This window comes from Canis lupus, chromosome 28 (assembly GCF_003254725.2).
Source record: "Canis lupus dingo isolate Sandy chromosome 28, ASM325472v2, whole genome shotgun sequence".
In the NCBI taxonomy this organism is placed as follows: domain Eukaryota; kingdom Metazoa; phylum Chordata; class Mammalia; order Carnivora; family Canidae; genus Canis; species Canis lupus.
In genome coordinates this window covers 40,448,606-40,874,621 of record NC_064270.1, presented here as the reverse complement: position 1 = coordinate 40,874,621, position 426,016 = coordinate 40,448,606, and the positions used below count along the sequence as shown (strand labels likewise).

General features: G+C 61.9%; 5 protein-coding genes and 2 long non-coding RNA genes across 27 annotated transcripts; 3 read left to right on the top strand and 4 right to left on the bottom strand.

Moving 5' to 3' along the window:
- The first annotated feature begins 1,858 nt into the window (after window positions 1-1,858).
- On the top strand, window positions 1,859-98,580 carry CFAP46 (cilia and flagella associated protein 46). Of its 8 annotated transcripts, none has more exons than XM_025467717.3 (59): window positions 1,859-1,993; window positions 2,417-2,541; window positions 2,675-2,806; window positions 3,301-3,365; window positions 4,564-4,728; window positions 5,548-5,671; window positions 6,297-6,391; window positions 7,527-7,637; window positions 11,729-11,828; window positions 21,158-21,256; window positions 22,774-22,964; window positions 27,888-28,116; window positions 28,210-28,330; window positions 29,471-29,594; window positions 29,768-29,898; window positions 30,707-30,831; window positions 31,750-31,883; window positions 32,313-32,525; window positions 34,007-34,172; window positions 34,551-34,700; window positions 35,317-35,424; window positions 35,656-35,822; window positions 43,051-43,182; window positions 43,488-43,650; window positions 49,438-49,522; window positions 51,680-51,818; window positions 52,014-52,197; window positions 53,156-53,315; window positions 53,590-53,795; window positions 54,633-54,863; window positions 55,450-55,599; window positions 60,559-60,707; window positions 61,530-61,628; window positions 61,921-62,053; window positions 62,649-62,795; window positions 64,599-64,796; window positions 64,886-64,992; window positions 66,215-66,391; window positions 67,472-67,607; window positions 74,022-74,210; window positions 74,879-75,067; window positions 76,572-76,706; window positions 76,781-76,960; window positions 77,396-77,566; window positions 83,210-83,307; window positions 83,721-83,797; window positions 84,285-84,415; window positions 84,795-84,916; window positions 85,844-85,923; window positions 86,939-87,100; window positions 91,109-91,173; window positions 91,251-91,311; window positions 91,381-91,416; window positions 91,850-91,952; window positions 93,344-93,456; window positions 94,600-94,681; window positions 95,274-95,410; window positions 95,509-95,589; window positions 96,307-98,580. In XM_025467717.3, the coding sequence occupies exons 1-59, from the start codon at window positions 1,945-1,947 to the stop codon at window positions 96,429-96,431; spliced, it is 7,857 nt and encodes a 2,618-aa protein (XP_025323502.3). In that variant the 5' UTR covers window positions 1,859-1,944; the 3' UTR covers window positions 96,432-98,580. The 8 variants fall into 8 exon arrangements, with proteins under 8 accessions (XP_025323502.3, XP_025323506.3, XP_025323503.3 ...); XM_025467721.3 differs by having other exon boundaries at window positions 64,599-64,799; window positions 84,285-84,379; window positions 84,840-84,916; XM_025467718.3 differs by having other exon boundaries at window positions 64,599-64,799; window positions 84,285-84,379.
- LOC112672534 (uncharacterized) lies at window positions 59,445-61,700 on the bottom strand. Of its 2 annotated transcripts, XR_003144343.3 has the most exons (4): window positions 61,552-61,700; window positions 60,918-61,054; window positions 60,577-60,664; window positions 59,445-59,867 (listed from the first exon to the last, which is right to left on the bottom strand). It is a non-coding gene; the product is annotated as an uncharacterized LOC112672534 (long non-coding RNA). The 2 variants fall into 2 exon arrangements; XR_004810073.2 differs by lacking the exon at window positions 60,918-61,054.
- Window positions 98,581-108,417: 9,837 nt separating the features above from the next.
- On the top strand, window positions 108,418-111,820 carry NKX6-2 (NK6 homeobox 2). Of its 2 annotated transcripts, XM_049103182.1 has the most exons (4): window positions 108,418-108,872; window positions 108,971-109,143; window positions 109,328-109,543; window positions 111,534-111,820. In XM_049103182.1, the coding sequence occupies exons 1-4, from the start codon at window positions 108,470-108,472 to the stop codon at window positions 111,750-111,752; spliced, it is 1,011 nt and encodes a 336-aa protein (XP_048959139.1). In that variant the 5' UTR covers window positions 108,418-108,469; the 3' UTR covers window positions 111,753-111,820. The 2 variants fall into 2 exon arrangements, with proteins under 2 accessions (XP_048959139.1, XP_025323500.1); XM_025467715.3 differs by lacking the exon at window positions 111,534-111,820 and having other exon boundaries at window positions 108,420-108,872; window positions 109,328-109,724.
- Window positions 111,503-270,527, bottom strand: INPP5A (inositol polyphosphate-5-phosphatase A). Of its 3 annotated transcripts, XM_035707959.2 has the most exons (17): window positions 270,175-270,310; window positions 226,886-226,927; window positions 214,588-214,701; window positions 209,601-209,701; window positions 205,880-205,967; window positions 171,328-171,391; window positions 162,689-162,792; window positions 157,162-157,214; window positions 156,207-156,326; window positions 146,014-146,098; window positions 132,860-132,955; window positions 132,665-132,739; window positions 125,549-125,622; window positions 116,056-116,167; window positions 113,883-113,951; window positions 113,013-113,099; window positions 111,503-112,930 (listed from the first exon to the last, which is right to left on the bottom strand). In XM_035707959.2, exons 1-16 carry the CDS (start codon window positions 270,247-270,249, stop codon window positions 113,019-113,021), a joined length of 1,353 nt encoding a protein of 450 aa, XP_035563852.1. In that variant the 5' UTR covers window positions 270,250-270,310; the 3' UTR covers window positions 111,503-112,930; window positions 113,013-113,018. The 3 variants fall into 3 exon arrangements, with proteins under 3 accessions (XP_035563852.1, XP_025323497.1, XP_025323498.1); XM_025467712.3 differs by lacking the exon at window positions 214,588-214,701 and having other exon boundaries at window positions 270,175-270,527; XM_025467713.1 differs by lacking the exons at window positions 214,588-214,701; window positions 270,175-270,310 and adding an exon at window positions 269,368-269,457.
- Window positions 270,528-338,504: 67,977 nt separating this feature from the next.
- Window positions 338,505-360,329, bottom strand: PWWP2B (PWWP domain containing 2B). 4 transcript variants are annotated; one of them, XM_025467709.3, is made up of 4 exons: window positions 360,169-360,329; window positions 350,469-352,061; window positions 347,255-347,369; window positions 338,505-338,999 (listed from the first exon to the last, which is right to left on the bottom strand). In XM_025467709.3, exons 1-2 carry the CDS (start codon window positions 360,291-360,293, stop codon window positions 350,480-350,482), a joined length of 1,707 nt encoding a protein of 568 aa, XP_025323494.3. In that variant the 5' UTR covers window positions 360,294-360,329; the 3' UTR covers window positions 338,505-338,999; window positions 347,255-347,369; window positions 350,469-350,479. The 4 variants fall into 4 exon arrangements, with proteins under 4 accessions (XP_025323494.3, XP_048959133.1, XP_048959135.1 ...); XM_049103176.1 differs by lacking the exon at window positions 360,169-360,329 and adding an exon at window positions 353,050-359,944; XM_049103178.1 differs by lacking the exon at window positions 360,169-360,329 and adding an exon at window positions 353,004-353,246.
- A 692-nt stretch (window positions 360,330-361,021) lies between these two features.
- On the top strand, window positions 361,022-363,453 carry LOC112672527 (uncharacterized). The gene is made up of 2 exons (XR_003144342.3): window positions 361,022-362,357; window positions 362,418-363,453. It is a non-coding gene; the product is annotated as an uncharacterized LOC112672527 (long non-coding RNA).
- Window positions 363,454-366,723: 3,270 nt separating this feature from the next.
- Window positions 366,724-402,185, bottom strand: LRRC27 (leucine rich repeat containing 27). Of its 7 annotated transcripts, none has more exons than XM_025467699.3 (11): window positions 402,071-402,176; window positions 400,135-400,394; window positions 397,319-397,449; window positions 393,353-393,411; window positions 387,824-387,976; window positions 384,841-385,213; window positions 383,648-383,842; window positions 380,960-381,056; window positions 374,436-374,554; window positions 372,802-372,931; window positions 366,724-367,354 (listed from the first exon to the last, which is right to left on the bottom strand). In XM_025467699.3, the coding sequence occupies exons 2-11, from the start codon at window positions 400,330-400,332 to the stop codon at window positions 367,208-367,210; spliced, it is 1,602 nt and encodes a 533-aa protein (XP_025323484.3). In that variant the 5' UTR covers window positions 400,333-400,394; window positions 402,071-402,176; the 3' UTR covers window positions 366,724-367,207. The 7 variants fall into 7 exon arrangements, 6 of the variants coding, with proteins under 6 accessions (XP_025323484.3, XP_025323485.3, XP_025323488.3 ...); XM_025467700.3 differs by having other exon boundaries at window positions 400,243-400,394; window positions 402,071-402,175; XM_025467703.3 differs by lacking the exon at window positions 402,071-402,176 and adding an exon at window positions 398,610-398,724 and having other exon boundaries at window positions 400,135-400,276.
- Window positions 402,186-426,016: the final 23,831 nt, after the last annotated feature.

The following is a 426,016-nucleotide window of genomic DNA, read 5'->3' as shown; positions in this document are numbered from 1 at the left end:
TGTGGATATTTTAGGGTCACCTGCAGGTTTCCAGAGAAAGGTCTGCTGGGATCGTGACTGGGATTGCCCGGAGCAAGAAGCGCCCCTCCGAAGGAAAGGGCATCTCCCGAACCCCAAATCCCAGACTTGCGACCTCTCAGCCACATTTTGTAGCCTTACTGCTGCGGTTTTACGCATCTTTTGTTAAATTTATTCCAAAGTGCTCTGTTTTGGTGCTGTTCTAGACGGCGTGTTTCTGTCCTTTTCTGCTTGTTGCTGGTATTTACAGACACGATCCACACTCACTGTTGGCATCGTACCCTGTTCCTGGCTAAAGTCACTTCCTAGTAGCTGTTTGTCTCCGTGGAGGCTGCAGGATTCTCCACATTCGCCGCCACGTGAGGCAATAAAAGCCCATCAGCTTTACAAGCTCGCCTGTCTCATTCCTTTAGAAATATCCCTCCCAGATGACTAAGTCCCTGCCTCGTCTCCTCCACTCCGTGAGAAGTCAAATTTCTTGAAAAAGCTGTGCAACTCGCTCTGTCTCTGCTCCAGGGCCCACTCACTCTTGCACCCCCCCCAACGCCCCCTTCAGAGAAATGGCTGTCCTGGGGTTGCTCACAGCCTCCACGCTGCTAACCCCGACCACTGCTTCTAAGCGCTCGCCTCACGACACCTTGGCCACATTTCACGTAGCTGACGCCCTCCCCCAACCCCTGCCCTTGCTGCGGGGGCTCTGCACGGCTTCCCTTCCACCTCTGCAGCTCTTCCTGCAGCTCTTCCCGCTGCTCCTGGCCGAGGGCTCTCCAAGGCCGGTCTCCAGCCCCCCTGGCCCCGGGGCTCTCACCCGCACACCAAGGCCGGGGCAGGTGTGTGCACGCCTGCATCTCCAGCCCAGAGCCTTCCTGCGAACATGAGCTCTGAATACTCAGCATCCCACATGCCCCCACAGAACACCCAGGACCCGCTCCTGAGCTGCCCCTGGCCAGCCCTCTCCTGGAGCTCCCCGGCCTGGTGCCTGCCCTGTGCACCCCCGGGGTGGACGGCCCTCTTGGTCCTCTTTGGTCCCACACCTGTCACCCATACACCTGTCACCCAGACCCGCTCTCCCTTCCTGCCCTGGGCATGAGCCTGTGGCCTTGTCACCACCTCCAAACCAGTCTCCACCTGGTACCAGTCAGAAAACGCTGAGACCCGGGGCCGCTGGGTCCAATATCCTGGTGTGGGGGGCACCTGCCCTGGCGGGTTCCCTCCCCCCCACGCCTCCTGGGCACCCAGTCCTGCTCCCCGCCGGCGCAGGTGCTGCTCATCCCGCACTTGTGGGGAGCCTCCTCTCCTCTGGCGGATCTCAGCTCGGCCCCCAGCCCTCGCCTGCGCCACCCCCTCGGGATCCGACCCCTGGCAGGCATTCGCTGTGCCTGACATCCCCTCCGCAGGCGCAGGCAGCGGCAGGTGCACCTGCTGCGCTCCCAGGCGCGCTCAGCCCCGCCCCGCAGGGTCAGCAGCTGTAGGATCCTCCTTCTGCAGCGGGCACGAATGAATGAACGAAGGAACGAGTGAATGAGCGCACGCGTGCATGCCCGAGTGAAGGAGTTAAGGCCGGCAGGACACTTCCGGGGCCGGGACCAGGCCGGGGCATCCTTGGGCTGGGGGGATGCGGGCGAGGGGGCGGGGCTCCCCGGAGCATCAGCCGGGGCGGGGGGAGCGGGGCGGGTGCGGTGAGGGCGCCCGGGCAGCGCGACCCCGACCCGACCCGACCCGACCCGACCGACCCCGACGCGAGCGCGCCCCGCCCTGGCTCCGCTGCCCTCGCCCGCCCCCGTAGGGAAGGCGGCCCCGGCGGCCGTTCGCCTCCGCACTAGTGTGGCCCCGGCGCCGACCCGTAGGGCCCGCGGCGTCCCCCGTCGCTAGGCAACCGCGCTCCGGCCGCGAGCGGGAGGAAACCCAGGGCCCGGGGCCGCCGCCATGGACCTGGTCATCACGCAGGAGCTGGCCCGAGCCCAGAGCCAGCAGGGTGCGCCGGCCCGACCCCGACCCCGACCAGACCCCGACCCCGACCCCGCCCCGGGAGGCGACACGCCCGCCCCAGCAGACCCCTGACTCGGGGCGCCCCCGAACCCCCGTCCGCCGCTCCCCCCGCGGGGCCTCCGCGACCCCGTGTCGTGTCATCCTCCACTGCTGCGGGGGCTCGGCCTGGGGGAGGCTGCGGAGGGGGCGCGGGGCGGGGGGGGGACGCCGGGCAGCAGGGGGGAGGGGGAGGGGAGAGCCCCGCGGGGGGATGGGGGAGGGGGAGGGGAGGGTGCAGACGCCGGGCAGCAGGGGGGAGGGGAGGAGGCCCACGGGGGGGGGGATGGGGGAGGGGAGGCCGCGCGGGGAGGGTGTGGACCCGGGCTGCAGCCCCTCCTCACGGCCTCCGCCGGACCTTGGCCTACGGTAGATGCCGCCTCCCTAAGGAGGGCCTATGAGCTCATTAAGTCGGCCAACCTGGGCAAGTCAGAGTTTGACCCCACGGAGAGCTTCAGCCCCGACCTGTTTGTTCTGTGTGCGGAGCAGGCCCTGAAGGTACCGAGTCCAGGGGTCCAGGGGTCGCGGGGCGGATAGGGCAGGAGCACCCAGGGGGGTCCCTGGGGATCTGCTGGACCTGCGCCCTCAGGCTGCCGTCAGAGCAACTTGGGGGGGCACCCCTGTCCTGCAGATGGGGCAGCCCGAGATGAGCGACGACTGCATCCAGATGTACTTCAAGGTGAAGGGGCCGGTCACCCAGTTCCTGGGCAGAGCGCACCTGTGCCGGGCCCAGCTCTGTGCCCCCAAGTCGTCGGAAAACCTGGTGAGAGATGCCCCAGGGGGCAGGCAGGGGCTTGAGGGTGCAGCCCTGGTGGGCACAGCCCCAAGGCTTCCGGGGGACCCAGCACCCCTGCCAGTGGGCCGTTCCGGGGTGGCTAGTGGTTTGTCCCACTCTGGGTTTTCCCCGAGGCTGCCTTGATCCTCAGCACTCTGTGTCTCGTGTGGAAACGCAGTCCCACTCTGCTTCCGGAACTGTGGGGCCAGATGTGTCCTCACGTGCCCTTTACGGATACGGTGAGCAGCGTGTGGGCTGCGTGTGGGCTGCTCCAGGACTCAGCTCCTGCTTGACGTTTGGCGGCTGTGCCCTGCCCTGCTGGTGCCAGGGCCCCGGCCTGTGAGCGGGCGTGTCTGACACCTGACCGTGGCCGCTCCTGCTGCTTACCGTGGGCTCCTTACTGTCCGCAGAAGCGACCACGAGCCACGATTGAGGTTTCAGGGGCAAATTCATGTAATTGTGCGTTCTTTACATTGTTTTAGGAGGAATTTGAAAACTGTGTGACCCAGTATATGAAGGCAATAAACTTCGCAAAAGGAGAACCCAGGTGGGCGTAATGCACGCGGCGTTTCTACGAGGATTGTGGAAGGGGTTCGGGACCACGGCTCCCATGTGCTGACACCTGTTCACACTGCAGGGTTTTGTGCGTGCTGTAGGCTCTGTCTCTGACGTGGAGGGCCAGGCACGGCGCACGCCTTTGTCCTTCTGTCTGTCCTGCAGTCTGTGGTCTGCGATGACTTTTGTGTGCTTTCTCCACGGGAACCTCCTCTGGGGTCTCCCCACAGCCCCTCACTCCCTGGGCCTCCCTGAGGGTTCAGCATCGGGGTCCTCTCCCCCAGGCAGATTGCCAGGCCTCGTGTCCGCGTCCCTAGTGATTTAGCTGGAAGTAGCCGGGTTTTCTACTTACCGTCTCCTTCATCAGAAAGCAAGGTTCCCGAAACCGTTGGGCTCGCAGACGAGCCCGTGTGAACACCGCTAATCGAGCAGGCTGCCCCGTGGAAGGAGCCCGGGGTGCACGGCCGCACGGCCTCCTCCCGGCACCTGGGGCGTCCCAGGCCGAGCTGGCCTCTCCCGAGAGGGGGCTCCTCACTCAGATGCGCCCAGTGGGAGGCCCGCCCTCCGGGGGGCCCCTGCCCCCCCACCTTACTTTGCACTCCGAGTGCAGGCTTGGGGACTTCGTTCCCCAAAGGCTCTGCTCCCCCACCTCTGCCTGTCGGCCCCTCCTGTGCGCTGTCTCCGGGCTGATTGCTCGTCACGGTGCAGGTCTCAGAAGATGTTACTCCCTCCGGGAAGACTTCCTGGGTTCCTGCTGTGCCTGCCTGTTCTCGTCTGTCCCTTGGGAGCCAAAGACCTTGGGGTGCTGTGTTTTTACAGGGAGCCGATCACTTTGGGAATGAGTGAATGAGTGAATGGGTGAATGAGTGAACGGACCTCTGGTCTGGACTCAGGAGCCCCGTGGCTGGGTCCTCATGGCCCGGGCTGACCTGCAGCCTCAAGCCCCTTCTGCCAGGACGCCCTGGGAGGGCTCTCCCCTCCCGTGACCACCTCCCCCACGACGTTCCCTCCTGTGATGTCCCCTCCCGCAACCACCTCCCCTGCGACCACCTCCCCCACGACATCCCCTCCTGCGACGTCCTCCCCCCCTCCACGACGTTCCCCCCCCCCGCGACGTCCCCTCCCACAACCACCTCCCCCACAATGTCCCCTCCCGTGACGACCTCCTGGGTGACTGTCCCCCGCCGCAGGTATTACTTCCTGGTGTATAACGCGTCGGTGCTGTACTGGCACATGGTGAGGCCCTTCCTGAAGCCCGGGTTCCACCACCACCTGATCTCCAGCCTGTCGCAGATCGTCGCCGTGTTAAATCAGACGGAGGAGGAGGACAAGGAGTGGCGCGCAGAGCTGATGCTGTGAGTTGAAGCCGCCTCCCCTGCGGCGAGGCCTGAGCAGGACCCGCGGCCCCGTGACCTTCCCGGCCCGGTGGCCCACAGGGGACGTCAGTGCTCTCTGCCGCGTGGTTAGAGTCGTGTCGTCGTCTTGTTCGCTGGGGTCTGTGGCTGGACTCGGGGCCGATCATGTGGATGGCACAACATGATGGCCGTTGACACTTAGAGCGCAGGAAACCGAGCTTCTGTCACATCCTGGCTCGGGGGTTAGAAGTCGGCCCTGTGCATGGGTGACATGGTGGCTGCGGCAGCAGATGACCCCAGGCGGTGGGGCCTGCTCAGGGCAGCGCGCACAAGCGTGTCTGCACGCAGACAGCCCAATGGGCCTCAGTGACACGGGCAGCGTGCGGTCCCCGAGCTGGGTGCACCCGAAGGCAGTGGCCGGGCTGCCCCTCGAGGGGAGCGCCGCTGCAGGCCAGCGACTGTGTGAGTGTCCGCAGGGACCCGCCATCCGCCCGACGTGGGAACCCAGAATCCCCGGGCTGTCCCACCTGCGGCCTGGTGACGTGGGGAGCCTTCAACAGACCACAAGCGCCGAGACAGCCTCTCTTCGAAGTGCGACTCTAAGCACTGGGGGGAGTCGCGGCGCGTACACGTCCTCCCGCCCCGCCAGCCCCGCGCCAGTCCCGGGCCCCGCGCTGCAGGAGTGTGGCCCACGCGGCCGTGGGCGGCTTCCCGAACCTCGTGAACCGGGACAGGAGTAAATGCGTGATAACCCGGCGGCTCGACGTTTGCAGCAGGAGGCGATTTCGTCAGTGGTAACAGTGTTTTTGTATCATCCAGGGAGCTTCTGGACTGTTACCTACAGGCTGGAAGGAAGGAGGAGGCCGCGAAGTTTTGTGTCACTGCAGCGCCGTTTATAAAGGCCCACGTGCCACACAGATATCGACAGATGTTTTCTGTCCTGGTAGGTTGGCGCGTTGAGGACGCCAGGAGGAGGGAACGGGCTTCGATGTCGTTTTTGCAAAACTATAAAAACAGCCAAGTCCATCCCCCGAGAGACACCAAAGCACGTGTACGTCGTGCGTACCTGAGGAGACAAACAGAATCTTTTCCCTTCACCGTGATCTTTGAATAGGTCACTCATGACAGCCTTGAATTAAAAAAGGCCAGGAGAGGGCAGCCCGGGCGCTCAGCGGTTTAGGGCCACCTTCGGTCCCGGGATCGAGTCCACGTCGGGCTCCCTGCATGGAGCCTGCGTCTCCCCCCGCCTGTGTCTCCGCCTCTCTCTCTCCCTCTGTGTCTTTCATGAATAGATAAATAAAATCTTAAAATAAAAAAAGAGCAGCAGAAAGCTCGTTACTGAAGTAACCAGCCCCCCAAGGTACGAGGACCGTCGCCCTTTGCTAACTTCCGTGTGTAGGAAACCAGCTGAGGTTCTTTGTGAAAACTAAACGGGAAACCTAACTAACGAGGAGATGTTGTTCGTTACAATATTAATTTTAAAGGAGAAATAAATGTAAAGGAACTAATTCCTGCGTCTCTGCCTAATTATTTAAGCCGGTTAGTAATTCGGTTCCATTTTGTTGCAGGTACAACACGAATTAGTGGATGAGCTTCAGCTAAAGCAGGAAAAGAGAACCTCCGTGGGCCTGTCTGTCACTTACGACATCAACGTGCTCAAAGCGTAAGTGCTCAGGGGGTCGGTGCCGGCCGCTGCGCACTCGGGGTCCGCCCCAGACGGGCTACGGCTGTGCGCGGGAGGGGGCCGGAGGGGCGCCGCGCACAGGACGCACTCGGCCTCCCTGCCTTTACCGCGAGGAGCCGAGAGGCTGCCAGGAGGTGAGCGGCTGCTACGCCAGTGAGGAGGGTGGGGGAGGAGGACTGGCGGGCGGCCTGAGATCTGGCGACGGCCCCCCCAGGAGGCTGGACGTTGCACCCCGACGTCGAGGAAAACAACAGTAGCTAACTCGACAGTAGTGGGTGAGGTGAGGGAGGAGGGGAACGGCACAGAGAGAGCTGCTACCGTGGCGGAGGCAGTGACGAGGGGGGTGCGCTGTGTGAGGGGAAAGGCACTGAGGAGACCGGTGCCCTGGGAGGAGGGCGGCCAGGAGACGAGCGCGGTGAGGACAGGGCCGTGAGGAGATGAGGGCGGCGAGGAGACGAGCGCGTGTGAGGAGACGAGCGCATGTGAGGACAGGGCGGTGAGGAGATGAATGCTTCTGAGGGGACGGTGGTGAGGAAACGAATGTGTGTATGGGAAGGGTGGTGAGGAGACGAGCCTGTGTGAGGGGAGGGCGGTGAGGAGACGAGCCTGTGTGAGGGGAGAGGGTGGTGAGACCAGTGCGTGTGGGAGGAGGGTGGTGAGGAGACCGTTGCGTGTGAGGAGACAAGTGTGCGTAAGGGGAGGGCGGTGAGCAGATGAGCATGTGTGATGGGCGGCCTCTAAGGGGAGGGCGGTGAGGAGACGAGCCTGTGTGAGGGGAGAGGGCGGGGGGACGAGTGCGTGTGAAGATCAGCGTGCGGGTGACGAGAGGCAGGTTCCGGCGGGAGGCGCGCCCGCCCCAGTACTACGGGTCAGGCCCGTCCACGTAGTTGCCCTCCTGTGAGTCCGGGTTGGCCGCCGGGCTGCGCGGGGAGGACGCGCCTGCTCTGGCAGGAGGAGCGTGAGGAGGCGGGAGGAGTTCTGGGAGTGAAGAACGCGGGAGGGGGTTGTCGTTAGGCCTTCTGTTCAGTGGGAAACACAGGTCCTTAGACTCGGAGTCTCCCTTAGGATGGTTTGAACGAATGTGACATGATGTTTTGGTTCTTATAAATTCTAGGAAATTGGATAAAAATGATTTACCTGAAGATGTCGGTCCGATTCTGAAGAAGACCTATAAGCACTTGAGCTATTTCAATCACCAGCACCTCCCTTCAGTCAGAGAGGAAAAGTAAGTGTCCCCCTCGCCCCCCGGGCGTCTGCGCCGTCGCTGCGTGAGACCCGAAGTACAGGAAACGGGGCGCGGTGGACGAAGCGGCCTCGGCAGCCACCGTGGAGGCTCTGGCGGTTTGTGCGGTCTGGGGGGCGCTCGGGATACGTGACTTCACATCACGCTTCTGAAATCCAGGCTGACCTGTAAGCGCAGGTGGTTTCCAAGTTACTGAAGCGTCTCCCACCTGTCGGAGTCGCAGCGTAACGTCCGTCCGGCAGCTGGAGTCCTCAGCCTCGGGGCTGAGCGAGTGGGGGGGCCTCCCGGACCGGAGCCCAGCGGCCGCCGCGGCGTCAGGCTGACGGGAGGAGCGGGGAGCAGCCCGTAGCGGAGCCCCGGAAATGGCGGATGCGCTTCCCGCGGGTGCAGACTCAGAGGACCGACGCCCCGGCCCACCCCGTGCACGCGGCGGCTGGAGTCACCCCCCGCCTTGGCTTCCCCCGCGCCCCGGTCACCAGTGCGGTCACCAGTGCGGCGTCCCACTCAGCACGTGCGGAGGCCTCCGAACCACCCCTTGGGAGAATTTCTCTTTTGGCTTCTCTGACTTTCTCGTCAGCGCCTCTGCGCTCCTAACATGTGAAACATTTGGGCCGTCGTCTGTGGTAATTACTGATGTATTTTTTCCGTCTGTCATTCATTCATTGATTTTGGGGTGTTATGGGCAGAACCGTGTTCCCCAAAAAGGTAGAGTCACGTGCCCACCCTTGGGACTTGCTGCCTGTGAACACGATCTGGTTTGGATATAGGATCTTTGCAGAGTCATCGAGTTGAGATGGGGTCATGCTGGACGAGGATGGGCCCTAACCAGTGACTTCTGTCCTTATAAGACGAGGGAAATTTGGGATGTGGATGCTCGCGGGGACGAAGGCCGGGTGACAATAGAGGCAGGGTCGGGGTGTTGCAGCTGCGGGCCGGGGAGCACCCGGGCTGGCCGGCAAACTCCGGAAGCTGGGGGAGCAAGGCAGCCCTGAGCCCGCCAGGGAGCGCGGTCCTGCGCGCCTGCTCCCAGTCTCCGGGCCCCGAGAACCGGGGAAGACGGGATTTCTGGTGTTTGGGCCAGTCAGTCGAGCAGAGGCCCGTGGAGGGGGTGTTAGCGACGCGGCGTCACCATCACCCCAGAGCCGCAGCTGCTGACCCTGCACGTGGGTCCTCTTGCCGTGTCTGTGGGGCAGTCAGGCGCGGCCGCCGCCCGGGTGACGGCGGGGCTGCGGTCTCTCGCGAAGCCCGACCAAGCAGGTGCTTTATCAGAGCCAGCAGGGGGAACACGCACGAGGAGGTCCGAGCTGCCTGGGGTCTGAGCAGGCCCAACGTCGAGGCCTCCTTGGTTAGACGGGAGTCACCCGGGGGAAGGGGTCACGCAGGCCGCCAACAGCAGGGCTCAGGGTCGCCGGGTGTCTCCAGGCGGCCTGGGGCAGATCGGACGAAAGGGCCGGCCGGCTGTCTGGTGTTCATGCTGTCGCTGCCCGCGTGAGCTGCGCCGCGGCTCCTCTGAGTGCACGGGCCAGGGGTGCTGCGTACACAGAACTGCCCGTGATTCCCCCCAGCAGGGGCCGGCGTGGCCGGTCGGAGGAGCATCTGCCTCCTGGCTTCCGCTCAGGCCGACCTCGGGCCTGTGAGACCGACCCCACATCAGGCTCCGCGCTCAGTGCAAAGTCAGCTTGCGGTTCTCCCTCCCCTGCCGCTACCCACCTCTCCCTCTCCCTCTCCCTGTCCCCCCCCCCCAAATAATCTTCAAATGATTTTCATCATCTTTTAAATTTCAAATGTAATATGCGATAATTGCAGAAAGTCTGAAATGGATCAACGTATATTTTCAACATTATCGTAAGATAGGTTTTTAACCCGCTTTTCCCATGTGAATTGTGAACGTGTTTCTGCATCACAGAATATTCTACAACTAGGTTCTCCCCCTGGGTTTTCAAGCGCTCTAGGAGGTCAGCCCGAGCGCTCTGGGTCCCGTGAACCCGGGCACACGTTTTTGAATGCATAGGCACGTGCAGGCACGAATGTGCAGGGTCCCCTCTGGCACCCCCTGGCACAGTGGCCCTCCCTTGGACGCATCACTATTGATAAGAGCAGCCCTGGGGGAAGTTTCTAGAAATGGGCCTCTGGGGCACTTGAGACATGCTGCAGGAGCCCTACGGAGCGCGCACGTGAAGACCCGGGCCTCCGAGTCCTCCGGTCGCCTTGGAGCAAGTCGGAGGGGAGGGGACGCACCCTTGCTCTCACCCTGAGTCCTCTGGCTGCTGCCGTTTTGTCATGTTCCCTGGCATTTTGTCCCTTTATTAGTTTCCTATACGTTTCTTTTGCCTGTTTTTTGTAAGTGGAGTAGAAATTGTTTCATTATTGATGTGCAGAAGCTTTTTCTATTTTAAAATTTGAGCCCTCCAGCTCCAGTATATGTATCAATTTTCCCGTTTGTGTATCTCTTAGGTTTATAAAATTAATTTTTTATGTACAGAAATGTTTTATTTAACGTGAGAATGATTTGAACCCCCGTCCACTCCCGCCAGTCCCGGGCCTGTCGCGGATTCCCTGCCCAACAGCCCTGTGGGGCGAGGCTGACCCGGGTCCCCCCGAAGTCCAGGCCATGCGGCTCCAACTCAGAGCCGCTGCACACTCTGCCCCCCGTCGTGTGCCCCCAACTCTGCGTATGTGCCCGGCACGGCCCTTCCCCTGCCGCGTCTCTGCGCCTTGACTTTTGTAAGAACTTGTGCCATCGCTATGCGTGGCCACAGAGGGCGACCCAGCAGCTTCGACGTGGATAGTCGGGTTTCCGTGTGGCTTCGCCTGCCGCCGGCACGTGGTCGGTGCTCCTCGGCCTGGGGGAGCGGCCGTGCCGTCTGCCGGCCGCAGCTGCCTCTGTGTGTTTGCTGTCAGGTCCTCCCCGACTCTGTGAGGGACCCTGCTGACACCCCTCCACCCTGGCTTCTGTGCCAAGAATTCTGGGTGGGAAAAATGTTCTGTTTAAAACTAAAAAAAAAAACAAAAAAGGACTAAAACCCAGTGATATTTATATTTATGGGTTTTCTCTTTGGACCTGTGTGGTGGGTGCGTGTGGCCAGAGCTCGGGGAGCACTGAGGGGCCAATGTCAGGAGGCCAGGCCTGCCAGGGCCCCGCGGCTCCAGGGGTGAGCAGGTGGCAGAGGACATGGGCCGGCACGGTGGGGGTGCAGGGACCCATGTCACTCCGAGTGCAGGGAGGGGAGGGTGGTGACCCCAAGTTCGGCTCTTATAGCAGACAAGCCATTTAGGGCCTGGGTAAGACTGATGGTTGGCTGGCAAGGGGCAGGGGGGCACTGGCTCATCGAGGGGCCAGTGGGCATGTCTGGAGACACCGCCGGTGGCCGCCGCTGGGGCTGCTACTGGCATCCCGTGCCTGGCCGCCAGGGATGCTGCGACACGTACTGCGCCTGGTGCACACAACGGGTGTCCCATGCCCAGCGAGGAGGCCTGGTCCGGAATGTCAGGGTTGAGGCGGAGGACTCGGGCCTGTCCTGCGTCAGGCCTGGACTCCTACGATTTTATACCAAGTCTCACGGTCAGGTGGCTGGTCCTCCAGCCTTGGGCTTTTTCCAAGTTCGCTTAGGCTGTCGGTGTTTTGCGTTTCCTTGTAGATGTCAGAGTCCCCCTGCCACTTCGTACAAAGATGCCCACTGGTGACGTCCTTGGGTGTTTGTCCCGTGGTTGGAGGAAGAGGCTTTGAGTCAGGAAATTCCTGCCTGTTCCCCATGTTGCCCCCACTGCCCTGGTGATTCGGACTGTGACACCCGTGGCGCCGAGTCAGTGTGCAGGGCTGTTTGTTCCTGCCTCCTTCACCGCACTTGTACCCACGTGAGGGCGGCGGCGGCGGAGGAGCAGCTCGCCCAGCGGACGCAGCTCTGCCAAATTCTGTGTCAGGGCCTGGCGGGGGCTGGGCAGGGTATTTATTTTATTTTTACTTCCTGCCTCTGGTTGAATACTGACTGCTTTCTCTCCCCGACAGCGACCTGCAGGTACATGCTCCCCGACGCCTCTATTGATGCCTTGCTTTTTTGTTTTTTCATTTCCAGAATTCTTTTGCTTTTTGAATTGGCTCGTCTTTCTTTGACCTTGAAATGTGAGGAGATCTCCTCTGGCTGCCTCTCAGACTTGAAGAACATGGACAGCAAAGTAAGTGACGGGTGACTGTGGATGTGCGGCACCTGCCCGTTGTCTTCTGGACATAAAAGGCTAAAGGAAGGGAAAGGAATTACAAAACCCTCCGGCAGGAGGGCCTCGCAGCGTGTGGTCGGTAAACCGCTTCCAGTTTTCCACATGTGCCCTTGACACAGTGGAGACGATGTGACACTTGCATCACGCGCTCTCGCTGCCATCACAGCAGCGGCCCGTGTTGCCACCAGGTGTTTACACGATTCACTTGAAGGCTGCACAGCATTTCATGGTATTCATGATCCAAAGCAGATTCTTCAGCCCCGTGATTGGACGTTTAAAGCCTGTTACTTTTTGCTTCTACCTAAAGGGCTGCAATCAATATTTTACACTCAAAGCTTTTATTTGCACGTAGTTTTTTTTTTTTTTTTTTCCCGCTAAGGTAAGCTCATCGACATGAAATTACTTGGGAATTTTCACTTTGAGGATTTTAAAACACATATTACAACACTGCCCTCCAAAGAAAAATTTACACTGCCGTCAGAAGTTTCTAAGAGCACATGCTTCAGTTCAGGTGTATGTGTTTTAACATAAGAAGCTGCAAGGACTCTTGCTCAGAGCAGAGGTTCATTTAGCCACTGGCACAGGCGGTGTGGACGTAGTGCCTGGTGACCAGCAGGTGTTGCTGGGGGCACTGCTGCCCGTGAGGGTGACAGAGGCAGAGGGAGGAGGATTCACTCGGGCAGTGGGACCATTTGCAGGGGCATCAGTGTCTGCCCTTTCCAGGGAACACCTGCTGGGCTCAAAGTACCTGGAGTCCTAGATATCAGCTGACCCTCAGGAGTTTCCTCCAAATAAAGCTCTAGGGTAGTGCCCCTTCCACGGTGCAGATAATAAGACCTACAGTTTTTTTTTTTTTTAATACTTATGTATTCATGAGAAACAGAGAGGTAGAGACACAGGCAGAGGGAGAAGCAGGCTCCATGCAGGGAGCCTGATGTAGGACTTGATCCCGGGACTTGGGGTCATGACCTGAGCTGACGGCAGATGCTCGACCGCTGAGCCACCCAGGTGCCCAAGACCTATGGTTTAGCAGAAGGGAAATCAGTCGTCATATCATGGTCATGTTGATCTGGAAATTGTTCTAAAGCAGGAAATTTGCACCTTGGTGGCCTGGTAGGACTTGGATAGGACTGCTGGTGGGAGAGGTAGGATGGCGTGCAAGCATGGGTGCAGCTTGGGCTGGGAACACCTAGACCAGAAAGCACAGGATGAAAACAGCAGAGGTGCCTATTTTCAGAGGGTTTCAGAGTTCTTTTATGGCCCCATTCCCATAGTCTGTTTCCACACACAGTGGCCCTAACTTAGCATTGGGGTCTCACCGTGCTTGCATCACTCACCAGCCGAGTGACACCCTCGGAGTGTGGGTTTTTATCTCTGTAAAATGTCAGCAGGGCTAAGCCCCTTTTCCTGGTGCTGCTACGGAAGTCACGCAGATGCTCTGCCTATGGTGAGGTGAGTCGCCCTCGTTGCCGCCAGCAGGTTCCTGTAAAGGAGGATCACATGTAGGTGGTGGGGCCCTCACCACTCTGGTGCTTCCAGAGCACGTCCCCCAGGGGACTCTCCCTGCCCGGCCTCAGCTCGGACGTCGCCTCCCTCAGACCATCTGCACAGAGCACCCTCTGTGTACGAGAGGGACGTTCCCCCCGGGCTGTGTTATCCTTCCTGGTGTTGCCGTGTGGTATCTGTGGAAATGACTAGTACTGGTTCTTTTTTTTAACTTAAATGTATAACTCAAACGCAGAGCGTTCATTTGGTGAACTGCACCTCTGAGATGAAGGCACCCTCTCCTTGCTGGCACTTTGCAACATACTCAGTATTTATTGCTCTTAGTTTTTGTAAACATTCTGTGCATACTCAAAAAGGATTTCTTCATTTTTTAAGTAAAGGATTCTGTACGTATCCATTAAACAGCACTGCAGTGTTCATTGTTTCAGGGTTTCACTCATTTTTATCTGTTTGCTCTATTGAGTTCTATGAGAAATGTGTTAAAAGTCTCCCTACAGGGATCCCTGGGTGGCGCAGCGGTTTGGCGCCTGCCTTTGGCCCAGGGCGCGATCCTGGAGACCCAGGATCGAATCCCACATCAGGCTCCCGGTGCATGGAGCCTGCTTCTCCCTCTGCCTATGTCTCTGCCTCTCTCTCTCTCTCTCTGTGACTATCATAAATAAATAAAAATTAAAAAAAAAAAAAAAGTCTCCCTACAAACACGAGTTTCTCAGTTTTACACTGTACATTTGTTGTTTCTTATGTGTATTTGTTCATATAGGTTTGGAATTGTTAGATTTTCCTGGCAAGTGGTTACATTATTACATCTCGCCCGTCTTTATGCCTAATAATGATGTTCATGTGTTACTTGGTGATTTGCCCATTTTCCCAATGGGAACGAGACCTCCTGGAGGACGGGGACCTGACCTGTTTGCTTCCTAGCCTAATGCCTGGCACTTAAGAGGTGTGCGGCAAATTTTGTTGGTGATAGGCCAACATGGTTGGGAAGTGTAGGAGTTGGGTCACTCCGAGGAGCTCAGTGTGGAGTGACATCAATCGAGGGGGAAGAGGCAATCGAGGAAAGCAGAAATGACTGTGAGGCTGGGTTAGATCTCCAACACTGAATTGCAATGCCTGATATTTTACTACCTTCTTGAGAGGAACAATAAACAAATACAAAGCAAAAACAAATACGTAATCATATATGATTGTTCAGAAATAAATGAGACTTTTCTTAAAAGGGGGAAAGAATATGAAAATGATATAGTGAAAGAAATGAACGTTTCTGGCCAAATTGGAGTCAAAGGCCTTCAAGCCTGAAACAACTGAAAAAAGCCAAACAATATTTGTAACAATATGTTTGAAGACACTGAACAGTAGATAACGAAAGAAGGCAAAACTGGAGAGGTGGGGAACACATGGGGGTGAGTCTCGTTGTCATCACCCAGCTTACTGCCTGGAGACTTTGCAGACTCGGCGAGGGAAGAGCACACTGGTGAAGCCTGGGCCTGTCTACCCGAGTTGAGGAGGAGTTGGCAGTGAGGAGGACAGAGCAGCTGTGGTTGATAGGATGGAGGAGTGAACTGCACAGAGTGAGAGCTCTGGAGACCTACAGAGGCTACCCCTCAAATCTTCAACTGAGTTCTGATTAGTGCATGTTTATAAGGGAACCACACAAGCTGGAGAGAGAGCCACCTAAAAGGAGACCAGGGAACAACCTTCAGAAGTTACATAGGGCTGAGAATAGTTCCTGGAATGGAATTTAAAGCAGTTAGATGTAGATCCTGGTCTCATGGCCACTTGTCACGCCCGTGTCACACTCCATATCACTGCTGTCAGCTAGCCAGTACCTAGGACCCCAGAACTGCTGTGACTCTGAAAGTGCCCTCCAATGCAGTCTTCAGCTCTAAGTGGCTCTGTGGGTGCCTGTGCATCAGAAATCAGTGCCACCACTGCTAGGGTGCTTGCAACCCAGACCTAGTGCCACAAGAGATCCCCCATGGCCACAACATCCCCTGAGGGAGAAAAAGTGATCAGGGGGGTCCTAGCAGGCTTTACCACCAAAGACCCCAACAGACCTTGAAACTAGAGACTAGCAGTCTTGACTTTTGAGGAATCCTAGTGTTTGCTGTGGCTGACCTCAGCTGTGGAGCTGCATGGAGTTCTAGGCCTTCCCTACAACTATAGCTGCCACATCCTTCTTAGCTTGCATTCTCACCCCACCCACAGGTGACGGTCTCTCCCCACCAAAACTGGACTGTAAGGTATGAAAAAAATGATTACATCAAATGCACAGATGTCAACACTAGGCTACAAGAAACAGCAAAAAATCAAGGAAACATGACACCACCAAGAGAACAGTTTTCCAGTAACCTACTCCATAGAAATGGAGATATATGAATTTCCAGACGAAGAAATCAAAATAATTGTTTTAAGGAAGCTCAGCAAGCTGCAAGAGAACACAGGTACACAATGAAATCAGGAAAAACATATGTGACGAAAATGAGTTTAATAGTAAAAAAAATAAAAAAATAAATAAAATAAAATAGAAATCCTGGAGCTGAAGAATAAATACAGTGAATGAAGTCAGTGGAGAGCATCAGTAGGAGGCTTGATCAAGCAGAAAAAAGAATTTGTAACCTAAAACATCACTTGAAATTATCCAGAGAAAAAAATGAAAAAGAGCGTAGAGAAAAAAAAAAAAAAAAAGAACGTAGAAAGCCTATGTGAATTATGGGACACTAGTAAGCAAAACAATATTTGTATTATGGGAGTTCCAGAAGGCAAAAGAAGATAAAGGGGAAAGAAAAATGATTTTTAAAAATAATGGTTGAAAACTTCCCAAAACTGCAGAGAGGTATGGTCATCCAAGTACATAAAGCTCATAGGTCCCATGGAGATTCAGCCCAGTGAAGACTTCACCAAGACATGTTATAATAAAACTGTTAAAAGTTTTATAAAAATTATTGTTATAAAGGAGAGAATTTTGAAAGTAACAGGAGAAACAAACTGATCTGATGAAAGAAAACTGCCATAAGGCTATCAATGGATTTACCAGCAGAGACCTTGCAGGCCAGGAGGGAATCAGATGATATATTCAAAGTGCTAAAAGAAAAAAAACTGTGAGACAATATTTTATCCAGCAAAGCTGTCCTTCAGAAACGAAGGACAGAGAAAGACAGTTCCAGAGAAACAAAAGTTGGGTGAGTTACCAGACCTGCCTTAGAAGAAATGCTAAAGAGAGTTCTTCAAGGTGAAATGGAAGGACATTAATTAGTAACATAAAAATATATGAAAGTATAAAACTAACTGGTAAAGGTAAGTATATAGTTATGTCAGAATACTTCTATTGTAATGGTGGCGTGTAAATCACTAGTTTAAAAGACAAAATTAGTAAAAATAACTTGCTACAATAATCTGTTAATGGTTACAAAACACTAAAAGATGTAAATTGTGACAAAAAACCAATGGGGGGATAGTAAGAAGAGTTTTTGTATGTGATTGGAGTAAAGCTGTTTCAACTTAAAATAGATTGTCATTTAACATAAATGTTTTTAAGTGTTTTATGTAGTCTTCATGGTAACCACAAAGCACAATGTGCAGAAGATTAAAAGAATTAAAGGATACCACAATGGAGAATCATCAAATCACAAAAGAAGAAAGCAGGAGAAAGAAACAAAGAAACTGTAAAACAGCCAGAAAAGAAGATGGCGATAAGTCTTTACCTATTAACAATTACTTTAAATATGAAGGACTAAGTTCTCCTATCAAAAGACACAGAATACTGAATGTATTAAAAAAAAATACACATATGCTGCCCACAAGAGACTCACTTCAACTTTAAGGATACATGTAGGCTGAAAGTGAAGGAATGGGAAAAAAACATTCCATGCTGATGGTAACCAAAAGAGCAGGAGTAGCTATATTTATACAAAAGTAAAAAAAAAATGTAATGAGACAAAGATGATCATTCTATAATGACATGCAATTGATTAATCAAGAGAATATAACAGATTATAATGTGATCCCAGAATAAATAAAATCTTAAAAAAGAGAATATAGCAATTGTGCAGACATATGTACCTTGCATTGGAACTCCTAAGTGTATGAGGTGAGAGTATTAGCAGATCTGAAAGCAGAAATATACAGCAACACAATAATAGTAGGGATCTACAATACTTCACTTTTTTCTTTTTTAGGATTTTACTTATTTATTCATGGAGACACAGAGAGAGAGAGAGAGAGAGAGAGAGAGAGAGAGAGAGGCAGAGACACAGGCAGAGGGAGAAGCAGGCTCCATGCAGGGAGCCCGACGTGGGACTTGATCCTGGGACCCCGGGATCCCGCCCCGGGCCTAAGGCAGAAGCTCAACCACTGAGCCACCGGGGCGTCCCAGCACTTCACTTTCAACATGGGTATATCATCCAGACAGAAACTCATTAGGGATATATCGGGCTTGAGCTACGCTTTAGACCAAATGGGCTTGATAGACATATGTAGAGCTTATCACCCAACAGCAGCAAAATACATCTAAGCACACACAAAGCATTCTCCGTGATAGATCATACATTAAGTCACAAAACACATCTTGATGCATTAAGAAGACTGAAATCATATCAAGTATCCTTTCTGAACACAGTGATAGGAAACCAGAAGTTAGTAATGGGAAGAAAGCTAGGAAATTCACAAACATGGAAATTAAAACAATATGTTCCTGAACCACCAATCGGTCAAGGAAGAAATCAAGAGGGAAATCTAAAGTATCTTGGAACGTATGACAAGGGAAACACAACATATCAAGACTTACGGGATGCAGCCAAAGCAGTCCTAACAGGGCAGTAAAAACGCCCAACGTAGGGAAAAAAGAAAGCTCTACAGTAAACAACCTATCCTTATACCTCAAGGAACTAGAAAAAGAAGAAACAAGCCCAGTTAGCAGAAGGAAGGAAGATCAGAGCAAAAATAAATGAAATAGACATCAAAAAGCCAATAAAAAAGATTAATGTAACTAATAGCTATTTTTTACAAAAAAACCTAATGGCTATTTTTTAAAAAAGGTAAAATTGACAACATCTGTAAAATATGAAAAGAAAAAAGTATTCACCTAAAAATCTATACTCAGAAAGTGTCTTTAAAAACCAGAGGTAAGGGGATCCCTGGGTGGCTCAGCGGTTTCGCGCCTGCCTTTGGCCCAAGGTGTGATCCTGGAGACCCGGGATCGAGTCCCACGTCGGGCTCCCGGTGCATGGAGCCTGCTTCTCCCTCTGCCTGTGTCTCTGCCTCTCTCTCTCTCTCTCTGTATCATAAATAAAAATAAATCTTAAAAAAAACCCGGAGGTAAAATATACAAAATATACAAAATTTGAAGGAGTCTGACTCAGGCTACAGGAAACTTGGGAGGCAGCCGTTCAGGTAGAAGAAAGCGGTGCCCGGTGCAGATCCCAAGTCTGCAGAAAATAGAGAGGAGCCCCAGAGAGGGCGACAACGTGAGCAAATGTGAAAGACTTTTTAAGATATTTGAATCTCTTCAAGAGATCATTGGCTGTTCAGAGAGACGAGACCGGTGGGAATCACAAGACTTCCCGTTGAGATGCCAGCTCCCTCCGGGTTGGGACGGTGGCTTCAGGGCACTCGCAACCAGAGTCCCAGCGGGAGTGCTTCGGAGAGGGACACCCTCATGGTAAAACGTGGATGGAAATGCAAAGGAACCAAAATACCTAAAAGCCACTTTGGAAGAGCAGTGCAAAAAATAAAAATAAAAAAATAAAATTTAAAAAAAGGAAAAGCAGTGCGGTGTCAGAAGGTGGACGCTGCGTCACCTGAGGACGGTAGTTCAGCCAGTGTGGTGCTGCTCGGAAGGAGGTGACGCAGATGAACGGGATGAAAGGAGCCCAGCGTCAGAGCCGCAGACGTGAGGCCAGCTGACTTGACACAGGTGTAGTGTTCCTGGAGCAGGTGACGAGCCACATGGTAGAACAAAGGAAAACCGTGGCCCCCTACTTCACTCTATATACAGAAATTAGCTCAAAATGCACCGTAGACCTAAATGTGAGAGTCAAAATGATACAGCTTTTAGGGGAAAAAAAAAAAAAAAGTCTTTGTGACTTTGAGTTAGGCAAAGAATTCTCAGAAGTGATGTCAAAGTGTAATCCATACAAGAAATTAATACATTTTGTTAAAACGAAGAACTTTTGTTCTTTGATATCGTTCAGAAAATGGAAATACGAATGAGATCCCGAGTGCAAATGTCTGCAAATCACATATCTGATAAAGGGCTTCGTATCCAGAGTATGCAGAGAACTCTCAATACTCAAGAAAGCCAACAACGGGGGAAAAAAAGGCGGGGCGAGGGGGGGGGGACGCTCTGGATAGACACTTGCCCCGGTGAGGATGCGTGGATGGAGGGAGGAGGCGCTGAGCATCACGCCTTGTGACGCCACTAACTACTCTGTCTGGGAAGAGCTGCTTTTCCAAGTCCTGACGACTTCGGCTTTGCTTTTACACAGAACAGTGCACTTCTGGCACTTCCAGCACCAAAAGGGGTGGGTGTTCCCCACCTCGAGCAGTTCTCTGGGACTCCGGCTGGGTGTCCTACAATTTTATGCAACCCTGACGCTCTTAACGGGGGGCAGCGTCAGATCCCACGGGTGAAGGACTCAATCCCACAAAACTGCCCCCCGACTTTGGTGCCAACAGCGAGGAGAAAGGTCCCCAAGTTACCCGCAGCTTCTGTCATCTTTGCCTACAAGTGAGGGGCTCCCACAACCGCCTCCTCGGGTTTGATTAATTTTCCAGAGCAGCTTACAGAACTCAGGGACACACGTTTGCCGACTTCTTGTGTAATAAGTGACGTGATAAAGGATGCAGATGAAGGCACAGATGAAGAGACACAGAGGGAGGGTCTGGGAGAGGCCCAGGCGAGGCGGGAGCTTCTGTCCCTGCGGAGTTGGTGGGTCACGCTCCCCGCGTGTGGACGGGTTACCCACCTGGAGGCTCCTCGAACCCGGTACTATTGGGATTTCATGGGCCTTCCTCACGTAGGCGTGATCCAATTATCGGTCTGTTTCCAGCCCCTCCCCACTCTGGAGGATGGGGCAGGCTCAGAGTCCCAAGCTTGCAATCACGGGTGAGCAGCCCCCACCTGGGAGCCCACGGGAGTCTCACCCTTGGAAGGAAAGATGCCCCCAGGGCACCCCAAGGGTGTCGGGAGTGCTCCGCCGGGAACCAGGCAGAGATGGCCACGCAGCCTGCACAGCAGCAGACCCATGACCGTAGCCGGGCCCTACTCCCCGGGGGGAGGGCCGGAGGCCTCCGCTCTCCTCAGCCCCGGCTTGCAGCCCCGCAGCCCCGCAGAGCCGCACGCGGTTTGCTGGAGGCCAAGGGTGCCCCTGAAGGCCCCCGAGCCTGCTGCCCACCGCCTCTCCTCCGCCTCTCCTAGCCCTGTCGGGGACCAAGTAAAACACATTTGCCACATTTTATGAGTTCATCTGAAGTTGACGTGATTATGTAAAAATTCAATGTCCAGTGAAATCATCTCCCCCCCCCCACCCCCGGCCTCCGCCCGGCGCACGGTTAAAAAAGTCTTTTAAAAAACTGTTTTTCACTTAACATCTTTGCATTTGGGGGAAACATCTTAAGCTTTCGTTGTATGTCTTTGTATTCTCTGATTTTTTGTTGTTGTTGTTGAATCTCTACCTAGCACATTAGTTATATTTTAAAATGGTCTTTGAAGCCGAGGAATGTGCGTGATTGCGTCGTTCGTGAAGCATCTGCCCCGCTGACAAAAGCCGTGTGTCCTGCAGGATCCCGGGAAGCTGATTGAAATCGAATGCCTGGAGTACGAACTAGAAGCTTTAAGACTCGAGAGTAAAGTTAAAATGTACGTCCGAGCAGCTGTTGAGGTAAGTCCCTGAGCAGGAGTCAGCGACTCGGAGCGGTTTCCACGTGTCCTGGAAGCTGCTGGCTCCCGGGAGGCGGGGACACGAGGCCAGCGCCCCAGTCTGCGGGTTCGCACCTGTGACACGGCCTCTCTGGTGGGAGCCGCACCAGGACTAGCTGCCGCCCCCCACGGCGTCCCAGGCCCGTCAGGGTCCTGCAGCCTGTGTGCGGGGCTGGAAGGGGGGCGGGGGAGCCCCTGGGGAGCCCTCCTGCCGCCCGTGTGCAGCTGCTCTTCCCCTCGCCAACGTGCACGCTGACGGCACTTGCCGTTGGTCAGGGCCTCCGTGTCCCCGTCGTGGCTCTTTGCCCCCGTGACTCTTGTCCAGGAAGGCAGGAGTGGCCTGCCCGGCGTGGGGCCATCCGCCTCGCTGGGCCTGGGGGCGGGGTAAGGTCACTGCCAGGGACGGGGGCCAGGGGGTTCCCGGGGCGAGCAGAGGAGGGTCGCCAGAGGGGGTTGGGCATACAGGCACCCCGGGGGTCCATGGGGAGGGGCGAGGAGCCCGGGGAGGCCAGGTCCCGAGGGCTCACACTGGGTCGTGAGCACAGGGCCCGGAGCAGGGGGTTGTGTGAGCTCAGGGTCCGGAAGCAGGGGTGCGAGCTCGGCCCACTGCCCCTCCCGTCTGCTTACTTCACGCGGTAGGATTTGGCCCAGCAGCCCTGGCCAGAGAAGGAATCCAGAGAGTATTTTAGACGAGTCTTGAATGAGGATTTTGCAGCTTAAAAAAAAAATCTGTTGAAACAGTCACGGTGGCCCCTGTGGATTTGGAGGCCGGTGCGGTAGGATGAGCTCAGGCGCCTCCGGGTTCCAGGGATCTGCCGTCCAGGCTCCGTCCCCACACCCGTGGCTTCCCGTGCCCCCTTGCACTGGCGCGTGTGGCTGCCGGCATGGACCTGTCTGGCTCCTGGCAGAGCCTGTCCAGGGGCGTAGGCAGCGGTTGGCGGAGCCCACCGGGCCACGTTCGAGCAGAGGAGGCAGGGGTGCACGGGGCCCCTGTGCTGCTGCCCCCGGGGCCCATTCACCAGCAGCACAACAGATGCCCTGGGGGTGGCGGCAGCCAGAGGCCGCGGGATGTGGGCGAGCTCAGGCCCGCTGGCAGCCCCGGTGGGCTCTGAGGAAGCGTGGGGCTGGTAACAGGGTCCACGGATCCTCAGATGTGGGGCCGGAGCCTGTCCGGTGGGAGGCGCGCATAGCACAGAGCAGAGGTGTTCCAGGGGTGCTCCCCGGCCCCAGGGCGCAGTGAGCAGATAAGCCGGAGAAATGCTGGTGGAGTCAATTCATGGAAGAGAAGCGTGTCCCTGGGTGTGCAGAGCCCGTTCTAGGCCCTTTACGGAGGCGTCGAATACACAGCAGGGCCTTCCGGAGACGCTGCCCCGGCCAGACCCGCCCTGGCGCACCGGCTGCCTCCTGACCCTCCAGCCCCAGGGCGGTGCGTGCTCCTCACCTCCCGTCCTCACGGACCGGCCCGTGTGTTTTGTGCAGACGCAGCTGAATCTAGTGCAGAGGCTTGACGTCGCGCTACAGCGAGCCGTGCGCCTCGGCGACCCCAGGCTCATCCACGTGGTGTGCACCACGCAGTGGAACACGTGTCTCCCTTTGCTCCAGCACAACCTGCGCTACCACCTGCGGAAGCCGCTGACCAACATCGCGGACATCCTGGAGAAGGTGGACAGGTAGCTGCCCTCCAGGGGGCCGCTCGGGCGGGAGCGGCCTGGCGCGGAACCCTCCAGCACCGGGGACACGAGGCCATCTGACTCGGGCCCCAAGCAGCCGTGCCAGCAGGAAAGTCCCCCTGCGTCAGAGGCCGGGAGTGTGCCCGGGGCGGGGCCGGGTGGGCCTCCTCAGCCGCTGACAGGCTCTCAGGGCAGCCCGGCCCCGCCGAGCCGCGAGCCTGCAGGCGCACCCCCAGCAGCGGGAACCCCTTCGGGTCGCCTGACGGCCGGCGCCTGCACACGGGGTCTGTGCTCCACCAGCCACCGTGGGGGGCCCGCAGGCCGGGAAGCCAGCGCCCATCACCTGGTGCCTGGAACACTCCGGGGTCAGTGCTGAGGCGACACCCGCCTTCTGTGCTCACTGCGTCGGAGGCATACATCACGCACTTGTGAGCGCCTACCCGGGGCCAGGAGCCACGCCGGCCTGGACACACACAGCAAGGGTGTGCAGCCAAGTGCCTGCACCCACGCCTGCCCCTGCGCCCCAGTCTCCACCTGCACCCACACCTGCTCCTGTGCCCCCGTCTCTACCCGCACTCCCATCTCCACCTGCACCCATGACTGCCCCTGTGCCCATCTCCACCTGCACCCCCATCTCCACCTGCACCCATGCCTGCCCCTGCACCCCCGTCTCCACCCGCACTCCCGTCTCCACCTGCCCCCCCCCGTCTCCGCCTGCACCCACACCTACATCTGCACTCTGCACAGTAGGCTGGTCGTGTTAAGTGCTAAGAAGGCAGTGAAGCAGGGAGGGAGGGGCAGAGGATGCTGTTTAGGCAGAGTGGTCCTGGTTGGTCCCTGAGAAGCCCACTTCCTGTTGGAGTCCAGGCAGAGGGGACGGCCTGGGGGCTAGGGGGTGGCGCCCCAGGAGCAGAGCCCTGTGTCCACCCTGAAGGGGGCTTGTGAAGGCCCCTCCCTTCAGGACAGGGGTTCTGCTAGGGGGTCATCAGAGGACCTGGCATGGAGGAGGGGTGTTCGGTGGTCAGATGGCTGCTCTGCGGCTGTTGAGAACAGCCTGAGACAGAGCTGGCACGGCGTGCAGGTGACACGGTGGCCTGGAAGCCAGCGGGGCCCAGAGGACGGATCCGAAGGAGGCAGGCGGCACACAACCCTGGCTTGAGAGGCTGTGGGAATTGTGTCTGGAGCTCGCAGGGATCTTCAGGGAGGTCACCTGGGCTCCGGACAGGGCGCCAGGCAACCGGGAGGGTGGGGCGGGGTTCCAGTGCTGGGGGGAGCGGGCTGTGCGGGGAGGACGGTCGGCAGCGGGTGCGGGTGGGCGGCCGGCGGCTGGAGGTTGTGCGGGCCGCCTCCCCGGGCCTCCTCATTTCCTTTTTTTTTTTAAATTGGAGTTCGATTTGCCAACATAGATTATCACACCCGTGCTCATCCCGTCACGTGCCCCCTCAGTGCCCGTCACCCAGTCACCCCAACCCCCGCCTCATTTCCATCAGTTCTTTGTGTTGCAGATTGTCTATAATTCTTTCTTGTCTTTGGCCTGTTTTTAACCTTAAGGACTTTATTTCCCATTTCCCAATCTGTCCTATTAGTTTGTATCCACCTTTGCCAGAGCTTTGAAGACTACTTGCCGCTCCCCTTTCTCTCCCGTAATTCTGTCCTGATGACGTTGAGGCGTGGAACACAGACCACGTGTGTGAACACCTGGTCTGCCGACGGGTCCTCGAACCCAGACGGCGTCGTGCTGTGTCTCTGGAGACGGTCACGTGCCTTGTCTCCTTTGTTCTTTGCCGCAAACTATGCGGAGTTTCGGGGGTCAAGCCAGCCTTGCCCTGTGCACACGGCCTGGGGTAGCCACGTTGCAGCGTGCTGCCCGCTTAGGGCCTGGGGTCGTGTCGCAGCGTTCTGTGTGTCTGGTGACGGGGACGCTGGCCTGCCAGGGTCGGACGGCACATCAGGCTGACTTTATAAATGCTTTGGGAGCTGGGCAGCCTCTTTCTCCCTTGCTTTCTGAAGGACTCTGCAGATATTGGTGTTTTTCCGTACATGGTTGATAGAACCCGGTGGAATGCTCTGGGCCTGGGGACTATTCCCATGGGGAGGCCCAGGCGGCCACAGCCCCATGGTATGTTGACGGGAGGGAGTCCTGGTGGCGGCCGGGGCATCGCCCGCCTGTGCCGAAGGGGTCTGGCCTTCCGTCCCCAGTGGGCCACGCTCATCCCGGCAAGCGCCCGAGGGGACGGCCTCCGGCTCGAGCAGGCTGGCCTCTCACGCCCCGTGGATAATCAGCCTCGCTCTGTGTGGTTCCAGACGCCGTGCCTGCATGTTTGGGGTCGTGTCTGCCCCCTTAGCCTCCTGCCCCCCCCGCCCGGAGGCCCCATGTGTGGCAGCTGCACAGCCTCTCCGCTCCCTACTTTTACTCTCCGCCCCCCACCGTGCATCTTCAAGTTAAAGCCTGGAGCGTGGCTTGACGCGGGCGTCTGGTGGGCATCCGCCGTCCTCCTTTCATCTACTGGGACCATCTGTGCGGTGGCTGGAGCTCCAGCCCCTCCGCCGCCGCGTTGCGCTTGTCTTCAACCTCATTTCTTTCTGCTCGTCCCTTCTGCTTCCTGCTGCTCCTTCCCTGCCTTCCTTGAGGTTAATTTTTAGAATCCTGCTCCATTTCCTCCACTGGCTTCTTTGTTTCTCGGCTGCACCTCCTGGGGCGGGCAGGGGGGTGTCGATCGAGGGCCAGTAGCACGGGTCGTCAGGCGGCGGGGTGCGCGGGGTCAGCTGCACGCCCCCCCCACGCCCCAGGGTAGAGCCTTGCCCGCTTCCCCCCTCACCGCGCCCACGCCTTCCCGCGCTTGTGCTCGTGGGTTTCACGTCCAGGCAGACGCATCCTCCACGTACGTGGATCCACCTCCCCTCCAGGGCTGTCATCTGCTCTGAGCAGCCAGCGGTTTGATTGTTGTCTTTAAGAAAATCACAGAGGAAAACAGTAGTTCTACCTCGTTTGCTGATCCCGCAGGCTCTTTCCTTCCCACACGTCCCAGTTCTCTCTCACCTGCTTTATTTCAACCCCAAACCTTCCTGCTGGAGATGAACTCTTCCTGTTGTCCTGGAAAGGCCTTTCCCTCACCCTCATCCTTGAAGCCTGTTGCCACCGGCTACTGGGTTCTGGGTTCCTAGACGTTGTTCTGCAGACGTGGGTAAGAGGCCGCTGTGCTCGGCGAGGCTGCGCCCCATGCCGGGGGGTCCCCACGCAGGCTGCGGTCCTGCCGCTCCTTCTGTTTTCAGAGTCCCGACTGGGGTTTTCCCTGGAGCCTTTAGAAACTCCTCCACGGGTCTGCTGGGACGCTCAGACGCGGACGGGGCCTCTCATGAGCCATTCCGCCGGGCGGCCGCCTCCTGGGACTCGAGCTGCGCACACGCCCTGAGTCCTGCCCGCAGGTCCCGAGCCTCTGCGCGTGTCTACCGTCTTGCTCGTGCAACCTGCGCTCCGGCGGGCGATCTCTGGGCTCGCTGGCTCCCCGTCCCCGGCCTGCTGTGAGCCGTGAGCCCCGAGCAGCAGCTTCCCAACGCCGCATATTCTGATTCCGAGCCCTGGCCTCCTGAGAGTCCACACCTGTTCTGTCCTTACTGTTGTCTTCCGCAGGTTTGTGAACACGTTTTGTGTTGCAGCATCCGTGTTGAAGGACTTCTCTGGTAAACCCAACATCTGTTCCTTCCCATATCCTGATGCTGGGTCGCATTCTTCTCTTCCCTTGCACGTCTAGTGTTACCGTGGTGTGCGGGGCGTCGTGGGAGATGCGCCAAGAGTGCTTGGCCCCCGCCCTCTTCATTCGTGTTGTAGTAGCTGTTGAGTTAACTACGTCTGGTGATGAGCAGGCTCTTGCCCATGCGGTCTCCGTCCCAGGCTGTGCTCCCGTCTCGCCCCCCTGGCTCAGCAGCCCCTGCTCTGTCCCCGGTGGGGGCCACAATCACGGGCTCCCCCCTCCCGACCCTCCAGGGGCTGCAGCCTCGTGCTGCCCAGAGCCCCGTGCTGGTAAAGCTGGTGTATCTGGCTCAGGTGGATGGTGGTTACGTGTGGCAGAGTCACTTCCCACGGCTGGAAGTAGAAGTTAAGCCCGAGATTTTCTCACTTCTATGTCCTTGTCGGCTGGTTCCGTTCCTCTGCTCCGGGAGGTCTGGGTCTGCTCACGGGAGTCACTGCCTCCTCGAGTGAGCTGTCTGCCGGGCTGCTCCTGACATGGGCTCTCCTCCCCCGGCGTGTGCTGCTGGCTTGCCTCGGCCGGTTCTTCAGCTCGGCCAGCCCTGGGCGGGTCTCCCGCGGTGGGGTCTCCTCCGGGCCTGTGACTCAGTGCAGGGCCTGTCCCAGAAACGTGGCGCATTCTGGGCAGAGTCTGTGGGAGCTGGTTCCCTGGCAAGTGTGGACCTCCCCCGGCACTAACCAGGGACGGCTCACGGGTGCGGGTGAAGCCACAGGCACTCCCCTGTCCCTGAGGTCACAGGCACGGACACCTCCATCTGCACTCAGTTGGTTCACGGGTCCTGCAGAACTTGGATTCGGCCAAATTGGTCGGGTTTGCTAATGCTGGTTCCCAGGACGGTGGCCATGACGTGGGGTCTCCCTCAGCCAGGCAGGGGCGAGCGCCTGTGGGGCGGTGGGTGGGACGGCACTGATGGACAGAGATGGCGGCGGCAGCATTGCAAGCTTCCATGTCCGCTGGGCCCTCCACCAGCAGGTCTCACTGGCACGTCCCCAGTCTGCTGACCTGCTGCTCCTCAGCCCCGGAGCCCCGGTCCTAGCCGCTCTGCAGGGACCTCCCTGCTCCTCCTCGCTGGGAGTCCCCCAGGCCAGACCGGGGGAGCTGAGGATGCCGGGAAGCCCAGGCGGCAAGAGGGTCTCGCCCGGGGCCTGTGTAGCAGCACGCTGTCCCTCCGCAGCCTCATGGTCCTGCTCCGCTGCCAAGTGCACATGGAGATGGCTCACATCGACGAGGACGAGGACCGGCTGGAGCCGGCCATGCAGCACTTGCAGAAGGCCATGCTCCTGGACAGCCTCGGCCTCTACCAGGACAAGCTCACAATGGCCTTCAACCGGCTGCACCTGTGCACCATGCAGTACCAGTCCCCCGAGCGCGCGGAGGACCAGGCCATCATGGCCATCGAGCAGGTGCCGTCATGGCCTCTGTGTGGGACAGCCCGGGGCGGTGTCGCCTCAGACGGCGTAACAGCCTACTCTCCATACCTTCTCTTCCTGTTGCAGGCAAAAAAAGCCATCCCGAAGGATAGCGTCAGGAAGAAGCGGGCTCTCCTGGTGAACGCGGGCCTGGCGCTAGCCCCCGACACCTTCCAGATCGTGCTCGACAGCGAGAACGAGGCCAAAGGTACAGAGCGCCCTCACTCCCGGAGCCCAGAAGGTTCTGCTCACGAACCGCCCCGAGCCTCACGTCCTCGGGAAGCAGACCCCCCGCCCGACATGTGGGGACCGTGCTGCGCCCCGCCTGAGGTCTGCACCCGCTGTGCAGCCCTTGTGCAGGCCTTGATGTATGGTCTGGGTCTCCGCGCGGCCGCCGTCACCCGGGACCCCGTCACCGCAGGACGGACCATCACGGTCTGGAGGCCCGGGGCCCAGATGAGGTGTCGGCGGGGCGGGGAGCAACCCCTGAGCCCGGGCAGAGCGCGGCCCTGCCCCTTTGGCTTACAGCCGGTGGTCTTCTCCGGGTCTTCACAGCATCTTCCCTCTGTACCTGTTTCTCTGGGTCCAGAGTTGCCCCTTTTAAGGACGTCTATCGTAATGGATCAGGATCCACCCTAATGATCTCACTGTAACTGGATTGTCCCAGTAGAGACCCAAGTAAGGTTGCATCGTGAGGTTCTGGGCTTAGGGCTCCATCAGACCTTTCCGGGGACACTGATCCGCCGAGCGCATCACGTCCTTGTGGACGGCCAGTCTGTGCCCAGCTGGGGCCCCACCACGGCCACCCCAGGGCTCTGCATCCCCAGGTGTCACGCCCTAGCGGTGGGGGCGGATGGCCTGGGACGTGGCCCTCCGTCGGCCTTCGGGCTCATCTGAGGTGTGGTGGTGCCACCGCGGGTTTCCACGTTGCCCAGCCGGTGTCGGGCTGTGGCGGCAGTGCTGACGTGCTCCCACCAGCAAGCTGGCTGCCCGCCTGCAGTAGCCCAGCTGGAGACGGCCTCGTGGCCCCGCATGGTGAGGGTCTTCCGGGGGCTCTGAGGGCCGGCTCCTGGAGGGGCTGGCATGTTGGCTGAGGGGAGCTGCTTGTGTCGCACGCCCTGCACGACTGTGCTGGGCAGCCGGTGCCTGGAGCGGCCGGGCTCTCGTAGTCTGTGCTTTCCTCGCCAGCAGGAGCCTCTGGCACCAGGCAGACCAAGGGGCTGGGCCACGGGGTGGGGGGGCGTCGAGCAGGGCCCGCCAGGCGCACTGCCCCATGGAGACGCAGCTCCGCCCGGCCTGGGGTCCCTCACCGTCAGCCTCAGCCTTGCGTTTCCATTTCCACCCTCAGTTTCCACGGGGAAAATCAGGGGCCGGTTCACCTACCTGTTCGCGAAGGCGCGGCACCACATCATCAGCGTGGACAAAGCCGCTGGGCATTTGCGGCGTCTGGGGAACAAGAACGACAAGGAGAGGTGGGTGGGTGGCGCCTGACCCGGGGACAAGACGGGTGCGGGGCAGACGGCGGGGGGAGCGCGGGTGCCTGCCACGACCCGGGAGCACCGTGGCCCGCGCAGCAGCAGCAGGGCTCTGGGCCGCTCCCGCCTCACCCACTCCTCGCGTCCGCGCTTCCCTGTCCCGTGAGCAGGATCCAGATCTGGGCGGAGCTCGCCAAAGTGGCGCGGAAGCAGGGAGTGTGGGATGTTTGCCGGGCCGCCAGCCGCTTCTGCCTCCTGTACGACGACGTCAAGGTGAAGAAGCCCACGTGGCTGAAGAAAGGTACGGGGTGTGGCCGCGCGTGTGCAGCTCGGGGCTTTGGCCTCCCCGGAACCGGAGCCGAGGGGCCGTGGGGCCGTCAGCTCAGGGTGGCCGGGGGCGGGCGCCTGTGCCCGAGCCCAGCTCAGCGGGGCCCATCGGGCCCTCCGTGCAGCGGCCGCTCTCGCCGTGTCTGCTGGCCCTCCGGTCCCCTGAGGTCGTCAGGGGCTCAGCGCAGGCACCTGCCGTGAGCAGGGAAATGGGCCTGGGCCGCTGCGTGGGAGCCTGGGGGCAGAGGGTGGAGCGCAGGGCTGACTGTGAAGGCGGGCCCCTCAGGAGTCGGGGGCAGCCAGTTCCCCGCGTTGGCACAGGGTCTGGGACGGCTCGGGGCAGCTCTGGAGGGGCCGCGGTCTAGTGGACTGTGAGGACACGGGGACGCGCAGGGGCCCCACGGCCGGGCATGGGGCTGTCGGGCCGCTGGGCGCAGGGGGGCTGGGGCCGCTGGGCACAGGGGTGTTGGGGCTACTGGGCACCGGGGGGGGGCTGGGGCCGGGGCCTCTGGGCATGAGGTTGCTACAGGCTGGGCAGGGCCAGGGCTTCTCGGGTGCAGAAGTGCAGGAGGAAAAGCCACGACTGTGTCAGGAACGTCCTCAGCTGACCTGGGGCCGCCTTAGCCGTCCTCCCCCGGGGCCCAGCCCACCGTCCTGGGCAGAAGGCCCACCTCCAAGACCAGCACGACCCCACAGCTGGGGTGGGCCAGGACCCCTGTGCTTTGTTTGCCGGGAAAGCCGAGCATGTCTGGCCGAGGCTGCACCGTGGCTCTTTCCCTCAGGGAGGAAGAAGGGCGGAGACAGCTCGGCCCAGGACTCCCGGGGCCCGTCGGAGGTCCCCCTGCAGAAGCAGGTGTCGTCCAGCCTGCTCCGGAAGTTCGCGGAGGTGGGGTTCATCAGTGCAGAGGTGCGCCCCTGTCTGCAGCGTGCGCCCAGCGGGCACCCCGACACGGTCTCCGGGAACGGCAGTGCGGGGGGGGGGGTGGCGCTTTCCTGGGCTCACGAATGTGTCGCGATGATCTCATATTCCTTAGAAGTCATTTCTGAATCCCGAACCCTAAGTCTGGAGGTACCACAAGGTGACCGTTGCTGCGTGTGGGGGTGTTTGCGTCGGTGTGGGCTTCGACGGCACCTTTAGCGAGGTGTAGTAGGGAGGAGGGCTGGGAGTTCCAGGGACCGGCCCCCGGGGCCTTCCCGGGCATCACGGCTGCCGCCGGAGTGAGCACAGGGGACCCCAAGCTCCATCTCAGCCACGCACCTGCACCCGCACCCAGGGAGGGGATACGTGGTGACGTTTGTCACTTCATGGTTCCTGGAGCCGCTTCCCATGGTTTCTCTTGGGGTCAGTGGGGAAACCCGAATGATTCGGTCAGGGTCTGCCGAGTGCCTCCCGAGGGCGGGCCCGGTGCTGTGAGCTGGGGACACGGTGGTGACGGCGCGGAGCCCTGTGCTGGGGAGCAGGCAGCCAGGAGCGGCAGGGCCGTGGGCCCCGCTGTGAGCAGCCCTGCCCGCCCACGCCGGCGCGCCCAAGAGCAGTCAGTGTCTCCACACACTGGCGGAGTGACCGGGGGCGGGGGTGGCGCTGGCCAGGCACTTGGTGCCGTCGAGAAGTGAGCGTGTCTGAGCCAGGGGCCGACCAGGCTGGTGCTCCTGGCAGGGCCTTCTCTCCCCGAGACACAGCCTTTATGGGTGAGACGCGAGCAGGGGGCGGCGGGGAGGATGCTCGAGGCTGGGGAGACCGTGGCTTCCTCCCGGGGCCCGCCACCTCCCGCCTGGCGCCCGGGCCCTCTCCTGCGACCGCTCCTGCCGCGCCCTTCCTTCCCAGGCCACCGTGCACCTGCTGCGGTCGGAAGGTGTGGAGCTAAATGACCGTCCGCAGCCCCCCGAGGACCTGAGCCAGCACTCGGCTGGCTACACACTCGAGTCCCCGGAGGACAACACGCAGTGGATCACATACCAGTAGGTGGCCTGCCGGGGCCCGGGCGACCCCGCAGCTGTGGGGGCAGCAGGGTGCAGGCTCAGGGTGGCCGTGCGCAGCCCAGGGCCGCGGTTGGCGCCGTGTGCCTGGAAGCACAGATGTGTCTGGTGTGTTTGACTTCGAACTGCCTCCTTCCGGTGGGTCTGTTATTAGTGCAAATGGGAGACGAGGAGGTGGTGTTAGTGGCGGGCGTGTGCGGGGGGCGCGCTCTGTGTGCTCCGAGGACGGCTCCTCACGGGACCTGCCGCGGGGCCAGGAGGCAGCCGCGGTCGCAGGGACAGCCCCGTGCAGGGGCCTCTTCCTGGCCCCAGACGCCGCAGGCCGCTGGCAGAGGTCACGTTTGTGCCTTTGATGCCCGTTTGGGGGGGGGCGTCCCTTCAGGGGAAGCCTGAGGGGGCGTTGCTCCGCAGGACCTGGATCGAGGGACTGTCGCAGAGCGCCATGAGCTGCTGGCTGCGGTCCGCCGAGATCGGACGAGAGATCCAGGAGAGCTGGATCGTGCAGAATGCAGTGGTCTACGTCCTGAACCACAACCACCACCTCATCGTGGCCGGGAGGCAGAAGGAGCTCGTGAACACCTTGGACCACCTCCTGAGCATCGTCAAGGCCACGGGCCACAGCGGGTAGGTGCGCCCAGCCCCACGGAGGCTCCATCCGCTGCCCCGAGACCGCTCCCTGCGGGGAGGGCTGGGACTGCCGTTGGCCGGTGTCTGGCGGTGGCGGGGACGTGGGGGGCTGCTCAGGCCGTCCCTGGCTCTTTGCTGCCCTGCACCCCCAGCGGTGCTCACCCTCCCGCACACAGCCCCGCCCCTGCCCCGCAGCGGCCCTGCGTGGATCCCGCCAACCTCACTGTTCCAGACAGAAGGATTTTGAGGAAGGTTTGCTGAGACTTGGGAAATGGGAGGGGACAGGACCCTCTATACGAACCTCACTCGGGTTCCGCGTGGGGTTGAGACGCTTCATCTGTGATTTCTTATCCGGTGGGTGTGAGTCTGTGAGAGACGACGCTCTCGTGAGCTGAGGCAGACCTTGGAAACATCCGGTCGGCCGAAGCTTCCCTGACGAGGATGACGTTTTAGAGCTCTCCTTTTTGTTGTTGTTGGTTTGGGTTTTAGTCTGAATGATAAGATTTTATTTTTATTTATTTTTATTTTTTATTTATTTTTATTTTTATTTATTTATTTATTTATTTTTATTTATGATAGTCACAGAGAGAGAGAGAGAGAGGCAGAGACACAGGCAGAGGGAGAAGCAGGCTCCATGCACCGGGAGCCCGACGTGGGATTCGATCCCGGGTCTCCAGGATCGCGCCCTGGGCCAAAGGCAGGCGCCAAACCGCTGCGCCACCCAGGGATCCCAAGATTTTATTTTTAAAAAATAATTTATTTATTCACGAGAGAGAGAGGCAGAGACCCAGGCAGAGGGAGAAGCAGACTCCCTGCGGGGAGCCCGATGCAGGACTCGATCCCGGGACCTCGGGGTCCCGCCCTGAGCTGAAGGCAGGTGCTCAACTGCTGAGCCCCCCCTAGGCATCCCCTGAATGATAAGATTTTAGGTTTTTGCATCAGGTACTGAGGCAGAGACGCCGTGGTGGGTCAGGGCGCAGCAGTGCTTTTGTGGATTTTTGTGACAAATAACAAAAATGGGCCACAAGATCCAGAAGAGCTCAGCAGGCCCCACGGACAGCCCAGAGCTCTGACTCGGGTGCCCGCCGGGACCCCCTGGATACCAGCCTCTCCCTTTTGTCCTGCCAGTTGCCACGTGGATGGGGATCAGACTTTGTGTCCCTGATTCTTGACACGTGGAGACCATTTTTGACAAATTTAACTGACCGTTGGGCATGCCTGGGCTGTGACCGGGGCCGGGTGCACAGACGCCTCGCAGCGGCCGAGGAGGCCAGGTTCTCTCTGTGCAGCACCCCACGGCGCCCGGGGAGCCTGCCCACCTGGCATGGGGCGCCCTCTCGGTGTGAAGGCCGGCGGCGGCGGGGGACCGAGGCGTCACCAGTGTGGACCTCGTCACAGCCAGCGCCCCCCGGAAGGCCTGAGAACCGTGAACCGGTGTGCGTGCGACTGTGCTCTCACCCGCTGGTGCTTGCTTTCAGAGACCCCACCATGCTGGGGATGCTGTGCAATGCTTTGGCTCGGGGCTTGATTATCACCTGGATTCCCACCCAAGTGCCAGAAAAATCTAAAAGACCCGTGCGCCCAAACCTGTTTCATATACCCCTGGACTCGGGAGCCAGCTCTGAAGTCAGAACTGCTGTAGAGGTACGGCCCCCGCCGCACGTGAGGCCGCGGGACCCTGCTCAGTGCGGGCAGGTGACAGAGGGCCGGGCGGTCGGGAGGGGGGCTGGCCACGGCCAGGAAGCAGGGTGCACGGCACAGAGGGGCGGAAAACATGGATTTCTCTAAAATTAAGGCCGCCGCAGAGACCTGGACGTTCTCGGGGAGGCTCAGGGCCCCGGGGCTCGGGCTCCCCCAGGGTATGTGCGGGTCAGGCCGCCCAGCTTCAGGGCCGGTGCCCACTTGAACCACTGCTGCGGTCTGACCGGGAGCCGCGTCCACTTATTTTTAATAATGGGGGCTTTAGCTCAGATTTCCCTGTTCGAAATTCAGGTCCTATGAGCGAGGAGCTGTCTATTCTAGGTCTGTGAGTTTGCCCTGGGCCTGACCGACGGGACTGTGCCCGAGGAGGTGGTGCCCACCAGCACCCGGCAGCAGCTCATCGCCACCTGGGTGAAGGCCAAGCAGCTGCTGCAGCAGCAGATCGGGCCACGACTGGGCATCGATGAGCAGGTGCCGGCACCCTGGGGTGCTAGCCAGCGTCCAGGGGTGCCCGTGGGCTTGGGGAGGCTTGTCCCCACGCACCAGGACCTGTGGGCAGGCGCCTCTGGCCGGAATCTTCCTCTGTTTCCCACCTGAAGGGACAGCGGGGTGGGCACCATGCGGCCTCGCCGACGTGCATGAGAGTGCGTGGCGGGGAGACCCCCTCCTCCCGCTGAGGAGCGCTTGCCCTCCAGGAAGGTCTGTGCCCGCTGAGGTCCCTGCCCCGGCCACAGCGTCCTCTCCTGAGTCCTCTGGCCTTACCTGGTGCGGAACCCAGGCCGGAGGGAACCAGGCTGTGGGGGTGAGGCTGGGCGGGCGAACAGGGGCCCAGGGAGGAGAGGGACAGGGGGCCCACGGCCTCTGCTCCCCCAGACGTGGGCTCTGAGTTGGTGGGCAGTCAGAGGGCACCTGGGCCGCAGGAGGGCAGGCCCCGCTCCACCGGCCAGCCCAGCCACCACCTGTCACAGCCTGGAAAGGGATCTTGGAGAGAAACGGGCACAGCAGTAGCAGGGGTCACGTGTCCTGGGGCCACGGTCCCGGTGTCTGGCGTCCTTGGGCTGATGGACGCTGCTGCTTCCTCCCCCAGAATCCCAACGAGGACGTGAACTCAGTGACACGGGTCCTCGTCGCCCTGGAGATGTACTCCTGCAACGGGCTGGGCCTCATGGACTTCACCGTGCCCCCCTTGGCCCAGGTAGGAGTCCCCGCCCCGAGGCTGCTCCTTGGACATGGAGCTGGGGTCGGGGGCCTCCCCTACGGGGGGAGGAGGGACTCAGCGCCCCATGCAGTGACCCCGTCCTCACCTCGGAGTCGGCGCCGTCCCCGCAGGGCCCCCGAGGTCCCTTCCCCACGGGAGCTCAGTGCAGGGCAAGGGCAGCCCGTGGGGCTCACGCGGCTGCACTAAGACCCCCCCCAACCCTGGAAGTTGGTGAAGATGGCTTCTGAGTGCACCTGGTCGGACCCCCTGGTGGAGCTGCAGACCCTGATGCGACTGACCCACTTTGCCCACGTGGCCCACGACTACGAGGTCACCATGCTGTGCTCACAGAAGGCCGTCCAGATGGGCATCCGGTACCTGCGGATGTGTAGCCCGTAAGTAGCACCTGACGCCCGGTGTCCACACGACGCGGACTGACTCCCCACAGGTCGAGGAGCACACGGGCAGCGGCTGCGTGTGGACGGAGGGGCAGGCAGGCCGAGGTCACGTGCGCACCAGCCCCCCGCAGCCTCCCCGGGTCACCGAGCTGCCCGTGATGGGCAGAGGCGGGGGGGCGCCCGGAGCCACGTGTGCCGTGCCCGAGGCACCCAGAGCTTCGACTGAAGTAGCCATGAACGTGTCCGGTGAGTCTGGAAGTCCCTGGGAGGACTGTCAGCGACGGGAGCACCCCCGCGCCCGCTCGGGGCCATGGTGGCCAGGGCTCCAGGACCTGCTCCGGCCCCCGGCCCCACGCCCGGGAACGCCCGAGCCCAACCTCTCCCGTCTGTTGCTGCTGTGACTGCGTCCGAGGTGAAGACAGCTGTCCCGGACGTTCTTCTGGGGTTATTTACTGAAAATGGCAAAATCACCAACTGAAGAGTCTGAAGACGATCTTGGTGGCCGAACAGCCAGTCTGCTTGTCCGAGGGCAGATCGCAGGCGTGCCCGCCACCCTGTGTCCCCAGCCCTGGCCGCCCCTGCAGCAGCGCGCTTGGTGGTTGAGGGGTGCTCCGTCTCCTACTCTGAACCCCTGGGGATGGGATCCGTCTGCCGTATCTCAGCCGCAGCTCCACGGCCTGCATCAGACACATCCGATGTGTATTTGGGGGCCGGCGAATGGAGGCACCCGAGATGTCCTCCCACCGCTGACCGGCGCGTGGCCAGGGCCTCAGCTCAGGGGCTGGCGGGGGCACCGTGTGGCCGGGGGTTCTCGGGCTGCCTCACACCTTGGAGCAGCTCTCTGGTGGGCACGACGGCTCCCACGTTGATGGGAGAAACTGAGGCAAGTAGAGGTCGAGTCGCTGGCCTGAGGCCACCCCGCTCTGGGCAACAAGCCCACACCCCCAGAGACCACCGGAGGCTGCCTCTCGGATGTGACCGGGGCCCCCGCTCTGTCGGCAGGAGCGTGCTGGAAACTGCCGGAGACGTCAGCCGTGGCCCCTGTGAGTGCGCGTCCCCGAGACGGGAGCCCCGGGCGGGGGCACAGGCGGCAGGAGAGGCCCCTCCACAGAGGGGCTCTGAGGACGCGGCCCGAGGAACGACGTCCGTTCCTGCAAAGTACTGGGAAACCATCCGAACTGAACAGGGGTCCCCCGTGTTTGGTTACTTTACATAACTTCCCGGGAATCAGCCATCACGGTGGCCGCTCGGGCTCTGAGAGCACCAGCTGCCCTCCCGCCTCAGACGGGGTGCAGGAAGCTCGCCCTGGGGGCGGAGGGGGTGGACACGGGGCCGTAAATTCCTGCTGGGGGGCTGTGGTCCCGGCTCAACACGGTGGGTGGCGGGCAGGTGAGGCGTGGCCCTGCAGGGCAAGTCGGGGCGGGCGCCCAGGACGCTGGGCTGCATGACCCGTCAGGACAGGGCAGCGCCCAAGGGAGCCTGGGGCTCGGGGCAGCACCCAGGAGGCCCAGGCGTCGCTGAAGCAGAGGCAGAGATTTCCAGAACGCCCCCGTCGTGGACGCGTGTTGGGATGAGGTGGAGCTGCGGAGCTTGCCCCACGGAGGGGAGGAGAGGTCAGCGGGCGGAGCGTGAGGCCGCTGGAAGGCGGCAGGAGCCCGCAAGTCTGTGAGCACACGGTCGGCTAAGCCCCCGAGGAGCTGAGCATGTGGCACCTGTGCCCGCCAGCCTCGCCCCAGGTGCCCGGGCCCCCTGAGGTGAGGCGGGAGCCGTGGGACGTCAGGAAGGCTCCCTGGGGAAGCAGAGCCAGCCGCCACGGGGCCTGTCATTTCTCACCACAGCACCAGGGGCCTTGCTGTCGGGAGGGACCCTTCCTCCAAACAGCGTGCACTGGTGGTGGTGGTGGTATATTTGACGGCGCTTGGAGGCCAGACATTATTTTTTCTCAACAATCTGTAATAAGAGTTACTTTGCTTCCAAAAGGAAAATCTCCTACTTTTCGACTTCCCACCCCAGGCTTACCATGCAGTGGGTGGGCACCGAGGGGTGGTCCCGGGCCACCCAGCCCGAGGGCTGCGAGGAGACTGCTGCTGCTGGCCTTGACCCACGCAGACAGCCATGCACCGAGGTGGGACGTGCACCTGGCCACCTGCCGGGACATTTGGCCCCAGGTAGGCATTGGGGGTCCCTCGCCCGACCCCGGCTGCCCACCAACCAGCGTGAAGCTATGCCCGTCAGCAGATGGGCCGAAGCCACGTATGAAGAGCTCCCCAGCAGCACCTCAGCCACACTCTTAAGTAGGGAAATCAGTCTGCGGCGCAGATTGCACAGCAATCGGAGGAGAACGTTAAGAGAAACCTCTCAAACATACGAAAAACACAGCATTGAAGAAGCACAGCACTGCGTTGTTGTGGAAAATGAATAACGAAGGACGGAGGATCTCCTGAGCAGAAATTCAGTGCAGATGAAGTGTGGGGAAGTCTCGCAGGAAGTCGATGAAAAGGACAGATGTACAGAAAACGGGACAGAAGCCAGAAGACACGCGGGACGTCTAACTTTCAGACTCCAGAAGGAGCAGGGAATGGTCTTGAGAGCGAAGTCTGAGTGAGGGGTGACGCAGAGGAAGCCCGTCCCGTGAGCAGCCCCGCCACCACGGAGCCGCAGAGAGAGCGAGGAGACCCTCGGGTGCAGGCCACCCCACAGAGTCCCCACAGAGGGACCTACGAGGCCGCAGGAGACAGAAATTCAAGTCGTCTGAACCCATCCCTGGAAGGTAGAGGAAGAATGGAGCTTCCTAAGTGGAAATTCTAGCTCACCCACACTTATTGTCAAATCTATGGGTACGGAGAGCCATTTTTAGACGGACACAGACCTAGAACATATATGTCCCACACACCTGTTTTTAGAAAGCTCGTTGAAGGATATGCTCCAGAAAAACAAGGGAATAAACCAAAAAAAGAGAAGAATGTGGGATGTTGGAAATAATAGATCCAACCCAGAAAGTTGTCAAGCTGTGCTGCTCGCTGCGAGAGCCACCGTGTAAACTGGGGCAGGATGGAGGATGCCCTGGGGAGTGAGGGCAGGGAAGCCAGAGGACCCCGGGTGTTGTGAGGAAGGAAAATAACACAGTGGACAAAAAGCCAACCGGAAGCTCCAGGAGACCCCGGAGTAATACGCAGCTGGACTTCCCGGTGAAAGCCACTTGCGTTATCACGGTGTTTGCTGACATTTTAGTTTAGGATCAACATTTTGTGACTATTTAACAGAAGATCAGTGTTACCGACTTTGACGGTGCCACAGTGAAAGCACAGACGACACACTTTGGGGGGGAGGGGTGTTGCCGTGATAACGTCCTCGCCCAAGGAGGTGACCCATGGTGTCACCCGCTGCGGGTCCACCAGATTGGAAGCTAGTGTGATGTTCTTTTTTCTTTTTTAAGATTTATTTTATTTATTTATTTATTTATTTATTTATTTATTTATTTATTTATTTATTTATGATAGACATAGAGAGAGAGAGAGACACAGGAGGAGGGAGAAGCAGGCTCCATGCCGGGAGCCTGACGCAGGACTCGATCCCAGGTCTCCAGGATGGCGCTCTGGGCCAAAGGCAGGCGCTAAACCGCTGAGCCACCCAGGGATCCCTAGTGTGATGTTCTGAGGCACATGCCGCCATCAGCTGTGCCACAGGCTGGGAAGAGGGCAAAGGAGGGTCTGAGTGATTAAGCTCCGTGGGTCGCTGTGAGAGCTCCGTAGGTAAGGTGTGAGGTGGTCCGATGGGAAGTCAAGTTCGACGCCAGGGCTCTAGAGGCAAGCGCGTGCCTCTTGGAGGACAGCTGTGGATTTAGGGGTCACTTCCTCGGGGGAACAGCGTGGGGGTGGGTAGGAGGTAGTTACTCCTAACCATGTGCAGGTTCCGTTGCGATAAAAATCCAACACCGCAAAGACATTGTCCTACAAGGGGTCGGTCCGTGAGCACCGCTGCGTTAGTCCTGTCGTTGGGCTGAGGCTGACTCTGTTGCTGGTTGAGGGCTGGTCAGGAGGGCGCGGCCAGGGAATGCAGCACAGGTGCCCTGGCTTTGCCATTCTTCGTCAGAGTCTCTTAAATTTACTTTCACTTTAAAATGACAAATCTTGGGATCCCTGGGTGGCGCAGCAGTTTAGCGCCTGCCTTTGGCCCAGGGCACGATCCTGGAGACCCAGGATCAAATCCCACGTCGGGCTCCCAGTGCATGGAGCCTGCTTCTCCCTCTGCCTGTGTCTCTGCCTCTCTCTCTCTCTCTCTCTCTCTCTCTCTCTCTCTCTGTGTGACTATCATAAATAAATAAAAACTTTTAAAAAATAAAATGACGAATCTTATAAAAATACAAATATATACATACAGTAACAGAAATAGAGGTACTGTAAAAATTTAATTTCCACTTTGACTTTTGGAATTCATTTGTAGAACATCACCGTCCTCTGGTGGTAACCAGCGTCACTGCACCCCGTGGGTTGCCGTCTCGCCCGGGTTTGACTGTGGCTCTGACGGTTCATCCCCCACCCTCGGGTGCTAGCTGTGTCCAGGCATGCTGCTCAGTGCTCGGCGGCGGGAGAGACCGACACGAGTGGTCCTTGGTTCTGTAAGCGACGCCACACTTTGCGGTGATCTTGCCGGTCGCTCAGAGCACTGGACCCTGTGCCTGGTCAAGCAGGATACGTAATCACACTCAGCCACATGGCATGCACCGCAGATGATTCTTTTTTTAAAAAACTATACACATTTCAAATTTTTGTGCTAATTTTTCCATTTTGCAGGTTATATGTAAGAACTCTAGTACGGAATTGGTCACAGAGCAAGTTTATAATAGCACTTCACATTCAATAGTAGAAATAAGTTTTAGTTCTTGGTGAAAAATAGGACAGTTGCTAATCAATTAGTATTTTTCACCTCTGAGTGTTTAATTACCAGAATAACTTTCACGTTCACAGTATCAACGTAAAGGAATATTCATTAATAAGAAATTTCATGTGGGTCCCTAAAACAGCACAAAGTAGATTGAAAGGAAGTAGTCTAAGAGTATCTGGGACATTTCTACTTGGTTCACCATTATTATTTTATTATTTAACATAATCATCAGTGTTGGGTCTTTATATAAATTCGAATGTCCCCCTTTCTACCATTTCTGCCCATGATACAGTAATGGATATTACACTCTTGTCCTGTGGAAAAAAAACTGTAAAGATTAACAAAACACATGAAACAATCATTTTCAGGCGTTGGACAACAGACGGTCCAGAGCAGAAATTTTTGCAAGAAGGGGTCTTCAAAGGTGGGCTTCACATTTCACTCTTACCTTCTGCCGTGTGGGGTTGGAGGGCTGTTCAAACACCAGATGGAAGACATCCTGGGATAAAACAGGGTCCCATGCTGGGGGCTGCTGAGGCAGCTGGCATTTACAGGATATGACATGGTGAGAGGGGGGGTTTCTGGACAGAGCATGTGTGCTCACAGGCACGGAGGTGTGGTCTCTAAGCTGAAGACAGATGGTGGAACCTAGAGTTGGCCAACGAGAGTCAGGGACGCGTCACTGAACTTGCCAGGCGCTCTGGAAGACCTCACGTTGGGGATAGGGCGGTAAGGCCTCCTGTAGACTCACCCTAAGAAGCCTCATTCGAATCTTGATAGAACAAGCTGAGCCACCAGTAAATTAACTGCCCGTCAGAAGGAAACCCAACCTTCCTCTAAAGGAAGACGTCAGCCACACTCTCGACAATAGAGCCCTTACAGTGTCCAGCATGAAATAAAAAACCACTAGACACGTGGAAACACAAGGAGATGTGCTCCCCTACCAGGAGAAGACACAGTCATCAGGACAGAAACAGTCGGGCGCCTGGGTGGGTCAGAGGGTTAAGCGGCTGCTTTCGGCTCAGGTTGGGATCCTGTGGCCTGAGGCTCGAGTCCCGTGTCGGGCTCCCTGCTCAGTGGAGTCTGCTGCTCCCTCTCCGTCTGCCTGCCGCTCCCCCTGCGTGTGTGCTATTGCTCCCTCTTGTGAAATGAGATCTTTTTTAAAAGAAGAAAAATCTGTCCATCTAAAATTGTACGTCCAAGAATAGCCTTCAGAAAATGAAGGCAAAATCAAGATGTTTTAAGGTAAACTAAAGGTAAGATCGTCCATTCCTAGAAGAGATGTCAAAAGAAATTCTTCAGGCTAAAGGAAGATGATACAGCTGATGGAAACCTGGCCCAAGCAGCCGTCGAGAGCGCCCAGAGTGGCGAATCTGTGGGTAAACACAAGGGCTTTCCCCCTCAGTTCTTAAATGCTTTAAAAGATATTTGCCTGTTTGAAACAAAAGTACGCTGAATTGTGGGATTGTTAATATAGAAGTAAAATGCACGGCCGCAGGAACACGGGTGACAGGAAGGAGGTGCGTAGGAGTATATTGTTCAGAGTTCTTACATCGCCTTAACCCAAGCTAGACCGTAACTAGTTAAGGACGCATGTTGTAATCTCTAGGGCAAGTCCTAAAAAAATAATAAAAAAGTATAACTAAAAATCCAATAGAGGTGATGAAATACAATGCTAAAAAATAGTGGATTAACTCAAAAGGGGGGAGGAAAGAAACAACATAGAGATTGAAAGGCAAGCAAGGCAAAGGGAGGGGTCGACCCCAACCGCATCCAGCTGTCTAGGTAAATATGCGGGGTGTGTTGCACTGAATACAGTGAGTAAGAGCCGACGAGAAGCTGTTTGCAAGAGACTCTCTTCAAAAACGAAGACTCGAGTGGCCCGTGGAGGGAGTCTGCCCAGGTTCCCCCCGGGGGGAGTTTCGGGGATTTGCTCCCCCTCTAGCGTCGGACGGGGGCGATGGGGCGTCGCGTGTGCACCAGCCACGGCGCGGCCACCATAGACATTTCGGGAGAAGGGCTCGCACATGACGTGGGTTTGCATCGAAACTGTAGGACTGAGCTCTCAGCACGCAGCGGGGCTCGGCCATCCTACGAGGCGGGAGCCAACGGGGGCTTCTGGTGCTCGGCTGTAGCTGCCGCGTGACAAACCACAAACGAGTCCTGTAAAACCCCAGTTCACGATTGTGTGTCGTGGTTCTGGGGGCCGACCGGATTCAGCCAGTTAGTCGTGGTTTGGGGACCTTCCTGAGGTTTCCGCGGACACCCCCAGGGCTCCCGCCCCCTCCTGCCCGTGTCCCCGGAGAGCCGTCCTGCATGTGCGGCCCTTCTCTGTCTCCAGGGCCGAGACGGCGCCGGTGGCGGAGATGCTGAGCACCACAGCCTGCGTCCAGGGCAGGAGCATCATGGAGAACCTGAAGGGGAGAAAGCAGCTGCGCCTGGCGGCCGCGAGGGCCTTCATAGAGGCCGCCAGGTACGCCGCACCGTGCCGAGTGGCCAGGGGTTTGGGGTGCACGCCGCGTAGGGGAGATGAACGGCACCTGCAGTACCACGGCATGAAGGGCCCGGCGCTTGGTGGGGACTGTCAGTAAGGCTGGCCCTTCCTTGGTGACCCTTTGTGGTGACACCCACCCCACCCCCTGGACATGAGTCATCAGAGGGAGGGGGCACGTGCATCGTGGGGTGCCCTGTGGCACCCAGCCCCACCTCCTCCCTGTAAATCCAGGAGCCTCCCATGCACCGTGTCTGCGCCGCTCCCAGCCAGGGATTCCCTTTCAGGTTCGGGGGCATTGCGGGGAGCAGCGCCCTGGTGATGCTGGCCGCGAGGCACTACTGGAACACCTGGCTTCCGTTCCTGTCCTCCGCTGTCAACAGAAGGAAGACCAAGAACGTCATACAGAAGATCATTAGCATCATCAACAAGACCGAAAGGAAAAAGCAGGTGTGCCGCGTGGGGCCGCGGTGGGGTGGGCTCCCTCCAGAAGGGGCGGGGGACATCCCAAGGGAGACAGACCTCGGGGAGCTGTCGAAACCGGAAACACGAAGGCCCGCAGAGTGGGGGGCTCGGAGGACGGCGACCTCTCCCAAATCCCAGCTGGGCGAAATGTCACCCCACCCTCTGTGCCCTCCGGAGGACGCTGGCCCACACCAGAAAGCTCCAGCAGGAGAGAGGAAGGGGACAGAGGAGGGGGGGACAGAAGGGTAGATTCAGATGGCAGAAGTCAAGGTGTGACCACCCCACGCCCACCCCATCACCAGCGCGTGAGGTCTTGGTAGAGGGACTGCCCCCGACTGGCTCCCCGTGTCTGGCTGGCCCCTGAGCGGGCACCGCTGGGCCCAGAGCCAGCGTGAGAGGGTCCGTGGAGGTGCGTGAGGCGGCCCTCCCGCCTGCTGACCACGTGTGTCCCGAGCACATCCTGCGCATTCCCAGCCCCAGCCCTTGGCCCCCGCAGGCCTTCCGGCACCTTTCCCATCTGCCCGGGAAGGCCAGCCTCATGCCTATGAACCCGCGGTGTTCAGCAGGGCCCCGAGGAGGGCAAGGTCTGCAGGTCAAAGGCGTTGGCAGACCGAGGTCCGTGGGCAGACAGTAGGGCAGAGCCTGTGGACGGAGCCGGTTGGGCCCTCGGCCCAGCGCCCCGTGGAGCCTCAGAGGCCAGCAGCCAGACGAGCTGTGGGAGGCGTGGCGGGGACGGGGACGGGGACGAGGATGAGGACGGGCACCACAGGGGAGCTACCCACTGCGCTGACTCCAGCGCTGGGCTCGTGGCAGGAGGGCCCACAGCGGTGTGTGAACGTGTGACCTTCCCAAGGCCGTCCCCGGCTGGGGAGACTGCCGTCCAAGGCACAGCAAGAAGAAAATGGAAAATCGTAGTCTCACATAAGCAATTGGTCGATGCTTCCTATCCCCTTACTGGGGTGTTGAGGAGCTCCGGCGGTCTGAGCAGGTGCGCAGCGCTGCCCATGGGCCGCATCTCACCTGTCTGCTGTTTGTGTAAATAAAGTTTCATCGGGACACGATCGTGCTGTTCGTTTACGTATTGTCTGTGGCTTGGCTACCACAGCAGAGGGGAGTAGTGGTGACGGCGGCCGGGTGACCCGCGACGCCAGAAGTACTTAGTACCTGGCACTTTACGGGAAAGGTTTGCCAAGCCCAGGCGTGAACTTAGCCTCAAGTTCAGTTCTTGCCAATGTGCTTTTTTTTTTTTTTTGCCAATGTGCTTTTTAAAATTATGGTAAAATACACGTAACATAATATTTACTGTTTTAACTGATCGAAAGTATACAATTCAGTGTGACCTTCACCAGTGTCCATACCTGAAGCCTTTTCATCATCCCCGACAGAAACCCTGTCCCCATAAGACAACAGCTCCACTTCCTGTGTCTGTGAATGGGGGGCCCTAGGTTCCTCATATCAGTGGAATCATAAGGGCCCTGTCCTTCTGCGTCTGGCTGATTTCACTCGGCGTAGTGTCCTCAAGCTTCGTCCGTGTCGTAGCAGGCGTCAGCATTTCCTTTTTATGGCTGCGTAGTATTCCACTGTAGGGATGGACCACAGTTGGCTTATCCATCCATCCATCGATGGACGTGATTTCGCTGCTGTGAACGTGGGTGTACAGGTATCTCCGTGTCCCCGCTCTCAGTTCTTTTGGTCGTGTACCTAGGAGTGGAGTTGCTGGGTTATATGGTACTTGTGTGTTTAACCTTTGGGGGAAATGCAAAAGTATTTACCACAGAAGTTGCTCCATTGTACATTCCCACCAGACCTTCTGATTTCTGCACCTCCTTGTCAGCACTTGTTAGTTCCCATGTTAAAAAAAAATCATGCCCATCCCAATAGAGAGGTACAAAGCGGTACCTCATTGTGGTGGGTTTTTTTTTTTTTTTTTAAGATTTTATTTATTTATTTGAGACAGAGAATGCATGTGTGCGCCCAGAAGTGGGAGGAGGGTCAGAGGGCGAGGGAGAAGCAGACTCTGGGCTGAGCAGGGAGCCCGACGTGGGGCCCAGTCCAGGACCTGGGATCATGACCTGGGCCGAAGGCAGACGCTTCACGGACTGAGCCGCCCAGGAGCTCCCACGCCTCACCATGGTTTTGATTCGCATTTTCTGATGACTAATGATATTGAGCTTTACATTTGCCGATTAGCTATCCACAGATTTTCTTTGGGAAACATCTCTTATGTGAGCGACCCCTAACTCTGGGAAATGAACAAGGGGTAGGGGAAGGGGAGGTGGGCAGGGGCCAGGGGGACTGGGTGATGGGCACTGAGGGGGGCACTTGGCGGGATGAGCACTGGGTGTTATTTTATATGTTGGCAAATTGAACACCGATAAAAAAAGTTTTTTTTAAAAAGAAACATCTGTTCAAGTTCCTTGCCCATCTTTGAACTGGTTTGTTTTTTGTTGTTGAGTTGTAAGAGTTCTCTGTGTATCCTGGATATTAATCCCTTATCAGGCAAAAGACTTGGAGATTTTTTTTCTCCATTTGTTTCACTGCCTCTTCACTCCCTTGGTGGAATCTTTTGATGCACAGAAGTTCTTAATTCTGATGAAATTCAACTATGTTTTTCTTTTTGCCTGTGTTTTTGGTGTCACGTCCATAGAGTCATCACCAAATCCAATGTCATGAAGAATTTTTCCAGTGATTTCTTCTAAGAGTGGTACAGCTTTAGCTCTTAGGTTTAGGGTTGTTTTCCCTCACTTTGAGTTAATTTCAGTATATGGTGTAAGATGGGGGGAAAGTTTTATTCCTTTGCATGTAAAAATCCAGTTTCCCCCGCACCAGTTGTTGAAAAGACTGTTCTTGCCCCGTTGAATGATCTTGGCATCCTGGCCAAAGACCATTTCACCATGTATGTGAGAGGTTGTTTCTGGGCTCTGTCTTCTATTCCTCTGGTCTGTGTGTCTGTCTTTATGCCAGGACCGCACTGATCGGATTACTACAGCTTTGTAGTAAACTTTGAAATCAGGAACTACGAGCCTTACAACTTTATTAATCCTTTTTGAGATGGGTTTTGGCCACTTGGGGCCTCCTTGCAATTCCACATGAATTTGAGGATTGACTTTCCTATGTCTCCGGAAAAAAAAAGGTGGAATTTCGAGAGGGATTGTGTTGACTCCGTAGATATCTTTGGGTGGTACAGACAGTTTAACATTTTGAAGACTTTCCGTGAACATGGATGTTTCTCCATTCATGTAGATCTTCCTTAATTTCTTTCAGCAATGTTTCCATAGTTTGCAGCAGATCTGTCTCTCATCTCTTTGGAAGGATTTAGTTCTTTTTTTTTTTTTTTTTTTTTTTTTTGGATTTAGTTCTTTTAAGAGCTAATATAAATGAAACCGCTTTCTGTGTTAGCTCTGGCTGCCGTCACAAAATGCTGGGTGACTGGGTGGCTTAGACAACAGAAATTTGTTTCACGTTCTTCTGGAGTCTGGAAGTCGAAGGCCAGGGAAGCAGCGTGGTCAGGTTCTGATACAGGCCTTCTTCCTGCCTTGCATACATCTGCCTTCTTGCTCCGTCCTCCTCTGGGGCAGTGTGGCGACAGAGCAAGATATCTGCTGTCTCCTCGTCTTAGGAGGACACTAATCCCATCATGCGGACCCTCCCTCCCCTCATGACCTCATCTAATCCTAATTACCCCCAAAGACCTCATCTCCAAATATCAGCACACTGGGGACGAGGGTCGAGGGGGTGGGTGCACAACTAAGTCCACAGCACTTTCTAGTTTCCTTTCTGGATTGTTCATTGCTGCTACGTAGAAAAACAACCGATTGTTGTATTGCTGTGTCCTGCAACTTTGCGAAATTCATTTATTAGTCCCAATTTTGTCTTGGGGATTCTTTGGGATCTTCTGTATATAGGATCATGTCCTCTGCGAATGGAGACAGTTCTACCTCTTCTTTCCAATTTGGATAACGTGTATTCTTTTTCTTGTCTATTACTCTGGCTGGAATTTCCAGTAAAATTTTGAACAGCAGCAGTGAAAGCAGGCATCCTCATCTTGTTCCTGATAGCAGGGGCGAGCGTCAGTCTCTCACCACTGAGCACAGTGTCAGCTGTGGATCTTTCATAAATACCCTTTATGTGTTGAAGAATGTTCCCATTATTCCTAGTTTTCTAGGATCTTACTATGAAAAGTTGTTGGATTTTGTCAAATGCCTTTTCTCCATCAGTTGAGATGATCATGAAGTTTCTCTGCCATTTTATGAATGTGATGGGTTACATTGATTGATCTTCTGTGCAACCACCCTTGTATTCCTGGGATAAACCCCATGTGGTCATGGTGAATAATGTTTTTACCGTGCAGCTGGATTTGATTTGCTAAATCTTGTTGAGGATTTTTGCCTCATCTATATCCATTATGAGTATTTTTCTGTGATTTTCCTTGTGATGCCTTCGTCTGGATTTGCTATTAAGGTAATGCTGGTGTCAGAATCAGTGTGGAAGTATTTCTTCCCCTTCAGTATTTTGAAGACTTGAGGAGGATTAGTGTCAATTGTTTAGATGTTTAGTAGAATCTACCCATGAGCCACTGAGTCCAGGACTTTTCTGTGTTGGGAGCTGATTATTGATTCCGTCTCTGCTTGTGCACGTTTGTTGAGATTTTTCCATTTCTTGGTGAGTCAGCTTAGGCAGCGTGTATGTTTCAAGGTATTTTTCCATTTCTTCTGGTCTTCTAATCTGTTGGTGGTGTACGCTAGCCCCCAGGGTTCTCCTAGAATCCTGTTTATCTCTCCAGGATTGGTGGCAAGTTTCCCACTTGCACTTCTGATTCTAGTTATTTGTGTCTACTTTTTTGTTAGTCTTGCTAAAATTTTGTCAGTTGTCTTGATCTTTTCATTGACTTTCTCAATGATTTTTCCAATCTGTTTTATCTGTGCTCTGGTCTGTTGGCTTTGAGTTTGGTTGCTCTTTTCTAATTCCTTAAGTTGTGAAGTTAGGTTGTTGATTTGAGATCTTTCTTCTATCGATGTAGGCATTTGCAGCTATAAACTCTGAGCACTGCTTTTGCTGTATCTTACAAGTTTTTCCTTATGTATTTATTTAGAGAGAACTTGCACAAGTGGGGAGTGGGGCAGAGAGAGAGAATCTCAAGCAGACGCCCCGCTGAGCAGGAAGCCCAAGGCAGGGCTCCATCCCAGGACCCCGAGATCATGACCTGAGCCTAAATCAACAGTCAGATGCTTAACCAGCTGCATCACCCAGGCACCCCCTTACAAGTATTTTCTAATGTGCTTTTGATCCCATTGATTTCAAGCTCTAAAACGGATTTGGGTGCTTCCTGTCATTAAAAAAGCTGCAGGCTATGCTGGGGGTAGTCCCTATGTGTGTGTCCTCCTGTGCTCCAGGGAGCCTTTTCTCATGGGCAAAACTTGACTTCACTTTTTATGACTTAGTATTTCAGAAATTTATTTATTTTTTTAAAAAAATTGTTAAAGACTTTATTCATAGAGACACAGAGAGAGAGAGAGAGAGAGGCAGAGATACAGGCAGAGGGAGAAGCAGGCTCCATGCAGGGAGCCTGACGTGGGACTCGATCCTGGGTCTCCAGGATCACGCCCTGGGCTGCAGGCAGTGTTAAACCGCTGCCCCACTGGGGCTGCCCAGTATTTCAGAAATTTAGCTGCAGTTTCTGTTATTAGACACTGAGCCAAATAAACACCAAAATGGCGAAAGAATAAATTGCAACTTTCAAATCTATGTATTGTTTCTTTGTTTTTATATCAGAGAGAAGGCAAAGCACTGCTCCTGCACCAGTGGCCTACAGCGGACTTCCACAGTGGAGGGTCGACAGAAGGTCATTTTCTCCCAGGTTTGTAGACACAAGACAGACACAGCCAGAGGCACAAGGAAAGGGAAGTGCTCAGTGCTGTGAATTCCTGTGCGAAGGCTGCTTAACTGGGACGGTGACCACAGGGAGTGTCTGCTCGGCACTTGGCACTTCATGGGTAATGAGCCCTGAGCGCTTCTCGTGAACAACTTCATGGAATCCCCGTTGTGTGCACAGGGACACCAAAGCCTAGAGGCCCCCTGTCCAGGGCCCCCTGGGGTCAGAGCAGGAGCTCTCAACCTAGTGGCCGCTGTGAAACCCGGCCCCTGGCTTACTCAGGCACATAGACCATATTCTTCTAACTTCCATAAAAAAAAATGTGGAGATGGACCCTTGCAAAACCAAATAAGACACAAACTGAACTTAGAACAGCAAAACTATATTTGAGAATTCATGTTTAATTCTGCTAAAAAATAATCATCCCTGTAAGAGTGTCAGTGTCTGTTGGAGAGTGTAAATGCCGGGGATTAGGATGGCAGTCCCCCCTCCCCGAGAACTTTAGGTCTATTTAGAGAGATAAACTTGATTTAAAATAATGAACAAAAGTATACCCATGTGTAATTAAACATTGAATCCTACACCCAAACAGTTGGCAGGAGTCCGCTGGCGCTGCAGAGCGTGCTGTGGCTGGCGGCCCACACAGGGGACACGTAGCCCCGTGCAGCCCACGCTGCCTGCTAGAATGCAGCACCCCTGGGACACTGTGCAGGTCAAGTGTGCGCTGAACTCCCTGCGCCAGAATAAACACGACAGAGGTTAAACAGTTGAGCAGTAGTAAGAATTCAAACTGTAGGGAAAAATGAGAAAGTAGAATTGAGCGTAGCAGGTGTTTTGTGGGAAGATTACCTCTTAAACTTTAAAGTGAGCAGAGAGTCACACCTACAAATACACAAAAACTTAAATAATGAGAACAATAAGAAATACAGAAAATTAAAAAGTAAACACTGGGACAATATTTTCACCAAATTTGGGAGCTAAATGAATAACTCCTGTGATATGTAGTCGTATTAGTCAGGGTGGGCTGTGCTGTGCTGCGGTAACGAAGTAGCCCCAGAGCCCAGGGGCTTAGCTCCACTAGCACTGGTCTCCCCCGCAAGGCCTCGTGGGCTCCCCTCCACCTCACGGCCTCCCCTGGAAGGACCTGTGGGGGAAGGGGTGCAGGAGGGGGGGTCCCAGCGCACAGACGACTGCTGGGCTCTTTGGCGGGCGGGGCCTGGGCCACAGCCCCCCGTGGGTGGACTGGAAAAGCAGGAGGTGGTCCAATGACAGGCCCATGACTGAGGATCAGGGATCAGTCCCCCTGAGCCAGGCAGGACTGAAATGCCCAACAGCAGCCCTATTGGCTGTTTCAGAGGTTGGCCAGCTTATCCGGTCGTGCGCCCGAATCCACCTGCTCCTGGGCGTGGACAGCAGGGACACCTGTAGATCCCAGCACCGGCCGTGCAGAGGCCACAGGGGGCCCACGGGTCCCACACAGCCTGTACTGGCGGAGTCCCCAGGCATGCTCTCCCCTCTGCTCCAACAATTCAAAACAGGGAAAGTTTTGAATGGCTACATGGTCAGAAATGTCAACTAGAGCCACCTGAGTGTCCTGTGCCCACGGCGGGGCCTCTGCTTACGTGGACGGTGGGGCGCTGAAGCTCAGCGGTGGTCGCCGTCCCTCAGCAGGTGCTTCCACCTGCGGGGCCCAGCGAGCAGCCACAGCTGACGGTGCTGGTTACGGCTGTGGGGACTGATTCTGCTCCCCTCATGCTCACACTGCTTATTTTCAGAGCTACGGAAACGTGACAAAGGGCTCAGAGGACGCAGAGTTTGAGCAAGCTTAAGTGGGGGCGGGCGGCCCAGCAGGGGTGCGGGTGCGCTCAGGAAGCACCTGGTGGGGGTGAACCGCGTCAGGGGAGGAAGACCAGGGGGGCAGCTGCAGGGACAGCAGCCCCTGAGGAGCCATGTCACGTGGCTCTGCTCCCCACGGAGCGCCGCGTGTCGGCCTGAGGGCAGTTGTCAGGCCCTGAGGTTGGGCCACAGTTTGGGGCTCTGAGTGTTGCTGAGTGAGCTCCCCGTGGCACCCGAGGGCCCTGCCAGCCTCGCTGCCCACGCACAGGCCCCTTCTCCGGCTCCTGAGCACCTCTCCCGCCACAGGGGCCGAGGACGATCTGACGCTCCGCGCGGCGCTCTACGGCCTGCTCTTCCACTGCCACGCGGACCACGGCGACTGGGAGGGAGGCCTCAAGGTGCTGGACGAGGCCGTGCACGTGCTGCCCCGGACGGCACACCGCCTGTGAGTGCTCCTCCCTCCTGGGGCCCCCTCGGCGCCCACCCCACATTCCCAACACGCGAGAATCCCAAGTAACTCAGGCTCCGTTCTGGTTTGTCTTTGTCAGAAGGAAAAGGGACTCCGACCCCTTAGTTTTAGATGCATCACACATATTTGTTTATCACTCAAGCGTTAATCTCTCTCTTTTCCTCTTTTTAGCTTGATTTTCAAACACATGGTAATCGTGAAGGCCAAACTTGGCCAGAATTTTACAATGGAAATACAGAAATTCAAAGACGAAAGTGAAGATTATTTGGCACACATGTGGCACCGGCTGGCCTTGAACTCAAAGAGCGTCCACGGGGAGCTGGTCTGCTACCACAACGCGATCCAGGCCTTACAGGTGTGCCTGCGGCTGTGACTGGAGCTGCTCGGTATAGACGTGGCCCCTGGAGGGAGGCTGAGCCCCCGGGCGGCTGCTGTGCGGGAGCCTCAGAGGAGGAGGTGCAGCCGCGCGAGGTGATGGGCCCTTCTGATGAGTCAAGGGCAATGGACCGACGACCCGTGTCTTCTCTGACACCTTCCCAGCGTGGAGGGCCGAGGTCCTCGTGTGGGTGGGGCGCCCGTGTTGCTGCAGGGGAGATGGTTGTGGGGGGCAGCGGGTGAAGCCTACCCAAGGAGGGGACGCCCGAGGCCAGACTGGGCTGAGGAGGGAGCAGCACTCTGCAGCCTTCGGAGATTCGGGGGTCTTGGGGCGCTCCCCACCCCAACAAGAGCTGTGACGTGGGAGTGGATTCGGGGGGTGCCTCGGTGTAGGGCCCAGCAGGTGGAAGGCGGAGGCGCCATCGGCAGGGCTGGCTCTGCTCTCTGAGGGTCAGGGATTCGTGACCTCATTTGAGCATGGGCCAGGGCCTTGGGCTGGACGCTGGGGCTGCCTGCTGCTCGGAGCAGCACCTTCCCTGACCCTCAGCTCCCCCTGGAGCTCTGGTTAACCACAGAACCATCCAGAGAAAGCCTCACCTGCACATCCGAACGATTGCCCGAGGAATCAAAGCTGCGCAGAGCAAAGACGGCCTGACTCAGGAGGGGGCAGGTGGGGAGCGGGGCTGGCGGGGCTGGCGGGCACCCGCGGACGGAGTGGAGGGCCCCGGGAGACTGCCAGGCTGTGTTCTGAGGACAACGGAAAGCTTCCAACCAGTGTGGCCGTCAGATAAGTCGGCCAGGGGGTCCCGCTGCAGTGGAGGCGGGGTCAGTGCACACACTTGCTTCCAGAGGATGTAGCAGCGACGCCCTCCATTTCAGTGTTTGGGACACCGAGTGGCAAGCACATGTCTCTTCTGTCCTTGTTTTTCATCCCAAAGAAGCCAGAGAGTGAGTGGCAAAAAGTCGAGTACATCATGGAATTCAGCGAGTGGCTTTATTACAAACAGTTTCCTATGGAAGACGTGACTTTCCACCTAAAGTGGGCGATTGACATCCTGCTGATGATGACATCTGCCAGGGACACGCCTGAGCCGGCAGGTGACGTGGGGTTGCTCTGGTTCACAGCCAGCGTTCAGTGTGTCCAGGGCTGCGCCCTCCTGGGGTGCCGGGGGAGCTCAGGTGGGGAAGCTCCGTCCCACGCGGGCCTGGGACGGATGTGTCCTCTCGGCCCCGCTGGCACCTGCAGCCAGGGGAGGAGCCCTGGGATGGCCGTCCCTCAGGTCAGCCTGGCCCCTGACGGTGGGCGCCCCTCCCAGAAGGGCCCAGGACCCCCAATCGGGTGCTCATGGCTGCGGGCACCCCTGTCTTGCAGAGGAGCACCTGCCCGCTCAGGCGGCCCCTGAGAGTCCAGGGCCCGAGGACACGGGGATGGCCCCCTTGGAGAGGCTTTGGAACGTGAGACAGCTGGAGGTGCTGGCCCGCGCCTACACCCTGCTGGCCCTGGTGGTGTCCCCGAGCGCTGCCGACTACGAGGACTACTGCCTCATGGCCTACACGTTTCTCAAGCGCATCTGGCAGGTGAGGCGTGAGGCTGCTCCACCCTGGGTCCCCGGGCCTTGGCAGGAATCCGTGCCTCCTCCTTGTACCCACAGGCCTCACCGGCTTGTGCAGCCCCTCGGAGGGGTGCCTTCCCCCACTGCAGTGGCCAGGGCCACCCTTCTCCGAAGCCCACCCACCACCCTTGTCCATCCACCCAGAAGTGCCCGGGGCAAGGGTGCCCAAGCCCCTGCATGTGGAGGGGATGGCCAGCCTATGCTTGCATCTGCCTGTCCCTCGCACCCTGGCACTCGGCTTCCAGAACCTTCTTCCGTGTGTCCCCCGTCCCCACCATCTCTTTACTCCCTTGGAGCTCTTGGAGCCTCTGGTCCTTGAGAACCTCCTGAGGGCAGCGCCCCTGACCCTCCCAGCAACGTGCTGGGGGACAGTGGGGCTGTCACCTGTCGGCAGCGGGAAGAATGGGAGGGACTGGGAGGCATCCCTGGGCTTCGGGATGCCCCGCCCACTCTCCCACCACCCACAAAACAGGGATTCTTTACACGTCTTCCAGGAGAACTGCTAAAAGTCGTATGTGCTCTTAATTAGAGACAGGAGCTCACGTCATGGAGCTGACAAGTGCTCCTTGGAGGGCAGCCCTGTGTGCCCGCTGGCCCAGCGTCCTGGAGGCCGAGTGTCCCACCACCGAGGGGCGCTGCAGCCACCTGTGCAGGGGGCGGGCTCACTGGTGTGGCCCCGGCGCCTGAGCGGACACGAGGTTCCCACTCGGAGCCTTAGGACCACAGATCCCAGATGGCGCAGGTGCAGGGGGGTGGGCGCAGCTGCTCTTAATGTGGCAAATCTGGATTTTACTTTTCACAGGTTTCTTTATTAACAGCAGGAAAAACAATTTCAGAAAGTAAAATTCTAGAAGCAGCACCTAGTTCACATTTGTTATTGCCTAAAAAAGAGAAGGAGAAGAAGAAGGAGAAAGAGAAGGAGAAAGAGAAGGAGAAGAAGGAGAAGGAGAAGAAGGAGAAGGAGAAAGAGGAGAAGAAGGAGAAGGAGAGAGATAAAGAGAAGGAGAAGGAGAAAGGCCGAGACCCCAAGCAGGTGCCGCGCACGACCGAGTGTGCAGACTGTGCCCGGGCGGCCCTGGCAGTGGGAGGGCAGGGCCGCGGGCTGGGGCCACGCAGCGAGTGGAGGCCCACACCCAGGCTGCAAGGCCTGGAGACCCTCTCTGTGCCTCAGTTTGTTCTTCCGTAAAGTGGAGGCAGCGACTTCACCCCCAGCCCGGGCTGGTAGGAGGGTGACCCGGGCCGTGTGCGTGCCCGGGCAGGTGTGTGCGCAGGAGGGCGGCTCTCGGGAGCCGCGGGGAGACAGTCCCGTGGGCGCGGCCCCCGGAGCAGGTGCCCACACTGGGCTGCGGCACCGAGTCCTCCGGGCGCTCGTGCACGCGGCACTGACCGGGCCCAGGTGTGCGGGTTCCGGGGAGACACTGGCTGCGCCCGCGGCCAGGAGCTTTGGCTTCGCGGCCTGCGAGTGACATCGGAGCGCGTTGCCCGTGGCCTCGAATGCGGCTGTGGTGTGGTCCGCCCGGGCCGGGACAGCGGGGCGCCCTCGGGGCAGGGGCGGGCGCGCCGTCACCCCCTCTGCTCAAGCTGTGCTGGGTGCTAAGCCCCGGGGTCCTGCTTTGCAGAACCAGACGGCACTTCCTGGCAAACAACCGGAAGACTTACCGGGGAGCATAGAAGAATGGGCGTCCTACTCCTGCCCCGAAGACGTGGTGTCTGTGTTTAAACAGGACAGAAGCGACTTGACCATGAACCCATCAAGCATCCAGAAGCCGGTGAGGTGATTGCACAGCGGCGTGGGCCGCCTGTGGTCCGAGCCCGTGTCCCTCCCGCTAGCCTTTCCGTCGCGAGGTCCACCCAGAAAGAGGGGGACAAAGCAAGGGGCCGGCTTAGACACTTATCGAGCAGGCCCAGGCCCCGGGCCCCTCCCAGGTGCCCCCAGACAACCACCAGTGTCCTCGGAAGCTCATGCAGGCCCCCCAACACCCTGGAACGCGGGGACCCCGTGCCTACTGTCGGGCTGGGGCGGTAGCAGGGCTGGGGGCTGCAGCAGCAGACAGCTCCTCCCTGCGCTGCGGAGGCCGGAGGCCACGGCTGGCACGCTGGGCCCAAGTCGGGGTGTCAGCGGGGCCACCTTCCCTCTGGGTCTCCCAGGAAGAGCTCCAGGGGTCCCCAGGCTGTGCACCCCCATCTCTGGTTCCCACCTCGGGGTCCCACCCCTCTCCACCTCCCCCTTACAGTGAGCCCTGTGATGACATTGGGGCCTCCGGGGAACCCACAAAGGTCTCTCCCTGTCTGGATCATAACATTCACTGCACTGGCGACGAGGCCCCTTGCCGTGTGGGGTTCCAGGGCTTTGACCCAGTGACTTCCGGGACCTTAATCACCCACTGCCTTCCGCCTGTCTTTTGGGTGTAAAAACGTGGAAATATTCATCGTAAAGCTTTCGCGTTTGGGTTCGTTCATCCAGTATGTTGTGGGACTCCTCCACGGTCGTGGGTCTCCGTCATCGGTGGCTTTCACTGCTGTGGAGCGGTCCCGCGGCCCATGACGAGACCACACTCTGTCCATTGGGCTCACGATGACGTTTGGGTCATGTGCTGTGAGCACCCGTGGCAGGGCTTGAGCGTCTTGGGGTACGTGTGTGGTCGCTGCATCGCCTGTGGCCAGGCCGCCCCACAAGTGGCCGTGCAGGTTCCATCCCCACCCGGGGCGGGCAGGAGCTCCCGCCACGCCCTTGCCAGCCCCCTGTGGCTCACCCTCCCGCATCGGCCACCCCGACGGGGCCTGGCAGCACGTCCCCGTGGCCTCGCTGGGCGCTCCCTGGGCACCGTGAGGCTGTGCCCCTTGCCGTGCCCACTGGCCACTTGCATGTCCTCTTCTGTGGCCTTTCCAGTCTGTTGCCCACATTTTATTAAGGTTTCTGTCTCTTTGTTGTTGATTTGAAGGAATTCTTTAGCCTGGAAGTGATGCTGACAGTTTATGAACGCCCGGTCTCCTTCCACTCTGTGCTTTGGCTCTTGAGGTCGTCTTGTGACTGTCCTAGTGTTAATGGGACAAAACTAGTGATCTTTTCCTGTGTCGCTGGTATTTTTTATGTCCTATTTAAAAAGGTGGTTTCCTTTTCCAAGGGTCATGAAGATGTTCTCTTACAGTATTTTCCCAAGTGTTAATGGTTGATGTGTCCGATCCAGACCCACGGCCCACGGAGACGGTGTTGTGGCCGTGGCGCGGGTGGAGGGTCGCCTCAGGTTCTAAGGTTTCTGACTGTTCCAACCCCGTGTATGGGGAAAGCGTTCGCCTGCCTTCTTCGCAGCACCACGTCTGTCCTGAATCCAGTGTCCGCACCTCACTGTCGTGATTACTGGGCGTCGTGACCCTGCGTGTTTGCTGCCCGCGCACCCTCACCCTGTTCTCTGAGAAGTCATGGACTTCCCCTCACATTTCTCGTCCGTACAAGCGCCCTTGGCAGGATTTGGTAAAAAGTAACACGGACCCTGAGCCGTTTGCGGCCCCCAGCCGGCCCCTCTGCCTGTGGGCACTGGCCTCCGTTCCCTGAGCCCGGGGCCCGTCCCACGGATGCTCTCCTCCACTGCTCACCTCTAGAACCGGTCCCGCTGACAGTGACCCAGGCGTGTGGCTTCTCCCCCCAGCGTCCAGCTCCCGCCCGTCGTCTGTGGGATCCACAGGCCCGACACCCACCCCCCAGGCGTGGTTGGCAGGGGCCCCGCAGGTTCAGGGCGGCGGCCCCAGGTCAACAAGTGCCGAGCCCCTGGGCCACCCGCACCTGTGTGACGTGGCTGCGGATCGGCGGTTCCCGCGAGACCCTGGGGTTGGAGGACTCGCTAGGACGGCTCCCAGAACGCAGGGACACACCACTCTCCGGGTGGCCGGGCTGTTAGGGAGACACGCGAGCGGCCGGGTGAAGAGGTCCCGGGGGCAAGGCCTGGGCGGGGGTCAGGCGCAAGAGTCCTGTGCGCGTGGCCTCGGGTGCGCCCCCCGCGTGGACGTGTCCACCACCCCAGAAACTCCCCACAGCCCTTCACTTAGTGTCAGGGAGCGTCCGTGGCGCAGGCCCCACTGATGAAATCCTTGGCCGTGGGCGATCTGCCCGCCTCCTGCCTCTCCCGTCCCCGGCATCGGGGTGGGACCGGACCCTCCAGGCCTCCGGTCACAGGGCTGGTCCCGAGCTGTCTGGGGGCTCCCACAGTCACCCCACGGGCGTGAACTCAGGTGTGCGTGGGAGGGGCTCGGGAGTAAGGAGATGGCAGGGGCTTCAGGAGCTCCGTGCCGGCAGCCAGGGACAAGGGCCAGAGATGCACGTCCTGCGGATGCACGCTGACCTTTTCATCAATTAGGAAGTATTCCCTCCCCCTCCCCATTTTTTTTTTTTTTTTTTTTTTTGGAGGGACTTCTTGCTTTTACCGATACTTATTTCTTTTAGAAGTCTGGTATATGACAAGGCGATGTTGTGTTTATTTTGTCTTTAGTAACTAATATTTGAGAACATTTCAATATTAATGGAATGTAATCGAAGAAGTTCAGTTTTTTACATTGCAATATCAGAGTATTAATAGGAGATAATAAAAATAATTATGGTCAAAATTACTGTGCCAAAACATAATAAATGCTTGGTTTGAGTCCACAAACCATTTCGTTTCTGGCATAAAGGTCTTCGACTACGAGGGAGAACATTTGCTTGACCTCAGGAAGGGACTGTCGCTCCATGCTGGGCTGGCCTCGCTCGCCTGGGGTTTCTTCTGCCGTGGCCCTTAGCCTCGCGGTCTGGCCGTGTGAGTGGGGTTGGGTGGAGAGGCGCTCCTCACGGGCATCCCAGCTCGAGAGCCTAAGCCACTAACCGGAACGAGGAGGCAGCCCAGCGGGACGAGCGCCCGGCACGTTTGAGGCCAGGAGGTTGAGCCTAAGGAATGGCGTCAGGATTCAGGAAAAAAGCTCACACCTCACATAGCACGAAGGCCAGTTGGGAGCTTGAGAAAAGAACAAAGTCCTAAATCGCTCTTTCTGGGAATGGTGACAGCGAACCTTCCACCGTTTTCCCTGTGGCCGCAGACCACAGGTCTTTGCTGGCCCGGTGGGCACGAGGGCGGGGCCGGCCAGGACACTCCGCTCACCGCCGCGGAAGGCTGCCCCCCCCCTTATTTTATTTATTTATTTATTTTACTATTCTTGGGGAGAATTTGTATGAGATTATTTGTTCTTTCTTCCCTAAATTTGGTGGAATTCCCTGGTGGAAACTTCTGCCAAGTTCTTCTACATGGGAAGGTCACAGGTTATGATTCAGTTCACTTTGCAGTTCTGGAGCTCTTCAGATTTCCTGTTTCTTCTGGTAATCTGGCGGATTGTGTTTTTCTAGGGTATTTCCACTTAATATAAAATTTCAAGTTTGTAATATAATGTTGTTCTTTTATATATATATAATTATATATAAAAAGCACAGAGTGGAAGGTGACCGGGCGTTCATAAACTGTCAGCGTCACTTCCAGGCTAAAGAATTCCTTCAAAAAAAAAAAAAAAAAAGAATTCCTTCAATTATATATATATATAATTGTTCTTTTTTTTTTTTTTTTAAAGATTTTATTTATTTATTCATGATAGACACAGAGAGAGAGAGGCAGAGACACAGGCAGAGAGAGAAGCAGGCTCCATGCACCGGGAGCCCGACGTGGGATTCGATCCCAGGTCTCCAGGATCGCGCCCTGGGTCAAAGGCAGGCGCTAAACCGCTGCGCCACCCAGGGATCCCCTAATTGTTCTTAATATCCTTTTATTATCCTCAGTGTCTGTAGGGTCTGTAGGATTTGTGTCTTCCCACCCCTCTTTCCTGACCGGCCTCACCAGGAGTTCTCAGTGACTAGTCTCTCAAAGAACAAGATGTTTTCCAGGCCACCCAAAGCTTTTGAGGACATCCCGGAGACGGCTGCTTTACTTCTAGATCACCCTTAATCCTAAAATGCAGCCCTTGGGGCATCCAGTCTGGGCATGTAGCTTTCAGTGGGGCCTCAACACCGGTTTTTGTCTCTGCCCTACAAAAAAAAAAAAAATCAAAAACACCCAGAGGTACCGTGACATGCAGCCTCCCAGCTGCAGAATCCACAGAAACTCCCAGGACAACTGTACCCCACTATGGCAGGCTCATTTCTCTGGACGCCCATTGTCTTCCGGCTCTCAGCCTGGTAACTTCTCCCAGCATCACCCAGGCTTCAGAGCCTTTGGCATGTTTCTAAAATACTTCATCCAACTTTTCTAATTTTCCGCTACAGAATAATGATTTTATCAAACCCACTCTGTCTTTGTAAATATTAGTTCTTCTCTACCTGTATTAAATTTTAAGGCAGTTATATGTGTTCATAAATATTCTGTTTTTAGTGGACCAGCAGTTTTTTTTTTTTTTTTTAGTGGAAGAAATCCAACAAAAACATTAATTTGAGTAAATACATAAAAGGATTATTTCTTATGAGGACCTTTAGCTGCACTTGGGCATTGAAGATTCTGGATGCTCCCACGTGACCTGATGAAAGCTGTGAATGAAGGAGAGCAGGGGGAGGGCACGTCGTCCATTCATTCACAAACAGTGCCGGGCACCTGCTGTGTGCCAGGAGCCGTGCTTGGCAGGGGGAAGGAGAGAAGTTTTTGAAGAAAGACCCTATAAACTAGTGGCCTAGAACTAGACTTCTCCCCTCTTTGACCTTACATGTTTGTTGTGTGTTTATGTAGACATACACTTTATATTACCTGGACCATTTGGTCAAAGCCTTGCAGAAGATGTCCCTTTATGAGCTCACCATCCCAGTCCTGCAGCTGGGCGTAGTAATCGCAGCCTCTGTGGTAGAAAGCAAGAGCCTCAAAGATCTCTACCACCTTCGGTCAGTATAACTGTTTTATTTTCAGGGAAACTGGGGACTATTTAGGTGGCTAAAGCGAACATTTCCCCCAAAGCAATATAAAAACGGTATTTTCAAATAATTAATTCTGTGGTTGACTGTTTCTATACATATTATTCCTTGTGGTTTGTTAAACCCAATAAACCAATATACTTGAACATAAAAATAGTAATTATATTTTAAAATTCCTACCTGGTCCTTAAGAGAAGGTCATTCTTCTAAGGAAACATTCACTGAAGTATTAGAAAAAAGGGCCGCTGTGTCTGTCGCCTACTCTCAAATCATCCAGAAAAAAAAATACAAGGGGGTGTGCGTGGGTGGGGGCGGCCCTGGAGGGAAAACGATAAAGCGAACGTGGTGAAGCGCATGTGCTACGGGAGTCTGGGCGAGGGACGGACCAGCCATCCTTTGCCGTGTTTGTGCGGCCTTCAAGCAGGCTTGAAATCATTTCAAAATAAAACCGTTTCACACCAGAATCAAAGCAGAGCCTGTCTGCTTGCAGTTGTGACGGGTGGTCAGAGCCCCACCCACGTGCCTTATTTTTACCTCTAAAGGCGACCCTAAGAGCGCAGGTGTGCACGGAGTCAGGTACAGGAATGAATATTAAACTTTTTCTACCTGAAATGTGGCAGAGGCACCTGTGTAATTCTGCGAAGGTCTAAGACTTATTGAAAACATCACCAAAGTGGACGTTTCTTTTTCGTTTACCACTCTTTATGAGGCACACAGGGCCCGGGACAGCCCGGGGCGGATCTGCCGCGTCCGTGTAGCCTGTCCCCTCTCCCCGCCGCCCCCGTCCCCTAGGCTTGCTGTTGTTTGTTCCGACCTGAAGCTGCGCGAGGCGGCCGCTCACCACGAGGCGCTGGCCGGGCAAACACACATCTACGAAGCGGAGCAGGCAAGGTGGGCAGGCAGGGTGGGCCCCGCGGGACGCCAGCTCGCCTGCCCCACCGCAGGCTCCGCCCCTCGTCCGCCTGCGGGGCTGTGCCCGGCGGGGGTGGGGGGGCAGCTGTGCCCGGGGGCGGTCGAGGGAGCTTTTCGTTATCTTTGTAAACATGTGGGTGGGCAGTGGCGTGTGGCTTCCTGCAGCTGTTTCCATTTGCACTTCTTGATGACTAATAACACTGAAGATTTTCAGGTATTTCTCGGCTGTTGAATTTCTTCTTTGGCATTTTGCCCATGTTCCTTATATTAGCTGCAGAAAAGAGATCGCCTTGAGGAAGGAGAAGAATAAGGAACCGTTCTCGGAAGACAGCGTGGCGACACTGGCTGAGCCCGTCGCTGCGGTCCAGCCCGCAGAGGTGAAGCCGCTGGTGGCCAAGGATAAGGTACCTCTCTCTGCCGGCCGCCTGCGTTCCTGGCCCGGCAGGGCAGCGCCGAGGCCGTGCTCGGGCCACTAGCCAGGACGTGTCTTAGCCACGAGCTGTGTCCTAAACCCTCACGCAGGGTCCCCGGGAAACCCCGGGACTGGCCGGGTGTGTCCCCTCCCCACGGGCCCCGGCTGTCTCAGGAAGATGGGGCCACAGATCACCTCGGGGCGGGCCTGCCCGGGCCCTGGGCAGCATTCAGAGAAGACGGGGTGGGGGCTGCCCAGGGGGCTCCCCAGGAAGGGCAGACCGGCCTGGACCGCAGAGAGTGGAGGCTCTCCCCTCCACACAGCGGCTCCCCCTGTGTGGGCTCGCCCACGAAGGAAAGTAGCCATGCCAGCCACTTGTCCCAGATGGGAGCACCACATCTGGGACTCCATTTGTGAGCCCCCAGCGTCCACCACTTGGGAGATGCGGTGGGAACAGGCCAAGGGGCCCAGGGACACCTCCCGGGCTGGGCCGGGTGCCACCCGGTACCTGAGAACACGGGGCACGGGCGGGAGCTGGGGCGGCAAGGACCGGCCGCCAGTGTGGACACGCCTGCCCTGCCTCACAGATCCTGCAGATCAACGGAGAGACTGGGAAGGGCCTGGAAGGGACCTCCTTTCCCGAGCTGTGGACCCTCAAAGCAGAGGTGCTGCTGGAGATGGACCTGTACCAGCCCGCGAGGCTGCTGCTGGCAGAGGCCTACCTGGCCTTCCAGGTGAGGGGCCGCCCCCGGCCGCCCAAAGCAGCATCCCCGGCTGCTCTCTGGGGCTCGGGCTGTCTGCTCCGAAGCTGGCCAGCCTCTTGCCATTCTGGAACATCCGTGTTAGACTTGGATCCAAGTCTCTGCCCTTTGCCCAGCATTTCTCTGGTTTTTGTTCACTCTTTATTGAGAGTTTGCTGAAGTCTCTACTTCCTACGGCTGCTGTGGGCCTGATTCCACGGCCTCTTTCTCTTGGACGGTGGGGCTCCCAGTGGGCGGCTGCGCTGTTTCCTGATGTCGTGTGTGGAGGCTGAGAGCCTGGAGGGCCCGGGGGCAGCTTCATCCTTAGCGCCTCCCTGGGGCCTCGTGGAAGCCCGGGCTTCTTTGACCCCTCAGGCCTGCATTGCAGCCTGGCTCTTGGGATCCTAGCTCACTCCTTAGCCCCCTGCGACTCCCGTCTGCTGAGCGTCTTGGGCCCGCTCCACCCTGAGCACAGCTCTTCGGCCCTCCTGCGCCCCCGGTGACTGGCCCTCTGATGCCAGCTCCTCCCCAGCTGCTGTTGCTTTTCTCCTGGGCTCTGTCCCCCCGGGCATGGATGCCCACGTGCGCATCCCTCCTCGCAGAGGTTGTGATTCTCTGGCGCCTGCAGACAAGTGATTCTAACTGTGTCCACCTCCAAGAACTGCATTCCCTGGTGGGCGAGGCAAAGTTAAACGGGCCCAGACAGGCTGTCACTTGTTTTGAAGGACTCCAGAGAGTGAGACGTTCCTAATAAAAACAGAAATCAAGGCCGTGGGAGGTAGAGGTGGTGGGCTGGGTGCTCAGGCGTGTGGGTCTTGGCCAGCCAGCCAGCCGTGTGCAGGCCTGGCAGTGAGACAGGCGGGCAGACTGCGGAGGGAGCGAGGCTGGGGAGGAAGAGTCTCAGAGGCCGCACGCTGCCCTGCCGGACGTCAGACAGGTCCTGGGGCAGAGTCAGTCCCCACAGGGTGGCTGGGCCACCTTTGCTTCCTCCAGACAGCACACTGCCCCTCCTGGCCTTCTAGCATGTGTCCCACACACATGGATGGTGCTTGGCCCACGCCCTGGACCACCCACACCATGGCCACATCTCCATGGGGGACATGGAGCCAGAGCCTGGTGGACAAGCGCCTGCTTCCACCCACAGTAGCCCGCAGTCTGCCTCTTTGCTGCAGAGGTGTCCACCTGCCAGCCCGCCCACCTACCATGTGCACTTTGCTCTCCTCGTCTCCAGCCTGCATTTGCCTTCCAGGGCCCTGGCTCCAGGCCCCTGGGGCCTCCACTTGGGTCTCTTTGGGCTGCATACTAGCTGCTGTGTCTGGAGCCGGCCGCCTTGGACTCTTGCTCTTCCCGCCTGAGCACCCTGTGTCCTCCTGCTGGGGTGTGGTTCAGAGGCCAACAGCACCCCCACCCCACGCCCAGGCCACCTGCAACTGTATGCAACGGATGGGGGATGAGACAGCCCTGGCTGGCTAGGGTGCGAGTCTGTTTGCCGGCCCCGGAACCCTGCTGCCTTCAGCCAGCATCTGGACAGGGGCTCCTGGGAGGGCGCTGGGGACTGCCACTAAGGGGAGGGGGCTTTCCAGGGCCCTGAGCACCGTTGAGAACCCTGAGGAGGTTTCAGCACATGCACAGGCCTCAAGCCCACCCACTCTGTGCCCTGAGGGCACGTAGGGGGCCTCCTTCAGAGGTGAGGGAGCAGCCCAGTGGACACCGTGGGGGCAGGCCTGGTGCCCGGAGCTGCCTCGCTCTGTTTCTTCCCGCTTCCCCATCCCCTCTCTGTATACAAATATTTTTTAGGAGCTTGATGATCCTTGTGCAGAAGCAAAATGCCTGCACCTTCTAGCACAGCTAGCAAACAAGGAAAAAAACTATGGACAAGCGAAGGAGATGGTGGAGCAGGCCCAGCGCCTGGGGGGCAGTGAGGACTTCTGGTACAGCTCAGCCCTGACTCTGGCAGACGCGCTCCTGTCCATGGAGGGTGAAGGCCGAGAGGCGGTAGTACGGACGCCCTGGGGCCCTGGGGGGCGGTGGCTGGGCCCCACGGCCAGAGCAACACGCAGATGTCAGCGCTGCGTCACCCTCAGGTCTGCCAGTTGTTTCAAAGACTCATGGATGCCTTCAGGGCCCTGCAGAGGGAAAGACCCAACCGAACACCCGTCTTGGAATTTATGATCACAGACCTAGAAGCCAGGTAGTTCTTTGTAAGAAAAACTGTTAATTCACATGAAAAGTCACGGTCGGCTTTATTCTTTATGCCGTGTTTCAAACCTGTGAGGCGCCGAGAATCATACCCGGAGAGCCATCGGCCCGCGCCCCAACCCCGCTGAGCCGCTCCGAAGCGGGGCCTTCCACCCGGGGACCCCCTGCCTGCCACACGCGGCTCCGGGCGGGGAGCCTGGGGAGGTTTCCAGAGCCTGACCTTCGGCCTTCTGGCTCCTGGGGGACGTGTCTCTTCCTTTCCAGGGATGCAGGTGGCTTGTGTTGTTCCTAAATTCGTGTCCCCAGGTGTGCGTAGGTGTCCTGCAGACACGGGGGCGCAGGCGCAGGCGTGGGGTGGTCTGGCCGCGGGGTGCCCTCCGGCCCCCCTGCCAGCGTGGAGCTCTGAGGGGGAAGACCCTGGGGTCTGTCCTGCTCCTTCTTCACCTCTGCTCCGGCTGCTGGGGGCCTGCGGCCTGTCTGGGCAGGCGGGCGGCAGGTGCCCGGGGGCAGAGCTGAAGGGCAGCGCTCTGGTCTCTCAGATTTGCAGCTTATTTCTGAGCCATCTTTCTGGTAATTTGTATTCTTCTAGAAAACTGTTTCCTCTGGGTTTTGGGTTGTGTTGCTGTGTGTGTCTGGGCTCTTGTCCCGGAACTTCACAGAGTCTTTGTCATAAGGCCGTCCCCTGCCTCGTACCCCGTGCCCTGGCTCTCCTCCTACCTCAGAGCTGGACCCCACCCTTCAACGACTGTAACAGAGAGGCAGCCTGTCCTATCTCGACCAGAGCAACGGAGGCTTGTCTGACTTTGGTTTTCCTCATTTTTGGTTGTCTTTGCTAAGTTCTTGGCTCTGTATCTGGGAGGGGCTGCCCGTGACTCTCCGTGGCCGTCCATGCCTGTTCCCCTTCCCCTCTTCCCGCTCCTACTGCAGACGCTGGGACACCCCCGGCAGCACCCCACCGTTGCATGTGTGAAGCCTGTCCCTTCCGCGTGGGTTTCCTTTTCTGCCCCTGAGTCATAGGACAGAGGTTTTGAATTTCCCGAAGCAGGTGATGCCGGGGTGGGGGCTGCTACTTTCCAACTCAATCACGTTGCGGGGGAAGCATGTGGCCTGGGTGGTTTCTGGCCTGTGGGGGGTGTGCTCAGGTGTTTCCTCTGGCGTCGGGTGATGCTGCCCAGACTGCAGTCACTGCACGGGATGGTCCGTGTCCCCTGCAGGTGCGTGAGCCTCCAGATCAGGGCTGCTCAGGAGCTAGTCAGTGGAGAACCTCCCGAAGGCTTGTTTCGACTGAGCGAAATGGATGATCGCTTGATGGAGATTGAGAAAAAGTTGATCACCTGGGGCTGCCCACAGAATTGTGTGAATATAAAACTAGAGCGCGCAAAGATAAAGAGGTGAGCAGCCCTGCTGTGGGCCCTCCCAGGCGACGGAGGGGCTGGCCCTCTGAGCACAGTCAGGGCCAGCCTGTCACTCGTTCAGTGACCGTCACCGTGCCCAAGCCCTGCATGCGGCTCCCCCAGGCTGCACCAGCCCTTCCCCCTCTTGCCCCTCTTTGCCCCCACCTCCTGCCCCATGTCCTGACCCCATGCCCAGCTCTCCTAGGTCAAGCCCCCATTGGGCCCCATTGTCGTGCAACAGAACCTCCTCCTCCTGGCCCTGACCCTGTGGCCGCCCGCACTTCCCTCCAGGGCAGCAGCACAGGGGGGTGTCCTCACTCTCGTGCCGTCTACTCAGCATCCCATGGGCTCCGTCTCTGCAAACACACGGACATACCCCCACAGCGCTCACACAGTGGTCACATTTGTGCCAACACAGGCCACGCCCACATGTGCACATTACCCATGAGCACTCACAGGTGTTCACATACATGCACCTGCTCACACTGGCTCCAGGTCTGTCAGCCTCCCTTGTGCTACCTCTCAGAGTCCCCACTGTCATCGAGGGCAAGGGCTGGCCCAGAGGCAGAGGAACGAGGCCAGGCCTCAGGAACCGCCCTCCCTCTCTCACCTGCCCTCCATCCCTCTGGCCCCAGGCCACCCATGTGCTTGGTGGACACGCAGACATTTCGAAGCAAAGCAGGCCAATCCTGTGTAAGGTCTTAAAAACAGCCTTTGGGAGGGAAAAGAAACCTGGACACTTGGGGAATATAACCTTGATCCTATTACAGTGAAATTGATATATGACATCATAGAACTTTTAGAAATGCAGAAAAGCACAAATAGGAAAACAAGGTGGTTAAATCAGCACAGTTAATGTTGTGGTATTGGTTCACTGGTTCTGTCAGGCATAGATTTAATTTTACTGTGCTAAGATATAGTAACAATATCTTTACATATAAAACATCAGAAAGCTTGAAGTACAAATAAAAATACCATATGATTATTTAAAAATTACATATACTCTGCGTTTTGTTAATACTGTTGGCATAATGCTTGAAATTTTTATTCTAAATTCCACTCTTCCGTCTTACAAAGATTATGTGCCCAAAATGAGAAAGATGAAGAGCAAAAAATGGCGTACCACCTGGAAGCCCATGACTTGGTCCAGACAGCCGTGGCTGAGGCTGAGGAGCTGTTCCGCCACGTGCGGGGCTTACTGTCCGTGCAGGAGGTGAGTCTGTCCTGGGTCCCTCCCTGCAGCCCAGAGCACCCCCGTGGCACACACAGACATGCCCCGCACTTGCCCTAAACAAGCTGCCGGCTCCCACTTCTGGCTGAGGTGCAGTAACAGTGACAAGATTTGCTCTCCCTTCCAAAATAACCAAAAAGTAGACAAAAATGTGGCACAGATTTTCAACACACTATATGTCAGCATGGGCACCGTCAACCCCGAGCAGACGGCCCCACCCATGTCCACACTCACCACAGCTGCAGGGGCCCAATGGGTCAGTGCAGTGCCACTTGGAGCAGCACCTGCTCCCACTGGCCAGACTGGACAACCTCATGACCCAGAGCACGGCACAGAGCAGAGGGAAGGTCTTGTCTCGATCCGGGATAAGCTGCCCTGATGAGACCTGCCCCAGAACTGCCTGAAGAGTCATAGACCTGAGAGGACTACAGTGTCTGCATATGGTGGTCCCAGAGCAAAAGTGAAAGTAGGAGCATGAATGTCCATCTGCCAAAAAAACAAGTTGCATGATGTCTGGCAACCAATGAAAAATCATCACGCCGAAATCCCAATCGAAAATTGCATCCAAAATTACCATGCCAAAAAGAGGGGAAAACATAGCTTATAACATGTGGAATAATCCATGAAGACCAGCTGAGAATCGGCACAGATACCAGAATACAACAACAGGGGTGTTAAAAGCTACTACTGACCGCATTCTGTATGCTCAGAAAGCTAAGTAGAGACATTGAAGGTGTAAAAAGAGCAAGAATGAACTTTTAGGGGCAAAAACCACAATGTGTGTGATGAAGCGTGCATGGCGTAGATACACGGCAGAGACTGCAGCTGGTCAGAGGACCTGAAAATGGGGGAGAAACCAGTAGTGGTGGACGAGGAGGAAAGAGAACGGAAGCTGACATCACCAGAACACCAGTTAGCATGTCCCGAGCACGGGTACGTGTGCAATAACTGGAATCTTGCAAGAAGAGGAGGAATAAGAGTGGACATTAAATATTTGAGGAAATAATGGCTGAAACTTCCAAATTTAATAAAAAGAACCATAAACCCACAGATCCAAGAAGCTCAATAACTATGAAGAGCACTGAAGTGATGCTAAGGCATGTCATAACCCAACTGCTTACAACTGGTGATTAGAAGATTTCCTTAAGATCAGGCAGGTGGAAGAGCATATTTTATGTACAGAGCAGCAGAGATCAGGTGACAGCAGAAACCAGAAGCAGTAGGATTCAGGAGACAGCGAAGCACAGATTCAGATACAGCAAAGTATCTGTAAGGTACTAGGAGAAAGAACTGCTGATCTGTACCCAGCACGAACATCTTTCCAAAATTAAGGTGAAATAAAGATTTTCCCCCCAACATTCAAGAGCTAAGAGAACACATCAGCAGCAGACACACAACAGGAACAAGCAAAGTGGTCTTGGAGGCAGAAGGAAAATGATACCAAATGGAAATATGACCTGTACAAGTGAATGAAGGGCGTTGACAGGGTGAGCTACCTGGCAAAACCTACAAAGATTTTCTCTTATTATTTAAATCTCTCTAAAAGATAGCTGGCTTTTCAAGCAAAAATAATAACAACGTAGCATCAGGTTTATAACGCTTGTAAAAGATGAGGTGTATGACAACAATAGTGTGAAGGATTTTTGTGCTCTATGTGAAGTGTTAAAATACACCACAAACCGTGAAGCAATTATGAAAATTGCAGAACAAAGAGGTATACCTCATAAGCCAAGAAGGGAGAGGAAAGGAAATCCAAAAAAAAAATCATTCACTTGTTCCTCAAGAAAGCAGAAAAGGGGAAAAGAGAATAAAGAACCAGTGGAACATAGAGAAAACAAACAGCAGGATGATGCCCTCAAACCAAGTCATATCAGCAATCACGGTAAATCAGAATGGTCTGAACGGCCAAGTAAATGACAGACTTGTCAGACCGTATGAAGAAGCAAAACCCAACTATGTGCTACAACTGTGTGCCTGCAGGACAGCCACTTTAAATATAAAGACATGAATAAACTCAAAAAGGTGGGGAAAGATAAACATGCTGACCTTCATCAAAAGAAAGCTGGGGTGGCTACGTTCATTCACATCGGGCAAAGCAGGCTTCAGAGAAGGAGCATCACCAGGGACAGAGGAGTTCATTTCACAATGTAATGGGATCGACTAACCAAGAAGACATAATGTTCTCAATGTCTAACGGCCCAACAGCAGATTTTCAAAATGAAGTAAAAGCTTGTCACATCCAATGGAATAAACAAATCTACAATTACAGCCAGAGATTTCAATATTAATATTAATAGAACAAGGAGGCATAAAGCAAGCAAAGAACTAGAAGATTTGAACACTACCACCAACCAATCTATACAGCACTCCACCCAGCAATAGCAGAATCACATTCTTTTTGTTTTGTGTGCACACAAGACATTCTCCACAATAGACCGTACTCTGGATCATAAACATAAAACGATTCTCAATAAATACAAGCAGATTTAAGGGAAAAAATATATTTGTAAACCAAGACCACAATGCAATTAAAGTAGAAATCAAAAAGCAGCATAAAAGATAGAACAGTTAAGTCCATAGACAGAAAGCTGGTTAGTGGTTGTGGGGGAGGGGGCCGGAGAGGGACATAAGACATGGGGGATGGGGTTTCCCATTGCAATGATGAGACATCTTGGAGGTAGGTGGGGTGGTGCTGCACAAAGTTGTGAATGCACTAAGTACCACTGAATTGTACACTTTAAAACGGTTAATTTTATGTTATATGAGTTTTACCTCAATTAAAAAACAAAACAAAACCAGAAAGCTATGGGTGAAATACCCAAATATGTGGAAAGTAAATAGCATCCATCAAAATAACTATGAGCCAGAGAACAAATCAAAAGGGAAAGTATTTCTGAACTGAAGGGAGAAAAAAATACATGTCACTTTTTAAGATGTCTCTAATTGTAATGCTCAGGGGGAAACTTATAACACTAAATAACCATATGACAAAAGAAAAAAGATCCCAAACTAGTGAACTTAGCCTTCACTCTAATAAAGTAGAAGAAGAGCAAACTCCAAATAAGCAGAAGAAAGGAAATTAAAGATCAGAGTAGAAATCAGTGAAATAGGAAACATAAAAATAAAAGGTAAAATCAGTAAAACCACAAGTTGTTATTTGAGATGAATAAATGCATACACTTTGTCCAGACTGATCAGAAAAAAAAAGAGAGGACCTAAATAATCAATATCTGAAACAAGAGATGTAACATCACCACTGAACCTACGTGTATTTAAAAAGATACTAAGGGAATATTCTGAACAGTTTTATGATGATATAGAACAATTCCCTGAAAGACACAAACAACCAAAACTCACTCAAAAAGAAATAAATCACCTGAGTAGCCCTCCATCTGTTAAAGAAATGGAATTTATAAAGTCTTTCCACAAAGAAAACATCAGATCGAGGTAGTTTTACTGGTGAGTCCTAGCAAGCATTTAAGGGAAGCATAATATCAATTCAACACAAAGTCTTCTAGAAAATTGAGAAGGAGGGAACACATCCCTACTCTGTAAGGCTAGTATGACCCTGATACCAAAACAAAAATTACAGATCATTATTCTTCAAGAGCACAGATGCAAAAGTTGTAAACAAAATTTTAGCAAATTAATATACGTAATATGTAAGAAGGATAATACATCATTGCCAAGTTGGGGCTATCCTGGGTTTGTTTAACGTTCAAAAGTCAATTTGGTTCACCGTATTTTTTTAAAGATTTTATTTATTTATTCATGATAGAGAGAGAGAGAGAGAGAGAGAGAGACAGGCAGAGGGACAAGCAGGCTCCATGCCAGGAGCCCAACATGGGACTCAATCCCGGGACTCCAGGATCGTGCCCTGGGCCAAAGGCAGGTGCCAAACCACTGAGCCACCCAGGGATCCCATGGTTCACTGTATTTTTTAAAAAATTAAAAAACCCATACCATAACCTCAGTTGACAAAACCCAACACTCATCCCTGATGGAAAAAAAAGACTCTTAGCAAACTATTAATAGAAGGGATGTTCCTCAAGCTGATACAGGGCATCTGTGAAAACACTAGGGCTCATGTCACACTTAGTCATGAAAGCAAAGCACTAAGGTGGCAGCGTGCCTTCTCCCCACCTTCATTCAGAATTATACTTGAGTTGTAGCCAGCTCAATAGGTAAGAGAAAGAAATTAAAAGGAAGTAAAATTAAAAAAAAAAATAAAAAAAAAATAAAAGGAAGTAAAATTATCTTTGTTTACAGATGACATGATCATCTGTATAGAAAATGTCATGCAGGGGCACCTGGATGGCACCTTGGTTAAGTGTCTAACTCTTGATTTCAGCTCAGGTCATGATCTCAGGGTGCTGAGATTGAGTCCCATGCCGGGCTCCACACTGGATGAGGAGGCTACTCAAGGTTCTCTCTACCTCTTCCATTGCCCCTCCCCTGCCTGCTTGCATGCTTGAGCGCTCTCTCTCTCTTAAAAAAAAAAAAAAAAAAGAATCTCCTGCAACCTACAAAAATGGTAATAAATGTACTAAGACTAACAAGTGATTACAGTAAGGCTTCAGGACATGAGAACAATAGGCAAGTATTAATTTTTTATTTCTGTATACTTGCAACAATTGATCAAGTATTAAAAATTCAAAAACAATAGCATTTGACAGCATAAAAATGAAATTTGTCAAAAAAAGTGAAAGCTTACCCCTGAGAACAAGAAAACATCATTGAGAGAAATTGAAGAAAACCTAAATAGATGGAGAGATATACCATGTTCGCGGACCAGAAGACTTGATATTACTAAGATCTCAATACATTTTCTGCAATCCTGACCAAGAAGCTACAGGCTTTTTAATAGAAATTGAAAAAAAAAATATTTTAGAATTCATTTGGAATTGCAAAAGATGTAACATAGCAAACCCAACTTTAAAAAAGAAAAGCTGGGATCCCTGGGTGGTGCAGCGGTTTGGCGCCTGCCTTTGGCCCAGGGCGTGATCCTGGAGACCCGGGATCGAATCCCACGTCGGGCTCCCTGCATGGAGCCTGCTTTTCCCTCTGCCTGTGTCTCTGCCTCTCTCTCTGTGTGTGACTATCATGAATAAATAAATAAAATCTTTAAAAAAAAAAAAAAGAAAAGCTAAAAAAATAAAATAAATTTAAAAAAAAAAAAGAAAAACTGAGTTGGAGATCAAACACTATCTGATTTTTTAAAAGACTTATTATAAAATGACAGGAATCAAAACTGTGGTTTTAGTGTAAAAATAAGCTGAGCAGATCTTGGAACGTAACAGAGAATCCAGAAATAGACACACAGACCGGCAGAAGATTGCTTTTCTACCAAAGAGCAAAGGTAATTCAGTGAAGAAAGGCTACTCTTCAAAACTGATGCTGGAGCAACTGACATCCACACCCAAACCACAGACTGCAGTTCATCCCTCACACCAGACGGAAGATTGACCCCAAGTGGATCATAGACCTGAAGGTAAGAGCTGAAACTGTATTTCTAGAGGAAAACACCTTTGGGACCTTGGATTCAGTGAAGACTCCTTACATACGACAACAAAAACACGATCCACGAGAGAATAATAAATGGATAAACTGGAGTCTGCTCTTCAAAAGACACTATTCAGGGGATGAAAAGACAAGGCGCACGCTGCGGGGGGGAACATATTTGCAAACCATGTAACTGACAAGGTCTTGTATTCAGAATATAGAACACTCTTAAAATTAAAAAAAAAACATAAAAAGTAGGCAAACAGTTGAGCAGACATTTCTCTAAGAAAATAGGTGGATGGTAAATAATTACACGAAGGGATGAGTCAGGGAAACCACCAGACATCTATTCAAGTGGCTACAATTGAAAAGACCAAGCAAGCAAGCAAACGTTAGCAAGGACGTGGGGGGGACCGAGCTCTCTTTGTCGTCGTGCGAGGTGTAGCACGGACCACAGCTTGGCAGTTAAACACAGGCCACTGGAGGAGCCAGCTCCCCACTCCTGGGAATTTGCACGGCCACACGGAAGCTCGTGCATGCGTGTTCATGGCCGTTGTGTTTGCAGTAGCCCCCAGCGTTGAGTGGATAAGTGCACTGGGGCCCACCTGTACGACAGGTACTCCTGGTCAGTGGAAGGGTGTGAGCACAGGCAGCACCACGGATGGGTCTGGAGTAATTAATTATGCGAGTGGCAGAGGCCAGAGTGTGCACGTGCCGTGTGACCCCCTGGTACAAAACCCTGGAAACTGCAAACCAGCTCGTGGTGCAGGAGTGTGGCCCCGGGCTGCTCGGGAGGGAGGGGCTGGTTAGAAAGGGCCGTGAGGGCTTGGGGGTGCGGGACACAGGCGTTGTGCTCATCGTGGCGCTCTGACCGTGTGTGTCTGGCACGCCCAGTTGCAGAACATTAACACGCCTCTGATGAGGAAGCTGGCACACCTGCGGCTGCACCTCGCAGAAGTGTCGCTGGACATGCTGCAGCTCATGTGGGCCGAGGCCCTGGCTCGGCAGCTGGAGCAGAGCTCTGTGGACAAGCTGCTGGCCGACTACCTGCAGAGCACGAGGGACTACACCTCCGTAGGCCTGGTAACCGTCCCCAAGACGACGTGGGCCCGTTGCTCCGGTCCGCGGGGCACCGTGCTGGGACGCAGGAGTGGCCAGGAGGATGCGCGGCGCCCAGCTCCTGGGCCGCCAGTGTGTGCTCGCCCCAGCGGCTCCCAGGGCCCTGGGGGCCTTTCCTCAGTCTGACGGCTGCGGAGGGGGGGCTCTCCTGGGGGACGTTCCTCGGTGCATTGCACTCTCTTACCCAGGGTATGCATTTGCTTTGACTTAATTATGTCAGCATGTTAAAGAGCTCTACAAAGGTGAATTCATTTTGTTTTTTAAAAAATTGAATTTGCAAAATATTGGAAGGAAACATCCTGCTATTTCAGACATCTTCTTGGATTCCATGTGCCACGAATCAAATTACCTTGATGTAACTATAAATACATCAAAGATAGCCCCAAAATCGAACTCGATACAAGCTAATGTATTTCCCACGAGCCCCGAATAAGATTATCTAAGCAGACTGTTGTGACCTCCCCCAATGCCAAAGGTGCCAAAGGTCAGAGTGCTTGGATGTTGCCACCCCGGGGTGTTAGACCGGGGATCTCAGGGACTGGATGGGTGGGGGGAGGTCCAGAGGGGACAGAGGGTGGGCCTCTGTACTTCCCAAGGCGAGGTGAAGGTGACTAGGCGGTTTGTGTTTGCAGGAATGGTTCACGCTGAAGCGGACCCTGGCGCACGTGGTGCTGGCGCAGCTGGGGAGTCTGCACTCCCTGTGCAGCGGCTGCGTGGAGATCCGCGCTCAGGTCCTGGGCCTGGCCGGGAAGGCCCTCCGCCTGCTGGCCACGCAGGCAGACCCCATGCGCCCCGCCCACTACTGGGAGGAGGGCCCCTTGGTATGTGCCCCTGCTTCTAGCTCACCCACGAGCCCTCCCACTAATCTCGTAAGAGCTGGGACATGAAATAGGCCTCGAATTGTCCCTGCTTAAGAAGGGTGCTGTGACCCGAGAAAGGGAGAAAAGGCTGGAAGTTGTCTGTCCGGTGGGACCAGTGGGTGGGAGAGACACAGACTTCTGGGGACGGGCCCTGGAGAGAGGGGAGTGAGCAAGGGCAGGATGTCCCAGCCCAGATGTGTCCAGCACGTCGTGGCTCCTGGCGTCCCCCCTGCACCTCGGCTGCTCTCCTCCAGGGAGCCTGGGGTCCGCCTGAGTGCTGAGTGCTGAGCCCCCCTCCTCACGTGCAGCAGGGAACCCCGAGCCCTCTTAACGCTCCTCCTCCACCCGCACTGTCTGGTGAAGCCCAGGCACTGGCCGTGTCACACACTCAGGCTTGCTCCCTTCTGCAGAGCCCCCTGCAAGGCTGCCCAGGAGGACTGGTGCTCCCAGGGAGCACCCCCCAGGGAGCACCCCACCCCTCCTAAGGAGCGTGGGTGACAGCCACCACCACCGAGGGCTGTAGGAGCTCCAGGCCGCCATCCGAGATGCCTCTGCAGGTGCCGCTTCTGCCACTGGAAGGCACCCGCCCAAAGGCAAAGTCAGGCCTTTAGGAAGACCCCCAGCCCAAGCGGCTGGGCTCTGTACCCCTGTGTGATTGGCCATCCTGCTGGATTAACTGGATCCCAGGACCCAGGGCTGGACTCACATTTGGGGGAAATGGTGGAGTTTTGGCCTCTCGCTCAGTCTGTTTGTTGAGCACCTGCCCGTGGCTCTGAGTCAGGTGGGCGTGGACCAGAGATGTGGCCTGGGCAGCGCCTCCCCTTGGGGTTGGGTCCTTGTTTATGGAGCCGCACCAAGGATGCTCCCTCGCAGAGGCGCCACCTGGGAAACACGTGCTACATCCTTTGTGACTGGGTGCAGGTGGCTTTCAAGAAGCACGTCCATCAGCCCCGTTCCCCAGCCGGGCTTTGCCTGCTGCTCCCTGTCATGACCCCACAGACCCCGGGGCTCCCCCTTACCCCGAGTTCTTACCTGCTGCCACACACCCCCTGGAGATCCCCCGGCACCCCTAGGTCCTCCTCAGGGTGGCTTGTCCTGCAGTCAGGGAGGCCCAGGTCCCCATGAGGGCTTGTCTGAACATTCGTCCCTGGCACCCGGGGGCGGTGGGCACCTGACTCCTCCTGGTGGCACAATGCTGGCTGGTGCCAGTGCCTGAAGGACTGCTGAGCAAGCACAGAACTGCACTGCTCTGCTTCTCCAGAGCTGCTTCCCCACACAGGCTCACCCGCCAGCCGCCAGCGCTCCTGGGCCAGGCCCCTGCGGGTCAGCCCCATCGGCGACAGGCCTGACCACTGCCCGTAGCACGCCGCACTGAGGGGTCCACAGGGATGCCCCAAGGGCGACCAGCACCCCCGGGCGTGGCCGTGTGGCAGATGCCGGCTGATAAGAGGCTTCTTCTCCATAGGCGGGCACTGAGCTGAGCAGCCTTAGGCGTCTGGAAACCATCACAGAGGACGGGGTGGGCGAGGATCACTGCCGGGACCCGCGGGCCATGAGGGCCAGCCCCGAGGAGCACACCAGGAAGGGCTCGGACCTGCAGGTACGGCCGCGCTCACCTGCCCCGCGATGCCCTGCCCACAGAGCCCACCTGAGCCTGAGCCTTGGCCCCTGCAGAGGAGACTGGTGCTGGCCCAGCGCTACCTGGCCCAGGCCTCCGAGGTGCTGCTGCAGTGCATGCAGGTCGCCCTGGGCAGCTGCCTCCTGGACGTTGCCGCGGCCGCCAGCCTGGAAATGGTGGAGTGCACCGGCACCCTGGACCCCGCCACCACCTGCCAGTTCCTGGCGCTCTCTCAGGTATGGCTCTGCTCTGTGCCCCTGCCTCGAGGCCCAGCTGGGCCTACCTGGGAAGGGGAGTTCCCTGAGCACCCGGCACTCCTCCTGCTGGTGGGCTGGCCAGCCAGGCTATAGGGCAGGTCTCTGCCTTGAGAAAGTGGTGCTCAGCTGGGGAGGGAGCTTCCGCCCTGGAAGAAGTAGGGAAGGCTGTCCCATCCCTCTGAGCCCCCGCCCCTATTACTCACTTCCCGTTGGTTCACCAGGCCTCATGCTCTAGAGCCCAGAAGTGGGCAGGTGCCGGGGGCACAGTGGTGAAGGGCCTGGGGACTGCCGGTGGCCAGGAGAAGCACAGCATCCCAAGTAGCAGCCCCTGCCACCCTCCCGCATGGGCATCCCCCACCCCGCCCAGGCCCAGGGCTGAGCTCAGCCCCGTGGCGCCCTCCTGTGTCTGTTCAGAGCTGCTCGGCTTCAGAGATGATGCGGGATGTCCTGTTCACGGCCACAGCCAACACCAGCAGCTCGCAGCTGGCGGCCCTGATGCAGCTCCAGCACCAGCTGAAGCAGAAGGGGAGGATGTCCACCAGCTTGTTTGCGAGTGTGAAGCAGAGGCTGGCTGTCATTTCCAAGGTGAGCAAGCCCGCGCAGCCTGCCCTGGCCATGCAGCTCTGCAGTGCCACCCCGCTGCCGCCAGCTGATGGCAGCATGCTCCAGCTCGGCCTCTTGCCAGCTGTGTGGTTCTGGGGGTGCCTCTCACCCTCCTGGCCTCCGCTTCCCCGAGGGCCTTGTGGGCTAGCAGCTCACCTGGTTGGTGGCGGGTGGGGCCCGGGCCTGCAGCAGACTGCGGGAGGGGACAGGGCCCCTGAGGGTGTCCTGGGGGGCGCACTTGTTTCAGCCGCAGGAGACCACTGCAGATACCAGCACATCCTCTTTTGCTTGGATGAGCAGGTGTGAATTGGGGGGTTAAAGAAATGGAACTTGATGAACTGCAACAAATCGGGATGACGGGCTAGGGGCACTCGATGCCATTCGTCTGCCTCCCCTGTTGTTTCCGTGCCCACTTGTGTGGGTCTGACCTCGGCCCTTCAGCCGAGGCTTCCCTTCTCCCTCTGATGCTTGGGGCCGCACCGTCGTTTGTGGAGGGGCGTCCAGTGCGCCGTGGGACGTTGAGCCCCATCCATGGCCTCCTCGCAGCAGGTGCTGGCAGCCCCTCCCTAGCTGCGGCAGCCACAAGGTCCCCAGAATCACCCCGGCTGAGAGCCAGCACCTTAACCCCACTGCTGGAAAGTCTGCTCTCCTCCTGAAGAGCAGCACGGCCGTCAGAGGCACAGGGACCAGCAGGCCAGTCCCCCAGGAGAAGCAGCACAGCCAGGCACCGCCCTTGGAGGACACATCCATGTGTGTCCACTGAGGCCGGGGTGGGGGTAACCTACCGCTCACCTCAGAGGACAGTTGAGGGACCAGACACATCAATGCACGTGCAGTGCTGAGGACGGGGCCGGTTGCGGGGAGGGCAGGGGCTCTGTCTGGGGCAGGACGGGATCGGGACGAGGTTGGGCGGGACGGGGTCGGGGCGGAAGGGGGGTCGGGATGAGTGCCGGGCGGCCAACTCCATCATGGGTGCTGTGACGTCTCCTCCTGCTGCTGTTCCAAGGGTCCTTGTGGAGCCCTGCATTGGCCTGGTCAGGGGCACAGAGCAGTCGCAGGCTTGGGTCGGCTGCAGGTGGGGGTGCGGCTGCGGACCACAGCCAGGCCGCCGCGGCAGCCACAGCAGGAGCCGCTGTCCTCGCAAGCCCTGTGACAGCTCCCGGGACGGGAAGCTGTCGGCAGCAGCCTGCCCGCGTCAGTGCCGCCTGCTGGGGCATGCGGCCGCCTGTGGTGACCTGCCTGGGGACTGCAGCGGCGCCCGGGCCCTGGGGAGCTTGCCTGCAGCTGTGGACAGCGGTGAACTCCCTCGTGGTTCTCACAGCACCTGGGAAGTAAGGGCCGTCCTGGGAGGAGGTGGCCTCCAGGACACCGGTTCCGGGAGATGCCACGTGAGGTCTCCCCGGGGGGCACGACACGGCGCAGGGAGCAAGGGTTGGCAGGAGGCGCCCGGCTGCGAAGGGAGGGTGTGGGAGAGGCGGAGCAGAGGCAAACGCCCCGGGAGAGACCCTCCGAAGGCCGTGCACACTGGGCCCGTGTCCAGAGGCCAGGGGAACGTGGCCCGGGGCTGAGGCAGCAGTGACCTGACAGTGGCTTACCGTGTCCCCAAACTCACGAGTCACAGGCTCAGGAACGCCAGCTCCTGCACGCGGGAGGAACACAAGAGCCACGGGCACGTGCGCCCAGCTGCCGCCGCCCAGGATGGGCGCTCCGAGGGCACCTGCGAGCAGCCAGGGGAGACCGCTGCCCACTGTGGCGGCGCAGAGCCCGGGCGAAGGTGCCACCAGGTGGCCGCAGCACCCGACACTAGGAGGAGGGGCAAGACAGAAACACCGGAAGGTAGGAGAGAACCGAGAATACTACAGGGCAAACGCTTAGGTACAAGGAAATAAACTTTGAACGTACAAAATAGTAATTTTAACATCCTGTGGAGTTTAACTTATTTTGTAGAAGTAAAGTGAAAGACGGTGATACAAAAAGCAGGAAGGGTCAGAGCGTACAGCGTGCAGGCTCTGTCCCTGCTAGGGAAGGGTAAAGCTACATTTCTGTGAGATCACAGTAGGCCAAAGTCCCTAGGGTAACCAGTAAAACAACGTGTAACTAAGTTAATAAAAAGGGGGGGAAAAGTAATAGTATTTTATTATCCCAAAGATAGGCAAAAAGAGTGAGGGGAGAGAAATATAAAAACATTATGGTCCCAGTAGGAAAAAAAAAAAGCAGGGTAATAAGAGATAAAAACCCAAATATCTATGTAAGTAAAATAAATGTAAATCGGCCAAATCGTACAAGTCACAGACTAAGATTGTCGGACTGGCTGAAAAGAAAAACAAAATCTAATCATGTGCTGTTTAAAAGAGACCTGCTGCACATACAAGGTCACAGAAATGTTGGGTGGAAAAGATGAGAAATAGTATCCAAGTCATGGAGCTACTCGTCAGATGAAAGCCAGGGGCCCCGCGGGTCGGTCACAGGGATCCCCACCCGAACTCTGTATGTTCAGTGATGTAGCCTCATAGGCACGAAACAGGAGTCACAGGGATAAAAGGGGCCCCGGACAGGCCGGCGTCCAGAGACCCAGTCGGCACGCGGGGCCGTGGGGGAAAGCCCGTCGTGTGCAGACCCGCCGCCGCCGTTCCCGACCGGGACCCGAAGACTCCCAGAGGAGTAGAGTCTGATTCCCTCTGTGTCCTAACCACAAGGCAATTAAATTAGAAGAAGGCCCATAACTGAGAGCTATAATTAATTTGAAATTAAACAGTACCCTTATCATCAGCAATTAGTTAAAGGAGAAATCGGGATGATATTTAGAAAATATTTTAAAGTGACTTACGGAATGAAAATACCACGTGTCAAAACCGACGAGACTTGTCTACAGCAGGCCTTAGAGGAAAAATACAGCCCTGAACACAAGGAGGAAACCTTAAAAACTGTAATCGAGGTTTTGGCCTCTAGAAGCTAGAATAAAAACACCTCTAAGAAAAATAGAAGGTAACAAATAAATACAACAGAATCAAAGGAAAGGAGACAAAATATGGAAGAAGAAACCGACAGTGGTAAAGGGTTCCAAGGGGACTAATAAAGTTGATGAGCATTTAGGAAGGCCCAAAAAGGAAAAAAAAAAGAAAGAAAGAAAGAAGAAGAAAGAAAGAAAGAAAGAAAGAAAGAAAGAAAGAAAGAAAGAAAGAAAGAAAGAAAACCCCAAATTCCACCATCAGTCATACAAAGACATCATGGAGATCATTCAGACTCCAAAAAAACTAAGAAAGGAGTACTGGACGCAGCCACACTGTGGTGGAGTCTGGCCATCTGGGCCTCGCTGCCCTGACCTCCCCGGTGGCCTTGGGAGTCACAGGAAGCCCTCCCGTGGGCCGTCAACCCACAGGTGCAGCAGAAGCCAAATCAGCCTCCCGGCACGCATTTATTTATTTGTTTGTTTTCACCAATTGGCAATCGGAGTCTAAAATTTGTGCAGAAATGCCAACTTGCTATCCGGAACCTGAGGACCCATTTAAAGCAACAGAAGGTAAGGCAGCGTGCTGCTGACACACAGAGAATATACCACCCACAGAAGGGGGCCAACAGCACGGAAGAAATCTCGAACCAGCTGCATCCACACAGCGCCCGCTGCGTGAAGGGTGGCACTGAGGGCCGCGGGGCAGGGTGGTGCAGGGTCCGCCGGGCCTCCCTCCACATCGCAGACCTTACACACGAAGGGGGAAACCGTAACAGCGTTAGGGGAAAACGAGACGGCCCCCTCGTGACCTCGGGTGTGGAGAAAGGGGAGCCCTGGTGAGCTGCTGGCGGCGGGCACACAAGCTGGCGCAGCCACTCTGGAAGACAGCGTGGAGGCTCCTCATAAAGTTAAAAATAGAGCTGCCCTAGGACCCAGCAAACGCAGTCCTGGGTATTTACCCAAGAAATACAAACACACCGATTCAGAGGGATACAGGCCCCCCGATGTTTGTGGCCGCGTTACTACACAATAGCCAAGGTCTGGAAGCTGCCCAAGTGTCCATCAAGTGAGGAATGGACAAAGAAGATGTGGTCCGTGTACACAATGGGATATTACTCATCAAGAAGAATGAGATCTTGCCATTTGCGATGATGTGGATACAGCCAGAGACTATTATGCTAAGTGAAGTCAGTCAGAGAAGGGCAAACACCATACGGTTTCACTCATATGTGGAATTTAAGAAGCAAAATGAGCAAAGGGAAAAAGAGAGAGAGAAACCGAGAAATAGACTGTTAGCCCTAGAGAAGCCGCTGACGGTCAGCAGAGGGGAGGCGGGGGGGTGAAGGTGTGCACTTGAGCTGGGGTGATGCGTGCACGTATTGAATCACGACACTGTGCACCCCAAACGGATATAATGCAGTGTTAACTATTTTGAAATTAAAATAACTTTAAACAGGGCTGCCCGGGTGGCTCAGCGGTTGAGCGTCTGCCTTCAGCCCAGGGTGTGACCCTGGAGACCCGGGATCGAGTCCCACGTCGGGCTCCCTGCATGGAGCCTGCTTCTCCCTCCACCTGTGTCTCTGCCTCTCTCTCTCTATGTCTCTCATGAATAAATAAATAAAATCTTAAAAAAAATAACTTTAAACAAAAAGCAAGCCCCAGAGGAGAGCCTCAGAGCCCACATTCTGTGTATACGAGGGACGAGCTCCCTTCCACAAGAAAAAGACAGGCGCTCCCACAGAGAAAAACAACTACAAGACTGGAATTTTACAGAAGATACCCAGATGGTCCATAAACGTTTTTAATGGCCCTCACCTTCAGCGGTTACCAGGGAAATGCAAAACTTAAAGCTGCGTTCAGCTGCCAGTAGCCCCGCGCCAGAGCGGCGGGACCCGAGCAGGTGCCGCGGGCAGAGTGAGGGCACGAGGGCGGGGCGGGCCTCCCACCTGCGCCCCGGGCCTGCGCCCGCAGAGCTGCTCGCGCGCCTCCAGCAGCTTCCCGGGCAGGGTAGCCAAGGTGGGGCCTGCCCGCGGGGCACAGGCTGGGGCACTCAGGCGCAGGACTCTCCGGGAAGCCTGCCCGGTGCCCTGGGGGCGGGGGGGCTCCGGGCCTGCGGCTCCCCGTGGCAGGCGGTGCGGCCCACTGAGGATTTTCCGCTTTCCGTGTGTCTGCTCCACCCGCACACATGACGCCAGTGCAGCCCCGGTGGGTGCTTGCAAATGTGAAACTGGTTCCTCAGCGACTGGGGGTCTGTGCTGAGGGCCGCGGAGCACCCCCCGGTGGGGTGCGGGCCACGCGCAGCACAGGGGAGGGCGGGGGCGTGAGTGTGTCCACACCCGTGGCGTTCAGGGGACCAGGCAGAGGATGGAGGATGCCATCCTCCAGGGGACCAGGCAGAGGATGGACCAGGCTGGGTGGCTGGAGGACGCTCTGTCTCTTACCTGTTGGGTTCTCAGGCAGGTCAGGTTTGTGTCGCCCGAGGGGCAGCTCCGTGGGTCCGGGTGGACTCCGCATGCGCCCTCTGCCTCCTTGTGGCCTCCACGAGTCCTGGGGGGCCTGGCCCCAGCCCTGCGGTGTAGACGGCCCCCCAGCCCACGCCCTCAGAGCCTCCCGGACTTCTCAGGGGCTGGGCCTGCATCGTGCCCGGTCGGTTGATTCCTGCCTGTCCCACGCAGGCTTGGCAAAATCTCTCGGTCACCGAGCAGCATTTTAACCTCCTGAATGAAATCCCGCCTAACCTTCGGATCCTCATCCTGCACCACTCCCGGGACAGGTAAAGCCCTCCTGCTCCTGCTCTGGGGCCGTTCACCGCCCTGTTAAGAGTGTAGCAGGGTAGCGGGGACGCAGCCTCTATGGGGGGCATGTTGTGCGTGGACCGAAGGCTGGACAGACAGGGGCTGGCAGGGGCTCCCACTGAGATGGGCTGGGGCCAGGCTGTACGGCGGGGGCCTGTGCCTCTGCTGAAGGCCACCTTTACCGTGGCCCGGATGCGCTGGCCTGGCTCGGGAGCTCGCCGCTGATGACTCCCAGATGGGCCCATTTCAACGCTGCGTCTTGACTTGGCCAAGCCATTTATGGGGAGGGGACTCCTGCCGGGTGTATCTGGTTCCCCGAATCATGCATCTCGGGGGCTCCTCTAGGACCCCACGAGCCGGGCTTTGACCCTGCCCTTTGTCCTGCCAACAGGGCCCATCTGTACTGTGCTGCTTATGAGAGACCCAAGTCCATCCCGGCGGCCAAAGGGAAGGTGCTCCAAGTGGGGGGTGAGTCCTGCGAGGTGCTTATCCTGAGCCTGGGGCACGCACCCCGTGGGGCTGCTACAGGCAGGTCCACCCTCCACGCACTTGCTGGGTGGGGTCATTGAGCCTGGGAAGGAGGCAGAGGCATGTGCTTCCGGACCCCTGGCAGCCCCCGGGGCCCCCACTCCCCCTCCTGGAAACACCACCTTCCTGCTCTCCTCAGGCCTCAGGCACATGATTCCACTTAGCATTTCATTTAAAACGAAGGAAGGCTGTAGCACGCACGGGAAGCTCCCATCCGTGTCCCCACTTCTGACGGCCATCGTGAGCGCCCACGGGCGAGCTGTGTCCGTGGCCAGCACCTTCTCACGTGGAGGAGCCCCGTGCCGGTGGCTTGCTCATGCTGTCCCACACTCCCAGCGTTCACGCACGGCCCCACTCTGTCCTCAGCCCCAAAGGGCGGGTCTGTGAGGCCATGGGGCGGGCACAGCAGGGGTGTCGGTCTCCACAGGCTCCTGCAAGGTGGCTCGGGTGGCCGTGAATCCAGCCACCTTCTCCCGCCTGTTGGCCAGCACCCAGCGGTTCCGGGAGCTGACCCAGGCCGAGGTGAACAATGAGGACCTGCTCCCGAGCTCAGGCCCGGTGAGCCCCTGAGCCCAACTTCCGGACTGCTCCCACCGCCAGGCAGGTGGGGTCGGGAGGGACAAGTGTGTCCTCAGCCATGCAGGCCCCAGGCAGTGCTGGACACCTGGACTGGGGGCCCCACAGGGTGGCCAATCGTTGACATCCCTGAGTGAGTCTGGTGCCGATGCCTCCCTGATGCCAGCAGAGAAGCCGATAGGGCAGGGGGTGCCAGGGTGGCCTCTCGGGTGGGGGGCAGGCAACCCCGGCAGGAGCACCGTGTGCGGGCGGGTGGGTGGGCCCCTGGCCCCCAGGCTTTTCTCCCGAAGGGCAGGTTCGAGGGCCCTGCAGGGTCCTTCCACTCTGCTCTGACCGCGGGCTGATGCCTGGGTTGAGCCAGGAGCTGGAAAACGTGCAGCCTGAAAGGGAAGGACACTCTGTGCAGAGCTTCAGTGACGTCCTGGCGTCCATGGAGGAGTACCTGAGGCCGCTGTTCCCCGTGCTCGGCGGCCCCGAGGCCAGGTGCCTGCGGGGGCTGGGGGCGGGGCCACGGAGGGGTGGGCGGGGCCATGGGGCGGGGCCACGGAGGGGTGGGCGGGGCCGCGGGGCGGGGCGGGGTCACGGAGGGGTGGGCACGGAGGGGTGGGCGGGGCCACAGGGAGTGGGGCGGGGCCACTGGGGTGGGCGGGGCCAGGGAGGGGCCAGCGACATCTGCAAGACCCCGTGGGGTGGGTTTCGGGCCCAGAGTCGGCGCTGTCCCGGGGACAGACAGGAGGGTCCCCGTGTCTCCATCCCCAGCAGTGCCCCGAAATGCCGGGGGTAGGCAGGAATATGGGGCCCCGCCTGGGGCCGACGGGGTGGGAGCTCAGCCTGCAGGCCAGCGCTGCGGGACCCCGAATCCCAGGGTGAGCCGGGTGGCTGGCTGTGGGGTGGGGGACACTGTTCCCACCTGGAGGTTCAAGTCTCTGATGCTTCCGTCTGTGCCGAATCAGACGGTGCTGAATTCAAACGGCAAGTGCACAAAGGGCCCTTCACATCCAGAATGCCCGACTCGGGGCGTCTGTCATAGGGGAGAAGCCCTGCTCTGCTGGAAATCCTTTCTGGGGGCTCGTCCCCACCACTCAGGTCCCCTGTGCCCCCAGCCCTTGCAGCACCTGGTGCAGGTACAGGGGAGGAGTGGGGGGCACGGCCCCTGTGATTTGTTCTCAGTAGAGGAAGGCAGAGGGCTTGGCAGTGGGTCAGAGATAATCCAGAGTCCTGGCTGTGCCTGGCTGTGCCCAGTCGTCCCTGGGCCCTGGTACGGGGAGGCGGCCCCAAACCTGAGCTGTGGGAAGTGCCTCGTGGCACTCACCGCCCTGATGTGGAGGCGTCCAGAGCTGTTCTTTCCATTCTTCGTGCACATGATTTTCACTTGTTTTTAAAAACCCGAGGACGTGCTTTGGCTTCCAGGATGCAGGTCCCCACGGCTGTCGCGGATTCTGGGAAGGCAAAGGGCAAAGACAAGGAGAGGAAGGTGTCGCAGGCCCAGGGTGAGTGGGGGCTGGACGGGGCTCTGCTGGGGGGCAGCTGGGCGGGGTGGGGGCCAGGCCTCCCCAGAGGGGTCTGTGCCTGCCCGGCCGCCAGCACAGGGGGACCCAGCGCGCTTGCCCTTCCCCAGAGAGCTGGTGGCCCATGTGCGCGCTGGGGCAGCGGAGACGTGTGGCCCGTCACCCTCCTGGGCACCCCAGATGACCCACGGCCGATGAGCGCAGGATGAAGTGTGCCTGGCTCAGCCGCCCCGGGGAGAGGGCCCGGCTTGGGCCTGGGCGGCCTCGGCACCTCTGCGCTGCCAGGACAGACCCGCCGGCCTCACTGACCTGCCTGCGCCACCTGCCACGGCCCAGACGGGAGGTGCTGTGGCGCACCCGGGGGCTCCACCGCTCACCCGGCACTGCGGGTTGATAAATCGCTCTTCAAAGGCATTTTTATGGGTCGGCTTTCCGTGGCCCCCGCAGAATCCATGAGCAGAGGGAAGGGTGATGAGGCCAGGGCCGGAGGCTGTGGGCATGGAGGGAAGCAGGCCCGCCCCGTGGTTCGGAGGCCGCCTCTGCCCGCCTGAGGTCAGCTCTGCCCTAGAACTTCCCCAGATTAAGGTCTTTGCTCACTTTTAAGCGATTTGGTTTTGCTTTGAACATACGGCGCGTTCAATCCAAGTGTCTTGTGGCCTTGCCCTCTGCGTGCTTTGGGCCTGGCGGAAGGAGCGGGTCGTCCAACAGGCCAGGCAGGTCCCCCGGCCTTGAGGGCTCCACGGCCGCCGGGCGGGCTGCCACGTGACAAGTGTGCAGACCTTCATCCTTCGAGAGGGGCTCCGTGGTGAGAGGGGTCCTGGCCTGGAGCTGCCCCGGAGCTGGCCACGTGGAGGCTGGACCGCGGAGGCCTGGGGAACCTGGCGGGAACTCTGCGGGCCTGCATCTCCGCACAGCGAGTGCAGCCCATCCTGGGCTTCGTAGGTCCGGGGGAGCCCATCCCCCGCCGCCTTCGTAGCTGCTGCCTCCCTGCCCACAGTTCAGCTCGAGGCTGCAGACGACACCGTCCTCATCGTGGACAGGCATCTTCTGGAGCTGCCCCTGGAGGGCCTCTCTGTGTTTGAGGCAGGGATGGTGTCCTCCGTGTCCCGAGAATTCTCCCTGCAGATGCTGTGCAATCGCCTCCGGAAGGAGGAGACAGGTAAGGGGCACCCTCGGCCGCGCCCCAACTGCCTTCACTGCGGGCCCACCCGGGTCACCTCCAGGCGCTCCCGCCACATGCTCTAATCAGTGGCTGCCACCTGCTTCGGGGGCCTCAATGGCGTGTGAGGTGCCGTGGCTCCCTGGAGGAGAGGTTAAACACTGATCTCGGCCTCACGAGCCTGTTTGAAAGGTGTGGGTGGGTGGTGACCAACGACATGGCCACCTGCTTCCTGGGTGGTGAGCAGAGGCGAGGAGGGAGGGACCAGGAGCAGGGACAGGACTCAGGCCATTGGCAACCATGGGCCCAGAGCCTGAAACCATCCAGGCTGTAGCTTGTGCTCTGTGCTGTTTTACGCACTTCAACAAATATGAAGTTAAATTAAAAACAAATAGTTTGGGCTTTGGCTTCCATCCCAGAGGAGGTAACAAGGACCGAATTTGCCCTTCCAACAGAAACAGGTGAAAACTGGAAAGAGAGGCAACGGTGGGTTTTGGACTCTGGAGGGTGGGGCTGACCCCACATAAGACGGATCCGAGCCTAGAGGAGCGATGACCTGTGCTCAGAGCCCTCGGAAGGGGAGTACGGCAATTAATAATGGCCAGTGTCTCCCACCAAATCGAATGCAAAACAACGGGTCCAGAAGTTTCCATAAGCCCCAGCCACAGGAGGCGGAGAGGAGACTCCAGGGGGGGTGGTCAGAGCGACAGGCCCCCGGGCGGCGTTTCAGGAGCAGCCACAGAACACAGGCGCTGCGCTCGCAGAAGCAAGGCCAAGAGTGACCCCGACTTCCCGACGGAGCCAGCGCAGCCGGCGAGCGACAGACATCCCTACGTTAGTGCCGAGGGTCGGAGCCGCAGCCCACACGCCGTGAGGACAGCGAAGTGGAACACAGAAGCACCCAGGAATGCGCAAAGGGCAGGAAAAGGGAAAGAGCCGCTGGGGCCGGTAGAAACAAACAGCAGGTGTGTCCACACCAACCAGCAGGCGCCCCCTCCTCCGTGGAGGGTCCCAGCCCCCGACGAAGAGGGAGGGCTCTTTGTGGGCAAGTCCGCATCCAGGGCCAAGTTTTGGCAGGTTGTCTGGTTTTCATTCTTTTTTTTTGGTTGGCAGGGTTTCCATAGGTTTGTGTGTGCACTTTCTTATTTTTGTGACCACAGATGCCGCCTCCCACCCTGTAGTTTGTTCACTCTCTTAAATGGTGTCTTTTGAACAAAATATATTTTAAAAGGTTTTATTTATTTATGCATGAGGGATACACAGAGAGAGAGAGGCAGAGACACAGGCAGAGGGAGGAGCAGGCTCCATGCAGGGAGCCCGACGTGGGACTCGATCCAGGACCCCAGGATCACGCCCTGGAGTCGAAGGCAGGCGCTAAACTGTTGAGCCACCCAGGGATCCCCGCTCTGGGGTCTTTTTAAAAACTTGTTGACTCACAATCATGAAGCTCTTCTCCCATGGTATCTCGTAAATACATCTGGTTTTCTTTTCTGCCTTTAACATTTTATCCACCCTCCTGACCTACAGCGCAAGGTACGGTTTCCATTTCTTTCCCGACATGAGCACCCAGTGGTCTGTGCGTCGTTTACAGGAAGGTCCTTGTTTCTCCTCTGCTCTGGGTGGCCCGTGTTGCTGTGGCAGCAGCAGAGAGTAGAGCACCCCCGGGGTGGTGGGAGGACTCCCCAGAATCTGAGTGTGACCTGACCCCTGTGCAGATGTGACCCAGGGACCGCCCTGAGACAGCAGAGTGACCCAGATGACCCAGGAGGCCCGATGGCAGCACCAGGGTCCTTTTAAGATGGAGGCAGGAGGGTGGCAGAGGGATGGGAAGAGCCGCGCTGCGGCCTCTGAAGATGGGGAGGCAGCGAGGCCGCCAGGAGGCAGGTTGTAAGGAAAAGGCGGGGAACAGATTCTCTCCAGAGCCCCCAGGAGGAAACAGCCTGGCCACACCTGGATTCCAGCCCAGGGGGACCCTTTTCGACTTCTGACCTCCAGACGGTGAGACAGTAAATGTGTATTTTAAGATCCCACGTTTGGGGCAGTTTGTTAGGGCAGCAACGAGACATGCACACAGGCTCTGAGCGTGAAGTACCAGTAATACCGACTAAGCGTGAGTTCAGGCTCTCCAAACGCATTAGTGGGTGCTGACCGCCAGGACCCCGCACACCCAGAGCGGGGCGAGCTCAGGGCCGCGGGCCGCGCCGGCTGCAGGAATGCCGCGTGCGTGGGAAGAGCTCAGGGTTCTTCAGGGAGAACGACCAAAAGAAGAGAATTGGCAGATGAGCCCCAGACCAACAGTCGGAGAACGAGTAAGAAAAACAAACGAACGGAACGCGTGAGCCGAGCCCCCGGGAGCCAGGGACCGGGAAGCACACACAGGCCAGGGAGAGGAGAGGCAAAGCCCCAAGGACGCCCGGAGGGATGAGCAACACTGGCCGACACCACAGTGATTGGGACAGAAGCCGCTACCAGGACGTGGATTTCTTAAATCCCCCTGCATTTGGAAATTTAGAAACACACTTGTGCACATCTCATGGGACGGGACGGTCCACGCCTGGCGGAGTGAGGGCAGCGGGGCTGGAAGGGCCTCACAGCTTGAACATTTGTATTGGGAAAGGAAAAGGTTGGATGTTCATAAGCCTTAAAGCATCGAATTTATGAAGTTAGAGCAAGAACAGCAAAAAAAAAATCTCTTAAGAAAGCAGAGGAAAAAAAAAAAGAAAAAGAAAAAGAAAAAAAAAAAGAAAGCAGAGGAAGTGTCCAATAAACGCATGAGCAGACATCAACAAAAATAGAAAACAAAATCTTTTTAAAAAAACTCATTAAATAGACACATTCTGGTAAGAATGATCAAGAAAGAAGTGGATGGTGCACAAATACGCGTCAGGAATGAAAAGAGACTCAAACTCTAAAGATGCCGCAGAGATTTGGAAGATCGTCAGAGACTGGACGACCGCGTATCCAAACCCTTAGGCCAAGCGGACCGCGTCCTGGGGAAGCACAGCTCCCGGACCCCGAAGGAAAACCCTGAGGGCCTCCGAGCCAGCAAGGAGGGGAGATGGACGACTTACCCCGCTGGGATCGACCAGACTTTCCAGAAACCGTCCACGCCAGTCTCTACGGGTCTCCTCGAGAGTAGAGCGGAGGGCCCACCTGGCCTAGACTTCCGTTGCCCCGGGCACCCAAACTGCCAAGAACAGCACAAGAAAGAAAAATAGAACTCTCACCACCCAGCCCGAACCCACAATTTACAAGTGTCATTAGATTAGATTAAACGAAAACAAACTTACAAGCATCTCAATTGCTGCAGAAAAACAGCATTTGATAAAATGCTTGCGTTCGTAGTAGAAATTCTTAGCAAAGGGGACAGAGTGAAATACCTCACGCCGGTGGAGGCGCCACCTGGACCTGGGGCCCGCTGCCTTCCTGAGGGCACCCCCGGGGAGCCTGCCGTCCCCGCCCTGCTGGAGCCTCGATGCGGGGGGGGGGGGGTGCAGAAACGGGACGCACGAGGGAGAGGGAGGAAGGCGAGGCAGTAAACTGCCATCCTTTGGGCCCCTCTGATAGAACCAGGAGCCACCAGAACGCTGCGGTGTAAATCCTCGTGCGGGGGGCAGAACCGCCCAGTGGGTGCTGGGCCCACTGTGTGAACGGTCAGCCAGGTGGGCTGGGGCCTCCGGGACTCGCCTCTGGTGGGGTCCCTTGCGCCGCCTTCCCCGGCCCTGCAACCTTAACAATTCAAAGGCGACTGCTCTCTCGGCTTCACAAGAATTAAAGTAAAAAAAAAATAAATAAAAAATAAAAAAAAAAGAATTAAAGTCAATTGTTCACTACTTTTGGGTTTGTTTTTTTGTTTTTGTTTTTTTTTAATTGAGGTGAAAGTCACAGAATGTAAACTTAACCCTTTTAAAGTATGAACAGTTCAGGGACAGTTAGTGTGTTCATTCATGATGCCGTGTGCCACCAACTCTACTAGCCCCGAACACCACCTTCTCGTGTCGTCTGCAGCCGAAGGGGCCATGAAGAAGGAAGGCAGAGTCAAGAAGAGGAGTCCAGGGAAGAAGGGATGGAAGGTGGGCACGTGGGCCTGGGGGGCCTGGGGTCCCAGCTGCGGGACACAGGACCCCAACGACCCTTGTCCGTGGCGCAGGACACTCCACCCCGGCTCATCCCGCCCGACTGCATCATCGTGGATGCCGACAAGTTCAAGTGTATCCTTTACCGGCCCCGCTGCCCGGGTGGCCCAAGCCGAGCGCTGTTGCTCCTTAACCGAGACCTAGTCGTGGTGGACCCCTACGAGGAGGCCCAGGGCACAGGTGAGTGCCTCCCCGGGCCACGCTGGGCTCCCTCACAGGGCAGTGTGGCCGTGGTGCTGTGGCCTCGGAGCCGGCCTCCTGGGCACGGCCTCTGTCCCCCGGCTGCCCCGGTTACACCGACCACGCGAGGGGAGTAGGCCCTTCGCCCTCACAGCCACGTCAGGACAGTGGTCGTGGGAAAGATGAACCCCTAAACGGAGTCCGGTGCAGAAACGGGACTTGGTGCTGCCCACTGCAGCGCTGAGTAGTCAGCTCCTGGGGGTTGCTTTGGCTAAACTGGTTTTTAGACTCTTTACAAAGGAGGGAAGGCGCCCTGACGTGCCCACCAGCAGCAAACGTGGAGTCGGCCGGGCCCTGGGTCAGGCCTGCTGCTGCCCACGCCCGCGGCCTCGCAGCTCCGCCCTGCTTGCTCACCGCTCCATTCCTGTCGCAGAAATGCTGACTCCTGTCTTCGTCACCCGGGAAATTCTGGAGAGATTCCGAGACACGTTCACCGCCCTGTGGGTGGGCCATCTGGGCAATAAGCACCTGCCCAGGTTGGTGTTGGGGTGTCCTGCAGGGGGCAGGTCTGTGTGGGCAGCTGGAGGGGTGCTCTGCACGTGCTGGGAGGGGCCGTCCTCCGTCTCCCCTTGTCTCCCAGGCGCCCCCGGCCTGGACCTCCCATTCTGCCCCGTGCACCCCCACCTCTGCTGCCCCCCCAGGGGCTCCTGGGGTCTGGCCTTTCTCCATCACACTGCGGGCTCCCCCGTCCTCATGGTGCCTGTGTGGGGGAGTCACTGTCCTCATACCCACTGCACAAGTGAGGACCTGGCACCCAGGGGTGGGCTCCTGCCCGGGAACCCCAGGCAGTCCAGTGCCCGCCGGCCCCTGGCTCTGACAGCTGGGGGGAGTGTTGGGGAGAACCTGGAGAGGGGCGGGGCCTGCTGGGGGCGGGGCTGTGGGAGAGGAGGGCGGGGCCTGCTGGGGCGGGGCTGTGGGAGAGGAGGGCGGGGCCTGCTGGGGGCGGGGCTGTGGGAGGAGGCGGGGCCTGCTGGGGGCGGGGCTGTGGGAGAGGAGGGCGGGGCCTGCTGGGGGCGGGGCTGTGGGAGGAGGCGGGGCCTGCTGGGGGCGGGGCTGTGGGAAAGGAGGGCGGGGCCTGCTGGGGGCGGGGCTGCGGGAGAGGAGGGCGGGGCCTGCTGGGGGCGGGGCTGCGGGAGAGGAGGTGGGGCCTGCTGGGGGCGGGGCTGTGGGAGGAGGTGGGGCCTGATGGGGGCGGGGCTGCGGGAGAAGAGGGAGGGGCCTGCTGGGGGCGGGGCTGTGGGAGAGGAGGTGGGGCCTGCTGGGGCGGGGCTGTGGGAGGAGGGCGGGGCCTGCTGGGGGCGGGGCTGTGGAGGAGGCGGGGCCTGCTGGGGCGGGGCTGCGGGAGAAGTGGGCGGGGCCTGCTGGGGGCGGGGCTGTGTGAGAGGAGGGCGGGGCCTGCTGGGGGCGGGGCTGTGGGAGGGGGCGGGGCCTGCTGGGGGCGGGGCTGCGGGAGAGCAGGGCGGGGCCTGCTGGGGGCGGGGCCGAGTGCTGGGGGCAGGGACACTTCCCTGTGGGTGCTCTGAGACCTGGGTGCGGTTGGCCGTCAGGGACGCATCCTTCTAGCACTTTCCAGACTCCCTGCTCAGTGAGATGAGGACTCATTCCTGGGAGTCGAGGGCCATTGTCAGGAGAGCCACGTGGATAGAAGGAGCCCAGGAGGGAGCTGACCCTGGGCACCAGGAGAGTGGCCGTTAGCTCTGTCCCAGCCGAGGGGGTCGGGGAGTGAAGAGCACAGACCCATCCCGAGAGTGTGCAGCCCTGAAGGCCCCCGTCCAGGGGTGGTCCTGGCTGCAGCACCTGGGGACACCGGGACACCTGCTGCCTGCCTCTGGCTCCGCCCACGGGGCCACCCTCCTTTGCGTTGCAGCCAGGCCGAGTGGGAGCAGCTCCTGGGCAGTTGTGGCGGCTTCTTCTTCTATGGGATGGAGAGCTTCCTGTCTCACATACTGGTGGAAAGGTTGGCTGCCATGAACCTTCAAGGTGAGCCCGTCCCTCAGCGCCGCCCAAAGCCCCACGCTCTGCCGGGCCCCAGTGCGCCGGATGAATCCACGCAGGGACAGAGCAAGGCCCCTGAGTCCCCACTGGTCACCCTCTGATAAAGGGCTTGTGGGGGGGCCCTTGGGGGCCCCTCCGGCTCTGCCCCTCCTCCACTCCCAGAGACCCTCCGCCAGAGTCGGGAGCTGGCCGGGCGCTTCCAGGGCACACTGGCCGCAGCCCCCACCGCTCCTGCTGTACACGCGGCTCCTCTCGGCCTGGCACGCTGTGGCTGTCCCCTGAGGACTCCCGAGTACGAGGCCTCACTTGCCCTTGGTGCCCTCGTCCTGAGGCAGTGGCTGACTGGCCGCACTGCAGGGTCGCTGGGAGCCTTTCAGGGACCCTAGAGGGTGCCCTCAAGAGGCACGCGGCCCCCTGCTGGCAGCACAAGCAGCACAGGGACATCTGTCCTGTGGTCAGGGCAGCTGAACCCCTGGCCCATCACCTGGTACCTGTCTCCTTTCCAGCCCCCGAGAGATGGGCCATCCACAGCCCACCCACCCCAGAGCCGGTCACCTGGGGATTCCTTGCCCCAAGGGGAGGTAGGAACCGGCCCTCTCAGGGGCCGTCTCGGAGGCACGAAGCTGAGTTCTCAGGCTCACCAGGCTCGGGGGAGGGTGACGGCACCGCTGGCGCCCCGTGCTGCCCCCATCGAGGCTCGTCCTCACGCGCTGGAGGTGCCGCCTGCCCCTGCCCACAGCCAGGCCACTGCAGGAAGTGGGGCTCTCGGCGTGCCCACAGCCAGGGGTCGCACTCGGATCCTGGCACCCATCTCGGGGCACACGAGCCAGGGTGACCAGCCTTCACCCCATGCCTGAGACCACCTCCCGCAGGCTGGGGTGCTTGTGCATGGCATGCTGGGAGCAGAGCCGCCTGCACGAGGAGACGGCGAAGGGCGGGGAGTTCCTGAAGCAGATTATGTCCCCGAGAGCTCGTGCAGCCAGTGGGTCTTGGGAAAGGGTCTGTGGACGTCAGGTCCGAGTATGGGGCTGCGTTTCCCCGATCCTCGCACCCCTGGTGCCGCCCCCAGCCTGCACTGGCCTGCCCGTCCTGGGCGTGCAGCTGCTGAGGCCCCTCCGTGCCCCGCAGAGTGCCAGATGATGGTCCTGCTGGACCTGACGCGGTCCTACGAGAGCATGCGGCGGCAGGCGGAGCGCTCGGAGAACAAGAGGTGCCTGGGCCCCTGCACCGGCCTGGGCCGGCCGCCTGCCTCCACTCCCAGGGTGCCGGGGGGTCAGGACTGATGGGTGTGCTCCGGGGGCTGTGGGGGCCAGAGTGTCCCTGCACCCCCGGGCAGAGCCCTGGAATCCGCCCCCGACCCCTTCCCTGGAAGAGCCGGGGGCGGGGGTGCAGTGGGAGGGGAGGGCAGCTCCAGCAGCAGAGCACAGGCCGGCCTGTCCTCCCGAGGCCCGCTGGGACTGGGCCAGGGGACAGAGGGCCGGCCGCCGGGGGGGTGCCCTGGCTTCAGAGCGCCCCACGTCTCGTGCACCCCAGGCCTGTGTGGGCTCCCAAGGTGGCAGAGCAGGGGCCTGTCTCATGACGGATGCTTTGCGTCCCGGCTCCCCTGCAAGGCTGGGAGTGGCCCCGAGGGATTGGGCGGCACCCCGGGTCGCCCTCTTATTGGACGACATGGGGGAGGGCGGGGGGCGGGAGGGTGTTCTGATTCCTTCGCGAACCCCAAGAGCTTCCATCCACTACCCGGTGCTATCTGGTCTGAGGGCTGGGCGGCTCGGGCCGTCCCACTGGAGCTCCATCCCCCGCAGCGTGGCCCAGCTGTGCTTGGAGGACCCCATCGAGACCGCCGTGCTCCTGAGTCTGGCGGGGGTCAGGAGCATCCTGGCAAACCAGTGGCCGACGCTCCTGCGGGACAACGCGCTGCGGGCCAGCGTCCTGTGGGAAAGTGAGTGGCGGGCATCCCGGGCGCGGCCCCAGCCTGCGGGCCCCCCAGAAGCCCGCAGGCCGCGCCCCTGGCCAGTCTGAGAGGTGTCGCCTTCCTAGATCTGTTGGCGCTTGGCAAGCCGATCGGGAGAGCAGCGCGCGTCCTTCAGAAGATGGGAGCTGGTGACGTGAGTAGCCACGGTACGCGGCTGTCCCTCAGCCCCGCCGGCGTCCCCGCGGCCTGCAGGGCGGGTGCCCACTGTGTCTGCGCCCCTCCCCGGGCCAGCAGCGCCGACGGACAGCACAGCCCCCCGTGGGAGCTGGCACCGCAGACCCTTGGGGCAAAACGTGGGCGTTAGGAGTGCGCGGGCGCCGGAGGCCTGGAGCCCAGGAGCCCTTGGGGCGGGCGCACGAGCCTTCTAGGTGCGCAGCGCAGAAGGAGCTTAGGGTTTAGGAGCGACAGGGTCCAGGGGCCCGCATACGGCTGTGAATGCGTTGGGGGTGGAACCTGCCACAGGTGCATGAGGGCGGAGGCCCCGGGAGAGCCGGCCGTGCAGCCGCTGCTGACAAGTTGCTCTGTGGACGGAGGAAGGGGAAGCCGCGGCGCCCCCCCCCCCGCCCCCGTGCTCGCTGCCGTCCCGTGCTGATGTGCCCTGGAAGCAGGGACAAAACCGTGATTGTCGCGCAGGCCTCCCCACAGTCAGCGGTGGCAGCAGGAGGTCGGAGCTGGCGGGGGCCCGGCTGCCCGGCCCTCCGTGCTGCGAGTGGGCCCCTCGGCTCAGTGTCCCTCAGCGTCCCCGGGAGCCGATGGCGGCAGTGTCCACGTTCAGGGCTGCGTCCGCAGGCAGTCGGGCCCCCTCGTCCTCCGGGTGCCCCCGTGAGCCGGGCCGCCGCCAGCGCTGTCCCACTCTCCCTCAGATGAGTCTGCGTGGACCTCCAGGGACAAGCCTCCGTACCTCTGGCCGCAGCTCGGCGACTCCGCTTGGCTCCCTGTCACCCTCAACTCCGTCCTGTATGGGCTGCCCCACCTGGCCGTCGGGTGACCCCGGGGCCAGGGCCTGCAGACCCTGCCGCTGAGGAGCCACCGCCCAGCCCTCCCCAGACGTCGGCTCCCCTCCTCCAGTGGCCCCGCCCTGAGCCCCAGTTCTGCTCAGGGGTCAGGCCAGGGCCCTCCGAGTCTGGCCGGCTCAGGGGCTTCCTCCTCGGGACCCCCTCCCCCAGGCTTGTCTGGGGACCCTGGTGGAGGAGGAGAGTCGGAGGGGTGCATCGCTGACCCCATGGCTGCCAGGACCCCAGAACCCTCCCCGGCACTGTGCCTTCCCTCGGGCCCCAGTGGTGGGGGGCGGCTGTATTTGGGGTAGGGCTGGTCCTGGGCTGCGGCTCTCCCTGGGGGTCCCCCGGGTCCCGGACAAGGAACACCATGGATTTGGCGTGAGCCTCTTAGTAAACGACAAGTGTCTGCATCCCCGTGTGCGGTGTGGCCTAGGGCCCCGGGTGCAGCACCGTCCTGCGTGGGGCTCAGCCGACGTCGCCGGATGAGCGCGTGAGCGAAGGGAGTCCAGCCCCGGGGCCTCGGATGTGCCCGTGAGGCCAGGTCCCCAGAGGCAGCCAGAGCTCCCCGGGAGTCACGGGCGTCTGCTGGAGGCAGAGGTGGCTGAGACGTGCAGCCCTGGTGTCCCAGGCCCACGGGGGGGACGTGCAGCAGCAACACCTCCCCCACGGTCGTGGGCACCACAGTGGACCAGGGCAGCCCCGGGAGAGGCCGCCGACCCAGGGCTGGACAGGCCGCCAGAGCCGAGGTGGCCGTGGGAAGAGCAGAGGCCCCGGTGCCCAGCAAGTGCCCTGCGCAGGCCCCCAGCCACCCTGGCCCATGTGGAGGCTGGGGACGGAGCGGCTAGGACCCCGTGTCCCCAGAATCCCCCGGGCTGGTGGCCGTGGACGAGGAGAGCCGGCTCCAGGTCTCTCTGGGTGGAGCTGAGCCCGTCAGAGTCCACGGGCGGTGGGGGTCCTGGTCCCCAGGGGCGCAGCAGCCAGGACGGGGAGCCCGGCCCGGGGGCCACTGGCACTGCCCCTTCCAGGCCCCAGCACAGATCGCAGCCTTCTGCCTGCCTCACCTGGACACGCGTGGCCTCCGAGCACCAGCTCTGGGGACACCTGGGAGCCGGGGGCAGCCCCCCTTAGGCCAAGGCACCACGGTCACTCTGGGCTGGGAGGCCTGGAGCTAAGCAGTCGGGAGACCTGCTCGCCCGGGTTCCTCCCTCTGGTGCGGTGAGGAGCGTGGACGCGCGTGTCCTGGCCTCGTGTCCTGACGCGGGTGGCAAGCCCACACTCAGCCCCTGCCCGGGGCCAGACAGGCCGCACGGGGGCCTCCTGGGTGGCGCGGAGGCCCGGCCCCATAGTGAGGCAGAGAGTGTGACACTGGACGGCGGGAGCATCCCATGGACCTGCTGACCCTGCTGCGGGGAAGAGGCGGCCCGGGCCCTGACGTCACCCACGGGGCGGAGACGAGGCAGCCTCTGGGCGGCCGTTGGGCTGCGTCCTCTGACCTCGGCGTGTGCCCAGCTCGCGCCCGGCCCCGCGCCCCAGGCCGCACCCAGAGAAGCGGGGCTCTGGGCTCCGTTGGCGCGCGGTCCGTCCCACCAGCGTGAGCCCTAGACACAGGCCAGTGTCCTTCCCTGGGAGTGGCCGAGCGGGGCCTGGCGCGTGTGCCCGCAGGGTCCCCAAGGACAGGCAGCGAGCCGCCGACCCCTGACGGCCTCCGGGGCGCTACCGGCCGGGTCACACACCGCATGGGTCGCGTCATGGGTCGCGACCGACGCATTCTCAGGATGACGAGAGCACAGGGAGGGAGAACATGGCGGCGTCGCGGGGGCGCGGGGGGCGCAGGGGGCGCGGGGCCCGGGCAGGCAGGGGTCCGTGCGCAGGTGCACGCGCTCTGGGCACCGGGCGGAACGGAGCTCGGCGGCGGTCGGGCTCCAGGTCCAGGCGCCCCGCTGGGAAGCCACGCGAGGGCCGCGCCGCCCCGACTGTCTCCGCGACTCCTTGCAAATCTACGGTCAGTTCAACGTAAGAACTTTCAAAACAGCTCATGTCTGAGAACATCGAAAGGTGGTGATTCCCTTCTTTTTGTTTAATTTTTTCCCTTTTGTCAAACATACACATACTTCTTCCAGTTAAAAAAAAAAAATAAAAGAGCTAACTAATGATCAAGGAATAAATTCAAATCAGAGCAGCCGTGGATATATGAGCTTCCTTCTAGAAAGATGTTGGCACCCACCCAAACAACAAGAATAAAAGCCTCTGGAGATATTTCATCTGTGCAGCCTCACATTTTTTACCTTATGCTGTGTCTACGCGTGTGAGAAATATGAAACGTGAGTGCTCGTCCGCGTATCGGAGGCTTTGAAATAACTTTCTGAGTTATGCCCCAGCAACATGACAAATCACATTATCAATTAGCTCCTGTAACAGAAGTGGCATCCCGTAATATATTCACGCATGAAAAAATTGCATGGGTGGAATTTATGTAACCCTAAAAACTGTAAGGAGAGAAAGGATCACTTGGAATTTATTGGTGATCATAGACGGAAGGTAATTGGAATGGCGGGCCGGCCTCGGAGGGAGGTGGCGGGATCCCCGCGATGCCCGTGCCCGGGGCCCTGGGGCTGCAGGGGGCCAGGCGGCCCTGAGCCCGTCACTCGGGAGCCTGTCCTGTCCTAGGGGAAGGGCAGCCCTGGCCTCGGGGCCCGGAAGGGCCTGACCTCACCCCGCTCCCAGGCCGCGTGTCCAGGCCCAGGCCGGCGGGGCCCCTCCCTTGCAACGACTGGAAGCACCAACGTGCTCCGGCTTGCTTGGCAGTCACCATTTTAAAAGTCACATCTGTTTTAATTTTTTTTAAAGATTTTATTTCATGAGAGACACAGAGAGAGGCAGAGACACAGGCAGAGGGAGAAGCAGGCTCCATGCAGGGAGCCCGACCTGGGACTCGATCTCGGGACCCTGGGGTCACGCCCTACGCCGGAGGCAGGTGCTCAACCGCTGAGCCCCCCAGGCGTCCTTCATCTGTTTTAATTCATATCTTGAAAATTGTGATTTCCATTTTTTTAAAAAGACGTATTTATGTATTTTACAGAGGCGGGGGTGGGTGCAGAGGGAGAGAGAGTCCCCCGCAGAAGTCCCCACCGAGCCTGGGGCCACTGCGGGGCTCGATCTCACAACCCCAAGATAATGACCTGAGCCGAAACCGAGTCCCACGCTCAACCCACCGAGCCACCCAGGCGCCCCGAGACTTCCGCATTTTTACAACAAGGACTGTTTTTTAGACAATATATTTTATTGTAGGAAAGTTGGAGAATTAAAAAAGGAGAAAAATGTACTCAAAAGCCACGCCCTGGGTCAGCGTTTGGGTGGCCCCGTGCCTGCGGCCCTCCCTGCGCGGCGGCCTCTCCCGCGGGGCCACCCAGCGCCCCCCGCGCTCCCGCTGCCACACCTTGAATCACAATTCTCGTGGGCAGCATCTCCGGCGCGCGGCGGACGCTGGCCGAGGGGCCTCCGGGCGGGCGGATCAGCGGGGCCGGGGCCTGCGGGCTCGAGCAGGCCAGCGGGGTCGCCCCCCGTGGGACCTGCGGGCGGTTTCCCCAGCTCAGTACGTCACGGTGGGGCCTCAGTCGATCCCCGTGGAAGAGCGTCGCCCACCACCCCGGGGTCCGTGCCCGCATCGCCGCCGCCGCAGGTGCGCCCGGGGAGTGAGTGCGGGTCGGGCGGGCGCCGGGCCCTCCTCCAGGGAGTTCGGCGTCGGCTGCAGTCGGCCTCCCCGGTGGATCCGGATGAAGAAACCAGGCGCCTTCATACAGCTAAAGCGTTCACAGGTGCTTGTGTGTAGATTTCTATTCAGCCCCTCCATCCAGCCCCGGTCTCCAATAGTTTAATTTCTATATTAAATAATTAAAACTCTATTTTCAATTGCTGTGAACAATTGTTTTCCTTAATGATCTTCCCAGAGGAGCCAGTAATTTTATATCTTGTAAAGATGATGAAGTGGCATCATTATCCCATATCTCTGAAATATAACCGAGCGACTTCAGGGAAGGCCATTCGTATTCAATTAACGCTCCCTCGCATTAGGGCGGACAGTATTACTCCGCGCCGCGCACCCCCGCTGTCCTCTCATTTTATTATGACGATGATGGAGACAGAAACAACCAGTTTAATTATCCCATTTCCAACAGAAATCAATTTCAACACGTCCTCGCCCTTAAGCGGGAGGAAGCCAGCGGCGCGGCTCGGGGGCCGGGCAGGCCCACCCCGCTCGCGGCCAGAGCGGGGTGCACAGGGCCCGCACCCCACCCCCCCCACACCCAGCCACCCACACCTGCACCCCGCCCCTGGCACCCTGCACCCCGCCCCCAGCCCCACCCCCGACCCCCGCTCCCCGGGGTGGCCTCCCAGGTGAAGCAGCCTGTGGGGACAGGCAGGCCCTGGGAGCACCTCTGACCTGCCTCCTGGCGTCCGGGCCCCGGGGACTGCGGGCTCCGCCTCCCTCCCTCGTCCCTCCCGCCGCCACGGACCCGCAGGCCGGGCCTCAGTTTCCCGCCCGGTGCTGCCGAGACCTGCTGCCCGCGCACAGGTGGGGGCGGGGGATTTACCGGCGGCGTCAGGGTGATTCAGGGGACGCGCCCTGCCTCGCCACTCAATCACGCCGCGCTCCTGGCCGCGTAATCTAATTGTTTGACATTTTTATCACAATTCATTGAGGCCGGAGGGAGATGACGAGACGGATGCCCCGGCGCTTGGCTGAGGGCCGGGAAGGCGCTGATGGGCCAAATGACAGGGGCGCTGCGAGCTTTTCTTATTATAGATTTTAATTCTTTGTGACAAGAGGCAGGAGATGGTGTCGGCTAATCAGGCCGAGCGGCTGCCCTGGCTGGGGCCCGGGGTGGGGCGCCCCCCGCGCTGGCCCCGTTCTCCGGGCTGGGGACACGGCGGGTGGCTGGGGACGCTCGCACGGCGGCACAGCGTTCACCGGCCCCCCAGCCCCGGCGCGGCCCACGCAGCCACGTGTGCCCGGGACGCTGGGCGACTGGCCCTGAGGGTCCCGCAAGCCCACGTGGGGCCCCCCAGGCCAGGTCCCGTCCAGGGGTGAGGGGGGGGCAGGAGGGGCCGCGGATCCCCGACCTGGCCCTGCTCGCTCCGGGCTGCAGGACCAGGCGCCACCGGCTCCTTCCCCGGCCCGGCCTCCCGGGCAGCAGGGGACCAGCAGGGGCTCCGGGCGCCCCCACCTGCCCTCCTCCCCGAGCCTGGGGCAGGGGCCTGGGGCTCCGCTGCCAAACCACAGGCTCAGGGGCCGGGGGGCCCTGTTCCCGCTGGAGAGCCTGGGTCCCTCGCTGACCCCGACGTGCCGTGTGGGCGCCCTGGGAACGTGGGCGGAGGGGAGCTCCCGTCTCCGGGGACGGGGCTGTGATCCCCACACCTTGGCGCAGTCTGTGGGGCAGTGAGGGCGGCTCTCAACGTCGCCAGGCGACAGGGACGTGGCCCAGCTGGGGGCCCTGGGTGTGCCAGGCAGGGGCGCGTGTCCGGGCGGTGGGGCTGCTCCCTGGGCTGGTGCCGGGACGCGCCCCACGCTGCCCTCGGGCCGGGGACAGTGGATCCAGGCGAAGGCATGACCCGAGGGTCTCCTGGCTCCAGCTCGTGGCAGTGACCCCCGTCCGCGGCTCGCTGACCACACGTGGCTGCCCCGTCGGGTGCGCTGACCGTGACCCACCGGCCTCGGCCTCCGAGGGGAGCACAGCGCCCGGCCTGCCCGCCTCCCCCCAGAGGCCCCCCCCGGGCTGGCTCTGGGGGCCTTGCCCCGGCCCTTCTCACCCACGGGCTGACCCGCCGAGCACCCTCCGCGCCGGCCGACCACGGGCGCCGCCCCACGCTGACCCCCGGCCCCACTCACAGGCCTCGTCCCCCTTGGGGCGTCCCCCCTGGAATCGCGAGAATAACGGCGGCCCTCGCAGAGAGTGCCCCCCGCCCCCCGTGTCCCCAGGAGCACGGCCCCCCGGCCTCGGTCGGACTCGGAGGGTGTAGAGGGCACCGCACGAGGAGGCCGCTAGGGAGTGAAGGACGCTGGGGGCGGCCGAGCCTCGTGGGGGGGACGCTCCGGGTGCGGGGGGGCGACGCCAGCGCGTGGGGGCTTGTCAGGACGCGGCCAGGACACTCCCCGCGAGCGCACCCACGTCAGGAAGGCGGCTGCGCCTTCTGTCCTCGAGCACCCACTGCCCCAAACCTCGGGGCGGATCCCCGAGGTGCAGACTGAGGCAGGAGACGTGACCCCGGGCAACGCGCCGCCCGAGGAGCCCGTTGCTGCTCTGTGGGTCGTGTTACTCTCCAGGATCGTGAAGGACCTGATCCTCCGCTCGGTCCCCGGGGGCAGATGGGACCGGGGCCCCTTCTCTGCTCCTCGTTCATGGGCTTAAAGATGAAACAATTTGTTTCGTGAAATGAGGCGCGCAGTTTCCCAGGTGGCGCCACGTGGGGGCCCCCGGCCCGGCCCCGCGGGCGTCCTCCCTCCTGAGCGGGCGCGTCACCTGCCCCAAGCCTGTCTCTGTTCCCCGGAAGTCCCCGTTTATCCCGCTCCCATTCCTCGCACCCCACGCGGGAGAGTGACCGGGAGTTCACGGCCACCCGGGGATTCGCTTTGCTGCAGCCCCCAGGCCGCAAACCCCACAGGTCTGACTCCCGTGTCCGTGTGTCCCGTGCAAACCACACGGCGGGCAGGGACACGCCGGCCCTGCACCCGCACCTCCGGGTCTTTCGGGGAGACGGTCCGGCCCGTCCTTCACGCACCCAGGGGAGGAGGAGGCGGCGCAGGGATGACAAGCAGAAAGAACCTCGGGGGCCGCGGGCAGAGAGGACGTGGGGCCACGGGGGTGGCTGCTGCGATGGCAGGTGACACCGCCACCAAGGCCCCTCCGCTGGGCCCGCGGCCCCAGCTGCTCACCCTGGCGACGCCCCGGGCGGTCTCCCTGGCGGGCGGGCTCGGCCCACTGTCATTTCACGGGAGGTCAGGGATGCTGCGTGGAGCCCCGGACGGGCAGCTGTGTCCCTGGCCGCGTCCCCGTCCAGCCCAGGAGGCTGGTGCTCCCGTCCTGCCCCTCGGGGAGGCCCCACCCCAGCACCTCCTCCCCATGTGGCCTCCTGGCACGGGCGCCTGTGTCCCCTGACGGCACCGTCCGCCCTGCACAGCGGGACCCGCCCACCCTTCCCTGCCCTGCGCTCGGCCCTCCCGTCTGGGTTCTGCTGGCCTCACCTGTTCCCAAGGACCGCCGTGGGCAGCACCTGCCCCACGGCCCGCCAGGCCCGCCGTGGAGGGCAGGTGTGTCACACACAGAGCCTGGCAGGGACCTGCCACCCAGGGGCACCGCGCTCTCTGTGAGGCGAGGAGGCCAAGCCTCCTCTGGTGACGTCTTCATGTCGTGCTCCCTGCCCGGGTCTGGCAGCTGAGAGTCCCCAGACCCCTGCCTGCTCCCCCCGGGATGTCCCAGAGTCTCCCGCAGCGATGGGTGTACCAGGGTGCCCGGCACGGGCTGCAGAGTGGGCCCCAGAGACCCCGAGGGCCGGGGAGGGGCCCCCAACACCAGGCCATTCTCAGACCCAGGCCCACGCGCCCCTCGCTGGGAGAGCGCGACGGGGCCCAGCACTCTGGCCTGAGACCACCCCCAGACCTTAGGACACGTCACAGACCTTCCTTCCGACTCCCTGGGCTGGACCCTGAGCTCCTGCCCCCCTCCCCAGCCCCGGGCCTCCAGCTGTCTCCAGGCCGGGTTCCGGGAAGCAGCCCCCCAGCCCCCCAGGCGCGTCGGCGGGCCAGCCCTTAGCAAGAGGGCCCCGGCCACCCTGTGACCCACGAGGGGACGATCCGCCTCCCATGACGGGCGACAGGCACCTCGTAAGAGCCCAGGATGGGGTGGACAAGGCAGCCCAGGCCAGAGCCCAGGGGGGCAGGGGCAGCCCCTCCCCGCGGCCGAGGCCTGCTGGCCCCGAGCGGCCCGTGGAAGGTGCCCGGCCCCCGTCCTGGCACAGCCAGACCCTCGCCCGCCACGATGCCCGCGCAGAGGGGGGCTGGGACCCGGCCTGGAGTGCGGCCAAGAGCCCTTCCGGAAGCCTCCGCCAGGCCAGGCCAGTCCCGTCCCATCCTGGGAGCACGGCGACGGCGGCCGCGGAGCGAGGCCCTAACACAAATCTTTTACTCGGTGCTCAATTAGCGCGTTTGGCACGCAGTCAGGACCCCCCAGCAGCCCCCGGGAGAGAGCTCATTACCCGCGATTGCACATCTGGGGCCCGCGCAGCCCCGGGGGAATGAGTCTGAGCCGTGATTTACGGCCACTTCCCTTTGTCCTTTCCTGAAGGAGACACGGTTCTCGGGACCCCAGAGGATGGCTTCCGAGCCGTCCTGTGTGACGATCCCCGAGGACTGGCCTCTGCTGTCCCGTTGTGCGGCCGCCCTCCTGGGGGCCCTCCTGCGACTCTGAGCCAGGCGGCCCTGCAGGGCTCCCCTCCAGGGATGGTCATCCCCCAGGGATGGTCCACGGGGCCCTGGGGGGTGACTCCCAGCACAGACCATCCCTGGGGGCTCGGGTCCCGCCTGCCGGGCTGGGCTGGGGCCGCCGCCTTGGATGTGGCTGCAGGGGACGGGTAGCCACAGGTCTCCGCGGAGCCTCTCAGAAGTGGGAGGGACAGCAAGGCGGTGCCAGGGCTCAGGTTCCCATGGGGTCCCCCTGCCCCCGGGGCCCCGGGCTCCGAGCTACCTCTTTGGGGTCTGTCTGTGGCTCAAGTGCTTATGGCCGCATGCCTGGCGGGTTGGTGCCCATGGGGTGTCTTGCAGAGAGCGTGGGTCCCGGGAAGCAGAGAAGGAAGACAGGCACCTGCAGCAGCCACCCCTGCAGCCACCCGAGCGGCAGAGATCAGGGAGCCGAGTGTGGGCAGGGGCAGCTGGCCGAGGGGGTGCCGCCCTCCGGAGAGGCTTTCATGAGGCGGAGGGAGGGAGTGTGAGTGGCCGTGTGTCAGCAGGGGGGACGTGGGCACCCCACAAGCACCCGCGGGCTGTGGACCTGTGTCCCCAGGGCGGAGAACGTGCGGCCAGCTCAAACGTCACAGCCCGGGAGCCCGGGAGCGTGTGGACCCCGCAGCAGGCCCTGACTCCAACGGGGGGCTGCACCTGCCGAGGAGGGAGGTGAAGACGGGGCAGGGCGGGAGCCCGCGGGTCAGCCCAGTACAGAGAGGGGGGAGCTGGGGCGCCGGCAGGGGCGCAGCGGGAGGCCGTGGACCCTGGGCTTCGGGGGAGCTTCAGGCTCTGCCCCGACGGGAGCGCCACCCCTTCCCCGCTGGCCAGGGAGGAGCCGGCCGGGCTTCCCTGCACCCCTGCCTGCGCCCAGCCCCCCTTCCTGAGCACACCTCCGGGCTCCTCCAACGGGGCTCCCGCCTCCCAGGGCCTGGCCGGCCTCTTCCTGCCGCCCCGCAAGATGCCCTTGGCTCAGGCGCCTGGGGCCCTGGGTGGTGCCTACCTGGGGGAGCACAGAGCCCCTCCCCCGCCCGGACACGGGGCTCCCACCCGCGGCTCTCGCCAGCCCCCGGAGCACCTGGGCACCGAGCGTCCCCGCCGGGCCGGGCAGGGTCGTGGGGACACGCTCAGGACGCGCATCCCGAGGTGCGGCGCGCAGGGCCTTGGGTGTTCCCGGGGCTGCACAGCAGGGCAGGGGGCAGGGGGCAGGGGGCGAAGGGGCGGGGCGGGGCGGGTGGGCGGAGGGGTGGGGGGAGGAGGCCCCTAGCCTCGTCCCCGCCCACCTGAGGGCCTCCAGGACGGCCCTGCTCACTCCCCCGCAGCAGCAGGGGTGCGGTGGGAGGGCGGTGCTCAGGTCCCACCGGGGGCCAGGGGGGCCGTGGAGGGGCGGGGAGCGCAGGGGCCCCTGCGTGTGGCCTCGGGGGTGACGCCACGCGGGCGTGGGCCTTGCCCCAGCCCCGGTCCCCGCCGCGCTCCCCTGCCCGTCGGCCCGGGGCGGCCCCTCCGCGTCCCCGACCTGCTGTGGCTCCGGGGCCCGCGGGCGCAAGATCCCTGGATGGGCCGCGGCGCCTGCTCGGGGAGGGGCGAGGGCTGCACCACGCGGGGCCCCGCGCCCCACCCCCGCCGCCCCGCCCCTGTCCCCCGGGCCGCCCCGCCCGCCCCGCCCCTGCCCCCGTGCCCCGCCCCCCGCCGCCCCCTCCCCCGCGGCACTTGCCGAGGCTCGGGGTTCGGCTCCGCGGCCCAGCGGTCCTTGGCGCCCCCCGCGGCTCCCGGGCGCCGGATGCTCGCAGCTCGGGGCCAAGCGCTCCCGGTCTCCGACGGCGGCGGGTTTGCGCGCAGAAGCCGCCGCCGCCGCCTCCGCCTCCGCCTCCGCAGGACGTTTCCTTCCAGGCCAGGAGGTGGCATCCTCCGACCTCGGCTCCGCTCGCGGGATCCGCCGCTGGGGACCTGCCCCGAGGGGGCGGCGCCTGGGGGCGCTGCAGGGGGCGCGGGGGGCGGGGCTGGGGGCGGGGGGAGCCTGGGGAGAGGGAGGGAGCGGGGGGTGGGATGAGCGGGGGGAGCCCTGGTGGGGGACCCGGGGAGGGGAGGGGAGGGGAGCGAGCGGGGAGGGACCCGGGAGAAGCCGGACGCTCACGCCTCCCCCTCCCCGCGCCCACTGGCTCCCGGGAGACGCGCGGCCCCATCGCGACCCCGGGCGTCCGGGCGGGAGGGGGGGGGGGGGGGCGGGCGACGTCAGAGACCCGGGGGCGCGGGGCGGGGGGCGGGGGCGGCTGGGGCCCCAGGTCTTGCGCAGCCTCCCCCGCGCCCCGCCCGCCCGCCCGGGGAAAGGGGGGCCCCAGGGACGCGCCCCGCCCGCTCCGCTCCGCCCGGGCCCGGGGTCCTGCGGGAGAGCGTCCCCCGCCGGTCCCGGGGCGCACGGGCGCGCGGTGCAGGGAAGCGGGGCAGGTGAAGCGGGAGCCCCGAGGGCGCGGGGGCGTGGGCGCGGGGGAAGCTGCGCACCCGGAGGGGAGCGGGGAGCCCGACCGCCCCCGCGTCGCGAGGCCTCGTCCGGGCGGGAGTGACCGTGCGGCCGCCGGCCCGGGGCTCCGATCTGCCGCGGGGACCTCGCCGTCAACGCCGCACAACGAAAGCGGCGCCGCGAAGCGCCCCGGCGAGCGCGCCCCGGGTCCCCGCGCGGAGCGAGGCCGGGCAGTCGTCGCGGGCGCCCCGCACCGGGCCGGGGGAGGCCGCGTGGGCGCGAGGGTGTGGCCCCGCCGGCGGGGAGCGGCCCCGGAGGCCCAGCCGAGGCCTTCGCGAGGCGCCCCCGGGAGCGCACAGCCCCGCGCGCAGAGCCCGCCGGCCCGGGTGTGCTGCGTCGCGGGTGGGCCCCGGACCCGGCGGGGGCAGGGCGTGCGCGCGGGGCCGTGGGCCGTCGGGGCGGGGAGCGCGGGGGGCGCTCCCGGGGCCGGGGCGAGGAGGGCGCACGGCGCGCGCAGGGCGGGTCTCGGGATCTGCATTCCTGCGGGCGATAGACTATGCCGCCGTATTTTTCCGTGGTTCCCCATTAAAAGCTTCGCCTAACTAAAGTCCCATCCGGCGGGATTTATTTCGTCCCGCGGGAGATAAATCAGGGCCCGAATTTACAGCCGGGGAGGCACCTGCCGCGCTAATGGGCCCTTCATGGAGTGCGGGCCGCGGGGGCGGCGGGCGGGCGGCGGGCGCTGGCCAATGGCCGGGCCGCGGGCGTCCGCAGCCAATCAGCGCGCGCGCCGCGCGGGGGCCCCCGCGGTTATCAGCGCGCCCGGCCCGCGCCCCGCCGCTCGGATCGGCCGGAGCCGGAGCCGCCGCCGCCGCCGCCGCCGCCCCTGCCCGCGCCCCGGCCCCCGGCCCCCGCCCCGCGCCGCGCCCGAGCCGCCGCCCAGCCTCGCGCCTCCCCGGCCGTCGGCGCCCGCGCCCCGAGCGCCCCGGGCCGCGCGCAAAGTTCCCGGGCGGCGGGCGCGGCGCGGGGCGGCGGCGGCGGGGCCCGGATGCGCTCCCGGGCCGGCGGCGGCGGCGCCCATGGACGCTAACCGCCCGGGCGCGTTCGTGCTGAGCAGCGCCCCGCTGGCCGCGCTGCACAACATGGCCGAGATGAAGAGCGCGCTGTTCCCCTACGCGCAGCTGGGCCCCGCCGGCTTCAAGGCGCCCGCGCTCGGCGGCCTGGGCGCGCAGCTGCCCCTCGGCACCCCGCACGGCATCAGCGACATCCTGGGGCGGCCGGTGGGGGCGGCGGGCGGCGGGCTCCTGGGCGGCCTGCCCCGCCTCAACGGGCTCGCCTCGTCGGCCGGCGTGTACTTCGGGCCCGCGGCCGTGGCGCGCGGCTACCCCAAGCCGCTGGCCGAGCTGCCGGGGCGCCCGCCCATCTTCTGGCCCGGCGTGGTGCAGGGCTCGCCCTGGAGGGACCCGCGGCTGGCCGGCCCGGGTAGGCGCGCGGGGGCGCGGGAGGCGGGGGCCGGGCGGGGAGCGGCGGGGAGGGGCGGGGAGGGGCGGGCGGCCGCGCTCACCCGCGCGCCCTTGCAGCCCAGGCCGGCGGCGTCCTGGACAAGGACGGCAAGAAGAAGCACTCGCGGCCCACCTTCTCGGGCCAGCAGATCTTCGCGCTGGAGAAGACCTTCGAGCAGACCAAGTACCTGGCGGGCCCCGAGCGCGCGCGCCTCGCCTACTCGCTGGGCATGACGGAGAGCCAGGTCAAGGTGAGCGGCGGCCCGCGTCGGGCGAACCGGGCGGGCGGCGGGTCGGTGCGCGTCCTGCGGGCCCAAGGCCCCGCGCGTCCCGGAGGCTGCGGGGTCCCCGTGCGTCCCGCGGCCCCGCGGCTCCTGCGCGCCCGCCCGCCCGCCCCCGCCCGGCCCTCGGGCCGCTGACCGCCCGGCCCCGCAGGTGTGGTTCCAGAACCGCCGGACCAAGTGGCGCAAGCGGCACGCGGCGGAGATGGCGTCGGCCAAGAAGAAGCAGGACTCGGACGCCGAGAAGCTGAAGGTGGGCGGCTCGGACGCGGAGGACGACGACGAGTACAACCGGCCCCTGGACCCCAACTCGGACGACGAGAAGATCACGCGGCTGCTCAAGAAACACAAACCCGCGAACTTGGCGCTGGTCAGCCCGTGCGGCGGCGCGGGGGACGCCTTGTGACCCGGTGGGGTCGGGTCGGGGTCGGGGCCCGGCGCCCCTCGCCGCCGCCCGGGTGTAGATATATTTTTACAGGATAAGTTATAAGGCGGCCGGCGCGGGCTCGGGCGGAGCCACTTTGTATGATCAATAAATTATTTAACACGTCCCGGGGAGCCGCGGCTCCGAGGCTGCACCGCGTGTGTTTCCTTCGCGGCCCCCGCCCCCCCCCCAGTCCCGGGCCCCGCGACCCGGACCCCTCGGCCGCCCGGGAGCCGGAGGAGCCGCGACGCCAGCGAGCGCCCAGCGCAGCGGGACGGGGACCGGACGGAGACGCGGCAGGTGGGCAGGTGCGCAGGCGGGCAGGTGCGGCGGCCTCCCGGGCTGCGGGCCGGCTCCGCGGCGGGGGCCTGGCAGGTGAGCAGCGCCGCCGCGTGCTGGGACCCGGGGCGGGCGAGGGGCGAGTCCCAGCTGCGGCTCCGCCCGCGGCCCGCAGCTCCCGGACCCTGCAGCGCCCGCGGCTCAGGCGGCCGCAGCCTCCTCGCTAGAAATGGTCGTTCGACTCATCCGGGCGCCAAAGGCAAACCCGAAGGAACCGCGCGCCCTCCGAGGGTCCGCTCGCACTGCCTCCTCCCCGGTGAGGCCCGGACGGCTCCGCGGGGGACGGGACCCGGGTCGGGGTGCAGGGAGCGCGGTGGGGGCGCAGGGACCGTGGTCGGGGCGCAGGGATCCCGGTCGGGGCGCAGGGACCGTGGTCGGGGCGCAGGGAGCGCGGTGGGGGCGCAGGGACCGTGGTCGGGGCGCAGGGATCCCGGTCGGGGCGCAGGGAGCGCGGTGGGGGCGCAGGGACCGTGGTCGGGGCGCAGGGATCCCGGTCGGGGCGCAGGGACCTCGGTCGGGGCGCAGGGACCGCGGTCGGGGCGCAGGGACCGCGGTCGGGGCGCAGGGAGCGCGGTGCGGACGCAGGGAGCGTGGTGGGGGCGCAGGGACTCCAGTCGGGACGCAGGGAGTGCGGTCGGGGCGCGGGGCCGCGGTGGGGGCGCAGGGATCCCGGTCGGGGCGCAGGGGCCGCGGTCGGGGCGCAGGGACCGCGGTCGGGGCGCAGGGGCCGCGGTCGGGGCGCAGGGAGCGCGGTGGGGGCGCAGGGATCCCGGTCGGGGCGCAGGGGCCGCGGTCGGGGCGCAGGGAGCGCGGTCGGGGCGCAGGGATCGCGGTGGGGACGCAGGGAGCGTGGTGGGGGCGCAGGGACTCCAGTCGGGGCGCAGGGAGTGCGGTCGGGGCGCGGGGCCGCGGTCGGGGCGCAGGGACCGCGGTCGGGGCGCAGGGAGCTCACCGGCAGGCCCCGCCGCAGGTCCGGCTGGGGGAAGACCTCGGGCCGGCGCTCCACGTGGTCGCATCCTACTGAGAACTGTGGAGCTTACAGAAACTGTAAGGTTTCTCCTGGAAGGCATTTTTGAAAATGTTAGAGAAACGGAAAAGGCTGGTGATTGGTTCTATGCCGCGTGGCTGCACCATCAATTTTAAAAAACAGACGTTTCTTTTGAACCACTGGCCGGTCTTTTTAATGCAGCAACATGGAAACCTGTTTTATGTCTGGGTGAACTGCTTTCCCTGCTCACGTTGAGAGCAAAGGAATTTCCAGTTTTAAAGTCTCGAGGACAGCAGAGAGTTTTTATAATCTCGTTTTTAAATGCTGCGGGGTAATTCGTTAGTTACCGGTACGGTAAAAAAAAACAAAACAAAAAACCCGAAAGATGATTTTCCTGCACTTAACTGAGCGCTTGGTTTGGTGTAGCCGAGTCTGAGGACGACCTCCGGGATCGCCCCTCTCTCCTCTCGGCTCACCCCGGTCTCCAGTTAGCAGCCCACAAAGGAGCGCCCGCCCGCCGCTTAGCATCTCAAAGGCGATGGGGCAGGGAAGGCAGAGAAACAAAGCGGACGCAGGACTGTTTTCACCATGATCAATTTTATTGCTTAGGAACCGGAGCGGTCATTTCTAGAGGCCTCCACGGCGACCCACAGCCGATACCCCGTTCCACAGAAGCGCGTGGGGCCGGACTGCCGCGGGGCACGGGGACAGAGCAGCGGCCACAGCACTGACGCCGAACAGACCTCGATGGCACCGTCAGGAACGGATTCGGCAAGCGGACACCCCAGCACTTCAGTGGTAGTGATTTACCTAAAAACGAGCGTCTAAGGCCTTCGCCCAGTCCAGGAATTCTGTAGTGTTCTGAAGCAGATCAATAAAACATACGTTGTGTTTCATCCACAGGCTCTGCAATGACCTTTTAATGCTGTCCTTCGTGCTAGGGGAGACGTCGCGGCGAGGCTACTACTAGGCTGGCTGCGCTGCGCAGCCCGGGAAACTTACAGTTTTGCTCGTCGTAATAGGGTTATGTACAGCCCATGTTAGAAGCAGGTTCTATCTGAAGCGGACTAGGCTAGTTTTGTTTCTCCCATGATATTATTGTTTATGTAGAGTACTTGGCACCATAGAACAGTAACAAAAGACAGACGAAACGGTTTACAAAATTCTTAAAAGGTACACCCGAGCTAGCTACAAACTTCACATTCAGTTCTTAATATTACACAGAAAAAAAAGGCATAGGAGTAAGAATCTGCAAGTGTAGATGTGCTGTGGTCAGCGTCCCCCGGACGGCCCCGCTGGGGCGCGCGGTCGGACAGGTTCACGTGCCTCAACTGCTAGACTCCGTCTCTACCTGCGGACAGGACCCTCTCAAGCATTCATCCTGGAAAGTATATTTAGCATAAGTTTTGGTAAGATTTATAAATTATTTTTAAAAAGTATATATTTATATATATTTATATATATAAAAATGGAAAAGCAGCTGCAGTGTGATTCAAAAACCATGTAACACGGCAGGGGAGTAAATAACACGGCAGGGCAGCCGCCAGAGGCGGAGACGGGCCCCGGCTCTCCTCCAGCGGCCACACCGCCCACCGCCTTGCCCGGGCGCACCTCCAGCTGGCAGAGGGGACGTGGCCTCGGGGGGCTTCCACGCCGGAGAAGCTCTTCCCACGCTGACAATGATTAAAAATTGAAACTCTGAAGTCTCAGGTACAGACTCCCTCTCCTGTCTATAGAGTTTTGGCAACAGGACGGTGACTTATTACAAAAACCCAATATTTCTACTTAATGTCACACGAACAGACAAGACAGTGAGGTATGTGAGGCTTTTCCGGAACGTCCGGAGGCTGAAGCGAAGTGTGGGGCCGGCCGTCTAGCGGGTGGCGCTCGGGCGGGTTGTCGATGCAGCTGTAGGAGGACGTATCTCAATGGACGGGACGTCACCTGCTCCTCGCGCTACAGGGAGGTCTCGCGAAGGGCCCTCTGGTGTCGCTGCCATCGCTTCCCTGCCGTGGAATTGGTCACTCGTTAAAGGAACAAACACACCAGGAAAAGCTGAGAAAAGGTGGAGGAAGGAGTCATATTTACCACACGTCACTGCACGACACAACACTTGTGCACATGGGCGTGAGGTTTACCTGCCCCGGGCGCGATGCGGAACGCCAGGAACACGGGCTGCGGCGGGAGAAGAAGGGCGTCAGGAGCCCGGCCGAGCCCCGACCCAGCCCGACCCCGACCCGACCCCGCTCCGACCCCGCTCCGACCCCGTCACACGGCCTCCCGCTGGGGCCGAGTGGGAAGGGCGCGGCCTCCAGGTACAGGGGGCGCGGCTGCCCGCAAGGCCCTGCGGACGGGGGCACCGGGTGCCCTCCTGGGTCCGCTCCCGCGGCGACGGTGCCCTGAACTCGGGACAGCACAGCGCGGGCGCCCCGTCGGTCCGGCGGAAGGTAAGACGCGAGCAGCACTGCCCGGGCGACAGCGGGGGCCCCGGGGTGGGGGACGCTCAGGCGCAGGGCCACCAGGAGCCACCGCGGGTCCCAAGGGCACACGAGAAAGAGGGCCCTGGAAGCCACTGCTGGAGTCTGTGTCTTGTCATAAGTAGTGAAGTTCTCTACTTTGTTCCACGGGACTAGGCTTTTCTGTGCTTGCCTCCCCCCTCCTGGTATTTCACTGCAACCAAGTGAAAATAGACCAGGCGACCTGTGCCCTGGAGCCCGCCTGGCCCCCCCCACCTCCCACGACCAGCCCCGCCCCCGTCCCACCCCCACCGCAGTCCCTCCACCCCCACCTCCTGGTCCAGCCCCCCCACCTCCCACCTCCCACCCCGAGTCCAGCCCCTCTCACCCCACTGTCGCCCCCCCTCCCCCCCCCCAGTCCAGCCCTCCTCCTCCGGGCAGTCCCCACCCTGGTCCAGGCCCCCCCTCCGCCGCCCACCGGGGCCCAGGGAGGGCACATCACCTTGTGGTCTCCCATGCAGACGTTAGGCCCGATGTGGTCGTAGGTGACAACCTTCTCCTCGCTCTCCGACTGGGGAAGCAAACAGAACCGTGTGGAAGGCGGGGATGGAGGGGCTTCCTGGGGGGGAGGGCACGAGCCCCGCACCCCCCGCCTGCCTCCTGGAGGCCTCTGGCCAGCTGGAAGGCAGAGCCTTCTGGAAGCCCCGTCATCCCCCTAGCCCCTGGCTCTTCCTGCTTCCGGAGCAGGGTCGGGTCGGGGCCCCGCGCCCTCGTCTCGTGCGCCCAGCGGTTCTCTTAGCCCAGATCCGTGTTTGGAGGCGAGCAGACGCCGAGTCCTGCTCCCCGCGTGTTAATTAACACTGTGCACCGGCTGCCCTTCCTCCGGGCGCCTCAGCCACCGGCAGGTGCCCGCGTGTTGGGGCGACCGGGAACCGTCTGTTCCTGGCAGGCGCCCCACTGGGCCGGATTTTCACATCCGCAGCTGAAGCACCGAGACCGTAAAGTTAGAACTGAGTTATCTTTAATGCAGCAGGAAGCTTAAGGTCAGATTCACTTTCCAGCACGGTCGCCTGCCAGAAAGTATAAAAACGTAACCTTCGGCGCCGGCTGCGCCCCTCCCGAGCCCCTCCCACCCTCACGCGCCGCGGCCCGCGAGGGGACATTCATCAGACACGCGCCGTAATTTACAAAGGCAGCAGAAAATTGTGGATTTCCATCCGCATAATCTCGAGACAGATAAACAAATTACAGCCGCGCGCTCATCACCGCGGCTCCCGGGCGCCGCCGCCAGCCCGCCGCCCTCCGTGTTTTCGGGCCGGGGAAGCAGAACGGAACATGACGACGAGGTAACCGAGCGTAGCATGATGGATGAGGCCGCGGAGCCGCTCGCGAGGCGCGTCTGCTCCGACTGTAACGCCCGCCGCCGCCGGGCGGCCCCCGGGGAGGGCCTGGGCCGTCGGGGGGGCTCCCTCCAGCTCTGAAGCATCACAGCTCCGAGATGTGAACGAGCAGGAGACCGTCTACAGGGAACCGCTTCCAGGGAGCCGCCTGCAGCCCCGGGCGCGCAGCGGAGACGCCGCACAGTGGGTTTCCCTGGCTGTGGGTGCTTCCCCTGGTGGACGCCACCCGTGTCTCTGTCCCCCGCACCCTGGAGGCACCGCACGTGCTCGGGGCGGCAGGTGGATGCTGCGAGCCACCGCGAGACTGCGCCCGGTTCTCCCCAGAGCGCCACCAGCAGGCCGGGCAGGGAGGGCGCCGCCACATCCGGGGCCAGGCAGGCTCGGCCGGAGCCGTGGCCCTGTGCCTGCGTGGCCGACATCCCATGGGGCGTCAGTCGAGAGGCCCTGGGGGGAAGCGGTCCTGGGGCAGCCCCCAGCGACCGGCCCTGGGTGCAAGGGTGTCAGACGGGTGCGGGTCCCGGACGGGGCGCCGGGCAGGAGTGCCGAGGCCCCGACACAGCAGGCTTCCTGCAGACCCAGCGAAGCCCCTGCCTCCAGCCCAGGCCCCTGGGGGCTCCCCCTGGGCTCGGGAAGGACACCACGGGCTGCGCCCTCACGGAGCAGGGGGCACCGGGGGTGCGTGCGGCAGGGTGCTGGAGGCCCGGGGCAGCCTGGGGGGGGGGCGCTGCTCTCCTGGCTGTGACCCCGCCTGCCCAAGAAGGGCCCCGGGGGGGGGGCGGGGGGCAGCTGGAGCCTCAAGCAGCAGAGCTCAGGCCCACCCGTTGCTGTGTCTGCTCTGAGCACCGAGCACCTGCCTGCGGCCCTGAGTGGGATGTTTGGGACGCTTCCTCATGGACGGGGTTGAAAATCTAATTCAGATATTGATTCTTTTGAAAACACTCTCTGTATTAAAATGTGGGCACTGGAAATTCTGGAAAATCAGGAGGCTGCCTCCTAAAAGCTGCCTCGAGCCTGGATGTGAATCGGGCTCCTGATTTACAACTTGGGGGAATCAGGACAGATGGGTCCACCGCACTTTACAGCTTACAAGCGCCTGAGTGGACGAGAGCATGCTTGGCTCCCGAGGACACAATAAACTACTGATGTTTAAAGCACCGATGACCGTGCTGCGTGTTTTGGGTTCAGAAAGTCCTGGGGTGTCGCGAGGGCCCTGGGGCCGGGCGCAGGGTCTGAGGGGGCCCGTGTGGCCGGTCCTGGGGCAAGGCGGGCACTCACCTTCAGGATCAGCTCCCTGGCGGACGGGGACATGAGGACGCGGTCACACCACGCGGGGCACCGGGTGTTCATGTACTGCCTGCCCTGGCCGGAGTCCTCGCTGTACGGGTAGCTGCGGGGACAGAGGCACGGGTCAGCCGGTCGGCCACGGCTCTAGCCCCGCCTCCCGCGTCTTCCGGGCCCCCGGGGAGGGCCGGGAGGTTCTTCCCACGCACGCGGAGCGGCCAGTGCTGCGCAGGGAAGGAACCCACCAACAGAAGATTCCAGAGCACAAGGCCAAACCCACGATTTAAGTTCTCGCTTGAATTTTAGTTGTAACAGGCCCCGGGGACAAACCAATGGCATCACCTGTGATGCTGTGCTTTGGGTCTGGGACGCTGTCTGAGGACGGCTTGGCCCGGCCTGGCTCTGAACGCAGGGGTGCCGCTGGGGGACTCCCACCAGGCGCCCGGAGGCGGAGGCGGGGGTTCAACGCGGGCCCAGCCCCGTCCCCGTGCCTGCCCCACCACAGCGTCTGCTCAGTAGGTGTGCGGTGCCCCGGCCGCGGGCTCATCGTGGTGGCCCGGCCCATGGCCGTCCCGGACTCGGGGCTCCGGCCACTGGGCGCCCCTCCCACCCACTGACCTGGCTCAGCCACGGGGCAGGGCCCTGACGGCAAGGGACACAAACGTGGGCGGGGAGCCTGGGGGCGCCGCCAGCTGGGGACCCCAGGGCGGCTTCTTTCCAATTCCAGGACCCACGGAAGCAGTCCCGTCTCCGTCCACGGAAAACCGCCAGCCCCACCCCAAGTGGGCATCCTGACGGGACTGAGGGGTGAAGAGCGCACTCAGGATGAGCTGCCTTCGGGGAGACGGGGGCAGCGTCCCGTGTGCCCGCAGCAGTGAGGCGCATCTGCCCACCGCTGGTGACCTCGTACGGCCGTCACTAGAGTCTAGACTTTTCCTTGTAAAAAAATGTTTTTAAGTTCATTCCAAAGGCCCACGTGGTCTTGGGTGCGAGCTGGCGTCTTCTCTGCTTCACCTTCCTGCACCTGGAAGGGGGGACGGCGCTGGCCTTCGGGCCGCTCTGCGGAGGACCCGGTCCCTCTGCTCTGCGGCCTCCAGACCCGTGTCGGGCCTGCACGCTGACCAAAGGGTTCCCGCCTGCCCGTCCTGCAGGGGGTCCCACACGCCTTCACCAGGAACAGAGGCCGAGGGCCCCAGCCCCTCAGGGAATCAGCGTTTCACTTGACTAAAGACCCAAAGCAGCAAATATGCTTAAAACCCAAACCCACCCAGTCCTGCCTGTAGCAGCAGCGCGTGCAGGGGGCCCGGACGGCAGCGGCTCTACAGACGCCTGAGCAGGAGGGCGGCGAGCCCGTGGCCGATGCTGCTCCGCGCGTGCAGACGCCGGGCCCCCGGCTCCGCGGCGGTGAGGAAACGACAGCACCGGCCGGGCCCTGCCCGCCTTGGACCCGCAGCCTCGCCTGGGCTGGGGACGGGCTCGCTCCAGGAACGTGCTGCCTGGGAGCCGGGGACGGGAGTCCGCACGGATCAACCCCAGCTTCCGGAGGACAACGTGCGGAGTCGCGGGTCGAGAGCGAGAAGCCCCCCGGCTGGGGACGAGGTGGGGATGAGGGCGGCTGCGAGCTGGAAGCCGTGGTGGTGGGCGGGGGCTCTCCGCAGGCGACAGCGAGTCATCGCAGACTAAAGGGTCGTGCGGAGATGCAGTCGGGCAGGGATGAGCTCCCGGCGCTCGGACACCCCCCTCCACGCTCGGGCACGCCCCCGATGCTGCGACAGCAAACCCGTTCGGGGGCCCAGCTGGTCCTGGGGGCTCGTCTAGGGCCGCACACAGCACCCACAGACCACCAGGACCTACCAGGGCCAAAGCTCAGAGTTTGCACCACGGGCCCAGGGTTGTGCCAGGACACAGAAGGCGACTTCTAGATCCATGGGTCAGAGGTGCCTGCGCAGACCGCGGAGCTTCCGTCCTGCCCTGTCCTCGCCGGGACCCAACAGGCGGTCACCACTCACAGGGGCGCTGGGATGAGTCCCAGAGGAGAGCCGGAAAAGCCGCGAGTAGCGGCTTCTGGGTCCGCACCCCGAGGGCAGTCCCGGGATCCCGCATGGCCTGGCCCATCGTGCTTGGGCAGGACCCGGCCGCCACCGTCCACGGTGTCCACAGGGCACTCAGCAGGAGGAAGGACCTGTGCCAAGAAGGGTCCTGCTGGTCGAGGCACTGCCCTCGCTCCCACAGCGCAGGGGCCCCTGACCCGGGAACGGGCCCAGCCACAGCGCGGACGGAACGGTGCCGCTGCCGCTGCAGGGAGGCCCAGGGAGCCGGGGGCGGGGGCAGAGCACCGGGGACCCGGCCCGCGCAGCCCCAGAGCGGATGGGGTCAGGACCAAACCTGCTGCCACGCCTGCGCCTCTGAGGCAAGCCCTGGAGGGCCGGGGGCACAGGCAGGCGGTGCCCGGGCCGGCTGAGGGGGAGCCGTGACCGCCGGTGACAATCGCCCACTTGTCCCCCCCACCCCCGGGGCACCTCCAGCTCCGTCCCTCGGGATGTGGGCAGCGGCCCCTTCGCGGAGGCCGGGAGACGCGAGGACTCCATCGGAGCAGGCGGGCGGGCGGGGCTGCGGGGGCGCACCCTGACATCACGGCCCTGACATCGCGGCCGGGAGGGCACAAAGCCCGGCTGTGTTTCCAGCCCTAACCCACAGGGCGGCCGCGGGTGGGGGACGCCGGGCTCAAGAGGAGACAAGGTAAAGCACAGCCAGACCAGGACGTCCTGCACCTGCTCCCCCAAGCAGGGGGCACCCAGGGAGGCCGCGGGGACCAAGCGCCTCCTCGGAGCCCTGCCCGGTGACAGCAGCCGCAGCCCGGTACCCAATACGCTGGTGTAGACGCGGGCCCTCGGCGGCCTGGCAAACTGCGTGTCCCTAAGTACTCTGTTTCAAAAACCCCCACCGTTACTGATATTCCCAGAAAAGACCGAGAAAGACAAAAAGAGAAGGAAAGGGAGCAGGAGCCGCGGCCACACTGCGCTCTCGGGTGGAGAAGGGGCGGCGGCACCCGGACCGGCCGCGGAGTGCGCACCTGGCTCCCCCGAGCGGCTCAGCTCTGGCCACCCCGACACCGCGGGGGCCTCGCCCAGGGCGCAGGGGACGGCGGGCGGCGGGGCTCCTTCCGGTCCGGACCTCCCAGCGGGACAGGTGACCCCAGACACCAACCTGCGGCCCGAGAGCCTCTATCCCTCATCTAGAAGTAAACGCCCCGGGGCCGACCGCCCGCCTCCTCGAGCCGCCTTTACCTCGCTTTACAGACTTTTGTCCTCAGAAGCCACGGCTTCCCCTCACTCTGTGATCAGCTGTTGAGCAGAAACACCTCCTGCCCACGGGACCGTGATCCTCCCCGCGTGACTTCCCCGGGGATGAGGAAACTGCTTCGAGAAGTTCTGAGTAGACCAGCAGCTCCTGTCGTCACCGTGTCACCCGCGCGGCACGGCCCCCACGTCCAGGGACGGCCCCGCTGGAAAGCCCAGGGTCGTGGCTTCAGCACCACCAGCAAGTCACGCCTGTGCGACCTGCGCGTGAGCACGAGTGCACGGCCTTCTGCCCCGTGCGGCTGCCCTGGGGTCTGCTCGGGACCAGCCTGCCGCATCCTGCCGCGTGGCGCTCCACTGCGGGGGCGAGTCTCCGACCGCCACGGTGCGCCCTCCGGCCCCTTCAGTTCCTGGCTAGTCCCGGGTGTGGTGTGTGGAGCCTCCGGGTCCCGGGGCCCTCCCGGGGGGTCGGGAAGGTGCGCGTGGCCCTCACGCGTCTGCCGCGGCCGTCGTGCTGGTGCTGGTGGCGCCCCTCAGCCCTGCCCCCTGGGCGCTGCACTCACCGTGCAGCCTGGGAGGCGTGCGGTTTCGAGATGCGGTGGGATGAGGAGAACATACGTGACGCGTGCTGCCGGGTGGCTGTTTTGGTTCATTTCATGGAATATCTCTGTTTTGCCAGAAAGGCAGACGCTGCTGTCACTCAGGAGTTTTGTCAAGCAGCGATGAAACGAGCCACTTCTCCAAGAAAACATCCAAGGCTATTTGTAGCCAGTGACAAAATCCAAGCGTTTGAGCCTAGCCCAGAACCCCGGAGAATGTGTGTGGGCCCCGTGCCTGACAGCGGCCCCGGGAAGACCGGCCTCCACTCGGTGATGCCAAGGGAAGCGCCGTCCGACACCTGCCGACACCTGGGGCCTGCGTACAGTCGGGCGACCCGGGGGTTCTGGGGGCCGGCTCGTGAGGTCGCCCCCGTGTGTGCATGGGCGAGAGACCGGGCCCTTCTAACCGCAAGGAGCCAGCGGCTCACAGATTCGGGTTCAGATCCACGCGGTGAGCCGTCGGAGGGCCGTTCGCCTCAGAAGCACAGGGACACACCGCCGGCATCTCGGACCTGCACGTGTCCAGGTGCCACCCCGGCCTGCGGGGCGGAGGGGGGCAGGTGCCACCCTGGAGCGCGGGGCGCGCCCTCCTGCCCGCCGCACACTCTGCCTCTTGATCACCACCCGCGGGCGGCGGCTGCCGTCGTTGCCCTAACGCAGGTGGGAGCCGCGCTGCGCCCTCGATGGGAAGGAGCCGAAGGCGCTCTGGGAATGTCGGAATGTCAGAATGTTAGCCCGTCTTCCAGCAAAGTGACAGCATGAAGTTGCAATCCACTAGGCCTGAGGGGCTGTGAGTCCGTGGGGAACAGCGACCGATGTCTGGAGAACCCTCTCTCCCTTTGAGGCCGGTCCGCAAACGGAGCGTCTGTGGGGGACTCGGCGTGTGGCTGTGCCGACGCTCCGCGCTCCGGCCAGGACGAGCGGCCCCGGGCATGCCCGGCCCCACGCAGTGCTGCGGGAGGCGCCCCCGGGAGGGACCCAGGCCGCGTGACCAGTGTGCAGCGCGCCCCCGGCTTGGAGGTGCAGGAGCAGCAGCCGCGGGAGCAGATGCTCAGGGTCCCTGCGCAGGACAGACAGGCGACGCCCTGGGACGGCGAGCCCCACGTTCCTGGATTCGGAAGAACCGGAGCAAACATAGGCCTTGCTGAGCCCAGAGCCCCGTGAGGACGGGACAGCCTGAGGCGGCCCCGGCCACACGGGCTCAGTCCTCGCAGCCTTCCAGACAGTCCCGGGAGCCCGGCAGCGCGCAGGGAGCTCCAGTAGGTCCTGACACGCACCGAGAGCCGCGCCGGCTGAGAGCACGCGGGGCCGCCCAGGAGCGCAAAGCCAGTCCCACGGGGCGGAAACGTGTGGGGCGCATCTCCCGGGCTGTGGAAGGGGCCTGGCATGCAGGGTACCCCTCGGTCCCTGCAGCATCTCGCTGTGCACAGCCCTGCCTGGGCAGCGTGGACGACGCACCGGGGGCCCCCTCTGGGAGGGTCCCCACAGGGCCCCGCCGACCTTTACAGACGTGAGCCGTGCAGCGCGGCCTCCGACCTCACAAGCCTCTGTCCAAGGGGAGGAGCATCCTCCAGTCCAGGACGCGTGTGCCTCGCCAGGGCACTGGCCTCCGCGGAGCCCCGGGGGAGGGTGGCCCTGCGGGTCGGGGTGCAGCAGCCCGGGGGCACCTCGAGCTCAGCCCCACCCGCAGGCGCCCTGGCCCCGTGCAGAGCCTCGTGGTCCAGCAGTCCAGCCTCAGACCCCAGTGCTGGGGCCCGGCCCTCAGGACACGGACACCCCCGAAGTCGTCCCGGGGTTCCCCGCACTGGCCCGGGGCGCGTGGGGATGGAATTCCTGCCTCCTCTCCCACGGGGGGACCTTGGGCCCGGGGCGGGGGCAGAGGGGCCGCAGGCCTGCCAATCTGGAAGGCTCTGGCCCCGAACAGGGGTTTGTTCACTCACGACTCAGCGGGCAGCGCTGCCCCTCCCCCGGTGGGCGTAGCACGGCGTCCCCAACTCCCGCACACTGCACACTTGGGGCTTCCCGCCCTCTGCTCCAGGGGGGACACGGGAAGCCCCCAGCTGCTTCCCGCCACGAGCTGCTCAGTGCTGCGGGCTGCGCACAGGCCGTGTACACACACCCACACCCAGGCCACACACGAGTACATACCCACACGTACACATGAATGTACACACTCCCTACTCACGTGTGTGCACACCACATGCACAAACTCCGCAATAGGTCTTGCACACGAACACACTCCCACATACACACTCATGCACATGCAAACAGCTACATGCACACGTGCACACATCACGTACACATACACGTACATAGCTTAGGCACACCCACACCCATGCAGTGGTCACTTGCATACACCCAAGTACATGCACACACCACATACAGGCCCTTGTGTGCACACAGCCATGCACACACGCACACACAACCCGTACCCCCACACCTGTATAAGATACGTGCATACACCCCTACACCTAGATATGTGCACATATAACCACACGTGTACCAAGTCTGTATACACACACCTACACACCTCATGTACGCGCGTGCAAACCCATGCACACATGTGTGGACTCTGTACACACATACAAACCCAAACACATATACGCTACACACACACGTACAGTAACCCACACACACCCTGCATGTACGTGCCTTTACCTGTGCACGTACCACATACTTACCCATGTGCACACACATGCACTCATACCTGAGGAAGACCCACATACTTGCTCACAAGCACATGTGCCTACACAGTGCACACAGTCCTCTGCACACATCCCCATGCATACATGGAGGTGCCCATGCGGCACACACGTGCATACGCCTACACACATCTGCACACGAGCTCATATACCATTAGGCACACATAGCCCCCCAGATGTACACACACGCGCACACACACACTGCACGCCCGACCACCTATTTTACGGTACAGTCAGGAGTACCTGGCAGGCACCACACCTTACAGCCGCTACCTCACCATCGCTCATCACCTGTCCTGGACTTTGCTGCAGCTTAAACTCTTCCCACAGCTTGGAGCTCTCGCAGCCCCACGTGGCCACCCTGCGGCTGTGGACCCTGGTCACAGGCATGATCTCAAAAACGCAAAAGAGCTGGGAGGCGTGGGTGGCTCAGAGGTTGAGCATCTGCCTGCAGCCCAGGGCGTGACCCCGGGTCCTGGGATCGAGTCCCGCGTCGGGCTCCCCGCAGGGAGCCTGCTGCTCCCTCTGCCTGTGTCTCTGCTTCTGTGTCTCTCATGAATAAATACAATATTTTAAAAAGTACAGAAGAGCGAAAGGAAGGGGATTGGTGTGACCCAGACATGGGGGAGGGTCTCGCCACGGTCTCTGAGCAGAAGCTGGGCTCGGCGTCTGAGAGCTGTCGGTTTGCTTGGAAACCTTCCACCTTCCCTCCTCCCGTGTCCATCCAGGGAAAGTACCGTCTCATTTCCTAATTAAAGGGAAAGTAGGGGATCCCTGGGTGGCGCAGCGGTTTGGCGCCTGCCTTTGGCCCAGGGCGCGATCCTGGAGTCCCGGGATCGAGTCCCACGTTGGGCTCCTGGCATGGAGCCTGCTTCTCCCTCCTCCTGTGTCTCTGCCTCTCTCTCTCTCTCTCTCTCTCTCTCTCTCTTTGTCTATCATAAATAAATAAATAAATCTTAAAAAAAAAATAAAAAAAGGGAAAGTATCTGATGAGTTGACTGACCAGGCAGGTAGCGCCTGCACCTGTGAAGCCAGTGCTGCTGAGACACCCGTGTCCCCTCCTGTCACAGTTCCTGTCCCCAGTCCGAGTGAGCTCTCTGCTCCTCAGGCTCACGGGGCTCCACAGGCCGACCTGGACGGCTCGGGACACCACCCTGCAGCCCCAGGTCCCCCGACAGCGCAGGGACATCGCTGGGGGCCATCCTCCCACGAGCCAAGCAATCCCCACAGAGATTTATGCTCAGCAGCAGTCGCATGCCTCACGGACCCGGACCTTGCTGAGGGCAGGGTGACCCCAGCCTGGGCCCACAGCCCACCCCAGGTGTCCCGGTGAACGCGGGAGGAGGTACCCCAACAACCAACACACACGCGCAGCTCTCCGAAGCTCCCCCCACGTAGCACGAAGTCACCCACTTCTCCTGTCCAGGGGCAGAAAGGGCCCCACACAGGCAGGCAGGGTACCCCACCCTCCCAGCGAGGCTTGTGCTTCCTCGGCCAGGGACCACCAGCCCAGGACCCCACCACCCACGTGGCCGTCCTGCCAAACTCCCGAAGTGTCGGGCGGGGCCAGGCGGGTTTCTCTCTGCTGCCCGGGCTGGTGGTGGGCTTGCTGCTCGCCCCCACGCACTGGCCACTAGGCCCTGTGGGCTCTGGGCTTGAGAGAAACTTGGAGATGCAGACACCAGTGCAGGGTACATGTGTCCACAGGGTCGTGGCCTCTGCCCGAGGTGGCCCCCAGGCCTCCTTCCTCCTCTCCAGCTCAGCAAAGACCGAGAAAGAGATCCTCGGGTTGTTCAAGTGAGAGGCGCCATTCGGGGCATCCGGCCTACCGCAGCCAGGAAGGGGCGGGCTCACAAATCCTAAGACCCTCTTTAGGTCTCAGGTGTACCTGGAAGTGTCGCGAGTTCAAGGGGGACACTGTGGTCAGTTCCTGGGTGGGAACTGCTGGGGTGGCCCCCTGTCCTGCGGCATTCCTGGCTGTCCCAGACCTCAGCCTGGGCACCGAGTCGCTGCCTCTCTGGTCCCCTGCAACTCACGCGGTGGCCCTCTCGGCCAGAGTCTGGACCCTGAGGTCAGAGGGGCACAGCCCATGTGCACCCGCTGCAGGAAGTCCTGTGCGCAGTGGGCTGCGGGGTCCTCTGCCAGCCTCCGCGCACGGGGCCCAGGGATGGGGCACCTTCACAGCACACGTGAAAGCCCATCTGGTTTCCGGGCATATTCTCGGAGCAGAGCTATTGTGTCTGGTGACAGGGTGTGACGTGGGCCCCGGACGCCCCCACGCCTGTGTTATAAAGTTTCCCTGAACGTGCCCCAGTGACGAGGATTCACACCGGGGTCTGAGAAAGGAGAAGGGCCGGGGAGGAGTCCCGGGAGAGGCCTCCGTGGCCCAAGGTGCCCTCCCCTGAATGCCTGGCACGGCGGGGGAGGCGGGCTGAGCCCCCGTCCAGCCGCAGCTGCCGAGGCCGCCCTCTGCGGCTTCCCTACGCCCCACGCCCTCTAAGGCCTGGGCACCGGTGCGGGCCGCACCCCCAGTGCTCGCGACGGAACGGGCTGTCACTGCTGCGGGTCAAGGTGCTGTGAACAGCAGAGTAAAGCACAACAGAAACTTCGTGTCTAAGAGAAAAACACCCCCAAACCTACCCCAGCACCCACACTGCCGAACGTCCTACGTTCCCAGAAAGACCCAGTGTGCTGGTCTGAGAAGTGGTATTTGGCATATTTCATAAAAATCTTTTTCTTTTTTTAGAGAAGAGAGCAGAATCGCTTATTGCTCTCAGCTGGCTGCGGCCTTCGGGGCTGGGCTAGAGCGGGCAGGAGGAAGGTGTTCACAGGTGCACACGGCCCCGGGGGAAGTTACCTGCTCATCCGGCACGCGGGGGCTCCTTACCTGGGAGGAAACGAGATGTCCAGCTCATACAGCCTGTCCTTAAAAACAGACAGCTCTTTGTCAAATTCTAAGAGCTAAAGAAAAGAAAAGAAACAAGAAAACAAGGTCACTGTGGCTGGCCTCCCGGGGGGCACGGTCGTGTGCGGCAGGGACCCACGCACTCCCAGGAGCCACGCCAGGCCACAGAGGGCCGTACGCAGGCGGAGCCGCCGGGGCTGCCCACGGGGTCCCGGGGGAGGTCTGTGGGCTCCCAGCAGGCCCTCTGCCCCGGGGTCCACACTGGGCTCCAGCCCCCTGCCCAGGGCGGCCCGGCCAGGCAGGGTCACCTCTGCCGGAACCACACGGGGCAGCAGACACGGCAGCGCCCTGACGCCGACGCCCGGCAGCACGGACACGCTCTCAGCTCGGCCCAAATTAAGGTCAACGGTGACCACGCTGGCGCGCAGGTGGGGTCAGCAGGAAGCCTGGGTGGGAAGCACTGGTTTCTGCGCGGGGAAGACAGCAGCCTGCCCGCAGAACCCTTCGGAACCAACCCCGAGGGGCACGGTGTCCCAGCGGGGAACGGGTGCCACCAGCCGTGTCCACCCCAGGCCGAGCTGAGCCTCCGCGATGCACAGCCTCGGACGTGCGCGTGGGTCAGGTCCTCGGCCCCCCAGCTCCTGTCCCGGCACCTCGTGCGTCACACCAGAAGTGTGACATCAGCAGCTCCATGTTTACGCAGTCATGGCCTGTGTGCCAAGCTGCTCCCTGAGCCACCTGCACACAGCGCCCCCCGCCAGGAGGAGCGCGGGGGGTTGTGGGGAGGGAGGGTACACCAGTAGAGCAGTAGAGCCTCACGCACGTTCCTGCAGAATCCCAGACACTCAGACGCGGATCACAAAGCACCTCGGACCCTGCCTGGGCAGGCTCAGATGTCAGGGGTTGGGGGCCTGGACCCCTCGTGCCACCCGTGAGCCCATATCTCCTGAGCGTGAGCCTGCTCAGCTTTCTGATGGGGACGGGCCTGGGGGACCCAGGGTGGTTGCCAAGCAGGGGTGCAGGGACCCACGGGGGGTGGAGCTTCAGGGAGGGGGTACCTGTGGGGTGGGGAAGCATGTGGAGCACACAGGGGCTTGGCTTCTATGGCACCGAGTGGCCTTGATGCCCAGCATCAAGGGGAGACTCTGGCTCCTCCTCCAGGGAGGTCTCCAGGCCAAACAGCTTCTGGAAAGTTCCTAGGTCAGTTCTTCCAGTGGGGCTGGGGATGGAGAGGAAGGGTCTAGGGACAGAGACGCACCCTCCGTGTGTGCGTGGGGCCCGAACAGGTCCTGCAGTTATGTGCACGTTTACTCCTGTGTTTCTACGCGTATTACACGCACACACACACGCCTATAGCGTGTTTCTTATCTAGATCACCCTGCAGCTTGAATTCCCGACTTCCCAGATCAGAGACAGGCCCTGGATGTGGCGGGGTGGACGTGGGGGGCAGCTGCTGGCTCGCACAGGCGCTCTGTGGTTTTGACGGAGGACGGATAAGAGGAACTGGCCTGGCCCGGGTCAGAGGCCGGGTTTCCAGAAGGGCCGGTGTGGAGCCTCTAGGGAAGTCCGGCCAGGCTGACGGGCGGCCTGGGGGTCAGCAGGAAGCATCCAGGGCCCCTTATTACTGCAGGGTCGCGTGTGCAGCCGCAGGGCCCGTGCTCCGCTCTCCAGGCGTCAGCACATCTTCCCATCTCTCCCGCACTGAGCTCAGGCGCTTGGAGAAGTCCATGTTGTGGAGACGGAGGTGTTGAGACCCTCCGGGATGCGCGGCGGTGGCGTCCTGGGACCGCAGCGCTCCCACGCACCCCGCGGAGAGGTCCTGGGCCTCCCCGGCGCGCAGACTCCTCCCTCGGGCCGCCGAGTCGAGTCGTGCCTGGCGCCAGCTCCCCTCCTGCGGGGGCCGGCGGCCTCTTCGCTGCCCTCTGCCCGGTCTCCTCCGTCTGGAGCCCCGCTGCTGGTCGGCGCACCGCCTGCCCCTGAGGATGCGTCTCCCGTGGCCCAGCGTCAGCTCGCCCAGCGTGGCCGCCGGCGCGGCGCTGCCCTCCACCCCCACCCCTGCCGTCCTGCCTGGGGCGCCGCGCCCTACACACCGCCGCCGCCAATTTACCTCGAGGGCTTCTCTGTGGCCACCTTCTAGAAGTTCTGTGTTATTTAATGTTTCTTCCTGGGTGTGGTGTCTGTTTCTGATTCTTTCATGTTTTTAATCATTTTAAATATTCTCATTTTACAGTTTCTGTCGGCTACTGTGCTGTTCACGTGCTGTTCTCAAGCGTGCGCCCGACCTGTGTGGGGCCTGGACTGCAAGCTCGCCTTCGTGGACCTTCGTCTCGGGGGACGTGGGGCTGCCGTCCATCTGACCCCACCCGCTGTGAGAGGCGAGGGGCCAGGTGCTCAGGTACAGGTACTCGGAACGTGACCCATCCGCTGTGCGGTGCCGGGGCTCTACGCTCTTCCTTACACGTCGAAGGAAACCCGGGGAGACCTGGGGTGTCCCCCAGGCTCGTGCCCCCCGGAGCCTCGGCCAGGGCACCCCTTCTCCGCGTGGACGGCCGTGGTCTCTCCTGAGTCTCGTGCGGCGCCGCTTCGGGACTCACTTGCAGCTGACCCTCCTCTGTCGCCAGCAGCCCGCGAGCCCCATGGGGCATCTGTGTCCAGAACGGGGCCCGAGCAGCACCCACTTGGTGGCCCTAGGACTTGATTTTACAGCAATCCACACTCGCTTCCTACTGTTTCCTCAGGAAAGGGCACTGCCTGTGTCCAGATTCCTCCCCTGAAAGGGTTCTTCTCTCCCAGGGAGACGCCACTGCCTCCCGGCTGCAGGCCAAGCCCCCGCGGCCCCCCAAGCTCTGCAGGCGGACAGAGCACGCACCGTCCCTCGCTGGCACACGCACGCACACACGTGTTCCGCTGTTCTGAGAAATTTCTGAGTCAACAGACTATAAAGCAGTGACCACGAGGACGCTGACCAACTTCACTCCACTGTGTGTCTGACCCCAGTGACAACAGTGGGGGTTCCCAGGTCCCCAAGACCAGCCTGGGGGACACCAGGAGGGGCTACGGGGGCTGTGACTGCGCACTGACGCTGGCTCTGCGTGGGAGCCCGTGCACGTGGCTTTCCCTGGTCACCTGCTGAACGTTCCAGTTTTGTGCAGCCTCGGAAAGAGACCCTGGAAGCCTTCCCGGGCCCTGGGCCTCCGCAGTGGCCAGAAGCAGCCTGGAGGGCGTCCACGTGGGTGCCCAGGGCCCGTGGAACCCGATACCCGCACGCTCACACGCGTGTGCTCCAGCAGGCGCGGCCTGGCAGCAGGCCTGAGACAAGCTGGAGACTCGGATGAGCCGTCGGCGTGGCTCCGAGCAGGAGGGCGGCTCTGCCAGCGAGAGAGCACAGCGGGCAGGTGCGCCATGGGGCCGACCGCGGCAGCCCCTGGGAGGGAGCCACGGGGAGCCCGCTGCGTTTCTGTGTTTCTACCTGCTGCGGGTGCGAAGGAAAATTAAAGCAACTCGATAGCCGGTCTGGGACGGGTTTGAGCCTCCCAGCTGCTGAAACCGTAACAGCCCCTCTGGGGGGAGCTGGACCACCGGGGTCTGGCGGGCCAGGCACCTCCTCCTGGGCTGTCCTGCCGTGCGCCCGCACCCCAAGCCCCGCACGGAAACACGCAGCTGCTCCCCGGCGGCTCTGCCCGTAGAGCCCCCGTCTGTTGGCTCATCTGTCCGTCTTCTAACGTGGAGATGTTCTGAGCCGTGAATACTCACGCTAGGTCCACGGGTGCTTACTGAGCCTCTGCCGTGTCAGGCCCTGCTAGACGCTCAGGAAAGGCCGAGGACAAGAGCGGACGACCCTGGCCCTCCTGGGCCTCCCCAACCTGGCCCACGCGTCCCAAGCCGTGCTGGCAGCTCGCCGAACCCCCGGGGGACCAGGGGGACGCGCCCAGGGCTCCGTGACGGCGGGGGGCGCAGGGCTGCCACGGGGCCATCTCCAGCCCTGAGAGCTTCCTGATTAGAAATTATGCTGCATTTCTGTTGAAATGATAATTTGTTTCTCTTTGAGATTTTTCAGAAACATGATAACCAATTTCGCATGTATCTTAAACATTCTTGTTGATTACAAAGTGAAAAACAGCGCAGGGCGTGTGTGGACAGTGATAAAGCGGCGGGGCCGATCATATGTATCTGTCAGCAGCTGTCCCCGCTGTACAAATTCCACTGTTACTGCAGAGACACCACGCTGATAAAGAAAAAAGAGCCCGGAAAATCAATGCGCCTTGAGCTAGAGCAGTTGCTAAACACACAGAAAACATCTCTATCCAACAGGCCAAGCGCTGTGAAGATTCCCAAGCCCTGCCCTGGGACAGCCAAGGAAAATTTAATCTCTCCAAATCCTCACCAGGGCACTCCATCCTGCAGCCCTGACAGCCACACTTATAATTAATTATACAATTTCGATGGGAATATCGACTAAACAAAGCTATAAATCATAGAAAAAGTCAATAGGCATGGACACATTCAATCATGTCCCGGCCAATGATTACTACTCTTAAAATACAATAATTATTTCCAGAAGCCAGCTTGAATTAAATTTCTGTCAGGCGGGTACAAGACCGGTGCTTGATGAAGGGCGCGATGGATTTTGGGGCTGCGTCCGGCGCAGGCACATCCATCCTGCGGATGGCTACTTTGTTCCAGTGGCCGTGGGGCCGCCTCGCCGCGGAGGTGAGATGGCTCATCAGACCATTTATCTTGTCCCCCGTGGCTGGTCTGGACGACCCCGCTTCCTCTGTGTGACTGACGTGGAGGCGCCGTTCAGCGTGCCAGGTCGCGGCCGGGGGCACGGAGTGCGCGTCAGCGTGGCCCCGCGAGGCGTCTCTGGAGGCCACCCAAGGCCGGAGAGCCCTCGGCACACCCTCTGTGCCTCCGGGGAGGCCGCGGCCCGGGCGCCCTGCCCTCCACGAGGGGCCACACCGACCCACCAAAGGGGCACGCGAGTCTTTCCAAAAGAACCCCATGGAAATCGACTCTCCGTAACCCTACGCTGCATTTCTTTCATCTCCGAATGACATTCAAACAGTCTCCTGAATATTCAAACTCATTTTCCTCCATCTTAAAAAACTGTATAGGATAAATACAGAACTAAAAGCTGCCACCTCCAACAGTGACAGCATCGGTCATTTCTAATGGCGGTAACACGCGCTTTGCCCAGACGCAGAGGACAGTGGCGGGGGGTCCGGGTGTGCTGGCTCGTTTCCTGAACGCACGGCTTCTCCCGCCCTGTGCTGCCCTGGCCCCGGGCCCCACCGCACACCCTTCTCACCCATCTCCTGCTTCTTCCCGAACGTCCCAGCCCCTGGCCGCCTTGGTGCCACCCCCCGTCCACTCTTCGCCTCCTGGGCCCCGCATCAGGGGCTGCCTCTGTACCAGGGCCCAGAAAGCCTACGCTGCCTCTAAGCTCAGAAAGTCACACAGCTGCCCAGAGACAGCCTCCTGGGTACTTTCCCTGCACCCGGTCCCCCCAACAGTCCTGTCCCCAAGCCTGTGCCCTGAGTGCTCAGGCCCTAAAATCACCAGGTTGCTGCCCTCTTTGGTGCAGACAGCAGGTAGGGCAGGTCCTTACCCCGGTGCCTCCTGCCTAGGAAGTGGGCTGGGTGTTGCAGGGGACATGACTGCCGCGTGTTGAGCTGGGTGCTGCAGGGGACACAGAAGGAGAGTCGAGGAACCTCGCCAGTGCCTGAGGCCTCCGGAGGAGGTGAGACAGGAAGTGGCCAGGGCCGAAGGGAAGAGAGCCCAGTGGGACAGGCTGGTGGGAAGAGCAGGTAAGGAAACCAGAGCATTTGCTGGAGCAAAAGGAAACCCGGTGCCCTGAATGGTGGGGGGACGTGGGGGGAGAGCCAAGCAGTGAGCCCGGCCTCAGAGACCAGAGCAGGCTCCAGGCTCACCTGAGGTCGTGAGAAGCAGCAAAGAGCTTGGAGCAGAGGCCTGACCGGCTACACACGAGACGAGCCCCAGGTTGGGCCCCAGGGGAGACACAGGGATGTGGAGGGCGTAACGGACGTGGGGGCTGTGGGGATGGAGGCGGGAGGCAGCTCCACACCAGTGGTTTGATGGAGGGATCCATGACGGGCAGAGTCTGCTAGTGGGGCAGTGCCTGTCACCTAACACTGACACCTGCCAGCACTCCTCCCACACACTGATGGGAAACTGAGGCACAGGTGTAGAGCACTCAGCACAGCTGGGCCCCAAGGGCAGGGGTGACAAGACCATGCTGGGGCTCCCAGATGCAGAGAGGTGAGCACAGGGATGGCCAGGCGGGGGTGCAGAGTCCAAGCACCATCTCCAGGCTTTGGAAGAAAGATGTCCTCCAGACAGGTGACCGTGGTCTTGGTGGCATGTAGGCTAGACTGCAGGGTGTGGGGTGACCGGGAGATGAAAATGGGGACAGCTGTGCACAGCCCCTATGGAGCTGGGGTGGAGTGGGGGGAGCAGAAAGGCCGGAGGGCAGGCAGGTGGGTGGCAGGTGTGTTCAGGTGTCCCCACCTGCTGGGGCGCCTTTGGGGAAGCCTCAGCCTTCCAGCATGCACCGCCCCCACCTGGACCAGCCTCTGCACCATGAGCCCCGGGGGCCGTGGGGTCAGGAGCCTGGAACTGGCCATGGAACAGTCACACAGCGACTGTTCATCTACACAAACAGATACCCAGGAACCACATGAAAAACAGGCCCAAATCACATCGCGAGAGACTGGCTGCCCCTCGCTGTGCTGCGTCTCTGGGTTCTGAAGGGTTAGTGGGCAGTGGCTTCAGAGCAGGGGAGCAGTTCCCACACGACCAGGTCTCGACCAACTGGTTTGAGCTGCATGTTTCATTTGCACGCACATCCTCTGCTCACACGCACGCACACACGTGTGCACACAGGCAGGCACAGGGAGGCCTGGTCAGGCGTGTACACGAGCCCAGGCCGCGCTGGCCGCCCCGTGTGCCTGGAGCGTGAGCGTTCCACCTCCCGTGCCACCCGCCAACCAGACCCTGGGGCCCGCAGTGTGGCCCAGAGCCCGTCCCGGGAGAGCCCGGGGCTGCGACAGCTTCGAGGCCATCTGCAGCAGAGCTCACCGCAGTGCCGTTGTTGTCACGGAAAACCTCCTGGTTGAAGTAGTGGAAGAGTTTCTTCTCCAGCTGAAGCATGACCTGCAAAGCAAAAGTGGACGTCAGTGTGGGCAGAGTGGGGGCCAAGCCTCGAGCAGAGTCCAGACGCCCCCCAACTCCTGACGGCCGCGGTGCACGGCCCACCGTTCGGGCTTCACTTACCTTCCGGTCATTGTCCGACTCGCGAAATATCAGCTTCACGACTTCATTGGTGTCGGCGGCGCGGACCGTCTGCATCGTGGCCTTTGTGCAGAGAGTCTGCAAAAGACACAGAAGGGACTCAGTCCCCGGGGAGGGGCCCCAGCCTGTGTCCCCTGAAAGCGATCGGCACACCTGGCCTTGCTGCCCTGAGCCCGTCCTTCCCAGGCTGCTTCCGCCTGGCTTCGCACCAACGTGTCACGGGGCCGACACGCCAAGGGGCCACGGATCCGCCCGCACGGAAGCAGGGGCATCAGCAGGTGGGCGTCCGAGGGCAGGCCCGCCGGCAAGTGCCGCGCGGCTCTAGTGGCCCCGGCCTCCCTGTCCACCTCCCTGCCCTGAGCTGTCCCGGAGCGGGCTCACCTCTGACCCCGGAAAGTCTGCTGGGGGCTTCACTGCCCAGGGAAGTCACAGCCGCCTCATGGGGTCCCCAAGGCGGGCTGGGGATGCCCTGCAATGAGATCTGCCCTGGTGGGGGGGCAATGGGACAGGCCCGGGGGTAACAGAGGCCACGCTGGGTCCCAGGCAGAGACTCTGACTGGCTGAGGGACGGGACAGCTGGACAGGCAGGGAGAGGGCTGAGCGAGCACGATCACCCCCACGGCCGCCGGGCTGGCGCGCTCCACAAGGCACACGCAGCTCACTGCCAGGCCACCGCCTGACTACAAACTACCACCAGCTTTGTTGAGAAAATTCCTCTCTTCTGAACCTGGGTGTGCGGCGGGAAAGGCTTGGGGCGGGTGCCAGCGGGCGGCTTGCTGAACGCAGCTCCAGGACGCTGGAGACCCCCACCGGGCTGCTCACCCGGCTCCAGGGCAGGCAGGCACTTAGGAACGTATCCAGCAAAGCAAGTGCCAGGTGCGCCGACAGGGAAGACAGGGACGGCGTCGTACAGAGAAGGTAGGCCGCGCAGACGGGCGAGGACCCAGCGAGCACGCAGGAAGCAGGGCCCCTCCCCCTGCTGACCAGGGTCCATGCACACAAACGTCCAGGACGGGCACGCGGTGGCGGCCTGGGGCTGAGTGCCAGGGGACAGAGGCCGGTCTCTAAACCACAGTTCAACGGAGCTGCTCTTTAAAAAATGACTAGATGATTTTTATTAAAAAAAAAAGAAAAAAAGATGACTGCGAGGAAACAACTGATTTTGACTTTTAAAAACATCCTCCTCTCAAGGGCCCTTGTGAAGTCGTGGGAAACCCTTCACCCAGGGGAGGGCGGCCTCCGCGCAGGGGCGGGCAGGGCAGGTCCCGGTGCGGCTGGAGACCCTTCCTGGGCAGGCTCCACGGGCAGGGACCCGCTGGGATGAGCCGAAGCCTCTCTGCAGCCCGAGGCAGACCCTTCTGGGTTGGCCGGGACGTGCACACGCTGCGCCCAGCATGGGGCAGGGAGGCAGTGGCTGCTGTCCCCAGAAGGGTGGGACCAGGACAGGCCATTGACATTCAGAGCACAGATGAGTTAAGCAGGTCAAGCCCCCAGAGTGGCTTTTGGACTCATGTGTCACAAATCAGTCTGGCCGCCTTCAAACAGTGCGGATTAGAACAAGCGCAGGAACAATCCGGAGCAGAGCGCGGCCACCCTGCCCACCCCAGCGTCCGAGGAGGTCCGGCTCCATCCAGATGCTAATGTGCTTAAGTGGCTTAAGTGCTTCCGTGAATGGGGGAGGGCTGGGGCAGGCAGACGGCCATTGTCGCCACCCCAGGACGCGATTCAGGAAACTCCTGGTTCTTCTCCCAAAGGCATCTGCTAGAAACTTTTAAAAACATTGCTTTATTTAGCCATTTCGGGCGGGCTCCCAAAGGATAAACATCTGATCAGCCAGGCGCCCTGAGAGGGGCCACCCTGCGCCTCCAGCTCTCGGCCTGCTTTCTCCACACCCTCCCACGGAGGCACCTCATTCACCAGGTTTTAAAGAAGTGATCAGGACCCGGCCAGCCCGGCCTCAGCCTCGTCTCCGCTTTCAATCCGCAGTCATGACCACTCATGCAGAAACCTGCAGGCCGGGGCCTTTCCGCTCGCCTACTTACCGAAGGGATTTTTCTTTTGAAAGGAGGAAAAAAAATACCCAAAATGCTATTTTTTAAGCGCCATCTAAGATTTATTTCATGATCAGCTGCCACACGAAGGGGCACCAGATAGGACGGCCCCGCACTTTGTCTTCTTGGCACTCGGAGTGCCCGGGTTTTGTCTTGGAATTTCCCGGGACCGCTGTCAGCAAGCCTGTCCACCTGTCGTGTGGACAATGAGATTCCTGTGTTTCTTCGCAGTCTGGATAACTGCTGGAGTAGGCGGCCGGGACAGGGCACCCCCGGGCCCCGGGTCAGCCCAGGGGGCTATTTCCAGTGTTTTCTCCCACTCCTGAAGTTTACAGCCCACCTGACACTCAGCCACCAGCGCTCAGAGGGGCACAGAGGGGCACGCGTGCCCTGCCCACCCCAGGAGCTAAATTAGCCTGTCCCAAATGCCCCCATTCAACTGCCACTGATGCTCCCCCACGGCCCCAAACACGAACCCAGGCAACAGCTCTGGACCCATACAGCTGGGCCTTGTGGAGTCCACTCCGTATCCGGTGCTGCAGAGGAAGGACCCCGTGCTCCGCAGCAGCACGGACGGTGAACGTGTGCAGCTCAGGCCCCCCGGAGCGCACACGGGCCGCATGACGGAGCCCCAGGGGTGAGGAGCTCTTGGCTCCCAGGATGCCCGCGGTGCCGCAAGGGGCACCTCAGGAAGGCCCTGACTTACGGAGCCAAGCCTGACGGGGGGCAGCCTCGCAAGGGATGTGTCCGTTACAAGTCTGTCCCGACGTCCCGCAGGGCAGGCTTCAGTCCGTGTAGGCAAGAGGCACACAAGCAGAAACCTCTAAACGTAAATTCCAAAAACTCCACGAGGGACAGGAACGAGGTGAGGCAGCCCGAAGCACAGTCTGAAGGTCTTGTTTAAATCAGTCCCTTGCTAACCTGCGGATGAGAGCCGGACCCCATGCTGCGGATCCACCTGCAGAGGCGGCAGGGGAACCCGGCTCCCCCGCCTTTGCCGTCAGCTGCCGTCGTGGTCTCTGCGCGGCTTTGCGCCCAGCGCCCGCAGCCCGGTGCCTCTGGCAGGGGCTGACGCTCTCCAGGAGTTTCCAAAGCACCAAGCACAGCCCGGGCAGGTGAGAGGGCCGAGAGCCGCTGGTCACGGGGGTGTCGAGTGGGACCACGGCGACCCCGTAACAGAGCGCCCGGAGGAAGAACGGGGCAGCGACAGCGGAGCAGTCATGTGGGGGCTCCAGGGACAGGCAGTAGGAGAGCTGGGGAGGGCCTGGGGGGCCGCCGGGTGTGGGGTCTTCAGCCTGGCGCCTGTGGTGGGAGGCGGTGTCCCAGGAAGCAGCCCGGCCCCGGATGTGGGCAGTGGAGGGGGTGGAGGGGGTGCGTGCCCGCGGGCGTGCCCCCCCGTTCCCCAGGGGTGTAGTGGGTCCTTCCCTCCTCGGGGGCAGGCTCCTTGCTGGCTCTCCACTGTCCTGTTTCCCTCCATTCCAGAAAATGCAGGAAGCAACGCACATATTGCAAGCATATTTTGAATTTAAACCTGTCTGCTGAGCACAAGCGGCTAGTCCTCCTTCTGTCGGCAAGGCCCCGTGTGGCCTGGGAACCCGCGTTTGGTCCCCCCCCAACCGCCCCAGAGTCAGGAGGGGTCCCAGTGGGAGCGGGCAGCGGGCAGCGGTCTAGTCTCCCTCAGGCCAAGAAGTAGCCCACCTCCCCCAGGCTCCCTGTCTGGCTGGGAGTGGAGCTTCCTGGAGGGTGAGCAGGGCCACTGTCCCGGGGTCACTATCCGTCTTCTGTGGCGACACGGGGTGGGGGGGCCCAAGGTGGATCCTGATGCCCGTCAGGGATGGAAACCAGTTGGGGCCAGGTGTCCGCAGACTGCTGAACGTGCAGGAAGCGCACGGCGGCCTCTGCTTTCCTTCCCTCCGCGAGGCCCACGGAAACAACCGGTGGAGCCCCGGAGCCCGCTCGGCCTCGTGTCGTTCACACACGTAGGGCAGCTTTGAAGGAAGCACCGGAGGGGATCCTCGAGGAATCACACACCAGCCACCACACACGCTTTCTTTTGTTTTTAAACTGAGATCCCCGGAGGCGGCACCGGAGGGAGAGCCCCGGAGGGAGAGCCCGCAGCGCCCTGCACGGGTGGGCGCCCTCACCTGTCGCACCAGGCAGCTTGTGGGCGAGGCTCCCGAGGTGAGCGCTCACCCGGCTTTCCTGCTCCCGGCAACAGACAGGAAGGGAAGAACCCCTCTGCAGAGGACATCTGATGGTTAAGAGAAGTGTGCGGCTGGCACTTCTCAGATGTCAACACCCAAGGACAGAAGGAGGAGGAGGGGGGAGGAGGGAGGAGGATGGAGAGAGGAGGAGGGGAGGGAGGAGGAAGGAAGAAGGGGGAGGAGGGGGGAGGAAGAGGAGGGAAGAAGGGGGAGGAAGAGGAGGGAAGAAGGGGGAGGAAGAGGAGGGAAGAAGGGGGAGGAGGGGAGGGAGGAGGGTGAAGGAGAGAGGAGCATGAAGGAGGGGGAGGGAGGAGGGGGAGGGTGAAGGAGAGAGGAGGAGGATGAAGGAGGAGGAGGGAGAAGCCCTGAGCCCTGCCCCTGCCGCGTGCCCAGGGACTCCGGAGGACGCGCCCCTCCTCGCTCGAGGCCTGGCGCCCGTGAACTGGTGGGTGGGCTTGAAGACACATTTCCCCCATCGCTCACGCCTTGCCGGGGAAGCGGGACCCTGCTGCAGGCTTTCATCCCCTGACAGCTCCGCACACGACAAGCAGGCCCTCTGAGAGCGTGAAATCGGAAACAAAGGAATGCTCCAGCCTAATTTCAGCCGCAGATGCTCCAGAAAAGCCGCAGGAAAAGCTTGTGGAAGAAATGGGCCTTAAAGCAACGTCTCCAGAGGGGCCAAGGAAGTGGTGCGCCCGGCCGAGGCCGAGGGCGTCAGTCCCAGGGAGGCGCCTCCTTTGGGCCGAGGGCTCTCCAGCCCGCCTGGGACCCCAGAGCCATCCGACGGGGGCCAGTGCTCCCCGGGACCAGCCGTGGGCCGAGGGGCCACCCTCTGGGACCTTCCTGACAAACAGCTACGACAAAATGGCAGCAAAGCCACCCTGAGGAGCGCACGGTAGACGGAAGCAGCCAGGCCTCAGGCCAGCTGTTGGGGAGCAGGGGGGTGGGTGCCCCGGCCCATACAGAGCGGAGCGTGGGAGGTGGGGCCGCTGTGATGAGCGGGCCTCCGCCACCAAGAGGGGAGCGGGGCCACCGCGGGGCATGACCCCGAGTCCTGAACACACGCAAGGGCTATAATGGAGAGCCACCAGCCCATCACTTCGCTGAAGGTTCCAGAATGGAAACCGGTGGCTGTAAGACGCCTGGGTCCCTGGTAGCCTGAGCATCCGGGGGACAGTGCTGGGAAAGGGCGCCTCAGCCGCCGACCGTCCACTTCTCCGTCCCCCTGGGGGTGGGCTCATGCTGCCCCACAGCCGGGGTGGCCGAGGGGCACCTGCAGCGGAGGGGGCTCAGCCCCGGGGACATGGCTGCCGCACAAGCCCGGGAGGCCTGCTGCCCCGAACAGCAAGGACACACCGTGCACGCCCGGCCTGGGACAGCGGCATGAATTCTGGCGGACGTCTCAGCTCCTTCCCTGTCCCACGTGAGCACAACCGTGTACACGGACAGCAGATGTACACGCGTCTACACGGCGTGGGTTCAGGTCACGTCTGTGCACACACGTGCACACGGGCAGCACGTGTGTTTGATGCACACACAGGTGCATACGCTGCGCACCACTCGTGTACACACACACTGGCACCTGCACGCACGTGCACGCCTCCTCGCACAGGTGCACGGCTCCCGGGGGGCAGCGAGGGCTGTGGTAGCAGGGGAGGGCGGCAGGCCTGGGGCCGTGGACGGCCATGTCCTGGAGCTGACCCCTGGGGTTGTAGGATCAGGTCTGCACGGACACACAGAACAGTCCCGGATGGGGCCGGAAGGCAGCTTCCAGGGGAGAGCAGCTCGGGGCTCGTCCTCCCCCGGGAAAGGAACCATCCCAAACGGTCCCCGTCCCGTGCACACAGACTTCCCGAAGACCCTCCAGCGAGCTCTTTCAAAGGTTTTCCCACCAAACCCCTGCACTCCCAGCAGCAAAGAGGCCCCTTACTGTTGGGGAAACACCGCCTCTGAGGACCCCAATGTGCTGATGCCACGGGAGCGAGGGCCCCGCCACTGCGCCCGGGGACACGGGGAGCTGCTGGCGGGTCCTGAGGAGGCGCCGTTATGGGGCTTATGTCAGCGGCGAAGGCACCTTCCCCCTCTCTGTTTCAGACTGTGCACTGTTCATCCAGAACAACAACACCCCATAAAGACCCTTTCATCTCCTCTCCCAGGACGGCTCGGCCGACTCCCGACCAGCCCGGCCACGAGGGCGGGTGCCAAGGAAGCGGCAGCAGCGCCCACGCGCGGGTGCCCTGGGCCAGCCCCACGGTGCCTGTGAGCCCGCGTGGACCACTCAGCCGGCGTTCTGGAAGGGAGCCGAGTGGGCTCTTCTCAGGCCAGGACGGCTCCCGGCTGGGGACACGGGACGTGCTCCGGGTGTGGTCTCGAGAGCCCCGGGCTTCCACGGACACGCCAGGCTCAACCTGGGAGGAGAGGGGGCCGGGGCACCTCCTCCCACCAGCCCGGCTGGCTGATGTCCCCATGGGCTGTGCTGACCCCGAGCAGGAGCAAAGCAGTGTCAAAGCACCACCGAGCAGGACGCGCAGAACAAGGTGTGAGAGATCCGGGAGCACGGGCCTGACCACAAGTCAGAAAATCAAGTTCCCACAACAGGAGGCCACTGACGGGGAAAGTCTTTTTTGTATGATCACGGGAATAATTATTGTGACATCAATCTACCCGCTGGAAATATGAGCTAATTTGTAAGACGAACCTTCTGGGAGAAAATCCCCTCAACGTGACACCCAGAATGGTCATAAGTTTAACATCGTAGTTTAACGCCACAGGCCCCACAACAAAACAGATCAAACAAAGGTCTTTTTTTCTGAAACACTCATTAAATAAATTTAACGATTTAAATGAGTAAACCTTCTGTTTTAAAACAAGACCTTAGGGCAGCCCGGGTGGCTCAGTGGTTAGCGCCACCTTCAGCCCCGGGCGTGCCCCCTGGGTCCTGGGATGGAGTCCCACGTCGGGCTCCCTGTGTGGAGCCTGCTCCTCCCTCTGCCTGTGTCTCTGCCTCAGTCTCTCTGTGTCTCTAATGAGTAAATAAGTAAAATCTTAAAAAAAAAAAAACAAGACCTTAAAAGGCCACACGAGTAAGCTGAGTGATGCGGCTACCGCCCCCCGCACAGGCTCCCGGCTCAGCCACTGCCGACACAAGTGATGCCCGGAGCCGAGGAGGCCGCGGGCCCCGCAGCCCGGTCTACGCTCCTAACTCAGAGGAGACACCCTCGGGAGCACTAGCGTTTGCCAGCGACCCAGGGAGGGGACGGGGCGGGCGGCACACTGAAGCCCCCACCGTCCCGGAGGCGCCATTCCCAACGAGGCTTTCTCCAGATGTATCCCTGTGGCGTCTCCTGGGCACCGGGCGGCCACAGCCGTGGCAGACACCGACCCGCTCCTGGGGGCTCACGTGGGCACCGTGTCAGCGGCCGAGGCTCTGGGGTGCAGGGGCGCGGCTGGGGCTGAGATCAGCAAGCTAAGCGGAGACCAACTGCAAGCCAAGCCAGCACTCCACCGGCACTCGGGGGCGGGGCACAGCGACTCTCCCGGCGGGCGGCCCTGGAGGGGTCCTGGGGAGCTGGCACCGGCTGTGACAGGGCCCCCCAGGCCGAGCGGGAGTGCCTCCCCGGGACGCCGGAGCACCCACGGGAAGGTCTGCGTCGGGGGACAGGGCTCGGGCCGCCGGCCGCACCACTCTCGTTGGCTGTGGTCCTCGGTGCTGTCGAGGGGCGGGGGGCGCACTGCTGTGCTTCTCTCCCGCCCCTTCCAAGGCCATGCTGTTAGCCTGGGGGTGCCCCTCCCCGAAGGGTCCTCGTGGGGCCCGCGTCCCCACAGGCCCACCTGGCACCTGAGCGCACGCACACGTGTCAGTGACTGGCAACTGGTTTTCAAAACAGCCGCCAGCCTCCAAAAACACATCCATCACCATCACTGTCAGGGATGAAGGACGGCAGGTGGATGCGCGGCCGGGCCTCACAGAGACGGGAGCGCCTGGCACTGCTGTCACTCTTTGTCACTGCGGCCAGCTGAGCGCCCCAGCTGCCAGTTGCCACTGCGCAAGGCATAAAACATACCCTCTGAGCGATGCCGCCAGCAGGGCTGAGCTGGAGGCTGCGTTAATAACCAGCTTCATGACGCACGACCCCTCGGAGGGCACGTGACGGTCGTGTCTGACTCGTGTTTTAACTACGGCTTCGGCAGAGCCCCGTCTCCTCAGTCGTGCCCTGCGAGCTCGCTGCAGGGGTCGCCTCGGAGATGGGAATCTGCTGAGTCCTGGGGGGCGGGGTCCTCTCACGCTGCACTCCGGGGACCCTGTACCCTTCCCACCATGCAAATGGCAAGATTCCGCAGCCCGGAGCTAGGGGCCTGCCCCCCCCCCCCCCCGCCTCCCCCGCGGGAGGGACAATCGCTGCCTGTACTTCACGGGGGCCGCAAGCTGCTCACTGGCCCCTCATTGTTTCGGAGGCAGATTTAATTAACCTCTGATGACTCCGGCCAGTGTATGCGACAGCGGCGCCCAGGAGGACAGCGAGGAGCGCCCTCGTCCCGGGCCCAGGAGGCTGACCTTGCCGCTCCAGGTGCGCGATCGGCTGCGGAGTCCACGCCAAGGCCAGCGTCGGCTTCGAAGGGCACATTCCAGAGGAAGAGCCCTGCCCAGCGGACGGACGGACTCTGCACGCTCTGGCAGGAGGGGCATCCCCACCCCCGACGCCTCCCTAGGCCTCCGGAACACTCACAGCCGTGCACCGTCCAGGGCGCTCCTGCTCCCCAGCCGCGCTGACCTCGGGCCATCTGAAAATATGCATGGGCCCCTGTGCCTGAGCTGAGGGCTCAGACCTCCTCCAGAGCCAGGGCCGAGGCCGCATGGCCTTCTCCCACCCCAGGACCCCGTTCACAAGCACTGAATCTGGGTGTCCACAAATGGCTGTTGTAAGAGGGGTCCCTGCTGACCGTCCGCCTGTCCACCCCGGGAGGAGGAGGAGGGACAGTGCCAGGCTCAGGCCAAGGCCGGTGTGGGCAGCGTGGGTCAAGCCCCTCCGGGCTTCCCTCTGACCCGTGTCCTTCCTGGGCCCTGCTATGGTTTGGAAGGAGAGGCCAGTCCCCCACTCACCTCCGCGGCACAGCAGACGTGCAGAAAGCACTCTGAGCTGGTAGGTGGGCAGAGGACGCCTGTGCTCATCCAGGCCCCTCCTCCTGGGTGCGCACACCCGGCAGCCTGCCTGGGGCCGCACCTCTGCCCTGTCTACACTGCCGATCTCACTGACACCCCTGGAGGACACCTGAGACCCCAACAGGACCCCACAGCTCCCAGCCAGGCCTCGCCTACAGGAGACCCATTCCCAAACATGCCCTGCTGGCCCCGAGCTGGCACGACGGTCCAGACACGGATGCCTCTGGAATAGGGCTCTCCTGCGGAAGGCAGGTGCTTCTGGGACAGGGTGGCGGGAAGCACAGACGCCCTGGCGGACTCTGCTCTCAGGTTGCTTTTCAGACTCTGGGGGTCACAGAATGGACGGAAGCCCAGCAGGAAGGGCAGACAAGGTGCAGGACTCGGCCCACAGGCCGCCCAGGGCCCGGGGCCGTCCCACTCGCTGGGCAGATGCACCCCCACGGCTCTCCCGGCAGCCAGGTCATCGCCACGGGGGGCTGGGCTCTGTGTCCACCCAGGGGTGCAGAGCAGGCCCCACGCAGGAAACACTCGCTGGACAAACGGGGAAGAGACACCAGCTCTGGAGCAGTGGCTGGAAACTGAGCAAGATCAGAGTATCCAACCTGCCCACGGCGTCTGTGAGACGGACCCACCCGTGCAGGCCGCTGAAAACAAAGCACTAGCTCTGACCTCCCGGGGGTGACCCGGGGTCCCTCCTGACACCTGCCGCTGCAAAGACAGGAGACGAACTCGGGAACGTGGCAGGCGGCAGGAAGCGGCGCAGCCAAGACGGGCCGCCCACAGGACCCCGCGGCCCCCAGCCTAGTGACGCAGGCCGGCCTCCCGCGTGTTCTGTAAGGGGGCCGCCCGGCGCAGTCAGCCCGGAGGGATGCCGGCCGCTGTGTCCCCGTCCCGCGTCCCGGGGGAAGCCCCGGCTCAGCAGTGCAGGCCCAGCGGGCGCCTGGGTGTGACCTGCGGGGCCCGCGGCCCGGGGCGTGGTGCTTCACGTGACGCCCGATGCCCGAGGCTCAACGTAAAGTGCTTCTCCCCACGGGGCCCCAGGGATGAGCATTTCTAACAAGCTCCCCGTGACAGGAAGCGGCGGCGGTGCTCACCGGTCCCTCCCGTCACATCCTCACCACACAGTTACTTTGCACGACAATCAGAAGCAGTGAAGTGGGTCAGAGGCCCAGCGAGAGCCGGCCCCTCAGAGCGCGGGGCCCTGAATCTGCATTCGCGGAGGCCGGACTCCTGGACGCCCCTCCTCGACCGACCGCTCGAGGTTGGCTCTGGCGGACTCACACACTCAGGGTTCCCACAAAACTTCTGTTACTTGTTTTTGCAGTTAAAACCCCTTTTAAAAAGCCAGGCCAGGCCATTAGCAGATTCCGATTTTTCCCAAAGAGGTACTTACGCGGTATTTTAAAATTCGGTGACCGAAGACACCTTAACCAGCGCCACTAAATTAACCGCCAAGGAAAGAAGTGTGTTCTTTTTCAGTGCAACTTATTTTTAGGTAAACCTCTCCCAAGAAGCGTGTTTACTACGTTAGTGTTCGGTCCATCAAGTGAGGCGGGCGTGCTGATCTGTTCCGCGCTGTCGGGCCGAGGAGTGTCCCTCAAAATTGGTGTCCACCCAGACCTCAGAACGTGACCTTATTTGGAAGTAGGGTCTTTGTGGGTGTAATTAGTTAAGGACCTCGAGATTAAACCAGGCTGGATTTGGGACGGGCTCCAAGGCCAGTGGCTGGGGTCCCCCCGAGGGGACGGTGAGGACAGAGGTTGGGACAGGCCACATGATGACAATAAGCTAGAGGTGCACTGGGGCCACCAATGAGCCCCATGACCCCTGTGACCTTCTGAGGCCGCCCTGCACCCTCCCTGTCCGTCTCCCCACTGTGAGTCCTGGGTGTCCCTGCTCTCGGCCCCCCTGTGGTTCAGGCCTCAGGTCCCAGGACGTCCAGGCACCTACAGGCCCCTGGTACCTCCCAACACCATCGCCGTGGGGCTTCCCAGCAGAGCAGTCAACAAGGACCTGGGGGCACACGTAAAAACATTCAGCGTTAACCGAGCTCCTTGAAAGGGGGAGCCCCACACGTGCAGGCTGATTCCCCCCAGGACTTTGCACCTGGCGTCACAGGCACACAGGACACGGGACCGGAGCTTCTCCCCATCAGCGCTCCAGAAGTGCAGGCGGCTGACCTCTCTGCGTCTGCTCAGTGCGGCTGCGCCTCAGTCCACTGCCCCAGGGCGGGGGGGGGGGCGGGGGCAGGACCCTGAGCTACTGGGGCCCCAGGGCCAGCCCAGCCGACAGTAGATGAGGACCCCACAGGCCCCACGGGCAGCAGGCATGGGCGGTTCCACTTTTGAAAATCAGCTACTGACGGAGCCCCACCCCGAAAATAGCATTTCAAATAATGCTTCCCTGCGTCAGGCAGTTTTGACGGCAACGTCATCAGAGGGAAGAGCCTCCTTTATTTCCTGCAGGAAGTGGGGGGAGGCTGTCATTAAACCAGGCAGCCTGTCAGATGTTGGTGCTCACTGATCTGGAACGTTCCAGGCCACGTGCAGCCTGAAGATTCATGAAGGTCTGCAGAGATCTCGATGAGAACGTGTCCGCTCTCGGGAGCTGCCCCCAGTTCACAAGACGGCCCCTCCCGCCGGTGACCACCTGTGTGCAGGGGCCCCACGCTGCTGAGGCCACGGGGCAGGGGAAAGGCATCCGTGCGTCCGCCCAGAGCAGTCGAGTCCGGCAGCCGGCGTCCTGCAGCGCCAGGGCCGCACACCCTCCCAGCACTCGGTGATGTCCGGGTGTGTCCACAGGTAGCTCTGTGGGCCCGCCCCGCGGGGTGCCGTCACATTAATCACAAAGAAGAGAATTTCAATACATTCGTCATCTCTGTGGAACGACGGGCAGCCCTGACTTTACAGAACGGCGTCTCAGAGAACGGACGACCACCGTGTGGCTGCGTCTGTGCAGGGGACCTGGAGGGAAGGTGATCGCCTGGAGGCCCCCATGTGTTCACCCGGGGGGCGGGCGCTGCACTCTGGGCAGGCCCCGAAGGCTGGCCTGGGGTGGGCTGTCGGCCTCCTGGGCAGGTGCGGTGGCGGGGGGTGGGTCTCCCCTCTGCTGCAGCGGGTGTGGGGCTGCGGTCACTGCTGCCAGGGCACACGCCGGAACCTTGGCCCCGAGCCAGAGCCACAGCCTCCCCTCCCGACTGCGGAGGTGACACTCGAGGTCACGCAGCTGGGACCAGGCAGGGCTGAGGCTTTCTATCTGCACCTGTCCACCGGGCATCCCGCCAGGGGCCCTGTGGGTGTACCTGGGGACACGGGACACGGCCTCCAAGCCCCCGGATAGAGCGGCACCTGTGAGTTTTTAAGTGGAAGAGAAGGACTGGTTTACAGCGTGGGCAACGGGAAGCGATGGGCCTGCCACTGGCCCCGCCCCGTCCCCAGCGGTGTCTCCAAGGCTCTACAGCTGAGGACAGAACCTCTGCGGCAGGATGCCGTGTCCCGGGGGACAGCAGCTGCGGAGGCCTGCAGGACCCCGTCCATTTCTGTGTCCAGCAACGGCCCCCCTTCAACAGTAAAACATCTTTATTGGGAACGTTTGCTTTATATACTAGCAGTGAGCGCGGCGGGGCTGAGCTTGCCTGCGGGGGGCGCACCCGCCTCGGCAGCTCCCGCGAAGACCCGACCTGGGCCAAGGCCCCCCACGAGGTGGGGAGCAGGTGCCTACCTCCACCACGGACTTGGAGTCCAGCCGGAAGTTGAAATCGCCAAACACAAAGTAGGACACTTTCTCGAATCGCTGGTCGATGATTCTGGGAGGAGAGAAGGACACCACGTTACCGCCACGCCAGGCCAGCCGCTCTCTCGGCCACGCGCCCCTCGCACGCCCTCCCGCGCACTCCCAAATGGCACGGGGACCACGCCGCGTGCCCAGCAGACAAGCGCAGCTCCCTCTGCACCGACACGCGTGTGCTGCCAGCGCATCCTCACACGTGGAAACTGCATCTGGTGGGAAGGGCAGCTGGCGTGGGGAGCAGTGAAGGCCGGGGCCAGGGACTCGGGGGAAGGACGCGGGCCGGGGCCTCCCCCCCGGCACCTCCACGGCTCCTCCCAGGCGGGTCGCACGCTTGTGCTCGCTCTGGAAGTGTTCACACATCATCCCCATTTCCAGGTTTCAAACGTGTAAAGCACAGCAACTGCATCTTTTTAAAAAAAGTGTGGCACTGCTCGCTTGGAAACAATTTTTTCACCTATTTTAAGTCGACCACAGTCCACTTCCTCGCTTTCCAGAAACACACACACAGCAAGTGTGCGACAGCCACGGCGTCAGCCAGGAGGCCCCTCACAGCCGCACGAAGACTGCTCCCTCTGCGCGTCCCCAGCGAGCAGCAGCAGCGATAACGACCACCGACCACCACCACCGACCACCACTGTTCACTCCTGACGCAGAGCAGAGCGTCGCTTACTTCCGGCGGGAAAGCAGAGTGCGCAGCATCGCCAACTGGACGAGCAGCGGAGCGGGGCGCCTGGCTTGGAGGGAGGGACGGGCAGGGAGCAAGGCCCCCGCAACGCTGCCCGGCCGTGGCTCCACTCACGCACTTGCTGGGGCGGGGCTGTGGGCCTGAAAATCCGATGTCGTCAGGCAGGCAGAGGCCAGGGGCACAGTTTCTGCCATGTTAACTCGGAAACTCCCTCTAGCAACGCCTCTCCGCTGCCAGCAGTGCCTGGGCCAGCTGGACGTCATGCTGGGGCTCCGCGTCCCCCTGCCTGGACTGTCCCCCTGCCTCGGGCACCACTTGCCACCGTGACCTCCTCACTCGATGCATTAGCTTGGGAAACAGAAGGGACCAGGCACAGGACCATGTGCCGCCGCCTGGCTCTGCAGCGTTCTCCTGGGTCGCAGGGTCTCCGCAGGCCGTGGCTGCTGCCCTCCTAGCACTGGAGGGCGGCAGGGCATGTGGGGTCCTGGCATCCTGGTGGCTTCCAGACCCCTGATGGTGCACAGTGAATTTGTTGACACCATCGACCCATCCTGTCCCTGGAAACGAGCTGTGCTTGTGCTGGAGTCTGTGCCCTGGTCCCCTGGGCCTCGCAAGGACGCTGCCTGGTCAGGTACCTGTGGAATGTGTGTCTTCTGTTCTTATTTCTGTTTTTCCTTTCAGATTCTCTCCAGTTTCTGTTTGAATCCCAGGAGCCTCCAGGGAATTGGTGAGAACCCACCCTCGGTCCCTGGCTGGTCTCTGGGATGTTCACGGGGCCTCCAGCTGCAACTGAGGGTCTGCCCCCTTGGGGGTGGCGAGCAGGCCCCTGGTTGTGCGTCCTGTCCAGGAGGCCTGCCCACCCCGGGCCGGGCAGGGCTCCCCTTCTTCCCTCTCCAGTTGGCCTTTAATTTGTCTGGAATCACAGTGTGAAGTCGGGATCTCAGGTATCGATTTTCCCGCCCATCGATCGACTGCTGTTTGTTAAACGTTCAATCCTCTTCCGTCACTTCATGGAGCACAGAATTCCCCAAATCATGTGGCCCCAGGCCCTGCCCCGCACGCCTGCAATCAATGCGACTTTCCACACAGACGCCCTTCCCGCTGACGATTCCTCTAAGACCAGCTCAGCTACCTTCGTGTTCTGCTCCCATCTTTTTTTTTTTTTCAAAAGATTTATTCATTTATGATAGACATGGGGGGGGGGTGCAGAGACACAGGCAGAGGGAGAAGCAGGCCCCATGCGGGGAGCCCGATGCGGGACTTGATCCCGGGTCTCCAGGATCAGGCCCTGGGCCGAAGGCAGGCACCGAACCACTGAGCCCCCCAGGGATCCCCCTGCTCCCATCTTAATCGCCGTATCATCTAGTCGTGTTGCACAAAACATCCTGTTTTCCCTTCTAATTGGAGTAACTTTCCGCTTATGCACACATTTGAAGACAAAAGGCCATACTCAAGAGACCCCGAGGGTGCAGCCAGCGGGAGACTGAAGACACCCCGAGGGTGCAGCCAGCGGGCCCCCTTCCTGCCCAGGACGTAGCGCTCCCGGGAGGAGCGGCGGGCGCTGAGGGGCCAGGACCGGCCTCCCCGCCGTCCTCTCCCGCCCTCAGGAGGCCTCGGCTGCTTCTGCCGCTAAACATCCTCAGAAACCAAGCCCGTGGGGGCCCGTGCAGGCGCCTGGGGAGGCCCCTCGAGCGTGGGCAGCAGGACACGCGGGGGTCCAGGCCCGCAGCACGGGCCGGGGAAGGAGGCGGCCGGGAGCCTGCAGGAGGGAGGGCGCCTCGGCCCAGAGGCTGGCACGCGGCGGGCGGTGCGGGCGGTGCGGGCGGTGCGGGCGGTGCAGGCGGTGCAGGTGGTGCAGGTGGTGCAGGTGCTGCGGGCAGGGCGGGTGCGGCGGGGGGGGGGGGGGCGCCGTCCGCAGGCGCAGGTGGGCCGGGGCGTCCCGCGGGCCCGTCCCAGGCTGTGGCGGGGCAGGCGTCCGTGGCGGGCGGGCCCAGCGGCGGCCCGCGGCTCCCCGACCAGCGACCAGCGACCAGCGACCACCGCAGGCAGGTCCCGCCGGCGCAGGAGCAGGTCCCCGGGGTCACGGGCCGGGCCGCCCACATCCTCCGCGCGGCCTCACGCCTCTCGAGTGCGCTTCTCTTCACTCTCTTTTCAGATATTTTTGAGAAAAACTAAACCACGGCGACGCCCCGGCTCGGCTCGCGCCCGCTGGGGGGCACCGCGGGCCGCAGCCGCGACACCTCGAGGTCAAGGAGCCCCGACCCGAGGCCTCGCTTCCGGCGAGGGGGCGGGGCGGGGCTCCAGGGGGCGGGGCTTCGGGGACGGGGCGGGGCGAGGCCCGGGGGCGGGGCGGGGCGAGGCCCGGGGGGCGGGGCTTCGGGGACGGGGCGGGGCGAGGCCCGGGGGGCGGGGCTTCGGGGACGGGGCGGGGCGAGGCCCGGGGGGCGGGGCTTCGGGGACGGGGCGGGGCGAGGCCCGGGGGCGGGGCGGGGCGAGGCTCCGGGGAACGACGCCCGCCGCGCAGGTGCCGGCCGCCGAGGGGAGGGCGTTCGCGCCCGTTCGCGCCCGTTCCCGCCCGTTCCCGCCCCCGGGAGCCACGGGGAGCCCGGCCCGACCCCGAGGCCGCTCGCAGGGCAGCGCTCAGTCCGCCCCCGCGACGCCGACCGCGTCCAGGTCCGACCCCCGACGGGACGGGACGGGTTTCAGGAAGCGCAGGGGCGTCCGGCCTCCAGCGTCCCGCGGCCCGCCCCGCCCCGCCCCGCCCCTGCCCTCCGCCCCGCCCCGGGGACCCGAGGGTCCTCCCAAGCTCTCCTTAGAACCGGAGACCCGACCGGGCTCCCGCCGCTCCCGTGGACGTCAGGGCCCGCGCTCATTCGTAACCCCCTCCCCTCCCCTCCCCTCCCCTCCCCTCCCCTCCCCTCCCCCCCCGCCCTCCCTCCCCTCCCCCCTCCCCCGCCTCCAAAGGTCGCGGCAAGACGGAGGGGCTGTCAGGGCGGAGGCAATCACCTGAGTGCCAGGCCGCTGCCCTCCCGCGCTCACTTTTAATTTCAATAGAGTGCCATTTGGACCAAGAGAAAAAAGTTGTTTTAAAATTAATTACCTTGTCAGACGCTATTATGATTAAAAAGTAGGCCCACATCAATATCATGCGCCTAATTCAAAAAGAGAATTACAAGAAGAGCCATAAAAATCAATTTTTTAGGCCTTGAAAACAGAGTCTCGCCGTGTTTTGACAGGCGATTCCATTACGTGACAAGCCACGCTGACATGTGCCGTGTCCCGGAGGCCGCTCAGGAGGGGCCACGCGAGTCCCCAGGAACAGGCCACGTCCATCCTCCGAGCATGGAGACGACGTCCCAAGGGAGTGGGGCTCCCGCTGCGGACGCTGGTGCCGCGGCTGGTGGCTCTAGGCACGTGGCACCGACAGCGCGGGGGCACACAGACTCGTGTCACCCCGAGAATCTGGCACAGTCTGGAAAGGAAGCAGGCGCCAGTCGGTCCAGGCCGCGGGCTCGCTCCCCTGGCTTTCCCCTTTCATCTATGGCACACGCAGGGATCACACACGGACACGGGGTGACCAGCATCTGCACTCGTTCCCGGATCCACACGGACCACAGCCCCTGCTCACGCGGTTCTAAGCAGCCACAACACCCACCCGGAGGCTCCCACACAGGGTGGAGCTTCTGCGGTTTGCTGCACAGGCGTCTAAGCTGCTCTTACTGAGCAGACCAATCTGTTTTCCCTTCTAGTGACGGACAAAGATTTTCCACAACCTCCATGGGCATGTGGGACGTGTGTGGGGCACGTGTGGGGCACGTACAGGGCACGTACGGGGTGTGTATGGGGTCAGCAGCTCTCAGGAGGACAGTTGCCCAGACAGGACACAGGCCAGCACCAGGGAACCTGCGGAGGTTTGTGTACAAGGCTCTGAGGCAGACAGAGGATCTCACAGATGGATGAGGGGGTGTTTGAAGGGCCCGTGCCACCGTCAGGGCACCCACAGGCCTCAACGGCCCCTTTGGTGTCAGGCAATGCCCCAACAACGCACCTGCCCAAGGGGCACAGTGACGGCTGCTGACCAGCCCTCCCAGGCCAGGGCATCTGGCGGGCCTAGTGGACTGAGGCCATGGCACCCGAGGGCCCCAAGGTGGGGAGCTCCGTGGCTCGGCCCCAGGGAGCCATGGCAGGTACGGCAGGTAGCCCTCAGAGAACCGGCTGTAGGCATCAGCATGTCCCTGGTTTGAGGGCAGCCGCTGGTGCTGGAGGCCCAGGTGGCCCACGATCCCTGTCGCAGGCATGGGATCGGCTGGAGCAGCCACAGCACGACTCGTGCTCTCACTGGCGATACTGGAATCACAAAGTCCGCTCTTTCCTGCTACCTGTCTCCTGCCCCCCACACCCCCCCCCCCGCCGGGAACTATCGCCACATTTCCAAAACCTGCCTCTCATCCTAGCAGCTGGAGCCTGAGCCAGCTGTTAGCAAGAGACCCTGAGGCCCTGCTGAGCCCAGGTCTGTGTCCCTCCCCCAGATTCTCAGGTCGAGGCCCCGACGCCCCTGAGGTTGGCCATGGGCCAGTCACGGCATTGGGGGTGACGAAGGTGAGATGGGGTCTGAAGGGTGGGGCGCCCTGGGGAGCAGACACCAGCATGCTCTCCTCCTCGTGCAGACACAGCAGCCAGGTAGCCGCGTGCCCACCAGGCAGCGGCTCCTCACCAGGACCCAGGCAGCTGGCACAGGCTCTCGAGGCTGCGAGCAGTGAGCGTGTCGTTGCAGCCACGGGTCTGTGGCACTCTGCATAGCAGCCTGAGATGACGAGACAACCTGAGCCCCCTCCCGGGCCTCGGTGTCCTCGCCGCCACTGCGACGGGGCCCCTCACGCCAGGATTTCCCAGTGATCAAGTCCCTGGTCCTCCTGCCCACTGTCCCCCAGCAGCAGCCTCTCCCGGGGGCAGAGCTGCAGGGCGCTCGCTCGCTGTGAGCCTCGGGCGGGGCTCCTGCTCAGGTTCCTGCAGCGATTCTCATTGTCACACCCATTTTCTACGCTGAGAACCACCTCTCGAGCCGCTCAGATACCACCACGAACCAGACCATCGGCACAGGAGATCTTGAGTGTCCGTCGGGACAAACGAGAGCCAGTCTGGGAGAGCCGACTATGCCTCGGAGGCCTTCGCCACCAGCAAGTGCAGCAAGCACGGGGAATTGCGAGCCACGCCAAGGACGCCCGCAGGATGCCCAGCCGCAGCTCGAGACGTCGTCCTGTTGGCAAACACGGAGAACAAGCCAAACGCCAACGTAGTGGTCGAGTGCGTAGGCGGCAAGTGCGTGACGAGTCCCGGAGCGGAAGCTGGATGGAGGCTCCGTGCAGAATGCCCCCGGCGACGCTCGGCACATGCGGCTGAGGTGCTTCCAGAGGCTTCCACGTGTGGAGGGGCACATGGCGCAAACGTGTGTGGCCAAGGCCTGCACGGGTGTGCACAGGACACACAGACAAGGGGCGGCGGCACCCACACGAGTGTCAGGAAAGGAGGGCTGAGGACGCATGAGCCACACGGAGACACCAGAGGTGGCTGAGCCGGGGCAGGGTGCGCGCTGTCCTTGGCGTCTTGTATGCTCTTCTGGACGCTGGGATTTGTTTTCAGTGAAGTAAAATAAAGGACAGATCACAGACCACGGCGACTGAGACGTAAGGGACACTGAGCTCATTCTGCTGGGTCTGCAACTGGACTTCACGCGTCCTCACTGGGCGTGTTCCTACCCGGCACCGTGAGCACGCAGCGGCCCAGGGCCTACGGGCTGGGCGGGGTCGAGGGCGCTGGCCCCTGCAGCTCCACGCTGCGTCACGCCCACGCGACAGCGGCCACCGCGGCCTCCAGGCTCCAGGCCTCCCTGGGCACTCAGAGCAGGGAACCAGGTCGCGGGAGGCAGCTCTGCGCCTGGCCACGCGGAGGGGGTGTCCCGAATGACCCAGGTCTTTAGCCGTGCTCGCCTTTGCCTGCAGACGCAGCGGCTTTTCTTCTGCCCGCTGAACAGCCAAGCGAGTTCTGGGAACGGCCTGAAGAGAAACGTTTAGGTTGGAGGGGTCTTTGAGCAGCTGACAGCTGAGTGATGGCCGCCCGGGAGGCCACAAAGGGAGCGGGGCGGCGGGGCGCATCACGTCGCCTCTCCCTGGGAAACTAATTGCTCCCAATTGTTCCGAGCAACATTATTTTTCTGGCAATCATTTCCTTTGAATGCCCAAAATGAGCATGAAACAGCTCTTTTGCCTGGACATAAAAGTTAAATGTCCCAATGTTGATCAAATTAACTTGAGCGCCGGGACAATGGACTGTATTTCTGAGAAAATAATGGGGGGACAACGGGGCGCTTCATGCCAAGATTTCACAGTTGTAATGTAGAATGTTCTGTTGAACTAGGCCAGGCCACGTTTCAAAGGGGAGACAGAAGAGCCCTGTCACTTGTGGAAAAAAATCTCATTTCACGGCCGAAAGCTTGGGGAGACGTCAGGAAGTTCTGGCGCTGGCAGCTCAGGGAGGACGGTGCTCCGAGGTCTGCTCCTCTTCCACCCCAGGACGCTCCCCAAGTGCTCGCCCGTGTGTGCGGGAGGCGCACCGACCCGTCCCCAGGGCGGCATGGAGGTGAGGCGCTCCGGGGAGGACGGGCCCCAGGGTGCACACAGGCCTCCCAGACCCGCACTCCCTGTTAACCAGGGGTCGCCGCCTCTAACGTCTCTTGAGGTTAAAAGCAAAACATTTGTGAACTGCACAAAAAACACGGAGATGATTATTTGTAATAAAGCCCAGAGGACCCCATGGGCTGCGCTTTGTTAACACAGGGTCACCCTTGGAAGTCTCGACGGGATTCCTTCCCAGGAGTCCCAGGCTGCGGCCAGCGTCGGCCCAAGGGCCATATCCTGCACGAGTGCTCCCTGGCGCCCACGGCTGGCACGGCTCGGGGGTTACACACTTCCGAAGAGTTTGTCTCTTCAGTTTTGTTAAGGTAAGTTTTTAGTTTGGAATAAACTGAGATTTACAGAGAAGTTGCACAGGCAGCACCAGGTGCCTCTCAGTTTCCACCCAGGCTTCCCACCCCCGGCGCTGGGGGCCGGGGCGCCAGGCTGCTGTGCCACCTCTGCCCGGCCGACGCCACGGGGAGACGACGCCGGGAAAGGCAGGCGCCCCTCTCAGGAGCCTCCTTGCCGTCTCCCCGCGTCCCCACAGAGCGCGGCGGACAATGCTCCCAGAGGTTCCCAACGCCGTGAATGGGGCACTGTTGGTGGCAGCGTCCATTCAAAGGGCCAGCGTGGCATTGTCTTCCCAATCGGCAGAGCAGAATGCAGTCTGCTGGTGGCTGCCAAAAGGTTAGCCGCCCCGATGAAAGGAGGGCCCGTTATTCACCGCGGCTACAGAGCTGCCCTTTGTGCCGGGCGGCCCGGCCCTGCACGCCGGAGGTCCGGATCTGCGGCTGGCTGAGCTCCCCACAGAAGCGATTCATGGGAATGCAAAGTCGCAAAAAAGTGCCCCGAAACCCAAAGCCTGCTTTCCCGGAGGCCCTAGAGGAACGGCGGTCTGGGGCAATGACACATTTAACGGCAGAGCCCGGTGACAACCTGACTACAGGCCCCAGGACCAGATTGTTCGGGGATATGTCTCGGCCCCCAGACGCCGCGGGAGGTCCCGGCGCGTGGGTGCAGCCAACACAGAGCCCGTCGGGCCAGGAGGGCCACACATGGCTGTGCCTGGACCAGCCTGGCTCCCGGACCGGGGCTCACTGTTGCACCTACAGCACCGCAGGCAAGCGGTCTGGAGCAGGGAGCGGCCCCCGGCCCCTTCGTGCCGAGCCCCCGCCAGAGCGCTGCTCCCCTGCACCGGACGCACCTGCACGTCCCTGTCGTTTTTGCTTCTGCGACTAGACGGCCAGGCGCCGGCAGGTCAGTGCCCGCCCGAGTATTGGTGCCTGGGTGGTGCCGGCATTCTCACGGCATAGACACAGCACTGCTGAGGCCGGCACGTTGGGGGCCCTCCAGAGTGGGCCCGGGAGAGAGCTAGGGGCGGGGAGCCCCGCCGCGGGCGGTCATGGGCCGGCACGCTGGGATGCGGCTGGGATGCGGCGCCAGGCCCCACCCTGCATGCCCGGACCTCAGGTCGGCATGGGGCCCAGCTCCAAGAGCGCCCAGCCTGGGTCTGGGAGGACCCCCAAAGAGCAGCCAACACAGAACCTGTCCTGGGTTAAAGGCCAGGCCCTCAGCGAGCAGGACCAGCAGCAGCAGCAACCAGACCCCACGTCCCACAGTCGTGGCTCCTCTGTGCAGGCCGGCAGGTGGCAACAGGACCAGGGTGCCCAGACAGGTAAGGTCCCTGGAGGTGAACGGACGGCCACTGTCCCACACCTTCCAGCTCCCTGTCCAGAGCACGTCCCTGCTGGGCCCCGTGAGCCATCCTGAAGGACCATGCATGTGTCAGGTGAGGCCCCATGCAGGCCGGGGCCAGGGCCAGGGCTGAGCTGGGGGCCGGGGGTGGGGGGGTGCTGGGTGCAGGAGGAGGGGTCAGAGGTCAGAGTCTAGTCCTTGGCATGTTTATGCGGATGCGTAACTCCGTGCCCTCGCACAGACACAGAGGTGGGGGTGGCAGGGACCCCAGGAAATTTGAGATTGCCGGGGCAGATGTGGGGAGATCCTGTCAGCAGTGACCGCTCTTGCAAGGTCAAGTGGGTCACTGGCATCATGCAGGCGGGGGAAGCTGGTAGGGGAGGGCGTGGGTCTGAGGTCCGGGGAGGACAGCCCCACAGACGCAGGCTGCCAGGCTGAGCCTAAGCGAGAGGTCCACCTGCAAACCCAGGGGGACGCTGGGCCAGGACCACACGTACCCTGTCAGTCGGGGTGCGAGGGGCGGCCTTTCCTGCCCAGATGCCTGCCAGCCCCGACCCTGCAGAAGGTCACACAGCAGGGTCACAGGCAGCTGGCAGGCCTCCCGGGTCCAGAGTATGAGGCTCTGAAAACCAGCAGGAGGGAGAGTGGGGGCGGGGTGGGCAGGGCCCGGGCCGCAGTGGGCGAAGCCAGGGGAGCCGGAGCCCAGCAGCACCCAGAGCGGCGCGGGTACCGGGGCCACGGGAGGCCCGTCTATGGCCAGCAGAGCGCGGGCCACGGCGTCTCTGAGCCCTCGGCCGACACGTAACGCTTCAGCTGACATCTGAGGACGTCCTCTTACCTTCCCCACGACGTGGGAGAGAAACTAAGACCACCCACCCACCTCCGGGTCCGTCTGGCAGGGTCTGCTCAAGCTGTGACACGGGGGCCAGGATTTGGGGCAACATTTTTGTATTGCACTGTATTTTGGCAAGTTTCGTATTTTGGCAAGTAGAAAAAAAACATGAGGGTAAGTGAGTTAAGAGAGAAAGAGCCAGCGTCCTTGGAGGAGGGGCGGGGGCACGTCCGGCACCTACCTGTCCAGCACGTAGCCCAGGGCCTTGTGTCGGATGCCCGAATACACCGAAGGGCTCGTCTCCCAAGCAACCAAATTGGAAGCATCGTGAAAAAGATGGATGTTGACCAAGTCAAAGGCACTGCGGAGAGAGAAGGAAACGGTGACAAAGGGCTGGGGCTGCAGGGGCGCCTGGCGTGGCCCAGGTCCCTGCGGAGATGTGGGGCCGGGGCCCGGGGGTCGCAGAGGGGAGCACCTCCTGCACCCACTCCCGTCCTCCTCAGCCACCTGGGTCGACCCAGAGCACGTCCCCTGCCGGGTCAGAGGGGGTGCATGCGACCTCAGGGCCAGTCTCTAAATACGTCCCGCCAACTGAGAAGGGGCTGTTTCCTGTCAAGGAAAAGATGTGACATGATTGCAGAAACCTTCCTCGAGCCCCAGGAGGAGGGAGGAAGAAGGAAAAGAGGAGAGAGGAGGGAGGAGGGAGGAGGCAGTGGAGGGAGAGGAGGGGAGGAGGGGAGGAAGGGAGAGCCGCCCCGAGGGCCCCGGGGAAGGCACGGTGCCGACTGCAGGGGTGGCTGAGGGCCCACCCGGGACGGGCCACCCCGCAGGCACCCAGTGCCCCCACCCCGCCCAGGCGTGCGCTCAGCAGGCCACTCCCGGGACCCACTGGCACTAGGACCCTAAGACCCGTGGTCCCTGGCAGCTCGTTAGGAAAGCTGTGGCAGCAGGGGTGGGGCCGCGCTGTCGGAGACCAGGCCCGAGGGTCGGCCTGGGGGGGCTGCCCACCGCCTCAGGGACCCTGCATCACACGGAGCCTCCGTGAACAGCGCGGGCCGAAGCGTGGGGGCGGCTGGGGCGCTGACGTCAGGGCGGCTTCTGGCGGCACGTGTGCCCACGCCACCCGGCGGCACCATAGCCAGGGAAAACATTCCGAGGTTTACGAAGCGGGGATAAACAGCAGCAGGTACACGTACCAGTCCGCCACGCACCATCTTGTCCGGACGAAGCCTTTTCTCGACCATTTGCACTGAAAAACAAGTGGGTCGTACAAGTGAGCGAGCGTAACAGAGGAAGGGGACGGAGCCTCCCTCACACCCGGGGACACCCAAGGCGCCTCCCCAGCCAGGCAAACCGCTCCTCTTAGCGCTACAGGCTCCTGCAGGAAGAAGCGGAGCGAGCGCCCGGGAAGGGCAGAGCGTCCCACGGAAGGCCGGCCGGGCCCCACGCTCAGCCACGCGGGAGGGGAGGCAGCGGCGACTCCAGGCTGGCAGGGGTGAGGCGCCGCCGAGCAGAGGAGCAGAGGATGGCCTGCCCGCGGCCTCCACGAAGGCCCTGCCGCGCGAGCCCGAGAGCCGCCTGTGTCTGGACGCCGGGAGAAGGCTCCTGCTTGCTGGTCCCGGGGCGGAGAGGGGTCCCCACACCCACACCCGTGGGGGCTGCTCGCCGCCAGGCGCTCATGGGCCCCCGAGCAGTGCGGTGACCGCCCCGTCGAGCACGCTCATGACGGCCGGCACGGGGGAGTGTCACACTGCCCCACACGGGAGCCGTGGCCAGCTGGGCCACAACACGGCAACCGTGTCCCTGAGGAGCCGGTGGTTCCTGTGGTGACGCCCTGCTGGGGGTGTCCTCAAGGTCCCTACGGCCTCCAGGTGCCAACCCTGGAGGCCCCTCGTGTGCGGCCCCGCAGCCCTGGAGCCCCCACTGCCGAGTGTCCAGTGCGCAGCACCCTCCCCGCCGCCGCCGCCACCCTCGCCAGGCCGAGCCAAACACCCACTCCCGGCCCTGAGCCATGTTTTCCCTCTTCTCACAGACCCACCGACGCTCTGCAGGTGCCGGCACGCACGCTCCGGAGCCTGGGCCTCTGCTCCCCGACTGTGCCCACGGGACCCAGGCAGGTGTGGGGGGAGACGGGGGCCCACCCCGCGCCCAGAGGAGCAGCACGCCCGGGACGGATGCGCAGCAGGAGAGTCCGCGTCCCCACCGGGCGCCGAGCCCTGCTGCTGAGACCCCAAGCTGAATTTAACACGACCACTGGTTTCACTTCCGTTAAAATTGGAAGGCATTTGTGAATTTAATCTAATTAACCGAAATTTAATTATTGTTCTCAATTTTCAGTTTTGTGGTAACTGAGGTCTCTCCGTATACGTAGACGTGTACGTGTGCCTTCAACACTGCACGTGTGTACCTTTCTAGGTGTTTAAATTGTCCACAATGATGGAGCGTTACCGTCACTAACAGAACACACACGTGAAACAGGACACAACGTGTTACTTGTTTATACAACATCGATTTGTGATCGCTGTAACTTCAGGATCCTTAACCAGGTTTCAGATTTTTAACTACACTGCAAGTAAATCTCAAAAAAAAAAAAAAGTTTAGCAGAATACCTATTTTAACTAAATGCACAAAATATACTATTTTTGAAGTAACTTTGTCATCACAATTACAAACGTGTCTAGGCTGCATTTCTGAGTAACCGCACAGCATGAAAAAGCAGGGCCCCAGCCTGTGACACCCTGACCTGTCCTCGGGCGGCCGGGCTGCAGCAGGTCCTTCCCGAGACCCCCTGCCCCCGAGGGCCGGGCGCGCGGTCACGGCAAGCGCTGCTGCATCGCGGCCCGACCGTCAGCTGCCGAGAGCACCGGCTCCCGGAAGGAAGGGCCAGGCCCGGACTCTCCCTGAGGCCCTTGCCGGGCCCCGAGCGGGGTCGGTCACCTGGGCCACGCCGGGCCAGGCCGCGGCCAGGGACACACCCAATCACCCGAAGGTGTGAGTGCCCGCCCAGAGGGGCCTCCCTCACAGCCCTGTAGTGGAAACACACACGCGTGCTACCCGCACACGCACACAGGCCCACAGCTGTCCTGCACCCGGGAACCTGGTGCCTCGGTCCCAGGCTGTGGGGTCCCTCCAACGTCCGCCGGCCCGTTTCATCCCATCTTCCTGCTGAGACCCGCTGGTGGGCGGGCGCGGGGGCCGTGGCAGGGTCCCGCCCCGCCTGCAGAGAGGCTGTCGCCACGGAATGAAACCACGTCACGCGGGCGGGGGCACCGCCACATCGCTCACCTTGCAATATTAAGTCCCTGCTCAGACCCCCTGTTAATAGGATTCCTTTAGCCAGCAGATGGATGGCAAATGCAGGACGGTTCATCCACTAAAGGACGGCATAAATCAGCGCGGAGAAAGGGAGGCTGTGGGGAGGTTATCGGCACGCAGCCTTGCCCGTGAAAGGCCCGCTTTGGAGCATTAGTGAAATTAATCCATCTTTCATAAGAGCTCGGAGCAGTCCCCGTGATCTATGGTAACAACCAATTTCTCACCACGGGCAAGGGGAAAAAAACGCCTCGGCCCCGATCGACTACACAAATCTGCTTTTTAAAAATGGTCTCACATTATCTGGAGTGCTGCTCCCAGAGGCAGCATTTGAAATTCATGCCGAGCCAAACGCACCCATAAATCAGCAGGGAAAGTTTTGTTAGTTTTATATGCAGTGGGCTGTAATTATTTGGAATTGCATTATGGCTCCATCATGGTAATTACATTTAGATTATCCATAAGTGATGGCAATAAAAGAAGAGAAATCAGGCTTAGAATAATTCCCTCCCCCAAAACGCGTGCAAATCCAGCTCAAGGATTGGCTCGGAGGCACGAGAGCAGGGCTGGCGCCGGGCGGGCACGCGCCCCTGCAGCCCCCGCCACGGGCCCCACTGAGGCACCCGAGAAACACGTCACCGGTGTCTAACTAGGTGTCTCCTTGTCTTAGTTTCGCCACGGCCCCTCGCCACACGCGCACGTGCCCAGGCCGTGGGGACCAGGCGCCATCTCTAACGCAGCAACATCACGTCCAGCCAAACAGGGAGGGTGACCCCGCTGCTCTCCAGCAGAGACTGGGCTCTGCCCCGCGACACCCCGCCTCTCCTTCTAGAAAACCTTCCCTTGCCTGCGGATGGATGGTGGTCGCCCTGCAGCCAGGTCTGCGTGGGTGCTGGGACTCGGACCCCCCACTTCTCCCACAGGAGGGAGGCGGCCACTGGCCGTCACCCCCGCAGAGCCACCAGCACCTCAGAGAGGACGGCGGACTGGCCTCAGACGGAGGCCCCCGGGGGTGGCTGCCCGGACACGTGTGCAGGAGGCAGGACACCACAGCCCAAGCCCTGGACTTTGTGTGGACCCACCCACGCACCAGCCCCCCAGCCCCACGCCTCTCACCCGCACGGCCTGGGAGTGGAGGGAAGAGTCGGGACCTGGGCCAGGCGGCGGGGCCCCCACGCGCTGCGGTATAGGGGCCCAGGAGACAGCCTGAGGGCCGGGGAGCCGGGAGCCCCCAGGAGGCCTGTTGCCCTGCAGGACGGACAGAGCGTCTGTGCCGGGGGCTCAGCAGGCTCCCGGCTCCCCCGCGGGGCATCCTGCGTGGGGCCCTGCCCTGCTCTGTCCTCCTCTGGCACCAGGGGGACGCGGGGCCGTCAGAGGCCTCTTCTCTGGGTGCATCACAGCTCACGGCTGACCGAGCCTGACTCCGGGCACCTCCAAGGACCTGGGCTCCAAGGACGAGGACACAGGTGTGCGTGGGGGCGCAGGAGCGGGAGGAAGAGGGACCTGGGAGGTGAGCAGTGCGGCCAGGTGTCCGCCGTGCACGGGTGATCAGGGCCTGTCCTGTCCTCGGAGCGAGTGTGCACCACGCAGCAGACACCAAGGCCCCGCTGCACCAGGCGTCCCTGGCTCCCCCGTGCACACGGAGGTGCGTGGCTCTCCCACGCGGGGGCCCCTTGCTCCTCAGCAGGCGCCAGTGCACAGCCTGGGCGCAGGCAGATGCCGTCAGCAGATAGCACGGCTGGGGGCGGCCTCAGACCTCCCCCACCTGCCCTCATGTGGTCACCCCCGCAGGCCCCCAGAGTCCTGCCTCTCCCGGGTGCACCCCCACTGTGTCCACTCCTTGCGGGGGCCCACGCCACCGGCTGCCAGGCTCCAGGTGGTGCCCCCCCGACTGGGATGTGCTCTGGGCCAGGGCTCAGGAGCCGGGCAACCCCAGATCTCTGCTGCAGTCGCTCGGGCTGACGGAACAGCGGGAGAGGCAGCTGAGTGGGGCCCGGGGGCTTCTCAGCCACTGGGCGCCATGGGACACCCTCCGTGGAGAAGACGCAGGGAGACCTGCTCCCAAACCTCCCCGAGCACCAGTTAGAGCTCGCTCTCCCGGCTGCCCACGGCCAGAAACCCGTGGCGGCCCTGCCACCGGCTCTGCAGCCCACCGCCTCCACTAGGGCCCACGGTCACTCTCGGTGGCCCCGCTCAGCTCTGAAGCTGACTCTGTGGCCCCCAGCGCCTCCCAGGGGACAGCAGCTGGGGCAGAAGTTCAGGGAACACTGCCAGGGTTCAGTCAGCTGCTTCCAGAGCCTTCCAGCCACGCCGCAAGCTCAGGAGGAGCAGGGGCCAGCGGGGGCTGGGGCAGCCGGGACAGAGGCCGGCCCCGACACCGCGTCCTTGGCTCAGGGACAAGGGATGAGGAAGCTGCGCCCGGCGTGACAAGCGCACCCATCCTTCACCGCGGCGGCCACAATTCCTTCACCCCGGGCTGGCGTCGTAAACTAGTTAATACAGTTGTGGCCTTGCTGGAAATCAGCTCCGACGCGGGTGGGCGTCTCCGCGGAGGTGGGCGGTCCTCTGCAGAAGGGACCTGGTGGGGCGATCCTTCTTGCCCAGGGCCGACCTCCGCTGGCGGGGAGCTGGGCCGTGCAGGCGTGTCGACACCCCGTCCCCACGCTTCGGGCACGCTTCGCCGTGATTTCACAGACCACAGAGGGCACGGTGAGCTGCTCGCTCTGGGTCGACGCGTGAATCACACGGGATTAGCGGTCACGGAGTTTAAGATGATCCGTGCAGCGTAACGACTGCACACCAACAGCAGAACGACACAGAAATGCACGAAACCCCAGTGGAAACAGATCCGCACGTCCTGGTCACTGCGTCTGCGCGGCGGGAGGTTAGGAGCCCCGCTGTCCCTGAGCGCCTGAGCTCTGCGGCGTCAGCACCCCAGGACCCGGGGAGGGCGCCCTCGGCTCCCGTGTGCGGCTGTGCCTCTCGCGGGCTGCCCCCCGAGGCTTTGCCTGCGAGACGGCGAGGGGCCCAGCCAGCACCCCGGCAGAGGGGAGCCCCCGCCCCCGCGCCCCAGCCGCACTGGCCGGGCCCACCCGCGCCCTCTAATGTTTGCTGGGAGGCCACCGGCCTCTCCAGCCCCAGTGAACTGGTATTTTCCTACCTCGTGTGGGGAAGGCTCCTTTGCCTGGAAATGATGGTTAGAGAACTTGGTGGTTCGTGTAACGACAGACACGACAGGTTCTCAGCCCCACCTCGGACCCCCCAGATGGACCCACGGGGGCCTCAGGACCTCCCAGAAAAACCGCCTGCTGGACACGTGGGCAGCTGGGACGCGACCCCCTGCCCCGAAATACGAGGCCTTGAGCTCCTCCATCCCACCGCTGCTGAGGCTGCGGGCGGCCGGGGACCCACCTCGGGGAAGTAGTCCTGCGGGAACTTCTCCTTCTCCAGCATGGGCGTGCTCTCCAGCGTGTCCGAGTAGATCTCCTTGCCGGTGACTTTTTTATACTTCTTGGCTGGAAAAGAGCAAAGGGGGACACGAATGACCTCATGGCTACGCCCCACCCAACCGGAGCAGCCCGTGGGGAGCTCGGGAAGCCCCTGGAGGGGAGGCCGCGCGGCTCCGGGGGCCGCCAGTGGCTCGTAAATTCCCACTCCACGACCCGGAGCCTGACACTCCACTTCATTATCCCGGAGAGCTTCCAGCCTGCAGATTTACAAGGGCTAATTGGCCTCCTCTGTTAAAACTGTGAATATATTTAAGACGGCTGCAGAATAACCATTCACTCATACCTTAATACGAATTTACTTAATAACATCGATTTCCTCCCCACATGCAGCCGACATCACTCATGTCCGGGGAAGAGCAGTTTTTCTGTGAGGCTGAGGCACAGGGAATACGGTGTGGGGCGCTCTGGACTTCGCTGGGCACAGCTCCCTGGACCCCGCATCTGGGCTGACGCCCCTGCGGACAGGGCTCGGCCTCGTCCTTTCACACCCAGGCCCAGGCCCACTTCTTTCCCCCAATGGGTCACCCCACGCCCAGGGTGCGGTCTCACGCGTGGCCCGGTGGCGGGGGCAGCTGGCTTCCCCACAAGATACTGTGCAGGGAGCTCGGGCAGCAGCGGGCCAGACGCCTGCAGGGCCTGCTCCTGGGCCAGGAACACCTGGCACCAGGCGAAGCTCCTGCCAGGGGTGACGCCGAGCCGTGCTGTGTTTCTGTGGGGTCCGTGATCCTTGCCCCACAGCAGCCCCAAGGACCCACAGATGGGAGCGCAGAGCGGGAAGGAGGTTCATGCGCAATGTCTTGGGACGAAGCTCCGGCCACTGTGGGTGTCGGGGACAGTGAACCTCAGGTCAAAGCAAACCACGGCTGGTAAGGCCCGTGATAACCTGCCCCAGCAGCAGGAGACAGGATTTGGTGACTCAGGGAATTCAGGACAGAACAGTGATGTGGAGACATCCCCCAAAGGCAGAGCCGCACGCTCACTGTACCCACTGTCCCTCTGGTCTTGTTCTCAGACACGAGGATGATCACTGAGAGCACAGGTGCATGTGGTTCTGAGGCTAGTCCCCTGGTGTCCCCTCACCAGTCACCATGGCCTCCAGAGACCCCCTGGGGGAAACAGGACAAACCCCGTTAGTCAGGAGGCTGAGCCAGGGGGCAGGTGGGCACAGGTTGAGTAAAGGAACAAGTGGCCACCGCGTGGCCGTGACCCCGTGCCTGACACCCACCACCACTGGAAAGTGGTGCAGAAGTGTGTTAATCACCGGAGGCGGTTCCTGGAGCCACCCATCCACGTCCATGGCAGGACATTTATCAAACAGCAGCCCCGTGCGCCGTCACCACACTGGGGAGGTGCAAGTGCAAGCGCCCATCTGAGAGGGCGGCAGCCACCTGGCCCGACACAGGCTCTCCTCCGCGGGGCACCCATCCACGCCTGGGGAGGGCGGGCCTGAGCACCGCGAACTGCTCCCTGCGTGTCCCACCGGCAATGCGACGCTTCTCCGCGGCCTCGGCCTGTAGTGGCGGCTCCCCGGTCTTGCTCACCCGACTCCCTTTCTGCCACTGAGTCACCAGCAAAGGCCCAGCTCAGATGTCCCTCTGCAGCCTCGACCCTCCTGGGCTCTTCCTCCTGAGGCAGGACACCGGGCTGCCGGAGCACCAGTCCCTGAGCTGCAGGGGTGGACGCCCCCGAGGTACATGCTCCCAGGACCAGTCCTCCCAGGACAGGCGCCCACGGTCCTCCGTGGGCTGGGCGTGAGCAGGTGCACGAGCAGGGGCAGCGGTCGGAAGTGCCCCATGGCACTGAGGAAGGGCACAAGAGGCTGCAGGAGGCAGTTTTGCTTCAGATGCAAACCCTCGTTGCTTAAGAAAGAGGGTGGGACCGGGAGTGGAGAGCAGGCGGCCTTCGTGCTTCGTTAAGGAACAGACTACTTTTTGGAACAGTTTCAGGATAAAATCACTCGGGCGGGAAGCGGGTAAGCGCCCAGACTCCCCAAGTCCATCGGGCTCTCGACCCGCTGCACTGGCGCCCACGGTGTGCGGTTCCTGCGGAGGCCGGGGCTCGCCGCCTGCGCTGTGTCCCACTGTCCAGACGTGTCGGGGCTTTGCCCGCGCACCCGCCTCCCACAGCCCCTCCAGCACCGTGTCCTGCCTGCACCTAGCCGCCACCTTGTCACCAGCACCCACCGCTTTCACTCAGAAATACACCTGAGGTGCCTGTGTTTTCTGTGGCTCAACGGCTCACTTCACTTTACTGGTCATATTCCACTGCAGGATGGACCGCAGGTTGCTGACCCACTCACCTAGAAAGGACATATTCTGGTTCCTTCCAGTTGTTGGTAATTATGAAAAAGAGGCTGTAAATATTTCTGTAGGTTTTTGTGTGGACGTAATTTGTCAACCCCTCTGGGTGACACACCAAGCAGCATATTTGCTGGGCGGCCTAGTAAGCCTCAGTTTACTTTGTAAGAAGCTGCCAAGCTGGCAAAGGGGTCGCACCACGTTGCACCCCAGCAGTCCTGGGTGGGAGCTCCCGCTGCTCCCCGTCCTCCTGGCGCCTGTACCATCAGCAATCTGGGTGTTGGCTGTCCCAACAGGTACGTGGAGGTCTCCTTACCCGTGATGTGGAGCCCACCTTCATAGTTTTATCTGCCACCTATTATACATCATCTTGAGTGAGATGTCTGTCGGAACTTTTGGCTCATTAATTGGGTTTTCTTATTGTTGAGTTTTAAGAGTTCCTTGCATATTTTGGATTATCAGCTAGTTTTTTTTTTTTTTTTTGCAAATATTTTCTCCCAGTCTGTGGCCTCTCTTTCCATTTGTGCAGAGATTTGTAAATTTAATGAAGTCCAATGCATCAGTTTTCCTCACGAAATGTGGCATTGTATTTAAAAAGTCATTGCCAGACCCAAAGTAACCTAGTTTCTGTGTCACCTTCCAGGCATTTTATACTTTCATACTTTATACTTTGGTCTCTGATCCGCTTTCAGTTAACTTCTGTGAAGGTGTGAGGTCGGCTCTAGATTCAGTATTTTGCAAGTGGACGTCCAGTTGCTCCTGCACCACCTGCTGAAGAGATCATGTTTGCTCCACCGTCAAACATCCATCGACTATTTATGTGGGTCTTATTTCTGGGCCCTACTCTGTTCTGTTGATCTTTTTGTCTATTTTTTTCACCAACACCACACTGCCTTAACTACTAGAGCTTTTACAGTGAGTCCTGAAGTCGGGTAGCGTCAGTCCTACAACTCTGTTCTTCTGTCAACACCGGGTTGGCTGTTCTGGGTCTTTTGTCTCTCCACATAAGTGTAGAATCAATTTGCTGAGGTCTACAAAGTAACTCGCTAGAATTTTGGTTAACATTGCACCGAATCAATGGATCAGGAAGGGAAGAACCAACATATGGACAATACTGAGTTTTCCTGTCCATGAACATGGGATACTGCTCCACTTATATCCTCTTTGATTGTTTTCAGCGAGTTTTATAGTTTTCCTTGTATTAATCTTGTACATATTTCACTAGATCTATTTCTGAGTATTTCTTTTGTGTGTCTGCTGTTTTAGAGTATACCCCAGAGCCCCACTCCATGTTTTGGTTTGAATGCTTGGGTTTTGCAAACTGTCTTGTTTGCACAGCAAACTTTTACTAATTATTTACTTGAGTGATTCAGTGGTCTTACTTCTGTTATTTCTGAAATTGTTTTAAGTAATTTTTTTAGAGATTTTATTTATTTGACAGAGTTCTGAGAGAGTGCGTGCGCGCACACACATGCGTGCAGGGGCACATAAGTTGGGGGAGCGTCAGACAGAAGAGGGAGAAGCAGGCTTTCCGTGGAGCAGGGAGCCCGATGTGGGGCTTGATCCCAGGACCCTGGGATCATGACCGGAGCCAAAGGCAGATGCTTAACCCACTGAGCCACCCAGGCGCCCTTTTATTTCTGAAATTTTGACATAAGTATCTTGGGATTTTCTAGCTATCTTTCTGTTATTGATTTTTAGTTAAATTCCACTGTGGTCCAAAAGTATACTTTGTATGATTTCTGTTCTTTTAAATTTGTTGAGGAGTGTTTTATGGCCCAGAATGTGGTCTGCCATGGTAAATGTTCCACATGAACTTGAGAAGAATGTGTGTTCTGCTCTTGTTGGAGAGAATATTCTATAAATGTCAATTAGATCCAGTTGATTGATGGTGCTGTTGAGTTGAACTACGTCCTTCCCAATTCTCTGCCTGCTGGATCTGTCCATCTCTGATAGAGGGGCAACGAAGTCTCCACCTGTGACACTGGATTCATCCATTTCTCCTGGGAGCTCTATCAGCTTTTCCCTCCTGTGTTGGATGCTCTGCTGTTGGGCACACACACGTTAGGAACTGTTAAGTCTTCTAAAGAGAACTGACCCCTTTATCGTTTGTAATAAATAGGCTTCTTTATCCTCGATAACTCTCCTCGCTCTGCAGTCTGCTGTGTCTGAAATGATTTGCTACTCTGGCATTCTTTTGACTGGTGTTAACTGGCGTGGCCTACCTCTCTCCATCCCTTTACTTTCAATTTCACGTGTTAATGTGTTTTTAAGTGGGTTTTTAGTAGACAGCACATAGTTGGGTCTTATTTTGTTAACCATTCTGACGATTTCTGTCTTATAATTGGTGTAGTTGCACCACTGACATCTAAAGTGAACCTGGCTAAAGTTCAAGTAAGACTCCGTATCGCTACCTTGTCCACCTATTGCCTCTGTTTCCTGTGTCTTTTTTGTCTTCTTCTTTTTTTCTGTAGACTTTTCTGGTTTAATTGAGCATTTTGTATAATTCCATGATTTCTTCTCTATTAACATGTCAACTGTATTTCTTTTTAAAAATTTTTAGTGATTGGGGCACCTGGGTGGCTCAGCAGTTGAGCATCTGCCTTTGGCTCAGGTTGTGACCCAGCGTCCTAGGATCGAGTCCCACGTCGGGCTCCCTGCATGGAGCCTGCTTCTCCCTCTGCCTGGGTCTCTGCCTCTCTCTCTCAATCTGTGTCTCTCATGAATAAAATATTTTAAAAAATAAAAATAAAAGTATTTAGTGGTTGCCAGAGCTGCAATATGCATTCACCACTGACCCAAGTCCACTTCCACGTAGCACATATTCCTCTACAGGGAGGACAGGTTCCCTGCCACAGAGCCCCCAGCTCCTCCCTCCCATCCCTCCTAACATCACTGTTACCTATAAGCTATAGCCACATGATACGTTGTTGCTGTTGACACTTGGAGCAAAAGTTATCTGTCAGATTAAGAATAACAAGAAATGAAATATTTTACCTTCGTTTATTCCTTCTCTTAACACTTCTTCTTTCTTAACGTAGATCTAAGTGTGCAATCTATAGCATTTTCCTTTTGTCAAATAAATTTTAATATTTTTTGACAGGTGGGTCTACTGGAAACAAATTCCCCCAATTTTTGTCTGAGAAAGTCTTTATTTCTCTTTAACTTTTGAAGGATAACTTTGCTGGATACAGAATTCTAGGGTTTTTTTCTTCTACCAATATAAATATTTCACACCACTGTCTTTGCTTCCGTGGTTTCCGATGAGAAGTGCGATGTACTTTGTATCCTCATTCCTTTCTAGGTCACCCCAACCACACCCCTGCTTCTTTCAAGGTCTTCTCTTCATCTCTGGCTTTCTGCAGCTTGAGTAGGACATGCTTATGTGCAGGTTATGGGCATCTGTCTGCTTGGTCATCTATGAGCTTTTTGGATCTGTGGCTTGGTGTCTATGATTAATTCTGGAAAAATCTGGGCTATTACTTCAAATATTTCTTGTTCCTGTCTCTCTTACGAGTGCTGCCTCTTAGTGCACATGCCTCACCTTCTGCACGTGTCCCACAGGGCTTGGACATCTTGTTCTGCTTTTGTGTCTTGTTTTCTTTCTCTCTTTACTTTTCAGTTTACAAAGTTTTCAGTGACACTGGCTCTGTCCTCAGCCGTGTCTAGGCTGGTGAGCTCGTCAAGGGCCTGGTGTTCTCTCTCTTTTGAGCTTTACCTTTTGATTCATAGAGTTTCCAACCTGACTCTTGTTACACATCTGCTCTTGCACGCTGTCCATTTTTTCCATTAGCGCCTTCCACATATTAATCAGTTACCTGAAATTCCCTGACAGCTCCAGATGGAGCCCACGTCCTAGTCTGGCTGCAAACGTACCTGTTCTCTTCACACTGTATCTTCTGTCCTTCAGTCTGGCCTGTAACTTTTGGTTGAAAGCAAAACATAAATAATTGGAAAAAGGAACTGAGGCAGATAGGACTTTGACGTGAAGCTTTGTGTTTCTCTCGTGAGGAGCTGGACTGTGGTTCCTGCAGGGGCTCAGAGGCTGAGATATCCTCCCCCGTCCGGTTCTTGTCTCCTCTGCCGTCGCTGTGCTCCTCCTAAGAATCCTTCCTGAGTAGGGGGCGAGCTTTGCGGACTGTCCACCATGACCCCTGGTGCGAGGATGGGCACTGCGGCTGGGTGGAGGGCGCTGTCCCACCATCGCTCGGGCCGCAGGGCCCGGGCGCAGCCTTCTCACGTGCTCTCGGCACCTCGGCCCCCTCAAGCACGGCAGCAAGGCCAGGAGGCTGAAGCTGTCCACCGGCCTCCCCTAGGCCCTGGGCCGCTCTGGTGACATGGTCGTCCTCGAGGGCAGGCCTTCAAGGAGAATGAGCAGCTCCTTCCCTCTCCCCCCACCAGAAGGGCCGGGGGCTCTTCTCTGACCTTCACCACGACAACCTGGTGGGGCTCCTGCAGGCAGAGCTCACCAGAGTGGGGGGGCCGGCCTCGGAGGTGCTCTTCTCTCTCAAGCGCCCCAGAGCCCCCAGCATTCTGCATCCCAGCTGCTCCCACCAGTGCCCCTTGCACAGGCTGTGGCTCCCGGGCTCCGCCCACCGGGCCCTCCAGACTGGGGCAGCTCTAGCTCTGTGGCCTCGCTTCTCGAGGGACCTACCAGGCTCACTCTGCCCTGGTTTGCTCAGCACCATCCATGCTCGTCAGGTGTTGGACCAGAAACTAGTGTCCCTCCCACCCCTTTTCGTCACACCTTCTGGGAGTCCTCAAATTTCTAAGTACTAAATTTAGGCTATTGCTTCTTAAAAACTTAATTCAAAATTTTCACAAATTTGAGACTGTTTCTGCTGTAACTTAAGTCATACGAGTGAGCCTTAAAGAGCGGGGCCCACAGCCTGGGGGCAGGTGTCCCCGCTCCCCTGAGCCCCGTTGTGCCATGCACCTGCGCCCGGCAGTGATGTCATGCTCGGCCACCGTGCACCTCCAGAGGGAGCATGTAGTCCTGCCACAGACGTGCCCAGGCACGGTCACCACCACCGTCTCCACTCATCCCTGGGGAGGTGCTGGAGTGGGGCGTATCGGCTACTGTAGTTAGTTTCAAGCACACCACGGGCCAGCTGGGTGTGTCACGGCTCATCTGATTCAGTGATAAAACGTGTATGGAAATGGTTACTCAAAAAAGGAAGAAGTTCAGTAGACCCGCTACACACCCAAGCCTGACGTACATACAGGCTCATGAGAAGTGCAGCCCCGCTCCGCTTCCAGCTCCACCTGGAGCGTGCTGTGCCTGCACACCTCCCCTCTGCTCACTCTCGCCCACAGCCCTGCTGCTCCGGAGCACCACCCATGGGTGTCCAGCATCTAGTAACATCAGGGCAGTGGCCTCTGGCCTGTCTCTTGCGAGGTTTGCAAGGCTACTTACTCCCAAAAAGTCCCTGGGTGGGAAGTCAGTGCTTGTGTTTAAAACTCGGTAAAGAATCCTGAGGCAACAGGGCCGATGAGAAATCATCCTGCTGGCTGGAATCCTGTTCTTAGTGCTGATGAAATCACTACTCAAGCAATTTAGGGAAGACTGCTTCTCAATTTCATAAGAGGTGATCTGTCTCCTAAGTGAGCAAAGATAATGAATCTGAACAAACTGACATAATTAGTTGCTCTCCACAGTTATTACAACTTCAGTGACATCTCAAATTAATGTGATCTGGCTCAGGAGCCGACACGGAGTCAGAGTCACGTGTGGTGTGAAGGGGGTGTCGCACAGGGTGTGCACACAGACACCCACCGCCGAGCAGGTGGACGCAGGGCCGCTGGGCTCGGGGCCGCTGGCTCAGTGTGCGGAGACACAGAGACAGGAGCTTCTTAGGACGAACCTCCTCCACGAGCACAGGTGCTGGCCTAGAAATGCGGCCGGTTTTGCCCTCCACCGCTACCATCAGCTCTTTTTAAAGACACCACCCTTGCGGGCTGGTCTCCATTCTTGCCCATTTGATACAGACACAGACACGAGACCATTCCTCGTCCTCTGGACTCCACTGCGTGAGAGCCAGTGCCACCTGCCGGCCCTGCTTGGGGAGCTGGCGGTGGGGGGGGGGGGGGGGGCAGGGGCTGGGGTCCGGGGCAGGGTCCGGGGTGGGGTGGGGTCCAGAGCGGGATGGGATCTGGGATGAGGTGGGGTCCAGGGCAGGGTCCGGCAGAGGTGGGGGATCCAGGGCGGGGTGAGGCCAGCTGGGGAGTCCCGGAAGAGTCTTACCTTTAAAGTCAAACTGGTAGATGTTTTTTAAGGATTCGTGAAGAAAATAAAAGCTTCCTAGCGCCTGCAGAGCAAAGAGAGAAACCGAGTGAGACCAGCACTGGGGACGGTTTGAAAGCAGGTTCACGTGACAAACAAAAAGCTCGGTTGAACCAGAAAGGAGTTCAGGCATCAGGCCTTAATCGCGGTCCCTGGGATGGCTGTGAGCCCACCAGCGCCACAGCTCGGGCTCTTCCCCGACAGCGCGCACCCACTAGCGCAGTCCCGCCTCGCCTGTGAGCGCCGCGTCCAGTGGGGAGGGGCTCGCCTCCGGCCTCCATCCTCCTCCATCCTCGCCGCCTGCTGCACTCCACAGCGGCCCCTCTCTGCCCACCCTGCCCCCTGCCTTCCTCCTCCTCCTCCTCCTCCTCCACGAGGGGCGGCAACAGCACTCCCCCCAGAGCCACTGGCCTCGTCCCCTCCGTGGACCCCGGGGTCCAGTCCTGCTCTCACACTCAGGTGAAGGCAAACCTGCAGAGGTCAGGCTGGCAGTGGGGTGACCCCTGGGGAGGGCTGCGTGGGACGCCGGACATAAAGTTATTTGCTGTAGATGTGACATTCAAACTTGGGTGTGTTTTATAGGCTTGTGCGTGTGTATGTATGCACGTGTATACATCTGTGTGAGTCGGTGTAATGTGTGTACGTGTGTGCATGTGTGCACATATATATACCTGTGTACATGTACACATGCAATGTGTGTATGTGCACGTACAGCCGTGTGTATGTAGGAATGCCCATGTGTGTATATGTGTGCACGTGTGTGCATATACATGCACGTACATATATGTGTACACACACTTTAGGAGCATGCAGCCATGTACACACAGATATAGACGTGTGCGTGTCTGTACATATGTATATATATTTTATTCTTCTGCTAAATCTGGCAACCCCAACAAGGGGCCTGGGGAGACCTTTAGGTGATAAAAATACCCCACAACCAGATCGCAGTGGTGGTTACACACTACAGGTTTCTCAAAACCCACTGACCTATACCTTAGAAGGGGTGAATTTTACCTTTTATAACCCTGACTCATGCAACAACCCCCGTCGTCCTGGAGCTCCCACCCCCTGGGACAAGATCCAGCAGGGGACAGAGGACCAGCCAGCAGAGCCAGCAAGGCCTCTGCCTGAGGCTGAACCAGTGAGAGCTGGGGGTATGGACACCAGGCAAAGGGGCAGGTCAGTGCACGGCGTGTGGGGCTGGCCATGCAGGGACGCCGGCCGTGACCAGAAGCGCTCGGGCCACCCCAGGCAGGGCCTCACTGGAAGAGACACCAGGAGCCACTGGTGGGGCCCTAACCCCTACTTTTCATTTTGCAGCTTCATGCGGAAGGCTGAGGAGGTGGAAAAGCTGGGGGCGGACGGGCAGAGAAGGGCCAGTGTGCGAGCCGGACAAGCAGGCCCTTGACACCGGCGCCTCTCCCCCAGTTCCCAGCTGCCAGGACCTGCTGCACACACTCCACCCTCCCGCGTGCAGGCACATGCATACATGCACACATGCATACATGCACACACATGCACACAAGCACACACACACATGCACACATGCACATGCACATACACGTGCACACGCAGGCAGCAGAATCATTTGAAAACAGCTGCCAGCCCCACAACCCTTCAGGCCTGACGCACTGCAGCGGGCTCCCCTGGTTAGAACGTTCCCCTTCGTAACCACACACCAGTATCTCTGCAGCAAACGGGCAGGAGCGCCTCAGATGACCAATATCAAAGCCCAGACTAAAGTTCCCAGCCCCCCTGCCCATCCTCCATCCCTGCCGCTCCCCTGCAGCTGGTTTGGCCGGCTTCCTCACGGAAGGGCTGCCTGGGGGGTGCACGCGGGGGGGGGGGGGGGACGGAGGTGCACAGTGCAGGCTGCCCACGTCCCCTCTAATCTGGGTGACGGCCTGCTGCAGGGCTCTCCACGGCCCCTGAACTCAGGGGTGCTCTGCTGGCTTCCTCGTGCCAGGTGTGGTTGTCTGCATGCCTTCCAGAGGGACCTGCTGGTGGGACCCTGCCCCAGTGCCCAGGACACCAGCCAGTGAGGACGGTGGGTGCAGGGGGTGCTAGTGACCTGGGGCACACATGCAAGCCCCATGCACCCTGACCCCAGCATCCCTCCCGCCATCCCCACAGATCTCCGCAATCTGGGAATTGCAGTTTCCGGCAGGCTCCACGCCCTCGGGGCACCACATTCTCAGCCATCCCACCAATGCTGCTTGTCACCATGACCCTCCCCTGTGGAAGATGCTGCAACTGCGGCCTCTGTCGAGCTGGGCCCCAAATACTGCCAGTCGGTCAAACGGTCAAAGGGCACAGATGCTCCTGGTTCTGGATGCATGTTGCTGATTCCACAAAGGGCACGTGTGTTCAGAGCCACGGCCCGGGCCCACTGGCAGAGGCTGCAGAGCACCCGCTCTCCGCGAGGTGCCGAGGCCCAGGCCAGGCACCGCACCGCGGGTCGGGGCTCTGCCCCATGCGTGGCTCTCCCACGGGCCCGGGCCCAGGCAGCCGGCAGTGTCCTTCACCCAGGAATCCACGGGCAGAGAGAGGACACCTCCTCGAGTCCAAGCACAGTGCCGTCTCACAAGCCTCCCTGATGGGATCCAAAGACAAAGTCCTGACACTTCCTGAGGTGCAGGCGTCCCCGGGGACCTTCAGACCCCTCCAGGTTTTGGGCCTCTCTCGGTGGCCCAGCACTTCACTCGCAGTGGCAGTGTGTATGTGTGTGTGTGTGTGTGTGTGTGTGTGTGTGTACACGGGAAAAGCTGCAAACTCGCAGACCAGACGCCTGCTGACTTGCCAAAGCACAGCACTGAGGCCTCGTCTTGATTCCTCGGGGAGACCTTCCCGTGTCTGTGAGCATATTCAGTGAGGGAGCAGCCGGGGACTCGGTGCCGACAAGTGGAACGGAGGGCTCCCTGCACCCCGCCGCCCCCCGGCGTCAGGCACCTGCCTCGAATCCACTCAGAGGAAGGCACACGTGTGAGGACGGCCAGCAGCGGCCGTCTTTTTTTTTATAACAAGACACAGTTGAGGTCCCTCCAAGTAGGAGGGACGGCAGGACCACCGGCAGCCCGCGGCCCCCAGAGAACGTGCAGGACGACGTCCCTGAGTGAGCTTGGCCTCTGCGGCCCCGCGGACGTCCGCCTCGGGCAGGGCGTGCTTCCGTCTGATTCCGGAAAAGAGGGCGCTCAGACGAAGTGTCAGGAAATAAACGTCGTGGAAACCTGTAACCACTGCCTTGTTGAACCTGTACCCAGTGCGATCAAGCTAATACCACATAATGAAGTTGACAATAAACGGAAAACACACCGCCAGTGCAGGTGTCGCAAGTGTAATTCATGGAGTCAGAAAACCCATAATTAGCTCTAATGAATATTTAAAGTCAAAGTTCAAGCTAACTTTTTCAATGTTTAACCCGCTCTATCAATATGGCTCAGGGCACGCACCTGTCACCGGACCCGGCGACGTCTGCACAAAAGCGCGCCCGGACCTGCGGACGGGAGCCCTGCACTCACGGGGCCCTCCGACCACGGCACCTGTCAGCACTGTGCTCGCCGCGTCTGAGAATATTGACTCCTTGCCTGTTTGGCTAAAAACAATTAAAATACTTTTTACATATTTATAAACCTGACTGTCAAGGGTGGCAATTAATTCCCCATTAGTGAGACGCAATCCAGTCGATGCCGTACTCCTGCCGGAACAGCTCACACGAGGTGGCTCCACCCACCGTGGGCCCGGCCTCAAGGCCTGGCCTGGGGGCGGGGGGCAGAGTTCCGGGGTCCTCCAGCACAGAGCCGAGCCCCCTGCAGCATGGGGCTGGGAGACCCTGGCTCCCGCGTTCGACGGAACACAGCAGGCCGCGGGTCCCCGACGCTCTGGGCCTCCGTCCACCTGGGCATCTGCACGGCCTGCTGCCCACCTCCCCCGGCCCAGCAGCGGACTCGGGGGCAAACGCCATGAAGCCAGTTCTCGGCCCAACTGGAGTCCGCCAACGTGATGCCTGGCCCCACGCGGCCATGGGCTTGCTCTCTGGAGTTGAAGTCTGATGCCAGGCAGCCGACGCGGGGGCGCAGACCACCCCACACATCACGCCCCTCCTCCAGTGGCGCTGCCGCACAGGCCCAGGGGTGACCTGGGCCTGGACAGAAGCCAACCAGGAAACAGCACAAAGCCACTCGTCAGAAAGGCCTCCATCACTTTTTATTTGCAAACAAATCAGAGGCCCAGTGATTAATCATGCCTGCAATTAGGTTAGCAGCCAAAGTACATATCATTGACCTGCAGGCCTCCTGCATCCGGCTCGCTCTTCCTCGCAACATAGAACGTTCCTAATGCTCACGTCAGGGACAGCAGGCAGAGGCTCTCGGGAGCATGTTCTTCTTCTGCAGACACCACGGAGAGCGTGTCGAGAGTGACCCCGAGGGGCGATGGGGGCGCCCCATGTCCTCATCAGTGTCGGCGGCCCCTCCCCACGGCCCCTCTGAGTCCCCAGGACACAGAGCCACGGCGGCCTCTCCCAGGGGCTGGGCTGGGTTGGGGCGGGAGGCGGGGAAGCCAGCTGCGGGGTCGGTACCCGGGCGGGGTCCTGGCACAAATGCCACGCGGCCTTTGGTGAGTGTGTCCTCCTCCGGGACGGCACACGAGCTGCCTCTACAGGTAAAGTGTCTTCAACTTGCTGTTTTTTAAAAATAAGTAAATGGATTTAAGAACAGGAACAGGAACTTCCTGAGACGTTGATAACCGTCAAGTTTACAGCAAATCAGAGAACCTGAGCTGTTCTAAGTGAGAACCAACGGATGAGAATGAATCACGGCTGGAAAAGCCTCCTCGGAGGGGAGGGTGGTGACGGCCCTGGCATGTGGCCCGCTCTGTCCCGGCGCAGGCGGGCAGCTCGGGGACCCCGTGTGACAGCCGTGGCCTCGCCCGTGAGTGTGTGGTGTGCGGTGAGCAGGAGGAGCTCCGGGTGCAGCCCTGAGACCCGCATGGGGACAGGCACTCGGCTGCGGGTCAGCCCCTTCCACACCATCCCCTTGTCCTGATTCGCGGCGACCTGAGCACTGAGGACACACACGACGGGGAGACGGGCGCGTCCCACATTTTTACTCTAGTCCACACTCATGGGGCGCGTGGAGCTCACTCTCAGAAGCGGGAGCCCTCGGGAGGTGTGCACACGAGTGCGGCAGCAGCACCTCCCGACACACGAGCTCACTAACGCTCAGCAGTGCCAAGGTGGGTGAATACAGTCTGCACTCTCCTACGATGGCGTACCACAGGCGAGGAAAGCAAACAAGTCATACCCCAAACCCAGATGGGCTGGGAAAGAGGAAGTCCCTACAACTGAAGTTGTAGTTACCGTATGGCCAAGGTAACAAAGACCTAATCAAAAGGAGCTGAAATTTAAAAAAAAAAAAAAAAAAAAAGGTGATGTTAAGACTCTACCCCAAAAAAGGAATAAAATCATAAACACAAAATTCAGAGCATGAGGGTGGGGGTTCGGGCAGGTGCCTGTGCGCACCCGCAGTTACACCTGAGAGGATGCTGCTGGGCCCCGCGCGGGACACCACGGGCCTCTCCCCGGAGGTGGCCGCCATCCTGGACGGCAGGGACCAGGCTCCGAAGCTCAGCGCGCTCAACCCCATCAATCCCACTTTATCTACTCTCCGCAGGAGCTTGGGGTTTTTCCATTCAGGTATAGTTTACAGACATTCCAGACTGAGACTGTCACCTTAGCTTACTTTTAATGCTCTGTTACAATCCAATCTGTAGAAATACTGCGATTTTTATCCATCCCGTTAGAGGTGGAGACCGTCTCCGGTGTTTTCACTATGACGACTGCTGCCACGGTGAACACGCGTGCACAGTCCTGGAGCACGTGACAGGCATGAGAGGAGCACGTCTGCACTGAGTGTGCATATGAGCCTGGGCTTCCAGGTCACAGGGTACGGGCACCCTCAGACGCAGGCGTCATCAGGGTGCCCGGGCGACCCCACTCCCCAGCACTTCCGGCAGGGCCTGCGGCTCCTCATGCCCGCCCAGGCCTGGCGTCAGCACACTCTGATCTTTGCTCGTTGGAAGGTGTGAAATCACACACCACTGCTGCTTGGATTTGCATCTTCGTTATGCTGTCAGAGTCGTGCACCTCTTCTTAGATTTGGGTTTCTCCTGGGAATTCCTTATCAGTATCCTTTTTTCTATTTGTCTTTTTCTCATTTTATAAGATTTTTAATCTTTAAATATAATTGGAAATTATTTCTCCACCTACTACTTGCATTACAAAGAATTTCTCCCTCTTTAGCTTATCTTTTTGTGACAACTTTCATTAAACGAGAAGTTTTTGATTTTAAAGTAGTCAAAGTAATCAGGGCGCCTGGGTGGCTCGGTCAGTTCAGTGTCTGACTTTTTATTTCGGCTCATGTCATGATCTCGGGGCGTGAGACGGAGCCGCACCTTGGGCTCCATGCTGAGTGTGGAGCCTGCTCGAGGTCCTCTCTCCCTCCCTATGCCCCACCCCCGACACACACTCTCTCTCAAAAAGTAGTCAAATCAGTCAATATATTCCTCTACAGTTTCTGCTTTTATGTCTTATTTGGAAATAGTTCCCTAGTTTGACTCCACAGTGATATTCTCTGTATCTTTGTGCAAAGCGGTAAAACTGTGTTGTATCCATTTAAGATTTTCCAGTAACAGAGACTTGTTTGAGGCTGTGGCACAAGGTAAAGCCCCACGTTATTTCATTCTCCGTGGAAACCAATCATCTGGTCTCCCCACGCCTTACCTCGCCACCCTCACAGCCTAGCTGTGCACCTACTGGAGGTCTGTTCGTGGGTCCTCAGTTCTGCCTAATTCATCTGTTTCTAGTAATACTTTTTCCTATTTTAGCTTTATAACAAGTGTTGATATTTACTCGTTTTATTCTTCCTCACGACCGCTTTCGTTATTGGGGCCCTCTGTGTTTCCATGAAGCTGCTAGACCTCGGGGTGTGAGATCGAGCCCCATCGGGGAGTATAGCTGCCGGATCACACCCACGGCATCTCGCTAGGGTCTGGATGAGACACAGGACTGCGGAGAGGGGAGAGATTTTTAGGATATTCAGCTTTCCTTCCCATAAATATGATACATCTTTAACCATATATCTGAAGTCTTTCAAAAGGTCTTCTAAAAAAGGTTCATGATTTTCTCCATAAAACCCTTGAAGCCCTTTGGTCAGACTCAGTCACCTTCTGGTTTCTGTTGCTATTAGAACATGTTTTTTTAACCGCGGTTGGTCACCAGCGACCAGGAGTGCTGCTGGCCGTGGTATGTTCATCTTTTGTTTAGCAACACCGCTCAGCTTCCTTTCCGGTCCAACAATTACGGATTCTGATGATTTCTGAGGGCTTCTTTAGGTTCACTTCTTATGCACAATCTTTATGCCTTTTCTTTCCTCGTTCTTTGTTTTGTCTTGTTGCAGCACCAGGTGGAAAGAAGGAGCCTGGCTCCGAGAGCACCGTGCATGCTGGGAGGGCAGCAGGGGGATGCACCTGATTTGATTTTCTGATAAATTTAAAGTAAAGAAAAAAGTAAGGTCAAAGATGACCCAGGCGTGGTGAAGGAAACGAGTGGGCAGTTTTCTGGGTGGAGGAGACTCCAAGAGGAGTGGGATCTGGTGGGAAACAAGTAGCCAGGATGAAACATCCACGCAGGGACGCCCCACAGGCACGGGGCTCCTGAGTCTGGGTCCATGTCTGAGCAAGATGGGACATTTTATTGTCTGTGAAGGTTGCGATTAGAAGTGGTGGGAATGCCCAGGAGGAGACGTTGGAGGGCTGAGCCCGGCGCAGTCTGCGGCAAGGCACGTCGGCAGAGAGGCCTGCTGGACGGGGTGAAGCAAGACGATCACAGGCCGTTTCTGGTCTTTAATCAGTTAAAGTAGTGAATCACTTTTAAACATTTTAAAATGTTAAGCCAGCCTTGCACTCTCGGTGTCCACCCAGCAGGCCCATCACGGGTGTGTTCACACGTGGTTGGATTCTGTTCCTAATACCGCGTGTAGCAGTTTTACAGTTTCCAAGCTTGTCTGTTCCCACGACCCCAGGGAAATGACTCTCTGCCAGTCTTCAGTGACGTTCCACCCAAGATCCAAAGTGTCCTTACACTTTCACGGCACTTGTGTTCTCAGCAGCACACATCGCCTGCCCTTCCTTCCTCCTTGACTTCTGGGTTTGAGGACGAGTGTCTGCCTCTCTGGACTCTCCTCCTCCCCAGGTGAGGACACACTGTGCATGGAGCCCTCTCCTCCTCCCTCTGTGGGTCTCCAACCTCCCCTGTTGCAGGGCCCGGGGCCTCCCTCTGAAGGCCAGCCGCAGCGGCCAGGGGTGCGCAGCTCCACGTGCCTTCTCGCGAGGAGCCCATCTCTCCTGACCGAGGGCATCACTGCCTCACCCCCTCCTGCCCCTGGAAACGGAGGGCCTCCGGACCCCTCCAGCCGCTTCTCCACCCACACTGTGAAGTCCTCACACCACAGAACCGCTGTCCACCTCTGTCCACTTGCAGCCCCACGCCGGGCCAGGACCCCTGCTTCCCCCACGGCTACTGCCCCTCAGCCTCTGCACCCGGCGCCGGGGTGACCTTTTAGGCAGAGAACGTGACCTGTCACTCCCCTGCTCTTCAGTGGCGGCCAGCACACGGGTCCTCCGGACCCACTCTTGCACGTTCCCAGGCCCCACCCCAGCGCACACACCCGCCTGCCGCCGCAGGTCTCCATGGAGCAGCTGCCTCCTCTGAGCAGCCCTCCCAGACTGCTCGTGCAGAGCCTCGGCAGCCCCAGCATGGCCCCCCACCTTCCCAGGGCTGCTCACTGTGGCCGCATGCCTGTTTCCTTCCCAGTCCTGCCTTCTTCACCAGGAGGGGTGGGAAGCTCCTTGTCGGTGTTCCCATCACCTCGGAGCCCCCAGCTCCTGGCACGCGGCAGGAACCCAGCCACGCCTGGCTCAAGGAGAGGGAAGCAGAGATGCCCCCGCGGGGCTGACTGCTGAGCGGCCCGAGACCCAACACGCGGGACCGTCGACTCAGGTTTCAGAGGAAAGCCTAACGCACGGCTGCCCGGCGTCTCCAAGAAGCTGAGCGTGGCTGCAAAAAAATAACACTTTTTATCAATAAGGGGAACAAGTCTTTCAGGAGAGTAGGCCCCTACCCCGCTCCTGGTTTTGAAACAATTTAATAGATTGAGTAATAAATCAAAGCAAAGTTACTGTAACAGTCATTAGATTATAAACAATAATAAATGAAACAAAGCTTTTGTTTAAATCAGCGTGGAGCTTCATTGATCTCTTCCTGTATAATAAACTCGCGGACGGCCGATCTAACTGGATGAGGGGCATTACTGCCCGTGGCACCGAGCGGCACCCAGCGGGGCGGCCTGTGCGGGGGGCTGCGGGGGGCTGCGTTTAGCACGTCACTGTCTCGGCGCTGTCCTCTCTCTCCGAGCGGCTTTGCAACCGTCTGAAATGAGAGCTGACTCAGGTACAAGGCACTGACGTTCCAAGTCCAGCTTCCGTAGCTAAACGCGAAACGACGGCACCAAGGTGTCCCCCCGCCTGACCCCCGCCACGGGCCCCGCTCCGGGCCGGCCGCCTGCCCGAGACATGCACGTGTAATTTCATTTCGTCTCCCGTCCAACAGCCAGCATTAGAAGTTAATTAAATTGGTTGTCCATTGTGTTCATCTACTTACAAAGTTAATGATATTCTGCTCCTGAATTAAAGAGCATTTTATAAAGCTTGCCCCGTGGGAGGCGGCACGCGGTGCGCTGGGTGCTGAGCCCTGTCGCAGCCCCCGTTGTAGTGGCCCCAATTAGGCCATCAGGCGAGGGCCCGGGCCAAGCACACGTCATCCTGACAGGAGGGTAAACGCTCCACACAACAGCCACTTAATATCTCACGTGGTTTCCATAAATCCCCCAGATTAATACGCCTGTTAACATTTCGTATTACCGCAGCGAGCGGCAACTGAAATGGAACAAGACGGCCTTTGGAAATGGCCTCGAGCACGTGACGTGATGAGCGCTGGGTGCTGTAACTACATGTTGGCAAATGGAATTTAAACTTTAAAAAACTAAAAAAACAAGAAACGAAAATGAAATGGCCGCAAGGACGGGCCGCCTGGAAGGGGGCAGGTGTGAGGGCGAGGAAGGCAAAGCGGTGGCAATGCCAGACCCTAGCATGCAAGGGACACTGGGCGGCAAAGTCACCAGCTGGAGCAGGGCACAGTCCTGAGAGGACTCGCGCCCACTCGCGCGCCCACTCGCTCCACAGACGGTTACCAGCACCTTCTCTGTGCCGCACGGGCCTGGGCGTCCAAATGGTCCCAAGGAGTGAATGGCTGAGGCGTGGGGGACAGTGACAGGTGCGTCCCACGAAGGGCCAGCTGCTGACCACAGGGGCCCGGCCCACAGGAAGCCCCAACACAGCGGAGCGGGGGGGGCACTCGGGGACCATGCCAGGGTTCCTGCCAGGGTGGCCGGGGTGGGCTCCTGCAATGGGGTCTCTGGAGAGAAGATGCCCAGCTTGAAATAGTTGTTAAGACTCCATAGGCAGACATTGGAAGATGCTGGACATTCGGGCCTGGGGCCCAGGACAGAGGTGGGAGAAGTGTAAATGGGGGTGCACAACACATGGGTGGTCGACACCACAGAGGCTGAGCTTGCCAAGCAGGGACTGGACTCAGGACCGCCACCAGGGAGGGACAGGGAGCAGGTGACAGAGCCAACAGAGACTGCCAAGTGGGGTCAGTGTGGACAAGGAGCTGTCAGCGAGGACAAGGGGAAGTCATGGGGACACGGGGTGGTCAGTGGGGACCCAGAGATGGGGGGGACATGGGGCGGTCAGTGGGGACCCAGAGATTGGGGGGGGACATGGGGCGGTCAGTGGGGACCCAAGATGGGGGGGGACACGGGGCGGTCAGTGGGGACCCAGAGATGGGGGGACACAGGGTGGTCAGTGTGGACCCAAGATGGTGGGGGACACGGGGCGGTCAGTGGGGACCCAGAGGTCGGGGGGACACGGGGTGGTCAGTGGGCACCCAGGGGCAGGTGGCGTCTGGAGGGAGTGGCCCCGGGACATGGGGACTGAGCCCAGCCTCCCACTCCGCCCGCGGGGGTGTGTGCGGCTGCGTCTGAACGGTCCGTGAAGGAAATTCTGGCCCTCGAGGCTCCTGGTCTCACGGGCAGAGACGGGCAGTCCCACCCCGAGGCCCGGAGGCCGGGGAAGCACGTTCAGAGGACACCGTCAGGCGGGTCGGGAGGCTCCCTCTCCGCACACCGTCACCTGCCGCCGTCCGGCGCACGTGGACCTTCCTCTCCCGAAGGGAGATCCTCCTGCCTCTCCCCCGACGGCACGGATTTCACAAGCTGGTGCCCACGACGGGCGGGGGAAGGCGGCCGACTCCCCCTGCAGCCTGACGGGGGGCGGGAGGCAGGCAGAGGCGGCAGCGAGCCCCCCGGCGCGCGGTGGTTCACGTCGCCTCTGGAGGTCCCCCTGCACGTGGACACACTTGTCGGTAACACGCGTTCTGCAAACTGGAAGTTCCAATGACGAGCAAAGAGAAACATCAGTCTTAAAACAAGCAGCTTTAATTATGAAATTTATTAAGTCATTTTTTCATGTCTAAGTGATTAGAAATATAAAATCAATAAACTTTTATGCCAATTAAATTATATGGAGCATTTGCATCATAATCAAAACAGCTCTGACTTTTATCTTTTCTCTTCCAAAAATCATTAGCTTTTCAATTACAATTTCACCCTTACCAGCGTTCTGGAGAAATCGGTGACGTGCATTACGGAGGGAGGATAATTAAAGTCAGATGCACTTTAAGAGTCAGACACAAGCTGTTTACAAAATACCTTCTGCCCTCAGGGAAGCCTGGGGCGTAGGAAATGCTACTCAAAACACTTAATTGATTTTTAAATTTCAATGATATTGCCAATGCCATCCACTCCGCTTCAAATAATTTAACTTACTCCCTGTTGCAGGGACACTCCGAGGGGCTGCATTCCGCCTCGGGCCTCGTCGCGGTTACTGTCCCCACGTCACAAGCCCTGGGAGTGCGGACCGGGACCCGCCGGCCTCGAGGGGACCCCCCGGCCCTGCACGCCACCGCGTGGGTCTCCGGGTCCTGTGACTGCTCTGCGCTCCCCCTGCCACCCCGTCCGGACGTCCGGACGCTTCTCCGCGCGTGAACACAGACCGTCCTGCAGGAGCCCCGCTTCCGTGTGGTCCGCTGGCCAGTGTCCGTGGCGCTCAGTGCCGACGGGACAGCACGACTCCACGGCGGCCTCCGTCCATGGGAGCCCCTTGTCCCCATCACCGTCTGTGAAGTGTCTCGTGTCTGTGCTCGAGCTCGGGGGACACTGGTCGCCCTGGGTCAGTGGCTTCCTCAATCTGTGAGGCCTTCCACGCGTGGGAAAGCTGTCCCCTAGCATCTCTTGCAAAATGGCTTCTTGAAACAAAGGACACGTGCTTCATCCCAGCTTGGTCCTGGGCTGCGCCCCACGCCCGCAGGCCTCGCCCCTCCACACTCTGGTCACTGGGCCGCATCCTCTGGCCCCGCGGCTCATCCCGCTGTTCCCTCCGGGCTGTGCGGTCGCTCACCCGGGCCATTTCGGTCCCCACAGGACCGGAGTCCCCTTCCGCACAGCGGGGCTGACCGTCCAGCTCTCTGCACACAGAGCCCACAGGGGAACACGGCACGGCGCCAGCGTGCGTCAAAGGAACCACGGGACAGCGCGGCTCTCCTCTGGGACCCCCCACGACAGGGCCGGGGCCTCAACTCCTTCCCCAAGTTTAAAAGCCCAGCACCCCCTTGCCCGCCCTGGTCCCTGGGTCCTCTGCTGGCTGCGCAGAGCCCCGCTTGGCGGCAGCCTCTTCCTGCCTGGGGGCCTCCGTCGGGCACGGGGCCGCGGCACAGGGGACATGGGCGGAGAACGGTGGAACCTGCTCCCCGGGGTCGCTTGCAGCCCTCGCTGGTGGTTCCGTGATGCCCCCGGGACGGGCTGTGGCCATTCAGCGCTCCCGATTGTTCCTACTGGGCGGTGCGCGGCCTGTGTCCCTTCCTGCGGCACCTGGAGCGCGCTACAGGGGGAGTGGGCGCCTCCACGTGTGGCTGGGCTGAGCCAGGGTGAAAGGTGTGGGAGGCACGGCCGTGCCAGCAAGGGAGGCTCTCCCGGTCCCGGCAGGGGCCGCGGCACCTGAGCACCCTGACCGAGCACCTGCCACTGCGCACAGCCATCGGCCCACCAGCAGGAGGGCGGTGAGGGCACCAGCTCGGGCGCACGCCACCCTCCGCATTGCGGGGCTGCCGGCCGGCCACTCACGCCTCCCATAACCTCATCCCCCTCCTTCTCTTCTGAGGCCAAATCACGGGGCTCTTCAGGGAGAAGCTACCACCTACCAACGGCCTTGATATCAATGAGGCCTGTGGATGGCGCCCACGGGGCGTGACGCCCACCCCCGGGTGCACCTCCTCCTTGCTGGTGCGGCTGCCCCGACCATGCAGAAATCCATCACTGTCCTTAAAAAAGATGGAGAAACAGTGTTTCCCTGGGACGGGCACCTGAGGGCAGGTGTGGCCTCCAGAGGTGTCTCCAGGAGAGAGGGAAACGCTGGCCCGCGTGTGCGGCGGGAGAAGATGCGTGAAGGGAGCCCCACGGTGGGGGCACCTGATGGACCCTTGAGGCCAGTGGGACGTAAGCAGGCACGACGCCCGCAGGAGGCCCCTGCGAGGCCCAGGTGACCAGGCGCCCTGTCCCCCTCCGCCCTCCTGGGTGACAGGGCCCCACGCGCCTGGTGGGAACAAGCAGCCAGGCGGGCGGCACACCCACCCTGTGGGCGCGAGTCTGACGCAGCGGCTGTGCCGGCAGGACACATGGACGCCCCGGGGCTGGCACAAGACAGAGTGGGGCCGAGGGGTTTCCCGGGAAGGGGTAGGTGAGGTTGAGACCCGGCGGGGCCAGGGCCGGGGCCGGAGAGGCGGGAGGGGCAGCAGGGCACGACGGCACGGGCACGGGGGCCATGCGGCCAGGACAGTGGCTGGGTGCTCGGGGCTGGAGGGCAGGAGCGCCCACGCGTGCGGAGAGCAAGCGCACCGAGCGGGAAGCAGGGCAGGGGCTGGAGAGCCAGGCCGGCGCGAATGCGGAGGGGACCCCAGGCCCGCCCGCGGCAGAGGAGGTGGCCGTTCAAGGGGGCCGGGCTGGACACGCAGGACCCCACCCCGCGCCCTGGCGACTCCGCGAGCCGCCCCCGGGCGGGGCCGCAGGCCTCACGCTCATCGATTTCCCATCACGGCCACAGCAGTCCCCATGGTCTGCCAGCGTCTGAGGGCAGCCGGCCGTCGCTGTCCCCTGCTTCCGAGGAAGTGTTGAGCCAGAGCAAGCGCAGCCACCTGTCCCCACAGTGTCCTCCGTGGGAGGCGCTGCCTCTAGTGCGTCAGACAGGGCTCACGGGCCCTCAGCCTCCCCGGAGATGCACCAGCAGCTCTCAGAGCGCGAGCTTACAGCAGCAGCGCAGGCCCGCTTCCGTCACGTCCCCCCGCAAGGGCAGCCGAGCCCCCGGGGGCTGCTGGGCGCTCCTCCGCTCACCGGTGCCGGCCGACCCGCGTCTCAGGGCTGCTCGGAGCGGGGAAAGCACGGTCAGGTCTGCACAGCGATGGATCCCGGCCGCGAGCAGGTGCCGAGAACAGAGTCCTGGTGGGGACGCAGCTGGTCGTCAAGGGGAAGAGACGTCGCCAGGGCTGAGGACCCGGGAGGCCGGACGGCGCGTGGAGGTCGCAGGCGGAGGGACGGGGGCCTCGAGGGCTCGGGTGCAGGTCCACGTCTCACTCGAGGAGAAACACCAGCGTGTTTTCACTTCCCCGATCATGTTTTAATTAAATCTCCAGCCGCCGTTTGAAATAAAGCCATTATGGACAGTGATCCAGAATTTCATCATTCCCTACTGAGCCATAAAATCAATCACCTAAGTTTTTATTATGTCAGCTCTACAGAGTAAAACGGGTGGAGGCGCGATGGGAGCCCCGGTGCCCACCCACGGCGGGCGCACTCAGGGGCACGGGCCGGCACGGCGACGGCAGGAGAGCCTCCCAGGGGGCCCGAGGGAGGTGCTGACTGAGTTCCCGTGTCATTCTGTCTCGAGGAGGACCGGCCACACGCAAGCCTGGGATTTGCCTTTGGAATTTTCAGGAGTGACATGAGGCGTGCGCGGCCCCCGGCCCCCGCACCCCACACACGGCCGCCCCAAGGGGCCCACCGACACAGCACGTCAGAAAAACGGAATAATTTTGTTTGATGTTACCTAGAAATGAGGAAAAATAACAAATACTTACAAAAGTTACACCTGAAAAATCTGCACTCAAACTTCTGTTCAATGTACTTAGCGAAAAGGTCAACGCTCGGAATTTGCTGGATAAATAAATGTTGGTAAGGCGGATGAATCACCGGAGAATTGGTGCATGGCAGCGAATGAATAACCTGCGGACGCTTCCCAAACCCCATTATTTCCCCTTTTCCAAGAGCCCGAGATTCATGTCCCCGCATGCCGCCAGTTCATTACCGAGAAATGCCATCCCTCTTCCGGCTCTCGCCGGGCGGCACGCGGCCCCTCGAGGACCCTTAATGTTTAATTCCCCATCATCCGCTCCGCTGAACAGCTTAATCTCTGCTTGTGTGATCAATACTATATCAGTGTAAATTAAAATGACAATTTTAAAGTAATTAAGCCTGTTAATGCTCGATTCAAATGTCATTATTTGCACAAGGGATTGAGGAGACGTTACACGGTGTCCAGGGTGACAGGAAGATCTCCGCGCCTCCTCACTCCTGCTGCGTGGCGGCCACTAGAGGCTTTAGCAAAGCGGATTAACTTCTGCTTCGCCCCGCCAGGGCACCTATCCAATTTCTAAAGAGGATAACGCAATTTGATAAATTTAATTCCAGCTACAAACTCAGTTACTGTGATAACACATGAAAACGGGGAGACTCTGAACGAGGCCCACATTTCTAAAAATACACTCGGCTCCGGAAGGAGGTACGACAGTTATGGTCTGATTGAATTTGTTCTCTCTCTTTCGAAAACCCTTTAAATAATTACGGTGGCTGGAAGAACCGCCAACGTTCATTACACAGACCAGCCCCAACCCAGAGGGGCCCGGCCTCCGCGGCTCACCGTGGAAACGCCTGCCGGCGGAGCCTGACACACGCGGCCACGTCATTAGGTCACCAGGCCCCATCCAGACACAGAAAACGCCTGCGGCCCAGACCCCCGCCTGGCCCTGCTCCGAGCCTCGGGCCAGGGTGTGGACACACAGAAAGGGAAGGGAAGCCAGCCGTCCAGGGCCTGGCACCTCGTCCGCCCCGGGGCGCGGGGCGGGGGGCGCGGGGGACGCGGGCTCAGGCTGCTGGCGAGGGTCCCACCCAGGAGCTTCTCCACCGGAGCCACCGGCAGCGGAGCCCGTGCGGGCCGCTCTGCGCCGCACACTCGCGGTTCGCCCGCAGGGAAGCCGCCGCAGCAGGGCCGCATCCCTTACTGTGCAATAAACACGGACAACCCGACCCTGATTTCACCACAAAGAGCAAAGTGTAACAATTTCCATCTGAAAGATGTGTGAGCGCCCCGCGGCCGGTCCTTCGGGGTCTTCTCGGACAGCCGGGGAGGCGGGAGCGGGAGGTGGCCAGAGCAGCAGGAGGGCCGCCCTGGGGCCGGGGTCTGTTCTGGGTTGTCTGACGGTTTTCGGTGCGCTCCATGGTTCCATAGACTGGGGTGGTGTGTGGCCCGCGGGGCGGCCCCAGGTCACCTGCATGCCGCAAAGGCCTTATCCTCCCCGCCTCTGTGCGTCCCTGCGTCCCTGCGTCCCTGCGCCCGAGTTGCTGCCTGCAGGGGCGCAAGGCGGCTGCAGGTCGGGGAAGGTGCCTGCACCTCTGCGCTGCAGACAAGGGGACCCCACGGACGAGACACCAGGTAAGAATTAATGATCGTTGACGACTAACGGTGAGACGGAAGGAAACAAACACCCGGCTCACAAGGCCCCGATCCTACGGCAAACGCATTAAGGGGGTAACGCGGTTACGACGTTCCTCCCTCCCAGCCAGGAAAGCATCACGTGCGATGCAGGAAACCCCAATCTCAGGGCTCCGTCTCTACGGCCATCAGGCATCGGCTCTCCTGGAAGGCCGCGGGTACACGGCAGCGGGAAAAGGGAGACGACGGTATTTTTACGCACCTAAGAGGCAGCGTCCTGAGATCTAGAGCAATGAGTCACCGCAAGACGTGAGCTCCTCGGGAGGGTGCGCCCCAGGGGAAGGAAGCGGGCCCTGCTTCGTCAGCCTGTTGTGAAGACACTGGAACAGCCTCCAGGAACCATGCGCAGTGTGCAAACCCGGCTTTTCATGTCCTCCTGTCTGAGGGGCTGCTGCGCCCGGGCCGTCCTGCAGATTCGCTGGATCCGCGTGGCCCGGAGGCCCTGGCATGGCCCCTGGGGGAGCTGCAGGCAGAGACCTGGCACGGGGGCCGCTGGGGCCTCGGGCAGCACCAGCCTGGGAGCAGCGGCCGCCCCGTGGCACGGGGACTCGGCACCGTGGGGAGCCCTGTGCTGCCCCCCCACGCCCACACGTGGGTGCAGCGCAGCAAGTAGGGCAGCAGGGTGTGCACAGGAGAAGTCTGACGCACAAAAAGACAGCACCTGCGGGGTGCGTGCACACGTGGGCCACGGGATTCACCGTGAGGACATGCAGAGGCTGGCCGGCGACACCACCGCGGGTCACACCTGCCGGGACCCGGTGCCACTGGCACCAGCCATCGGGGCCAAATGCAGCCCGGCACAGAGGCCAGCACCCCTCGGGCAAACAACGCTTCCCACGGCCCTCAGGACGCGGCAGGGAGTGAAGCCCGGCCACCCCGCGGTGTGGACGCAGGCGCGCGAGCAGGAAGCCCGGGGCGCACGGAGCTGCACACGGAGCCGCTCCTGGAGACAAACGTCGCGGAGGCCAAGTGAGCCCGACTACAAGCCAGACCGTGAATCAACCGTGACTATTTTGTTATGTTCACTGCTTCACTGATTTTCTGTCAGAAAATGCTAACAAGCAGGAAAGTCCTTAAGAGCTTTACAATTTTTCAGTTTGTTCACCAATACATTTCCAGCGGCGTATTTGTTTCCTGGGCTGCGTGTGACACGGCCCTCGATCACGCCTGTCTGCGCCTGATGGATCGGCCGGCCACGAGGCGCCTGTTCCGGACTCCCACTGGGGAAAGCCAGACCCGCCAGGGAAGGGCCGCTTGGACGCGCAGGGGACCCCCGGGCTCGTGCTGCCCAGGCCCTGTGCGGAGCGGCCCGGGGAGCGGGAGGGAAGCAAGACGGCCCGGCCACCGCGCTCAGAACCAACCCAGGCCCGGCACCCGGGGATCGCGTCAGTCCTGCCGCGGCACCAGCAGGTGTGCAGGCGAGTCCAAAGGGCGCGGCTCGGGATGACAAGGATGCACGAGGCCGCGGGCAGCTGTGTGGCCAGCCGTGGGGTGGACGGAGCCCCGCCTGCAGGGGGGTCCCCTCCTTATGCCACGTGGCTGCCGTGCAGGGTCCCCGCCCCCAAGCAGACCCCAGGCCAGCTCCTTGCAGAGATAAGGCCATGTGGCAGATAGGCTTATTGGGCACAGACAGGCTGAGCGGGCCACCCGCACCCCTGAGCGCCCAGCCCAGCCACGAGTCCAGGTCCCAGATGTGGGCGATGCTCCCTCGGACACCCTGCTACCCTCGGCGCCACATCCACCCGCTGGCCCCACTCCGTTCCAGTTCCCGGAGGACAGTGGCTCTGGTAGCAGCAAAGCAAGGCCGCGGGCCGGGGGGCGTGGCTCCCAGACGCGGGGCGGGGACAGGCCAGCTGGGGCCGCACACTCAGCCCATGCCGGACTGTCGCTGAATGCAGCAGCCTGGCCAGTGGGGGTGCACGCCGTGTGCCCGTGTGCCCGGCTGGCCTCCAGGGACACCTGCAGCACACGGCCCGCCCCCGGCCCCAAATTCATGGTGAGGAAGGGGAGACACACACAGGACAAGACGGTGGCAACTCGGGAGTAAGGGGCTCCACGGAGAGCCAGGATCGAAGCTCACCGGAGACGGGAAGCGACGCGTCTACACAAGGAGCCCCGCGGCGGTCCGCAAGCCCCCTGGCCAGCTGCGAGCGGGAGCGCAGAGCAGACGCGGGCTGATGTCACTCCGACAGGCAAACCCCAACCCTTATTTAACCTAAAACATGCTTTTCACGTCATACTGACGGCACCTGCACAGCGTGGTCGTGAGACCATGGTTCACACTTGGCTGCTCCTTGTCCTGCAGCGTCCCCCCTTCTCCGCAGGTGCCTCCCTGGAAGGCCGAGCACCCAGCCATTCGCCTGCGACCAGATTCTGTAGCAGCGTCACGGGTGCGGGGCCGCGCAGGCCGCAGTGTGCACAGGGTGGGGGGGGGGGGGTCCGGCGGGCCCCAGCGACAGCACAAGCGCTGCTCCCGGGCTCCCCGTCCCCGGAAGCCCCCGATCCGCCTTCCGCCCGTAGGTGAGTTTGCGTTCTCAGGACCATCGTGCCGGTGGAATCGCGGCAGGACCGCTGTGCCCCAGGCCGCTCCCCGCCTGCGGAGCAGGACAGCAGCCCGTCCCTCCGCCACGCGGCCGTCCTCAGACACGACGCCCCTTCGCGCGGGCCCCTGCGCTTGCTGGACAGGCTGCCCCGCTTCTCCTGGGCCACCTCGGGTCACTCGCAGGAACTGCCGGGGTCCCCCAGGGGCCGCGACTGCACGTTCCCGCAGGCCCCGGGGCCACCCTTCCCACTCCCGGGGTCCGGCCTTCCGCTGCCCTAACAGGCTTCCGTACCCTTCCCTGAGCCCGCGAGGCTTCCCCGTCTGACCTGGGCCAGTGCCGCGTGTTGGGGCAGCACTAAGTGGCATCGGTGCTTCACGGGCAGGACCGCAGCCCGAACTCCTTTGTCGGACAGAGTCTGCACGTTTTCTCTCTGCCTGTGAACAGCCTCCTCCTGTGTCTTTGGGAGAACCCGTGCTTTCATTCTGATGAACCGCAACAGATTAACTTTCCTTTCATAGCAGTTTGTGCTTTCTGTGTCACGTTTAAGGAACCTTTACCAAAGCTGGGGTGACTCAGAGCCTCTCTGCGCTCTCGCAGGGGCTCATGGTTGCAGCTCCCACACTAGGTCTGTGGTCTACTCACAGTTACGCTGTCACAAGCTGTGAGGCAAGGGCTGACTTTTTGCACACGATCATCTAATCGTTAAAGCGCCACTTGTGAGAGGACGGCCAGCCCCGCCCTGGACACGCACTCGGCTGGGCTGCCCGACGGCCTGAGAACCCAGGGGAGAGCTGTTCCTGGGCTCTCCACTCGGGCCCACGGCCTGCGCATGTGGCTTCACGGCAGTGCTACTGTGCCTCAAGGACCAGCGCTAGGACGTCTTCCCGCACAGCGTGAGTCCTCATTTACGGGCTAATCTAAGCCCCTTACACATCCACGAATATTTTAGAACCAGTTTGTCAACTTCCACCAAAAAAACGTCTGCTGAGATTTCAACTGGTATCTTTACATCAATGTGGGCAGAAATGACATCTACGTGGTAGTGGGTCTTCCAACCCCTGAACATGGTCTCTCTCTCCCTTTATTTAGATTTTCTCTGGTTTTTCTCACTGATGTGTTACAGTGTTTGGTACGTGGGTCCTGCTATCTTTGGCCTAATTTATTCCTAAATTTTGATGCTATCATAAATGGTAATGTTATTTAAATTTCAAATCCCAACTAGAAGGTGAGAGCTTATAAGCCATGACTACATGACCAGGCTGTTAAAACATCCGTTACGTTCACATCAGCCAATCCCTCTATTCACGGAAGCACTTGGTTCTCATCTTCTCCTGAAGGAGGCTGTGTCCTCGTCACCTCCAGTGCAGTCAGTTCGGTGAAGCTGACTTATGCCTGAAACAGCATACAGCAGGCTCCGCACCCTGTGATCGGCTGGAGCGAGGGGCGCACGCGGGGGAGGAACGCGGGCTTCGCACTAGGCCGGTCCGTGCTGTGCGGCCTCCTCACCGGGCGGAGACCCAGAGAGAGACCCGGAGATCCGCTCCATCTCCCAGGCTCCTGCGTTTGCTCCCACTTCTCTTGTGTTCACTAGGGCCCCCCTGGGTGTTGGAGCTTAGGAGAAGGAAGCAGAGTCCGCTCGGTACTTAACTTCAACCAGAGGTTCAAAGCGAGAGCTGACAGGTCTTTAAATCTGCAACAACCCATCTCCTCTTTGCCCGGAGAACCTCACCTTTCCCCCAGCTGCAATGGCTCCCCACTGACCATCTGACATCCTTCAAGTCCTTTGCCTGATGCTCAAAAGGTCACCAGGGCTCCAGCCTCCTCTGTCACTGCCAATCTCTTGGACAGGCTGGGCTCAGATGGGCGTCCTGCTCCTCCTGCCCACGACACACGGCTGCTTCGGCGTGCCACCGCGCCGACCCACATGCCACCTCTTCCCACACATCTTCTCTGAGGAATCCCTGCCCACCAAGGCTTTTTTAAGTCGGGAAAAAAAAATCACTCTACAAAAGGATTATTATGAAAAACAACAGTTCCCCGGCCATTTCAATGTTCTCCTCCCCAGAGAAGATTACTTTCTTTTACTTGTTTTCTTCTGGTATCCACCTCCGTACCACTAGAACTTATTCGGCTACTTCTTGATTTTCTAGTTTTCAACGTTAAGTATTGATTGTTCCACTGTGTTAGATTAAGATTTAATTCCCTCTCACTGGCTTTCCTCTTCACTCACACGTCACACACATGCATCCCCGATCCCTCATCCTCTGGATATAAACACATTTTTACTTTAATTAGTAATGAGTGTTTATATCGCCGTAACTTTAGTAATGTCCTTCGCGACAGAACATCATGACTGCATCTCCTTTTTCGACTGCTCTTTGTTTTTCCTGTAGATCGTTACTGCCTTCTTTTTATGTTCACCAAGTTCTTTATGTATGTTACCATGATGCGTCCGCACACTCTGTACGTCTCACCCCAGTAAGTCTCGGCACATCAGATAACCTATCAATTACATCATCTCTTGGAGAATCTTCTTAGAAACTGAACTAGCTTCATTAACTGCTCACCTGCTCATGATTCCCCTCCTGGGCTCTACCTTCACTCTTGACCTGGGGACCCCCTGGACAGTTGGGGCGCAGGCCTCACACACAGGTGTACACACTGGTGTTGCAGAGCTGGATGGGAAGGGCACTGCGTCCAAGAAGCGGAGTGACCCCCCATGCACGTGTGAACTCTCTGCTACACACCGTCAAGGAAGCCGCCATGTTCAAACCCCTGCTTCCTGGGTTTCCTGGACCCTGTGCCCACTTATTTGGATATAGCACCTCCTGACAGAGCTTCTTGACAAAGGGTGCTGGGGACATAATTTTTTCCACATCTTACATATCTGATAGACTCTTCATTTTTCCCTGTTTGCACGCTTACAGACTGGCCCAATGGGAATCCATAGGAGAATTTCTGGTATGCCAGAGGTTGAGGACACTGCTCCTGGCTGTCACCTGCTGTCCAACGTAGCACTCGAAACAGGGTACCACTCGGGTTCCAACTCCTTTGGCTAGAACTTGCCCTTCCCTGTTTTCCTTCAGGGCTGCCCCACAGGGCCTCACCAGCTGTATAACCCCCCCTCCCCGCCCCGTAGGGCCTGGGCCTGGGGGTGGGAGGCCAGGGGGGCTGTCCACAATCCTGCGCTCCACAGCGCAGTGGGCCATCCACAAAGGGGCCCAGGAGGTAGAGATCCATGTCTCCCGCGGCTTCCGTGCACACACCCCTGCCCAGCCTGGAATGCTTTTTCCTCTTTCCTTCCACGGCTCACTCCTGCTCATCCTTTAGGTTCAGATGAAACCCATCTCGTCAGGGCAGCCTGTTCGTAACTCCTAGATCCATCAGGCACCTGGGGTGCCCTTCTCTCTTGGTCACTGCACACTCTGTGCTTGTGCCCCCGAGTCTGCACGCTCCACATGGGAGGAGAACTTGAGGATGTGTCGTGTCACGGGTGGCTCTGTCACATGACATGCCATGGGTTGTGACCCAGTGTCGTGTGTAGGCACTTGCTCCCAGGGCCCATAAGCTTGAGGACAAAGAGCACAGTGCGGAGAGCGGTGCGTCGGGAGTCCTGCACTGTGTGCCATGCAGCGTGGGGCCCAGCCACCGGCGCAGGACAGCACGCTGCCCCGTCGGCTGTGGGAAAGGGCTGCTGGACTTCTCTCTTTCTGCTTCCCACCATGGAACTCAGGCTGGGAGCCGGAGTCCGAGCAGCACACGTGGGCACCAAGGTGATCAGGTGACCCGCTTTGCCAGTGCTCTAGTTTCCAGCCTCACATCTGCCCTCAGGCGTCCTTGCCCAGCAGAAAACCAGCCCCCGGCCTGTTTCTGCCACACCTGCCTCGGTGCAGAACGTGCGTGCACACGGCAGGGCCTGACCAAGGTTTGTGGACTACGTGAACCCACGTCTCAGCTCACCACTCATGTGGGGCTGTGGTTCCAGATTTTGGATGAATCTGAACATGATTATCCTTCAAAACTCAACTTTTTGAATCAGCGCTGGGGACCCACTCCACACGGAATTGTCAGCGTGCCACTGACCAGGGCACACAAGAGGAAGAGGACCTCTGCACACAAGCCACAGCAGCCCTTTGCCTCTCTGGTTCTAGATTCTTCTCAGGGAGCTCTTTTATTTATTTTAGAGAGAAAGAGCACACACGAGTGGGGGTCGGGGCAGGGGAAGAGGAGAGAAGCAGCCTCCGCGCTCCATGCAGGGCCCGGAGACACTGGGCTCGATCTCAGGACCCTGAGATCACGACCTGAGCTGAAAACTAAGAGTCAGACGCCTAACTGACGGAGCGGCCCAGGCGCCCCCCAGGGAGCTCTTTTTCTTAGAATTGTGTGCACTTAACGTGCACGACGGGATGATGCGAGGGGCCTTTCTCAGCATGTCCTTGTCCTGGTGGAGGCCCTGCCCGTGGGCGCCCGGGGCAGAGGTCAGGTGCAACCACCCACATTCCTGCAGCTAAATGGAACGACTTTAAGTCACCTTCATGCCTGGGAAGCCAGACCAAGCCTCTGCTGGGAACAGACCCCGGCTCTTAGGAAGGAGGCCAGCTCACGGCCTCAGCTCTGCACCAACCGAGGCACAGACAGGACCGTGGCCTGGCATTCCCATCAGGAGCCTCCTGCAGCCCCCCGCACAGCCCTGTCCCAGTCCTTGGCAGGAACCGGAGTGGCAACCTCTCAAGCTTCTTAATGCAGGCAGCATGCGTCCCACGTGCATTCTTACGTGAAATATTATTTCTAGAGGCAGGAATGGTGCCCAGAGCAAAGAGAAATGTCAGTAAACAGGACTGAAGGACTGGACGCTCATGGATATGTGGCTCTCAGAGACGAGCTCTCTTCCGGGCAGCGGTCATCTCCGTCCCAGGGGAGCTGGCTCCTCCTACCTCCTGCCCCAAACCGTGGAGCAGGGTGATGGCCCCCACAGGGCCAGCGTGCCACACGGCCCCACACACCACAGTCCCGCCAGTGTGGTCGGCCCTGACCACATCCACCTCGTTCCACCCCTGCTGCCGAGCCAGGCTGGACGACAGCGGTTCCTTCCTGCGTGACCCTCAACCCTCCCAGAGAGGCCCATCCGCGCCCCGGCTGGTGGCCCTCCTTCTGTCCTGCCAGCACACCAGCCCCTCGGAAACGCCCGTCAGCCTCCTGGACCTGTGCCGACTCCAATCGGTCAGAACCGCCGGCCCTCGTGTGAGGCACAGAAGGAATGTGTCCCTCGGGCTGTGCATCTCAGTGACCGCAGAGGAGCCTGTGTGTGCCTCGGCCTCCTCCATCTGGCGGGGACCACGGCCACATGCACGCGACACCTCTCATTAAGCGCTGTGGCCAGAGCGGCACAGGCACCGCAAGCGTCCTGCTCCGTCCGCGGTGTCAGGGGCAGACCACGTGCGTGGAAAACACCGGGCCGTCGTTTCTCGTGGCTCAGGAGCAGGGCGCCGAGCAGGAGGGGCATGTGGGCGGGGAGGCCCAGCACAGGGCTGGCATCCCCCGGGAGGCCCAGGGACAGGACCTTTCTTCTTGCCGCCCCCAGGGTGCAGCCGGGGGGCCCTGTGCCTGGCAGCGGCTCAGTCCACACACAGCGAGTGGGAAATGGTCGCAGGGGACCCTGGCTCGGGGCCGCGAGGCGTGCTGTCGGCCCCACATGCTTGAAGTCCCACGTCTTCCTGGCAACTCTTGGCCCCACAAGCAGCCACGCAGAAGTGGCCACCCCACCATTCGCTGCGTCCCTCGCTGGCACCCTCACGCCCCATCCTGCTGGGCCACGTGGACCCACACACACCGTGTGGCCTTGGGCTCTGAGCTCTGGGGGCCCCCGAGAGCCTCTTCCCAGAAGCACACGGTTCCCCGACGCTGCCGAGAACCACAGCCGCACCTGAGCCGGCCGCAGGCCACTGCTGGACGCCGGGGACCTGGGCCTCTCGGGTGCAGGGGGCTCCAGGGCTCGGGAGGACCTGCTGTGCCAGGACACACCCGGCGCCTCCTCGGAACGCACGGAGCCGGATAAAATTAACCTTGTGGCAACCGTCCTTCCCCGCTCAATAGCCCCACGCCACCTCATCTGTTAGAGGCAAATAAAAAAGTCAAGTCTAAATGTATAAAAAATTATGATAGAAGCCCTAAATAAGGCAGGGACTGCAAGCTTATTGAGTCAAAAATCAATCAATCAATGAGCGAGTGGATCAGAAGCACCTCATAAGCCCCAAAGAAATAATTTGCCCAAACACTGGGATTTAACAGTGGAAGACCAAATTTCAACACTTTTAGGAAGTAAATAATGAAAAATCAATTCAAAGAAAAAACAGATCAAGAACCCTGGACCCTGACGTGCCGACACATTTATTGCTGAGACCGTTTCTCGGCTGACCCGAAAACTTCGGGAGGTGTTTATTTACTTTCAGCACCTTCCAGAGATCAATATTTTTAATTTGGATCCGAGTTATTATTTTTCACATCACAGCAGCGGGGAGCGGAGTAAAGTGGCTCATATTTTAGTGCTAAAAAGATCGATATGACAGCTTCACCTTCACTGCGGGCCCCCACCGCCGCCCGGCCGCACATCACCGCGTCCCGCGGGGCTGCAGGTGCCGCCGAGGGGAGCCGGTCGTTACCGCCAGCAGAGCAGACAGTGTGATTTAGCGGAGCGCGGAGGGCCCGGTGCCCTCGGAAAACCAATCTTGCTTCCCGCACTCCATCAGGCCTGTCGGGCCCACAGGCAGGGCGCGGAGGCAGGCGAGCCACCGGGAGGGGAGCCGCTCCCGGAGCAGATTAGTTCCCTCATCAGAAATGCATTTGCCTTCCTTCCCCTTCCTCAGATCAAAGAACATCAGTAAACTCCATTAATTTTCCATAAATTTCCCCTAAAATCTTACTCAGGAGAGCAGAGACAGGATGAGGGGCTGGTCATGGGGGGAGCACGGGGGAGGCGGCAGGGCACGTCCTCCAGGAGCACGGAGGGGGCGGGGAGGGGCAGGGACGAGAGGGAAGCAAGACAGCAGCTGCCTCCCCCTCCCCCCGCCCCTCCTCACCCCGCAGATGGGGTCGGGGCAGGCAGGCCCAGACCCTCCCAGAAAAGTGGGCCGGGGTCAGCATGGAGGCCGTTGGGCTGTGCTCCCCGTGAGGACCCTCCTCTCGGCAGGGAGCCCCCAGGACGGGGGACGGAAGAGGAAGGAGCACGCTTGCTGGTGGCCAGCAGCGGAGGTGTCGCAGGGCCGGGGGCCAGCAGCGCGGGCACTGCAGCGGGGCTGTGGGAACGCACCTGCAGGCCGGAGGCCGCCCCCCAGGCCCCAGCCCCTGCCCCCCAGTAGGCCGGGGGAGGTGCCTCGGGAGGACAGTCTCCCCTGGAGGTCGGGGGTCGCTGCCGCGTGGCTTGCCTGGCACACACGCAGACGACGCCATGCTCCGGGCTGTCCCGGCGTCCCTGGGCCACGTCCGCAAGGTGCTGGCTCGACCCCACCTCTTGCCTCCCAGAAATGAAACTCAGCTGCGCACCTCTTTCCAGGAGCCTCACTGGCCGAGGGCTGAAGATGCTGCTGGGACCCCGCGGGCAGCGGAGGCTTCGGGGCCTCCCCGCGGTGGGCTCTGCACCCTGGGAGCCCGCTCCATGGCCCGCCCACCTTCCTGGGGCCTCGGTGACACTAAAGGACGCGGACACGTCTGTGGCTCCAGACCCCTCTGCCCAGAAGGAACCCCACTCCTAGAGCTTCAAGCAGCCAGAGCTTCCGGCGCTGAGGCAGCCCCACGGTCACACAGGCCCATGCGCTCTCCGGGCAGCGAGGCCCCAAGGACGAGCTCCGCAGGTACCAGCCCAGCGCCACACGACAGCCGGTGCCAGCCCTGCCCGCACCCGCCCGGCCCGGCAGACAGCCCTGCCCGCCTGTGGGTCCCGCTGCCGCGCACACGTCTGGGGCCCCCAGCCCCGGGCAAGGACAGGCAAAGCTGGCTGCCGTGGCTCCCTTCCCGCAGCAGCCGTGGCCGGGGCTGCCCATGGGGATGCACCTCAGCCCCGCATCCGTGCCACCTGCACCCTTCCCCGCCTGGCCATCCGCGCAGCCGTCTTGTGGCGTGCAGACTGGCACAGGCTCCGCGCCGGGCTGCGGTGTTGGGGCCTCCAGCTGCCCCACCAAAACCACGGCCTGCGTCTCCACGGAGCTGGTGCCGCAGGAGAAACACCGCTGCACACGCCCGTTCACCCGGCCCGACGTCCCTGGCGCACGGCGGTCCCCGAATCCCGAGGGCTCCTCAGGGCACTGGGCATCGATCAGCCTGCGGGTCGAGGGGCCCTGACGGCCGGGTCGGTGCCCAGGCCCCCCGCAGGTCCTGCCCGGGAGCCAGGCGCCCCCATCCTCCTCTCCTTCGTTCTGCGCACGCGTCACCCAGGGAGGGCAGGGAACGCGGGGGCCTCCGGCCGTGGCTCCCCCAGGCCTCAGCAGCCCGGGCAGCCGGGAGTTCACACAGATGAACGGCCCGCTCCGCCGCCACCTCCGGGCCCGCGCGTCACACAAACGAGCAGCAGGACAGCAAGACACGCTCTGCGCCAGCAGTGAGAGGAGACGAGGAAATTACACCAAAATAAATTTGCAATTTCTTCCTCATTTAGCCATTTCTGAAGCCAGAGTACAGGAAAGCCGTTACCTTCACGTCCCCCTATCGACGTCCAGGCTTTTCAGGTGGTAAGTGATGAGCTTTCTATGTTCCTCCCGTGAAATGAGACACGATTCCTGTGCTATTGGGTCTCGGATCAATAGACACTCGAAAGCCCTGGAAAACTTCCGCAGCCACTCCCTCAGTGTCAAGGCCTGCACGGCCGTGCCCTGGGCTGCTGCGAAGTCAATGTGGCCAATCAGGGGGCACCTGAGAACCCAGGGGGAGCTTCCCAGGGGGGCAAGTCCTGGGGGGCTTCCTGCAGGAGGCATCTCAGGGCGTTTCGGGGGTCCAGGTGCACCCCGCAGCGCTGGGCGCTCGCTGTAACGCAGACGATAGCAGGTGCCTCGGAGTAGGTGCAGAGCCCCGGGTGTCCTCTAGGGACCCTCCTCCCTAAGCCTGGGGCCCTGGGCAGGCGAGGCCACGCGGCAGCCTCCACACGCCTCCTGGGCCGCAGGGCCCGGCACACGCGGCAGGGAAGGGCCTGAGCGGGCAGGTCCCAGGAAGCCGGACAGTCTGCAAAGTCCCGCCTACCCCGGAGCCCGTGCTTGTCACCGAGCAGCTTACTGAATCACCAGACACATCACGGCCCGACTACGACCGCCCTTCCCCACGGGCTCCATCACTGACCCCGGGGACGGGCAGACCGTGCGGGCCATGTCCTCGCGGGGCCAACAAGACGGCGGGATGGGGTGCTGGCAAAGGGCAGGGGCGCGCGTGAACGCACGTGGTGCTTCAAGGGAGGGAGGGTCCCACGGGGGGCAGGCCAGGGGCTGGGCGCAGGTGCTGGAGGACGGATTCGGGCAGGACGTGCATGAGCGTGGCCGCCCCCACCCCCCAGAAGATGGGCGCCAGGGGAGGGACCACCCGGTGACAGCAACGCCCGCCTCCTCCCAAGGACCTTCCAGACGCTGAGGCTCAGCCAGGGGTGTGCGGGGACCGCCAGCTCCCGGACCAGATGCTGCTGGGCCTCTGGGGCTGCAGGGACAGGCCCCTTGGGGGCACCTGCTCCGAGTGTCCTCTGCAGGGCCATTGACAGGGGACTCCTGTCCGTCCCCGCTGCGTCCCCCCCACGTGGCAAGAACAGGACAAGGCGCCTTCAAACAGCGGGTGGTTAACTCCAGTCGTCCCAGTTCCCTGTGGGCAAGTCCACAAACCCTAACGGGATGTCGAGACCTCAAAGCGCGAGGACACCGAAGGGCCCCGTGTCTGTGGAGGAGACCACGTCCCTCAGGGAGGGTCGGCCGGGCGTCCGTGTGCGCACGCTCAGGCAGGGCTCTGGGCAGCCCCAGGCGGGGGTCTGCACCCAGGCACCTCGGGGACGAGCCCCCTCCCTCGTGGGGTCTTTCCTTGCTGCCACGTGGCTTCCAGCACAGCTCGCCCTGCCTTCCCCCCGTGTCCCCTTGACGCCCCACAAGAGCGCACCTCATCTTCCCAAACTCCACATGTGCGGCCCAGGCTCAGGGGCCTCGGCCCTGCACCCCTCCAGGCCGGGGGGGCTCGCCCGATCTGTGCTCTAGGTAGACTTAAACCCCCATCCCGAGCTCACACCAGTGGACCCACAGGGACGGACGAAGGGCGCCCACGTCTCACCCAGGCTCTCCCGTCCCCGGGGCCCCACTCGCTCACGGACTCGGAGCAGGTGTGCTGCAGCCCCAGGCCAGAGCGGGCAGCCAGGGCACAATCGGGGGTCGGGGGGCTCGGGCGGTGGGGCGCCAGACGAGGTCAGCAGCAGGAGCGCCTCTGGAGCAGCCCCGCGAGGGGAGGGCCTCGGGGCGCCCGGTGCCCGGAACAGTCCTGGCGGGCGCTCCAGCTCGGGCAGGGTCCTCAGCCTGCCCCGGGGGCGTCCCCAGGGGTCCCGGGGCAGGTCGGGCCACCATCCGGGGCCAAAGTCAACGGCCAGCCCGGAGCAGACACGCAAACAGGCGGTGACCCTGTCAGCAGCCAGGTCACGGCGCAGGGACAGGGACAGGGACAGCGGGCCCCACGCACACGGCCCGCGCGATCCTCAGGAGCAACCTCAGCATCCTCGCTGTTCCAGGTCTGCCAAGGCGGGAGCAGCTCCTGAACCAGCCTCAAGGTCCCACGCGCTGCTCTGGCGCCATCTCCTGGTGACAAGGAGCACCTGTGGGTCCCGCCTCCGCCCGCGGGCACCCTACTGAGCCCCCGGGGTGGGGACCCCCAGGCCGCGGCCCCCCCCAGATCCAGGCCCCCCAGGTCGAGCCCCCAGGCCCAGAGCACCCCCCAGCCGTGGGCCCCTCAGCTCAGAGACCCCAGGCAGCCGCGCCCCTGGATCGAGTCCCCAAGGCTGCAGTCCCCTAGATCCAGGTCCCCGTTGAGTCCCCCAGTCCGCAGGCCCCTCCCAGGCGCAGCCCCCACGCTCCTGCGGCAGGGTGGACCCCCGCGGTCACGCTCATGCCAGGTGCAGGTGCAGCTTCAGCCTCTTTCTGGGAACACACCGCTATTTTCTGATCCCTATTAATACCCGTGACAGCATTTATGTACAAGATAAATTCATTTCAATTTTCTTTTTCAATTAATGGCCTATTATTTGAACCACACTCAGCTAAAAATACCGCTCCAATACTATTAATCTTGTAAAAATTAAATTTTCCTCCCTCTGACAGCCAGAGGCCACCAGGTGGGGGCAGGAGGGTGGCCACCCAGATGGCCCACAGACCCCAGCCCTGCCCGGACGCTGGCAGTGCCGGGTCCCCTCCACCAGGACGTCACAGGCCCCCCGCAGAGACGGTCCCACACGCAGCACATGGAGGCCCGGCCCCCAGGGGCCCCAGGTCCAGTAGGATTTTATCACAAACCACGGGCATCTGAGTCAGGAGGTGAGAAGACGGACGCACACGGGCCTCCGCGCCAACTCCGGGATGAGCTCCAGCGACCATTCCCCACTCGCCACACCGGCTGTCGGGCTGTCCCGTGGCCACCGGCAGGCCTCCCAGGACTGCGGCCCCGGGACAGCACCCACACCCGCAGCCGCCCCGCCCCGCGCCGCCCGGCCCGGGTGAGCCCCGCCGCGGGGACCGACTGGAGCGCGTCTCAGGCTCCACGGCCGCGTCTCCCACCAGCGACATTTCCGTGCTTCCGCCCCAGAGACGAAAGCGCGGCCCCTTACCCTGATCTGCCTCGGCCCGGGACCACCCGGCTTGCCGATGCTCCAGTGTGAAAACCCGGGTGCTGAAGAACCAGATGCGACGCCCTCGTTGAACACTTCGCCGCACCCATCGGACGGCAAGCGCGCCCGGCGAGGAGAGCACGGGCTCCGGCCTCTGCGCCTCCTCCTGGGGGCCTGCAGGCGGGTCCCCCCCGACGCCCTGCACCAGGCGACCTGTCACGTGGCTGTTCCACGGGGTGAAAATCTCTCTGGTATTTACGTTATTTCCAGTTTTTGCCGTCGAATAGTTTTTGATGACCGCCGTGTACACAGCTGTCCGGGAGAGCGGCTCTTCTCCCCGGAGGCTGCGGCGCCGCGGGCGAGCCCCTGCCGGGTGTTTGTTCTCCACCACAGGCCGCACCGCGGCAGCCAGAGCTGCATCCCAGGGGACGAGGGGGACGGAAACACGCGCCCGGCCGACTGCCGACACCGCGCCCCTCGTCTTGTCGGCCACGTGCTCGCGTGGGACACATGCAGCTGTGTGGGCACAGGACGGCGGCGCGGGCGGCGGGGCCCGGCCCCGAGTGGCCGCGGCTGGGGTCTGCCGGGCCCTGCCCAGCGCGGGGAGCTCCTGGCCCCGACGGCCTGGCCCTGTCCCCCACAGTGTGCTGCCCCGCCAGGAGGCCCCGGGGACGCGCGGACCCGCCCGCCGACCGTGTGCTACCAGGACGAGGTCACTGGTTGCTTCTACCCTATTTTCCTCGTCACTCCTTTCAGCTCTTAGTTTATTATTTCCTTTCCTCTACTCGCTTTGGGTTAATTCACTTATTTTTAAGTTTTCTAATGCAAGCACTTAATGCTAAAAATTCCCCTGGATGCGCCACTCTAGGTGCATCTCACGAATCCTGAAGGGTTCAGTCTTTCATTCATCGGACCCACGAGCCAGTCTGCTCTGTGAGATTCTCTCGGACTCCAGAGATATTTGCAAGTTGACTGTTTATTTCCACGCATTTAGGAGTCGTCCACACATGGTTTACTTCCAGTCTGTGCACTCTGTGCTCAGAAACACGAGGGGTCTCGCCTCATGCTGGATTTCCACGAGCATGTGAGCGTCCCCGGGGACATGGTCCGACACCCCCGCGGCCGGGGAGGGAGCGGCAGGTGCACACGCAGAGTCCTCGGCAGGCGGCCTCGGGGCGGCCCGGAGCTCACGGGGCCACTCTGCACCCACCCGAGCCTGACCCAGCCTTCTCCCAAGTCTCCTTGCCCTTCGTTTTTAGACATTTTTCAGGAAACAGCAGCAGCCGGCAGCCACCCTGCCCGCCCCATGGCCACCGAGCGTCCTCTGGCGCAGGCCCAGACCCCGTGGCGCACACACAGCCCTGCGGGGCTGCCCCTCCAGTCGGTGTCCCGCCGACGATCCTTGGTCCCCCTGCAGCAGCAGTCTGTGGGAGGAGCCGTCGAAGTCTCTGCTGCCCCTGATCTGTCCCCTGATCTGTCCCCAGCCATCAGTGGTCACAGTGGGAGCACGATTCCCGACTCTGGGCACCACCCCGTCCCCGTACGTCCTCTTGGGGGCCTGGCCTCCTCCACCTGTGATGCTCCGCGCTCGGAGCCCAGTGGCGACTCTGACGCACTCACTTCCTCAGCGTGTGTCTGTGGGGCCTGTTTTCCTGCACCTTTTCCTGCTACGACACGGAGCCTCCCACTGAAAGGAGGCCGTGCAGACGTGAGGGGAGGTGACCGACCCCCGTGACCGCCGTGGAACGCGGCCGCCTCTGGGGCTGAGCAGAGCGTGCGGGGAGACCAGCGCCTGAGGGTGACGGGGGTGGAGGATCCGGAACCATGGCCTTGGCCTCATCAGGATGAACCTCTGCTGCTCACAGGTCGTCTGCAGGAAGCCTGCGTGATGACTCCATCTGCGCATCCACACGTTTCATCAAATTTTTAAAACTTTCTCTAACATCCTTCAGGTATCGGCCCGTGTCCTGCTCCCTCTCCTCCTGGGGTGCAGCAACACACACACTGGCGCCCCGGACGCTCTATCCCGGCAGGGACATCCCGTTAACCTCTTTCACGTCTTATTCTGAAGGGTCCCCGTTGCTAGGACCCCAGGTCAACTATCCACCCTGGTCCTCTGCAGTGGCCTGCGAGCCGCTCGCCCCAACCGACAGATTTGCACTCCAGGCACCGTGCTCTTCATCTCAAGTCCCAATGGGGGACAGTGCGGGGACACAGGAGGCTCAGGAGTGCATTTATGCAAAGGACGGGCTGAGAGCAAATGGCCAGCGGTCAGGGGCAGGAAGGCCGCGGGGGCGCGTGTGGCTGGGCGGCCAGGACAGCAGCAGATCGCGGGGCAGCCAGGCCCCGGTGACCATCTGGGCCACAGGAGACACCGCAGAGCTGGCACTGACGCCCGGAGAGACTGAGAACTGACAGGCGTCCTTCCCACCACGGACGGTCTCCGAGGCTGCTCCCCACTCAGGACGTGCTCCCCGGCTCTGCCCACCTGGCGCGCAGGCACCTGCCGCTGCACACCACCAGCCTTCGGGGGCTCCGTGCCTGCGGCACCCCAGGCTTCCGGTGACGTGAGGGACTTCAGGGGAAGGACACGGGGAACAGAACCTGGAGGCTCTGAGCAGCCCCGAGACGTCCCTGAGATGGGAGCCGACGAGCAGCTACTTAAGACCCATCTGACATCTGCGCCTCCCAGAAGCCTTCAGCCCCACCCGTCACCAGTACCACGTGCAGCTGCTGCACCCCAGCGGGGGCCCCTCTCCAGGTGTCCACCGTCCCCCCACCAGGGCCCCTCGCAGAGAAGGGACAGGAGGCCAGGCCCCCGAGCAGTGCTGCGCGGGCCCACGAAGGGACCGGCCTGCATCCTACGGGCAGGACCGGCACGAGCAACTCTGCAGAGCAGACCCAGGGACGGTGCAACCCCTCACCTCCGCACGGAGCCCCAACTCCCCCATCAGCCCGTGGGCCACGGCCCTGGACCCCTCTTGGCAGCGGCCCCCCCCCATGGAGCCGGTCGGTGCCGCTGACGACAGGGAGCATCCCCATGGAGGGGACCCCAGTGGCCGCCTTGTCAGGAGCAGGCCCTGCGGACACTCACTGTGAAGTGCTCCTGGGATTTGAAGTTCTCGTCCAGGTAGACGCGGGCCCTGTTGTACTCCTTCATCGCGTCACTGGACAGCAGCTCTCTGGAAGGGAGAGGGGAGGAGTCAGTCCTTTAGTGAAGAGCCACCCGAGCAGCTGTTGTACGGCCCGGGCTCCCGGCGGGCACACCGTGCTGTGTCACCCTGGAAACGCCCCCAGCCAGCGGTCGGGAGGCAAGGGCAGCAGAAACTCAGGCACCCCGTGTGCTGCAGGCGGCGAGGGCTGCGCGTCCTGGCAGTGCCCCCACGACACCCGGGGACACTGGAGGCCGGAGACGCAGGGGGGCGGTGGCACGGGGGCTCGGCCAGGGCCATGCACCGCGACGGCACGACCCCCGGGACCCTGGGGGTCTCCCGGCTGCTTGTGCGTGGGCAGGGGCGGGGGCAGCACACTCACAATGCCCCCCGGCCCGGCCACTCCCTCGCTGCCTGCCCCCTGGGAGGCTGAGCACCGTGCGCAGCTGCCGGCGTGTCCTCCTCCTCAGGACACGGAGGAGGAAGCGTCTCTCAACACCGTCCCGCTGGGCCACAGTCTCATTTCACAACCAGAGAAGACTAAGTGGGCGCCTCGCCGTCATCTTGGCAAATGTGGCCGGAAAGGGAGCCAGTGTGCCCCCCGAGCCCCGCCAACACCCCAGAGCAGCAACGGGAAGCGAGGGGCCTCCCTGCTCAGCCGACGGTCCCAGCGCGGAGCCCCCGCAGCTCGGTGGCCACAGGGGAGGGGACACGGTGCCCCGAGGCGCCAGCCCGTGGGCCACACGGCAGAGGCCTCTGCTCTAGGAAGCAGGAGAGGGGACCTAACCGACCGCGCAGCGCCCCACGCAACAGTCGTCACGTCTGCGGCCAAGTCAAAAACTGACCCGGCGCACGGCACAGTGTGAGCCCGGCCTGTAGAGAAGCAGGGACGGCCGGCGAGCCCCAAGCCGGTCAAACATCAAAGGTCTCCGGGAAACCGTGAACGTGACCAGAGGTAAAAATTCACACCGCAAGGGACACTTCTCCAGCTGAAAACAGAACCCGGGGTGGCCGTGAAAGCAGGTGAAAACCCAGGGAAACAAGTGAACCCGCGGTCACTATGGGACACGGTGACGGGAACCCGCACTGCGGCGACGCAGCCGGAAGCGTGGGGCCCGGGAGACAGCACAGGGCGACCCCAGGACAGCGCCCGGGGACACAGCCAGGACGCGGGGACACAGGGAGGACAGCCTACGGCTTTTCCCAAATCCGGTTAAATTAGACGCCCAGGGACAGGGAACCACCGAGGAAAACCACCCCCACCTGCAGCGGGGACGGGCGCACCGCAGGGACCCTCGGCGAGGCCCACGGCCAGGCGCCACCCGCCACGGCACGGCCCAGCACAGCGCGGCGACGTCCTGCCGGGGGACGGGCCGCCGGGCTTCTGGCCACGACGAAACACCTTCCGACGCTGCAGACTTTCTTCAGGCAAACCGAAGGGAGAGAACGTGTCAGCGGTGACTCGTGCTGACGTGACGCACACGGCCCGGGGAGGGGGCGCTGCACGGACACCCGCTGCGGGGCCGCAGCCTGGAAACCGGCGCTGCTGGAAATAAACGGCCTCTTCTCTCGCTTTTTGATCTTCTTATAAGGTAACAGCTCAAAGCAAACATGATAGCGTGTGTCACACGTGGTGCGGGTAGGGGACCGACCCGACGGCAGCGCCAGGACGGCAAGGGGACCGCAGAAGCGGCCGTCGACACGCAGGGCGGGGACACGGGGCAGGGACATGGGGTGCGGATGTGGGGCAGGGGTTAGGGACTGGGGTGGGGGAACAGACGTGGAGGGGACACAGGGCGGGGACACGGGGCGGGGACACGGGGCAGGGACGCAGAGAGTGGATGCAAGGTGCAGACACGGGACGGGGGTTCAGGGACTGGAGTGGGGGGACATGGGGCAGGGACATGGGGTGTGGACACAGGGCAGAGATTAGGGCCTGGGGTGGGGGAACAGGACCCGGGGGGACACGGGGCGGGGACATGGGGTGTGGACACAGGGTGGGCGTTAGGGACTGGGTTGGGGGAACAGGATGTGGGGGGACCCGGGGCAGGGACGTGGGGCAGGGGTTCAGGGACTGGGCCGCGGGGCCGTGAGTGGCCTCCCTGCACCAGCCGCTGTGCACCTGCAGGCCCCCTCTGGGAACCCCCGGCCCCCACACGCCCGCTCGCAGCCTCCCCAGGGCTCCTCAGGTCACGTCCTGGCTTCTGCCCGAAGGTGTGTGGCACAGTGTCACAGCTGACTTTCACCCTTCCATTCACTCAAACTTCTGCATCTTTAGCACGTGACACATTTAGCACCTTTTCAAAAGAAATCTCTCCCTGCTGCTGAGCCGCAGACACCTCTCCCTGGTCTGGTCTCAGCGTCGTCACCCTGTCACATCTACTGACATGTGTGACACTCGTCCCGGGTGCGGGGATGGGGGGAGGCCCAGTGTCCTGGTCTCACGCAGACACCAGTGGCCGGTCCTCGGCTGCAGAGGGCAGGGCGACGCGGGGCGGGGACCTCCTGAGCACCCCCCCCGCAGCCCGGCCCCACCCTCGCCGCTCCCCAGGGAGGCCGCAGCCCAGCGGGGCACGGGGACGGGCGCCCACCTCACGCCTCCTCAGTATCCCTGTGGCTACTCTTGGCTCTTCAGCTACGTCCCTCGCTCTCCCACATTGACCTTCGCACTAGTTTAAGGGTCAAAAAAACTCGATTGCTTTAAAAGTACATTTTTGGGGACCCCTGGGTGCCTTCAGCCCAGGGCGTGACCCCGGGGTCCTGGGATCGAGTCCCACGTCGGGCTCCCCACATGGAGCCTGCTTCTCCCTCTGTCTCTCTCTCTCTCTCTCTCTGTACCTTGGTGTTTCTCATGAACAAATAAAATCTTTAAGAAAAATTTAAAAAACAAAAGTACGTTGTTTTGGGAAAATATGGCCACTCTTTTACAAAAAGTATGGCCCTTAACAGATCACCGCCCAGTTTAACCACAGAGAACACGGAGGCTCGCGTCCACCCAGCACGTCAGGGGCCCCGAGCACGGGTGGGGGGGCGGCCGGCAGCTGACCCCCGGCGGCCACGCGGCTGGGGCTCTAGGCAGGGAGCCCGCGGCCCACACCCCCGCCGGCACGGGGCCTCCGCTGGCCGCCTCCGAGGGCAGGAAGCTCTGGCCGTGCTTGGCGGGCAGTCGGTGTGCAGGTCCCAGCTGGGGGAGGCCCGGGCCACACCTGGGGGCTCAGGGGGGCACATGCAGCGGGGCCGGCGGCAGAGACGACGTCCTGGCCCCTCAGGTGGGAGGCAGCGCAGAAGGTGGGCACCCTGGTCCCACCTCCCCAGGACAGGCTATTGCTCCTGGTCCCTGCCCTGGGGACAGGCTGTCACCCTGTGGTCCCTCCCGGGGACAGGCTGTCACCCCTGGTCCCCCCTCTGCAGAGACAGGTTGTTGCCCCCAGTTTCTCCCCGCCCAGGGACAGGCTGTCACCTTGTGATCCACTCCCAGGGATAGACTGTCACCCTGTGGTCCCCTCCCCAGGGACAGGCTGTCACCCCTGGTCCCCCCTCCCCAGGGACAGGCTGTCGCCCCTGGTCCCCCCTCCCCAGGGACAGGCTGTCGCCCCTGGTTCCCCCCAAGGGGCAGGGCATCCAGGGAAGAGGCGCAGGGCCGTGGCGCACACCAGGACTTACTTGACAAACTTGTCCACGTGTGACATGGAGGCCTCGTAGTTCTTCCCTCCGAACTCCTGGCAGTGCAGGGCCATGAAGTGAGGCTTGTGTGTGTGCACGACCTGGGGAGGGAAGCGCAGGACACGGTCAGAGGCTCCGCACTGCACAGCCACGCGGGGAAGGCGGCCAGGACTGGGGCCCCGCACCCCCAACAAGCCACCTGAACGGTTTCTAGGGCTCCTGCATGCAGTCCTTCTGGCCCCGTGTCTTCTGTTCTCCTGATCCTAGTCCCCACGTGGGTTCAGAATGATCAGAACCCGCTTCTATAACCTCGAGGTTCGTCCCCTCCTGTTACAAACACACGTAGGTGCTGGAGTGGAGCAGCTGTTAAACCCCAAAGAACAAACACCCCGATTATCATCCCACTGCTGACACCGGGGCACATCCTCCACGGCGGCTGCAAGCCCAGCTGGCACCCATGCCGAGTGTGTGTGCAAACACCGCACGCATGGGCGTGTATGTGCATGTAAGCACGTGTGCACGTGTGGGCACGCACACGCTTCTAAGCTGCCCAGAGAAAGCCAAGCGGACGGCGTGCTCGCCCGGGGCTGGTGCTGCCCCATGCGCAGTGTGCGCACCGGCTCCTGACATCGCCAGGGGGCAGGCGCCCAGCGTCCATGTCCCCGCGGGGCACGCGGCCGCCAGCAGGACTGCCTCCAGGCCCAGGGCCACGCGGCAGCGGAGGTGGCACGGCCACAGAGCCACTGCCCTGCAGCCAGAGGACGCAGGGCCTGGGGGCGGCTGCGCGGCAGCCACGGCATCCTCTGGCGCCAGGGCTCGGCGAGCTGCGGACCCGCCCCGGGCCTTTGTTACCGGACAACACGAGCAAACATCCCCGACGGAACGGTTTCCTGAGCTGCCCGGCGACGCCGTCAGGAAGTGTGGTCACTGTCCGGAAGCCCTGCAGCCACGCCCCAGCCCAGCCCAGCACAGGGGCTCCAGCTCCCCGGCACCGACCCACGCTGGAGTCTCGGGGCGACCACGGCACGCGCTCACGGCAGCGACGGGGCACAGCCACCCCGCTCTCCTGGGCCCGGGGACAGCGTGTCACTCCTGGGCCCATGAGGCGGCCAGGCCACTAAGCCTGGGCTTGGGGCAGGGGCAAGGGCCGCGGGGACCACGGGAACCAGAGGGCCGAGGGCAGTAGGGCAGGGGTGCGGGGGCCCGTTCCCCGTCCCCGGCACCCGTCGCACTAAGTGCACATGCCCGTGGCTGCCAGGGTCGTCTTCTGGGTGTCGTGCGGCTCCTCCTCTCTCCCCAACACCTAAGTTCCCCTTCCCCAAACACAGCACCCCAGGGGCACCCCTGCACACGTCTGTGAGGTCACCTGGATCCCAGCCTCGGACGCGGTCTCCTGCGGGGTCTGGCGGCCAGACTGGTGTGTGCAGCCCCAGTGGACAGCAGCTGCTTCTAGGACTGAGCCGGGCCCAGAGCACGGGAGGAGGAGGAGGGCGCTACGCGGGACGGAGGCTACGGGCACCAGGGACGCACGGCACATGTCAGGGGACACGCGGCCCACAGCGCGGCCGGGAGGCTCCGCAGGCAGCGGCTGCCCCTCCGTCCACCAGCAGGCGCCCAGCGGCGCAGCCCCCTTGTCCTCCCCTGGGCCACGAACAGGCCACAACCCAGGCCCCAGGGCTCGGGGGTGGGACCAGGGGACCCAGGACAGGGCCTCAGGGCTGGGGGGGGACGGGGGTGGGGCCAGGGCTGGGGGGGACCACGGGACCCAGGATGGCAGGGGCAGGGCCAGGCCCTCAGCGCTCCCGCTCCCCGCTCCCCGGCATCACCTGACTGAGGAGTGACAGCCCGTACCCGTGCTCTGGGCCCGCCCCGCCAGCGCACCCCTCCTTAGCGCACGCCGGGCCTTCCCCAGGCGGCCAGTCTGCTCGGCCGGGCCTGGGGCAACACAAACCTTCTCAGAACAGGCGACTCCTGGGGCGGGCGGCAGAGAACGTGCTGGCCGCGCGGCCCTGCGACGCCCGACGCCGTGTCGGTCTTGGGCTGCCACGGTGGCCGAGGCCTGCGTCAGGCTCCAGAACTGCCCACGGACTTCCGACCACGGACCAGGCCTCCTGGACAACAGAGCCGCCGTGCAGGCCCCCTACCCTGACGGCCGCCCCGGGACCCCAGCCACCCCGCAGCGCTCTGCCTGGACAAGCGGCCTCCACTCGCCCCCACCACCCCGGATCCGGAAGGGAAGATGTCTGCAGGCACCAGGGGCTCTGGACACGTCCCTGACAGGCCCACCACGGGGGCCACGGGCTCTGAAAGGCACTGGTGGGATGGACTCGAGCAGCAGGTGCTTCGGGGCGTGCAGAGGGCAGCGGGGGCGTCCACGGGCACCGGCCCCCAGCTGCCCCTCCACCCACAGGCGCCCCACCCCGCCAGGCCGAGCCTCGACCGTGAGCCGGACCAGGGGGTCATGATCCGGGGCAGCCCTGGTCACGGTCTCCAAAGCCCACGGGTTAGCAAAGCCCTCGGCACCGGCTAAGGACGCTGATGAAGGGAACGTTCCCTGCTTTCCCCTCGTTCCGACCCGGGGGGCCGCCTCTCCACGCACCACACCCCCCGGGAGGCCTCGTCAGCCCAGATGGGTTCTGAAGGGTGCTCGGGATATAGGGCAGGCCCCCCGTGGGGGCTGAGGCCGGCGGCGGGGAGGGCAGGGCGTGCAGGGTCCCGGGAGCTGCCCTGGCCACCCCTCCCCAGGCCCTGCCGCCCGCCCAAGGACGCGGGGTCCCGAGGAGCCCAGGTGCGCTGCAGGCGCTCTGAGCACAGGCCCTCAAGGGAAGGCCCAGGCCAGAACCCCAAAAGCCAGGCTCGAGTCCCTGCCCTGACGCCGTCCAGCCGTCCGTCCCACAGCAGCTCACGCTCTCCGGGGAGCATCCTGACCATCCTTCCGCCCCCTCTGCCTCCCCCCGCCGCTCTGGGCAGGGCCTGGCTGCTTGACCTCGCTCCCTGGGGACTCCCCCTCTCCAGCACGGCCGGGCTGCCACGCCGCGTGCACCTGTCCCAGGCGACAGGGCCTCAGCGTGGCTGTGACATGTCCGGGGAGCACTGGTCCCGACCCTACGCCTCGCTGTGGGGTTGGCTGCAGCCTCAAACTCACGAGGGTGCGGGGCACTCAGGATGGGGCCGTGGGGTCTCAGGCCTTCCACCTCCGCCCCGGCACCTGCGAGCCCACCTTGACGCACCCCAGCCGGCAGCCGGGCAGCCACCCTCCGGCTCTCCGCCTCTCCGCCTCCTGCGCCCGCACTTGGCTCCGGGTCTGACACCCAAACGCCCGGCGCTGTGTCCCGGGGCCGCACCCTGCCCGGCTCCTCAGGAGGCGCCTCTCCTGCCCACAGTGCGGCCCCTGCGCCCCCTGGTCTCCAGGCGCGACGGCTAGTGCACAGGGCCGCGCCCTGACCGAGCCGCGCTTCTGGGCCAGGAGAGGCCTCGGCTCGATGTGTGCCGGACGGAAAACACAGCCACCTTCCAAATTAAATTCATATTTGAAACTAAACTTTAACTGATTGTAAGTTTAAATAAACAGCCAAGACAATGGCTCCTGTGACTTGACTTTATCTGTGTGACCTTCCCTGACAGCGACGGTCTCTGCAGCGACCCCACGGCCCCAGCAGCAGAGGCCGCAGGGCACGTGGCCCAGAGGGACGGGGCCGCCAGAGAAGGGACACACGCGAGGGGAGGCAGCCCCGGGCCGCTGCGGACCCGCAGAAAGGGAGGCAAGGGGGAGCCGGGCTCACAGGCCGGAAGGGTGGGGAGCCCCGCGGAGCCTGCACCTCGCCGGGCGGGCAGAAGGGGGTGCTGTCGGGCCGGGACTCGCACAGGCCTGCTCCAGCTCCTGCCCAAGGACAGGCGTCCCGCAGCCCCCGCAGCGACAGAGCTGAATCCACCCAGACCCCATCTGACAATGGGAGGAACACCTGGAATCAGAAACACAAAACAAACCAGAAATGGGCCAAAAACAAAAAAAGAAAGATGGCATTACCCTCAGAAGAGAAATGGAAAAAAGACAAAATCTTCACAGAAAAGAGGAACAGAGAACAAAGTACCAAGGGAGGGAGGCTCTACTGACAGGTCAAGCTGCAATGGGCGGGGGGGACGGGCAGAGGGAGGCGGACCAGTGCGGAGGGGAGGGGAGAGTCCGCAGTCCCTGCGGGAGGACCCACCAGATCAGAACTAACCCTTACAATCCTAATCCGAGGCAACCCCAGAACACAGAGACCTGAGGTGTACCCCACAGCCCCCCCAACATCCCCGCAGAGCGAGGTGACCTCGCAGGGGCGACCTCCAGGCCTCCAGGTCACAGGTCGGCGAGGAAAACCGAGGGTCAGAACCACACAGGAACCAAGGGGGCAACGGGACGGCCGCTCTGCAAACCTTGATCCCTTGGATCAAGTGTGAGCCAAGGACTCACACACCTGCTAAGGGTCCTTCAAACCTCAAAGGCTCAGAAAACGACTTTTAGACAGAAATCTAGGGAATTCCGCCCGGAGCACATGCGGGCAGACGTTTTCCGTGGAGAGAGCCACGCCAATGCTCTCAGCTTGGGAGGCCATGGCGTCTACACGGCAATAGCTCCAAGGTGTCAGTGTAGACAACAGCACATGTGTACACACACACACGTGCATGCATGCACACAGCCACCCATGAGCCCACACGTGTGCACGTGCAAACACAAGTGCACATTTACAGCCATGCACACATACGAGCACATGCATGTGCAAACCCACATGCACCCAGCCACACCCACATGAGCACACGCGTGCATACGTGCCCACACGTGTACACATACCAGCACATGCGTGCGTGCACACCCACACCCACACACATGTGCGTGCATATTCATGCACACACACGGGCACACACACAAGACCAAGTGACACAGCCAAGCACCCTGACGTAACAAGAGCCCGGGTGACGGCTGCACGCAGTCCTCTGTACGCACTGCAGGGCGGTCATGGCTGGGTCTCCGGGACTCCCGAGACAGGGCACGTGGAGTGCACCGGCGAGGGCAGCCCACAAGCAAGGCCATCCCGTGTGATTCCACCGACACGGAAACCTAGAAATGCAAACCCATGGATAGCAGGGGACGGAAAGCAAACCAGTGGCCACCTGGCACGGGGCCCCGGAGCGGCCACTCCAGCCTGCAGGAACCGTGTGGCACACGAGCCTCCAGGGTGGACAGGACGTGCCGCACCACCCGCTTCGAGCACGCGAGGCCCACTCTATGCCACTTACACCTCCATACAGTCATGAAAACATGTTTGTTTCTACCCAGTGATGCGCCGCGGGACAGGAAGTCCTCATGAATCAGGGGACAATGGGGGACACCTGAACACAGACCCGACGCTCAGGACGTGACGGAGCTCCTGCCAATCTTTGTAGGGGGCACCGCGACGTGGAGGGTGCTCTGTCCCTCCAGAGACACACGCAGACGCGCTGACATCTGACGTCATGCTGCCTGGACTTTGCTCCAAGTGACGGGGGGCGGGGGCACGACCACAGCAGGACCGGCGGGAGCTGGAAACCACGAGCGAGGGTAGTGGGGACCGAGGGACGTCGTCCTGGTCCCTCTACTTCACACACGTTTTAAATTCATCACTTATAAAGTGTGTTCAACACATTCATCGTCTGAGTCGGAGGAAGCGGGGCTCAGCTGCCCGCCCCCTGGACTCCGGAGCTGGGCAGGGGGCCTGAGGGACGAGGGCGAGGTGACCTCTGGTGTCCCATCTCCCCGGTTCCTTCACGGCAGGACCCCACAGCTCGTGCCGGCATCCTCCGCTGCAAATCTGCCTGCAGCGCCCAGGGGAGGGCAGGTGCCTGTGCGCAGGGTGTGGGACCCGTCGCCGTGTCACTCAAAGCAGACACACCAACTAAGGACTTTGTGTGAAGACAGATTTAATTACGGCACGTGGGGAAAAATTCAAAATAGCTCATTAGAAAATGATCATTTTAGTGACACGCTGTGAAAATTTTTGCTAAGGAAAATGTTTCCTTTGAAGCTGAGTGAAGCTGTGTGGGGCAACTGTCAGCTCGCCCGGACAGCCCCCTGAGTCGCACGGGTGGGGGGCATCCGGCAAGGGGCTGTGCTCACCCCGCGTGGACGATGCCAGTGCACGCCGTCCATCGTGCACACTTACCCAACCACACCCTGCAGCCAGGTGCCACCCCTCTGAGATGTCCTCACCAGACAGAAAGCACCTGTCCGGTTTCTGACGCATCCCAGGAACTGCCGCCCGGGGGGACAGGTGTCCTAGGGTCTGGGCCAGCAGCTGCCCGGCAGGTGTGCTGGGAGGCCTGACAACTGGCTCTCGGGGGCAGAGCCCCAACTGGTTGAACTGACCCGTTTCCACGACAGCACTGCCCTCTAAGCCCCCGCTGAGCTCCTGACGGGATGGCCCTGGACCTGGAGTTTGGGAGATGCTCAGCGACATGCGGCCACAGTCTCTCCCCTCCTGCAGACACTAATAGCCCAGATCCCAGGAGTAAGACGCCGTGAAGTAACCAGGGCGCAGTGAGTGTGGGGCAGCTGTCCTCTCTGGTTTTGTATCATTTACGGGGTCACAGGTTAACAGAACCAGATGGTCAGTGACGCTGCACGGAGCAGCCGGGGCCTGAGAGCAGAGGGCTTGCACAGCTGGCGGGGGCAGGCGGGGGGCAGGCGGGGTGGCGGCGTGGGCTCTGCAGGAGGCACATCCGCCGGAGGGGTCCTGCTCCGTCCTGCCTGGCGGAGACCCCGTGCCCGGCGCCCTGGGCCACCTGGGTGTCCATTTCCTGGGCAGCCTGTCTTGGACAGTCACCGAGAGCCGTTGGTGAGGACACTGGGCCCAGGCCCTCAGCACAAGCCGACGGGTGGCGGGATCTCGATGCATTGCATGGATCAGTGTGGCGGAGGCGCTGGGAGAGCTCTGGTCGTTCCCCAGCCCTTGGGGAGGGCTCGGGACCACGGTGACCCTGGGCACGGATTCCCCTCCGGGCCGACGACAGGGACACCCTGAGGATGGACAGAAAAGCCCTGCACCGCGGGGGACGTGTGGGGCAGCGCAGGCCTCTTCTGGTGGGAAACGTCTCAGGGCATGACCCGGGGGCAGGTGGTCTCCAGGCCCCGGGCCTTCACTCAGCTGGGTCCTGCCCGACGGGGACGCTGGTGTGTCCTCACCTGGGACAGCGAGCAAGTCACCGCCCAAAGTGCATATGCACGTCACCAAAGTTCTACAAAACAAAACACAGCAACAACAAAACACCTTCTGATAAAAATACACGGTTCTTTCATCAGAGGATCAAGAAAAATATTCTGGAAAAGAGGGAATTGGAAACGTGGGCCAGAAAGTGGAGGACGCCCCAGCACACAGGGCAGCCTCGGCCCCGTGCAGGTGGCCTCCGGAGGTGGCCTCGCCCACCAAGCAGGGAGGCGGCCGCGCCCAGCGCCCAGCGCCCAGCGCACCGGCCCCTCCGCGCCAGGAGGCAGCGCTAAAAATAGCAGCAGCCAGGCCTTGTTAGGCTTTCTGCAGAGAGGAGCAGCGGAGTGACCTAAAAAGGAATTACGTCCTGCACACAGGCCCTGGAAGCCTGGGAGCCAAGATAAGGCGCGGAAAGGGGACAAAGGAATTTCTCGAGAGAAGAGCTACTGCTCTTTACACGCCGGCTGCGAGAACACACTCATCTGGGAGACGCTCTGCCCACCCGGGCCGGGGCAGCCGGGCCTCCACTCTGCAGGCCGGGGTCGCCCTCCCCAGGCTCCGGGCCGCGCCGGGCGGGCGAGGCTGGAGGCTGGAGGCTGGAGGTGGAGGCCCGCCCCCTGGAGGGAGCCCACACTCCGCTGCCCGCGGCCCCGGGGACGCCCGCCCACAGTCCACACCCCGCGACCGCCGCCCGGCCGCTAGCAGCCCATCTCCCCACGGGCCAGCGCGCGGAAGGCCACAAGCTTCCGTGGCCCCAGCGGCCGGCGGCGGTGGCGAGGGCTCTTCGGGGCCAGCGTGAAGCCGGGCCCCCGCTCGGCGTCCAGGATGGGTCCGGCCCTGCCGTGCGCACAGCCGACGGCGAACGCCGAAGCTGCGGCTCCCGGAGGCTGGACGGGCCACCAAGCTGCGCGGTGTGCGTGCACGTATGCGGGTGAGCAGGAGGCCGCACCTGTTACAGACCAGCAACGCGCACCCTGGCTCCATTTTAACACAACTTGCTGCTCCGGGACATCAAAGCTCTCCCGGCACGGGTGGATTTTCACTTAAGCAGCACTTTTCCCCAAGGGAGGGGGAGCAGGACCACGCCGGGGCCCTAGCCCATACGGTGAGGCCTCCCACCTGCTTCGGGCTGACCACAGGGCCGGCGGGGGCCCCGGCCCAAGACACCCACACTTCCAGAAGGCCCGTGCCCAACGCCCACCCACCACGCACACCCACACGGCCCCTTCTTGTGATCCCAGGGCCCACACCTGGCCCTGGCCTTCCCCTCAGCTGCCCTCTGACCCCTCCACCTCCCCAGTCCCCCCAGGGAATCGGCCTGGCCTGAACTCCCAGCCCGTCCCTCCAGAGCCCGGCGACGTCCACCCACACGGAGCCCGAAGGACTCACTTCCAGCCCCACAGGAGTTACCACCAACCCCACGGGGAACCCCGGATCTGACCCAGGGCACAGCAGACTCCCCTCTCCTCCTGGGCCCACCGCCCTCCTCCTTCCTCCCTCCTCACGTGCCCACATCTGCCGCCCGCCCTGCAGCAGGAGGCCCCCTCGACCCCGAGGCCCCAGTTCCCTCCTGAGCCCCCCGCCTGCAGCCCCCCCGCCCCTGCCTGCTGCCAGGAAGCCACGCCCAAGCCCCTTCCAAGGCCGCCCTGACGCTGGACCCCCGCCCCTGGCACCACCGCCTCTCGCCCCAGGGCTCCCCCCTCAGGGGCCAGCTGGGCCATTGGCCTCGCAGAGGCTGGGGCCCCCATCCTGTGGCTGCACAGCCTTGGGCACATCTCCTGACCCCTGCACGCCTCAGTTTCCTCATCTGTAGAGTGGGGCCACGGCAGAGGCTCCGCTGGGCTGCGGCTGGCGGCAAGCACCCACGGCTTAGCCCAGGGCCGGCTCCAGACGAGCCCTTGAGACGGAGGAAACGCAGGTGCATCGGAGCACGAACTCCCCCATCACCTGGATCCGCAGCCAAGTGTTGCCTGCACCGCCGCCAGGGCCCGCAAGGGCACGGCGCCGTGAGCTCCCTCCCAGGTCACTGCAGTCGCCACGGGTGCCAGACCACCTTCCGTGGGCCTGAGGCTGAGAGGCGGGCCCGGCAGTGCAGCGATGGGCCTGTGGAGGCGAGGGCCTGCGCTCCCTGGCCCACCTGGGAGGGGAGAGGGCACAGGGCTGGGGGTCAGAGCGACTCTGGTCCCCGCATGTACGGCCAACCTGCAGGCGTCTGTGGGTGCCGGTGGCCACAGGGGCCTCCGTCGTGGTCAGCGGCTGTGGAGGTGACAAGGGGCAGCTTGCAGCGTCTGTCCTCTGCGTCTGCCACGGTGCCGCTCAAAACGCACCCAGGCACATCGCGACGTGCCGAGGGGGTGGAGTACAGCGGGCGGCACGGAAGGACAGGTGGGAGGTGTCCCAGGACCGCACGGGGTGAGGGGTGGGACACGTTACTGAAGCCGTTTCAGCTCCTCCTCCGTCCTGTTCCACTGTGGCTCCCAGACAACTGGGACCACGTGCTCTCATGGGCTCGATCCTGCAAGACGCACTCTGGTCACGCTTCTGCTCGAGTTTTACACATTCTTCTCAGTTTGTAAGACTTCTTCATGAAGTTTCTCAAGACCGCACCTTTACAGAGTCAGCTCCATCGCCCTTTCCTCAGTGACCCCTTCAGCCATCGGGAACTCCGAAGCGCCGCCCCGTGCACCCAGAGAAGACACGATGTGGCTCGTCCCCCTCCCCAGCGCTCCCTGCACATGGGGGACAGGCCGGGCAGCAGGGCCCGCTCAGCTCACCGCGGTCCGGCGGGCACTGGCGTCCACGGTGCACAGCGGCCGGCGGCCAGGGCCCAAAGGCCACGCAGGGTGCTGGCACGTGAGAGCAGCGACTCTGTCCCTCCTTAGGCCTTCGTGGTCCTCAGGCCCCGGAGGGGTGGCGCGAGGGTCTGAGCTGCAGGCTGTGTCCACAGACGTTCACAAAGAAACGTCCTCAGGAGGTGAGGCCTGTCATCAGCTCTGGATCTGAGAGTGCCTTCTAGAGCAGCGCTCACCCAGGCCCGAGGCCCTCCCCGGAGCGCCCTCCCCGGAGCGGGAACTGCGGGTCCACAGGGCACGTGACCCACAGGACAGCAATGGCGAGGGTCTCCACTGCACCAGCAACGCAGCCCCCGGGCACGCGGACCGTCCGTATCCCGACCGTGTCCGTCCCCGTCTGCTCGCCCCACACCCAGCTTCTCCCAACCAGCTGCTGCAGCCGATGGCCTCCACGAGCGACCTCACCGAGGGCCAGAGGGCAGAGGGCCTGGGCCGTGTCGTGGGAACCCTGGTGCCCGAGCCCCAGCCCCAGCCCTGAGCCTGCTCCCTGAGCGGAGTCTTGCCACTCGCCGTGACTCCCACTTCTTCCAGCTGACAAGCAGCTCTGGGGTTTGGCCAGTTCCTAATTATGATAAATCCTAATTCCTCCATTTTTTTCTCTTATGAATGATGCTTTCGGTGTGTCTAAGACATCGCTGCCTAATTCAGGATCACAAGGGTTTTCTCCTAAGATTTCTTCTAGAACTTCTATGATTTTAAGTTTTGTATTTAGGTCCGCAGCTTACTTTAATCTCCGTGTGGGGTGCCAAGTACAGAAATTCTGCATCTGCAGGTGGACAGACGGACACCAATTTCCCAGCACCGTCTGCGGAACACACGTCCCGTCCCCTCACGAACTGCAGTCAGCCCTCGTCCCCTGCCTGCCGTGCTCCCGGGTCTCTGGGTCCCTCTTCGGCTCCACTGATGTGTAGCTCTGTCCCGACACAGAACACCGTCCCCACTGCTACGACTTTACAGTAAATCCTCAGATGAGACCGTGTGAGTCCCTAACCTCCTGGCGGACCTCGTTCCCTTGTCCTCCCAGGTAGCTGCAGATGTGTCTTGCAGGCTTCTACCAAACAGCAGGCGGAGGCGTCACGGGGAAGGGCACCACACGGGACCTCAGCCGGTGGGGGCCACGTGCTGGCACCATGGCGTCCCCATGCCACGAACCGGGCCTCTCTGTCTCTCCCTTGCACGCAGGTCACGGGTCTCGGCGCGCCCCTGCCACGCCCCGGCCTCGTCCCTCGCTCCAGCACGACCGTCAGGGTCACATGCGACCTGTCCCACTGTGCACAGCGAACAGGAGGGAGATGCTTCCACTCAGCCCCGTGTGCTGCCGACTGAACACCTGGGCTCACATTAGCAAGGCCTCCGCGGACTCCCCATGGCGCCCCAGCAGCCCCTCGCACCTTCACCCACACACGCGGTTTTGTTCCTTCCTTTCCTTTCCTCTCCTTGTCTGTCTGCACCTGCCAGGACCCCCGGGGCCACAGGGAGCGGGAGGGGGCCGCCAGCGCTGGCGCGGGCTGAAGACCCCCACAACCCGGGACAGGTCCCTCACTTCTTCGTTTCCTGAGACTTCTCATCAGAAATGGTTCTAGAATTTTGCCAGATGCTTTGTCTGCGTATATGGAGATGATTGTTGGCTTTTCTTCATTAATCTGTCGACGCAGATTTTATTGATTGATTTCCGATCTCCATTTGCTGACGATGCGCTGCCCTCTGATACGTAGTGTTTATGCGGCACGCGTACGCGTGTGACGGGGTCGCGTGCACCGGTCCACACGGTGGAAGTCAGCGTTTTCTCCTTCGCGCGTGTGGGCGACGTGGTGCGTGTACTTCTCAGGACTAAAGCCTCCGCCTGCCGTGGTGTTGGGACTGGCGTCGCAGGAAGAGGAGGCAGCAGCGCCTCCTGGAAGTTTCTGAACAACTGTGATTGTTTCCTGCTCAAACATGTGACGGAACTGACCGGGGAAGCCACACGGTCCTGGAGTTCTTTGTTGCGAAGAGCTGGGCAAATTTTAATTTTAATTTAACAGAAAGAGAGCTACTGAATTCACTTCTTGACCGTAAGCTTTGAAGCTGGACTTATTTACCAATATGTTCCTTTCATATAAAAGATAAATTTATTAGCATAAAGTTGCTTATGATACTCCCTTCTCGTCTGTTTCTTTAACATCTACAGGATTTTTAGGGATGATGCCCCTGTCGGATTTCTGAAATTGGTGATTTTGTCTTCTACCTTCAAAAATTAGATGTAGAGGGCAGCCCGGGTGGCTCAGCGGTTCAGCACCGCCTTCAGCCCAGGGCCTGATCCTGGGGACCCGGGATCGAGTGCCATGTCAGACTCCCTGCGTGGAGCCTGCTTCTCCCTCTGCCTGTGTCTCTGCCTCTCTGTGTGTGTGTGTCTCTCATGAATAAATAAAATCTTAAAAAAAAAATTAGATGAAGAAATAAAATAAAAAGAAATCAGAAATCAGTGGATGAAAAAACAAAAACAACAGACGTAATGAAACCCAAAGCAGGTTCTCCAAGATGGTAAAACTAATAGTCCTCCAGCCACACTCCCGACTGGTTTTCTCCTCCTTAGGGCCTGTTTTCCTGCATCCTTGCCGCCTGCTAACCTTCGATGGGGGGTACACAGTGACCGTACCCCCAACCTCGCTGGGTGCCCATCCAGGCGCCCCCACCCCTGGAGGCAGGTGGGGAGGCCTCAAGGCAGCTCTGACCCTCCCCGTGGTCACCGCCTGGCCTGGCCTAAGGTCTGAGGTTTAAAAACCACAGTTTCACAGACGTTTCTATTTTAAGGAGGGAGGGGGGAATCCCTGGGTGGCGCAGCGGTTTGGCGCCTGCCTTCGGCCCAGGGCGCGATCCTGGAGACCCAGGATCGAATCCCACATCGGGCTCCCGGTGCATGGAGCCTGCTTCTCCCTCTGCCTGTGTCTCTGCCTCTCTCTCTCTCTCTCTCTGTGACTATCATGAATAAATAAATAAAATCTTTATAAAAAAAAAAAAAGAAAAGGAGGGAGGGGAGGCTTCCTGCCCGTTCCTCCAGGTGACCTGGAAGCAGGTGTTGCTCATCACGTTCCTTTTACCGCTGCTGTCAGGAAAAGCTGAGCTCCCTGATTTGAGTCATCTCTTCCTTACTAATCGCTGAGCTGTTTTACGATTCCGTGAATTCTAAAACTTAAGAACGACGCAATGACGTGCGGCCGCAAGAGCACAGCGTCTGGAGGGGAGAACGGATTACCTGCCTTTGAGGGCAAATCCGCTGCTGGGAGAATCCGGGTTTGCTCTGCGGAGTCTTGTGCGCAGCAGGCATAATGTGCTACTTAACCTACTTGTCTGGCTAATAATAAATACTTATTACCACAATTTTTAGAATCTTCAATACTTGCTCAACTTATATTTGCACGAGAGACAGCCTATCTGTTTTAAAATGTATCCACACATCACAATGAACTCCGAACAACCTAGAAATCCTTCAACGGAACAATGACTTGAAAAGCGATGGCCTGTCCGGCTAATGAAACACTGTGGAGCCAAGAAGACAAGGGTGTGCGCTCGGTGACACAGGAAGACTTCCCAGCTTACCGGAGAAGAGAGCAAGCTGTCCAAATACATGTATCTGCAACGTGCCAGGGAAGGTGCCCTGCGCCGGGCACACAGCCAGCGAGGCGCACCGGGCATGAGCGTGGAACCACGGGCGCAACGGGGCAGGGGGAGCCGACTGATTCATCCGTTCTGCTTTGTACAACTGCCCCGGACTGTTACCCGAGAAAGAAGTGCTGAACGCACACCACGCACCAGACACAGCCCTGATGCTCAGGAGAGGCAGCAAGCGGGGCGGCAACCTGGCCCCGGAGCGACTCACAGACACGCCACCATCACAGAGCAAGGAAGGTCCAGCTTGAGCTCCCAGCAGCCTCCCCCGTGGTCCGGAGAGTCCAGGGTGACCCGGGCAGCAGGACAGCCCAGGTGTGGCCACGGCTCCTCAAGCGCCTTCCTGAGCACCCCGCCAGCAGGGGCCTGCACCCCCAGCTCCAGGCAGGCCGCTCCCTTCCCGGCACCACCCCAGGCCCTCCCGAGGGCAGGGTGTCTGACCGCCCTGGCTGTGGCCTCTCCCTCTCCTAGCAGGGGCAGAGATGCCGTCACGGGCAGGCCTCATGACCTCTTCCAACCCTAGTCTCCTCCCAAGGCCCCGCCTCACACACCTGCTTCAGCACAGGACCGTGGGGGCCATGAGGATCCGGCCCGCGGCAGGTGCAGAGCCTGCCTTCCCAGGGGCAGAGGTAAATAAGCACCCGACAGACAGGCTGCAAGTTCAGGCGGTGACGATGAATCCTGGGAGCACGAGTGTGTGGGGGAGGCCAAGAGTGACCTGGAGGGTGGGGGGTGGCCGGGCCCACGACCGGAGCTGGGGGCTGGGGGCCCAGGGGTGGGAGGTGGGGAAGTGGGGACCCGGAATACCTGGCGTGTCAGAGGACAGAGCAGAAGCCACATATGGACCCTGGGTCTCCCCTGGGGGGCCGGGAGCAGGACAGCCACCGACCTGAGCTGGTTTCAGGGAGCACCGTGCAGCCCAGAGAGAGAACAGGGATGTGGCCAGCCCCGGGGGAGGTTCTGGGCAGACCGAGCAGGGGGCTCGGAAGGCCTGGGGCTGCTCCAGAGGAGGAGAGCAGGACTGGCCTGTACTTGGGGCCAGCGCACCCCAACAACGGGGACGTGCGTGTGACCAGCCCAGGGTGCTCAGGGAGGCTGGATGGGGAGAGGCGTAGGGCAGCCAGCTGGGGTGACGCCAGACAGTGCACCCCCTCTGGTGCCACGGCCACATCCAGGACCCAACAGGTGAAAGTCCTGGATGCCCAAAGCACCAGGGGCTCGTCAGGATGAAGGATGGAAACCCCAGCAATATTTTCTCCTCCCTGCATTTTTATGGCAAATGAGGATTACAGAGAAAGCAAAAATTAATCCAAAGGTTTAAAGGCATGAATGTCATATTCAGTTCCTGTGTTTATACAAGCAGCCCATCAAAGGCTACTCTGAAAAAAACAAAGTAACTGCACGTAGGAACTCCAGGATTAAACATTTTTGAAAAAGGCAGTGGCCCTGGGCCCCGACGCCCTCCTTCCCGAGTCCGGCAGGCAGGACCCGCTCCCTCTGCGGAGCTGCGGGCGGCTGGCCGATCACTCACCGACCAGCTCAGCCCACCGTGTCAGGGCGCTGGTGTTAAGCCCTTACTTACAATCGTCGCAGAAAATTCCCTAAGTGTCGCTGGAACTTCTCCTTCTGAAGAGACTCCCGCCAACAAAGCAGGAAGCGCTCACGGGCACCAGCACGACCCTCACGCACGAGCCCTCCCGGCAATGGCTCGACGCTCCGAGCAGGACCCGGAGCAGCACCCGCGGCTCTGCTGACAGCCTGAGGGGCACCCTGGCCCCCGCCCTCTGGGCTCGTGTGCAGCGAGGAGGCTCAGGGAGGGCGACAGTCCTGAGGTCCGCGGTCGTCCGGGGTCAGCGTCCAGAGACCACACTGCCCAGCTCTGGACTCACTCGCACGTCCCGGCAACCGCATCATAAGCAGAGTAGGAAGGGGAACGGTCGGGGTGTGCACTGCAGTTCAGCCCGGGGCTGTCGGGCGGGGCCCCCACAGGGCCCCTCACCAGGGACCCACCTGCAGCGGAGCCAGGACAGCCGCGCTCGCCCTCCTACACCTACCTGCTCCTCGCAGCTCCAGGTCCACCCCATGGCCCCCCCACCCCCAGCCCTAGGACCTGCCTCTGAAAAACAAAGAGGAGCTGTAGCTTCACGTGGCAGCTGCTCCAGCCAAACTGACACAGACCCAGGAGCCCGGAGAGCAGGCTGGAGGGGACCCCAGGGCCTGTCCTGCCCCTGAGGCCGGCCTCCTACCTGGAGCCGCACCGGGAAGCCCTGGGCGGGGCAGAGTGTTAGAGGACGAAGGGCTGACCTCCCGACAGCCTCCCACCCGTCTATCCCACGGGACGCTCCCTCCAGAGCATTCCAGATGTCCCAGGGATCTGCCTTCCCTCCAAGAACCAAGCACAGCACCTGGTGACAACACATGTGGGATGGCTGAGGGAAGGACCCCACCTCCAAGCACCCAGGGGGACACGCGTCGCTGGACGCCAGGATGAAAAGGCCCGCCCGAGGCTCTTCCCTCCAGCGTGGGAGCAGGATCAGCCACCCGCTGCCACTGCACCCTGAGCATGTAGAGGATGGCTCAGCACCCGCTGACCCACCACCCGGCCGCCCTCCACCCCCAGCGTGGGCAGCGGGACCTAGAGCAGCCCACTGGCCCGTGCTCAGGCCACCCCCACCCCGAGCCAGGACCTTGCATGGAGCTGGCCGGACGCAGCCCACGCCCAAGGGACCCACTGCTGGGCCAGCCCTGCAGCCTCGCAGCCCCTCAGCCCGCGGACTCTGAGGCCAGGAGGGAGGGAGGCCCAGGGCCATCGGCGGTACCTCCTGCGGCTCCTGCTCACAGAGCGCGGCACTGGCTCACAGAGCTGCAGGAGGGCAGCGGGCCGAGCCCCAGCCGCCCCTCCCCCGGGGCCCCACCTGTGCCATCCTGCTCCTAGCTGCCCTCTGGGCTACCGGCCCTCACCTCCTGGTGGGCCAGTCAGCCACTGCCCCAGCCAAGCTGGTGCCAGGCCGCTGGGCTCCCCTCACCCACAGAAGTCCCCGAGCATCCTGCCTCAGAGCGGCCTCTCCGACCCCCACCCGGGGGCCCCCCACGTGTCACATGCTCAGCCCTACGGCACCCGTCATCCTCACCGTCTGCTGCTCCAAACCCGCCCCCAGCATCCGGCACAGGAATCACCACACACCGGGGGTCCCACCAATACCCGCTCCACACCCAGGGCTGGAGTCTGGCCCCTCGTGCCTGTGACGCGTCCCCTGGAGCCTGTGCCTGGGCCACCTCCCCTGGCCCGGGCTCCCCCGCTTTCTGCCCAGACCCCATCATGGCCCCTCTGGCGGCCGTGCCAGCTGTGTGCTCCCCACAGGCATCCTCATGTCCCCAGCAGCTTCCGGTGGCCTCCCCCTCTGAATCCTGGCCCAAGCGGGGAATCTGAGCAGGAGCCTCTGAGGGGAACGGGACGCCCATCACAGCCACGCACGACTCGGACAGAACACGGTTCCCACAGAAATAAAATACTCACGACGTAAATACTTCATCTGAGAGAGCTGCTGTCACAAGTACTTCTTACCTGATAGAACTCCCGAAGCCAGTTCTTCTGTAGGTTTTCTGGCTATAAATTAAGAAGAAAAAAAGACAGTCAGACCATTGGCACAGCCCCAGAGAGCCACGAGCAGAAGCTAATGGTCTTCATCAGGCCCTTGCAGGCCTCACTGGGGGCGTCAGCGGGGAGCACAGTCCGGGGGGGACCCTCCCGGTGCCCAGGAGAGGCCCCAGCTCCGCGTGGGGGGACCACGTGCAGGCCGCCCCGCAGACGCAGCTCTCCAGGCGACAGGCAGGCCCGCAGCGCCCGGTGTCCACACCCGTCCCCACGGGGACTGAGCTTCTGCCCCCACGACGCCCCCACGACCCAAAGTCATGGCAACCCGCGGCCGGCCCCCCAAGCAGGTGCTGGCTGCCCGCATCCTGATACACGGGAAGACGGAACTGCCCACGAGGTCCCGGCGGGAAGAAGCCGGGCTGGGGAGCGAGGGCCTGCAGGCCACCGGGGGAGCAGAGGCGGTGCCCGGGCTGCAGCAGGTGTGGGCCTGCCTCCCCCAGGACCAAGCTCAGGGGGCTGGGCCCAGGCCGGCAGCCCCCCCGACTCAGCAAGCCACCCGGACCCCGTCTTCCCTGCGGAGGAGTGAGGGGGAAGCTGCCCCAAAAGACAAAGACCGGGTGGGCTGGGCCGAACGAGCCGCCAGGGCAAGGGGCAGCGCATCGCGGGGCGTCGGTGTACAGACTGGGCCACGGGGCCACGGCACAGCCCTGGGACCCTGAAACCAAAAGGGAGAAGACAGGTGTGGGGTGGAGCAATGGGTGGCCCACGGCCACTGAGGAAAACAGTCCAGCGGGTCCCGAACGGGCGGGTGGAGTGTGCACGGGATCCTGAGGACACCTGTCCCCAGAGACAGGTGCCACCACTGCCAGAGGCACCGGTGGGAGTCACAAGAGGTGGGAGTGGCCCAAACATCCGCCCACAGAAGGACGTCACTCCACCTTGAAGGGAACAAAGCAGGGACACCTGCCCCAACGTGGGGGAGCCTCAAACTCGACGCTTGGACAGTCCACAGGGGGAAGCGGACTGTTGCGGGGGCCGCGGAAGTGAGGGGCCACCAGCCCTCCATGGGGTGACAGGAGTGCCGGGCAATGGACGAGCCCGGTGGCTGCAGCGCCCCGTGAGGCCACGCCCCCGCCGCGTGGAGCAGCGACACCGCGGGCAGGCGCCACGGCCGGGACGGGGCGGGGTGGCCAACGAACGGCCGCAGGACAGCGGGACCACAGCCCTGCCCGACCCCGGCCCAGTCCCGCAGGAGCAGAGGAGCGGGGGGCAGAGCTGCCCCTCTGGGGAGGTGCCTAGGCACACCCGTGACCGCCGCCTTTCACGGCCCTGAGTGAGGGAGAAGCGCCAGCGGCCCGGCCTGTGGCCTGACCGTGGCCTGGCACAGCCCTGCCCCCGCCCCCGAGGTCCCGCGGGGACTGTGGAGAGCACCAGGTCAGGCGCGGCGGGGGGCGGGCCCCCTGCTCCCTCCTCTTCCTCTTGCTCCTCTCCTCCGAGCTGGCAATCGCCCGCCTTACTCTCCCATTTTCTAACTTAATCTTAAAAGCTTAAGCCAGAGACAAACAACGAGGTGCTCAGGACGCCGTGACAACCCCTCCAATAACACTGGTCACCGCAAGCAACAGGAAGAGGCAAGGGACGACCAGGGAAGCCACTCGCGGGCAAGACGAGAGCGGCCGAGCCTGCGGGGCAGGAGCCGCGCCGTGACAGCTGCTAACTTTACTGCATGAAAAGCTGCTACCAACAGGCCAGACCAAGAGCAACGACTCACACGTGCCCCCACCGTGTGCACACGCGCACACGCGCACGCCGGCTTGGAAGCTGCAGGCCCCAGGGCTGGACGGTGCGGATTACACGTCTCCACCGACACGGGCTCGGCACCATGGAGCAGAACCGTCCGTGGGGACAGAGCGTGCCAGGTCTGCACCTGAGATGTGGCTGGTGTGACTGAGGGCCTGAGTTTCTACTGTCGCTTAACCCTGAGCAGTCACACGGCTGCAGAAACCCAGCTCGGGAGGAAAAAGAGGGAAGCTTCTAGGTCCCACAATGAAGCGAATGTAATACTGACGTACAGACGTGATGAACACGGCATGTGCAACAGGGCAGAAACCGGGACGCCCCGGGGGCTCAGGGGATGAGCACCTGCTTTTGGCTCAGGGTGTGACCCCGGGGTCCTGGGATCGAGTCCCACATCAGGCTCCCTGCATGGAGCCTGCTTCTCCCTCTGCCTGGGTCTCTGCCTCTCTCTCTGGGTCTCTCATGGATAAATAAAATCTTTAAAAAGAAAAAAAAAGGACAGAAACCTAGGGGCCACCCCTGTCCCACCGACGGCCGTCAGTACAGACACCCAAAACTAAAGAATGATGAGAAGCTGCTCAGGACCACAATGCGAGGAGGCTCCCAGGTCTGGGTGGGTTTACCTGCCGGGACTTAGCAGGTACTCAGTGTCTATGTGAGAGAAGGATCCCTGGAGAAAGATGCCCTCTCGGCTCCGGCCGGGGGACGGGAGGAGGAGCCTGGAGAAACACACCCAGGTCCATCTTGCTGGGAAGAGACCTCACGGGCGCCCGAGCCCACCCCTGGAAAGGGTGCTTCCCCCAACCCGCCTGTCTACCGCACGGAAGGACGGGCAAGGGGGAGCTGAAAAACACGCGTGGGGCACCCAGGACAGGGACAAGGCGCACCAAGGGTCTGAGATTTAGCCACAGGCTGCAGAGCGCTCCCCCCCTCCGACGGCAACAGGGCACCGGTGCCGCGACGGCAGGTGCCAGCACAAGAGGGCTGAGGGGTCCTCAGGGAGCCCCAAACACAAGCACGAGGACCCCGACACCACAGCCACAGCACGCAGGAAACACGGCCCAGAGGCAAGGCAGAGATACCTGTGTACAGACAAAGGGCATCAGACTCTGCCATGACCCAGACTCCGGAACTGTCAGGAAGGGAATTAGAGTGCAGCACGGGCTGTGATGGGAACGGGGGGCACAGGACGGAGGAGCCGCACAGGCAGTGTGACGGGAACTCTAGACTCCAAAGGAAATACTAAAATCAAAGACACCGCAGCCGAAACGAGGAAGCCCTGAGTGGCTCAACACACTGGACGCGGCTGCGGTAACGACCGGGGAGCCCGAAGACCGTCACACAAACCCCCACAACAAAGATGCAGAGAAACACTGGAGAAGCTACAGAGCGTCCAAGAGCCCACGGACACTGTCACACGACGAGGGCCCGAGAAGACCGCGTGGCCAGCGCTCGTGAGGCCCCAACGGGAGGATTCTTCAGGATGAACGACGAGCCCGAGCCACAGGTCCAGGACGCTGGGGCACCGCGCGGTGGCGTAAATCCCGGAAAACCTCCTTGCAGGCACCCGATGCTCCCCCTGCAGAACCCCAGCAACAGAGCATCGGGAAGGGGGGAGAAACAGAGGGGCCAGGGGCCAGCACCTTCTGACAGGCAGGCAGGCAGGAGGGCCACCGGGGCTGAGGGGCCCACCCAGGACTCTGCTTCTAGCAAAAGGATCTCCCAAAAGCGAAGGAGAAACGAAGATGTTCTCAGACACACAGGACAGGAAACTCCTCACCAGCAGACCTGCCCCAAGGGTAATGTGTGTAAAAAGTTCAGCAAAAAGGAAAACCACACAGGTCAAAATTGTGGATTTACATGAAGAAAAGATGGAGAAGAAACAAATGCAAGTTCTCCAGGGAGAGTCTGCAACCATTAGGGGCCAAGCTCTGGCGAGCCGGGAAGTGCCCGCCGAGGCCTGCAGCGCCGGCAAGCGCCCCGCCTGTGTGCCCAGGGGACCCTCCCTGGGCATGGCGCCCGGGAAAACCGTAAGGTGTGGCTCCCCCCGATCGGGCACATTAGTGATGAGCTGGAAGGGTCCACGGAGGTAGGCAAACCCCGAGATCAGCTGGGCGGGGCATCAGGTGGGCGGGGCACGGGCGGGAGCGGAGGGCGCTCGGCTGGGGCCCGCGGAGGCAGCTGCCCCCCTCCCACGGCGGCGAGGACATAGCGCATCTCTGGCCCGCCGGGAAGGCGCCTGGGAGGGCCGACGTCCCCGCGGGGCGGGAGAGCGGGACTGTGCCCACGGCGCAGGACACGGGCACCGAGTCAGCGTCAGAATCCGGCGTGTGCTGTGTGCAAGGTAACAAAGTAAGTGTCGCGGTAAACGTTTCTCTGCATCCAGACTTTATTGCGTGGTCAGGTCCACGGGGAAGGAGGCTCTAGCGCGCCCGTGGTGAACCCGCTGTCCTACGACGCGCCGCGCAGGCCGTGGAACCCGGTCCCCAAGGGCTACGGAGCGGCCGGTCTGTGTGCTGACCGCCCGCCCTCAAACACCGCGGTGACCAAATACGTGGCTCACGTAGGTGCTCAGATACACGGCTCTCAACGTTGCCTTCGTTCACGGGTGTTTCTGGTGTTTTTTTGTTTTTTTGTTCAATAACAAATCCGGGTTTATGTTCATCCTCCTGTCACGGGTCAGTTTACAGCACAGCTCGAATCCAGGCTTTCTGGGTGACACGTCTCCTCGCCTTGTGCGACTTGTTCAAGGGCGACGGCTGAGGGCCGCAGGCTGCACGCGCCCCCGAGCCCGGGACCGAGACGCCGTCACTGCCGCCGCCGCAGACACTACAACGACAGAGAAGAGCCTGAGGCCCCACGACGGGGAAGGCGCAGGGTCCGCAAACTACGGGGAACGTGAAAGAACTTAGAGCAGGATGTGAAATCAAGACGCAACCTCGACGGCCCCCCTCGCCGAGAAGCCATCGGAGGCCGCCCAGGGAGAAACCCTGTTTAGCGCAGCACCGTCGAGGTGACCACAGGCAATGGCACCAGGAACGAGCGCGAGCCCCGGCAGAGGCGACCCCCGGCCCACAGGGAGGGCGGCCCACACCCCCGCCAGCGCCAGCAGGTGTAGACTCCGCATCCCGAGCTCCACACTCGACTGTCAGGTTCACGTGGCAAAGCACACCCCGACTCGGAGTCTACACCCCATTCCCAAGGCAGACAACACGCTCCCCGCAGCCGCAACTGGGCGCGAAGGGACGGATGCCAGGCTGACCGGGGAGCGGGCGCCAGCGGCCACACACCCACGGCTGACCTTCCACACCCAGCACGTCTTCAAAGGTCTGATGGGAAAGTCACCGCCAGCAGGACCCCGCCCGAGGAATCCAGAAAAGGCCTCCAAGTCCGCGGACACGTCGGCAAGACGGTCGCCCCGTCCCCGGGCGAGAGCTGGCCAGCTGGGCCTGGCCACACAGCGGGCGCGCCAGGCGAGCGAAGGCACCCTTTGTTCTCCGGGAGCAGGGGCCGCGGGGAGGGCCGACCGTGGTGATGCTCGCCGTGACCGCAGGCCTGGCAGCTGAGGCAGGGCCGCCCGGCCACTCCCCACGCTGTCGCCGTTCCCGGGACGGGGTTGGGGCCCACGCACGACGGAGGCTGAATCTGCAACCGCAAGCAGTGCACCCGGGCGGAGCAGATGACTGGCGGCCGCCCACGTGGCTCTCAGCCAAGCGGCCCACGGCCCACGGCGTGACACTGAGCACCTGAGCAGCAGACGCGGCCGCACGCTGCCGTGGCAGGGTACGGAGTTGGGGGCGACCCACCCTGCTTGCCCGCAAGGACGTGAGCCCCGCATGCACCCCGCTGCCCTCACTTTCAAGGGACGAGAAACCCACAGGCCGCAGCTGAGCAGCAGGCACGGCGCGCGTCCCGCGGAGGGTCACCGCCCGGCCTCCGCACAGCGACGCAGCCGCAGCGCCCTGTCCTCGCCCGGGGCCCCTCCGGCACTCCCTGCGGCCAGGCCTTCCACACTCCCACGCGCCACGGCTCATCCACACGCGGAGGCAGAGGCCGGGTTTCAGGGCCACGCAGCTCGTCCCGGGCTGTGATCCCCACGAAGGCTGAGCAGGCGACCGCGGCGCCGCCTCCCCCACCGTGTGTGGCCCGAGACAGAGGCCAACTCTACGTGGCTCCTGGGGGTAAACACGAGCCCCGGGAGGTGACGGGAAGTCCCAGAACTGCAGGGCCTGGGGGTGTCTGAAGAAGGAGGCCTGTGAGCATGACAGGGAAGCGCCCCCACCCAGGTGGGAGCCGGGTGCCCACGCAGGCTCTTCAACACACGGGGATAAAACTGATAAACCCTGGGCAGAACGATCGAGAAGTCAAGGACACAAGGGACCAAGGGAATCAAGGGAAGTCACCAACACAGACCTGGAAAGAGCAACGAGAGGCCGCGAACATGCGCCAACAGACCTGACTACTCAGACGAAGCACAAACCCCTGAAAAGCCAACGGACACAGGATGAAACAGAAAACGTTCATCCACTGAATTAGTTGCATTTGAACCAAAAGCCGCCCCACAGGACGCGGCCGGGCTCCCTGCTGAGCCGCACGGCCACCAACAGACACGCATCAACCCCACGGTCTGTCCCAGGAAGCCAGCCCCACGGCGAGGGAGGGACACCGCACACCCACGTGTCCCCGAGCCACGTGCACGAGCACATGAGAGAAAGGCCCGCGTGGCCCGGAATGTCGGCCCAGGGACGCCAGTCCTGTCGGATGCTGGAGAGACCTGTGTCGTCCCCGAGGAAACGATGCCATCGCTGCCAGAGACACGGAACATCCTCCAAAGCTGGGAAACAGAACACAAGATCTCGCAGCAAAGAAAGAGAAGGAAACTTCCCCAGTTTGCAAAAGGCTCTAAAGAAAAGGTGGTGAACCCCAGTCTGCAGCTCACCGCCCCCACTGCTTCCCTGTGAGAAGAGCAGGGGCTGGCCGGGCCTGGGGGGCTGTGCTGGGACCTGGGGGGCTCTGCTAGGACCTGGGGGGGGAATCTGCTCGGACCTGGGACGGACTGTGCTGGGGCCCTGGGGGGACTGTGCTGGGAACTGGGGGGCTCTGCTAGGACCTGGAGGGGGGACTCTGCTCGGACCTGGGAGGGACTGTGCTGGGACCTAGGGGGACTGTGCTGGGGACCTGGGGGGACTGTGCTGGGGCCTAAAAGGGAGGACTGTGTTGGGGCCTGCAGGGACTGTGCTGGGGCCCTGGGGGGACTGTGCTGGGGACCTGAGGGGGCTCTGCTGGGACCTGGGGGGACTGTGCTGGGACCTGGGGGGCTCTGCTAGGACCTGGGGGGGGACTCTGCTCGGACCTGGGGGGGACTGTGCTCGGACCTGGGGGGGACTGTGCTGGGGCCTGTGGGGGAGGACTGTGCTGGGGCCTGCGGGGACTGTGCTGGGGCCTGGGGGGACTGTGCTGGGGACCTGGGGGGACTGTGCTGGGGCCTGGGGGGACTGTGCTAGGGCCTGGGGGGACTGTGCTGGGGCCTGCGGGGAGTGTGCTGGGGCCTGGGGGGGGAGGACTGTGCTGGGGCCTGGGGGGGAGGACTGTGCTGGGGCCTGCGGGGACTGTGCTGGGGCCCTGGGGGGCTCTGCTGGGACCTGGGGGGGGACTGTGCTGGGGACCTGGGGGGACTGTGCTGGGACCTTGGGGGGTTCTGCTGGGACAGGGGGCAGGGGCTCTGCTGGGACCTGGGGGGGGGGCTCTGCTGGCTGGGCCCACAGGCCACCAGACCCGCACGGGAACCTTCACCTGCGTGTCCCCCCAACCAGAGCAGACAAGTGCACAGTGAGATGCTGACTACCTACGAGCACCAAGAACACAAGTTACTGGGCAACACGCCTAACAACCGGCAGGCAGGCCTCCAGCTGACACCACAAAGCAGGGCTGAGCGACAGGAGCCGAGAGCCAGCAGGGCCAGGACGGCAGCTCCCGCTCTCCTGTGGGCCCCGGGAGCCCCGGCCGCGACGTCAGCAGGCTTTCTGACCCACGGACCCGCTGGCTCAGAGGCCCGGGCAGAAACGCAGCCGGCCCCGGATCCCAAGGCAGACTCTGCAGACTGTGAAAGTGCGGCGGCGCCCAGGGGCCGAGGCGGGCGTCAGGCCCCCCCCAGAAAGCCCCCAGGGTGAAGGCAGCCGGTCCTGGAAGTAAAGTGGACGAACAGATCAACCTGGAGAGGGACGCACGCTTGCACCTTGATTCACGTCAACAAAGGTGCCAGCGCGATCCACGGGCGGAGGCCGGGTGACGCCCCGGGGAGAACACACGCCACCACTACGGCATCGCACACGAAGATTAACTGAGATGAATGGAAAACCTCAAGATAACAGAGAAAACCGTACTGCTCGAGGAGGCAAAGGGAAGAAGGTCTTCACAACCTGGTGGCAGGCGGATTTCTGAGGGCACAGAAAGCAATAATCATAAAAAAAAAAAAATCACAATTAGACACTGCAGGTCACTGAAATCACCACCGAGAAAATGAACAGACAAGCCACAGAAGTCAAGCAAAGACTGGGCCGCGACGTGTAAAGAGTTCTTACAACCCAGTTATGAAAACAAACAATTCATGAGAAAGGGGCAAAGGACGGCACAGCAACTGATAACTTTACCAAAAACAAAAATGAAGACGCACAAATGGCCAACAAGCAGTTGAAAGCAGGTGAGTACCAGCAGTCCCGGAGGAGGGGCCACCGCGCGGCTGAGATTAGCGGATGGAAACGCCGACCTCCACCTCCGCTGGCAGCGGGGAGCAACCAGACACCGGGGCTGGGGACTTCGGGGCAAGTCCCGCCCGTGACGCACCAACTGCACTCCCAGGTGGAATTACCTGAGAGACGGAAACGTGGCCACACAAGCACCTGCACTCGAATGTTCAGAGCGTCGCTCACAACGAAAACGCGGGCAGAGCCCGGGACATGTGGGCGGGAGACGAGCTAGACCCCCCGAGGTACGGCCAGAAACCCCTACGGGGAAAAAGGAGCAAAGTGCGCTGCCAACAGGACCAATGGGACAGACGGACAGGACAGACCAGAGCCCACGTGGACCCACTGGCGGGACGGCCAGGGCAGCTGAAGTGCACAGGAGGGAACCGGGGCCCGGCTCCCCGGCGGCGGAGGGGACGGGAACCCTCTGGGTGGGCGGTCGCGGTCTACACCTTGATGAAGGTTTGGGCCAAATGTAAGAACTTGTCAAAACTCAGGGGCACCGGGCGGCTCAGGGCGTGACCCCGGGGTCCTGGGATCGAGTCCGCATTGGGTGCCCCGCAGGGAGCCTGTTTCTCCCTCTCTCCGTGTCTCATGAATAAATAAATCTTTTTTAAAATGGGGGAAACCATTAAAGAAAAAAAGAAGGGCCTTGTCAGAACTCAGCAAACGAACAGTCAACCCCGTCCAGCGACCACGCGGAACTGTTCCACCAACAGAAACACCGAAAGCCCCGCTGAGCCCCGCTGGCGACACGCCCCGGAGAGCTTGGAGGGGAGCGTCCCGCCTGCCGCCCGCCACCGACCCCGAGGTGCACGGAAGCCACGAGTGACCCGCGGGCGGGGCGGCGGATCAGCGCCATGAAACAAATGCAGCAGAAAGTTAACGACAGAACCCAGGTGGCTGACACACAGCACTAATGGAAAAATTCCTTCAACTTTATCATATGCTGGAAATTTTGTAATAAATGTTGGGAAAGAGTTTAAAAATAAACAAGAAAGGGCCGAAGTTGACGGTCCATGAGGCCCTTTCCGTGACTTTTTCCACGAAGCGTGGCCAGCTGCAGGAGCTCCAGGAGGCCACGGGCTTGGCTTTGCTCCTCCCCCGGCGGGACCCACGGCCGGCTGCCCCAGACCCCGCTCCCGCGCCCTCCACTCCCAGCCATGAGCCTCAGGAAGGGGCCGCTCCAGCCCCACCCCTGGGCGGACAGGGAGCCCCACCAGCGGGAGAGTGGCCACGGGGAGAGCGTGACCCCCTCCGCAGCCCGTGCTGGGGACAGGGAGGGAGCTGCCCTCTGTAACCCTGGACGGCCGTAGGGCCCTGCGGACGGCCAAGCGTCAGGAGCCACAGAGGGGCGGGCAGGTCATGAAGCAGGAAAGCCCAAAACACCCCTTCTCCAACAATCAGACATGCTAATTCTTAGTCTCAGATATTTTTTAATCTTAAAATTCAAGTCCAAAATAACTTAAGTCTAAAAATAGGACCCCTGTAAAGTAAACACATGTGAAATCCTTCCAGCTCCTTCCCTTTTCACTGGCCACGCCCAGGGCTGCACTGATGTCACACCTCCCCAGAGCCTCGCAGGTCTCTATGCGGCAGGAGGGGGGCAGGAGGGGGGCAGGATGGGGGCCGGGGACAAATGCAAGCCCCCCAGCTGCAGGCAAGGCTGGCTCACCCCCGGGCCCCCTCCGAAGCCTCTGGCCAGGCTGTGAGGAGAGCACAGGGCCTCCGCCCGGGGCCCCAGAAACATGTAACAGCGAGGCACAGTGGTGGCCCCGAGGGACGGAGAGGCAGCCCTCGTGCTCTGGGACAGGAGCGAGGCACACGGACCTGCAGAGGGTGCCCTGGGGGAGCGGAGCCAACCACCCGAGTCCTCCAGCTCCAAGCCATCTGGGGTCTGGGGCAACTGGAGCCCGGGCTGGGGAGCAGGAGGTATGAACGCTGCATTCCTAGGTCATGGGGTCACCACACCTGGCCTGTGGAGTACAGGGTCACTGGCAGCGTGCCTGTGGACCACGGGGTCACGGACACCTGACCCACGGGCTGTAGGGTCACCGACACGTGCCTGAGGGCACGGGGTCCTAGACACTGGACCTGGCGCCGTGGGGTCATGGGGTCACTACACCTGCCCCACAGGCCCGGCCCGGCTGCGGCAATGGCTGAGCCGGAGGACACGGGACAGACGCACAGCAGGGCCGTCTCCGACGTGACTGGAGGAGGCAGGACAGGGGTTGGCGGGGCCCGAGGGCCAGGGCAGCACAGCGGCTCTGAGCGTGGAAGGAGGGGCGGGTGAGGGCTGGAGGCTCTCGATACTCCTCCCCCTACCTGACGCACACGCTGTTCACAAGTCTCATCAGACGCCCAAGGCAAAAGCTAAAACACGTTTTCCTGCAAAGGCCGCAGAAGTGACCTCCTGAAGCACACCCTCTGCAAAATCACTATTAAGGCAAAGGCGGAGCGGCAGTGAGTAAGGAGCGGGCGCGGAGCGTGTGCTGGGGCCACGCGGGGCGGGTGCCTGGACGTGCGACCCCCAGCCTCCCGCGGAGGCCGAGGCTCCCCAGGCTGAGAAAGGCGGAGCTGGCCCAACCGGGGCTGGGCGAAGCGGGGGCAGCTACACACCGGCCGGTGCTCGGAGACCCCGTTCGGAGGGAGGCACAGCCGCCCACGGGCCACGTTCCACAGCATCGGAAGCACTCACAACGCGAGTTTGTCTTCACTGACGTGGAATCTCCATCTCGAGACACGTGTGGGCCACAACGCTCGTCCACACGTCAGAGCCCCACCCCCGGCCCCCAGGTCAGAGGCACTCTTCCCACAGAAATGCAGGCTTCTCCCGGTCACATCCACCCAGGACCCGGGCCGCAGGTAAATGTGTGATGCACAGGGTCGCAGACCAGAGAACACACCGGCAGGAAGTCCAGCCCCGCGCCTCGCAGGCCCCGCGCCTCCCGTACATTTAATCTCAGATGCAAAGGTGAGTAACGCGGCCAGTGTGCAGGGCGACCAGAGGGCCCCCGAAACACACAGCAGCCGAGTAACTTCACGAAGCCCCGGTGCAGCAGTGCTGGGCTCTACGGGCACCGGGGCCGGGGGCCGCCGACCTTGTCCTCCCAGCTCGTCCCCAGGCACCGCGGCCCTGCCTGGCACACCCTCACACCTTCCACCTCGCTGCTTTGCTCCTGCCTCGGCCAGAACCCTCCCCACACCTCAACGCCCTTCCCAACCTTGAGGACCCCCTCCCAGGTCCCAGAGCCCCCCAGGGTCTGCAACACACATGACAGAGTCTCTCCAACTGCAGGTGCAGGCCCAGGGGGCCCACATGCCTCTGGCAGGTGGGCAGTAGGAAGAAGAGGGCAGCCCCAGGAGGGCCCATGCCAGCAGCACCGGGAGCGCGGGTGCCAGGCACAGGTGGCCGGCCGGGCCCACTCAGGCCTCAGGACGGAACCCACACTCCCATAGAGCGCATGCTCGCACGGCACGGGCGTGAGTCATCAAGAGATCTACTTCGTTGAGAGGCAAACGCTCAGTGCTGCAAAATAACCCAGGAGAATCTAGAACACTCTAACTCGCACGCTGCCAGTCAGGTGAGTCGGTAAATACCTGCGCTGTGTGCAGGTAGGCCCGAGGGTGGGAGAGTGTGGGTCGGAGAGGAACGGAGCGGAGGAGGAGGATGTCCCAGCGCAGGCCCTGCCCCGCCGTCCAGGCCTCGGGGGACGTTCCACCCAGGGCTGGGTCCCAGAACCCCAGGGCACCGTCCACGCTTACACGTCACCCCAATCTGAACCTGCCGTCCACCCTGCAAACACGGCCAAACCTACACACCCGGAGCCCCACCCTGGACAGCACAGGGCAAGTGCCGGACCTCACGGGGAGGGGATGGACCCTGGGCGCCCCCGCCTCTGCCCTGCGGCCCGATGCTGCAAGCACCTCGGCCATGCACGCAGCCTCCGCCACCGTGGCCACGGATGTGCAGAGCAGGGCGGGCCTGGAGCACGCGGGGTGGGGCCAGCAGCTTGGGAGCACCGCGCGCCAGCGGTGGCAACAGGGACAGACCATCTCCCTAGAAGGGACGGCGGTACAGGGACGGATGGGCCCCGGGGTCCAGAGGTCACCAGAGCCACAACAGTAGTCAGATGGCTCTTCGGCAGCAAGTATGAGAAAGGAGCCAAAGAGAGGCAGCGTGACAGGGTCCTCCGAACCCCACACCCAGGGCCGCGGCCACACAGCCACACAGAAGCTCAAGGGCCCTGGGCACCAGCGAGGCTGGCGGGAAGGGCCACTCGGGGGCCAAGAGCAGGGGCGCCCCATGAGCCAACTGTTTAACTTCGTACTGGATTCCTTCTGGCCAATGTAAACACGGTTTACAGGATTTCAAATAAACGGATTTCTACCCAGGAAAGAGCCTAAAAGTAAATGCACTCAAGTGCTTGTGGTCTGGTTAGGGGAGTGGGGGCCACGGCCTTCTCCTCTTTCACTAGTTTCCAAGTGACTGTGGGTGTGGTTAGATGGCTGGTTACTAATTTTACAATTTCCAGCCCGACTGCCACTCTGCTGCGGTGAGAGCCCGCCAGGCACGCTCCTTCCTGTGGGTTTCCCGCTGCCCCGTCTGTGCAACCCTCCCCTCCCCTCTGAGCAGAGGGGGCTCCTGGGAGCGAGCGAGGCCCCCCGGGATGAGGCCACCCCACCGTCAGCTCCTGGGCTGTGCACGGGCCTCTCGGCAGGGGGCGGGGGTGTCAGGTGCAAAGTGCCAACATCCAGGCGGCAACCCCAGCAGGGGTCCGGGCAATCCTTCAGAGATGTGCCAACACCAGGCCCTAAGGAAGAGCGCGCGCGTTTACCTGATGCGCAGATTATCCAAACAGCCGGCAGCGAGCCTGGAACCCACCTCTGCTGGGGTCTCACGCCTCAACGTCGTGCTCCTAAAGTCGGCAAAGTGCCGACCGGGCTTTTCAAATTCCAGGGCCCGGAACCAGTCCCCGTGCACGTGCTGAGAAGCCTCCCCGTCACACGGCCGACTTCACGGCGCGCGTCCGCGGCAGGCCCTGGGAGCACACGCACCTCCCATGTTCCGTTCAGCGGTTCGGCTGCCGGCCCGGGAAACCAGCGTCGCTGCTCCGCGTTCCGACGCCACCCACGGCGGCTCTTCCCTTCCCTAGAACGTCGGGTAACGACTGGTACAGTCCCTTTAACGGGCCCCGTATGATGAGGGGCAAGAACAGCCTCCCTGAGCCCCGCTCGCTCGCCGCGGCGGGAAACAGACCCTGTCCTCGCGGGCTCCTACACCGTCCGTGACATCCCAACAAACCCGAGTCTCTGCGAAAAACAGCCAGATACCGATGAGCTCTGCTGCCGTGTCTTCAAGGTGCTCTCGCTCTGATTCTGGAAACGACCCCATGTGGATGGTTCGGCCCTCGGCGGCCCAGGACACAGACCCCAGACCCCAGCTCCCAGCTCCCAGACACTGAGGGCAAGGCGCACGGGGCCCTCCTGCAGCCCGGGCGTCTCCCGGCGGCAGGGGCGACAACAAGCCGGCAGGTGCGACCAGACCACGAGGAGCAACAGCAAAAATACTCTGTGGGAGCCACACAAACCAAACAGGGCAAACAAAAGACAACCCCACCGCGAGCCCTGGGCTCCCACGAGTGTTTCTGAGCGCCCCCAACACACCGTCCCCTGATCACGACGCGGGGCGGGGCCGGGCACACCCGGCGGCCTGCTCTCCCCGGCCCAAATCCCGGCTTCCTCCTGGATGCAGACGACCCGCTGGGAAAACCGCTCCATCCACACGTGAGCGGACCCCTCCACCACCCTGAGCCACACCAGAAGTGTCTCCAGCTAAGGCACGTACAACATCCTGAAGGACACGTCCCTGGACCAAGAGTGTCTCCCCATCAGTAACTCTCTCCATCAAAGTCTGCACTCTCACACGCTGATGGCCACCCTCTCGGCACACCTGGTCAGCACTCCTGGGTCAGTGCAGGTGGGCCGGCACACCTGGGGGAGGCACCTGGGTGAGCACACCTGGGCCGGCACACCTGGGGGTTTCCAGCGCCCTTGCTCCTCAGGTGAGTCACATGGCTCCCTGTGGATGACTGCTCAGTTGGCACTTCCCAATTGTGATTCCACGTGGGACCCCGCCTCGAATGCCTACTCACCAGGCCCTCCCACCATGCTAAGCAGGGAGGCACAGAAGGGCCTCAGAGCCCCATGGATCAGCCAGCGAGGCCTGTCCAGTTCCCCAAGGACACTGCCCCTCGGAGCCCCAGGAGCATGGAGGGGAGGGCTGTCCCAGGTGCAGGTGCAGGTGCAGCCCCATCGGGACCCCACACTCAGCAGTAAGGAAGGAGCCCGGAGCCCGAGGCTGGGCTCAAACCTTGGCCTCCCTCACCGTGTGCTCAGCTCTGGGGCCTTGTTCCCATGTGGACACGGGATGGACACAGCACACGCTCCCCGGGGCTGCTGGTTCTCCCAGTACGCACTCCACCCGACTGTGATTTGCTAAGTTAGCTACGCCCCCGGACAGCTCTGCTTAGGTCCACAGTGGCTAGTCTCGTTACTGCCAGGCCCGCTCACAACCACACGCAGTGGCGGTGGGTGGGGAGTAGGCCACCAGCAGGCAGTCGGGGGGCAGCACCCAGAAAGCCAGTGATGGGGGGCTGGCCAGGCAGGCCTCCCCTCCCTGCCCCTCCACGCGCACCTTCAGACCCACCGGGCAAGAGCCCGGGTCTCCAGCCTGTGCTGTCCACCCTCACCATCTGTCCCTCATCTCATCCCACCTGTCTCCCCGCATTCGGGGCACCTGGGCCTGGGGCAGGTGGGCCCAGCAGGTGCGTGGCCTGACCTGAACAGGCCCGAGGCGCCCACGTGGTGGTATCTGGTCTCCACTCCTCAGCCGGCCCAGCCAGCAGCTGGAAGGCCGACATGCTCCCTAGCAGTGGGAGGGGGCCCAGAGCAACAGCACCGAGGGCCCCCCTCCCCGCCTGCACGTGAGGATGTGAGGCCACACCCCTCCATCAGGCGCAGTGCTGCAGGGCGTCGGCCTCCCGCTGTCCTGACGCTGCGAAACACCCAGGGCCCAGCAGGCGCCCTGCTCCTCCGGAACACGCGCCACCAGGGTCCCCAAGCTACGGCCACTGACGCTTCCCAGTGGTTTCACCGCCTCCTTGTCCCGTGGCTGGTGCACCGGAATTCTTGGGGAAACAGAAGCAAGGGTGTTGGCACCCGCAAACACGAAAACATGTGACGTGGTATAAAAAACAAACTCCTAAGATGACGGGGGACTGAAGGCTGTTCCACGTGAGGACAAAGGCGACTCTTCCCCCGAAGCCCCGGGTGGTGGGGGGTGGAGATGGGGGTGCAGCAGGGAGCCCGAGGGAAAACCCGGTGGTGTGGCGCACTGCACAGAAGGCAGGCGACCAGGAGGCTCTACCAACAGAATCTGCCAGGAAATCCCTCCGCCCGCCTCAGGCGAAGCCGTGGCACCGCCGTGCGGTCAGGGAGAGCGTGCCGACGTAAAGCCCCCCACGCAGCCTCAGGAGACTTTTAAATAAAACTTAAATTGTTAACCAGAGAGAAGTGACAACAACCAGAAGATGTGCGAGTATGAGAGTCTGGTGCTGTCTTCGTGAGATCAGATCTGGGCACGGGTCGGATGTCCCGTATTTAAAAAAGCATTTCAAAAAAACACAAATAACATATCATCACAATCTATATTTATTGCCTTTTAATTTGTATTTTTTCCAAATATACATAACAAAGTTACACATCTTTGGTAATAAATTCAATCTTCATTGAAAGTTTCAATTATTTCAAAAAGATTCTTAACAATTTGCTTGGGATGGGAAACTCAAGGACTTAATTACAGACAAGCTAATGACTGGGTTGCTCTCCTGACGCTGCCGGGGACACTCTGGAAGTGTCAGAGCAGACTCTGCTATCGGCGCCTGTGAAAAGGGTTTCAGTGAGCGGTGAGCGTGCGAACTCCTGACTGGATCCTGCACAGGCGGCCTTGGGTGAAGGCCAGATGCCCGCCGACTCGGCCAGAACTTCCCAACGCTGGTTCCAGATGCTGTAACAGAACGCCAAGTTCCCGTGCAATGACTTAAAAAGTGGGAGAATCATCACGGTACATTGAGAGAAAATAAAACAGCGTTAAATACCTGGGGCCTTAATGATGAAGCCGGGAGGTGAGCGGGGCCCGGGCACACAGGTGGCTGGAGCAGCACACCCAGGCCTGCACCCGCCCCCCCGCAGCCCGTCCCACGCGGAGACCCACGCTTCACAAAGGAACAGCGCAGCGCGTCACTTGGAGGGCAGGTGGAAGGGGAGCTGCTCGGAGCTGCTTCGTCCTGTTGGGCAGCATCTCCCCAGAGGCCAGGCCCGCGTCTGGACCGCAGCAGACGCACCACTGTTTGTAGCGGGGAGTCACCCCGTCTTCCGACCTTGGATCCCGTGTGTGTGCAGATCTGCGTGCAGGCGCGAAGACACGTTTTACTTTTAACTCTTGTGGTACTGTTTCTGCTTTTCTATCTTCACACGGAAACCATCCACGTTTCTGAAACCCGGACCCGCCTCCGCACGGAAGGCTTCCTGCTTCTGTGCTGGCAGCGGTTTCTCTTTCCTTTCTGAGTACGGACAATAGTGTGCGTCCTGCAGCGGACACCCCTGGACGCAAGGAAACGCAGGGACGCTGGCCCCCAGCGCGGACCAGCCGCAGGGCCTGGGAGGCGACGGGCTGTCGTGTCGGGCAAGGCGTCCACGCTGCCCCACCAGCGTCACGCGGCCTGGCTCCCCGGCCCACGCCAACCTCCCAAGGCCTGTCTCACGCGTGCTCCCAGAGTGCCCCCTGCCCCCCGCCCTTGCCAAGGTGTAACGGACACAAAACGCTGGAGAAGCTGGAGGCGTGCCGTGTGACTCGATGCGTGTGTGTCACATAAGCACTGCGTGAGTCAGTGGACGACCACCACCCCCCGGCTACAGACGCTGTCCCCACGATGAGGCCTCCAGAGACCTCTCGGCGACGTTCGCGGGCGTGACACCGCGCTGCGCATCACCTCCAGGCCGCTCTGACCCCCAGCCTGGTGGCCCGGCCGGGCTCCCTGCTGGAGCAGCCTCTGCCTTGCTCTCCTTTCTCAGATTTTTCTTGGCTGCCACTCACACACTCCCTGGCTTGTCGAGCTCCAGAGCAGTGCAAATGGTCTGGGGTCGAGAGTCCAGGGGTCCGCGGCAGCAAAGGCACCCGCCGCGGGGGCCCAGGCCTGGGGAGCCCCCCACACCATCCTGCTCCTCTCCCGTCCGGCCTGGCAGCCAGAGGCTCCGACCGGACACAGCCCGGGGACACCGCTGAGCCTTCCCGGAGGATGCCCTCCCTGACAGGAAAGCTGCGTGTGACCCCTCGAGGGGTAATGAGCACACAAGCACCCAGATCCTGTTTCTAAATACCGTGCTCCAATAGAAGAGCCAGGCCCGGGAGAACTGGCTGGCTCCAGGGAGGGGGCAGGGGAAACACGAGATGAGTCAGGAAGCGCTCAAAAAAGCCCGCAGGACGGGCGTGTACACGGGAGCCAGACGGAGGACTCAGCAGCCAAGGCCCGCGTCCTCGACCTCTACCCGCCACGCGTGGGCCTACACCCGGCACCGGAGAGCACCCCCGAGTCACCCACCAGGAGCAATTCCGGGAGAACCCCAAGCAACACGTGTCGGTGCCCCAGGCGCGGCCTGGTTTACCCACGAGGGTGGGGTGCACGGATGCCTGGACCCCCGCAGGGCAGGGAGGGGACGCGGAGACCTGGCAGGCGCCGCGTTCACTCCTCGGTCTTCCTCCAAAAACCCGTAACCCCAGGCTAATCACGAGAAGGCACCCGGCAGACCCAAGTACAGGGGCACCCACAGAACGCCCGAGAGGCTCCTCCACGCGTCAGGAACGTGGAAAACAAGAGCGAGAAGCTGCCAGGGTCCCGAGGGGTAGGGGAGGCAGGGCAGGACGCGGGACCGGGTCTGGGGATGGCAGAGGCGCATCTGCGGGAAACCTGGTAAGACCCAGACTGCGGCTCAGCCCATGGCGTTGGGCCACCGAGACTTTCTCAGCTGGGACGGAGGTGCCGGCAGCTCACCTGAAGGGCAGCACGGGGACGCCAGCGTCTTCCCTGCCACCTGGCTGTAAACCTAAACCTCCCAAAACTGATAAGCTGTCTAAAAGGTACCCCAGGAAATGCTGGGGGGGTTTCTCCTATCCTGTCCCCCACCCCCCGCCCTCTGTCAACCACAAGTTAACTCTGTGTCTGAGGCCACTTACGTTCTGTCCAGTTGTTCGGATTTCTTTTTTTTAAGATTTTATTTATTGATTCGTGAGAGACACAGAGAGAGGCAGAGACCCAGGCAGAGGGAGCAGCAGGCTCCATGCAGGGAGCCTGACGCGGGACTCGATCCCGGGACCCCGGGGTCACGGCCTGGGCCGCAGGCAGCCGCTCGCCCGCTGAGCCCCCGGGGCGTCCCCCATTGTTGTGATTTTTAAGGTCCACACAGGGGGGAGATGACATGGCCTCGGCCTGTGATCAGCTCCCGAGCAGACTGCTCCCTGGGGCCGCCCGTGCTGGTGCAGATGGCAAGACTTCCTTTTGTTTACGGCGGAGTAATACCTCGCCGTGGGCACATGTGCGCACACGTGCTTCACCCACCCATCTCTGATGGGCGACGCGGGGTTTGCGTCTTGGCTGTCGTGCACAACGCTGCGGGGAACCCGGGGGTGCACACGTCTTTCCAAATGAGCGTTTTCACATTTTTTGGGAAAAGAATGGGGTTCTTGTTTGAGGTTTTCTTTGGTGGGGGACAGGGCTGTGCTCCCACCCCCACCCAGCGCCCCTCCCTCTGCCTACAGAGTGTGCCCTGAGGATCGGAGGGCGGCTCCCAGCCTTTATCAGAGGACAGGGCGGCGGCAGAATGGAGACGGGCGGGCTGGTCCCCGATGGCACACAGAGCTGCCCAGGCGCGCCCGCCAACTCCCCAAGCTTCCTGCTACGTGTGTGACCGCACGGCAGCCGGTGGCAGCCCGGTCGGAAGGGGACTCTGGGACTCTGCGGCTCGCCCCGCAGCATCCCAACTGACACGGTGTATTTCCCAGGAGATGAGTTAGATTTAAAGATTAGCAGACGTCTCTGTTCTACAGACGTGAGGCGTCTGCGCTCATCAACAGGCGCATTGTTTCCACTGACGGCAGCTCCTCTCCACGCGCAGATCTCGGCGCCTAAATTCATGGGCAGGTTTCACGACCACGGCGGGCGGGACGTCTTGTTTCCTGCCTGTATATATGGGAACGCCGTGGACTCTTACGTATTCATCACCACATGCTTTCATTGCATATCACAGGTTTTCAGTAAATTCGCTTTTCCCCAGATGCATAATCACGTTTGTAAATAATTCTCTCCCCATTCTAATATTTCAGTATTTATAGTTTTTCTTGTTTAATTACTAACTGCAGTAGCTAAAGCTTCTAGAACTATTTAAATAATCGCATTTGTGTCAGGTTTCTTTCCCTTGTCCTTCACTTTAACAGAAATGTTTTATTTACAAGTTTTAAAATAATATTAAGGAAGGACGCCTGGGTGGCTCAGTCTGTGAAGCTTCAGCCTTTGGCTCAGGTCATAATCTCGGGGTCCTGGGATCCAACTCCACGTCGTGGGGCTCCCTGCTCAGCGGGGAGTCTGCTTCTCCCTCTCCCTCCCTGTACTCGTGTGCTCTCTAATAAATACATTAAAATCTTAAAAATAAAATAAATACTATTAAGGAAATACGTGCCTATATCAATCTTATTAACATTAACCACTGTTGGGGATCCCCGGGTGGCTCAACGGTTTGGCGCCTGTCTTCAGCCCAGGGCGTGATCCTGGAGTCCTGGGATTGAGTCCCGCATCGGGCTCCCTGCATGGGGCCTGCTTCTCCCCCTGCCTGGGTCTCTGCCTCCCTCTCTCTCTCTCTGTCTCTCGTGAATAAATACAATCTTTAAAAAAAAAAGTAACCACTGTTTACTCAAAGAGATGTTGAATTTTATCAAATACATTCTCGGCATCTAGACAGATGACCAAAAAAGGAATATTTTCCTATTGACAAATCATTAACAAGCTGAATTATGTGGCCCAGTTTTTCCAAACGCAAACTACACTTACGTGTCTAATACAAATACACTCGACTGTCTGCGTTTGCTGCCGGCCCTCCACGGACCCTTGCACGAAGACGCCCAGGCAGCGTCCGGGGAGCTGACCAGGGCTCTGCGGGCCCCGACGGCTCTTAACCTCCCTGGAGCAGCGAGAGGCCACGCAGGCCTGGAGTGGGCGGTTCCCCGGCAGCCTAGATCCCCCCCCCCCACCGCCCTGGCACTTCTGCGGGGCAGAGTGTTGATGAGCCCATCACTCCTTTTTCCTCTGATAACAGGACAACTTCACTTTCTCCTCCTCAGTCAGGGGAGCTGTGCAAATGTTGCTAGAAATTTATCCATTTTGTTAATTTTTTCAGTTATTTGAGCACAGCTGTACCAATTCATGTCTTGAAACGGACTTAACTTTGACAAGTTCCCTTGGAGAACCAGGGAACGCAGGGCAGGGGGCCAGGCTGCTGAGGCCTCACGGCCCCCTCCCCACGCCCCACGGCCGCCCGGTCAGCCACCGACCTGGGTGGAACGTGGAGGACAGTGGTCTTCTGTCCTACGACCCCACTAAGGACCCAAGTCCCGATCCAGAGACCGAGGGAGGAGGCAGCAGCCACGGACGTGCACACAGAAAACGGGCTGCGCAGCTGGCCTCAGGTCCAGGCCGCGGAGCAACGCCTCGGGCCCAGCCTGCCTCTCACCCTCCAGCCAGAGCCACCTGGGACGCCGAGCTCTGATCCCACACAGCTTACGTGCCGTCCACACCACAGGGTGCACTCCCACACGCTGTAGGTTAAACGTGAAGAATGGAAAGTGCTCTGGGCGTCTTTGGCTTATTCCTTAAGTGGCTTAGGTTTGGAATTAAAATAAATGTTCAAATGTGCACCACTTCACATACACTCTACAAAATAAGCGGTGACATTTCTGCTCAGCACAGAGGCTGTAAAACGGCACCGTGGAAGTGGCTCGCTGGTGTCTGTGCTACGCCGGGCAGAGGAGCTCCCGGGAGCAGGGGCTCCAGCCTGGGCCCGAGGGGGCCCCCATCTCTGGGTCAGCCGCGGCCAGTCCCGTCTCCGCGAGGCTCACCCCGGGCCTCTCCAGGAGGCCTCCCCCGCACAGCTCAGGGCCCACACATGCAGCTCCCACAGCCAGCGTGGGGCCGGGCACACAGCAGGCGCTCGACAAACACTTCCGCGGGCACCAAGTAACCCCAGACGTAGCCGTCTTCAAGTCTAGAGCTCTCAGACCACATGGAAAGTCCCAGCACGGTCAGGAGCTGCAAACACGACCCGAGACCCACGGACATCGCCACACTGCCTTCGTGCCACTATCATCTCCATCCTCGAGTCCTCGGCCATTTAGAAAACACCCCTGAGGGACACATCCTCCTCCTAACGAGACCAGAGCGTTTGGACCCGGCCTGCACTGCGGGGGCTACTTCACGGCCACCGCTCGGGGGGGCGCACGGAGACAGGTGCTGGGCCACCACGGCCACCACGGCAGCGCTGGGTCAAAGCCTCTCAGACGCGCCCGACACTGCACAGCCCCAGGAGGCGGCCCCGGGCGTCCAGCACCCACCGGGCCCCCGCCGCTCCAGGCCCCAGCGCAGCCTTCCCGGGGAGGATGGCAGCCACGCCGACTTCCCAGGGGGACGGTGGCAGCCGGGGCGAAGTCACACGCAAGGAGAGCGAGAGGGGGCTGCGGCCACCCGGCGGAGGCCAGGCCACGAAGGCCGCGGACGGCGAGCCCCCGCCAGCTGTGCGTGGCCCCGGAGGCAGGTTCCAGGGCCCTTCCTGGCCGCCGCCTGGCCTCACCCTCATGGTGGGGATGGAGACCCCTCCCACGCACGTGCCTCCCTGACAGGTCCCAAACACACAGGACAAAATCCAGTCTCGGGGCCCCGACCAGGCCGGCCTCAGCAGCAGGCAGAGGGCAACTGGCGCCACCCAAGCGCCAAGGGGAGTCCGGGCGTCGCTCCCCCACCTCCCCGTCACTTCTCCGCGTCCTTTCCCCGGGGCACGCCCACTCCACACTGCAGCTGTCACAGCAGGCCCGAGGAAGAACTGCTCTGGGCTGCAGAGCCACTCAGCACGGCGACCCACAATTACCCTCGGCGAACCTACCGACACGCGCACCTGCTTTCCTGCCCGCGCCCGCTTGTGTAAACTCACAGGCGTGAACGTGCCTGTGCCTCACTCCTGCGACAGGAAAGCACAGCCACACTCCCACTCTGACACGCGGAGTCGCCCTGAAAGCGCTGGGACCGCAGCGGCCACGCGGAATCACCGCAGCCACACACGCTCCACTCCGGGACCTCTCTCCAGGGGCCGCATGAGCCCGGGACAGAGGCCAGAGCCAGACCCGTGGGCCAGGCGGGCTACGGGCAGGGGCAGGGCAGGTGCACGGAGACACGGGGGGAGCCCCGTGGTGCTGTGACCCTCGGCTGGCCCCCGGGGCTGGGGACGCTGCTCGCTCTGGCTTCACAGCCTAGACTCTGAACAACACATCAAGCTGCTTTCCAGTCTTGCCCAATTCCCAAATTCAGCCTCTCTTAACCCAAAATAAGAGTCTGGTGAAAGCTTTAAATAGAAAACCATATAGAAATCGAAAGGACAGGGGTCCCATGATCATCTGCACCCACTCCCCCTTCTCCTGGCATCGTGTCCTGGAGCCAGCGCGCCCCACACCCAGCTGGAGCACCAGCCCTCAGAGAAGGGTGCCCTGGTCCACATGGGCCAAGGAGACTCCACCTTCCGAAGCCCCCTCCCCATCTCCGGGGTGCAGCGCCGGCGCCTGGTCATTCCTCCCCACGGCCTGAAGGACCTCCCCCACACTCAGCCACCCGCACCCTGCAGGCCTGCCCCCAGTGCCCTCCATCCTGACCCCCATCCCCTCTGGCCCCTTCTTGTACCTCCTGTCCTCTGCTCCTATGGCTCCTCTGCCTCGGGGCGGGGGGCGGGGGGGTGTCTCCTCAGGTCCTCCCATGGCCCCTCCTCCCCCGCAGACCCCCTGGGCTCCCACCACTTCTGTGACTCTGGATCTAGTCCAGTTGGCCGTGTCTCCAGATGTGAGCACAGCCGCCTGGGGGCTTGCAGTGACGCCCACTAGAAGGGGTCCCAGCTCAGTGTGGCCGGCACCACATATTTAAAACACAACTTCAACTACATATTGTTCCAGTCTGACAACCACTCCTTTGAAAACATTCCAGAAGGTTCTGCTTCATCTCAATGGGCATGGGCAGGGGGCAGTATGAGCGCGAGGAGGAGGTGAGTCCCGGCTGAGCTGAGGCTCAGAAGGAAGGCCAGGAGCCCATGCCACGTGGAAATAAGCAGCCCTGGGGCAGCCTTCTTGGGGCCACCAGGCGGGAACCAGGAAAGGCCACTACCCCACTACACTGCCAACCAGGCCATCTGGGGCCCACGGGCCAAGGAGTGTGCAGTGAAGGACAGAATCGGGGGGTGGGCATCACCAACAGCTCGCTGCCAGGACCCTCCTCCGTCCCAACTCCTCAGACGTGCTTTCCAGAGGCGGGCCTTAACCCCCTCCTATTCCCTCCACGTCACAGTGAGAAGTCAGCCCCGAGTCCATGGTTCCCGGTCTGCCAGCTGCCATCTCTGACTCGGGTTTTCTTCTCAAGGACAGAAGACAAGACAGAGAGGTGACATGGCCAACCTCTAAGGACTTCTCTCTTACAAAGGGAATTCCGAGACCTGTTCCAGGCCCCTGGTCCTGTGGTTTGTGTGTGAGCCCCTGATGACACCGATGCCCGGACCCACACAAAGACTCCCTCTGCAAGGGACACACTGGGCCACTGATGCCAGGTCACAGGCTGTCCTGGGGCCAGGGCAGGAGCCACAGACACAGCAAGAAAAGGGGCCCAAGAATCCTGCATCTCAATAGGTTCCAGGGAGAAGAGGGCCCACCTGACTACCTCAACGGTGGCCCCTGTGGCCCCGAGTCCCAGGCAGACAATGGCTCTGAAGCTGGCTCTGGAGTGACAGCCGCAGACGGCAAGCAGTCTGCTCCTACATGCAAGACTCATGGGTATGGCCTGGGCTGCGTACTGCTGGACCCAGACCTCCAGGGTGGGCTGGCAGAGATGACTCCAGAGGCGGCAGGACAGTCCAGCAGGAGCCTGGGAGGAGGTCAGGATGGGGGGGACCGGCCTGCAGGAGAGCGGCCCAGGTACTGCTCCAGATGCCGCCCTCCCACGTCCCCAGGAACCTGCCCAGGGCTGCCCACCTTCAGGATAAGGGATGAGGAACAAGACATGGGGTCAGGGTAGGGAGGGGCAGACTGGCCACCAGGCTGAGGCCATACTCAGGGGGTAAGAGGTAGAAGGACCAGTGCATCGGGAACAGTCCACTGGCCCGAGGTCAGCAGGACTCCCACGGGGGATGGCGAGCTCCGCAGGCTAGACTTACAAATGCAGATGCAAAACATCCAAATCTGTGATTTGTTCTCTCAAGAAAAAAATAGCTGTGACCAGCAAGCAGAGCCAGGAGTTACTGTCCAGTTCCCACAGCCCCCAAACTAGCCCCCAAACCACTGATCCTGTGGCATCAGCGATCCTGATGGGACAGATGGCAGCTGAGGCCCCCAGACCGGCCCAACCATGCTTCCCAGCCTGGATGCGTGCCGAGCGCTCCGCGCATCTGGCCACTGGGAGTATGAGGCGTGTGAGAGCTGGTCCACTGAGGCCCAACCACGGATGTGAGAGCGGTCCCAGACGTGGGAGTTAGCCCATGGACATCCGCAGATGTGAGAGCTGGTTTACTAACACCCAGGGACGGGAGAGCTGGTCCACGGGCGACCACGGGCGGCCACGGGCGTGAGGGCTGGCCACATACGTGAGTGCAAGTGTGTCTACTCCTGCCACTTGTGACATCACATCTCACATCCACTTCAAAAGTCAAAGCTCCCAACCTCACAAGACAGGGCTTCCCAACTGGCTCTCGAGCCCACCAGCCCACCCCATCCGGATAGTGGGCACCAGCCCCACGGGGCCAGCCCGCAGGCCAGAGCTCGCACAGCTCAGCGAAGTGTGGGGAGAAAGGCCCCAGATCAGCCCATGGCTGTATGGCTGCCACGACAGCTGCGAGGAGCGCCCTTCTCCCTCGGGGACACCACCCCCGACCCTCCTATGTGTGGTGGACTAGCCAGTCCCCTGATGAGCACAGGACCCCAACAGATGCGGTGAGGCGTCCACAGCTCTCACGGTCGCCCCGCTGCCCTTGGTGGGGACAGGCTGGGAAGAGTCGGGCTGCCTGGGAAAGGTCTCCTGGCACACAAGCAGGAGGGCCCAGAAGACACGGCAGGAGCAGGAGGGGAGAAGGCACAGGTGCCAAGCTCTGTGGACGCGGGGCCCACAGGGAGCAGCTCCCGCTCCTGCTGAAGACCCCACGCTCAAGACAGAGCAAACCTGCCGGGGCCTCCGCACCTGTAGCCCAGGAGCTGGGTGACCTCCCTTTTCCCTCCTTCGAGGCAATTACCTGTGAAAACAAGTCCCAGGCCCCGTCTCCTCTGCACATTTGAGCCCAGAAACAACACCTGAGGCCTGTCACGCTGCTCCTTTCTGGGGCAGAACTCAGAACTGGAGGACCCGGGGTGAGACGCAGACACTTCCCACCCTCGGGGCCCCGGGAAGCCACACAGCCCCCTTTAGGATCGGCACTATGCTCTGTGCCCTTTCTTACCTCGAATGGAAACTGTAACCGTACTGAGCACGAAGGGTCTGAAACCAACGCTCGGCCGACCAGTGCACCAGCAGGTTTGGACTCCGGGTCCGCATAGACGCGGTTCCTTCCGACAAGTACACTGCAGTGTCGTGCATGTATTTTCTGTTTCTCACGGTTCTCTTGATGACACTTTCTTTCCTTAGCTTGGTTTACTGTCAGCACAGTATTTAACACACGACGCACAAACCCTGGTTAACTAAGCCGCTGGTAAGGCTTCCCTCCCAGTCGACGGCACCCGAGCACGGTAAGGTTTGGAGTCAAAATTTATTACGGGGGACTTCCGACGGGGGGGAGGGTCATGCCCCTAACCCGGGGGTGGTTCAAAGGCCAATAAGTGGAAGTAGTTTATATTAAAACACCCATTTACACACAGACGTGTTAAACTTACACCCAGACACACACACACACACACACACATCTGGTGTCCAACTTGGAGCTATAAAAATTCTAGCTAATGCCATTTTTAAAAAGCTCAAGGAACATACAAATATACTGCATTCCATGGAACCCAGTGGCGAAGAGCGCGACGGCGAGGGACCCGGCTCCCGCCCACCCCGCCCGGAGTGCCCTCGGCACCTCGAGGTTCGTCCTGCCCAAGTCCCAGGAATCAGTCCTCACCCTCTCAGCTTTCTTTTTAAAAAAACCATCTGTTTTCAGACGGCAAACGGCAAGCTGTTAGGAAAGTACACTTTAAGCAGAACCATGATCGCCCTCGACAGCAGCCGGGGGCACTTCGCACACCCCCAGCGGCCGGGCCGGGGAGGATGGCGTGGGCCCCTCGGCGCCTCCAGCACCGCGGCCTGGCAGCAGGATGGGCTCCCCAGGCCCCAGGCCCGGCCCGCCGCGCAGTGGGCACCAGGGGCAGCAGGAGGCCGTCCGGACACCCTTCCTGGCAGGGGCAGGGGCAGGGCGGGTGGGGACGGGCTCAGAAGCCGCGGGGCGGGTCCCCTGCCCAACAGCAGCGAGGGCCCCCAGAGGCGGGGATACACACAGACACCCCCTCCCTGGGCCCAGCACGCCTGACTCCTGGCCCTTCCCAGGAGCCACCTCTTTTTAAAACTTCCTTCTGTGCTTCAACTAGCCCGAGGAGCTGTGTCTCCCTAGAGCCCTGAGGCTGACAAACAAGATACAGCTGTAATCTCGCCCTCATCTTCCACTCCAAACTGTGACATCCCGAGGGCAGGCGATCCCACAGCCCAGGACCTAGGTCAGTAAGGACTGTGTCACCCCCTGCAATGCACTCCTCACCCCTGAGGCCAAGCGGACAGGTCCCAAAGGGCATTTCTTCCCAACCCCACTTCTGAAGACTATTCTAGGTACTTCCTGCTTCTTCCTACTGTCAGTCCAGTGGTGGGAGAGAAGGGAGCCCACGGGAGCAGAAGTCGCAGGCTCCAGGGTGCTAGTGGCCACGGCCCTCTGGCTCTCAGAGCTGCAGACCGGTGCCCAGAGGCGTCAGTGCTCAGAGGAGCATCTGGCTGGAGGCTCACTCGTGCCCAGTTTGCCTTTAATCAAGCAACAAAGAAAGTCAACACATCTGCCCTAAAGGCCACGTCTCCCGGCCCTGGTGCCCGGCATACAGGGGAAGTGCAGTCGTCCGGAGCGAGGACCAAAAGCCACCACCGGGGTGCCCAGCACAGGTGACTCAGAAGGCCACGTCGGCCTGCTTCACAAATGCCGTCTCTGCTCGGGGAAAAGCAGGACAGTGGCTCGGTGTCAACCACAAACACAAAGTGGAAGGCAAAGAATGAGATTCTATCACCAGGAGTTTTTCAAGAAAGGTTTCTGTGGGATTTAATTCTAAACGCGGCCAACACTGAGACCAGAAAAATAGCAGAGAAAAATCAATGAAACCGAAAGGCTGCTCCTTTGAGAAAAATCAACAGAACTGACAACCTTTGGCTGGACTGACACACAGGGAAGACTCAGGTGGCTAAAGTGGGACGGAAGGGGAACATCACTGCCAGCCTGAACCCAGAAGGACTACGGGCAGACCACGGGGGCCGCGGGCCAGGCTGGAAACCCACGTGAAGGACACAAACTAGCAAGAACCAAACCCAAAGAAACAGAAAATCTAAACAGACCAGCAGAAAGACGGGGGATAAATTAAACAAAACAAGTGCCAGACTCGTACTGAAACCCAGAGAACATCCCTGACAGACACCGAAGAGGACCTAAATAAACAGAGGGCTCTCCTGTGGCCTTGGACTGAAGACGCCACGCTAACGGGCCGCGCTTCCCAAAGCGATCCCTACGGACACTCCCGCGGGCGCCTCGGTGGCCCCGGACAGGCTCCTCCCAGGATCCGCGTGCAAGGGGAAGACACCCAGAGCAACCAAGCCCAACAAAGGGCAGGACTCGTGCTTCCTGATTTCAACACTTGCTACAAGGCTACCATCACCAACTCGGTGTGGTCCCCCCACGAGGGCAGACGCAGAGGTCAAGGGAACAGAACCGAGAGAAATCTGCATCTTTATGGCCAATTAATTTCCAACAAATTTCAATTCATTTCCTCCAAGACAATTCAGTGGCAGAAAACAGTCTTTTCAACAAATGGTGCTGAGACAGCCAAGTGTCCGTGGGCAAAAGAACAAACAAGAACCCTTAACTCACACCACATATAAAAATTAACTTGAAATATGAGACGCCTCAGGGCTCAGCGGGTGAGCGTCTGCCTGCGGCTCAGGGCGTGATCCCAGGGTCCTGGATCGAGTCCCGCGTCCGGCTCCCCACAGGGAGCCTGCTTCTCCCTCCGCCTGTGTCTCTGCCTCTCTCTCTGCGTCTCTCATGAATAAATACATAAAATCTTTTATTTTAAATAAATATAAAAATTAACTTGAAACAGACGACAGCTGAAAGTACAGACTTAGAGGAAAAGATCAGGGTAAGTCCCCCTGTAACGTTGGGTTGGGCAGTGGTTTCTCAGATACAACCTGAAGCACAAGAAACCCAAGACAGATAACGCGGCCTTCACCAAAGTTCCAGACGTCTGTGCTTCCAAGGACACCAGCGGGAACAAGACAGGACAACACACAGAACGGGAGAAAGTATTTGCAGGCCTCGCATCTGATAAGAACCCAGGACCTAGAATACATGAAGAAAAACTCAACAATTTAAGAAAAAAATGTTTAGCAGGCAAAGGATGTAAATGAACATGTGTCCGAAGTAGACCTACGGATACCCAGGAAGCGGACGGACAGACAGGCGACGCCGCCAGTCATCGGGCAACGCAAATCAAAACCACTTCACAGCAACGGGGAAGTCAGGATCAGAAAGATGGACACGCGTTTGCAGACACGGAGACCGTGGGGCCCCCGTGTGCGGGGGGCGGGGGGCAACACGGAGCAGCCACTCTGGACGACAGTAAACCTGTTACCACACGGCCCAGGGGGCAGTCCTAGGTCCACGCCCGGCGAGTCAGAAGCGTACATTCACACAAACGTTCCTGGCAACACTACCAGGGACAGCCAGGTGCCCACCAGCGGAGGAGGGGACAGGGGCGGTCCAGCCCCACAGCGGAGCAGCAGCCGAGGAGGAACGGCGCCCTGATGCACCCACAGCGCGGACAAGCCTTGAAGCCACACAAAAAAGACACGTGTTGTCAGATTCTCTCTAGAAAACCTCCAGAAGAGGCAAATTCATAAACACAGAGAGATAAGTGGTTTCCAGCATTTGGGGGTACCCGCTGATGGGTACCAGGATTTCGTAGGGGTGACGAACACGCTCTAGGATTGTGTGACCTTTGTAGACCCCGAACTACACGCTGCAAGAGAGAGTCTCGGGGCAGCTGAACTGTCTCCGTTTTTCAGTAACAAGAGCCACGGTAAACGCAGCCGCGCACGCCGCCAGCTGGAGCGACTCACTCTCCACCACGGGGCACTGCAACGCATGGCCGCAGCCAGGGTGCCAGGACTGGTGGGAGCCTGCCCTGAGGGAAGACGCAGGGGGACCTGCCCGGCGGCCACGTGCCCTCTAGGCACAAAGGCCAGGACACGCTGCCCCCGTGCGCGTCGCCATCCGTCCCGTGAGGCCGGGGCACTCCTGGCACTCGGCGGCGCAGCGTCCACTTGCACCAGGAGCCCCGAGACGGCAGGAGGCCCGGGCCCGCGCCCCGGAGACCCTCTCCACTCACGGTCACGCCAACTCAGACATGCAAGAAGAGCCTCCTTGGCCTTCCACCAAACGTACAAATGGCTATTTCCTCCGATTTCGGCACCCAGGGCCCTCGTTCCTACTAAAGAGTTTCTGAGGATTCCATGACCACGGGGGCCACCCACCGCCAGTGCCCGGCTGAGGACGCGTGTGCTGCCAGGAGCGACCCCCCCGCCCAAGCCTCCTGCCACCCAACCAGAAGAGACTGCAGACTCATCCCATGCGGGGTCCCGCGCACCAGCGAGGCTGCCCCAGCCTGGCCCCGCGCGAGTCCCGGGAGCAGGGTGACCCCGACCACGAGTGCACGGCGGCCAGGACCCGCCTGCGTGTAACTTCGGCACCCGGAGGAGGCCTGTGTGCGACAAGGCAGGGCTGGCCGGGGCTCCCTCCGCGGTGCCCTGCACCCCGGCACACGCCCCCGACGCCCCCGCTGCACAGACCCCGCGTCGGCTCCCCCGCCCTGGGAACTGGACTCGCTCCGTGAAAGCAACCCCGCCGGAGCCAGGGGGGATTTACTTTTACAAAATGGTAAAACTTTGGGATCCCTGGGTGGCGCAGCGGTTTAGCGCCTGCCTTTGGCCCAGGGCGCGATCCTGGAGACCCGGGATCGAATCCCACGTCGGGCTCCCGGTGCATGGAGCCTGCTTCTCCCTCTGCCTGTGTCTCTGCCTCTCTCTCTCACTGTGTGCCTATCATAAATAAATAAAAAAATTTTTTAAAAATGGTAAAACTTTGTTTCTCGTCCCAAGTGGAGATTCCTAACGCAGCAATTCCCATAAAACACTGCAATCGTTCTTTGGTCGGTCTGTGCCGCTGGCTTGTCAGGCGATTCAAAGCGTCGCACGGGGTCTGCGCAAAGCGTGGCAGGAAGCCTTTGGGTCACTCTACCTGATTTTTTCATTACAGAAAACTAGAAGTACCCAGGCTCTCAGCCGGCAGCTTTCTCCCGGAACCCAAATCTCTAAGGCCCCTCGTACACTTTCCTGCCACGGAGAACAGACACGGGAAGCACACTCCTCGGTGCCCTCCCACCTGCCATCCCGTCCGTGAGGACCTCGGGGCACCCCCCCCCGGGGCACCGACCCTCGCCACCGCCTCACTCTCCAGCCCGCCCCGAGCACCCCCCCTTCCCCTTCCGGACTGACTCACTTATCAGCAGTGAAAACCCAAACGGGGCGCGGCAGCCCCGATGGCCCGGGTACCCGGACTCAAGGCCACACCTGGGGGTGACAGTGCACCCACACCTTGCTGGCCGCGGGAGTGGGGTCATTGGCCACAGCCCCCGTGGCCCGAAGGAGCAGGGGCTCAAAGGCCCTCCGAGCCATGCCACCCCTCGGCCCACAGTGCCTGGCTTCCGCCATCCACTGGCCCCGCCGGGCCTGCTGACCACACCGCCCACGCCAGCCGCACGGCTTCCCACGCGGGCTCGGCCCCCCATTTCCTGCCTCCGCTCCTGCTTGGCAGTGGCCCTGGAGGCCACCTCTTGCCCACTTCTCCAGCCAGCTCCCAGGCCCCACGGACTTCAGGTCCTGACCCCAGCCATTCGCCCAAGAGGCGGTCTGTGGGCCCAGGGCCCAGGGCATGTATTTCTGGGCATCCTAGGCCCCCTGGAGTCCACCTCCTGCCACACCGGCAGCTGGAGGCCTGGAGTGTGAGCCGCGAGCCGGGCTGCCTCGCAGGAGGCCCCTCGGCCCTGAGAGCGCGCTGTGCGTCCCCGCAGCAGGACAGAGCGGGAGCCCCCCTTCGGGCAGTGAGGCCTCGACCACGCGCGGGTGCCACAGACGATGAACCCTGGCTCCTGCCTGCTGGCTCCTGCGGCCCTGCACCCCACACCCCAGCACACCAACCTGAAATGCTCCTCCCCCAACCCAGGCCCCCTCCCAGGCCCCCTCCGGCCTCCTCACCTCAGCCCGAGGACACTCCCTTCTCTGCTGGCCCGTCACCTGCTGCCCTCTTCTCCTACAGTCCCTCATGCCTCAGATGAGACATGGTAGCTGCTTCCCACAGGGGTGGAAAATGGGGGCAGGGAAGGCAGCACGCGGGGCCACAGGGACCGCCCCCGGGGGACCCCAAGACCTCCAGCGCTCAGCCACCTGCCCAGCCAATTCAAGGAACTGCCCACAGAGGCAGGCAGGGCGAGTGTACTGCTGGGAGCACTGGTGTGGGGGAGCCGGGGTGCTCCCTGGTGCTCCCTGCCAAGGTTCCAGCCCCTGGACAAGGGCCCAGCTCTGGGGAGACACTCACTAAGCCCAAGGCCACCGGAACCACGCTAGTAACAGCCCCTAAAAATGAGCTCTCTGGGCCCTCATCGCCCACACACCTGCAAGCCCAGCTGAGGCTGAACCGGGGCAATTCAGCAGAACCACCCACAACCGGGAGCCCAGACCTCCTGGCCCCAGAGCTCCTCTCCAATAGCACCAAGCGCCTGGGCGGACAGGGCCCAGGGGCTTCAGAAACTTCAGCAAGACCCCACCTGGCCCAGTGACCGTCCTGGCCAGTCCTCGGATCGGCCACTGGGGCCCGGCCTTGGTGGCCCCGGTTGGTCAGTTCCTGCCACTCTGCACACTCTGCTCACAGCATCAGCAAGCACGACCCCCTCCCACCTGGACAGCGTGCACGGCGCGAGCTGCCTCAATGCAGCGCTGAGGGCGGTGACGGCGTTACAGCAAAAACAGGAAGTTGCAAAAGATCTGAAAAACCGTAAGTGATGAAGGAGAAAAAAGCAAAACAGGCGTCCCCACAGATCTGTCTGCCACTTGGACACATGTCATTCTTAACAGAATGACTCCATCTTGACATAATCCCAAATCACCCCAAATCACAACTCAACAAACGAGGAGCATGCTCTGCACGCAGGTGCTGGGCCACCACCCGCTGAAGCGGACGAAGCCAGCGCCCGCCGGTGCACCCCAACGAAGCCTGGACCCGGAACTCGGTACAGGCCCCAAGAGGGTCTGGAGGGCACCCAAGGCAAACCGGGACGGCGGCTCTGTCCACTCAGCTCCTCCGTGGGCACCTCTCAGTGCAGCGGCCCCCCGGGCTCTGCACAAAGAGGCCTCAACATGGTTTTAAGAGCACTGACCCTTCACCCCAAATCTCAGCTCAGGCTCCACCAGCAAGTCAGAGCTCACCCGAGCCCAACCCTCTACCGGGTCGTCTTCTGGGGCCACCGACAGCTCAGAGCTGGGGTCGGGCAGCTGCTTCCCACAGGGGTCCTCAGGACCACCCCCCCCATCTGCTCTGCGGGCCTAGGCAGAATCCCAGGACTAGTGCGAGTGTGGCCAAAGGAAGCTCCAGGCCCATGCGGATCCTGGTGCAGACGAGCCGCAGGGACCTGAGCACGGGGCGGGCGCGTCCCCACGCAAGGATGGCCAGGCCCCTCCCGCGGGCCAGCATTCTAGTGCAACTTCGGGAACAGCTGCCGACTCCCTGAACCGTCCACCTGAGAGAGTCCTTGCTGACCAGCTGGGTGCACCGTGGAACAGCGTCCCCTCACCAGCAGGACTATAAAAGATCCCAGACCCCCAGGAGATAAAGGTACACGGGGGGCGGGGGGGGCAGACACCCAGAGGCTGGGAGACAGGAACTCACCTGCCAGAGGCACTCCCTGCCCCTCACTGCGGGCGGTGTCCTCCATGCCCGGGCAGTGGAGGGGAGGCTGCAGATGCCACCGCTGCTCAGCTCCCCAAGACTAATACCACCAGACTGATTGTTGAGCCACGACTCCGCTCCATCCCCATGGCGGGGGGGGGGGGGGGCAGGCTGTGGGGCAGAGGCTAAGTCCCAGGAGCCAAGCCCCAGTGCACCTGTCCTTGCCCCTGCCTCACCTGCATAACTACACTGGAGGGCACGACGCTATCACAGGTACCTGCCATCCAGGCAAACTGGGCCCCTCTAGGGAGGTCCCAGCATCCGGTGTGCCTGCCCCAAGGGGGTGAGCAGAAGTGCAAGAGCCCCAGAGGAGCCGCTCCCAGTCAACAGCCTGCCGAGTACCATTACCATCATAATCACGGTACCCACAAGACCACTGCAGCCGCCTATTTTTAAAGCCAGGGGCCAGAAAGTGCACAGGCCATCTCCACCACACCTGCAGTGGCCGACCCACACGGAGAGCCTCGGCCCCACGCGGCCAGGGCACGTGGAATGGTGCAGCTGCTTGGAACAGGTGGGCACTGCCCACAAAACCAGTGTCCGCTGACCACGCGACCAGAGGCGGAGACGATCGCTCACGCAGCTCAAATCAGAAACTACATCACATCCATCAACCGGGGAGCGGACACGCTGCAGGGCGCACACCTTCCGGAACCCACTTGACCCTAAGAAGGCACAGAACTGCTGAGACAAACAGCTACGCGGGCAGGACACCGATGCCAGGCCCAAGGACCACAGGCCGTGCGGTTCCACCACACAAGGTGGGTGCTGGGGGCGAAGTTCTGGAGACAGGACGCAGAGCCGTGGCACCGAGGGCTGCCGTGGGCAGGGGGCACCTGCTGTAAAATGAGCGTGGGGAGAGTCACACAACTGTCAGCGCTGCCCTAAGTCACTGAGCCGCACGCTTGCGCGGGGTGAGCCGTGCGACACACAACTGTCCCTCAACAAAAGCGCAGAGAGGACAGGCTGGCGCCCAGAGCCTTGTCACCGCGCCCGCAGGGGCCCCACCACACTCCCACAGCCCTGGAGGGCACCACCTGGCCTTGACACGCCCGGGGTCCGGCCACCTTCCGATTCCCTCCAGCCCTGACTGCTCCGCCCTCCACCCCCCCCAGAAGAACCCCAAATCCCACCCCGCAGCGGCTGTCCTGAGGCCCACACCCCTCAACACCACAGACGGTGACGACAGCCACGTGCGCACGAAAGCACAAAGCTGAGGGATTCAGGTGGGGAAGGGGGAGGGCGGGACAGCACGGCACGGAGCTGGTCACAGCACGCTGTCCCCAGAAGGGACGGTAAGCAGCAGGAGGCCAAAGGGACCCTGGGGACAGAGCAGCTGCAGAAGCACGCCCTGTGCAGACCACGGAGGACCGACCTGCCACGGGGGCTTGGTGGGGAAGGGGGTCGGGAAGGCGAGTGGGGAGTGAAGGGACAGCTACACGCATCCCGGACACCTGGCGGGGAGCCCGCAGGCCGAGGGCTAGAGCCCGGGCAGCCACCCCAAGGCCGCCCCACAGCCCGACACAGGAGCCTGCGTCCAGGGGACCGCGATGGACCAACCCGGCGTCCCCGGCGCTGCTCAGCCCTGGACGCGGTAAGGACGCCTTGGCTGGGCAGGAGGGGACGAGGTCTTGGGAGGAAGGCGCGGCAGGATCGCCGGCAGCCCCAGCACCCCCCAGGAAGCCAGGGCTGCTGCCCCCCTCCACGGGCGCCGCGGCCCGTGCCAGATGGCATGCCCGCCTCCTGACGCACCGAGCAAACAAGGGTGAGCCGGCATGGCCCTGGCGCGGGTGATAAACAGCACACTGCAGCCTCCACACCTTCCCGTCCCCCGTGTCCCTGCGGACTCCGCCACGTGGCCTCGCGCTCGCACGGAGGCAGGATCCCTCCCCCGAGACCCAGGCCGGGCCATGCCGCCCTCGCCCTCGTAAACCTCAGGGTCCTAGGGTAACAGCGATGGCTCAGGGGCCTGGGAGGGGGGCGGAGACGGCAGGTGCCTGAGCCCAGGCCCACAAGGCTGAACCAGAGCCAGGCCCGGACTCCGCCACGGGGAAGAGGGGCCCCCGCCTCCAGGAAGCAGTCCTGGACTCCGCTCCCGCGCACGCAGCGGAGAGAGGGCAGGGCCCGATGGGAGGCCCGGGGCCAGGCTCGGGCCCAGAGGCGGGGCGGGCCGGGGTGCAGGCGGATGCACCTCGGGGCAGGTCGGTCAGGGCAGGAACTCTGGGAAAGCCACCCCCACACCAGCACGTTTGGCTCAAACAGGTGAGGGGGTGTGGCCCTAGTCCCCGCGTCCCAACCAAGCCCGAACCCCAAAGAAGGGCCCTAGGCCCCCGTCAGAGCTCAGGAGGGAGAAGACAAGGGGCCTGAGGCCACAACAACCCCCCAGCGGGTCAAGATTCAAGTAACAGGTGACCCCAAGGCCACCCTCCTGGGGCGGGGCTGACTATTCCCCAGGGAAGACCAGCCCAGAGCGCTTCCCTGGAACTTCGTCACCTCATCCCCTGCCCCATGTGCCGGGGCACATCGTCAGCCCGGAACAGCCCTGCTGTGTGAGGGCAGCAAGAGCAGCCCCCAGCAGAGCCCCGGGCACCCCCGAGCCGCCCCCGGGGGCCGGACCAGCTCCCACGTCGTCGGGCCACTCGCCGGCGCTGGACCCACGGGTGGGCAGCGCGCCTCGGCACACAGCACCACCCGGCCCGGCCTGCTTGGGGCAGGTCCAGGTGGATGCTCCAGGGCCTCTTCCGTCTCCCAAAACACACCTGTGCGCCCAAACTGCAGATGTGAACAGTGCAGGCCCCCCCTCCATTCCCACGGCCAGAGCCCGGCAGAGGCGGGCACGGGGAGCAGAGCCTGCGAGGGGCAGGCCCTAAACACAGCCCCGCGCGTGCAGCCCGGCCCGTCTGCACCCACAGCAGGCCGCCCCAACCCCTGCCCCAGGTTGGCGCAACCATCACACAGTCATGTTCCTGGACTAACGTCCTCACCCACTGAAAAGGCCCCTTTCACACTGGCTCCATTTTCACTGCAGCTGGACGCGCCGCTGCTCTAGCCTCATCCATGGCTTAAGGTCAAACCCCAAAGGCTTCCCCATCGGTGGCTCCGTCAGGACGCACACGACTGTGTGCGCTCACCCACCGCCCACGCCGGCACCCAGACCAGCTCTGCACCTGCCCTACGGAAGTCCTCCGTATCGGGACACCTCTCAGGTTCCAACACACACAGAGTAGGGGGCCCTGGGAAGGGGACCGAGGCCTCGAGCCGGTAGGCCAGCTGCCACCCCGCGTGTCTAGGGAGCAGGTCGAGGCTGGACAATTCCAAACGCCCTAATTAATGAGGCAGCAACAGAAGAGAGAAGTCCCAGGCACTTTATGTTCAGCTGAGGAACATCTCTGCCCCTCTCTTCCCCAGCCCCCACGACCACCCTCCTCGAGCTCACGCATGTTGGAAGGGCCCCGGGAGGCACGGGGGCAGCAGGGCTGCATCCCAACAAACACTGACAAATGGTGACCAACACACTGCCCAGACGTCCCCTGCCCTCCTGGCCCTGTGCTGACCCCCCACCTGCTGGACCCCGTTCCTAGACACAGCCCGCCTCCCAACAGGAGACCCTCCTGCCGTCCACCACGCCCCCACCTGCAGGGGCTGACTCGGAGATGGTCAGCATTCAAGGGACCAGCACTCCGCTGTGCCTTAGCAAGCCCCCCTCCAGCTGCTTCATCGCCCCCCACCCAGGTCAGACAGGGGGCTCCCCTAAGGGCGATCCGCCAGGAGGCAGGCCTGGGCCCAACTTCTGTAACTTCCAAACTGGACCCAACGTGTCACGGAATCACACCCAGACAGGCCTCTTCCCCTCAAAACCTGCAGACCGCCGGAGACTGACCCAGGGCAGCGCTAGCCCCATCCCTGCTCCCACTCCGCGGAGGGCACCTTGTCTGCGTATGACAGTGTGTGTGATGCAGGGACCTGTCCGGTGATGGCCCACGAGTGTAACGTCTCCGGGTCATCCAGGCCAAGAGGTGGTGGATGCAGATGCATCTCGGTACAAACACCCAGCAAGCCCACCTGCAGCGCTCACCTCACTAGATTCAAAGCACGCAAAATATTTAACGCTTTGAATGGAAGACGTGCCTCCCCGTGTGGTGGAAAGCCTCTCTCAGCAGCTCTAGAGCTGACGGAGACAGGAAACGCTGAGCACGCCCATGTGGGCAGAGGACACCGCGTGCTCAGAGGCTGCCGGACAGCGATGAGACCCAGCCGTCGGCAGGAGGGACGGGAGGCCTGCACAGCCTGCACGCAGTCGAGTCCCAGTCCCAGACCACGTCCAAGGCCGGCACGACACGCCGTTTGTCCAGAGTGAGAGGAGGTACACGGGGCACGGATGCGGTTTCCGGAGCAGAAGCAGCAGCACCAGAGCCACTCCGGGCTCTGGACCACCGTGCTGTGGGATGCTACCACCGGGGGAACGGGTCCACGTCTAGAGGCCCCCACGTTGGCAAACAGACCAAATTCTTAGGGAGAAAGTAACCTGAGACCTCAGGTCAGAGGCAGCAATGCAAACAATACCCACATGTATTGAGCCACCTCTAGCCTTGAGCTCTCCTGGGGGGCTCGGGAGCTGCAGAGTATGCAGGGGGCCCGCTGGGAGGCCCTGCCCTCCAGCCCCCACCCTGCACCTAGCACACACAGCCTGCGTTCGGGGGCTGCAGAGACGGTGCACGACCCATCGGGCAGCCCGGCACTTTGAGGGAAACTCTCCACCACGTCCCTGCACCGGCCTTGAGCCCCGGGCTTTCCCAAGCCACAGCAGGAGTCACTGAGCCGCTCCCACTGCGCTACGGGCCGAGTCCTGGGCCTGGGTCTCCTTCCTGCCCCCTGGGCATCTGCACGGATACGGTCCTTCGAGGCCTGAGTCCAGACCATCCCCAAGGGGGTGAGTGTGGCCAGAGAAAGGCAGCTGGTGCTGGGAGGTGGGGGTGAGGAGGAGAGCCCAAAGCAGGGGTGTCCACACAGCCCAGGAAAAACCCTTTAAAGAAAGAGGACAAGGCCAGGAAGATGGGAAGCAACCAGAACACCGGAACGCGTCTAACAGAAGGTAAAATCGTGCAGACGCTGGGCAGTAGCGGGCAGTGCCTCCAAAGGTGGGGCACAGAGTCGCCAAGGACCTAGCAGTTCCCCTCCGAGGCATGTGCCTGGGAGAAATGAGGACGGGGCACAGAAATGCTCAGAGCAGCACCGTCCGCAACAGCCAAAATGTGGAAACTGCCCCAACGTCCACCAGCTGACGGACGGATCAACAGACTACGCTGAGTCCACAGGGGGACGGGGCTCGGGCAGAGGAAGGGACGAAGCACCAGCACCCGCCACGTGGTACTCGGGTACTTCACGCCCGGTGAGGGAAGCCAGATACAAAAGGCCACATGTGCGACTCCAGTTACGTGAAACACCCAGAATAAGGGAGGTCCTGGGGGCAGGAAGTCGCCTGGTGACCACCCGGGGCTGGGGGCTCGGGGAGGGGGCCGCTACGGCACCTCTCGTTTCAGCACACAACAGGCTCTAAAATGGGCCGTGGTGACAGCTGCCCAAGTCTGCAAACACAGTGAAAACCACGGGCTCGTGACACGTGGAGGGGCGACACGTAAGACACCAGAATGATGTGTCCTCGAAGCCATCACCAAAGTCCTTGTAACACTAGACTGATCCACGGCATCAGAGGCCACCCGGAGCACGTGAGGACAGGCACGACAGCAGCCCCTGGGCTCCAGGTCCCCGTGGACTCCCTCCACCAAGCCCGTGTGACCCGGAGCTAGACAGGGCCCGGGAGGAGAGGGGGCAAGACAACGGGTACACGTGGCCCGCACGCAGCGCCAGCTGGGAACGTGCCCTTTCAGGCTGGGATGGGAACAAGGGCGAGGAGGGCCACGCAGAGGGACAGGAGAGACAAGAGAGACAGGGCTGGGCGGGCGGGGCCCAGGGGCACCTGCTGCCGGGAAGGCCCTGGCGACTGCAGCCAGCTCAGCTCTGCAGGGCTCCTGCGCGAGGTTCCGCAAGCCCCGGGGAGAGGGCCCAGCCGTTGACCCAGCAAAAAGGGAAACCAGCTCAAAAGTGACACAACTCTGAATATGCGCAGGACGAGCCCACAGGCAGATCCCCAAGGGCAAGCCCTGCTCAGAACCCTGCCCTCGGCCAAGTGCCTTTCCCAAGCAACAGCCCTGCGGCACGGCACGGGTGGGCCCCGCACGGGTGGGCCCAGCTCGGAAACCGCAGGGCAGGAATTCACCTTCTGAGTTCGCTTCCAGCAACAATGTAAAGAAGCAAACGCTAGAAATCCAGCTATCTGAAGCAAAACAATTAGGGGTGCAGGCCTGGCCACCCCTTTCCAGGAGCATGTGTAGTGACACCCGGAGGCTAACTGGGGACCACAGAAGAGCTGCAGGGCTCTCCTGACGCAATCTGGCCGCGGCCGTGAGCCCGGAAAAGCTGCCCCCAGGCCCCAGCCGGGGAGACTTGCGTGCACAGAGCCACCAGCGAGGACGGAGGGCCTGGGAGTCACGCCCAGGAGGCCTGGCTGGGTCTGCGGGTCACAGCCATGCTCATGATAACACTACGGTCTCCTCCCCTCCCCCCCCGCCCCCCCCCCCCCCCGCCTCCGTGTCCCCAGGGACCAGGAGCTCTCCGGAGGGCCGTGACGTGGGATGGCATCACCGTCCTGACAGCTAACGTGCCGCCGCCGGGTCTGCACGTCTCCCGGACTCTAACTTTCCGATGTGGCGAACGCTGATAGTTGCAACCTATGGGACCAAGAACTGTCCAGGGTCCCCCACGACTCTCCATAACAGAAGGGTGGACAGTGTGGGAACCGCCGAAGGGCAGCCGTTCCCACACCCTCAGGGGTATCACCGAAGGGGAGGAGTAACCCGAGGGCCCTTGGGGAGGGCCACCGCGCCAGCCAGTGGGGCGGACACGAGCCAGGGGCACTGGCGAGAAAAGAGCAGCCTGCCGGACGCCTCTTGACAGTGTCACCTCCAGATGGGGGCAGGTAATAAGGGGGGGCGGAGAGCTCCAGAAGCCCAGGTGCGTCACCTACCTCCCGCGTCCCTCCCGGCAGGCCATGCCTGGGTCTCACCCAGACGCCCCTCCCCACGGTGACAAAGCCAGGCAAGAAGCGTTCCTCCCCAGGCCTTGCCACCTTCTCAAGAGTGTGTCCCTCAGCACGGGCACACGTCGTGCGGACAGTCGCCGGGCGGCTCTGAAACCTCCCATACACCAAGGAATCCACTCGCCCTTCACTCGGTGCCGCAGCTCTCGCCACCGGGCTTCCCTGCCTCAGGCACCAGCACACCCCAGCCACAGCCCGGCTGACGCCCACCCCTGCCGCTCTCCAGGCCTCGAGGGAGGACGGCTGCCCCCTCCAGGCCGAACTCCACCGGCCCAGAAACCTGCAGGTTGGGCGGCTACCCCTCCACTGGCCTTCAAATCCAAAGACGTCCCGCAAGTTTAACCTGCGTACCGTTTACCAAAACAAATGTTCCTTCCAGGTGTAAACAGAACGCAAAACTCCATACAGCCTTTAAGAAAAATAAAAATTCAGGAAGAACACGTTGGCAAACAAAAGTAAATTCAGTTATCCGTTTTAACGTCAGCGGAGAGAAGCGTGCATGTACGACCGAAACACAACAAAAACGCCAGAACTCAGAATCAAAGATTACTGGAAAGAATGTTTGCACAGCAGAATTCTTTTCCCTCTGAGACTAAAATGCCCCACCATGCTTAATTTTCCTGACATTTCTGAGGCTTTGAAGCCTCAGCTAACGGATCTGAATCATCTGAGCAAAAACCATGTTATAGTGGCATGTTACTGGAAAGCCGAGAATAGAACGCTAAATATACAGACACACACCCATACAGGGCACTTTTGTAGAAAAACGATCAAACGAGAAACTAGATAAAGTTGTCCGGGGGAAACAGCGGGGAGGGGCGGCGGGGGGGACACGGTTCGTCTCCGGCAGGGAAGCAGAATACACGGACGGACGCCTGGAAGTTAAAATAAGAAAAACACAAAAATAGCGCCCACTTTTTGTCGAGGAAGGCGAGCCGAGCCCCTACGTGACCTCGGCTCACTGAGACGCTTCACCCATGCCTGCTGCCGGCAAGGGAAGGCTCGGCAGGACGCCAGAACCTTCTCCGGGAATCCAAGTCATGCTTGCACCGGTGGCCGGGCCCACACCCACCGCGCACCTCGCGAGGCCGCCACAGGCTCCATCTGTGCCATCGCCCTCTCCTCCCGAACGAGCGTGCCACTTGGAGCTGCATTCTGCTCTATTTGGGTTGGCAGTGCGAGCGCCAACAGCGGGGTGGCACCGCGGCGCTCCGCGAACTAGGTCAGCCCGGGCCTGCCTCGGGGGCCGCTCCCCGGCTTGCAGGCCGGCCGGCCGGGCCGGCGGGGGAGGCCCCCGGGCTGGAGGCAGAGGCCCCGGCGGTCACATCCCTTGTCCGGCCTTGAACGGCTTCCCGGCATCTTTCTCTTTAATAAACAGGCGGCAGAGAGTCCTCCAGGGCTTCCCACGGCCGCCCTCGCTGACAACTAGATACTAAGTTGCAAGGTGAAGCCGCAGCCGCGCAGCCCCGCAGCCCCGCAGCCCCGCAGCCCCGCAGCCCACCCGCGGGGCCGGCCCGGGGTCCTCGGCGGGGATCGGGGATCGGGGATCGGGATCGGGGCCCGGGCGGGCGGGGGGCGGGATGGGAACCGAGGCCGGGGCCTGCGCTCCGGGGCTGCGCCCGGGGTCGGGGTTCAGCCTGTGCAGCCGGAGGCCGGCGGCGGGCCCCGGGAGTCCAAGGTTCGGGCGGGCGGGCCGGGGGCAGGGCCTCGGGATTCGGGGCCCCCGGGGCAGCCAAGGGGCTTCGGTCCACGCCCGGGGGCTCGGAGGCTCGGGCTGCGGACGGGCGCCGGGTCCCGGGTCGCGGGGCTCGCGGGGCCGGGGTCGCGGGGTCGCGGGGTCCCGGGGTCGCGGGGTCCCGGGGTCGCGGGGTCGGGGTCGCACTTACGTCGTCGAACAGCGAGCCCACGTTGGCCGTGACCAGCAGCACCGCGGTGCCCGGGGCGGCCGCCTTCCCCGCCATCGCGGCCTGGGCGGGCGGCGGGCGCTCGCGCGGGGCCGGCCGGGGTCTCCGCGGGCCGCGGCGTCAGCTGCGCCGGGGGGCGGCCCCGGGGCGCATCGCGGGCTCGGCGGGTCGGGCCGGGCCTGGCCGGGGTCCGGCCGCGCGCGCACTCGCTCGCCCTCGCTGCTCCGCGGCCCCGCGCCCGTCGCTCTCTGCCCGCGCCTCACCGCGGCCCGCGCGCAGCCATTAGGGTCGCCGCCGCCGAAGTTCCCGCAGCCGCCGCCGCCGCCGCTGCCGCCGAGGCGAGTCCCGCCCGGAGCCGGGGGGCGGGGCGTGCGCGGGGCGGAGCGGGGCGTGCGCGGGGCGGGGCGTGCGTGCGCGGGCGGGGCCTCGGTCGGGGGCGGGGCCTGCGGTGGGCGGGGCCTGCGGTGGGCGGGGCTGCGCGGCCACCGCCCTCCCGTCGGCCCCCGGCCGCCCCGCCCCGCCCGGCGGCGCGCTGTCTCCGCCCCCCGCACTCCTGTGACGTCACGGCCCCGCGGCGCCCGAGCCTCTTAAAGGGGCCGCTCGCTAGTCTGGAGCAGGGGGGCTGCCGGGGGCGGTCCTGCGGCCGCGCAGGTGGGAGCCGGCGGCCCGGGACACTGGGTCGGCTCTCGCAGGCCGTGGGAGCCCGCGCCCAAGGTGGGGCTCAACGGGGCGTGGAGGCCTGGGCGGAACGGTGGGCTCGGGCCGGGGACGCGGGGCGGGCTGCGGACGCGCCTCTCGGGCGGGGGCGTGGCCAGGGGCGGGGGCGTGGCCTCGGGCGGGCGGGGGCGTGGCCTGGGGCGGGGGCGTGGCCTGGGGCGGGAGCGCAGGCGGGCCTCCTGCAGGCCCCCGCGCCCCGCTCCCCCGGCCAGGCCAGCGCCCCAGCTGTGCCCACGTGGCCGGGCGGGGGCGGGGGTGCCAGGGCCCGGCCGCCCGTAACCCGCAGGGTCGGTGGGTCTGCAGGCCTGTGCGCCCTCGCCAGGGAGGGCTTCCCTGGGGGATCCCGCTTGCCGCGACCACCTCCTGGCCCCAGAACCCATCTGACCTAGAAACCAAGGTCTAGTCCGCTCAGCGGGGCTGGACTCAGAATTGGCAAGGCGAAGCCCCCGCCCGGTGTCCCACGTGGGGAGGGGGAGGGGCCCTCCAGGGAGATCCTTAGGTTAGGTGAGGCCTTGAGGGTGTGTCCCTTTATCAGTGGAATTAGTGTCCTTCCTAGGAAGAGCCCCCAGCGCACAGGCTGTCCCCTCACCCTCCCGCTCCCAACAGAGAACAAAGGAGAGGTCATGTGAATGGACAGAGGCTGCCACCGATGAGCCAGGAAGGCAGAGCTTGCAGCAGAACCAGACCCCGTGGGAACTTGATCTCAGAATTTGGGCGTCCTGACTGTGAGAGATAAAGTTCTGTTGAAGGCGCCTGTTGTGCAGTATTTTGTCGGGGCAGCCCAAGCTGACCCATAACAGCATCCCCTTTTACCCTCTTACAAAATCCGTGCATGCTAAGGACACCCTTCACAGAAAGCAAACGAAGAGGCATCACTGACTCCAGGACCTGGTGCCTAAGAAGAGCATCGCCTCCACCCCCGTCCTCAGGCCGCATCTCCCCTCACAGGTCTGCACTCCCTGGCCTCGCGCATCAGCCTGCTCACCCCAAGACGGTGCCCGATTCATGGAACACCCAACCCCATACGCTGGTGCCTTCACGCAACACCCATCCTCCTGGCTTCCCTGTTTGAGCCCTCCTGCCGCCTCCAAGCCGCCAGCAGGCCCTACCATCTGGTGGACATGCTTGCCCACTAGCATGTGACCCTCCCCTCCCAGCCCACAACCACCCTCCGCTGTGTCATGCCATCAGCTCACAAACATCTGCACTGTCTCAAATCCTATAAAGTCCCCCTTTGTCCTCTGCCCCTCCTTGCTCCCCCACCTCTGCTCCCTTTGCTCCAAACCTTCCCCTAGAAGTGATCAGTCTGCCCCGAGTGCCAATGGACCACTCTTCCTACTGTGCTTCTTGTGCCTGCACCCCAATGGGGCATCCTCATGGTTAGCACTGGCTTCTGCCCCCCCTGACTTGCCCCCAGAAACAGGGTCTGCCCTGCTGACCATGACATTGGCGATCTCCGTCCTCCCCCTGGCTGCCAACCCCCTCAGCCTCCTTTGCTTGCACTTCCCTTGTGTTGTAGTCCCCAGGCTGGGTCCTGGCTCCTTCCTTTGTGGGCACCACCTGCTAGCCAGTGTCCTCAGACTTCATCCATGTGCCTGCTGCCGCCCTGGGAACGCCTTCCTCGAAGCTGGCAGATGGCAACAGATTCCAAATTCAGTCCTTCCTTCTGAGGCTCACACTCCAAAGTGCCCACTTACCAATGCATGGGGCCTGTGGCCACCTCCAGCCATGGGCAGCCTCGTTTGTGCCCCAGAGGTGACTTCACTGGCTTCTTCTGCTCCTCAGGCCTCCCAGAGGCTGCTTCCTCCCCCACCCACCCACCAGTTGCCACACACACCGTCACATCAGCTTTCCTCTCCCCTTCTCTGCCGTCAAGATGCAGAGTGCAGCCTGCCCCAGGGAAACGACAAATACGCACCATGCAAACCCAAGCCACGGCAGAGCCGTCACCGTGCCTGGGTCCAGGGTGGGACTTTCAGAGGCATAGGACACTGGCATCATCTATGTTAAAGCCACGTTCATAAAGTCATGGCAGAAAGGGAGGCTTGCTTTCTCTTTCTTTGCGTGTCCTTTTTTTGCCTTTGGAATCTTGTCCCGTGTCTGGTTGTTCCCTTTGCCAAAATAGTGATATCATTTTTTAAGTTTCACAACTTATTCTAAGTTTTGCAAATCCCACTTACCTGGCTTCAGGAGAGGCCTGGCCCCTCTGGCATCTGGGTCTGGATCCCCCCCAAGGAGCAGGGCAGAGGAAGTGAGGTGGAGCAGCCAGCGGCGTGACAAGGATTCTTCGGCAGAAGCCCGCACGCTTGGACCTGGCCTGCTTGGCCACGTGCCCTCTGGGCTCCCAAGAGAGAGTTTGGCCAAGTCTTTTATTAAACAACAATATGTTGTCAGCTGTTGTTTTAAAAAGGACACGCACGTTAGCCACTAATATCGTATCATTACTTAGTTTAAGATAGCAACCAATCTATTTATGAATTCGGATCACCCGATGCTTGAGAGGCTCACAGCTGGGATTCCTTACCCACAAGCGTGCTTAAAAGTCTCCTTCAGCAGCTAGATGGATAGATGGACGGCACTCTGTAGTTGCTAAGTGTGTTTTAATCCTATAGTCATTAATTTTCAATACTCCTGCCAGGTGGGTCACCCTTAGTCCACTATCTGTGGCGCACTGGGTTCAAGGTCTCACTCAAGTTGATTGACTCTGCATACAGCCTGGCCAGACACACACTGGAGGAACCCAGGGCTCCGTCCTGTGGGGGAGGGGCTGGACTCGGTTGGTTGCTTTAGCCAGAGGCATATTATTGGCCATTAGTAAGTTAGTGGGCCGCTTGTTACTCCACACTCATCTGAGCAAGGGAGGTTTCTTTCCTTCTGAATTATTTGGATTCTTTCTTCATGAATCAGCTCTATCCAGTAACAGCTATCACTTTGCAGGCACCAGTTGTGCGTGAGGTGCTTTACCATTCGTATTTCTACTCCTCATCAGCAGTCGCATGTGGGATGCAGCTCTGTTTTATAGGTAAGAAAACCGAGCTTCCGGAGAGAAAAGCTGGCCAACTCCACGCAGTCAGCAGGTGCAGGGCCAGGACACCAGGCCCGAGCCCCGGCGACCCTCAACAGCATGGGTGGCCTTACCCTGCGTCCATTCGTTCATTCCTTTTCTCACTCGCTTATTCGTTCGGCAAGCCTATCGGGTGCCTCCCCGTGCTGTGCACTACCAGGGCGGGGATGGTTAATGCCCTCGGGAAGCTGAGATCACAGCGGGAGAGCAGGCGAGAATTGCACACACGGTCAGTGTGATTAGGTGGCATTGTGCCGGCTTACTAAGAGTCTCCTCGGCAGAGTCACGTGCTCATCAGAGCATATTGTAGTCCGTAGGAGTTGCACACAGAGTCTGGTAAGGAGGAGCAGTGGCTCATAATTTCACTCCAAACAAATCAAGCACTGTTACTATTTTCACAGTACTTGTGTCAAGTACCGTTTACGCTTAGCTCTTCACCTAGCTGATCAGGCCATACACACAGTCCTGGCTCCTCCGTTCAAAACCAGGCGTTGTAACGTCAGCGCTTTCTGATACGACTGAAAGCCCTCCCTGGAGGCTTTCAGTGCCTGAGTCTCAGACACCCGATGGACGCATTCTGTTGCCAGGTCAGGTTGTTTCCATGTCTGCCCATCAGGTCAGTGGGTTCAGAAAAGGCATTCGGCAAAATCTAGCATCCTTTCTGTGATTAAAAAACTCTGCAAAGTAAAAATAAAGAGAACCTCATAAATTGCATCTATGAAAAATGTGTGCGAACACCATGTGAGTGCTGGTAGACACCACTCGCTTTCTGAGTTTCAGGGCAAGGCAAGAGTATCCACTCTCACTCCTCCTGGTCAATCTTGGACTGAAGGTCTGTCTGTGCAACAAAATAAGAAACTGCATACAGATTGGAAGGGAAGAAGTAAAACTGATTTCAGGCAACATGATCATTGACATAGAAAATCCTGAAGAATCTACAAAAAGTACATCCAAATAAATGAATTTAACAAGGTCGCAGAATACAAGTCAATATTCAGAAATCAATTGTATTGCTATATATTAGAAATGAGCATCAGAGGGGCTCCTGGGGGCTCAGCGGGTGAGCATCTGCCTTCGGCCCAGGGCATGATCCCAGGGTCCCGAGATCGAGTCCTGCGTCGGGGTCCCTGCATGGAGCCTGCTTCTCCCTCTGCCTGTGTCTCTGCCTCTCTCTCTGTGTCTCTTATGGATAAATAAATAAAATCTTTAAAAAAGAAGATTGGAATGTTTATGAATAAACATAACAAAAGACAAGAAGATTCTGTGACGAAAACCTCAGGACATGGCGGTTGAATCTAGAGGAGATCCGTGGAAATGGGGCGGCACCCCGTGTTCGTGGTGTGATGTCAGATTCAGCGAAGCTACGATGTCAGTTCTCCTCGACGGAGCTTTGGATTTAGGGCCATCCCGCTCTTAGTTCAGCTGGCTTTGTTTTGTTTCAGAAATTAACAGGTTCCTTCTAAAATATATATGGAAATGCAAAGTCCCTAGAATAGCCAAAGAGTTTTGAAACAGAAAAACAAAGCCGGGGTACTCACACTGCCTGATGTCGAGACTTCTAAAGCCGTAGTAGCCAAGACAGTGTTTGGCTGCCATCAGGATGGGCGTGCGGATCAGGGGAGCAGAGCAGAGCCCCGAGGCCGGCCCACACGCACGCGGTCTCCAGCGGTTTCCAGGGGACAGAACTGCCTTTTCGACGAACGCCGCTGGGGTGAGCTGGCCGTCCACGCGGAGCGCCGCGCACCCTGACCGGCCCTCTACACACACAACATCAAAATCAACAAACACGGATCGGAGACGCACACGCAAAAGCTAAAGCTATACTACTTCTGGAAACATAGGAGAGTATTTTTGAGATCCTGAAGCAGGAACAGATTTCTCAGAGAGGATGGCAAACGCACGGCCCACAAATGGGGAAAAAAGGGTGAGTTGCGCTTTATCAACACTTTAAAACTATGCCTTTGTCACGCCGATGTCCGCCACGGGAATGGAGGGCGAACGAGGATAGCGGCCTGCGCGCACGACCAATGCATGTGGCGCTAGAAACAACACGGCTCCGCCTCGGAAACTCCACGCTGCGTGAAAGAAGCCGGACACGAGGAGGATGTAGCCTCCGCCTCCACGCATAGAACGTTCTGGAAGGCGGCGGGGAGCAGGCCGAGGCGCAAGCAGCGGGAGGGGGGCTGGAGTTTGGCGGGACGTATCCGGCATCTGGACGGCGGAGGAGTGACACGGGGGTATGCGTTTCTCGAAACTCACGGAACTGCCCGTTCAACACAGTTGGATTTCCTTGTGCAAAAATCACACTTCAAGGCAGACCTTACGTGCTTGAAGAAGGAACTGAATCGATGGTAATGTTCATGGGCATCTGCTATTTCTCACGCATGACGACGTAAGCCCAAATCCTCCAACGTCAGAAAGTCGGTTTTAAACCTGTTAGCGTGACCTGAACTGACTTAGGGTCCTCGGGTGCCAGCTTATTGTGAAAATCATGTGCTGTTTCTGAAACATCAGTACACGTGGGTACGGGTTCTCTGCGGGACCCGCCATCTGTGCCCCATCATACGGGGGGTAGGCCGCCTGCCATCTCCCTAAAAGCCCAGGGGGGAATTCTGAGCTCTAAATTATATCTGGTCCCAAGGGTTTCAGGTAAGAGATTGTGGAGCTTTAATTGGAGCAATCAGTACACGAGAAAGGAGACCACATTCAGATCTGTACGTTTTATTCCCTAGAAAAAGCACCCCTGAAACGTAACAGCAAGAGGCTGCTCCTCACGCCCCTCAGGCCTCGGGAGCGCAGACAGGCTTCATCCTCATCCCAGCCTGCACAGCTGTCACCACCTGGCCTGGGGCCGTGCGTGGCCTGCGGCAGGCTTCCCCGTGGAACCCACTCAGGGAGGGAGCCGGGGGGACACGGGGGGCACCGTGCTGGGAAGAGACCTGGGCCCCGGGCATCGGTCCCCTGCCCCAAAGAGCACCGAGCATCCTCTGCCAGGCACGGACGGGGGTGGCAGTGGCATCAGCTCATGTCTTGTCCCCCCTGCTCCACCTAATGAACCACAATCCTCCATGGAAATGAGTCGCTAAGCAGGGACGTGGGCATGCTGTCACCGTACGGGTCACAGATCCCTGACCGTGAGGATGCGCGGCTCTGGGAGAGGAAGCCCAAGTCAGGCCGGACGCCGTGCGGAGGGCTTCCCATTCCACTTCAGAAACCTTGGGTTTCTCCTGTGTGATTTGTTCTTAGCTCTGTAAAATTAGTGGCACCCAGAATTGCTCCCAACAGGGTTGGCCCATTCAGCCCGGGCCTTGCAGTCCTCCGGGGGCGCTGGCCTTTCCCCACATTTCCTGGCGGCCTTGCTCGGAGCTGCTTTCATTCCGCTGGACTTTGGAGGATATCAAAGGGCGGTCGTGGGTCTCCCACGGCACCGTGTTGGTGAGATGTGTGTGCGAGCACAGGCCCGCCCTTCTGGTAGGACAGTGAGCTCCTCTCCTTTGGCAGAAACAGGCGTCGACATGGCCGGTCATCTACGTAAATTACGCAGGCAGAGCGTGTTGGCAGGTCCGCGATCAGGCAGGCAAGTGCGCACCAGACAGCCGCGGGCTGCCCGCCGTAGGCCTCAGGGGACACGGGACCCCCGGCGCTAGCCCCTTGTGGCGAAAGGAGACAGTTTCCAAAATCAGCAAGAGTCCCAAGTGATAACTAAGACAAAGTCAGGAAATTTTTTTTTTTTAAGATTTCATTTATTTATTCATGAGAGACACAGAGAGAGAGGCAGAGACCCAGGCAGAGGGAGAAGCAGGCTCCGTGCAGGGAGCCTGACGTGGGACTCGATCCTGGGACCCCGGGATCACACCCTGGGCTGCAGGCGGCGCTAAATCGCTGGGCCACCGGGGCTGCCCCAAAGTCAGGAAAATTATACAAGGGAAATCAGTCTCTGAGTCAGCAGCGCTCTTTTAAAGTGACCAGGGGCCCCTGGGTCACTCAGCAGTGGAGCATCTGCCTTCAGCTCAGGGCGTGACCCCGGGTCCCGGGATCGAGTCCCACATCAGGTTCCCTGCAGGGAGGCTGCTTCTGCCTCTGCCTGTGTCTCTGCCTCTCTCTCTCTGTGTCTCTCATGAATAAATAAAATCTTTCAAAAAGCTAAAATAAAATGAAGCGGTCAAGGCTCCCGACACAGTGTCCATTCGCTCTGAGGATAAGGCCCGAGTGCCACGATTTTCTCCTGGTGACCGTGTTTGAAGAAGCGCCTGCTCTTGCTCCAACAACAGGCATGGCTGGTGCTGGCAATCCAGCCTCCGCTTCCAAGGATCCTCAACTCAGGTGTAGTTTCTATTTTGCAAGTTTGTGTTTACGAAATCAGCTTTGCAGAGATTCGGGTCTGCCGTCCGTTGTTTGAACCTTCAGAAGACCAAGCGTGTCCCGACGGTATTTTATTTTATTTTATTTTATTTTTTTTAAATTTTATTTATCTATGATAGTCACAGAGAGAGGCAGAGACACAGGCAGAGGGAGAAGCAGGCTCCATGCACCGGGAGCCCGACGTGGGACTCGATCCCGGGTCTCCAGGATTGCGCCCTGGGCCAAAGGCAGGCGCCAAACCGCTGCGCCACCCAGGGATCCCCCCGACGGTATTTTAAAAGAACCCCCCTCCACATACACATTCGCGTCTTAAGTCCTTAATCAACAGCACTTGGTGAGGGTGCGTCTCCTTCCCATTCTCTCTGACCTCCACGTGGAGCAGGTCCTGCCAGTGTGACGTAGGCACACCCAGACATGACACGCTGCTGCACGCGAGAACCCAAACAGCGGCGAGTGGGCGTGCAAACAAGCCAGCGCACAGGAACAAGTGACCTCACTGGGCTCAGTAATTCACTAAGAAGATACATTGTAAAAAAAAAAAAAAGAAGATACATTCTATTACGTTTTTGCGTCATCGTCGTTGCTGTGAGCCGTAACAGCACCGTTTCTAGTAAAACATGCAGTGATTTGTGTTTGGCGCCGAGCACGCCTTGGCTTTGGCGCATCCTCGCCGACCCGGTACGGTCAGCGGGATTGCTCCTTCGTTGTAAAGGGAAGTGGCTGAAGTTCCAGGGGTCTAGGTCGGCCGAGCGCTCCGGGGGCTGCTCACGGCCGGGCAGCGCGGCGCCGAGGGCCACACGCTGGTCCCGAAGGGCTCCTGTTGGCGGGGAGAGCAGTTCCTGCGACAGCGCAGGGGGCCGGGACGCGGGCTCGGAGGCGAAGCCACCTCCCTGGGGCCCTGTCCTCGTGGACCCGGACTCGGGAGTGAGGGCAGCAGGAGGCCAGTGGCGACGTGGGGACATGGGGTTGGGGGGGGCCTGGAGGCCCTTCCTCCTAGCGGAGAGGGGCATCAGAGCTGGGGGGTTTGGGGCAGCGTGGGGGACACTGGGTTCCCCAAGCGCAAAACAGAGCGGCAGCAGGGTCCGTCCCGTGATGGGGACAGGTGTCCTGCGCAGACTCAGGGACAGGCAGGCGGCACAGCAGACCCGGGTACAGCCCGCCAGCTGTCGGGTCCCGAGGGGAACGCCGTGGGCGCTGGGAGCAGCCCGTCCGTGAAGGGAGCGTGTGTGTCTGTCTGCGCCGCCTCTCCGCGTGTTTAACAAGGGAGGTGTCCTTGGGTTCGGGATAAAGTCCCTCCGACTGTGTTCTAGAGCTGGTTTTCCTGAGTTTATGGAAGCGAGGAAAGGAAAACAAAGGGCTCATCACCACGCCCTCTGAATTAGGGTTTCATACTTTTTTCCATACACTCCCTTGGGGACAGTCCTCCAGTCACCCCCGGAGCTGCCCCTGCTCGTGGCCGACTGCCATCCTGGCCTTGTCCCTGGTATGGGCCATCCCCGGGACGATCCGGGACGCCAGACCTCACCCTTATTACACACACGGTGTGTTTTCAGATCTCCTGCTGTTTAAAATATTTACTTATTTCCAACCAGTAATACCTTATAAAACAGGTTTGCTCGTGGGAACAGTAATGACTGCGGTGTAATGACGAGACAGCGGGAAACACCTCCTGGCTCGCTTACACGAGCCACGTTGATTCACCATTTGTGCGTAACTGAGGGTAATTCGAGTCTAATGAGGAGAACTAGGAGCAGCCAAATATTTCATTTTCTGGTTATATCTATGTATGGATTTTAGCCTCCTCCATTAAATAGAGGCATATCATTACTGATATTAAGAGAATTCTTTTTTTTAAAGATTTATTTATTTATTTATTTATTTATTTATTTATTTATTCATGAGCGAACAGAGAGAGAGAGAGAGGCAGAGACACAGGCAGAGGGAGAAGCAGGCTCCATGCACCGGGAGCCCGACGTGGGACTCGATCCCGGGGTCTCCAGGATCACGCCCTGGGCTGAAGGCAGGTGCTAAACCGCTGAGCCACCGGGGGGGGGGGGGGGGCTGCCCTATTAAGAGAATTCTGATACTGTACGATACACTCTTTCACCCGGCAGGAATTATTTATCACCCTTTCAATTATAAAATTAAAATACGTCTCAAAAGAGGCCTTTCCACTAACGCAAAGATTCTTAATACGTCCTTCCTTCAGCCCAATTCCCTTTCTTTCAAGCCGTGTCATACGTAGTTTCCAAATGTATTCCTGGGTGTCTGGACTGTCGTGAGGACTAGGACCGTCTTCTCTCACACGTCTCAAGCGAGTGTGGTCTGCACGCAGAAGCACGCCGCGATCTAAATGTGCGTTTAACATTTGAAAACTCTCACTTCTGGTTTCCTCTCCGTCGTGACTTACGCGGCGTTCTCTCCACGTACCCGGCAGCTGACTCACTAACACGTTTGATGTTAAAGCTGAGCTGAGACGCACCCGAAAATGGAAAGTACCGGACAGATTTTCTTTCAAACCACAAGTAGATTTGATCAAACTGTTTGGTTTTTGACATATGAGTCAAGTAAAATATTTACTTAACGACGTGGCCTATCACAATTTTTTGAATGATATACCTTGAAGGGTAAAGCCGTGTCAAGCATCCGTGTGTGTGCGCGGGAGGGCCACCCAGCGGGCCCGGCCCGGCAACGGAGGCTCTGCCCGTGGAGAAGACGCCCCGCGGCACCCGTGTCTTTCGACTTTGCTTTGCTCGGGTGGCGCATTCCTCCCGCCGGTGCTGGCTGCTGGCGGAGGCTGGCAGGAGTCATCGGCCCGAATTCCAGCTGCACAATGGCAGGTGGGACCACCACCCGCTCAGCAGCTGGCTTGTCACCCCCTTGACCGGGACGTTGAGTCTGGATCAGTTAGTGCAACAGCTGCCTTAATCAAAAGATTCACCCTAAACTCAAAGCCTGCTTAGGAACTGCAGCTTTTGCCCCTTCTAGCCAAAGCCCAGGGAACAACGGGGCAGGAGTCCCCGGGGCTTCAGGAAGCACAGACCGGCTTCTCTCTGCGGTCCCTCTCGGGGCTTTGACGCCGGGCCGCACCCCCTCCCGAGAGGACACGCTTCCCCTGCGCCCCCGACTTGGCTCCCACTACCCCGTCCTCCTCCACCGGGACGCGGAGGCCACGGACTCGGCTTGGGCAGGCTGGGGAAGCAGGGCCAGGGCCCCATGCCTGTGGGACGAAGGCATACTCACGTCCCACTTCCCTCCAGCCCAGCGGACTCCCCTTTCCTGGGGGGCCTGCCCCCTGGTCGGCTGCTCCCACTCGCACGGAGCTCATTGTTTCCGCAGGGCTGTGCAGGGGCCAGGGGGCTCAGCTGCTCAGGCCTGGGGGTGCGGGGGTTGTGGGCTGGGAGGCGAGAGGGGCTGGGGTGCCCTCCACCAGCTTCCCCACGTGCAGAGGAGCCCAGAAGACCCGGGCCGCAAGCAAAGACAGCAAAGCAGGAGCTGAAGGGACAGACAGACACAGACAGGCCCACGGAGCCTGAGAAAGCAGAGACAAAGAGAGAAACTGAGGCCCAGGGACCCTGAGCTGACCTCCGTCAGGGTCGGCCGCACCCGGACAGCTCCTGCGAGTCAGCAGCGGGACCCAGCCTTGCTCTCTGGCCCTGCCTCAGACGACGCAGCCCAGGGCGAGGCTGTGACAGCGGCCCCGCGGCCCACGGGGCTCCTCGTGCAAGCTGGGAGCACGGGGACAAGGGACAGTACGACGCTGGAGTGTCCTGTGGGGACAAAACCAGGCTGGAAGGGGCGGAGGGCAGCGGCCGTCAGAGCACGTGCCATGCGGGTCTTGGGCCAGAAGTAAAGGACCCGTATTCGAGAGGTATGTCACCCACGAGACCGAGAACGACACCTTCACCAGAACAGAATTGGAGCCGAGGGAGGGGACCTGCCACATGTGTGCCATCGGCGCTAGGAGTCTCGGCTCAGGCCCTGCACGGCGTCCCCGGTGCTGGCAGGTGGCAGGGCGGGGAGCATGACCAGACCTGCAGGAAGAGGGGAGGGGACGGCCTGTGCGGATCATGGTCACACAGCCCAGGAAGGACGGAGGACACGCCCCGGCTGTCCTCTCCCTGGCCCTTCCTGCCTCGACCCAAAGAGAGGCCAACAGGCAAGCCGGGCTCAGCCTCGGGGCCACAGCAGAGGGCAGAGGGCGGGCAGGGGTCAGATAGGTGCAGAATGAGCGTCACTTCCACCCCAAGATCCTTAAGTTGTCCTCCTGGATGGGGCAGGGAGAGGCTGCTCAGCTTCCAGGCTTCTCACACCTGCCCAGGACGAGGTGGGCCGGGCCCCTGGCTCCACAGGCGGGGAGGGGAGGGAGGCGGCCAGGCTGCACCCCACTGGGGAAGCCCCCCCCTTCTCCCCAAGGGGTCACGGGGTCAGCCGCCCCCAGGCCAAGGCTTTTCTTACCGAATCAGCCTAGGAGCTTCTTCCCTTGGCAGAAAGACAAAATGACTAATTCATTCTTTTTTTTTTTTTATTGAAGTTCGATTTGCCAACATATAGTGTGACACCCAGGGCTCATCCCGTCCAGTGCCCCCCTCAAAGAGCCAATGTCACTGCATTCATTTCCCTGCAACGGCCACAGGACTGCCCCAGGGCGAGGGTGAGGACGGCCTGTCCTATAGGATTCAGCTGCTGGGGGCCCCTAACCCTGCTCAGGCTCAGGCACTTCCCTGCCCCCCTGGCAGGACCCCGTTCCCAAGCCAGGCTCCTCCTGCGGGGATCCTACTCCTCTGAGCTGGTGGGGCCATCCCGTCCTCACGGCGAGTGGGTTTGCAGGCGCGGCCCTCTCTGGGGGGCTCCCCGGTGACACTCTGACGTCCTGGTTCTTGGAGTCCCTCTTGGCAGCTGCAGGTGTCATGTCACCGGAGGGCCTTGCTGCCTCCCGGTCAGCAGGTCAGCATGGCCTCCCTCTCCCTCCCGGCGGAGCCTCAGGGTCCTACAGCCTGGCAGCTTTGCCAGGACCTGGGAGCACAGCCCCTGGGGCAGCGCCGGCGGAGAGCAGAGGACAGGCCCAGGGCTGGGCAGCACCAGCCATACGGGCTGTGCCACCGGGCTCAGTGCACGACCTGGGAGGACCTGGCTGTGGTCAGCCCCCGAGCAGCAGAGTGCGGAGGCTGGAGGGGGAGGAAGCAGGCTTGGGGAGGGGCTGAGGAGTGTCTTGGCACCGACCCCTGCCTCTGGGTCTTGGGCCTGAGGGCAGGAGGGACCCAGGGAGGGTGGGCCCAGGACCCCAGGGCCTGGTGACCCACCTTGGGGAGACTCCGGCCCCGTGTGGTTGCTGCTCTGAGGGCGTCGGTCAGGCCTGTGCAGACCCTCATCGTGCCCCCACGCCCGGGGCTGGCCAGAGAGTGGTCGGCCTGAGTGCACCCACTCTAAACTGGCTCTGGGTGTCACCACTTCTAGGCAGCCTGGGACGACTCCTGGGTGCCGTCCAGGGCCACCACGACCAGTGCGGTCAGGGGCTCGAGCTCACGGTGGCCCCGGGGGGCAGGTCACCCGCTGCCTGCACCTGCAGAGCCCGCGGGCCTGCTTGCATACAGGCCAGATGCGGGGCGGCCAGGGGGCACCCCAGACCTCTGCGGGGCTCCACCCGAGGCCCAGATGCAGCGTCGTCCGCGTTCGGTGGACAAGGAGGCCACGCTGGCAGTGGGCACTCCGGGTGGCTGGGGTCCGCCGCTCTCCCTCTTGTGCGTCTGGGAGGCTGGCGGTCCTGGCCTGTCCCTCAGCCCCAGCGTGAGCTCGGGCACACGCCTGCACGTCCCCGCCGCGGCCTCCCCGTGTGCGCCAGTGTGCCCAGCGCCGTGAGGGCAGCGACCTTAGGGAAGGGGCCTGGCCGTCACCTGACTGCAAACGCAGCGTTGCTCCCAGAGTCACACGAAAAGGAGAAGCGCTGTCGGCCGAGCCGCCTCCTGACAGCCGCCGCGGGCCAACCGCCTGAGCCTCGGCGGAGGCCAACCAGAGGCCCCGCTCCAGGCTATTTTAAGCATGGACTTAAAAAGTAAAAGCAGCTGTGAAGTGAAAAGTTTTAGGAACATTTCCATTTCCTGCAGCGATGGCGCGCAGAGCCCGGCCCGCGGCCCAGCGGCACAGGGTCCCCTGCGGCAGAGGCGAGGCGTCCTGGCCTGCGCCAGCCGGGCCGGCTTCGGGGATCGCCCGGCCCGGCCTCGGGCCACCGCCGGGTCTGCGGGTCTGCAGGTCGAGGTTGGGTGACTCATCCGGGTGGGTGGCGCAGGGCAAAGGCCGCGGCGGGTGTGGCCCCGGGTGCAGCACAGGCGGGGTAGGAGCGGCCCTGACCCGTCCAGAGCCAGTCCTGCGGGGGGGCCCCTCCATCGGCCCCCTCAGTCCTAGGCTGGGGGCGCCCAGCAGGGTGGTCACGCAGGTGGCTCTCCACCTCCTGGTCTGCGTCCTCGGTCTCCCTCTCCCTCTGTGCGCCCCTCGCCCCAGGTCTTCAGGGCCCACTGGCGGGCCTGGCCGTGTCCAGCGTCGATGGGGCTGCACCTGCACACAGAGCACAGGGCCCAGCGTAGGGCCCCCAGCAGGAGCGTCCGGAGGCGGGCGGTGTCTGGGTCTGAAGGGCTCCTGCAGGTGCACGCCCGGGCGTTCCCACCCGCCCTGCTCACAGGGGACGCCCAACAGGTGGGACCCTTGAAGGCCTCTCTCCCTACGGGTCACTGCTCCTGGGCCAGGGACAGTCCTGCCTCCAGCCCCGGGCTGACCTGTCTCGGGCTTGACTGTTGGCTTCTTGACTCTCGTGGGGAGCGGGCTCCTCTGTCCCATCCCGACCCAGGGCGCCCAGAGGGACCTGGACGTGGTCTGCTCCCAGGACCGGGGCCCCATCCTGGGGAGGGATGCGCAGCACTCACGGCCTGGTGGGCAGCTGCCGGCCACGTCCTGGGGAATCCAAGCACCACCACAGCCATGGGGGCCGGTACCCCAGGAGAGAGGAGGGAGGGAGGGAGGGAGGGGACCACAGACATCCCGGGGCTCCGGTCCTAACGTGGGGCTTCTAGAAATGAATCAAGCGCAGGGAGGGAGGCGTTGAGTCTGCAGGCCCCTGGGGGTGTTACCTCGCCCATGTCCTCCCTGCTCTCCAGGCTGCTGTGCAGAGCCCCCCGCCCCCGACAGTTCCAGGGGAGCCCAGCCACCCTCCATCCTGCTTCCCTGGGGGCACCCGGCGCCGGTGCTCAGCCAGCTGCAGGCCTGGCCAGGGGTGGGGATGGCCTGCACCCCAGCCCCGCACGGCGCAGTGAGGGGCGGCTGCTGCTGCTGACGGTGCCGGGGGGCGGAGGGCTCGTGGAGGACAACCCCCAGCTGGCAGCAATGGCTGTCGCCCCCCCCCCCCATCTTCTCTCCGTCGCCGTCACCCGCCTGGGATGGGATGTGAGTGTGCGGAGGCCAGACCAGGCCTGGGCTGCACAAATGCCTGTCTCCCATCACCGCAAATCAGATGTCTGCTCTCAAAGGTCAGCTCTTACTTTGAGCAAAGAGATAAATGTGGATCTTTATTTCCCCATTAGGGTGGCATGGGCACCCGCTGCCCCATTTACCCCCGGCCCTCCTCAGCCCTGACTCCGCAGCCACACTCCCTCTGGGGCCGGGCACCCCTCTCTCCTGAAGCAAGTGCTCAGCCAGCTCACCTGTGCGCACCTGTGTCCCCCGCAAGCCAGGTCCAGACTTGGGCTCCAGCACCAAGGGGGCGTCCATCAGCCTGGGACGTCATCTCCACTCGGCCCCGATGCCGGTGGCTCACATGCGGTGGCATCACTTTCGGGGTCACCGAGTCTGTGGGCCCCGGTGAAGGGGCCATGCCCGTTCCCCGGCCTCTGCCGCATGGTAGGTTCCAGCCGGGGGCGGGGGGGCCGAGTCCGAGGGGCCCAGGGCTCCGGGTGTGGAGCGGGACACCTGGGAAGGTGGCGCTGTCAGAGCCCCAGCTGGAAATCGGGTGCAAGATTCCTGCTTTTTTCTTGGCTTCCTGGGAAATTCGGCCCCGTTAGTGACGTGCGATGGCGAGTGGAGGGGACACCTGCAGGCGGCTGCACTAGTGGGTGACGTCAGCAGTGCACCTGCACCGTGGGCAGCTTCGGGCCCCTGGGTGGACTGGTCCGCAGTGACCGACCGGCGTCCCGGCAGCCGGGTCTGCAGCTGGGTGCCTGTGCCTGCAGCTGGGGTGCCCCAGCTCCTCGGGTCAGCTGCTTGTCAGCGCTCACAGGACTACATGGTTTCCCCCGAAGATCTGTCCCCTGAGGGGGCTCTGGGAAGCGCTAGCTGCCTGGAGAGAAGGCTCCACGTTCTCCCCACATGCGCAGCCCCAGGGAGTGGGTGCTGGGGACCCTGGTCCTGGAGACCTTGGGGGGCCGTGCAACCCCGACAGGTGAGCCCTGGCTCATGTCCTTCCAGCCCATGAATCACCTTTTCAGGAGGAAAGGGCTCGTCCTCGCCATAGGTCTGGAGGCCAGCATGGCAGTGGCTCCTTCTGGCCCCGGGGGGGGGGCGGGGGGAGCGCCTGCAAAGGCCCCACTGCGGGTCAGGGCTGAGCATGTGGCTCTCCCGGGCCTGGCCGGTCCTGCTCCCTCCTCCGGAAGCCCCGAGGGACCGGGTCCCTGCACTTGAGGGTGGAGTCCCAGCCTCGCTGAGCGGCTACCGGGTGCTCGCGGTGCTCAGGGACGCCTGTGCTTTGGGCTGAGCCCCGTGGGTGACCCGATGACGCTGACGCTGTCGGGCGCCCCATGAGCCGGCACCCCTCTGGGCGTCACGGGTCATCCCCGGCCTAAGTGCCACTGGCGATCCGAGTGAAGCGCCATCCTGGTTGGTGTGGGTAGGTCACGGCGCCCGCCCCCAGCCCGGGGACAGCGGACACAGAGCGCTCACTCGGGAAGTTCCTGTTTCCCTAGGGGCTTCCTGAGGCCGGGCCCCCGCCCCGTGGAGCTCACCCCTCCGGAGAGGGAGTGGGTGGCTCTGCCCCAGGACGTCCGCTCGCTCGCGCGGAGTCCAGAAGTTAGCTAGTGCTGGCACAGCTTCTCACCCCGCTGCTGCGTGGAGCCGCTTTACCACGAGAGGTGACCCCACGCGGGGGGAAGACCCCACACGGCAGCGGCAGGCCCGGCCCTGGGGCCGGCTCTCCCCCAACGGTCTCTGGCCCTGGAGGCCGCTGGGGTTGAGGCCCTGGCTGGAGGCTGCTGGCTGGGTCTGAAGTCCTGGGTCGCGTGGGGGGCAGGGGGCTGGAGTGGGTGGAGGGCCCTGCACGCCTGTCCGGGGGCAGTGTCCCGTCCGGGGGCTCGGGGTTAACTGGAGAGTTTCTGAGGGAGCCTGATCTCCCCCGGAGCAGCACCCAGGGGCCACCCGCCTCCTCAGCAGCAGGATGACCAACCCGAGGGCCATGACGTCACACGAATGGCTCAAGTCACCTGGAGAGGAAGCCTGACGGCTGTTTTTCCCATGGAAACAGACGGCGGGCTTGGTGTTCAGGGACCCCTGCTCCCCCCACAGGCTCTGAGGCTGTGACCTCTCTCCTCGGGAACCCAAAACGACCTCTGGGGACAGGTGCGGGGCCAGCTTCCCAGGCTGTGGACTGGACAGTCCCCCAGGACAGCAAGGTAGAAGGACTCCCCTACTGGTCCTGAAATTCTGAATCCTTCTCCCACAAGGGGCCACGTTTTCATTCGGGCCCCACATCCCGGGCTCTGCAGGGGTCACCCCGGCCTGTGTGAAGGGCCAGGAGCTGCCACGGGGCCACCATGGGTGCCAGGATTAGGCTGTCTGGGTGGGAGGAGGGTGGGGGGCTCCACCCCTGGGCCCAGGGAGAGGGTGGGCTTCCGTGTCCAGGGCTGGGGGGCCAGGTAGCCCTGCCTGCCGCCTGTCCCTTCTCTTCCAGGGGCTCTGAGAGGCGGACCCCTCCCCCCCCCCAGGGGCTCTGTGCGGCCTAATAATAACTGCAGGCCTGGCCCCAGGGGCCGGCTATTTTTAGAGCCCCTAACCCAGCCCCCATGTGACTCAGCAAGACCTCAGCAGGGATGAGAAAGTCGGAGGGTGGCCCGCGGCCAGGGTGCTCAGGCAGCGGCAGGCAGCGGGGGCCCCCCCAGCCAGGAGGTGAGGAGCCCTCCCGCCGCCCCCTCCGCGCCGGCTCCGCCCCCGCCGAGCATGGAAAATCTGATGTCAGAATTCCAGCATTGGCAAGGAATGCGGCTGACCTTCACCTCCCGGAGCCAGAGCCCGGGCTCCCACCCAGGCCCCCAGGCGCCCTGGGACCGCAGCCCCTTCCCCTGTCTGACCCCCCAGTGTGGCCCTGGCCCCACCAGCCCAGGGGGGCTCTCCCGCACGGAGCCCCGAAGGCACCCCCCCAGCGTGTCCCAGGCTGGTCCCGCCCCAGGCTGGCCCCGCCCCCCGCAGGCCCGGACATGTGGGTGGCCCCGCCAGGCCATTTGTTCCAGGAAGGGTTTCCAGAGCGGGTCCCCCAGGCTGGGTGGCGAACCCCTGCCCCGCTCCCGGCTCCCGGCTCCCAGCACCGCCTGCAGCGCTGAGGCTCCTGGTCCTGTCCACACCTCGAGGAATGTCGGCAGGATGTGGGGAGGGTGGTGGGACCAGCAAGAGAGCAGTGTACATGCATGTGAGCATGCTCGTGTGTTACGGCATGTGCACGTGAGTGTATGAACGTGTGTACACACGTGTGCTCGTGTCTCATGCGTGCACATGAATGCAAATGTGTCCTTGTGGGCACGGGCACACGAGCATAGGTGTATGGGTACACAGGTGCACGCCAGATGCTCTGGGTACGTGTGAGGCACGTGTGTTCACATGTACACAAACATACGTGTGTGTGCACACGTACATATGTAGGAGCTTTGCTCCCTTGGAAGTACGCTGAGTTCCCGCAGCACCTTCTGGTCAAGTGGAGGCACACGGACAGCTGTTCCCGCCTGCTGCCCGGTCCCTTCCTCCCAGCGGGAGCTGTGCCCCCAGCTAAGGGAGAAGACGGGGTGAGGGCGAGGTCTGTGGGGACCTGGGTCTCTGGGTCAGGAGGGATCCCTGTGCATTGGGGGCCCCATGAAGAATCAGGGAGACACTGAGGAGCGGTGGCGGGGATGCCCTCAGGGAGGATCCCAGCCGCAGAGGGCAGGTCCTACGAGGCCTGGCCCCCCTTTCCTGGCAGGTCCATGGCTTTGGGCCGCCCTGCAGCCGGCAGGGAAGGGCAGCAGCCTGGCGTGCGCAGCCTCCCACGCCCCGGGGCCCGCCAGCGCCCCGGCCCCTCCTGCTCACTCTTCCCAGGCACCCCCGGTGCCCAGCTGCGGTCCAGCTGTGAGGCATCTGTTGTTTATTCCCCAGAAAGCCAACGTGCCGGTGTTCACCTTGGACGCACAGCCTTTGGGTCGGCCGCTGTTTGTTTTCTCTGCTTGGAGCGTCAGGACGCGGACCTATTTAGGGAAGGCGTTGCTTCCCAAAGATGGATAATGACAGTAATTACACCTGGCCTGTCCTGCGTCTTCCGGCCCCACGTCTGTCTTCAATGAAGTAAAGAAGAATTAAAAGCCATTTTCTGGAATGAAAGCATTTTGTTGTTTTTCATTAACTTCGGAATCACCCAGGAAAGGTTTTCCCAAACAGGATACAGCTGCCCGCCCGTCACAGGCTTCCTCTTCAGGTCCCGCTATGACCCCCTGAGGCAGAGACGCAGAAGCCCACCGCACGTGGGGAGCCAGGCCGTCCAGTCCTCGTGCGAGGCCGGGCCGGGGTGCCTGCCGGCTGGTGGGCGTCAAGCGGGGGTCCCCTGCCCTCTGCTGGCCCCGTGCCGCCTGCAGCCTCCCGCTCAGGAGCGCCAGCCTGGGCACACCAGGAGCCCGCAAGGCCCTCTCGGCCGTGGGGCTGCTCTGAGGCGGCTGTGCTGGTTCCCAAGAGCCCCCCGAGGCTCTCGCCCCCCCAAAATTCAGGATGTGGTGGATGGCAGGGGACGTCCCCTCTGTGCATGTGGACCCTGTCTGGGGACCCCCACGGGGACTCAGGGCCAGGCCAGTGGGAGCCAAGGATACAGGGCCTGGGACAAAGGTGATCGGAGGACAGAGGACCCCTAGACGTGGGCCCCCCAGGCTCCCTGCTGCAGCCTTTGTGGGACAGGGTGCTGCACCCCCGGGAACGGAGGAAAACCAGTCCCCAGTCCTGCCGGGGTGGACACGGATGGCCCCCTGTGTGCCCACACGTGCACCTGCACACAAATACGCCCACGACAGACACACACGCCAGCCACACGCATGCACACACACCACACACACTCACAGAGCACACGTCCCAGAGCCCGTACGCTGGTCCTGTGTAAGGGAAGTGAAATGGCTCCCCTCCAACAACAACATGAAAGAACGAATCTTTGGACAGGAAGGAAACTGAGGCAGCCCAGGAGTCCGAGCCGGAGGAGGAGCGGGGCTTCCGTGAGCCAAGAGCAGGGGCGGCAGGGGCGTGCATGGGGCGGGGGACATGTGGCACCCCGGCTCCGAGTGCCAGGCTGCGGGTGTTGGTGTGCAGGAGCTGCGGGCGCCGAGCCACGTCCGCGGGAGTGTGTCCGTGTTGAGAGATAATCACGCACCAGCTGCCGGCTTTGGACCTGTGAAGGGAGTCGAGACCTTCGGCGGCACTGGTTGAAGTGACCGTGTTACAGAATGCCGGGTGTCACGTGAAGAATGCACTTGTTGGTGAGCATGTGTCACATCTTCCTCGAATTTGCTCATGTACCAGGACCTCGTGAAATCTCAAGCCTCCCAGAATATGTTTCTGTAGCGGCCACGCTTTTCTACCTCGATGAAATACGCTGGAAGGGAACGACAGGCACGACAAGGACCCTGCACGTCTGGCTGTGTGGGGCACGTGCACGAGCCTGAGGCTTCCCTGACGGCCGATAGCCGGGGGACACGGGACGGCCTCTCCTCAGGCTGGGCCGGGCAGCCCTCCTAGCTTGCCTGGAGACCCCAGCCACTAGGAAGGAAAGCAGATCCCCCCAATAGCAGGCCACGCTCAGATACTGGGACATCGTGGAATTGCTGGTGCTACCTGTTAATGGTTATAGGACGTGTCAACTTCTCTTCCCAGACCCAAACTGGGAGGTCTTCGATGTTGTCCTTGGGAGGAAGCGTGAGCATCTGAGCATTTCTCAACTATATCAATTTTAAAAGCAAACTGGGGGGAAGAACTAAGTATCTTGTAAGCAAAAACTAAAGAATTAGAAAAACGATCAAAACTGATCAATACATCCAACTCCCGCTCCGTGGAAAGGAATGGCAACAAAGAAAGAGATCGGTGGCAAACAGAACCTGGAAAAAGAGCAAAAATAGAAATAAGCAAAATCATATAACAAAAGACACACAGTTAATGCATGAAAATCCCAACAAAAATAATTTTATAAAATATAAGTTAACAGGGGATCCCTGGATGGCTCAGCGGCTGAGCATCTGCCTTCAGTGCAGGGCGCGATCCTGGAGCCCTGGGATCGAGTCCTGCATCGGGCTCCCCGCATGGAGCCTGCTTCTCCCTCTGCCTGTGTCTCTGCCTCTTGCTCTCTCTGTGTCTCTCATGAATAAATAAATAAAATCTTTAAAATATATATATATAAGTCAACAAAATGGCCTCAAGAAGCATGAGAAAATAGAACACTCATGGGAGAAATTGAGGAAGACACAAGAAAATGGACACAGTCCATGCTCATGGATTGAAGAATAAATATTGTTAAAGCGCCTTGCTAGCCAGAGCCATCTACACAGTCAATTCAATCTCTGTCAAAATGCCATCAACTTATTTCACAGAGGTGGAACAAATAATCCTAAAGTTTATCTAGAACCAGAAAAGACCCCAAACATCCAAAGGAATGTTGAAAAAGAAAGCCAGAGCCGGGGGCATCACAAAGCCGGACTTCAGGGTGTACTACGAAGCTGTGGTCATCAAGACAGTGTGGTCCTGGCACAAGAACAGACACAGAGATCAATGGAACAGAACAGAGAACCCAGACGTGGACCCTCAACTCTGTGGTCAACTCGTCTTCAACAAAGCAGGAAAGACTCTCCCCTGGAAGAAGGACGGTCTCTTCAACAAATGGTGCTGGGAACACTGGCCAGCCAGGGGCAGGAGGATGAAACTGGACCGTTTCCTCACACCGCACACACACAAAGATAGACTCAAAATGGGTGAAAGACCTAAATGTGAGACAGCGGCCCAAGAAAATCCCAGAGGAGAACACAGGCACCGACCTCTGTGACCTTGGGCACAGCAACTTCTTGCAAGACACATCTTTACTGGCAGGGGAAACAGAAGCAAAAATGAACTGTTGGGACTTCATCGAGATAAAAAGCATCTGCACAGCAAAGGAAACAGTCACGAAACCAGAAGACAACTGACAGGATGGGAGAAGATATTTGCAAATGTCTTATCAGATCAAGGGCTAGGATCCAAGATCTATAAAGAACTTATCAAACTCAACACCCAAGACAGAAACAATCCAGTCATGAAATGGGCAGAAGACGGAGGAGGACATAGACGTGGCCACCAAGCACGTGGGAACGTGCTCCGCATCACGTGTCCTCAAGGAAATAGTAGATCAAAACCACGACGAGATCCCACCTCACCCCAGGTGGGAATGGGGAAAATAAGACAGGAAGCAGCCGGTGTTGGCGAGGATGTGGAGGAAGGGGAGCCTCCTGCACTGCTGGTGGGGATGTGACCTGGTGCAGCCTCTCTGGACAACACCGTGGAGGGTCCTCAAAGAGTTAAACAATGACCTGCCCTACGACCCGGCAATTGCCCTGCTGGGATTCACCCCAAAGATACAGATGCAGCGAAACGCATGGGTCACTGACCTCTCCCTCCGAGACTGACAGTACGTGTTAATTAATTGAATTTAAATTTAAAAAATTTTAAAAAGCAGCACAAGAAAAACTATACGGGCCGATCAATAACTATAGAAGATTTTCGAAAGACGCCTGGGGGACCGTCCGTTCATTCTACGAGGTCGGGCCGCCCGAGGAGCCCCAGCCCCGTGGAGGTCTGTGCCCACGGACACGCCGGGGCTGCCCCAGACGTGCCTGTGAGAAGCAGAGGCTTTTCTCCTTCGTGGGAAGTGCACGCGGGACCCCGGGGACGACCCCCAGGACCCAGCCTCCCGCGTGTCGCATGTGCTCAGCTGTGCCTGCAGCTGGGAGAAGCGAGCATGTGACGTGCCTTCCAGAGGGTTTTTGTTGCACATGTGACACTTGCGTGAAAAATGACTTTTTTCCATCTCTCGTTCCAGAACATGAGCGCTTCCCGTCCGCTGGAAGGGCTCCATCTGTCCAGCGGTCCGGCGTCCTCGGTTCAGCCACGGGCCCTGCGCGGCCAGGAGCCGACGGACGCTGCACGCTCGGCGGGGCTCATGCACGCCGAGGCCAGGAAGCCAAGGCTGCCGTCATGGGGCGCCCACCTCCTGGGGCCCTTGGGGTCCCCCGGCCTTCCCTAAGCCCCTGCAGATCCCCTTCTGGATCCGTCCGTGGGCCCAGGACCATCCGGGAATGACAGGCCCACTCAAGCCCGTCAGGCTGCACCCTACAGGGCCGGGGGTGCCGACCCGGGAGCGAGCCGGAGCCCGAGAGGCCCCGGGGGCCGGGGGGGTCACTGGCAGATGCACGGGGGCAGGGCTGGACCTCTGGCAGGCTCGCAGGCCCGGTGCCCCCAGAGCAGCTGCCCCCGGGCACCAGCTGAAGCCCGCGGCCATCGCTCCGTGGCCTCTTTCTGGGAGTTTCCACGAGAGCCTCTGCTCCTTCGCCCAGCGTCTGACGGCCCCTCTGGGATGTGTTTTAATATCCTCGCCAAATTGAAATGTGAGCCACCTACTTACAATCAGAGCACTCGGCGCGGGACGAGCTCCTTGATCTTGGGAAGGACAGTTCCCGTCGCTCCCTTGAAGGCACGTCCGCGTCCGCGTCAGGACGGGGCCGGCGGCTCCGGGGCCAGGTGGGAGCTGCCAAGTCCCAGGGGCCGCCCGAGGACAGGCTGAGGCCCACTTGGAGGCTCGGTCCCCCGTGTCGGGTCGCACGCGAGAGCTCCTCCCGGCCTGGCCTGCATCCTGGCCTGCCGTGCTTCCAGGGCCCCGAGGGCCAGCGGGAGGCCAGCTGCCTCCAGAGGGTGCCCGGATGGACCCCACGACTCAGCTCTGTCGCAGCACCGAGTGGCCCCTGTGCAGATGCAGGCCCCTCCTCGGTCCGGGGGGACACTGGGATGGGGTGCTTTTCCCGGGCTGGTCCCTCCAGGTACCAGCTCACGGCTAAGGATGCTCCCCTCACCCCCCAGGTGCAGGGCATGAGGGTCACAGGGGCTCATCTGGCAGCGCAGCAACGCTCATCTCCGGGGGCACATGTCACCACCGCCCGGACCTCGCCGGGCCCTCTCTGCTCATGCACCCTTCTAGGGCTCCCGCAGGACTTCGTGGGCCAGCGGGGTTTGAGGAGGAACCAAGTGTGTTGGGTGGCGGGGACTGAACCTGGGGCCTCCGTGGGATGCGCTTGGGGTGCACGACCCGCCCCCACAGGCCCCTCTGTTCCATCTCCTGCACTAACCAGCCCAAACACAGCGGCTACCTTTAGCCTTTGGGGAGCCAACCCCCAGGGATATCGGACCATTCACCATTTTTATCAAAGATCCAAGAATGTCCACCAAGAACAAGTCCGACTGTCTGAAGGCCGGGGAAGTTTCCAGAAGGGGCACAGACCGTGCGCTCCCTCTGCCACCCACCAGCAGGGATGTAAAGAGCCCCGCATCTGGGAGGCCCCCGGGAGGCGCAGGTGGGACCCGCAGGACAGCTCCTGGGGAACCCGGGTCCGAGGAAGGGAACAGCCGGGGACAGAGGGACATTCACGTGCCGGGGGGGTGGTCAGCGGAGCCTCGCTGACCAGCTGGGCGCTCTGGGCCACAGAGGACACTGGGGCTGCCTGGTCTTGGCCTGGCCCGGGCCTGTGTCCTGCGCTGACCAGTCCTGGGTAGGCCCAGCCGGGGACGCGGGCAGCACATCTCCCCGGAAACGTCCGCTGCTTGGGAGCGGCTGTTCTGGGGCCTCAGGCCGTGGTTACAGGTCACCCGGGCGCGTGGCTGGGGTGCGCCCCTCCCTGTGTCCTCTGGCCGAGCCGCTCCCGCTGCTCCTGTGGGACGTGCCTCTGTCACCCCGACCCGGGCCTGGGCTGGGCCTTCCCGGGGGGGGCGCGCGGGGCCGCCCAGAGCCCACCCGACCGCGGAGTGGGCCGGCACCAGGGCTCAGAGGCGGGGGCATGACAGCGCGTCCTCATGGTGGCGGCAGGGACCCTCCGGGGCCGGTGAGGAAGGCTGCGGGACCCCGCCGCAGGCGTCGGGCCGGAGCCGCTGCAGCCCTGTCCTGAGAGCAGCTGCCTCTGGAAACCGCGGCCTGAGGCCGAGGGCCGCGCAGCGGGGCAGGGCCTGGGAGCCGCAGGACGATGCCGAGGCCCTTTGCTGTGTTTAACAGGAGAGGGACGAAGCCGAAGCCCCCGCCCCGCCCCCGCCCGGGCCGTGTGGGGACGCGGGACCAGGTCTCCTCGGCCTGAAGGCGCCTGGAAACAGGGTCTGGGCAGATCCTTAAAAGCTGACCTTACAAGTCATCCTTACCAGAGATTGATCTAAAAAGAGATTTCCTTTGTCATTGACTCATCTTGGCCTAAATTCCGTGGGAAATTTCCACAGCTTCTCGCCCGACAGGAGCGCCGCGGAGTCCCGCGCGGGGTGTGGGCGCCCGTGGGGCAGCGAGGCTCCCAGGGGGCGGGTGGGGGGCCGCGGGGGGCCGCGGGGCGGCTCGGGGACGCGGTCCTGGCGGGGGCCCAGCCCTCGCCCACGTTTGCCTGTAGAAATGTCTTCCGAGAAACCCCCCCTCGCTGGGCTGTTCCTGTTTTTCCAAAGCTTTCCTGAGGCCGAGTTCACGCACTTACACTTCACCCGTGAGCGCACCGTGCGGCGGCTTGGCGTGCCGCGGGGACGTGGGGCTGCTCACACAGGCAACGCGAGGACACTTCCTGACCTCGGGGGAGCCCGCTCCCCGACTCGACCTGCCCCCACCCCGAGCAGCCACGCGTCGGCGCCTCCGATGCTGGGGGATTTCACGGGATTGGAACAGCCATGCAGGGGGCCCCTGTCTCCACGCCCCTCTGAGTGCGGGAGGCCCTGCATCTGGGCGACGGCCGCTCAGGGCGTCTTCCTCTGAGTTCCAAGAATGAGTTCAGCTCCGGGGCGTCACGGAAGACCTGCTTCTCTGCACGAGGTCAGAGACCGGGGTGCAGGGGACACCGGACCACGGACGCCCGGGCCCCGCGGAGGCCTTGCTGCCTGCGGGACCTCGCCCTCCCCGCTGGGTGCTGGCTCCCCAGTCCCTTGTCCCCCCGGGGGAGGGGCAGCCGGCTTCCCTTAGCAAACGTCCCGGCTGTTGGTGGCTCTTCCCAAGCTCCGAGGCCCACACCAAACTGCCCCGGCCCCGGCCCCGGCCCAAGCCCTGCCGTCCTGCCCTGGGCCTCCTGCTCTCGGCTCTGCTCCCCTGGAGGAAAAGCTAGCTCACAAGCCGGTGCACACAGCCCACAAAGCCACTAGCCAGGCACATGGCAACCACAGGACATTTCAGCAGCTGAGCTGTGAGGTCCAAACAGACGGGGGGGAAAAAGATGTTTTAACCAACTCTTTATGTTTAAATAATTTCAGAGCCAAAGAGATCAATGCGCAGCCTGTGCTTGGACGACCAGGGTCACCAGGGCGGGGAGGCCAGGCGCGTGTGGACGGGCCACCCTGGGAGGAGCCCCCACAGCAGGCCTCGATGACAGGAGTCCCGCTGCCTCCCAGCACGCAGGCTCGGCACCATCAGCAGTGGGAAGAGGCATAGCTAAGTATAGAAATGTTTTCAGAGAATCAAACCCAAAGTGTTAATTTAAATTGTTATTTTTTCTTGTCCACAATTTGCTGGTTTCAGTTAGAAAGCTTCAGAGAACAGATGGACGGACGTTCTGGCCCCCACTGTCACCACCTTCTGGTTTTGAGGATGTCATGGCCCAAAGGAATGGGTCACACCCAAGGGGGAAGAGTGCTCTGAGCTGGGGACGGTGGCACTGGGGGCTACTGCCACCTAAATGACCATAGTCTGGCCAAGGCTGGCAAGACTGGTCCTTGGACAAACGAAACATCACAAAGTTAGTTCCTGGGGGTTTTGACTTAAACACGAGTCCTCTACAGTAGCTCGTTCTGAAAGACAAGAATGAGTGAGAGAGTAGGGCCCCGGGCTCATGGGGGCAGCATCCAGGAGGAAACAGTGCCCTACCTCCCCAGGTGGCGGGAAGAACAAGCAGGGCCGGCCAAGACTTGAGGATATCCAGTCTCCCACAGTGGACCCAGGCTCAGGCCATGATGGAGCCAGGCTCAGCTGAGGATGGAGCCAGGCTCAGCTCAGGGGGACCCAGGCTCAGCCAAGGATGGAGCCAGGCTCAGCCCAGGGAGGCCCAGGCTCAGGCCATGATGGAGTCAGGCTCAGGCCAGGGGGACCCAGGCTTAGGTCATGATGGAGCCAGGCTCAGCTGAGGATGGAGCCAGGCTCAGGCCAAGGGGACCCAGGCTCAGGTCATGATGGAGCCAGGCTTAGCTGAGGATGGAGCCAGGCTCAGCCAGGGTGGACCCAGGATCAACACTGGCAGCTTTTGAAAAATGAAACTGGGTCACAGTAGACGCACCCCATTTCGGGCTCGGGACGTCTGGGCCGCGCTCGCTGGCATAGACTCTGACAGTACATCGCAGCACATTGGATTTGTTTCAAAGCTGTTGACAGAGGCGCCCGCTGCCTTCCCCGTATCAGGAGCCGCGCCCGCTCTGGGGTCAGCAGCTGACAGGGACGCAGTGGCCCCCACGCTCAGCCGTGTGCGCCCGGGGTCCTCGGAGAGCACGCGGGCCTTGGGGTGAAGTTAGATCAGCTCCCCTTGGGTCAGCGCCAGGCTGGACACTGTCCACGCCCGCAGGCCACTCCCCGAGTGTGGCCCTCGCCCCCCTGGGCCTGCGCTTCCGTCTGGGGGAGGACAGGACCCCTTAGGTGGGGATGTCCCGGGGCTGGAGGTAACGCCCGCTCAGCCGCGCTGTTTCCTCCGCACCCGAGGCTCGGCTCACACCCCGTTCCTGTCGGGGAACCCAGAATTTCTGCAGGGAAGCATCTCAAACGGGCCGACCCAGAGGCACAGGGAGCTGTGGGTCCGAGAGGAGTGACGCGCCCTGGCCAGGCCCCTGCCGCCACCCCGGGGTTGCTGAACCTCACTTGGCGACCTCCCCTCGTGGCTCCCACGGGTCTGACCCTGGGGACGTGGTCCCGACGGGGCTGCTGGACCTGCTTGCAGCCTGGCTGCACAGCTTCCCCAGGGTCCCCAACTTTGCAAGCTTGCTTCCAGAGATTTCTAGCGCTGTGCTTCCCTCTCCCACTTCCTGAGTGGTCGCGTGGCGCCGCATGGCCCCGGCATTAAGGAGCAGCCGAGGAATCGGGGCCTGCTCGCCGTGCTGCAAGCCGGGCTCCCACTGGTTCCCACCAACCACCGGACAGGAAGCGCCGGTCGGAGCCCACGAGGGGCCCAGGCTGTGCCCTCCAGCCTCACCTCCCGCCCCCACGGCGCTTGACTCACCCACGACGGACAGGCCAGGGCCAGAGCCCACACATGTCCCTGCCCATTGGCACTCATGGTCCAGAGGGACAGATGGACAGAGGAGAATCACAGCGGGGACCGGGGAGGGCCTGGCTGGAGACCCACAGAGCCTTTTGGAAGATGGGACATCGAGGGGTGACCTGAGAGGTTAGAGTCCCTGCTGGCTCGCTGCCCCGTCTCCTGGCCTCTGATGGCCGTGCTGGTCCCTTGGCCCATAGTCCCTAGGAGAGGATTCCACGGACATTCCCTTTGGGGAGACAGATGCAGGGACCTCAGTGGTTGGGCTTGGCCCGAAGTGTGCGTGTGACTGTGTCTGTGTGACTGTATTTGTCCCCATGTCTCCATGTCCCCATAGCTGTGTGTCCCCGTGGCTGTGTGTCCCCTTGACCGTGTGCCCCTGTGGTCATGTGTCCCCTTGGCTCTGTGTCCCCTTGAGTCTGTGTCCCCTTGGCTCTGTGTCCCCGTGGCTGTGTGTTCCTGTGGCCATGTGTCCCCTTGGCTCGCTCTGTGTCCCCGTGTCCCTGTGGCTGTGGCTGTGCCCTGAGTGAAGCAGGCCCATGTCACTTGGATGAAATGCAAACTTGGGCCCCCACTGGAGGATGGATTTGAACGTCTGTGTCCACTGTGTGTGCGTCTGTGCCCCTGCGACCCTGCAGTCGTGTGCAGCACACGTGGTGACAGGCTCGTGGAACGTTCCAGTAGACTCATCTCCAGGAGGCCCTGAACAGTCCCAGCCTGTGGCGCTTGCCCGAGAGGGACCCTCTGTGCACCCCGAGTGGTGGCTGCTGCTCCTCCCGCTGGGGCACCTCTCAGAAGCGGGCCGTCCACCTTCGCTCTGCCCCGAGATGGGCGGCCCCCCGGGAGGAGGCTGGGCTCTGGGTCTGCACGAGGCCCGGTGGACGTCCTACCTGGGCACAGCATGGCCATGGCAAGCGGCATCCTGCAGCCCCGTGTCCAGCGGCGCCGCCGAGTGGACAGGAATGTGGAGGGGGGGACACACGTCCAGTGGGGGGCCCAGCGCTGTGCGGAGGAGCTCGGGGCTCAGGGAGGCCAAGAACCTGCCTAGAGGCCACCTGCTGGGGAGCATCGCAGCCAGGATCGTCACCAAGGGTGACTTGTCTTCGAGAGGGTGGACCGGGGTGGGGGGCACCGTCTGCGTCGAGGAAAGCCCCGAGGCGAGGTGGGGCCTAGGGGCCTGGCTGGCCTCCTGTGAGCCCAGGGGGCAGGCTCGGGAGCAGCGGGCCTGCACCCGGCCCTTGTCCAGGAACCCGCACACGCCCTGGAACCAAAGCTCCCCCAGCAGCACCCCGTGAGCCCGGTGGCCTGGCGGCGGGGGCTGCACGGGGGGGTGGGGAGGCCCGGGGCCCAGGGAAGAGGGCAGGGACGTGCCGCCTGCCGGGCTGTAGATGAGGCGGCCATACAGACCCTCCTCGGAAGGAGGGGAGGGTCCCAGGGTCCCTCCAGCCAGCGCCATGGTGAGGAGCCTCGGGGGGGACGCGGGTGTGGACATCACACAGCACGGCAGAGGCCAGGCCGGGGCTCCCGGCAGGCAACGGTGCGTCCCTGGGGCAGCAGGCACCTCGGCCGCTGCAGGGCCCCGCCCTGGGGCTCCCCCCGCACCTGCCAGGCCAGCTCCCGCCTGCCAAGGAAGACAGAGGGGGACCCCGACGCCTCAGCACGCCCCGGTGACTTCCCTCCCTCCAGCCCCCCCCCCGGAAGTCGGTGGCCGGGCGGCGGTCCTCAGAGGGGACCCCTTCTCCTGTCTGGGACAGGCCGCTGGCCTGGCTCCTGCCTGTGTCCCTCCTCAGGGCGCGGCTGGTCCCCCTCTGCACCCTCCCACCCCCACCAGACCCCGTGCCCCGCACGCCCAGCATCACCAGGGAGCCTGTTAGAAATGCAGGTTCAGGACCCTCCCTCCCCGGGCATCAGGATCAGGAGCACCGTCCAGCGAGCTCCAGGGCATCCTTGCTCGTGATGCAGCCCCACACAGCCTCTGCCGAAGGGCCGCTCCGGCGCTCCTCCCACAGCGCCCCTGCTCCCCGACAAGGCGCCCGCGGGCCAGCGATGCCCACCACCGGCAGGAGCTGGACCCCTGGATGCCTGCCCCAGGGTCCCGAGTCCCTCTCCGGGGCCTGCGGGAGGCCCTCCCCCTTGCTGTGCTCCAGATGGGGTTTCTAGAACCTCTGAGCTTGCAGGTGGGCTCCAGTGAGGACGTCCCTCAGACGCGTGACATTACCGCACACAGTTGTCCCTCTGAGGAGGGTGAGAAGACACTCGGCGGCCCTGCCAGGCTCCCCGGGCGGAGGGGGTGTGGAAGTGGCTCTGCCCTGAGAGCCCCCTCTGTCTGCCGGCCTCGCTGCAGCGGCGAAGCACACGGCCCCGTCCCGGGCCCGGGACCCACGTGGACACGGGGCCTCCACAGGCGCAGGTGATACCTGGGCTCAGGAAAGGACGCGGGGTCTCCAGGACTCCCAGCCTCCTGCCGGGCTCGCGCTCCTTCACTGGCCGCGGGCGTTCAAAAGGCAAGTCAGCGGCGTGGGGGGCCCGCGGCGTGGAGCTTTGAGTCTCGGGTCCGCAGAGAGAAGCGGAGCCCTGCGAAGGCCTGTCCAGGGCACAAGTCGTCTGCAATCATTCGTTCATTCATTCATTCATTCATGAGAGTGAGTGAGTGAGGGGATGAAGAACAAAGGGATAAAGGGATGAATGAGTGAGTGGGGAGGGGACAAATGAATGAGTGAGGGGATGAATGAATGAATGAGGGGATGAGTGAAGGAGTGAAGGAGTGGATGAGGGGATGAATAAATGAGTAAGAGAATGAATGAGGGGCGAGTGAATGAGAGGGAGGGAGGGATGAGTGAGGGGACAGTGGGTGACGGAGGGTGAGGACGTGCTGCCCATCCCCACAGTGGCCGCCGTCAGTGCGTCCCGTGTGCTGGGGAAGCCCAGCGAGCAGATGCTTCTGGGTCCACCTGTAGCCTGGACCCACGTGTCACGAGGGGTGGCAGCTCGGTCGTGGGGGCCCCTGCGGTCCTCATGGACACGGTGGCCTCCAAGCCCGAGGACCACAGGAGCCACTCAGGCTGCTCGGGCAGCGACTCGCTGGGAGCCCCCCAGGGGAGGTGGCCCTGCCCGGGTGTCCTCCGCGTGGAGGCCCCAAGAGGCAGCAGGGCTCCCGACCCCCTGCCCAGACCCAGGCGGCCCTGCCCGGCCAGGCGGTCACCCCAAGCTCCCCTGCTCCTGGAACCACAGTCTGTGACCCGACCTTTCGGGCCTGGAGGGAGGCAGACGGGAGACGGGAGCCCCGGGCCACAGGGATGACCCCCCCACCCCAGGCCTCCGGAGGGGACGTGGCTGCCACACCTGGATTCGGACCTCGGCCTCCCAGGCTGCGGGCGTAGGCGCCGCGGAGGGTCGGGGGGCAGAGGGCCAGGGCCTGCATGATGGTAGGTGTCGAGCCGAGGTCCATTCCAGGCCCCATGTGTCCCCGGGGCCGAGGGAGCCCCAGCTGGACAGGGGCAGGCAGGGGGCCCTGAGCCCCTTCTGGTGACGGATGTCAGGACCCTGCCGGGGGCTCACTGTGTAGCCAGGTGACCACGCCAAGGCTGCTGCTGGTGGCCACCAGGGCTACCGACCACCGTGGGCCGTCAGACAGGTGAGCCGCCTCACCCGCGGCGGCAGGTGGCCTACAGGTGGCCCACAGCGGCTCCCAGAGCAGAGGCCAGAGACTCGCTCCCCCAGGAGCTCAGACACGGCGGCAGCCGGCTGAGGCTGGGGCCCGTCCCCACCCGGGCCCGGACAGGCCTGAGCATGAGCCTCGAGAGCGCCACCCGGCCTGCGTCCACCCTGGGACGTGGGTCCCCGGACACAGCCCCGCTGGATGCGGACACGAGGGGGAGCTTGGCACGCAGACCCGGGGCTGTGACTGACACAGCGTGAGTCAGAGCCAGGGCACCCAGAGCGCGGGCTCTCCGGCACCCGCTGCAAGGGACAGAGCCGCACTGGGTGACCGCAGGGGTGACGGCGGCGCACACCGGGGGCGGCCAGGCGCTGGGGGCAGCGGCCTCCTCCCAGGACGTCACACAGCAAACGGGCATGAGGGCAGTCGAGAAGCCTCTGCTCACACTGTCTCCGCTCCCTGGGCCTGCAAAGCCTCGTGCCGCTCCAGGACGACGAGCAGGGAACACCCCCATGCACGCACACACACATCCACAAACACACAAGAGTGCACATGCACATGTGTACACACCTGCACGTGTGTGCACATGGGCCCCACACGGACACATGTCGGTTCCCACAGGCGCACATGTGCACACATGCATGCACGTTCACATGGGAGCACATCCGTACACATACATGCACGCACACATCCCAAATAAAACCCACTTAGGGCCTATAAAGAAATCTTTCCTTCCAAAAGTAGAGAATAGGGGCACCTGGGGGCTCAGTGGGGTCAGCACCTGCCTTCGGCTCAGGCCACGATCCTGGGGTCCTGGGGTCGAGCTCCCTGCTCAGTGGGGAGTCTGCTCCTCCCTCTCTTGCTACAGCTCCCCCTGCTCGGGCTCATTCTCTCTCTCTCTCTCTCTGTCAAATAAATAAATAAAATCTTAAAAAAAAATAAAAATAAAAGTAGAGAATCTAACAACCAAGATGAAGATAAAAAACATATTTTACAAAATATTTTCTAACAGAGAAGTACGACTTTCAAACTGTGTGCTTTGAGCTTTCACTAAAAATCAAGAATCAAGGGCGCCTGGGTGGCTCAATGGGTGAGCATCTGCCTTCAGCCCAGGGCGTGACCCCGGGGTCCCGGGATCGAGTCCCACGTCGGGCTCCCTGCATGGAGCCTGCTTCTCCCTCTGCCTGTGTCTCTGCCTCTCTGTGTGTCTCTCATGAATAAATAAATAAAATCTTTAAAAAGAAAATCAAGAATCAACATGCTAAAGAAACAGGAGACGAGGTCTTGGTGGAATCATAAGATTTTAAAAGGAGAGCTGAGGCCTAAATATCAGATGAAAATAGAAAGATTGATGGATGGAAAGACAACAAAGGGAAGGTCATAGAGAAACTGGAAGTAAACTGGAGGAATGGACTATGCACCAGAAGTGGGGGGAGCGTGCATTCCTGCTTCCCAATGCCGGAGTCGGAGGGAGGATGCCGAACGAAGGACACTGTGATGAGGGACAGCTCGAAATTAGAAAAAAAACTTTAGTGACTTTTGAAACAAATTACAAGTAGAAAGAATCTACATGTGTTTCGTTCCAATGCAGAATTAAGTATCAAAAACAATTCTTAAAAAAAAAAATAAGAATAATAAGTGAAAAACATACATCAAAATAAATTTATACCTCTAAAGAAAAGGGTGATTTTCCAAGAAAATAGGCTTTTCCAAAGCTGTATTAAGAGAAAATTTGAAAAGTGTGATAGGTGAATAACCATGGAATGAATTTGAAAGTTTGCATAAGTGGTGGCAGATCAATACAATTTTAAGCGTGGATATTTCAAAATTTTAAGCAACAGTTATTTCCAATGCCATATAAACTGATAATCAATTAATAAACTGATAATCAATTTTAAAAAACATATGAATACCTTCTCAGGGTGGCTCAGTCAGTAGAGTGTGTGACTCTTGATCAAGATGGGGTTGAGTTCAAGCCCCATGTTGGGCATGGAGCCTATTTAAAAAAAAGAAAATCTTCTCAATTTTATGATTCCAGTTTTTTCTATTTAAAAAAAAAAGATCTTATTTATTTGTTCATGAGAACCACAGAGAGAGGCAGAGACACAGGCAGAGGGAGAAGCAGGCTCCCTGCAGGGAGCCCGATGTGGAACTCGATCCTAAGACCCCAGGGTCACAACCTGGGCTGAAGGTAGACACTCAACCGTCGAGCCACCCAGGCATCCCTTTATGAATCTTGTTTAACCGTGATACTAAAGCTTGGCAAAGACAGCATTAAAAGAAAAACTGTGGTGGGGCACCTGGGTGGCTCCACTGGCTAAGTGTCTGACTCTTGATTTTGGCTCAGGTCATGATCCCAGGGTTGTGAGAATGAGCCCCACATCGGGCTCCATGCCCAGCATGGAATCTGCTTAAGATTCTCTATCTGCCTCCCTCTGCCCCTTCCCCTCACCCCACTCTCTAAAAAAAAAAAAAAAAGAAAAAAGAAAAAGAAAAAAAAAGTATGGTACAGTCTCAAATATGAATACAGATCTAAGAATTCCAAATAAATTTCTAGAAAGTTAAATGCAGTCACTATCTTAAGTTAACAATGCCTTGAGTGCATGGGGTTCATCCTTTGAAGACAATAATCAGCTAGAATCATAAAATCCAAGCTATATCAATAATTTAATCATATCTACAAGTAAATGAGAAATATAATTTATTAATAAATACAACAAAAGGCATTTGATAATAATTAATATCCATTGACCTTGACTTTAATCAAAGTGATATATGATTCATTTTAAAATTCAGAATTGTTAGTTAAGGTTTATAGCATAATGCTCTAGTCCCTTAATTCCTTACTTCTAGAAATTTTCTGCTCCCCAGAGGTGACCACTTATAGCCCTTTTAAAAAAATTTCTTCATACCTCATAAATTTCTAAATAACACATTTCTCCTATCATTGCTTGAGTTTTTCATTTTTAGGTATTATCAACTGGGTTCTTAGTTTGGAAGTTTGAACTTCTCTTTCATTGTCTCCACCATTATACAGACCCATGAGCTTTTCCCTCTTCTCCTTATTTTATGGGATATATCACAATTTTTATTAAATCAAAATTGTGGGGATCCCTGGGTGGCGCAGCGGTTTGGCGCCTGCCTTTGGCCCAGGGCGCGATCCTGGAGACCTGGGATCAAATCCCACGTCGGGCTCCCGGTGCATGGAGCCTGCTTCTCCCTCTGCCTATGTCTCTGCCTCTCTCTCTCTCTGTGACTACCATAAATAAATAAAAAATATTAAAAAAATAAAAAAATAAAAAATAAATCAAAATTGTGTTTGTGTTATTAGATAAGGCAAATGTCATTCAGATCTGAGCTATGAAATGTACTTTAATTATATTTCCTTTATTATGTAACTTTATGTTTTCCCAGAGTTAATAATTGCCTTGTTATTCATTAGCTTGATTCTTCTGCCAAAGGTCTAGAATCCACGGGCTGATGTTTTTCATTTGTTCTGGAAATTTTTAGCCATTATCTCTTTGCACAGTACTTCTGCCCCATTTCTTTCATCTCTTTCTGAAACTCTAAGTATTAGTACATTAGAAATTTTGAGCATGCTTCATATGTCTTACATGTTTCTCTGGCTTTTCCCCTTATACATCTTTATTCTCTGTGCTTCAGAATTTTCTGTTAACCTGGCGTCTGGTTCCTCATTCCTATGTTCTGCTGCCTAGGGCATTGGTTGAGTTATTAATTTCAGATGTTGAATATATGGTTATAGAACATCTATTTGATCTTTTATAATTTTTTTAAATGGGCTTCATACCCAACATGGAGCCCAATGTCGTTCTTGAACTCATGACCCTGAGATCAAGACTCGGACACTTAACTGACTGAGCCACCCGGGTGCTCCTTATAATTTCAATGATAGTTTTTTTAAGAAAAGATTTCAATTCTCTTGTGAAACTTTCCATCTTTTCCTCAATTTCCTTTAATGTATTCATCATAGTTATTTTGAAGTCCTTGCCTGCCAACCCTGATGTCCGGATCATCTTTGGGTCTAATTCCATTGTCCATTTTTCCTCTCAGTTATGGGTCATATTTTCTTGCCTTCACCATGTGTGATAAGTGTTCGTTATATGCTTCACACTGTGCGTCCCAGGACCGGTGAGATCCAGGGAAGGCTACCTCACAGCAGTCCCACCTTGCAGGTGTCAGGCGGGGGTCAGGGCTGGAGCTGGCCGGGCTGCCCAGGCAGGGCCTGTACGCCTCGCTGGTCTGAGGCCGAGAGGGCCCTGACTACCTCTCTGTGGTTCTCGCCGACCCTCCAGCCTCTTGATTCCAGCCTCCCTTCTAGCGACGTCTTGAGGAAGAGGCCGGGGCGAGCTTGCAGAGCTCCCTGCCCGCGGGGGGACTGCCAGGGATTCCCTCTGCCTTTCAGAATTGCTCAGCCTGGTCCCCGGCCTCCCCTGAGGCCTCCGCTCAGAGAACCCTCGTGGTGTGTTTGAGGTGCCCCCAGGGTCCCGCCTGGCCTTGGTGCAAGACTGCGTGTGGAGCTGGCTTCTCTCTCCTCAGCAGGGCCTCTCATCTGGGCCCCCGGTGCTGGGCCAGACCCAAGTGGGCAAGGGTCTCTGGGTAAAGGACCGGAGGCTCCCACCCCCACGGATTTCATGTGCTTCTCTTTGCTGCCTCCGCGGCTCTCTGCCGCCCTCAACGCCTTGAGTTTTGTGCTTTCCCCGGCCTTCGGTGCCGGCCCAGAAGCGTGGGCCTGCCGTGACCCCCAGCCTTCCACCCGGACGTGGGGGCTCCGTGTGCACTGTGGGCACCCTGTGGGCCCTGTGGCCAGCTTCTGCTCCGAGGCCCGCGCGGCACGCCAGCCTCCCCTGGACCCTCTCCTCTGGGGCTCCCCGGAAGCGACGCCCGCCCACGCGGCCCTCCCACTCTCCCACGATCTCACTGGGGAAAGAATTCTGGCTCCGAGTTTCGAGGACGGAGTCCTACCTTCAGTCTCGTGGCTTTCCATTGCTGCAGTTTGACGTCATCCTGTTGCACTGAGCTCTCCACCCCAGGATGAGCTTTAGCAGAGGGAGGGAGGGCAGGTCAGAGAGGCGGGAGGCCGGGGAGGCCGGGGCAGGCTGGGTCCCTGGCCCCGGGGCGGGGGGCGGGGGTGCAGCGGTCCCTCCCCGTGGGGCCCCTCGAGCCCAGCGCTCGCCTCCTGGGTTCGCTCTGAGCCCCGCCCACAGCCAGGTAGCCCCAGCCCCGGGCCCGGACCGTAACGAGTATCCTGACCAACCTCGCTGGGATAATTGGCTAATTATTGGGAGAGGAGAATAAAGCTGTCGCCCTGGCCAAGCATCCATATAAATTGATTCCAGATGGGCTAGAGAAGTATGAAAAAAATGAGAACAGAAACTCATGCCGTAAATAAAAGAGGCATATGTAAGCATCGCGCCAATTTTGAATTTGATAAGAACTTTCTGAGCATAAACCCGAAGATGTCATCAAAGGAAACTATGGCTAACTCAGTGAGCACTGGGTGGGAAACAAAGGCAGGAGAGAAATGATTAGATCTCCTGGCTCCGGGCCGCCCGCTGCCGCGTCCTCCTCCTCCAGGCACTAGGCTGCCTCGGACGTTAGCAGCCGCTGAGGCAACAGGCAATCGGAGCCCGACCCCGACCCCGGGACCCGTGAGTCTCCTTCAACACATAAACGTTCCTTTAGAGACTTCACCTCTAAAGGCCCGAGACCCGTGCCGGCGACCACCCCCCAGCCCAGGCCCCCCGCGCAGAGACTCTCGTGACTCGTGACTCCTGACAGCAGCTCCAGGTCCTGCAGACCCCGCTTCCCAATTCCTTAGAGACTCACGTGCTCCCTGACGCCTCCCAACTGGGAAGGATACGCGGGGCCCCTCCTCACCCCCCCACCCCGGGGCAGCTCTCCCTGCCCCGGGCCTGTCCCCAGGCTCCAACCAAACCCCCTTCTGGCACCAAGGGCGTCTCAAGAACCCTCTCTTGGCCTCGGCTTCGAGCCCTGACGTCTTTCCCCACATCGTGTACCATCCTCCCATTTCTATACGTAAATGTCTTCAGTAAATTAGAAGCCAAGTGACAAACAGGAAAAAACATTGATGATAGGAGAAGAGCTCCAAAACTAACAGAAAGTGGAAAATGGGAAAGACTAGGACCCAAGGGTTTCAATAAAATAAATCAAATGTCTGCAGGGAACATGCCTGGTGCCTCTGAGCACCAGAGGAATCAGACGAAACCCAGGTAGGCCTAATCCCCCCCAGGCCGCCCAGTCCTGGTCCTGGTCCTGGGGTCAGCTGCCCTGCAGGCCCCCGGCGGCGGGGGGGGGAGGAAGGCGGGCTTCCTGCAGAGCTCCCCATTCTGGGCCCAGCCTGTGCCCCAGGATTCCAGGACTTTCCCTTCAGATCTGAAAGGCCCGTTAACATATTTTCCTAAACACATAAACAGTTTCCCCTGGAGACGAAGTGCACCCCCCCCAGGAAGGAGGGCTGAAAGAGAGCCAGGGCTCCCCCCACCCCCCTGCCTGCCAGCGCCCCGCCTCACGGGAAGCCCCTGCCCGCCCCGACCCCCCTCCACCTGCATCTGGGCCTGGGGGGCCTGGGGTGAGCTTTGCGGCCAGGAGCAGTCCTGGGGCCAGGACACGAGGACACGGCTGCAGGGCCCCGGTTCCCTCGGGCTCTGGGCGTGTGGGGGACAGGGCTGTCCCCGGTTCACGGATGTCCCGACGCCTATGCTTGCGGGAGGCAGCGCCCGTGGTTTAGGAGGAGGCGGACGCAGGGGAGCCTCTGGGCTGAGGAACTGAGCCCGCGGCTGAGGGGACTGCGTGTGGGGCCGGGAGGGGGACCTGCCGCTGGGCTCAGGCCGAGGAACTGGATCTGGCTGGGCTCCTCCGGGCCAAGGGGCCATAAACACCTCCTGCTCCAGCACAGGGCCAGTACTCAGCTCTGCCAGAACTTTCTGGGCTGTGATGCGGCTTGATGACAGCCCTGCCCGCCCCAGGCACACCCAGCCCTTGCCCAGCCGTCAGGAGGGGCCCCCGGAGCAGGAGGGTGTGAGGGTCAGCACCCAGGGGCCCCCGGGGCGGGACAGTGTGAGGGTCAGCACCCGGGTCCCTCCCGGGCAGGACGGTGCTGCTGCTCCTGGGGCCCCTCCAAGCCTGGGATGCCCGAGCTCAGCCTGGCGGCCCTGCGGAACCTCCTGCGCGCCCCGTGCGTGAGCCACCTGGAGGGCAGAGCCGGCTGCTGGCCAGTCCCTACTGACCCGAGCACTGCCACTAGGCTGCCCTGGGAGGGGCCACATCCCCCCTCTGCAGACAGGGGCCTGCAGGCGCCCAGGTCACCCTCCCAGGACGGAGGCCAGGCCTGGTGGCCGCACCGCCTCCCTGCCCCCTCCGTGCCGCCGGGCCTGGGCGGGCCACGGCAGGGGCAGGCGCGACCCGCAGCCCACTGGGAGCCCCGGTAACGAGGTGTTGTATAACTCCCCGCTGCCCTCTCTGGGCTTTTCGGTTTAATTGGGAGTGTATTTCCAGAAGCAGAATCTGGGCCACGGTGAGGAGAGCAGGTCTGAGGGGAGGCAGCGAGGCCGGGGGGGAGGGGGGTGCCTCTCCCTCCGCAGTTCCCACCGCGCTCCTCCGAACTGGTGGGCTCGGGGACATGCTGGGGCCCCCCTCCTGCGGAGCACCGCTCGGGGGCGACCCTGGGAGCAGGGAGCCTGCAGACCCTCCTGCCCTCTGGGCCACCCCTCCTTCTGGATGCTTCCTTCACTGGGAAGTGGCCAGCGCTGGGTGCTGCGGTCACCGCCGGGGCCTGGATCTCCAGTGGTCACTGAGGCGTCACCGCGGTGTGCCCCACCCTGTCCCTGCCTGCAGGTGGCCCCGGCTCGGCAGCGGACACCACAGGAAGTTGCCAGCGGCGGCCGGGTGGCGAGGGTCTTTAATTCCCTCCCACACTCTGGGCTTCCACGGCGGCCCGTGTCCTCAGGCAGGACTGACCTCTCCTGGCCTCAGTGTCCCCACGTGTAGCTGTGCTCCGAGGAGCAGGGACCTGCTGGCCACCTCTAGGACCGGCAGGTGGGGGAGGCGAGTGGCCTGACCTAGAGGCCGGTGGCAGGTGGAGCGCCGCTCCTGCAGGCCGGTCGCCTCCGTCCCAGCCAGGAGGGTGGCCCTCCGTCCTGGGGGCCACTCCCAGTGGACCTGGCACTCAGCTGTCCCGGCGCGGGGTGGGCAGGCGGCCCAGGGCTGGCTCGGGGAGGGATGAGCCCCAGCAGGCGCTCCAGGAAAGCGTCCTCCTCCGGAGTCTCGGGTCTGGAGCCGGGACAGTGCGGACCCCCGGGGCGTCCCTACTGCCCAGGGGCAGGTCCTGGGGGGAAGGAGGCTGAGCCCCCTCCCACCCGCAGCCCGGCCCCCGGGGAGAAGCCGAGCGGCCCTCGCTGCCGCTCTAGCAATGGGCTTTTCTTCTGGGCGGATTAGGGCGGCAGGCAGCCAGCAGTAGGTGAAGGGCGGGCCTTGGGGGTTGCCCACAGCTGGGCCAGGCCACCAGTGACATTTTTAGAAAGGATTTGGTATTTGTTATTTCCAAAACGGCATCCAAGGAGTCTCTATGGGAAAGAGCAGAACCTTGACCTCCTTCCACGTACTTGACAGCTTAGCACTGTTTCTGCTTTGAATTACACAGCGGTGGGGGGTGGGGCCCCAATCCTCCGGCTCTGGGGGCCCCGAGGGCCAGGGCAGGAGCCCCGGGGGGAGCCCAAGGGGGACCCCCAGACCCGGCCCCAGGAGGACACGTGCAGAAGTGCGGCAGCTCCACGAGGGGCCAGGGCCCGGCAGCCGGGGAGCCCAGCAGAGACGTGACCTCTGACCCCACTGGGGGGGCCCCGACCCAGCCCCGGGGGTGTCTGCTGGGCCGGGGGTGCCACCTGCCCGCTCCTGGGACGCCGGGCACCACCTCGGGGGTCAGGACCCGCAGTGCCCATGGCCTGCGGCCGGCTCCTCCTCCTGCGGGCCGGTGGGCGGGCCCTGGCTCGGCCCCCGGGGTGTCCTGGACGCTTCCGGGTCGGGGTGGGACAGGCCCGGCTCCCTGGAGTCCGGCCAGACCAGAACTCCAGATGGGCTTGTCCGGAGCCAGGCCGGCACCGCCGCTCCCACCTCCAGCCGGCACGCGCTGCTCTGAGAAGGAAGAGCCTCCATCCTGCCCCCAGGAGGCCCGGGGGGGGGTGTCGTGGGGGGGCACCCGTGGGGACCTGGCGCCCACCCCCAGCCACCCCCGGCCCACCCGGCCCTGCTGCTCCCTGGGGGAGGGGCCCCACCGACCCGGGACCACACGCCGGAGCCCGGGGCCAGCTTGGCCGCAGAGCAGGTGACCCCCGGGGCCTGTGTCCCTTCACCCAGCCCGGCACGAGCACCCCGCCCAGGGCGACGGGCGGACGCCAGGATCCCTGGAATGCTGGACAAGAGGCCCTGCCTCAGGCTTGGCTGCGCCCCCTCCGGACGCCGGGCCAGGGCCAGCTTGGACGCGGCGAGCTGCTGTTTGCTGCAGCCAGAAAACATGAGGCTCTGGCCGCGGGCGGCGGGCGGCCCTTCCAGGGCGGGCGGGCAGGGCTCCTGGTCCGCCTGCGGGGGTGCTGGGCGCCCTGGGGGTGCTGCGGAGCCTGCCGGGGGCGCGGGGCCCGGAGCTCCGGCCTCGGGGGGCGGGGCTCAGGGGGCCTCACGTTAGGGCCTCCTGGTCGGCGTCCAGCGCTGCTGCTGAAGGCAGGGTGACCTTGGCAGGGGACCCAGCCCTCCTGGCCTCCGTCCCGCATCTGTGGCCTGGGCCCGACCGACGTCCCTAGAGGTGCAGTGGGAGCTGGTGAGCAGGGGGTGATGACCCTCCGTGGGGCCCGACCCCTTCCTCAGCCCGGCCGCCGCCCCCGCCTGCTTCTCGGGGAGACGGCCGGGGCTGCAGGTGCGGAGAGGGCCCTGCCCTTGCTCCCTGCCCACCGGTCATCTCCGAAGCTGCGCACCGACCTCCTGCCCCGCGAGTGCGCCCCGCCCTGGGGAGCACAGAGCCCGTCGGAGGAGAGGGGCCCAGGGGAGACCGATGGGGGGCTGGAGAAGGGGGTCTCTGTGGGGGCACAGGGCACGACGTCCGCCTGCGTCTCCGTGCTGGCCCCTGGGCGCCGCTGGGGACGCTTCAGTGTCGTGGTGCGTGGGGCGGGAGGAGGGGCCTGTCTGCGAGGCCTCTGCCAACGCCTGAAGGAAGGGCTGGGCCCAGGCCCGGCCTGGGGCTCCAGCAGACGCAGGGAGGCAGCTCCCAGGGGACGGTCCTGCCCCCAGACGCTCACGCTGACACCTGGTGAGGGGACATCACATCCCGAGGCCCATCCCAGCCCTGAACGCTCCGCTTCTGCGGCCGGAACACAAGCCTGGCTCTTGTCCTGCATCCCGGGCCTGTCCGGGCGCTGGGCCCCAGACTCAGGCCTGTACCGCCTGTGGGGGTGCCGGGGCCGGCTCCCCGAGCTCTAAGTGTCTGCGTCGGCTCTGGGGCCTCCCGGCCGGCCCCCTGCCAGCCCCGCCTGGTCCAGCTGCAGCTCCGCCCGCCCCCACCCAGCCCTCACTAAGAGGAGACCTGGAGCGGCCCGAGCCGTGGGAGGGAGTCTGGGGTGCTGCCCCCTGGGTCTCCCCGGGGCGTGCTAGGGGCAGCCTGGGCCACTCCACTAGCCCGCTGTCCTTTCCCAGAGCCCCCTACAGCAGGCTCTCCCCTCCCAGAAGAGAACTTTCTAGAAGCTATGGGCTTTGCCGGGGTTCCGACGGCCGCCCGCTTGGAAGGAGTGTGGTGCGGACTCTCGGCCTTGGCCAAGAGCGCTGCCGGCCGCTGGACGGAGAGGCTTGACCAAGCCCTTGGCTGAAGGCCCCCCCCGTCACTTCTGTCCCCAAGCTCCCAGCATCCATTTCCAAGGTGGCCTCAGAAGCAGCAGCAGGCCTCCCGCTTGGCTGGAAGGTGACTGTGCGGGTCTCCAGGACCCCACGACGTCCCACGAGCCCACGGCCCCGGGGGAGCCCCGTCGTCGGTGCTGGTCTTAGGGCTCCTCCGTACCCTGTGAGGAAGAGCTGCGGGTGCCCCGCTTCAGCCTCCGTCAGGGCGGGGGGCGCCCCGGGGCCCAGGGGCCTGCAGGCAGGAGGCAGGGGCCGTCCCAGGGGAGCCCACCGGTGCCTCCAGGAGGCGGCTGCCGCTCAAGCCAGAGGGAGGGCAAGTTCCCGGGCAGCGCAGTCACGCCCGCGGCGTCGCTCCTGGGAGGCCCCAGCCCTGCGCCGGGACCCCCACCCGGGAGGCAGGACACAGGCCCCCTGAAACACAAGACGGCGATTCTGGGCTCTGTCCGACGAGGGGTCGCCGGCAGCCCCTCGCCCCAGGCGGGCCCTGCAGGGCGTCTCTGGGTCCCCAAGCCAGTGCACAGCGCCCGACACCACCCCGCGGCCGGACGTCCTAGCCAGGCGCGTGGAGCCCCTCCCGGCCTTCTTCCTCCCTCGCTGCCTGTCCCCCATCTAGTGTCCCGAAGCGCCCCCACGCGAGGAGCAAGGGTAGTGCCGGGGACACGAGCCGCGGGAGAGGCCGGCCTGGGAAGGAGAGGGAGAGGGAGGGGCGGGAGGGCTCCAGGGGGGAGGTGAGGCCGGGGGACAGAAGGGGCGGGATGGGGGGACGCCCGGGGCCTCAGAACAGGAGCCGGGCAGGTGAAGGCAGGGTCCCAGGGTCCCCACGGCCCCGTCCCGGGCGGGCCCCACCCAGAGTCGGAACTGCGCTCAGGCCCGGGCTGAGCAGGAAGGCAGGAGGGCCCTTCCCTGCCCCAGACAGCGTGACGGTCACCTGGTGGCCACCTGGTCTGCAGCTGCCCCCGGCTATGGGGGACAGGGGCCCTGGGGGCCGACGGCGCCTGCTCTGTCCTCTGCCCTCCTCAGCAAGGCGGGTGGGCACAGGACACACCCTCCCCACCTGGTCCCTCGTGGGCTGCTGTCGCCCGTGTCCGGCTTCCCCTGAGGCTGCCAGCAGACGGGGACGGTGTCGGGGACGACGTAGTCGGGTGGAGCTGGAGGGCGCTGGTCGTCCTGCCCCACGAAGCACACAGGCCGTTCCTCGCTGTCCCTCGTGGGGTGTCTACTGAAGCGTTCCGAGGGGTTCCCGACCTGCCCTGCGGCCAAAACCCCTGAGCCGGGCCTTGGCGACGGTGCCCTGTCCCTTGTCCTCCCTCCTGGGATGTCCCGCCCCGCCTGTCTGCGGGGAGAAGGACCTGCCGACGCCCCCCCTCCGCCGGGCCCGGGCAGGTGGCCGCCGCTCGCCACCGAGACCGCTATTCGCACCTGCGCCCCGGGCACCCGGCAGGGGCTCACCGCGTGGGGCGCCCACCTCAACTCCAGGCACGCGGCCTGGCTTCCCAGGAAGAGGCCCCACGTGGTGGGAAGATGAAGGCCCCCAAGATGTCCACATCCGGACCCCTAACCCCACGACCCGTGGGTCGTCCCTGTGCATGGCCGGGGGACTCTGGTGGCCAACGGGACGAAGGCTGACACACGGCCAGTGTTCGGGTGGGAGGCGCCGGGCTGATCCGGGCAGACCCGCGTCCTCTCGAGGCTCCTTGCCGGGGAGCAGGGGGCCGGAGAGCCTGTGGGTCAGAGAGGGGCACCCTTTGGCTCAAAGATGGGGGGGCCATGAGCACGGGGTGCAGGCGCCTCTGGAAGCTGGAAGAGGCAAGGAAACAGATTCCTTCCCCGACACCTTGTGGGACCCCCCCCCCCACCCCGTGCTTAGCCCACTTCAGACCTCTGACCTCCGGCTGCAAGATGGTAGATTTATATTTTCTAAGCCACGGAGCTGTGGTCATTGGTTACAGTGGCCATAAGAAATTCACTCACCCCCCTTCCGGGAGGCAAGAGTCCTGCCTGAGAGGAGCACGCACGCACGTGTGCACACACAAGACCACACACAAAGCCACCGTGTCACTGCGTGTCCACAGTCGGCCCAAGGCGGTCGGAGAGCCCGTAAGGACCACCGAGCGACATGCCCGGCCCGTGGGCGCCACGGTGCAGCCCCCACACCCCCACCCTGGAGCGCCGGCCCCTGTTCCTGGATGCTGGTCACGAATATGGGTGCTCAGCCCGGGAGACCATCAGGGGCCATATGGCCTTGTAGGAGGGGCCTGTCTGTGGTCAAGGTCATACGGGGAGCCTGGCCGGGGGCGGCTGCCTCGCATCCCTTCCTGTGCCGCCCACCCGGCACCCAAACCCTCCCGGGTTCAGAGCTAGGAGCCCAGTCGTTTCCACGTCACGGAGGAGAAGCCCCTCGTGCTGTCTGTAAAGGGCTGCTGCCTCCTGACCCGCAGCTTGGCTCCAGACTCCATGCAGAGGGGGCAACGGTGGTGAAGATGAAGATGGAGATGGTGGAGGGGATGGTGGAGAGGATGATGGTGGTGGAGAGGATGATGGTGATGACGGTGATGATGATGGAGATGATGGAGGTGGTGGTGGGGATGATGACAGCGGAGATGATGGAGATGAAGATGGAGATGAAGATGGTGGTGGGGATGATGAAGATGATAGAGATTGATGATGGAGATGATGGTGATGATGAAGGTGATGGAGATGCTGCTGCTGGTGACATGGCAACCCCCACACACGGCCACCAAGGTGTCGCCACAGCATCCTTGCAGAGAGCTTGGCGGTGGCTGTGGGCTCACAGAACCCTAGTGACACCAGGGCACAGGTAAGGAGGGTGAGAGATGCGGGCAAACAAGCAGCTGCCTTGGGGAAGACCACCTGGGGGGAGGCCCCGGAGGAGGGGGCCACCCTGGTGTCTCCCGCTGGAGGGTGGGGAGGGACACTTGTTCTTTATTTTTATTGTTTCATTTTGTTCTTTCTTTATTTTTTTCATTTTGTTCTTTAAACTTGCAAGTCCTGGGTGCCTGGCGGCTCAGTCAGCAGAGCATGCAACTCTTGATCTCAGGGGTTGTGAGTTCGAGCCCCACGTTGGGTGTAGAGATTTCTTAAATACATAAAAGTTCTTAAAAAATAATAAAATAGACTTTCAAGTCTTCTGTGGTGTCTCCGCAGGTTTGTAGTGAAGGGTCTTCGGTGCAACTTCGGTGCTGTGGGGTCGGGGGCAGCCTGTAGGCCACGTGAAGGTGAAGGTGGGGGTGCAGTGCAGCAGCCGGCGTGCAGCCCCCCCCTGCCCCCAGCATGTAGGCACCCTCTGCTGACGGAGGTGGGTGCAGCTGTGGGTACTGGGGGCCGGGGCGCCTGGGGGGGGCACACCTGCTCAGGCTTGCCTCCCCCTGCTCCTGGCCACCCCCCAACCATGGTTCCCGGGGACTTGTGTTAAGAAGGCAGGAGGACCTTCCCTGGAGGACGGACTCCTGGCAGCGATGGCCGATGGCGGGAGTGTCTCTCTCTCAGGGGTGTCTCGGGGGTGTCTGTGTCATTCCCTCTTCCCCCACCCCCGCCCCCCGCAGCAGCCCCTGCCAGCATCCCGGGAAAGGTGGGGTCGGAGCCCATTCCCATCCAGCCCCCCTCCCACTGCGGCCACTTGACGGCCCGTGTGGAGTTGGCGGGGGTGTGGGTCCCCCTGGGCTGAGTTTGGGCAGATGGAAGCCCCTCTGTGCTCCGTGGGGTTGGGTTCCTACTAACAGACGGCCACAGGGCGCTGGCCTGGGGCTGGCAGGGCCTCTCTGAGACCCCCTCAGTGCGCCCCACTTGGGGACCCCTGCCCCGGGGCTCACCTGCACGCAGCCACCTGGAGCCCGACTGCGTTTCTGTCAGCGGCACGGCCGCCCCCGCTCCAACAGGGCTGGGGAGCAGCGGAGAGGGAGAAGCTGACCCCCGCCCCGCTCTCAGCCGCATGCAGGCGGGCGGTGGCCCTCCGCGTGGGGGCTGCTCACGGGCTGTCAGCGGTCACCACCGCGGGGACCTGTGCACACAAAGGCACACCCATGAGGCCCACCGACATCCTCGCTTCCCTGGGCCCTGGCCGTGGCCCTGCTGGCACTTCAGGAGGTGGGGGGGGGCACCTCCCCCCCGTGGGCGGGACCCGAGAGTGAGGCCCAAGTGCTGCGTCTCGTGCCGACCCACTAGGGGACACTCGCAGAAGGCTCTGGGCTCAGGGAGCGGCCCCATGGCCCAGAGGCCCCAGGATGGAGGGTCCGGGGTCCCCGGGAGCCGCCCCGTCTGGTGAGCTGGCTGCAGCCCGCGGGCCACTTGTGTGGTGCGGACTCCCGAGTGCGCGGACGTGGGTCCGCGTGGGGTGTTGGCGCATGTCCTGGCTCCCACCGGCCATCACCCTGCAGGCCTCGCGGTTGCTATGGCCATGACCCACCCTGGGCCGCCCCCCCCCCCGCCCGGGCTCTCGGGCCATGCGGCCTGGGGGTCTGGGGGGACGCGCTCTCGCCCTGTCCGGTTCCGCTGTTTCACTGCCACAGTAGGACGGGGCCTCGCTGTCCGCGGCCCACGACAGTCTGCGTCCTGCGGGGGTTGCCTGTGCCGGTGTCACCCCCGCCCCGTCCTCCGGATGCCGGGACCCCGTCCTCGCAGGGAGGGAGGGGCTCGCGGGCCTGCTGTCCCGGCTCCGGCTCTGGCTCCGGCTCTGCATCCTGCGCCCCTGCCCGCGGCCCTCCCCGCCCCGCCCGCGGCTCAGCACACCGGCCCCGGCCCAGCAGCAGCCAGAGGCCCGCCTCCTGCGTCCTGCCCTCCGCCCTGGCCAGCGTCGGTGCAGGTGGATGAATTTTTAAAAAACTCTGCGTCTGGTCTCTGGGAACCTCTGTGGCCCGCTCCGTCCCTGCGCCCCGGCCTGCGTCTGCAGCCCCTCGGGCCCCACGCCCAGACCCGTCCGGACGGCACCACTTCCCCGTGGACACCCGGGGGGTCCCGGGGGAGCGAGGGTCGGCCACCCGCCCTGCCCTCCTCAGGCCCTGGGTGGGGCTCTAGGCCGGGTCTCGAGTGACCCCAAAGGGGCCCAGTGAAAGAGCAGGGGCTCACACGTCCCCGAGATGCATGCGAGCTCTGTTGCCGCAGGAACTTCATACATCTGGGTCCGGCTGCTTGGATGTGGCCGAGTGAAACCCAGCATGTCGCCTCCTCCTCAGGACCCCTCGGGCCCCGAGCCGTGGGAGGACAAACCACAGGCAGCTGTGCCCGGGGGAGGGGGGGTCCTGCAGGTGCTGTGGCTTTGGGAGGGCCGGGCCCCCAGGGCAGAGACCTCGACAGGACCTGAGCCAAGTCCCCATGGACGGAGGGGCTGGCCCTCTGTCCTGGACGCCAGGCTTGTCGGGGTGAAGGACTCGCACTCACAGGTGAACAGGAGGGGTGTGGCCGGGGTATAGCGCACTCCTGGGGGCACGAGGGCCCGGGGGGATGGGGTGTGGGGTGGGGTGGGGCAGGAAGGGCTCAGAGGACATGTGTGGCCCTGGGGCAGGGAAGAAAGGAGGGCAGCAAGGGCCTGGGGGCAGGGAGGCCCTGGAGGCAGGGAGGGCCCAGGGGACAGGGAGCGGCTGAGGGGGAAGGGCGGGGGGGGGGCACGGAGGGCCCAGGGGACAGCATGGCCCTGGGGGCAGGGAGAAAGGGGGGGCAGGGAGGGCCTGGGGACAGCGTGGGCAGTGAGCACAAGGGGCCACGTGCCTGCTGGTGGCTGTGTCTTCTGCAAAGTGACCAGGAGAGGGCCCCCGTGCCCTGCGTGGCTGCGTGGACCACCCGGAGGCCAGGTGGAGCCGCCCAGCAAGCCTTGGGGGCCCAGGGCCGTGCCCCCATGTGCCTCCCTCTGGGGCTGGGCCCCGACGGCAGCTCCCCCTGCTTCCAGGGACCCGGCGGCCCCGCGGAGGCAGCCCCCAGTACGCGCTGGGCTGTGCAGGGGCATCGCCCTCCCCACTGCTGCCCCCACTGGGCTCACCATCCCCCAGGGCCACGCGGGGACACCACAGGGGGCGAGGTTGGCGCCCTCCTCCACGGTCCCCTCTGGAGAATGTTCCCTTGGGAGGCGTGTGAGGTCCCCCTCCCGTCCAGGCTGGCGGCCAGTCACCCAAGTCTGAAGGTCGTGCCAGGGTCGGCGCTGGGCCGGGGTCCCCTGAAGGGAGGTCCGGGCTGTGTCGGGCTGTGTCGGAACGAGGACGTCTGCCCCCCTCCTTCCCCTCTGCTTCTCCCTCCAGGGCTGCGGCCTCCCTCGCCTCCCGCCCTCGGCCCTCGGAGGCCCGGGAGGCCCCTGCACGGTGTCGCTCTGCCCCCCTGGCAGCTTCGAGCAGCAGTGAAGAGGACCTTCTGGTCATTCGCACACACACACAGGCGTGCTGACCCTCCGGCGGGCCCAGACGCGCGTGCACACACCCTGCTCGCACCCCTGCATGTGTGTACACGCTCACGCGCAGTTGTCTGTGTGCGCCCCTGCTTCATGGACTGGGCTGGCGTGTGTTCTGGTGGCTTCCACGGCAGTGGCCTCTGAGAAATCCAGGTCACAGATCCGGAGGGCACTGCCTGCAAGGACGGCCCCTGCGTCCCAGGAAGGGCACACGCGCGTGGGAGGGCCCCGGGGTCCGGGGTGCCCGTGCATCTCTCTGGAGGAGGTCTGGCAGCCCCCGGGGACCGGAGACCCCCCTGCTGCAGGCGAGCCGGGATGGCCTGGGCCTCGGGCGGAGGGGTCCGCGCAGGAAAGGACAGAGCCCCACGGTCAGCGTCCTCCCGGCTGGCGAGGGTCCAAACGCGGGTCCAACCATGGGGGCCACCGGGGGCCCTAGGTCAGGGCTCCGCTGGACGCGCTCCTGCCGCCCCGGCTCCGCCGCCTGGGACGTGTGGCCCACGTCGCTTCTCAGCTGCTGCCTGGGCAGGGGGCTGTCGGGTGGGGAGGGGCGGTGGGGCCTCCAGGGCCAGCCTGGGAGGGGGCAGGGACCCTGTCGGGGTGACCTGCCCCCCCACCTGGAAATGCACAGGAATGGCCACGCCGTGTCTCTGCTGAGCCCCCTCCTGCCCACCACACGGCCCCGACTGTCAGAGGTCCCGCCCCGGGCCCTGGGGGACAAGCTGGACCGGCCCGGGAGCCCTGGAGGTGGGCTGGGGGTGCCTGGGGGTGCAGGGAGGGCGGGCCCTTCCCCCAGAGCCCAGCCGGGTCCACAGGGGGGGTCTCCTGCCCACGTCTCGCCTCCCAGGCACCGAAGGGGATGTGGGTGGGGATGGACGCACCTCCCTGGCCTGGAGCCCTTGTGGTCCAGGCCACACGCTCAGGCACCGGGAAGGCCCCACGCGGCCCCGGCACCCATCCTGCGTCCGGTGGGCCGCTCGGAGCTCCCCCGCGGACGGTGGGCGCCGGAGATAACTCGCGTTCTCTGTGAACGTGTCAGAGAACGAAGCCCGGCCACCTTGGGGGATCCACACGGTGAGAGACGCCCCCTCCGTCCACACGGCACCCTGAGCTTCCGGTGGGGGCACCCAGGGCGCAGGCCACGCCCTCCCGGCACCTCCACCCACCCGCTGCCCCTGTGCCCCGCGGACCCCACCTGTCCTCGCCGCGCGCCCACATGGCCTGTGGGGACGGGTCCTCGGGGCTGCAGCACCCCGGCCTATGCGGCACCCCTGCCCTTACCGCACCCCGGCCCGTAGCGCAGATTTGCGGGACCCACACCCCTGCTTTGCGGGAGCACATGTTAGCCGGGCTGCAGGCCAAACAGACGGCTCCCCGGCCCTTCACCCCCTTCGTCCCCCCCATGATCTCCTGTCCTTGTCTTCCCCGAAAGGAAACTTTGTATTTTCACCTTTTCTGTAATGAACAGCTTTTTAAAAACGTATTCTTTTTTTTTTTTGAAGATTTTATTTATTTATTCATGAGAGACAGAGAGAGGCAGAGACACAGGCAGAGGGAGAAGCAGGCTCCATGTGGGGAGCCCGACGCGGGACTCGATCCCGGACCCCGAGCCGAAGGTGCTGCTAAACCGCTGGGCCACCCGGGCTGCCCTAAAACCCTATTTCATCAAAATGTATAATTTATTTGAAAAATAGCGTAAGACAGAGCCGTGGGTTCCCAGGAGAGCTCGGGAGCCCGGGGTGCAGGGGCAGGGCTGGAAGGGCCGGGTGGGTGGGGGAGGGAGGGGGCCCAGTTCTGCCTGGGGGGCTGTGACCCCTCCCGCTGCTCCCCCACCTCCCACCTCTTGGGGAGCGCCCCGCCCTGCTTGCGGCTCTCCCTCCCCAGGGTCCCGGGCCCCCAGGCCTGCCCCCCCTTCCTCTAGGCCCCAGGAGGCCCTGGAAGCCAGGAGGGGCCCTGAGGGTCTGTGGGGAGGTGCAGGGTGGGGGCAGGCCTCCTCTCCCTCCCTGGGGTGAGCCCAGCCCCCAGCCTGCTCCCATCCCACCGGATGCCAGGATCCACCTGCCGGCAAAGGGCCCAGGCGGGGAGGGGGAGGGGCAGGCGGCCCCACCGAACAGGCTTTCCCAGGCGCCAGGGCCCTGGGGGTGCAGAGGCTCAGGCTGGGGGCGGGAAGGCGGGTCTCCTGCTTGTCTCGGCCTCATCTGAGGTCTGCTCAGGGTCCCCTGTGACCAATGGGGGGCGGGTGTGTGTGTGTGTGTGTGTGTGTGTGTGTGTAGGGTGATTGATTGGGGGGGCTAGAGAGGGAGGGGGTGGGGGGACGCTTCCCTGCACTCCCTACTTGTGAGCACTCGAGGCCTCCCGCCCCCTCCAGGCCGCCCCCAAGGCCCTGGGAGCCCAAGGCCAGACCAGTGTCCTCCCTGCAACCCCAGGGAGGGGGCCCACTAGGCTCCGTCACACCCCACACTGCGCCCTGGGCTGGACGTGGACCCCCATCTGGGTCCCCTGGCTGCCCTGTCCCCTCAGCCCCAGGCCATGCGCCCAGCTGGCAAACCGCAGGCCCCTCCCGAGCTGCTGATTCAAAGCCTGAGGCTGGAAGTTGTCTCAGGAAGTCCCAGTCTCAAGGGACCCCACAGCTGCCCTCAGGCTCCATGGGACCCTCCCCAGCAGCCCACCCCACCCCTGCGGCCCTCCCCGCCCCCCGGGCCTCCCTGCTCTAGAGCTGTGGCTGCAGCCCAGAGCCTGGGAGGGAGGAGGCAGCAGGCTCTGGAGGCCCTGTGGAGCCTTGTCTTCCCTCCCTCCCCTCCGCTCCCCTCCCCCTCCTCCCAGCTCCCCTGCACTTCCTTAGTGAGTCAGCGGGGAGCCTGGAGGCCATCTCTGAGGTCTGTCCACGGCCCTCCCCAGGCTTCCAGGCTTCCCTGCTTCGAGAATGCTCCACACCTGAGGCTCCCTCCGCACCCGGCCCCACCCCTCCCCACCCCTCCCCTGACTCAGCCGGGCTCCTGCACCTGGAGGAGGCAGGACCCGGAGGCAGAGTCTCTGGAGCCTGGGCCCCAGCTCGTCCCTCCGCCTGCCTAGCTCCTCTGGGGGAGCTCCCCGGGGCTGAGAGGCCTTGCCTTTCCCTGGCCCTGGGGCCCCACCTGCCCTGGGAGGGGGGAGGCGGGAGGGACTGGGCATCTCTGGGTGGAGCGGCTCTGGCTGGGGCCTCGTGCCTGCGGACACAGCCCTGGGGGGCCCTGCGCCCAGATCCTGTGGGCAGGGGAGGGCCGCGCGGACTCCAGGAGGCGGGCAGAGCTGGGGAGCATCTGTGTGAGGCTGGGGCACAGCCGCAGGTGGGCAGTGACAGGTGGCCTGTGACCCAGAGGGTGTCCGGGCTCTGCTGGCATCGCCCCCAGGCCCCCAGCCCTGTGTCCAGCCCCAGGACCTCAGGGAAGGAGGGGGTGAGCAGGGCTTCCAAGAGGCAAGGCCAAACATACTTGGCCTGGGATCCTCCAGTCTTGGGGGCACCTCCGCACTCCCAGCTTTGAGGGGGCAGAGTGGGCGCCATGCTCGTGTCCTCGGGGGGCTACAGGGGGGCGTCAGGGTGCGTTGGGTGCCTGGCGGGCAGCCTCCTCCCCGGGGCAGGGCTGGCTCCTCCTGCGGCCGAGGCCCCGGGGATCTGCGAGCCTGGGGCAGGACCCCAAGGTTGACCCCAGGACCCCTGGCACGGCGGGGGCCCACGACTTCCTGACCGGGCATGCCCACGAGGTCCTTGGGGCATCGGCAGCACGAATGTCTCACGGGGCTCGGCCGCCACCCTGCCACCAGGGCTCTCCCTCCTGCCGGCAGCTCACACTTCCAGCAGGCTCCCAGGGTGGGCAGCCGTGTGCCAGGCCCTCGGACACCTGCCCGGGCGCGCCATCCTCTCGTCAGCAGGCCGGATGCACACCGGGGCCCCCAGCAGGTGTCTGCACAGGGTGGTGGAGCGTGGACCTGGGCGTGTCCTTCCCTTCCGGGGACACGGGGGGCCCGGTCCTTCCCCGAACAGGCTGGAGGCCCAGGGCCGCCCACCGTGCCAGGACTCTGGGGCCCGAGGGCCCGGCCCCTTGCGAAGCGAGCCCGGGTCCCAGCCGCCGAGTCGCTGGGGGACGTCAGCCCGCAGGCTCACTCCCAGCGAGTCCCGGCTGGCAGGGGGGTCTGCGCCCGGGGGATGGAGGACCCTGTGCTGGGGGAGCCCAGGAGGGCACGGCTCGTCCTTCCAGGGCGTCAGGGGGAGCTGGTGCTGAGACCCCGGGCGGGTACCCAGCCCCTCACCCTCCAGCTCAGGAACTTCCAGGGTCTGCAGCACCCACGCTGGCACCCACGCTGGCTCGGCTACAGCTCATAAATATTCATTTAAAACCCAAAGCCTCGTTAATGAGCTCATGCGTTGCCCATCCTGGACTTATTTGCGCGCTACCAAGAGGTGGCTGTGACCGGACCGAGGTCCCGGATGCCAACCGGAGGCTGGGCCGGCGCCGTCCCCGGCCTGGGTCTCCGCTGGGGTCTGGGTCCCTCTCTCCTCCGCTGACCTTGGGCAGGTGGGCCGGGAGGACGTGGGGGGAACAGGAGCGCGGCCCGCCGCCGTCCAGACTCTCGGGAGGTTCCTGGCCCCTCCGCGTGGCCTGTCGCGCAGAGCTGACAGGCCCGTGGCGCCCGCGCCTTCCTCTGGAGCCAGGTCCCCTGGCCTGTGACACGTCCCGCTCCCCGCTTTTCCCTCCACGTTCCCACCTGGGTTTGGGGGATGTTGGCGAAGACCCTGGGGTCAGCCCTCGGCGCTGCTCACACCCCAGCTCACAGCACAGCTTTGCTAAGAACCCGCTTTGGTAAAAACTCCCGGCAGCCCACAGGCACGGCCCCGCCTGGCCCACCCGCAGCGCAGGGGTCCAGGGCAGCGGCGGCAGGGACCCCGGGGCACACGGGGTGGCCTGGATGCTTTCCGACTCTTGCTATTTTTGATTATTTTTGTAATAACGAAGAAAGAAAATAAGCTTTAAAAAATATGAGATCAGGGTCCTTGGGTGGCTCAGTGGTTGAGCATCTGCCTTTGGCTCAGGGGTGACCCCAGGGTCCTGGGATCGAGTCACACATGGGGGTCCCTGCATGGAGCCTGCTTCTCCTTCTGTCTGGTCTCTGCCTCTCTCTCTCTCTCTGTCTCTCATGAATAAATAAATACAAAGTTCTTTAAAAAAAAGATTGTATTTATTTATTTATTTATCTATTTATTTATTTATTTTTAAATTTTATTTATTCATGACAGATAGAGAGAGAGAGAGGCAGAGACACAGGCAGAGGGAGAAGCAGGCTCCACACAGGGAGCCTGACGTGGGCCTTGATCCTGGGACCCGGGGTCACGCCCTGAGCCGACGGCAGATGCTCAGCTGCTGAGCCCCCCAGGGGCCCCTAAAACCCTGTTTTTTAAAGGGTAGAGAACAGGGCACCCTCCACAATTCTGAGGAACGCGTGCGAGGTCATCCGCTGCCTCGGAGCGCCTGGCTGCGGGCGGGCCTCTGCCCCTGAGCAGGCGCCTGGGGGCTGCGGCCGTGGCCACAGTGGGCCGCATCCTGTGGGGGTGTGGGGTCCCCGTCCCGCCGGTCGCAGGCTGGGCACAGGGGCTCGCGCGGCACCGTGGAGGAGCGTGTGGAGCGTGGACATGTGCACCCGCAGAGCCGGCCCCCAAGTGCCCCCCGGCCCCAAATGGCCCTTGGCACCAACAGCCTCGGACACGTCCTCACGCTTGGGTCCTCCCCCAGGGAGCGCGACCGCTTCACACGAGGGCCGACGTGCTCACCAGGGCTCGTTGGCAAATATTTGTGGCAGCAGGGAGCACGGGCACCAGTCAGGGGAGCAGATTCCTGACGGGTCCTGCTCAGGGAACACCGGGCAGTCCTAGGGATTCTTTGGGTTTTGGGTGCCCGGGGGGCTCCGTCGGTGGAACGTCTGCCTTGGGTTCAGGTCATGATCTTGGGGTCCTGGGATCGAGCCCCGAGTCCTGCCCGCTGCTCTGTGGGGGCGTCTCCCTCTCCTTCCCCGCCCCTTGCTCATGCTCTCTGTCAAATAAATAAATTAATTAAATATCTTAAAAAAAAAAAAAGAATTGGGCAGCCTGGAGGGCTCAGCGGTTTAGCATCGCCTTCAGCCCAGGGCGTGATCCCCGGGTCCCGGAATCGAGTCCCACGTCGGGCTCCCTGCACGGAGCCTGCTTCTCCCTCTGCCTGTGTCTCTGCTTCTCTCTCTCTCTGTGTTTCTCATGAATAAATAAATAAAATCTTTTTAAAAAATGTGTAAGAAATGGTGATGTGTACGGAATGATTTCCATAGCTCCTTGCACACGTGCATCGCCCTCCCGGAGAAACACGCCAGACGTGACTATGATGATCTCTGCTGGGGGTGATTACAGGCAATTTTAATTTTCTTCTTTATATGTTTTTCTCAATTTTCTTAATAACATAGCATAAACTGCTACAATTTTTGTCATCAGAGCAGGACAGAACGAGGAAGGGCTGGCCGGCAGGTCCTCCCGAGGATGGCTCCGGCCTGTGTGAGCAGGAACTGAGGTTGATGTATTGGCCGCCTTTGTACACGGCCCTAAATCTCGGGGGGGGGGGGGCACAGGCCACCCACCCGGGGAAGAGCTGGAGCCTGGAGACGGACTTCCCTCCCCTAAGGAGACCTCAGTCTTTGCCCCTCGGTGCCTTCAACTGATTGGAGGAGGCCCACCACATGACGGAGAACAGATTCATCGGCCTCCATATCCTGACACGGGGCCTACGTCCCTTGGAATTTCCTCTGACAGGAGCGTCTTCCATCCTGATGAGGTGACCCGGGCTGGGCTCCCGGTGGGGGGCCGGTCACCAGAAAGCCCAAGCTGTGGTTAGAAGCTCGGACGTTCACCGTCCCGGCCGCCCCCGCAGCCCCCGCAGCCCCCGCAGCCCCGCCATCCTCTGGGCAGTGGAGAGGCCGGGACGCAGGTGATGCTCCATCGAGGCCACGCGGCGGAGCCTCGAGAAATCTCTAAGGGCCGCGGTCCCGAGAGCTCCAGGTGGGGAGCACATCCGCGTGCGCTGGGGGCACAGCCCCGCCCTGCCCGATGGAAGCTCCTTCATCCCCCCCTTTATGGTCAAATAAACAGGCCCCGTGCCCCCCGCACATGGGAGCCCCGATCCTGGGGGGTGCTCTAGCACGGGAGTGAACCCCAGCCGGGCCGCTCCGGAGGCCTTGGGGGTGCAGCCAGGTGGACGGAGGCCGTGTGGAGCCGGGCACCAGCCGCTGGCGCCTGAGGAGGGGGCGGTCCCCCGGGCCGGAGCCCCAACTCAGCTGAGCGTGAGGCACCAGGGGTGCCACAAGGACAAGCTCACGCGCCGGTGTCGGGGGTGTTAGGGGAGCTCGGGAAGGGGGGTCAGGGAAGCTCTTCCGGGCGGGTGCTGTGCTTCGCTCGGACCCTCGCCTCGAACACCCCGCGTGACAGCTGGCCTGCCGTCTGACCACGTGCTCAGGCACACAGCCCAGCCAGGCCGTGGCTGAACCCCGCCACCGCACAGCGGGGGCTCCAGGGCAGTGGGGTCACACCTGACGGGGCCCTGTGGGCCACCCGAGGAGGGCCTGGGCCCCCTGAAGCACGGGCCTAGCCGCAGGGAGAGCCCCCCAGCCCCCAGCCCCCAGCAGGCGCCCGGCCCAGCTCTCCTGGATCCTCCGGGCCCCCCTTCTTCCTGGGGGCCAGGCCATAGGGTGGTCGCCACACCTGCTGCTGAACCAAGGGCCCCTGGGACGCTCGTCGCTGCTGTCAGCCGGCGGACCCCTTGAGCACCGCGGCCCCGGCCCAGGAGGCCGCTCCCTCCCGGCGCCCAGCTGGGGCCAGCCCTTCGGGGGCTCTGCTGGCTGGGGTGTCCGCGTGCCCGGAGGACGGGGGGCTTGCGGGGATGCTCGCCCTGGTGCCGGCCAAGGGGGGGACCAGAGGTCCCAGGCAGAGTGGCCATGGAGGCCCAGACACGGATGCGCCCAGGAGCCCAGCCAGGGTCATCTCATTAGGGTAGAGCGGGGGATGGGCTGCAGACTGGGGTTCCTAGGCACCTCTGGCCACCCCTGCCCCCTGCACGTCCTGCCCGCGGCCTCCAAGCCGGTCCCCACGTTGCTGTTGCCGAGGAGCCTCCAGAGGGCCTGCCAGGGTCCACTCTGCAGGCCGGCCTGGGTCCGCCCCCCAGCCCCCAGGGCCCCAGGGGAGGGGCTGCCAAAGCTCCTGGGCCTCCCAGCCCAGCCACGCGCACCCACGGGCCACAGATCAGGCCCCAGCCCAGGGCACGGTCATCCCTCCTGCTCGGTCCTCCTGGGTTCAGGCAGGACAAGCGGCCTCATCATTTACATGCAGGTCTGGGGAGGCCGGGGAGGGCCTGAGGGTGGCACGAATGCACCCCCCTCTCCAGTGTGTCCTGAGGGGTGCCTGGGACCTGCACCCCTGCCCCGGTGACCCCCACAGTGCCCCAAAGCCCCTCCCCTGAGCCCGGGGCCTGGGCCAGCACCCACGGGGACCAGAATGGTGGCCTCTGTGCCTCCTCCCTGGGGAACGGGGGAGGGGGAGGGGCCCCTGGAAGCTGGGGGTGCGGGGCTCTGAGGACCACTCCAGGAACTGGAAGGACCCACGGCTTCCTGCGAGAGCTGGCCACTGGCCCTGCCCCTGCCCGGGCCTGCGCAGCCCCTTGGAGGCCCACACCCAGCAGGCCAGGTCCCGGGTGGGGCGGTGGGGGGGCAGGGACTGCACAGGCCGCCCCACTGTTGGGCATTTGCCGGGGGGCCCAGGGCAGGTGGCAAGCGGCGAGAAATCCTTCCCACGGCCACCCTAGTCCGGGCCTCAGGGCACGAGGACCCACACCTGCGGATGCTCCCCACACAGACGCCCTCGCAGCCCCACAGCCCTGCTCCGTCACACACACAGGGACGCACACCCCTTCCCACCTAGTGTCCCGGCTGCACCCTCACCGGCAGGCAGGCCTGGCAGCTGGCTGCGGTTTCCTAGGAAACCAGTCACCATCGTGGTCGCAGAGCCTCCGGGGACCCCAGCATGTGCCAGACAGGCCCCCGGGGGCCCGCGGGGGATGCAGGCTGCAGGCGGGCACAGGCTGGATGCAGCACAGATGCCAGTGGGCAGAGGGGCCTCGGCGGGCCAGGGACGGGCCCCGAGACCCCGCAGAGTCTCCACGAGCCCAAGGCTGATGCCCCGGAGCCCGGCCCTGCCCTTGCCCGCCACTGTGGCCCGCAGTGGGACCCCCTGCCTCAGACGCCGGCTCTCTGGGGACAAGGCCACTTCCTAGAGAAAGAGAGGAGCCAGGAGGAGAGCAGGCCACGGGGTCTGGCTCCCCCAGGACAGGAGGCGACGGGACATCTCCAGGAATGGGGGTCAGGATGGGAGCCTTGCTTCCTGGGCAGGGCCTGGTCCGCGCCTCCCCTGGAGCCAGACGGGGGCCACTGCCCAGGGCCCGTGAGGGCGGCTAGCGGCATGGGGTGGGCCCAGCTGTCCACGGGGGAGGCAGGCGGGGCTGGAGGGTGAGAGAGGCCGGCCACGCAGAGGGCAGCGGTCACGCCTTTTCGCGGGCTGCGGGCTCTGGGGGCGAAGGCAGCGTGGGCTCGGCACCGGGGATCCCCACAGAGAAGGCTGCGTGGGAGGCAACGGGGTGCGGGGGTGTGAACGGCAAGGGCGGGGGCTGCCCCCCTCGGTCAGAGCTGGTGTCCGGGACTGTAGGACACCCCAAATCCCTCCCTGATCCAGAGATCCCCGAAGAGGCCTGTGTGGAGCCCGAGGCACTGGCCCCAAGGGGCGGGCACCGCCGTGGGCCCTGCGGTTGGGCAGGCGGCTCCGGAGACAAAGGCTGCAGTGTGTGGGTGGGGGGGACCTGGATCCCGTCCTGGGGCTGCAACGTGGCCGCTGGGGGCCCTGGCTGCTGGGGGGCTCCTCGCCCGGGAGCCCAAGAGCCTGAGAGCTGTCGGGGGAGGCGCTGCAGAGGGCGGTCACCCGGGCCCCAGGCAGGGAGTGCGCGGGGCTCACCCGCGATTGCACGTGAACCTTCCCGGCTCCATGTGGGGCCGTGACAGACACCGTGCCATGGGCCGCGGGGGGCGCATTTACACCGCAGGAAAATGGAAAATGCTATAAACCAGAGCTTTTTACTCTCCCAGGAAAGGGCTCCCTGCGCAGGGAGCCGGGTCCACCTTCGCTCCGCTGCTGTCCTAGCCCCCGACACGGGACGTGCGGCAGGTGCTGGTGAGGCCCCTGTGGCAGCGAGGGGACGTCCCCCGCAGGTCGGGAGTGCACTGCCTGGCCCTGAGCAGCTCCACCAAGTCATCCTGGAGCCTAAGTTGCCAGAGAGGCAAGCAGACGCCCAGCCGTGCCCCAAGGCCCACCTGGAGCAGCTCTGCGGGACCCAGGCAGGCCCGGGGATGACCCCGACACAGGGCCGCCCTGCCTGGTGCCAGGGCCTACCTCCGGGGCTCCACGGGGCGCAGGGGGGCAGATGGGTGCTCCGAGTGGCCGGCTCTCCTCGATCCTTGGCAGGGGAGGGGTGGGGGAGGCAGACAGCACACAAGGGACAGGGCTGGGTGGGGCTGAGCCCCTGGGGTGCAAGTCACATTCAAGCCCCAGCCTGACTGCCCGGGCTCTCCCGGGCCCTGGACAGGCCGCCCCTCGTCCCCACGGCACACCAGGTGCCCACGTGGAAAGACCTCACCTTGACCTGCCAGCCAGCCCGGCCCTCGGCCTCCAGGGGAGGGATCGGTGGTGGGCGGGGTGCGGGCTCTGGGATCCAGGGGGAGAGGAGGGCACCAGCCCCGAGGAAGGAGGTCAACTCAAGGGGCCAGAGAATGACATGGCGGGGCGGGGGAGGGACGGCAGGAGGCCCAGGCACAGAGCCGGCTGGGGACCAGCAGGGAGCGCCCAGCCAGGAGCAGCGCGAAGGGACCCTGGGCGGCTGATGCCAACCACGCGGGCATCGTGTGCACGGGGTCACCCTGCGAGGGTCTGTGCTTTGGGGCCCAAGGATCCCCTCCTGCAGGAAGCCTCTCCCTACAGCCCCCTGCAGGGTGACGCTCTCCCCTCCTCCGGGCAGTGCATGCGTTCCGGGGCCTGCACGGGGGTCCCCGACACAGCACTCAGGAGTTTGCACGGCACTGTTCAGCCCGCGTAGCCCACGCGCAGGACGAACCCGCGTGGAGGCCACCCCGGAGCAGCTGCACGAAGGTCCTGGGCCTGCCGCCTGCTGCGGGGACCCTTGCAGGCTGGACGCACGGCCCCCGGCGCTCGGGGAGCCACAGGCTCGGGGGGACGCTGACGTGCAGCCTTCGCGCCTGACCGAGGAGGGACGTTCGTTACGTTCACTCTTGCAAAGCCTCCTCCACTCCCCGCATCAGCCCGTCTTCTGTCCACGCGGGTCTCGGGGGCCGTCGAGCGGCAGTGCTGACCCGAGTCCCGGCCTGCGCGGCTGCTGGGACGGCGCAGGGTCCAGAAATGATGTGTTTGGTTTTGAAAACACCTTTTCCATTCCTGCGCGTGTTCTTCTGGCGGCACAAGCTTCCAGGGTTTCTTCTGCATCGGGGATCCTTAATCCCGGGGTCCGGGAGCTTGGACGGGCGAGGATGGCTCCTTTATCTGCGCTGACCTCCAGCAGCTGAAGTGCAGCATTTCCTCCCGCTGGGAACGTCAGCGGCCCTGGAGGTTTTGCGCCCGGCCCACAGCCCGGCGGTGTCTGCGTCGCTGTCGCCTGTGGCGGACACGTCAAACGTCCCCCCTTATCACAACCCCTGAACCAGGGCACCTCTCGCGGGCTGGGAGCACACGCGTCACCACGTCACATGTCTGCTTCTGGAGTTTCGATAATTATTTTAAAATAACTGCTTCCATTGGGAGCCCCCGTGTCTTCATTTCTTTAGAGCCTTAACCCACGGGGGCACGCCGGGGATTTCCGGGGCAGTGGGACGGTTCCACGACACTGTCAGGGCGGTCGCAGGGCACGTGCATGTGTAAAACTGGGAAACTGGGACACGATTCGTAACAATGTTTCGGTGCTGGCGCGACGATTGCAACGATGTAGCGCCCGGGCGAGCGACAGGGCCGACTCTGTACCACCTGCCCCTACGGTTTTGGTTTTCTGTAAACCCAAAACTGATCTAAAATATAAGGGTCATTAATTTTTAAAAGTCTGTTAATTATGAAAACACTTATCCCCAGGCGACCCCCTCCCGGAACGGCAGGACCTGGGCGTCCCGGGGCTAGCGACGGCCTCAGGGCAGCGAGCACCCCCGGGGTGACTGTCGGAAGCAGCGGTGACGGGGAGAGCTCATAGCCGCGCCCCGGGACGCGCCCAGAACGTTCCATTCCCAGCCTTGCAGACCCGGAAGCCCCCCGTAACGTCTCCCATTCTGCACGCACACGCGGTTTCATCTCAGCATCACATCCAGAGTCATTAAACCAAAACGCTCGCTTCTGAACAGAGACGAGGTATTTGAGCTCCTGCGCCGATGCTTCCCTTCCGCCCCCACGGTCTAGGTAACATTGTCGCCTCCCGGCAAAGGCGACCCGGCCACGGGCCCCTGGGCAAGAGATGCATTTTCTCGTGAAACGCCATCTGCGCTGTTCAGACGTACAGCTCGGGCAGGATTTTTTTTTTCCCATTTTAAAATCTCAGAGCCAAGTTCAGTTTAACAAGCTAAATGATTAGCCTTCTCCAGCGCTAATGTGTTTAAAGTTGGAATGTAACACGTTCAGTATTTCAAGGAAAAAAGGCACGATGTGTGAATCGGAAAGCAGGGATTCGTCGGAGCTAACCCCAGCAGGGGCGGCTGCTCATGGGGCGCGCTGGCGGGCGGCAGGAGGCTCCGGGAACGCGGCCCTGTGCCACCCTCCCTGCGGGCACCGCGACCGGAGCACCCGTCCCCGCCAGTGCCGCCCGCTAGGTCCCTGCGTGGCACACCCATTGCCAGGTGGCGGCGGGGACACAAATGGGCTCTGAAATGCAGCAGGCTTGACCAGAGAGGCGGGTGGCACGAGCGCCCCGTCAGGGGACAGGTGCCTGTGGGGTGACCCGGCGCTCACCTGACGGGCATCCTGGTGGGGCCGGGGGCATGTGGGGGTGCGGCGCTGAACGGCTGCCTGTCACCACCCTCTCCAGCGTCCATGGGACGGCTGTGACAGGCCAGCAGGCCTCAACTCATCCTACGGGCACCCGCTGGCAAGCGGAGCGCAGTGGCTAGCCGTGTGGCCCGAGAGGAGCTTGAACCGTGCGTGTGTGAGTGCCCCCCCCGCAGGCCACCCTCCCAGGGGCGCTCGGGCGGGTGGTGGGAGGCCCGCATCCTGCAGGTGGGGCCACAAGCCAGGGTCTCGCTGCTGGCCAGGCCGTGCTGGGAGCCGGGGCCTCAGCACATCACCCGACGCGGCAAATCTCCGTCACGACACCTTCCCGGGGAGGGCGTTTCCGGGACCCCGGCCACCCAGGCCTCTGCCCGCGCGGAGACTGCACGCGGATGCTCCAAGAGCGCCACTCACAGTGGCCACAAGACACAGCCCAGCGTCCCTCAAGAGAAAAGTGCGTAAACAGTGTGGCGCGTGCACAGACGGAACAGGATTCTCGCAGACGGAACGAAGGGCTGCACGTGCTGGCACGTGGCCGGACGCCGCACACGCCAGGCTCGGTGAGAAAAGCCAGACACAAAGTCCACGTGCAAGAAAAGTCCTCAACACACAACCCCCTAGAAGCAGGTTGCCAGGGGCTGACGGACGAGTGTCTGGCGTGCTCTGGAATATTCTAAAAACGACTGCGTTGCACGCCGTGAATGGGTGGCCTGGAGCCGCGTACTTGTAAGGCAGTGAGTGGGTTTCCGAGAGGACTTGCTTCCTGTCTCCCCGAGGGGCCGGGGCAGGTGGTCGGAAGGGCTTCCCAGACTCTCGGGGTGTCTCTGGAGAGACATTAAGACCATTCACTCGGGGGGCCTGGGGGGCTCAGAGGTTGAGCGTCTGCCTTCAGCTCAGGGCGTGACCCTGGGGTCCCGGGATCGAGTCCCCCGTCGGGCTCCTTGCATGGAGCCTGCTCCTCCCTCTGCCTGGGTCTCTGCCTCTCTCTCTCTCTCTCTCTGTGTCTCTCATGAATAAACAAATGCAAATAGAATCTAAAAAAAAAAAAAAAAAGACCATTCTCTCTGACAAATACCATTAGGAGCTTCATGCTGGAAACAGCACCCAGGTTAGGGACCTGAACTCTGGGACACTATCGCTGCAGTTGGCTCAAAATCTCCCCTTCCTGCTGCCCCCTGGGTGCTGGCCCTGGACACTGTCCCCAGCGGAACCCACGCGTGGGGGGCTGGGGGGAGCTGGTGGTTTGGGCAGGGCCTCAGTGACCCCCCGAAGCAGGACCTGCTGTGTCTGCTCCCAGCTGCCCCCGGCCTCCCTCCTGGAGGGGACGGTCCCCTCCTCCCGGGCCCAGCGCAGGACGGCAGCCCGGCCGGGGGGTCTGCAGCCCGCAGAGCGCTGCCCCCACTGTGAGGGGCTCAGGCTCTCCCCGAGCACGCCCGGAACCCCTGGTGCCGCCCACCCCGTCCACGGCCTCGCTCGCCTCTGCAGGCCTCAGTCCTGGGCCCCACCCCAGGCCTCCCCAGGGCCCTGCACCTGCTCCTGGGCCTCCTGGCATGTTCTCCACCTGCCTTCCTCGCCGCTCCCGAGGCCCAGCTCACCCCCACCTGGGCGCCCTCTGCGTGTTGACACCCCTGCCTGATGAGGACTGGACGTTTGTGCCCCAAAGCCACGTGCTGAAGCTTAGCCCCTGGTGGGCGGCATGTTCGGAGACGGGCCTCAGGGAGGCAGCAGCGCTTAGACGAGGCGCTGCCCACGGTGGGGCTGGCGTGAGGCCAGGCTCCTTCTCTCTCAACCACAGAGGAAGGTGCCATCTGTGAACCCAGGAGACCCTTCCCCATCACTGGTGAGCTCCCTGCCTGGGCCGCCCGGCCTCCAGACAACACGACACACATGTCCGTGGCGCCGTGAAGGCAGCTCGAGCTGGCCCAGCTGTCCCGCGCAGCCCGTCCTCCCCGCCGCCCCGGGACGGCCACTCAGTCCCCGCGTGGGCCTCAGCCTCTGCGTCTGCACAGTGAGGACCCCGAACCCTGACCCTCCTTGGGTCCTCAGGCCGCACCCCGGGTGTGGGGCCCCTGGGCCCCTGCCCTCAGCCGCTCCGGGCGGGAGGGGAGCCCACCGCCCTGCCTCCCTCCCGGGGCAGCCCTGTGGGAGCGGAGGCCCTTACACTCCGACCCTCAAGTGAAGAGGCCAGCTCTGGCCCCAGGGAGGACAGTGGGGGACGCCCTCACGGGGGGGCAGGCAGGGAGGCAGGCCCTGGTGACAGCGTCACTGACGGGACCCAGGGCCTAGGCCCTGGTGACAGCGTCACTGACGGGACCCAGGGCCTAGGCCCTGGTGACAGCGTCACTGACGGGACCCAGGGCCCAGAAAGGCCACACAGCCCCACCCCGGACCGGCTGACCGCTGCCCTGCCGTGTGCAGGAGGGTCGACGCATCCCCCGGACACACCCCAGGCCCAGGGCAGAAAGGGGGCGGGTGGGAGCCTCCAGGACATGAGAGGCCTGGGAAGACGAGCAGAACCTCCCCGGTGGCCGGCGGCCCCGAGTGCAGAGCCCGGAAAGGTCATGCAGGGACAAGTGTGCCCAAGGCCCATCAGGCGGGGACGGTGGGGACACCGCACGGATTCTCATTTTCTTTGCCGTTTCCCTTTATCTTACCAATCTCCTACCACCGGATGCAGGGCCCTTGCAGAAGAGGGAAGGCGCCAACCGGGGCCCGGCGGGGTGGGGAGAGGGTGCTGGGTGGCGACCCTCGCTGCAGGACCCCGGGCGGGGGAAGGGGAGGGGGATGGCCAGGCGGCCTCCATCTGTCCGGCTATGACATGCGGGCACTTGTGGTTTGCGAGTGTCCATGTGGCAAACCCTGGGCCGCGGCGAGGACTCCGTGTGTCTGCTCGACACCCACACCCCTGCGGCCCAAGAGCAGCGGCGCAGGGGCATGTGATGGATTCCTGCACCCCTGGGTGTCCTGGGGCTGAGAGCCCCCCGCGTCTCAGCAGGGAAGGCCAGGCCTCCCCAGGCCCAGGACCCTGTGCAGCTGGGTCACAGGAACCATGGGGTCCGAGGGCTGGCGGGGGGCGGGGGCAGCCTCCCTGGCAGGGGGCAGAAGGAGCCCAAGCTTCAGGGCTTCAGCCACACCCTGGCCGAGCCATGGCCTCTCCAGCCCTTGGTGCCCCAACAAACAACGGGGCGACGGGGTGGTGCACCAGATGCCACAGGAACCAGAGAGGGGCGCAGAGAGGGGACGGCATAGGCGGCGAGTTTGGAGGCTGCTCGGCAAGTCCGAGGCTCCCCCTCCGTCGGCGGCTGCGCCCATCCCAAAGGAAGTCCCTCCAGCCCCGGACCCAGCCCTCTCCTCAGACCCCCCAGCCGGCAGCAGCGCCCCTCTGCCCTGATCCGCTTGCCCGGATAGACACGACGGCCCAAAATGAAGCTGTCGCTCCGGGGTGTCAGGTGGGAGCCAGGCCGCCATGTGCTGTGGCTCCACCGTCCTCAACACGAGGTGAGGTCCACCCAGAGATGCCCACGCTGAGCCGCCCACGTGGGCCTGGGCGGCCGCGCACCTGCAGCCCTGTGCCAGACCATGGGCGGCCCCGGGCTGAGGCCTCCGGGCTGAGGGGACGGGCAGACAGGGTGGCCTGGCTGGGGGACCTCTGACAGGCAGCAGGACGGTGGCCCCCGGAGCAGAGGGGCCCCTGCTCCTTGTCATGCCAGCCCCTGCCTCTGCCCTTGGAGGGGGACACGGGGAGCCCCTGCCTCGGAAGAGCAGGGCTGAGGCTGGGACAGGGCATGTGACACCCTCCCGTCCACCTGCCACCCGCCAGCCTTCCATCCCCCCCAGGCCAGCGTCCTCCGTGTTGAAATCAGTGCCTGCCGGCCAAGGGGCCAGTGAGTGAGGACCAGCCCTGTGGGAGGTGAGGACGCCGGGGGCCAGGACGGGGAGCCGGCTACTTCTGGAGTCCGGGCTGCCTAAAGGGTCACGGGGGCGGCCCCCCACGCCGGGCATCCCGGCCCAGGAGGCGTCAGGCTGGGCCCAGCTGGCTCCTGGGCCACACTCACCCTCTCCCCGACAGGGCCCTTGGAGGCTCAGGGGCCACTCTGTCCACAGGGGTCACGGAGACAGCCTGGGGGGCCCAGCAGGCCCTGATCTGGAGCAGACCAGCTGGGGCAGGGGACGCGGGAGGGGCCAGGCCCCAGAGGGGAGAGAGTCCCCAACAGCCCCGAGGCCACCCCGAAGCCCCAGCCTCACTGCTGCACACCGTGTGCACACAGCGAGCTGGCCCCTCCTGCCCAGGCCACGCTCCTGGGTGGGGTCCTTCCGTGGCGAGGACCCCCCTTCCCAGCCCCTCCCCAGCTGGCCTTCCTCCTCCGCGGAGCACCTCCCCCTAGAGTGCTCCCCCCAAGCCCACCCTCTTCCTGCGGCCTCTGTGCCCAGCCAGCCAGGGTGGGGGTGGGGGGACTTACGGGACACCCAGGGCCCTTCCCCCAGGTCCTGGAGGAACGAGGATCACAGGGACAGGGGCTGGGCTCCCGTGAAATCAAACTGACAGGAAAACGTGATTAATTTGCTGCTTAAAGAAACAGTCACAACGACTTAAAAAAAAAGAAAAGCAGCCGCTTTCCCTTCTAATCAGAGGTGCGGTCTGTGCCCGGCGCCCACGCAGCCCGGGGGAGGGGGGCTGACGCGGCTCTGGCCCAGCCTCTCGGCGCGCGCGGGGGGCCTCCGCACATCGGGGGGCGCCTCCCCGGGCAGGTCCAGGCGGCTCGGGGCCATCGGGCGGTGGGGGGGGCCGCGGGGGCCAGGCTGCCTGCAGGGTCTCCGGAGTTGGGGCGAGGGCGGGCCCCCCCCACACTGGCGGCCACCTCGCAGCCCCCCGGGGGGTTTGCCACTCCGGGCAGTCGGCAGGTGAGCGCCCAGTGTGGGCGGCGCGCGGCGTCGGGCTCAGGGGCCGAGTCCCCATCACGCGGCCTGACACGCGTTCCCCGGGGAGCTGCCTCTGGGCCCTGGCGCCGCCCCACATGCGGGCATCACCTCACAGGAGCCACTTCTCCCCTCAAAGGGCCCGGCAGCCCCTGCACCCACGGGCTCCGCGGGGGCCCGGCCTCCCAGCCGCGGCGGACACAGGGGCCGAGGCTCTGCTGGAGCACGGAGGGGGCGGGAGGCAGGGCCAGGGAGGACCGCACCGTCCCTCCTTCCCCGAAGCCCACTGCCCGCCCACCCTCCTGGAGCCCTGGGAGGTCGCCCTCCCTTGTCCCTCCCGCGACCCGACCCCTGGCCGCACCCGCAGCGCTCGGAGAGGCCCTACACTCGCCCCTTCGCTCTCTCTCCGGTTTAAACAAAGCAAGAGCACGACCCGGTTTCTGTTTCTTTCGTTTTCTTTTTGGTCTTTTTGGTCTTTAAAGTGACAGAAAGGAGAGAGGAGCCAGGCTGCATTCCTTCCGGAGTCTCAACGTGGCGCCGTCGCAGGCCCGTGGCCCGGGGAGTCCCCACGGGGAGCCCTGTCGGCGGTGCTGGGCAGCGGCGGGACCCCACTTTGGGAGGAATGCAGGGAGGCGGGGCCCCTGGTTCTCAAGTGCACGGAGACCCCGGGGTGCCCACCCGCCTGCCCCTCCGCGGCCCCCGGTGCAGGCGCGCAGCAAGCCCGTCGTCGCGGGGCTCCTGGAACTTCACAAGCCAGAGCTGACATGTGGGGAGGGAGGAGCCGCGGTGCTCCTGGGCTCTGTGCTCCTCCCTGGGGCACCCGGAAGCAGGCCGGCCAGAAGGCACGCGGGGTCCCTCGGGCAGAACGGGGGTGTGGAGGGCACCCCCGAAGTCGGAGGCTCCAGGACGGCCGTGCCCTCATCGTCGACGACCTTGAGGAAACAGAGAGGGAAAGAGGTCACCTCGGGCCAGGGCTGGCGGACAGGCCCCGGGGTCTGAGCACCGGGTCGGGCGCCCACTGTGGGTCTTCTGAGCCGGGCTCCTCGGGCTCCGTGCCTCCCCAGGGGCCCTCGCCACCCCGGCGTCCCACCTCCCAGGCGGGGCCCCCGACCTGCGCCCCACCTGTGTCCACCCACCTCCGCAGGACCCTGTGTTTCCCAGAGAAAGGTTCAGGATCCAACTAATTGGAAGTTCAGACCCCGGGGCTCTCCGTGAGGGGCCTGCTGTTCTAGATCTTTCCGGCCACTCCTGGCCTGGTGGGCTGTGCACACGGCCCTGGGGCTCACAGCTCAGAGGGACCCCCGCGTGTCACCGTCAGGGTGTGGGACTGATGCCCCGCTGCAGACACACACCCTCCTGGTTCGGGGAACCTCTGGGGTTGGGGGCAGACCCTCCCATAAGCAACCCTCCCCTGGTTGGTGGGCAGTTGAGCTTCAGCCCTGCTTCTCCGTGCGTCTCCACCTCCCAGGGGACCACCCAGGGCTCCAGACGGTCATCCCTGGGCAGGCGGCCCCGGCCGTGGGGCAGACGGGCCCTCAGCCCAGTGTCCCAACGCCACCCGCCCTCGGACACAGCAGCCAAGCCTGCAGGACGGGAGCCCCCGCCCCAGTCCAGTCCAGCGGCCTGGACGCCGCAGGATCAGCCACGACGTGTGAGGCCGCCGCGGTTTGGGGAGTCTGTTCACGCAGCGGGCGGACGCCGTGCCTGAGGCCCCGGGAGACCGAGGAGGAATAAGTGATAAGAACATAAAAACTAAGCAGCCAGAAAACGAGGCAAATTCAATTCAGAGCAGAGCAGGGCAGACAGGAGACGCTCCTGCCGATGGCGCGCACGGGCCGCACCTGTCCCCCGCGGAGCCCAGGGCTGGCGCTCGTGTGCGTGTGGCGGGGGCACGGGGCTCCGCGTTCGTCTCCGCTGGAAGCAGCGTCCTGACGACGCCCCGGATGACAATCACGGAATAAGAGACGGCGCACAAGCGCATCATTGAGGCCGAGGGAGACGAGGTCTCCCGTCACTGGGCCGCGACCACGCGAGCATACGCACCACTGACACGGATAAATCTTAAATGAAAAGAACTGGGTTCCGAAGCGCCTGTCGCGGGAAGTGAAGACAAAGCCTCCCTCCACTTACACATAATAAAACCCCGACACAGAGCCACCCCGACGGCAGCCCCGCTCCGCTGCCCGAGCCCTCGAGGGGGACAGAGGAGCCCGACCCCAAAGCAACCCTGTGCGGGGGTGAGGCTGCGTGGAGGGGGCGAGGCCGCCAGCTGCGCGGCAGGGTGCGACCAGGTGGACGTCCCCCCTGCGGTGTCACCGAGGCGGGGGCACACGCCCCGTCCAGGCCCAGACCCACGACACGTTCCCGGGGGCCCAGGAAAGCCCCGGGGACCGAGGTGCTGAGGGCACCCGCCCCCCACCCGCAAGCGGCCTGGCTGGAGGGGAGGGAGGGACTGGTCGTCCTCTGCGCCATGCGACACGGCCAGGAGCCCATTGTCCTCTGCGGCTGCGGCAAACCAGAGCCTGCTGGCCCCAAGGTGCAGGAGGGGCAGTGGGCGCAGAGGGCATGAGGTCGGTGTGAGCACAGCCCTGGTGGTCGGGGCTCAAGAGGGCCCAGAGTGGCTTCCCCAGGCTACTTCTATTGTGACGACCACCCTGGGGGTGCTGTCACCCCCTCCCTCCTCACAGACAAGGGGCTGAGGCTCAGAGGGGCTCAGACCCTGACCGAGGTCACTCAACTCAGCTTTGAAGCCAGGATGTGAACCCACGTCCCAGGGCGGCAGACGGGGCGGCTCCAAACCACGGAGGACACACGTCTGGAATCTAGTGTCCCCCAGGGGAGCCGGTCTCTAAGAGGCCTGAGAGGGGACCCCGCGGGGCCCTGGCCTGCTGGTCGTGGACCCCCCACAGGACAGCTGGACAGCAGGCTGAGCGCCAGGAGAGGGGTGCCCCCGGGTGACCGGCCCTCTGCTGGGAACACTGCGCCCCGAGTCCAGGCCTGACCACACGCCCCGCGGGGAAGGCTGGCTGCTGGGTCTAGACCGGCTCCAGGTGGCCGGTCCTCCGAGGTGTCTGCCCTGACCTGCTCGCAGTCCCGCCCCTGGCTGGAGGCCCCGACTCGGAGTCCCGAGGGAGTGTCCCCCGGAAGGCGGACCCAATGTCGCGGGTCACAGGAAGCTGTGCCGGGGGAGCCTCAGGGTCGCTGGGTGAAGGTGGCAGCCGCCTCCTGGAGGGGAGCTGGATGGAGTCCCCGTCCCCGTCCTACAGCCACCACCCCCCTCTGGGCAGGACAGGCCCGGGCGCGGCCAGCCGAGGATGGCAGGTTCCCACCCAAGGACCAACAGTCCCTCCTGGAGACACGTTCCCAGGTCGTAGCCGACCCGCCAGTACTTCAGCTCTCCCGGCGGGGGCAGGGAGGGGCACGGGGGAGAGGCGGGGAGCCCCCCTGCACCAGCCGCTGACCCGGGCGGGACGGATGGGCAGGTCCCTTGCGCCCGGGGTCCCTTGTGGCCAGGAAAGCCCTCGGCATGAGCACAGCCCCTGCCACCCCACCCCTTCCTCCCGCCCCCCCCCGGGGGGGACACTTGTCCCAGAGCACCCCAGCCCCGCCGTCCCTGCGGCCCCGCCCAAGTCGGAAACAAAGGGAAAGGTGAGGTCACTACACAGGCCCGGGGCAGACGCAGCAAGAGAAGCCCGTTTCCGGGGCTCCCTGGGCGGGGAGACACCCCACTGGCCGGGACCAGTGCAGCAGCGAGGCCGCCCCACCCGCTCCGGGGATGGGCTTCCCTGGAGTCTCTGGGGAGGCCCGCGCCCGCGTGCACCATGGGAATGCTCCGACGGCCCCTTCCCAGGTCTGCCCCTCGCTGGCCCCACCGACCTCACGGGGCCGTGTCGCCCACGGGGCCCCGGGATCCCCACACGGGCCCCGCAGTCACGGCCCTCTGAAGCCACCCTGCCCGCCGAGCCGCGTGCACCCCAGTGACGGGGGTAGCTGAGCAGATGGGGTGCCCAGGGGGGCTGCCCGCCCCCACGCAGGGCCGGGCCGGTGGGCGCAGCGCGGGAAGCACGGCCGGCCCAGGCCCCACGACGGCGGCCAGACCCGCTGGTCTCCACACTCGGTGCAGGAGGAGGCCTGTCCCTAAACCACAAGCCGTCGGGGCAGGTGGCAGCCGAGCAGCGGCCGCGTCAGGAGCGAGACCCCCGGCATCCCGGGGCGAAGCAAAGGCAGGCAGCCGCTGGCCTGGCCGAGCTCACGCCCCCTCAGGTGCAGACGCGCCCCCCACACGACCCAGCGCCTCCTACGTGTCTGCCGCGCAGCCACCCCACTCACGGCCTGACGTGCCCCGGGTGACCCAAGGGCCCCAGCACCTGGCCACACGCACAGGAGCCCTGCCGCCTGGCTCTGTCCCTCCGCGTGGCCACACCCTCAACCCTGCCGGGACCAGTGCGGCCTTGGCTGTGGCCCCCGGGCACCCCCACCCCGCAGGACGGGCCCCGAGGTTCCTGTAGCCCCGTACGCGCAGGCCGCACCAGAGACCCCGGCCCAGGCTGGAGATCCCCGGGCCAGGGAAGTGGGGGTGCAGCCCCATCCCCCCCGGGACACTCAGAGACCCTGCAGGAGGCCTTGGTCACGCCCACCGGAAGCCACAGCGCCCAGGAATGCCAGCGTCGGAAATGCCGCCCTCCAGAATGCGGCTGGAAGACGGCCGGCTGAAGTCCCGTTTCCCCAGAATCCAGAGGGTTCCACGGGGAGAGGCCGTGGGGAGAGGCCGAGGGGGGAGAGGCCGGGGGGAGAGGCCGAGGGGGAAGAGGCTGAGGGGGGAGAGGCCGAGGGGGAGAGGCCGGGGGGAGAGGCCGAGGGGGAGAGGCCGGGGGGAGAGGCCGAGGGGGAAGAGGCTGAGGGGGGAGAGGCGGGGTGGGGGGAGAGGCCGTGGGGAGAGGCCGAGGGGAGAGGCTGCGGGGGAGAGGCCAAGTGGGGAGAGGCCACGGGGAGAGGCCGAGGGGAGAGAGGCTGCAGGGAGAGCCAAGCAGACCCCCTCCCCAGGCCGTCCCCCCAACTGCCCTCCAGCCACAGCCGGGAAGCCTCTCTCCTCCCCAGGTGCTCCGGGGGGTGGGCACCTGCCCTCCTCTCCTCTCCCCTCCGAGGGGTCCGCCCAGCAGCCCCGGGGTGCTGGATGCACAGTCAGAGCTGGGCCTGGGACTGCACCCTGGCTCTGTGCCTCCCCTGAACAGGTGTCCCCATCTGGGGGACAGGGTGCCCCAGCCCCACCCCCCCGGTGACCCAGGGCCGGGCTGCCAGGGTCTGAACTTGCAGAGCCTCACCTACCTGAAGGGGGAGACCCCACACAGAACAGCCAAGAATGGACGGGTGGGGTGGCAACAGCGTGCGGGGCGAGGGTGCCGAGCTGGGGTTCGTCAGGCACAGCATGTGCGGGGACTCGGGGGAGCCTCCCCAAGGAGGAGACACGGAGCCACCACGTGGCGAAAACCCCGGGGTTCTGGGGCCTCCCTGCCCTGGAGCCTGCAGCCCCACTACCGGGTCCCCCGGGGTCTTCAGGACACGGGCACCCTCCTGCCGGGAGACCCGCCCCACCCCCGGCTCACAGCTGCCTTGACTTAGAAAAGCCTAGAAGCCCAGGGTCCGTAAGGCTGCTGAGGGACAGGCTGTGGTGTGCGCACGGCTCCACGGGGACGAGCACGTTCTGTGCACACGGCCTCCAGCACCTTCCTGGGTGCGTCATGGGGTACACGGCGCGGGGGGGCTGCGGATGCCGCTCACACCCCAGAGGGCAGAGGGGGCCCCCCTGCGTGTCTGCTTATGTCCCAAAGGGAGGAGGATCGGCCAAGGCCAAGCCAACGCCGGGCACCTGCAGGGTGCTCCTAAGGGACCTGGTCGCGGCCATCTGGGACCCTCAGAAATGTGCGCAGAATCACGAAACATGCACCAAAATGTAAACGACAGGAACGTCTAACCATGGAAAGTTCAGCCAAATCAATGACCCTGTGCTTTGAGGTCACGGCGACGGCAGAGAGAGGAACCGCGTCGATGCCTTTGGCGGCGGACTCCGAGGCACAGGAGGGCCAGGCCCCGGGGTCGGGGAGACCCACGGGGAGCCTCGCGGGGTCCCCGCTCATCACCCACGGGGGACGCCAGCTGTGTGGTCGGTCTGAAGGCATCACGCGTGTGACGTGTCCCCCGTACGCGAGGTAGCTGAGGCACATCACGCGTCAAACAGACGGCGCACACGCGTTTAATACACACGTTAGCTTTTTTTTTTTTAAATCTTTTTTTTTTAAATTTATTTATGATAGTCACAGAGAGAGAGAGAGAGGCAGAGAGAGAAGCAGGCTCCATGCACCGGGAGCCCGACGTGGGATTCGATCCCGGGTCTCCAGGATTGCGCCCTGGGCCAAAGGCAGGTGCTAAACCTCTGCGCCACCCAGGGATCCCCACACGTTAACTTTTACGCAGAAAATGAACACGGTTGACCCTTGAATAACGGTTACGGGGATCAGGGGCGCGACCCCCCAACGCCCAAAGACCCACGGGTCACTCTGACTCCCCCGGAGCGTAACTACCAACAGCCCCCTGCGGGCCGGAAGCCTGACCGAGGGCGTCGCCGCTTCACACGGGCTCCGTTCACTGTCCTAGGACAGAGGCGGCCGGAGCAGAGGAAAGGTCGCTGACGACACGCAGGGAGGCGCGATTTCATCTCTAGTGGGGTTCGCGGAAAGACCCGAAGCGCATGTGACGCGCCCAGGGACAGAGTCCCCCGGTCCCGCCCTCGTCCTGTTAAGACTGCGCCTCAGAGTCCCGGGTGACCGGGTGTCCCCGCAGGATCACTAAGGACGGGACGGGGTCGCGGGGCCCACAACGGGCGGCCGCCCTGTGACGGGGTGCAGAGTGTGGGTCCTTGTCCGCGGGCTCTCGGGCCTCGGAGCCGGGGCAGGTGCCGAGGCCGGGGGTGCAGAGGCCGGGGGCCCGGGGGCGCGTGTTCAGGGCGACACGGAATCCATGAAAACCAGGGCAAAGCGCCCTGTTCTGCCCGGCAGGCGTCTCCCCAGGGTAGGGCCTGCACCTGCCGGATGGCGCCCCCGCCCGGAAGCCCCCTCGCCCGGGCCCTGGTGCCGGGAGGCAGCCGCCAACACCCCGAGTCTCCCAGCCGCGCTCCCGCCGCCCCCGGCACCCCGGGCACTGCCGGAGTTGGTGGCAGGGACGGCGCTGGCAGCGGGAGGCGGGTCGGGGCCTGGGCGCCCACGGCAGGCGCGGAATTACAGGCCTTCGCTTCCTTCGGGAACAAAATAATTACAAGCTGCACAGAGGACCTGAGTCCCCTGAAAGCAGCGCAGGAAGTCGGCCCAGAGCCACGTCTCCAGGAGCGGAAGCACCTTGTTATTTAGACTCGGGAGAGAGAAAAGCCGGTTCGGCGCCCGCGGCTCAAGGACCCTGCTCCCTGCTCCCAAAGGGAGACCCCGCGGGGAGGTGAAACCGTGGGCGCCGCCCCACCAGTAAGCTCCCGCCTCCCCGGGGCGACCCCGCCTCCCCAGGGACAGCGACTGCAGGCGCGGCCAGCAGCCCGGGGCTTCGGGGTTCAGGGTGCGAGCTGGTCCTGCCTGGGGGACCTCCACGTCCCGGGAGAAGCGAACACCCCGAAGCTAAAAGGGCAAAGCGCCCCGGCGCGACCCGGACCCACGGCCCTTGTGCACAGCCCCCCGGCAGGGCAGTGGACCCTTCTGGAAGGACGATCCCTCCCTCAGCGCCCGCCCCTGCAGGGTCCAGTCCACCTCACCGCCAGCTGAGCCCTCCTCGAGCCCAGCCGGCCCCCGTGGAAGAGGCCGAAGCCCGAGCGGGGTGCACACGCGGGCCCCTAAACCATCTGCTGAGCAGACGGGAGGAGGCAGGGGTGGAGGGCGCCCCGCAGGCTTCAGGCCCCCACCCTTCAGGTGCAAGGGCCAAGCGATTGCACCGGGACTCAGATGAGGATCCGCGGGGTCACCCGTGAGGCTGCCCGGGGTCCCCGCGGGAGGGGGGCAGAGGGGGTCCCGACCACAGAGGTGGAGGGCGGGGTGATGCCGGCACCAGCCCGGCCTCTGGGGGCCGCCAGGGGCTGGAAGGAGCCCCCGGAGCCTCCCGCAGGGGCGCAGCCCGGAGACCCCTCGAGTGTGCGGTCCGGCCCCCAGAACCAGGAGAACAAACTTCCTTCAGGCGGCCGGCCGTTCGGGTGGGCGGCACTCAGGGTAGCGCCGGGAACCCGAGGGCGACCAGCGACACAGGACCCCAGCCCCGGGCGGCTGCCCGCTAGCACCGAGAGGGGGGCCGCTGTGGGACCCCAAAAAGCTCCTGCCCTCCAAACCCCCCACTGAGGCAGGGCGGGAAGCGCTGGACCCCCCGGCTCCACAGGACGGGACCGCCGCGGCCCTCCCAGCTCACGGGGAGCGGGTGAGGCGGGGAGGCGGGCGCCACAGCCCCCACCTGGCCCCGGTGCAGCCCCGCCCACGCCCCCCCCCCACTGCCCAGGATGGCCCCGGCTCCGAGGGCGGCACAGGGGGTGCCGTGGGGGCTCCCGGGACAGCTGGGGGCCGCTCGGGCCGCTCCTGATACCCGTGGGTAACAGCGCCCCCATGGGCCAGCCTCCGCATGGGGCCTGCGGGCAGGACACGGCCCATCCCGTGGGCGCACCTGCCCTGCCGCCCCGCGGCCCTGCTCACCTGTCCCAGGCACCTCCCCCCGCCCCCCACCCTGTTCCCCTGAGCACTGGACCCAGAGGCGCCTCCCAGCCAAGACTCAGGCACCCAGACCCCAGCCGGCTGGGGCCGCAGCAGGGGCCACTGTGGTCCCCACGCTCCAGGAGCCAACGCCCAGCACCCCTGGGTCGGCCCCTCTGGGGCTCAGACCCCTGCTCCCCGCTTTGCCCTGCCCCCCATGGGCTCCCCATCCTGGCCTCAGCCTCCGTCCTGCCATCCCTCGCCTGCTGACCCACGAACGGGGCCATGCACCCCCTGCCTAACACGCCCCGTGCTGCCCTTTGCTCTCAGGACAAGGCGGCCCGGCCTCCGCCCCCCACGCCCGTCTGCCTCCTCCCCCACCCCGGATCGTGCAGGCTTCCTTCTGCCACAGGCCACAGGCACTCGCCCTCCTTTCACTTAGGACGCTCACCCCCCAGCCTATTAGCTCATGATCAGCTCACCGTTCGCGCTCAGCCATATGTCACCTCTTCCAGGAAGCCTTCCCGGATCCCCAGTCCAGGTCAGCTTCCTCGCCAGATGCTCGCTGTGGGGCCCTCGTCCCTTCTCAGCACGTTCCTGTGTGTGATTATGCACAAATGTGGGCGCTGGGATTCACGGGGTGAGGCCCGCGGTGTCCCCCATCTAGTGGAGCTCTCAGCCCTAGGAAGCGGGACGCCAGCCTCAGGAGGAGCTGCCATCACCTACCAGGTTGGGGGACTGGCCCCGCGCTCCTGGGTGTCCCTTCCCCGCCTGCAGGACCATCCGAGCCCCCTAAGGTCGAAGTCGGGAGAAGGGTGCCCGTCCCTTCCAGCCAGGAGCTTGACCCAAGGAACGTCGGAGACCCTGCCCCGGGGTGGGGGGCGTGGGAGGAGCCCCTGTAAGAACAGCTCCCCCCACTCAGAAAGGGTGTAGGGGCCACTTCCAGCGGCGGCTGCCAACAGGTCATCACCAGGCCCCCGGGCACCCCCACCACCCAGCCCGGGAGCCGGTGCCGCAGTCACTGGGAGACAGGCAGGGAGCGAGGCCCAGGGAGGCCAGGCTGCGGGGGCCAGAGCACAGGGGCCAGGGGGCAGGGCCGGGCGGCCGTGGGGGTCAGCTCCGTCCTGGGGGCCCATAGCCCCAGTGCGCTGGGGGCTGTCCCTGCTGAGAGCCTCCGTGCCGGTCCCCGAGCTTCTCCAGAATGTCCCTGGGCACCCCCTCCCCTCTCAGCCCCCAGTCCCTCTGCAAGGTGGGGCGGGAGGCCCTGGGACAAGATGCAGGGCACGAGGGCCCTGGAAGGGCCCTGACCCCACGGCGCCTGCTGGATTCTCGACCCCTGCTGGTTGGCGGTGCAGACGCCCCCAAGGCTGAGGGGCTCCCAGCTGTCCCCAAGCCCCAGCTGGTGACGACCTGCAGGTCGACCTTCCCCAGCTCCAGCCCTCCCCCCAGGTACCAGAGACCACGACCCCGACCACGACCCCTCCCAGCGGCCCGAGAGTCCCCTCAGCATCGCGGGAGCTTGCAGCAGACCCTGCAGCCCATGGAGCAGTCCCCAGTCTGCCTCTCAAGGAGCAGGCCAGGGGGCCGGGCCCCCAAACAGCAGCACTGACCCCCGGAAGCAAGGACACCCCCCGCCCCCGGCCCTGCACTGGCCAACACCTGGCTGGCCTGGACCTCACAGCAGAGTTTTCAATCCTCAAAAAACAACTAAAAAGCCAATCAGGCAAAACCGCCTTGTGCTTTGGTGCTGCAACGATCCAGCGTCCCGGCTCCCCAGCTCCTGTCCCAGGGGCCAGAGACACAGAGACAGGAACAGGAAGACGCACAGAGACAGAGAGACCCAGAGGAAGGGGGGGTGGGGGGAGGAGGGAAGGGGGGAGGAGGGAGGAGACATGGGGAGGGAGGGAGGAGGGAGGAGAAGAAGGAGGGAGGGGGTGGAGAGGAGGGACGGGGAGGGAGGGAGGAGGGAAGAGGAGGAGGAGAGGGGGAGGGGGACAGAGGGAGAGGGGGGGAAGGGAGGGAGCAGGCAGGGAGGAGGGGGGAGGGAGGAGCCCAGGAGAGGCCAGTCTGTGGGCGCAGCCCCTGCAGCAGTGAAACCTGTCTGGCGAGATTCTTCCCTCCTTCCCTGTAAACAGGGCGGCCCCAACCCCCAACCCCCAACCCCCCCACGGGGCTGCACTCTTCAGGGGAGGGGGAGGGGAGGCTCCCTGCCCCCCAGGCCACACAGCCCGGGTGGGCCCCCTGACCCCAGTGCCGCCCTAATAAGTACCCGCTGGGAGCTGGGACCTGGGACCTCAAGGTCAGTCCTGAGGACACGGTGCTCCGCGTCCCCACCCCACTGCCCTGCCGACAGCCCCCGCCTGCGGGAGGGGTGGAGAGGCAGGAGGGGCCTGTGAGCAGCCAGGCCTGGTCCGGATGGCGGGGGGCGCACGGGCAGGCAGGACCCCACGGAAGGCGACACTCTGACCTCCCCCCGATCCCTCCCCAGTCAGGCGCGCCCGCCCGCCCCCCAGGTGCCCCCACTTGAGACCCTTGCTGGCTGGATGCCAGCAGGTTGGTGGCATGCCCCACCCCGACGTGACGACCCCGACGTGACACCCCCCCACGTGACGACCCGAGCTCACAGGGGCTGAGCCTGGTTCAGGAGAGGACGGGGCCTGTGTGGACCCCTGGGAGTCATGCAGGGCAGTGACCCGGGCTGACCCCGGAAGCAGGGGAGGGAAGGCTGGGACCGGGCTTCCCGAGTACAGGCAGCGACCTGCCTGGGGGCACTCCTCCATCCCGCGACCCCCAGCAGGTCACCCCTCCATCCCACGACCCCCAGTACACGTGGCACAGCAGTGAGGGTCACGCCAGGTGCCCCCCAAGCCCTTCCTGGCCACACAGCTGAGGCACACTGCTGAGGCCGGGCTCGGGCTGGGGACCGTGGCACCAGGCAGGGGAGGGGCAGGGGACCAGGCGGCCCAGGTCGGCTGAAGGCCACAGAAACCAAGGCAGAGGCCCAGGTGGGGAGCAGGACCGAGGCTCTGGGCACAGCCCTGCCCCTCCCGTCGCTGCCTCTGTGGGCAGGGGGACCCCACCGCACGCCCTGTCTGTGGGGGAGGGCTGGGAGGGGGGTGGCCAGCGACCGCCTGGACACCCCCGCCGCAGCCGTCTGATGACACACAGCCAGCACCTCCCTGTCCTGGGGCCTGGGGGGTGTCTCTGCCCCCACCTCCCCGGCCGCTTCCCGAACCCCCCCCCCATGGTGACCACAGACACGCGCGGCCTGCTGAGGGACGGCTGCCTCCCTAAGGCTCACGGCTGGAGAGCCTATAAGTTCTCCCGCAGGGACTCGGGGGGGCCAGGCACCAGCCCAGGGACAGGCCCCAGAGCCACCCCAGGAGCCCGGAGCGCCCGCGGGTCCAGGAACCTCCCCCCTTCCTTTGTCCTGCCAAGTCAGGACCACGTGGGAACAGGACGGAGGGGGCCTCGGCTCCAGTCTGGGGAGACAGGAGGGTGAGTCCCCTTCCCGGGGAGCGAGCGGCCCCAGGGCACCCGGGGAGCCCCGCCCCACACTCCCCACGACCTCCACCCTTAAACCTGCTCCTCTCTCGGGCGCGTCCAAGGGTGAGCAGGTCTTTCAGGGCTCAGCGAAGGCCCCAGACACACGCTGGCCTGGGAGGGGCGGCGCCCGCCCCCGCCCCGCGCACTCACCTGCTGGCGCCCTACGTCTCAAACTCCGTCAGCAGCTCCCTGATCTCGGGGGCCACGTGCTGCGCGGCGTTGGCGGCCTCCGTGATGGCCTTCCGGTACATCCCCTTCTTCTTGCGGTTAAACCTCAGTTTGAAAAACTCGGAGAAAGGCGAGAGCTTTGAGGTGGACAAGAACGACGTAGTTGGGGAGCCGAACCACGAGACTTTCGCTTCCTGCCAGGAGGGCTCCCCGTCCTCCTTCTGGCTGAGGCTGATGTCCAGGACGCGCGCGGGCCACCAAGGAAAGCCGTGAATCTTACCCCACACGATGTCCCCTACGGCCACCGTCCTCCCGTCCTCAGTCACGCACTTGGAGACGCTCTGCGTGTGCAGCCTGACCGTGAGGGGCGGCACGGTCGGCCTCGCGTCCTTGGACGAGGACCGCACGGACGCACCGTCCCCGGACGAAAGGTCGCAGGTGTCTGGTGACGTTACTTCTGAGCTGGACGACTTGGACTCGTCCAGGCTGTCGCTGCTCCACACGGACTCGCTGGCACAGTCTGCGCCCCTCCTGGGGCAGGCGGCCAGGAAGGCCAGGCTCTCGGGCCCGCGTGGACCCTGGGGACACCCTTTGAAGTCCTCGTCCTCGCCAGAGCTCCCTGAGGACGAGTCGGCAGCGCCGCGGCCCGGGAGCGTCGGGGAGCCGGCCCGGGGGCCTCGCCCGCGCCCGTTGAGCGCCTCCACCAGCTCGGCCCGGTACACGGGCTCCCGCGCCCCGGCCCCCGGGCGGTGGGGCTTCAGGCGGATCTTGGGGGGCGGCAGGCCGGGGCCGGGGGGCCCCGGCCGCGTCAGCTTCAGCTTGGGGATGCAGGTGGGGGGCCCGCGGGGGTCGTGGCCGGCGCCGTGGGGGGCCTGGGACGGGCAGAAGGGCTCCAGGGACCCGTGCACGCGTGACGGGATCTCCACCACCTCGCCCTTGCCCTGTGGGGTGCTGTACGAGATCTTGATGGCCGGGCTGCGGGCCACCCGCGCCCCGTCCTCCTCCCGCCTCTCCCTCTTGCTCCTCCTCGCCGTGGCCGTGGCGTCGCCGCCGCCGCCGCCGTCAGGGTCCTCCAGCTTTAGGGGCTCCCTGTCGGGGCCGGGGCCGCTGCCCCCCCTCCTGCGGGGCCGAGGGGCAGCCGGGGGGCCGGGGCTGGCCTCGGGGGGGCTCAGAGTGCTCTTGCACTTCTCACAGAGTACTTGGCGCGGCCGCAGGCGAATGGGGCTCAGGGCGAGCCGACCTGGGTCGCGGTTCCGGGACAGGCGCCGGCGGGTCCTCTTGATGGTCCGGGGCGGCGGCTGCGGGACCCACTGCCGGTAGGTGCTTCTCAGCCAGAGCGGGGGAGGGAAGGGGGCGCCTTCAAAGTACGGCGGGAATGGCGGCACGAGGGGCGGGGGCGGCTCGGGGCCGGTGGTCTCGGGGGGCTGGTCCCCGCAGGGAGGCGGCGGCGGGCCGGTCCCCAGCTGCATCGCCTCTCCGTCCTGCTCCGAGGGCGCCGGGCCGTGGCAGCCGTTGACGGGGGGGTCCTCCGGCTGGGGCAGCGGAGCCAACAGGGGCAGGCCGAAGAGGCCGGACCTGGCAGTGGGGAGACAGAAGGGGACAGTCAGACCGGGAGGATGCCGCTGCGCCCAGTCCCCACCCCAGGGCCCCGGCAGGATCCGGGTGCCGCCTGGGGCCCAGCATCTGCAGGTGCATCCGGGGTCCCGACAGGGCCAACGCCCCCACGTGATCCCAGGCGAGGCAGCCCAGGGATGCGCTCTGCGACGCCCCGTGACCAGCGCGGAGGCCACCTCCCGGGTCGCTCAGGCATGCTGTCCCCATGTCGGCCACTGCAGACCTCCCCAGACCCCGGGGTAGGCACGCGGGCCCTGGAAGCCTGACAACAGAGTCTGGGGGTCTGGGGGCTGCGACACGGCCTGACTGGGCCCTGGGGGGCGCAGCTGCTCTGCGGCCAGGGGCCCTAGTTCACCGCCGTGTCCACCCACCCCTCCCTCCCCGAGGGAAGACCCCACACGTGCTCCCTATGGGCCCGGGACAGCCCGTCGGACTCGGGTCGCAGGGACCAGCAGGGTGTGGGGGGCCTGGGGGGGTGGGGGGTGCAGTGGCAGCCCTGGCCTGAGGACAGGAGTCGGCCAGGAGCCCGGAGCCCTGGGCCCGGGAGCCTGCTCCCTCCTGAATGCTCAGCTGGTCCCAACTGTCCCCACTGCCCTGGGGTGAGGGTGACATCCACTCGGCCCCGCCCAGCACATCCCCGAAGGACCTCCCCTCCCGCCTGATGCCCCCGGGCCCTGCCCTCAGACCCCCAGCTCCACGAGGGCAGGGGACCAAGCAGCAACACAAGGCCGTGCGAACCACGGGAAGGGGACACGAGAGGGCAGGAGGCCCACCTCCCAGGAGGACCCACGGCCAAGGCCAAGGGCGGGACGGCACCCCCAGGGCTCCCCGCCGGGACCTGCCCCGCTAAAGGCCTGCTCTGCCCCCAGGACGTGCTGGACCACGCGGCCCCCGTCTGGGCACCTGGCGAGGTGAGGGGGTTGGTGTAGAAAGTCAGTGGTCAAAGAACCTTCCAGAGCGGACGGAGGGCCACCCCCGAGCCCCTGTGCTGAGCGTAGCTGCATCTAACTCATGAGGGGCCCTCGGCGCCGCAGGAAAGCGTCCACGCTGTTCCCAACGGCCGACAGCAGGCCCGTCCTCCGCCCCCGTCTCCAGCGGCGAGCGCGCGTGACTTCGAGACACACGTGATGTGACCTTCGAGATCGCTTCCGCTAAAAGCTGCTGTTCTTGAAGCGCGAAAGCAGACTTCCGCCAAGTTACGAGAGCCGAGGCCGGGCACGGCGCGTTGGTCCTCACCCTCCACGTGGAATCTGACCAGGGTAGAAACGACGACTGACGCTCCGCTTTCCCCATCTCCAAACGATTTCCCCGTTTGCTGTGTTCCAGAAGAGTCCAGGCTAGCCAGGAGGCGACCGGCCACGACGTCGCTGCCCCCCAGCGCCAGGGCCGGGAGCCGGGCACGGAGGGCACGGGACGCCCGGGGCGCTGCCTCCCCCGGTCGGTCCCCGCGGTCATGACGTCTGTGAATTAACGAAGACGGCGGATGTCCCCGCGCGAACACGGCCCGTCTTCGTTTAATCCAAGTTCGCGGTAAAAGTTGGAAACCACGGTTTCCCTCCTTCCCATCAGGTTCTCGTGTGCTTGTGGCCACGCCCGGAATCTGGAGTCCTCGCGGGGGCCTGCGGGGTCGGGGGCTCACTCCTCTTCGTGACCAGAGTCCAGCAAACACAGGTCCGTGGCCACCGGCCCCCGGCGCGGCCGCCCTGTAACCTGTAGCCGTAGCCGGGACTGAGAGAGGAGGGCGAGCGGGGGCCGCGGGGGGCCGCGGGGCCAGCGTGGGAGGGGCTTCTGCTCTGGTGGGGGAGCGGCCAGGATGAGCACCCCATCCCCTCCCCGTTCTCCACGGGCGCCGAGTCCCGGCCGCACGCGCTCAGCAATCCTGGGAAGCCGGGACCGGACGGCCTGCACGCCAGGACGAGCGGAGACTCTTGGGGACCAGGGGTGACAACAGGGACCCAGGGTCGTGCCCTCACCTGGCCCTGGGCACACAGACCGCACGGCCCCAACCGTCACCACCAGTTTTTGTGAGTGAGGACTGACGGCGCACAGCCACGCGCTGGTGCTGGGATGACCGCTGCCTGCCCGCCCCCCCCGCCCGCTGCTGTGGCCCCTCTGAGCAGCCCGGCAGATGCGGTGCGGATGCCAGGCCCCAGGTCGTCCCCGAGCAGCAATCCACGGGCAGTCCGCGGGGGTCCAGGTGGGGAGACCAGCCCCGCGGTCGTGCGGGCAGGTGCATCCCCAAACCTCCCCGGGTGCCCTGGCATCAGGGCGCAGCCTGCACCCCACACTGCGTCAGCCCTGGTTCTTCCCCCCAACCAGCTCCGCCACCAGCAAGCGCAGGATTCTGAGCACTGACCGCACGTGCTCACACCGAGGCACATGCGTGGGCACGCACACACACGTGTACACACGCGCACGCATTCACACAGGCACACATGCACATGTGCACACACGCACACTTGCATACACATACTCGCATGCACACGGGCACTCACCCTGACCTCCTGGGCCAGCGTGCTCACTGCCCCTTGCTGTTAGGGGTGTCGGGATCCCTCCTTGAACCCGTGGGACCCCAGGAAGGGGCCTCAAATGAAGGGGTGCTGGCCCACCCCGGGGAGCCATGGTGTCCCTGCCAGTGACGCCCAGAAGACACACAGTGTGAACAGCCCCCAAGGAGCCCCTCAAGGGGCAGCCTCACCCCTGGGAGGGCACCTGGAAGGCCAGAAAGTCATCCAGGCCGCCTGGCCCCTCCCAAGTGGGCACCTGGGTTGAGGGTGAGGAACAGAGCACCCCGAGTGCCCCCCGTGGGCGTGACACAGGGCCACAGTGATGGCTGCGGGGCCTCCGAGAAGAGACCCCGTAGGCAGGTCTGTAGACCAAGGGGATCCCACAGACGCGGAGGGGTCTGCACACCAGGCAGGACCCACACGCCCGGGCCCGGGAAGGCTGCTCCCAGGCCCCCCAGCCCACCTCCGGCCCACCTTTACTCAGACCATGAACGGGGCTTCACTCCTACCCTCCCCTCATCTGCATCCCCACTGCCCCCCCAACGCTGCTGGGAACCAGTGCACACCAGCTCCTGAGACCCCTGCCCTGCCCCCAAGCCCAGCCCCGTGCCAGCCTGTCCTGCTTGCACAAAGGCCCCCCCGCCAAGAGCAAAAGCCCCGGGCAGCCCTCTTCCCGTCACCCTGAACCTGAACCCAAACCAACACATCTTCGGCCCAGGACCCTCCTCGGCAGGCGCCCGTGCGCGGACGGCACCCTTGGGCAGCCCACGCCGGGGTCTCTGCGGCACCCTCTCCCAGAAGGCAGGCGGGGCAGGTGGGGCGGGGAAGGCCCCGAAGCTGGGGCCCAGGGGGTTGCCCCATTGTGGTGCACGCACCCCTCAGGGAGTCCTGCCTGTCTAGTAGAGTCACAGGCCCTTGGCCAGACACCCAGGCCCTGGCCGGAGCCCGAGCTTGGAGGCAGGCCCCTGGGCACAGGAGGGTCAGGCGCTGACCCCTCCCTGCCCCGCAGCTCACACGGGGCACCAGCTGGGCTCCACGGAGCGCTCGGAGCCCCGGCCCGGGCCTCCCCATGTGAGGCCTGCGCCGGGCACCACGGCGACGACCGGAGGCCCCGTGACTCTGGCACCGCGGCGGCCACACTTCCTTCCCAGAGGCGCCCTGCCCAGGCCACACCCACAGCTGCCTGGTGGGTAAACAGCGGCCAGGGAACGGCTCCCTCCCCGGGTGACCCTCCCCGGGCAACCCGGCCCAGACCTCCCGCCGGGCAGGGCCACTCCCCAGTGACGGGGGACAGGGGCTGGGGGAGGCCGGGGCCCGGGGGCGGGGGCACTGAGCTCACAAGGACCGCACAGGCCACTGTCCCAGGAGGGATCGCAGCCCCCGGGCCCCCCCAACTGGACTCAGGGGCATGTGGCGCGACACCACCCTGGTCTGCGCCTCGCCCACGGGGCCCGGCCCCTCCGTGAGGCCAGGCTGTGCTGACACTGGCCCCGGCCCAGGCCCAGAGGCCCCGGGCAGCCCGGCACCGCCCCACAGGTGATCCCGCAGGCCCTGGCAGGCGAGCGGCCTGGGGCGGCCCTGCAGCCAGAGACGCGGCTGGCCAGGCCCGGGTGAGGGACCCAGGCCCCCGCTGTCCTGTCCCCCGCCACACTGGGGTCCTCGCTGCCCCCCGGCCCAGTACGAGGACGGAGCTGCGTGTGGGCAGGGGCCTGGGGATGGGGGGGGGCCGGGCTGCCCAAGGGCTCCACGCAGGAAACAGGCCCTTGAAGCCGACCTCTCAGCCCGGGTCCTTGGGGAGCTGGGGGAGGGCACACGGCCGCAGCGCCCAGGCACCGCTGGGGACACGCAGAGCCCAGGAGGCTCTCAGGGGGGCCAGACCCCAGAGCAGCGTCGCTCGTCCCCGGAGGGTCCCCGCTCTGCCCAAGGCCGGGCCCTCTGCAGGGCCACGGGGCCGGGAGAAGCCGCCTGGCAGGCAGCCTTGGCAGGAGCCCCGCGGCCCGGCCTCCGCTCCCCCGCCCTCCCCGAGGTCTCACCCGTGCAACCAGCTCAGCAAACCCCCGGAGCAGCCAGGCCTGAGCTGGCCCGCGGCCAGGAGGAGCCGGCCGGCCGCCTGCCAGAGCTCCCGGCCTCCCCTGCGGCCTCCCGGCTCTGCGGCCTCGGGACCCGAGTGGCTGTGGAACGGGACAGTGGCCTCTGACCGAGCCGGGGCCATGTCTGCCCTGGACCCCCTCCTCATCCTCCCATGGGGACAGGCCACCCGGGGTCCAGGGAAGAGGTGACGACCCGGCTTCTGGAGCAGGGACAGCGCAGGGGCCCCTCCAGGTGCCCGCAGGCCTGAATCCAGACCCCTGCGCTCTCACAGGCAGCAGCCCCGAGCCCCGAGGGAAGGGCAGGCCTCCCCGCGCCCCTGAGCCCACCTCTGCCCAGGGAGCCGGGGAGAACAGCTTGGGGGGGCACAACCTGGACACCCGGGCGGCCGCTTGTCCAGGGCCACACACGGGAGGCGCCCCTCCCCCATGACAGACCCCGGATCTGCGGGACAGGCCATGGGGCCAGGCTGGCACATCCGGCCCCTGACTCCTGGGCTCAGAGGTTTAACCACTGCCAGCATCATCCCAGCGGATGACAGGATGCAGCAGACCGCATCCCTGTGTCCGCTCTGAGATGGCTACCGCTGCCCACGCCCCGCGTCACCCCGTGCTGGCCAGGTCCCCTGAGTGGCAGCTGCCTACAGCTACGGATCACGCCAGCCTGTGACTCACTGGGCACCTTGCTCTCGGCCCCCCTGGCTCCCCGAGGTCAGGGAGGCTTTGCCCAGTAGGACCCGGAACAGGTGTCCATCCTTATCTGTCCAGGGAACCTCCCCAGGACCAGCCATCAGTGGCCGAGCCTCCATCCTGGACGACGGGTGCGCCTGGGAGGGAGCGAGCCTGCTCTCCTGCCCGGGGACCGGCCTGCTGGGATTCTTGACTGGCTGGCTTCAGAAGCTGGAGTCCCACCCTCCTGGGGTGGGGTGTGGGTCACAGAGGCCAGAAGCCTCGTGTGGGTATGGCACCCTGGATGACTCACAACTGGGGAAGTTTGAAAAACACCAGCTCGGAGATGAAGGCTTGGGGCCTTGGGCTCGGTCACTCCAGCTGCCCATGAGACCATCCCTTCCCCACTCTGGGCCCTGCTGTCCTGGGGCCACGCCCCAACCAGGGCCACCTCACTTGGGGGTCCTCAACCAGAGCAGTACCCCCAAACCACCCACAGAACAATGCTCACACCCCCGGCACCCCAGCCTGAAGAGTCGGAGCCTGTGGGGTCAAGGCAGGCCTGGGTCACCTGTACCTCGTAGGGAGACAGGAGGGGTCACGCACAGCACGACGCCTGGGACTCGGCCCAGGTACACAGTAGGTAGTGAACGCAGGTGAATGCATGAGGACCGGCACCCAGAGCTGAGGATCTTCCCTCAGATCGCAACGCAGCTCAGCAGCGGGTTCAGGTCTCGGGTGGGAGGGGGCTGGGCACCTGGCCTGGCAGCTGCATGCGCTTGCCGAGACCAGGGGGGGGGGGTCTTCTCCTCTTGTGAATGTTTGGGGGAGGGAACCCACCCCCCAGAGTGCCAAGGGACAGGGCGTGTCACCCCCCAAAGGCACAGTGAGCAAGCCCGCTGCTGGGCCCTGCTCCGGAGAGAGAAGGGGACTGGCTCGAAGGCCCTGCCTGGGGCTGCTCCACTCCTGAGGGAGACCCCGACAAGGATTCGCCGCCAGGCGGGCCCCGCGGACCTTCACGTCTGCACGCCAGCTCTGGAGGCCGCTGATAAATGGCAGTTCCTGGCACGTGCCTGGCGCACACCAGGGCACGCCGACAGCTGCGGCCTGGCTGCCCTGAACACACCCCGCACAACCCCACTGTCCTGGACGCGCAGGCTCCCAGAGGTGGGTCGGCGTGTGCAACTGGAGCTCCCAGCGGCTCGTCCGGCTGGGCAGTGCCCACACCCGGGCGGGGGCCTCCACCGCCAGGCCGGCCAGGCCACTGTCCCACACGGGGAGGGGGCGCGGGCACTGAGGGAACGGGCCTTGGGAAGGCCCCGGACCCTGCGGCCCCAAACACCCAGGCCAGGTTGTAGGCGGCCAGCGGAGCCCACCTGATGGCCGGGCCACAGACAGGAGCACCCAACTCTTAATATCGTGGGCCCAGGTCAGAAGAGAGGACGACACCAGAGGGAGCAAGCGAAGCGGGGACAGGGGCGGGCAGGGCCGTTTGGGGACCAAGCCCTGGGGGACTGCACAGAGAGCCACTGCGGACCGAGGCCCTGGCTCTGTGGGTGGCTCTGGTTACAGCTGAGTGTGGCCGTGGCAGGGGTGACGGCTGCCAGCTCGCATGCTGGGATCCCAGCCTGGCCTGCTTCCTTCCACGAGGGGGTGGGGATGTGGAGAGGCCCGTGTTGGTCTGCAACCTGGCTTGGCTGCAGGCTGGGGAGGGGGTGGCCGGCATTGGAGGATCGGGGGCCACGGCCTCCCCTGTGCTGGGTTGGGGAGCCCAGAGAGCAGATGGGGGGCCCTCCCAGCCCCTGACACACACACTCAGGAGCAGCAACAGGCCCCGGGCTGGCCGTCCTGCCTGGCGGGGGAAGTGGTGGCCACCAGCGGTGGGAGACTTTGGCCACCGCAGGGTGCAGGCTTGGCAGCCTCCAGGTGACTCTGCGGCAGCCCCCTGCCCCCCGCCCCGACCTGCCAGGGTGGGGCAGGGCCACTGTCGCCGCCGGGGAGGCCGTATGTGGGGTCACATGACTGTGCCTAAATGGCTTCTGGCACATCTCAGGAAGAGATGGTGCCAGGGGGTAACTGTTGAGGAGTGATGGTCTTCCTGCCACGTCCGCGGGGCTGCAAGGAAATCTGGGTTCCACGGAGGGAAAAAGTTGGGCCTCTGCGGGGAGCCACTCGGGCTCGGCTCGGCCCGGAGATAAGGCCCGGCGGGAGCGGAGACATTAGCGCCTGATTAATGCCTAATCATTTATCTGTGCGACAGCTCACGGCCATGTGACACTGTCTCCAGGAGACTCTTCCTGCTGCCGGTCCCCGCAGTGGGCGCAGGTGCCTCCCCGCCGCCCCCCTCGCCGGCGCCCCCTGCCCGAGGCCCGGCCCTGCCCTGCCCTGCCCTGCCCTGCCCGGCGCCTCCAGGCCCCGCCGGCACAGCCGCCCCCATCGGCCGGGAGCCCGGGACCCGCACCCGCTCCAGCGCCCCGCGCGTCCCCCCGGGATGACAGCCCCGGAAACGGCCGGATTCAACAGTGCGTCCGGACAAAGAAAAGTGCGTTAATTGCGGCGGGCGTGGGGGCCGGGGCCGGGCCGGGCCGGGCGGGGGCGGGCGGGGGCGGGCGGGCCACAGGGCCCCCCCTCGGCTCCGGCGCTCCGGGACCCGCGCGCCCCCAGCCCCGCTCGAGGCCCAAGGCGGCGCCGGCAGCTCGAGCCCTGGGTCGGCGGGGCCCGTCCGAGCGCCCCGGGGAGCCCGTCCCGGGGACCCCCCCCGCCCCGCGCCCCGCGCCCCGCGCCCGCGCCCGCCCCCGCGCTCACTTCCTCGTGCAGTCCAGCAGGACCCCGGCGAAGCGGCGCCCCCCGCAGCTCGCCGAGACCAGCAGCGCGCCGTTGGCGACCTGCTCCACCCGCGCCGGCAGCCGGCAGCCCGCCCGCGGCTCCATGCTCCGCCGCGGCCCGCGCCCCCGCCCCCGCCCCGCCGCCGCCGCCGGGTCAGCCCGCGCGTGACGCCGCCCGCCGGCCGCTGACGTCACAAAGCTCCGCTCGGGGCGGCCACCGCGGGCGGGGGGGGCGCGGGCACCGGCCGGGGCGGGGGCGGGGGCGGGGGCGGGGCGCGGAGCCGGGGCAGGGCCGGGCGCTCCCGGGACCCCCGCCCGCCCCGCCCCGCCCCGCCCCGGGCCAGCGCCCCCCCGCGCCCCCCCGCGCCCCCCCGCGCCCACGGCCCCGCCACTCGGCGACTCGGCGCTGCCACGGCGCGGGGGCTGCGGCCGCGACCCCTCCGCCCCGGCCCGGCCGCCCGGCGCCCCCCGCGCAGAGGCCGCGTCCCCGCCCCCGCCCCCGCCCCCGCCCCCGCCCCGACCCACGGCCCCGCGAGGGCGCCCGGCGGGGCTCGGGAGCTGCGCGGGCCGCGGGGTTGTCCTGACGACCCGGACGCCGCCAGGCCCCGCCCCGCGCCCCGCCCGCCCCGCCCGGCCCGGCCCCGCCGCCACCCCTGGCGCCGCTGGGGACGCTCGGGCCGCGGTGGCGCCGCTCGTCGGGCCCTCTGGCGGCGGCCGCGGGGCGCGGGGCGCGGGGAGCCCCCAGCCTTCCGGGCGGAGGACCCAGGCTCCGGGGGCCCCGGGAGCCCCGCGAGCTGCGGCGCGGGTGGGTCCAGCGCACAGCGCCCCTCGGCCCGGCCCAGGCACCTCCAGCAGGCCCCGGCCCCGGCCCCGACCCCGGCCCCGCGCACGGAGCCTCCCCGCCCCAGAGCCGCTAGGGCTGACCTCGGGGCAGCGATGCCAGGCCGCCTGCCTGCTCCGCACAGGTGCCAGGCGAGCCCAGATCCCTCGGGCGCCGGCGCCAACTCCGTGGACCAGGTTGCCGGGGCTCGAGTCACTCCGGGGCCGCTGGGCACGGGACAGGCCTGAGCGCGTCCGCGTGTGCCCCGGGCCCGCGTGTGCACGGAGGGGCTGCGCGAGGGAGCAGCACCACCCAGGGCGGAAGGGGCCCACGGCGGCTCGGGCAGGGCAGCAGTGCCGGGTGCTGGGGCGCTCAGAAGGGGGCCCTGTGCCGGGCACCCGGTAATGTGGTGAGGTACAGGGCTCCTGGGGCCACTCCGGGCCGAAGGGACAGCCAGCGAGCGTTTGCTGGGGCAGGGAGGGGCCCACAGAGGGCGCAGAGGGTGTGCAGACCCCCCACCCCCGCACCACTGAGTCGAGAACAGGTGTGAAGAGGAGACCCCACGGGCTGTGTGCTCTGCCCCCGTCAGAAACCCAAGGCAGGACACCGGAATCTGCAGAGGGACTCTGATTTGCAATTTAAAGAGTGACGGTCTTGGCTCCCCCTGCCCTGGCCCCTCCCCAGAGCATCCCTCCCAGCCCAGCCAACTCCCGGGCTCCCCACCCGGGGCTTCCCCACCACAGTCTCCAATTAAAATGCAGATATGCTTAGGAAGGGGCGCTGACTCCTTCCTGACCAGGGCCCACCCTACACATGCTGATGAGCGAGACCCCCGTGGCAGGTTCTAGAGAGCAGGGCCCCAGGCAGCGGGGCTTAGTGGGGCCCCAGAGGAGCTGTGCAGTGGCCGCTGCTATGGGAAGACGGGCCAGAGCCACCTCCCCCGGTCTGTGGACTTTGTCCCTGAAGCATCTGCTTTCTGCCACGGGCACTACGGCCTCCGCCGGGCCTACCCAGCGCCCAGCCCTTGGCCTGGCCTGCCCGGGGCACCAGATGGCAGGGTAGTGGCGTGAAGGGGGACGGGAGACCATCCAGCACCTTCACTGGGCTGCTCTGAGTGACCACGAGCTTGTGGGAGGGGGGCAGGGGTGCTCCAGGTGGGGGGCTAACCTGTGTCCTCCAGGATCTGCCCCCAGTCCCTGCTGACCCCATGCCCACCACCAGCCCCAGCACCGGCGTCCCTGCTCTGGGCCCCGTAACACACAGGACAGCCCTCCAAGCCCTGCCCACACTATTCTCTGTAATTGTCCTTTCTCGGGGCCACCTGAGTTTGCTGGCCCCCCTGGCAGCAGGTGACCCCCTGCCCCCCCACCTGGGCCTGCTCCCACTGCCTTGCAGGTGTGAGGGGGCAGGGGGCCCTGGTGCTGGGACCAGTCACCCGACTGCATGTCTCGGGCCAGGCAGCCACTGGAAGGCAGCAGACAAGATGAGCCCCTGAGAATTGGGGCCTGGGAGGGGGTGGGGACGTCAAGGTCATTGGCCCCCACGTGCTAGCAGCCATCCTAGGCCCGGGGTAGAGTGGGGTGCTCGGGCCGAAGGGAGCCCCCGGGGCCCTGCGCCAGCACCGGCGTACGGCCCACACGGCGTCCCCAGGGCCCTGAGACTTCCACACTGTGCTACATCCGACTGCTGCAGGGTCACATCTGGAGCCCATCCTTGCCCCACGGATTACGGGGAGGACGGTCACGTCTCACGGGGAAGCATGTCAGGGGCCTGGCAGGGACTCCACGGGAAGTGCCGCAGAGCAGTTCAGGGGACAGACACGGGCAGGGTTGCCAGAGGCCTACCTGGAGAGCCTGAGAAGGCCACCTACCTCCCCGGGGCCTCGGTGTCCCCGTCTGTAAAGTGGGAATAACTGCAGCACCACACACAGCCTCCTGGGGGACAGTCGATGGCTGAATACAGGGAGTACTTAGTACAGCACTGGCCTCCGGTGAGGACTCAGGAAAAGTCGTCGCATCGCTGTCCTCCTGTCACCACATCACCCCCTCTGCCACCACCACCATCCACTGTCGCCTCCCGTCCCCTCTGTCACCGCCAGCGTCTCATCACCACCACCGTCCCCACTGGCTGGAACTCGGGTGCTGGTCAGGGCTGCGCCGGAGCAGCAAATCCAGGCAGGTCGCCCGCCTGCTGGTTAGCCCCACCCCGGTGCCTCCTGCAGAGCTGCCCTCACCCCGCTCTCCCCACGACCTGTGCCCTCCTACGTCCTTGGCGGAGGGGCAGGGGCAGCCCCTGTGAGCAGGGAGGCGAGGCCCTCAGTGACCGCCCTGAGTCCCCGCCGGGCCCGGATCCGAGAGGTCCTGCAGGTGCGGGGACCACAGCAAGGACACTTTTAGGGCCGGCAAGCTTTTCCTAAAATCATTACGTTCATTGCAAAACCCTTGATCTGTGAGCCTCTTTTTCCGACCGAGCTGGCTGTTTCCTACTTACGACGAGCGTGTTCTCCACGAAAAGGAAAATGAACACAGAGCGTCCCAGCTGCTGTGGGATCGCCGGGAAATAACCGGTGGCCGGCCAGGCCCTCATTTGCTCCCCTCCGAAGGCCTCCCGGGTCCTCGGCACCTGCCCAGGCCCTCATTCTATGGGCCCGCTGCTGGCCCTGGGGGTTGCAGAGATTTCTCCAGAAGAGGGCCCCCCCACCCCCCACCCCGGCAATGCTGATTCAAACCGCTTGGCCAGCGGCGGCCTGGGCAGCGGCCACCCTCTGGCATAGGGGGGAGGCCGGCAGTGTCCCCGCGGGGCTGTGCACGAGCGAGGCCCGGAGTAGCCTCCGCTGCCCGGAGCCCGCCTGGCCCTGCTCAAAGCAGCCCGGAGGGTGGGAGGCGCACAAAAGCCAAGTCCCCCAGACGGTGGCTGGCCCACGCGTGGGGGTGGCGGGCAGAGGGAAGAAGAGCTGGGCCGCTGCCCCGGGGGCCCGCCGGTGGGACTGTGCCCACGGAGGGAGCAGAGCGGGGTCACCTCTGGGGGTGGCTCAGCCCCCCGAAGCCACCGGCACCCGGACTCTGACGTTTAAACACGTGGCTGGACGTTCCGGAGGCGCAGCAGGAGGAGGAGGGTGAGGAGGGTGAGCGGAGTCGTGCCAGGTGCCTCCCGGGGGTGTCCCGACGGCCGCGCCCCTGCCGGGTCCTGTGGCAGAGCCGCATCCCCTCACCGATGACCGATGACATGGGCTGCGAGAAGCCCAGAGAAACTAAACTCGCCTGAGGCCCCAGGCGGCCTCCTGGGTTTTCGTTCCCCGGACACCTCGTTAACCTCATTAGGCACCTGCTGTTTGTGGTTCTGAGCAAACCTCACACCAGAAAGTGCGGCTGCTATTTGCTAAAACGTCGCATCTCACGGTTGAACTTGTCCTAAGTGGCCCAACCTGGCGGTTATCGGGGGAACAACCCCTCGGCGCTCCCAGAGGATGTTTTCACGGAGGCCTAGAGGAGGCCGTCTCACCTCCCCCTCTGGGCCCCCAGGACCCCAGGGCCCCGGACCCGCGCCCACGACAGCCACCCCCTCACCCGCGCCCAGAGGGCAGGCGGCTGTATCGCAGGCAGAGGCCTGTGCTGCTCCCCAGGCCGAGTCCAGGGAAGGGCATTCCTGGGCACACACCACACCTCGCTGTGGAGGCCGGGGAGGCCCTCGGGCGAGGGGTCAGGTCTCTCCCATAGTGCCCACCCCATGCCTCAGGCGCACACGGTCCTTCAGCTGCCCCGTGTAGCAACACAGGGATGGGGGAGCAAGGAGACGGAGGCCCCCACTGGGAGCATGGGGACAGGGGTGCCAGGGACGGGGGCCACTGGGAGCACGGAGATGGGGGAGCACAGGGATGGGGGAGCACGGGGATGGGGGAGCAAGGAGATGGAGGCCCCCACTGGGAGCACAGGGATGGGGGAGCATGGGGATATGGGGGTGCCAGGGACAGGGGTCACTGGGAGCATGGGGATGGGGGAGCACAGGGATGGGGGAGCATGGAGATAGGGGAGCACAGAGATGGAGGCCCCCACTGGGAACATGGGGATGGGGGGGCATGGTGATGAGGGGCCCAATGGGAGCATGGTGATGGGAGTGTCAGGGATGGAGGCCCACTGGGAGCATGATGATGGGGGTGCACAGGGACGGGGGGCCACTGGGGGCACGAGGATGTGGGAGCACGAAGATGGAGGCCCCCACTGGGAGCACGGTGATGGGGGTGCACACGGACAGGATTCCAGTGGGAGCACGGTGATGGGGGAGCACAAGGGCCCACTGGGAGCACGAGGATGGGGGAACAAGGAGATGGAGGCCCCACTGGGAGCACGGGGATGGGGGAGCACGGAGATGAGGTGCAGCAGCTGTCCACCTGCAGGGTCCGACCTGCTCCGTCCCCCCCAGGTGGACATGGAGGCTTATGCTTTGGTGCTGGGAGGTGAGGGTGTTTTCCCCCTGAGCTCCGATTCCCAGGAGCCTCTGGCTCCCCGAGGACACAGTCACCTCTGCCCACAGTTCCTGGGGCCTGAGCCCTGGCCACCCCGCCACGCTGTGGGTCACTTCTGGGCGTCCCCTGGGCTAGCTGGCGGCTAGTGGAGGATCCACGCGGCAGGAGCTCCCGGCTGACCGGCACCTCTGGCTCAGGCCCCCCAGGAATCCAAGGGTGTGAGGTGTGAGCCAGGGCTTCCCCAGCAGGACGCAGGTGCCTGGTCCAGGTGGTGGACAGATGCCCCAGACGCCAGCCTATGGGGTGGCCCTTCCCCGGGCCCTGGCGTCCCTGGGTGTGTGCGGCAGGAGGGCCCAGGGCAGGGTCACCAACAACCCATGGCGCCACCTGCAGGAAACCCTGAGTCGTGGCACCAGGGCGCGGAGGGTCGGGGGCTGGGCAGGGGAGCAGGTCCTGGGTGGGGACACCTGGCCACGGCCCCCCATCCCACCTCCTAGCACAGTCACTGCCCCCCAGAGATCCCCGGCCCTCCCCAGGGCGGGGGGGCATTAAAGGGAGAACCTGGTGGTGCTCATTCAGGAACTAAGGGAGGAGACGCGACCCAGCAGCACGGGGGCAGGAGGGCTGCGCAGGGGCCAGGAGGGCGTCCCCACCCAGGCACTCGGCGTCTACCCGGAAGCAGCCACAAGGCCAGCGGGAGCAGGGCCAGGCCAGGACGGGCTCAGGTCCGCCCTGTGTGCGCAGCTCACAGGAAGTGAGGGAACCCCACGTCACGGTCCCCCCCGGGGTGGGGCCCAGTCCGTCCCTGCTCAGCGGGGAGTCTGCCTCTCCCTCTCCTCCCCCTGCACACACACGCTCTCTCTCTCAGATAAATAAAATCTTTTTTTAAAAGAAATGAAGGAAGCACATCGTGGCAGAGGAGTGTCATTTCCAACAGCCTGCTCTTGGGAGAAGCCCCGGAAAGCCAGCGCTGGCAAGCGGAGGAGGGGAAGCAGGGGGGCGTCCTGGGGAGGGTGGCCCTGCCCCAGGCTCCCGCCATCCAGGCCAGACCACCCGCCTCCTGGAATCAAGCAGGCACCAGGCTGTGGAGGCATTTGTGTGTGTGTGGGGGGTGACCCCGGCTCAGAGGTCAGGGCAGCGGCACTGGGACAGCACACCAGCGTCTGGGGGGTCACCGGACCCCCGGCGGGCCTGGTCTAGCTCTGCCCCCTGCTCCCCAGAGGCCAAGGAGCTGCCAAGTCCAATCAAGGGCATTTTCAAGGTGAAGGCCGTGAATTTATTTAACTCGCAATCAGCGGGTCCTGCAGAGTGAGGCGGGCAGGGTGTGACCCGCCTGTGGGGGCGGAGGCGTGCAGGCTGCAGGGCTGAGGCCGGGACTGGCAGTGCAGGGTGGGGGTGAGGGCTCAGGCAGCGCCCCGGGGCAGTGCCCCTCCCTGGTGGGCAAAGACCCGGGCGGCAGGGGTGGGGGAGACCCCCAGACACGCGGCCAGCCGAGCGGCACACACGGGGCACGGGGGGCGTCCACGGTACTCTCTCCTTTAATCCAGCTTAAACGCGGTCCAGCCTCTGTGAGGCCGCACAGATGAGGCTGGGAAGGTGGGCCCAGGGGTGGCGTCGGCACCCGCCCCCGGGACACGCGGGGAGGGGGCACCTGGGCGGCACACGAGCTCGGCCCCGAGGATCTTCGCTCGGCACAAGCGGCGCTCGCCCCGAGCATCTGTCCGCTTTCTCAGACTCTTAGTGTTTCATGTTAAACAATATGTCCCAAGGCCGCGGCGCAGGTGGGTGCGGTGGCGGGCGTCCGGCGGGAGCTGTGAACTGCTGGCTCCTAGTCCAGGTGGGCCCCAGCCTCAGCTTCCTCACTTGCTCCTGGAGTTTTCTGGCCTTTGGGGAGAACGGGAGGGGGTCAAAGTCAGCCAGACCGCCGGACGGTGCCCAGGGAGCAGCACCCGTCCCCCTGGCCTACTCACGGCAGGGCCGCCGGGCAGGGGCCCAGCTGACTGTGCCCCGCGTCCCCACAGGACAGCGGCCTCTCCAGGTGGGCCCGGGCTGCTCCGCTCGGGAGTCCCCACCCTGGCCCCACCGTGACCTCCGCCTACAGCCACGCAGACGCCAGGTGATGGAGGGAAGAAGGCTCCTCACTCACACGGCCGGCGTCGGCAGCAGCCTGCCCACGATCCCACCCGAGACTCACACCTGGCCCGGGAGGGCTGGGCCGCCCCTGCACCCTCACCCCCAGACCTAGTAACAGGACCCGGGGTCCCTGAGAGCGGTGCAGGGGCCCCGCGGCCCTCAGAGGGACAGTGCAGCCGGCGGGCACTTGCCCCTGCAGTGCTGGGGCCGCCCACCCCCCAGATGGGACTCGTCCTTCGTGCTCCCCCGTGTTCCTCAGTTGTATGTCCCTGGGGGTGACCCGGCACCCCCCAGCCCAGGCACCAGGGCCCCTCCTACGGATCCATCACAGCTGTGGGCTCCAGGAACGGCCCTGTGACCCGGTGCAGATCACAGCCGACCCTGGGCCGGCGCGGAGGCAGGGGCGCCAAGGCCGCACCCCCCAGATGCACATGTGACCACTGACTCCCCGAAACGGCAGCGATACCACCCGTGGCTCACCAGCACCTGCCGGCGGCCGTCGAGTCGGCCAGACAGGGAACCCACTCAGGACATCACACGGAAAGCAGGTTCGCAGCACGGTCCCAGGGGTGGGCTGCTCCTGGCAGATGTACCTGCTGCTCCGACAAGTGGCCACCGTGACATCTTTCTCCAGTAGGAACAGTGTTCGGCCTGGTGGCTCCGGGGCACCCTTCTGGGTCAGCTTCCTCTTTTCTAGGACGTGCTCCTCTCTCCCGCTCCGCTGCCTTGTTTGGGAGGAAAGCCTTGCGCCGTCGCTTCCTCAGAGTCCCTGCCTGTGCCTCCGTCCTCCGCTGGCCCCGGGCCTGGCGATCCCGGCCATCGTGGCCATCGGGCCCAGACCTCCTCCCACGCTGGGCACCTGCCCCAGTGAGGAGCCTGTGCCCCCATCCTGCTCTCCCGGCCCTTCCTGTGTGCCCTACTCCGGCCCAGGGATCTCGGGTTTCAGTTTCAAATTAGACATTAGAGAGCCAGGCGGCTTTACTCCTGAGGAGCCGTCTTCATCCCCCGCCTGCTGGGACATTTGTCACAATCCGTGAACTGACACGGACCCGTCATCACCCAGGGTCGGCAGTCCTCACATCAGGGCTCGCTCTTGTGTTGTGCGTTCTAGTGCTTTAGACAAACGTGCAGTGACAGGCGCCCATCACTAAGCCGTCGCGCGGCGTCGCTGCCCTGAGCATCCCCCTCCCCCCCCAGCGCCGGCAGCCACTCGTCCCTGGACGTCTGCACAGTTTTGCTTTTTCCAAAATATTATCCAGGTGTCACCTTCTCTGACTGGCTCTCACTTAGCAGATGCGGTTCCCCCAGGTCTTGTCTTCCTTCCTTCCTTCCTTCCTTCCTTCCTTCCTTCCTTCCTTCCTTCCTTCCTTCCTTCCTTCCTTCCTCTTTCTTTTTTAAGATTTTATTTATTCATTCATAAGAGACAGAGAGAGAGAGAGAGGCAGAGACACAGGCAGAGGGAGAAGCAGGCTCCACATGGGGAGCTCGATGAGGGACTCGATCCCCAAACTGGGATCACACCCTGGGCCGAAGGCAGGCACTCAACCACTGAGCCACCCAGGGATCCCTCTTTTTTTTTTTTTTCTTTTAAGATTTTATTTATTCATGAGAGACACAGAGAGAGAGGCAGAGACACAGGCAGAGGGAGAAGCAGGCTCCCTGCAGGGAGCCTGACGTGGGACTCGATCCCAGGACCCCGAGATCACACCCTGGGCTGAAGGCAGACACTAAGCCCCTGAGCCCCCCAAGGCGTCCCTCCCCCAGATCTTTTCAGGGCACGGCAGCTCATTCCTTTTCGGTACCAATCCACATCCCATAGGATCCACACAGGCGGCTTACCCACTCACCCACCGAGGGCCATCCCGGTTTCCGTGAGTTTGGTAACTGAGTGAGGCTGCCATGAACAACCGTGAGCAGGACTTTGCGTGGACATGTGTTCAACTCCTTCAGGTAAGTGCCGACGAGCACAACTGCTGAATCTCAAGGTAAGATGATCTCAATTTTCGGGTAAATCACCGAACGGTCTCCCAAAGGGCCCGCACCATTCTGCATCCCCGCCAGCAACGAATGAGAGTTCTGTTGCCCCGCGTCCCAGCCAGCGTCTGTGATGAGGCCGACAGCCATTCTCATACACGGGCAGCGGGACCCCTGTTCTGGTTTGCAATTCTTCAACGACATAGAGTATCGAGCACCTTCTCCTATACTCAGCATCTACACGTCTGGGGACGTGTCTGTTCAGATCCGTGGCTCACTTTTTAACTGGGTTGTTTTCTTTCTATATTTTGGATAGATAACAGTCCTTTATCAGATGTGTCTTCTGCAAATATTTTCTCCTCATCTCTGGCTTGTCTTAATCTTTCGACAGCACCTTCCACAGAAAAAATTTTAAGATTTTAATGAAGTTATCAATTTTTTCTGTCGCACCTCTGATGTTCTATGTAAACACTCCCCCCCCAACCCCAGGTCATCTACACTTTCTATTTTCTAGAAGTTTTACAGTTCCACATTTAGGTCTGCGATATATTTTGAATTGACTTTTGTGGAGGCCTGAGTTCTGGCTCTATATTCATTATTTTGCAAGTGGACGTCCAGCTGCTCCAGCACCACCTGCCTAAGAGAGCGTCTTGCTCCTCTGTCCAACATCCGTCGACTGTATTTACGTGGCCTGCTGCTCTGATCCATGGACGTTGGTCTACTTTGTCACCAACACCACACCGTCTGGATGCCGCAGCTCCACAGAGTCTAGGTCGGGCAGTGCCTGGCGTCCAACCTTGTTCTTCTTCCTCAGTATTTGTGGGTGACTCTGGGCCTGTGCCTCCTCCCCGTCTAAACGTTGACATCAGGCTGTCCACACCCACAGAACAACTTGCTGGGATTGGGATGGGGATCGTGCTGACTCCCTAGACCAAACTGGAAAGGACGGACGTCTTCCTATCCATGAACATGGGATTCCTCGCCATGCATTTAGGTCTTGTTTGATTTCGCTCGTCACAGCTTGGTTTTTCTCTTATAAATCTTGTATGTATTGTGTTACATTTGTACCCAGCACCATTTTTTTTTTTTTTTTGGTGCTAATGTAAATGATGTTCTTAATTTCAAATCTCACTTGTTTGCTGATGGTAGAGTAAGAAGTGGGCTTTAATAGATTAACCTTGGATCCCAGAAACTTACCATAATAACTTATTAGTTCCAGGAGCTTTTTGGTCGGTTCTTTGGGATTTTCTACATAGACAATTCCATCATCTGAAAACAGATAGTTTTAGCTCTTCCTTCCTAATCTGTATATCTTATCCCTTTCTTATCTTGTTGGGAAAAAGCTGGGACTTCCAGAATGATGCTGGAGAGAAATGTTCAGAAGGGACATCCCTGCCTCGTTCCTTCAGGGCAAATGTAGATTCATGGTAGTTTCACTACCATGAAGTTTGATGTTCAATGTAGCTGATTTTTTTTTTTTTACATGTTCTTATCAAGTTGAGGAAGTTCTATTCCTAGTTTGCTAAAAGCTGTTATCACAAATAGGTGTCGGATTTTGTCAGATGAAATGCTTTCTGTATCCACTAATATGATCTGTTAGTTTTCTTCCTTAGCCATGATGTGACGGTGCATTACATAAACTGATCTTCAAGTGTTGAATCAGCCTTGCACACCTGGGATAAATTCCACTTGATCCTGGTATATAATTCTTTTTGTACGTTATTAAGTTGGATTAGCACATATTTTCTTGAGGATTTTTGCATCATTGTTCAGGACAGATGCTGGTCTGTAGTTCTCCTCTCATGTGACACTTTTGTTCTGGTATTAGGGTAATGCTGGCTTCACAGAACAAACTCAGTTATCTTCCCTCTGCCTGTGTTTTCTAGAAGAGATTATGAAGAGTGGGTATAATTTCTTCCTTAACTGTTTGATAGAATTCACCAGTGAACCCACTGGAAAATTATTATTGATTCAATTTCTTTAACAGATATCAGCACATTCAGATCGTCTATTTCTTCTTCTTCTTCTTCTTAAGATTTTATTTATTCATGAGAGACACAGAGAGAGGCAGAGACACAGGCAGAGGGAGAAGCAGGCTCCCTGCAGGGAGCCCGATGCGGGACTCCATCCCAGGACCCCGGGGTCATGCCCTGGCCAAAGGCAGACGCTCAACCACTGAGCCACCCGTCGATTCCTTCTTGTGTGAGCTTTGGCAGTTGGCGTCTTGCGGGGAACTGGTCTGCTTCGTGTAGATTATCAACTTGTAAGCACAGGGCTGTTCATAACACCAAATCGACTTTTCAAAACTCCACAATCTGCAGCTTGAGACACAAATGTTTAGAAGCCCTAGAGGTAGGGTTTGGGGTGTTTAAGGAGGAGGTTACGACTATAAACAACAGATTTGAAGAGAATAAAACTCACCTACGGCAGGTACCATTCTCTGGGCTGCGAAGGAAAAGGTTCTGAGAAGAGGGAAGAGTCTGAAGGGGTGGGGTCCCCACGACAGGCCCAGGCCCTCGGCCTGCACTCCCCCTCCCCCATCCTGCCCCGGGGCCCCAGAGAGGTGACAACGGAGCTGTCTGGTGGGCTGTGGGGACGGCCCTGAGGGCAGCGCTGGGGCTGAGGCACCACATCGGGGGTCGCAGGCCTGAACGGCGGGGGTCCGGGGAGAACAGGCACGTTGTCCTGCACCTGTGAGCAGTGAGGGCACAGACTGCACAAGCTCTGTCGCCCGGGAGGACCCGCCTGGGTGGGGAGCTGCCTGCCTGTCCACGGCATCACTCTCATGACCCCGACCACTCCTACACGCGCGGCAGGGGCCTCAGGGCCTGCGGATGGACGCGCGCTGCCAGCAGCTGAGCGTGAGGAGGCCAGCCTCTCTGCCTCCCTGCCTCGCCAACCGCAGGCCCTCTCACGGCCCCGCCAGGCTCTGCTGGGCAGGAAGCATCGGCGAGGACCCCACAGACATGTCCCCTCCGTCTCCACTGACCAAGCAGTGGCTGCTGCTGGCGTCCCGTCGGGGACACAATGCATCTGTGGGCTCGTGCGCCACAAAAACTCTTTCTCGCCCCCGACTGATGGCGATCCTGGGCACGGCCCTCACCGTGAGGCACAGTAAGCGCTCCCTGTGATTTGAGAGAACGTGCGCTGCGGAAAGGCATGGCAAGTCCCCTTGGATTTTTACCAGAACCATTTACTTTTACACGCAGCCGACAAATACTTACAATCTCTAAATCCTGCGTAGCCTGTCTAACTTCCTCGAGTGGATCCAGCCCCTGGAACTTTTTTCTGTGTTCGTGCAGTTTCTGAATGTGCTGTGTTACGGTTTCTTCTAGATGCTCCTCTCGGAAGGCACTGAGGACACGAACGGTGAAGGAAAAAGTTTTACATGTCGGGTCGCGTCTCAGCAACTCTTACTCCAACAGGGGAGAAAATTGTCCCTTTTCCCCGAGTCACACTCTAGTCCTGGGGCTCAGGGGTTGTCACGACGTGGTGACCGATGTGGTGACGTCACGGTGGCGGTGAGGCCACCTGCCCCCCTCCGGGCAGCAACTCAGGCCCCGGCGTTCAGAAGCTGCGAGAACACACACTATGTTTTCAACTGTAGACCCAGGTAGGAAATGCCTCACTCAGGACAACGCACGGAGAGCCACACGCAGGGGAGGTGTTTGTGTTCACAGGAGACGCACACGTGTAGTAAGTCCTTAAGCAGGACGTGCTAAACCAGGAGCAGACGTACTTGCTCTGCCAACATCAGGGCTCTGTATGGTCTTTGCTCTTAAATGCAAGGGCGCTCAGCACGGCACAGCCTTCTGTGCCCCGCTGTGCAGGGTGGCCGTGGAGTCCGGGCTGTGTCTGTCCTGGAACATGACGGGCTCCCGCCGGCCTCCCTGGAGACCTCAGCCCCCGCCCCTGCCCCGAGCAGCGGGCTCTGTGTTGGCCTCCTTCACTTTTCAGCATAATGGCTGAAGGCAGGGTCCTGCCCCCACGGACCCCGAGGGTCAGCAGCTCTGACCCTGCTTCCGGGTGGAGCCCTGCCCACGGGGCAGTCTGGCCGGTGCTCAGGAGCTGAGGGGACACGGGCATGCTGTTGCACGTGGCTGGGGGCTGATCCGGTGCGTGGACCTGCAGGACGGCCCCAAGTGTTCTGGGCACGAATGAGGAATGACTCCCCAGAAAAGAACACCCCTTGGCTGCCCACATGTCACGCCGTGATGGCCTTCCTCCAGGCCTCTCCAACTGTGGAGAGGGGGCACACAGCGGTGGGCACTGCCAGGACATGCGGGCCAGGCTGGTCCTCCTGGGAGCCTGAGTCTCCTGCCCACACCCGCAGCCTGCGTCCACTCGGGCTTCCAGCGCCCAAAGTGGGGCTGGTGCAGGTCAGGAGGGAGCAGCTGGAAGGCAGGAGGGACACAGGGACGGTGCTGGAGCCCCAGGGCCTCCCAGCAGGGTCCCAGCACGCCTGGGGGTGTGCAGGGCGCGGAGCAGCAGGATCACCGCACCCAGTGTCTTGTGAAGTGAGTCAAAAAATGAGTGCTTTCTTGGCAAAATGCGTGCACGCACACACACACAGACACACATGTGCACACACGCAGACTCAGTTCAGGTGGGTCATCACGCAGACAGCGGCCGCACAGCAGCTGGGGACGGATGAGGGGCTCAGCGGGCATTCCCGGGGCGGGGCCATAGGTCAGCGCCAGGGCTGAGGCAGCTGCAGGAGTGCCAGGCCCCCCGCAGCCCTCCCCCCTGTACCCGGAGCCTGCCGTGGGGGCGGGGGGTGGAGCACGGGGGCCGTGGGCACACCTGCAGGACAGCGCGCTCAGCCCCAGCAGGGCGGAAGCAGACCCCAGGCACCAACCTCACGTCTTTGCTTGCGTGCGAGGCCCTCTCTTTGCTTGGCCTCATTTTTCCAGATGGGTTCGCTGGCGTAGTCTCATTATCAATCAAATCCGTGGCGAAGGGAGCCTTGGAGGCCACCTGGGAGAAAACGCGACATTTTCAGGAATCCAAGGGAACGCTGCCATCCACACAAGCCAAGCACCGGAGGAGATCCCCTGGCGGCTGGACACGGGCCGGGGGAGGGCACGGCGCAGGGCCCGGAGGTGCGGGGCGCAGAGACGCTGGGCGGCCCGGAAGGTGACCCCCGCCCGAAGTTGTCCGCACAGACACAGAAAACACGCTCGATGGCCCAGGTCTCTCCCGAGGACGCAACTCTATTTCACACCGCTGAGGTCCAAGCTAACCGGCAAGCGCAGCTGGAAAGCCGGTACCATCAGCTCGCGGCTCTTAGATCAACGACGTCACAAACGCACCCGAATAAATGCTGAAAACCCAAGAGAAGTACTTCAGGGTTGGCTTTTTCTGAGGAAGCTCACTGATTCCAAGTGAGAGCCCGCCACGCCGGGAGCCGCGGGCGGACAGGAGGCCCTGGGCTCCGAAACACTTGCTGGACCTTCCCCAGCGGCCCTGAGTTCACGTGGGGAGCGGGCACCGCAGAGGTGGAGGAAGAGGGGATAAAGGGCGATGTGGCCTGGAAGCTCCCGGTAAGGACTCACAGGCCATTCAACTCATTTTTGAAAACAAATTCCTTAAAACTTGGACATCGCAGCGTCATACGGCGCCTGTGTGAACAGCACGATAAATGCTAGAACGCGCGTGATTTCTGAGGGCCGGTGCGCGGGGCGCTAGGATTTCTGGTCACCTGGACCTGCGCCTCCCCTTCAGGGCGGCAGCCCTCACCCCCGCCTGGAGCCTTCCTTTCCCTCCTCCCTCTGGGGCCTCACCGGGGAGTCTGGGTGGAGCGCGGCCTCCCCTGCCATCCTCAGCAGCTCTTGCCTCCAGACCTTGGCTCCCACCCATCACATGTTCCCTCGCCAGGGGAACTTTTCAAATATGTCTCTTTAGGTGCGGCCCTGCCCCAGTGGGAGATCGCAAACATTCCCCTGGCTCCCGGGGACGAAGCTGGAGAACCACCGATCTCTCCTTACCCAGGGGTCTCTAGACCTGTGTGTGCGTGTACGTGCACACTGTGTACACACCTGTGTGCCTGCACCTGTGCGCACCTGTGTGGGTGGACCAGTACCTACCTATATGCACCTGTGCCCCCACCTGTGGGCGTGCACCCAGTGCTGTGTGTGCATCTATGTGTTTGTGCTTCTGTGCACGTGGCTGTGTGCCTGCCCGTGAGGAGGCACGCCCCTTGGGGTGTGAGAAAGCCGGGTAGAGGGGAGGTGCAGGGGTGCGGAGGGCAGGGTGGACTCCTTGGGGAGGGGAGGGTGAGGCGGGTGCTGCTCCTCTCCCCCCGGGGCTCCAGCCGCTGTGTCGCTGGGATTACCGCGGTGCTTACCTGCACTGGGGGCGAGGTCTCATGCGCCACCTAAGTGGATTACGGGGCCGGACCGGGGCTGTCTGGCCACCACCTGCCTGACCCTTAGAACACGCTTAACTGCTGGGGCGGGGAGGGCCTCTCGGAGCCGAGGGCGGGCGCTGGCCCACTTTCACGTCCCCTAGACGTCATTCCAACAGCAAGAGACGAACAGATGTAAATCCAGTAGGTGCTTTTTACAGTCAGACGTGCAACCTAATGTGTATTTAGTCTAGACGTATATTATTTGGAAAGAAGCACCCACCACATCTTACCGTCCGTACAAAACACGGAGGAGGAAGACGTGGCAGATACCCAGCCTCTGCAGAGAGCGAGGACCCGGGGGGTTGAGGAGCTGGTGCGTCCGTCCTGTCCCCACCCCTTAGCGGGAGGGCTGGGGACAGAGCCTGCAGCCCTTTCCCGGAGGACACGGGGCTGGTTTTCACTGGCACATGTTGGTCTCCGCGGGTGCCTGCGACGGTTGCCGGGATCAAAGCCTGGGTCACCAAAGCTCAAAGGAATCGCAGCTTTGACTTAATGAGCTACTTCCCCAGGCTGCAGCAGCGCCGTCCCCACAGCCCGTCCGGCTGCGCGCGGCCCCGCGGGGCACCTGGCTCACCGCGTCTCCCGGCAGCTCCGAGAAGGCCGAGCCTCTGTCCTGCCAGCTGCCATCGGGGTTCCCCTTCCGGGCGCTGCCCGCCTACCCCGGGCCCACTTTTCCATCACTTACCTTAATTTTAAAAAGTCTGTGGTCGTTCTTCACAGATAGTAACCTTCTGTCACAAACACGTCACAAATATTTTCCTCTATCTTTTGACTCCACGGTATTTTAGGCCATTTAGAAATTTGACTTTTATTTTTTTTTAATTTTTAAAGATTTTATTTATTTATTCATGAGAGGCACAGAGAGAGAGAGAGGCAGAGACACAGGCAGAGGGAGAAGCAGGCTCCATGCAGGGAGCCCGATGCGGGACTCGATCTCGGGTCTCCAGGAGCACGCCCTGGGCCAAAGGCAGGTACCAAACCACTGAGCCACTGAGGGATCCCCGAAATTTCAGTTTTATGAAGTTAAAATTTTCTATTTTTAGTTCCAGAACTTCTGTATTTCCTATTTATGAATCTGTGTGTCACCCCAGGTTAAACAAATGCTCCTAAGTGTCCCCAACGGTGATTACGTACAGCATCTCCACGCAGTTCACCAATCACACAGGACGGGATAACCTTCCTGCAGACTCACAGAAGTCGGGTCTCCAACCGGAATTGACCACGTACACAGAGAAGTTAGCTCCAGGGCTGCCCCACACGGTCCCAGGAGCCCAGAAGGGGTGGGGACCTGCGTGTCCCGCATGGACGGACAGACGGAGGAGCATGCCAGCTCCGGCCACACAGAGTGTCTCTCAGCTGGGAGAAGAGGTGCGGCTGCACCCCAAGGGCACGAGGCCGAGGGAGAGAAGCCAGACATGGAAGGACGTGCGCTGCGTGATGCCACCCGCACGAGGTTCCCGCAGGGTCGCCTTCCCAGAGACGGGGGCACGGGGTGGTGACAGAGCCTGAGTCTGGGGTGGGGGTGGGGGTGGGAGAGGCCTGGGGGAGGGGGTGGGGGACCGCACCGCAGGGAATGTGCTGGGTGACGTGGGGCCGGGTGCTGACAGTGGGGACGAGTGCCGTCCCACAGGCTCACGGACAGGAAGCACGCCGCGCAGCAGCCAACGGCCTCCACGACTACGACGGCGCCTCAGTCCAAGCCTGAGAATGGGCGGAGCACAGCGGCCTGCCGGGAGCCTGCCACCACCCAGGGGGCGAGGGGTCTCCGGGCCGGGTGCGTAGTGCAGGGAGAGGCTGGGAGGGGGTCCCGGCAGCCAGCAGAAGGGAGGTGCACCCTGGACCTCGTGTGGACAGGGCGGGGGGCTCTGCTGAGCGGTTTGCGCGCTTGGGTCCTGGACAGAGGAACAGGGTCCAGCCTGACTCGGGCACCCTCCCCGCAGCCCTGAGCCCGCCGAGGGCCCCTTGCTGGGTCCGTCCCAATCAGCACCCAGCGCAGGCTGCAGGGGAATTGCACAGACGGACAGCAGGCATCACCTGGCACAGACGGCCATGAGTCCCATACGTCCAGCCCGAGGAGCCAGAGGCTGGTTGTGCAGGGGCCTGTGGGTGACACCACATTCCTGACCAGCAGGGGGTTGGGAGTGACGAGCCTGTGCAAGCCTAGGGGCAAGGGAACCCTCCAGAGCTGCTGCAGCTGCTCTGAGGACTCACAGAAGAGCGGGAGCCCAGTAGGCAAGAGCAGAGGGCTGCCTGTGCAAAGGCCCTGTGGCAGAGAAGAGGCTCTAGGTGGGATGACGAGGAGGCCGGGGGGGCACTGGAGGGCAGTCGGGGTGAGGGGAGCTGCAGACAGGGAGGCCGGCACCCGTGAGCCGAGCAGCGTGAGCGTGAGGACACGGTCAGAGGGCTGCTAGTGACTGGGCCCTGGAGAGTCCATGAGGCCCGGCTGCCAGGGACAGAGCCAGCCCTGGGGACACCTCACCCAGTAAGAACAGGAACAGCTTCTCACTGGGCCTGACAGCGAGGTGGTCGGGGCTCTGGGGAGAGGGCTGGGGGGGGGGCACGGAGCACATGTCCCTCCAGGAGCTGGACGGCACCGGGGGACAGCTCGGAGGGTGACGCTGCCCGGCCTCGACCCCAGGCTGGGATGGCTGCAGGGGAGCTGGTACAGGGAGGCGGCCCGGGGGCCCCCGAGGAGGCAGCTGGCGGAGGCCCATCCGCAGCGGAGCTGGGAAGCTCGGGCAGGGCTGGGGCGGGACGGCGGGCACATGTGGAGTGGCAGGCCCGGGGCGCGCGGGGAGCAGCGAGGCCTGGGCGGGCGTGTGCACCCCGGAGCTGGCCGTGGACCGGCTGTCCCGTGGTCACGCTGAGTGCCCGCCCTCGAAGGACACACAGTATCTGCCGGGAAGTAATGGGACACGGGGGTTTGCTCTCACTGTGGAGGGGGCGTGGGCGGACGGTCTGCGGGACCGAGGCCTGGGCCTGCGGCAGGCGTCCCCACGGGCGGCAGCTCTCCAGCCGGCGGCCGACAGCGTAACTCCAGGCGGGGCCTCGGGGGCTGGCCCAGGGCCCCGGGGGGGGCTCCATCCCGGACGACCACCCCCGTTTGGACGCCAGCACAGGCCGGGCTGTGCCCCACCCCGCTGGCTGACCGGCCACCAACCAGGGCTCCCACTACCCCGCGGGGTCAGCGGCTCGCTCGAGTGGCTCGCGGAACTCAGACACACCTGCTCCCGCCCCACCCGTTAGGGGCCGTCACTCAGGACCAGCGGCGGGAAGGCCACGCAGGTGCGGCGGGGGCTGCACACCCTGGCGGGCACCAGCCACACGGCGAGGCTACCTGGGGCCCCACCCGGAGTCGCCTGTCCACAGAAACCGTGTGCTCCGCGGGCTGGTACGGACAAGACACGCCCACCGCCCCCCGGCCCGCGGGCTCCACAGCTCCGTGGGGACAGACGTGTCTGTGGTGAGGCCCGGGCGTCCTCTCACGGGCCGGCGGAGCCTCGGGCGCTGCCTCGACGGGGCTGTGGGAACCTGTAACTTCTTGGCCTCGGTCGGAGGATCCCGTGGCCGCAGGGGTCACCCGGGCCTGGGATCCGATCCAGCACAGCCACCCCACCCCCTGGCATCGAAGCTGTTTCCCAGCTCTTGCTACAGTGAGCGGACGGCATCCGGAAGGCCGTCCTCCCGCGCGAGTCTTGCTCCCGAAGTGACGACCCGTGGGTTTTGAACGTTTACGTATGTCAGGCGGGGGCGGTGACGGAGGGGACAGGGCCCGTGCCATGAAGACGCGGAGCACAGAGCACGGGGCCTACGACACGCGCAGGCACACGTGCGGGGCAGGGGCAGGGGCAGCCTGCGCCGAGCCAGGGCATGAGGTGCAGGCGGGAACGTGACCCCAGAGTCGCCGTAAGCGCAAAGGCCCCCGAGCAGCTCGCAGACGACCGGGGTGTGCGGGTCGGAACGTGCTCGAGAAGCAACATTTTTCCCATCTCCTGACAAAGGTCTCCTCCAAGAGGAGCACAGGTGACGGGACGAGGGAGCGGGTCCAGGACCAGCACACGGGCTGCCGCGGTGTGGGTGACTCCCACGACCCCCACGCAGACAAAAAACACTCCACTGTCTTTTTTCAGGTGAGAAACCGTTGCTTTGTTTAAAGGGACAAAGGCATCGTGGACACCATGAGGGAGCAGGAGGACTGGGCCCAGGGATCCTGATGGGGAGGCGCGGCGGGCCCACGCGCGGCAGCCCCGGGGCCTCCCGGGTGTGGGCAGCGGGCAGAGGTGCGCAGGAAGGCCCCCGCACGCCCGTGTCCCCCAGAAACAGAGCAGCGCTAAGGGGAAGCCGCTGTGCAAACAGGGACCCAGGTACGGACCCCACAACCCAGGTACGCCTACGGCAACGAAGCACATCCTGCCCGTGCTGTGCTGCCCCGGACGCGCGACCTCGGCCCGATGGAAAACTGCGGGACGACACAACTCATCCGCACGGGGCGGGGGGGGCACGCAGGGCTGGGATGGGAGGCTGACCTAACGGCCTGTGCACCCGGCCACCCTCCCACGGGCGACGGTCTGCGCAGGAGCAGCAGCTGGCCAGGGTGGGGGGGCGGGGGCGACGTGGATGACGCCACAGTGACCTCCCGCGGGGGGCAAGAGCACAGCCCGGGACTGTGCCCCCACGACCTGGGAGCTGGCGGGTGGGCACCTCGGGGACCGGGGCACAGCCCGCCACCCGGGCCCCAGGCTGAGACTGTCCGTGGCAGGGAGGCCCAGAGAGACACCACGGGGCGCCTCAGCCTCAGGGTGGGGGTGCTCAGCCTCCCCGCAGCCGCCCCCCGACCCGACTCCTTGCACGGGAAGGACACAGGCTGGTCAGAGGGCTGGCGGGCGGCGGCAGCCTGGCCACAGGGAGGCTGCTGGCCGACCCCCTTGGGCTTGGTGGGCTGGACGGGACCCCTCCTACCCCTGCCCTCGTACCCGACTCCGCCACGGAGGCAGGGGCTTGCTGGGTGCGTCCTCCGCCATCCTCCTGGTCCGGGCGCGCTCCCTCCACTCGCGCAGCACTCGCTCATCTCTGGGGAGGACACGCGGGTGAGCGGCACAGCAGGGGGGCCGGCTGAGCTCCAAGCCCCTCCCCCCCACCCCACCCCACCCCCGCCCCGAGGGAGGTGCTGCTCTGCCCCCGTCCCGAGGCTTCGCACGAGGGGACAAGCAGGACCCCCAGCCCCCACCGGTGGGGACACCAGGACGCTGCCCCGGAGAAGACGGCCGGCTCTGGTCCCAGCTCAGGCGTCAAGGCCCTCACAGGCGCCCGGGACGTGAGGGCACCACCGACAGGTCAGTGTCCTGCTGGATGCCCCAGTTCCACTTCTGAGACTGAGCCTCTCCCGGCCCATCCCCTCGGCGGGGAGCACCATGCTGCTGGCACGGCCTGCCCCTGCGTTGGGACCTCCCTACCCCCTGCCCCTGTGCTGTGACCTCCCTGCCGCCCTGTGCTGACCTCCCCCCACACACACCTGCACTGTGACCTCCCTGCCCCCCTGCCCCTTGCTGTGACCTGCCCACCCCCCGTGCACGGTGACCTCCCTGCAATGTTGCCCACTGGACTCGCTGCCCGCAGCGCAGGAGGGCTGCAGTAGCACACACTTGCACAATTTCTGAGCTGAAGGTGAAAACCATCCCGACTGGGCTGTGGCTGCAGCTCTGGGGGTGGGATGGGGTCCCACAAGTCCTCGCTAGCCCCGGGCTTCACCCACCTCACACCCTGGAGCTTGGAGGGTCTCCTCCCAGCACCCCCAAGGCTGCTCCCTGTGCCCTCCTCAGGGGCTCCTACCCCTCAGCTGAGCCAGGCTCTCTGTTCTCCACCCAACGCTCCAAATCTAGGGACTTTCTACGACTGCACCTGTCACCGTGGCCCCGGACACGGGGCTCCATCTGCGCATCCACTACCTCTTGGTGAAACGGGAGGGAAGGACCCACTCCGTGAGGAGCTGCCTGTGCAGAGAACCAGGTGGCACGACGGGGTCCGCAGGCTGTGTGAGAGCCCAAGCCACAGGGCAGGACTCGACACTGTCACCAAGGAGGCCTGCGAGCATCACCTCAGGCCCACGGCGGAGAAACCGCGAGCATCCATCGGCCCTCGGTACCCAAGGGCTTCCTTCCACGCAGGTGCGCAGCACCCTGAGCTCCACCGGAGCCCGACCTTGCCACGTACGGGAAGCACACTTACACCTGCTACGTCCCCCAGTGGCCAGAGCTACCCGCGGGCCAGCTCCCTGTGACCGTCCCGGTGGCGGCCTGGGCCGGGGTAGGGGTGCACAGTGAGCGGGACTCACACTCACGCAGTGCAGACGCTTACTGCGGGGTCCAGCAGGGCAGAGGCTGGGGCGGCCGCTGTCACGTAATGCCGCCAAGAAAGGGGTAGACGTGAGGGCGGAGGGGACCCACGGGCAGCCAGGAAAGGAAGCGGCACAGTGGGAGGCGATGGCGGGCGCCCCCAGCCATCAGGGTCAAGCCAGGACATGTGTTCCTGGGGGCTCTACTCGCTCAGCCTGGGGTGCGCCCGGATGTGCAGACCCGCCCTGCAAAGCCGCTTGTGCTGGGCGCACACCTGGACCCGGCGCTGAAGCAGCAGGAGGACCTCTCTGCCCTGCAGCCTGGACTCCAGCTGAGGGACTCTGGGGGCACTTGGGGGATGGCCTGAGCTCAGGCCGGGTGGCCGCCCAGCACCTGTGGCCAGTGACCCGCACGGCCCTGCTGTGACGGCCGGGACTCCAGGTGCGGCCCAGGCCACACCCCCAGGTGTCAGCCACACGCGGAGGCACCCCCGCCATCAGGATGACAGCCCGTCGTGAGCCCTGGCAGTTCTGAGGGCCTGACCTCTCCCTCCATTCACAGAAGGGATCGGACCCCAGGAGATGGCCCGTGTGGAGCGGGGACGGTGCAGGCGTACCACTGCCACGCTGTGCTTGGAGCAGGCTGTCCCCACCGGGGCCTCACGTGGGATCATCTCAGGATCGAGGAGGGTTTATTCACAAGGGGAACAGCACACGGCCCCAGGGACAGAGCAGGAACCCTGGGCTGGAACAGGGGCTGCAGCTGCCCCAAGTCCCGGGAGGAGGGCCCCGGGCGGACTCACAGGGGGGATTGGGGGGTGATAAAGGGCCTGCCCTCCGTCTCCCTGCCGGTAAACCCAGCCAGAAGGTGAGGGGCCCTGGGGTGCCGGGGCTGCGGTCCACGCTGGATGGCCTCCTGGGGCCCGGGGCCCGGCAGAGACAGGTGGGCAGGGAGCTGCAGGACAGGCCCCAGCCAGGCCCCTGTGGGGTCAGCAGCGCAGCCAACCAGGCGGGCCAGGAGCCCACTGCGCACACGCCGGTAGCACGTAACTTTCCTTAGAAAGGACTTGTGAGCCAGGTGACTGGGGGGGAAGAGGCGGTGGAGAAGAAGGACAAGGAGTCAGAGGAAAGTCAAGAAAGAAGGCAGGTGGAGTGGAGCGGACCCGGAACAACGAACGACGGCCGAGGCCTGCGCCCACACGGCCTGAGAAGAGGCCGGACCAAGAGCAGCTGGTTAGCTTCCAAGTGAAACAAAAACAGCCCCTTCCCCAGAAATGTCACAGCAGCAGGCCCGGCCCTCCGAGTTCCGGCAGGGCAGGGGAGCGCTCACCTCCTCCGCTGCTCCATCATGGCCTGCTTCTCCCGGCGCTCCTGGAGGGCCCCGGCCCTGCTCTCGGGGGGCCTCCTGGGGGGAAGCGCTGCTCGCTGCGACGGTGCCAGGGCAGGCAGGATGCTCCGGAGGGAGGGCACCTTCCTTCTACCATCACGGCCCCTGCGATGGACACTCCCCCTCGGATAGCACTCGCTAGAACACAAACACGCAGCTCGTACAAGCGGAGCCAACGGGGCAGATGGTGGACACCCACGGAAGCCCGAGACCTGTGCGTTCCCAGCGCCCTGCACCCGGGGCTCCTGCCTGTGGAGGCTACGGGCGGCCCTGAGTCTGAAACACCGATGGGACTGCAGTGCCAGGGACAGGCTGGCCCTAACTCACCGGGGCAAGCACCCAGCCTCGATCTTGAGACACGGGGAGGGAGGAGGGGGGAGGGGGAAGGGGGGAGGGGGGAGGGAGGATGGGGAGGGAGAGGGCTCTGCATGGCCAGTGTGGGACAGGCCTGGCTGAGGTCACTGCTGCACCACGGTGGACACCTGCACTGTGTGCTTCTAGTACTTCCGTTGACCCTTATCATCGTTCAACGGTACTTTACATTTTTTTTTTTTTAATTTCAAGAATTTTCAAGCCTCAGAACAGGTGAAAGAAACTCCTGAACACCTGTCATGCAATAAATGCAAGTTTCCCATCTCCTTTTCAGTGCGGCCTGGCCCTGGCCTCTCAGACCGACTCTTCCAAGCTGTCCCTCCACGAAGCTGGACCCCCTCAGACACGCTGGACACGTGTCCCTGGTGTCCACAGAGCGGCGCCATGAACCGAGCAACCACGAGGATTCCATGCACCCCAGGAGCCAATTTCTGTCCCCCTGGAATGGCATGGCCCCCCTTGTGAATGTCTGACCTATATTCACCAGGAAATCTCTTCTTTGCACTTATACCCACACACGGGTGTGCACACCACACATGCGTGACACCATACATGCACCTAACACACACACTCGGGGGCTTTCTCTTATGTGATCCCCTCCGGGGGGTCCCCGCTCTGGGTAACAATCCGAAGCCACGCTTAGCACACGTTGCACAGTAAATGCTGGCAAGGGCCCTCCTGACATCTGGAAAGACCTGACATCTGCAAAGTAACATCACAACCTCGGAAGGATCAAGAAAATACACATGGCTTCTAAGTTCTACCTGGAAACATGTCTTGGGTTGGAATGTTCTTTCTCCTTTGCGTTTAATGCTGCCTTGAGATGTGGAGGTAATTCCACTGGTAAGAGCTGGTTTTCAAGCACTACTGCTGGATCGTTCTCAACGATCTCCTGCCTCAACTTCCAAAAGCGCTTGATCTCTTCCTCACTCGGCCAGTCTTCTGGGGAATCGGTGGAATTTCTGAGCTCACTCAGGTCTAGCTTTTCAATGCGTGGGAAAAAGTCTGCCTTTTCTTTTAACATCCCCTCTTGATCCTGAGAGTTAATGATGTCTTTGTCAGGCACACCTTCTTGGGATAAATCCGACAAGGGCTGTGGCAGCAGACTTAGGTTCATCGTTGGAACTGGTGAAATCACTGGTAGGATAAAACGGCATTTTAGTTGACTCTCCTCCAACACCGGCTCCCTAGAATCAAACACACCCAGTGACCAGCACCCCTGGCAGAGAGGGTGGGGGTGGGGGGACAGTCTCCCTCTGCAGAGAGGGCCTGGGGGGGAGGGGACAGTCTTCCTCTGCAGAATGGGCCTGGGGAGGGAGGGGACAGTCTTCCTCTGCAGGGGGGGGGGGGGGAGGACAGTCTTCGTCTGCAGAGAGGGCCTGGGGGGGGACAGTTTCCCTCTGCAGAGAGGGCCTGGGAGGGGGGACAGTCTCCCTCTGCAGAGAGGGCCTGGGGGGGACCGTCTCCCTCTGCCCTGCGGCCCTCACACTCCATATAAATCTATGCAAATAAAAATACTTTTCTGTTTCCTCCTTATCCTAGATCTTTTAATATCTTTATTTCTGATCAATTTTTAGCCCATATCCCTACTGTTTTTGTTTGGCAATACTTTTGTGGACTTTAAACATTTGTATATCTGGGTAAATTACCTGAAAGAAAATGGGCCAGAAACGTTCTTGCCTTTAGGACTAGGCTCAAATGTCCCCTCGGCAGACTGACCCTGCACGAGCCACCCCACCTCCTGCAGCACCCCCAGGGCAGAATTAGGTCACAGGTCATGCCGACATAGACTCCTTTTTGGCTGTAGGTTCAAACTTGAAATAGAGACACTCTGCACGTTGGCATCCTCCGAGTGATGGCCCTGGATTCTGATCCGCACTTAAGAGATAAAGCTACTATATTCTTTGGGAAACAAGGAAATTCACGACTTGCAGTAACAGGTTGGCAGCAGACAAAACAGATGCTTGGAGCTGATGCTGGCGCTGCCACACGCCCTTGGCCTTCACCTTCACCGTTCCAGCGCGAGCTGGCCTCTTCTACGGGCAGCTGCGTGTCTGTGCCTGGGCGTTTTCTCTGGCACGTGAAGGCCAGCCTGCTGGGCTGGAGAACCGTGTGTCCAGCCCAGGAGAAGCCGTCCATTCCAAGCATGGCTGCTGCTGGAGCACGCATGCCCACTCCCTCGCTGCGCTGCAGTGTGACCGCGGGGCCTGTGTTCAGGTAGCCCTTCACAAATGTCAACGTGCACATGGGGACCTTGTGACACCCAGGTCCTGACCTGGTCCATGTGGTAATTAACACCTGAGAGGCTCAGTGTGACCACTGAGGCCTGGTGGGGCTTCACCTGCTTCACGCAGCACCCAGCAGGCCCACGCTGGCGTCCAGGGCACCCCTGCCTGATTCCTCACCCGTGATGGCTCCCTCCTCCTCCCTATCTCCCTCCACTCAGCCTCCACGCTGCCCCCTGGGGTCACCTCCCCAATCAACCCCTGGCCCTTGACTCCTGACTTAGGAGCTGCTTCCGCAAAACACAAACTAAGACACTTTGCAATTACAACCAACGTTTAAAATTATGCAGCTGGGGTCATTTGTTTGGATTTAGGATAAAGATGATTTAGGCACAGCAGCACTTCCTAACCACTTTCGATGTCCCTTACATTTACTCAGATGGATTTAATTATTTACACACTTTGATAATATCACATAGATAACTATCGTGGCTGTTTCAAATATATGCATTTCCTCAATTCTAGAAATTATATTTTAAGTAGTAAAAATTTAGATATGTTGAAGTAAATTTCCAGACTATTTAATTTTTGTGAGCAATTACAATTCTTTTTTTTTTTAATTTTTATTTATTTATGATAGTCACAGAGAGAGAGAGAGGCAGAGACATAGGCAGAGGGAGAAGCAGGGTCCGTGCACCGGGAGCCCGACGTGGGATTCGATCCCAGGTCTCCAGGATTGCGCCCTGGGCCAAAGGCAGGCGCTAAACTGCTGCACCATCCAGGGATTCCCTAATTACAATTCTTTTATCTCTACTTTGTCTAAGTGTAGCTATGGTGCTCATTCACGATTAGATTCTATCATGAGCATGTGAGAACACCTGGCTGGCTGGCCCATATGTTGAAAACTTGGGATCAGGGATCCCTGGGTGGCGCAGTGGTTTGGCGCCTGCCTTTGGCCCAGGGCGCGATCCTGGAGACCCGGGATCAAATTCCACATCGGGCTCCCAGTGCCTGGAGCCTGCTTCTCCCTCTGCCTGTGTCTCTGCCTCTCTCTCTCTCTCTGTGACTATCATAAATAAATAAATTTAAAAAAAATTAAAAAAAAAAAAAAAAGAAAAGAAAACTTGGGATCAAATGTTTAGTGAGCACCCACCAAAAAAGTGCCGAAGCCACTGCTCCTTCCCCAGGAGTAAGGGCCTTCTGCTGTGCTTGCTGTGCCTGAAGGTGGCTTGGTGGTGAGGACAGTTTTATCTGATTTATCCCACAGAGTTTTTACCAAAATCCACCCTAGACAGGCTCTATAATGGGCCCTGAGAATGCAAACCCAAGAACACAGAAACAAGAAAGACAGCTCTGACACGTGGGCACGGACACCAGAACACGGTGTGAGTCCAGCAGAGGACACGCGGGGCCCCTGTGCATTCCTGTGACATCAGTAAGGAGACAGCCTCCCCAGGTCCTGGTTTTAACAAGCACTAACTTCAGTTCTAATGCAGAGTGCTGTAGTAATTGTCCCACAAACCTGGAGAAGTTAAATCCTGGGGCGCAGAGTGCTGGGCGGCATAGGTCTGCAGGAAGGCCAGGATAGCGCCCAGTCCCTTCTGCACAACGAGTGGAGCAGGGAACTCCAGAGGGCAGTGTCTCAGGTTCAGGGCTTTCAGTGTGGTCACGTTCCCTGTGAAGGAGAGGAAGAACCCAGAACTTCACACACTCTTCCATGGAATGAAACAGGGAGAGAATACTATTTTTGCACATTAAAGAAAAAAAAAGACCCTACTGAAAATTTTGTCTGAAAACAGAACAGATGTCTGCAATTTGCTTGGAAAAAAAAAGTCTTCAGGGAAGGCAGATCCCACAGATTAAGACCAGGCTAGTTACAAAAGTAAATAAATAAAAATAAAATGAATAGAAGCAGCACTAACAGCCCTCTGGCAAAAATCAGAATACAAACCTGCTATATTATCTAAAATGCCTATTTGCAATGACAAAAATCCTAAAAGGAACCTGTGACCCATACTCAGGAAACAAGCAGTCACCAGAAACTGTCCTCAAGTCGGCTCAGACGTCGCAGTAAGCAACAAAAACTTCAACAATCACACATATGTTCAAAGGAATGAAGAAAACCATGTTTAAATAATTAAGGAAAAACATAGTAAAATGACTCAATAAGCAGAGAATGTCAACAAAAACAGAAATTATAAGAAAGAACCAAATAGCAGTTCTAGAGTTGAAATTAGAGACCGGGCCGTGCCCGGGGGGCCCCATCGGTGAAGCGTCTGCCTTGAGCTCAGGTCATGATCCCGGGGTCCTGGGATGGGGTCCCATGTCGGGCTCCCTGGCAGCGGGGCGTCTGCTTCTCCCTCTGCCTCTGCCGCTCACTCCGCTCGTGCCCACTTTCTCTGTCTCTCTCTCCCTCTTGCTGTCTCTCAAATAAATAAATGGAATTAAAAAAAAAAAAAAGGAAAGGAAAGAAATTACAAAGACCAGGATGAGAATTCCACCAAAGGGGACCCAAGAGCAGATACAAGATGACAGAAGAGACAAGTGGACTGGAAATAAAAAGTATCTGATCCAACGAAGAGAGAGAAGAACGATGAAATCAGGACCGCGTCAGCGGCCTATGGAACAGCAGCACGTACGCTGACCCGCGGAAACGCGGCGAGAGCCCCAGAGGACGAGAGGGGTGAGCAGAGCGCTCCGTGAGGACACCACGCAAATGCGCCCCAGCGTGGTGACACACAGCAGTGGGGCATCCAGGACGTTCAACAACCAAGTAAGATAAGCCAAAGGCAATCACGCTCAGAAACATCAAAACCACTGAAAGACAAAGAAACATAAATGATCTTAAAAATAGAGCAAGAGGGGATCCCTGGGTGGCGCAGCGGTTTGGCGCTTGCCTTTGGCCCAGGGCGCGATCCTGGAGACCCGGGATCGAATCCCACGTCGGGCTCCTGGTGCATGGAGCCTGCTTCTCCCTCTGCCTATGTCTCTGCCTCTCTCTCTCTCTCTCTCTCACTGTGTGCCTATCATGAATAAATAAAATTAAAAAAAAATAGAGCAAGAGAAACAAGGGGACAAGGAGAGTGACTTTGGTCAAAGGACAGGGAACAGCATATTCAAATTCAGATTCAGGTGCCCTGAATCTACCAAAACTGTCCTGCAGAAATATAGACGGAACGAAGACATTCCCAGCTGATGCAGGTGGAGGGGCGCACCGCAGCTGGCCTGCAGCAAGTCACAAGCTGAATGAGTCATTTAACGCCCCCTGCCCCCCAACCCGCTGCACCCACCATCGCAGGGCCCGCGGACAACCACTCAACTGAATGAGGAATGAGTTGAGCAGCAGGAGACGGAACCTGCAAACTCAAAGACAAGTTAACAGAAAGTAATACAGACTGGGACAAACCGGGACAAGGAGAAAAGGGGACAGGAAGAGAAGCGCGTACTCGAGGCACATGGGGCAGAAGCAAAACCCCAACGTCCATGTACCTGGAGGAGGAGAGCAGAGCGAGAAAGAAGCCAGGTCTATGGAAATAATGTTGATAGCCAGGGATTTGCCAAATCTGATTAACGTTATCAGTAAACAGATTCCAGAAGCTCCGTCAATACAAATAAAGTCAATACAAAGAAAGCCACCCCCAGGCACATCGCAGACAAACTGCTAAAAATCAAACATGAAGAGAGGAATTTTAAGCAGCCCGACCAAAGAGGTGCATCACTTAAAAATAAAAAAAACATTAAGACTGACAGCTGACTTTTCAACAGAGGCTAGAAGCCAGAAGACAATACAGACGTTTTTTTTTTTTTTTTTCAATAAAGACATTTTTAAAGTAGTGAAAACATCTCTGAAATCTGGGTTCCTGTTACTCAGCCACATATTCTTCAAAAATGATGGAAAAGTAAAGATGCCTTTTTAGAAAATCAAACTTGAAAAATTCATCACCCAACGACTAAATGATAATACTAAAGAGAGATATTCAGACCAAGACCGTCAGTCATCGCAGATGGAAGCGAGGAACTTTGAGAAATGAAGGATAAACACGTAATAAAATATAAATAAATACCGACAGTTTAGCGTCTGCTAGATTTGCAGCAAGATGTAAAAGCAAAATCTATGAAACCACCGCACGAGAGGCAGGGGGTGCTGGCCGAGGCCGTGCAGGGAAGCGTCCGGGGGGCTGCTACCCGGGCAGGCACGGGGTGGGGGGACAGTCTGGCCCCCAGGGTGCAGCAGCTCCACTCCCGGCCAGGCGCCGGCAGATAACGGTTCGCAGAAAATGGGCCCAGAATGAACCACCCGCGGGCAGACAGAAATGGGAGGCAGGCAGAAGCTAGAGGGCGGATGACACGCCGTGCGGTATCCCTATGGCTTTCGGCCTGCGGGAAGGCCCCGGAGAGCGCCACGCCGCCCCACGCGGCCGTCACGACGTGCAGCGCGGGGGACACACTGCAGGGCCACCCCACAGCACCTCAGCAGTGAAGCCGTGGGCTCCAGGGAGAAGGGGGCCGCAGAGGGAGCCCTCCGGCTCGGGCAACGTTCTGCACACACACCCACGGCACACCCTGACCCTCCCACGCACAGGACAGGCGGCAAACAGCATGGCCACAGCTGGAGCCCACTGCCGGACACAGAGTCTGGAGTCCTAGTCCTCTCAACTGAACTACCTATTTATTAAAAAAAATCAATGCTCTGAAGAAGAATATAACAGAATCTAGAATCTCTACAATGTATCACAAGGTCTAAGATATAATCCAAAAAATTATTTAAAAGATAGGTTTATATCAAATGAAAAAAAAATGAGAACACAGTAGAAGAGTAAAAACTGTTAAAATATGAAAATTCTAAGACTGGAAACACAGTCGCTGAAAAAAATTACTAGTCAATTTTCACAGCCAATTGGAGATGACAGGAAAGACTCATAAACTTGAAGATGTCGATCTATCTTCCCTGAAGACCAGAAAAATGACTTTTTAAAATATACTTTTTAAAATGTAGGGCGGCCCCGGTGGCGCAGCGGTTTGGCGCCGCCTACAGCCTGGGGTGTGATCCTGGGGGCCCGGGATTGGGTCCCACGTCGGGCTCCCTTCATGGAGCCTGCTTCTCCTCTTTCTCCTCTGAATAAATAAAATATTTTTTTTTTATAAAATCTTTAAAAAAAAAACGCAGAGGTTGTCTGGCTCAGTCAGTGAAGCACCTGATTCTTGATTTTAGCTCAGGTCACGATCCCAGGATCCTGGGATTGAGCCCCGCCTCAGGGTCCCTGCTTGGTAGGAAGTCTGCTGGTCTCCCTCCCTCTCCCTCTGTCCACCACCCCTGCCCCGCGTGCAGACAGACAGACACACACACACAGGCACACACACTCTCTCTCTCTGCCTTAAATAAATCTTAAAAATAAATAAGTAAAAAAGGCAGGGGTTACCTGACTGGATAAAAGAGTGAAGCTAACTGTATCCTTCCTACTAGCAACGACAGGTTGGAAATAAAAGAATGGGAAAACATAGGTCATGCAAAGAGTGAGCAGAAGGAGGTTGGAGAGGCCGCGCTGGCACGCACCGAACGGCCAGAAAGCGTATGACACAGCTCCACGTCGCTGGCCGTCGGAGCGCGCGCACGGGAACCGCAGCGGGGCACCACGACGTACACCAGAGTAACAAAGACAACACGAAAACATTTTAAAAATCCCTAATTTGTATTCAACCAGTAACATAGTATCCAACTACGGAAAGCAAAAGCTGACAGATGTAAAACGAAAGGCAGACAAAGGCACAATCACAGTTGGGAGATTGTCACATACTCCTCCAGGCGCTGACGAAATAAACGGACACCAACGCGAGGACGGAGGTCGTCTGAACGCTGTGACTAAGCCACCCGACCGGACTCGGTACCTGCAACAGCACACCAAGTAGCAACGTGAGAACACACGTTTCCCCAGCGCACAGGGGGGTGTTTACACCAGAGAGAACACATCCCGGGCCAGAGCACACCTGGGCAGGTTTCAGACAAGTTTCACAGCGTACGTGGCATTCAAGGAGAACTCCATAAAAGGAAGAGCATTAGAAGTCTCCCGTTGTCTGTAAGTCAAGCAAAACGCAAAGAGCCCACGGGTCACAGTGAACATCCGAAAATATTCTGAGCTCACTGATGACAAAGATGCTGCATGCTGCGGCTCGCGGGAGCAGCCAAGGCAGCGCCTGGGGGAAGACACGGTCGTGACTGCACAGACTACAAAGGAAAGGTCTAAAACCAGTGACTTGAGCCTCCAACTCCATTGGTTGGAAAAAGAGCAGCAAATCAAACCCAAAGAATCACAGATAGTAAAGCGCAGATCCGATGCACAACCGAGAAGGTCGTCTCCTGCTTCCGCACAGCAGGGAAGACCAAGGAAAATGAGGACGCCGCACCTGTCCGTCCCCGTGGACGGCCCCGGAGCACGGTGCTGAGCCACAGCTGCGAGTCACCCGCAACACACGCCGCTACGACTCAGGCCAAGGTCGAAAGCAGGGCCCTGCCGACACACACTGCAGGGAGAGGGCGGCGGTGAGGCCGTCCACGCGCGCGGGAGGCCGCACCGGTCCTGGGGCCCTGGCCACTGCGCGCGGCGACAGAGCCCTTCGTTTTGATTATTTCTCCGCGTCCGTCCGTCCGTCCGTCCGTCCTACTTTCTGCGTGGAATACAAACTACGGCACTAACAGCGCTCGCGAGCTGCGACCTGAGAGCCCGGGAAGGACGAAGGAGAAGGGATTCTAGATACGAGCCAGCTCGCCCCCTACGACCTGCCTTAGGTTTCCGCTACAGGTTCTGGGCACCGAAAAAGGCAGCATTTTAAAGCCAGCTTTTTATTTTATTTTTTTAAATTTTTAATAAAGAGTTTATTTATTCATGAGAGACACACACAGAGAGAGGCAGAGACACAGGCAGAGGGAGAAGCAGGCTCCATGCAGGGAGCCCGATGCAGGACTCGATCCTGGGATCACACCCTGGGCCAAAGGCAGAGGCTCAGCCGCTGAGCCACCCAGGCCTCCCTAAAGCCAGCTTTTGATAACACTTACCCAGCTCCACAGGTAACATCTTGATAGGATTTCTTTCTAAAAGCAAAGTTTTCAAATGCCTTAAAAACAAAACAAAAATTATATCATTTAAAAAGCAAAAAAGGAAATGACCCTTCCAAAATGACACCATCAAATGTCTTCCTTTGCCTCTTCTTTCAGGAGAGGACTTGAGTGCAGGTGCACACGCTCGCTGCACACGGACGGCACGTGGCCCCCTTCCCCCCACCCTCCCCCACGTCTCAGCAGAGGGCCAGGCCTCAGTGCACTGACCTCCGAGGCCGGGCGACTCTCTGCTGGGGGGGCGGCCTCGCACCTGTGGGGTGCTCAGCAGCACCCTGGTCTCCACCCGCCAGGGCCAGTAGTGCCCCCTCCCAGGTCGGGACAAGCACGAGATCTCAGGGCGTTGCTGAATCTCTGCTGCGGACCACGTGGCCCCACGGCGGGGACAGGTGCTTGGACCGCCAATGTCCCGCGACGTCCTCACCTGCACCAGGCTTCCCGAGTGTGCCCTGAGGGCTCCCACACTAAGACGCTCTGTGAACACGTCTCCCCGGGTCCAGATGCTCAGGAGCCTTCTGCTGCACGGCACGCCCACCCCGCTGGGCGGATAACGGGCAGCGAAGGGCTCTGCGCAGCCTCAAGGAAACGTGGTACAAGGGGCGTTTCTCTAAGCCTTTGACTCCAGAGCCCTTCCCTCCGAACACCCAGAACATCTCCCATAAAACCTCGCACAAAACAGACAGATGGAGAGATAGGATGCAGGGCGCCCGATAAAAACTTACTAATTGGATGATATGGAAAAATGAACATCTCACGTTAAATTCTATCCTGCCCCTTTTACTTTTTATGCTTCTTCCATTTTTCACATTTAATTCTTAAGACTGTCTCATACACTAAGAATACATTTCTTTTTCTCCTTTACTTTTTAGTGAGCACCAGCTGAAATCTCGTATAAGGAGACCCAGGGGCTCGCGCTTCCAACTTAGGGTGGGCGTCCAGGCACAGAGCGGGACCTTCCACCCCTGCCCCCTGTACCTGCATCACCCTGGGCCTCCCCAAGACTTTGGGAGAATTGTTGAATCCGCTGTCCTACTCCACCCCCAGGGACGGTCTCCAGCCAGCACACCCACACCGCAGCCCAGGGCACGCGGGAACTGCTGCCTGCCGGGCGGGGAGGGCCTCGCAAACCCCTGGAGCAAAGCACCCCACTGCCGTCGCCTCTCTCGCTGCCCGGAGCAGCCCCAGGAAGCCACCGGGAGGACCGAGGGGCCGCATGGAGTCCAAGCTGCGTCCCCCGGCTTTAGTTCTCCCGAAGGAAGAGACAGGAGCAGCCGAGCACACCTGCAAATCCCACAAAGGAATCAACGCTGTGGGGAGAGGGAGACCGTCTCAAGCCTCATTTCACCTTGGACGGTGAGAAAATTAAAGTCCAACATCACAACTGACTGGGGTCCCCAAGATTTGAAAGGAAGAAGACGATTTCACAGGCATGGGATCGAGAGTTCCATTATTCCAGTTAAATTAAGTTTGGTTTTTGGATTGGCCACTTCAAAGGAAAACCGATCACTTGAAGATTAGACAATTTTCTTTCTGTTTACTCTCTTGGGTTTTCCCTATTAGTTGAAGTTTTAAAAGAACGGACTTTGTGAACTAAACTTTTCTTGACGTACACGAAGGTGAATCATTTCAACTACTGGTTTTTGGTTTAGCCCCTTTTCGTTGGGTGATACAACAGGCCAGGGTGGGCCGGTGGCCGCTCTCTGGAAGATGCACACACTCTGCGCCCAGGCGGCAGGTGGGCAGGTGCCCTGGACTCCCCAACGGCAGGTCGGGTCCGGCCAGTCAGCGTGACCCCTGCTGGCCTGGGGGGCGGAGGTGGGGGGCGGAGCCCACGGGAAGCAACCACACACCAGAAAGTGGACCCGAGCAATGGTATGTTTGAATCCTCTCGTGCACACTGAATAACAAGTTTATGAATGTTGACCCCTTAACACCATCAGCCGCCCCCCGGTAACGTCACAACTTCCCACTGAACGTACAGATCCAGCCGCTGCGTTGGGGCTGCTGCCCGAGGAGGGAGGCGCGGACACATTTTCTGGGTCCCTGCTAGCAGGCTCACACATCCGAGACAGCGAGAGGGGGAGACCAGTAATACTGCATTGCTTTAATGAGGCTTTTTGGAAAGTTTAAAGCTTTTAATAAACCCATAATTACTTAACATTTCTGATTAATATGTTTCAGCTCTTCGGCAAGTTGATCTAATTTTAATGACATAATGAGCTATAAATCACATGCAAAATTATATCTTAAACAGTATTAAGCAGCTGGCTTTGACTTGCAAAATCGAAGGATTCCAAAACTGGAGGACTGTGGACTTCCTTTATAGGACAGAGCCGAGTTCGGGGAACGGGTTCTATTTATTTACCCTTTGAGTAGCAACCCCCCCCTCTCGGCTGTGCGAGCGCCACAATTTATAGACAGAAAGCACTAAATTATCCTCAACACAAAGGATGGGGGCCTTGGGGAGAACAAAGCCTTCCCAGCCGGGCCTGAACCACAAGCTCAGAACACTCACGAGGCCGTCAAGCTGCAGGGGACACGGTGGACGCAGGCCCAGGGAAGCCTCAGCCACCTGTCACGCAGCCCTGGTTGGTGCCAAGGACACGGTTCTGTGCGTCCGGTGGCACAACTCACAGCAGGCGATCTGCTCTGCAGACCCCGACGACCCCAGGAGCTCTGGGAAGGCAGCTCCTGGCTCTGACTCCCCCCTGCTGGACACCCCAGCTCATCATCAGAAATTAGCCGCTTCCTTGCGCAGCCTGAGAGGCACAGATGATTCACAGAGATCTTCTCTTACTGCTACATGTGACAGAATACTCTCAAAAATTGCTTTGAAAAACAGTGAGGTGCAGTTGAGACAAGTGAAGGGCCTTACGCAGACCCCCACTCTGCTCTTCACAGCGGCCGCCGTGGCTCTCCGCGGACACCATTACTCACGTGAGAACCGGGGGTCGCCCTTGGACACCTGTCTGCTTCCCACGCCCTGGATCCGGCCTGAACCCGCTGGCTCTCAGGCCCACCTGCAGCTCTGCTCTGTCAGCCTTGCTCAGGCCGCAGCCTCTCGCAGGGTCGTCGTCCCGGCCTCCTGCCACCGCCCTCGCCCCTCCTCACAGTGACCTCGAAGCCAAGTCGAATTCCACCCCTCTCCATTCAAACCCTCCGTGACTCCCAAGTTCTTTCAAAACGAAAGCCAACATTGCCTGCCCACCTCTCCCTCCTGCGTCCTGGCACGCTGGCCTCCTTGCGGCCCCGCATCCGCCAGGCGCACACACACCCGGGGCCTACGTGTATGCTCTCCTCCGCCCAGGAGGCACCGACACTAAAGGCGATCCTACAGTGTCTACGAGGTTTTCATAGGGAGGGTGTGGGAGCTGGAGGCGTTGAGGTCAGGACAGGAGGCCGAGCTCACAGTGAGTGTGCGCAGGTCCCCAGGGAGCGAGGAGGCCAGCTGACGGTGGGCTGCTGACCGGGGCCACGTGAGGAGGAGGGAGAGAGGCAGGGCATTCGTTCCAGAAGCGGGGGTGCTAGGAAATCCCTGGATCAGAGCAGCAGGAACGTGGCAGGATAGCACGCATTGCTTACTCTGGGGTTTCCCGACCCTTCTGGCAGCTTTGCAGGGTACCAGTCAGAGCTGGAACCAGATGTGCATAAACCTCATGGTTGGCCCAGCAAAGGCACGGTGGCTACCAGCATCCTTTGTGCTATTAAATATCCTACGTTATGACTACGGTTACGTGCATTTGGTACATTCATTCACTGCATCGATCAGCTGGCTCTAAAAATAGCATCAAACACTTCTAAGCTGACACCGAAACTCAATCAGGACTTGGAGCTAAGCAGCAGGCACTCGGACATCTTAAAACAGGATGGCTTCTTAAAATCTGAGAATATAAACACGCAACTTACTTGTGAGACCCAATCCCAGAAGGAAGGGCTTTAATCCTATTATGGCGGAGGTCCAGCCAGGTGAGCTTTGGCAGTAGCTGGAAGAAATCTTTAGGAATCTCGCAGAGGGCATTTCTTTGAAGATGCAATTGCTTCCAGGGAAAAGGAAAGAGAACGTCTCGTCAACTAACTACATTTTAAAACACGATACGTCCTAAAGCGCTTCCAGAACCACAGGCTTTTGCCCTCATGCGTAGCAAGTGAGAAGAGAACCCGTGACATCTTGGCCTTGGATAGCTGAAGCCGCAGACGAGGGGCAGAAAGGAAAGCTCCGGGGCTGGAGAGTGACCCCCGGCTGACGGCTCAGCCACCAGCACGCACACACCAGCTTTCTCTACAAACACGCTTTAACACCAAACCGACTCCCCACGTGTGAAATCCCTGTCCCCCTTCCCGGGCCCCGCTGTTCCCGCCCCTTCCCTAGTGCCCGCACAGCAGCCCGAGGTAACTGGCCAGGGGCAGGCGGCACGAGCCAAGTCTGGTCCCAGGGACTCATCCCAAGCAAAGAGGGAAACTGAGACACACGCACTACGCTTCGGCCTCGGCCCCACCCCGCTGCTCCACGCGCCAAGATGCAGGGGGAGGAGAGGGCCACCCCGCGGCGTAAAAAGGTGCGTGTAAGTCCACAGTCACGGTGTGGCACCATCGTGGGTCATTTCTTTCAAGTAGGCTCCATGCCCAGGCGGAGTCCAAGCTGGGGCCTAAGCCGGCAACTGAGATCACGAGGCCGACGCTCACACGACTAAGTCACACGGGGGCCCCAGTGATGGGTAATTTTAAAAATCTCTCTTAATGCTGCTGTTACATGTTGTATTTGCTTGACTTGTAGGTCGCGTGAGCACGGATCCAACACCACCACCACTGGGGCAGCACAGATGTTAAGAGCACTGGCCGGGGAGCCCGACTTTCTGGGTTCAAACCTACTAGATTTGGGAACCTCATTGGCTGTGTGACTTTGAGCAGGTGCCCAAACCTCTGTGTGCGCCAATGTCCCCACCTGTCACCTGGGCCACGGGACCCACCCGCCTGGTGCACTAAGTGAGCAGCGCCAGGTAGCAGCAGCAGCCAGCCGACTGGGGACCCGGCCGCCCCCACTCCCAGATCTGCCTCCGATGCCAGCCTCTGAGTCCCCTCACGGGTTGCGGCGGGGGCTTTGCAAGCGCATGGAAAATGCAGTGGCCGGTCACCCCGCGGGCAGGGGGCAGTCTCGGGGACACGGTCTGGTGGTTACGTGGGCACAGTGCATGCGCACCTCGGGGTGAGCCCGCTCTGGCTCCAGGCTTCCGGGGCCTGCTCCCCCTCGGGCCAAGCCATTGTAGCGCTCAGCTCTGAAACCCCAGATCCTCCTCGACGCCAGAAGACGGAATCTAGAAAGGCAGGGGACACGGCACTGCTCTCTGCAAGGGCTCTTCCAGGACACAGCGAGGCGGCCCCTCCTCTTGGGTCTGGCGGGACGACAGCGTTCCCGTGCCCCGCGACGGCACGTCTCTGGAAGTGCGGCTGGGGGCTCCGGAGACTGCTGCCCCGCCTGCACGCGCCCGTCACCCCTGGAAGGCACAGCGCTGAGCGGCCACCTCGCGCCGGGACTGGCCGCCGTGGTAAGAACGCTGGCAGTCACTGTTTTCTGAGAGGCGCGAACAGGTTCGCTGTTTCTTTATTAAGCCTGAAGAACACTTGGAATTTCCTCCTCCTTCCTTGATGCCCAGAGGCCCCAGAAATCCCATGACCCGTGGGAGTTCTGGATCACAGCTGGGAGCGTCTGCCCTGGGCCGGGGCAGCCCTGACGAGCCAGGGGTTCACTCGGAGACGTCGGCGCTCAGCGGAGGAGCAGGAGCAGCGCCGCCCTGGCCGCAAACATGTGACCAGCGCAGCGGGCTCTAGCGAGTGCAGCGCCGCTTAACATCTGCGGCTGCAGCTTTGTGCCAGCGCCCAGAATGTCCGCCAGCACCGTAACGGCGCAGTGTGGCCCGGTGCACGGGGCTGTGCACAGCGGGCACTGTGCGTCACGCGGCTTAATTCTCGGAACAGCCCATAAAAATAGTCTCGTGCTCATGTTCCAGGTGAAGACAATGAGGTTCAAGGGAATTAGTGAGTCCTAGGCAGCAGGACCCCTGCTGGTGAGCACTCTTCCCCGCTCACGTCAACATGGGGCAGACCTCATTCTAGAAATCCCAGGGGATGGGGATCCGTGGGTGGCTGTGCAGTTTAGCACCGCCTTCAGCCCAGAGCGTGACCCCGGGGTCCCGGGATCGAGTCCCACACCCGGCTCCCTGCGGGGAGCCTGCTTCTCCCTCTGCCTGGGTCTCCGCCTCTCTGTCTCTCATGAATAAATAAAATCTTAAAATAAAAAAAAAAAAGAAAAGAAATCCCGGGGAATGAGACGGTACTTGCAGGATGGCAAGGGTGCGGCGAGGCACTGGGCACATGGGAAAGGCAGCATGTGACATGAGCAAGGCAGGGGTGAGACACAGTTTTTACCTGTTTCAATGCTGCGTGGGGGCTTTTAGAGGGGATGTTTTAAATAGGAGATGACGGTGCTTTCGGCAGTGGTTTCTACCACGGGCTTTTGGTGCTCAAGACTTTCCCGAGAATAGAGGAGAGACATCGTGGTCTGACTCCACAAGTATTTCCACTGGCTGGGCCCCATAGCGGGATTTCTCATTTTGTGGTGAGCGGCACTGGAGACCCCGACTCAACCCTCTTCTATGTCATTCTAGAACCTGTCTCCTATGTCCGCTCGGCAGAGGCACAAATGCCCTAAGAAATGCCCCACTTACTTTAAGGTTGGGAATTTTAAAGATCTCTCCTAAATGGTGAAGACCACTCTGACTCAAGTCTAAAATCGACGAGGAAGAAAAGATGGGCCCCTTAACACCCTCGTGAACCTCTTTGGAGGGGGACGCGGGCGCGCTCCGAACGTGGCCGGCGCCGCTGTCTGGATCCGCCGCCTCCGGGGGAGCCCGGCTTCCTCCCATGTGTCAGCCAGGACGAAGCAATGCTCCGGGGGCCTGTGCTGTCCTCCTTGGTCTGGAGTCACCTGGAGACAGGGAGGGGAGACACAGCCAGATGCCGCACACATCCTCCCAGGCGGCGCCGGGCAGCTCCGTGGCAGGTGTGCAACCGTGTCACCTGCTTACAAAACCATCATTTTTAATAAACGGTATCATAAATTTGACAAATATTTAAGTTGGAAGGAAGGAAGCACGCTGGAAGCCAAGAAGGTTCTGACTGAATGTTATGCTCCTCACCCTGTACCCGGAGTTCCAAGATTTAACTCCTGGGAAACACAATGATGCAAAATAAGCATGGCTACTCTAGGGATAAAAACAGATCGTTTCAAAGTCTGTAAACCAACATATCCCTTCCGTGACCGGTGAGTGGACGGGCTGAGTTCGCACGGTCGATTCCCGCTGCGGTTGCAGCTCTCGGCACTAGTGTTGGCGGCCCGAATCCCGCCGGCTCTGCCAAGTGGCTCAGAGCGCGGCACCGGGGCAGGGGAGCAGCGAGCTGGGCGCTGGGAAGCATCTGCCCAAGCGGAATCCTGGCTTTCACTTAACACCGTGAGAGCAGTTCAAGACCCGCCGCTCGCCCAGGGCTCTTCCGGGGGCCCAGGCCTGGGTAACTTCCAAACGTGGATCCAGCAAGAGCCATGCAGCTGGGGTGCTCCTGACCTCACCGCGTCCCCAGCACAACCCACTCGGCCCAGGTGTGGGCACGGGCACTTCCTTCCCCTTCTGGGGCTGAGGACCACCCACAGGTGTGACCCCCGGACACCCGCGAGACACCCGCGGGCCCCTCTCGCTGGGTCCCTTCCTGTGAACCCTGTGAAGGGCAGGAGGGGCGGCAACCTCCCACACCCCTCCCGTCAGGGGGAGAAATCTCAGAACCCAGAGTGGAACAACAGGACCTAAGCTAGTGGAGCTGGCCCCTCGCCGGTGGAGGCTGCGCCTTGTGTCCCCCCACCGCCTTCCTTCTGCTGCCCGCCCAAAGGGGGGCTGCGCCCTCCCAGCCCGCACCCCTGCCCACACCTGCACCCCCCACCCTCCCGCCCCTGCACCCCTGCTCACTCCTGCACCCCTGCCCACACCTGTGCCCCCCACCCTCCCGGCCCTGCACCCCTGCTCACTCCTGCACTCCCACCCTCCGGTCCCGCACCTCACCCTCGCTCACTCCTGTGGCCTGCACCCCCCCCTGCACCCCGCTCACTCCTGCGCCCCCGGCCCTCCCGGCCCGCACCCCTGCTCACTCCTGCACCCCTGCCCCCCTGCTCACTCCTGTGCACCCCCCCTCCCGGCCCCTCACCTCTGCTCACTCCTGCACCCCTGCCCTCCCCTCCCGCACCCCCACTCACCCTTGCACCCCCGCCCTCCCAGCCCTGCATCCCTGCTCACTCCTGCGGCCCTCTGCGCTCCTGGCCCTGCACTCCTGCTCACTCCTGCGCCCCCTGCCCTCCGACCCGTGCCCCCGCTCACCCCTGCACCCCCGCCCTCCCGACCCCGCGCCCCGGCTCACTCCTGTGCCCCCCGCCCTCCCGACCCCGCGCCCCTGCTCACTGCTGTACCCCTGCCCTCCCGGTCCCACACCCCCACTCACCCCTGCACCCCCGCCCTCCCGATCCCCCGCCCCCACTCACCCCTGCACCCCCGCCGTCCCGACCCCGCGCCCCCGCTCACTCCTGCGCCCCCCGCGCTCCCGGCCCCGCACCCCGCTCACCCGCGGCGCCCCATTCCGCGAGCACGCCGGCGCACCTCGGACGCAGAGGGGTGCAGCCCAACAATGGCGGCTGCCAGGCCCACGCGGTCGCCATGGAGACGCGCGTACGGGGTCCCGGAGGCGCCAAGCCGGCCGAGCGCACGGAGAGTGAGGAGCGCGTGCGCGCGGAGTCCCAGCCGGGCCCGGGCCAGTCGGTGCCGCCCGCGGGGACACGTGCGTCTTGGTCCCGAGAGACGAGCGTGCGGGGAAGGCGCGCTGCGCGGAGGGACCCGATCTCTGGTCCCACGGACACCGCCCCGGGCAGCGTCGTCCCGGAGCCCGCCGGGTGGCCCCTGGGCTCCTCGGCCACAGGCTGCCAGACCCCGGAGCCCAGAGGGCAGCCGCGGGCCCGGGACCGCCGGGAAGGAGGGGGCGCGCACCAGGCCGCCCGGGCTCGGGGAGCGGCCCTCGGGGAGCTGCTGCGGGGATGGGGGCTGCTGCAGCTGCGTGTGTGCAGGGCGGGGGCCCCGGGGGCTGCTGCGGGGATGGGGGCTGCTGCAGCTGCGTGTGTGCAGGGCGGGGGCCCCGGGGGCTGCTGCGGGGATGGGGGCTGCTGCGGCTGCGGGTGTGCAGGGCGGGGGCCCCGGGGGCTGCTGCGGGGATGGGGGCTGCTGCGGCTGCGGGTGTGCAGGGCGGGGGCCCCGGGGGCTGCTGCGGGGATGGGGGCTGCTGCAGCTGCGGGTGTGCAGGGCGAGGGCCCCGGGGGCTGCTGCGGGGATGGGGGCTGCTGCGGCTGCGGGTGTGCAGGGCGGGGGCCCCGGGGGCTGCTGCGGGGATGGGGGCTGCTGCGGCTGCGGGTGTGCAGGGCGGGGGCCCCGGGGGCTGCTGCGGGGATGGGGGCTGCTGCAGCTGCGGGTGTGCAGGGCGGGGGCCCCGGGGGCTGCTGCGGGGATGGGGGCTGCTGCGGCTGCGGGTGTGCAGGGCGAGGGCCCCGGGAGCTGCTGCGGGGATGGGGGCTGCTGCGGCTGCGGGTGTGCAGGGCGGGGGCCCCGGGAGCTGCTGCGGGGATGGGGGCTGCTGCGGCTGCGGGTGTGCAGGGCGGGGGCCCCGGGGGCTGCTGCGGGGATGGGGGCTGCTGCAGCTGCGGGTGTGCAGGGCGGGGCCCCCGGGAGCTGCTGCGGGGATGGGGGCTGCTGCAGCTGCGGGTGTGCAGGGCGAGGGCCCCGGGGGCTGCTGCGGGGATGGGGGCTGCTGCAGCTGCGGGTGTGCAGGGCGGGGGCCCCGGGGGTTGCTGCGGGGATGGGGGCTGCTGCAGCTGCGGGTGTGCAGGGTGGCCCGGGGAGCTGCTGGGGGGATGAGGGCTGCTGCGGCTGCGGGTGTGCAGGGCTTCGGCCTGGGGAGCTGCAGGGCAAGGGGGACCTGGAGGCAAGAGGGAGCCTGCAAGGACAGACTGTGGGGGCGGGGTGGGGGGGGTGTTGGGGGGGGGGTCTCCTGCAAACAGGCTGGCTCCACGCTGCCCTGCCCGGGGCTGGAGAGGCTAACAGGCCCGGAGGGAGAGACAAACGTGGAGCAGCTGCACACCTGCCCCCTCACCCGTGAGTGAGCTGCAGCCACGCGGGGGGCTCCACCGTCACCTTCCAGGTGTGAAAACGGTGGCAGCTACTTCACTCGCCCCCACCTCCCCCCACACCACATCTCACCCAAGGTGCCTCTGTGGCCCAGTTAGGAAGCCCTGTAGGGAAGGGCAGTGGGGCGCGGGCAGGCAGCAGTACAGTCCAGCGGGCATCACGGGTGGGCACCGTACCTGGAAGCAGGCTGGCCTGAGAAGTCACTGGGCGGGCTGCCCGGTACCCACTCCTTTACACACACCCTCAGATAAGGTCCACCTTGTGAAAGATCACTCGGGTTCTGCGATGGAGGCGGCACATTCGGTCACCGTGACCACCCCTTCCACGCACAAGAGAGTGAAGCCTTCTCCGAAGGTGAACTTTTCCCCAATGAGCATCTTTCTATTTGGAGGAGGCAGCGGAAAGCTCAGCTGCGGCGCAAAGCTCCCGACAGACCAAAGACTAAAGAAGTAGTTATTTTGCGACCACGCAGAGGGGAGGGTCTAGTAAGCACCCAGACTTGGGGTGGGCTCCCAAAGGCTGGACTCTGGGAAGAGCAAACTGGAACAGCAGCAAACCTTGTGCGGCCTGAAGCTCCGCTTCAGATCTCAGCAGCCCCTGACTGCAAGGTGACCTGGGGGGCTGCGCCCGGCTCCCTGCTGGAAGCAGATGCCAATCCTCTGGCGGGTGGGGGTGTTACCATCTTAGATCTCAAGTTCTCTGCGTGGTTTTAAAATGTGTCGTGTGCGTCACACACAAGGCAACGTGAACACATGATCGAGTCCCAGGAAAAATGAGAACAGAAACTGACCCGTGGGCGGTCCAGATATGACGGCAGCAAGCACACACTTTAAAAGAATCAGGTTTGGGGTGCCTGGGGGAGCTCAGCAGTTGAGTGGCTGCCTTTGGCCCAGAGCGTGACCCCGGGGTCCCGGGATCGAGTCCCGCATCGGGCTCCCTACATGGAGCCTGCTTCTCCCTCTGCCTGTGTCCCTGCCTCTCTGGGTCTCTGATGGATAAATAAATAAAATCTTTTTAAAAAAATAAACAACAGAAATTTATTTAAAATAATCAGGCTTCACGTGCTCAAGGCAGTGGTGATACCAGAAATCATAGCGAGGAGTCAAATTGGAATTCTGGATCTGAAAAACAACAAAAATTGGTTGGACTGGTTACCAGCAAATTCCTTGGAGCTGAAGAGCGCGTTGGCGCAGTGGGAGGTCGGTCACAAGGCCGTCTCCCTCACACACGGGAGTGTAAAGTGGGCATGGGGGGCTCAGGGACCGAGCCTAAGGCTCTGGGTGGTCTCTGGCCAGCTCAACCCCTGGCCGCCTTGTAAGGGCCGCTCCGCGGAGCAGGGGTGCTGGGACCTCTCCTGCCCTGAGCACTTGTCCGTGTGGTTACAGGTGAGAGTTCACCAGCGAGCGGCTCCCGTGGGTGTGGGATAGAGGAGGACAGCCGACCGCTTCCTGCAGGGCACACAGCAGGGGAGGCGAGGGCTCCAGAGCAGCTTTGCAGGTGGCCCACGGCGGCAGGACAGGCGTAGTGTGGCAGCCACACACCTGCGTGTTGGAAAGAGGAGAAACCAAGAGACACAAGGGGTGACTCTTCTGAAAGGTCTTCATTTTGAGCTCACTCCTGGATGATGCTTAACCGGGAGAGAATTCGGTGCTGGCACGACTCCGGGAGCTGCCGGCGCTGGTGAGAAGTTTGCTGTCCATCCAACTGCCATTTCTGTGAAGGAGATCTGACTTTTCTTTCTGTGTCCTTGACGTCCTCAGGTTTCACTACTCAGACGCCACGTGCGGGTTGCGTCTCATTTCCGCTGCATGTGCCCTTCCTGCCGGGGATCCGCCTTCAACCCTGGGCATTGCAGCCCTTCGGTCCTCACGTGCAGTGCGCTCTGCACCCCGACCTCCGTTCTCGTATTCTGGGTCTCCCGTGAGGGAACAGAGCGAGGCCACCCTGGCTGTTCTCTCCGTGTCTCGGCGTTAACTGACCTTCCTGGTTGTCCCCTGTGCTCTCCACTGGGCAATCTGGCTGCACTGGTGTCCACTTAGACTTCGCGTCATCTACTGAGTTGGGTTTTTTTTTTTAATGATTTCATTTCTCATTTCTAATTTTCATTTCTCATTTCTAACTAGTTGTCCTAGTTCTTTTTCCTTTTTCCCATTTTTGTTTTATAATCCCTTCTAAGTTTTTGTGGCTATTTTCTCCTTATCCAACATGAGAACCCTAAGCATAGTTATTTTAAGGTTTGCTCTGTTATTTTAATTTTCAGGCTGCTGTATTGTTTTCCTTTCATCTGGGATGAATTCATCCACTGATTGAGGATCTTGTTATCTTTCTTCTCAGAGCAACATGCTTTGGAATTGAGGTTTGCAGGCTCATCATAAGTGGGGGTTTGTCCCGTTTTCTCCCTCTCCTCCCTGACCCCGCCCCGTGTGTCTGGGCTAGCAGGCCCTCCGCTCAGCCTCCTGGGGTCCTGCCGCGGCGATGTGTGTTAGACCGGGTGCTCGGGGCTCCTGAGCAGCCACCCTTGAGAAGTAAAGTTGCGGTCACAGAGCCAGCAGTGCCCAGGTCCCTGCTCCTGGGGAGCCTCAGGAAACTGCTGCAGACGGTGATTGTCCTTCTCAATTTCCTGTCGTACCCACGAGCAGGAGACTTGCCCCGGCTGCGATTCCAGCTGGTGCTCGTGGCTTTGTTCCCCACTTCCTTTGGGCAGCTTTAGACACTTTGCTCCTCAGGGACAGCATTCCTGGCCACCTGCCCGTTTTTGGACCTGGAGCCCCGCAGGCCTGAAGTCTCCGTCCTGCACCCTGTTTCGCGTCTCCCTTCCACTTCTGGTCTGTGGAACTGTTGGAGTTGTTAACATTTTCTTTTCACACTGGCCTGTTGCAGCCGTGGGTGGAGGGAACCGTGGAAGGGCCTGAGAGTGTGAACCGACAGCGGCTTCTTGCCCAGAGGCAGTAAATGTTTTTCACACAAAGGGCAGTAAGAGAGTTTTGCTCTATTTTATCATTTCCTGTTTAATTCCTTGGTATGAAACTGCTGTAAATTATGTTTGATAGATTTCTCCAAAACCGATATACTTCCTCATCAAAAGAAAAGCAGAAGAAATTTTGTTAAGAACTTGAAATATGCTCTATAGAAAGTTAAAAATAAGAATAAGCGTATCTAGGTAAGCTTCACAGATTTCACAATGGCTGGAAATTATTTTTTGGAAGATGTTTGATGTGGTCCTGAGCAGCGGGCCCCGTCTCCGCTCTGCCTGCTGTGCCATTGCTCTAGAACGCAACACTTGACATACATCCTTCTTCCTCAGAAAGAAGTAAGGCCTCAAAGAAAGGGGACCTTGGTTTTCATGGGTGCTGCCGGCCTTCTGAGAGCGCACGCAGCGTGGGCAGAGGGATTGCCTCAGGAGGGCGGGAGGACCACCTCGGGAGGGACTTGGGTGACTCCTGGGTGAGTGCCCCTGGTGAGCCTGGGAGGTGAGCTCACCCTTGAGACGTGGGTACAAGCTGTTTAGCTCCATAGATGGCCTGTGGGTGCCAGGAACCCCCACCCCCACCCCTATGAGTTCAAGCTCTCGGGGACCATCGGGGGGGGAGCACAGCAGGGAGAGAGGGCTGGCTCTGCATGGCCTCTTGGGCTCTGCTTTGACCCACCCTTAAGGTTCACGCATCTGCAAGGTCCTCAAAGATCCCAGTCACCCAAAACTCTCATGAGACCAGCAGGACCTTCTGCATCATTGGAGATAAGGGTTCGAATTCCAATAAAGCAGCAACCCCTACCCCCAGCCCTGCCAGAGGGTCCCTGCCCCCATCTACCCATGTCCCTGCCCCCCTATCTTCTCAGGTCCCTGCCCCCTTATCTTCCCAGGTCCCTGCCCCCATCTACCCAGGTCCCTGCCTCCCTGCCCCCCACCTTCCCAGGTCCCTGCCCCCATCTACCCAGGTCCCTGCCTCCCTGCCCCCTACCTTCCCAGGTCCCTGCCCCCCACCTTCCCAGGTCCCTGCCCCCCATCTTATCAGGTCCCTGCCCCCCATCTACCCAGGTCCCTGTCCCCCTATCTTTCTAGGTCCCGGCCCTCCCTTCTCCCCTGTTCCTCTCTGGGGATGAAGCTGCTCCCTCCAGAAATGATAGCCTTTGAGTCACTCTCTTGTCCCCGGTGATGTCCCTCCCTCCCAGGAGCCCTCAGTGCAATGAAAACGTGGGCCCTGTGGGACCTTGCCGCCCTGTCGCCCGGGGGACCCTGGGGTGCCAGCACCGAGGCCAGGCTGGGAGCGGCACGTGGGAGCCCGTCACATTGGCAGGAATGAGCAAGTGGAGGTGTGTCTGTGTCTTTCCTGCTGGCGCGTGGTTCTGCCTCCGGGGCGCAGCGCACTGTCCCACCTGGGGTCCGATAGGCAGAGCCGGTGCCGCAGCGGCAGGAGATAGACGACGCGGCCCCTCGGAGCTGCCGTGGAGACAGAGGCTCCGGCTGGCACCCGGTGTCCCTGGGGGCGTCTGCCTGGGATGTCTGTCCTCACCCTGTCCTGCGGTTCCCGGCGCTGCCTGGCAGGGCGAGAGGCCCCTGAGGCTGCCCAGCACCCTTACTCCCTCGCAGCTCTGACGACGCCTTCCCGGGTGAGAAGGGCTCGTCCCCATTCCAGCTCTGGGGGAGGGTCGTCTCCTTGTGTCCTGCACCCCTCGGCTCGTGGCCCCCCAGCAGTGGGGCCCTGCCCCTGCTCCTCCCAGCACCCTGGCCCTGCTCCTCCTGTGGGGACCATGGTGACGCCGGCCCGCCGGGTATCTCAGGGTGGCCTTGCCCTCTCGGCTGTTAGCCGCATGTCCGACGTCCCTCCGGCCCCTAGACACGTGTTCACAGGGCTGGGAAAGGATGCGCACGTCTGTGGGGCCTGCCGTGCCGGGTCCACGGCAAGCAAACCTCTGGGAACGGAACTGTCTCCATGGGAGAAGGTGCTGTGAGTAGCTGAGGCGGCGGCCACCAGCCTGCGGTCATGGGTGTCAGCTCCCCATGTCCCCCCAGACAGCCCCACGGTCCACACGGTCGAGTCAGGGATGGAGACAGCAGGCAGCCGGGGCCCATCTCCACACCTGAGCCTGGCTTTGCACCCACACGTGTTCTGGGGGGACATGGGGAGCTGACACCCATGCACCTCCGGGTGCTGCGTGTGTGCGCCGGGGCCTCTCGAGGGCTGCTGGGCACAGGTGGGCCGACAGTCCTACCTGAAGGCCGGTGGTGTCACCGCGGCCGCCCGTCGGGGCGAAGCATGTGGAGCCTGGTCCAGCGTGGCTGGTGCTGGGCACGGGGGGTCCACAGTCCACCTTCCAGGGGCCACTCGTCCCGCTCCCGAGTGGATCCCCGGCGCTGACGTGCGCAGCCTCACGCCTGGGCTGACTACACCGTCGTATTGCCTGTGTCCCCACGCCGTGGCCTCTGGGCCTTGCTGAGCGGGCAGGGATGCCCCCGGAGCCGCCGAGGACTGGCCCGGGACTGTGCCCTTTGCACAGCGCTAGGCGGCCTGGAGCGTCCCCCACACGGTGCGCCCCCCGACAGGCAGCGCCCTGTTCCTCCTGCCCCAGGCCCCGGCCCAGCACCTCCGGAGCCAGAGCCGCAGAGCATCTCACCCATTCCGTCCTCCGCCTGTTCAGCTGCTCCCCGGAAACCCCAGCACACGCTCTTGTCCGCTTCTCCGCCTGCTTCTTGCCCACCCTGGTGCCCCCGCGGCCTGCGGGCCGAGCTGCCCCCACCTCTCGGGGACCTGGGGCCCAGTGCATGCCCCTGGCCCGTGGCCGTCGCCGTGTCTGCATGTCCTACCTGCCTCCTCCCAACAGGCCCAGGTTTGCTTTGACACAAGCCCCTCAGCTCCTCTCCTGCAGGCTCCGGGTGGGTGCAGGGCGGGGGGTCGCCTGGCAGGGGCTCGGAGGCTGCCCCTCCCCTGCCACGACCCCTCCTGAGGGCCCGAACCCTGCAGAGGGGCGGCTCCCCACCCTCCGAGCACACTCAGCGGCAGGCAGCCCTGGGTGCTGAGCTGGGGTGGGGGGGCGAGGCCTGGGGGGCGAGGGCTGGGGGGCGAGGCGGGGGGGCGAGGGCCGGGGCGACCCTGCCCCAGTGAGCCCAGACCAGGACGCCCAGGGCAGCCCCACCACGGAGAGCTATCGGGAGCAGAGGGGCCGCCGGGCAGAGCCAGAGGAACCCCGGCCTGGGCGACACGTTTCAGATGAGCTCCTAGGAATTGGGGCGAAAGCAAGGAGATGGGCAATGAGAGGCACATGCATGAACACGACACGATCAGCCCAAGGGCCTCACGACTCAAGTCAGAGAAGAGGCGAATCAGAAGGGGAGTGACCATCTATGGGGCGATCTTTCCGGAGCTGAGGGATGCGTTCGTTGCACAGAAGGCTCCCCTGGGGACAGCATGTGATGCTCGAGAGCCTTCAAGGAGCAGAGTCTACATGACTCGAGAGAGGGAAGCAGACGGACAGATAGACGCCAACCCACGTGGACCCAAGACCCCGCGCGCCGTCCAGCGAGGCTCCAGGGGGAGCCACCAAGACAATCCGGGGGGCAGGGGGAGTGTCCAAGGAGACAGCGAAGGGCCCCCAGGGCCGGCGGGACAAGGACTGTGGAGAAGGACGTCGGTCATTTCCAGTGGGGCCGAGAGATGCCCGTGGCGCCTGCGTGGCCGCGGTGGCACCTGCAGGCTGCTGCGAGGGTGGGGAGAGTTGCCACGAGGTTCAGGGAAAACCGAGCAACCGAAGAGGTCGTGACTTATTTCAGGAAGGACAAAAAGTAGGGAAGGACACAGGCCGCACAGAGCTGCACCCCACGAGCTGCGCAGTTTTCTGCTATGTGTTGTGAGAGTTTATTCTACGGGCATTCTTAGAGGAAAATACGGGTGAATTTTATTTTGTCTTTAGGCTAAAAAGGATCTCTGAAATGAAATATAGAAGCACTAACCCCCCAAACAGATGATGATAAATGCACTACGTTACAAGTGCTCTCGCTTATTGAAAAGACGCCATAAGGAAAATTAAAAGTTGAGCCAAAAGCGAGAGAAGATATTGGCAATTCTTATTTCCAGTAGATTAGTATGCAGAATACATAAAGAACTCCTATAATTCCATTAAAAAAATATAAACAATAGGTTTATTTAGATTAATAGGTAAAAGATAGGAAGCAGCAATGCAGAGTAAGGGAAAACAAACGGGTGACAAAGATGTAAAAAATGCTCCCTGCAGCCACCGAGCAGGGAAACCATTTTATCCTAACGGAGGCAGCATTCAGTTGGCAGAGGAGACGTCTGGAGCGTGTGCATTGGTGAGTCCCAGTCCTAGTGCTGTCGGGCGTGCGTCCACGCGTTGGGAGAACCTCCGCAAGCATCTGCGCCCCAGGTGAGTCCACCTGCAGTGACCCCACCGCCTGCCTGGAGGCTTCAGGGAAACAAATGGAAGCACGAGGGGTCATGTGGGCAGAGTTCCTCAAGGCAGCTCCCCGGCCCCCACTTCAGCAAAGCCTGGAAAGGACCCAAGCCCAGGACAAGGGACAGCCGTGAAATGAACAGCCGCGTCTTGCAACAGCAGGGATGACTCGCAGGAGATCTCACGCGGTAGGAGACGTTCCTCATACGAGTGACACCAGATGACGCAGCGGGAACAGGATTGAGATGCTAAGAAGGGGGAAAGTGAGGGATGGGTTGGCCCATGGTCCGGGCTGGGGGACGCAGGAGACGGGGGTGTCACGGGCAGAGTAGCAGCTCCTCGAAATTCCCAGTGTCGCCCTGACCCCAGTGCCCTGAGGGTGACAGGATCTAGGATGGATCTTTGAAGAGGATGAAGGCCACACGAGACTGGAGACCGTCCCCTGGGAGTGAGGACCCGGTTCACACCCACTCTGGGCCACCTCCCCCTTCTGGGCGCATCTAAGGGGAGCCTAATAAGGTGAGACCCGCGGCCACGGTGAGACTCTGAGACAGAAGCCATTTCTCCACCGGGGCCTCTCTGGGGCCTGGAAGCAGCAAGCGCCGGCGCTGAGGGGCTTCCGCCAGTAACGGGGCCGCCGCTGGCCCCCGGCCCAGGTGTGACATCCGCAGGCACGGAGCCGCTCTGCTCCAGCTCGCAGGAGGCTGGGCCATGTCACCACGACCCTTGCCTGCGTCGCCGGCAGGTGCACGGGGCCGGGGCCAGGTCTGACCAGGCTCGGCTGAAGGGCCTGGCGCTTCCCGCCCTGCGGAGGCTGGCCCGCAACCCCGGCCTTGGAGACGACAGTGTGGCCTCTCCCGGCAGGTGACGATGGCAGGCATCCGGTTTGGGTGAGCCGCGGCCCCCGTGCCAGCTAGCGCTGGGCGCCCCAAGCGGGGCAGGTGGCTTCCCCCCGACCCCCTGGACGGCGCCTTCCCAGCACCTGGGGAAGCCTGGTGTCCGCTCCAAAGCTTGCGTCGGCTCCGTAGCTTCGGCACCACATGCGGGGCCAGGGCGCTAACGAGCCCGCGTCCACGCAGACACACGACTTCTCAAAACACCAAAGAGAAAGGAGTTTCATCGGAGCCCAAGTTGCTACGTGTCTTCACGAGGAGAGCGTGCTCGGGAGGGGCCGTCCGGGGCAGAGTTGTGCTGTTTGTACGCGGAGTCACAGAGCACCACGACCAAGGTCGTTCCAGGAAGTGACAGACTTTATCCTCTGCCTCTAGCGCGTGCGGGGCTGTAGGACTTTATCGTATGGGAACCCTGTGGGTCTGGAATGCTCCTTTGGGGGCGTGTCTTAACGCAGCAGATGTACGCGGTGCTGGGCCAGGAACAGCCGGGCTCTGAGGCTTGGCGAGGCCCTGTGACCTTGGCAAGTGTCAAGGACGGCTTCCCTGGGAGCCCAGGGGCAGGGCCCCGAGCACGAAGAGTGGAAAATGGCCTCTGTTGCATCACCTGATTTGAAGAGAGGATCGAGGACAGTGCGGAAAAGTGGCCCTTGAGCCTGAAGAGTTCAGGGGCGTTTAGTACAGAACGGCATCAGCAGTTGAGGGAGGGGGAAGGATTCTCCCCGCGTGGTCCTCCCCACGTGAGCCTCCCCCTTGTCGTCCCCCCTGTGTAGTCCTCCCCGCAGTCCTCATCCTCGAGAAGCCGCTGGGGCACGTCCTGAGGTTTTGCTGCAGGTGGTCCTGGATACCCCCGAGAGGACAGTGGGGGTGGGGGATGGCTTGTGTCCCAGCATCTGTGTGGGGACGCAGACTGGCCTGGCCCCCTGCAGCCCCGCTGGGCGACGCCACCAGCTCCCGGCTCAGGGGGGAAACGCGGGCCGGCGGTGATGGCCGCTCATCCACCTGCCCCAGAGTGACGTTCCCGCAGGAAAAGGTGACATGGCCAGATGCAGAGATCTCTGAATCCCACGTGCACCCGAGAAACGAGACATGGACGTGTGAGTTTAGGCCAGGGTCTGCCTGTGGGTGGGCAGTGCAGGACGGAGTGGTGGGATGGGGTGAGCCCCCCCCCCCCGCCGACAAGCCCGGGTGACATCGCGTGGGGCCCGTTGGCAGGAATTCCTGGGAGTTACACGGGCTGTGCCTGTGGGGAGGCCGCGCTCGCCACCTCACCTCCACGTGTCTGGGACCCGGCCCGCGTGAAGATGGGTGTGAGCAGCGGCCGGACCCCAGCCGCCAGGTGGAGGGTGAGTGCAGCCCCGTGGAGGACGCCACCTCGGGCTCTCCTCTTGTTACTGGGCGCCGGGTCGGTCACAGTAACTAGACAGACGTAATTCAGGGCGATCTAACTCAGAGCTAATTGTTTTTGTTTTTTTTTTTATTAAAGATTCTTTTTTAAAGATATTTATTTATTTATTTATTTATTTATTTATTTATTTATTCATGAGAGACACACAGAGAGAGAGAGAGAGAGAGAGGCAGAGACACAGGCAGAGGGAGAAGCAGGCTCTGTGCAGGGAGCCCGACATGGGACTTGATCCCAGGACTCCAGGATCACGCCTTGAGCCGAAGGGGGCACTAAACCCCTGAGCCACCCGGGATGCCCCAGAGCTAATTGTTTAAAGGGGTTTTTTCTAAAGCAGAAATAGAAAAAGACAGGTGAATAGAGTGCCCCTTGCCTCCTAACAAGACGGTCCCAAAGCCATTTCTGCCACCTGGGGGTGCTCCCCTGGTGACACCCTGGGGGTTCCAGATGAGGAACTCCAGGTCAGGGCAGTTAGGGACGTGCCGGGGCCACGCAGCTCTCGGCGAGGGAGCTGGGCTTCATCTCCCGATCGTCAGTCACTAAAGTGCTGAGGTCCCGACAACACAGGCCATTTTTAAAACGTGGAAAAGGAAAGGACAAGGACTGTATCCAGTCGCGGAGGACGAGGATACGCAAAGGCACCAGCAGGTGCCACGGAGCACGGCGCCCGGCTCTCCCGCAGCCCGTAACCCGACTGCCGGACCACGGGACGCCCCCACGCTGTGTGCAGCTGCATCATGTCATGGGCTGGCTCTGTCTCAGGCCCTCCCAGCCAACCCTCGGTGGCTGTGACCCCAGCTCTGACAGCGTGTGGCCGCGGGGACGTCTGCACACCAGGGCTGTCACGGCAGTGCCGTCAGCCCTCCACCCTGCCCCGTCCTCCCCATTCCCTCGTGTCCAGGCGGCCAGCAGCCCCTCACCCTGGCACCGTGCGTATGCTGTTCCTCGCCTCCCAACACAGGTCTTCCCGACGTCCCCCACTATGTGAGCAGGTGGGGTGCGGGCCGAGTCCCGAAGGCCCTCGCAGACCTTGACCTCTTGCTCCCTTGTGTCCATGTGGGAAAGGCATGAGTGGCCTGCTGGCCCCAGAAGAATAGAGGCTGCAGGACAGACCTGGCCCGAGTCCGTGGTCCACAGCCAGGCCTGGTGACACCTGCCAAGCCACAGCCAGCCCCGAGATGCACGAGTTAGATGCGGATTGTTGGTGGTAAAGCTAACGTTGGGGGTGGTTTGTTATGCAGAATCATCATGGGAATAGGCAGTGGGTACAGGGTCACTCCGTCCCTCTATGTAGCCCTCGGGGACGATGACCAAGATGGCCCTGGGCCAGCTCCATCTAGGGGGCAGCTGCGTCCAGCGTGTTCCCCTGTCCTACCCAAGGGGCCGCTTCACCCACCCCTGGCCTGCAGTCTCTTTATTTATTTATTTATAAAGATTTTATTTACTTATTTCACAGAGAGAGAGAAGAAGCAGGGGTGGGGGCAGAGGGAAACAGAGAAGCAGGCTCCCCACGGAGCAGGGAGACCGACACAAGGCTTGACCCCAGGACCCCGGGATCAGGACCTGAGCCGAAGGCAGACGCTTCACCCACAGAGCCCCCCAGGCACCTGCAGCCTCCTTGAAACCCTGCCTTCTGAGGTAGCCCCGGCGAATTTTGCAGCGTGTCAGTTACACTTTCATAAAAAATGTAAAGAGAACAAACAGAAACGACAACAAGACCCTGGCGCAGCCCAGCCTACAGACACAACTCAATGACTTTCAGAAAATCTCTAGGCTGGTGCGACCGGCAGCGCACTGTGGCTTGAGCACGCCTCTGTCACCCCTTCCCGCCCGCAGCCTCAGGACAGCTCTGCTGTGCCTCTGCCTCCACCAAGTTGCCTCTTTCTGGACGTTCCGTGGAAACAGAATCGCGCCACGTGCAGTTGTCCACCTGGCCTTTCCCACCCGTCCGTGTTCCAGAAGACGCCAGGGTCTGCTCCTTCCTGCTGCTGAACAGTCTCCCGTCAGGTGAATACACCGTTGGGGCGCCCGCCGGCCTGTGATGCTCCCTGGCCCCGCGGGAGAGGAGCAGTGACACAGCTCTGAACACTCTCGCGCATGTGTTTGGGTCGCGACACGTTGCACGTTCTGGGGTGGAGTCCTAGGAGTGGGGGTGCGGGCCCCATGGTGAGTGTAAGCCTGAACTGGGAAGGGGTCGCCTGCTTTCCACCGTAGCTTCTATCAGCAGAATGTGAGGGTTCCAGCTCTGCGGTGTCCTTGGAACCATGGGGGACGTGGGGGGGGGGGTGAGGAGCGCCCGCAGATGAGAGGCTGGTCCCAGGGGAGGGCAGCTGAGCGGCCCTCCCTCGCCCTCCCGCGCCCTCCGGCGCCCTGGGCAGGGCCACAGCCCCGGGCAGGAGCCTTCCTGCGTCAGCTCGTCTTCCAGGGCTCTCCCCGGCCACTCCCCGATGTTCCCCGGAGCCCGTAGCACCTGTCCCTCGAGAGTCCCGCCTCTACAATCCCCTGCCCTTGGGCAAACGGTATCTAAACCCGGGGCCCAATGGCTTTTTGAGCTTGTCACATCTTCTCTGTGGCACCTCCCTTGTGCAGAGAAAATAAACATTTCTCCTGTGCTCCGAGTCCTATGGGTCTAGTTCACAAGCCCCAGAAACTGGTCTAAGAAGGTGGGGGGACGTCCCCGCGCCCCGCCGCAGTGCTGAGCCTCTCCTACCAGCCCGGCTAGCGAGCTCAGGGTGGCTGAAGCGGCCACCTGCCGACGGTGAAGGCGCTGAGCACACTGAGGTGTGTCGTAGCCGGCCGGTGAGATGCTCAGACGCCCACCTCGTAACTGGCTTGTTTTCTTATCCCTGGGCCGTCGGAGTCCGTTGTGCATTCTGAGCACGAGCCCTTGGCCAGAAGGCCGGTTGCCGGCACTGCTTCCAGGCTGTGCTTCCTCCCTGTCTGCTTTTTTTTTTTTTTTTAATTTATTTATTCATGAGAGACCCAGAGAGAGAGGCAGAGACACAGGCAGAGGGAGAAGAAGGCTCCATGCAGGGAGCCCAATGAGGGACTCAATCCCGGGACCCCAGGATCACGCCCTGAGCCGAAGGCAGATGCTCAACCGCTGGGCCACCCAGGGATCCCCTCCCTCTCTGCTCTTAGTGGACTCTTTAGAAGCACAGACGACGTCTATAAATCTAGCGAAGACAGATTTACAGATTTTTTTAACGGCTCGAGCTTTTGGTGTCACATCTGACTCTCTGCCTCACACAAAGTCACGGAGGTTCCCTGCGTTTTCTCGCAGACTCTCATGGTGTCAGCTCTCACCCTGACGCCTGTGACCCGACCCGAGTTGGGATTCACGTAGGAGTCGGGGTTTATTGTTCCCATGTAGATATTCAGTTGTCTCAGCAAAGGCGCTTTTCTTTGGGGAATGTTTTTAGTTATAAATTCAACTTTGCACACACATATAGGCCTATCCATATTCTCTATTCCATCAATTTTGATAAATTGTATTTTTTAAAGGGCTTCTCCATTTTGAGTTGTGAATTCACGATGTAAAATTTGTGCAATATTCCCTGATTATTCTTTTTTATTATTTTATTTTTTTAAGATTTTATTTATTTTTTTGAGAGAGAGAGCATGAGGAGAGGCAGAGGGAGAAGCAGACTCTCCACTGAGCAGGGAGCCGAATGCAGGACTCAATCGCAGGGCCCCAGGATCATGAGTCAAAGGCAGACGCTTCACTGACTGAGCCACCAGGCGCCCCATTCTGAGTATTCTTTTAGTCTTTTTTTTTTTTTTTAAGATTTTATTTATTTATTCATGAGAGACACAGAGAGAGAGGGAGAGGCAGAGGCACAGGCACAGGCAGAAGCAGGCTCCATGCAGGGAGCCCGACGCAGGACTCGATCCCGGGTCTCCAGGATCAGGCCCTGGGCTGAAGGCAGGTGCTAAACCGCTGGGCCCCCCCAGGGATCCCCTAATTATGCTTTCAGTCTTGTTAGGCTCTGTACTGATAGGCCCTTTTCCATTTCTGATATGGCAATTTTCCCCTCTTTTTTTCTTATTAAATAATGCTAGGGTTTTAAAAAAATCAATTTTAGTGATTATTTTCAAAGGAACAATGCTTTGCTTTGTTGATTTTTTTCTCTCACTTATCATGTTCTGTTTCACGGATTTCTGCTCCTGTGTCTTTTCTTTCCTTCTACTCGTGCTGAATTTAAATTACTCTTCGTTTTTTTAGCCTCTTGAGATAGAATTTAGATCATTAATTTTAAACCTGTCTGATTTTTTTCATATAAGCTCTTAAAAATAGCTGTAACCCAAAAATGTTATTCTGTTGGTTTTTATAGTCATTCAGTTTTAAATATGTCTTAACCTTCTTTGTGATTTATTGTTTGGTCCGTGGATTATTTCAAGTTCGTTGCTTCATTTCCAAATGTGCATAGACTTTTAGGACATCTGTTATCACTGATGCCTTATTTAATTTGTTGTGTTCAGAAAACATATTTTGTATGATTTAAAAACTTTGAAATTTACTGAAAATCTTTTTTTTTTTTGGCTCTGGGATACAACTTATCTCCAGGAATATCCCTTGCACACTTGAAAGTGATGTCTACTACATGGGGGATTTTATAGCGTTCTCCAGATGTTGGTTAGGGCACCGTGCAAGATGGTTTCCCCCAAACATCTGCATCCTTAGTAATTTTGCACGTTTGTGTGTTTATTCTACCAATTACTGAGAAAGGGGGATTCGAGTCTCCTACCACAGTTGGGGTTTCTCTGGTTTTTCCTTGGGCTGTCATGTGAATCGGGGTTTCCCAGAGGAACAGAACCAACAGGATCTATATACTTCAACATTTTCTTATTAGATGCACATACAGAACCGTGATGTCTTCTTACAGATCCTTTTACCACCATGGTAGGTCTCTCTTTATCTCCGGCAAGACTTCTTGTCTTGAGGTCTACTTTGCCAAATACAAATATAGTTACATCACCTTTCTTATGATTCGTAATCGTACAGGGTATCATCTTCCATCCTTTTAATCTCTTATTTTGCATATTCAATACCATTTTTATATTTAAGATACATCTTTTTTTTTTAAAGATTTTATTTATTTATTCATGAGAGACACAGAGAGAGGCAGAGACACAGGCAGAGGGAGAAGCAGGCTCCGTGCAGGGAGCCCGATGTGGGACTCGATCCCGAGACTCCAGGATCACGCCCTGGGCCGAAGGCAGGCGCTAAACTGCTGAGCCACCCAGGGATCCCCTGATACATCTTTTTTTAAAAAAATATTTTATTTATTTGAGAGAGAGAGAACGAGTGGGGGAAGAGGGAGGGAGAGAAGCAGACTCCCTAGAGGAGGGAGGATGACACGGGCCTCGATCCCAGGACCCTGAGATCGTGACCTGAGCCGAAGGCAGACGCTTCACCCACTGAGCTGCCCAGGCGCCCCTAACTATAGTACTTTTAAAAGTGATCGCTACACATATATATACATATACCCCATCCTCTTTATCCTTTCATCAGTTGATGGACACTTGGGCTGCTTCCACATCTTAGCTGTTGAAAATAAGGCTGCAGTGAACATAGAGGTGCATGTATCTCTTCGAATTGGTATTTTTCTTTTCTTTAAATACCCGGAAGTGGAATGGCTGGATCACATAGCAGATCTATTTTTTTTTAAAGATTTTATTTATTTATTCATGATAGAGAGAGAGAGAGAGAGAGAGAGAGAGAGAGGCAGAGACACAGGCAGAGGGAGAAGCAGGCTCCATGCAGGGAGCCCGACGTGGGACTCGATCCCGGGTCTCCAGGATCACGCCCTGGGGCAAAGGCAGGCGCCAAACCGCTGCGCCACTCAGGGATCCCCTAGATCTATTTTTAATTTTTTGAGGAACCTCTGTAGTGTTTTCCATAGCGGCCACACCAATCAACTTTAAAGATAAAATTTCCAAGTAGTAGGATTTCCATTTATCTTGAACTACTTACTTTTTCATTTCTTATGGTGCTCAGCTGCTGGTGACAAATTCTCTCTGTTGTTTGTTTCTCTCAAAGAGTCTTTTATAGCCTTTATTTTTGAAGAATATTCTCCTTTGATACAGAATTCTATGATGGAGTTTTTTCCTTTTGGCAAAGTTAAGATGTGCTCCATTGTCTTCCGGCCTTCATTTCTCCTGTTGAGAAGCTGGCTGCCACCTTCCATTTTACAAGAACCCATTTTATTCCAATTTTTCTACGTACATCATTGATAATTTCTGTCGACCTGTCTACATGTTTACTGATTCTTTTAATTTTTCCAATAGAATATTATGGCTGTTGAAAACTATTTATTTATTTATTTATCTATTTATTTATCTATTTATTTATTTATTTATTTATTTATTTATAATTTTTTAATGAAAACAATTTAAATCTCAGACATTATATCTTTCAATTCTAGACTTTCCATGTCTCACCTGAGATTACCTGTCTCCTCACCCATCACATCCATCTTTTCCTGTGAATTCTCTAACATACCTGGGTTTCCTCCAGCAAACCTAGAATGTCCAGCTACACCGTCAAGCCCATTTCTAGGGACTCTGTGGTCCACCAAGTGAGTGTCACCATCGATCCCTGTGGTCCAATGTCCACTTGCATCTCTGTCCTGGGCCGATGGTGGTGGCCTCACCACCTGGAGCTACTGGCTGACCCCACCCCTGGTCTCACTGTTACTGCTGAGACCTGGAGCCCAAGTCCCTTGCAGCACCCCCACGGCATCTCCAGGCATCTGACAGACTCACCTCGCCACAATGTTAGGGAATGAAGGGAGTGGGGAGGTGTCCTCACCGGGACGGCGGCGGGCGGGGTTGGGGTTCATCCACTCCACCCTTTCTGTCTCCCTGAGCCTGTAGCCTCCTTCTTTAGGCCATGCTTCTTAAACTTTAATGTGAAAACATTCACATTTAAAAATGCATATTTTTAAAGTGTGTATTCTGGCTCAGCAGGTTCGGGGTGGGGCCTGAGATTCTCCATTTCTAAAACACTCCAAGGGGCCCCTGCTGTTGACCTTGCATGGCGTGGTGAGGAGTGAGGACCTGCAGGAAGCCAGGGAAGTTGTCTCATTACCTGCCACCTACCACTGAGTCCTGTGTCCTGCCTTATCCAACCTGGCTGGTGATTAATGCTGCCTCCAGGTGCTCAAATCAATATATTAAACCTGGTGCATGCAGACTGATCAATGGATTTGGTCCTCGTCAGCCCTATTTCCTCCCTCCTGGGCTGACGCCTCTAGACTCCACTTTGACGGCTGCTCCTGGCTACAGATAGATGAGGTTTTGTATCTCTTTTTGCATAAAGGCCCCCTCTTCCCAGAGCAGTCTTTGTTCTCGGCCATCTATGCTCTAATGTCTCCTGACCATCTGACCTCTGACTCTTATGGGCGTTTGGGCAATGGGGGTGCTAAGGGTGCGTCCTGAAAATAATTGGCATCAGCTCAAGAGGTACTTGCCCCAGGTACAATGGCTGAGAGGCTTCAGGGCACAGGGGAGAGAAGGGTTGGTCCTGCCAGCAAGGAAGGCCTCAGGGACATTTGGGGGTCCGATGTTCTCCACCTCACCTATGTCTGCCCAGATGTCCCCATCTGACTCTCAAGGTCCCCTTCTTTCCCACACATGTTCTACGCTGACACAGGTGTCATGGTTAGTTTTATGTATCAGCTACGCTTGGAGCTGTTGAACCAGACACTAAACCAGGTGTTGCTGGGAAGGTGTGCTATGGTCTGTGCTATGAAGGTGTGGTCAACATCTGCCACCAGTTGAGTTTAAGTCAAGTAGATGCCCCTTGATAATCTGGGTGGGTCTCACTGATGAGTTGAAATGCTCTGAAGAGACATTTGATAGAAATATGGCCCCTGAGGTGGGCTGGTGAGCGCTCAGAAGGAAGGAAGAGCTGCTCTCTTAGAGGACACACACGTCACCTCGCCCAGAGAGTTGGTGGAAGTGTGAGTGTTAAAGGTGGTGGCGTGTCAGTTGGAAACCAGGAACATGTTACAGAAACCGGAGGAAAAGTGACCCTGGTTATAAAGGGCAGGAAACTTGACTGAATGGCGCTGAGATGTTGGGCCGAACGCCTTATAAGTGACGGTGAACTTGGCCGTTGGCCGAGGAGACTTAGAAGCCAAGTGTTAGAGGTGTGGGTGCTTTCCTCTTGCTGCTCATAGCGAACTGTGAGAGCACAGATACGTTGAGGGAGGTCTCTTAAGCAAAAACGAAAACAGCACTTCATGATTTGCGAGGTTCTCGGCCTACACTGAAATCGGGAAAAGGACTGTTGGAAAGGCACGTTGTGCACGGAGGCCAAGGCTGTGGCTGCAGAGCCGCTTGCGGGAGCCGTTAGCTCGGCGCATCTGAATCCGCTTGGTCGTCTCAGCAGAACCCAGGGGTACAGCCGGGGTCATGCAGGGGAGATCCAAGCAGGGCCTTCCTGTGTGATGGATTCCCCGCCCACCGCACCGGCTGCCCCTCGTGACACACATGGGACACTTACTGGGCCTCTGAGAACCCAGCAAGTGTCCTTCAGCAGAAGGAACAGATTCAGGACACGGGGAACGAGGCTTCGGGACTCACAGCTCCACGAGCAGGACAGGGGCTGATAGGGCCGCCCGTGGGAAGAAGGAAGAATGGCCCAAGGGTGGGCGAGCGGTGACAGAGGACTCTCCTCGGGCCTTGGAGCTCCCACCATCCTTGGGAAGGAGGCTCCTTCATTCCTTCAGCTTCTCTTCCAGGATGGAAACATCTGTCCCGTGATGTCGCACCGCGGCCCTCGGGGAGCAGATCGCTTGTTTTCTAGCTGCACGGGAGCGGCCACACCCAGAGTCTCACTCGCACCTGGTCACATGGTGACACCTGGGGCTTGTGAGCGCCTCACACTTAGGGGGAGTGTAGGCCTGGAGGTCCCGCCACAGTGCTGAGGCTTCGGGGGCGCTGGGGTGCCCTGGTTGTATTCCGCACAAGGGGTGGACCATGGCAGGTGTAACACTGGGCTCCCCAAAAGGTGTGTCCACCCAGAACCCACAAGCAGGGTTATAGGTTGTTTGGAACTAGGGCCTTCGCAGACGTAATCGAGGTGGATCTCGAGTTGCTACCATCCTGCGCCAAGGTGGGCCCGAAGTCCTATGGCAAACGTCCTTGTAGGGGAAGAACAGGGAAGGACACACAGATGAAACGTGGTGTCCCGATGGAGGCAGGGATCGGAGGGACGCCTCTGCAAGCCAAGGGACACCAAGGAATGCCGGGAGATGGGACGGCTTCTCTCTCAGGACCTCCAGAAGGAGCCCACCCTGCTAACGCCTCCATTTCAGACTCCGGGCCCCAGAGCCGAGCGAGACTCTGTTCCTGCCGCACGCGGCACTGCTTTGTGCTGCTCCCTCCTGGCGGCCCCGACGCTCGGACCGACGGGGTAAAGCACGAGTTTGTGCTTCAGACCTGGTACCACCACGGGGTGGGGTTCCCTCCAGGACCCTGTGAGGCTCTGCTTGTCGGCGGTGCATCCTCCTCTCTGGGGTCATCAGAGGACAGGCAGCCGCCACCTCCACCACCAGTACTGTCACCAGCCCACCAACCGCCCCAGCACGTGAATTCCCAAGGCCCCGCCTTCCTGGTGCCCCTGGCCTCTTGCCCCAGCAGGGCGGGGGGCGTTCTGCACTCCCTGCCAGGAAGGAGCGGGCCGCGGACCCTCCGCACAGGGGAGCGACCCGGGGTCAGAATCCCGTCTGAGCAGTGCACACCCGTGCTTGGGTTGCAGAGGCTGAGCCTTGAACACGACATCGACCGCCAGCCATTCCGCACATGCCCTGTCTCACTGGGCACTCACTGTGCCCCCAGAGGCACGGGTCCCTCTCTGTCCTCGTCCTGGAGCTGGTCTCTACCTCGGGGCCAGCGTCCCAGGCCCTGGGACACAGGCCTCTGAGGCTGCTAGTGTACGCTCAAGCCTCAGCGACAAGGTCAGGCTCAGAACCCTGCCAGACCGCCCCATAAAGCGGTCCCGTGATCATACACCGCCCAAGACGCCGTGCACTCCCGCGTGCTTGACGTGGCACACGTGTTCATACGGTTACCGAGTCATTCCTGGACTCCTGTCACCGGAACAGGACAGATGACACTTCCACTCTGGGCTGGCTGATGTTCCTGACCAGTGTGGGCAGCTGCCGGGGCCCCCGTGTGGGCAGCCGGGACACTGTTGGCCTCGCTGCCCCCTTTCCACTCCAGTTGGCCCCGTTCCAGCCTTACTCCCTCCCAGCCTCCCCTGCACTCCACAGTCACCTCTGTGGCTGCGGTGACCTGGCGGGCTCCCCGGGGGAGGCAGCCCCCAGCTTTTCTGTCTCCTGCCCGCCCCATGCATCTGCTCCAGTTTGCACACCCAGTCCTTGGGCCTCCCGGGACCCCGTGCCATGGCCAGGCACAGGGGGTCTCCCGGACAGGGCCAGCCCTGAGCCCAGGGGCCAGCTGTAGGCCCATCTGCCCTGCTGGCTCCTGCTCTTTTCTGCTGGACCCTGGGAAGGACCCACAACCCTAGGGCCCTGGGGTCTTCGGAGAGGTGCTCAGTGTCCCCAGAGGAAACTCGTCCTGTGTCCTGACCCTGGGCAGGTGGCTGGCCCCCAGGTCAGTGTAGACGTCCTCACTCATCCCTGCAGGTCCCCGTCTTCTGTTGGGCCTGGTGCCCCTGAGGCAGGAGCCCTGGTCGCTTTCAGAGAAGGACTAGCTGAGCCCACCTGCCCTGCGCTGGGGGTCACCCTGGGCTCCACTGCCCCCCCCCGCCCCTTGGCAGCCCTGCCTGCAGTACCCCCTGTTACCTCCAAGCCCCCGGGCCCCCTGTTACCTCCAAACCCTCTGTCTCTCCGACTAGGATTCCAGTAACTTTTTCAGCCAGTTCCTGAATCCATTAACATTTTTTTTCCTTCTAAAGTCTTTTTCTTTGTTCCTTCTCTGGCGGGGGAGGGGAGGTAATACCTCTTTACACCCCCTCCCCCCCTTTAGAGGCTCTGGAAAGGAGAGCAGATAAAGAAGGCTGGTCCACTGCACTGGACAATCCGAGGCTGCTGTGGGTTTGGGGAATTCTGATGTGCAGCCCCTGGGCGACAGCAGCCGAGCATAACCTGCCGGCACGTCCCCCCTTTCGGAAACATTCCCCGCTCCCCCCTGCGCCATGAATTCCTACAGGGCGCCCGCTCGGCCAGGTGCTAGGTGCCTTCTCCTTGCTCCTGGCAGAGAGCAGTTGTGCAGGAGCCCGGGACAGCGCTGCTGGGTGGAGCTCAAGGGACAGACGCTGAGCCCGTCTGGGAGGCCTGGGACTTGTCTCGGTGCCATCAAGGTCAAGTCCAGACGGGATGTGCTCAGGTCAGCCAGGCCGGGAGACCCTCAGTGGGTAGATGGTCAGTGGGACTAACCCAGCCGCCAGGGGTAAAAGTAACTCCCCCCATCTCAGGCGGGGCACAGGCTGGTCTGCGGGTGGTCCCGAGGGATGGGGGCGCCCTCCCAGCCAGGCCCGCACTGGCCCAGGAATAGCACCGGTCACCTCTGGTCAAGCGGCTCAAGGAGCCACACTGGGTCTCAGAGGTGCGGGTGGGTCAAGCGCAGCCTACGAGGAAAGCCCCCCAAGCCTGAGCACCACCCTGGGGTGGGGGTGGGGCCAGGAGAGGCGCTGGGGGTCAGGGCAGAGCCCAGGGCGCTGGCGGGGAGGGGTCCGCAGGGGCGAGGGGCGGTTCGGCTGTCGCCGTGGGGAGCAGAAGGCGAGCAGAGGGGCTCCGGCTGCGGGCCTGGCTCCGGGGCAGAGCCCGGGGCTTCCCCAAGCCACCCCGTCCCCGGATTCCCCGCGACCAGGTCCGTGCGCAGGCGGCCGCGGTACCCACCCGCCTCTCGGGGCTTTCCTGCGCGTCCCGGCCCCCAGCGCCCCGCCAAGGCCGTGGCGACCCCGGGGCGAGCGCCGAGGCCGCGGTCCGACCGGGCAGGGCGGGGGGGGGGGGGGGGGGGCTCTGGGCCACTCGGGCCGCGGGTCCCGGGAGGGGCTCCGGCTGCGGCCTGGCGGGGCGGGGAGGGGGCAGGGACCCGGCGAGGCGACCCCGAGGCCGCGGGTGCAGGAGCGCGGGGCTGGCGGCCAGGCTCCCCGCGGAGCGCCCGCCCTCCCCGGGGCGCAGCCGCAGGGCTCGCTGGGCTCCCGCCCCGAGCGCCTGCCGCGCCCACCCCCGCCCGCCTCGGCCCCCGCGGCCGCGTCCCTGCGCCCCGCCCGGTCCCGCCTCGCGACGCGCGGTGAAGTGTAAGACCGCCCCGCCCCGGGCAGCCGGCTTGGCGGGGGAGGCCGCGGCGACGGGGGACCCCCGGGCCCGGGCCCCGCGCCCTGCAGAGCTCGGCTCTCCCCACGCCCTGGGGGCCCCCGCGCCTCCCCCACGCCTCCCCCGCTCCTGTCCCCGCCTCCGCCTGGCTGTGCGGCCGCAGGGTCCGGGGGGCCACCCCCTCGGGTGCGCGGTGGGCCCCGGCGTGAACCCCCCCCCGCTCCGCCCCGGCCCCGCCCCCGCGCTCGCCCCGCCCCGCTCGCCCCGCCCCGGCCCCGCCCCCGACCTCACTCCTCCCCGCTCGCCCCGCCCCGGCCCCGCCCCGGCCCCGCCCCCGAGCTAGC

Excerpts from the sequence above, each read along its gene's own strand:
- CFAP46 (XM_025467716.3), top strand. The coding sequence starts at position 1,945 with ATGGACCTGGTCATCACGCAGGAGCTGGCCCGAGCCCAGAGCCAGCAG. Across the intron at positions 49,523-51,679 it reads AGAAGGTCATTTTCTCCCAG|GGGCCGAGGACGATCTGACG; the intron begins GTTTGTAGACAC and ends CTCCCGCCACAG. Across the intron at positions 76,707-76,780 it reads GGAAGGGCTCGGACCTGCAG|AGGAGACTGGTGCTGGCCCA; the intron begins GTACGGCCGCGC and ends TGGCCCCTGCAG.
- INPP5A (XM_035707959.2), bottom strand. The coding sequence starts at position 270,249 with ATGGCGGGGAAGGCGGCCGCCCCGGGCACCGCGGTGCTGCTGGTCACG. Across the intron at positions 205,968-209,600 it reads CACGTGGACAAGTTTGTCAA|AGAGCTGCTGTCCAGTGACG; the intron begins GTAAGTCCTGGT and ends TCTCCCTTCCAG. Across the intron at positions 162,793-171,327 it reads CTACCAGTTTGACTTTAAAG|CCAAGAAGTATAAAAAAGTC; the intron begins GTAAGACTCTTC and ends GCTCTTTTCCAG.
- LRRC27 (XM_025467699.3), bottom strand. The coding sequence starts at position 400,332 with ATGGGAGGAAGCCGGGCTCCCCCGGAGGCGGCGGATCCAGACAGCGGC. Across the intron at positions 383,843-384,840 it reads AACCCAAGACATGTTTCCAG|CGAGTGCTATCCGAGGGGGA; the intron begins GTAGAACTTAGA and ends TTTGTGTTCTAG. Across the intron at positions 372,932-374,435 it reads CACGCAAGCAAAGACGTGAG|TGCCTTCCGAGAGGAGCATC; the intron begins GTTGGTGCCTGG and ends TCGTGTCCTCAG.
- NKX6-2 (XM_049103182.1), top strand. The coding sequence starts at position 108,470 with ATGGACGCTAACCGCCCGGGCGCGTTCGTGCTGAGCAGCGCCCCGCTG. Across the intron at positions 109,144-109,327 it reads TGACGGAGAGCCAGGTCAAG|GTGTGGTTCCAGAACCGCCG; the intron begins GTGAGCGGCGGC and ends CCGGCCCCGCAG. Across the intron at positions 109,544-111,533 it reads AACCCGCGAACTTGGCGCTG|GAACCGGAGCGGTCATTTCT; the intron begins GTCAGCCCGTGC and ends TTTATTGCTTAG.
- PWWP2B (XM_049103176.1), bottom strand. The coding sequence starts at position 353,555 with ATGACCGCGGGGACCGACCGGGGGAGGCAGCGCCCCGGGCGTCCCGTG. Across the intron at positions 352,062-353,049 it reads CCCTCCGTCCGCTCTGGAAG|GTCCGGCCTCTTCGGCCTGC; the intron begins GTTCTTTGACCA and ends CCCCACTGCCAG.